The sequence below is a fragment of the Pelodiscus sinensis genome, chromosome 19, assembly GCF_052426305.1.
Source record: "Pelodiscus sinensis isolate ZL-2025 chromosome 19, ASM5242630v1, whole genome shotgun sequence".
In the NCBI taxonomy this organism is placed as follows: Eukaryota; Metazoa; Chordata; order Testudines; family Trionychidae; genus Pelodiscus; species Pelodiscus sinensis.
Genome location: NC_143070.1, coordinates 32,618,362 through 33,172,986, shown reverse-complemented (window position 1 = coordinate 33,172,986; position 554,625 = coordinate 32,618,362). Strand labels below are relative to the sequence as shown.

Here is a 554,625-nt window from a genome sequence, read left to right as displayed (position 1 = left end):
CTAAGTGATTTTTAACTTGTTCTTTGTGTATCCTATCTTCTAAACCTACCCTCTCTCTGCTTGTATTCACTACGTTAGGCACACCTCCAGACTTCTCGGTGAAGACCGAAACAAAGAAGTCATTGAGCATCTCTGCCATTTCCAAGTTTCCTGTTACTGCTTCTCCCTCCTCACTGACCAGTGGGCCTACCCTGTCCTTGGTCTTCCTCTTGCTTTTCATGTATTTATAAAAGGTCTTCTTGTTTCCCTTTATGCCTGTAGCTAGTTTGATCTCATTTTGTGCCTTTGCCTTTCTAATCTTGCCCCTGCATTCCCGTGTTGCTTGCCTATATTCATCCTTTGTTAGTTGTCCTAGTTTCCATTTTTATAGGACTCCTTTTTTATTTTGAGATCATGCAAGATCTCCTTGTTAAGCCAAGCTGGTCTTTTGCCATATTTTCTATCTTTCCTACACAGCGGAATTGTTTGCTTTTGGGCCCTTAACAATGTCCCTTTGAAATACTTCCAACTCTCCTCAGTTGTTTTTCCCTTCAGTCTTGCTTCCCACGGGACCTTACCTACAAGTATGTGTGTGTGTGTCTGACTAGCTTGTGTATGTGTGTGTGTGTAGCTAGCTTGTGTGTGTAGCTAGCTTGTGTGTGTGTGTGTCTGTCTGGCGAGCTTGTGTGTGTGTGTAGTTAGCTTGTGTATGTGTGTATGTGTGTCTAGCTAGCTTGTGTGTCTGTAGCTAGCTTGTGTAAGTGTGTGTGTCTAGCTAGCTTGTGTGTGTAGCTAGCTTGTATGTGTGTGTGTGTGTGTGTGTGTGTAGCTAGCTTGTGTGTGTGTGTGTGTGTGTGTGTCTGGCTAGCTTGTGTGTGTGTGTGTAGTTAGCTTGTGTATGTGTGTATGTGTGTCTAGCTAGCTTGTGTGTCTGTGTAGCTAGCTTCTGCATGTATGTGTGTCTAGCTAGCTTGTGTGTGTATGTGTAGCTAGCTTGTGTGTGTAGCTAGCTTGTGTATGTGTGTGTGTGTCTGGCTAGCTTCTGTGTGTGTAGCTAGCTTGTGTATGTGTGTGTGTGTCTGGCTAGCTTGTGTGTGTGTAGCTAACTTTTGTGTGTAGCTAGCTTGTGTATGTGTGTGTGTGTGTCTAGCTAGCTTGTGTGTGTATGTGTAGCTAGCTTGTGTGTGTAGCTAGCTTGTGTATGTGTGTGTGTGTCTGGCTAGCTTGTGTGTGTGTAGCTAGCTTGTGTATGTGTGTGTGTCTGGCTAGCTTGTGTGTGTGTGTAGCTAACTTGTGTGTGTAGTTAGCTTGTGTATGTGTGTGTGTCTCTAGTTAGCTTGTGTGTCTGTGTAGCTAGCTTGTGTATGTGTGTGTGTGTGTAGGTAGCTTGTGTGTGTATGTGTAGCTAGCTTGTATATGTGTGTGAGTCTAGCTAGCTTGTGTGTGTGTGTAGCTAACTTGTGTGTGTAGCTAGCTTGTGTATGCGTGTGTGTGGCTGGCTAGCGTGTGTGTGTGTGTAGTTAGCTTGTGTATGTTTGTGTGTGTCTGGCTAGCTTGTGTGTGTGTGTGTGTGTGTGTAGCTAGCTAGCTAGAAAAGGAAGAAGAGCTGTGATCTGCAGACTTGTGAGTAACACTAACAACATTTCCCACGGCAGATAAACCCCTCTTTCATTTCCAGAGCAGTGAATTGCTGGGGGAGCGGGGGGGGGGGGAGGGGGGCTGCGACCCAGGAACCCCAAAAGCCTCACAGCTCTTTGTTGATAGCAACTCTCCTCCCCTACTTGATTTGGGGGGGGGGGGGTGTCTCAGGTCTTTCAAAGTCCAATGGCCACAACTTCAGGTGGGGGTCAGGGAGAGGACTCCATCTAGGGGGACCGTAGGGGAAGTGGGACAGCATGGGGGGCTGTCCCAACCCCCCCCTCACCCGACCCCCTCTCCGCCTTCCTCCCTCCAGCCTAGCCTCCCCTCCCGCAGCATGGGGCCGGCATCTCCCCTCCCCCTGCCCCACGTTTCTCCGCAGGCCGGCCTGTACCCCGCTTTGTGGCGAAAGTGGGCGTCGGATCAGCTGGCAAGTCGGGGTGTTCACGGCTCGCTGGTTAAAAGCCCGGCCGGCCCCTCTCATCGATAAAACGGTTAAACTCCGACCGGCCGGCCCCTCTCATCGATAAAACGGTTAAACTCCGACCGGCCGGCCCGTCTCATCGATAAAACGGTTAAACTCCGGCCGGCCGGCTCCTCTCATCGATAAAACGGTTAAACTCCGACCGGCCAGCCCCTCTCATCGATAAAACGGTTAAACTCCGACCGGCCGGCCCGTCTCATCGATAAAACGGTTAAACTCGGCGCCGGGCACGTCGGGGTGTTCACGGCTAGCTGGTTAAAAGCCGCCCCCCCCAACCGGCCGGCTCCTCTCATCGATAAAACGGTTAAACTCCGACCGGCCGGCCCGTCTCATCGATAAAACGGTTAAACTCCGACCGGCCAGCCCCTCTCATCGATAAAACGGTTAAACTCCGACCGGCCGGCCCGTCTCATCGATAAAACGGTTAAACTCCGGCCGGCCGGCCCGTCTCATCGATAAAACGGTTAAACTCCGACCGGCCAGCCCCTCTCATCGATAAAACGGTTAAACTCCGACCGGCCGGCCCTCTCGTCGATAAAACGGTTAAACTCCGACCGGCCGGCCCCTCTCATCGATAAAACGGTTAAACTCGGCGCCGAACAGAATTTCCCGTCCCACCCGGCCAGAGCGAACCGGACGCGCGTTGGCCGAAGACAAGCCCCGAGAGCCGAGGCCCAAAGGCCACAGAGAGGGGGCTGCCCCCCAGACAGAGGGGAGGCACGGGGTCCCCCCGACTGCATTCCTTTGTCTGGGGGGGGGCCCCCGGGAAACACCCCCCCCCACACTTCTCCAGCCTTGGGGCTGACTTTCTGGCACTGGAGTGGGGACCCTAAGGCCCTTGTCCGGGTCCAGCCCCCCCCCCCCCGCCGCCCGCTCCTGCGCTCCCCCTCCCGCCCAGACCCCTCACTCAACAGCCCCCCCCCACACTGAACCCCTTAGCCCCCTCCCCCCCCACCGACTGATTTTTCAGTGGGCCGGGTCCTCCCCCCCCCGCCAAAAAAAAAAAGTGCCCCGCCCCTGCTCTTGGACCAGCCCCTCCCCTTGATGATGGGGGGGCGGGTCTGTGGAAGAGTCTCCGTGGAAAGCTGCCCCAGCCCGGGCCCGTGGGGAGGAGGGGGGGGGGCAGCGCGGAGCGAGCGGGCGCTAGGACCCCGCGGAGAGCGGGCGGCGGCGCTTTGCAGCCGGGCTGGGCTGGGTCCGGCCGCAGGAAGCGACTCGCTGGCTGCAGGGACGGGACGGGACGGGGCGGCGTGGGGGGGGGGGCCGTGTCCCGATCCCCCGGGGGGGCCGCTGCTCCCTAGGACCCGCCCCAGCCCGGGCAGCCTCTCCCCCAGGGCGGGCAGCGCTTGGGGGGCAGGTAAGAGACACCCCCCGCCCCCCCCCACGGGGCAAATACCCCCCCCCCCGCCCGGGCTGCCCCCAGCGGAGCGGGCTGCGATCCCTGCCCCGGCCCGGGGGAGATGCCGCCAGGCCCCGGGGGTGGGGGGCAGCCGGGGGGGGAGGGTTGACGAGGAGAAGGGGAGTGGGGTCCAGAGGGGAATGGGGCGCACAGGGGTGTGGGAGGGGGCAGGAGGGGGAACAGGAGGAGGGGGAGGGGTTGGGAGGGGGGAGGGGTGGGAGGGGGCAGGAGGTTGGGGAGAGGGGGCAGGAGGGGGAGCAGGGGTGTGGGAGGGGGCAGGAGGTTGGGGAGGGGGAGAGGGAGGGGGCAGGAGGTTGGGGGAGGGGGAGAGGGTGTGGGAGGGGGCAGGAGGTTGGGGAGGGGGAGGGGGCAGGAGGTTGGGGGGGGGGAGGAGGGGAGGGGGCAGGAGGTTGGGAGGTGGGCGGGAGGGGGAGCAGGGGTGTGGGAGGGGGCAGGAGGTTGGGAAGAGGGTGTGGAAGGGGGCAGGAGGTTGGGGAGGGGGAGGGGGCAGGAGGTTGAGGAGGGGGGGCAGGAGTTTGGGAGGGGGCAGGAGGTTGGGGAGAGGGGCAGGAGGGGGAGCAGGGGTGTGGGAGGGGGCAGGAGGTTGGGAAGAGGTGTGGGGGGGCAGGGAGGGGAAGGAGGTTGGGAAGAGGGTGTGGGGGGGGCAGGGGTGTGGGAGGGGAAAGGAGGTTGAGAAGAGGGTGTGGGAGGGGGTGTGGGAAGGAGCAGGAGGCTGCGAAGAGGTGTGGGGGGGAGCAGGGGAGGGGTGGGGCAGGAGGAAGGAACGGGAATGTGGGAGCCGGGGGCAGTGAGGGAGAGGCAAAGAGAAGGTGGGGGAGGGGCTACAGGTGAAACATGGGAGCAAGCGCAGCCTGGATGTGTGGGGGGAGGCGGGGGGGCTCAGGGGCCCGTGGGAAATCGTCCCCCACAGAAACAGGGCTGTGGGGGTGGGGTAGGCCGAGCTCTTTCTCTCAAGGCCTCAGATTTGACTGGGCTAATCTCTCTCCCCCCCCCCCCCCCGTGTACTCTTTGACCTTTTTAAAGACAATCTTATCATTTTGGGGGGCTGCCCCCCGACATTCAGTCTCAGGGGCTGTCCAGCCCTGCTCTGATTTCTGGCGTCCCTTCTCCTCTGGCCGTAGCCACCCGAAGGAGTAAGCAAGAAAAGTTGGGGTTCCAGCTCTCCCCCCGGCGGCGCGACATTCGGAAAAGCCCGCTGCCACGTAACGTGGAAACGGTTCCGACGTTGACAATTTGCTGTTTTCACGTGACCGTTCCGGGGGAGTTCCCGAGGGTTTTTTCGGTTGCAAATTGACCAGGCTTTTTTTTTTTTTTCACGCACAGATTGCTCGGGCACCCTCCAATCAGACCTTTGCTGGCTCGTCTCGGACCGCGGCGGCGCAGGAGCACGCTCCAGGCCGGGAAGTTTTCTTTCCACGCTCGCTTGTATCGCTGGAGCTGCCGGTACCGTTTTTCTTACTTGATTCAGCTTGGCCGGGACATTCCCAGTACAGGCCGTCCTCGCTATACGTCCCGAGATACGTTCCAAAAACGTGGGCGTACGGTGGAACTGAACGCGGGGGATTTTTTTCCCCTGGGCTGACTTCCATTGGCACAAATTGGGGTTTTTTTTTCTTTTTTTGCACGACTTACAGCTTAGGATGGCCAGATGGTTTCGACAAAAATACCGGACACGCTTGATCTCAGATGGGGGCGTGGGAACCGGCCGTGGGGGAAGTGAGGCTGGTTGCGAGGAGGTTGGGGGGGACTGGCCAGCGGGGAGCAGGGCTGACCTGGAGGAGGTCGGGGGAGTGGGGCTGGCAGGGGAGATCGGGGGAGAACCGGGAGGGGAGAAGAGCTGGTTGGGGGAGATTGGGGGCGGGGAACAGCCAGGGAGAGATCGGGGGGGGGGGGGGAGGAACCAGCTGGCTGGGAGCAGGTCTGCTCAGGAGGAGGTTGGGGGGGCCCAGGGCTGGCTGGGGGAGATCGGGGTGGGGGGAACAAGCTGGTGGGGAGTGAGGCTGGCCGGGAGGAGGTCGGGGGGAGCGGGGCTGGAAGGGGTGATCGAGGGGAACCGGCCGCTGGCTGGGGGAGATTGGGGTGGGGGGAACTGGCCGGTGGGAAGTGGAGCTGGCTGGGAGGAGGTCGGTGGGGGGAGCAGGGCTGGCAGGGGAGATCGGGGAGAGCGGGGCTGGTGGAGGAGATCGGGGGAAAAGCCGCTGGGGAGTAGGGCTGGCTGGGAGGAAGTTGGGGGGAGTGGGGCTGGCAGGGGAGATCGGGGGGAACCGGCCGACGGGGAGCGGGGCTGGCCGGGAGGAGGTCGGGGGGAGTGGGGCTGGCAGGGGAGATCGGGGGGAACCGGCCGACGGGGAGCGGGGCTGGCCGGGAGGAGATCGCGGGGAGTGGGGCTGGCAGGGGAGATCGGGGGGAACCGGCCGACGGGGAGCGGGGCTGGCCGGGAGGAGGTCGGGGGGAGTGGGGCTGGCAGGTGAGATCGGGGGGAACCGACCGACGGGGAGCGGGGCTGGCCGGGAGGAGGTCGGGGGGAGTGGGGCTGGCAGGGGAGATCGGGGGGAACCGGCCGACGGGGAGCGGGGCTGGCCGGGAGGAGGTCGGGGGGAGTGGGGCTGGCAGGGGAGATCGGGGGGAACCGGCCGACGGGGAGCGGGGCTGGCCGGGAGGAAGTCGCGGGGAGCGGGGCTGGCCGGGAGGAAGTCGGGGGGAGTGGGGCTGGCAGGGGAGATCGGGGGGAACCGGCTGACGGGGAGCGGGGCTGGCCGGGAGGAAGTCGGGGGGATCAGGGCTGGCAGGGGAGATCGGGGGGAACCGGCCGACGGGGAGCGGGGCTGGCTGGGAGGAAGTCGGGGGCAGTGGGGCTGGCAGGGGAGATCGGGGGGAACCGGCCGACGGGGAGCGGGGCTGGCCGGGAGGAAGTCGGGGGCAGTGGGGCTGGCAGGGGAGATCGGGGGGAACCGGCCGACGGGGAGCGGGGCTGGCCGGGAGGAAGTCGGGGGCAGTGGGGCTGGCAGGGGAGATCGGGGGGAACCGGCCGACGGGGAGCGGGGCTGGCCGGGAGGAGGTCGCGGGGAGCGGGGCTGGCAGGGGAGATCGGGGGGAACCGGCCGACGGGGAGCGGGGCTGGCCGGGAGGAGGTCGCGGGGAGCGGGGCTGGCAGGGGAGATCGGGGGGAACCGGCCGACGGGGAGCGGGGCTGGCCGGGAGGAGGTCGCGGGGAGCGGGGCTGGCAGGGGAGATCGGGGGGAACCGGCCGACGGGGAGCGGGGCTGGCCGGGAGGAAGTCGGGGGGATCAGGGCTGGCAGGGGAGATCGGGGGGAACCGGCCGACGGGGAGCGGGGCTGGCCGGGAGGAAGTCGCGGGGAGCGGGGCTGGCCGGGAGGAAGTCGGGGGGAGTGGGGCTGGCAGGGGAGATCGGGGGGAACCGGCTGACGGGGAGCGGGGCTGGCCGGGAGGAAGTCGGGGGGATCAGGGCTGGCAGGGGAGATCGGGGGGAACCGGCCGACGGGGAGCGGGGCTGGCTGGGAGGAAGTCGGGGGCAGTGGGGCTGGCAGGGGAGATCGGGGGGAACCGGCCGACGGGGAGCGGGGCTGGCCGGGAGGAAGTCGGGGGGAGTGGGGCTGGCAGGTGAGATCGGGGGGAACCGACCGACGGGGAGCGGGGCTGGCCGGGAGGAGGTCGGGGGGAGTGGGGCTGGCAGGGGAGATCGGGGGGAACCGGCCGACGGGGAGCGGGGCTGGCCGGGAGGAGGTCGGGGGGAGCGGGGCTGGCAGGGAAGATCGGGGGGAACCGGCCGACGGGGAGCGGGGCTGGCCGGGAGGAGGTTGCGGGGAGTGGGGCTGGCAGGGGAGATCGGGGGGAACCGGCTGACGGGGAGCGGGGCTGGCCGGGAGGAAGTCGGGGGGAGCAGGGCTGGCAGGGGAGATCGGGGGGAACCGGCCGACGGGGAGCGGGGCTGGCCGGGAGGAGGTCGGGAGGAGTGGGGCTGGCAGGGGAGACCGGGGGGAACCGGCCGACGGGGAGCGGGGCTGGCCGGGAGGAAGTCGGGGGAAGCGGGGCTGGCAGGGGAGATCGGGGGGAACCGGCTGACGGGGAGCGGGGCTGGCCGGGAGGAAGTCGGGGGGAGCAGGGCTGGCAGGGGAGATCGAGGAGAGCGGGGCTGGTGGAGGAGATAGAGGGGAACCGGTTGGTGGGGAGCAGTGCCGGCCGGGAGGAAGTCGGGGGAAGCGGGGCTGGCAGGGGAGATCGGGGGGAACCGGCTGACGGGGAGCGGGGCTGGCCGGGAGGAAGTCGGGGGGAGCAGGGCTGGCAGGGGAGATCGAGGAGAGCGGGGCTGGTGGAGGAGATAGAGGGGAACCGGTTGGTGGGGAGCAGTGCCGGCCGGGAGGAAGTCGGGGGGAGCGGGGCTGGCAGGGGAGATCGAGGAGAGCGGGGCTGGTGGAGGAGATCGGGGGGAACCGGCCGGTGGGGAGCAGGGCCGGCCGGGAGGAAGGCGGGAAGAGCGGGGCCGGTCCGGGCGCACGCAGATCCCGGGGCGCTGCCTGTCCCGTTCACAATCCCGGTGGAGCGCACGGGCGAATCCAGCCCTGGGGATTCCATTCCTGGCCCCCCGCCCGCCCACCCCAGCCAGTTTCACGCAGCACGCAACTACGTACTGATACTCAGAATAATAATAAGACACTTCATTAGAAAATCCCGGACATTTCTATTTTCTCAATTTGTTTCCCGGGCAGGAAGCTCAAATACTGGAGTGTCCGGTTCAGAACCGGACACCTGGCCACCCTACTTCTAGCGGGCAATGGGCGGGCTTACCACACATGGGGCGACTTACAGCGGGGACGCCCTGGACTTTGGGACGTTTTCTTTCTTATTGCGACGTGGCTGATGTGCCAATGAATCGAGGCGGGCGTCACGGGAGGTGGGCCACCGTGAACAGGGGCTGCTGGGCTCAGTGCGAGCCGGGGCCGGGCAGCCCCGGCTCACGCTGGCCCAGGACACTGCGTTGGTGCCCTTTAAATGTAGCAAGAGCCCGGCGAATCTTCCTACGTTTACAACGCAGAGATGTGGCAGGGGTGGTTCCCGGAGTTGGCACAAGCCGGGACTGCTCCATCCCGACTCGAGCCGGCTCCGGGATCTACCCCTGTTGAGGCTCTGCCAAGCGCCTCCCCTTATCAAGTCGGTGTGTGGTCGCTACAAGTTGTGCCGACTTGATGCTTAGCCGAATTTAACATCCTCAGCTGGACCTACAAGGAGAGACGGAGGGATTGGGTCTTGTCTAGTCTGCAGAAGAGAAGAATGAGGGGAGGGGAGTTGATAGCAGCCTCCAACTCCCTGCAGGGGGGGTCCAAAGAGGATGGAGAGAGGCTGTTCTCAGCGGGGGCAGAACGAGGAGCAACGGTCCCAAGTTGCAGTGAGGGAGGACTAGCAGAGGAAATTAGAAAAGTCGCGACGGTGGGAAAGGTGGGGGGAGCTTTCTCCTGTGGCTAGAGTCGGTGCGCTAGGGGTCAGCCAATGAAATGAATTGTCAGAAGGCTGAGAACAAACAAAAGGATGTTTTTCTTCACTCAGCGCACTGTCAACCTGTGGAACTCCTCGCCGGGGGATGTGGTCCAGGCAAGGCTGGATTTGATTTTAACAAATAGGATTTGATTTTAACAAATAGGGAGGAACTAGTTGAGAACTTGAAAGTGGAAGACAGTATGGGGGACAGTGATCATGAAATAATAGAGTTCATGATCTTAAGGAAAGGTAGAAGGGAGACCAGCACAATTGAGGTAATGGATTTCAGGAAGGCAGATTTTGATAAGCTCAGAGAACTTGTAGGTAAGGTCCCATGGGAAGCAAGACTGAAGGGAAAAACAACTGAGGAGAGTTGGAAGTATTTCAAAGGGACATTGTTAAGGGCCCAAAAGCAAACAATTCCGCTGTGTAGGAAAGATAGAAAATATGGCAAAAGACCAGCTTGGCTTAACAAGGAGATCTTGCACGATCTCAAACTAAAAAAGGAGTCCTATAAAAATGGAAACTAGGACAACTAACAAAGGATGAATATAGGCAAGCAACACGGGAATGCAGGGGCAAGATTAGAAAGGCAAAGGCAGAAAATGAGATCAAACTAGCTACAGGCATAAAGGGAAACAAGAAGACCTTTTATAAATACATGAAAAGCAAGAGGAAGACCAAGGACAGGGTAGGCCCACTGCTTAGTGAGGAGGGAGAAGCAGTAACAGGAAACTTGGAAATGGCAGAGATGCTCAATGACTTCTTTGTTTCGGTCTTCACCGAGAAGTCTGGAGGTGTGCCTAACGTAGTGAATACAAGCAGAGAGAGGGTAAGTTTAGAAGATAGGATACACAAAGAACAAGTTAAAAATCACTTAGGAAAGTTAGATCTCAGCAAGTCACCAGGTCCTGATGAAATGCATCCCAGGATACTCAAGGAGCTGATAGAGGAGGTATCTGAGCCTTTAGCTATGATCTTTGAAAAATCATGGCAGACAGGGGAGATTCCAGAAGACTGGAAAAGGGCAAATATTGTGCCCATCTAAAAAAAGGGGAATAAGAACAACCCAGGAAACTACAGACCGGTCAGTTTAACATCTGTCCCAGGGAAGATAATGGAGCAGGTAATTAAGGAAATCATATGCAAACACTTGGAAGGTAATAAAGTGATAGGGAATAGCCAGCATGGGTTTGTGAAGAACAAGTCATGCCAAACTAATCTGATAGCTTTCTTTGATAAGATAACGAGCCTTGTGGATAAGGGAGAAGCGGTGGATGTCATATACCTAGACTTTAGTAAGGCATTTGATACGGTCTCGCATGATATTCTTATTGATAAACTAGGCAAATATAACTTAGATAGGGCCACGATAAGGTGGGTGCATAATTGGCTGGATAACCGTCGTCAGAGAGTTGTTGTTAACGGTGCTAAATCCTGCTGGAAAGGGATAGCAAGTGGAGTTCCTCAAGGGTCTGTTTTGGGACCCGTACTGTTCAATATCTTCATCAATGATGTAGATATTGGGATAGAGAGTACGCTTATTAAGTTTGCAGATGATACCAAACTGGGTGGGGTTGCGACTTCTTTGGAGGATAGGGACATAATTCAAAATGACCTTAGCAAGTTAGAGAAATGGTCAGAGGTAAACAGGATGAGGTTTAATAAAGAGAAATGCAAAGTGCTCCACTTAGGAAGGAACAATCAGTTCCATACATACAAGATGGGAAGCGACTGTCTAGGAAGGAGCATGGCAGAAAGGGATCTAGGGGTCATAGTGGACCACAAGTTGAATATGAGCCAACAGTGTGATGCTGTTGCAAAAAAAGCAAATATGATTCTAGGTTGTATCAACAGGTGTGTTGTAAGCAAAACTCGTGAAGTCATTCTGCCGCTCTACTCTGCACTAGTTAGGCCTCAGCTGGAGTACTGTGTCCAGTTCTGGGTGCCACATTTCAAGAAAGATGTGGAGAAATTGGAAAGGGTCCAGAGAAGAGTGACAAGAATGATTAAAGGTCTAGAGAACATGACCTATGAAGGAAGGCTGAAGGAATTGGGTTTGTTTAGTGTAGAAAAGAGAAGATTAAGGGGGGACATGATAGCGGTTTTCAAATATCTAAAAGGGTGTCACAAGGAGGAAGGCGAAAATTTGTTCCTCTTGGTTTCTGAGGACAGGACAAGGAGTAATGGGCTTAAAGTGCAGCAGGGGAGGTTTAGATTGGACATTAGGAAAAAGTTCCTAACTGTCAGGGTGGTCAAATATTGGAATAAATTGCCAAGGGAGGTGGTGGAATCTCCCTCTCTGGAGATATTTAAGAACAGGTTAGATAGACATCTGTCAGGGATGGTGTAGACGGAGCTTGGTCCTGCCTTGAGGGCGGGGGGCTGGACTCGATGACCTCTCGAGGTCCCTTCCAGTCCTATTATTCTATGATTCTATGATAAGGCTCTCCCCAGGACTCCAGGGGAGAACAAGCAGGAAAATGACTCTACACAGGTGGACTCTCTTCATTTCTGCTCCCAGGCATCCGCCACTCCCAGAGGGGCTGCCCTGGACACCCCAAACCTCACCCTCTTGTTGGCTGTCCCAGGAGCTAGAGGAGGGGAAATACCCCCAGGAGTAACAGGGCAGTTATAGGGATGTAAGTAACGAGTCAACTAGTCGCTTCCCCCCGCCCCCAAGCCCAGAGAGGCAGCAAGTCGGGCGGGAGGGGGAGCGGGAACCGGTGCGGAGGGAAGCCGGCTTAAAAACTGGTTCCCCCCAGCACCATCTCTACAGGAGAGGCAGAGGGCTGATTCCTGGCTCGCCCAGTCCCTAAAGGGAAGTAATTAAGGGCCCAAAAGCAAGCTACTCTGCTGCATAGGAAAAATAGAACGTGCTGCACAAGACCGCCTGGGCTGAACCAGGAGATCTCGCATGATCTAAAAATAAAAAAGGAGTCCTAGAAAAAGTGGAAACTAGGACAAATGACAAAGGAGGAAAAAAAGTACAGGTGGGCAGGGGCAAGATTTCCTGCTTGTTCTTAGCACTTTTCTTGCACGCTTGCGCCTCCCCTGGAGACCTGGGGCGAGCCCTGTCTTTGCCACATCCCCTGGCGAGGAGTTCCACAGGTTGACTATGCGCTGAGTGAAGAAAAACTTCCTTTCGTCTGTTTTCAGCCTGCTGCCTATTCAAGTTGGGGAGCGGAGGAGCGAGTTGGGGAGCGGAGGAGCAGGAGCCGATGCGGAGGAAAGCCGACTTAAAATCCGGTTCCCCCCAGCACTGTCTCCGCAGGAGAGGCAGAGGGGTAGTGGGGACTGGGCCTGAGCCAGCAATCAGCTGCTTCTCGGCTCGCCCAGTCCCAAAAGGGACATTATTAAGGGCCCAAAAACAAGCTATTCTGCTGCATAGGAAATGTAGAACGTACGGCACAAGACCGCCTGGGCTGAACCGGGAGATCTTGCATGATCTAAAAATAAATAAAAAAGGAGTCCTATAAAAAGTGGAAACTAGGACAAATGACAAAGGATGAATCTAAGCGCACAATACAGGTGTGCAGGGGCAAGATTAGAAAGGCAAAGGCACAAAACGAACTCAAACTAGCTACAGGCATAAAGGGAAAGAAGAGTTTCTATAAATACATGAGAAGCAAGAGGAAGACCAAGGAGAGGGTGGTAGGCCCACTGGTCAGTGAGGAGGAAGACACAGTAACCGGAAACTTGGAAATGGCAAAGATGCTTAACAACGTCTTTGTTTCGGTCTTCACCCGGAAGTCTGACGATGAAGGAACGCCCAACACAGTGAATGCTAGTGCGAAGGGGGTAGGTTTAGAAGATAAAATAAAAAAAAAAAAAACAAGTTAAAAATCACCTAGAAAAGTTAGATGCCTGCACATCACCGGGGCCTGATGAAATGCATCCTGGAATACTCAAGGAGCAGATAGACGAGGTATCTGAGCCTTTGGCGATCATCTTTGAAAAATCATGGAAGTCGGAAGAAATTCCAGAAGACCGGAAAGGGGCCAATCTAGTGCCCAGCGATAAAAAAGGGGAATAAGAACAGCCCGAGAAACTACAGACCAGTCAGTTTCACTTCTGTGCCAGGGAAGATAATGGAGCAAGAAATTAAGGAATCCATCTGCAAACAATTGGAAGACAATAAGGTGATGCCAGCGTGGATTTGTAAAGAACAAATCATGTCAAAGCAATCGGATCGCTTTCTTTGGTAGGATAACGAGTCTTGTGGATTAGGGAGAAGCAGTGGACGTAGTATACCTAGACGTTAGTAAGGCATTTGATATGGTCTTGCACGATCAATAAACTAGGTAAATACGACCTAGATGGGGGGTTCTATAAGGTGGGTGCATAACTGGTTGGATAACTGTTCTCAGAGAGGTGTTATTAACGGTTCACAATCCTGCTGGAAAGACATAACGTGGGGTTCCGCAGGGGTCTGTTTTGGGACTGGTTCTGTTCAATATTTTCATCAACAATTTCGATATCGGCATAGAGAGGACGCTTGTTAAGTTTGCAGATGATCCCAAGCTGGGAGGGGTTGCTATTGCTTTGGAGGAGAGGGTCATAATTCAAAATGATCTGGACAAATTGGAGAAATGGTCGGAGGTCAATAGGATGACGTTGAATACGGACAAATCAAAGTGCTCCACTTAGGAAGGAACAATCCGCGTCTCACACACAGATCGGGAAGCGACTGTCTAGGAAGGAGTCCAGCAGAAAGGGATCTAGGGGTGACAGTGGACCACACGCTGAATAGGAGTCAGCAGCGTGACGCTGTTGCAAAAAAAGCAAACGTGATTCTGGGCGGCATTCACAGGCGTGCGGCGAGCAAGACACGAGAAGTCATTCTTCCGCTCTACTCCGCGCCGGTTAGGCCTCCGTTGGAGGATTGTGTCCAGTTCTGGGCACCGCATTTCTAGAAAGAGGTGGAGAAATTGGAGAAGGTCCGGAGAAGAGCAACAAGAATGATGGAAAGTCGAGAGAACAGGAGCTAGGAGGGACGACTGAAGGAATTGGGCTTGTTTCGTTTGGAAAGGAGAAGACGGAGAGGGGACATGAGAGCAGTTTTCAAGTATCTAAAGGGTGTCACAAGGAGGGGGGAGAAAACTTGTTCATCTCGGCCTCTGAGGGCAGGACAAGAAGCAATGGGCTTAAACTGCAGCAAGGGAGGTTTTGGTTGGACATTAGGAAAAAGTTCCTAACTGTCCGGGTGGTGAAACACTGGAATAAATTGCCCAGGGAGGTTGTGGAATCTCCATCTGTGGAGATATTTAAGAGCAGGTTAGATAAATGTCTATCAGGGATGGTCTAGACAGTATTGGGTCCTGCCGTGAGGGCAGGGGACTGAACTCGATGACTTCTCGAGGTCCCTTCCAGTCCTAGTGTTCTGTGATTCTATGAAAATGCTGCACCTCTGCCGGCTCTTAACACTTTTAAAAAGCAGCGAGAAGAGACCCGGCGTGAGCCGGCTGTCCTGGCTCGTGCTCGGTTCTCTGCGCGGCGCACCCGCCTTTCCAACATGGTCCGACCCTGCGGGGTCTTAGTATGTCGGAAAAGACGCGCCGCTGATCGATGGATCCGTGGAAGTTCCATCGACCAATCGGCTCGTTGATGAAACTTAGTTGAACGCCCCAGGGCTGTTGCCAGAAATTCCCCGCAGGGGAGAGGAGGGAGCGAATAGAGCGGAAGGGTCAGTCTGTGGGGAAAGGGGTCCCCGGTTCCCAGACCTGCCCCGTGCCCCCCAGAATATCCTGGGGCGAAGGGGAGGGGACTGTCTCTGTCTAGTCCCTCTGCAGCTGCCCTAGGGACAGTGTCCACCCCCCCAAGTTGGTCCTTTCGTTCAGATGTTTTCCAGAATTTGCCCCCAAGATGGTTTTCCTCGGTGGGTTTAGATCTGGGGCAGGGGCGGGGCTGTGGGGTTAGCACCTCCCTGAGGATCCCCCCGCACAGAGGAGGGGGGGGAACCAAGTATGACAGGGACAACAGTTAATTCACAACCTCCCTCCCTTTCTTCTCCCAACAGGCGGCAGCGTGACGGCCTCGTTTCTCCGCCGGGGCCGGGCAGAGACATGGCTGGGCTGGAGCTGGCTCAGGTAGGGGAGTTTTGGGAGGCGTTTTAGGGGGATTATTGCGGAGGGGGAGGGGCAGGACATACACAGGGAGGGGGCAGGGTAGGATAAACCTGCTAAGACCTACTCAGCCTGGGCCCTGATTTATTCCTTGGCCAGTAGTGCTTGGGGGGGGGGGAGGTGTCAATATTCCCCCATTTCTGACTCAGGAAACTCCCCCTGGGGCAGGGCTGGGCAAACAGAGCACAGGGCAGAGCCGGAGGAGGGGGGGTACAAAGGGGCGGAGCTGGGATTCCGTTCTCTGTCGCCTCTGCTCCCCCCTCAGCCTGTGGGGCAGGGGGTGACTGAGAAGACCCGGCCCTGCCCCATCTGCTGGGAGGCACAAGGCGCTCTCCCCTCTGTCTCCTCTGGGTGGGGTGGTGGGGGGGGGATTCTGCCCCCCTCCCTTGTGACGAGTGGGGCTGTGTCATTCCAGGTGCCGGTGACCTTCGAGGAGGTGGCCGTGTACTTCACCGCGGGGCAGGGGGCGCTGCTGGGCCCGGCGCAGAGAGCCCTCTACCGGGACGTCATGCGGGAGAACTACGAGACGGTGACCGGGCTGGGTGAGGATTCCCGCGGCCGGTGGCGCCCTGGGGCCGGCGTGTCCGCGTCGGGTCGGGTGCTCCGCCGGGCCGTTGGGGGAGCCGGGCTCACAGAGTGTCTCTTACACTTAAAAAAACATCCCCTACCCCGAACAACAAAGTTTTCCCAGGACGAACATCCGAGGGAGGCAGGGAACGGAGAGGGAGGCAGTATGAGAACAGGATACATGGTAAATTTTCAGAATGGAGAGGGGTAACTAGTGGTGTTCTGTAAGGGTCAGTCCTAGGACCAATCCTGTTCAACGTAGTCATAAACGAGGGGTAAACAGTGAGGTGGCAAAGTTTGCAGACGATTCTAAACTGTTCAGGGTAGTTAAGGCCAAAGCAGGCTGTGAAGAACTTCAAAAAGATCTCAACAAACTGAGTGATTGGGCAACAAAATGGCAAATGAAATTTAATGTGGATAAGTGTAAAGTAATGCACATTGGGAAAAATAACCCCAACTAGACATAGAATATGATGGGGGCTAATTTAGCTACAGCTAATCAGGAAAGAGATCTTGGAGTCACTGTGGCTAGTTCTCTGAAGACGCCCAAGCAGTGCGCAGCGGCCGTCAAAAAAGCAAACAGGTAAGTGCTGAATGTGCGGGACTGGGAGACGGGTTGGAAATGGGGGGGGACTACGGCCTATAATGGCAAGGAGAAAGGAGGGTCGGGGCACAACAGGGAGGCAAGCTCAAATCAGTATCTAAGGGTGTGTCTAGACTACAGGGTTTTGTCGACAAAAGTCCACTTTTGTCGACAAAACTATACCTGCGTCTACACTACCGCTGAGTTCTGTCGACATAACGTTGACTGAACTCAGCAGTTTTGTCGACACTGGTAAACTTCATTTTACGAGGCATAACGCCTTCTGTCGACAGAGTTCTGTCGACAGAAGGTGTTGTTGCATGTAAACTGTCCTTTGCGTCTACACTACCATGTTGACAAAGCAGCTTGCTTTGTCGACAGAACTGAATGTAGTGTAGACGCTCTTTGTCGACAGAAGCTTTGTCAACAGTATCTGTCGACAAAACTTCTGTCGACAAAAGCCTGTAGTCTAGACGTACCCTTAGATGCCTATACACAAATGCGAGAAGTATGGGTAATAAGCAGGAAGAACTGGAATTGCTAACCAATAAATACAACTATGATATCATTGGTATTACAGAAACCTGGTGGGATGGGACGCACGATTGGAATGTTGGGATGGAAGGGTACAGCTTGCTCAGGAAGGACAGACAGGGAAAAAAGGGAGGAGGGGTTGCCTTGTATATTAAAAATGTACACACTTGGACTGAAGTGGAGATGAACGTAGGAGATAGCTGTGTCGAGAGTCTCTGGGTTAAGCTAAAAGGGGTAAAAAACTAGGGTGATGTCATGCTAGGAGTCTACTACAGGCCACCCAGTCAGGTGGAAGAGGTGGATGAGGCCTTTTTTAAACAATTAACAAAACTATCCAAAGCCCAAGATTTGGTGGTGATGGGGGACTTCAACTATCCAGACATATGTTGGGAAACTAACAGAGCGAGGCACAGGCTATCCAATACGTTTCTGGACTGCATTGGAGACAACTTTCTGTTTCAGAAGGTTGAAAAAGCTACCAGAGGAGAAGCTGTTCTGGATTTGGTTTTAACAAATAGGGAGGAACTAGTTGAGAACTTGAAAGTGGAAGACAGTATAGGGGACAGTGATCACGAAATAATAGAGTTCATGATCTTAAGGAAAGGTAGAAGGGAGACCAGCACAATTGAGGGAATGGATTTCAGGAAGGCAGATTTTGATAAGCTCAGAGAACTTGTAGGTAAGGTCCCATGGGAAGCAAGACTGAAGGGAAAAACAACTGAGGAGAGTTGGAAGTATTTCAAAGGGATGTTGTTAAGGGCCCAAAAGCAAACAATTCCGCTGTGTAGGAAAGATAGAAAATATGGCAAAAGACCAGCTTGGCTTAACAAGGAGATCTTGCATGATCTCAAAATAAAAAAGGAGTCCTATAAAAAATGGAAACTAGGACAACTAACAAAGGATGAATATAGGCAAGCAACACGGGAATACAGGGGCAAGATTAGAAAGGCAAAGGCACAAAATGAGATCAAACTAGCTACAGGCATAAAGGGAAACAAGAAGACCTTTTATAAATACATTAAAAGCAAGAGGAAGACCAAGGACAGGGTAGGCCCACTGCTTAGTGAGGAGGGAGAAGCAGTAACAGGAAACTTGGAAATGGCGGAGATGCTCAATGACTTCTTTGTTTCGGTCTTCACCGAGAAGTCTGGAGGTGTGCCTAACGTAGTGAATACAAGCAGAGAGAGGGTAAGTTTAGAAGATAGGATACACAAAGAGCAAGTTAAAAATCACTTAGGAAAGTTAGATGTCAGCAAGTTACCAGGTCCTGATGAAATGCATCCCAGGATACTCAAGGAGCTGATAGAGGAGGTATCTGAACCTTTAGCTATGATCTTTGAAAAATCATGGCAGACAGGGGAGATTCCAGAAGACTGGAAAAGGGCAAATATTGTGCCCATCTATAAAAAGGGGAATAAGAACAACCCAGGAAACTACAGACCGGTCAGTTTAACGTCTGTCCCAGGGAAGATAATGGAGCAGGTAATTAAGGAAATCATATGCAAACACGTGGAAGGTAATAAAGTGATAGGGAATAGCCAGCATGGGTTTGTGCAGAACAAGTCATGCCAAACTAATCTGATAGCTTTCTTTGATAAGATAATGAGCCTTGTGGATAAGGGAGAAGCGGTGGATGTCATATACCTAGACTTTAGTAAGGCATTTGATACGGTCTCGCATGATATTCTTATTGATAAAGTAGGCAAATATAACTTAGATAGGGCCACGATAAGGTGGGTGCATAATTGGCTGGATAACCGTAGTCAGAGAGTTGTTAACGGTGCTAAATCCTGCTGGAAAGGGATAGCAAGTGGAGTTCCTCAAGGGTCTGTTTTGGGACCCGTACTGTTCAATATCTTCATCAATGATGTAGATATTGGGATAGAGAGTACGCTTATTAAGTTTGCAGATGATACCAAACTGGGTGGGGTTGCGACTTCTTTGGAGGATAGGGACATAATTCAAAATGACCTTAGCAAGTTAGAGAAATGGTCAGAGGTAAACAGGATGAGGTTTAATAAAGAGAAATGCAAAGTGCTCCACTTAGGAAGGAACAATCAGTTCCATACATACAAGATGGGAAGCGACTGTCTAGGAAGGAGCATGGCAGAAAGGGATCTAGGGGTCATAGTGGACCACAAGTTGAATATGAGTCAACAGTGTGACTCTGTTGCAAAAAAAGCAAATATGATTCTAGGTTGTATCAACAGGTGTGTTGTAAGCAAAACTCGTGAAGTCATTCTGCCGCTCTACTGTGCACTAGTTAGGCCTCAGCTGGAGTACTGTGTCCAGTTCTGGGCGCCACATTTCAAGAAAGATGTGGAGAAATTGGAAAGGGTCCAGAGAAGAGCGACAAGAATGATGAAAGGTCTAGAGAACATGACCTATGAAGCCAGGCTTCATGAACTGGGCTTGTTTAGTTTGGAAAAAAGAAGATTAAGGAGGGACATGAGAGCGGTTTTCAAATATCTAAAAGGGTGTCACAAGGAGGAAGGAGAAAATTTGTTCCTCTTGGTTTCTGAGGACAGGACAAGGAGTAATGGGCTTAAAGTGCAGGAAGGGAGGTTTAGATTGGACATTAGGAAAAAATTCCTAACTGTCAGGTTGGTCAAATATTGGAATAAATTGTCCAGGGAGGTGGTGGAATCTCCCTCTCAGGAGATATTTAAGAACAGGTTAGATAGACATCTGTCAGGGATGGTGTAGACGGAGCTTGGTCCTGGCTTGAGGGCGGGGGGCTGGACTCGATGACCTCTCGAGGTCCCTTCCAGTCCTATGATTCTATGATATATAAATCCATGGTAAGCCCACATCTTGAATACTGTGTAGAGATGTGGTCTCCTCATCTCAAAAAAGATAGACTGGCATTAGAAAAGGTTTAGAGACGGGCAGCTAAAATGCGGAGGTGTTTGGAACGGGTCCCATATGAGGAGAGATTAAAGAGACGGGGACTTTTCAGCTTGGAAAAGGGGAGACTGAGGGGGGATAGGAGAGAGGTCTAGAGAAAGGGAATAGGGAAAAGTTATTGACTTGTTCTCATAATATAAGAACTAGGGGCCACCCAATGAAACGAATGGGCAGCAGGTTTAAAACAAAGAAAAGGACGTTCTTCTTCGCACAGGTCGTAGTCAATCTGTGGAACTCCTCGCCGGAGGAGGTTGTACAGGCTAGGACTATAACAGGGTTTAAAAGAGAACTAGATACATTCTTGGAGGTTAAGTCCATCAATGGCTACTTGCCAGGCTGGGTAAGGAACGGTGTCCCCAGCCTCTGTTTGTCAGAGGGTGGAGATGGATGGCAGGAGAGAGATCGCTTGATCGTTATCTGTTTGGTTCATTCCCTCTGGGGCACCTGGCATTGGCAACTGTTGGCAGAGAGAGTACTGGGATGGATGGGCCTTTGGTCTGACCCAGTATGGCCCCTCTTATGTTCAGGACGACGGAGGGGGAGGAGACAGGGGAACAGGACAACATTGGGGGAGGGGGGAGGGGAACAGGATGCCAGTGGGGGAGGGGGAAGGGAGCAGGACACTAGTTGGGGAGGGGAACAGGATGCCAGTGGGGGAGGGGGAGGACAGGAAGCTGAGGGGGAGGGGAACAGGATGCCAGTGGGGGAGGGGGAGGACAGGATGCTGAGGGGGGAGGGGAACAGGATGCCAGTGGGGGAGGGGGAAGGGAGCAGGACACTAGTTGGGGAGGGGAACAGGATGCCAGTGGGGGAGGCGGGGGGGGGGAACAGGAAGCCGAGGGGGGAGGGAGCAGGGAAACAGGACGCCAGTGGGGCAAGGGACATCGGAACCAGGTGACATGGTGAGTCAGTAAGTTCCCCCCAAGCCCAGACAGCCTGGAAACTCCTAAGGTGGGGGGGGGGGGAGAACTTCCCCTCCCCCTCCTTCCCCCCCAGGCAGCTGCTGCTTCCGAGAGGGGTCAGAGCCCATGGTCCCGTTATGTCAGGTCCGGCAAACCCCCCAGCAAATCTTTGGGCAAGTTTATAGTCAAGGTGCGTCCTTTGAGACAACCATAAAAACAGCCAGACGGGGTCCGACCAAACGCCCGTCCACCCCTGTGTCCTGTCTGTCCCCGGTGGCCAATGCAGGAACCCCAGAGGGAGGGAACAGAACAGGGACACTATCCTGGCCAACAGCCATCCATGGACCTGCCCTCCATGAATGTATGGAGTTCTTTTTTGAACCCTGGTAAAATCCTGGCCTTCACCACATCCCCCGGCAAGGAGTTCCACAGGTTGTCGGTGCACTGCGTGAAGAAAAACGTCCTTTAGTTTGTTTGAAACCTGCTGCTTATTCATTTCATTGGGTGACCCCTCGTTCGTATGTTATGGGACGGGCTCACAACCTCCGTACCAATTACGATTTTAGAGACCTCGCTCATATCCCCCCTTTGTTATCTCTTTTCCGAGCTGAAAAGTCCCCGTTGTTACCAGACATACCCAATACTCTGGGGGTAGACTTATTTATTAGGTTTACTCTTATGGGGTTGGGGGGAGGTTAACAGTTCCTAGCTATGTGCTGTTTGTGCTACTTGTGCTCTCATATGGAGCTGAGTTCTCCCTGCTGCGAATTTCCCCTCCCAATGGAGCGCTCCTGCAGGAACTAAGTTCCTCCGGACGGGGTTCTCTGTCTTCGTTTCTGTCCCTTTTTTAGTGTTTCCCAACTTTCGGTTTCCTTTTTCGACGGCCGTTGCACGTTGGATGGATGTTTTCAGAGAATTCTCTCCAGTGACTCCAAGATCTCTCTGTTATAGCTCATTTATTCCTCATTATTTTATACGTATAGTTGGGATTATTTTTTTCCAATGATCCACTTTTTTTTGATCCACTTTGCATGGATCAGGGTTGAATTGCGTTTGCCATTTTGTTGCCCACTTCAGGTACGTCTAGACTGCCCCCCTCTGTCGGCAGAGGGCGGCAGATTAGACGGGTCGACATTGCAAATGAAGCGGGGATTGAAATATCCCATGCCTAATTTGCATAAATATGGCCGCCGTGTTTGCCGACTCAGCACTTTGTCGGCAAACAGCGGCAGTCTGGAGGAGCAATCTGTCGAGAAAGAAAATCTTTTTCGACAGATCCCTTATGCCTCCTGCAAGGAAGTTGACAGGATCTGTCGAAAAAGGCTTTCTTTCTTTTTTGCCGACAAAATGCTGAGTTGGCAAAAATGGCGGCCATTTTTATGCAAATTAGGCACGGGATATTTTAATCCCCGCTTCATTTGCAATGTCGACCTGCCTAATTTGCATCCCTTTGCCGACAGAGGGATGCGGTCTAGACGTACGCTTAGGACAGATATTGTCAACAAAGCTTCTGTTGACAAAGAGCGTCTAGATTAGTGGTCCCCAACGTTTTGGGGCTGCTGGGTGTCTGGGGGGCAGGGCCGCTCAGGTGCCATGTGTCCAAGGGCGGGGCCACTCACGGGCCTGGGGGCGGGGCCAAGCATGTGCCACGCACCCAGGGCCAGCACCAGCATGTGCCATGATGCCGGGGCAGAGGCCACCCATGCGCCCGGGGCTGGCACCTGCCGCATGCCCGGGGGCGGGGCCAGCCCAGATTGCTCCGCGGGTGCACATAAATGGCCCGCGGGCACCGCATTGGGGACCACTGGTCTAAACGACATCCAGTTCTGTGGACAAAACAAGCCGCTTTGTCGACACGACAGTGTAGACGCAAAGGACAGTGTCGATGCAGTAACGCCTTCTGTCGACAGGACTCTGTCGACAAGAGGCGTTATTCCTTGCAGAATGAGGTTTACCGCCGTCGACAAAACTGCCGTCGACAGAACGTCGACAGAACTCAGCGGCAGTGTAGACACAGGTATAGCTTTGTCGACAGAAGTCCACTTTTGTTGACAAAAACCTGTCGTCTAGACACACCCTTAGGGTACGTCTAGACTACAGGCTTCTGTTGACAGAAGTTTTGTCGACAAAGAGCGTCTAGACTACATTGAGTTCTGTCGACAAAGCAAGCTGCTTTGTCGACATGGTAGTGTAGACGCAAAGGACAGTTTACATGCAATAACACCTTCTGTCGACAGAAACTCTGTCGACAGAAGGCGTTATGCCTCGTAAAATGAGGTTTACCAGCGTCGACAAAACTGCTGAGTTCTGTCGACGTTATGTCGACAGAACTCAGCGGTAGTGTGGACGCAGGTATAGTTTTGTCGACAGAAGTCCACTTTTGTCGACAAAACCCTGGCGGTCTAGACACACCCGTAGTGTGGTGAGCTCTGTTTGAAGTTCTTCACAGTCTGCTTTGGGCTTAGCTACCTTGAGCAGTTTGGTCTCATCTGCAAATTTTGCCACCTCGCAATTTACTCCTTTCTCCAGATCATTTATAAATAAATTGAATTGGATTGGTCCCAGTATGGACCCTTGGGGAACTGACCATTTCAGAAGCAGGAGAAGAACCGTGGGTTCCAGATCCCCAGGCCACCGAAGAAAGAAATCTGACCATTTATTCCTACCCTTTGTTTCCTGTCTTTTAACCAGTTAGCAATCCGTGAAAGGACCTTCCCTTTTATCCCATGACAACTTATTTTACTTTAGAGCCTTTGGTGAGGGACCTTGTTAAAGGCTTTCTGGAAATCTAAGTACACTAGATCCACTGGATCCCCCTTGTCCACATGTTTGTTGACTCCCTCAAAGACCTCTAGCAGATTAATAAGGCATGATTTCCCCTTACAGAAACTGTCTCTTCCCCAACAAATTATTTTCATCTATGGGTCTGGTCGGACAATTCGGTTCTTTGCTGTAGTTTCAGCCAGTTTCCCCTGGTTTTGACATTAGATTTACTGGCTTGATTTCACACCTGATTTCCCTCCCTGAGTAGGACTTCCCATCCCCAAACCGGACCTGATCGCCCGCCTGGAAGCAGGAGAAGAGCCGTGGGTTCCAGATCCCCAGACCACCGAAGAAAGAAATATCCCAAGAGGCAGCGAGACAGGTGAGGAGTCAGGGACGCTGACACAGAAACCATCCAGGAAATGTGGGGAGAGCTGAAAATTCCCAGAATGGGGGGTGATGCCCTCAAATTCTGCCTCCTCTTAGCCAACTCAGGCTGTGGCCCTCAGGGGCACCTCTAGACTAGGTTTTAATTTCAAAAGACGATATGCAAATTCTGCAGGAATTTGCATATCTTCTTCCGATCGTTTTTTCAAACGATTTTTTGGAAGTGAACGTAGTATGTGATACAGATACAGATGTGGTCTCCTCACCTCAAAAAAGATATTTTGGCCTTGGAAAGGGTTCAGAAAAGGGCAACTGAAATGATTAGGGGTTTGGAACGGGTCCCATATGAGGAGAGGTTAAAGTGACTGGGACTTTTCAGTTTAGAAAAGAGGAGACTGAGGGGGGATAGGATAGAGGTCTATAAAATCATGAGTGGGGTGGAGAGGGCCGATAAAGAAAAGTTATTTATTAGTTCCCTAAATAGAAGAACTAGAGGACACCAAATGAAATGAATGGGGAGCAGGTTTAAATCTAATAAAAAAAGTTCTTCTTCACACAGCGTGTAGTCAACCTGTGGAACTCCTTGCCAGAGGAGGCTGTGAAGGCTGGAACTATAATAGAGTTTAAAGAGAAGCTGGATAATTTCATGGAGGTTAGGTCCATAAAAGGCTATTAGCCAGGGGATAGAAATGGTCTCCCTGGCCTCTGTTTGTCAGAGGCTGGAGAGGGATGGCACGAGACAAATCCCTTGATCATTGTCTTCGGTCCACCCTCTCTGGGGTACCTGGTGCTGGCCACTGTTGGCAGACAGGCTACTGGGCTAGATGGCCCTTTGGTCTGACCCAATACGGCCGTTCTTATGTTCTTATGGCTGCAGGAGGGGTTGCAGAAAAAAACCCTTTTTCGAAAAACTGCGTCAACCTCCTTTTTTTAGAGAGAAAATTTTTTTCTGAAAAAGGAGGAGTTGTTTTTCCAGAAACACCCCTACCCCGCGTCCAGACTGCTTTCCCTTTCGAAAAAGCGATCGGAAGAAGATATGCAAATTAGCGCCACATTTGCATATCTCCATTTGAAAAAACCCCGTAGTCTAGACGTACCCCTAGGTGTCATATCGGTATGGCAGATATCACCCTTGAGTTCTCAGCAGCATTCTCCGTATGCTCTGTACTTGTGTGACTGCTCAGGAGCGATTCAAATGACACCCAGGTGACTAGCAGAGTTCCCACAGTTGGTTTTTTTTCCACGGGTGGTGCACATACTTGGTGCACATAAAAAAAATCCGCACATGAATGAGAAAAATTGGAGGGAAGATTGGTTCCCATCCATCCAGTGAGCTGTCAGGAGTTTTCTCTCTCGGTTTCCCTCTGAGTGTTTGGATGGGATGTGGAGGCAGAATCCAATTTCTCAGGGTGTGTCTAGAGCAGTGTTTCCCAAAGGGTGTTCCACGGAACCCCAGAGTTCCGTGACGTGAAAATAATTCCCGCGAAAAAATTTCATTCCAATAACATTTTATGATGTAAAAAAAAGAATGAATATTATGTGATTTTTGTTTTTAAATATGTGCAATTAAACTAAATGTTGATCTCATGACCTTGTTTAGTATTTGTTTATTATTATCCTTAATTATTTGTGGCCTACTTTTTCAGCTCCGTACATTAGACGGTTATTAGGGGTTCTGCAAAATTATTTCGAGTCTGAAAGGGTTCTGTGGCCAAATAAAATTGGAAAACATTGGTCTAGTCTACAGGTTATTTTTTTTTTTTTTAGCTTCACCTGTGTCTATACTGCTGCCACGTTCTTTCGCAATTACAGTAATTCTTCATTTAACACTTTAGGTGCGTTTCTGAAAATGTTTGTGCTAAGCAAAAACGTGCTATGCGGGGGTCAATTTTCCCATTCCAAATAATGGAAAAAGTGGGGGTTGCGTTTCAGATGGTGGTGGCAAAGTCAATTTTTTGTTGGGTCATCAATGTCAGCATTACATACCGAGCAACACAAGATAACTAGGAACACAAGTTGCCACGGTTTGTTAAAAAACAAAGATAAATGCGTGAATGAGTGTAGCACTGTGACCACATGTATTCATCCGCTCATGCATATTACCACTGTTTTCACCAATTTATACCTCCGCGCCAAGTAGTCCTCTTGATTATTTTTGTATTATTTTGGGGGCAGTCGTGTTATTCGAAAAACGTTCCCTAAAAAAAATCATGCTATTGTGAAAAAGTGTTAAGTAGGCATGTGTTAAACAAGTAATTACTGTAAATCGAAAGAACGCGGCCATTTTTTCAACCGTGGAAAACCTCATTTTACGAGGAATAACGCCTTTTTTTGAAAGCGCTCTTTCGAAAAAGGCGTTATTGAACGCAAACAGTGCTTTTTTGAAAGAGAGCATCCAAACAGCCTGGGTGCTCTCTTTTTCAAAAATACGGCTCTTTTTCGAAAATACTGGTTGCTGTCTAGACGATATCTTTCAAAAGAAGCTTTTTCACAAGATTAAAGCCTCTTTTGAAAGAGGCTTGTAGTAAAGACGTAGCCTCAGTCTTCCCAACAGCTATTATGTTGTATTTTCCCTCTTGACTGGTTCTCTTCCAGTTGTTTCTACCAACTCGGGCTTCTCTCTCTCTCTCTCTGTCCCAGCAGGCAATGAGACCAAAAATGAGAATGTGGAGGGGGTTCTGCAGCAGCAAGGCCTTCAGCCTATGGAACTGCAGGAGAACTTTTTGAGACGAGCTGGTGGAAATTCTCCCCGGCGTTTGGAACAGCAAAAAGCCTGGTATAATCCGCAGAAGGCAAAGGGGATGATGGGAAACCACTCAAGGAAGAAAGCGCATGAATCCACTGAATATAGGGGAGAAGGCAAAAATCCCAAGGGAACTGCAGCCCGGCCAACAAACCATACGACTCAGAAAATCTATAAATGCTTGGAATGTGGGAAAAACTTCAGTCGGAACTCAAATCTTGCCACCCATCAGAGGCTGCACACGGGCGAAAAACCGTATAAATGCCGTGAGTGTGGAATGAGCTTCAGACATCTCTCCGGCCTTATTAATCATAGGAGAACTCACCCTGGAGGGGGACCGTATCAGTGCCCGGAGTGTGGGAAAAGTTTCAGGGTACCCTCAGCCCTTCTCATCCACGAGAGAAGTCACACGGGAGAGAAACCCTACCAGTGCTTGGACTGCGGGAAACGCTTCACGTGGAGCTCCAATCTTACCACCCATCAAACACTGCACACGGGAGAGAGAGCGTATCAATGTCCGGAGTGTGGGAAAAGCTTCCGCCAGCTCTCGGGTCTCACGAGTCACAGCCGACTCCACACCGGCGAGGGCCGGTATAAGTGCCTCGAGTGCGGGAAAAGTTTCAACGCGCCGTCCGCCCTTACGACCCATCGAAGGACCCACACGGGAGAGAAACCCTATCCGTGCAAGGACTGCGGAAAGAGCTTCACTCAGCGCTCACACCTCATTAGCCATGAACGAATCCACCGGCAAGAGGGGCCGTATAAATGCCTGGAGTGTGGGAAAATTTTCAGTGCCCCCTCCACCCTGGTTATCCATCAGAGGACTCACACGGGCGAGAAACCCTATAAATGCTTGCACTGCGGGAAAAGCTTCAGCCAGCGCTCCGTCCTTATTACCCACGAGAGGATGCACACGGGAGAGGGACCCTATAAGTGCCCAGAGTGCGGGAAAAGTTTTGGGGCACCGTCAGCTCTTCTTATCCACCGGAGGACCCACACGGGAGAGAAACCCTACCAATGCTCGGAGTGCGGGAAGAGCTTCAGTCAGCGCTCAGCTCTTCTTAGCCACGGACGAATCCACACGGGGGAGAGACCCTATACATGCGCGGAGTGTGGGAAAAGCTTCAGTCAACACTCAGTCCTTATTAGCCACAGGAAAATGCACACTGGAGATGGGCTACATACATGCTTTGAGTGCGGGAAAAGTTTCAGCGTCCCATCGGCCCTGATTGTTCATCAGAGAACCCACACGGGAGAGAAACCCTATAAATGCTTGGATTGTGGGAAAAGCTTCAGCCAGCGCTCGGTCCTTATTAATCATGGAAGAATCCATACGGGAGAGAGGCCCTATAAATGTGCGGACTGTGGGAAAAGCTTCAGTCGGCGCTCAAATCTTATTACCCATCAGAGACTGCACACGGGAGAGAGACCCTATACGTGCGCAGACTGTGGGAAAAGTTTCAGTCGGAGCTCAAACCTTATTGCCCATCGGGCGCTGCACACGGGAGACAAACCCTATAAATGCCCCGAGTGTGAGAAAAGCTTCAGTCAACGCTCGGGCCTTATTAACCATCGGAGAATCCACACGGGCGAGAGACCTTATAAATGTTTGGACTGTGGGAAAAACTTCAGTAGGCGCTCAACTCTTTATTCCCACTGCCGGTCACACAGGAGGCAGACACTGTAAAAACATCCTGAGAGTGAGAAACCCACGTAGGAGAAAAACCCTGCACGTTCCTCCACCATGGGAAGATTTCAGAAAGAGCTTGAACTAGGACTGTCAATGAATCTTGCTTTACTCAAGTGATTAACTCAGAATGACTCAATTTAAAAAATGTCAAGTATCAGAGGGGTAGCCGTGTTAGTCTGAATCTGCAGACATGCATCTGACGAAGTGGGTCTTTGCCCACGAAAGCTTATGCTCCTACACTTCAGTTAGTCTATAAGGTGCCACAGGACTCCTCGCCGAATTTAAAAAATGAATCACGATTATTAGAGTTTTGATCCCACTGTTAAGCAATAATAGAATACCAATTTACATTTATTCTAAACATGTTAGGTGTTTTTCTGTGTTTTCAAATATATCGATTACAACACAGCACACAAAGTATATTCTCTTTATAGTATTTTATGAGACATATTTGCATTGTAAAAAAAAGGTATTTTTAATTCACTTAATACAAGTAGTGTAATGCAAACTCTTATGGTGTAACATAGAATTGTTTGTGGGAGGTTACTGTTACGTAGCTAAACAATAAAACAATGTAGAAATGTCAAGCTTACAAAATCATTACATCCTACTTCTTGTTCAGCCAATCCCTAAGGGAATTGCAGACTTTTCTTCCCCCAGAATTACAACATTTAGCCTTGATCTAACGCCCTTGGCTACGTCTACACTGGCAGCTTCTTGTGCAAGAACTTTTTTGTGGAAGAGTTCTTGTGCAAAAACTCTTCCAGAAGAGAGCGTCTACACTGGCATATGCCTTTGCGCAAGAGCATCCGTGCCAGTGTAGACGCTGTCTTGCGCAAGAAAGCTCCGATGGCCATTTTAACCATCGGGCTTTCTTGCGCAAAAAAATTCATGTTGCCTGTCTATATTGGCCTCTTGCTCAAGAACAGTTGCATAAAAGGGCGTCTTCCTGAGCGGGAGCATCAGAGTTCTGGTGCAAAAAGCCCTGATTTCACACATTAAGAACGTCAGTTTGCTTGCGCAAGAACACGCAACCAGTGTAGACAGGGAGCGAGTTTTTGCACAAGAGCAGCTGCTTTTGCACAAGATCGTGCCCGTGTCGACACAGCCCTCGTGTATTTTTTAAATCACCTCCCTTCGGTGGAATTAATAAGCGGAGTCTCCACGCGGCCACTTCTTTTGAAATCGATACTCCTGCTTTCCTCAAGGACTAATGCTAATTTCAAAATGGTTATTTCAAAATACCGACGATGTGGATGCGCTGGTGCTGCTATTTCGAAATAACGACTCCCCAGGGTAATTCAGACTAATTACTCCCCAGCGCTGCTTAGGGCTCTACGTCCAGGCTGTACGTTCACATGACCGGAGCCTGCCTGGGGCGAACGTGGAGAGTTTCCCGTAGGAAGGATCCGCTAATTTGAATGTGTGGAAGCAGGAGTTCTGAAATGGAACGTTGGCGTTTCACAATCGTTTCCTCGTGTCGCCGTGGCCTTCGGCGTTTGAAAAGCGCCACCACGACAGCACGTGAGCGTGGCCGCGGCAGAGAGCTCTCCCAGCCCTGCAGGTGAACCATCGCCGTACCGGGGGGGGCGCTCACCGTACTAGGAGCCCGTTTACACGGGGACCAGTGTCCCCCTAAGATTGTCCAGCCAGGAGCGGAGTTCTGTCTTGTGCGCCAGCAATGAAGGCGCGGGCGCTTGTGTGGGTGAATGCCGCCGTGGCACCCACCAGTGCGGTGGCTCCCGAAAAACTCTTCCGGGAAGTACCCCCCCACACACACAGCTTGTGGGGAGAAGGTGGGACGCGTCCCTCCTCCCTGCTATGGAGTGTTGCTCCCTACGCAGCCTGTGTGCACGGCAAGCCCCAGGCTGCCCCTTGGGAGGGCTGGCTGTGAGCCCCCACCTGGGGCAGAGAAGGTCGAGGGCCAGGGGGCTCTGAGGGGAGAAAGAGAGGTACAGGGGGGAGGGGGCAGCCTCAGGAGCAGCCGCACCACAGCCCGGCTCCAGCCCTGGGGATTGCCTGGAAGCAGCCCTGCTGTCGGAGCAGAGCCGGCCTCACACCATGGGGCAGGCCTCTTCCTGCCCCCCAGCAACACGTGGTCTCGGCGCAGGCCTCCAGCCACCGGACCCGGGCCCTGGCTCCCCCTCACGACGTGGCTGCAGCAGGCCCTGGCCCCCCGCACTGAAGAGCAGCCCCCACTATGCAGCACGCCCTGGCTCCCTGCTGGAGAAACACCCCCCACCACGTGGCATGCCCTACCCCCCATCAGAGCAAGCCCTGGCCCCCCGCCATGCGGCAGCCCTTGGCTCCCCACTGGAGCAGCCCCCCCACCACACAGCAGGCGCTAGCCCCCCGCCAGGCAAGCCCCAGCTGCCAGAGCAGGCCCTGGCCCCCTCACCACATGGCCGGAGCAGACTGCCACCATCTGGCCTCAATACAGGCCCCAGTCTCTGGACCAGGCCCTCAGTTTCCCGCCACCCCCCACCCCGAGGCCACAGCAGGGCCCGCCTGCCGGAGCACGCGCCACTCACCGCTGTGGAGGAGGTGGGCGGGTGGAGAATTTTCTGTGCGTGGCTGCACAGGCGCCCACCTTAGAGGGAATGCTGCCCAGCACTTTGTAGCACTGTCGCTCACCAGCGTAGAGAACCCCTTCGAGAGCAGGACACGTGTTCCGAGGACACGTAAATCTCTTCGTGGCCTTCGCAATAACCAGCTCGGCCGCGCCTACCCTGGCCCATGACTGCACAGTAAATCGGATCCCACCCCTCTAACGCCCGGGGTGTCCACGCAGGCCTAGCAAACCACCGCCACAAGAGACACGGCCCTCCAACACGGCATTACTTCCACATAACGGCTCGCTGTTGCAATGCGCATGTTGTTATTTCATAAGAACATGAGAACGGCCGGACTGGGTCAGACCAAAGGTCCATCTAGCCCAGTATCCTGTCTGCCCACAGTGGCCAGCACCAGGTGCCCCAGAGGGGGTGGACCGAAGACAACGATCAAGCAATTTTGTCTCCTGCCATCCCTCTCCAGCCTCTGACAAACAGAGGCCACGGACACCATTTTATCCCCTGGCTAATAGCCTTTTATGGACCTAACCTCCATGAAATTATCTAGCTTCTCTTTAAACTCTGTTCTAGTCCTAGCCTTCACAGCCTCCTCCGGCGAGGAGTTCCACAGGTTGACTACCCGCTGTGTGAAGAACTTTCTTTTATTAGTTTGAAACCTGCTCCCCATTCATTTCATTTGGTGTCCTCTAGTTCTTCTATTCGAAATGAAGTCAGGTATTCTGAAATAACGCTGCTGTGCAGACATCCCTTCAATGTATGAGACACACAAATGTGACCTTTTCCATTGATTCATGGCTGGGAAGAAAGCTAGCTTCACCCAACTCCATGTTGTGTGTTGTTATAGGCCAGCGTCTTTAATACAATGAAGTTAATTTGTGATGACTCAGTAAGAAGATCCCTTCTCTGTTTCTTTACCAAACTGCATTTGTTGGGTTTTTAAAACCAAGGACATGAAGAGCCCGACACTGCTCTGAAATCAGTGGGCGCTGGCTGCAAATAATATTTCTATAGAAAAATAAACTAAAAGACGATATTGCAGCCGAAATTTCTATGGAGAGGAAGGCAGGATGTCAGGTTGAGGACAGAGTGGTGTTAATTGACGCAGGAGCAGGCAGGGAGAGGCCCTATCTTGATTATCAATGATCTGTAGCTAGACAGTTGAAAATCGCAGGAATGAATGCAGCCAGAAGTTCAAAGGATGTTACAAAATCGCATGGATCTAATAAGATTGGTGAATTCATTCTGTGGTTTTTTTCACCTCCGAGGCTACGTCTACACTGGCACCCTTTTCCGGAAATGCTTAAAATGGAACAGTTTTCCGTTATAAGTATTTCCGGAAAAAGCGCGTCTACATTGGCAGGACGCTTTTCTGGAAAAAAGCCCTGATCGTCATTTTCGCTGTCTACACTAGCCCTTTTCCGGAACAGTTTTTCCGGAAAAGGACTTTTGCCCGAACGGGAGCAGCATAGTTTTTCCGGAAAAACACTGACAATTTTACAGTAGATCGTCAGTGCTTTTCCGGAAATTCAAGGGGCCAGTGTAGACAGCTGGCAACTTATTCCGGAAAAGCGGCTGATTTTCCGGAATAAGTGACCCAGTGTAGACACAGCCTGAATGTTTGAAGGCGCAGCGCAGTATGGGGCGTATGAGCCCTACGTTCTAGAGAGAGCTGGTCAAGGCAAGAGAGCGAGGGAGCAGCCGCGTGTGTGTGTGTCTGCGCGGGTTATGACACGTGGACATTGTCACGGAACAGTCGTCATGAATTGGGTTCGGAGAAATGTTTTGGCTTGCTTGAAGTGCCGCAGTTCAAGGGTGTACACACATGTCAGCACCTCACGTGTCCATATGGACATGAGGGAAGAATGAAGGCCGCTCCCTCCATTTCTAAAACTAGATTTTTAATAAACAGCTGGTGAAACATAAAGGAAAAGTTGTTGGGCCGACGCCTGCTTACAACGACGACAGGTTCTAAATTAGAAGACACTTTTTCTGTCGTGTTTGACTCTGACAGGAGTGAAAGTCCCCTTCTCCCTCCGCCATCCAGCACCCTCTGCTAGCCTTGGGGCAGGGGATGGGGCAAGGTGAGGGCAGCAAACCCCACCCGCTGTCTGGCCACGTTTCGTAGCAGTTTCACTCTATGCTGGGGTGGAGCAAACCCAGGCCAGGGGGGAAGGGCAGCCTGGGCTCCTTCCAGCCAGGGGGTCCCATTCACCAGCCTGGGCTGGGCTGCCAGGTGTCTGGTTTTCCACTGGAGGCTCCAGTTGCAAAGGGAAAGGGGCAGCGACCGGTTGGCACAAAACATCCAGGTACCTGCAGTAACCGGCTCCCATCTCTGGGGGGAGGAACAGCAGCGCTGGGAGGGGCCAGTTGGTGCCGGGGGGTCACTGTCAGGGGCAGGGATCCCCTCCCGCCTGGGCCGGCACTGGGCTGATGGTCAGGGGAGCCGCGTTGGTGCCCCCGGCGTTGACACAGGGACTGAAGAAAGGGCGCAGCGTCCCGGAGAAGGTGCCGGTGAAGGTGAAGAGATGGGACCTGTCAGTCACATTGTAAAACGAGACCTCGCCCGCCTCGTAGTTCAGGAAAACCCCCACCCGGCTGGGCCTGGCGCTCACGGGGTGGGGGGTGGAGGGGGAGGTGCAGGCCTCGTATCCCCCGTCCCACAGCCACACGACCCAGTATCCATCCTCAGGTGAGAGTGTGACCCACCCCTTCCTGCTCACAGATTCCCTGCAGACCCCCAGGTCCCAGCCTGTCTTGTCCCCCACCTCCACCTCCCAGTAACGCCTCCCGCCCGCGAACCCCTCGGCGCCCAGCACACAGGGACAAGGGTCAAATCTCTCGGGGGTGTCGGGCAGATCCTGGCGCGTGTCTCCGTGTCTCACACGTTTCCGATCCTCAGACAGGACGAGGCTGGGATGAGCCGTGTCTGGATCCAGCGTCACGTCCACTGGGGAGAGAGTCACAGAGTCAGGGCCGGGAGCAGGGGCGGGTCCCTGGAGTCAGGGGGAAATTAACCTGCCCCCCGTTAATCGCTGTGCGGGGGGGGGGGGTTACTGTTTGAGGGGGGTCAGGGCCCCCCTGCCAGTGAGGAGACACAGAGCAGGAAAAGGGCAGGAGGAGCGGGGCAGGGGTGGGAAGCTGTCAGTGGGGGCAGGGGAGGGGCGGGGTAATGCTGGGAGAGAGAAGGGGAGGGGCAGATGATGGGGCAGAGGGGGAGGGGTGGAGAGGAGGGAGCTACCATAGGGCCAATGTGGGGCAAGAGGAGCAGGCACAAGGCCACAGAGGGGCGAGGGAGGGGGCAGTCCCCTGGGGGGCTGGGTGCAGGGGCAGATGCAAGGAGGGCAGAGGGAGGGGTGGACACCAGGGGGCAGAGGGGGAAGAAGGGAGCAGAGGGGCAGACAGAGGGGTGTGGGGAAGGACAGGCCCTAGGGAGGCAGAGGGGGGAGGAGATGTGGGCACCAGTGCGGCAGAGATGGGGTGGGGCCCAGAGGACCCAAAGGGGGGGCCAGGGAGGAGACCCCAGGCAGGCCGAGGGGCAAAGGGAAGAGCAGGCCCCAGGGGGGCAGATTCCCAGGAGCGCTGTGAGCGAGACACGAGGAGTCGTCCTTCCGCTCTGCCCTGCGCTGATCAGGCCTCAGCTGGAGTCTTGTGTCCAGTTCTGGGCCCCACGTTTCAGGAGAGAGGTGGAGAAATTGGAGGGTCCAGAGAAGAGCAACGAGAACGATGAAAGGTCGAGAGAACAGGAGCTAGGAGGGGAGGCTGGAGGAATTGGGCTTGTCTGGTTTGGAAAGGAGCAGACAGAGGGGACATGAGAGCGGTTTGCAAGTATCTAACAGGGCGTCACAGGAGGAGGGAGACAAATTGTTCCCCTTGGCCTCTGAGGGCAGGACAAGCAGCAATGGGCTCAAACTGCAGCCAGGGAGGTTGAGGTTGGACATTAGGAAAAACTTCCCCCCTGTCGGGGGGTGAGACACTGGGATAAGTTGCCGGGGGGGGGGGTTGTGGAGTCTCCATCCCTGGGGCTATTGAAGAGCGGGTTGGACACACACCGGTCAGGGCTGCTCCGGATACTGCTGGGCCCTGCCGTGAGGGCCGGGGACGGGACCCGATGACTCTCGAGGTCCCTGCCAGTTCTGTGGCTGTGACGGAGGCGAAGGCAGAGAGGGGCCTCAGGGAGCAGAGGGGCTGTTCCCAGGGGCTAGAGGGGTGCCGGGGCAGAGGCCGGGGAGAACTAAGGGGAAGGTGGAGGGAGTGTGAGGGGAGGGGGCAGGAAGCAGGGGTGAGGGTGGGGGAGAGACAAATGCCGGGGGACAGGGATGGGGAAGGAGCCAGGGCAGATGGGGGGGAGGGAAGGTTTGATCCTCAGTGGGTGGGAAGGCGGGGGCAGGGTGGGTGCCAGGGGGCTAGAGAGGTACCAGGGGGGCGGTTAAAGGCAGGGGGCACAGGAGGAGCAGACGGGCTGGCAGCAATGGGGCAGGGGGAGGGGCAGGCACCAGGGCTAATGGGGGTCAATGGGGAGACAGTGAAGAGAAAGGGCAGGAGGAGCGGGGGAAGGGTAGGAAGGTGGCAGTGGGGCGGAGGGGACAGGCTGATGCTGGGAGAGGGAAGGGGAGGGGCAGATGAGAGGGGCAGAAGGGGGCATGGGGGCAAGAAGAGGGCTCCTACTCACCTGCAAATCTGTTCAGAGCTTCCCTCAGATCAAGACAAATTTTATACCCGCGCTGCAGGTCGGTGCAAACATCTTCTGGTTCCTGGAGTTTCATGTTTTCACTCCTAGGAAGCAAATGTCCCAGCATCAGCAGCTGCCCTGTGCCGGCAGCGCCGCAGGGCCCCCCCAGGAATACGAGGGTGGGGAAAACGGGACACGCACCTGCTCAACGTGCTTTTCACGTCCTGAAAGGAGAAAGAGAATCGATGCTCTGGGTGAACACCGGGGGCAGAAACTGGAGCCATTGCCCATCCGGGCAGCAGCCTTTCATCTAGAGAATGGATTCACCCTTCCGGGCGGCACCAAACGTCTAATCTCGCAGGGCACCCCTGGGCCTCCGTGATGCTCCTCCCACCCAAACGGCACCGTCTGGAACTGAGGGAGCCCTGGGCCCGATATTGTCGGTCAGGAGCCCACAGAACAAGTTGACTAACTCAGGCGTGGGCAATGATCTGGGGGCTGCTCCCGAAGGGGCGGGGCCTAAACCGGAAGGGGTGGGGCCAGGATGCTTCTGGGCTTCCCACCCACAGACCATATTTTCCCCTGCTTCCCACTAGGCACCATCAGCTTGGCAGGGCAGGAAGAGGCTTCACATGTTACCCCACATCCACGCCCTGATTGGCCTGGAGGTGAAGGGAGCATACGAAGACTCCTTCCGCCCTACCCCCTGCCCTGCAAGGAGCATGCGGCACTTCAAAGTGCCACGTGCTCCTTGCGGCACTTCAGAGCGCCACGTGCTCCTTGCGGCACTTCAGAGCGCCACGTGCTCCTTGCGGCACTTCAGAGCGCCACGTGCTCCTTGCGGCACTTCAGAGCGCCACGTGCTCCTTGCGGCACTTCAGAGTGCCACGTGCTCCTTGCGGCACTTCAGAGTGCCACGTGCTCCTTGTGGCACTTCAGAGTGCCACGTGCTCCTTGCGGCACTTCAGAGCGCCACGTGCTCCTTGCGGCACTTCAGAGCGCCACGTGCTCCTAGCGGCACTTCAGAGTGCCACGTGCACCTTGCAGCATTTCAAAGTGCCACATGCTCCTTGCGGCACTTCAGAGCGCCACGTGCACCTTGCAGCATTTCAAAGTGCCACATGCTCCTCGCGGCACTTCAGAGTGCCACGTGCTCCCTGCGGCACTTCAGAGCGCCACATGCTCCTTGCGGCACTTCAACGTGCCACATGCTCCTTGCGGCACAGGAGGAGGCTTCGCACGCTCCCCCACTCCCAGGCCAATCAGTGCTAGGGGAGCTGCGCAAAGCTTCTTTCACCCTGCCCTGCAGGGCGGGAGTGGGGGAGGCAGGGAAAACTTTGCATGCTCCTCCCACTCTAAGGCTCTCAATGGCCTGGGGTCGAGGTAGCGGCAGGGCCTCCGTGGGCCGGATCACCCCGTTTGGCGGGCTGAATCAGGCTCTCAGAGACCCTTTCACCCACCCCTCTCTAACTCCTGGGATCCAGGCTCATGGATCCGAGCTGAAATTCTGGCTGGGGGCAGAGTTTTGACGCCGTCTCACCTTCAGCAGCTCAGCAACCGGCTGCTGACACTTCCCCTCGATCTCTGCGATCAGCTGCTGCAGGGAGGCGCTTTGCTGGGAGAGTTTGGAGACATTTTCCTGGAGCCGCTGCAGCGTCTCCCGCTCTTCCTCCGCCAGCCTCTGCAGAAGCAGCTGCTCCTCCTCCCTCAGCAGCGCGTGCAGCTTGTTAAATTCACCCGCAATCGTCTCCCGCTTCGCCTGCACTGTCCTCTGGAGACAGGAAAGGAGAGAGGAACCCACAGGCCAGCGCCGAGTTAAAACAGGGGCTGTGAGGTCAGTGTGAAGTTTGGGAAACGTACCAGAAAGGGCCGGTTTTAGCTCAGTGAACAGGGCCAGTCCCGTAGCGGGGTTGTCCAGGGTGCTAGGTAAAGCTGCAGACTCTTACAGCAGGTGGCACGGGACGGGCACAGGGGGGAGGGGAGAAATCGAGGGAAAAGGAGAGATGTACGGCGGAGGAGGGGACGGCACAGGGCTGGACACTCTCCCCTCTGCCCCCCAGCGACCCGTCCCAGCACGATGTGGGTGATGCTCTTTCTTGACAGCCTGCTCCCAGGGCTGCACGTTCAGCATCGACGGCTTGGGACACCATTCCTACCCATCTTGGCTAATAGCCATTGATGGGCCTAACCTCCATGAATCGCTCTAGTTCTTTTTTAAACCCTATTAAAGTCCTGCTCTTCACAGCATCCTCCAGCAAGGAGTTCCACAGGTTAACCGTGTGCTGCACGAAGAAAAACTTCCTTTTCTTTGTTTTAAACCTGCTACCTATTCATTTTGTTTGGTCACCCCAAGTTCCTATGTTATGGGAACAAGTAGATTCCTTACTCACTTTCTCCACACCACTCATGATTTATAGACCTCTATCACATTCCCCCCTTAGTCTCCTCTTTTCTATGCTGAAAAGTCACAGTCTTCTTCAGCTCTCTTCATACGGGACCCGTTCCCAACCCCTCATCATTTTTGTTGCCCTTTTCTGAACCTCTTCCAGTGCCAAGAGATCTTTTTGGGGATGAGCCAACCACATCTGCATGCAGGATTCCAGCTGTGGGCGTCCAATGGTTTTATACAAAGGCCATAAGGTATTCCCTGTCTTATATCCTCTGTGGGTGTGTCTAGACTACAGGGTTTTGTTGACAAAACTAGGCCTGCGTCCACACTGCCTTTGAGTTATGTCGACAAAACTCAGTAGTTTTGTCGACGTATGTAAACCTCATTCGACGAGGAATAACGCCTTTTGTCGACAGAGTTCTGTCGATAGAAGGCGTTATTGCATCTACACTGTCCTTTGCGTCCACACTGTTATGTCGACCAAGCGGCTTACTTTGTCGACAGAACTGGATGTCGTCTAGACACTCTGGGTACATCTAGACTACAGGGTTTTGTCGACAGAAGTTTTGTCGACAGTATCTTTCAAAAAAACTTCTGTCGACAAAGAGCGTCTAGACATATTCAGTTCTGTCGACAAAGCAAGCTGCTTTATCGACATAACAGTGTGGACGCAAAGGACAGTGTAGATGTAATCACGCCTTCTATCGACAAAACTCTGTCAACAAAAGGCGTTATTCCTCGTCGAATGAGGTTTACATACGTCGACAAAACTGCTGAGTTTTGTCGACATAACTCAAAGGCAGTGTGGACGCAGGTATAGCTTTGTCGACAAAAGTCCACTTTTGTCGACAAAACCCTGTAGTCTAGACACACCCTCTATGTCGACGTAAGTTTTGTCGACAGGTTCTGTCGACAATACATATGTGGACGTAAGCCTGTAGTCTAGACATACCCTGTACGTCTCATTGGGACAGTCACAGGAGCAGCAGAAGGTGACCGGGATGAGATGGCCATGTGGCAGCAGAGGCTGTGAAGTGGCCGAGCTCTGCCTGGCTTTACTCTGACCTGCCCCTAGCTCTGCTCGCTCATAGGGTGTCCCCGCTGCTGTGGGGTGCCGAGTGCTCCATGTGCAGACATACCCCAGCTAGTTTTGATTTACCAGAGCAAGTTCATAGCCTCATCCTGGAGCTTTCCGCTACTTCATGCCTGGGAGCGCTGCCGGGGAAAGGGCTCAGAGACTATGTCTACGCTGCAGAGAGATTTTTTTGAAAAACGGCCATTTTTCCGAAAAAAAAACCCCTCCAGTTACATCCACGCCGCAATCGCAGACTTTCTAAATTAAATCGACCAAACAGAGGGGTTTCCCCAGCACTGGTAATCCTCATTCTACGAGCAAGAAGCCTTTTTCAAAAGAGCTCTTTCACAAAAAGGCGCGTGCGGACGGGGAAGAGGGCGTTCTTTCCGAAGAGAGGAAAGAGGAAAAAGCCCTGGTGGCCACTCCGCCCATAGCGATCACAGCTGACACACGAGAGAGCGTCCATTCAGTCTGGACCTTCTCTTTCGAAAAAGCAGATCGCGTTTTCGATGTGCTTTTGTGTGCAGACGCTCTCTTTCAGAAGACGTTTTTTTGGACGACCTCTTCCGAAAAAAGGCTCTTCTGAAAGAAGCCTGCAGTGTAGATGCAGCCAGGGAGATTAACCCAGATACCCACCTGCCACGTTGTGGTTTTCTCCTCCTCTTCAGTTCTCAGCGCCAGGGCGTCCTCCAGCTGCTCCCTGAGTGGGCCCAAGGCCTCCTGGAGTTTCTCCTGCAGGGAATCGTGGGCGACAAACAGCCGTTATCTGCCTGTCCGGCAGGCGGCAAACACAGAACACACCGGACTTCCATACACACGCAGGGACCCGGCCTGGAAGGAGGCAGCCGCTCGGCTCTGCCAGCCCCAAAGGCACCCTGGGAGCACAGATGCCCGGATCCGAGCAGAGGCTCAGCCACTCAGGGGCTGTGTTTAGACTGGCCAGTTTTTCCGGAAAATCAGCAATTTTCCGGAAAAACTTGCCAGCTGTCTACACTGGCGGCTTGAATTTCCGGAAAAGCACTGACGATCTCCTGTAAAATCATCAGCGCTTTTCCGGAAATACTATGCTGCTTCCGTTTGGGCAAAAGTCTTTTTCCGAAAGACTTTTGCGCAAAAGGGCCAGTGTAGACAGCACAGAAGAGTTTTCCGCAAAAAAGCCCCGATGGCGAAAATGGCAATCGGGGTTTTTTTTGCCGAAAAGCGCGTCTAGATTGGCCACGGACGCTGAGGCAGGAAGATCGCTGGGCCGCGCCCCAGGCTCTATGGGCCTCCCTCACAACAAAGGCCTCACACCACTGCAGCCTCGTTACCCGTGCAGGGCGGCGCTGTGACGTGGCTGGAGACCGGCGACGACCAAGGGAGCCCAGGTCTGGGGGAACAGAGACCTGTAATTGTACCAGGGCTGTGACCCAGAATATCTTCCTGCCCCTGTATAAAACTATGGGACGCCCACATCTGGAATACTGTGTCCAGATGTGGTCTCCTCACCTCCAAAAAGATATTTTGGCCTTGGAAAGGGTTCCGAAAAGGGCAACTGAAATGATTCGGGGTTTGGAACGGGTCCCATATGAGGAGAGGTTAAAGCGACTGGGACTTTTCAGTTTAGAAAAGAGGAGACTGAGGGGAGATAGGATAGAGGTCTATAAAATCAGGAGTGGTGTGGAGAGGGCCGATAAAGAGAAGTTATTGATTAGTTCCCTAAATAGAAGAACTAGAGGACACCAAATGAAATTAATCGGGAGCAGGTTTAGAACTAATAAAAGAAAGTTCTTCTTCACACAGCGTGTAGTCAACCTGTGGAACTCCTCGCCAGAGGAGGCTGTGAAGGCTAGGACTAGACCAGAGTTTAAAGAGAAGCTAGATCATTTCATGGAGGTTAGGTCCATAAAAGGCTATTAGCCAGGGGATAAAATGGTGTCCCTGGCCTCTGTTTGTCAGAGGCTGGAGAGGGGTGGCAGGAGACAAATCGCTTGATCGTTGTCTTCGGTCCGCCCCCTCTGGGGCACCTGGTGCTGGCCACTGTGGGCAGACAGGCTACTGGGCTAGATGGACCTTTGGTCTGACCCAGAACGGCCGTTCTTATGTTCTTACGTAACCCGGCGTTCTCGTCCCCATAGGGAGCCTGTGATGCATTCGCCCAGCGCGGCACCGTGCCGAGCGAGGGCTGTAAAACCCCCATTAACCAGTCAAATGTTCAGTTAACCGAACGCTTGGCCAGTTAACCGGACGACGCGGGCGCTCCCTGCTGGCTCCTGCCCCTGCACTCTCAGGCCCGCCGGGGACAGAGGCTGCTGCACCCGGGACGCTGAGGGCGTCCCTGCTCCGACTCTGCCGCGCCGTGGTCTTTCAGAGGGCGGAGCCCAGCGTCACGGCGGTAGCAGAGCGACCCGGGCCCCGCTTTCTTCACTTCCCGGCTGCGAGAGGGCGGCAGGGCCGAGCAGGCTGCTGGGCCGCTTTAGATCCCACCACCATAGGGAGAGCGGGAATGGGGGCCGACCCCCTGCTATTGCCCCACATCAGACCAGCGAGTGACACCTGGCTCATGTAAGGGGACAATGGGGCAGAGCAGGAGTTGGGATTGGGGCGGGGGGAGCAGAGGGAGGGTGCAGCTGGGGGGCGGGGGGTGCCCTAGATCTCATGCCCCCTTGGGAACAGCCCTGGCTGTAGAGTCAGCACGGATAATATTAGGTTGACGTGAGCTGGCCATGTCGCCCTAACACCGCAGTGTGCGCCAAGCCCCAGGACCCGCCCTGCAGAGCCTGGTCCCTACCTTGCACTCCTGGCCAGCCTCCTCGATGGGCAACACCTTGTGCGCTTGGTGCGCCCGGGACTCTCTGCAGATCACGCAGATGGGGGCTTGATCCTCCTCACAAAAGAGCTTCAGGGCCTCCTGGTGCTTCTCACACCCTGGCTGCCCCTCGGGCGCTGGCCCCGCCGGGAGCCGCAGGCGTTTCACCAGCTCCACCAGGTTCCCCAGCTGGTAGCTGGGCCGCAGGTGTCTCTGCGGGACGGTCTCTCTGCACTGGGGGCAGGAGAAGTTGGGCTCCGACTCCCCCCAGCACTGGCTGAGGCAGGCCCGGCAGAAGTTGTGCCCACACTCAATCGTCACCGGGTCAGTGAAATACTCCAGGCAGATGGGACACGTCACCTCCTCCTGGAAGCTCCCGGCCAGGTCCCCGGCAGCCATGGCCCCTCCGCAACCCTGCCCTGCCGGTTGGTTTCGTTTCCCGATCGGAGGAAGCAGCGTAGCCTGTTCAAGCTGCTTTCTTTTTTTTTTTTTTTCTAAGCAGATTGCACAAGCGGGAGCCAATCACACTCGCCGGACGGAAATGAAGAAAGAAAAAAAGCCCCAGAGCCCCAGACATGCCCCAAGCTACCTAAGAAAACTCCCAGGCAGGTACAGACGCACAGAACCTCGCCCGGTTAAAAGTCTCAGGGGGAGCCGGGTTAGTCTGTAACTAAAAGAAACTTCAACAACAACGAGCTTTCGTGGGCTCCGCTCACTGCTCCGGGTTTGCCGGCTGAGGCAGTGGGCTGTGCCACGGAAGCGCATGACACTCTCCAGATTTTTTGCTAGTCTCTCAGATGCTACAGGGCCAGGGGTTTAAGGCGCCCAGAAGCCGGCGCTGCTCCTGTTTATAGGCGTAGGCGGGAGCTGAAGGACCGTGTCCCGTACAGCGAGGGGGGACTGGGGAGGAAAACCTCTTAAACTCAGGAATAAGGGATCTTCCGGAAAAGGCTTGATTTTCCGAACCATCCCCGTCTAGACTGGCGCTTTTCTCCGGCAAAGCCCCGAGCCGGGAAAAAGCAGCCGCCATGTTTATGCAAATGAAGCGGGGAAGATTGAAATCCCTGCTTCATTGACAATAACGATGTGTCTCATCTGCCTCCCTTTTCCGGAAAAGAGGTGCAGTGTGGACACAGCCCTCGTGTTTCACCATCAAATTCGGGTCCCCGTTGCACCAATACAAGCGGGGTGCTGCTGAGGCACGTGACTCACCACGACCCATTTGGGGACCAGTGTCTCCCAGCCGCTAAGGCCGGGCTGGCCCCCCCAACGGGCTGTTTACTGCCCCAGGGGGGGTGGAGGATGGGGGTGATAAGGGCCACCCTGCTTTCTGCTTCGTTGCCCCATTTCCCTGGGCAAGACCCAGTGGCCACACAGACCCTCCCGTTCCCCACAAGCTCAGGCCCAATGGCCCCTGGGGGTGGCTGCCCCCACCAAGACTCAGCTGCAATTTGCCCTTCCCAGCTGCCCCCTCTGGGGCAACCCGGCCGCTGTTCCCCCAACTGCCCTGGAACCTCCTGGGTCCACCCCTGTGACTATGGGGCACCCCAGAACTCCCTGCTCCCTAGGTGGGGGGGGCAGCACACCCCAGTGATTCACTCCATTCTGATCCGCCCCCCCCTCAGATTCTGCCCTTTTCCCGCCCCTCCAGCCTTGCCCCCCAGTTATCAGAGTCGCTCTGGCTCCTCCTGACGGGGGCTATGACCCTGCTTTGGGTGCCCCCCCATATCAGACCAAGGGGGGGGAGTTGTTCCCTCAGCCTCCCCATTCCTATGGACAGACCCCCCCCCGGATGGAGCCACGGTGGAGGGCCCGGGGGGAGCATCCCTGCCCCCCCCTCTACAGCCCGCGGGCTCCAGCTGTGGGGGGGTCTATCTTCCCCCGCACCCTGGGGGGTTCCAACGGCTGCAGGGGCGGGGCCCAGGGGAGGCGGCTCTGCCGCTTGCTCGCTGTGGGGGCAGGAGGGGGCTGGCGGAGGGGCGGGACTTGCGCTGCAGGGGGCGGGTCATGGACCCCCAGCGCAGCAGCTGGCTTAAGGCCGGAGCGTGTGTGTCTGGGGCTCGTGGCTTTTCCATGGGTCCGTCTCCGCCGGCCCCGCGGTTCCCGACAGCGCCTCAGCGGGACGCCGGAAAACAAGCTCCCACCCCACAGTGCAGCCTGCAGGTGGGGGGCACGCGCCCCCCCCAGGCAAGGACCGGGCCGGGCTGGAGAGGGGCTCCCACTGCTGCGGGATGCGGCCACCCCAGCCCCCTGCAAACCAGCCTGGCTCTGCCCCTGTGCCAGGGACCTTGCTCCCCCTGCCCCAGCCTGCTCAGAATGAAAGGAATGGGGAGCAGGTTTAAAACGAATAAAAGAACGTTCTTCTTCACACAGCGGGTGGTCAACCTGTGGAACTCCTTGCTGCAGGAGGCTGTGAAGGCAGGATGCTTTTCCACAAAAGCACTTTTTCCGGAAAAGCGTCCGTGACCAATCTAGACGCGCTTTTCCGCAAAAAAGCCCTGATCGTCATTTTAGCAATCGGGGCTTTTTTGCGGAAAAGACTACTGTGCTGTCTACATTGGTCCTTATCCGGAACAGGTTTTCCGGAAAAGGACTTTTGCCCGAACAGGAGCAGCATAGTTTTTCCGGAAAAACACTGACAATTTTACAGTAGATCGTCAGTGCTTTTCCGGAAATTCAAGGGGCCAGTGTAGACAGCTGGCAACTTATTCCGGAAAAGCGGCTTATTTTCCGGAATAAGTGGCCCAGTGTAGACACAGCCTGAATGTTCGAAGGTGCAGCACGGTATGGGGCATATGAGCCCTACGTTCTAGAGAGAGCTGGTCAAGGCAAGAGAGCGAGGGAGCAGCCGCGTGTGTGTGTGTCTGCGCGGGTTATGACATGTGGACATTGTCATGGAACAGTCGTCATTGATTGGGTTCGGAGAAATGTTTTGGCTTGCTTGAAGTGCCGCAGTTCAAGGATGTACACACATGTCAGCACCTCACGTGTCCATATGGACGTGAGGGAAGAATGAAGGCCGCTCCCTCCATTTCTAAAACGAGATTTTTAATAAACAGCTGGTGAAACATAAAGGAAAAGTTGTTGGGCCGACGCCTGGTTACAACGAGGACAGGTTCTAAATTAGAAGACACTTTTTCTGTCGTGTTTGACTCTGACAGGAGTGAAAGTCCCCTTCTCCCTCCGCCATCCAGCACCCTCTGCTAGCCTCGGGGCAGGGGATGGGCAAGGTGAGGGCAGCAAACCCCACCCGCTGTCTGGCCGCGTTTCGTAGCAGTTTCACTCTATGCTGGGGTGGAGCAAACCCAGGCCAGGGGGGAAAGGCAGCCTGGGCTCCTTCCAGCCAGGGGGTCCCATTCACCCGGCCTGGGCTGGGCTGCCAGGTGTCCGGTTTTCCACTGGAGGCTCCAGTTGCAAAGGGAAAGGGGCAGCGACCGGTTGGCACAAAACATCCAGGTACCTGCAGTAAATGGCCCTGCCCTGGGGGAAGAGCCGCAGCGCTGGGAGGGGCCTGTCGGTGCCGCGGGGTCACTGTTGGGGGCAGGGATCCCCTCCCGCCTGGGCCGGCACCGGGCAGATGGTCAGGGGAGCCGCGTTGGTGCCCCCGGCGTTGAGACCAGGACGGAAATACGGGCGCAGCGTCCCGGAGAAGGTGCCGGTGAAGGTGAAGAGATGGGACCTGTCAGTCACATTGTAAAACGAGACCTCGCCCGCCTCGTAGTCCAGGAAAACCCCCACCCGGCTGGGCCTGGCGCTCACGGGGAGGGGGGTCGGGGGGGAGGTGAGGGCCTCGTATCCATCGTCCCTCAGCCACACAACCCAGTATCCATTCCCAGGTGAGAGTGTGACCGTCCCCTTCCTGCGCACAGATTCCCTGCAAACCCCCAGGTACCAGTGTGTCTTGTCTCCCACCTCCACCTCCCAGTAACGCCTCCCGCCCGCGAACCCCTCGGCACCCAGAACAACGGGATATTTCTCAAATCTCTCGGGGGTGTTGGGCAGAGCCTGGCGCGTGTCTCCGTGTCTCACGCTTTTCCCATCCTCAGACAGGACGAGGTTGGGATGAGCCGTGTCTGGATCCAGCGTCACGTCCACTGGGGAGAGAGTCACAGAGTCAGGGCCGGGGGCAGGGGCGGGTCCCTGGGGCCAGCGGGAAATTAACCTGCCCCCGTTAATCGCTGTGTGGGGGGGGTGTTAGTGTCTGAGGGGGGTCAGGGCCCCTCTGCCGGTGATATGAGACAGAGCAGGAAAAGGGCAGGAGGAGCGGGGAGGGGTGGGAAGCTGTCAGTGGGGGTGGGGGAGGGGAGGGGTAATGCTGGGAGAGGGAAGAGGAGGGGCAGATGATGGGGCAGAGGGGGAGGGGTGGAGAGGAGGGAGCTACCATAGGGCCAATGTGGGGTAAGAGGAGCAGGCACAAGGCCACAGAGGGGTGAGGGAAGGGGCAGGCCCCTGGGGGGCTGGGTGGAGGCAGATTCCCAGGAGCGCTGTGAGCGAGACACGAGGAGTCGTCCTTCCGCTCTGCCCTGCGCTGATCAGGCCTCAGCTGGAGTCTTGTGTCCAGTTCTGGGCCCCACATTTCAGGGGAGAGGTGGAGAAATTGGAGGGTCCAGAGAAGAGCAACAAGAACGATGCAAGGTCGAGAGAACAGGAGCTAGGAGGGGAGGCTGGAGGAATTGGGCTTGTTTGGTTTGGAAAGGAGAAGACCGAGAGGGGACATGAGAGCGGTTTTCAAGTATCTAAAAGGGTGTCACAAGGAGGAGGGAGAAAACTTGTTCCCCTTGGCCTCTGAGGGCAGGACAAGCAGCAAGGGGCTCAAACTGCAGCCAGGGAGGTTGAGGTTGGACATGAGGAAAAACTTCCTGCCTGTCGGGGTGGTCAAACACTGGAATAAATTGCTTGGGGGGGGTTGTGGAGTCTCCATCCCTGGGGCTATTGAAGAGTGGGTTGGACACACACCGGTCAGGGCTGGTCTGGATACTGCTGGGTCCTGCCGTGAGGGCCGGGGACGGGACCCGATGACTCTCGAGGTCCCTGCCAATTTTGTGATTCTGACGGAGGTGAGAGCAGAGAGGGGGCCTCAGGGAGGCAGAGAAGTGACCAGAAGGGCTGGTACCAGGGGCTAGAGGGGTGCAGGGGGCAGAGGGTGAGGGGCAGGAGAGAACAAATGGGAAGGCAGAAAGGGTGTCAGGGGAGGGGGCAGGCACCCCAGGGATGGGGGAGAAGAAAGGGGCTTGTGCTGAGGGGAGGGGGCAGGGCAGGAGGAGAAAGGGGAAGCACCAAGGGGCAGAGTGGGGGAGAGACAAATGCCGGGGGACAGGGATGGGGAAGGCACCAGGGCAGATGGGTGGGGAGGGAAGGGGCCTAGAGAGGTACCAGGGGAGGGGTGAGACAGGGGGCAGAGGAGGGTGAGCGGATGGGCTGGCAGCAATGGGGCAGGGGGAGGGGCAGGCACCGGGGCTAACAAGGGCCAAGGGGAGACAAGGAGGGGGAAGGGCGGGAGAGGGGTGGGAAGGTGTCAGTGGGGCTGGGGGGAGGGGACAGGCTGATGCTGGGAGAGGGAAGGGGAGGGGTAGATGAGAGGGGCAGAAGGGGGGCCATGGGGGCAAGAGGACAGAGGGGGGTGAAGGGAGGGGCAGGTTCCCTAGGACCCCGGGGGGGGGTGCCCAGAGATCTGTTCTGCCTGGGGCACACAGCCACCCCCCCCCCCCCCGCTTTGTGTGGTTAGCGCCCCGGTGCCCTCCGGCTCGGAGACTCACTGCCCCAGGCCGAGCAACCAGATCCCTGGTGTTGAAACAGGAGACGGGGCCCCGAACTGGACCCTGGATTTGCCCCTGGGACCAGCCCCACTGGCCTGACACGCCGGGGAAGCCACGTCCTGCCCCAGGCCAAGGGGGGATGAGCAGGGTTCAGGTGGGAAGCGTCTCCCGGCCTCAGCTCTGGAGTCACAACCCGGCTCCATAACATCCCCCGGCCCCTCCCCTGGGCTCCAGCGCCCGGCTTCTGCATCTGGAGTCCCTGCCCAGAGATGGGCCCGGGTGTCTGGGGGTATTGCTCCCCCAAGGGCCGGGTCATCTCCCAGGCCTGGGGCACTGGTACAGCACGGGGGGAGGAGGGGGCTGCAGGGAGCCAGTCTCTCCCCGGGGCGGGAGCTGGATTCACCGACACCAGGGCAAGGCCGGTTACCTGCGAATCCTCGGGCTCGCCGGAGTCCTGGAACAAACAGAAAGAGAGGTGAGAATTCCCACCGCAGAGCCCCCCCACAGTCTCCTAGAGTCACAGCCCCTCCCACTGCCCCCTAGAGTTGCCAGATAGACCCCCCCTAAAAAAACAGACACGCTTGATTGTGGGTGGGGAGGGGCGGGAAGCAGAGCTTGCAGGGCCGCGGGTCTAGACGGGAGGAAGGGGGGACGGGAAGCAGAGCTGGGGGGGATCGGGGGCCGCAGGGCTGGATGGGAGGAGGGGGAGTCCGGAGGAAGGGGGGCGGGAAGCAGAGCTGGGGGGGATCGGGGGCCGCAGGGCTGGATGGGAGGAGGGGGAGTCCGGAGGAAGGGGGGCGGGAAGCAGAGCTGGCGGGGATTGGGGGCCGCAGGGCTGGATGGGAGGAGGGGGAGTCCGGAGGAAGGGGGGCGGGAAGCAGAGCTGGGGGGGATCGGGGGCCGCAGGGCTGGACGGGAGGAGTCCAGAGGAAGGGGGGCGGGAAGCAGAGCTGGGGGGGATCGGGGGCCGCAGGGCTGGACGGGAGGAGTCCAGAGGAAGGGGGGCGGGAAGCAGAGCTGGGGGGGATCGGGGGCCGCAGGGCTGGACGGGAGGAGTCCAGAGGAAGGGGGGCGGGAAGCAGAGCTGGGGGGGATCGGGGGCCGCAGGGCTGGATGGGAGGAGTCCGGAGGAAGGGGGTGTGACGTAGTGGGGGTACTTGCTGGGCTGTGGTGACCCCTGCTGTCTGGAGCAAGACCCAGCAGGGAAAACCTCGCTAGGCAGAGGTAATGCCAAACTTGTTGAACCAGTGGCCAGACACCCCCCATGGAGAGGAACAAAGGAAGGTGGATGCTGCCCTGACTGGGGGGCAGGGCTGCAAGGGAATTTAGTTAGTTACTGTGGGAGAGCATGGAGGAGAGCCTAGGAGAAGGGGCTGGAGTTTAGGGGCCCAGTCTCCCCCATCTCAAGGGGGCCTGAGGCATCCTAGCCCAGCTCTGTGACCAGATTACATCTGTGCTGTGCTGTATCCTGGAGAGGCAATAAACTTCCTCTATTCCCCCGGCTGGTGAAGTCTGTTTGTGCCATTTCGGGGTGCAGGAGACGGGGGACCCCCAACGCGCCGTCACACTGGTGTCAGGAGTGGGATGCACTGCACCCCGTGGATGAAGCTCCCAGCGGCAAGCAACAAGGCGCAGTAGAAGCAAGAGCCCTGGAGCCAGGCGTGCTGGAGACAGAGCGAAGCGGTTCCTGGGAATCGTGGGGCGCTGCAGCACTAGACTGGTGAGTCTGCACCAAGGGGACCAGCGGGCAGATGGCCTACGCCCGACTCTTGAAGGCAGAGCTGGTGGGGCTGTGCAGAGAGAGGGGCTTGCCTGTGCGGAAAGCAACCAAGGCCCAGCTGATTACCCAGCTGGAAGATAATGACCAGCCACAGGGCCAGGATCTTGTCCCCAGGGGAAGCAGCCAGACCCCCCCGGAGAGTGTGTCAGGCTCAGAGAGGGGGAGGAGCGCTGGAACCCACCGGAGAGATGAGACAGCGTCTCCCGGGAGGCCTGCAAGCCGTAGCCCATCTAGGGCAGGGGCCAGCCCAGCGGAGCTGCGGCGGCTGGAGATCCAGCTGCGGATCAGGGAATTGGAAGTAGAGGACCGAGAGAAGGAGCGCCAAGATCGAGAGAAGGAACGCCAAGATCGAGAGAGGCAGCGACAGCATGAGCTGGCCATGGCAGAGCGGAGAACCGGCGGGGCACCGGCTGCGCCAAGTGCGGATGGGCCCCAGGGTCCCAGGACTGCCAGATGCTTGGAGAGGCTCGTGGTGGCCCAAATGAAGGACATGGGCGACATAGACGGGTTCCTCAGTGCCTTTGAGAGGGCCTGTGGACTGCAACGGGTCCCCCCAGCTGACTGGCTGCAGGAGCTCATCCCCGCACTGAACCAGGAGGCGGCCGGAGTGCTCAGTCAGCTGGAGGACCTACAGCCAGGGGATTACAACCGAGACAAGGAGGCCCTGCTGCACAAGTTCGGGCTGACCCCCGAGATGTACAGGAAGAAGTTCCGGGGGGTACAGAAAGAGCCACGGGAGACCTATGTGGACCTGGCCTCCCGCCTGGCGCAATACTGCCGCAAGTGGGTGTCTGGAGTCGGAGCCCAGACCGCAGAAGAGCTGCTCAAGCTGGTCCTGATGGAGCAGTTCTATGAAGCGTGCCCACCCAAACTGAGGCTGTGGCTCAAGGACCGGAGACCAGAGAACCCCCAGGAGGCCGGGAGACTGGCGGATGAGTTCACGGAGAGCCGGTCCGGGTGTGAACGGGAGTCCCGGAGAGAGAGGGAACCGCGCAGAGACCGGATCTCGGCTGAGCGACGGAGGGAGTCAACTACGGGGCGAGACCAAGGAACAGGTCGTCTGCGCCCCAGAGAACCAGCCAGGGCCTGGACAGAGACAGCCCAAAGCCTAACTTGCCAGCGCTGTGGGCAAAAAGGCCATAAGAGGGCTCAGTGCACCAGGTCCCAGGACCGGGGACTTTCCAGGGTTAACTGGCTGGGGCGGGAGGAAGGGCAGGCTGCCCCAGAGGCAGGGGCTGGCAGGCAAACCTCAGCTCAGAGAGAGGGGAAGGATGCTCAGTGCACCTCCCCTGGGAGGTCTGACCCTCGGGAGGCGGATTTCTCCGTGTACCGGGTGGGGGCAGGACGGCCCCTGCGGAGCGAGTGCCTCATACCCCTGGAGGTGGATGGTAGGAAGGTGACGGGCTTCTGGGACACGGGGGCAGAGGTGACGCTGGCCCGATCCGACATAGTGGCCCCGGAGCGGATACTACCCCACGCGCAGCTGACCCTGAAGGGCATAGACGGGTCCCCGTTTAAGGTGCCTGTAGCCAGGGTGCATCTGAAATGGGGGGCCGAGGGCCTCAAGGAAGTGGGGGTGCACCCGCACTTGCCCACCGAGGTGCTGATGGGGAATGACCTAGAGGAGTGGCCCCATGAATCCCAGCGGGCTCTAGTCACTACCTGGAGCCAGAGCCAGCGGGGGGCTGACAACGTGGGTCCAGGGCAGGACTCCTGGCAGCAGCCTCAGGGTCCCATCCCAGTGGACACGGCGTCCAGCCAGGCTGGGACTCCGGACCTAGGCAAAGGTGGGGAACAGGTCCCGATCCCTGCCTCAGCAGCTGAATTCCAGGCTGAGGTGCAGGCAGACCCCTCCTTGCAGAGGCTGAGGGACCAGGCTGGCCTCCATGCAGCTCAGCCCCGGGGGAGAGGTGGCCAGGAGAGATTCCTGCGGGAGCGTGGACTCCTGTTCCGTGAGTGGCTCCCCCCCAGGAAGGCGAGGGCATGGGGGGTCCAGCGGCAGCTGGTCGTCCCCCGAAAGTATCGCCTCAAGCTGCTGTATTTAGCCCACGATGTCCCCGTTGGGGGCCACCGGGGGATCCGGAGCACCCGGCTGAAGCTGCTCCAGCACTTCTATTGGCCGGGAATCTTTACAGCCGTGCAGCGGTACTGCCGGTCCTGTGACTCCTGCCAGAGGGGCGGGAAGGCCCAAGACAGGAGGAAAGCGGCTTGGGGGTCTCTACCCCAGATAGACCCTCTGGGCTGGCTGAGAGAGTTATGGGAGGGGAAGACCTCCCTGGATGGAGCTTCGGGGGTGGAAGCCGCCCTGGCTGTCCAGAGAAGGCTCACTGGGCTCATGGCCCCGGCCCGAGAGACCCTGGCCAGAGATCAAGGCCAGCGGAAGGGTGGGTGTGACCCCCGAGGACAGGCCTGCGCCAGTCGCCCTGGAGCGGGGCGGCGAGTGGACAGAGGGAAGCCAGCTCATGTGGGGCCTCGCCGCGGCCGGCCCGAGAGAAGGGGAGCGCACCCATGTCCCCAGGGTGGGTTCCCATGCAGAGGACCCGAACTTCCCTAGGTCACGAGCGGAGTGACCCTGCTCAGTTCGCTCTCGGAGGGGGGAGAACTGTGACGTAGTGGGGATACTTGCTGGGCTGTGGTGACCCCTGCTGTCTGGAGCAAGACCCAGCAGGGAAAACCTCGCTAGGCAGAGGTAAGGCCAAACTTCTTGAACCAGTGGCCAGACACCCCCCATGGAGAGGAACAAAGGAAGGTGGATGCTGCCCTGGCTGGGGGGGCAGGGCTGCAAGGGAATTTAGTTAGTTACTGTGGGAGAGCATGGAGGAGAGCCTAGGAGAAGGGGCTGGAGTTTAGGGGCCCAGTCTCCCCCATCTCAAGGGGGCCTGAGGCATCCTAGCCCAGCTCTGCGACCAGACTACATCTGTGCTGTGCTGTATCCTGGAGAGGCAATAAACTTCCTCTATTCCACCGGCTGGTGCAGTCTGTTTGTGCCATTTCGGGGTGCAGGAGACGGGGAACCCCCAACGCGCCGTCACAGGGGGGCGGGAAGCAGAGCTGGCGGGGATTGGGGGCCGCAGGGCTGGATGGGAGGAGGGGGAGTCCGGAGGAAGGGGGGCGGGAAGCAGAGCTGGGGAGGATCAGGAGGGCCAGAGCAGGGTCCCACCGCCTCCAACTCCCCTCGGCTGCTCTGTCCCACGCTCCCCGGCTGGGTACCCCCTGCACTGATCCCCTCGCGCCCGCCCGGCCCAGGGGCTGCTCCAGGCGAGGGAACATCCTCCCAGCAGCTGCCGTGCCCGGCGCTAGGGCAGCACCCGGGATCCTCACCTCTCTCCGCAGCCAGCGCCCCTGGAAGGGAAGAGAAAAACCCGTCAGTGGGGGGGCAGGGCCCAGGGCTCACGGCCCAGCTCTGCCCCGCGCTGCCAGAGGGGTCCTGGGGAGCAAGGCCCCAGAGCCAGCTTCTCTCAGATGTTTCCACCCCCAGCCACGCAGCCCCTGGGACTTCACACGCACAAGAACAGGGGAGGTGCCCAACTCCCATGGGCACCAGTGGGAGTTAGGGGCCCAAACTGCTCTGGGGCTTCTGAAACTCCCGCCAGGCCCCTGTGTGACTCGCCAGGCCCCTGCCCAGCTCTGAGGGGTCTGGCCCAAGGGGTTCAGGCGCGTGGCTGGCGTCAGCCAGGGAGGCTCCACAAACGTCCAGGGAGCTGGGACTCGGGCCCTGAGTCTGTGACAACGTCTCCCACGGCAACCAGCTCCCAGCGTCCCCAGAAACCCGCCCTGCCCCTCGGCCCGCACAGGCTGGGCTGGGGGACCCTCTGCTTGGCAGCAGGAGGGGGCGGCCATAGGGACAGCAGGGGAGGCACCTTCACTCCCCGCGCCTGTTCTCCACCATCCACGACTCACTGGGATCCTGCCGTTCTGCTCAGAGCAGCCTCCGGGCTCAGGAACCCGCCAGCCCCCCAGGAGCAGACCCTGGGGTCTCAGGGACCCAGCTGGGCCTTTCCACACCCCCAGACAGTGAGAGAGGAGCCCCCAGCAGCGCCGCCCCGTACCCAGGAATCCCGTCACGACCCCCTGGAGACTGTTCTCTCCTGGGAAGTCCCGGATTCTCCGCTCCAGCTCCGGGCACTTGGGCGCCGGATGCGGCGACGTCACCTCCTCGTCCCTGCAGAGACACGAGGGTGTAATTGGCCTCCTGCCTCGGCCCCCCCCAAGCCAGGCAGGGTTGCCAGGTGTCCGCTTTTGAACCAGACAATCCAATATTTGAGCTTTCTCTTCGGGAAACAAATTGAGAAAATACCGGACCCATAAACGTCCGGTATTTTCTAATTAAAGTTTTCTTATTTTCATGAGCAGGGCTCGACGATTAACGTAATCCACTCACCCGTGGCGAGTCGATTTTAGCCCGGCGCGGCCGCACCCCACTGGCCGGTTCCCCCAATCTTCTCTCCTGGTCAGCCCCACTCCCCTCGACCCCCTCCCAGCCAGCCTTGTACCCCACTGGCCGGTTCCCCCAATCTTCTCTCCTGGTCAGCCCCACTCCCCTCGACCCCCTCCCAGCCAGCCTTGTACCCCACTGGCCGGTTCCCCCAATCTTCTCTCCTGGTCAGCCCCACTCCCCTCGACCCCCTCCCAGCCAGCCTTGTACCCCACTGGCCGGTTCCCCCAATCTTCTCTCCTGGTCAGCCCCACTCCCCTCGACCCCCTCCCAGCCAGCCTTGTACCCCACTGGCCGGTTCCCCCAATCTTCTCTCCTGGTCAGCCCCACTCCCCTCGACCCCCTCCCGGCCAGCCTTGCACCCCACTGGCCGGTTCCCCCAATCTTCTCTCCTGGTCAGCCCCACTCCCCTCGACCCCCTCCCAGCCAGCCTTGCACCCCACTGGCCGGTTCCCCCAATCTTCTCTCCTGGTCAGCCCCACTCCCCTCGACCCCCTCCCAGCCAGCCTTGCACCCCACTGGCCGGTTCCCCCAATCTTCTCTCCTGGTCAGCCCCACTCCCCTCAACCCCCTCCCGGCCAGCCTTGCACCCCACTGGCCGGTTCCCCCAATCTTCTCTCCTGGTCAGCCCCACTCCCCTCAACCCCCTCCCAGCCAGCCTTGTACCCCACTGGCCGGTTCCCCCAATCTTCTCTCCTGGTCAGCCCCACTCCCCTCGACCCCCTCCCAGCCAGCCTTGCACCCCACTGGCCGGTTCCCCCAATCTTCTCTCCTGGTCAGCCCCACTCCCCTCGACCCCCTCCTGGCCAACCCTGTTTCCCCCCCCCCCCTCCATCTCTCCCACCAGCCCTGCTCCCCCTGTGGCTGGTTCCCCTCCCGCATCTGAGATCAAGCGTGTCTGGTATTTTTGTCAAAACCATCCGGCAACCCTAAAGTCATTCAGGGGAGCAGGTGGGGGCTGGGCCCCGGGTCCCAGTGAGCTCGGCTGCCCAGGGAGTTTTTCCTGCCGGACCCAGCCTGGGGCCTCTCTCCAGCCAGAGGGAAAACAGCACCCGGCCCGGCTCCCACACACCCGGCCTGGCCCATGTGCCCCACCGGGGCCTGGCTGGGCCGCTCCCAGGGCTGAGAGAGGGGCCCGTTCTTCTCGGCTTCTCCGCTCAGCCCCCAGGGGCCTGGTCACTCGCCATGGGGCAGATGGAGCCCGGACCTACCTGCTCACGGCGCTTCTCACACCCTAGAGGGGAAGGAGACAGAGCAGAGAGTCACTGCCCATGGCCCAGCCCGGCCCCCTGCCCCAGAGGGGTCACGCTGCTCCCCTGCCCCACAGGCTGCTCCCCCAGGGGGAAGACCCACTGAAAGGCTGTGCTAGGGGGAGCCAAGCCCTTTTCACCAGCTGTTGTGCAGGTGGGGGGGCAGCTTTTCACCAGCCTTCCCAATGGCTCAAACTCCTGCCTCTCTGCAGCCCTGGGGCCCCGGCCTTGCAGCCACCCCAGGCCCTGCTCCCTGCGCTCAGTTACCCTGTGAGCCCCCCAGCAACTCAGGGGCGTCCCTGTGCTGGATTCTGGGTGCATCTCACCTGCAGCAATTCCAGCGCCGGCTGCCGACACGTCTCCTCCAGCTCCGAGATCAGGGCGCTGAGCCGGGAAATCTCCTCGCCCAGGCGGGCGGCGTGTTCCTCCCTCCTCCTTCCAATCTCCTCGTCCAGCTCCCCCAGCCGGGCCAGCAGGAGGCGCTCTCGCTCCGCCAGGAACTGCCGCAGCCGCTCGCACTCCCAGCCCACCAGCTGCCGCTCCACGTCCGTCTGCCTCTGGGGGCGCAGAGCGGGCGGGGCCGGGACGCGGGTGAGCGGGGCCGTGGGAAGTGGCAGGGCCTTGTCCGGGCTGCGCAGAGCGTTTCACTCGGTGTCTTTGCCAGGCCGGCTGGGTCCGGCCCAGGGCTTATCCCGGGGCAAAAGTGTCACCGAAAATCACCCCAACCCCCGTCACGGCACCAACAGACTGAGGTGCAGCCCAGGCCGTGGGAAATGGGGCCCAAGCCAGCTGCTGGCATCCCTGGGGTGTCTGACACTCACACTCGGGGGTCAGCACAGATCTCCCCTCAGCCTGACCCTGCCATCTCTGGGCACGCAACAATTTTACAGACCTCACCCCTGCCCCCCGCGGGAGAGAGGCAGAGCCAGAGGCTGCTCCCAGCCAGCCTGGGGTGAACCCACCGACCCCAGAGGCAGACGGACCAGGAATCTGACCCCCAACCCCACCGACTCCAGTGGGAACTAGCACCAGGGTAACAGAGGAGCCTGACCCCAACCCCAGTGGAGTCACCGGGTGGCTGCGAGCGGAGGCCGCCCCACAGCCCCGGCCCGGCTCCTGTCACTGCTCCCCCGTGCAAAGCGGCTGGTCACAGCCTGGGCACCTACCAGGAGCCTCTCGCTCTCCTCGGCCCAGTCGGATTCCAGGCCCCGGAGCGCGTCTCTCTCCTCCCGCAGACGCTGCAGGCGGCTCAGGATTTGCTCCTGCAAACACAGACAGCGGCTCTGGGGGCTGCTTGTGCCCAGCGAGAACAGCGCCACGGAGCAGTGAGGCTGGGGGAGCAGGTCCCCCCTCTCCAGCCCACGGTAACTCCCCAGCAGCGCTGCTGGGCCTGGCCCAGCGCCCATGTGGCTGGGTCCTGTTCCCAGGCAGGCCCCTGGCTCTACCCAGGCCAGGTGGGCAGAGGCGTAGCGCAGGGAGGACGGGGGGGAGGGCAATTTCCCCCAGGCGCCACGCTAGGGGGGCACTGGATTGGTGTGGGACCAAGCGGCACGCTGCTTGCCCGCTGCCGGCTACGTGCTGCTGCGGCTGCCGGCGCCGGCTCTCTCCAAAGTGCAAGCCAAAGCAGCCAGCTGGGTGGGAGGAGCAGTGCTCTGAAGAAAGGTAAGTTCCTCCAAGCCTGGCTGGGGGGGGGAGGATTTGATTGAGGGAGTGCTCCCCCCCGGCACTGGGGGTGCCTTGCTCTGGGGAGAGGAGGGATGAGTGAATGGGGGGGCTGGCATTGGGGTGGGGAGCACTGTGGGGGCCTGGCTCAGGGGAAGAGGTGAGTGTATTGGGATGGGGATACTGGGGGGCAGGGATGGTTGTGTTGTACTTAAAAGTACGGCAGGGGATCGTTTTTGGGGAAAAGGCAGAATGCCACATTTATTGGTAAGACACACATATAGCGGTCAATACTTATAACACTGTCCGGCGATCTGCCCATGCGCAGATCACCCGAACCCAGCTCTTCCCGATTGTAATCTACTCGCCACGGGCAAGTAGATTACATAGTTTGTTGAGCCCTGCTTATATGCATTTAACACACACACGGGTCTTGTTTTTACCAATAGCTGTTCCACCTAACGGCTGGCCAGATTAGTTAAGTGGAGGAGGTTGGAGCCAGACTCCCATGTTGACTGCAAGATGCCTTAGAGATGTCTAGCACTGTGTTTCCCAATTTTATTTGGCCACGGAACGCCCATGATTTTCCGCAAATGCTTTTAACGGAAAAGTTTTTCCATTAAAAGCATTTTCGGAAAAGAGCGTCTAGATTGGCACGGATGCTTTTCTGAAAACGCCCTTTTTGCGGAAAAGCATCCGTGGCCAATCTAGACGCGCTTTTGCGCAAAAAGCCCCAATCGCCATTTTCACGATCGGGGCTTTTTTGCGCAAAACAAATCTGAGCTGTCTACACTGGCCCTCTTGCGCAAAAGCTTTGTGCAAAAGGACTTTTGCCTGAACGGGAGCAGCATTGTATTTCCACAAGAAGCACTGATTTCTTACATGAGATCGTCAATGTTCTTGCGGAAATTCAAGCGGCCAGTGTAGACAGCTGGCAAGTTTTTCCCGCAAAAGCAGCTGATTTTCCAGAAACACTGGCCAGTCTAGACACAGCCGGAGTGTTTGTGATTTTTTTTCTTATGTTATTTTTTTGCTGACTTACAAATAACAACAGATCCACGGTAACAAATGATTGCAAGGGGCACAAATTTGGCCTTTGTCCCCGGGTGCAAAACATCCTTGCTACCCCCCTGCAGGTAGGACACACGCAGGGAGCTCTGTCGCTGCAGAGAAACTGCTCCTGTAAGTGTGGTCCTTACCTTGCACTCCTGGCCAGCCTCCTCGATGGGCAACACCTTGTGCGCTTGGTGCGCCCGGGACTCTCTGCAGATCACGCAGATGGGGGCTTGATCCTCCTGGCAGAAGAGCTTCAGGGCCTCCTGGTGTCTCTCGCACCCTGGCTGCCCCTCGGGCGCTGGCCCTGCCGGGAGCCGTAGGCGTTTCACCAGCTCCACCAGGTTCCCCAGCTGGTAGCTGGGCCGCAGGTGTCTCTGCAGGATGGTCTCTCTGCACTGGGGGCAGGAGAAGTTGGGCTCCGACTCCTCCCAGCACCGGCTGAGGCAGGCCCGGCAGAAGTTGTGCCCGCACTCAATAGACACCGGGTCTGTGAAATAGTCCAGACAGAGGGGACATGTCACCTCGTCCTGGAAGCTCCCAGACAGATCCCCAGCAGCCATGGCTCCTCCGAATACAAGCACCGCCCTGCAAGTTAGTTTCGTTTCCCGAGCAGAGGGAGCAGTGCAGCCTGTTGAAGCTGCTCTTTTTTTTTTGGTAAGCAGGTTGCACAACTGGGAGCCAATCACACTTGCTGGATGGAAATGAAGAAAGAAAAAAACCCCACAGACATCAGAGCCCCAGACATGCCCCCAAACAAGCCCCAAGCTACCTAAGAAAACTCCCAGACAGGTACAGACACTCAAAACCTCGCCTGGTTAAAAGTCTCAAGGGGAGCTGGGTTAGTCTGTAACTAAAGGAAACTTAAAAATGAGTTTTCATGGGCACCGCCCACTGCTCCATGTTTGTCATCTGAGGCAGTGGGTTGTGCCAGAAAGCTCATGACACTCTCCAGGGCTACGTCTAGACTGGCATGATTTTCCGGAAACACTTTTAACGGAAAAGTTTTCCGTTAAAAGCATTTGCAGAAAACAGCGTCTAGATTGGCACGGACGCTTTTCCGCAAAAGCACTTTCTGCCGAAACGTGTCCGTGCCAATCTAGACATGTTTTTGTGCAAAAAAGCCCCGATGGCTAAAATAGCGATCGGGGCTTTTTTGCACAAAAACATGTCTAGATTGGCACGGACACGTTTCTGCAGAAAGTGCTTTTGCGGAAAAGCGTCCGTGCCAATCTAGACGCTCTTTTCCGAAAATGCTTTTAATGGAAAACTTTTCCGTTAAAAGCATTTCCGGAAAATCATGCCAGTCTAGACGTAGCCAAGCAGCATAGTATTTCCGCAAAAACACTGGCAATCTTACATGAGATTGTCCGTGTTCTCACGGAAATTCAAGCGGCCAGTGTAGACAGCCGGCAAGTTTTTCCACAAAAGCAGCTGATTTTGCGGAAAAACTGGCCAGTCTAGACACAGCCCAGATGTTTTGCTAGTCTCTCAGATGCGTAGGTGCAGGCAGGCGCTGAAGGATTGTGTGCCCTACAGCAAGGTGGGACCCTGGGGTGTCTATGCAGATAGTTTGCTTCTGCTTGGTGTGTTCACTGTCCCACGGATGCAGTGGGGTTTTGCTCAGTGTCATCAATAGGGCTGGTCCCACGACCACTGTCAGTTACCGAGCAAAAATCCTCTCAGGTTTGGGGTTTTTTCTCGCAGCATCGTCCCCTTTCTGGAGGGAAGCTACTGCCCTGAGTCATTCTCCTTATTGAGGGGGCTGAAGGGGCAGAGGGATGAATCCCCCCTATTTACCTCTCATGTTTCACGATCAAATTCGGTTCCCCTTTGCACCTATACAAGCGGGGGTGCTGCTGAGGCACGTGACTCCCCCCGTCATTAACGATCATCAGAGCCAGGACCCATTTGGGGCCCCGTGACTCCCAGCCGCTAAGGCCGGGCTGGCCACCCCCAACGGGCTGTTTTACTGCCCCAGGTGGGGTGGAGAATGGGGGTGATAAGGGGGCTGCTCTCTGCTTTGTTGCCCTGTTCCCCAGGGCAGGACCCAGAGTGGCCACAGACGCCTGCTCCAGCCCCTCCCCTCGGGCCCCATAAGCCACAGGGAGTCGCGGCCCCCAGCGCTCAGACACGGCTCATGGCTGCTCCGTGCAGGGCATGGATGGGCCACGGGAGGGGAAGGGCAGAGCCAATTGCCCCACCCAGACTCAGCTGCAGTTTGCCCTTCCCAGCTGCCCCCCCTAGGCCAACCCAGCCCCTCCCCCGCCGCTGTCCCCCCTCCCCAACCGCCCTGAAACGTTCTGGCTCCACCCTGCCCCTGTGACTATGGGGCACCCCAGAGCCCCCTGCTGTTCAGATCTGGGGGGGGCAGCACTTCCCAGTGATTCACCCCATTGTGATCCAACCCCCCCCCCCAGAGTTTACCCTCCCCCCCCGCCTCCTTCTGTGACCCTGCTTTGGGTGCCCCCCCACGTCAGACCAAGGGGGGGGCAGCTCCCTGGCCCCAGAGCTCGCCCTTTACCCCCCCCCCCCATTGCTAACTATGGACCGACCTCCCCGGGGATGGTGCCACGAGGGGGGGCATCTCTGCGCCCCCCCCCCACGGGCCGTGCTAAGCGCAGGGGCAGAGCCGGGAGCTAGAGGGCACGTGGGGGGGGTCGATCTCCCCCCCGGGCAGCGCGTGAGCAGCCGCACACCGGGGCCGCTGACGTCACTGTGGGACTGTGTTCTGATTGGTTCGTGGAGCACCGGCCCCGCCTCCCCGCCCGCAGCCCTTTGCGGGGCAGGGGAATCCCTGCGTCACCCTCGCGTGGGAGCAAGGGGCGGGGCAAGCGACGTCACTGGAGACTTCCCAGCAGGGGCGGGGCCCGGGGGAGGGGCGGGACTTGCGCTGCAGGGGGCGGGGCTAGAGCTGGGGGGGGCGGATCCAAGTTTCCTTTGCTCCCGCTTCTCCCCCCCAGCGCCGCGCGATCCTCGCTGCCCGCCTCGCTCCGTGGGGGGGACCCGCAGCCCGATCGCAGGGAGCAGGCGGGGGGGGGGGGGCCGCGCGTGGCTCAACATCTGCAGCGCCCCCTGGCTTCCTCCCCCCCCCCCCCGCCGCCCCAGAGCGCAGCCTGCAGGTGGGGGGCACGCGTCCCCCCCAGGCAAAGGGCGGGGCGGGGGCACCTGCTGCTGCAGGATGGGGCCAGCCCAGCCCCCTGCAAACCAGCCTGGCTCTGCCCCTGTGCCAGGGTCCTTGCTCCCCCCAGCCTGCTTGGTGCCAGGGCAAATCGCGGGCGGGGGGGGGGGGAGAGAGTCTGGGCAGGAGCCAGGCCGGCCTGGCCTCATGGGCGAGGGGGTGTCACCCAGCCGGTGGCAGAGTCAGGAGAGGGGACAAAGGGCAAAATCAGGCAGGCGGGGTGTGTGTGTGATCTGAATCCCAAGCAATCCTTCCAAACACTCTGCAGTGGGGGCTTCTGGGGGGCCGTGTGTCTCATCCAGCCCTGCCTGTCTAGCTGCAGCTTCGGAGCTTCGGTCTGTGGGTCCCTGTGATGTCCAGGCCGACAGCTTCCCTGGGCCGCTCTCAAAACATCTGCCGCTTCCTTTTGTCCTCCCAGGGCCGGCTCTAGATAGCGCAGGGCCTGATTCCGGGGGTGGGGCCGCATGGCGCATGCGCCGTGTGCCCGGGATGTCACAACGCATGCACCACTCGCTTGGGTGCAGGGCTCCTCGCTGGGGAATCGGTGGAATCAGCCTAAGACCGGCCTTGCTTGCCAGCTGTGATGGGTTCAAGTTCTGCCCCATCTCTCCCCAGGCTGGAACCCTCTGTATATAGGGCAACGTTCCTTCTCTACCCAACGCTTTAGTGCTTTGTCACAAATTACCGTCTTTTTGCAAATATACCCCGCAGTTTTTGCTTTTAAAAAAAAATCTTGTCTACCCCGCACATGAATATAACCCGCAGGGTATACAGCGCTGTACCAGGGGTATATTTATGGTGTGTGAAGGCTGGGACTATAACAGAGTTTAAAGAGAAGCTAGATAATTTCATGGAGGTTAGGTCCATAAAAGGCGATTAGCCACGGGATAAAATGGGGTCCTTGGCCTCTGTTTGTCAGAGGCTGGAGAGGGATGGCAGGAGACAAATCGCTTGATCATTGTCTTCGGTCCACCCCCTCCGGGGCACCTGGTGCTGGCCACTGTCGGCAGACAGGATACTGGGCTAGAAGGACCTTTGGTCTGACCCAGTACGGCCGTTCTTATGTGTGTGAGAAATTAGCCAGCCACTCACCTCCCAGTTCCTGCGCAGCCAGATGAGCGCTCCCCCTGCTCCTTCCTACGGCTGTGGAGGAATCGGGAGGTGAGCTGGGCTGTGTCTAGACTGGCCAGTTTTTCCGGAAAATCAGCCGCTTTTCCGGAAAAACTTGCCAGCTGTCTACACTGGCCGCTTGAATTTCCGCAAAAGCACTGACTTCCTACTGTAAGAAATCAGTGCTTTTTGCAGAAATACCATGCTGCTCCCGTTTGGGCAAAAATCCCTTTTGCACAAAAAGGCCAGTGTAGACAGCTGAGATTTGTTTTGCGCAAAAAAGACCCGATCGCGAAAATGGCGATCGGGGCTTTTTAGCAGAACAGCGCGTCTAGATTGGCTACGGATGCTTTTCCGTAAAAAGTGCTTTTGCGGAAAAGTATCTGTGCCAATCTAGACGCTCTTTTCCGAAAATGCTTTTAATGGAAAACTTTTCCGTTAAAAGCATTTCCGGAAAATCATGCCAGTCTAGACGTAGCCCTGGTGTGTAAAAAAAAAAAAAAAAAAAAAACTTTGTATACCCCGCACCCGAGTATACACCACGGGAGGAAGGGGGAGGTTACAAAAACGAAAATAACCCATGAGTTATAGTCTCTAAAATACGGTAATTTGTGACAAAGCACTAAAGCATTGGGTAGAGAAGGAAAACCGGGTAGATCTTGGATCCCAAATACTCACTAGTGCCCAGTTTTGTAAATGTGAAAACATCTAGATATGTTGGAAAATCCTTTTGTAATTGAAAACGTATTAAATCCTTCTTTCTGTCAGTAATTCCCCATCCTGTCAATGCTAAATGACACATTTTACTCCTCGATTATTTTACGTATTGCAGAGATAAATGTGGCATTTTCTACTCGCTTGTTTCTCCTTCTACTTGTACATGTTAATGTCATAGATTTGTAAGGCTACATACATGATACAGTTCACTGGTGCTCTTCCTTCTGACAATGCTACAAAACCCAGGATTTTTTCAATGAGTAATAACGAAAAGTCCTGTGGCACCATAGCCTGGGCACCAGAGACTGCTCCCAACCCAAGGGAAATTCTCTCCGTGCCCTGCCTAATTCCTATGTGCAGATGAGTGGCATTTGGCTCCCAGGAATCCAGAGGTGCTTCTACACTGCAGCCTTACCTGAGAATATGCTATGCAATTTGCACTACACAAATTCCATAGCTTATTTTGGAATAAAATGCTATTGTGAAATGTCCCTTAACCCTTGTGGAATGCGGGTTACAGTGATGCCGGAATAGTGGGTCGCTTTACACATGGGCGACGTCTAGACTGGCATGATTTTCCGGAAATGCTTTTAACGGAAAAGTTTTCGGAACAGAGCGTCTAGATTGGCACGGACGCTTTTGTGCAAAAGCACTTTTTGCGGAAAAGCGTCCGTGCCAATCTAAACGCGCTTTTCCGCAAAAATGCCCCGATTGCCATTTTTGCGATCGGGGCTTTTTTGCAGAAAACAAATCTGAGCTGTCTACACTGGCCCTCTTGCGCAAAAGTTTTGCGCAAAATGACTTTTGCCCGAACGGGAGCAGCACAGTATTTCCGCAAGAACACTGACAATCTTACATGAGATCGTCAGTGCTTTTGTGGAAATTCAAGCGGCCAGTGTACACAGCTGGCAAGTTTTTCCGGAAAAGCAGCTGATTTTCCGGAAAAACTGGCCAGTCTAGACACAGCCATGCAGAATAGCTATTTCGGGATATTTCGGATATCCCAAAATAGCTCCGCACTGTAGTCTTAGCCCAACTGGTCAGATCTGGGGGCAGGAAACAGCAGCACCCAGCCATCAACTGATCAGTGACCCTCTGCCTGGTCTGAGCAAACCCCAGGTGGAGGGGGAACCCCAATCACCCCTATTGTTGGCTACAGCCCGTGCTGCTGAGCTGATGGACCACCAGGGGGAGAAGGAAGAGACACAAACTCCTCCAGATGCTCCTTGTGCCTGCCTCAAGTTCCCCCCCCCCACACACACACACACTCATCCCAGCTGGGATCCCACTGCCATGGGCATTATGAGAAGGACACTTGGGCCAGGCTCAACTTTCCCTCTGGACACCCATCCCCACCCCTCATCTTCCATTTCCCCGTGGCTGGGCTCCCCCACTGCCCTAGACCTGTTCCCTGGAAGGGCTGTGTGCAGAAACGCTGCTAAGTCCCCCCTCTCATCCCACAGGGATGCTGGAATCTGAGAGACCAAACACCGAGGGGCCAGGAGGATGTTTGGTGAAGGAAATGAGCTAGAGCTCTGCGCAGGTATAAAAACTTGTGTCTGCTGTCAAAAAATAGCTCTGCAGATCGGTGCAGAATTGCAGGGCTCTGCCCCAGACCTGGGCAAGTCAGGGCGGGGAGGCAGCTGTCGGTGTGGCTCTCTCAGACCCTGCTCTCTCCACAGGGAGGCTCAGAGCCACAGTGGTCATTGCAAGAGCCAAGCGGGCAGCTATGAGGTGGCAGTTGGCCCTTCATCTGCCCTGGGAAAGGGCCCCAAGCAGCCCCCCCAGGCAGGTGGAGGGTCCTCAGAGCTGCCAGTTGGGTTCTTACCCTCAGAGCCCCGTGCAGATACAACATTTGTATCCACACCTGCCCTGGTAAGTGCACGATGGGCAGCGGGTACAGAACAGCTCCCTGCAGAGTGACAGGCCCTGCCTAGGGAGGCAGCAGCTGCAGCTGGTGGAGCTGGGTGCTGGGGCTGAGTGTTTGAGGAACAGGGGATACGAAGGCAGGGACAGCTGTGGAGGGGAGATGCTGCCTCTGACCATTCACTGCCTCTCTGCCTTCGCCCTGCCCTCCTGCAGTCTGACAGCCCCAAGGAGAGGGGCGATTCCCACAGGGCCTTTTGTGGGAGGCCCAGAGACCCCACCTCTGCTTCTGCAGCCTCTGCCTCATAGGGTCTCTCTGTGGCAGGAAATCTGGTGGGGATTGGCCAGCACATCCTTGGGACCCTCCACCAGATTTGCTAGTGTAACCTGCCCCTGAGCAGCTGGAGTGTCCTGCTCCCCCCATTAGAGAGTGATGGCTAGTCTCTGAGGCTGTGTCTACACTGGGCCGCTTATTCCGGAAAATCAGCCGCTTTTCCGGAATAAGCTGCGAGCTGTCTACACTGGCCCCTTGAATTTCTGGAAAAGCAGTGACGATTTACTGTAAGAAATCAGCTGCTTTTCCGGAAAAACTATGCTGCTCCCGCTCAGGCAAAAGTCCTTTTTCTGGAAAACTGTTCCGGAAAAGGGCCAGTGTAGACAGCACAGTAGTCTTTTCCGCAAAAAAGCCCCGATCGCGAAAATGACGATCGGGGCTTTTTTTCCGGAAAAGCATGTCTACATTGGCCACGGACACTTTTTCGGAAAAAGGGCTTTTCCAGAAAAGCATCCTGCCAATGTAGACGCACTTTTTCCGGAAATACTTATAACGGAAAACTGTTCCGTTTTAAGCATTTCCGGAAAAAGGTGCCAGTGTAGACACAGCCTGTGTGCCCTCTGGGGTTGGACTGGCTGCTTCCTAGACACTCACCTGACTCCAGGCCATACTGAAAAGCCTTTATTGTTCATCCACTACATGCTCGGACAGTGAAACGTGTTTTCCCTCCAGTGCCACTGGAGCGGGATGGGAGAATTCCCTCCTTCCCCATCACCCTCCACCCTAGACACAGGAATCTGTCCCTGCCATGGAGAGTTTTATCCTCTCCCGTTGTACTGCGGCACCTCCCCCAGGGTCACTCCCCACAGCGGCCTGGGCTCTTCGTGCACAGGAATCCAGTGATTTCTGTGGTCCTGAGGGCTGCAGGAGAAAGTGTCCCAGGTCTGAGCGTGAGCAGGGAAATCCCAATGAATTTGGGATACGATGTGACCAGTCCTATCTCACAGCCCAAGTTCCATCTCTGGGTGCAGTTGCTGCTGGGCTACGCCAGATAGTTTGTTCATGGGAACTTGGGGGTTTTTTTCTGTTTTTGTTTTAGTGAGATGACACAGAGAACTTTTGTAATCAACACAGCCAAGGAAGGAGACGACCAGTAAAGCAGGTTCCGCCACTTCAGAAAGAAAGGGGTAAAGTTATTTATTTTCTGCTTTCGAGCCTGAAAAGGTTCCCTGCTGTTTCACTCCCCCTGCTTTATGAAATAGACTGATAGACATAAATTTCATTGCTAAATGGGACTTACCTCTTCCCAAAGGGGTATCCCAAGAATCTGGGTCCTGCACTCTCCTTGGACCTGAAGAGGTTTAGTATCTGACTGCTGCTCAGAGGGGGGCAGGGCAGGGATCTCAGCTCAGGGTCTTGGCTGGGGAAAACTAAAAAGCTGCCCCAGCATTTTTTCCAGGAAGAACGGCTCTTGCGCAAGAGGAGGGTTTTGTGCAAAAAGAAGCCGTGTAGACAGCTCCTTTGTGCAAAAGCTTCTCTTGCAAAAACAGAGCCTCATTAATGATGCAAATGAAGCACAGCAATATCATAGAATCATAGGACTGGAAGGGACCTCGAGAGGTCATCGAGTCCAGCCCCCCGCCCTCAAGGCAGGACCAAGCTCCGTCTACACCATCCCTGACAGATGTCTATCTAACCTGTTCTTAAATATCTCCAGAGAGGGAGATTCCACCACCTCCCTTGGCAATTTATTCCAATATTTGACCACCCTGACAGTTAGGAATTTTTTCCTAATGTCCAATCTAAACCTCCCCTGCTGCACTTTAAGTCCATTACTCCTTGTCCTGTCCTCAGAAACCAAGAGGAACAAATTTTCTCCTTCCTCCTTGTGACACTCTTTTAGATATTTGAAAACCGCTATCATGTCCCCCCTTAATCTTCTTTTTTCCAAACTAAACAAGCCCAGTTCATGAAGCCTGGCTTCATAGGTCATGTTCTCTAGACCTTTAATCATTCTCGTTGCTCTTCTCTGGACCCTTTCCAATTTCTCCACATCTTTCTTGAAATGTGGCGCCCAGAACTGGACACAGTACTCCAGCTGAGGCCTAACTAGTGCAGAGTAGAGCGGCAGAATGACTTCACGAGTTTTGCTTACAACACACCTGTTGATACAACCTAGAATCATATTTGCTTTTTTTGCAACAGCATCACACTGTTGACTCATATTCAACTTGTGGTCCACTAGGACCCCTAGATCCCTTTCCGCCATGCTCCTTCCTAGACAGTCGCTTCCCATCTTGTATGTATGGAACTGATTGTTCCTTCCTAAGTGGAGCACTTTGCATTTCTCTTTATTAAACCTCATCCTGTTTACCTCTGACCATTTCTCTAACTTGCTAAGGTCATTTTGAATTATGTCCCTATCCTCCAAAGAAGTTGCAACCCCACCCAGTTTGGTGTCATCTGCAAATTTATAAAGCTGGAGTCCCAGCCTAGAGAACAGTGAGGAAGGGAGCAGTTAAAATGCTCCTTCAATTTTATCTCCTCAAAAATCCATCCTCCTTTCTTACCCATCTGCCCTTGCCAGGGTCCCTCAAGCAGAGGGAGAAATGGGGAGATAACCCGACGTAGATTATAATGTGCTGGTGACACTGGCAGCACAGAGGCTTGAAGCCCAGATGCACCAAATCAACCCTGTGGCTCAGTGTGTTAAAATGGTAAGAATAACCCGAATACTAGGCCCTTTTTCTCCTGAGGACTAGGTAGTGGTAGGGGCAGGACCTTCTACCCTCAGGCTAATTTAGGGGGCTTGGGGAGGAGCCCTGGAGCATCCCACAGGCCCTGCCCTGGACAAGTGGGTGAAGGGGAGTCGCAGACTGTAGATGCTACAGTGTGTGTGTGGGGGGGGGGGGTGAGGATGGTAAAATCTCCTTCTTCCCACTCCTAGAGGCACTGCTGGGATTGTCCTTCCTTGTCAGAGGGCAGAGCAGAGGGACCCGGGTGTTGCTGCCATGAGGGTGGGCAGCCCTAAGGCTGAGGCAACTTGGCCCTTATAAAGCCGCCAGAGCGGGGCCAGTCTGAAAATGGAAACCTCGCGCCGCTTGGTGGGAAAGTCTGCCTCCTAACACAGCCCGCCCCCTGCCGGTCTATAGCCACAGACACCTACCAGCCACTCCTGGCTTTTCCTTCCTGCTGCCGCTTTCCTTCCCGGCAGCTTTTCTCTCTCTTATCTCCGAGTCTTCAAACGTTTTCCCTAAAGAAACAGAAAAACACCCGAGCAAACCCCATGAGATGTCGGGAGCCCGTTTGTCCGCCTTGAAGCTGCACAGTCCGTTTTGTGAAGCTCTGTTCCTGTCTGGCAGGGACTCAGCCCTGGATGCGGCTTTGTCCATTGCAAAAGAGACAGGAGGAGGCTGCAGATGGGTGAGGGACAGATTGGTGGTGGCCCCTTCGTAAAGAATGATTCAAGTGGGGATGTGGGAGGTAAAAAGGGTTAAAAATAGTAATTATGTAACAGTTATAATTTTCTCAGTGACAGTATTTTTTAACCTGCTGACAGGCAAGACCGGTAATGGACATGGGCTCTCCTGGGGACAGGGATCTCTCAGGAGTGGCCACAAGAACTGCCGGCAGGTGAGGACTCTCAGCAGCTGCAAACTGATGGTTAGCTGCCGGGAGCAAGCGGACACTGCCGAGGGCAGTGAGGAGTTTAAGCGGTAACTGGCACCAATAAGCATTAGCTCGTGAGTTAACCAGTTTGAACTCTGGCTACAACCCAGTCGAATCCCAGTGGTGCCTGGCATGGCCCTGCGCTACCTGGAGCGGTGCTGTGGGGACTCAAGGTACTCAAAAGCCACACACAGCATCCAGGCCAGCAACCTCCTCTAGTGCTGGCTGCAGCATCTGAGTTTAACCCCTCATGGAGCAGCCCAGGAGTTCAGCATCTCTGGGGGAAATCCCCTCTCCCTATTGGGTCTGGGGCCCGTAGCAAAGCATCTTTCCCTCCTATAGGGCCACACAGCATCACTGTTCAGTAATGCTGAGGGGAGGGAGGAATGCAGCCTAGTGGTTAGTGTAGCCTTGGACCGAGTCTGGAGAGAGCAGGGTTCAGGGTTATACTCTGACGTGCTTGGTGACCACGAGGGAACTTGCTGCCTCACTTTCCCTTCCCACCATTTGTCTAACTAGACTGTGACCTGCTCAGGCCAGGGACTGTCCCTTGCTGGGTGTTGTGCAGGGCCCCGATTCTATTGTGAGTCTATAAGGCAAATGACAGATTACTACCACTTCTCAGCCAATCAGTAACAGCTTGTAACCCCCTCTTCTCCAGTGTGAAAGCAGAAAGAATTATATTGGAAGAGAAAGATGAATTATACTGTAATAATAGAATAAGTCGAAGAAATACTGTTTGTCTCTGAAGAGGAAAGAGAAGATTATGTGAATGTTGTTTGTTGGTATGCAGGATGGATCAGAGTGGAGCCAGGTGCGGCCGGGAGAACAGGAAAAGGAACATTAGGTGTTAGAAAATAATCGAGATAACCAGACAGGAGACTGCTGAGGGTTGATATGGAAATGAAGATACGTGACTAGTCTCATAGGAATCATGTGAACTTTTGCCACCTTTTATAATCTTGTTAATTTCGCTTTCTTTTGTCTGTATAAATCACGGGGTTTTGAGCCTTGTATGGGACTCACATTTACTGGGTGCATTAGCAGAGCCGCTTTACTAATAAACACAGCGGTCTAACAAATCGGTGAGTCCTGTGTCTGACTTTGACACCAGTCCCATAGACTGGTCTGCAGCTCCTGTGATCCAATCCCTTCTCAACCCTTTTTTTTAAATAAAGTACACCTTTTTCCAACATACATATAAGTACCCCCAGCACCTACAGGTTACAGACACAATTTTTTTAGTACCATTGCAACACATAACTTAATTGTAGCAGGGCAGGTGATGAAGTTTTTGGGTGTAAGAAGTACAAAAACAATAAAGCGCTTTAAAACTTAAAATAAAAGCTCAATTTTCTCCAAATTTTTGTTGTGTTGCTGTATCCCCCAAGACTTCTCTCAAATATTCCTAAGTGTACTCATATCACTGGGGGTATGTCTACACTACCCCGCTAGTTCGAACTAGCGGGGGTAATGTAGACATACCCTGGTTGAGAAACATTGATCTAAACATCTCTGATTAACACCTTCCCTTAGGTTAAAACCTCTCCTGCCACCAGGGAAGGCTGGATTTCAAGATTCAGAGAAACGTTTCCCACATCAGGTATCTGTAAAGATTGATGCGAGTTGCCCCAGAGCCAGAGCATTTACTTTTTACAGCATCTATTGTACCATGAAGGCTTTACAGAGCCGTGTCACAGCTCACAGTCAGTGAAATTATCCCGTAATTAAAACCCAATGTTATTTCCCATTACACTGGACAGCAACTCTGTACCTTGGGCTATGTCTACACTCCCGGCTTCTTGAGCAAGAACATCTTGTGCAAGTGTTCTTGTGCAAGAAGTCTTGTGCAAGAAAACGTCCAAAATGCCATGTGCGAGCTGTGCTTTTGCGCAAGATCTCCCATGGCAGCGTGCACGCTCTCGTGCGCAAGAAAGCTCTGATGGCCATAGTAGCCATAGGGCTTCCTTGCGCAAGAAATCCCTGCCGCGCGTCCACACTGCCCTCTTGCGCAAGAGCTCCTGCACAAGAGGGCTTACACCTGTCAAAAACGAGTGTAGCTCTTCCGCAAAGAGCCCCCTCTTACCACGCCGTACTGTAAATTTCCTTGCACAAGAGCAGGCGGGCAGCGTGGACGCTCTGCAGATTCTTGCGCAAGAACGGCTGTACTTGCGCAAGAAGCCGCGAGTGTAGATACAACCTTGTAGTCCTGAGCAGCTTCCTGTATTGGCACCAACATGTCAGCCTGGGATCTGTCACGCACCACACAGATGGGAGTTTGATCCTCTTCACAGAACAGCTTCAGAGCCTCCTGGTGCTCCCCGCACACCCCGTCCCATCTTGCTCTCTTTGCTGCCTGGAGACTCAGGGGTTTGGCTAGTTCCACCATGTTTACCAGCTGCCGGTTGGGCCGGAGGGGTCCCTGCTGCTCAGTGTCTCTGCCCTGAGGGCTGAGGGGGGCCTGGCAGGAATTGTGCCCACACTCCAGAGTGACAGGGGCTGTGAAATCCTCCAGGCAGACGGGACGCGGCGCTTCCTCCCGGACACTTTCCACGGGGCTCTCTGCAGCCATGGCTGCCTCTGGGCTGGGGACCGGGGCCGTGTCACTGTCCTGAGCTCAGCAATGGGGGGGGGGCAGGTCGGGGGTGGGGGCCTGAGGCACCAGCACTGAGGACACAAAAAAAATCAAAATTAAAAACCAAATCAACCCCCAAAGGCTTTACCCACCAGGGCCTCCCCATGGCCCCTCAGCCCCCCTGCCCCAGCCAGACCCTCCCCCCCATCTCTGGGCCCCTCAGCCCCCCTGCCCCAGCCAGACCCTCCCCCCCATCTCTGGGCCCCTCAGCCCCCCTGCCCCAGCCAGACCCTCCCCCCCATCTCTGGGCCCCTCAGCCCCCCTGCCCCAGCCAGACCCTCCCCCCCATCTCTAGGCCCCTCAGCCCCCCTGCCCCAGCCAGACCCTCCCCCCCATCTCTAGGCCCCTCAGCCCCCCTGCCCCAGCCAGACCCTCCCCCCCCATCTCTGGGCCCCTCAACCCCCTGCCCCAGCCAGACGCCCCCCAATCTCTGGCCCCCTCAGCCCCTGCCCGACCCCCCCCATCCTCTGGGCCCCTCAGCCCCTGGCCCCAGCCAGAGTCCCCCCCAATCTCTGGGCCCCTCAGCCTCTGCCCCAGCCAGAGCCCCCCCAATCTCTGGGCCCCTCAGCCCCCTGCCCCAGCCAGGCCCCCCACCCCCCCAATCTCTGGGCCCCTCAGCCCCCTGCCCCAGCCAGGCCCCCCACCCCCCAATCTCTGGGCCCCTCAGCCCCCTGCCCCAGCCAGGCCCCCCCCCCCAATCTCTGGGCCCCTCAGCCCCCTGCCCCAGCCAGCCCCCCCCCCCAATCTCTGGGCCCCTCAGCCCCCTGCCCCAGCCAGCCCCCCCACCCCCCAATCTCTGGGCCCCTCAGCCCCCTGCCCCAGCCAGGCCCCCCACCCCCCAATCTCTGGGCCCCTCAGCCCCCTGCCCCAGCCAGGCCCCCCACCCCCCAATCTCTGGGCCCCTCAGCCCCCTGCCCCAGCCAGGCCCCCCACCCCCCAATCTCTGGGCCCCTCAGCCCCCTGCCCCAGCCAGGCCCCCCACCCCCCAATCTCTGGGCCCCTCAGCCCCCTGCCCCAGCCAGGCCCCCCCCCCCCAATCTCTGGGCCCCTCAGCCCCCTGCCCCAGCCAGAGCCCCCCCCCCAATCTCTGGGCCCCTCAGCCCCCTGCCCCAGCCAGAGCCGCCCCCCCCCAATCTCTGGGCCCCTCAGCCCCCTGCCCCAGTCAGAGCCCCCCCCCCAATCTCTGGGCCCCTCAGCCCCCTGCCCCAGCCAGGCCCCCCCCAATCTCTGGGCCCCTCAGCCCCTACCCCAGCCAGGCCCCCCACCCCCCAATCTCTGGGCCCCTCAGCCCCAGCCAGGCCCCTCAGCCCCAGCCAGGCCCCCCACTCCCCAATCTCGGGGCCCCTCAGCCCCCTGCCCCAGCCAGGCCCCCCACTCCCCAATCTCTGGGCCCCTCAGCCCCCTGCCCCAGCCAGGCCCCCACTCCCCAATCTCTGGGCCCCTCAGCCCCCTGCCCCAGCCAGGCCCCCCCCCCCAATCTCTGGGCCCCTCAGCCCCCTGCCCCAGCCAGGCCCCCCACCCCCCAATCTCTGGGCCCCTCAGCCCCCTGCCCCAGCCAGGCCCCCCACCCCCCAATCTCTGGGCCCCTCAGCCCCCTGCCCCAGCCAGGCCCCCCCCCCAATCTCTGGGCCCCTCAGCCCCCTGCCCCAGCCAGAGCCCCCCCAATCTCTGGGCCCCTCAGCCCCCTGCCCCAGCCAGAGCCGCCCCCCCCCAATCTCTGGGCCCCTCAGCCCCCTGCCCCAGCCAGAGCCCCCCCCCCAATCTCTGGGCCCCTCAGCCCCCTGCCCCAGCCAGGCCCCCCCCCAATCTCTGGGCCCCTCAGCCCCCTGCCCCAGCCAGACCCCCCCCAATCTCTGGGCCCCTCAGCCCCCTACCCCAGCCATGCCCCCCACCCCCCAATCTCTGGGCCCCTCAGCCCCAGCCAGGCCCCTCAGCCCCAGCCAGGCCCCCCCCCAATCTCTGGGCCCCTCAGCCCCCTGCCCCAGCCAGAGCCGCCCCCCCCCAATCTCTGGGCCCCTCAGCCCCCTGCCCCAGCCAGAGCCCCCCCCCCAATCTCGGGGCCCCTCAGCCCCCTGCCCCAGCCAGGCCCCCCCAATCTCGGGGCCCCTCAGCCCCCTGCCCCAGCCAGGCCCCCCCCCAATCTCTGGGCCCCTCAGCCCCCTGCCCCAGCCAGGCCCCCCCCCAATCTCTGGGCCCCTCAGCCCCCTACCCCAGCCAGGCCCCCCCCCCCAATCTCTGGGCCCCTCAGCCCCAGCCAGGCCCCTCAGCCCCAGCCAGGCCCCCCCCCAATCTCTGGGCCCCTCAGCCCCCTGCCCCAGCCAGAGCCGCCCCCCCCCAATCTCTGGGCCCCTCAGCCCCCTGCCCCAGCCAGGCCCCCCCCCCCAATCTCTGGGCCCCTCAGCCCCCTGCCCCAGCCAGGCCCCCCCCAATCTCGGGGCCCCTCAGCCCCCTGCCCCAGCCAGGCCCCCCCCCCAATCTCTGGGCCCCTCAGGCCCCTGCCCCAACCAGAGCCCCCCCCATCTCTGGGCCCCTCAGCCCCCCAGCCAGGCCCCCCCAATCTCTGGGCCCCTCAGCCCCTGCCCCAGCCAGGCCCCCCCAATCTCTGGGCCCCTCAGCCCCCCAGCCAGGCCCCCCCCAATCTCTGGGCCCCTCAGCCCCCCAGCCGCGCCAATCTCCCCCTCCCCCCAGCCAGGCGCGAGCATCAGGGAGCGACCGCCCCGCCCCCACGCGCCTCCCGACCGTTACTCCCCCGCGCGCGGCAGTTGGAGCCGTTATCCCCAAAGCGCCAACAGGCGCCGCGCGCAGCCAGGCTGGGGCCAGGAGCCCCGCCCGCCCCCGCGTTCTGCTCCCCCCTCCCTTCCCGGAAGCGGAAGTAGCGGCGCAGTGAGCCTCGGCCCCCTCAGAATTCGCCCCTTGAGGAGGCAGCCGGGGCTCCCCCGCCTGTGGAACGCATGCGCAGTAGCCGCGCTCTCCCCGCCCCTTTGGAACGGCGCGCGGGCACGTGATCCGCAGAGTGCGGGCAGCGGCCTCAGTCGCGGCCACTGCGCCTGCGCCGCGCGCTGCCCGGAGCGAACCTTGAGACCAGCTGCTGGGGCCGCTGCAGCCCAGGTGCGTGCGGGGCGGGGGGCCCTGCCAACCCGCCTGGCTCTAGGGCCGGAGAATCCCCGTTCGGCGCATGCGCCCAGCGCCCTGGCCCCCGCTGGCAGGCGGGGGCCGGGAACCTACGGCCCGCGGGCCGGACACGGCCCTTTGCCTGCCTGGATCCGGGCCCTGACGCTCTGGGACCCCTCCAATACTGGGGAGCCTGCCCTGGCTTTCTAGGCACCCCTGCCGCTCCCTGGGGAATGAGGGGAGGTGGGGGCCACCTCACTGAGGGGGGGGGTCACAATAGTTTCCCCTTCTCACTTGGATTCGTGTGTGCAGCCCTTGTCCCAATTCTCCTCTCCCCCCCCCCCCCTTCCAGCTTCATTTGCGGAGGGAAGATGATGCATGAAATTGCCGGGGCGGCAAAAGTTGTGCAGGGGCCAAACTGACCCGTAGGGGTGGGGAGAGCCCACAACTGGCTGCAGGGCCAAAGGGCAAAATTGGGACAGGCAGCAGGGTTAAGAACAGGCCTTGCCAGGAAACAAAAAAAAAAATACCCCGGTCGGGGAGGCTGGGGAGATATTTGCAAAAATACAGAAGAGGGGACAGAGGATTTCCCCCCCCTGCCAGGGTGGGGAGTGTCAGGACCCACTTCCCAGGGTTGCGTGGGTGGCCAGTGCCTGGAGAGAAGGCGCCTCTTCCCTACCGGAGAGGTAGGTGCTGCCCAAGGGGTGAGATTCAGTGTTTGGGAGCTGCCTGGGAGAGCTGTTTTGCCTCCTGCCTAGCACTCTAGTGAGGGAGCTGACATCCCAGCTAAAGGGCCAGGGCTGGATTTAAGCCCAGCTGCAGGGTCCTGGCTTGTTCTTAAAAATGGGTAAATTGTCCTGTAGTTTCTGTCTCCCTCCCCGTCGGCGCTCGTGGGACCTGCTGCTACCAGATCCCTGCTCCCGTTGCCTGCCCACCAGCAGAGAGTGGGGGGGCCAGTGGTTGTTCCCCCAGCTGGTCCATCCCTGCAGCTTCTGCTGGGTGTACTGACTTAGAATGTTTCCTCCTCTCACGCCCCCTCGCCCCTTTCCTCTGCTTACGCTACGTTGGTGACTGTGATGATGTGTCGGGGTTCCCTCCGATCTTGTGCCCCCATAGCAGCAAGAACGGACTCCACCAGCCCATAGAACAGAGACACTGGCATGATTTTCCGGAAATGCTTTTAATGGAAAAGTTTTCCGTTAAAAGCATTTTCGGAAAAGCGCGTCTAGATTGGCAGGACGCTTTTCCGCAAAAGCACTTTTTGCAGAAAAGCGTCTGTGCCAATCTAGACGCGCTTTTCCACAAAAAAGCCCCGATTGCCATTTTCGCGATCGGGGCTTTTTTGAGGGAAACAAATCTCTGCTGTCTACACTGGCCCTTTTGCGCAAAAGTTTTTCGGAAAAAGACTTTTGCCCGCACGGGAGCAGAATAGTTTTTCCGGAGAAACACTGACGATTTTACAGTAGATCGTCAGTGCTTTTCCGGAAATTCAAGGGGCCAGTGTAGACAGCTGGCAAGTTATTCCGGAAAAGCGGCTGATTTTCTGGAATAAGTGGCCAGTGTAGACACAGCCAGAGGGTTTATTTCTTCTCCAGGATACAGCACAGCATAGACATGAGGTGGCTACAGGAGGCAGACCCCATTGGTTAGGGTGTCCATCGCCCCCTCAGCTTAGTCTGTTCCCTTCATGTCTCCCAGCCAGAAACTGCCTTGCTCCAAGACCCTGCTCCCCAGCCAGGTGTTCGCCTCCGCCTCCGCCTCCCTTCCTTTGTCTCTCCCCCTGGGAAGAGTCTTGTTATCTGCCCAGGCTGGGCCGAGGTGTCTGGATTAATACACATTTGGGAGAGTCAGTGGGAATCTCACATCACAGCGCAGGGGGACACCGGGTTACAGAGCAGACAGCCCCCCCCACTATGTCATAGCAACAGCTTCTCATATGGACCCACAAGGAGGAGACCTTGAACAATTCCACTGACTGAACAATTCGACACACACCATCAACTTCAGCCTGGGCCTGTCTACACAAGAAATCCACCTTCTGGACATGCCAGTACCAATCAGTGAGGGCCACATGAACACCAGCCTACACCGGACACCTACTGACCCCTCTTCTTACCGACATGCCTCCCGCTTCCATTCACGATGCATCACATGATCCATTGTTTGCAGCCTGGTCCTAAGATCTGATGGGGCTCTGGTCCCATCCCACAGACAGACCGACCCACCAGATCTTTATCAATCACTCTTAACCCTGAAACACCTCCCTGGGGACGGGAGGAAACAACCTGGCAGAGCCAGACGAGCACCCAGAATTCACCTGTCCCAAGACAGGTCCAGCAAGGAAAATAACAGAAACCCATCCCCCAGCTCAAATCTCTTCTTGCAGCACCAGCCAGTCTGCCTAGGCCCAGGTCAGGGAGCCATGTTGTCCGAGGAGTGAGAGCAGGGACAGGGAATGGCACCTTCCTACTCTATAAATGTGCCAGCCCAAAGTAGCTCCCCCTTCACTTCCATGGATCTACCCCTCCTCGGTCTCTGCTTTGTCTCCAGACGTGCCCAGTTCTGTCACAGCTGCCTCATGCTGTCAGTCTGAGTCACTCCAGGGCCTTCAGCAGCAAAAGTTCCCAACTGGGCCTAACAGAGCATTTGGTGCTGATGGGACTAGACAGCTGCCATCCCTTGGAGTCCTTTGCCAAGTGTTCAAACATCTCTCCCAGTTCCTTCTCAGGTCACAGTCCTATATCCCAGGGCTGCGTCTAGACTGGCAAGTTTTTCTGCAAAAGCAGCTGCTTTTGTGGAAAAACTTGCCAGCTGTCTACACTGGCCGCTCGAATTTCCGCAAGAACACTGGCGATCTCATATAAGATTGTCAGTGTTCTTGCAGAAATGCTACTGCTCCCGTTCGGGCAAAAGCCCTCTTGCACAAATGTGTAGACAACGCGGTATTGTTTTGTGCAAAAAAGCCCCGATGGCAAAAATGGCAATCGGGGCTTTTTTGCGCAAAACCGCATCTAGATTGGCACGGACGCTTTTCCGCAAAAAGTGCTTTTGCGGAAAAGCGTCCGTGCCAATCTAGACGCTCTTTTCCGCAAATGCTTTTAACGGAAAAACTTTTCTGTTAAAAGCATTTGCGGAAAATTGTGCCAGTGTAGATGTAGCCCAGGTGAGGCTTGAACTCACAATCCCTGGTTTAGGAGGCCAGGGCCACGTTCATTGGGGCACTGGAGCCAGACACGAAGGGAGCAGGAGGTACAGAAATTCTCTCTCCCAAAGGCCCCCCCTTTCTCCTCCATTGGCTGGGCAGACAAGTCTGCAACCCATGGCAGGGAGACGGCTGGGCAAGTCGCTGGCAGAGCTGAACCTGGGCTGGCAGCAGCGCTGTCTGGTCGGCCACAGCCCTGGGAGAGCAGCTGGGGGAGCTCAGCTATGGGGCAGTGGGCCCGTGTGTTCTGCTGCTCACTGAAAAGCTGGCTGTCCAAGCGCCCTGGGGGTTGGTCCTCAGTCTAGGCTTCCTCAGAGCCGCCCAGTCGGCAGCTGGTGACTTTTTCCTTCTGCTGCCCGGCCGTTGGCCGTTTGCATCCTCCCCCTCTTGCTAACCCTGCCCTGTGCTACCCCTTCATTCCCCATAGTGCCCTACTCCTCCATATCCCCCTGAGGGGCGCTGCGTCAGGGAGATGTGAGTCCATGTCCTAGGAGAAAGGTCTGTGCCCACCTTCCTTGCCAGATGGGACTCAGAGGAGAGCATCAGGGTCAGCTCTAGAGATGTAATAGTCTCGTCAGTTTGCTAAAATTAACCAATAAGCAAAGGCTGATAGCTTAATGCTATAGACTACGCACATTCCCTGCCCCACACACACACGCTTGCCAGTAAAATTTTTTTATCAGGCTGGCCTACAGTCCGGCTCAGTCCTGGCTTGAAACAGGTCTGGGACCTACCCCCGTTACAGCTCTGCGTTTAAAGTGTATTAGGAGGTAGGTGGGCAGGTAGCACAGCTCGGTTTCAGCTCATAGCAGGTCTGGGATTTCAGACCTCCCTACCACCCCATGCCGAATCATGTGAGAGAGGTGTAGGGGGGTGTCCTCCTCACCCTTTTGAACCCTAAAGCCTTAAAGGTAAGAAGGCGCCAGCTACACAGTCATGATGCTTAACAGGGACTTGATGTTTATTTGAAGCTTTGTGCTGCTCAGTTCTGATGGATTGCTGCTGAGCTCACTCGAATATGAGTCATTTTACCAGGGGGCCCGTCTCCAACGTAAGGAAATATGGTCACCTAATCCTCGTGCTTTTTCACATCACCGGCCACTTGGGTCAATTTTGCTTCCTGAATGTTCCCTACAGGCCAGGTTATTAAATATGATAGTGCCGAGATACTTTGAAAAATAATTTTATACTTGCACGCTTATAACCAAAATCTGTACTTCTGTAAGTAATTCCCCATCCTGCAACCACTGATGTACCCACCTTGCTTTTCTATTACTTTATTATATATACAAATATTTGGCATTTTACTTGTATATTTGTATTTCTCATCACATATTTCGGTGTCACAGTTTCTCTGTGTGCTACACCTAGGCTGTGTCTAGACTGGCAAGTTTTTCCGGAAAATCAGCCGCTTTTCCGGAAAAACTTGCCAGCTGTCTACACTGGCCGCTTGAATTTCTGGAAAAGCAATGATGATCTACTGTAAAATCATCAGTGCTTTTCCGGAAATACTATGCTGCTCCCGTTCGGGCAAAAGTCTTTTTCTGAAAGACTTTTGCGCAAAAGGGCCAGTGTAGACCGCATAGTAGTGTTTTCTGCAAAAAAGCCCCAATCGCGAAAATGGCGATCGGGGCTTTTTTGCGGAAAAGCGTGTCTAGATTGGCCACGGACGCTTTTCCGCATAAAGTGCTTTTCCGGAAAAGCGTCCGTGCCAATCTAGACGCGCTTTTCCGAAAATGCTTTTAACGGAAAACTTTTCCGTTAAAAGCATTTCTGGAAAATCATGCCAGTGTAGATGTAGCCCTATTGTTACAATATGTTCCAATTGGGCTTTTCACACTGACAGTCTTACTATTCTATGATGCCAAAATCCAGATTTTTAAAATCAATTCTCTCTTTTTTTGCAAATATCAGAGTAGAGATGTAAGCGACTAGTCAGGTAGTCGCCTACCTGAGCAGCATATGCTTATCGGGTAGTCGAGTCACTACTAAACTAGTCACTTCCCTCCCACCTTGCTGCCAGAATGGGGGCATGGCAAGGATTATAGGCCTCTCTGAAATGTCTCCAATTGCCCCTCTACCCCTGCCAGGCTGCAGAACATCTCATATCCTGGAAAAACTCTGCCGCACCCAGGGAATGGGTCCACTTTTTCAGATCAGTTTCCAAAAGAGTGGGCGTGTTTGGCTATTTGGTAGGCCTCAACTAAAACCTTCTTCTGCAGCCAGACTAGGATTTACAGCTAATTGCTGCTGCTCTTCAGAGTCACGTGCTCACATTCTAGCTAAATGACATTGAAACCGTGTCACACTAGCTGTGAGAAGGTTTTCGTATCCTAGTGACACCCACTCTCACCAGAAAAGAAACACATCTCAAGATGGTAGAGAAAACTTAGTTACAGCATTATCTCTTGCAAGAAACTCCTTATTAGTAGTTGTGGTTGTGCAATCCTCATTCTATGATTATTGTCCTCACTTTCCTATTGTTTGTCTGTGTGGTCGCTGTCTGGTTTGTATCTGTTTCTGCTCTATAATTAATTTTGTTAGGTGTAAATCAATTAAGGTGGTGGGATATGATTGGTTAAGTCAATCATAAAAGTATATTATGGCTGGTTAGTAACCAATTATTTTAGTATAATTTTAAGGTATAACTAAGCAGGACTCAATTTCACTATATAAACTGGGGTCCAAGAAGGAGAACAGCAAGAAGGAAAAGGGGAAAGAGAAGAGAAAAGAAGGAAGGAAGACCAAGAAGGAGGAGGGAAGACCTTGAAGAAGAGCTCACCTCCAAGACACAGCCTAAGGATATGTCTACAGTTCATTCTGCCTTCGAGGGAGAAGTGCAAATGTAGACACCCGAAATTGCAAATGAAGCAGGGATTTAAATATCCCACGCTTCATTTGCATAGTCACGTTATGGCGGTATTTTGCGACAGTGCTATTCTGTGGAGAAAAAGTTATTTCGAGAGAAAATCCTTCCCTCGAAATAACCCTTAAACTTCATTTTTTGAGGAGTAAGAGTTATTTCAAGGGAAGGGTTTTCTCTCAAAATAACTTTTTTTTTTGCGACATAGTGCTATAACGTGATTATGCAAATTAAGCATGGCATATTTAAATCCCCACTTCATTTGCAGTTTCGGGTGTATACATTTGCATTCCTCCCTCAAGAGAGGAATGAAGTGTAGACCTACTCTAAGACCAGAGTGGCCAGGACTCCTCTGCACGACCGTTCAAATAATTTGCTGTTTGAATTCTGTGTGGCAGGTGATGTCAAATCTGGGCACTGGGATTATTTACTAGTTTCCCTGGGCTGATAGACTCACAGCTGTGATGGCCGAGTGGTTAAGGCGTTGGACTAGAAATCCAATACGGTTTCCCTGCGCAGGTTCCAATCCTGCTCACAGCGAGGCCTGTGTTTTGGCCACACCCTAACCAGGGCAACAAGCTACCCAAGCCCTGACATGCTCCCCCCACACTCGCCATCCCCAGTGAATCCCCTTCTGCTCCTGTCAGAGAGATGCCTGGAATGGTGCCTCATGCCGGGTCCCTGAGGTCTCAGGTGAACTCTCAGATCCTGCCCCTCACCCAGCGCCCCATGGCTCAGCCCTTTCCTGGGGGTTGCGCCACCCCACAGTGTGACAGAAGCTGGGTGAAAAGTCAGGGAGTCTGGGCCTGCCCCAAAGGTCCATCCATGCAGGAGGGGGAAATGCCGGGAATGTGGCACGGGTCACCTCTCCCCAGGCACACCGCTGCCACCTTCCTAGTGTTGGGAGTGAAGGTCTACCGAAGTGGTGGTGGTGGGGGGGAATCTTTGTTCCCTGCTCTTGCTCTGCCTCTTGCCCCCAAGGCCTTGGCCAAAGAGTTGGTAACGGAATATTTGTCCAATTTTAAGTTCAGCAGTTTCGGTAACCGGGTTTGGTTCTTTAAAGGATTTGAAACCACAGACAGAGGAATACTTCTTTTTAGGGTCGAACAAAGATTTTTCTTTTTCTTTTACTTTATAATTAATTTTTCATTTAAATCAATTCACTATCTTTGATTCGTTTAAGACAGTGTAACATACAAATAAAAAGTAGAAAAAACAGTCCAGTTAAAAAACAAGAAATAACAACTCCTCCTACATCTATACCCTCCAGATTTACCTGTAAACAATTTGTGGAGTTATCAAATATAGAATACTCGCGTAAAGACAGATAGAATCATTGCTTAGATTCAGGAGATATTCTTTTCTTTATGTCTCTCCTTTTTTGGATTTTTCGTTGCAACTTACGACTGGTGGTGTTCCCCTTTCAGAGCTTATGTGCGGCAGCGAGGTTCAGTGCTGGGGAGGGAGCCCTGGTTGATCAGACCTAGCTTTTTGGATTTGCAACCTGTCTGCTCTTGGTCTGTTCTGTCCAACCTTATATACCCTGTTTCAGTATATTGGTATTCCTCTACTCGCCTGACAATTGCTGACGTTAGATTTTTGTTGTCTCATTCTGCCCTTTCAAAACTTTCATCTGCTCCTTTTGAGGTTATCAGCACTTTGTTGCATATTGCAGTCTGTGTTACTTTACTTCCCTAAAAACGGGGTTACTGTTGGTCATCCAATCACATTTTGGTTTTTTATCTTACGTCTCCTGTATCTCACAATGCTGCCTTTCCTTTACACTTAGGCTACGTCTAGACTGGCATGATTTTCCGGAAATGCTTTTAACAGAAAAGTTTTCAGTTAAAAGCATTTTCGGAAAAGAGCGTCTAGATTGACACGGATGCTTTTCCGCAAAAGCACTTTTTGTGGAAAAGCGTCCGTGCCAATCTAGATGCGCTTTTCCGCAAAAAAGCCCCGATCGCCATTTTCGCGATCGGGGTTTTTTTGCAGAAAACAAATCTGAGCTGTCTACACTGGCCCTTTTGTGCAAAAGTTTTGCGTAAAAGGGACTTTTGCCTGAACGGGAGCAGCATAGTATTTCCGCAAGAAGCACTGATTTCTTACAGTAGAAAGTCAGTGCTTTTGCGGAAATTCAAGCGGCCAGTGTAGACAGCTGGCAAGTTTTTCTGGAAAAGCAGCTGATTTTCCGGAAAAACTGGCCAGTCTAGACACAGCCTTACAATTTAAACTGGTGCTTATTTGACATATTCTGGGTAGGCCTCAACACCATCCCTTCACAAGCAGAAAAAGCCCTGCAGATCCCAGAGCTGCTGCCTCAGTGACACAGCCAGGCTCCTACTGGAGAGCAAATGCCCATGGGCACAGGGCAGGCACCAGTGCTCTCAGCAGAGGGGAGAGGGCAGGAGGGGGACTGGGGAGAGCAGAAGGGGCAGCAGCTGCAGAAGGTCGGGAGAGAGGTTCCCAGCCCCTCAACCTCCCCAGACCCGTTCACTGCCTCACCCTGGGCAGATTTCCTTCCCTGTCCCTTGCTCCCAGGGCAGTCAAAGCCCATTTCTCCCCTTACCAGTCCCAGTGTGATGGGGCAGGGGGCTGCCCTCCGGGACACTGTCAGGGAACCCCCCAGAGTGGCAGGTTTGGAACTTTTGCTCTTTTCTAGTGTCTGTCTCGGATTCGGCCCCAGGGAGGATGTGCAAGTGCCTGGTGGGTGACCCCTGGTGGGACGGGCCAGGCCTGTGTCGTAACCACACAACTAACGGTTTCCGAACCTGGCCAGAGCCTGGAGGAACTGGGGTGTGAAATGGACCAAAGACCCTTGAGAAACCACCTCAATCACAGAACCACGCGATGCTAGAACTGAAAGGACCACGAGAGATCCTCAAGTCCGGTACCCTGCCCTCATGACAGGGCAAAGCACCAGCTAGACCATCCCTGACAGGTGTCTGTCCAACCTGCTCTTGAACATCTCCAGAGATGGTGATTCCACCACCTCCCTAGGCAATTGAGTACAGTGTTTCACCATCCAGATAGGACATTTTTCCTAATGTCCAACCTAAACCTCCCTTGGTGCAGTTTAAGGCCATGGCTGCATATGCTGTCATCAGAGGCCAAGAACAATTCCCCCCTCTCCTCCCTGTGACACCCCTCTCGACCTGACAGGACCAAGACCCACGTGTGACGTAGTGGGGGGCTGTCTGCTCTGTGACCCGGGGTCCCCCTGCGCTGTGATGGGAGATTCTCACTGACCCTCCCAAATGTGGATTAACCCAGACACCCGGGCTCAGTCTCCCAGGGAGGGAGACAAAGGGGGGGAAGGTGGAGACCAGTACTTGGCTGGGGGGCAGGGCTGGAAGAGAGTTTTTTAGTTTCTGTCTGGGATCATGGAGGAAGCAGCCTAAGCAAGGGGCTGGGATTTAGGGGCCCAGTCTCCCCCATCTCCAAGGAGCCTGAGGCATCCTAGGCCCGGTTCCTGTAACCAGATTACATCTGTGCTGTGCTGTATCCTGGAGAAGCAATAAACTCCCTCTATTCTACTGGCTGGCGGAGTCTGTTGGTGCCATTACGGTGGTGCAGGAGTTGGGGGAACCCTGATGTGCCACCACACCATGTCTACCTTTTGTTCCAGATGATGCCATCTTGCAGTACACAAGGCAGGGAAATGGCTGTGATGGAGCTGGCTCAGGTAGGGGATTGTGTGTGTGGGGAGGGGGGCAGGAAATAAACAGGGTGAGGCAGTGAGGGGGCAGGGTGGGGTAAACTTGCTGGGACTTGCTCAGCTTAGGGCCTATGATCTGACCAGGCCCATTGGGAGGGAGGGGTGAACGCTCTCCCATTTCTGAAAGAGGAAACTCCCCATGGACTGGAAAAACAGACCAGAGTCTCCATTGGTCCATTAGTGGCTATGGGCCAGGCTGGGCAGGGAGAGTGTCCTGAACCTCTGTTTGCCAGACGCTGGGAATGGGCGACGGGGTGGATCACTTGGTGGTTCCCTGTTCAGTTCAGTCCCTCTGGGGCACCTGCATTGGCCGCTGTGGGCAGACAGGACACTGGGCCGGAGGGGCCTTTGGTCGGACCCAGCCTGGCTGTTCCTCTTCCTGTTTCTCACGCTGGAGACGGAGCTCACTAGCCAGAGGCTGCCATGAACTAGGAAGGGGCTGGGATTCCTGTCCCTGTGCTGAGCTCTGCTTCCATCTCAGCCTGTGGCTGGCAGGGGGGTGACTGAGAAGACCCTGCCCTGTTCCATCTGCTGGAAGGCACAAGGAGCTCTCCCCTCTCTCTCTCTCTGGAGCCTCCTGGCCTCAGGGCAGGGTGGGGTGGGATTCTGCTCTTCGGGCCCCCTCCATGGTGACGAGTGGGGCTGTGGCTGGGGTGTCAGGCACTGAGTGGGGGGTCCCCTGTTTCAGATGCCGGTGACCTTCGAGGAGGTGGCTGTGTATTTCACCGCGGGGCAGGGGGTCCTGCTGAGCCCCGTGCAGAGAGACCTCTACGAGGACGTCATGCAGGAGAACTATGAGACGGTGGCCTCGCTGGGTAAGGATTCCTGTGCCCTCAATGAGCAGCGCCCTGGGGCCGGCATTTCTGCGTCGGGTCAGGTTCTTCCATGGTCAATTTGAGAGAGGAGTGGAGCCCAAAACCCTCGAGTGAGGGGCACTTTGATCACCATGCCTCTTTCTGGGGAACAGGGGAATCAGACACCTAAGGGACATTCAGATTCAGTCCCATCTTCCCAGCTTTCAGGGGCCAAAAGCAAGGAACTGTGCTGCCTATGTTATTTCTCCTTCGCGCACCGTTCACCTGTCACCTTGGGACTGTCTCCATTTGTGGAGGAGTCTGGTTCCACAGGCTTGGAAACAGACAGGAGTTTAGCCCCCAAGCTGTGTGTGCGTGTCAGCGAGTCCTCTAGAAATCCACAGATCATTAAAACTCCTAGGCTGCATCTAGACTGGCAGGTTTTTCCGCAAAAGCATACACTTTTGCGGAAAAACTTGCCAGCTGTCTACACTGGCCGCTTGAATTTCCTCAAGAACATTGACGATCTAATGTAAGATTGTCAGTGTTCTTGCACAAATACTATGATGCTCCCATTCGGGAAAAAGCCCTCTTGCGCAAATGTATTTGCGCAAGAGGGCCAGTGTAGACAGCTAAAAACTGTTTTGCGCAAAAAAGCCCCGATGACAAAAATGGCGATTGGGGCTTTCTTGCGCAAAACCGCATCTAGATTAGCACAGACGCTTTTCCGCAAAAAGTGATTTTGCGCAAAAGCGTCCGTGCCAATCTAGACACTCTTTTCCGCAAATGCTTTTAACGGAAAAACTTTTCCGTTAAAAGCATTTGCAGAAACTCATGCCAGTCTAGACGCAGCCTTCGTGAGGGTCTGTCCCTCTGTCCCTAAGCCTGCGAGACTCACTTCCACCCTGTACAGCTTGTCACTGGACGCAGTCAGCCCCGTCTCAAACCTTTATCCAGCTTCCCAGGGAAAAGGCGTCCACTGGTCACATACCCCTCTCAGACTCAGATTATTTTGAGCCTGGGCTATTGTGGATGTGAATTCCTCAGCGAGTCACCCCCAATTCCTGTCCCCATCTAGATAGTGGTGTAATGCCACGGGAACAGAGGAACACACATAGGCTACATCTAGACTGGCATGATTTTCCGCAAATGCTTTTAACGGAAAAGTTTTCCGTTAAAAGCATTTTTGGAAAAGCGCATCTAGATTGGCAGGTCGCTTTTCCGCAAAAGCACTTTTTGCAGAAAAGTGTCCATGGCCAATCTAGACGCGCTTTTCCGCAAAAAAGCCCCGATCGCCATTTTCGCCATCGGGGCTTTTTTGCGGAAAACAAATCTCTGCTGTCTACACTGGCCCTTTTGCGCAAAAGTTTTTCGGAAAAAGACTTTTGCCCGAACGGGAGCAGCATAGTATTTCCGCAAGAACACTGACAATCTTACATGAGATCATCAGTGCTTTTGCAGAAATTCAAGCGGCCAATGTGGGCAGCTGGCAATTTTTTTGGAAAAGCAGCTGCTTTTCTGGAAAAAGTGGCCAGTCTAGATACAGCCAATAGGGTTACTACAGGACAGTCAAAATCACATGCAACATAACAAAGCAAACAGAGTGAATACAGTCCTGACTTCATCACATCCCCATGTCCTTTCCTTCCCAGAAGTCTGCTGCTCTCAAGTCCCAGTCCCATGCAGGATCAGATTGGCCTCAATGAATGTTTCTTGTGACACACACTCTGCCCAGACTCCATGTGCCTTCACCTTACCTGATTTTACCCTTGTGCAGGATTCTCCATTTCCAAACCTGACCTGATCATCCAGCTGGAACGAGGGGAAGAACCGTGGGTCCCAGATCTCCAGCCCTCCAAAGAAATGGGGTTCATGAGAGAGAGTCGCACAGGTGAGAAACCAGAGAAATTGACACACAAACATTCCAGAAATTCAGGAAAAACCTGAGGCTTCCAAAAATGAGCCAAAAATGGGTGACAACCCCCACAGCTCCCCAGACATCCCATTACCTGTCAGGAGTTTCCTCCCTATGTTTCCTTCTTTGGGAGTGTTTGGATAGGATGTGCACCCACATACAATATCTCAGTCTCCCAAAGTTTTATTGTGCTGTGCTTTCTGGCTTAGGGATGTGAAGGGCTAGTCGAGTAGCTGCTAAGCAAATGCTTATTGGATTGTCGACAGGCTAGTCGACTAATCGCTTCCCTCACCCCCTTCCACCTCTATCACGAAGAGGCAACAAGGTGGGGAGAGTGCAGGTACTTAACGGAGGCAGTGCCTCTTGGAGTCTGGGACCAGGCACCAGGCTCCATGCGGCGCTGCCGCTTTGAAATGTCGCCTTCAGCCCGGAGCCAGCTGGGGTGTCTCCCAGCTGCACGTGATCTTTCAAAGCACCAGAACTCTACCCATGGACCATTTGTTCATGGCCCACAGTGCAGTTTGGGTTTACACGGGGCTCAACTCATGGCCTGCGGGTGGGATCTTTTGCCTCCACTGGGAACACTTCACAACAGCAAGTCAATATAATGGTCTTCTGTTGATATGCGTTTTAGTAGTTAAATTTCCTGGACTGTCATCCGCATTAAAAGTGCTGTCATATGGTGGAAATCGGGTCACTATTGCATGTTATTAATATCAACAGAACTGACCTAAATAGGACCCGCGTGTTGTGTAGTCTTGCCTTAATCTTTGTATTCATGCCTATCCATGGGGAAGAAGCTATTTGCATATATTTGTATATATATATGCAACCACACTTAAGTTGCAGCCCTCGGCATGGGACGTGAGTATCATTGCGGCCCCGGAGCGTCTACAGTTGAGTAGCCCTGGTGTGGAAACTGGGATCAGCTGGGCTTCCCCCTCGGAACCTGGGCTCCGAGCAGCGCTGCTGCTTTCAAACGCTGCAGGGAGCCCAGCCTCAGGATATCCGCGGTTTTTCAAAGGGCAGTGCAGCATGGAACACCAGGTCAGTGGGGGAGTCCCCAGCTGACCCCAGGCTCCACACGGCACTTTCACCTTTGAAGTGTAGCAATAGCCCTAGGGCTGCGGCTACATTACAATGGCGGAGGCGCCCTATCGACTAATCAAATAGTGATGCAAAATGCACTGACTATTCGATTCATCAGTTAGTCGATACTTAACATCCTTATTATGTCTTTGCCATTTTCCGGTTGGTCCCTTCTCAGCACGGTCAGTGACTCTTGCTTGGATTCTTTCTCTCCCAGCAAGTGCTAGGACACTGAGGGAGAACAAGGAGGAGAATCCACAGCAGGAAGGTCCTGGCATGGTAGAATCACAGGGAACATTTTTCGAAAGAGCTGAAGGGGATTGTTCCCAGTATGTAGAACAGGGGAAAGCCTGGGGAAAATCAACACAGCGAAGAGAGGCAGCTGAAGAACAATTCAGGCAGGAAAATGGAGGAGCCCATTAAATGCAGTGTTAGGGGCGGGCCAGTGTGGGTTTTGGGTTTTTTTTGTTCTTTCCATGACAGTCTCTCCTCCCTCTCCACCTGCTTGACCAGTTTCCTCCTGCAATTTTATTTAAAAAATGGGTTTCATGGCCAAATAAAACTGAGGAACATTGGACTAGACTATTGCATCTCTAGTCAATGGAAGTTCACAGGCAGGAATGGCAGGTACCAGAGTTGTGGGGCTGGGTGCAGCTGTTGTTAGGGCCTGCAGGGTCTCCTTCTGCCAATGTGCTAAGACCCTGAAAGGAGGGTGAAGTCTGAGTCCTTTCCTGTCTCTGGTAGATTTTGTGCAGCTCAAAGGGGCACCGAATGGCAGGCCTGACTGATCACAAGAGGGAGGCTGGGAAACCACACAAAGGCTGCAGAGGGGAAGCTGAGCTGCAGCAACACCCACAAGCACGAGAGAAGCAGCACAGCCCATCCCCACCCAGGCCGGCCATAGAAACTGCCCTGGCCAGCCACGGGAGCGACAGCTGTTGTGGGCGGCTAGCACGGCCCAGCAGGCACAGGCAGTCGGGTTCACGAGTGTGGAGCAAAGACAGGGCATGAAGCAGCCTGCCAAGGCACTTTCCTGCTCAGACAACTTCCTCTGCCTCCTTCTGGCCCAAGTAGAGCATCTGAGCCAAAGATCAGGGAGAGCCTAGGCAGGAGCTTTGTGGACAGAGCACTTGAGGAGCTAGACATCTGCTGGGTCCTTTCTCTCCAAGTCCTAGTGACCCGCCAGGTGGCAGCTGCAATCAGAGCCTTGCCTGGGGACCTTAGTATCACACCCACCAGCCCTCCTTAGAGTTCCCTTTCTGAGCAGTGTGTTCCTGTCCTGCCCTGTGGTGGAGGGTATGGAATGGGCCAAGAGGGAGACTGAGTTGTACCTTAGGGTGTGTCTAGACTACATGCCTCCGTCGATGGAGGCATGTAGATTAGACAGATCGGCAGAGGGAAATGAAGCCGCGATTTAAATAATCGCAGCTTCATTTAAATTTAAATGGCTGCCACGCTCTGCCGATCAGCTGTTTGTCGGCAGAGCAGGACAGTCTAGACGTTCCCCTGTCGACAGAAAACCTTTTTGTCAACCGCACCATTATGCCTCGTGGAATGAGGTTTACCGGGCCGGTCGACAAAAGGGTTTTCTGTCGACAGAAGAACGTCTAGACTGATCCGCTCTGCCGACAAACAGCTGATCGGCAGAGCGGGGCAGCCATTTAAATTTAAACGAAGCCGCGAATATTTAAATCGCGGCTTCATTTCCCTCTGCCGATCTGTCTAATCTACACGCCTCCGTCGACGGAGGCATGTAGTCTAGACACACCCTTAGAGAGTGAAGCTAAGTGCTCAGCTCTCCTGGGGAATCAGCCAGGCCATTCCTGAGGTAGAGGGGATGCACCTTTACTGCATGTGACTGTTTCCTGGGATCTTGTACCAACCAGCGCCCTCTCTGGGTGGGCAACTCAGATCCTGGCTCTGGAAGCAGCAATGGCACAGACCCTAATAACCAAATCAATTCTTTTAACTGCTCTCCAAATAGGATTTCTGGTCTCCAATGCTCATGTGATCTCCAGGACGGAGGAGGGGGAGGAGCTGCAGATCCTAGATCTCCAGGACTGTGAGAGAGGAGAAATCATCAATGACAACTATACAGGTGAGCAATCAGCTAAACTGACTCAGAAACTAATTTCAGTGTCCTCATAGCAGATGTCACTTGTGCATTTTCATCAAGTCTGACTGACCCTTCTGCTTGTCTTGAACACCAGTATGAGGGTGCTGAGCGGGGGAAGGGTTATGGTGAAGGACGGTAAGCCTGTATGTGACGGCGCATTGGGGTTCCCCAGTCTCCTGCAGCCCCGGAATGGCACGAACAGACTCCACCAGCCAGTAGAATACAGGTGGTTTATTGCTTCTCCACGATACAGCACAGCACAGATGTAATCTAGTTACAGGAACTGGGGGCTAAGAGGCCTCAGTGCCCCCCTTGAGATAGGGGAATCCCAGCCCCCTCCCCAGTTCCTTCTCCCCTGCTTTCCAGCCAGGAACTAACTCCCCCTCTCCAAGCCCTGCCCCCAGCCAGGGCAGCATTCCACCTCCCTTTGTTTCTCCCCATGGGGAGTTGGCTGATTCAACTGGTATGGAGTCACCTTTGCATAATAAGGTTTTCCCTGCTGGGTCTTGCTCCAGACAGCAGAGGTCACCACAGCCCAGCAAGTACCCCCACTACGTCACACCGTATCATGATTACTCAGTCTTTCCAGACATTCCTTGGGCGTGCTCCCCCTTTTCTATTTCTATTTTAGAGTTTTGTTTCAGCTTAGCACAGGGAATAACTCCTTTCTGGATTCTCTGTCCCAGCAGGTGATGAGTTGCTGAGTGAGAACAATGAAAAGAGTCTTCAGCAGGAAAGACCAGAGCAAATGGCTCCATTTGGAATATTACTGGGAAAATCTGAAGGGCATTTTTCTCAGAGTCTTGAGCAGAGAGAGACATGTGAGAGCCAGCGTAGCCCACAAAAGCAACAAGAAAACCATCCAGGAGAGGGACAAGATAAATCGAATCACAAAAGAAGAGGGGTGAAAACAAACAAAGAAACGGTTCATCAGAAAACCCCCCATCAACAGTCATCCTGCACGTCCAGTGACTGTGTAACTCTTAGTAAACGTAGAACAGCCCACATAGGAGAAAAACCCTTCAGCTGCTCTGACTGTGGAAAATGCTTCAGTCACAGGTCAGACCTTGTTAAACATAGGAAAACCCACACAGGAGAGAAACCCTTCAGCTGCTCTGACTGTGGGAAAAGCTTCAGCAAGAGCTCAAATCTTTTTACCCACAGGAGTACCCACACAGGAGAGAAACCTTTCAGTTGCTCTGACTGTGGAAAATGCTTCAGTCACAGGTCTAATCTTGTAATACATAGGAGAACCCACACAGGAGAGAGACCCTTCAGCTGCTCTGACTGTGGGAAAAGCTTCAGGCAGAGGTCACACCTTGTTATCCATAGGAGAACCCACACACAAGAGAAACTCTTCATCTGCTCTGACTGTGGGAAAAACTTCAGTCAGAGGTCATACCTTGATAGGCATATGACAACCCACACAGGAGAGAAACCCTTCAGCTGCTCTGACTGTAGAAAATGCTTCAGTCACAAGTCACACCTTGTTGTACATAGGAGAACTCACACAGGAGAGAAGCCCTTCAGCTGCTCTGACTGTGGGAAAAGCTTCAATCAGAGCTCAAGCCTTGTTGCGCATAAGAAAACGCACACAGAAGAGAAACCCTTCAGCTGCTCTGACTGTGGAAAATGTTTCAGTCACAGGGCATACCTTGTTGCACATAGGAAAACCCACACAGGAGAGAAACCCTTCAGCTGCTCTGACTGTGGGAAAAGCTTCAGTAAGAGTTCAAGCCTGGTTAGACATAGGAGAACCCACACAGGAGAGAAACCTTTCAGCTGCTCTGAGTGTGGGAAATGCTTCAGTCATAGGTCACACCTTGTTAAACATAGGGGAACCCATACAGGAGAGAAACCTTTCAGCTGCTCTCACTGTGGAAAATGCTTCAGTCATGGGTCATACCTAGTTAAACATAGGAGAACCCACACAGGAGAGAAGCCCTTCAGCTGCTCTGACTGTGGGAAAAGCTTCAGTGAGAGTTCCAGGCTAGTTGCACATCGGAGAACCCACATGGGAGGAACCTTATAACAGAGATGGGAAAAAGTCCCTCAATGGGCAGAATCCAGCCCGCCTAGGGCTTTTACCTTGACTGGAAGGCAGTGCCATGCTCTGCCTCCTAACTGGCATATGCTGTGAGGGAAGGAGCTCAGCCCCACCTCTCTTTCCACCATGTAGCCACTGGAGAGGAGGCAGCACTGGGGCTAAGGCTGCACCACACAGACTAGCTAGAGGCACCGCTGCCACTGTACCTCTGGCTTCCCAGACCAGCTTATGGCCACAGTCATAGAATCTCGTGCTGCTGGGGCCATGTGGCCATGGCAGGGGTGCCTCTGGGGCCAGTTGTGGGCCGTGTGGTTGTGTCAGCATTGCCTCCAGCCCCGGACCATGTAGCTGCAGCAGATATACACCTAGGCAGTGGTACCTCTGGGACCAGTCCTGGACTGCATAGCTGTCACAGCAGCGAAAGCTCCCTCCAGGACATCTGGGACAGTGTGGCTGCAGATGTTGCTGCAAGGGGACAGGAAGCCAGGTCATGTTCCCCCTCATCCCCAGACCCTCCATCCCCTCACTTCCCTCCCCACAGTATACCCAACTTGCTCTGACACTCTCCCTTGTTTTTGCACCCTCTTTCCTTGCCACATACTGCCCCTTCCCTTGTTCCTGTTCTCTCCACCTGGCCAGACACCCTACTCCCAGCCTGCTTCTGTACTCCAGCTCCCTTCCAGATCCTGCACCCCATCCCTATCCTGCTTGCTGGTGGCCCTGCCTCACACACTGTAACCCTCATTTCTGTCCCTACCCCAGAGCCTAAGGAGGTCCATAAGATCCACTAACTCCAGAAAGACCAGATTTCATTTTCTGGCATCAGAAGTTCTTAACCTCAGTCCTCCCCCCTTTGTTTCCCCTCACCCAAGAAGGCTGGGGCAGCAGAGGATTAAAGTCTCTCAGTTTGGGCCACATCAGTGGGGGGTGGGGGTTGGAGGAGGTTGTTTTTCATTTTGGTTTGGTTTTTTTGCTTCTCACTTGTGTGGTCCCCAACCAATTTTTTCTTTGATGGGTCAGTGACCCCAATCTAAAAATGGTTCTCCACTCCTGCCTGAAATAAATCATTGAAACCTTTTGTGTTGGGCATAATGTTTTACCTTTTTTGAAATGAAGTTTGACAAAGTAACACCAGAGAATCAAAATGCTTAATCTGTTTTATAGTGTAAATTAAACTGATCTCCACAGCTGCAGCACTAGCAAAGTAGCTCAGGTGTAATTATATAATTCATGATGAGTGTCCATTAGCAACTGGTAGTCCATAGAAAGGTATGCATCCACCTGTCGTACCTCTGTGTTCTGTAGCTCGGTACCTTGGGCGGTCTGAACTGTCAGTGTCAGCGTCATCTGGTCAGGGTCATCCTGGCACGCTCCTGACAGGACCTCTACTCCGTCGGTAGTGATAAACTTTTGGCCGTGTGCGTAACAATTGGTACTCCCTTTATCTAGAGTTAGACCCCGTGCACTTGAGTCAACACAGGAGATCTCTGAGAGGCCCTGGAAACGACAGATGCAGGCAAGGTTTGAAATCAATTGAGCCGATTTATTGTCAAATGCGAAGCTCTACCAGTTGGTAACAGAGATCAGTACAATGTTACACTACTGGGCACTATGGCCCGCGTTGACAAGGTACTAACACTTGGCAGGCTTATTGCCATATAACAGATATTAACAGCAGTCAGTCAAGAGTTAAGCTACTGTGCACTCTGTAAGTTTAGGCAATAACACCTGCCGTTCAGGCACCTAGTGCATTCCCCCCTCCCCCCCCAAAGTCGGCCGGAGAGCACCTTTTGCGGTGTCCTTTTATAGACAGGTACAAGCAACTTGCATCATTTCTACGTACCGGGTTGCCACCTCTGTTGCCTAGTTACCACCCCTCAACTTACAAAAGGGGGTATTACTTACTATCCTTCATGCTGTTAATCTCGAAATGGTCTTGAACCTAGGTTGGTATGTGCATGAGTTTTTAGGGAGTCTTTGTACCAAGACATTTCTTATTAAGATGTTCCGTTACTCCCCTTTGGCTTGCAGTTTGTTCTTGGTGCTTCCCTGTGCCTCCCTGTGTCCTTCATGCTCTGCCTAACTATGGGTATGTCTACACTACCACCCTAGTTTGAATTAGGGTGGTAGTGTAGACATACCCTAACTGTCATGCATCTGACGAAGTGGGTCTTTGCCCACGAAAGTTTATGCTCCTACACTTCAGTTAGTCTATAAGGTGCCACAGGACTCCTCGCCACTCTAACTTACACAATCGCACAGTTATCAGTAGGGCCTCTTTCTTGGCTCCTGTGTTAGTGAACCAAAGTCTTGTTCACAAGATTGCAGGCCTGTTGCTGTTTTCATGTTACAGGCCTCTATTTAGGCCTGCTGACTCCATGTTACAGACCCTCAGCTTACTACACCACCCAGGTGGTCCACAGGGTATACAGTGGAGAGAAATCCTCCCTATCTCCCAGAAGAGTGGCACAGCCCAGGGCAGGAGAGTTAAATCTTTGCACGTCCCTTCGGAATGGTTGCTGACCCCTGTTCTGGTTCTTCTAAACGACTGGCTGAGCAATCCCTAGGCAGGGCTGTGCTCTGTGGCTCACTGGAGGTAACTTTATTCTGATCAGTCCGGGTATGAAACTCCAAACAGGGTGAGTTTCAAAATCAGGGTTTCTGGGTCCTGTTCCCAGCATTGTCCCAGACTGGCTGTGTGATGCCAGTCAAGGCCCTTTGCCTTTCTCAGCTTTTTTCCCTCCCTCTGTCAGTTGGGTATAACAATCCTCTCCTGTCTACCCCATGGCAGGGACAGCTGGCGAGCTGAAAGGAGCCATCTGAGGGTGTCATTAGCAGCAGTAATAGGTGTCATATCAGTATTTGGTCCTGCCATGAGGGCAGGGGACTGGACTCGATGACCTCGCAAGGGCCCTTCCAGTCCTAGTATTCTGGGATTCATGTGTTTTGGGTTCCTTGTCCTCAGGCTGTTGGAGAGAGAATTTGTGCCTCTTGCTGGGTGTTTCATTCTCACTGGAGGTCTGTCTCTTGTCTAGCTGGCTCAGTGGGAGGCTGGGATCATGGAATCTACCAAGTTGGTTAGAGTTCCGGGGGGGAGGGAGAAGGAAGCTGAGGTGGTGTTTCTCGCTGATTCCCCTGATGTCTTCACATCTGGTGGGCAAAGACCCACAATGGAGCATCACTAGGAGTTGAATCCAGGATCTCCTGTTTATCACTTCAAACGTCTTTTAAAAACTGTTCTACTTTATGGTTCCAGACAATGCCTTTGACTCCCAAAGTGCGGCCATTCCCCATTTCCCTCCATCCTTTCAGCCCTGACGGTGTCTGGCCCCCTGTGCATAGAAAGCTACAGCCCCATGGGTAGAAGCTCTAACATGCACATCTGCCCCAGCTATTGGGACTGTGGAGTGCCTAGTGCTCTGTGTGTCGCCTGCAGCTACCTTTGTTCAACTATGAGCCATATGAACCTTCCCATCTCTCCTTACTCATCATTAGTCACTTGCCCAGATATAGCCACAAGGGGGGCTCCTTGGCTGCATCTAGACTGGCAAGTTTTTCCACAAAAGCAGCTGCTTTTGCAGAAAAACTTGCCAGCTGTCTACACTGGCTGCTTGAATTTCCGCAAGAACACTGACGATCTCATGTAAGATTGTCAGCGTTCTTGCGGAAATACTATACTGCTCCCTTTCGGGCAAAAGCCCTCTTGTGCAAATGCTTTTGCGCAAAAGGGCCAGTGTAGACAACGCGGTATTGTTTTGCACATAAAAGCCCCGATGGTGAAAATGGCGATCAGGCCTTTCTTGTGCAAAACCACATCTAGATTGGCACGGATGCTTTTCCGCAAAAAGTACTTTTTGCTCAAAAAGACGCTCTTTTCTGCAAATGCTTTTAATGGAAAAACTTTTCCATTAAAAGCATTTGCGGAGAATCATGCCAGTCTAGACGTAGCCCTTGTGTTTCTCACAAGCACTGGCAGGGTTTGTATGGCCAGGTCATTTTCTTTTCAGAAGAAGAGATTGTCATGATCATGAGGATTAGCCAGCAGCCTGGGGACGAAAGGGTTAACCACACCTAGCCAGGTGGAGTGGCCAATAGGAATGTAGGTAGGAATTTCAAACTGGGAGAAAGGAATTTTTGGCTTTTCCGTCCTTTGTCCTGAGAGTTACTCTCCAACTATGGACAGATACAGAGATGTCTCTCTCTTTCTCCAAGAAACAATTCTTCACTTTCTGCAAGTAGGGTAAAGTTTAGATAAATCTGTTAGGTTTTATTGTTTTATAGTTTGGGGAATGGGATCTGGAGTCTGTGAACTTTTAAAAAGTGTTTGGTTTTCCTTGTAACTAAGTTCTGGCCCATGGTGGATTTTTCCTCCACAAGTATATTCGTTATTTGTCCATCTAGTCATTATGCTTGCAACAGGAATATTCTGGTGATAATAAAAGCTCTTTCTTTTTTATTTTTATTAACCTGGTATTGGTTAATGGTCGTGTCCTGGTTTGTACTTTGGGTGTGAGATTTCCCAAATGATCTTTCCCCTGATTTTTGTATCAATATTTGGGTGGCGACAGCAAAGATTGTATTTCCAAATGGGAATTCAGATCACACCCTTGTTAAATTGATGGAAATAGAAACCAGACTCACAGCGGGTTTGATCTGGTTTCAACTGAGGGACAGGTTTGCTGGTTTATGTGCATTGGTGCTAGAAAAGTTTAAGGCTACGTCTACATTGGCAAGATTTTGCGCAAATACTTTTAATGCAAGAGTTCTTGCGTTGAAGTATTTGCACAAGAGAGCATCTACACTGGCATGTGCCTTTGCGCAAGAGATGTGCTTTTGCACAAAAGCATCCATGCCGGTGTAGATGCTCTCTTGAGCAAGCAAGCTCTGATGGCCATTTTAGCCATCGGGCTTTCTTGCGCAAGAAATTCATGTTGCCTGTCTACACTGGCCTCTTGCGCAAGAACAGTTGCGCAAGAAGGCTTATTCCTAAGCGGGAGCATCATAGTTCTTGCACAAGAAGCACTGATTTCACACATTAGAAAGTCAGTGTTCTTCGCAAGAACTCCCTGCCAGTGGAGACAGGCAATGTGGTTTTGCGCAAAAGCAGCTGCTTTTGTGTAAAATCTTGCCAATGTAGACACAGCCTATGTGTTCATAGTCATTTAAATACAAACTCTTTACAACTTGCAGTGGGGAGTTCTAGGTGGGAGATTAGGGTTCTTATTCATTGAAAGGATTCCAGAAAATTGATGTTTAGACTATAATAAATTAAGAGTCAACTGTTTCCAAAATATGGACACTTTCCCTGTGGGTCGCTTGGATTTGACACAAGGACTACTTGGTCTACAGTCAAACATGCTACCATTGAGCTGCATCCCCATAGAAACCTGGGTCTATACAAAGTCTGCATCTAGACTGCAGGCTTCTTGCGCAAGAAGCTTTTTGTGAAGGAGCTCCTTTGCAAGGACTCCTTGTGCGAGAGTGCGTTCACACCGCAAAAGTGCATTGGAAAAGCAATGCGCTTTTGTGCAAGAGAGCATCCACACTGCGTAGATGCTCTCTTGCAACAAAACTCTGATTGCCATTAACAAAATGGCCACCAGGATACCTGTGCTTCTTTCGATAGGATGTTTTTGTGCAAAAAAAACCGTGTTTCCCATCTATTCCTTGTAGAAAGAGGACTATTGCAGAAAAAACCCTCTCTTCTTCTGATTTACTGTAAATTTACTTGCGCAAAATCACGCTTGCCATGTGAACACTCTGCGGCTGTGTCTAGACTGGCAAGTTTTTCCACAAAAGCAGCTACTTTTGCGGAAAAACTTCCCAGCTGTCTACACTGGCTGCTTGAATTTCCGTAAGAACACTGACTTCCTACTGTCTGAAATCAGTGCTTCTTGTGGAAATACTATGCTGCTCCCATTCGGGCAAAAGTCCTTTTGCACAAAGCTTTTGCACCAAAGGGCCAGTGTAGACAGCTCAGATTTGTTTTGCGCAAAAAAGCCCGGATCGCGAAAATGGCGATCGGGCCTTTTTTGCGGAAAAGTGCATCTAGAATGGCACAGACACTTTTCCACAAAAAGTGCTTTTGCAGAAAAGCATCCGTACCAATCTAGATGCACTTTTCCACAAATGCTTTTAACAGAAAAACTTTTCCATTAAAAGCATTTTCAGAAAATCATGCCAGTCTAGACTGGCAATTTTTTCCGCAAAAGCGAATGCTTTTGCGGAAAAACTTGCCAGCTGTCTACACTGGCCGCTTGAATTTCCGCAAGAACACTGATGATCTCATGTAAGAAATCAGTGCTTCTTGCGGAAATACTATGCTGCTCCCGTGCGGGCAAAAGTCCTTTTGCGCAAAAGCGCCAGTGTACACAGCTCAGATTTGTTTTGCACAAAAAAGCCCGGATCACGAAAATGGCGATCGGGGCTTTTTTGCGGAAAAGTATGTCTAGATTGGCATGTATGCTTTTCCGTGCTTTTGCGGAAAGGCGTCCGTGCCAGTCTAGATGCTCTTTTCCGCAAATGCTTTTAACGGAAAAACTTTCTTGTTAAAAGCATTTGTGGAAAATCATGCCAGTCTAGACGCAGCCCTCGTGTGGCATGGCTGCCGACCCTCCCAGAGTTACAGGCCAGAAAGGCCTGTCTGCAGCAGCCAAAGCAGCTTAAGGGGAGAGCATTAGACTGAAGAGATAAAAGCCCCTGGTTCACTCCCAGGCTCTGGCCTGCCTCTAGGTGCAGCCGGCCTCTCTCTGCTCCCCTGGAGATGCTAGTGCAGTGTTTCCCAACTGGTGCTCCAAGGAACCCTGGGGTTCCGTGAAACGGAATTAGAGGTTCCGTGAAGAGCCGGCACTCTCCTGCCCATTCTGAAAGAGAGAGCACCGGCTAGCCAGCTTCTTAAAGAAGCAGCACACTTATTTCCCCTTCCTCCCTGGCAACGCAGAGACATAGGGAGGCAGGGGCAAAGGGAACAGTTGCTCCCGGCCAGCACACTAGGGGAATGCTGGACAGGAGTGGCCCCACGTGACCCACGGCAGGGCAGGAAGCACTTCCCCTCCCCAAAGGAGCGGGTGTGCACACTGCCTGAATAGCTGGGACTGTGGCACCCAGCAACTTAGTTCCGCCGCCTTTCTGCGCCGTGCGGGGCGGGGAGTGGGAGGTCAGGAGACCCGAGTCTGCACAGCTCCGACTGTGCAGGCAGCATGCTCTGCCCTGGGACTCACCGTGCCCTCCCCATCCCCCTCCCCCCCGGCAGGACAGCATCGCTAGGGTTACTAGGTAGTCCAAAAATATACGGGATACACTTGATCGGGTGCAGTGGGGGAGGGGCCATCTGGGGGGAGCAGGGCTGACCAGGAGGAAGGGGGGGATGGGAAGCAGAGCTGGTGGGGGGGGCAGTGGGGCTGGCTGGGGGAGATTGCTTCCTGCCAGCCGCCCCTCCCCCAGAGGTGGCCTGGTGGGGGGGGAGGGGTCGGAGGCAGCAGGGCTGGCAGGGGAAGAGGCGGCAGGCAGGAAGCAGAGCTGGCTGGGGGGTCAGGGGTTGGGTGGAGCAGGGCTGGCTGGGGGGGGGGAAGTTTGGGGGGAGCGGGGCTGGCCAAGGGAGAGGCGACTGGCAGAAGCAGAGCAACCCTAGACATTGTGGAAGTAAGTTGCTGGAGTGCAAGAGCCCCTGCTGCTCAGGCAGCGCGCACGCCAGCTGTTTGGGGAGGGGAAGTGCAGTCGCACACTTCCCATAAGTCAGAGGTGCTGCACGATTGCCAGTTACTGGACCCAGCTTCCCTGTCCCTTGCCCAGACCCCCCCACGAGTGCCCTGTCCCCACCAGCACTGTCCCCAACACCCAGCATCACCCTGTCCCTGGCCCCAGCACCCTGCCACCCACTCCAGCACCACTCTGTCCCCAGTCCCAGCACCCTGCTGCTCACCCCAGGCTCCGTACCCTGCCACCCACTGCAGAACCCAGCACCACCCTGTAACTTGTCCCAGCACCCTGCCATCCACCCCAGTGCCCAGCAGGACCATGTCCCTGACCCCAGCATCCTGCCCCAGCACCCCGCCACCTGTGCCAGCATCCTGCCTCCCAGCAGCACCCTCTCCCCAGCCCCCACTAGTACCCTGTCCCCTGCCCGCACTCGCACAGTCGGGCCCAGATTAGTAAGGCTTGGGGGGTTTTTTGCATCTCAATTGTGTGGCCCCAAATGACTTTTCTGTGGATCAGCAACCCTTGACTCATAACAGGTTCCTTGCCTCTCTCATAAATAAAGACAATGCTAAAACCTTTTCAGTTTGACATTTTATTCAAAAATAAAGCCTGGCCAACATGCCCCCAATTGGGGCCAAACCCCCATCTCACTGCAGCATCATAACACTCCTGCACCACCTGACCCCAAATCTGAGCCTATGATACACTGGAACCCCCTGTCCTGAGCCTCTTACATCCCCAAATTCCTGCATCCCCACATCCTCCGTCTTCTGCCACAACACTCCTGTACCATCCACACATGGCAAATCTGTGTCCTGAGCCCATCATACTCACAACCTCCTTGCCCTGAGCCCCTCACATATCCACCCCAAACTCCTGCACCCTCACATCCACAAGCCTGTGACTAACTCGGCACCCCAACCTTCCACCGGAGCCCAACACTCCCCAGCCTGGAGCCCCCTCCCCGAGCCAGCATCCCCTTCTCCTGCATCCAAATTCCCTCCCAAAGCTTGCACATCTCACCCCTTCCCACACCCAAATCCCTCATTCCCACCCGAGCCTGCACCTCCTGGCTCAACCCATTGAGTGTGTAAGGGCAGGGGTACAGAGAGGATGGGGCCTCAAAGGGGTGGGGTCTTGGGGAAGGAATGTGATTTTCATGCATTGGTGGGTTCCCCTCCCTCTCCTTTTTTTTTTTTGTTTGACAAACCTAGGGGATCCTTGAAATTCTGAAAAGCGTTCCATGGCCAAATAAAATTGGGAAACACTGTGCTAGAGCATCTTGTCAGCACATCATCCATTTTGCCCACAGCTTAGCAGTGGAAACTCATGTTCATCTGACTAGCCACCAACTCTTCCTCAGTTACTAGGGTATGTCTACACTACAAAGTTAGTTCGAACTAACGGATGTTAGTTCGAACTAACTTTAATAGGTGCTACACTAGCGCTCCGCTAGTTCGAATTTGAATCGAACTAGCGGAGCGCTTAGTTCGAACTAGGTAAACCTCATTTTACGAGGACTAACGCCTAGTTCGAACTAGCTAGTTCGAACTAAGGGCTGTGTAGCCCTTTAGTTCGAACTAGTGGGAGGCTAGCCCTCCCCAGGTTTCCCTGGTGGCCACTCTGGCCAACACCAGGGAAACTCTATGCCCCCCTCCCGGCCCCGGACCCCTTAAAGGGGCACGGGCTGGCTACGGTGCCCGTGCCAGGTGCAAGCCTGCCAGCACCCAGCTAGCAGACCCTGCACCTGGCACGGCACAGAGCCACCCACCCGATGCCCCCCAGCCCACCCCCTCTTGCCGGGACCAGGCTGGCGGCTCCCGGGAGCTTGCCCTGGACCGCAAGAGGCGGGCACCTTCCTGGGCTAGTGCAGACATCGTGGACCTCGTCCACGATCTCCGCACTAGGCACAGGAAAGTGGCCGTCTAGGGCAGGAGAGCTGCCAGCCTGGCCACCCAGGACCAGGTGTGCATGAAAATCAAGGGGGTCCACTGAGACCCCCGACACTGAGCCCTGAGCTTACAATGGCCATCCTGGGTCAGACCAAAGGTCCATCTAGCCCAGTAGCCTGTCTGCCGACAGCGGCCAACCCTAGGGACCCTGGAGGGGATGGACCGAAGACAGTGACCAAGCCATTTGTCTCGTGCCATCCCTCTCCAGCCTTCCACAAACTTTGGGCAGGGACACCACTCCTACCCTCTGGCTAATAGGACTCCATGGACCCAACCTCCATGACTTTATCTCACTTCCCTTTAAACTCTGTTCTAGTTGTAGCCTTCACAGCCTCCTGCAGCAAGGAGTTCCACAGGTTAACTATTTGCTTTGTCAACAACAACAACTTTCTCTTACTAGTTTCAAGCCTGCTACCCATTCCTTTCCTTTGGTGTCCTCTAGTCCTTCTTTATGGGAACTCAGGAAGAACTTTTCTGAATGCACCCTCTCCACCCAACCCCTGCTTTTAGAGACCTCTATCCTGTCCCCTCTCCGTCTCCTCTTTTCTAAGCTGAACAGTCCCAGTCTCTGTAGCCTTTCTTCATCTGGGACCTGTTCCCAACCCCTGATCATGTTAGTTGCCCTCCCCTCTCCCAGCCTCTCTCTTCCCCTCTCCCACCTCCTTTTCCCAGTCTCCCCCAGTTTTTTTCAATAAAGACAGAGTCAATGTTGGAAGAAACGTTATCTTTATTTTGTACATCAATAAGAAGGGGGGCTAGGGAAGGGTAAGTGGAAGGAGGTGAGGGAGGAATGGGGTACGAGCCCCCGATGGGGAGGACTGGGCTGGCTCTGTGGGCTTCTGGGGGTGGAAGCTCTCCTGCAGCCCCCCAATTACTCCCTCTCCCCAGATGGCAGCCTGCGGCAAGTGCAGCCGGGCTGATGGCCGAGTGGTGTGATGTGCCCAGTGTGGGTACTCCGGGCACTCCAAGCCAGAACTTCTTTGCAAGCGGGGCACCCCTTAGAACTGTGTGTCCGGGGTGGGGGTCGGGACCCTTTAAGCGCAGCCCTCGGCTAGCCTGAGACAGCATCTCCATGCTCTAAGTCCTCCTTTTATGCCCTGCCGGCACTGCTTCCGGCCAGCCTTAAGCCCTGTTCAGAGTCCACTCAATGTGGACTTCCTAGTTCGAACTAGCAAAACGCTAGTTCGAACTAGTTTTTAGTTCTAGATGCGTTAGTTCGAACTAGCTTAGTTCGAATTAACTAATTCGAACTAAGTTAGTTCGAACTAGCGCTGTAGTGTAGACGTACCCCAAGTTCCTTGACTACAGTCTCCCCTGCCCTGTGCGTGTGGCTGGCAGTTGGTGGTAGATGGATTTAGTCACATGTAGCTTTATTGAAACACCTCTTGTGCACCTGCACCCAGATCAGTCCGTGTCACTGGCTCAGGGATTCCTCTCCTTAGCACATTGCAGAGAAAGCCCTTAGGTGCATCTAGACTGGCAAGTTTTTGCTTTTGCGCAAAAACTTCCCAGCTGTCTTAACTGGCTGCTTGAATTTGCACAAGAGCACTGATGTTCTAATGTAAGAATTCAGTGCTTCTTGCGCAAATACTTTGACACTCCCGCTCGGAAAAAAGCCCTTTATGCAAGTGTTCTTGCACAAGAGGGCCAGTGTAGACAGGGACAGGAATTTTTTCTGTAAGAAGGCCCCGATGACGAAAATGGCCACCGGAGCTTTCTTGCGCAAAACCGCATTTATACTGGGCCCGGATGCTTTTGCTCAAAAACAAATCTTTGCGTAAAGGCACTTGCCAATCTAGATGCTCTTTCGCGGAAATACTTTCAATGTTATGTCTCGACGCAGCCCTTGTGTGTTAAAGGGCCTCAGGGAGCCCAGAGCAGAAGGAGCTGGGATTCTAGACCCATTGACACCCCCCCAACACATACACACAATCCAAGCCCCTTTAGTCTTCCAATCCCCTGCCCTGATTTGTGTACCCACTCACATCCTCATCCCCTGTCCTGTGTTCTCCCAACAACCACACATTCCCCAACCTCCTGTCCTGAGCTTCCTGCATTCCACTCCACGCTAACTTCTTACAGGTCCTGTCATATCACAAGCCCCTCCTACCTTGTTTCTCCCATCCAAGGAGGGTGTCTTATAGGTACAAAAGCAGCGAGGAGTCCTGTGGCACCTTATAGACTAACTGAAGTGTAGGAGCATAAGCTTTCGTGGGCAAAGACCCACTCCATCAGATGCATGTAGTGGAAATTTCCAGAGGCAGGTATAAATATGCAGGCCAGAATCAGGCTGGAGATGACGAGGTGGATCAAATCATGGAGGATGAGGCCCACTTCTAGTAGCTGATCTGGAGGTGTGACAACAGTCTTACTTTCACCCAAGGAGCAGCTCCACCATGCAAGGGGATTGGTAGGGGCAGGACATTAGCCCTTCAGGGCAAGAGTGGGTGTGGCAATGACATCATAAGGGCCTTTTGCAGCTGCTCAGTTTACTGGCTAAAGGAGACTGGGAGGTGATGACATCACAGAGTCCACAACAATGGCCAGGTGGGACAAGCTGCAGTGCAGGGACAATCCCCCATGGCTTTTCTGTAGAGATGTCTACCAGGCAGTGGCAGCCTTTTGACAGTACAATGTGCCAGGCATTCCTTGGGTGAAGAACAGGTAATGCACATGCTAAGCTGATGTAAAAATCCCTATTTGTTATGTCTACACAGGTAAACTAGGAACAAAGACAATAAAGTCATACGACTTTCTGCAGTATCTTACATCTTTGATTTTAAGCTTGACTGAATCCTCCACAATCAAATATAATATAATGAAGACATAAAAGGGAATTAACATCCTCAAGTTACATTGTTAACATTAACAAGCAACATCCAAATAGAATTAGTATGTACACTGAATTCTCTCACACTACAGGCTTGTATGTCAATGCTCCAGCCTTATCTAGCATGGCTGTTAGATATCTAAAAGCAATAGCCTTAATTACCATTTGCATACATTTTAATTTGGGTCATTTAGCCTGCTGGCTGTGTTACCTGCACAAAATGCTCACTGGCTAAGTCTATATTGGCAAGATTTTGTGCAAATACTCTTTAACGCAAGAGTTTTTGCGTTAGAGTATTTGAGTAAGAGAGCGTCTACACTGGCATGTGCCTTTGTGCAAAAGATGTGCTTTTGCGCAAGAGCATCCGTGTCAGTGTAGACGCTCTCTTGCGCAAGAAAGCTCCGATGGGCATTTTAAACATCGGGCTTTCTTGCGCAAGAAATTGATGCCTGTCTACACTGGCCTCTTGAGCAAGAACAGTTGCGCAAGAAGACTTACTCCTGAGCGGGAGCATCAGAGTATTTGTGCAAGAAGCACTGATTTTATACATTAGAACGGCAGTGTTTTTAACAAGTACTCGCGGCCAGTGTAGACAGGTGGCAAGATTTTGCGCAAAATCTTGCCAATGTAGACGTAGACACTCTCTCTAGGAGCATCCATCATTACTCATTTCTAGGGCAAAGGTGTAACTCTCTCAATATGGGCACCCATCTTCACCGGTTTCTAGGGCTCAGGTGTAACTTTACACTTTGCAGGTCTCCTGGGTCTTTTACCACTGAAAGAGCCTTACACAGTAATAACCTACTTCATCTCTATTTTTTAACACGACACAAATGGATGCACACACCAAGGATACCAAGTTCGCCACTCCCAATAAAAGATGAACTCGCCTTGATGGGCAGTCAGGATCAGGTCCATCTGGGGGACTCCAGTTGCAGCACGGCTATTGGCACAGGGTTGAGGTCTGGCAGCTCTGCTCTTGGACCTATGTCCGGGACTTGGTTCCCCCATTAATTTTCTTTTGGATCCAGTTTTATATAGTGAAACCTGAGAGCTGCTTAGCTCTATCTTAACAGTTCTAGTTTAATTTTACTAATCAATAGAAACATACTGTAACAATTACCTAACCGATCCTATCCTTTCACTTTAATTGATTTACTCCTAGCACAGTTATACAGAAGACAGAAACAATTAAAAACCAGAGATCAAACAAACCTTAGGAAACTGAGAACCATAATAATAGAATGAGAACACCACAGCCTCAGCTATTGATAAATAGCTTCTGGCCAGATGAAATGCTATTCAACTATGTTTTCTTTACCCATCCGGAGATGTGTTTCTTTATCTGGTGACAGTGGGTGCCATTAGGACAGAATCTCCTTCCTAACAGCCTGATATTACACTTGTTTAACACAATTTAGATGGAACGTGAGTATGTGACTCCAAGCTTTACAGCCAATGGCTGCTGCTCTTCATTCTGGCTACAGAGGAAGGCTTTAGATGCAATATATTACAATAAGGTCTCTCATATATTTGGGTTCTTTGATGTGATACAATGTGTGACACTGACTAAAGCTTTCTCTGCTTGAACTACAGCTTTGACCTTTCTCCCCTGACAAATGTTCAAGGAGGTATCAGCCCTGACTGAACCTTTGCACCCAGTCTTAGCAGTTATAGGGGTTTTGTCTTGTGTGAACTGATGTGCAATATGGTGTGAGTGTTCACTGAAGGTTCTCTCACAATCAGAGCAGATGAAGGATTTCTCCCTGTGTGGATTCTCCTGTGTCTAATAAGGTCTGACCCCCTCACTGAAACTCTTCTCATAGCCAGGGTAGTTATACAGTGTTTCATCTATTTTTCCCGCAGTTACAGAATCAATTTTGTTAGCGGCACCAATATTCCGGGGGACATATCTCCATATGGATGCAGAGATGTTCATGAGGTAGGAGTGGGGCTGGGCTTCAGGGTCTTGGATTGTGGGACGTAGGCTCAGGGCTGGGACAAAGAGTTGGGGAGCAGCGGTGTGAGGGCTGGCCCTGGGGATGATGGGCTCAGGGCTGAGACAGAAGCTTGATCTGTGGAGAGATAAGGGCATGAGCTGGGGGGGGGGGGGTGATCTCTGGGGTGGGCCAAGGATGGAGGTGTTTGAGCGACAGGCCACCAAAGGGCTACATTGGGGAGAGAAGACTTCCATCAGCTTTCTCGCCCCCAGTTCAAATGCTGCTGTGAAGGGGGAGCCTGGGGGAAAGGCACCTCTCTTTGCCATGACAGCTCTGGTGCTATGGCATAGCTAGCTGTGTGCCAGTCACTTCAGGTCTGGGCTGGGGTTCAGACCAGTGAGTAAAGGCATCACTCCCCATCACAGCCCTAAGTTCCTGCTTAAAGGGAACTTAGGTTATAGGATGTCTCTCCTGTGTGGATTCTCCTAGGTCTAAATCATTCTGAGCTCTGAATGAACCTTTTCCTGCAGTCAGAAAAGGTACAAGACATGAGAAGTAATTTTTCCACCCAGCTCCGCACTGATTAGGCTCAGTTGGGAGTATTGTCTCAAATTCTGGATACCACATTTCAAGAAAGATGTAGAGAACTAAAAGAGGGTCCAGAGAAGTGCATCAACATTGATTACAGTTCTAGAAAACATCACCAAAAAGGGAACACCTTGGGGTTTGTTTAGGTCAGAAAAGAGAAGTCTGAGGGTACGGCTACACTGCAGAGTTTTTTTTCCCCAAAAGGAGGTATGCAAATCATGCTCACATTTGCATATCTTTTTCCAATTCTTTTCCCGGAAGAGGGTTTTTCCAATATTTGGCCTGTCTACACGGGGGCCAAATGTCAGGGGAAAAACCCTCTTTTGAAAGCCCCCACAAACCTTGTTTTACAAGGAATAAGGGGTCTTTCGAAAGAGGGTTTTTTCCAGACGTTTGGCCCCATGTAGATGGGCCAAATATCGGAAAAATCTCTTCTGGGAAAAGAATCAGAAGATATACCCCTCCCCCGCAGTGTAGCCATATCCTAAGAAGGGACACGATAGCATTTTTCAAGAACCTAAAAGGATGCAACAAGGAGAAGGAAAAAAGTGTTCTCCTTGACCTCTGATGATAGGAGAAGCAGTAATGGGCTTAAATTGCAGCAAAGGAGGTTTAGGATGGACATTCGGAAAAACTTCCTAACTGTAAGGATGGTTAAATACTGAAATAAATTGCCTAGAGAGGTTGTGCAATCTCCATCATTGGAGATACCCAAGAGCAAGTTAGATAGACTTCTATCAGGGATGATAGATAGTGCTTGGACCTCCCGTAAAGGCAGGGGACTAGAGCTGATGACTTCTCAAGGTCCCTTCCAGTTCTAGTGTTCTATTATTAGATTTACTGATTCTATGATTCTCCTGTGTGTATTGTCTCGTGACTGTTAAAATGTGAATACCAAATCAAAGTTTTCCCACAATCAAAGGATATTCACAGTGTGAATTCTTGAATGTTTAACAAGGCCTGATCTCTCCCTGAAGCTTTTCCCACACTCGGAACAAACAAAGGGTTTCTCCCCTGTGTGGATTCTCTTATGTGTAACAAGATACGAGCTCCTACTGAAGCTCTTCCCACAGTCAGAGCAGCTGAAAGGTTTCTCTCCTGTGTGCACTCTCACATGATTAATAAGACTTGAATGCCCAGTAAAGCTTTTCCCGCACTCAGAGCAGCTAAACGGTTTTTCTCCTGTGTGCATTCTCCTATGTATATTAAGATGTGATTTCCAACTGAAACTTTTCCCACAGTCAGAGCAGATGAAGAATTTCTCCCCTGTGTGCATTCTCCTATGTAGATTAAGATGTGATTTCCAACTGAAGCTTTTCCCGCAGTCAGAGCAAATGTGTTTCTCCCCTGAATGGTTTCTCCTGTGTCTAACAAGATTGGATCTCTCACTGAAGCGTTTCCCACAGTCAGAGGACTTGAAATGTGGCTCTGCTTTGTGGGTTCTCTGATGTCTAAAAAGTTGTGAGCTCCTACAAAAGCTTTTTCCACAGTCAGAGCAGATGAAGGGTTTCTCCCCTGTGTGGACTCTCTTATGCGTAACAAGATTTGAGCGCCTATTGAAGCTTTTCCCACAGTCAGAGCAACTGAAAGGTTTCTCTCCTGTGTGGATTCTCACATGAGTAATAAGATGTGAACGCCCATAGAAGCTTTTCCCACAGTCAGAGCAGCTGAAGCGTTTCTCTCCCCTATGGATTCTCTTATGTGAAACAACGTCTGATCGCCCACTGAAGCGTTTCCCACAGTCAGAGCAGCTGAAGGGTCTCTCCCCTGTGTGGCTCCTCTGATGTGTTACAAGATTTGAGCGCCTACTGAAGCTTCTCCCACAGTCAGAGCAGCTGAAGCGTTTCTCCCCCGTGTGGATTCTTTTATGTCTTTCAAGGTTTGATCTCTTACTAAAGCTTCTCCCACAGTCAGAGCAGCTGAAGCATTTCTCTCCCCTATGTCGAACAAGGTCTGATCTCCCATTGAAGGGTTTCCCACCATCAGAGGAGTTGAAACGTGGCTCTTCTGTGTGGCTCCTCTGATGTGTTATGAGATTTGAGCGCCTACTGAAGCTTTTCCCACAGTCAGAGCAATAAAAGAGTTTCTCCCCCGTGTGGATTCTCTTATGTCTTTCAAGGTTTGATCTCTTACTGAAGCTTCTCCCGCAGTCAGAGCAGCTGAAGCGTTTCTCTCCTGTGTGGGCTCTTTGAGGTTCAATAAGAGTTTTATAGTCACTGGAAGTGCAGGGTGATTGTTGATGGGGGGTTTTCTGTTGAATTGTTTCCTTGTTTCTTTTCTCCCCTCTGCTCCTGTGACTGGATTTACCCTGTCCCTCTCCTGGATGGTTTCCGTGCTGCCTTTCTGGGCTATGTTGACTCTCACAGGTCTCTTCCTGTTCACGTATCTGGTAAACATGCCCTTCAGATCTTCCCAGTAACATCCCATGTGGAGCCATTTGCACCAATGCTTCCTGCTGAAGACTCTCCTCATTGTTCTCATCACCTACTGGGACAGAGAGAGAATCCAGACAGGAGTCATTCCCTGTGCTGAGCTGAAAAGAAAACTATGAACAGGGAACAAAAAGAGGAAACACACCCAAATAATCCCAGAAAGGTCAATAATCATGAGCTGAGCCCATCCTCCTTCCCCATAATTGTTTCCCAAAAGAGGGTATGTCTAGACTACAGGCTTTTATCGACAGAAGTTCTGTCAACAGATACTGTCGACAAAGCTTCTGTAGACAAAGAGCATCTAGACTACATCCAGTTCTGTCAAGAAAGCAAGCCGCTTTGTCGACATGACAGTGTAGACGAAAAGGACAGTGTAGATTCAATAATGCCTTCTGTCAACAAAAGTCATTATTCCTCGCAGAATGAGGTTTACAGCCGTTGACAAAGCTGCTGAGTTCTGTCCACGTTATGTTGACAGAACTCAGCGGCAGTGTAGACGCTGGTAGAGTTTTGTCAACAAAAGTCCACTTTTGTCAACAAAACCCTGTAGTTTAGACACACTCAGAGAGCACCTAATTTTTGGAGTTGAAGACAGGCTGAAGGGTCAGTCAGACTTGATGAAAATGCACAAGTGACATCTGCTATGAGGACACAGAAATTGGTTTCCGACTCAGTTTGGCTGATGGCTCACCTGTGTGGGTGTCACTGATGATCACCCCTTCCTCACAGACCTGGAGATCTTCCCTTTGCTCCACCCAGGAGATCACAGAAGTTTTCGAGACTGGAAATCCTGCTTGGGGAGCAATTAACCAAGTGCTGATCTTGTTCATTAAGGTCTGTGCCATTATTGATTCCAAAGCCAGGATCTGATTCACCCACCCAGAGAGGCTCCTTCCCCACCTTGCAGAGACTGGATGGTACAAGATCCTGGTGCACACTCCCCTGCAGGAAAGGTGCATCACCCCCTGCCTGAGGAATGGCCAAGCTGATTTCCCGGGGGAACCGAGTGCTCTGTGCACCCTGGAGGGCAGTGGCTTTCAAAGTGTGGTCCATAGACCACTAGTGGTCTGTGACCATTTTGCAGGTGAGTCAGAATTATGGTCAATGGGAGCAGTGGGGGTGAGGGAGGGGTGCAGTGTCAAGGAGTGGTGGGAAGTATGGACACAAGTGACTCCCTTTCAGATCCCACATCCCTATCCCTCTCAGGTACTCCCCTCCTACAGTCCCTCCACAACCAACCCCCACTCCTAGCACACTCCCATGCCCAACCTCCTCCCCCAAATTGCACTCTTCTACACCCATTTTGTCATCACAGGTGGTTGGCTTACGGGCTGCAGAAAGGTCTGCATTGAGCAACATGGGCCACGGTCTGAAAAGGTTGAGAACCACAGCTCCAGGGTACAACTAAGTCTCCCTCATGGCCCGTTCCATCCCCTCACCTACCCTAGGCCAGGCCCATGCTGCTCAAGAGCCATAGGCAGGGCTTAGACTGTAGCAGCCACATGGCATGTCACTAGAACATGTAAAGGACCCAGCAGCTCCCCAGGGGCTCTCTCCACAAAGCTCCTGGCTGGGGGACTTGGCTCAGATCACCCTGCTCATTGGCTCGGATGCTCTACTTGAATTAGGAGGAAGCAGAATAGGTTTCCTAAGAAATGTGGTGAATGATTGGCTGGCTGCTTCAGACCCTCCCTATGCTCCACACTCCTGACCCCTGCCTGTGGTTGGGTGGGCCCTGACACTGCTCACAAGAGCTGCTGCTCCTGTAGCTGGTCATAACAGTGTCTGGCTATGCTGTTTCTTCAGGGCGGGGGGCGGTGTGTCAAGGCCATAGCTGCATGGTTCCTGCAGCTCAGCTCCCCTTCTGCTGCCTTGGTTCTACTCTGCCACCAGCAGCCTCTTCATGTGGATTCCAGCCTTCCTCATGCCAGCATGGCCTCCCATTCGTTGTCTCCTTGGCTGCACAGAATCAACCATTCACATTTTTCCTACTTCGTGGGCACATTCCTCTCACCATCAGCCAGACCCCTTTTCGGATCTTCATCTAGTGCTAGGAAGATCCCCCCGTGATGTTACACGATTAAAATATGCCCATGTAGGTCACAGCGCTACTACTGTTAGCACAAGTTTTGTTGTAATTGTGCAAGTGTGCCATGTGCGGTGCCAATGGGAACATTCTGATGGGATGATTGTGATTATCCTGTCTGCACGTGGACATCACTGTTGAACCTCAAGTTATGAATATTGACCATGCACCCATATTTCAAATATCGTCACTGTGGTGGAAACACCCAAAATGTCATTTCCATCCAGTCCAGCCACCGCACTGAGTGAAAAATTCAGAGGGATGGTCCATCCACAAAACACACAGGCCCTGGAAAGCTTATCCCCACGGACAGACTCTCTCATGGATTTTCAGGCCAGACGGAGGGAAACGCCGCCATGACTCAGAGCAGGCATGGGCATGCGACCAGCTCGTGTGTCATTCAACTCCAGCTGGCCCCTGTGCATTTCTATTCAGTGCTAGGGGCTTTGCTTGGAACCAGGAGTCCCCTCTACCTGCGCTCCCTGTGAGCTGTGAATATGTGCGGCCGCTGAGGAAAGTCCCAGCGGCCCACGCACAGCTGGCAGCATGTGCTCAGGTGCCCCTCCCCCACTGTCCTGCAGCTACACCCAAGAGGGACCCTGCTGCTAACTGCAAAGAGTGAGGGGAGGTCAGTGCTGATCTCAGGGAATCCCCTGAGCCTGTACCCCAATTCCAGGGGACCAGGGTCAGCAATAAGACCCTGCCATCTATGGAGTGGGCCAGGCTGCCGGCTGACCTGTCCTGCCTGCCTGAGGAAGTTAGGCCTGTTTTTAAGCCCGGAAGCAATAGTGGCTGAGCACACATGGCCAAAACCTGGCTGCGTCATTGCCTTATGAAGTCATGGAGGTTGAAAGCTACATGATTCCCACTCCTGATTGTCTCTGCCTCTGCAGTGAGTGTTGGGGAAATGGGAAGAACGCTGGGTCCTGGATGAACACGGAGCTTAGGAGCTTTTGCCTAGTGAAGGGATGTGTTGCTGCTCCTGCTTCTTGTGTGCTTTGGAGAAGAGGAAGAGAAAAAAGGTATGTCTTCTAGAAAGGAGCAGTGCTGCTGCTATGGTTTAGCTATGCTAAGGCTATTAGCCAGGAGATAGAATTGGTGTCCCTGCCCTCTGTTTGTCAGAGGCTGGAGAGGGATGGAAGGAGACAAATCGCTTGATCATTGTCTTCGGTCCACCCTCTCTGGGGCACCTGGTGCTGGCCACTGTCGGCAGACAGGATACTGGGCTAGATGGACCTTTGGTCTGACCCAGTACGGCCATTCTTATGTTCTTATGGCTCCAGGGCAGGGAGCTAAAGGATGAAGGTTTCCTATACCAGCCATTTCTCTCCAAATTGACTAATTTCTGAGCGGCCCTGCAGGATGCAGGCCTGGTGGCTAGCTTCCTCTCCCTTTTGCGTATTACACAGAGCCCATCTGCCCCACTCAGAAATTTTTTCTGTGATTTCTTTCAGTGTCGATATCTGCAAATTCTGATCTGTGGGGGACTGGTAACTATTTGCAAATTCATTACTTGCATAATGAACATGCAAATACAACATTACCGGTTTGTGACTGGGTTGAGCGGTCCCCAGTGCGCGAGCTGTTGGGAACTTCTGCCTTAGTGGGAATGCCAGCCGGAAGACGGCGCTGACGGAACAGCAACAGCCGAGCAACCCAAAAGGAGGGGCTGCCCGGAAAAGCAGTGACTGCAGAAGCGTCACTAAAGTCAGTGCTTTTCTGGACAATGGTTGGCAGGACTGGGTGGACCTCAGGGTGCTTGCCCAGGACATAACGCTGCCGACACAACATGTCCCCCAGTAGATAAAGGCTGTCCTGTTGCCTGCCTCTGGGCCTGTATCACCTGGCTTACTGGAGCTTGATGTCAGACCCGTCACCTCATCTCCCACCCATCACTCTCAGCCTCCCATTTCAGCTGCCTCATACTGAGGGGCAGCGTTTTGGTTGCTAACTGAGCTGGTACCCTTGTCGGGGTGGGTCACGTCTCACTGTAACTGCGCCCGGGGAGCTGGGACACTAGCACCCTGCTCCTCCGAAAATAAACCTGTCCTAGAGCCTTAGCCCCTGAACGGAACCTGTGCCTTTCTACAGTAACGTCTTAGCCGTGGGGTATGGACAAGCCCCATGCTCTGCCAGTGCAGCACAGGGGGACCCCACAGGCACCAACAGCAGCCAGACTCAGACCCACCTGCCGTTCCTGCCTGGCCCCTTCCACTGACACCTCTGGCCAAGGCACAACATGGGCAAAGCAGTGGGGAAGTACATGGAGACCTGGGGTGAGGGAAGTGCAGCACCATTGTTATGTCCCTCAACCTGCTTCCCCTGGGAGGGGACATGCAGGCGAGTCTCTCACAGCAGCCAAGATTACTGGGGCTGATACCCCTGACACTGGGGGGCAAAGGACATTGAGGGGCCTCAACCAAACCGAACCCAGCAGCTCCAGAGCCCACCCAGCTTCTGATACCCGAGGGGACAGGAATCCTTACCCAGAAAGCTCACAGCCTCATAATTCTCTTGCATCACATCCCTGTGGAGGGCTCTCTGGCCCGGGTCCAGCAGAGTCCATTCCTCCTCAGAGAAGTACACAGCTACCTCCTCGAAGGTCACCAGATCTGCCACAGCCATTTCCTGTCCCTGGCTCTGCAGGCCAGGGACTGAGCTGGAGACAGACATGGGTGTTCTGAAGCCTGGCAGGGGGAGAAGGGCAATTGCAGACATTTCAGAAGGGGCTTTAATCCTTTCCACACCCCCGTTCTTCCCAGACACTGTCCCTGGTGATCCCCGTTCTTCCCAGACACCGTCCCTGGTGATCCCCGTTCTTCCCAGACACCGTCCCTGGTGATCCCCGTTCTAGACTCTGCCACTATGAGCAAAAGTTTGAGTCTTGATATTCCATAAACAGCACCTTCAAGTTAGATCCCAAATCTATATTCATTTCTTTCCGTACCTGGCTTGAATTTCAACAAAACTGTGCCGGTAACAATGAGATTCAGTTCTCAGCACCCAGTGTTTCCGATAAACCATATATTCACCCACCTGAACATGGACCTAGATTAAATTTAGGCTGCTGTATTTAAAACCCGTAGTCTTTATTCATTGATTTGCAGCACAAATTATGGTTGTCTCATCTGACCCAGAACAGAGATGAAATGAAGTTAACATGACCATTCAGACCATATTATTAAACACGTGTGCTGAGTGTTTGCAGGATGAGATTTTTAAATTTGTGGATTCATGCAGTCTGACCTCCTCTGTGGCACAAGCCACTGCACTTAGTCCACTTACCCAGGCACAAAGCTGTTTCCCCCCAGTGTATTTTCTAGAAAGTCCCCCAGTGATTTGAAGACATCAAGAGATGGGAGAATCCACAAGCTCTTCGTTCATTTGTTTCAGCAGCTAATCCGCTTCCCTATCAAACATTTGTGCCTCTTTTCTAGTCTGAAATACTCAAAGCTGAAGCCAGACTTATTGGCTCTCACTGAGCCATAGCCACTAGACTAGGGGTGGGCAACTCATTTTGATTGGGGGGGGCACTCCAAGATTTTGGAAAGTGGTTGAGTTGCACTCTTCCATGACACTAATAGAGGAAGTGCATTAATTCTGGGATGGGCATTGGGAGCAGAAGGAAGCTTGGGGTAAGGGTTGGGATGCAGGAGGGAGAGAGGGGTCTGGGAGGGAGTTTGGGGAAGAGAAGCAGGTGTGACCTGGGGCACTGGATTAGCCAACTACTCATTAAATATTTCAAGGAACTTTACAGAAGTAGCTGAGTGGACAAATAAGGGGCTGTGGGTTTCTCACCACAGAGCTCTTGCATACATAGCTGCAAGAGGAGGACACAGTTTGGGTATGTGGAGTGGGGGGCAGAGATTAGGAGGGGAAGGGAGAAGTTGCGGTGCCAAAGGCAAGTTCTAGCTAGGAGACTTACCCGAGTGACTCCTGGCCAGCAGCCAAGCATCTCTCTCAGGCAGCACCCTTGCATAGGCTGCAGGGCCATGCATGAGTATGAACAACAACGAGCTGGAGGGGCGGGGGTGTGATGTTTCATTTCTGGCCAGAATCCGGCCAATGAGATTGTCCTGCAGGTGGACGCAGTGCCTGAATCCTTTCCCCCTCCTCTCGGCTTTATGAGTAGCTAGCAGATGGGGCGTGGCAAGCACAGAACCAGCCCATGACTCCCCCCCCCCAGCATCTATGGGCTGGATTCGATGGCTTGGTGGTATTGATCCGGCCCGTGGGCTGTATTTTGCCCAGGCCTGCACTACAGTGAACAGCCCTTGGGGATCCAGCAGTGTCTAGCCACGAACAGACTGATACCGTGGAAGCCAGTCAGCTCTCTTAGCCTTTCAGCCTACTTATGGTTTGAAACCAACCCCATATTGAAACTGAGCAGTGAAATCTGAGCCTGCAGGTGACGTCTGTTGCGTGCTTTAATTTCACCCCTTTAGCATCACACCCCGGAGACCAGTGTTTCTCCAAGTGTCCGCAGGTCCCCAATCCAGTGCCCCGGGTGTCCTCACTGATCAGTGGGTGAGATTTAGGGCTGTGTGCCGTGGTCGCTGGGTGTGGTTGGTAATTTTAATGACAATCCCATGATGATGTTTTCACAGGAATTTTTAAAGACTCTCCACCTGCAAACAACTCACCTTGTCTAAAAGCTCCCAGGGATTTTCCTCTTGCGCTCTCCAGTGCCGAGGGCAGTGTGTCTGGAGGGGGAAGAGATAAGGGAGGTGAGATTACAGCTCTCCTATTTATAACCATGTCCCCTCTCTGAACTCTGCATTTCAATTGTATCAGAGACCAGACAGACACACTCAGGTGTTTAGCATGAAAGAGTCTGAAACTCATTTCCTCTCTCACTTGGGCACCTCCCAGCTATGAATCCAACATCCCTGCAGCCTCACACCCGTCCCAGGAGGGACAAGCTGTAAGTGAGATTTACTTTTCCCTCCTCACCCCCTCCCACTTGGTTTCTCATTCACTTACTGCCTCTTATCATAACCTGGAGCTGTGGTGGTGGGACACGTGGCCATCACAGTAACTTTAGCCATTTTGATATCTGAATGGGAGGTTCAGAGTTTGCAAACCCCTGGCTCTCTCTACAAGCAGTTGGGTCTGTTCGCTCAGTGTCTCTAAGGAGAGCAGTGTGATGGGGCTGTCATTCTCCACGTGGGAATTGAGGCAGGGGAAGTTTGGCTTCGGAGGCCAGATTCAATAGTCTCAGATACATGAACCACTTTCTCCATCCCCTCTAGGTACCTTTGAACTCCCTCAGAGTCTCTGACAGAGCAATCGTTTTCTGGGAGAAACCTCTGACTTGTTCTTCCAGTTCAGGGGAAATCTCCTCTGGCAGCTGGAACTGCCCCATCTCATACCTGGACAGAAACAATTCCATGTGACTGTATTTCATTTACTGATGAGAAGTTCTGGCAAGTATGTCTCAGCTCTAACAGGTCTGGAGTTAGAATTCCTCCAATTTTCCCAGCCTGAGAGCTGGGGCAACACAGTCCAAGGGCGTGCAACCTTCCCCTGAAAGATCGCATTACTGTTCTTCACCTCTGGCCTGGGGAGACTGGCTGGGGGACTAAAGGGGAATTGAGTCTTCATGGCCAACTCACTCCTTGGCCTCCAGGTGCTGAAGGACAGGAGGTTCCCACGGGAAAGGCTGAAGGAATCTGCCCACTAGGGACTAGACTGAGACTCTAGCTCCCCCCCTCCCCAGCTCCTTCCACACAGGTCTCCAAACAGCTCTTGGGTGGGACAGACTATTGGTCCCCTGCTTCCCTGGGCTGAATGTGCCTAGTGCCCAGCAGTGACAGGCCCATGTTCCAGTCCCACAGTCCTGAGGCAGACAGTCCCCAGTGAGGTGACAGCTCCAGGAAATAGTTAACGTCAGACAGCACCCTGAATGGAGAATTCCAGAGTCTATTGTGCAAGGGTGAGACCTTCAGAATTAAATGAGTCGGAGATATTTGTATCCAACATCAGGCTGTACAGCCCTGGGGAGATGTGGTGCTAACATCAGCTCCAAGCCCTTTCCCTGCGCTGTGCACTGAGAGATGAACGAGAGCCACCTACCTGGTCAAGGTGTTTCTGACGTCCTAGAGAAAAGAGACAGAAAAGAATCTCAGCCCCATTGGACACACACAGGGGCCTCAGAGAAGGGATTTTGTAAACATGGAAAGAGGGACTCTGACCTGGCCCCAGGTCCATGGACCCCCTGAACGAATGGGGCGTTGCCATCTCTAATAGCTCTGCGCCTGTAACTCTGCAAAGCACAACTCACACGTCAGCACTGCACATGGAGTTACACCTCAGTCTCACCTGCAGGAATTCACTTGCTGGCTTCCGACACGTCCCCTCCAGCTCACTGATCCGCTCGCTGAGATGGGAAATCTGTGCAGAGAGTTTCCTGACAGTGTCAGTCTGGAGCCTCCCAACCTCCTCATCCAGCGTCTGCAGCTGGGCCAGCAGGAGTCGCTCGTGTTCCTCCAGGAACTGCCGCAGCTGCTGAAACTCGGCCACAATCATCTGCCTCTCTGCGTGGGTCCATTTCTGTATGAAAACAGGGAAAGGGCTGGTCAGGGACATGGATGGAGCCCCGGGGCCCTTTCAAGGGGAGCTGAGTGCACAGTAGGGAGAACTTCTTGGAAAACCCTAATATTTGTGATATTTGAGTTTACTCTTTGGGTACTAGACAGTGGTATCTCTCCCAGGATCTTCTCTGGCCCTGTATCCCTTTGAAAGGGATGTCCCCATGGCTGTCATAGGCAGCAGGTTGTGTTATTCATGGGTGCTGGGAATTTCAGACCCAAAGCAGATACCCAGGAAGGAAAAAGAAGTAAACGTAATAATGCACTAAGTGAGCAGACAGCCCTTCACGGGGACATTCTGTGCCCTTGGCGAAGATTTCTGGGAAAGCCACTGTGACGGCGCGTTGGGGGTCCCCCACCTCCTGCACCCCCGAAATGGCACAAACAGACTCGACCAGCCAGTAGAATAGAGGTGGTTTATTGCTTCTCCAAGATACAGCACAGCACAGATGTCATCAGGTTACAGGGCAGGTTTAGGATGCCTCAGCCCCCCTTGATATGGGGGAGGGGGTCTCGGCTTCTAAACCCCCCAGCCTGTTGCTGAGGCTGCTTCCTCCATGCTCCCAGACAGCAATTAACTAACTCTCCTCCAGCCCTGCCCCCCAGCCAGGGCAGCATTCCACCTTCCTTTGTCCCTCGCCATGGGGGGGTGGCTGGTCAGACAAGTTGAGACCCTCTTTACATAATGACTCATGGCCTGTCCTCCTGGGCCGCGGTATCCACGGCAGCCAGTGAGGGTTACCCCAGAGCCAGCAGCATAGAAACCAGCCAGGTACCCCCACTACGTCACAGCCACGACAGCTGGATATTAACTCATCCACTGACATGGAAGCTCAGGGCTTGTCTACACAAGGATCTAACCCAGCAATCCATGATGCAAGAGAGACACAGACAAGCCCAACCTCACCAGGCCACACAGGAGTCTGCCTCCGAACACAGCCCGCCCACTGCCAGTCCTTCATGGTTCATTACCACAGACACCTACCAGATACTCCTGGCTTTTCCCATCTGCTGTCATTTTCCTTCCCAGCAGCTTTTCTCTCTCTTCCCTCAGAGTCTTCAAATGGGCCTCCAATTTTTCCTGAAGAAACAGAAATAAGCACCAGGGTAAATCCATGAAATTTTGGGAGCCTATATATTTGTCTCTAAGATAGTCCCAGTTTCGTGGAGCTCTGTCCCTGTCTGGCAGGGACTCAGCCGTGGACATGGCTTTGTCCATTGAAAAACGGACAGGAGGAGACTGCGGATGCAGCACGACACCTGTGAGGGTGGGGGACGGATTGGTGGTGGCACCTTCATAAAGAATGATGCAGGTGGGGATTAGGGAGGTAAAAAGGGTTAAAAATACTAAGGTACTGATTACAATTTAATCCATTACAGTTTTTTTTAAATCCGCTGACAGACAGGATCAGTAGTAGACATGGTCTCTCTTGGGGACAGAGCTCTCTTGTGGAGTCTGCCAGGGGTGGGCATCAAGTCTGCCGGCAGGTGGGAACTCCTAGCAGCTCCAGACAGACATTCCTTGCTGGGGTAAGCAGGCACTGCCAGGGACAGCAGGGAGTTTAACCAGTAACTGGCACCAATAAGCATTAGCTCCTCAGTTAACCAGTTTGAACTCTGGCTACAACCCAGTCAAACTTTAACCCCTCATACAGCAGCCCAGGAGTTCAGCATCTCAGTGGGAAATTTGCTCTCCCTGCTGGGCCTGAGGCCTGTAGCAAGGCGTCTTTCCCTCCTAAGGGCTACACTTCATCATTGTTCAGTGATGCAGAGAGGCAGGGGGGGAGTGCAGCTTAGTGTTTAGTGTAGTCTCGGACTGAGCCTAGAGAGAGCAGGGTTCTGGGCAAAACTCACTGACGTGCTTGGTGACCATAAGGAAATTGCTGCCCCATTTTCCCTTCCCAACATTTGTGTAACTAGATTGTGACCTGCTCAGGCCAGAGACTGTCCCTTACTAGGCATTGTGCAGAGCCCTGATTCCATTGTGGGTCTATAAGACAAATGATAGATTACTACTGCTTTTCAGCCAATCAGTAACAGCTTGTAACCTCCTTTTCTCCAGTCCTTAGGCAGCTCACTCCCAAAGACTGGCCTTCAAACACTGGTTTACATCACAGGAGCTCTCAACTTGTTTTTTTTTTTTTTAATGAAGTACCCCTTTAAAAAAAAAAGTACCCCCAGTACCTGCAGTTTTCAGACACAATTTTTTTTCTACCATTGCAACATATTTTTGTTTAAATAACTTAATTGTAGCAGGGCAGGCAATGAAATTTTGGGGTGTAAGAATTACAAAAATAATAAAGCATTGTAAAACTTAAAACAAAAATTCAATTCTCTCCAAATTTCAGTTGTGTTGAGGTACCCCCCCCCAGATTTCGGTCAAGTACTCCTAAGGGTACTCAGAGCACTGGTTGAGAAACACTTCTCTAAACCTCTCTGATTGTTAGTGATAGAAATGTAGCCGTGTTACTCTGGTGTAGCTGAAGCAAAATACAGGACTATGTAGCACTTTAAAGACTAACAAGATGGTTTGTTAGGTGATGAGCTTTCGTGGGCCAGACCCACTTCCTCAGATCAAATGACTAATAAACCACCTTGTTAGGTTTTAAATTGCTACATAGTCCTGTATTTTGCTTCTCTGATTGTTAACACTTTCCCTTATGTTAAAACCCCTCCTGTCATCCGTGAGGGCTGGGTTTCAGGATTCGCAGCCTCAGAGACACATTTCCCACAACAGACATCTGTAAAAAACTTGACGCAAGTTGCCACAAAGCCAAAATATTTACTTTTTACAGCATCTCTTCTACCATAAAGGCTTTAAAGAGCCGTGGCAGGTAACAATCAGTGAAATTAGCCTTCAGTTAAATCCCAATGTTATTTCCCATTATACTGGACAAAGTAACTCGGTACCTTGTACTCCTGGGCAGCTTCCTGTAAGGACACCATCATGTGAGCCTGGGATCTGTCACACACCACACAGATGGGAGTTTGAGCCTCTTCACAGAACAGCTTCAGAGCCTCCTGGTGCTCCCCGCACACCCCGTCCCATCTTGCTCTCTGTGCTGCCTGGAAACTCAGCGGCTTGGCTAGTTCCACCACGTTTACCAGCCGTCGGTTGGGCCGGAGGGGTCCCTGCTGCTCAGTGTCTCTGCCCTGAGGGCTGGGGGGGGCCTGGCAGGAATTGTGCCCACACTCCAGAGCGACAGGGGCTGTGAAATCCTCCAGGCAGACGGGACGCGGCGCTTCCTCCCGGACACTTTCCACGGGGCTCTCTGCAGCCATGGCTGCCTCTGGGCTGGGGGACCGGGGCCGGGTCACTTCCAATGGGGGGGCAGGTCCGGGGGGGGGGCCTGAGGCACCAGCACTGAGGATACAAAAAAGTCAGAATTAAAACCCCCAAATCCCCCAAAGCTTCGCTCCCCCGCCAGGGTCTCCCCAGGGCCCTGAGCCACCTGCCCCCCATCTCTGCACCCCTCACGCTCATGCCCCTCCCCCGCACACTCTGCAGCCCCCTCACAGCCCCTCTGCGCGCCCTCCAGCCTGGCGGGAGCATCGGGGAGCGACCGACCATTGTCCCCGCGCGCCGCCCGACCGTTACCCCCGCGTGGCAGTTGGAGCCGTTGCCCCCAACCGCCAACGCGCGCCGCCAAGAGCGCCCCTCCCCCCCCGCAGCGATTTACCCGCCCGGCGCCGCCTCGCCGCGTTCTGCTCCTCCGCTCCCCCTCCCCTTCCCCTTCCCGGAAAGGGAAGTAGCGGCGCGGTGAGTAACGGCTCTGAGAAGGCAGCCGGGGCCGTTGTCCCCAAAGCGCCGAGAGGCAGGTGTCAGGACCCCCCCCGCCCCAACACCGGAGCTGCCCGGAAGCGGAAGTAGCGGCGCGGTGAGTCTCGGACCCCTCAGAATTCGCCACTTGAGGAGGCAGCCGGGGCTCCCCCTTGGGAACGCATGCGCAGTAGCCGCGACTGCCCGCACTCTCCGGATCACGGGCCCGCGCGCGGTTCCAAAAGGGGCGGGAGGGGGAGCGAACCCTGAGAGCCGCTGCTGGGGCAGATGGGGGGGGGGGGTTCAAACCGCGCGTGCGCAGCGGTTGGGTGTCTCCGGTCCCGCGCCAGCCCTGAAGCAGTTCCCCGCCCCTTTCTGCGCCTGCGCGAAGAGTGAGGGCAGCGGCCTCAGCCGCGGCTATTGCGCATGCTCCAAGCAGGGTCGAACTTTGAGACCAGCTGCTGGGGCCCGGTGCGTGCGGGGCGGGGGCTGCTCGGGGCCGCACTGACCGCGCGTGGGGGAGGGGGGCTTGCAAACCGGCCCGTGGGGCAGTTTGGGCCAGGGCGGGGCGCGGGGAAACCCAGCCTGGCTCTAGGGCCGGAGAATCCCTGCTCGGCGCATGCGCCCAGCGGCCTGGCTCGCGCTGGCAGGCAGGGGCCGGACACCCACGGCCCGCGGGCCGGACATGGCCCTTGGCCTGCCTGGAACTCAGCTCAGGGAACTCTCCAGTCTTGGGGAGCCTGCCCTGGCTTTCTAGACCCCGCCCCCCCCCCTCCACTCTTTGCACCACAAAATCTACTAGGTTGGGCCGCCCTGGGGTGTGGTGAACGGGAGGCGTCCGGGCCAACGTGGGAGGTTTTTGGGAGTTTGTTTCGTTTTGCCTCTCGCTTCAATGCCCCTGCCCGCAAAAGGTTCCCCCCACCCTGCCCCGCTCATGTTTGTTTGTTTTTTTAAAGGGGAGGCAAAGTCTGCTGGGGCCAAACTGAGTGTGTGGGTGCATGACCAAGAGAGGCGCCAAAGGGTAAAATTGGGACAGGCGTGTGCAGCACATTTCACTAGGGTGTGCACCCAAAGAATTTTTTAAAAAATGTACTTTGACCCCCAACTCCCGTTAGGCATGCCTCTGGAGGTAATACTTTCAGGGCAATATGGACATGAGACTGGAAATAAAAGGTGTCATGTGACCACCCCCCCCCAAGGACTTTTCCCACCATCCTCTTACCAATAGGGATTGATTTGGCCCTCACCAAACCCCCCTCATGCAACTATCCTGCGATTGCATTAACCCAAGGTGTGTGATATTACCTCGGGGGCGGAGAGGCTGGGGGAAGTGTTCCCTTTAAGACTCTCTTCCCATGAGCACAATACATTTTGGCTATGTCTACACTCACGGTTTCTTGCTCAAGTATGGCCGTTCTTGCGCAAGAATCTGCAGAGCGTCCACACTGCCCGCCTGCTCTTGTGCAAGGAAATTTACAGTACCGTGTGGTAAGAGAGGGCTTCTTGCACAAGAGCTACACTCTTTTTTAACAGGTGTAAGCCCTCTTGCGCAAGAGGGCAGTGTGGACGCTCAGCAGGGATTTCTTGCGCAAGAAAGCCCTATGGCTAAAATGGCTGTCGGAGCTTTCTTGTGCAAGAGAGCGTCCGCACTGCCATGGGAGCTCTTGCACAAAAGCACAGCGTGCACATGGCAGTGTGGATGTTTTCTTGTGCAAGATTTCTTGCACGAGAACCCTTGCGCAAGAAGCTGCGAGTGTAGACATAGCCTTTGTGTTGTGCACCAGTACTGAGTTTGTGGCTTATTTGAATGTGTCACTGTGGCACCCAAGTTATGAATACCTATCTTATAAACCTCTACCTTTCCCCTCTGCTGCCATGTCTCCACCCCTTGCTCCATCAGCTCCCCTGGTGCCTGCTGCCTCTTCCCGCCCCCAACCCCTCATCCATCTCTGCTGTCCTGACTCCTGCCCTTCTCACTGCCCTCAGCCTTCCTGAGACCTGCCCCCCTCCACCAGCCCTTCTCTCTGCCTCTACACACCTGCCCTGCCTCTCTCCTCTGGTGCTGGTCCCTCCCCTGCACGCATCTGCCCTTCTGCTTCACCCCCAGAATCCGTTGGCACCTGCACCTTTCCTTAGCCCTGCACCCTCCTGGTGCCTCTCCCTTCCCTCACTGCCCCTGTCGCTCTCTTTTCTCCTCATGCCCACCCCCTCACCACCCTCTGCCACCGTTCCCCTCATGCCCCTGTCCCTCACACATGCCTTGCTCCATCCCTGCCTTCCTCATGCCCACCCCGTTTTTCAAGCTTTCATAGAATCATAGGACTGGAAGGGACCTCGAGAGGTCATCGAGTCCAGCCCCCCGCCCTCAGGGCAAGACCAAGCTCTGTCTAGACCATCCCTGACAGATGTCTATCTAACCTGTTCTTAAATATCTCCAGAGAGGGAGATTCCACCACCTCCCTTGGCAATTTATTCCAATATTTGACCACCCTGACAGTTAGGAATTTTTTCCTAATGTCCAATCTAAACCTCCCCTGCTGCACTTTAAGCCCATTACTCCTTGTCCTGTCCTCAGAAACCAAGAGGAACAAATTTTCTCCTTCCTCCTTGTGACACCCTTTTAGATATTTGAAAACCGCTATCATGTCCCCCCTTAATCTTCTTTTTTCCAAACTAAACAAGCCCAGTTCATGAAGCCTGGCTTCATAGGTCATGTTCTCTAAACCTTTAATCATTCTTGTCGCTCTTCTCTGTACTCTTTCCAATTTCTCCACATCTTTCTTGAAATGTGGCACCCAGAACTGGACACAGTACTCCAGCTGAGGCCTAACTAGTGCAGAGTAGAGCGGCAGAATGACTTCACGAGTTTTGCTTACAACACAGCTGTTGATACAACCTAGAATCATATTTGCTTTTTTTGCAACAGCATCACACTGTTGACTCCTATTCAACTTGTGGTCCACTATGACCCCTAGATCCCTTTCCGCCATGCTCCTTCCTAGACAGTCGCTTCCCATCTTGTATGTATGGAACTGATTGTTCCTTCCTAAGTGGAGCACTTTGCATTTCTCTTTATTAAACCTCATCCTGTTTACCTCTGACCATTTCTCTAACTTGCTAAGGTCATTTTGAATTATGTCCCTATCCTCCAAAGAAGTTGCAACCCCACCCAGTTTGGTATCATCTGCAAACTTAATAAGCGTACTCTCTATCCCAATATCTACATCATTGATGAAGATATTGAACAGTACGGGTCCCAAAACAGACCCTTGAGGAACTCCACTTGTTATCCCTTTCCAGCAGGATTTAGAACCGTTAACAACAACTCTCTGACTACGGTTATCCAGCCAATTATGCACCCACCTTATCGTGGCCCTATCTAAGTTATATTTGCCTAGTTTATCAATAATAATATCATGCGAGACCGTATCAAATGCCTTACTAAAGTCTAGGTATATGACATCCACCGCTTCTCCCTTATCCACAAGGCTCGTTATCTTATCAAAGAAAGCTATCAGATTAGTTTGGCATGACTTGTTCTTCACAAACCCATGCTGGCTATTCCCTATCACTTTATTACCTTCCAAGTGTTTGCATATGATTTCCTTAATTACCTGCTCCATTATCTTCCCTGGGACAGATGTTAAACTGACCGGTCTGTAGTTTCCTGGGTTGTTCTTATTCCCCTTTTTATAGATGGGCACAATATTTGCCCTTTTCCAGTCTTCTGGAATCTCCCCTGTCTGCCATGATTTTTCAAAGATCATAGCTAAAGGCTCAGATAGCTCCTCTATCAGCTCCTTGAGTATCCTGGGATGCATTTCATCAGGACCTGGTGACTTGCTGACATCTAACTTTCCTAAGTGATTTTTAACTTGTTCTTTGTGTATCCTATCTTCTAAACTTACCCTCTCCCTGCTTGTATTCACTATGTTAGGCACACCTCCAGACTTCTCGGTGAAGACCGAAACAAAGAAGTCATTGAGCATCTCCGCCATTTCCAAGTTCCCTGTTACTGCTTCTCCCTCCTCACTAAGCAGTGGGCCTACCCTGTCCTTGGTCTTCCTCTTGCTTTTAATGTATTTATAAAAGGTCTTCTTGTTTCCCTTTATGCCTGTAGCTAGTTTGATCTCATTTTGTGCCTTTGCCTTTCTAATCTTGCCCCTGCATTCCCGTGTTGCTTGCCTATATTCATCCTTTGTTAGTTGTCCTAGTTTCCATTTTTTATAGGACTCCTTTTTTATTTTGAGATCATGCAAGATCTCCTTGTTAAGCCAAGCTGGTCTTTTGCCATATTTTCTATCTTTCCTACACAGCGGAATTGTTTGCTTTTGGGCCCTTAACAACATCCCTTTGAAATACTTCCAACTCTCCTCAGTTGTTTTTCCCTTCAGTCTTGCTTCCCATGGGACCTTACCTACAAGTTCTCTGAGCTTATCAAAATCTGCCTTTCTAAAATCCATTACCTCAATTGTGCTGGTCTCCCTTCTACCTTTCCTTAAGATCATGAACTCTCTTATTTCGTGGTCACTGTCCCCTATACTGTCTTCCACTTTCAAGTTCTCAACTAGTTCCTCCCTATTTGTTAAAACCAAATCCAGAACAGCTTCTCCTCTGGTAGCTTTTTCAACCTTCTGAAACAGAAAGTTGTCTCCAATGCAGTCCAGAAACTTATTGGATAGCCTGTGCCTCGCTGTGTTAGTTTCCCAACATATGTCTGGATAGTTGAAGTCCCCCATCACCACGAAATCTTGGGCTTTGGATAGTTTTGTTAATTGTTTAAAAAAGGCCTCATGCACCTCTTCCACCAGGCTAGGTGGCCTGTAGTAGACTCCTAGCATGCTATCACCCTTGTTTTTTACCCCTTTTAGCTTAACCCAGAGACTCTCTACACAGCTATCTCCTACGTTCATCTCCACTTCAGTCCAAGTGTGTACATTTTTAATATACAAGGCAACCCCTCCTCCCTTTTTTCCCTGTCTGTCCTTCCTGAGCAAGTCGTACCCTTCCATACCAATATTCCAATCATGCATCCCATCCCACCAGGTTTCTGTAATACCAGCACCTCCCCTTCTCCCCTCTAGCCCCCCAAGCCCTTCCCCTCTCCTAGCATCATCCTGTCCCCCTCCCACTGACACCTCCCCTCCTGCCCTTTTCCTCATTGTCTCCACTTGTCCCCCTGACATTTGTCTCTCTCCTCCACCCTGTCCCGTGGTGCCTTCTCCTTTCTTCTTCTGCCCTGCCCCCCTCCCCTCAGCACAAGCCCCTTCCTCTCTGTCCCTTTCCCCCTATTTTTCCCTTTTCCTCCAGCAGCCGCCACCTGGTCTGTAACAGAGTTCTAGGGTCACCCTTCTGGTGCTCTCCCTACTGTCTGTATTAGGTTTCTCATCCTCCTTTTAAGGGGTTCCCAAAGTTCTGGCAGTCCCCATCACCTGGTGCCTGCACCAGGTCTGACTCATAGGGTTGCCAGGTGTCCGGTTATCTACCAGACAGTCCAGTTTTTGGGCCCTCTGTCTGGTTTAAAAAAAAAAATCCAGAAAATACCCGACACATGCAATGTCTGGTATTTCCTGGTTTTCCGACTGGGTGCCAGACTGAAGCCTGGCGGTGACGGGGAATGACTGGAAGGTGGGGTGCAATCTGGAAGGTGGGAGGAAGAGGGATGGGAAGCAGCTCTGGGGGGGTAAGGGCCAGATGCGCTGCCCCCGACCCCGGGCCCTCCCTCCCTCCCTCCCCGGGCCAGCCGCACTGCCCCTGACCTCCCACTCCCCTGCCCGGGCCAGGCCAGCTGCGCTGCTCCCAACCCCAGGCACTCCCTTCCCGGCCAGCTGCATTGCCCCCAGGCTCCCCTGACTCCGGGCCAGCCGCGCTGCCCCCTCTCCTCCCCTCCCCAGGCCAGGCTAGCCCCTCTCAATCCCCCGTGCCAGCCACGCTGCTCCTGACCCGACCCCCCCCACACCAGCTGCGCTGCTCCCGAGCCGAGCCAACCCCTGGGCTAGCCTTGCTGCTCCCAATCCCCTGCCCGGGACACTCTTCCCACCTTCCTGCCTGGGGTTTACACTTACCTCGCTTGCCTGGGAGGCAGGGTTATGTTGCTGGTCCCTGCTGTCTCTTTCCATGGGATCCTAAGACCCGCCGGTTTTGACCACGCATGCGTGGCAAACCCGGCGCAGTGTCCGTTCCTTAGTGGACCTTTGAAACATTAGGGTGTGCCTGGGCACACCCTGTGGGCATGCCTATGGACAGGTGGCAGGATTAAGAATAAGATCCGGGCCCTGCCAGGAAAAAATACCCAAGGGCAGGGGGTATTTGCAGTGTTTGGAAAAACAGAGGAGAGGGGACAGCACCCACTTCCCAGCACTGTGTGGGTGGCCAGTGCCTGGAGAAGATGCCCCTTTCCTTCTTGAGAGGTGGATGCTGCCCAAGGGGTGAGATTCAGCAGCTGGGGCTTGCCTATGAAAGCTGTTGTTTTGTCTCCTGCCTAGCACTCTAGTTAGGGAGCAGACATCCCAGGCTAAAGGGACAGGGCTAGATTCAAGCCCGGCTGTTCTTTAAAATTGTCCCATAGTTTCTGTCTCCCTCCCTATCAGCTGGTGAGTCCTGCCGCTGCCAGATCCCTGCTACCCAGCTGCCCGCCCACAAATAGGAAGTGGGGGGTCCAGTGGCTGCCCCAGACAGTGTCCTCCCTCTTTACCAGACTGGCTCAGAGGACAGCACCAGATTCAGTTCTAGAGCTGTAATAGTCTAGTCAGTTAACCAATTCAGCAAAAACGTATAGGTTAATGCTATAGACAACATACTTTCCCTACCCCACCCACACATACAGAGGCTACGTCTAGACTGGCATGGTTTTCCGGAAATGGTTTTAACGGAAAAGTTTAATTAAAAGCATTTTCGGAACAGAGTGTCTAGTTTGGCACGGACGCTTTTCTGGAAAAGCACCTTTTGCGAAAAGCGTCCGTGCCAATCTAGATGCGCTTTTCCGCAAAAAAAAGTCCCAATCGCCATTTTTGCGATCGGGCCTTTTTGATGAAAACAAATCTGAGCTGTCTACACAGGCCCTTTTGCGCAAAAGTTTTGCACAAAAGGACTTTTGCCCAAACAGGAGCAGCATAGTATTTCCGCAAGAACACTGACAATCTTACATGAGATCGTCAGTGCTTTTGTGGAAATTCAAGCAGCCAGTGTAGACAGCTGGCAAGTTTTTACGCAAAAGTGGCTGATTTTCTGGAAAAACTGGCCAGTCTAGACACAGCCACATACTTTCCAGTAACTTTTTTAGCAGGCTGGTGAGTCCTGGCTTGAAATGGATCTGAGACCTACCCCTGCTGTGTCTCTGCATTTAAAGTGTGTTAGGAGACAGGGCTGAGAGCTCAGGGGCTGCTATCACCCCGTGCTACTTTATCAGCGGTACCAGCCGAGGGCAACAGGCAGCTGGGCCACGAGGAGGGCTGCTTTTTAAACTGGCTCTTCTCTCAGATCAGTATGACTCTGTACTACTGCCTCTGATATGCAGGAGTGGCAGCAGCGTGGTGTCGTACGGGGCTCTTTGGGAGAAGGTTGGAACACGCTGGCTGCCGGCCCACCTCCAGGGACTATAGCATAGTCGAGCGACTCATACGAATTCTTGAGGTTACTCGACTATTCAATTAACTGATACTTAACATTCCATGTCAGTGCTGTCAGACCCCCGAGCATATGTGTGTGTGTGTCGGGGGGGGATGTGTACCCCTTCCCTTTTGAATCCTAAAGCCTTAAAGATAAGAATGCGCCAGCTACAGTCATTATGCTTAACAGGGATTTGATGTTAATTTGAACCTTTGTGCTGCTCAGTTCTGATGGACTGCCGCTGAGCTCACTTGAATAAGAGTCGTTTTACCAGGTGTCCAGTCTCCAACATAGGGAAATACGGTCACCCACAGCCTGGTGCTTTCTCACATCGCCGGCCACTTGGGTAGATTTTGCTTCCTGAACGTTCACTACCGGCCAGTGATAGAAGTGTAGCCGTGTTAGTCTGGTGTAGCTGAGACAAAATACAGGACTATGTAGCACTTTAAAGACTAACAAGATGGTTTATTAGATGATGAGCTTTCGTGGGCCAGACCCACTTCCTCAGATCAAATAGTGGGAGAAAATTGTCACAACCATATATACCAAAGGATACAGTTAAAAAATGAACACATATGAAAAGATATCCACAAAACAGATATTAGACAGGATCACAATGAAAAAACAGTTTCTTGCCATTTCAACCAGAAAGGACCCTGTGTGACGGCGCGTTGGGGGTTCCCCGTCTCCTGCACCCCGAAATGGCACAAACAGACTGCACCAGCCAGTGGAATTGAGGGTGGTTTATTGCTCCTCCAGCACAGCGCAGCACAGATGTAATCTGGTTACAGGAACTGGGCTAGGATGCCTCAGGCCCCCTTGAGATGGGGGAGACTGGGCCCCTAAACTCCAGCCCCTTCCCCTAGGCTCTCCTCCATGCTCCCAGACAGCCAGCAACCAACTCACTAACTTCCAGCCCTGCCCCCCAGCCAGGGCTGCATTCCACCTTCCTTTGTTCCTCTCCATGGGGGGTGTCTGGCCACTGGTTTGCATAGTGACTCATCCTGTTTGGCTGGGTCCTGGTACCCACGGCAGCCAGTGGGGCCACCCCAGAGCCAGCAGCATAGAAACCAGCCAGGTACCCCCACTACGTCACAGTTCTCCCCCCTTCCGAGAGCGAACTGAGCAGGGTCACTCCGCTCATGACCTAGGGAAGTTCGGGTCCTCTGCGTGGGAACCCGCCCTGGGGACATGGGTGCTCCCCTTGACTCGGGCCGACCGTGGCGAGGCCCCACATGAGCTGACTTTCCTCCGTCCACTCGCCACCCCACTCCAGGGCGACTGGCACAGGCCTGTCCTCGGGGGTCACACCCACCCTTCCGCTGGCCTTGATCTCTGGCCAGGGTCTCTCAGGCCGGGGCCATGAGCCCAGCGAGCCTTCTCTGGATAGCCAGGGCGGCTTCCATCCCCGATGCTCCATCCAGGAAGGACTTCCCCTCCCATACCTCTCTCAGCAAACCCAGAGGGTCCTCTATCTGGGGTAGAGACCCCCAAGCTGCTTTCCTCCTGTCTTGGGCCTTCCCGCCCCTCTGGCAGGAGTCACAGGACTGGCAGTACCGCTGTACGGCTGTAAAGATTCCCGGCCAATAGAAGTGCTGGAGCAGCCTCAGCCGGGTGCTCCGGATCCCCCGGTGGCCCCCAACGGGAACGTCATGGGCCAAATACAGCAGCTTGAGGCGATACTTTTGGGGGACGACCAGCTGCCGCTGGACCCTCCATGCCCCCACCTTCCTGGGGGGAAGCCATTCACGGAACAGGAGTCCACGCTCCTGCAGGAATCTCTCCTGGCCACCTCTCCCCCGGGGCTGAGCTGCACGGAGGCCAGCCTGGTCCCTCAGCCTCTGCAAGGAGGGGTCTGCCTGCACCTCAGCCTGGAATTCAGCTGCTGAGGCAGGGATCGGGACCTGTCCCCCACCTCTGCCTAGGTCCGGAGTCCCAGCCTGGCTGGACCCCGTGTCCACTGGGATGGGACCCTGAGGCTGCTGCCAGGAGTCCTTCCCTGGACCCAGGTTGTCAGCCCCCCGCTGGCTCTGGCTCCGGGTAGTGGCTAGAGCCCGCTGGGATTCATGGGGCCACTCCTCTAGGTCATTCCCCATCAGCACCTCGGTGGGCAAGTGCGGGTGCACCCCCACTTCCTTGAAGCCTTCCTTTGCCCCCCATTTCAGATGCACCCTGGCTACAGGCACCTTAAACGGGGACCCGTCCATGCCCTTCAGGGTCAGCTGGGTGTGGGGTAGTATCCGCTCTAGGGCCACTATGTCGGATCGGGCCAGAGTCACCTCCGCCCCCGTGTCCCAGAAGCCCGTCACCTTCCTACCATCCACCTCCAGGGGTATGAGGCACTCGCTCCGCAGGGGCCGTCCTGCCCCCACCTGGTACACGGAGAAATCCGCCTCCTGAGAATCAGACCTCCCAGGGGAGGTGCACTGAGCATCCTTCCCCTCTCTCTGAGCTGAGGTTTGCCTGCCAGCCCCTGCCTCTGGGGCAGCCTGCCCTTCCTCCTGCCCCAGCCAGTTAACCCTGGAAAGTCCCCGGTCCTGGGACCTGGTGCACTGAGCCCTCTTGTGGCCTTTTTGCCCACAGCGATGGCAAGTTAGGCTTTGGGCTGTCTCTGTCCAGGCCCTGGCTGGTTCTCTGGGGCACAGACGACCTGTTCCTTGGTCTCGCCCCGTAGTTGACTCCCTCCGTCGCTCAGCCGAGATCCGGTCTCTGCGCGGTTCCCTTTCTCTCCGGGACTCCCGTTCACACCCGGACCGGCTCTCCGTGAACTCATCCGCCAGTCTCCCGGCCTCCTGGGGGTTCTCTGGTCTCCGGTCCTTGAGACACAGCCTCAGTTTGGGTGGGCACGCTTCATAGAGCTGCTCCATCATGACCAGCTTGAGCAGCTCCTCTGCAGTCGGGGCTCCGACTCCAGACACCCACTTGCGGCAGTATTGCGCCAGGCGGGAGGCCAGGTCCACATAGGTCTCCCGTGGCCCTTTCTATACCCCCGGGAACTTCTTCCCGTACATCTCGGGGGTCAGCCCGAACTTGTGCAGCAGGGCCTCCTTGACTCGGTTGTAATCCCCTGGCTGTAGGTCCTCCAGCTGACTGAGCACTCCGGCCGCCTCCTGGTTCAGTGCGGGGATGAGCTCCTGCAGCCAGTCAGCTGGGGGAACCCGTTGCAGTCCACAGGCCCTCTCAAAGGCACTGAGGAATCCGTCTATGTCGCCCACGTCTTTCAATTGGGCCACCACGAGCCTCTCCAAGCGTCTGGCAGTCCTGGGACCTTGGGGCCCATCCGCACTTGGCGCAGCCGGTGCCCCGCCGGTTCTCCGCTCTGCCATGGTCAGCTCATGCTGTCGCTGCCTCTCTCGATCTTGGCGCTCCTTCTCTCGGTCCTGGCGGTCCCTCTCTCGGTCCTCTACTTCCAATTCCTTGATCCGCAGCTGGATCTCCAGCCGCCGCAGCTCTGCTTGGCTGGCCCCTGCCCTAGATGGGCTACGGCTTGCAGGCCTCCCAGGAGATGCTGTCTCATCTCTCCGTTGGGTTCCAGCGCTCCTCCCCCTCTCTGAGCCTGACACACTCTCAGGGGGGGTCTGGCTGCTTCCCCTGGGGACAAGATCCTGGCCCTGTGGCTGGTCATTCTCTTCCAGCTGGGTAATCAGCTGGGCCTTGGTTGCTTTCCGCACAGGCAAGCCCCTCTCTCTGCACAGCCCCACCAGCTCTGCCTTCAAGAGTTGGGCGTAGGCCATCTGCCCGCTGGTCCTCTTGGTGCAGACTCAGCAGTCTAGTGCTGCAGCACCCCACGATTCCAGGGAACCGCTTCGCTCTGCCTCAAGCATGCCTGGCTCCAGGGCTCTTGCTTCTACGGCGCCTTGTCGCTAGCCGCTGGGAGCTTCATCCACGGGGTGCAGTGGATCCCACTCCTGACACCAGTGTGACGGCGCGTTGGGGGTTCCCCGTCTCCTGCACCCCGAAATGGCACAAACAGACTGCACCAGCCAGTGGAATTGAGGGTGGTTTATTGCTCCTCCAGCACAGCGCAGCACAGATGTAATTTGGTTACAGGAACTGGGCTAGGATGCCTCAGGCCCCCTTGAGATGGGGGAGACTGAGCCCCTAAACTCCAGCCCCTTCCCCTAGGCTCTCCTCCATGCTCCCAGACAGCCAGCAACCAACTCACTAACTTCCAGCCCTGCCCCCCAGCCAGGGCTGCATTCCACCTTCCTTTGTTCCTCTCCATGGGGGGTGTCTGGCCACTGGTTTGCATAGTGACTCATCCTGTTTGGCTGGGTCCTGGTACCCACGGCAGCCAGTGGGACCACCCCAGAGCCAGCAGCATAGAAACCAGCCAGGTACCCCCACTACGTCACACCCTGTCTCAACGACTTAATCACCTGCATCCTGCTGCAAAAGCCTTTCAAATCTGCACTTGCAAGGGAATCCTCTGAACTGTCATTCATGCTAAAATTCGACACTCTATGAGGAGGTCTCAACAAAGACCCTGCGTATCTTACCCATTACAAAGATAGCTTCCCCAATTATCACCTCTAATGCCATTAGCTCACAGATATCTACCTTCCTCCCCCCCACATCACCCTTCTATTCTGAAATTTGATTTGTCCTTTTCATATGTGTTCATTTTTTTAACTGTATCCTTTGATATATATGGTTGTGACAATTTTCTTCCACTATTTGATCTGAGGAAGTGGGTATGGCCCATGAAAGCTCATCATCTAATAAACCATCTTGTTAGTATTTAAAGTGCTACATAGTCCTGTATTTTGTCTCCACTACCGGCCAGGTTATTAAATGTGAAAGCTCCGAAATACTTTGGAAAATAATTTTATACTTGCACACTTATAACCAAAATCTGTATTTCTGTAATTCCCTGTCCTGCAGCCACTGAAGTACCCACCTTGCTTTTCTCTTTATTGTATATACAAATATTTTGCATTTTACTCGTATATTTGTACTTCTCATCACATTTTTTGCTGCCAGTTTCCTTGTGTGCTACATCTGTTGTTACAATACGTTCCAATGAGGCTCTTCTCCTGCCAGGTTGCAGAACACCCAGGTCTGTCTCCAGCTCAGCCCCCAGCCTGCGGCGCCAGGGACAGGAAATGGCCGTGGCGGAGCCGGTGAGCTTCGAGGAGGTGGCTGTGTATTTCTCTGAGGAGGAATGGGCCCTGCTGGACCCAGGCCAGAGAGCCCTCTACTGGGACGTGATGCAGGAGAATTACGAGGCTGTGAGCTGGCTGGGTAAGGATTCCTGTCCCCTCAGGTATCAGAAACAGGTTGGGCTTTGGAGCAGCTGGGTTGGGTTCAGTTTGGTTTAGGGTCCCTCATTGCTCCTGCCCCCCACTGTCAGGAGTATGTGCCCCAATAATCCTGGCTTCTGTGTGAGACACTGTCCCCTCCATGCCCGCTCCCAGGAGAAGCAGGTTCAGGGACATAACAATGGTGCTGCTCTTCCGACAGCCAAGGTTTCAATGGGCTTCCCACCATCTTGCCCATGTTGTGCTTTGGCCGGAGGTGTGAGCGGAAGGGCTCAGGCAGGAACGGCAGGTACCAGAGTTGTGCGTCTGGGTCTGGCTGCAGTTAGTGGCTGCAGGGTCCCCTTCTGACAGTGGGCTGAGCCACTGGAAGGAGGGTGCGGTTTCCAGAGTCTTTCCCTGCCTGTGGGTAATCTCTGACATGCTGGTTTTTGCCAGTGAGAGGGGCTGGGTGCTGAAGCTGAGCGACTATGGATGAGGCAGTTCACGCTCTGCGAGTGTTTTCTCGGGGTAGTAGAGAAACGTGAGCAGAGCTCTCCTTGTGTTTCAGGCACAGGTTGGGTTTCCTTTCAAAACTTCAGCTTCATTCTCTGGGGCTCACTTGCCTCTCTGTGCAGTGGAGATAAATCACATCATCTGTGTTGTCTTTTTAGAGTGAAATATCTTCGGGTAGGGACTTTTTCTTCCCATGTGAATGTCTGGCTTCATGCTCAGGAGACCTGTGTTCAGTTCTCTGCCCGTCACAGTCTTCCTATGTGACCTTGATCAAGTCCCTTAGACTGTCTGTAATAGTGGTCGCTTTTCTCTGCAATAGCTATTATAGGGTGTCCCTGTTTCTCAGGGCTGGGAAGGATACCAGCACTAAAGAGGGGTGATGCTTAGCTCCATATGAGCACCCCGATAGCACAGTGGTGTCCTGATTTACACCAGAGTTCCCAGGTGCTGCTGTGATTGTTAATTTTCCTTTCTGTAGCGACTGCAGTGCCATATGAATTGCTGCTAGTGCCACAGAGCGTTGTTACAACTGTTCAGGGCAGCTCTTTCTGGAGGACTGATGCCAACGGCACTGGGAGAGCCTACGGCTTATCCATGCAGCACAGCTCAGGGTTGCTACTAAGAAAGACTCAGGCTCCATTTGGAGGCTAAGGCACTCGGCCAAGTTTATGGTGAAAATTAGTGTCCCAGCTCCAGACACAGGTATAGTGAGACTTGTCCCAACCCAATAACGGTACCAGCTCAGTCAGCAGTCAGAATACTGTCCCCAGCCAGCATCAGCATGCCGTTCCTGTGACTTCTCCTCTCGTGCATTGACACAAACAAGATGCATGTTGCGTTCCATGTGTTCTACCCTTTAGCCTCCTTCCTGTTTCTTTGAACAAAACATCCGTATCCATTATCCCCTCATCCTGCTCTTGTGTTCAAAGGTTAGTGTCTTTCTGAGCCATCTCTTAGGACTGTGTTTGCCGTTACTGCGGAGATCTGTGTGTTGATTGGCCGCCTCCGGCTCAGGAACGTGTTTTCCTGGTTAGTTGGTACCCACTGCCCCACCATTCTGTTCTAGTTCAAAAATAATGGACATAAACAAGGTAATCATAGTCATCACATCAGAACGTTCCCGTTGACATGGCACTCAGCACACTTCGCACATGGTTTCTTGCAGTTGTGGAACAGCGGTAGTGCAGTGATCTCCATGGTCATGTCACAGGTTGATCTTCTGAAGACTAAATGAAGCTGCAAGAAAGGGTGTGGCTGAAGCTGAGGGGAACATGCTCACAAGGTGTAAAGGTGATAGATTTTGTGCCACCCTGGAGGAACAGCAAATCAAAGGCCAGGCTCGCCACAAGAGGCAGACTCGGATACCACACAAAAGCTGAAGCTGGCAGAGTAGAACGGAGGCTACAGAGGGGGAGCCGAGCAACACCCAGAAGCAGCAGAGAAGCAGCACGGCCCAGCTCCGCACTGGATGGTCCCTGGAGTAGCCCAGCACCACTCTGGGCAGCCGAGGGAATGGCAGCTGTTATGGGTAGCTAGCAGGGCCCACCCAGACGCAGGCAGTTGGGATCAGGAGTGTGGCACATAGGTAGGGCCTGAAACAGCCTGCCAAGGATTCACTTAGCTGCTCAGGCAACTGCCTCTGCCTCCTTTTGACCCAAGTAGAACATCTGAGCCAAAGAGCCCCCAGACAGAAGTCCCCCAGCCTTTGTGGGCAGAGCCCTTAGCAGGCTTTGAGGTCTGCTGGGTTCTTCCTCTCTAAGTCCTAGAGACCTGCCATGTGACCACTACAGTCTGAGCCCTACCTGGGGGCCTTGGTGTCACACCTACCAGCCCTCCCTAGAGCTCCCCTTCTGAGCAGTGTGTTCCTGTCCTGCCCTGATATGCCAGGGGGTTGGAACGGGCTGGGAGGGGGACTGAGTTGTACCCTAGAGTACAGGAGAGCGCTTGGCTGTCCTGGAGAAAGGCTGGGCCATTCCGAAGTGTGTGTGGGGGGGGGAGGGGGGCCAAGGGGTGATGCACCTTTACTGCAGATGATGTGACAGCATGTTGGGGTTTTCCCACTCCTGCACCCCCGTAATGGCCTGAACAGACTCCACCAGCCAGTAGAACAGAGGGAGTTTATTGCTTCACCAGGACACAGCGCAGTACAGATGTAATCTGGTTACAGGAACCGGGCCTAGGATGCCTCAGCCCCCCTTGAGATGGGGGACACTGGGCCCCTCAATTCCAGCCCCTTTTCCTAGGCTGTCTCCTCCAGGTTCCCCTACAGAAACTAACTCACCCCAGCCCTGCCCCCAGCCAGGGCTCCACCCTCCTTCTTCCCATTGTTTCGCTCCCTGGGAGATCACTGGTCAGACAGGTTCGAAGCCCCCTTGCATAATGACTCATCCCCTGCCCTGCTGGGCCGTACTGCAGACAGCAGCCAGTGGAGGCCACTCACAACCCACTGCCCAGCATAGCAACCAGCAAGGTTCCCCCCACTACGTCACATGAGCGTGTACCAATGGCTCTTGTACCGTTCAGACCCCAGTCTCTGCAAGGTGGGGAAGGAGCCTCTCTGGGTGGGTGAGTCAGATCCTGTTTCTGGAAGCAGCAGTGGCACAGACCTTAATGAACAAGCATTTGGTTCATTGTTCTCCAAACTGGATTTCCAGTCTCTGAAGCTCTTGTGGTCTCCTGTGTGGACCAAGAGGAGGAGTTACAGGTCCCAGATCCCCAGAGCTGTGAGGAAGGGGAGATCATCAGCAACACCCACACAGGTGAGCAATCAGTGAAACTGACTCAGAAACCAGTTTATAGGAGGTGTAACTTATGTTTTTCATTAAGTCTGTCTGACTCTTCAGCCTGTCTTCAACTCGAACCAGAGCGTGTGGTGGGTGGAGGGGGGAAGGCTCGGTTCTCTCCTCTGTGGAAAGGTTGTGAAGAGGGAGGATGAACTCAGCTCATGATAATTCAATCGTTATTTGAGTGTGTGTCCCCTTTTCTATTTGTCTTCCCGGGTTTCCTTTCAGCTCATCCTGGACAATAACTCCTGTATGAATTATTTCTCTATCCCAGCAGATGATGGGACACTGACTGAGAACCATGAGAAAAGTCTTCAGCAGGGAGAACCAAAGCAAGTGGCTCCATGTTGGATGTTACTGGGAAGACCTGAAGGGCATATTTTCCAGATACGTGATCAGGGAGAGAGCTGCGACAGTCAGCATAGCTCAGAAAGGCAGCACGGAAACCAGCCAGGAGTGGGACAGGGTAAATCCAGTCAGAGCAGCAGAGGGGAAAAAAGAAACACAGAAACCGTTCAACAGGAAATCCCCCATCAACAGTCACCCTGCACTTGTAATAACTGTAAAATTCTTATTGAACATCAAAACGCCCACACAGGAAAGAAGCCCTTTAAGTGCTCTCGCTCTGGGAAAAGCCTCAGTCAGCACTCGCACTTTACAAACCATCAGATAATACATACAAAAGACATGCCCCATAACTGCTCTGACTGTGGGAAAAGCTTCAGTAAGAAGTCAAACCTTGTTACCCATAGGCGGACCCACACAGGAGAGAAACCTTTCAGCTGCTCTGACTGCAAGAAAAGCTTCAGGCAGAAGTCAATCCTTGATATCCATAGGAGGACCCACACAGGAGAGAAACCTTTCAGTTGCTCTGACTGTGGGAAGAGCTTCAGTCAGAAGTCAAACCTTGTTATCCATAAGAGGACCCACACAAGAAAACCTTTCAGTTGCTCTGACTGTGGGAAAAACTTCAATGGAAGTTCAGACTTTGTTGCCCATAGGAGGATTCAAATAAGAGAGAGACTTTTCAATTGCTCTCACTGTGGGAAAAGCTTCAGGCAGAAGTCAAACCTTGTTAGACATAGGAGGACCCACACAGTAGAGAAACCTTTCAATTGCTCTGACTGTGGGGAAAACTTCCGTAGCAGCTCACACCTTGTTAGACATAGGATGAACCACACAGGAGAGAAGCCCTTCAGCTGCTCTGACTGCAGGAAAAGCTTCAGTAGCAGCTCAAAGTTTGTTGCCCATAGGAGGAGCCACACAGGGGAGAAACCTTTCAATTGCACTGACTGTGGGAAAAGCTTCAGTCAGAAGTCAAACCTTGTTATCCATAGGAGGACCCACACAGGAGAGAAACCTTTCAATTGCTCTGACTGTGGGAAAAGCTTCAGTTGGAAGTCAAACCTTGTTACCCATAAGAGGATCCACACAAAGAAACCTTTCAATTGCTCTGACTGTGGGGAAAACTTCAGTAGCAGCTCACACCTTGTTAGACATAGGATGAACCACACAGAAGAGAAACCCTTCAGCTGCTCTGACTGCAAGAAAAGCTTCAGGCAGAAGTCAAACCTTGTTAGCCATAGGAGGACCCACACAGGAGAGAAACCTTTCAATTGCTCTGACTGTGGGAAAAGCTTTAGTTTGAAGTCAAACCTTGTTACCCATAAGAAGATCCACACAAGAAAGAAACCTTTCAATTGCTCTGACTGTGGGGAAAACTTCAGTAGCAGCTCACACCTTGTTAGACATAGGATGAACCACACAGAAGAGAAACCCTTCAGCTGCTCTGACTGCAAGAAAAGCTTCAGGCAGAAGTCAAACCTTGTTAACCATAGGAGGAGCCACACAGAGAAACCTTTCAATTGCACTGATTGTGGGAAAATCTTCAGTCAGAAGTCAGACTTTGTTATCCATAGGAGGACCCACACAGGAGAGAAACCTTTCAATTGCTCTGACTGTGGGAAAAGCTTCAGTCGGAAGTCAAACCTTGTTACCCATAAGAGGATCCACACAAAGAAACGTTTCAATTGCTCTGACTGTGGGGAAAACTTCAGTAGCAGCTCACACCTTGTTAGACATAGGATGAACCACACAGGAGAGAAACCCTTCAGCTGCTCTGTCTGCAAGAAAAGCTTCAAGCAGAAGTCAAACCTTGTTAACCATAAGAGGACCCACACAGGAGAGAAACCTTTCAATTGCTCTGACTGTGGGAAAAACTTCAGCCAGAAGTCAAACCTTGTTACCCATATGAAGATCCACACAAGAAAGAAACCTTTCAATTGCTCTGACTGTGGGGAAAACTTCAGTAGCAGCTCACACCTTGTTAGACATAGGATGAACAACACAGGAGAGAAACCCTTCAGTTGCTCTGACTGCAAGGAAAGCTTCAGGCAGAAGTCAAACCTTGTTAACCATAGGACCCCCCACACAGGAGAGAAACCTTTCAATTGCTCTGTCTGTGGGAAAAGCTTCAGTCAGTGCTCCTGCGTTACTAGCCATCAGATAATCCATACAAGTGAGTCACCTTGTAACAGCTCTGATTGAAGCCTTTTCTGCAAACAGGTCAGACTTTGTTAAATATAAGACAACCCACAGAGGGAAGAAAACCCTTCAGTTGCTCTGACTGTGGGGAAAGCTTCAGTTAGAGCTCAAATCTTGTTAGCCTTTGGAGGACCCACAGAGGGGAGAAACCTATAACCTGAGTTCTCTTCAAACTGCCTGGCCAGTTGGCTATGATACAGTCTATTAAATGCCATGCAGTCTTATAGGGCTTTGGTGAGGAGAGATACCTCTATCCACTGGCCTCAACTCTGGCCCACACCTGCCGTGGCCAGAGGACAGTTGGCTATCCCACGGTTCCAGCCCCAGAGCTGCCCTGGCAGGGAGAGGTGTGTCTTCCTTCTCCCCCTTCACAGTAGCACCTAAACTGGGGGAGGGAGAGCTCATGGGATTCTTTTCTCCTTAATGTAGCCTTTCAGTGACCTACATGTCAGTCCCCTCCATCTTTGAGATAACACCCCCAAGGCAGGCAGGCAGGCGGAAGCAGGGTTGGAGGCAGTGGGGCTGTCCAGCAGAAGTCTGGGAGGGCAGGCGGCTGAACCAGGGCTGGGCGGGGGGACTGGCCAGGGGAGAACAGGAGGAAGAGGATGGAGAACCAGCTGCAAGAAGCAGGGCTGGACGGGGGGGAAGCTGGGCTTGACCGAGAGATTGGGAGGAGGGGGGAGGCAGGACTGACCTGGGCATATGCAGACCCTACTGATTCTGGCAGAGAAGTGAGTCTGCTTGGGGATTCCATTTTGCCACCACCCCTCCACATACCTTCCCTCAAGTAGTTGCGAACTGCCTGCTAGGTAGACACACTCAGGCAGCGTGAGCACATCTACTATCCAGGCTGTTTGCAGCTAAGGACTATAATAAATTCGCACCGAATTATAATAAAACGTACCTAATTAGAAAATACTTGACATTTTCTATGTCTGGTAATTTCTCAATTTGTTTCTCAGACAAAACCCTCAAATATCAGATTGTCTGGTACAAAACCAGACCCCTGGCAACCCTACCCTTCCTTAGCTCCTAGACAGCTACCCTACCCCCAGTCTGCTCCTGCTCCCATCTCCTGGAGTGCCCACGCAGCGCCTGGTCCCCCAAGCCCTGGCCCAGGTTGGGTGGAGGATGCAGACGTGTGAAAACTGAAAATTAATTTGTTTTCAGTTTTTTTTATATGTGTTTATATTTTTGAGCTGCAAAAAACTATTTAAAAAACCGGGTTCCAACTAAAGTAAAAAGTTTGGGAACCCTAATCTAGCCAGCTTTCTCTCCATCTTACAGTCCATTTATCCAATCCATATTCCCTTAACTTGCTGTCAAGAATATTGTGGGTGACTGTATCAAAAGCTTTGCTAACGCTGGCATGGGGGCTTTGGGAGGACCAGAAACAACTCATTTGAATATTCATCATTTGCTTAATGAATATGCAAATGAATGTTACTGGTCCTCCAAAAGGTCATGAATGGATTTACTGGTCCCTGTGTCAAAAAGTTTGGGAACCCCTGATTTAAGGGATATCACCAGAACATTTCATCCAGCTCTTTTTCTTCAGTCCACATGACTACACTGTATATAGAATGTATAACCAATAATTAGATTTCTTGTAGTATCTGCATATTTTAGACCCCTGTGAATCATAGAAAAGTCCCTTTAATATGTCATCATCAGTTGCATATTGATTTAGCATGAATAGAAAATAATCAACATCCATTAAGAAAGTTATAGTTGCTTCTACACAGTGCGTGTGTGAGAGAGTGAGATTGAGAGAAATAACTTCCACAGGGAGACAATTGTCATTGGCAGGACTTGCCAAAGGGCGCGTGGTTCTGCGCTCTGCACATGTGCAGATTGTTCTCCGGCTCTTCCAGGGATGTAATCAACTCGCCACGGGCAAGTCGATTACACTATTTGTGGAGCCCTGGTCATTGGCACAATTAACACTATTGACATGATTGATGCCTTTATAAGTGACAAGACTATAGAGGATCAGAGAGAATTGTTCTCCTTCCCATGGTTTGGCCTCTTAAGAAATGTTCTGTGTCCTGTTCATCTTTTAGTCATTTGCCATCTATTTAATCCCTCCAATAACCTGCAGATTTACCTTTTGAGATCCCAAAGTGGAGCGCTTTAGTGAGGTAGAGCTGGAACCAGACGTCCTCACCACAAGGCCCTGGTCACTAGTGTAGAGAAATCCCTGTAATATTATCACACTCATATAATTTTGTATTAAGATCTTATCCTTTTAGATCTATCTTTAAGTGTTTTTATAGAATCTCTAACATTTCTCCTAGAACTTTGTATTAAGAGAAACTTTCCTTGTAAGACGAAAAAATGTCCTGAGCTCTCCCCTTTCCTTGATTGTCCTCTTGAAATGAATGAGATGTGAAAGAAGAATGAAAAGGGAGCACCTCCAGCAGCAGTTGCCAGGGTGGAGAAGGTCTGGGAGCCAGATCCAAGACAATACGGCTGTGTCTAGACTGGCCAGTTTTTCCAGAAAATCAGCCGCATTTCCGGAAAAACTTGCCAGCTGTCTACACTGTCCGCTTGAATTTCCGCAAAAGCACTGACTTCCTACTGTAAGAAATCAGTGCTTTTTGCGGAAATACTATGCTGCTCCCGTTCGGGCAAAAGTTTTGCGCAAAAGGGCCAGTGTAGACAGCTGAGATTTGTTTTGCGCAAAAAAGCCCCGCTCGTGAAAATGGCGATCGGGGTTTATTTGCGCAAAAGCACATTTAGATTTGCCACGGACACTTTTCCGCAAAAAGTGCTTTTGCGGAAAAGCGTCCGTGCCAATCTTGACGCTATTTTCCAAAAATGCTTTTAACTGAAAACTTTTCTGTTAAAAGCATTTCTGGAAAATCATGCCAGTCTAGACGTAGCCTACCTGTAAAGTGAGCTCATTAAGAAGACTGAACATACATATGCCTTGGAAGTCAAGCAGCAAGTGCCTGCCCTCGGAAGAACTCTCTTTAAAGCAGCATTAAGAAAGGCAAGATGCTGACTAATTGGCTCCATGAAAGGGATAAATAGGAGGCATCTTGCAGAGGGACCCCAGGTTTTCGTCTTGTCAACATGGAAGCATTGATCCGGATCAGCAGAAGCCCAGCTCCACCCCTCCCCCATCTAACTCACCTAGCCAGTGCAGTTAGGGGAAGCAACTTTTGGTAACAAGATGGTGTGTGTGTGTGTGTGTGTGTGTGTGTGTGCGCGCGCGCGCATATGAGTGTAACGTATCCTATGCATATGATAAATCGTGATTGATCTATGTATGTTCAATAAATGTGGCGTGTTGCCTTATCCCCCTGAAAAAGATCCTGGGTGCTTCTTTTAAGCACAACTCTAGAACAGCCCAGTCCCTCACCATCCCGTCTCCCTGGCTTTGGCCTTGGCTGCTGGAGCAGCTGCTGGAGTGACCCCAGCACTACGTTGCTCTGGACTGGGGCCACGAAAGCAGCCACTGCCTTTAGTGTTGCTGTGGCTCAGGCCCTGGTCAAGGCTGTCAAAGCATGCCCCTCCCACAACACAGCTGTGGCTCTGGCTCCAGCCAGGTTGCTGTAGCAGGCGCCCACTATGGCTCTTGCCCTTTCCGTGTCCGGGGCCACTAGAACAAGTGCTGTCAGCCACGTGGCCCACCCTGGAGCAGCTGAGTACTCACAGCATGGCTCTGCTTTGGAAGTGAGTGGGCCTCAACCTTAGAGGGAACACTGCCCTCAACTCTCCACACTGCAAACCTCTATCTCATCCCTGAAGTTCTCATCCCCAGCCCTACCCCAGAGCCAGCCCTTACACATCTGTTCCCCAACTCTGCCCCAACCCTAAGTCCTTTCCCACAATCCAAATTCCCCGAGCCTCAATCCTGACACACAAACTTACTTTTTGTACAAAAAGAGAGATGGTGTGTCCCACATTCCCTGCTTATGGGTATCCTGTCATGCGGTTAGGCTGAGTCCAAGTCGCATCCCGGAATCCCTCAAAAACAAAAAGCTAATACCCTGTTTCCAATTGTCTAGCAGAGGCTCTTTTATTAACGAAACCCAGCCCCTTAATTTACAGAAGCACCACCTTCTTGGCTAAAGTCTATGGCTACATCTAGACTGGCATGATTTTCCGTAAACGCTTTCAACGGAAAAGTGTTTCCGTTAAAAGCATTTGTGGAAAAGAACATCTAGATCGGCACGGACGCTTTTGCGGAAAAGCACTCAGACCCACCTGCCGTTCCTGCCTGGCCCCTTCCATTGACACCTATGGCCAAGGCACAACATGGGCAAAGCAGTGGGGAAGTACATGGAGACCTAGGGTGAGGAAAGTGCAGCACCATTGTTATATCCCTCAACCTGCTTCCCCTGGGAGGGGACATGCAGGGAACAGTCTCTCACAGCAGCCAAGATTACTGGGGCTGATACCCCTGACACTGGGGGGCAAAGGACATTGAGGGGCCTCAACCAAACCCAACCCAGCGGCTCCAGAGCCCACCCAGGTTCTGATACCCGAGGGGACAGGAATCCTTACCCAGAAAGCTCACAGCCTCATAATTCTCTTGCATCACATCCCTGTGGAGGGCTCTCTGGCCTGGGTCCAGCAGAGTCCATTCCTTCTCAGAGAAGTACACAGCCACCTCCTCGAAGGTCACCAGCTCTGCCACAGCCATTTCCTGTCCCTGGCTCTGCAGGCCAGGGGCTGAGCTGGAGACAGACATGGGTGTTCTGCAGCCTGGCAGGGGAAGAAGGGCAATTGCAGACATTTCAGAAGGGGCTTTAATCCTTTCCACACCCCCGTTCTTCCCAGACACTGACCCTGGTGATCCCCATTCTTCCCAGACACTGTCCCTGGTGATCCCCATTCTAGACTCTGCCACTATGAGCAAAAGTTTGAGTCCTGATATTCCATAAACAGCATCTTCAAGTTACATCCCAAATCTATATTCATTTCTTTCCGTACCGGGCTTGAATTTCAACAAAACTGTGCCTGTAACAATGGGATTCAATTCTCAGCATCCAGTGTTTCCAATAAACCATATATTCACCCACCTGAACATGGACCTAGATTAAATTTAGGCTGCTGTATTTAAAACCCGTAGTCTTTATTCATTGATTTGCAGCACAAATTATGGTTGTCTCATCTGACCCAGAACAGAGATGAAATGAAGTTAATATGACCATTCAGACCATATTATTAAACACGTGCGCTAATTGTTTGCAGGATGAGATTTTAAAATTTGTGGATTCATGGGGTCAGAAGATATCCTCAGTCATGCAGTCTGACCTCCTCTGTGGCACAAGCCACTGCACTTAGTCCACTTACCCACGCACAAAGCTCTGTTTCCTCACAGCGTGTTTCCTAGAAAGCTGCCCAGTCTTCAAATCAATACATCAAGAAATGGAGTCCATCAGTTCTTTGCTCATTTGTTTCAGCAGCTAATCCTCTTCCCTATCAAACAGCTGTGCCTCTTTTCTAGCCTGAAATAGTCTGGCTTCAGCTTTGAGTTATTGGCTCTTACTGAGCCGTAGCCACTAGACTAGGGGTGGGCAACTCATTTTGATGGGGGGGGCACTCCAAGATTTTGGAAAGTGGTTGAGTTGCACTGTTCCATGACACTAATGGAGGAAATGCATTAATTCTGGGATGGGCATTGGGAGCAGAAGGAAGCTTGGGGTAAGGGTTGGGATGCAGGAGGGAGAGAGGGGTCTGGGAGGGAGTTTGGGGAAAAGAGGCAGGTGTGACCTGGGGCACTGGATTAGCCAACTACTCATTAAATATTTCAAGGAACTTTACAGAAGTAGCTGAGTGGACAAATAAGGGGCTGTGGATTTCTCACCACAGAGCTCTTGCATACATAGCTGCAAGAGGAGGACAGAGTTTGGGTATGTGGAGTGGGGGGCAGAGATTAGGAGGGGAAGGGAGAAGTTGTGGTGTCAAAGGCAAGTTCTAGCTTGGAGACTTACCCTAGCTTGCTAACTACAAAATGGCTTGCTAACTACAAAAGCAGCTTGGAATTCATACCTCCAGATCAGCTGCTAGAAGTGGGCCTCATCGTCCTTGATTGGATCCACCTCATCATCTCCAGCCTGATCCTGGTCTGCATATTTATTCCTGCCTCTGGAAATTTCCACTACATGCATCTGACGAAGTGGGTCTTTGCCCACGAAAGCTTATGCTCCTACACTTCAGTTAGTCTATAAGGTGCCACAGGACTCCTCGTCGCTTTTGCACATTATTCAAAAGATTGACATTTAAGCAATTGAATAAAGTCCATTTGTAAATTCAGAAATGGTCCCAAAGGCGGAGGTCTGGTTGCCGGAACTGTCTTTACAGGTTTACCCACGTTGTGGGCTTGGCAGACAGGGCAAGCCAGACAGTAATCTTTGCCTGCTTGGGAGAATTTGGGAACAAACCAATTTTGTTTTAAGGATTGCTACCATCCCCCCTTTGCCAACGTGCGACAATCCATGGAGCACGGAGGCAAGGTGAGGTAGCAAGACCACTGGGGCAACAATGTGGCCATCAGAGCTGCACCACAAGTGGTCTGGGTGCAAGGTGCACCCTGCCAGTCTCCACTCCTGCTTTTCTGATTCTGGGGCTTGGTTTCGCAGGAGGGCCAGTTCTTAAAGAGACGGCGTAGGAGCTGGCGATGGTAGGACAGAAGGGAAAAACAGCAGGTAGAGGAGCAGATTCCGCTACATTCCAGACAGTACAAACTTCATAGCCTGCTACTAAAACTCTACTAGAATTATAAAGGCAAGAACCATTTATATAAAGCACAAAGTTAAGATTATTCAAGGGACTTAAATTATTCTTTCATTAGAACAACAATATTGTACACACAACGTTTGAAATACATATATCACAATCAAGACACACAGAAGACAAATCTGGACAGAACACAGAACACAAACTTATTATGTCATGACACAGAACCATGGTTTTTTTTTTCTTCAGTTAATTTTCAGCTGATATTAGCACTTCTTGATGATCTAAAAGACAAAGAAAACATTCCTACCCCCGTCGGGGTGGCCCATTATAACTTAAAATACTGCCTAAGATCTGCTAGGGGAACTAGTTATAGCTAGTTCCTTACCACTTCTATGGGCGAGTGAGCTGTAACTTTCTGAGAACAAGAGAGCTTCATCGGTACTCGTGACCTTCCACTCTCTTGAATTACCTCTGAGTTGCTAGCCTTCCTTATCAGTGGCATGCCTCAGTTTCCCTCTTGTACTGCAGACCAGGCTTTTTTTTTTTTTTTTTAAATGTGAAGCTTCAAATGATTTACTGCCACAGAAACTCTTTTTTAGAACAAGGTGCTTGCTAGTTACTATTCCAGCAAGCAAAAAGGTTGTCTTTTCCTGAAAAGAATCACAATAATAAGCAATGTTACAGACTTACTTATGGGGGACAGTGCTCCCCCCCTTCCAGAACAGACAGGCAGTTTGCAGACACACACAACCTTGGATCTGAAAGCAAGCCAAAAGTGCTATCAGCTCAGCCTTGAACAGAAACACTGTAAAGTTTCTGGGCTTGGATTCTTTTAAACAATAATTAGGTTCCTTGGAAGACACATTTAACCCTTAGGGTGCAGGTTTTACAAATTTACAATGTATAGATTCTATTCTTTTATGCGGTTAACCAATTAAGTTTCAGTAGAATTCCTTACTTTCTCTTTAATAGATTTAACAAAGTGTCTGTAGCCAAATGTTTAACTTGACTGTTTCATTGCTAAGATGATTAAAAGAGGCTGCAAGAAACAAGGAGTCATTTCTTAAAGCAGGGGGTTTTTTTTCCCCTCCCTCTTAGGATTTGGAGGAACACTTTCCTTAAACTGTTAAACTTATTTTAAACTTTGTGTTTTGCTTTGGATCGGGCAAGTTTGTTACAGGAGCCCGTGTTTTCAAAGGGAAGAGCTAATCCCTTTCAGTTATTTTTCATGTTTCCTCTCTATCTGTGTATGCGTTATAAAGAGGGATAGAGGGGTGATGTTGTGCTAAATTTTCCCCCAAGCTTGGTTGATATGAGTGTGCCAACTGAGAATTTTATTTTCTTTTTTTTTCCCACTTCTTATGCATTATTTTGGCACAGAGGTGCTGCAGCAACTTTTAAGTTACCTATCTTACTGCAGGGAGGATTTTTGCTTTTCTGAGCTTTACTTTCATCCCTCAGGGCTTTAATTTTTCTTCTTTTCAAATTTGTTAAATCCTTACAGGTCCTTGGACCATTATGCATGTACAAGTAGTATATAGGGGTGCCTTTTGGCAGTGTGTGTGGGGGGGTGCTTAGACTAACCCCCACCTAAACTAACTTTACACACTCCAAAGAAAGGGTCTGCCGGGTCTAGAGTGTCAGACCTTAGCAGCTCATGAAATAAGGGGAGTCGTCACTCCCTCACATATCCGCTGAGTCTCGAGGTTCAGCTGACCCCCTTCCCCCCCCTTGCGTTCAGAGCTCCCTTGTGGGAGAGCCCTGGTGCAGCTGGGATCAGCTCAAGTCTCAGACCTATGCAGCGGCAGGCATTCTTCACTCACTACATTCATACTCATTTTCCACACACAATTTTTTTCTCCTTTTTCACATTTTTCCTACAGTTTCCACATTTAGATGCATCTTTCTTTATTGTCCAATTCTTATGGGTGTTTCTATTAAGTGGCGCTGCCCTAAGACATCCGGCACTTAATATCAGACTTTATTAGGATCCTATACCAGAAGGCTCTTATCATAAAGGCATTGGAATTCCTGTAGACAGACCTACCCCCATTTTCTGCGCGCGCTTAATTCTGTAAGGCACCAAACTAAAAGTCTGCCTGCTTACACCTTCTTCTGCAAGTCACCGAATCAGAATCCGCCTGCTTGCTCTGCGAGTCACTGAATCAGAATCCGCCTGCTCGCTCTGCGAGTCACCGAATTAAGAATTCACCTGCTCGCACTGGTCCCCCCCCCCTTTTGGTTGCGAGGCACTGGACTCAAAGTCCACCTGGCTCGCAGGGGTTTCCGGCATCTGCCCCAGCCCGGCAGAACACCACGTCCTGGCGCCTGGAGACAGCCTGGCGGAATGGGGTACTATGGCCTGGGGTTAGCCTCAGAGGTCAGTACTATGCCCACAAACAACAGAGTGAGACAACAAAGCTTCCCCACAGTTCCGTGTGCCGAGAGAGAGTAATGGCACCACACCAGCTTTTAGCGTCCGAACACAGAGGGTCCAGCGAATGGTTGCCTCACTAGAGACACCGGTGTGCCCTTTTGGAACTGTGACACATAAGACAGGCCTAATAGACAACGACGGACACAGACAAACAAAAATGTTAGCCGCTCCACAAAATTGAATTCCGTAGCTCCCCTTACCCCGATGGCCGGCCGTCACTCCAAATCCCAAGCCCTCAACCAGCAGATTTCGTAACAGGTATCCCCTTACCTTCTATTGAGCGCTCTGAGAGGTTTGGAAGTGGAGTGCTGGTCCATCCATACGGGCAAGTGGCGTGTTAGGAATCTCGGTGGAACCTCCAAATTGTCGAAGCAAAAGCACGCTCCTCTGTGTTTAGGCAGCTAACAAACAGCTTTATTAATTAATAAAGCACAGCATGAGCCAAACGTGGTCACAGCAGAGCCGGGCCCAGTAAGGCTGCTAATACAATCAATCCTAGTATCTTTATACCCTTAGCCAAACAGTCTGACGTCAGGGCATCCAATTACAGAAATCCTCAATTAAATTTGGAAAAAACAAAGCCTTATCAACAAGATGGCGGACAGGTACGAGGGAGTACATCTCCTGTCCCAACCAGCCCAATTAACACATACCAATAGCCCATCCTGTAGGCCTCTTCTCACGGAGTGACAGAAAGTTCACTCTGGTCTACGTGCTTGAGAGAAAAGCTGAAATGGTTTCTGATATACAAGATGGCTTCTAGCTAAACATAAAATAGCTTCTAAAATACTAAGTAACTGATTACAATGTAATCCATTACAGTTTTTTTTAAATCCGCTGACGGACAAGATCAGTAGCAGACATGGGCTTTCCTGGGGGCAGGGCTCTCTTGTGGAGTCTGCCAGGGGTGGGCATCAAGTCTGCCGGCAGGTGGGAACTCCTAGCAGCTCCAGATAGACATTCCTTGCTGGTGTAAGCGGGCACTGCCAAGGAACAGCGGGGAGTTTAACCAGTAACTGGCACCAATAAGCATTAGCTCCTCAGTTAACCAGTTTGAACTCTGGCTACAACCCAGTCAAATCTCAGAGGTGCCTGGAATGGAGCTGCACCGCCTGGAGCCCTGCTATGGGTGGACTCAAGATGCTCGGGGCCCCACAGCATACAGCCCAGCGACCTCCTCTAACCCCTCATACAGCAGCCCAGGAGTTCAGCATCTCAGTGGGAAATTTGCTCTCCCTGCTGGGCCTGAGGCCTGTAGCAAGGCGTCTTTCTCTCCTAAGGGCTACACTTCATCATTGTTCAGTGATGCGGAGAGGCGGGGGGGGGGGGGGGGGAGAATATAGCTTAGTGGTTAGCATAGCCTCGGACTGAGCCTAGAGAGAGCAGGGTACTGGGCTAAACTGTATCACTGACGTGCTTGGTGAGCATAAGGAAACTTGCTGCCCCATTTTCCCTTCCCATCATTTGTGTAACTAGACTGTGACCTGCTCAGGCCAGAGACTGTCCCTTGCTAGGCATTGTGCAGGGCCCTGATTCCATTGTGGGTCTATAAGACAAATGATTACTACTGCTTTTCAGCCAATCAGTAACAGCTTGTAAGCTCCTCTTCTCCAATCCTAAGGCAGCTCACTCCCAAAGACGGGCCTTCAGCTCCTGTGATGTAAACCAGTGTTTCTCAACTTTTTTTTTTTTTTACATAAGGTACCCCTTAAAAACAAAAGTACCCCCAGTACCTGCAGTTTTCAGAGAGACAATTTTTTTCTACCATTGCAGCACATTTGTTTAAATAACTTAATTGTAGCAAGGGAGGTGATGAAATTTTGGGGTGTAAGAATTACAAAAATAATAAAGCATTGTAAAACTTAAAACAAAAATTCAATTCTCTCCAAATTTCAGTTGTGTTGATATACCCCCATCCCCTCCCCAGATTTCGGTCAAGTACTCCTAAAGGGTACTCATAGCACTAGTTGAGAAAAACTGATCTAAACCTCTCTGATTGTTAACACCTTCCCTTCATGTTAAAACCCCTCCTGTCACCAGTGAGGGCTGGGTTTCAGGATTCGCAGCCTCAGAGACACATTTCCCACATCAGACATCTGTAAAAACTTGACGCAAGTTGCCACAAAGCCAAAGTATTTACTTTTTACAGCATCTCTTCTACCATGAAGGCTTTAAAGAGCCATGCCAGGTAACAATCAGTGAAATTAGCCTTCAGTTAAATCCCAATGTTATTTCCCATTATACTGGACAAAGTAACTCGGTACCTTGTACTCCTGGGCAGCTTCCTGTAAGGACACCATCCTGTGAGCCTGGGATCTGTCACACACCACACAGATGGGAGTTTGATTCTCTTCACAGAACAGCTTCGGAGCCTCCTGTTGCTCCCCACACACCCCGTCCCATCTTGCTCTCTCTGCTGCCTGGAAACTCAGCGGCTTGGCTAGTTCCACCACGTTTGCCAGCCGCCGAATGGGCTGGAGGGGTCCCTGCTGCTCAGTGTCTCTGCCCTGAGGGCTGAGGGGGGCCTGGCAGGAATTGTGCCCACACTCCAGAGCGACAGGGGCTGTGAAATCCTCCAGGCAGACGGGACGCGGCGCTTCCTCCCGGACACTTTCCACGGGGCTCTCTGCAGCCATGGCTGCGGCTGGGCTGGGGGACCGGGGCCGGGTCACTTCCAATGGGGGGGCAGGTCCGGGGGGGGGGGGCTGAGGCACCAGCACTGAGGATCCAAAAAAGTCAGAATTAAAACCCCCAAATCCCCCAAAGCTTCGCTCCCCCGCCAGGGTCTCCCCAGGGCCCTGAGCCACCTGCCCCCCATCTCTGCACCCCTCACGCTCATGCCCCTCCCCACCCTGTGTTCAAATCCTCCCCCGTACATCTGCAGCCCCCTCACAGCCCCTCTGCGCGCCCCCGCCCCGCCCCCAGCGCCCCCCAGCCTGGCGGGAGCATCGGGGAGCGACCGACCCCTCCCCCCAGCCATTGTCCCCGCGCGCCGCCCGACCGTTACCCCCGCGTGGCAGTTGGAGCCGTTGCCCCCAACCGCCAACGCGCGCCGCCAAGAGCGCCCCCCGCAGCGATTTAGCCGCCCGGCGCCGCCTCACCGCGTTCTACTCCTCCGCTCCCCCTCCCCTCCCGGAAGCGGAAGTAGCGGCGCGGTAACGGCCCCAACGGCTCCCTCAGAACTCGTCCCTGAGGAGGCAGCCGGGGCCGTTGGAGCCGTTGTCCCCAAAGCGCCGAGAGGCAGGTGTCAGGACCCCCCCGCCCCAACTCCGGAGCTGCCCGGAAGCGGAAGTAGCGGCGCGGTGAGTCTCGGACCCCTCAGAATTCGGCCCTTGAGGAGGCAGCCGGGGCGCCCCCTTGGGAACGCATGCGCAGTAGCCGCGCCTGAGGCGGCTGCCCGCACTCTCCGGATCACGGGCCCGCGCGCGGTTCCAAAGGGGCGGAGGGGGGAGTGGAACGCGCGCGCGCACGTGATCCGGAGAGTGCGGGCAGCCGCCTCAGTGGCGGCTACTGCGCCTGCGCCGCGCGCTGTCCGGAGCGAACCCTAAGACCAGCTGCTGGGGCCGCTGCAGCCCAGGTGCGTGCGGGGCGGGGCGGGGCCTGAAGAGGGGGGGGGGGAACAGATGGGTTCAGACCGCGCGCGCGCGCAGCGGGTCGGTGTCTTCAGTCCCGCGCCAGCGTTCCACTCCCCGCCCCGGTCTGCGCCTGCGCGAAGAGTGAGGGCAGCGGCCTCAGCCGCGGCTATTGCGCATGCTCCACGCAGGGCCGAACTTTGAGACCAGCTGCTGGGGCCCGGTGCGTGCGGGGCGGGGGCTGCTCGGGGCCGCACTGACCGCGCGTGGGGGAGGGGGGCTTGCAAACCGGCCCGGGGGCGGGCGGGGAAACCCAGCCTGGCTTTAGGGCCGGAGAATCCCTGCTCTAGGCAGGCAGGGGCCGGACACCCACGGCCCGCGGGCCGGACATGGCCCTTGGCCTGCCTGGAACTCAGCTCAGGGAACTCTCCAGTCTTGGGGAGCCTGCCCTGGCTTTCGAGACCCCCGCCCCCCCTCCACTCTTTGCACCACAAAATCTACTAGGTTGGGCTGCCCTGGGGTGTGGTGAACGGGAGGCGTCCGGGCCAACGTGCGAGGTTTTTGGGAGTTTGTTTCGTTTTGCTTCTCGCTTCAATGCCCCTGCCTGCAAAAGGTTCCCCTCACCCTGCCCCGCTCATGTTTGTTTGTTTTTTTAAAGGGGAGGCAAAGTCTGCTGGGGCCAAACTGAGTGTGTGGGTGCATGACCAAGAGAGGAGCCAAAGGGTAAAATTGGGACAGGCGTGTGCAGCACATTTCACTAGGGTGTGCACCCAAAGAATTTTTTAAAAATGTACTTTGACCCCCTATTAGCCACACCCCAACTCCCATTAGGCATGCCTCTGGAAGTAATACTTTCCGGGCAATATGGACACGAGACTGGAAATAAAAGGTGTCATGTGACCCCCCCCCCCCTCCTCCCAAGGACTTTTCCCACCATTCTCTTACCAGTAGGGATTAATTTGGCCCTCACCAAACCCCCCTCATGCAACTATCCTGCGATTGCATTAACCCAAGGTGTGTGACATTACCTCGGGGGCGGAGAGGCTGGGGGAAGTGTTCCCTCTAAGAGTTTCCTCCCATGAGCACGATACATTTTGGCTATGTCTACACTCACGGCTTCTTGCCCAAGTATAGCCGTTCTTGCGCAAGAATCTGCAGAGCGTCCACACTGCCCACCTGCTCTTGTGCAAGGAATTTTACAGTACGGTGTGGTAAGAGAGGGCTTCTTGCACAAGAGCTACGCTCCTTTTTTAACAGGTGTAACCCCTTTTGCGCAGGAGCTCTTGCGCAAGAGGGCAGTGTGGACGCTCAGCAGGGATTTCTTGCGCAAGAAAGCCCTATGGCTAAAATGGCCGTCGGAGCTTTCTTGGGCAAGAGAGCGTCCGCACTGCCATGGGAGCTCTTGCACAAAAGCACAGCGTGCACATGGCAGTGTGGATGTTTTCTTGTGCAAGATTTCTTGCACGAGAACCCTTGGCAAAAAGCTGCGAGTGTAGACATAGCCTTTGTGTTGTGCACCAGTACTGAGTTTGTGGCTTATTTGAATGTGTCATTGTGGCACCCAAGTTATGAATACCTATCTTATAAACCTCTACCTTTCCCCTCTGCTGCCATGTTTCCACCCCTTGCTCCATCAGCTCCCCTGGTGCCTGCTGCTTCTCCCCGCCCCCAACCCCTCACCCATCTCTGCTGTCCTGACTCCTGCCCTTCTCACTGCCCTCAGCCTTCCTGAGACCTGCCCCCCTCCACCAGCCCTTCTCTCCCCCCTGTGCCCACTCCTCCAGTAGCCCCGCTCTGATCATGTGAGCTACCCCTCCTCATCCCCTCTTCTAACACCTCCCTCTACACACCTGCCCTGCCTCTCTCCTCTGGTGCTGGTCCCTCCCCTGCACGCGTCTGCCCTTCTGCTTCACCCCCAGAATCCGCTCGCACCTGCACCTTTCCTTAGCCCTGCACCCTCCTGGTGCCTCTCCCTTCCCTCACTGCTCCTGCCCCTTTTGCTCTCTTTTCCCCTGATGCCCACCCCCTCACCAGCCTCTGCCCCTGTCCCTCACACATGCCTTGCTCCATCCCTGCCTTCCTCATGCCCACCCTTTTTCAAGCTTTCTCCCAGCACCTCCCCTTCTCCCCTCTAGCCCCCCAAGCCCTTCCCCTCTCCTAGCATCATCCTGTCCCCCTCCCACTGACACCTCCCCTCTTGCCCTTTTCCTCATTGTCTCCACTTGGCCCCCTGACATTTGTGTCTCTCCTCCACCCTGTCCCATGGTGCCTTCTCCTTTCTTCTTCTGCCCTGCCGCCCTCCCCTCAGCACAAGCCCCTTCCTCTCTGCCCCTTTCCCCCTATTTTTCCCTTCTCCTCCTGCAGCCGCCACCTGGTCTGTAACAGAGTTCTAGGGTCACCCTTCTGGTGCTCTCCCTACTGTCTGTATTAGGTTTCTCATCCCCCTTTTGAGGGGTTCCCAAAGTTCTGGCAGTCCCCATCACCTGGTGCCTGCACCAGGTCTGACTCATAGGGTTGCCAGGTGTCCGGTTTTCTACCAGACAGTCCAGTTTTTGGGCCCTCTGTCTGGTTTAAAAAAAAAAAAAATCCAGAAAATACCCGACACATGCAATGTCTGGTATTTCCTGGTTTTCCGACTGGGTGCCAGACTGAAGCCTGGCGGTGACGTGGAATGACTGGAAGGTGGGGCGCAATCGTCACTGGGAGCCTCTAGTTGAGTCTGACGTCTTGGGGAGGAGGAGAAGCCCCGTCCCTGAGCATGTTGTGGAGTTGTAGCTGGTAGGGTTACCAGGTAGACCACCCCCAAAAAAACCGGACACACTTGATCATGGGCGGGAGGAGGAGGGACTGGCCAGGAGAAAGGGGGTGGGAAGAAGAGCTGGCGGGGGGTTGGGGCCGCAGGGCTGGCTGGGAGGAAGGGGGCCCGGGAGGAAGGAGGAACAGGAAGCAGAGCTGGGAGGGGGGTCAAGGAACATGGGGTTGGCTGGGAGGAAGGAGAGGGCCGGAAGGACGGAGGTACAGGAAGCAGAGTTTGCGGGGGGGGGGGGGGGGTCGAGGAACGTGGGGTTGGCCGGGAGGAAGAGGGGGTCTGGGAAGAAGAGGGATGGGAAGCAGCTCTGGGGGGGCAGGGGCCAGCTGCGCTGCCCCTGGGCCCTCCCTCCCTCCCCGGGCCAGCCGCACTGCCCCTGACCTCCCACTCCCCTCCCCGGGCCAGACCAGCTGCGCTGCTCCCAACCCCAGGCCCTCCCTTCCCGGCCAGCTGCGTTGCCCCCAGGCTCCCGCGACTCCGGGCCAGCCGCGCTGCCCCCGCCCCAAGCCCAGCCGCGCTGTCCCCACCCCTCCCCAGGCCAGGCTAGCCCCTCTCAATCCCCCGTGCCAGCCACACTGCTCCTGACCCGACCCGACCCCCCCCCCCCCCACACCAGCTGAGCTGCTCCTGAGCCGAGCCAACCCCCGGGCTAGCCTTGCTGCTCCCAATCCCCTGCCCGGGACACTCTTCCCACCTTCCTGCCTGGAGTTTACACTTACGTCGCTTGCCTGGGAGGCAGGGTTACGTTGCTGGTCCCTGCTGTCTCTTTCCATGGGATCCTAAGACCCGCCGGTTTTGACCACGCATGCGCAAACCCGGCGCAGTGTCCGTTCCTTAGCGGACCTTTGAAACATTAGAGTGTGCCTGGGCACACCCTCTGGGCATGCCTATGGACTGGTGGCAGGATTAAGAATAAGATCCGGGCCCTGCCAGGAAAAAATACCCAAGGGCGGGGGGTATTTGCAGTGTTTGTAAAAACACAGGAGAGGGGACAGCACCCACTTCCCAGCACTGTGTGGGTGGCCAGTGCCTGGAGAAGATGCCCCTTTCCCTCTTGAGAGGTGGATGCTGCCCAAGGGGTGAGATTCAGCAGCTGGGGCTTGCCTATGAGAGCTGTTGTTTTGTCTCCTGCCTAGCACTCTAGTTAGGGAGCAGACATCCCAGGCTAAATGGACAGGGCTAGATTCAAGCCTGGCTGGTCTTAAAAATTGTCCCATAGTTTCTGTCTCCCTCCCTATCAGCTGGTGAGTCCTGCCGCTGCCAGATCCCTGCTACCCAGCTGCCAGCCCACAAATAGGAAGTGGGGGGGTCCAGTGGCTGCCCCAGACAGTGTCCTCCCTCTTTACCAGACTGGCTCAGAGGACAGCACCAGATTCAGTTCTAGAGCTGTAATAGTCTAGTCAGTTAACCATTTCAGCAAAAACGTATAGGTTCATGCTATAGACAACATACTTTCCCTACCCCACCCACACACACAGAGGCTACGTCTAGACTGGCATGGTTTTCCGGAAATGGTTTTAACGGAAAAGTTTAATTAAAAGCATTTTCGGAACAGAATGTCTAGATTGGCACGGACGCTTTTCTGGAAAAGCACTTTTTGCGAAAAGCGTCCGTGCCAACCTAGATGCGCTTTTCCGGCAAAAAAAGTTCCAATCACCATTTTTGTGATCGGGCCTTTTTTGAGGAAAACAAATCTGAGCTGTCTACACAGGCCCTTTTGCGCAAAAGTTTTGCACAAAAGGACTTTTGCCCGAACAGGAGCAGCATAGTATTTCCGCAAGAACACTAACAATCTTACATGAGATCGTCAGTGCTTTTGTGGAAATTCAAGCAGCCAGTGTAGACAGCTGGCAAGTTTTTCCGCAAAAGTGGCTGATTTTCTGGAAAAACTGGCCAGTCTAGACACAGCCACATACTTTCCAGTAACTTTTTTAGCAGGCTGGTGAGTCTTGGCTTGAAATGGATCTGAGACCTACCCCTGCTGTGTGTCTGCATTTAAAGTGTGTTAGGAGACAGGGCTGAGAGCTCAGGGGCTGCTATCACCCCGTGCTACTTTATCAGAGGTACCAGCCGAGGGCAACAGGCAGCTGGGCCACGAGGAGGGCTGCTTTTTAAACTGGCTCTTCTGTCAGATCAGTATGACTCTGTACTACTGCCTCTGATATACAGGAGTGGCAGCAGCGTGGAGTTGTACGGGGCTCTTTGGGAGAAGGTTGGAACACGCTGGCTGCCGGCCCACCTCCAGGGACTATAGCATAGTCGAGCGACTCATACGAATTCTTGAGGTTACTCGACTATTCAATTAACTGATATTTAACATTCCATGTCAGCTCTGTCAGACCCCCAAGCATGTGTGTGTGTGTCGGGGGGGGGAAGGTGTCCCCCTTCCCTTTTGAATCCTAAAGCCTTAAAGATAAGAAGGTGCTAGCTACACAGTCATTATGCTTAACAGGGATTTGATGTTAATTTGAACCTTTGTGCTGCTCAGTTCTGATGGATTGCCGCTGAGCTCACTTGAATAAGAGTTGTTTTACCAGGTGTCCAGCCTCCAACATAGGGAAATACAGTAACCCTCAGCCTGGTGCTTTCTCACATCGCTGGCCACTTGGGTAGATTTTGCTTCCTGAATGTTCACTACCGGCCAGTGATAGAAGTGTAGCCGTGTTAGTCTGGTGTAGCTGAGACAAAATACAGGACTATGTAGCACTTTAAAGACTAACAAGATGGTTTATTAGATGATGAGCTTTCGTGGGCCAGACCCACTTCCTCAGATCAATTAGTGGAAGAAAATTGTCACAACCATATATACCAAAGGATACAGTTAAAAAAAGAACACATATGAAAAGATATCCACAAAACAGATATTAGACAGGATCACAATGAAAAAACAGTTTCTTGCCATTTCAACCAGAAAGGACACTGTCTCAATGACTTAATCACCTGCATCCTGCTGCAAAAGCCTTTCAAATCTGCACTTGCAAGGGAATCCTCTGAACTGTCATTCATGCTAAAATTCGACACTCTATGAGGGGGTCTCAACAAAGACCCTGGGTATCTTACCCATTACAAAGATAGCTTCCCCAATTATCACCTCTAATACCATTAGCTCAGAGACATCTGCCTTCTCCCCCCCCCCCCCCGTATCCCTCTTCTGTTCTGAAATTTGATTTGTCCTTTTAATATGTGTTCATTTTTTTAACTGTATCCTTTGGTATATATGGTTGTGACAATTTTCTTCCACTATTTGATCTGAAGAAGTGGGTCTGGCCCACGAAAGCTCATCATCTAATAAACCATCTTGTTAGTATTTAAAGTGCTACATAGTCCTGTATTTTGTCTCCACTACCGGCCAGGTTATTAAATGTGAAAGCTCCGAGATACTTTGGAAAATAATTTTATACTTGCACGCTTATAACCAAAATCTGTATTTCTGTAATTCCCTGTCCTGCAGCCACTGAAGTACCCACCTTGCTTTTCTCTTTATTGTATATACAAATATTTTGCATTTTACTCGTATATTTGTACTTCTCGTCACATTTTTTGCTGCCAGTTTCCTTGTGTGCTACATCTGTTGTTACAATACGTTCCAATGAGGCTCTTCTCCTGCCAGGCTGCAGAACACCCAGGTCTGTCTCCAGCTCAGCCCCCGGCCTGCGGCACCAGGGACAGGAAATGGCCGTGGCGGAGCCGGTGAGCTTCGAGGAGGTGGCTGTGTATTTCTCTGAGGAGGAATGGGCCCTGCTGGACCCGGGCCAGAGAGCCCTCTACTGGGACGTGATGCAGGAGAATTACGAGGCTGTGAGCTGGCTGGGTAAGGATTCCTGTCCCCTCAGGTATCAGAAACAGGTTGGGCTTTGGAGCAGCTGGGTTGGGTTCGGTTTGGTTTAGGGTCCCTCATTGCCCCTCCCCCCCCACTGTCAGGAGTATGTGCCCCAATAATCCTGGCTTCTGTGTGAGACACTATCGCCTCCATGCCCGCTCCCAGGAGAAGCAGGTTCAGGGACATAACAATGGTGCTGCTCTTCCGACAGCCAAGTTTTCAATGGGCTTCCCACCATCTTGCCCATGTTGTGCTTTGGCCGGAGGTGTGAGCGGAAGGGCTCAGGCAGGAACGGCAGGTACCAGAGTTGTGCGTCTGGGTCTGGCTGCAGGGTCCCCTTGTGGCAGTGGGCTGAGCCACTGGAAGGAGGGTGCGGTTTCCAGAGTCTTTCCCTGCCTGTGGGTAATCTCTGACCCTTTAGCCTCCTTCCTGTTTCTTTGAACAAAACATCCGTATCCATTATCCCCTCATCCTGCTCTTGTGTTCAAAGGTTAGTGTCTTTCTGAGCCATCTCTTAGGACTGTGTTTGCCGTTACTGCGGAGATCTGTGTGTTGATTGGCCGCCTCCGGCTCAGGAACGTGTTTTCCTGGTTAGTTGGTACCCACTGCCCCACCATTCTGTTCTAGTTCAAAAATAATGGACATAAACAAGGTAATCATAGTCATCATATCAGAACGTTCCCGTTGACATGGCACTCAGCACACTTCGCACAAGGTTTCTTGCAGTTGTGGAACAGCGGTAGCGCAGTGATCTCCATGGTCATGTCACAGGTTGATCTTCTGAACACTAAATGAAGGTGCGAGAAAGGGTGTGGCTGAAGCTGAGGGGAACACACTCACAAGGTGTAAAGGTGATAGATTCTGTGCCACCCTGGAGGGGCACCAAATCAAAGGCCAGGCTCGCCACAAGAGGCAGACTCGGATACCACACAAAGGCTGCTGCTGGCAGAGTAGAACGGAGGCTACAGAGGGGGAGCTGAGCAACACCCAGAAGCAGCAGAGAAGCAGCACGGCCCAGCTCCGCACTGGATGGTCCCTGGAGTAGCTCAGCGCCACCCTGGGCAGCCGAGGGAATGGCAGCTGTTGTGGGTAGCTAGCAGGGCCCACCCAGACGCAGGCAGTTGGGATCAGGAGTGTGGCACATAGGTAGGGCCTGAAACAGCCTGCCAAGGATTCACTTAGCTGCTCAGGCAACTGCCTCTGCCTCCTTTTTGCCAAAGTAGAACATCTGAGCCAAAGAGCCCCCAGACAGGAGTCCCCCAGCCTTTGTGGACAGAGCCCTTAGCAGGCTTTGAGGTCTGCTGGGTTCTTCCTCTCCAAGTCCTAGAAACCTGCCATGTGACCACTACAGTCTGAGCCCTGCCTGGGGGCCTTGGTGTCAGACCTGCCAGCCCTCCCTAGAGCTCCCCTTCTGAGCAGTGTGTTCCTGTCCTGCCCTGATATGCCAGGGGGTTGGAACGGGGCTGGGAGGGGGACTGAGTTGTACCCTAGAGTGTAGCAGAGCACTTGGCTGTCCTGGGAAAAGAGCTGGGCCATTCCGGGGTGGGTGGGTGGGTGGGTGGGTGATGCACCTTTACTGCAGATGATGTGATGGCACGTTGGGGTTTTCCGACTCCTGCACCCCCGTAATGGCCTGAATAGACTCCACCAGCCAGTAGAACAGAGGGAGTTTATTGCTTCTCCAGGATACAGTACAGATGTAATCTGGTTTCAGGAACCGGGCCTAGGATGCCTCAGCCCTCCTTGAGATGGGGGAGACTGGGCCAACTCAATTCCAGCCCCTTTCCCTAGGCTGTCTCCTCCAGGTTCCCCTACAGAAACTAACTCACCCCTAGCCCTGCCCCCAGCCAGGGCTCCACCTCCTTCTTCCCATTGTTTCGCTCCCTGGGAGATCACTGGTCAGACAGGTTCGAAGCCCCCTTGCATAATGACTCATGCCCTGCCCTGCTGGGCCGTGCTGCAGACAGCAGCCAGTGGAGGCCACTCACAACCCACTGCCCAGCATAGCAACCAGAAAGGTTCCCCCCACTACGTCACATGAGCGTGTACCAATGGCTCTTGTACCGTTCAGACCCCAGTCTCTGCAAGGTGGGGAAGGAGCCTCTCTGGGTGGGTGAGTCAGATCCTGTTTCTGGAAGCAACAGTGGCACAGACCTTAATGAACAAGCATTTGGTTCATTGCTCTCCAAACTGGATTTCCAGTCTCTGAAGCTCTTGTGGTCTCCTGTGTGGACCAAGAGGAGGAGTTACAGGTGCCAGATCCCCAGAGCTGTGAGGAAGGGGAGATCATCAGCAACACCCACACAGGTGAGCAATCAGCGAAACTGACTCAGAAACCAGTTTATAGGAGGTGTAACTTATGTTTTTCATTAAGTCTGTCTGACTCTTCCATCTGTCTTCAACTCGAGCCAGAGCGTGTGGTGGGTGGGGAAAGGCTGGGTTCTCTCCTCTGTGGAAAGGTTGTGAAGAGGGAGGATGAACTCAGCTCATGATAATTCAATCGTTATTTGAGTGTGTGTCCCCTTTTCTATTTGTCTTCCCGGGTTTCCTTTCAGCTCATCCTGGACAATAACTCCTGTCTGAATTATTTCTCTATCCCAGCAGACGATGGGACACTGACTGAGAACCATGAGAAAAGTCTTCAGCAGGAAGGACCGAAGCAAGTGGCTCCATGTGGGATGTTACTGGGAAGACCTGAAGGGCATATTTTCCAGATACATGAGCAGGGAGAGAGCTGCGACAGTCAGCATAGCTCAGAAGGGCAGCACAGAAACCAGCCAGGAGCGGGACAGGGTAAATCCAGTCAGAGCAGCAGAGGGGAAAAAAGAAACACAGAAACCGTTCAACAGGAAACCCCCCATCAACAGTCACCCTGCAGTTGTAATGACTGTAAAATTCGTATTGAACATCAAAACGCCCACACAGGAAAGAAGCCCTTTAAGTGCTCTCGCTCTAGGAAAAGCCTCAGTCAGCACTCACACTTTACAAACCATCAGATAGTACATACAAAAGATATACCCCATAACTGCTCTGACTGTGGGAAAAGCTTCAGTAGTAGCTCACACCTTGTTAGACATAGGATGACCCACACAGGAGAGAAACCCTTCAGTTGCTCTGACTGTGGGAAAAGCTTCAGTAGAAGCTCAGACTTCGTTACCCATAGGAGGATCCACACAGGAGAGAAACCTTTCAATTGCACTGACTGTGGGAAAAGCTTCAGTCAGAAGTCGCACCTTGTTACCCATCAGAGAACCCACACAGGAGAGAAACCTTTCAATTGCTCTGTCTGTGGGAAAAACTTCAGTAGCAGCTCACACCTTGTTAGACATAGGATGAACCATACAGAAGGGAAACCCTTCAGCTGCTCTGACTGCAAGAAAAGCTTCAGGCAGAAGTCAAACCTTGTTAACCATAGGAGGACCCACACAGGAGAGAAACCTTTCAATTGCTCTGACTGTGGGAAAAGTTTCAGTCGGAAGTCAAACCTTGTTACCCATAAGAGGACCCACACAAGAAAGAAACCTTTCAGTTGCTCTGACTGTGGGAAAGACTTCAATAGAAGTTCAGACTTTGCTGCCCATAGGAGGGTCCACATAAGAGAGAGACTTTTCAGTTGCTCTGACTGTGGGAAAAGCTTCAGGAAGAGCTCAAACCTTGTTAGACATAGGAGGAGACACACAGGAGAGAAACCTTTCCATTGCTCTGACTGTGAGAAAAACTTCAGTAGGAGCTCAGACCTTGTTAGACATAGGATGAACCACACAGGAGAGAAACCCTTCAGTTGCTCTGACTGCAGGAAAAGCTTCAGTAGCAGCTCAGACTATGTTGCCCATAGGAGGAGCCACACAGGAGAGAAACCTTTCAATTGCACTGACTGTGGGAAAAGCTTCAGTCAGAAGTCGCACCTTGTTACCCATCGGAGGACCCACACAGGAGAGAAACCTTTCAATTGCTCTGACTGTGGGAAAAACTTCAGTAGCAGCTCACTCCTTGTTAGACATAGGATGAACCACACAGGAGAGAAACCCTTCAGTTGCTCTGACTGCAAGAAAAGCTTCAGTCAGAAGTCAAACCTTGTTATGCATAGACGGACCCACACAGGAGAGAAACCTTTCAATTGCTCTGACTGTGGGAAGAGCTTCAGTCAGAAGTCAAACCTTGTTACCCATAGGAGGACCCACACAAGAAAGAAACCTTTCAATTGCTCTGACTGTGGGAAAAACTTCAGTAGCAGCTCACTCCTTGTTAGACATAGGACGAACCACACAGGAGAGAAACCCTTCAGTTGCTCTGACTGCAAGGAAAGCTTCAGTCAGAAGTCAAACCTTGTTATGCATAGACGGACCCACACAGGAGAGAAACCTTTCAATTGCTCTGACTGTGGGAAGAGCTTCAGTCAGAAGTCAAACCTTGTTACCCATAAGAGGACCCACACAAGAAAGAAACCTTTCAATTGCTCTGACTGTGGGAAAAACTTTAGTCAGTGCTCCTGCGTTACTAGCCATCAGATAATCCATACAAGTGCGTCACCTTGTAACAGCTCTGATTGAAGCCTTTTCTGTAAACAGGTCAGACTTTGTTAAACATAAGACAATCCACAGAGGGGAGTAAACCCTTCAGTTGCTCTGTGGGGAAAGCTTCAGTCAGAGCTCAAATGTTGTTAGCCTTTGGAGGACCCACAGAGGGGAGAAACCTATAACCTGAGTTCTCTTCAAACTGCCTGGCCAGTTGGCTGTGATACAGCCTATTAAATGCCATGCAGTCTTATAGGGCTTTGGTGAGGAGAGATACCTCTACCCACTGGCCTCAACTTCGGCCCACACCTGCCGTGGCCACAGGACAGTTGGCTATCCCACGGTCCCAGCCCCAGAGCTGCCGTGGCAGGGAGAGGTATGTCTTCCTTCTCCCCCTTCACAGTAGCACCTAAACTGGGGGAGTGAGAGCTCATGGGATTCTTCTCTCCTCAATGTAGCCTTCCAGTGACCTACATGTCAGTCCCGTCCATCTTTGGGATAACACCCCCAAGGCAGGCTGGCAGGTGGCGGAAGCGGGGTTGGAAGCAGTGGGGCTGTTCAGCAGAAGTCGGGGAGGGCAGGCGGTGGAACCAGGGCTGGATGGGGAGCGGGGAGACTGGCCAGGGGAGAACAGGAGGAAGAGGATGGAGAACCAGCTGCAAGAAGCAGGGCTGGATGGAGAACCAGCTGCAAGAAGCAGGGCTGGACCGGGGGCAGCTGGACTTGACTGAGAGATCGGGAGGAGCGGGGGCAGGACTGACCTGGGCACATGCAGACCCTACAGATTCTGGCAGAGGAGTGAGTCTGCTTGGGGATTCCATTTTGCCCCCGCTCCTCCCCTCCACATACCTTCCCTCGAGTAGTTGCGAACAGCCTGCCAGATAGACACACTCAGGCAGCATGAGCACATCTGCTATCCAGGCAGTTCACAGCGAAGGACTATAATAAATTTGCACGGAATTATAATAAAACTTACCTAATTAGAAAATATTTGACATTTTCTATGTCTGGTAATTTCTCAATTTGTTTCTCAGACAAAACCCTCAAATATCAGATTGTCTGGTACAAAACCAGACCCCTGGCAACCTTACCCTTCCTTAGCTTCTAGACAGCTATCCTACCCCCAGTCTGCTCCTGCTCCCATCTCCTGGAGTGCCCACGCAGCGCCGGGTCCCGCAAGCCCTGGCCCAGGTTGGGTGGAGGATGCAGCCGTGTGAAAACTGAAAATTAATTTGTTTTTCATTCTTTTTTTTAAATGTGTTTATATTTTTGGGCTGCAAAAAAACTACTAAAAAAACCGGGTTCCAACTAAAGTAAAAAGTTTGGAAACCCTAATCTAGCCAGCTTTCTCTCCATCTTACAGTCCATTTATCCAATCCATATTCCCTTAACTTGCTGGCAAGAATATTGTGGGTGACTGTATCAAAAACTTTGCTAACGCTGGCATGGGGGCTTTGGGAGGACCAGAAACAACTTATTTGAATATTCATCATTTGCTTAATGAATATGCAGATGAATGTTACTGGTCCTCCAAAAGGTCATGACTGGATTTACTGGTCCCTGTGTCAAAAAGTTTGGGAACCCCTGATTTAAGGGATATCACCAGAAAATTTCATCCAGCTCTTTTTCTTCAGTCCACATGACTACACTGTATATAGGACGTATACCCAATAATTAGATTATTTCTTGTTGTATCTGCATACTTTAGACCCCTGTGAATCATAGAAAAGTCCCTTTAATATGTCATCATCAGTTGCATATTGATTTAGCATGAACAGAAAATAATCAACATCCATTAAGAAAGTTGTAGTTGCTTCTACACAGTGCGTGTGTGAGAGAGTGAGATTGAGAGAAATAACTTCCACAGGGAGAAAATTGTCATTGGCAGGGCTCGTCAAGTGGCGGCGAGCCCTGCTCGCCAGCCGCGTGGTTCTGCGCTCTGCGCATGTGCAGATTGTTTTGCGCATGCGCAGATCGCTCTGCGCCAGCTCGTCCGGGGGTGTAATCTACTCACCACAGGTGAGTAGATCACACTATTTGTCGAGCTCTGGTCATTGGCACAATTAACACTATTGACATGATTGATGCCTTTATAAGTGACAACACTATAGAGGATCAGAGAGAATTGTTCTCCTTGCCATGGTTTGGGCTCTTAAAGATGAACAGGACACAGAACATTTCTTTAGTCATTTGCCATCTACTTAATCCCTCCGATAACCTGCAGATTTACCTTTTGAGATCCCAAAGTGGAGCGCTTTAGTGAGGTGGAGCTGGAACCAGATGTCCTCACCACAAGACCTTGGTCACTAGTGTGGAGAAATCCCTGTAATATTATCACTCTCATATAACTTTGTATTAAGATCTTGTCCTTTTAGATCTATCTTTAAGTGTTTTTATAGAATCTCTAACATTTCTCCTAGAACTTTGTATTAAGAGAAACTTTCCTTGTAAGAAAAAAAATGTCTTGAGCTCTCCCCTTTCCTTGACTGTCCTGTTGAAATGAATAAGGTGTGAAAGGAGAATGAAAAGGGAGCACCTCCAGCAGCAGTTTCCAGGTTGGAGAAGGTCTGGGAGCCAGATCCAGGACAATACGGCTGTGTCTAGACTGGCCTGTTTTTCCAGAAAATCAGCCGCTTTTCCAGAAAAACTTGCCAGCTGTCTACACTGACCACTTGAATTTCCGCAAAAGCACTGACTTCCTACTGTAAGAAATCAGTGCTTTTTGCGGAAATACTATGCTGCTCCCGTTCAGGCAAAAGTCCCTTTTGTGCAAAAGGGCCAGTGTTGCGCAAAAAAGCCCCGATTGTGAAAATGGCGATCAGGGGTTTATTTGCGCAAAAGCACGTCTATATTGGCCACGGACACTTTTCCACAAAAAGTGCTTTTACGGAAAAGCGTCCGTGCCAATCTAGACGCTATTTTCCGAAAATGCTTTTAACTGAAAACTTTTCCGTTAAAAGCATTTCTGGAAAATCATGCCAGTCTAGACGTAGTCTACCTGTAAAGTGAGTTCATTAAGAAGACTGAACATACATATGCCTTGGAAGTCAAGCAGCAAGTGCCTGCTCTCGGAAGAACTCTCTTTGAAGCAGCATTAAGAAAGGCAAGATGCTGACTAATTGGCTCCGTGAGAGGGATAAATAGGAGGCATCTTGCAGAGGGACCCTAGGTTTTCGTCTTGTCAACATGGAAGCATTGATCCGGATCAGCAGAAGCCCCGCTCCACCCCTCCCCCATCTAACTCACCTAGCCAGTGCAGTTAGGGGAAGCAACTTTTGGTAACAAGATGGAGTGTGCTTGTGTGTGTGTGTGTGTGTGCATGAGTGTAATGTATCCTATGCATATGATAAATAGCGATTGTTCAATAAATGTGGCGTATTGCGTTATCACCCTGAAAAAGATCCTGGGTGCTTCTTTTAAGCACAACTCTAGAACAGCCTAGTCCCTCACCATCCCGTCTCCCTGGGTTTGGCCTTGGCTGCTGGAGTGACCCCACCACCACGTTGCTCTGGACTGGGGCCACGAAAGCAGCCACTGCCTTTAGTGTTGCTGTGGCTCAGGCCCTGGTCAAGGCTGTCAAAGCATGCCCCTCCCACAACAGAGCTGTGGCTCTGGCTCCAGCCAGGTTGCTGTAGCAGGCGCCCGCTATGACTCTTGCCCTTTCCGTGTCTGGGGCCGCTAGAACAAGTGCTATCAGCCACGTGGCCCACCCTGGAGCAGCTGAGTACTCACAGCATGGCTCTGCTTTGGAAGTGAGTGGGCCTCAACCTTAGAGGGAACACTGCCCTCAACTCTCCACACTGCAAACCTCTATCTCATCCCTGAAGTTCTCATCCCCAGCCCTCCCCCAGAGCCAGCCCTTACACATCTGTTCCCCAACTCTGCCCCAACCCTAAGTCCTTTCCCACAATCCAAATCCCCCGAGCCTCAATCCTGACACACAAACTTACTTTTTTGTACCAACAGAGAGATAGTGAGTCCCACATTCCCTGCTTATGGGTATCCTGTCATGCGGTTAGTCTGAGCCCAAGTCACACCCCGGAATCCCTCAAAAACAAAAGCTAACACCCTGTTTCCAATTGTCCAGCAGAGGCTTTTTTTATTAACGAAACCCAGCCCCTTAATTTACAAAAGCACCACCTTCTCGGCTAAAGTCTATGGCTACATCTAGACTAGCATGATTTTCCGCAAATGCTTTTAACGGAAAAGGTTTTCCATTAAAAGCATTTGGGGAAAAGTGCGTCTAGATTGGCACAGATGCTTTTCCGCAAAAGTACTTTTCCAGGCTGGGGCTCCCCAGTGAGGGTATGTCTACACTACCCCCCTAGTTCGAACTAGGGGGGTAATGTAGTCATTCAGAGTTGCAAATGAAGCCCGGGATTTGAATTTCCCGGGCTTCATCTGCATGAAGCCAGCCGGTGCCATTTTTAAATGCCGGCTAGTTTGGACTGCGTGCTGCGTGGCTACACGCAGCATGGACTAGCTAGTTCGGAATAGGAAGCCTAATCCGAACTATCTAGTCCGTGCTGCGTGTAGCCGCGCGGCACGCAGTCCGAACTAGCTGGCATTTAAAAATGGCGCTGGCCGGCTTCATGCAAAGGAAGCCCGTGAAATTCAAATCCCGGGCTTCATTTGCAACTCCGAATGACTACATTACCCACCTAGTTCGAACTAGGGGGGTAGGGTAGACATACCCTGAGCGACTCAGATCAAGAGAAATACAGCCTTCCCATAGGGCAATTCAAGTATTCCCGCCCTGGGCCGCTTCCTACCATGCAGTGGCTGCCTACCCATAGTCGTTCTCCATTGCTGGGGTCTGGGTCACAGCCAGGTTTGTTGATCAGGATGAACACTTCAGCAATGGCCAGGGTGAGGAAAACAGCTTGGGCCAGTGATTCTCACTGCCTTGCTCTCGCCGGAACCCTTACCCGACTACGGATCTGTGGCCCATGGGGGACTTTTATTCATGGGTGAAACTTGGCACCTTGATGTCTCTTCTCCCTCCCAAAGTCAGGGTCTTGTCTCCCACAGCTTCAGCACGGAGCCAGGCTGGTGCTAACGCTGCTCCTGAGGAAGGGAGCGGGTCCCGCTGGGGCTGTGTGGGGAATGGCTGGTTGTTACTGAATGGGAAGGATAAAACAGTCACATTGCTGAGGGCACGGGAGAGCGGCTGGGGCTGGCTTGGCAGTGCTGTGAATAGCCTTGTGGGAGCTCTGCAATGTGACTGTGGCTCCTAAGGCAACAAGTGCAGAATCCCCCTTAGTGAACTCGAGAGGCTCCTACCAGCCTGGTCTGAATCTGGCTGAAGGGGTGGATGGCCCCGCTGCTGGAGTGCCAGAGCCCCTGTGAACCAGCCTGTGTTTGTCCCCTCCCCCACCAGGCAGGGCAGCGCCCACGCTCCCAGCAGGGAGTTACAGGCACCTTGCTCGCACCCAGAGCCCTGGGATGACCATGGAGCAAGAATGGGTGGCCCATGTGTGGTACCCAGGGGCTCTCCCCCTGGGCTGTGACCCCCAGGGGTGTCTCACACAGACGTCCTGGTCTCTCAACTTCCCTGTCACTCCAAACCAGGCAGAAGTGCTCCTCTCTCGCTCTCTGTGGCTCCCCTTTCTGCCCTGGCAGGTGCTGCCCCTTCTCCCACTGGCCTGGGCCTGGTATCCCTCTCCTCCCAGCACCACAGAAAGCCCCTTGGGCTGAGCCTGGGCAAGCTAGAGGCCTCAGACCTGTAGTTTCTGAGAGGCTTGTGCCTTGGCCTCCTCTGCCCTTGGCGACCGGCTCTCCCGGCTGCTCCCTGTGCGCTGCTGGCCAAAGGAGGCAGCAAGGCAGGAGTAGGGGGAAGGAGCAAGTCCTGCAGCAGCCGACAACTCGGGCTTAAGCCTCCAGCCCCAGCACAAAACCTTCAACCGGACCCGTATGGCTTCCTCCTGCCCCCATCCAAGCTCTGAGGGGAGAAGAAAGCCCTGTAGCCTCAGGCAGGAGACAGGAGGCTTCATCTCTTACAGCCTTGCCCTTTGCTTCCATCCCGGCAATTACAGGGGCTGGGGAGCTCCCTGGCCAGCCACAGGCTCAGCCACTTCCTGCTTCATGGCACAGATCCAGGCAGCCCAACAGGGTCTCTGTGTGCCCCCCCGCCACACACACCTTTTGTTTGCTGTTGCCCAGGTGCAAGAGGCCCAGATTCTGCAACACTCACAGGCCCCACAGGAGGGGGCTGGTTTGATGCTTCACCCCATGGCCCAGCAATGACTCCCAAAACTTCCTCTGTGCTCTGGAAGTCAGTTTTGCTGTGTGAATTCTGTGGGGCAGGCGACGTCAGGCCTGGGCACTGGAATTATTTACCAGTTTCCCTGGCCCTGGGGTGCTGCTGAGCCCACAGCTGTGATGGTCAAGAGGTTAAAGCATTGGACTAGAAATCTAGTAAGTTGTGTCTACATTGGCGTGATCTTGCGCGAAAGTGGCCGCTTTGCGCAAAAACATGCTGCCTGTCTACACTGGCAGGGAGTTCTTGCACAAGAACACTGACATTCTAATGTATGAAATCAGTGCTTCTTGCACAAGAACTCTGACACTCCCGCTCAGGAATAAGCCCTCTTGCACAACTGTTCTTCCACAAGAGGCCAGAGTAGACTGGCACCATGAATTTCTTGCACAAGAAAACCCAATGGCTAAAATGGCCATCGACGCTTTCTTGCGCAAGAGAGTGTCTACACTGGCACGGATGCTCTTGTGCAAAAGCATGAGATGCTCTCTTCTGGAAGAGTTTTTGCAGAAGAACTCTTCCGCAAAAGAGTTTTTGCGTGAAAACACACCAATGTAGATGTAGCCAGAGTGTTCACAAGTGTAAGCAGAGTCAGGATACGCTCTACCCTGACATCTGGTGGTGAATTGTGGCGAGTTGTGCAAAAAGACTTCAGGGGCTGATATTGTTTGCATAGGCACACCCACCCCACCTAGTATGTTCACTCTGGCTGCTGTGGGACCCCCAGTTTCACTGTTATTTAAGCAGGGAGAATAAAGTGTTGTCACCCTGATTATGTGATAGTGGAACTGTTTTATGACAAAGGGATTCACCATCAACTAAGTAGCAATTGCTAGACAAGGGACATGGGTTCCAAAGCTGGTGAAGTGAGATGTTTGTGGGGTGCTGGTGGTTCCTTTTCTGAGGGTCTGAAACAGTAACTGCACTTCTGTCCCTTTCCAGTGTGGAGTATCAAAGCTAATCTCAGAAGATAGAAATTGCAGTTTGTTCTCTGGCTCTACTAAAGCTCAATCCAAGGACAAGATGTATCCTTCTTAAGATCCTGGTGAAAGTGAATTGCTGCTAGGCTGAGAATAAGTGGAAGAAAGGTATCGCCCAGCATGGGACTTGAACCCATGACCCTGAGATTAAGAGTCTCATGCGCTACCAACTGAACTAGCCAGGCTGAGTGCAAGACCTTTACTAATGCCTAGTTACAAAGTAGCAGGAGCTGAGTGGTCTCAGATGCCTGACTCAAGGCTCTGTCTTGCCCCCAGTGGAGGGTTCTGGTCTGCATAGGGAGTCCAAGGTTCAAATCCCACTCCTGACACACCCACTTCTTTCCTCACAAGAAATGGTCCTATTTCAGTCTCTCAAGCGACAGGAGAAGGGTCCATGTTCAGGATTCCTCTTAGCGTAGCAGCAAGGAGAGAGGGAAAGAATTCAAACCCCTTCAGGAGGAAGGGGGTGCTGTTTGCAGAGAGGCATTGGCTGAGCTCAGGGGCCAGTTGTATGATCTACCCTGCAGCTGTGATGGCATCAACTCCCCTCCCACTGGTCTGGAGATAGAGCTCCAAGGAGCATCAGACACCCAGGCTGCATCTAGAGTGCTTTTGCAGAAAAACTTGCCAGCTGTCTACACTGGCCGCTTGAATTTCCACAAGAACACTGACGATCTCATGTAAGATTGTCAGTGTTCTTGTGGAAATGCTATGCTACTCTCATTCGGGCAAAAGCCCTCTTGAGCAAAGAAAAGAAGGAAGGAGTGAGGGCTAAGCGAAACAAATGCCATGACATCGTGGGGAGGGGGGGCTAGCCCACAGGAACATCTAGACTACAAACAAGCACCAGAGAAGGATTTGATCGAGTGGGGAACTGAAAAGGAAAGTGAAAACACCAACAAGGTAGTAATAACATTGGTAAAAACCCTCATATTAAAAAAGAAGAAATTAAAGCCCTGAGGGATGAGATTGAAGCTCATGAGAGCAAAAATCCACCCTGCAGTGAGGAACGTAATTTACAAGCAGCTGCAACGCCTCTGTGCCAAAGGAACGCACTAGGAGAGAGAGGAAAGGATTTCTCGGCTGGTGCAACTGTACCAACTGCACTGCCTTTCCTAAGCTTACAGGGGAATTCGGCAAAACATCACCCCCTTTACCCCTCTCCATGCTCAGCGCCATACAAGCCATTGCCATACATCACTGAAGATAGGAGACACGGAAAATAACTGAAAGGGATCAGCTCTTCCCTTTGGAAAAACAGGCTCTAGTAACAAATCTGCCAGATCCAAAGCAAAACACAGAGTCTTGGAACAAGCTTAGCAGCTTAGGGGAAGTGTTCCTCCAAATTCTGAAGAAAGGGGTGTCTGCCGACCATCAAGCTGTATTGCCCATAGGCATTTTGGTTAGAAATGCATACACAGACATAATGAAGTGGGCTACCGATTTACAGAACAGGAAGGGAAAGAAAGTAGCTTCAATCAACACTATAGAGGCAGACGCCACAATCCATCCAATCCAGGCTACTCTCTGCTATACCTGTGGAAAGCCAGGGCAAATAACACGGGACTGTGGGCACAAAAGGAAGCCCAAACTTTGTACCAACTGTAAAAAGGCTGGCCACACTAGAGAAGAATGCTTCCACCCCGGCGGGGGTAAGGCAGGACAATGGCTGAGCAAGAATACCCCTAGCACACAGGATACACAGAACCACGTGCAGGAGCAGGAGAAAGCTGCCAAGCAATTCAAGCAACTCTAGGAGATTCTTGAGCTCCGTGCTAACAAATAATGTTCCATAACACATGAACCGGGAGAGCGGGGGGAGGGGGGAATAATCAGGCAAATTATCAATAAGCAGCCAAATCTTCCCCTCACACGCAGTTATATTTGGCTCAAGGGCGTGAGGGGAGGTAACCTAAAAGCCACCCTAACCTAAGCCAGTGAGTGGCAACTGAATTTGAAGATGTAGTCATTATTGGCTCCTGACAAGGAGACACAATTGGCGACCTAAATCTCCTTACCGAGTTTGAGGAAGTAGTTAGCCCCAGAGCCAGCATAGAATGAATTATTTCAGAAAACCCTGCAAACTTTGAAGTAAATTGACGTTTACAATCCCTTAATTTCACTGCAAAAACAAAAACACCCCAGATTCTGCTGCAGCATGGATGTTATGAAAACCCTGTACTAAGACGTTTAAATTATTCATAGCTGACTGCAATAACAAATATTTGAATTTACTTAATGAAGGGAACCACAAGGTGTGGGGGCAAATTGAAAAGCCCACCCTTCTTATTAAATTAATAATGGACAAAACCTGTGTCATTGGGAAAAGTCATTTAGCAGGAATCAAGATGGACCATAAGAAGAAAAAAGCATGTGAAAAGAAAATAAGAGGTTTGGAGCCCCGTGTTGGTGCAGTAGAAGGAATAAAGAAATAAGTAGTACAGACATTGAAAAATTAAATTAATAGGAATGAGGAAAGTTTTCATTTAAGGGACAAAGCAAGTGATTAAGAGTATGCAAAGATGAGACGCTTACTCCGTGCGAGTGTGGAAGGAATTAAGCAATTGTTGGAATGTGTGAGAAGGAAACCTGCTTTAATAATGACTCCCCGTTTCTTTGTAGCCTCTTTCTTGAGCAGAGTATACAAATCATTTAGGCAAGGAAACAATCAAATTTAAACACTTGGCTATGGACACTTTTGTTAAATCCGCAAAGGGGAAATTAGGGATTCTACTGAAACTTAATTGATTAACTGCATAAAAGAATGAGCTCTATACATTTTAACTCTGTTTTGTAGTAATTGTTTAAGCTAGGAGAATGTTAACAATATCTCTACAGGTGAACACAAGGAACTAGAAGGAAGCAAAGAGTGCACCATGTGAAAAGGAGGACTGGGAGTAGAGTACCAACCCTCTTCCCACTGGATTGGCTTTGCTTTAACAGCCACATGAATGAAATATTTAGCTTTTGTAAAACTTGCACACCAACCATAAAAGCGGTTTGGCCAGAGATGATAAGAAATCTATAAGTAAAACAACACGGGCAAGTGGGACATCAGCATATTTAAGTAAAGATGCCCACAACATTGATGCCCACAACAATGAGGAAACTAGTAACCTCACCATTGCAATAATAGCCATTTGCCCTGCTACCTACTGGTGCCAGGTGCCTGACTCCTTAAAAGGCCTCACGAATACCTGGTAAGAATTACGGAATTGCATGGGTTCCCATTAACAATCAAACATCTGTGAACCATGCTGTGGTCCCATAAGAGAAACATTGACTCCAGTCAATGTAAACTGCCTTCAAGTCACACACAGAGAAATAAATAAACATCGATCTGGTCCAAATGAGTGGTACCTCCTAGTGTTTGACCACCCAGACAGACCACTCCATTGAACTAAATAGAAGGCCTTCCCCCTCTACATATCCATCCGTGTGCATAATGGTCCCTTGCTGGGCGATCCTGACCATCGATGGGACTTGGCTCTACCGCACTTCAGCAATGACGGTAACCTAACACGGGATCCTGCGTGGCATGGAGGAAGTACCTAGAGGAGGGTTTACTGGCCCTGCAGGCAGAGATTGTGGAGTTGGTGGCCGGTGCCCAAAGGCATTTTGGGATTGGCTGTCTGAGGTACACGCAGATAGGGAAAATGGTGGACCATGTCATAACATCTTACTCTGAGGCACTCAACCAGGAAGTAGAGGTCAAATCTATAATCACTAGACAATTAGCCTGTCCGAAGATAGGATTTTCAAGTCTCTCCTCCACCTAGGTCTTCTCTCCTGAGCCTCCAGTCTCTCTCTCTCTCTCCTCCTACTGCCTCCCCCTCTGTCTCCGCTCTCCTCCGCCTCCTGCCTCTCTTGCATTCTGCCTCTCTCCGTCTCTTTCTTTCTCTTCTCCCCTTCCTGCCTCTCACTCTCCCTTTCTCTTCTCCTCCAGCCTTTCCCTCCCATCCATCTTTCCCTGTCCCCCTTCCCCTCCCGCCATGGCACTCGACTGAGTGCTGCCTGCTCAGCTGGGCTGCCGCGAGGGAGATGGGGGGCGTGGACGTACATGGCCAGGGGGCAGGTCTGTGTATGTCACCGCTCCACCCCCTCTTTCCCAAATGGCCCCTTGCACTGCTAGCTCCCCCACCCTGCCCCCTTCCCCTCCCTCCATGGCAGCTCGGCAAGAACAGTTGCACAAGACGACTTATTCCTGAGCGGGAGCATCATAGTTCTTGCGCAAGAAGCACTGATTTCATACATTACAATAGTGATGTCAGTGTTCTTGCACAAGAACACGCGGCCAGTGTAGACAGGCAGCCAGTTTTAGTGCAATAGCGGCCGCTTTTGCACAAGATTGCACCAATGTAGACACAGCCTAAAAGTTTATTAATAAAAGAAAGAAAAGGTTGAGAGTAAAGTTGTTAAGGACAATACATTATATACATCAACCAGCAAGTTCTTGATGAAGTATCTTAGTGGAGATGTTACAAACTGCTAGCATAAAAGTCTTTGGCGTCTGTCAGGACGGGTGAGCAATCCTTCCGGTGTCTCTGTCCTTAGCAAAACTGAATCTGGGATATGTAGCAAGACTGAAGACAAGATGGAGCCCACGATGGCATTTGATATTTATTTCTCGTGTCTCCCAAGCTGGAGCTAATCACATGGCCAAGTGACCTGTCTGTTTCATATGCCAGCAGCCATTGTGACCTGGCTGCTTCGCAGCTTTCCACAAGCATTCCTCAGCGGTGTATTGGCCACCCTAGGAGCCATTGTCCTTGAAGCCCTACTGATTAGCATAGTCACTCATTGGATATTCCTTCCTCATGACAGGCAGTCCATACACAGCATCAACAGAGCCCATAGTCATAACTCCCCATACAAACTCCAAAAGTACATGAATACCATACATAGAATCAGCACAATATCAGCTTTCATTTGACACCTCGCATGGCTCACTTTATACAAAATTTGGGGCAAACAGTTCCCCGTGATCACAGCAGTGATCTGTATGCTCCCCTTAAAATCCAATAATGTGACAGGGGGCTCAAGAAAGGGTTGGGGTCTTGAGGAAGGATTTGAGATGCAGAAATAGGCAGGTGTCTGGCCAGGGAGGCGGTGCAGTGTGTGGCCAGGAGAGACGGTGCAAGAAAAAAGAAGGGTGTCAGAGGAAGCTGGGGGGGGGGTGGGGAGAAGGGAATTGAAGAGATTGGGAGGGGTGTCTGGGGATGAAAGCAAATATTGCCTGGCTTTGGGCCCCCTTGCAGCAACATCTGCAACCACACTGTCCTGGTCACCCCAGAAAAAGGCTCTGTTGCTGCAGCAGCCAGACAGACTAGGACCAGCACCGGACACCAGAGGCACCACTACTGCACCCATTCAGTCCAGGGCTGGAGGTGCTGCTGCTGCAGCTATGAAGCCCAGGACCAGCCCCAGAAGCACCCCTGACATGACCATGTAGCCCTGGAGGCCAGCAGTGCAGTGGCAGCAGTGCCTCTACTGCCAGCCTCAGGTTGTGTGGCAGACTCAGCCTAGTGCTGTCTCCTCTCTAGTAGCTACAAAGCATGAAGAGGGGGTGGGGCTAAGCTCCTTCCCCCTCAGCACATGCTCATTTGGAGGTGGGGCCTGGCACTGCCTTGTGGACAGGATCAAAGCCTTAGGTAGGTTGGATTCTGCCAACATAGAAAATTTTGCTCACCACTGATATAGGGTTTCTCACCTGTGTTGCTTCAACTATATGCAACAAGCCTTAAACTCTCGCTATAGCATTTCCCAAAGTCAGAGCAGTTGAAGGATTTCCTCCTGTGAGAGTTCTCATGGATAACAAGGTACGACCTCTAACTGAAGCTTTTCCCACAGTCAGAACAGCTGAATGGTTTCTTGCATGTGGGTTTTCCTATGTCTAACAAGGTTTGAGCTCTGACTGAAGCTTTTCCCACAGTCAGAGCAGATAAAGGGTTTCTCCCCTGTGTGGGCTCTCCTATGGATAACAAGGATTGAGCTCTGACTGAAACATTTCCCACAGTCAGAGCAGCTAAAGGGTTTATCTCCCGTGTGACTCCTCCTATGAATGACAAGGTGTGACCTCTGACTGAATCTTTTCCCACAGTCAGAGCAGCCGAAGGGTTTCTCTCCTGTGTGAGCTCTCCTATGACTAACAAGGTGTGATCTCCGACTGAAGCTTTTCCCACAGTCAGAGCAGCTGAAGGGTTTCTCTCCTGTATGGGCTCTCCTATGGTTAACAAGTTGTGACCTCCAACTGAAGCTTTTCCCACAGTCAGAGCAGCTGAAGGGTCTCTCTCCTGTGTGGGCTCTCCTATGGCTAACAAGCTGTGACCTCTGACTGAAGCTTTTACCACAGTCAGAGCAGCTGAAGGGTCTCTCTCCTGTGTGGGCTCTCCTATGGCTAACAAGGTTTGACCTGTCACTAAAGCTTTTCCCACACTCAGAGCAGCTGAAGGGTCTCTCTCCTGTGTGGGCTCTCCTATGGCTAACAAGGTGTGACCTCCGACTGAAGCTTTTCCCACACTCAGAGCAGCTGAAGGGTTTCTCTCCTGTGTGGGCTCTCCTATGGATAACAAGCTGTGACCTCCGACTGAAGCATTTCCCACAGTCAGAGCAGCTGAAGGGTTTCTCCCCTGTGTGGGCTCTCCTATGGCTAAGAAGGTGTGACCTCCGACTGAAGCTTTTCGCACACTCAGAGCAGCTGAAGGGTTTCTCTCCTGTGTGGGCTCTCCTATGGCTAACAAGCTGTGAACTCTGACTGAAGCTTTTCCCACAGTCAGAGCAGCTGAAGGGTCTCTCTCCTGTGTGGGCTCTCCTATGGCTAACAAGGTTTGACCTGTCACTGAAGCTTTTCCCACAGTCAGAGCAGCTGAAGGGTTTTTCTCCTGTGTGGGCACTCTTATGGCTAATAAGGTATGACCTCCGACTGAAGCTTTTCCCACAGTCAGAGCAGCTGAAGGGTTTATCTCCTGTGTGGGCTCTCCTATGGCTAACAAGGTTTGACCTGTCACTGAAGCTTTTCCCACAGTCAGAGCAGCTGAAGGGTTTCTCCCCTGTGTGGGCTCTCTTATGGCTAACAAGGTGTGACCTCCGACTGAAGCTTTTCCCACAGTCAGAGCAGCTGAAGGGTCTCTCTCCTGTGTGGGCTCTCCCATGGTTAATAAGGTGTGACCTCCGACTGAAGCTTTTCCCACAGTCAGAGCAGGTGAAGGGTCTCTCTCCTGTGTGGGTTCTCTTATGGCTAACAAGGTGTGACCTCTGACTGAAGCTTTTCCCACAGTCAGAGCAGCTGAAGGGTTTATCTCCTGTTTGGGCTCTTTCATGTTTAATAGGAGTTGCACAGTCACTGCCAGCACAAAGTGAATGTTGATGGAGGATTTTCTTTTGAACAGTTTCTGTGTTTGTTTTCAACCTTCTGGTCCTGTGACTGGATTTACCCTGTCCTGCTCCTGGATGGTTTCCCTGCTGCCTTTGTAGGCTACGCTGATTCTCACAAGTCTCTCCTTGCTCAGGACTCTGAGAAACATGGCCTTCACATCTTTCCACTAACACCCCACAAGGAGCCATTTGCTCAGGTCCTTCCTCCTGAAGACTCCTCTCACTGTTCTCATTCAGCATCCCATCACCTGCTGGGATAGAGAGAGAAACCACACAGGAGTCATTCCCTGTGCTGAGCTGAAAGAAAAATTCTGAATGGTGAAGAGAAAAATGGAGGACACACCCAAAGAATGGCTGGAAAGATTCAATAATCATGAGCTGAGTTCACCCTGCTCCCCCATCACTCTTTCCCCACTCAAAACTCTTTGCCTGGAGTTGAAGACAGTCTGAAGGGCCAGTCAGACTTGATGAAAACACACAACCAACATCTGCTATGCAAACACAGACATTGGTTTGAGTCAGTTAAGCTGATTTCTCACCTGTGTCGGTGTCACTCTTGATCTCCCCTTCCTCACAGCCTTGGAGATCCAGGATCTGCAGCTCTTCCCTTCGCTCCACCCAGGAGAGCACATGAGCTTTGGAGACTGGAAAGCCTATTCCGGGAGCAATTAACCAAGTGCTGATCTTGTTCATTGAGGTCTGTGCCATTGCTGCTTCCAAAGCCAGGATCTGAGTCTCCTACCCAGAGAGGCTCCTTCCCCACCTTCCAGAGACTGGTCTCTGGCTGGTACAAGATCCCAGGATACACTAATTCCATCCTCCCCCCGCCACACTACAATGTCAGGAATAGCCCAGCTGACTCCCATGGGGAACTGAGTGCTCTGCTGCACTCTGCAGGATACAACCCAGTCTCCCTTAGGGCCTGTTCCATACTTGGGCAGGACAGGAACACACTGCTCATAAGGGGAGAGCTCTAGGACTTTCAGGACTGACAGATGGCACTAGCCAGGACTCATATTTGAGCTGCCACATGTCAGGTCTCTAGGGCTGAGAGGGAAAGGATCCAGCAGAGTTCTAGACCCCTATGGGCTCTGCCCACAGAGCTCTTGGCTTGGGGCTGAACTTGCCCTGCTCTTGGGCTCAGATGCTCTACTTGAGCCAGAAGGAGGCAGGGGAATTGTCTGATCAGGAAAATGAATCCTTGGCTGGCCACTTCAGGCCCTGCCTATGGTCCACACTCCTGATCCTGACTGACTGTGCCATGGTGGGCCCACAACAGCTGTCAGTCCTGCAGACAGCCAAGGCAGTGCCAGGCTGTTCCTGTGGCCAACAAACGTGTAGACAGGATGGGCTGCTTCTCTGCTGCTTGTAGATGCTCCTGCAGCTCAGCTCCCCTTCTGCAGCCTTGGTTCTACTCTGCCAGCAGCAGCAGCCCTCCTCTTGTGGCCAGTTGGGCCTGCCATTTGGTGCCTCCCTGGCTTACACAGAATCTACTAGAGGCAGGGAAGGACTCTGAGTTGGTACCTTCCTTCCAGGGGCTCAGCACAATAGCACAAGGGGATCCTGCGGATGCTAAGAGCAGCTGCACCCAGCCCCACAACTCTGGTACCTGCCGTTCCTGCCTGGGCCCTTCCACTGACACCTCTGGCCAAGGCACAACATGGGTAAGATGGTGAGAACTACAATGAGAGCTTGGCTATGGGAAGAGCAGCACCACTATTATGTCACTGAACCTTCTCTTACATAGGAGACAGGATTACTGGGACAGATACTGCTGATATTGGGGGTTTGGGTAATGAGGGACCCTGAACCAAACCCAACCCAGCTGCTACAGAGCCCACCCAGCTCCTGTTACACAAGGGAATCCTCACCCAGCCAGCTCACAGCCTCGTAATTCTCCTGCATCACATCCCTGTAGAGGGCTCTCTGGCCCGGGTCCAGCAGAGCCCATTCCTCCTCAGAGAAATACACAGCCACCTCCTCGAAGCTCACTGGCTCCACCACGGCCATTTCCTGTCCCTGGCTCTGCAGGCCAGGGGCTGAACTGGAGTCAGACATGGGTGTTCGGCAGCCTAGCAGGAAGAGAAGCGGAATTGGAGACATTTCAGAAGGGGCTTTAATCCTTTCCACGCCTCTATTCTGCCCAGACTCTGTCCCTGGTGACACACATGCTGGACTCTGCAGTTTGGGCAAACGCTGAGTCTAGCTATTCCATAAACTCCACACACGAGTTAGACCCAAAAGCCGTATTTATTTCTCTCAATACCTGGCTTGAGTTACATTACTTTGCTCGCAACAATGGGATTCAGTTCTCAGCACCCAGTGTTTCTGCTAACAAGCCCCATATTCATCTGCCTGAACATAGACATAGGTTTAATTTAATTTGGGCTGCTGTATTTATAATCCTTAGTCTTCATACATTGATTTGCAGCTCAAACTTGGGATCTCTCATCTGACACAGACTTTATAAGCCCTCTCCATAACAGAGAGGAAGTGAAGTTAATATGAGCATTCAAATGCATATTATTAAACATGTGTGCCGAGAGTGTTTGCAGGATGAGGCCTTAAAATTAATGGATTCATGGCATCAGAAGATATCCTCAGCCATGCATTCTGTCCCCTCTGCGTCACAAGCCATTACACTTAGACCAGCTACCCAGGCACAAAGCTGTTTCCCCACAGCATGTTTTCTAGAAAGTCACCTAGTGTTGATTTGAAGACATAAAGAGATGGAGAACTTTGCTCATTTGTTTCAGCAGCGAATCCTCTTACCCATCAAATATTTGTGCCTCCTCTCTAGCCTGAAATTCTCCGGCTGCAGCTTTCAGTTATTGACTCTCACTGAGCTGTATCCACTAGAACAGGAGTGGGCAATTCATTTTGATGGGGGGGGGAGGCAGTCCAAGATTTTGGAAAGTGGTTGAGAGCTGCACTCTTCCAAGACATTAAGCAGGAAATACAACGAATGGGATGGGCACTGGGAGAAGAAGGGAGCTTTGGGTAAGGGTTTGGGATGCAGGAGGGAAAGAGGGGTCTGGGAAGGAGTTTGGGTGAAGAAGGCAGGTGTGATATGGGGCACTGGATTAGCCAACTACTCATGAGATATTTAAAGTAAAGTTAATTTAGAGAAGCAGCTAAGTGGACAAATAAGGGGATGAGGGTTACTTGGATGCAGGAAAAGAACAAAGAGTTTGGGTATGTGGAGTGGGAGCCAGGAGTGGGGGGCAGAGAATTAGGAGGGGAAGAGAGAGGTTGGGGTGCCAGAGGCAGGCTTTGGCCAGGAGACTTACCTGAGTGACTCCCAGCCAGCAGCCAAGCACCTCTCTGAGGCAGGCAAAGAGCCTGCCCAACCCTCACACAGGCTGCAGGGCCATGTGGGTTGAGACTAACTATGAGCCAGAGGGGAGGGGACACGGTGCTTCCTTTCTGGCCAGAAACCAGCCAATGAGATTGTCCCAGGGGTGGAAGCAGTGCCTGTAGACTTCCCCCTTCACCTCTGGGCTCACGCTCGCTTTGAGTGGCTTGCAGGTGCCAAGGGGCAAGTATGGAAGTAGCCCATTGCTCGCCAAGCATCAGTGGGCCGGATCAGATGGCCTGGCAACCTGGATCCGGCCCATGGGCTGTATTTTGCTCAGGCCTGCACTAGACCCAAGAGCCTTTGCGTATCCGGCTGTTTCTCGCCATGAACAAACTGATACCATGGAAGCCAGTCAGGTCTCAGCCTTTCAGCCTATTTATTGTTTGAAACCAACCCCACATTGAAACTGACTGAGCAGTGAAATCTGAGCCTGAAGGTGCCGTCGGTTGTGTGCTTTAACTTCATCCCTATAGCATCACAAACCCATAGACCAGTGTTTCTCAAAATGTTCACAGGTCCCCATGCAGCACCCCTAGGGCTCCTCACTGATCAGTGGGTGGGATTTAGGGCTGTTTGCACCATGGTCGCTGGTTTGGTTGGTAACTTTAATGTCAATCCCTTGAAGATGTGTTCACAGGAATTTTCTCATTTAAAGAATCTCCACCTGAAAAACTCACCTTGTCTGAAAGCTCCCAGGGATTTTCCTCTTGCTCTCTCCAGAGCAGACGGCAGAGTGTCCGGTGGGGGAAGGGATAAGAGCGGTGAATCATAGAATACTAGGACTGGAAGGGACCTAGGGAGGTCATTGAGCCCAGTCCCGTGCCCTCATGGCAGGACCAAATACCGTCTAGACCATCCCTAATAGACATTTATCTAACCTACTCCTAAATATCTTCAGAGATGGGGATTCCACAACCTCCCTGGGCAATTTATTCCAGTGTTTGACCACCCTGACAGTTAGGAACTTTTTCCTAATGTCCAACCTAAACCTCCCTTGCTGCAGTTTAAGCCCATTGCTTCTTGTTCTATCCTCAGAGGCCAAGATGAACAAGTTTTCTCCCTCTTCCTTATGACACCCTTTTAGATACCTGAAAACGGCTCTCCTGTCCCCCCTCAATCTTCTCTTTTCTAAACTAAACAAACCCAATTCCTTCAGCCTTCCTTCATAGGTCATGTTCTCTAGACCTTTAATCATTCTCGTTACTCTTCTCTGGACCCTCTCCAATTTTTCCACATCTTTCTTGAAATGTGGTGCCCAGAACTGGACACAATACTCCAATTGAGGCCTAACCAGTGCAGAGTAGAGCGGAAGAATGACTTCTCGTGTCTTGCTCACAACACACCTGTTAATACATCCCAGAATCACGTTTGCTTTCTTTGCAACAGCATCACACTGCTGACTCATATTTAACTTGTGGTCCACTATAACCCCTAGATCCCTTTCTGCTGTACTCCTTCCCAGACCGTCGCTTCCCATTCTGTATGTGTGAAACTGATTGTTCCTTCCTAAGTGGAGCACTTTGCATTTGTCTTTATTAAACTTCAGCCTATTTATCTCAGACCATTTCTCCAATTTGTCCAGGTCATTTTGAATTATGACCCTATCCTCCAGATTAGTTGCAATCCCTCCCAGCTTGGTATCATCTGCAAACTTAATAAGCGTACTTTCTGTACCAATATCTAAATTGTTGATGAAGATATTGAACAGAGCCGGTCCCAAAACAGACCCCTGTGAAACCCCACTTGTTATGCCCGTCCAGCAGGATTGTGAACCATTAATAACTACTCTCTGAGTACGGTTATCCAGCCAGTTATGCACCCCACCCACCTCACTCTGCTGCCCGCTCCCCCGAAGCAGCGCGGCGAGTAACGGCACCAAGAACTGCCTGAGGGCGCGCGGCACATGCGCAGTGACCGCAGCGAAGTTCGCTGCCTTCCTCCACTCGCTCATGAAGTCAGACGCTGCTGCGGGGTGGGCGGGGCCTGAGCAGGGGCGGGGAGTGATGGGCGGGGCAGCAGCTCAGACCGGGAGCTACCTGGCCACGCCCCCATCTGCTGCTCCCCCCGGCTCCTGTGCTCTTTGCCTGTGTGTCCCTGGCTCCCCCCCCCCCCCGCACCCCTGGGTTCTTGTGGAGTCGGATTGACCCGCCCCGGGGCTGTAGGAACCGCCCCCCCGCAACAATCCCCCCTGCCATGATTCTCTGTGGGCCTGTTGCTGCTGGGGGCTGGGATCGCACCTGTCCCCCCCTTTTCTGCTTCTCCTTGTCCCGGCCCCGCAGCCCCTGGGCAGTGCGCTGGGAGCAGGGACATTCCCACCCCAATGCGGCTCCTCTCTCCTCCCACTGGCCCAGGGACACAGGCTGGGATGGGGGGGAGGGTCTGTCAGTTCCCCCTCCTGCCTCTCTCCAGCTTTTCCTCCAGGGCTGGGTGGTCCTGGTGGCTGGGACATTCCCATTCCCAGCCCCATGTGCTGCTGCCCCACACCTGTCACCAGCCCCTAGGGCAGGGGGTGCAATGTTCCCACGGACACGCCTGTCATAATGAGTGACCTCTGCCTTTGCCCATCCCCCTTGGGGGCCCCAGAACAGGAGGCCAAAGGCTCCCCCCCCCACTGAATGTGGGCAGGTCTGGCCTGGCCTCTTTCTCCCCAGACACCCCTGCCCCTCCCCATTCCCCCTGGGCTCTGCCCCCCACCCTGGCCAGAACCTGGAGCCCTGCCCAGAGAGGAGAAGCCCTGGGGTGCCAATGAAGCTGGGGCCATCACAGGACCATCCCCCTGGAAGGGGGGGCCTCAAAACCTGCCCCTGGCTAATGGGCCAGACATAGTAGCCCCTGCCCAGGGCAGATGAAGGGTCCATGGATCCCCCACTGCCCAGACAGCTCTTACTGTGACGTGAATGGGGTGAGAACCACAGGGGCAGATGGGGGGAGCCTCAGATTCTCCACCTGCCCTGGATGGGGGTGTGGACATGGGCTGGGGCTGCTCATGGGCCCCCCACCAGTGTTCCCTGTAAGCTGAGCGCTTGGGCAGCCACCCAGGACAGATTCAGGTGCTGCCCAGCTGATTAGCAGAGTCCCCCCAGCCGGCAGCCTGTGTTTCTATGGGTGGTGCACATCTGTGCCTGCCTTGGTGCACACAACAGCATTTATTCCACACATATATGGAAACAAATTTGAGGGAAACCTGCCCCGTCAGTACAGCTTGAGTGGCAGACAGCCTGCTCTCTCCCTAAGCCCCACAACACTCTGGTTTCTGCCCGTCCCAAAGCAGCATTTGCCCCAAGTCACTGGCACCACCCAGCTGAAAGCAAACCCAGCGCCTGCAGCCAGTCCTATGGCACCGTCACGAATGATTTACTGGCTCAGAGAAGGGAAGGAGAGTTACTCACAGTGAATGCAGCAGCTGGACACACAGCGAGCTCCTGCCTGGCCCAAGGAAATAAAGGCGCCTCTGGTGAGCCAGCTCGGTGTGTTCTGTAGCACCAGCCCACCAGCTGCAAATTCTTCAGTTTGTGCCAACCCTCCCGCCGCCGCCATCCCCCTCCCTCCCTGCCCCATCCCCGGTGTCTAAGCCTGGGAGAGAGAAAGTTCTTCCTACCCTGGCTCGTCCTTCCCTCCCCCAGAGCTCACACTGATAAGCGGGTTTGGGGCCTGGCTCCTCTTCAAGGGCACAAGGATGAGGGGAGCAGCCAATAGAGTCTTTTTCCCACAATGCTCCATGGTGGCTTGTCTGGTGTCTGGAGCTCCCTGTGCCAGGCAGGAGATGCCCCTTCCCCCCCCCCCCCCCCGGACACACCAGGGTTTCACACTTGTCTCTGCTCCTTTCCTGGCCTTGGGCTGCTCCTGGTATCACAATAAACCCTCGACCAGCCCCTGAGCAACACTCAACCATCCCCCAGCGCCACAGGCACAGCCAGTCCCAGGGGGTCAGCACCTGCATTTCCCAGAGTCCAGCCCCTGCCCCCGTCTCTGCCAGTCCAATGCCTGTTTTAATCACACACAGACCCCAGGGAGCCAGCTGGCTGCTGGCCCGGCATGTGCCAGTGCCCAGGAGGTCTGGGGACTGGGCATGAGCTGGCACCAGGATGGGCAGGATCACCCAGGCCTACATGTCTATGGTGAGCAGTTGTGCAATGCACACTGACGGTCATGGGGAGTCATGTCGCATTGCTGGAGGGGCTCATGAATCCCTGGGGCGTGAGAGCCTCGTCCACTCCTGTGCCTGCCTGGTGGGGGACTGAGCCAGGGTCTCCCTAGCTGAGGGGCAGAAGTTATGAGGGGTGGGAGAGGGGAGCTGTGAGGGGATGGGGGCAGGGCAAAGGGGGAGGGAAGAGGGAGACAGGTGTCCAGTTTGGGACTGGAAGCCCCTGGCCCAACAGGCTCCTGGAGATGCCAGGCAGCGCCACTGGCCCAGGCTGTCGAACATCCAGTTTGTGGCTCCACAGGCTCCCTGCAAGCCCCTGTGCAGCTCGCGGGGAAGCCTCTGAGACGGCATGTCCAACTCTTAGCATTGGAGCAACTGGGGGGGGGGGTGACATCAGCTGGGCCAGGGCAGGGCAAGAACCGCTCTTGGGCAGCACGATGAGTAGGGCTGGCCACTGACCAGGCTCCCTAACCCGAGCCCCTCCCCGTCTTCCTCCCCTCGCACCCAGTTCCTCCAGAGCCTGGCTGGAATGGCTGCCCCACTGCCAGCCCTGCTGCTTGGCATGGTGCAGTCATGGGGCCAAGGGCAGGGGAGTCCACAGGTGTGGAGAGCAGATGGGAGCTGGATGGGGGGCCTGGAATGCAGGGGGCAGGAGCAAGGGCTGGGCCAGAGGTTCCCATGTGGCCTAGAGGATAGGGTGCTGGCCTGGGGAGGACAGGGTCATGGGTTCAAGTCCCCCCTCCCGTGTCTACATTAGCATGATCTTGCACAAATACTCTTTAATGCAAGAGGTCTAGCATTAAAATATTTGCACAAGAGAGCATCTACACTGGCATGTGCCTTTGCATAAGAGATGTGCTTTTGCGCAAGAGCGTCCGTGCCAGTGTAGACGCTCTCTTACACAAGAAAGCTCCAATGGCCATTTTAGCCATCGGGCTTTCTTGCGCAAGAAATTCATGTTGCCTGTCTATACTGGCCTCTTGCGCAAGAACAGTTGCTCAAGAGGACTTATTCCTGAGTGGGAGCATCATAGTTCTTGCGCAAGAACACTGACGTTCTAATGAACTCCCTGCCAGTGTAGACAGGCAGCATATTTTTGTGCAAAAGCAGTCGCTTTGGCGCAAGATCATGCCAATGTAGACACAGCCAGGATGTCTGGCTCAGAGGCGGGGGGGAGGGGGAGGGGGGGGGAGAATAGTCATAGCTTCCCCCAGGCTCTCCTCAATTTATTGTTCCCAGCATGGTATATCAGTTGGGGGACACATTAATGTGGCTTGGGGGGTTTTTTGGGGGCGGGAGGAAGTGTCTTTCAACTGTGTTTACAACAACAGGGTTTCATGTTAATAAGCTGAATTTCACAAAACTGAAGGCGTCCCGGACAGAGATAACAGCCGTGAATAAATTGTACCAAAATACCAAGGCTACATCTAGACTGGCATGATTTTTCGCAAATGCTTTTAACGGAAAAGTTTTTCTGTCAAAAGCATTTGCGGAAAAGAGCATCTAGATTGGCACGGACGCTTTTGCACAAAAGCACTTTTTGCGGAAAAACGTCCGTGCCAATCTAGACGCGGTTTTGCGCAAGAAAGCCCCGATCGCCATTTTCGCCATCGGGGCTTTTTTGCGGAAAACAATACCACGTTGTCTACACTGGCCCTCTTGCACAAAAGCATTTGCGCAAGAGGGCTTTTGCCCGAACGGGAGCAGCACAGTATTTCTGCAAGAAAACTGACAATCTTACATGAGATCGTCAGTGTTCTTGCGCAAATTCAAAGTGTAGACAGCTGGCAAGTTTTTTGCGGAAAAACTGGCCAGTCTAGACGCAGCCCAACATTGAACCTGCCACTTGCAGAACCTAGTTTCATGTATAGACGTGGTACAGGAAGAATCAAATGACCACTAACAAAAGATGGCCAGGCCCACTTTTGCCAGATGCTAAGCACTATGAAATGAAACTGAACACTCAGAAACTGGAGCAAAAATGGTGGAAGCAGAATGCAAGCCACAGTGCATTCGGCCAAGCCAGAAAAGATGGAACTCTGTGTTCATGGCTGTGGAGAGAATTCGGTACATTCTGAATGAACAAGGAGCATGGTCCATGAGAAATGTGTCCCCAGAACTCCAAATTAGTATGCAAGAAGCAGTTCTTCGCTTTATACTTTTCTTTTTGTTAAAAAAACAAACCCTGATCATTCTGTATTTTTATTAACATTATGTATTGACTGTACGACCGGCTGAATCCAGCAGAGCAGGTTTTATTGACAGAATATGCCATGGTTGTGGGCCCAGTGTTGAAGGTACTAAATATACTCCAAACACAGATAAGCACACTAATGGAATGGATGCTGTGTACATTATACCATCTTCAGGGGGTAGCAGAGTTAGTCTGTACAGCAACAACAAACAGTCTGGTAGCACTTTATAGATTAACAAAACATATATGTGGTATCACGAGCTTTCGTGGGCACAGCCCACTTCTTCAGATGATTGGAGTTTTGAATTTAGGCTGTGCAGAGCCAAAATAAATAGATCTGTACATCCTAAACTCAAAACTCTGGTCATCTGAAGAAGTGGGCTGTGCCCATGAAAGCTCATGATACCATCTATATGTTTTGTTGTCTATAAAGTGCTACCAGACTGTTTGTTGTTTTTTAAGTTTAAATTATACATGATGGTTCCAAAAGCTAGAGGAACAAGATGCCCTCTTGAGGCCACTGGTAGATAGACTCCAGTTCACCATTCAGAAATGATTTGGTGAAATAATTGAGGACCCGGAGCTAACAGCAGCTGACATCTTGATGCCAAATGTTAGGACCACTTGGAACAAGCAGGAAACCGGGATTAGAAAACATAAGATACTATGTTATTTTAGACAAATGAAACTGCAAAGAAGCTTGATGGGTATCTGGCCTCTTCAGGAGAGACCATGGATCTGCTGCACTCTTTTTCTAGAATTAGGGAGCTGTGTGCCAGGGCCAACAGACATCTGTCTCCATCAGCTGCCTGTGAGAGATTCTTCCATGTGATGGACTCATATTTTTTAATAGAAGAGCAAGGATTGGTACAGATGAAAAAAAGTGCTCCTATGGTTGAACAAACATTTTGGAAATCAATCATGACAATGGAAAAATGCACACTGTGAATGTGGGCAAAATAAATACATTTCTGTAATCTGACTTGTATTTAATTTGGTCCCTCTTCATCTTCATAAATGAAGGCAGTGACTATCGTTAAATTCCACCATTGAAAAATGTATAGTATAGGTGTATAGAATATAGAATTATAAGTGTTTATATAGCATGCGTGCTTGTTAATGGTGACCTGCAAGAACCAGGGTGGCTAAGCATAGGATTCCATAGGACAACGAATTTTTACTTTTGAATACTTAAGTACGATTAAGATAGGATACTTTTGTACTTTCACTGAAGTAGTTTTGCAGAAGATTACTTAGATTTTTACTTACGTTTGTTTCAAAGTAGCAGGACTTTCAGTTGCATCGCACAGAGTAGTGACAGTACAAGGCTAAGCACAGAGCAAAACAATGAATATGGGTGGCAGAGACGGGAGAGCAATTCTGTGAGTCCCAGGAATAAGACAAGAGAAAAGTTATGAGACTCTGTCCTGTCTATAGCACTCTTTTTACATTGTAAACACCTTTAAAATGCAGTAAGCAAAACCATACAGCTAGGCTACGTCTAGACTGGCATGATTGTGCGCAAATGCTTTTAATGGAAACGTTTTTCCGTTAAAAGCATTTGCGGAAGAGAGCGTCTAGATTGGCACGGACGCTTTTGCACAAAAGCATTTTTTGCGGAAAAGCATCCGTGGCCAATCTAGACGCGGTTTTACGCAAGAAAGCCCCGATCGCCATGTTCGCCACCGGGGCTTTTTTGCGCAAAACAATACTGCGTTGTCTACACTGGCCCTCTTGCGCAAACGCATTCGCGCAAGTGAGCTTTTGCCCGAACGGGAGCAGCATCGTATTTCCGCAAGCACACCGACAATCTTACATGAGGTCGTCAGTGCTCCTGCGGAAGTTCAAGCGGCCAGTGTAGACAGCGATTGTTTTTGCGGAAAAACCTGCCAGTCTAGACGCAGCCCTAGAGTGGGCCGGGCGAAGTGCGGGGGGGGCTGCAGCCCTTCTGAGCATGCTCAGCGCCTCCCCGGTGCAGAAGGGGTGAAAATAAATGTTGAAGCAAATAAAAAGGCCCCTTGCAAGGGCCACTCTCTGACTTGGGGCTTTGCTCTCGGTGTTGCAGAGTTTACCTGGCGCCCCTCCCCCCACCAGACCTGAGTCTGCCCCGCCCCCATCCTAGCCCCGCCCCCTGCATATGCCCCGCCCCCTGCCACGGAGCCGCGCCCCCCTTGGGACACTCACAGCGCGCGGGCAGAGAGACGGGCAAGGGCTGCGCGAGACCCCGCTGCGCATGCGCAGTGCCCGGACACGCGCCCACAGTGGCACCGCCTCTCAGGTGCGCATCCCCCCGCCCCCCCCCTCCTCCGCGCGCCGCCCCGGGACCCACCCGACGCGCTGGGCAGAAGCCACGTGGGCGTCTCGCGGCCCCGCCCGCGCAACAAAGGGCCGGGCCCAGCGCCCCGCGCGCGCACCCCGCCCCCAGCCCCAGCAGCGCGCGCCGGCCCCGCCCACCTCGGGACACGCCCCCCCCCCCCCGCTCCCAGCCCGGCAGAGAGGGCCCCCCCCGTGTCGCTCCACGCGCTGCAAACGCCCCGCCCCACCTGCGAGCCGGCCCGGGCTCCGAGACGCGGGAGCAGCCTCCGGCCGGGGGGGCGGGGCCAAGCAGCGCCCGGTCTGGGCTAAGCCCTGGCGCGGGAGTCGGAGCGGAGTCACGGCCCTGCTGCGCATGCGCGAGGCGCCGCGGTCGGGTGTTCGTCACTCCCCGCGCGCGCGCGCGGGCTGGGAAAGGGAGCGGACGGCGCGGCGGTGACTGCGCATGCGCCGCGCTCGCTGAGCCGGGAGCCGTTGTGAGGGGCCGTTGGGGCCGTTACTCGCTGCGGGGCGCCAGCGCGGGGGAGGCCGCAGCCCGGCGTGAGGGAGCTGGGGGGGGGAGGGGCGCTGCTGGTGGGTCCGGCGCTGGGTATCGGGATTCTGGGGGTGGGTTCCTCTCCCCTCCCCCCTCTCCTGGGGGCGGGTCCCTCTCCCCTCCCCCTCCCCCGTGTGGCGCTTCCTGACCCTCACGCTGGCCTGGCCGGGGGGGGGGGCGGGGCTGTGGCGCGCAGAGGGGCTGTGGGGGGGGGGGGATTTGAACACTGGGCGTGAGCATGAGGGACACAGAGAGGGGGGGGTCTGGCTGGGGCAGGTGGCTGAGGGGCCATGGGGAGGCCCTGGCGGGGGCGGGGGGGAGGGAATGAGCAAACGAAGCTTTTGGGACTTTCTCGGTTTTTAATTTTGATATTTTTTTTTGTATCCTCAGTGCTGGTGCCTCACGCCTCCGCCCCCCCCCACCTGCCCCTCCAGGAAGTGACCCGGCCCCGGTCCCCCAGCCCAGAGGCAGCCATGGCTGCAGAGAATCCCCTGGAAAGTGTCCGGGAGGAAGCGCCGCGTCCCGTCTGCCTGGAGGATTTCACAGCCCCTGTCGCTCTGGAGTGTGGGCACAATTCCTGCCAGGCCCCCCTCAGCCCTCAGGGCAGAGACACTGAGCAGCAGGGACCCCTCCGGCCCAACCGGCAGCTGGCAAACGTGGTGGAACTAGCCAAGCCGCTGAGTTTCCAGTCATCAAAGGGAGCAAGATGGGACGGGGTGTGTGGGGAGCACCAAGAGGCTCTGACACTGTTCTGTGAAGAGGATCAAACTCCCATTTCTGTGGTATATGACAGACCCCAGGCTTACATGGCGGTGCCCTTACAGGAAGCTGCTCAGGAATACAAGGTACAGAGTGGCTGTCCTGTGTGATGGGAAATAACATTGGGTTTTAATTACAGTCATGCATCTGACGAAGTGGGTCTTTGCCCATGAAAGCTTATGCTCCTACACTTCAGTTAGTCTATAAGGTGCCACAGGTCTCCTCACCACTTTTGCAGATTCAGACTAACACGGCTCCCCCTCTGATAATTACAGGCTAATTTCACTGACTGTTACCAGCCACAGATGTGAACCAACCAGTGTAAAGCAGTGATCTCCAGCCTTTTAAAGTATCACTTTTTGAATTTAAACGCAATCCAGGATCTACCTCAAACCCAAATACCCTTGCCCCACCTCCTTTGTGATCCTTTTCCGAGGCCCCGCCTCTGCTCACTGCATCCCTTCTCCCTCCCCCATCCTATCTCCCTTTCATCAGGCAGGGGCAGAGGGTTGGGGTGCAGGAGGGGGTTCACGCTGTGTAAGGGAGTTTGAGCTCAGGGTTAGAGAAGGGGCTTGGGGTGCGGGAGAGTTACATGACTAGGACAGGGATTCAGGATACAGGCTCCAGCTGCTCACTGCTTACCACAGGTGGCTTCTTTGTGGTGGTGCAGTGAGGCTAAGGAAGGCTCACCCCTGCACCACTCTCAAAAGCAGCCTACAGACTCCCTCTGTTTGTGGAGATAGAATACAGGGTGGGAGAAGGAAACAGCTCCAAGGCAAAGGGCAGGAGATGTGCAGCAGCAGGGAGAGGGGGCAGCTGAAGTGCTGCACTTGATAGCCTCTTAGCCAAACCAGTCAAGATCACCTGTAAGAGGTGCCAAGATCTACCTATAGATCCCGATCTACTGGTTGGTGACCACTTCTGTAAAGCCTTAGTGATTCAAGAGATGCAGTAAAAAGTAAATGTTCTGGGGTTGTGGCAACTTACGTCAAGTCTTTACAGATACCTGATGTGGGAAATGTTTCTCTGAGGCTCTAAATCCTGAAACCCAGCCCTCACTGGTGGCAGGAGGGGTGTTTGCACAAGAGAAGGTGTTAATAATCAGAGAGGTTTAGATTACAGGAGCTACAGGCCACTCTGTCAGTGAGCTGCCTTGGGACTAGAGAAGAGGAGGTTACAAGCTGTTACTGATTGGATGAACAGGAATAATAATCTGTCATTTGCCATATAGATCCGCAATGACATCTGGGCCCTGCACAGTACCCAGCACGGGAAAGTCCCTGCTCTGAGCAGGTCACAGTCCAGTTAGACAAACTGTGGGAAGGGAAGGTGGGGCAGCAAGTTGCTCATAGTCACCAAACAGATCAGGGATAGAGTTCGGTCCTGAACCCTGGTCCAATTGTTAGACTACACTGCTCCCTGTCCCTCAGCATCGCTGAACAGTGATGAAGTGTGGCTGTTAGGAGAGAAAGATGCCTTGATAAAGCCCTAGGCTCAGAAGAGGTTTCCCACTGGAATGCTGAACTTCTGGGCTGCTCCGTGAGGGGTTAAACTCCGATGGAGCCGGTGGCACTAGATGAGGTTACTGGGCTGGATGCTGCGTGGGGGCCCAGCCACTTCAGCAGGGCTTCAGGAAGTGCAGGTCCATGCCAGGCACAACTGGATTGTAGCAAGAGTTCCAACTGGTTAACTGATGAGCTAATGTTTATCGGTGCCAATTACCGGTTAAGCTCCCCACTGCCCCTGCAGTGCCCACTTGCCTCTGGCAACTAAAATCAGTCTGCAGCTGCTGGGCATTCCCATTGGCCAGCAGTTCTTGTGGCCACCCCGGCAGACCTCACAAGAGATCCCTGGCCCCAGGAGAGTCCATTTCCGCTACCAACCCTGCCTGTCAGCAGGTTAAAATACTGTCACTGATCAAATTATAATCGGTTACATGATTAGTATTATTAACCACCTGCATCATTCTTTATGAAGGTGCCACCACCGATCTGTCCCCCATGCTCATAGGTGACCTGCTCATCCGCAGTCTCCTGTATATTTTTCTATGGACAAAGCCATGTCCAGGCCTGAGTCCCTACTGGACAGGGGTAGAGCTCCACAAAACTGGGACTCTCTTAAAGGCAGATAAATAGGCTCCCAACGTCTAATGTGGTTTGCTCTCGTGCTTATTTCTGTTTTTTCAGGCAAAATTGGAGACTCATTTGAAGACTCTGAGGAAGGAGAGAGAAAAGCTGCTGAGAAGGAAAACAGCAGCAGAAGGGAAAAGCCAGGAGTATCTGGTAAGTGCTTGTGGCTGTGGACCAGCAGGGACTGGCAGTGGGGGGGGGGGGGGGGGGGGCTGTGTTAGGAGGGAGACTCCTGTGTGGCCTTGGTGAAGTTGGGCTTATTTGTGTCTCTCCTGGATCATGAATTGCTGGGTGAGATCCATGTGTAGAAAGGGCTTGAGATCCATGTGTAGAAAGGACTCATACATGTCAGTGTATGAGTTAATGTCTGTCCTTTGTTGTTTTCCCAGACATCCTCCCCAGGTGAGCTGAATGTGCCCCTGAAGGACTGTCTGCTCACTTGCTGCATTTATCTGTTTGCTTCTTTTTCCTCCCTGGGTATCTCTGTCAGGCTGGTGCTGAGTCCTGCCTCCTGCAGCTCTGGATCTGAATTCCCAGAGCCCATGAATAACAAAAGATGCTGCCCATGACAGACATGGGAACATCCCTTTCAGAGGGACACGGGGCAAAGGAGATGCTGGGAGAGACGCATCTGCCTAGTAATCACAAAGTCAAATGTCGCAAATTTTAGGGTTTTCCAAGAAATTCTCCCTACTGCACACTCAGCTCCCCGTGAAAGGGCCGTGGGCTCCATCCATGCCCCTGACCAGCCCTTTCCCTGTTTTCACACAGAAATGGACCCAAGCCAAGAGGCAGATGATTGTGGCTGAGTTTCAGCAGCTACTGCAGTTTCTGGAGGAACAAAAGCAGCGACTCCTAGCTCAGCTGGGGAAATTAGATGAGGCGATTGGGAGGTTCCAGATTGACACTGTCAGGAACCTCTCTGTGCAGATTTCCCGTATCAGCGAGGGGATCGCTGAGCTGGAGGGGACATGTCAGAAGCCAGCAAGTGAATTCCTGCAGGTGAGACTGAGGGACAAACATCCCAGCTCCTCACACAGTGAAAGGAGGCTCCTGAATCACAAGTGCTCGGTCCCAGTTGTCAGATCTCAGTGTAACACTTTGTGCATTGCTGCCATGTGAATGACTCTTGTGCTTTGTAGAGTTACAGGCACAGATCTATTAGAGATGGCAAAGCCCCATTCTCTCCGGGGATCCATATTCCTGGGGCCAGGGCAGGGCGCCTCTTCCTAGGTTTGCAAAATCCCTTCTCAGAGGTCTCCTGTGTGTGTCCAGTGGGGCTGAGATTCTTTTCTGTGTCTTTTTTCTAGGACGTCAGAAGCGCCCTGAGTAGGTACGTGGCTCTCGCTCCCCTCACACTGCACAGAGCAGGGAAAAGGCTTGGAGCGGATGTTAGCACCACATCTCCCCAGAGCTCTACAGCCAGATGTTAGACATGAACATCTCTGATGCATTTAATTCTGAGGGTCTGATCCTTGCACTTTAGACTCTGGAATTCCCCATTCAGGGCACAGTCTGACCAAGTGTTTCTTAGAGCTGTCACCTCCTTGGGGATTGGTTGCCGGAGCACTGTGGGGTGGAACATGGGCCTGTCACTGCTGGGCACTGAGCACATTCAGCCCAGGACAGCAGGGATCAAGAGTCTGTCCCACTCGAGGGCTGTTTGGAGACCTGTGCGGAAGGAGCTGGGGAGAGGGGAGCTGGTGTCTCAGTCTAATCCCTATTGGACAGATTCCTTCAGCCCTTCACATGGGAACCTCCTGTCCCTCAACATCTAGAGGCCAAGGAGTGAGTTGGCCATGGAGACTCTATTCCCCTTTACTCCCCCAGCCAGCCTACCCAGGACAGAAGTGAAGAACAGAAATGGGATCTTTGAGGGGAAGGTTGCATGGCCGTGGGATGTGTTGCCTCTGCTCTCAGGCTGGGAGAATTGGAGGAATTCTAACTCCAGGCCTGTTAGAGCTGAGACTTTCTAGCCAGAACTTATCAGCAGTAAACGACATAAAATCACATGGAATTGTTTCTGTCCAGGTGTGATATGGGGCAGTTTCAGCTGCCGGAAGAGATTTCTCCTGACCTAGAAGAACAAGTCAGAGGTTTCTCCCAGAAAACGATTGCCCTGTCGGAGACTCTGAGGGAGTTCAAAGGTACCTGGAAGAGATGGATGAGGGGAAAGTGGTTCAAGTATCTGAGACTATTGAATCTGGGCTCTGAAGCCAACCTTTCCCTGCCTCAGTTCACACATAGATAATGACAGCCTCATCACAGTTCTCTCCTTAGAGACACTGAGCGAACAGACACAACTGCTTGCAGATGGAGCCAGGGGTTTGCAAACTCTGAACCTCCCATTCAGAGATCAAAATGGCCAAAGTTACTGTGATGGCCACGTGTTCTGCCACCACAGCTCCAGGTTATGATAAGAGGCAGTAAGTGAGTGAGAAATCAAGTGGAAGGGGGTGAGGAGGGAAGAGTAAATCTCATTTACCGCTCGTCTCTCCTGGGACAGGTGTGAGGCTGCAGGGATATTGGCTCCATTGCTGGAAGGTGCCCGAGGGAGAGGAAATGAAAGTTTCAGACTCTTTCATACTAAATACTTGAGTGTGTCTCTGATAGAATTGAAACGCAGAGTTCAGAGTGGGACATTGTTATAAATAGGAGAGCCTGGAATCTCACCTCTCTTATCCCTTCCCCCACTAGACACACTGCCTTCTGCACTGGAGAGAGCAAGAGGAAAATCCCTGGGAGCTTCCAGACAAGGTGGGTTTGCTGGTGGAAATTCTTTAAGTGATGTGAGAATTTCTGTGAAAACATCTTCATGGGATTGTCATGGGAGTTACCAACCAAACCCAGGGACCACGGTGCACACAGCCCTAAATCACCCAGTGATCAGTGACAAGCCTCAGGGGTGCTGCATGGGGACCTGAGGACATTTGGAGAAACACTGGTCTATAGGTTTGTGATGCTAAAGGGGTGAAGTTAAAGCACACAATGGACAGCACCTTCAGGCTCAGATTTCACTGCTCAGTCAGTTTCAATATCGGGTTGGTTTCAAACAACAAATAGGCTGAAAGGCTCCTTCACCCAAACTCCCTCCTAGACCCCCTCTGTCTGTCCTGTATCCCAAACCGTTACCCCAAGCATCCTCCTCCTCCCAATGCCCATCCTGGATCCTCCATTTCCTGCATTTGTCATGCAAGAGTGCAGCTCTCAGCCACTTTCCATTTGGCCCCCCCCATGAAAATTTGGCCCACCTCTTCGAGTGGATACGGCTCAGTGAGAGCCAATATTTGAAAGCTGAAGCCAGACTATTTCAGAATAGAAAAGAGGCACAAGTGTTAGGGAAGAGGATTAGCTGCTGAAACAATTGAACAAAGAACTGGTGGATTCTCCCATCTCTTGATGTCTTGAAATCACTGGGGGACTTTCTAGAAAATACACTGTGGGGAAGCAGAGCTTTGTGCCTGGGTAACTGGACTAAGTGTAATGGCTTGTGCCACTGAGGGGGTCAGACTGCATGATTGAGGATATCTTCTGATCCCATGAATCTTAAGATCTCATCCTGCAAACACTCAGCGCAAGTGTTTAATAATAAACACCCGTATTTAATAATACCACCTCCATTCAGATGCTTAACTTCACTGATCCTCTGTTGTGGAAAGGGTTTATAACGTCTCTGTGAGATGAGAGCAAAGTTTGTGCTGCAAATCTGTGAATGAAGACTAAGGGTTTTAAATACAGCAGCCTGCATTTAACCTATGTCTATGTTCAGGCAGATGAATATGTGGCTTGTTATCAGAAACACTGGGTGCTGAGAACTGGATCCCATTGTTGCAGAGACAGTAATCTTATAGCTCAAGCCAGGTACGGAGAGAAATGAATATGGATTTGGGATCTAACTCCCGTATGCTATTAATGGAATATCTAGACTAAAACTTTTGTCCACTGTGGCAGAGTCTAACACGTGTGTCACGTCACTAGGGACAGAGTCTGAGGAGAATGGAGGTGTGGGAAGGATTAAAGCCCCTTCTGAAATGTCTCCAATTCGCCTTCTCCCCCTGCCAGGCTGCAGAACACTCATGTCTGTCTCTAGCTCAGCCCCCAAGCCTTCAGAGCCAGGGACAGGAGATGGCCATGGCAGAGCCGGTTAGCATCCAGGAGGTGGCTGTGTATTTCTCTGAGGAGGAATAGGCTTTGCTGGACCCAGGCCAGAGAGCCCTCTACAGGGATGTGATGCAGGAGAATTATGAGGCTGTGAACTGGCTGAGTAAGGATTCCTGTCCCCTTGGGTAACAAAAGCTGGGTGGGTTCTGGAGCAGCTGGGTTGGGTTTGGTTCAGGGTCATGCATTGTCTTTGCCCACAATGTCATGAGTATCTGCCCCAATAATCCTGGCTCTTCTGTGAAAGACTGTCCCCTCCGTGGCCCCTCCCAGGGAAAACAGTGGAGCTGCTCTTCCCACAGTTAAGGTCTCACTGCGCTTCCCCCCCCTATTTTGCCCATCTTGTGCCTTGACTGGAGGTGTGAGTAGAAGGGCTCAGGCAGGAACAGCAGGTACCAGAGGTCTGGGTCTGGCTCTGGCTGCTGTTAGTGGCTGCAGGTTCCCCTTGTGGCAATGGGCTGAGCCACTGGAAGGTGGGTGCAGTTCCCAAAGTCCTTCCTGCCTATAGCTAATCTCTGTGACGTGCTGTTCTTGCCAGTGGGAGGGGCTGGATGCTGGGGCTGAGGGAGGGTGGATGAGGCAGTTCACGCACTGTGAGTATTTTGTCTGAGGTAGCTTTGTAGTAGAGAAACGTGAGCAGAGCTCTCCTTGCATTTCAGGCACAGGCTGGGTTTCCTTTCAAAAGTTCAGCTTCACTCTCTCTGGGGCTCACTTGCCTCTGTGTGCAGTGGAGATAAATCACATCATCTGTGTTGTCTTTTTAGAGTGAAATATCTTCGGGTAGGGACTTTTTCTTCCTGTGTGAATGTCTAGCTTCGTGCTCAGGAGACCTGTGTTCAGTTCTCTGCCCGTCACAGTCTTCCTGTGTGACCTTGATCAAGTCCCTTAGACTCTCTGGCTGTGTCTAGATTGGCAAGATTTTGCACAAAAGTGGCCGCTTTTGCGCAAAAACTTGCCAGCTGTCTACACTGGATGCTTGAATTTGCGCAAGAACACTGATGATCTAATGTATGATTGTCAGCGTTCTTGCTCAAATACACTGATGCTCCTGCTCGGGAAAAAGCCGTCTTGCACAAATGCCTTTGCGCAAGAGGGCCAGTGTAGATAGGTAAAAACTGTTTTGCGCAAAAAAGCCCTGATGGCAAAAATGGCCACCGGAGCTTTCTTGCACCAAACCGCGTCTAGATTGGCACGGATGCTTTTGCGCAAAAGCATCCGTGCCAATCTAGACGCTTTTTCCGCAAATGCTTTTAACGGAAAAACTTTTCCGTTAAAAGCATTTGTGGAAAATTATGCCAATCTAGACGCAGCCTCTGTGTGCAGTCACCTCTCTCTTTAATAGCTGTTATAGAGTGTTCCTGTTTCTCAGGGCTGGGAAAGATACCTACATTAAAGAGGGATAATGCTTAGCTTCATATGTGCACCCCAATAGCACAGTGGGGTCCTGATTTACACCAGAGTTCCCAGGTGCTGCTGTGATTGATACTTTTGCTTCCCGCAGCGACTGCAGTGCCATTAGAATTGCTGCTAGCGCCACAGAGCGTTGTTATGGCTGTTCACGGTGGCTCTTTCTGGAGCTCTGATGCCAGCAGAACTGGCAAAGCCTGCGGCTTATCCATGCAGCTGTCAGCCGACGGTCAGGGCAGGGGTGTGTGTCTGTATGTTACCGAGGAAAAAGGTTTAATGTCCGTGACTTCACTGCTAGGACTGGGGTCCCGTTGCAGAGGGCAGCCAACAGGCAGACATGCCCCAAGTTTATAGGAAAGAGCTTATTACACCTCAGATTTTAGCTGCTAGGTTACAGGATCCCTTCGCAGCGGACATTCTAGGGAAGACTGAGAGATGCCCCAACGGATCTGTCACCTAGGAGTGGCATGATCCAAATGCCCAAGCTCTTCATATACCTGTCTCTGACTGGCTGAAGTTCTTTTAAATTGTGCTTGGTTCTGTTACAGCAACTGAAGGAGTCAGGTTAAAGCTTAAACAGTTACAGGTTTATTAAAAAGACTTATAAAAGCATATGGTTAGAATGGCTATTGCTCTCTTAACTGCTAGCAAATACGGATCTTATGGTTACAATGGCTATTGCTCTATTTCTTAACTGCTAGCAAATATAGATCTTAAAACTGATTACAAAGAAAATAAAGATAGAAAATAGAAATAATGGTACCAAGTGACAGCTTAATCTTTAAAGAGCTCTGAGTCTATGTGTACACTTAAGACAAAGGACCACATCCAGGTACAATTTTTACCCCCTTCTGTGCCTCTCGACTCCAGCGGGTCAAGCCAGGCCCGGTCCCTCAATTCCTAGGAAAGACAAATACGAGGTCGGCGTCCCTGTGGAACCTCGGGAGGTCAAACACCTAACCCGACCAGCAGATAGATGGTAGATTGACACTCAGAGAAAATGCGCTGCTGGATCCATCTTTATACCCCTGGGGGCCCGTATCCTCTTTCTCATCTAAGATGCCAAATTGTACTGGTCCGTTTTGTGACACCAGTTCTTACAAGCAAGTTTCAAGTTAATTTACACTTGCAAGAGAGAGAACTAAATTGTGAGTACTAGACATTATTTTACTGGGCGAGAGATTCCTCCTCCCGCGGACGGCTGTGTGTTCGTATCAATATGGGTTTTAGTCAAGGGCACTCCTCGGCAGCCTCTTGGTCAGCTATTGGCATATCTCTGTTTACAGCCATTCACGGTCACTGAGCCTGCATATCTAGGCAAGCAAAAATGGATATTACAAGGGGGGTTCCTGTCTGGCTACAGTAGCACAGCTCAGGGTTGCCACTAAGAAAGATTCAGGCTCCGTTTGGAGGCTAAGGCACTCGGCCAAGTTTATTGTGAAAAGGAGCAGAGTGCTAGTGTCCTACCTCCTAAGGCACAGGTATAGCGAGACTTGTCCCAACCCAATAATGGTACCAGTCAGTCAGCAGTGAGAATGCTGCCCCTCAGCCAGCATCAACATGCCCCTCTTGTGACTTCTCATTCATTGACACAAACAAGATGCATGTTGCATGTGTTCTACCCCCTTAGCCTCCTGCCTGTTTGTTTGAACAAAACATCCGTATCCATTATCCCCTCATCCCGCTCTTGTGCACAAGGGTCAGTGTCTTTCTGAGCCATCTCTTAGGACCGTGTTTGCAGCTACTGCGGGGATCTGTGTGTTGATTGGCCTCTTCCTGCTCAGGAATGTGCTTTCCTGGTTAGTTGGTCCCCACTGCCCCACCATTCTGCCAAAGCCCAGCCTGTTCTAGTTCAAAAAGAATGGACACACGCAGCTGCAATAAACCTTTTGCGAAGTGTGCTGGGTGCCACGTCAATGGGAATGTTCTGATGTGATGACTATGATTATCTTATTTAACAGCAGTAGCACAATGATCTCCATGTTCATGTCACAGGTGGATCTTCTGAACAGAAAATGAAGTTCCAAGAAGGGGTGGGGCCAAAGCTGAGGGAAACATGCTCACAAGGTGTAAAGGTGATAGATTCTGTGCAGCCCTGGAGGGGCACCAAATCAAAGGCCAGGCTGGCCACAAGAGCCAGACTGGGAAACCACACAAAGGCTGCTGCTGGCAGAATAGAATGGAGGCTTCAGAAGGGGAGCTGAGCAACAGCCACAAGCACCGGAGAAGCAGCATGGCCCAGCTCCGCCCTGGCTTGCCCCAACAGAAGCCCAGCGCCACCCTGGGCAGCCATGCGAATGGCAACTGTTGTGGGCAGCTGGCAGGGCCCACCCAGACACAGGCAGTTGGGATCAGGAGTGTGGCACATAGGCAGGGCGTGAAGCAACCAGCCAAGGATTCACTTAGATGCTCAGGCAACTTCCTCTGCCTCCTCTGGCCCAAGTACAATATCTGAGCCAAAGATCAGGGCAAGCCCAGCCCATCAGCCAGGGGTTTTGTGGACAGAGACTTGGGGAGCTAGACATCTGCTGGGTCTTTCATCTCCAAGTCCTAGTGACCTGCCATGTGGCAGCTGCTGTCTGAGCCCTGCCTGGGGACCTTGGTGTCACACCTTCATGCCCTCACTAGAGCTCCCCTTCTGAGCAGTGTGTTCCTGTCCAGCTGTGGGATTCCAGGCGGATGGACCGGGCTGTGAGGGGGGCTGAGTTGTACCCTAGAGAGTGCAGCAGAGCGCTTAGCTGTCCTGGGGAATGAGCTGGGCCATTCCCAAGGTGGGGGAGTGATGCATCTTTACTGCAGGTGAGTGTGTCCTGGGATCTTCTACCAGCCAGAGCCCAGTCTCTGCAAGGTGGGGAAAGGAGCGTCTCTGGGTCGGTGACTCGGATCCTGGCTCTGGAAGCAGTAATGGCAAAGACCTTAATGAACAAGATCAGCACTAGGTTCATTGCTCTCCAAACAGGGTTTCCAGTCTCTGAAACTGATGAGATCTCCTGGGTGGAGCGAGAGGAGGAGTTGCAGGTCCCAGATCCTCCGAGCTGCAAGGAAGGGAAGATCATCAGCAACGCCCACACAGGTGAGCAATCAGTTAAACTGTCTCAGAAACCAATTTCTGTGTCTATAGCAGATGTAACATGTGTTTTCATGAAGTTTGACTCACTGTTGTGAAGGAGGACAATGGACTCAGCTCCTGATAATTTGACCATTATTTGAGCATGTGTCCCCTTTTCTATTCCTCTTTTAGAGTTTCCTTGCAGTTCATCGTGGAGAATAACTCCTGTCTGGATCATTCCTTTATTCTAACAGGTGACGGGACACTGACTGAGAACCATGAAAAGACTCTTCAGCAGGAAGGACTGGAGCAGGTGTCTCCATGTGGACTATTACTGAGACGGTCTGAAGGACATGTTTTCCAGATACGTGAGCAAGGAGAGAGCTGTGAGAGTCAGCATAGCCCAAAAAAGCAGCAGGGAGACCATGTAGAAGAGGGACAGGGTAACTCCAGTAATAGGAGCACAGGGGAGCAAAGAAACACAGAAATCGTCCAACAGGAAATCCCCCATCAACAGTCACCCTGCACGTGTAGTGACTGTGAAACTCTTCTTGAACATCAAAGGGTCCATATGGGAGAGAAGCCCTTCAAGTGCTCTGACTCTGGGAAAAGTTTCCGTGAGCACTCACACTTTACAAACCATCAGAAAATACATACAAGAGACACACCCCATAACTGCTCTGACTGTGGGAAAAACTTCGGTACAAACTCGCACTTGGTTATCCATAGGATGGCTCACACAGGAGAGAAACCTTTCAATTGCTCTGCATGTGGGAAAAGCTTCAGTCAGAAGTCAAACCTTGTTACCCATCGGAGGACCCACACAGGAGAGAAACCTTTCAATTGCTCTGACTGCGGGAAAAACTTCAGTAGTAGCTCAAGCCTTGTTACCCATAGGAGGAGCCACACAGGGGAGAAACCTTTCAATTGCTCTGACTGCGAGAAAAGCTTCAGTCAGATTTCACACCTTGTTAGACATAGGAGGACCCACACAGGGGAAAAACCCTTCTATTGCTCTGACTGTGGGAAAAGCTTCAGTAGCAATGCAGACCTTATTACCCATTGGAGGAGCCACACAGGAGAGAAACCTTTCAATTGCTCTGACTGTGGGAAAAGCTTTAGTCAGAAGTCAAACCTTGTTACCCATCGGAGGAGCCACACAGGAGAGAAACCTTTCAATTGCTCTGACTGTGGACAAAGCTTCAGTTTCAGCACAGATCTTGTTCGACATAGGATGACCCACACAGGAGAGAAACCCTTCAGCTGCTCTGACTGTGGGAAAAGCTTCAGTAGAAGCTCACACCTTTTTAACCATAGGAGGACCCACACAGGAGAGAAACCTTTCAATTGCTCTGACTGTGGACAAAGCTTCAGTTTCAGCACGGACCTTGTTCGACATAGGATGACCCACACAGGAGAGAAACCCTTCAGCTGCTCTGACTGTGGGAAAAGCTTCAGAAGAAGCTCAGACCTTTTTAGCCATAGCAGGATCCACACAGGAGAGAAACCTTACAATTGCTCTGATTGCGGGAAAAACTTCAGTCACCGCGCAAGCCTTTTAAACCATAAGAGGACCCACACGGGAAAAACTTTTCAATTGCTCTGACTGCGGGAAGAGCTTCAGTCAGTGCTCCTGCGTTACTAGCCATCAGAATACATACAAGAGAGTCGCCTTATAAAAGCTCTGATTGCAGAAAAGGCTTCAAACACAGGTCAGACTTTGTTAAAAATTAGACAGTCCACAGAGGGGAGAAAACCATTCAGTTATTCTGACTGTGGGGAAAGCTTCGGTCAGAGCTCAAATCTTCTTAGCGGTTGGAGGAGCCGCAGAGGGGAGAAACGTATACCCTGAGTTCCCTTTAAGCTGCCTGGCCAGGTGGCTGTGGTCCCAGAAGACCCCTTGGGGAGGGCCTCCTGGGGTACTGACCTGGCCACTGCCACTCACCTTTCTGCTCTCTGGGGCTTCTCACCACCCGGTCCTGCTGGGGCAGCTCCTTAGTCTCCCCTGGCCAAGGCCACAAGCTGAGATTCCCGCCCGCACCCCCGCCTCTGAGCAGCGGCACAGACGCTGAACCTCTTCAGGTCTGGGGAGAGAGCAGTTTAGGGCCCAGCTTCCTGGGATAGCACTCCGCAAATGGGATCAAACCCCAAAGAATGGGGTAAGCCCCATTTAGCAATGAAAGGGGAATGTGCACACCGATTGCTCCCATAGGTAGTAATTGTTTACACTAAGCTTGATAGTAAGTAAAAGTGGTTTTATTAAGTGCAAGCTGTAAGATTTAAGTGGTGATAAGTGAGAACAGGCAGAGCAAAGCAGATTACAAACTCAAAGATAACAAAATAAATGCTTTGTTAATGCTCCACTGAAACTTCAGTACAAACTTTTACAAAGTCCCCCTAAAACCTCTTTCCCAGATGCCCCTCCCAACCAGGGCTCTCCCCCACCCTGGGGTCTTTGGCTCCTTCCTTCAGATGCAGCCCAGCCAAAAGACAAAGTCCTCTAGGTGGATGTTGTTTCCAAATAACGACTTGCTGTGTAGACATGCACTGTAATTCCGAAATAAGGCTGCTGTGTAGATGCACCCCAAGGGTCACTGACCAGTGGCCTGGGCTCCCCATACTCAGGAATCCCAGTGTGGTTTCTGTGGTCCTAAGTCCGGCTTCTGAGGGCTGCAGGAGAAAGACCTGGTGGGGACAGGGAAATCCCAATGAACCTCCCAGCAGAGCGCGACTGGTTCCATCTCAGAGCCCTGGTTGCGTCTCTGGGTATAGTTCCTGCTGGGCTTTTCTGGACTACTCCAGATCATTTGTTCAGGTGAACTTGTGTTTTTGTTTTAGTACAATGACATATAGAACTTTTTAACTAACACAGACATGTAAAGAGGCAAGAAATAAAGCAGGTTTAGCCACTGCAGAAGAAAACAAGTAAGTTTATTTATTTCCTAGATTCTGAGGCTTAAAAGATTTCCTTATGTTTCACTCTTATAAATGTCAACGTGTTGAATAACCTACCCTGTGTTGTGGGTTTTATCTCTCTGTGAAGGCCATCGGGTCATGCACTTTGATCTCTGGTTAGTTAGATGTGCAGATAGCACAACACAAATGAGAACTTACCAGAATGTTCATTGTATTTTAACCATATGCTAGCCTTTGCCACAAGCTGTGTGTGCAGTTTAAGCAGTGACAATGGTCAGTAATTCTCAGCAGTGGGGCTGGAGCAAAGGAAGATGGGGGCTTGATAGTTGCCCTGACACTGTGACACCACCCCCTGCAGAGATACCCCTGTCTGCAGGTTTCTAATCTCCCAACCCAAGTCCTCCAGGCCAAGTACAGCTGAGCTGGGCCAGCTACAGCCTGGCCATCAGGCTGTTATCTCAGTGTAGACATACGCAGAGCATTTCCTTTTGAGTTGGTGCCTCAGGGAGTCTCTCCACTTTCCAGCCCCCCATGTGTGAGTACTGCTCTCTGGGGGTGCCTGGGAGAGTTGGGCTGAGGGCAGGGTCGGCCCGAGCCATACTTGCACCCTGGGCAGCGGGCATGTGGTGCATGCATGCCTCTGCCCCAGGGTGGCAACCTATGGGGGGCGCCTGATGTGGCATCCCTTACCACTTCGATCAGGTGCCCCCATAGTTTGGCGCTCTGGGCAGCTGCTCGGCTGGCGCCCCGGGCAGCTGCCTGGCTAGCTCCCCCCCAATCCTGCCCTGGCTGGGGGTGTGAAGTGCCAGGCTGAGTGAGGTGGGGATGAGGACTAGAGTTTGTCTTTGTTTCTTCTTTGCAAATAAAGCAGATGGTTAGTTTCTCCCACTGCTGGGCTATGTCTACACTTGCGGCTTCTTGCGCGAGTAATATGCAAATGAGGTTAAGTGTGGAATATCGCCAAGCCTCATTTGCGTACCTAACGAGCCACCATTTTTTTTCAGAAGAGGCTCTTGTGCAAGAAGGAGCATCTACACTGCCCCTTCTTGTGCAAGAAAACCCCTCTTGCGCAATGCCCTTACTCCTATTACTTTTCAGGAAGAACAGCATTGCGAAAGAGGCTGCAGGGCCCTGCACGGCCAGGCTTGGCCTGCCCCCAGTGGCACCAAGCTGAGCACCAGCGGCGGTGGCTGGGCAAGGCACATGCCTCCTGCTGCTGCCAGCTCCGCACGCCCTCCCCCACGCACCGGGTGGGGGCTGGGCTGTGCATGCGCCCTTCCCCAACCCAGGGTACAATTAACCTGTCTGCCCAGGGCGCCGGAATGGCTTGGTCTGGCCCTGAGGAAACCCCCTCCGAGGGGAAAGCAGGGATGTTGCTGTGGTGTCCCTGAGAACAGTCAACCCACTCATCTGTTGACCCAGCGGGCAGCAGCCTGTGGCTCATTTCCCCTTCCTCACCCGGGCGGGGACATGGCTGGGAGTGAGGGTGTCCTGTTTCTGAGGGGGTTCTGACCAGTGGGCTGGGACGGGGCTTGGCAGAAATCTTTCCCAGAGACACAAGCTGGAGAGAGGTTTGTGGGGAAGCATTTTGTAAATGTCGATGGATGTAAACGGTTCCTGCAAGTGGGGGGTTTGAAGCTTTCATTGAAAAATTTCCTCTGTCCTATTGTTTCTGCTCTGTGGTGTTATCCTATTTGTCTGCCATGCAAAAGGTCTGTGTCAAACCCAGATGGAGAAAGGTGGAAAGAGCCCCCCTCTTTCTCCATTCAGTTCCTTCTCTGCTCCCTCAGGCCCACTCCTGTCTCTCACAGCCCCAGCTGCTTTGCTTTCTGCCCCGGTGTGTACCCTTACCTGGCGCTATAATACCACGGGAAGGGATCCTTTGCCAGCTTCTTAACTAGTAGCACATTTAGGGCATGTTTACAGGGCAGGGCAAAAGTCAAACTAAGATACACAACTTCAGCTGCTTACTTGTGTAGCTGAAGTTGAAATAGCTTCTCAGCTTTTGGCGCGGTCAACAGCAGGTAGTGGAAGGAAGAGAACTCTCCCTTTGACTTCCCTTACTCTTTGGCTGTGTCTAGACCCGTGGTCACCAACCGGTCGCTCGTGAGCTACTGGTCGATCTCGAGGCCTCGACCAGTCGCTCGCGAGGTGTCCTGTCAGCCCCGCCCCCATTTCCCTCCCACCCCCCAGAAGCCCCACTACTTACCTCGAGAGAAGACGGAGGTAGTGTCAGCTTCTGGCATGCGGGAGTTTGGCCCCAGGGCTTCCCAGTGCGGGGAGGGGGTTGGCGCCAGGACAAGCGCCCGCGTGGCTTCCCTGTGCGGGTGGGGGGGTCGGTCCCTTGGCCAGGCGCACGCAAGGCTTTTCTGCACGGGAGGATTGGCCCTGGGGCAGGTGCGCGTGGGGCTTCCCTGCATGGGTGGGGGGCTCGGCCCCCTGGGCAGGTGCACACACGCGAGGCTTTCCTGCATGGAGGGGGGAGTTGGCCCCGGGGCAGGCGTGCACGCGCGGGGGGCTTCCCTGCGTGGGGGGGGTTTGGCCCCGGGGCAGGCGTGCACGCGTGGGGCGCTTCCCTGCATGGGGGGGGTTTGGCCCCAGGGCAGGCACGCGGGGCTTCCCTGCAGGCGTGTGCGCAGGCCCCCTGGGCAGGCGTGTGCGCAGGCCCCCTGGGCAGGCGTGAGTGCAGGGCTTCCCTGGGGGGTGGTCGACCCCGGGGCAGGCACGCGCTGGTTTCCGGGGGTGGAGGAATGCTGGGAAGAGGGAGATGCAGGGGTCTCTCTGCCTCCACTGGCATCCCACTCCCCTGTCCTCAACTACAGAATGCTGTCCACACTCCTGTCCCCACTCCCCGAACTCTGTCCCCAGCTACAGAACTGTCCCCACTCCCTGAATTCTGTCCCCATTCGCGTCCCCACTCCCCAAATTCTGTCCCCACTGGCACTCTGTCCCCTGCTGCAGAATCCTGTCCTCTGCCCTCCCAGCACCCTGTTCCCGCTCCCCTGCCCCCAGCCACAGTACTCTATCCCCACAAAATGTATAATTATAAATGCTTCATTTTAGATTTAAATAGCATGAATAAAAAACAGACCATTTATTTCATAACTATAAACATGTGATTTTAATTGTATGTCTCACATAATTTAAAAATAAACTGTTTATCAGAGTGTGTAAGCAAGGGCTGGGGATAGCAAGTGATGGACAGGAGGAGAATAGAGAGGGCAGGGCTTCAAGGAAAGGGCAGGGTGGTAGATCTTCGCCTGTTCTGAGATTTAAAAAGTGATCTTGGGTGTAAAAAGGTTGGAGACCACTGGTCTAGACTGACCAGTTTTTCTGGAAAATCGGCCACTTTTCCGGAAAAAACTTGCGAGGTATCTACACTGGCTGCTTGAATTTCCACAAAAGCACTGACGATCTCATGTAAGATTGTCAGTGTTCTTGTGGAAATACTATGTTGCTCCCGTTCGGGCAAAAGTCCTTTTGCGCAAAAGTTTTGCACAAAAGGGCCAGTGTAGACAGCCCAGTTTTGTTTTCCGCAAAAAAGGCCCGATGGCGAAAATGGCGATCATGAAGATAAGGGATCTTTCAAAAAAGGCTTTATTTTTCGAAAGATCAGCGTTAGACTGCTGCTTTTCTCCGACAAAGCTCTGTGCCGAAAAAACAGCAGCCATTTTTATGCTAATGAAGCACAGGAGATGTAAATCCCTGCTTCATTAGCAATTGCAACACGTCTAATTTACATCCCTTTTCCGAAAAAGGGATGTAGTCTAGATGTAGCCAAGGGGTTTTTCCCCCCCTCCTCTCTCGGTTGGGGGAATAGACTCCTTTGCTTCTGCTCTCCTATGAGGATGGAAATGTCTGTCCTGGGTTCTACTAGAGGTCAGAGACTTCCCACCTAAGAGCTAGAGAAAGCTAAAAATGAATTGCCTTGTATGCTGAGACTGTAACTGAAGGGAATGTCTAGCATGGGGCTTGAACCTATGACCCTGAGATTGAGTCTTATACTCTACCAACTGAGCTAGCCATACAGTGCCCCACGCTGATACCCTGTCACAGGACAGAGGATCAGCGTGTTCTCAAATGCTTGATTCAAGGCTCTGTCCTGTCCCCAATGGGGCGTTCTGGTCTGTGTGTGGAGGCCTAGGCACACTGGCCTCTTTTACCACAAGAATGGCCCCTTTTCAGTCTCTCAGGTAACAGGAGAAGAGTCCGTAGCAGCAAGGGAAGGTCCCCTGAGTGAAACCAGGCAGAAACGCCATGTCTCACGTTCTGCAGCAACCCTTTCTGCCCTGGCAGGCACTGCCCCTTCTCGCACTGGCCTGGGCCTGGCATCCGTCCCCTCCCAGCACCACAGAAAGCCCCTTGGCATGAGCTTGGGAAAGCTAGAGGCCTCAGGCCTGTTCCCCCTGAGAGGCTTGTGCCTTGGCCTCCTCTTCCCATGGCGGCTGGCTCTCCTGGCTGCCCCCTGAGCGCTGCTGGCCAAAGGAGGCAGCAAGGCAGGAGTGGGGAGAAGAAGCAAGTCCCACTGAGGCCGACAGCTCAGGCTTAAGCCTCCAGCCCCAGCACAAAACCTTCAGCCCGGCCTCTGTTGCTCCCTCCTCAGAGGGGAGGAGGAAGCCCTGTTGCCTCAGGCCGGGGGAGGTGACAGGAGGCCTCCTCTCACAGCCTTACGCTTTGCTTCCATGCCGGCTAGGGTTGCCAGGGGTCCAGTTCTGAACCGGACTGTCCAGTATTTGAGCTTTCTGTTCAGGAAACAAACTGAGAAAGTGTAAATGAGGAAATAGAAATGTCGGGTATTTTCTAAATAAGCTGGAATGTAGATTGTGAGGTGGTGTCAAGTGAGTCCAGTATTTCTGTGGAACCATCTGGCAACTCTAATGCCGGCAATCGCAGGGGCCAGGGAGCTCCCTGGCTGGCCGCATCCTCAGCCACTTCCTGCTTCATGGCCCAGGCCCAGGCAGTCCAGGTGGGTCTCTGTGGGGCATTTTGTTTGCTGTTGTCCAGGTGCAGGGGGCCCAGATTCTGCAACACACACAGGCCCCATAGGAGGGGGCTGGTTTGATGCTTCACCCCACGGCCTGGCAACAAGCCTCCAAACTCCTGCTGTGTTCGGAGAGCCCCGTTGGCTGTGTGAATTCTGTGGGGAAGGTGACGTCAGGCCTGCGCACTGGGATTAGTTACCAGTTTCCCTGGCCCTGGGGCACTGCTGAGCTCACAGCTGTGATGGCTGAGTAGTTACAGCGTCGGACTAGAAATCCAATAGGGTTTCTCTGTGAAGGTTCAAATTCTCGTCACAGAGAGGCCCGTGTCTGGCTGCAACACAGCTACACAATGTTTGCAATGCTTTCCTCACACTCCCCCTCCCCTACTGTTCTTTTCAGAGCTACAGCTGGGATAAAGGCTCATGCTGGGTCCCTAGGGGTGCACGTATGCTGCACTGTCCCCCGAAATAAGGTACGGAATTTGAGCAATAGCAATTGCATACCTTATTTTGATGCTGTTTCAAAGACTTTATTTTAGTTGGCACAGAGCGCCATATTTCAAAACAAAGCGCTTTTCTCAAACATCCCTTACTCTTTGTAGAATGAAGCTTACACAGACGCAGAGGAGCTATCCAGAAATAGCGTTGCAGTGTAGACTTACCCTGAGGATGCATTTAGGTGCACACCCTGGGCTGCAAGAATTCAGTTTATCGCATCCAGTCCGTGAGGGCAGGACCAAGCACTGTCTAGAACAGACCATCCCCAACAGGTGTCTGTCCAACCTGCTCTTAAATATCTCCAGTGATGGCATCTCTACCATCCCCCTGGGCAATTTATTCCAGTGTTTCACCCCCCTGACAGGCAGGAAGTTTTTCTAACGTCCAACCTAAACCTCCGTTGCTGTAGTTTAAACCCACTGCTTCTTGTCCTATCATCAGAGCCCAAGAACAACAATTTTTCTGCTTCCTCTTTGTGAGACTGTGAGGCTACGTCTAGACTGGCATGATTTTCTGGAAATGCTTTTAACGGAAAAGTTTTCCGTTAAAAGCATTTGCGGAACAGAGCGTCTAGATTGGCATGGATGCTTTTCCGCAAAAGCAATTTTTGCGGAAAAGCGTCCGTGGCCAATCTAGACGCACTTTTCCTCAAAAAAGCCCCAATCGCCATTTTCGCGATCGGGGCTTTTTTGCGGAAAACAAATCTGGGCTGTCTACACTGGCCCTTTTGCGCAAAAGGACTTTTGCCCGAACGGGAGCAGCATAGTATTTCCGCAAAAACACTGACAATCTTACATGAGATCACCAATGCTTTTGTGGAAATTCAAGCGGCCAGTGTAGACAGCTGGCAAGTTTTTCCGGAAAAGCGGCTGATTTTCTGGAAAAACTGGCCAGTCTACACACAGCCTGAGATACCTGAAAACTATCTCTGGTCAACCCAATGTGGGCAAGCTGAGAGTCCAGGCATAAGTTCCTTCCCCTACTGCTGGAGGGTTGGCCCAAGTCCCTTTTAGCCCCCCGCTGGGCTCAGTAGTCCCCTGTGAACAGAGGGGACTGTATTACTGCCGCTGTAAGATCAGAGAAAGAACACAGGGATTCCCCTGAGCCTCAGTAGCAGAGCACCCAGGAAGCAAGAACAAGCCCTTTGCGCCCCGCCCCAGAGTCGAGCCCGATCTTTACAGAACATGTGGTGCTCAGTGCGGTATTCAGAGGGCTCCTGTTCTTAGCCGCCTGGTCAAAATGCCCCCAGCCCTGCCTTGGGATATGCTGCTCCTGCTCTGGTCAAAAGGTGCAGAGGGATGAGAAAATTAGCAGCCACAAGGCATATTATCTAGGGACTCTCAGAAAGGCCTGGCGTGACGACGAGCCAAGCTTGCACACAGCTGAGTGAGAGCAGCCAGTGCGGTTTGCTGGATTGGGGCCTATGTTAGAGAGAAAGAAGTGGGCCTCTTACCACAGTCACCTGCCCCTCGTAGCTCACGTCTGCACCTCCGTGCTGCTAGTTGGTGCTGTTGCTCCCACCTCCCTCAGCAGAGAAACGCAAAGACGCCCGCTCCAGTGCAAACAGACAATTGTCAGTGCTACCTGCCTCGTCCCCTTCAACACAGGGACAGTCATCACAGGCACTCGCAGCTTCCTGCTGCTTCAGGCCTGGATTTAGCTCCTCGTTTGCTCTTCTGGAGCATGGAGATGGGTTACTTGAGGTTTCAAAACATGTAAGGGACTTGAGAGTACAAATCTCACCAGGAGCCCAGGGAGCTGCTTCCGCTCCCAAGTCCCTGGGGTGTAGATACGCGAAGCTGCAAGGAAGCCAGATGGCACTAGTGCTGCTGGAGCCAGGGAGCGGTGTGGTCATTGCAGCCTGGGCTCTCAAGCTCTCCGAAGCCCTAGGGCTGGGACTGTCTAGCTGGGGTCTCTGCCATGATGATCAGTGCTGAATTTTAACAAGGAGCCTTTCTCCCAAGTGTTCATTGGGCACCAGAGTTTAATGTGCACCTTACTCTGCGCTGCTGCACACGGGACACTGCTACAACCCAGTGCCTGTAGCACCAGAAGAATTTGCTGGAGGCAAAGGGCTGCCTAGACCAGTGGGTTTCAAACAGCAGGTCACAACTCAGTACTGGGTCGCAGAAGGTCAGGCATTGGGTCTTTGTTGCTGCAGCGTGATCAGTGAGGGAATAAGGCAGCTTCCTGCCTCTCCTGGCACTACAGCAGCGCTGCACCCTGGAAGTGCCCAGCAGCAGGTCCAGGTCCTAGGTGAGTGCAGAAGGCAACTGCAGGGCCTCTGACTGGCACCAACCTGGCTGTTAGTTCTGCCCCTGCCCAGACCCCACCTCTGACCCTCCTGTAGCCCCAAGGGGTCTTCTACTTACCCCTCCCATCCCTGGGGCTGGAGGGAGGGGCAGGAGCTTTCAGGTATCATAGAGATAAGGAGCCAGAGGCTGGGTACAGAGGAGTCCTCCAGGGTCATAGACACTGGGGGGTGTGAGGCCAGAGAGGTTCATTTCAGGGACACAGGCTGAGTGCGGATTCTGACCCCACACAGAACCAGGGTCGGATTCTCTCCCCAGGGAGGGAGCCCGGCGGGAAAGTGAAGATCGGGGCCTCGGCACCAGCATCGATAAATGTCACCTGCCCCCGGTCACAGTCCAGACAAACCCGGATCCTGCGGGGGCAGCTCAGGGGCAGTGGGGTGCGAGGGGAGGTGAGAACCCGGAACCGACCCCCGCATCGCTGCACGGCCCAGATTCCCCCCTTCGGGCTAAATGTGATCCATCCCTTCCTCCTCACAGACTCTCTGGCCACCCCCACAGCCCAGTATGGCCCATCCCCCACCTCCACCTCCCAGCAATGTCTCCCCGAGGTGAACCCCTCACGGCCCAGCACACAGGGCACAAGGCTAAATCTCTCCGGGTTGCTGAGCACCCAGTCCCACGGAGATTCCCAGCTCACACGTTTCTCATCCCAAGACAGGAGGAGCTGGGGACTCGCCGTGTCTGGATCCAGAGTCACCGTCGCTGGGGAGAGAGAATCAGGGTGTGAGGGGCAGAGCTCAGCCCTGGGGGCGGCTGGGGCCATTTCTCACCCTCCCCAGCAGCCCTGTTGTGGCTGGGACAGGCCTGGGCCTCAGGGAGCTGCCTCTGCCCTGGGCCCTGAGACTGAGCCAAGCTGTCACTGCAGCGCCTCAGCCTGGGCAATGGGACCCGCTTCATCAGCTTCTCATTTGTGTGCAGAGGCTGCAGCCTCCTGCCCCCCAGCTCGGGCTGCTCCACCCCCAGGGCCAGGCCCAGAGCAGGAGGGTTTGGGGGGGGCAGAGGAGGCAGCTTGAAACCCCAGAGGGAAACTCCCTCCCCTGCTGCAGCCTCCACCCTCCGCCCAGGGCACAGAGGGGAGGGGGCAGCGCGGGGGAAGAGCCGCCTCACCTCAGAGAGCAGGGCCTGGGCATTAGTCACCCCCATGGCAGTGGAGGGTTCAGGGCTCCTCAGGGTAGCTGGGCTCAATGTGGGGAGCCCAGCTCTGGCTTCTGGCCTAGCCGGGGGCAGGGCCTCTAGGGAAGAGGGTCTGGAATGGGGTCACTGGGAGAGGCCAGGACAGGGAAGAAGAAGGTGCCCCCCTGCCTGCAAACTGTGCCCATAGTAAGAAGTGGGGAGTCCGACCATCCCATTTCTTACAGGGGACAGGACACGGCCCCTCGTCCTTCTGCTCCAGTGCCCCTGGGTCTCCTCATCGCTCAGTGGGCAGGTTTTGGGCTCTGCCTGCCGTGGTCACTGGGGGTTTGGTTGGTGAATTGACCTACAAGCTCAGGACGATGTTTTCACTCTCCACTTGAAACCTCACCCTGTCTAAAATGTCCTCTTGCTCTCTCCAGCGCAGCGGGCAGCGTGTCTGGTGGGGGAAGGGAGAAGAGAGGGGAGATTTCAGGAGTCCATATTGCCCACGACATCCCGAGGCCTAACACACAGCCCTGGGTTTTTGTTATAGCAGAGACACACCTGGGATGTGTCTACACTGCAGAGATGATGGAGGCTGCCGCTGTCGATCTCCAAGGGTTCGAATTAGCGGTCGAGTTAAGACAGCTAATCGAACTGAGGGGCACTTCTGTCGGTGCCAGTAGCTCTTATTGCAGGAGGAGTAAGGGAAGTAGGAGGCGGAGCGCTCTTCCCTCCATTGCCAGCTGTGTACACAGCGCCAACTGCTGAGTTAAGCTACTTCGACTGCAGCTACCCAATTAACACAGCGGAAGTTGTGTAACTTAATTCAATTTTGTCTCACAGTGTAGACGTACATTCAGGTATTTCCTATAAAAATGTTTTAAGCCTCCTACTTCCTCTCTCACTCAGGCCTCTCCCAGGAATTGAACCAATGTCCCTGCCACCTCATAGCCACCCCAGGACAATCCGCGAAGAGATTCGCTTTCTCCTCAAAATCCCCCCTACGCTCTTCAGACTCCACAGGGTTTGGCTCATTCGCTCCCTGACATTTGTCACAGCCTAGGCCCAGATCCTGAAAAGACTTGGGCCTCCAAATAACTTCACCCACTTTGGTTCCTTGGACACGAGCGGGAAATTCAGAATTTGCAAACTCCTGGTTCTACCTGTGAGCCGTGGGGTCTGTGTACTCAGTGTCCCTACAGAGAGCAGCACGGAGCTGGGCATGTTTCGGTCTGTTGGCCATTTTGTGCTCTAATCGTCGCTGCAATTACAAAGCAGTTTTTGGAACAAATAAGGTTCAATGAATCCACCTGAATTCTGGGATGGCAAGTGGGCGCCATTCTCACCTCACAATTCAACAGAAACTTCATCTAACCATGGCCTCAGACGCTTCACTCTCTCCCCCCTCCCTTCTCGGTACCTGTGAACTGCCTCAGTGTCTCCAACAGCGCAGTCGTTTGCCGGGAGAAACCCCTGACTCGCTCGTCCAGTTCAGGAGAAATCTCCTCTGGCGGCTGGAACGGCCCCGTCTCACACCTGGGGAGAGACAACGTCACATGGGGACTCTGCACCGAGTGACTCAGTTCTCCAGCTCTGGCCAGTGAGTCGCTGCTCTGCTGGGCCTGGAGTTCGAATCCTCCAGTTCTCCCAGCCCGAGAGCAGGGGCAGCGCAGCCCTTGGCCCTGCAACGTCCCCTCAAAGGTCCCATGAACAGTCTGCAGCTCTGGCCTGGGGAGACCAGCTGGGGGACAAAGGGGGAATTGAGTCTCCACGGCCAACTCACCCCTTGGCCTCCAGGCGCTGAGGGACAGGAGGTTCCCAGGGGAAGGGCTGTAGGAATCTGCCCACTAGGGACTAGACTGAGACACCAGCTCCCCCCCTCCCCAGCCCATTCCCACAGGTCTCCAAACAGCCCTCGGGTGGGACAGACTCTTGGTCCCTGCTGCCCTGGGCTGAATGTGCCCAGTGCCCAGCAGTGACAGGCCCATGTCCCACCCCACAGCCCTGAGGCAGCCAGTCCCCAGGGAGGTGACAGCTCCAGGAAACACTTGAGCTCAGACTGTGCCCTGAATGGGGAATTCCAGAGTCTGCTGGGCCAGGGGAGAGCCGCAGGCTGACGCTGATCAGAGATTTGTGCCCAGCCTGTGACCTTCCCCTCACATCTGGCTGCAGGGCCCTGGGGAGATGTGGTGCCAACATCAGCTACAAGCCCTTTCCCTGCGCTGTGCAGTGTGAGGGAAGCGAGAAACACCTACCTGCTCAGGGTGCTTCTCACGTCCTAGAGGGGAGAGAGAGAAAAGAATCTCAGTCGCACTGGTCATACACGCAGGACCCAGGGAAGGGATTTTGCAAAAATGGGGAAGAGAGGCCCTGCCCTGGTCCCAGGGCCATGGATCCCCTGAGCAAATGGGGCTTTGCCATCTCCAATAGCTCTGCACCTGTAACTCTACATGGTAGCAATACACATGCCAAGTTACACCCAGATCTGATGGCTGGACCCCAGCACTTGTGGGAGCCTCTCTTCCCTGTGTTGGGAGCTGGGACGTTTCTCCCTCAGTCTCACCTGCAGGAGTTCATTTGCTGGCTTCTGACACGTCCCCTCCAGCTCACTGATCCGTTCGCTGAGACGGGAAATCTGTGCAGAGAGTTTCCTGACAGTGTCAGTCTGGAGCCTCCCAATCTCCTCGTCCAGCTTCTGCAGCTGAGCCAGCAGGAGTCGCTCTTGTTCTTCCAGGAACTGCCGTAGCTGCTGAAACTCGGCCACAATCTTCTGCCTTTCCGCTTGTGTCTGTTTCTGTGTGAAAACAGGGAAAGGGCTGGTTAGGGACATGGATGGATCTCGGGGCCTTTTCGTGGGGAGCTGAGGCTAGGTCTACACTATTGGCTGCGTCTAGACTGGTAAGTTTTTCCACAAAAGCAGTCGCTTTTGCGGAAAAACTTGCCAGCTGTCTACACTGGCCGCATGATTTTGCGCAAAAGCACTGACGTTCTACTGTCCGAAATCAGGGCTCCTTGCGCAAATGCTTTGACGTTCCCGTTCGGGCAAAAGCCCTTTTCTGGAAATGTTTTTGCACAAAAGGGCCAGTGTAGACGCTAAAAACTGTTTTGCGCAAAAAAGCCCCCATGGTGAAAACGGCGATCGGGGCTTTCTTGCGCAAAACTGCGTCTAGCTTGGCACGGACGCTTTCCCGCAAAAAGTGCTTTTGCGGAAAAGCGTCGGTGCCAATCTAGACACTCTGTTCCGCAAATGCTTTTAACGGAAAAACTTTTCCGTTAAAAGCATTTGCGGAAAATCATGCCAATTTAGACGTAGCCCCGCTGTATAGACATAGCATGAGTGTGCAGGAAGCAGAACTTCCTTTAAAACCCTAAAATTTCTGCTATTTAACTCTGTCCAATGAGCACCAGGCACAGGAGTCTCTCCCAGCTTCCCCTTTGGCCCCTGCCTCCTTCTGAAAGGGACGGTTCCCTGCCTGCCATGGGCAGCGTGCTCTGTTATTCATGGGCTCTGGGAAATCACACCCAGAGCTGCAGGGGACAGATCTCAGCATCAGTGTTCTCTTCAATCGTCTCCATCCATGTGTGGAATGCATTTTTCAACATGCACTGAGGGATGTACAGGTGCACCACCAGTTGAAACAAAATCTAGCTGTGGACTTTCTGCTAATCACCTGGGCAGTATTTGAATCTCTCCTGAGCTGCTGCCCAAGCACTCAGACCTCCCACTGCCAGTCCCTGCTGGTCCATAGCCACAGGCACCTACCAGACACTCCTGACTTCTCCCCTCTCCCGTCGCTTTCCATCCCAGCAGCTTTTCTCTCTCTTCCCGCAGAGTCTTCAAATGAGCCTGGATTTTCCCCTGAGGAAACAGAAATGAGCCGGGAGGTTTCATTGTGAGGCTGAGAGGGGTGGGGAACGGGGCGTTTTCCCACCCACAGCCCCAGTGACTGTTGGTCCCAGTCGCTGTGTGACATCAGGACCCACCAACGAGATGAAACTTTATTAATGCAGCCTGGGAGTGTGTCAGAATCTGACTGTTACCGAGGCAGGTTGAGTCTGTTTAGTAGTTCGAGAGTGAGCTCAGTTATCACCACGTGTTGTTGGTGTGTGTGAAACGATTGGCAGCGCAGCCCGGGACCGGCCCTGACTCGCACTGGGGGTGAATCAACACATCTCTGTGTGAGGGGATTGAAATAGCGAAGTGATGCCAAACCCAGGAGTCACCAGGGTTTAAACAGGGGCTGGGAGCTCAGCTCTGGGGGCTGCGCTGGTTGGACACAGCTGGGCTTGGCACCAGGGCCAGCCCATTAGTTATAGGGAGGCTCAGCAGAGCAACATCACCACTGGGCCCCTGGGCAAATCACCAGGCTCTTCTGTCTCCCTCCCTTCCCCCTGTCTGAGGGGAGGCCATTTGCCTAGCTTTTCACTCGGTGGGGCTCTGTCCCTGCCCGGAGGGGACTCAGCCTTGGTCGTGACTCTATCTGGTGAAAAAGGGACAGGAGGCGACTGAGGCTGCAGCAGGACACCTGTGAGGGTGGGGGCAGGAGGGGGCGGCACCTCCACACAGAATGACGTAGGTGGGGATGGTCTGACCGAGGCAGGGACAGGCCCACAGAGGCCGATCAAGCATTGAGGGTGGGTCTGGGCAGGTAGACGGGAGCATGTCCTGTGCTCTGGGGATGGGTCAGTGGCCCCTGTAATTAAACAGGCTGATTTGTAGTAAGCAGGGTTCAGGTTTGCCCCAGCGCTGCCCTAAACCCTTTTTAGAGCAACGCCCTCTGGGCAGGTACCTGCTGCCCCAGTCCCTGGTACAGCTCCCGGCAGCAGTGCATTCTGGGAGATTCCCACAGGCTGCCTGGTGGGACTAATGGAATCTCTCTGGCTGGTCTGTGCCCAGGTACCCACTGGCACAGGTCAGACCGGCACCGGGCAGCTCCAGCCTGGGGTAGTTTTGCTTCAACGCGATCAGATCTCAGTGATACCTGCCATGGCCCTGCACTGCCTGGAGCCCTGTTGTGGGTGGACTCAAGGCACTCGGGGTCCCACAGCATCCAGCCCAGCGACCTCCTCCAGCGCCGGCTGCAGCATCTGAGTTTAACCCCTCCTGGAGCAGCCCAGGAGTTCAGCATCCCAGTGGGAAACCTCCCCTCCCTGTTGGGCCTGGGCCCGGGCCCGTAGCAAGGCGTCTTTCCCTCCTAACTCTCACATTTCAGCACTGCAGTTGAGGTAGCAGCATTCCCTAGTGGTTAAGCTCCTGGACTGGGTCTGGAGAAACTGGGGTTCCATGCTGAACTCAGCCACTGGGTGACTCACAAGCCTTTGTGCCTCAGTTTCCCACTCCACATTTTGTCTGCCTAGACTGTAAACTGCTCAGGGCAGGGATTGTGCCTGGCTGGGTTTTGGGCGGAGCCTGGATCTCCTGCAACTGTGATGCAAATACAAGTACTAACCCTAAATTCTGGTCATCCAATCTGTAAACACGACAGCCACTTGTAACCCCCCCTTCTCCAGTCTGATGGCAGCACATTCCCATCGGTCAGCCTGCCACTGATCCATACCCCTCCCATCGGATAACGGGCCTTTATTTCCCCCCGGGGAGGGGGAGAGGAGCTGGGTTCAGGATCCCACTGAGCATCTCAGAGAAGTTTCTCACATCCAGTGACTTTAAAGACTTGGTATTTTGCCTCAGTTGCCCCTGGATGGAGCATTTCTTTTGTCACAGCCTCTCCCGGGCCAGGCAGGTTTCAGCTGGCTGGTGAGTGGCACTGGGCCAGGGAAAAGTCAGGGAAATTAACCAGTGATTAAAACCCAGTGTAATTCCCAACAGACAGGGCTGCAGCTCCCTACCTTGTACTCCTGGGCAGCCTCCGCTATGGGCAGCACCGTGTGCGCTTGGTGCACCCGGGACTCTCTGCAGACCACACAGATGGGGGCTTGATCCTCCTCGCAGAACAGCCTCAGCGCCTCCTGGTGCGCCCCACACACCCCGCCCCTGCCTGCTCCCCGCGCCGCCCGCAGAATCAGCTGTTTGACTAGGTCAGCCATGTTCGCCAGCTGCCTGTTGGGCCGGAGGGGGCCCTGCTGCACCGGGGCCCTGCACTGTGGGCAGCGGTTAGCCGGGCCGAGTCCCTCCCAGCACCGGCTGAGGCAGGCGCAGCAGAAATAACGCCTGCACGCCAGTGAGAGGGGCTGTAAACACTGCACAGACGGGAGGTTGTGAGGGGCTCGCAGGGGGGAATTATGGGGGGTGGCAGGGGGGGCTGTGAGGGGTCACAGGGGAGGTTGTGGGGGGAGATTGGGGGGAATGATGGGGGGTGGCAGGGGGGCTGTGAGGGGTCACAGGGGAGGTTGTGGGGGGAGATTGGGGGGAATGATGGGGGGTGGCAGGGGGGCTGTGAGGGGTCACAGGGGAGGTTGTGGGGGGAGATTGGTGGGAATTATGGGGGTGGCAGGGGGGCTGTGAGGGGTCGCAGGGGAGGTTGTGGGGGGAGATTGGGGGGAATGATGGGGGTGGCAGGGGGGGCTGTGAGGGGTCGCAGGGGAGGTTGTGGGGGGAGATTGGGGGGGAATGATGGGGGGTGGCAGGGGGGCTGTGAGGGGTCACAGGGGAGGTTGTGGGGGGAGATTGGTGGGAATTATGGGGGTGGCAGGGGGGCTGTGAGGGGTCGCAGGGGAGGTTGTGGGGGGAGATTGGGGGGAATGATGGGGGTGGCAGGGGGGGCTGTGAGGGGTCGCAGGGGAGGTTGTGGGGGGAGATTGGGGGGGAATGATGGGGGGTGGCAGGGGGGCTGTGAGGGGTCACAGGGGAGGTTGTGGGGGGAGATTGGGGGGAATGATGGGGGGTGGCAGGGGGGCTGTGAGGGGTCACAGGGGAGGTTGTGGGGGGAGATTGGGGGGAATGATGGGGGGTGGCAGGGGGGCTGTGAGGGGTCACAGGGGAGGTTGTGGGGGGAGATTGGTGGGAATTATGGGGGTGGCAGGGGGGCTGTGAGGGGTCGCAGGGGAGGTTGTGGGGGGAGATTGGGGGGAATGATGGGGGTGGCAGGGGGGGCTGTGAGGGGTCGCAGGGGAGGTTGTGGGGGGAGATTGGGGGGGAATGATGGGGGGTGGCAGGGGGGCTGTGAGGGGTCACAGGGGAGGTTGTGGGGGGAGATTGGGGGGAATGATGGGGGTGGCAGGGGGGGCTGTGAGGGGTCGCAGGGGAGGTTGTGGGGGGAGATTGGGGGGGAATGATGGGGGGTGGCAGGGGGCTGTGAAGGGTCGCAGGGGAGGTTGTGGGGGGAGATTGGGGGGAATGATGGGGGTGGCAGGGGGCTGTGAGGGGTCGCAGGGGAGGTTGTGGGGGGAGATTGGGGGGAATGATGGGGGGTGGCAGGGGGCTGTGAGGGGTCGCTGGGGAGGTTGTGGGGGGAGATTGGGGGGGAATGATGGGGGGTGGCAGGGGGGGCTGTGAGGGGTCACAGGGGAGGTTGTGGGGGGAGATTGGGGGGAATGATGGGGGGTGGCAGGGGGGGCTGTGAGGGGTCACAGGGGAGGTTGTGGGGGGAGATTGGGGGGAATGATGGGGGGTGGCAGGGGGGCTGTGAGGGGTCACAGGGGAGGTTGTGGGGGGAGATTGGGGGGAATGATGGGGGGTGGCAGGGGGGCTGTGAGGGGTCACAGGGGAGGTTGTGGGGGGAGATTGGTGGGAATTATGGGGGTGGCAGGGGGGCTGTGAGGGGTCGCAGGGGAGGTTGTGGGGGGAGATTGGGGGGAATGATGGGGGGTGGCAGGGGGGCTGTGAGGGGTCGCAGGGGAGGTTGTGGGGGGAGATTGGGGGGGAATGATGGGGGTGGCAGGGGGCTGTGAGGGGTCACAGGGGAGGTTGTGGGGGGAGATTGGGGGGAATGATGGGGGGTGGCAGGGGGGCTGTGAGGGGTCACAGGGGAGGTTGTGGGGGGAGATTGGTGGGAATTATGGGGGTGGCAGGGGGGCTGTGAGGGGTCGCAGGGGAGGTTGTGGGGGGAGATTGGGGGGAATGATGGGGGGTGGCAGGGGGGCTGTGAGGGGTCGCAGGGGAGGTTGTGGGGGGAGATTGGGGGGGAATGATGGGGGGTGGCAGGGGGCTGTGAGGGGTCACAGGGGAGGTTGTGGGGGGAGATTGGGGGGGAATGATGGGGGGTGGCAGGGGGCTGTGAGGGGTCACAGGGGAGGTTGTGGGGGGAGATTGGGGGGGAATGATGGGGGGTGGCAGGGGGGGCTGTGAGGGGTCGCAGGGGAGGTTGTGGGGGGAGATTGGGGGGGAATGATGGGGGGTAGCAGGGGGGCTGTGAGGGGTCACAGGGGAGGTTGTGGGGGGAGATTGGGGGGAATGATGGGGGGTGGCAGGGGGGCTGTGAGGGGTCACAGGGGAGGTTGTGGGGGGAGATTGGGGGGAATGATGGGGGGTGGCAGGGGGGCTGTGAGGGGTCACAGGGGAGGTTGTGGGGGGAGATTGGTGGGAATTATGGGGGTGGCAGGGGGGCTGTGAGGGGTCGCAGGGGAGGTTGTGGGGGGAGATTGGGGGGAATGATGGGGGTGGCAGGGGGGGCTGTGAGGGGTCGCAGGGGAGGTTGTGGGGGGAGATTGGGGGGGAATGATGGGGGGTGGCAGGGGGCTGTGAAGGGTCGCAGGGGAGGTTGTGGGGGGAGATTGGGGGGGAATGATGGGGGGTGGCAGGGGGCTGTGAGGGGTCGCAGGGGAGGTTGTGGGGGGAGATTGGGGGGAATGATGGGGGGTGGCAGGGGGCTGTGAGGGGTCGCTGGGGAGGTTGTGGGGGGAGATTGGGGGGGAATGATGGGGGGTGGCAGGGGGGGCTGTGAGGGGTCACAGGGGAGGTTGTGGGGGGAGATTGGGGGGAATGATGGGGGGTGGCAGGGGGGGCTGTGAGGGGTCACAGGGGAGGTTGTGGGGGGAGATTGGGGGGAATGATGGGGGGTGGCAGGGGGGCTGTGAGGGGTCACAGGGGAGGTTGTGGGGGGAGATTGGGGGGAATGATGGGGGGTGGCAGGGGGGCTGTGAGGGGTCACAGGGGAGGTTGTGGGGGGAGATTGGTAGGAATTATGGGGGTGGCAGGGGGGCTGTGAGGGGTCGCAGGGGAGGTTGTGGGGGGAGATTGGGGGGAATGATGGGGGGTGGCAGGGGGGCTGTGAGGGGTCGCAGGGGAGGTTGTGGGGGGAGATTGGGGGGGAATGATGGGGGGTGGCAGGGGGCTGTGAGGGGTCACAGGGGAGGTTGTGGGGGGAGATTGGGGGGAATGATGGGGGGTGGCAGGGGGGCTGTGAGGGGTCACAGGGGAGGTTGTGGGGGGAGATTGGGGGGAATGATGGGGGGTGGCAGGGGGGCTGTGAGGGGTCACAGGGGAGGTTGTGGGGGGAGATTGGTGGGAATTATGGGGGTGGCAGGGGGGCTGTGAGGGGTCGCAGGGGAGGTTGTGGGGGGAGATTGGGGGGAATGATGGGGGGTGGCAGGGGGGCTGTGAGGGGTCGCAGGGGAGGTTGTGGGGGGAGATTGGGGGGGAATGATGGGGGGTGGCAGGGGGCTGTGAGGGGTCACAGGGGAGGTTGTGGGGGGAGATTGGGGGGGAATGATGGGGGGTGGCAGGGGGCTGTGAGGGGTCACAGGGGAGGTTGTGGGGGGAGATTGGGGGGGAATGATGGGGGGTGGCAGGGGGGGCTGTGAGGGGTCGCAGGGGAGGTTGTGGGGGGAGATTGGGGGGGAATGATGGGGGTGGCAGGGGGGCTGTGAGGGGTCACAGGGGAGGTTGTGGGGGGAGATTGGGGGGAATGATGGGGGGTGGCAGGGGGGCTGTGAGGGGTCACAGGGGAGGTTGTGGGGGGAGATTGGGGGGGAATGATGGGGGGTGGCAGGGGGGGCTGTGAGGGGTCGCAGGGGAGGTTGTGGGGGGAGATTGGGGGGGAATGATGGGGGGTGGCAGGGGGGCTGTGAGGGGTCACAGGGGAGGTTGTGGGGGGAGATTGGGGGGAATGATGGGGGGTGGCAGGGGGGCTGTGAGGGGTCGCTGGGGAGGTTGTGGGGGAGATTGGGGGGAATGATGGGGGGTGGCAGGGGGGCTGTGAGGGGTCGCAGGGGAGGTTGTGGGGGGAGATTGGGGGGAATGATGGGGGGTGGCAGGGGGGCTGTGAGGGGTCACAGGGGAGGTTGTGGGGGGAGATTGGGGGGGAATGATGGGGGGTGGCAGGGGGGCTGTGAGGGGTCGCTGGGGAGGTTGTGGGGGAGATTGGGGGGAATGATGGGGGGTGGCAGGGGGGGCTGTGAGGGGTCGCAGGGGAGGTTGTGGGGGGAGATTGGGGGGAATGATGGGGGGTGGCAGGGGGGCTGTGAGGGGTCACAGGGGAGGTTGTGGGGGGAGATTGGGGGGGAATGATGGGGGGTGGCAGGGGGGCTGTGAGGGGTCACAGGGGAGGTTGTAGGGGGAGATTGGGGGGAATGATGGGGGGTGGCAGGGGGGCTGTGAGGGGTCACAGGGGAGGTAGTGGGGGGAGATTGGGGGGAATGATGGGGGGTGGCAGGGGGGCTGTGAGGGGTCGCTGGGGAGGTTGTGGGGGGAGATTGGGGGGAATGATGGGGGGTGGCAGGGGGGCTGTGAGGGGTCGCAGGGGAGGTAGTGGGGGGAGATTGGGGGGAATGATGGGGGGTGGCAGGGGGGCTGTGAGGGGTCGCAGGGGAGATTGTGGGGGGAGATTGGGGGGAATGATGGGGGGTGGCAGGGGGGCTGTGAGGGGGTCACAGGGGAGGTTGTGGGGGGAGATTGGGGGGAATGATGGGGGGTGGCAGGGGGGCTGTGAGGGGTCACAGGGGAGGTAGTGGGGGGAGATGGGGGGAATGATGGGGGGTGGCAGGGGGGCTGTGAGGGGTCACAGGGGAGGTAGTGGGGGGAGATTGGGGGGAATGATGGGGGGTGGCAGGGGGGCTGTGAGGGGTCGCTGGGGAGGTTGTGGGGGGAGATTGGGGGGAATGATGGGGGGTGGCAGGGGGGCTGTGAGGGGTCGCAGGGGAGGTAGTGGGGGGAGATTGGGGGGAATGATGGGGGGTGGCAGGGGGGCTGTGAGGGGTCGCAGGGGAGATTGTGGGGGGAGATTGGGGGGAATGATGGGGGGTGGCAGGGGGGCTGTGAGGGGGTCACAGGGGAGGTTGTGGGGGGAGATTGGGGGGAATGATGGGGGGTGGCAGGGGGGCTGTGAGGGGTCACAGGGGAGGTTGTGGGGGGAGATTGGGGGGAATGATGGGGGGTGGCAGGGGGGCTGTGAGGGGTCGCAGGGGAGATTGTGGGGGAGATTGGGGGGAATGATGGGGGGTGGCAGGGGGGCTGTGAGGGGTCGCAGGGGAGGTTGTGGGGGGAGATTGGGGGGAATGATGGGGGGTGGCAGGGGGGGCTGTGAGGGGTCACAGGGGAGGTAGTGGGGGGAGATTGGGGGGAATGATGGGGGGTGGCAGGGGGCTGTGAGGGGTCGCAGGGGAGGTAGTGGGGGGAGATTGGGGGGAATGATGGGGGGTGGCAGGGGGGCTGTGAGGGGTCGCAGGGGAGATTGTGGGGGGAGATTGGGGGGAATGATGGGGGGTGGCAGGGGGGCTGTGAGGGGTCACAGGGGAGGTTGTGGGGGGAGATTGGGGGGAATGATGGGGGTGGCAGGGGGCTGTGAGGGGTCACAGGGGAGGTTGTGGGGGGAGATTGGGGGGAATGATGGGGGGTGGCAGGGGGGCTGTGAGGGGTCACAGGGGAGGTTGTGGGGGGAGATTGGGGGGAATGATGGGGGGTGGCAGGGGGGCTGTGAGGGGTCGCAGGGGAGGTTGTGGGGGGAGATTGGGGGGAATGATGGGGGGTGGCAGGGGGCTGTGAGGGGTCACAGGGGAGGTTGTGGGGGGAGATTGGGGGGAATGATGGGGGGTGGCAGGGGGCTGTGAGGGGTCACAGGGGAGGTTGTGGGGGGAGATTGGGGGGAATGATGGGGGTGGCAGGGGGGCTGTGAGGGGTCACAGGGGAGGTTGTGGGGGGAGATTGGGGGGAATGATGGGGGTGGCAGGGGGGCTGTGAGGGGTCACAGGGGAGGTTGTGGGGGGAGATTGGGGGGAATGATGGGGGGTGGCAGGGGGGGCTGTGAGGGGTCGCAGGGGAGGTTGTGGGGGGAGATTGGGGGGAATGATGGGGGGTGGCAGGGGGGGCTGTGAGGGGTCACAGGGGAGGTTGTGGAGGGAGATTGGGGGGGAATGATGGGGGGTGGCAGGGGGGCTGTGAGGGGTCGCAGGGGAGGTTGTGGGGGGAGATTGGGGGGAATGATGGGGGGTGGCAGGGGGGCTGTGAGGGGTCACAGGGGAGGTTGTGGGGGGAGATTGGGGGGAATGATGGGGGGTGGCAGGGGGGGCTGTGAGGGGTCGCAGGGGAGGTTGTGGGGGGAGATTGGGGGGAATGATGGGGGGTGGCAGGGGGGGCTGTGAGGGGTCACAGGGGAGGTTGTGGGGGGAGATTGGGGGGAATGATGGGGGGTGGCAGGGGGGGCTGTGAGGGGTCACAGGGGAGGTTGTGGGGGGAGATTGGGGGGAATGATGGGGGGTGGCAGGGGGGGCTGTGAGGGGTCACAGGGGAGGTTGTGGGGGGAGATTGGGGGGGAATGATGGGGGGTGGCAGGGGGGCTGTGAGGGGTCACAGGGGAGGTTGTGGGGGGAGATTGGGGGGAATGATGGGGGGTGGCAGGGGGGCTGTGAGGGGTCGCAGGGGAGGTTGTGGGGGGAGATTGGGGGGAATGATGGGGGGTGGCAGGGGGGCTGTGAGGGGTCGCAGGGGAGGTTGTGGGGGGAGATTGGGGGGAATGATGGGGGGTGGCAGGGGGGCTGTGAGGGGTCACAGGGGAGGTTGTGGGGGGAGATTGGGGGGAATGATGGGGGGTGGCAGGGGGGCTGTGAGGGGTCACAGGGGAGGTTGTGGGGGGAGATTGGGGGGAATGATGGGGGGTGGCAGGGGGGGCTGTGAGGGGTCGCAGGGGAGGTTGTGGGGGGAGATTGGGGGGGAATGATGGGGGGTGGCAGGGGGGCTGTGAGGGGTCACAGGGGAGGTTGTGGGGGGAGATTGGGGGGAATGATGGGGGGTGGCAGGGGGGGCTGTGAGGGGTCACAGGGGAGGTTGTGGGGGGAGATTGGGGGGGAATGATGGGGGTGGCAGGGGGGCTGTGAGGGGTCACAGGGGAGGTTGTGGGGGGAGATTGGGGGGAATGATGGGGGGTGGCAGGGGGGGCTGTGAGGGGTCGCAGGGGAGGTTGTGGGGGGAGATTGGGGGAATGATGGGGGGTGGCAGGGGGGCTGTGAGGGGTCACAGGGGAGGTTGTGGGGGGAGATTGGGGGGAATGATGGGGGGTGGCAGGGGGGGCTGTGAGGGGTCACAGGGGAGGTTGTGGGGGGAGATTGGGGGGAATGATGGGGGGTGGCAGGGGGGCTGTGAGGGGTCGCAGGGGAGGTTGTGGGGGGAGATTGGGGGGAATGATGGGGGGTGGCAGGGGGGCTGTGAGGGGTCACAGGGGAGGTTGTGGGGGGAGATTGGGGGGAATGATGGGGGGTGGCAGGGGGGGCTGTGAGGGGTCACAGGGGAGGTTGTGGGGGGAGATTGGGGGGAATGATGGGGGGTGGCAGGGGGGCTGTGAGGGGTCGCAGGGGAGGTTGTGGGGGGAGATTGGGGGGAATGATGGGGGGTGGCAGGGGGGCTGTGAGGGGTCACAGGGGAGGTTGTGGGGGGAGATTGGGGGGAATGATGGGGGGTGGCAGGGGGGGCTGTGAGGGGTCACAGGGGAGGTTGTGGGGGGAGATTGGGGGGAATGATGGGGGGTGGCAGGGGAGGCTGTGGGGGGGGTCGCAGGGGAGGTTGTGGGGGAGATTGGGGGGAATGATGGGGGGTGGCGGGGGGGCTGTGGGGGGGTCGCAGGGGAGGTTGTGGGGGGAGATTGGGGGGAATGATGGAGGGTGGCAGGGGGGGCTGTGGGGGGGTCACAGGGGAGGTTGTGGGGGGAGATTGGGGGAATGATGGGGGGTGGCAGGGGGGGCTGTGGGGGGGTCGCAGGGGAGGTTGTGGGGGGAGATTGGGGGGAATGATGGGGGGTGGCAGGGGGGCTGTGAGGGGTCACAGGGGAGGTTGTGGGGGGAGATTGGGGGAATGATGGGGGGTGGCAGGGGGGGCTGTGAGGGGTCACAGGGGAGGTTGTGGGGGGAGATTGGGGGGGAATGATGGGGGGTGGCAGGGGGCTGTGAGGGGTCACAGGGGAGGTTGTGGGGGGAGATTGGGGGGAATGATGGGGGGTGGCAGGGGGGCTGTGAGGGGTCGCAGGGGAGGTTGTGGGGGGAGATTGGGGGGAATGATGGGGGGTGGCAGGGGGGCTGTGAGGGGTCACAGGGGAGGTTGTGGGGGGAGATTGGGGGGAATGATGGGGGGTGGCAGGGGGGGCTGTGGGGGGGTCGCAGGGCCGGTCCGGCGGGGGGGGGAGGGGCCGAACAGGCTCCTGGGCGGGAGATTCCGGGCGCGGGGGGAGGGGCGGGGTCTCAGTCGGTGTCTCGCGCCGGAGCCGGGTGACGTCACTGTGGGAGCCGCGCGCGGGGCCCGGGGCAGCCACTGGTCGCAGCCGGAGCCCTACGGGCCGCGCCCCGGGCAGGCAGCCACGCGCAGGCGCGTCACTCCGCTCCGGACAAGGCGTGGAGCTTCGCCCCCGCCCCTTTCTGAGTCCCGTCACTCCCGGCGGCGGGGAATCCCTCCGTCACAGGGCGTGAGAGCAAGGGGCGGGGCAAAACGTCACTGATGACGCATCAGTGGGGCGGGGCCCGGGTGAGGCATGCGCACGTGTAGGCGGTGTCCCCTGCTGTCGTGTGCCTGTGGGGGCAGGCGGGCTTGGGGGGTGATGCAGGAGGCGGGAGTCGCGCTGCGGGGGGGGGGGCCATGGGGCTGAGGGGAGCGGGGGGGGGGGTCAAGCTGACTCCAGCCCCAGAGCGCAACTTGCAGGGGCGTGGGGGGCGCGCCCCGGGCAAAGGGCCGGGCTGTGCGGCGGCATCAGCTGCTGCGGGGCGGGGCCAGAGCAGCCCCCTGCGAACCAGCCTTGTTCTGCCCCTGTGCTGCGGTCCTTGCTCCCCCTGCGCCCCCAGCCTGCTCGGGGGCAAATCCCGGGGGGGGTCTGTGCAGGAGCCAGGCCAGCCTCGTGGGGTGTCACCCAGCGGGTGGCAGGACCACGAAAGGGGCCAAAGGGCAGAATCGGGGCAGGCGGGTGTGATTTGAACACCAAGGACTCATTCCAAACTCTCCGTAGTGGCGGTTCCGTGTTTCTACTCGAGCCCTCCCTGTCTGTGCTGCAGCTTCAGAGCTTTGTTCTGTGGGTCCCTGTGATGTCCAGGCTGACAGCTTCCTTAGGCCGCTCTCAAAACATCTGCAGCTTCCTTTTGTCCTCCGATGGGGGTGGCCTTGCCAGCTGTGGTGGGTTCAAGTCCTGCCCCATCTCTCCCCACCTTGGAACCCTCTGCATATAGGGCATTTTTCTTCTCTACCCAATGCTTTAGCGCTTTGTCACAAATTACCACTTGGGTAGATCTTGGATCCCAAATACTCACTATGGGCCAGATTTGTAAATCTGAAAACACCAAGAATAGTGATAGAAATGTAGCCGTGTTAGTCTGGGGTAGCTGAAGCAAAATGCAGGACAATGTAGCACTTTAAAGACTAACAAGATGGTTTATTAGATGATGAGTTTTCGTGGGCCAGACCCACTTCTGTCTGATCTGAGGAAGTGGGTCTGGCCCACGAAAGCTCATCATCTAATAAACCATCTTGTTAGTCTTTAAAGTGCTACATTGTCCTGCATTTTGCTGAAAACACCAAGATACTTTGGAAAATCCTTTTGTAATTGAAAACGTATTAAATCCTCCTTTCTGTCAGTAATTCCCCATCCTGTCAACAATAAATGACACACTGTCTATTATTTGATGTATTTGTAGAGATAAATGTGGAGTTTTCTACTTGCTTGTTTATACTTCTACTTGTACATGTTAATGTCCTAGATTTGTATAGAGGCTACATGCATGATACATTTCACTGGTGCTCTTCCTTCTGACAGTGCTCCCAGGACTCCAGAGGTGCGCTCTTACCTGAGAATAAGCTATGCAATTTGAACGACACAAATTGCATAGCTTATTGAGAGATCATTTTGAAATAAAGTGCTAGTCTGAAATGTCCCTTAACCCTTGTGGAATGCGGGTTACAGTGATGCCAGAATAGTGCACCCATTATTTGAAATCTATTTCAAAATAACAGGCCACTTTACACATGCGGAATAGCTATTTCGGGATACTTTGGATATCCCAAAATAGTTCCACAGTGTAGACTTAGCCCAACTGGTCAGGTCTGCGGGGAGCAGACAGCAGCACCCAGCCATCAGCTGGTCAGTGACCGTCTGCCTGGTCTGAGCAAACCCCAGGTGGAGGGGGAACCCCAATCACCCCTATTGTTGGCTACAGCCTGTGCTGCTGAGCCACAAGGGGGAGAAGGAAGAGACACAAACTCCTCCAGATGCTCCCTGTGCCTGCCTCAATTTCCCCCCCTTCTTCCTCCCTTCTCATCCCAGCTGGGATCCCCCTGCCATTATGAGGACACTTGGGCCAGGCTCAACTTTCCCTCTGGACGCCCATCCCCACCCCTCATCTTCCATTTCCCCTTGGCTGGGCTCCACCACTGCCCTAGACCTGTTCCCTGGAAGGGCTGTGTGCAGAAACGCTGCTAAGTCCCCTCTCACGTCCCACAGGGATGCTGGAATCTGAGAGACCAAACACCGAGGGACCAGGAGGATGTTTGGTGGAGGAAATGAGCTAGAGCTCTGCGCAGGTATAAAAACTTGTGTCTGCTGTCAAAATATCGCTCTGCAGATCTCTGCAGAATTGCAGGGCTCTGCCCCAGACCTGGGCAAGTCAGGGCGGGGAGGCAGCTGTCGGTGTGGCTCTCTCAGACCCTGCTCTCTCCACAGGGAGGCTCAGAGCCACAGTGGTCATTACAAGAGCCAAGCAGGCAGCTGTGGGGTGGCAGTTGGCCCTTCATCTGCCCTGGGAAAGGGCCCCAAGCAGCCCCCCCAGGCAGGTGGAGGGTCCTCAGAGCTGCCAGTTGGGTTCTCACCCTCAGAGCCCTGTGCAGATACAACATTTGTATCCACACCTGCCCTGGTAAGTGCAGGATGGGCAGCGGGTACAGAGCAGCTCCCTGCAGAGTGACAGGCCCTGCCTAGGGAGGGAGCAGCTGCAGCTGGTGGAGCTGGGTGCTGGGGTATTGAGTGTTTGAGGAACAAGGGATATGAAGGCAGGGAGAGCTGCGGAGGGGAGATGCTGCCTCTGACCATTCACTGCCTCTCTGCCTTCGCCCTGCCCTGCCGCAGTCTGACAGCCCCAAGGAGAGGGGCGATTCCCACAGGGCCTTTTGTGGGAGGCCCAGAGACCCCACCTCTGCTTCTGCAGCCTCTGCCTCATAGGGTCTCTCTGTGGCAGGAAATCTGGTGGGAATTGGCCAGCGCATCCTTGGGACCCTCCACCAGATTTCCTAGTGTGTCCTGCTCCCCCCGTTAGAGAGTGATTGCTAGTCTCAGAGTGCCCTGTGGGGCTGGACTGACTGATTCCTAGACACTCACCTGACTCCAGGCCATACTAAAAATCCTTTATTGTTCATCCATTTCCCTAATGGGCCAGAGCTCACTAGATGCTCAAACAGTGGGACAGTGAAACGTGTTCTCCCTCCACTGCCACTGGAGGAGGATGGGTGAATCTGAGAGTTCTCTCCTTCCTCACCACCCTCTACCCTCCAGGGAATCTCTGTCCCTGCCATGGAGAATTTTATCCTCTCCCCTTGTACTGCTGCACCTCCCCCAGGGTCACTCCCCACAGCGGCCTGGGCAGTCTGTGCACAGGGATCCAGTGATTTCTGTGGTCCTAGGTCAAGCTCCTGCTTATTTTCTGCTTTCGAGCCCAAAAAGGTTCCCTGACGTTTCACTCGAGAAACATGAACGTGTTTAACAGCCCACCCTGCATAGTGGGTTTTCTCTTTGGCTGTGTCTAGACTGGCAAGTCTTTCTGCAAAATCATCTGATTTTGCAGAAAAAACTTGCCAGCTGTCTACACTGGCCGTTTGAATTTCCGCAGGAACACTGATGATCTAATGTAAGATCGTCAGTGTTCTTGCGGAAATGCTGTGCTGCTCCCGTTCGGGCAAAAGCCCTCTTGCGCACATTGCGCAAGAGGGCCAGTGTAGACAGCACAGTACTGTTTTCCGCAAAAAAGCCCCAATCGCAAAAATGGCGATCGGGGCTTTTTTGTGGAAAACCATGTCTAGATTGGCCACGGACGCTTTCCCGCAAAAAGTGCTTTTGCGGAAAAGCATCCTGCCAATCTAAACGTGCTTTTCCGAAAATGCTTTTAACGGAAAACTTTTCCATTAAAAGCATTTTCGGAAAATCATGCCAGTGTAGACGTAGCCACAGTGTAAAGGCCGTTGGGTCTCTCACTTGGATCTCCAGTTAGTTAGATGTGCAGCCAGCACAACACAAATGATCATTTCCCAGAATTTTCATTGTATTTTAACTGTGTTCTAGCTTTTGCCACAAGCTCTGTGTCTGGTTGAGCAATGACAATGGTCAGTATCTCTCAGGAGTGGAGAGGGAGGGGGCACAGCAGAGGAAGATGTGGGGCATGGGGGATTCCCTGACACTGGGCCCCCCCCGGAACGGCCTTGACTGCAGGTTTCTAATCTTCCAACCCAAGCCCTGCAGGCAAGGTACAGCTAAGCTGGGCCAGCTGCAGCCTGGCCCCAGGGCTATCATCTCAGTGCAGACACTGGGATGGAGCACTCCTCCCCATGCTTTATGAAATGGACTGATGGACATAAATTTCATTGCTAAATGGGACTTACCCCATTTGGGGAGAGATATCCCAGGAAGCTGAGCCCTGCACTCTCCTTGGACCTGAAGAGGTTTAGTATCTGACTGCTGCTCAGAGGGGGGCAGGGCAAGGATCTCAGCTCAGGGTCTTGGCTGGGGAAAACTAAGAAGCTGCCCCAGCATTTTTTCCAGGAAGAACGGCTCTTGCGCAAGAGGGGGGTTTTGTGCAAAAAGAAGCCGTGTAGACAGCTCCTTTGTGCAAAAGCTTCTTGTGCAAAAATGGAGCCTCAATTATGCAAATGAAGTGCAGCGATATTCCATGCTTAGCTTCACTTGCATGTTTCACCACAAGAGAAGTGCACATAGCCTCTGAGTGCAGAGATGGGGATTCAGCTCTATTAAAGCCGTCTGAACATGTTTGTCTCTGGGAGTCTCAATCTCAGTCCCCCTGAGATCCAAAAACGACAAAAACTGATTTCTTGCTGCCACCACCCAAGTAAATAAAAGAAAACAGACAATAAACCCTTTCCAGGGGAAATATCACTTAGGTAGGGCCCCCCCCTCCCGCCCCCGCCCCCGCCCTCTGAAAGGCAAAGCTTTCCCCTTGGCTCCAACCTCCTTTTTGTTTGGAGTTTGGAAAACAAACGGGGGAAATCCACAGAGAACAATGGACTCTGCCTGTATAACTAGGCACGTAAACTTACGGACACATCAGTCAATCAATCAATCCATCCCGGTTAATCAAAAGAAATTGGAAAACACTTTTAACAAAACAAAACAAAACTATTGTTGCAAGCACAGTAAATTACTAGATGTTAGATAGCCATGAATTGACAGACTCAGGAAAAATTCTTCGTTACAAAAAATAAAAATAATTCACCAGCTCAGACATGATTTCAAACTCCCCAAACAAGGAAAATAGTAAAACTTGAGGGACGGTCTAAACTTTTCCCTACTTACACATTTCAAAATGTCCATGCTGGAGCCAGGCAAGACTGTGTGGCCTAATGGATAAAGCATCTAACTTTAGAGCAGACGACTGAGGGCTTGAGTCCCTTTGCAATTGTTCTGACTTTGCTTTGTGTGGGCCCTGCTGTTTTCAGACTAGAAACCTTCTCTTGGCTCTGCTGAGCATTGGTCTGGCTCCAGTTAGGCTCTGGGAAGGAGTTGCTGGTCAGGCTGGAGGCCTGGCTGCTCCCACTGCAGCCCTTGCCAGAGGGAGAAGGCTAATGCCAGGCAATTGTGTGGGGCAGTTTTTCTCTCCCTGATGGGCCCCTGGGCTTGAGGGGCTTATTTATTAGCATGTCTGGGCCCTAGATTTTCTTTGCTTGTCACTTGAAGGGGAAAGGCCTCTTGAGGGAACATCTCCTGCCTCAGTAAGCCCCTAGAGTGGCAGCAGTGAGGGGGCCTGGCCCTGCTTTCTTGCCACCTTCTCACACTGTCACAGTGCGTCAACAGCCACCCGTGTGCTGGTTGGCGAGGCCTACGCTCAGCATTTGAGGAGCCAGAGGGTGGCCACACACAGGCCTGGTCCTGTCCTGCTCTCATATTCGATTTAACTCCTGCTTTTACAAAATTGAAATTGCGTGTCCAAACGATGACAGCGCCTCGAAATGAGTGAGGCAGACCCCGTGAATGTGGACACGCTATCTCGACTTAGAGGCCCACGAAGCACTGGGGAGTCATTAGTATGAATTACTGTGGAGAGTGGTTATTGCAAAATAGCGGCACCAGAGCAGCCACACTAACGCTATGTCTACATTCGTGGCTTCTTGCGCAAGTACAGCCGTTCTTGTGCAAGAATCTGCAGAGCGTCCACACTGCCCGCCCGCTCTTGCACAAGGAAATTTACAGTACGGCATGGTAAGAGGGGGCTCCTTGTGCAAGAGCTACACTCTTTTTTGACAGGTGCAAGCCCTCTTGTGTAGGAGCTCTTGCGCAAGAGGGCAGTGTGGACGCTCAGCAGGGATTTCTTGCGCTAGGAAGCCCTATGGCTAAAAAGGCCATCAGAGCTTTCTTGCGCAAGAGAGCATCCACACTGCCATGGGCCCTCTTGAGCAAAAGCACAGCTCGCACATGGCAGTGTGGACGTTTTCTTGTGCAAAAGCACAGCTCGCACATGGCAGTGTGGACGTTTTCTTGTGCAAAAGCACAGCTCGCACATGGCAGCGTGGACGTTTTCTTGCACAAGAACACTTGCGCAAAATGTTCTTGCGCAAGAAGCCACGAGTGCAGACGTAGCCTTGGGGGAGGTCGCAATAACTAGTTTGGAAGTAGCAGTATTCCCCAAGGCAAGCAAGAGAACAGATGTTAACATAAGGTGCTAGGCAGGGTGGACACTCTGTAGGCCAGCCTTCTGATGATAGTAATCAATTAAGTATATATGTTAATTACACACATTTGTATGTTCATAAGATAATGTTAAATGGTATTTCTAGGCTGTTTGTGAAAAACAATATGGCCTCTGTATACCAGGTGACCTCAGGACAGGGAGGAGCCCTTCACCTCAGAGTGGTAAACAAGAACCTGCACAGACTGGAATTTCCCGCCTTTTTCTTATTTACCTCAGAACTGGTCCCCATTGATGGGTCAAATGGTAAAAGTCACCTCAGGGGTTTCCCGCCCTGAAGGTTTTATAAGTCCAGACATAGCCCATGGGGGGTGCTGTCCATCTCAGAGGCAGCATTTGCGCGGGTTGTCAGCTCTCTCTCCTCAGACCACCAAGGGATCTGATCCAGCTGCAAGCCAGTCAGAGGAGTAGAAGGCAGCACCCCAACCACTGTCTTCCATCTACACAAGTGCCCCCTGCCTGCCGTCCTCTTCAGGGTTCCTGTACCACCAGCAAGGGACTCCCCAGCATTCCTGCCTGAGGGCTCTCAACCAGCCCAGAGGTTGCAGGTCCTGGGCTCACACCTCTGGCTCCGCCACTCCAGTCCAGAAGAATAAAGGAACCATTTGTATTTGGGGTGGAACTTACCAATTATTTTCACACAGTCCAGTTGGGACATTAAGGGTTTTACTGTTCATGTCCACTGTTTTGTTAAAGGTTATTAGTTTGCATTTCCCTTAATATTGTATAAAATCCCTAATACAGTGTCTTCTTGTTTTCACCTTTAATGGGTGTCTTAAATGTTTTCCTTTATTTCAATGCTGCCGGTGAAACCCAGAGTTCAGAGACTCACGGAAGTCAAGAGCTGGAAGAGGTTGCAGGAGGTCTCTAATCCAATTCAGCCTCCCCAAAATCACCCCAGTCAGAACTCTGACAAGCCTGGTCTTAAAAACCTCCAGGCATGGAGATCCCACCAGCTCATTAGGTAACTTTTTCCAGTACTTCACCACCCTCCTACCGTTTTTCTAACTAGTCAACCTAACCATTGTGCCTTGTTCTGTCATCTGAAACCACAGAAAATAGCCTGGCTCACTCCTCTGTGAACACCCCCCCCCCCACACACACACACACGCTTTGAGGTAGCCCAGCTGTTTAGCAGACAGTACTTGTAGGGCCATACTCTGAAAAGAAGTGTTGAGATTTTGAGTTCAATCCTCACCTAAAGCAGTGATTCACTCCAACCTCACCCTTACAATTAGCTTATAAAGCTGGACTCCCAGCCTAGATGACACTGAGGAAGGGAGCAGTTAAAAGGCTCCTTCACTTCTTATCTCCTCAAAAACCCACCCTCTTTTCTTACCTTTCTGCCCCTGTGCCAGGCTCCCTCAAGCAGAGGGAGAAATGGGGAGATAACCCGACGTAGATATAACGTGCTGCTGACAGTGGCAGCACAAACAGAGGCTTGAAGCCCAGACGCACCAAATCAAACCCCGTGGCTCCGTGTGTTAAAATGGTAATAACAACCTCTGAGTACTGGGCCCTTTCTCTCCTGAGGACTCGGCAGTGGTGCTGGGGGGTGCCCAGGACCTTCCACCCTCAGGCTGATTGGGGGCCCTAGGGGAGGAGCCTTGGAGAGTCCCACAGGCCCTGCCCTGGACAGGTGGGAGTCACAGGCTGTAGGTGCTACAGGCAGAGTGTGTGTGTGGGGGGGTGAGGATAGTAAAATCTCCTTCTTTCCCCCCTGCAGGTGCTGCTGGGGTTATCCTTCCTTTTCAGAGGGCAGAGCAGAGGGACCCAGGTGCTGCTGCCATGAGGGTAGGTAGCCCTAAGGCTGAGGCGATTCAGCCCTTATAAAGCCACCAGGGCAGGGCCGATCTGAGGAAAATGGAACCCTCGTGCCACTTGGCAGGAAAATCCAAGGTCCTGCTGGTCCATAGCCACAGGCACTTACCAGACACTCCTGGCTTTTCCCTTCTGATGTCACCTTCCTTCCCGGCAGCTTTTCTCTCTTTTCCCTCCGAGTCTTCAAATGCACCTCACGTTTTCCCTAAAGGAACAGAAATAAACACCAGGGCAAACCCCATGAGATGTTGGGAGCCCATTTGTCTGCCTTTAAACTGCACAGTCCCAGTTTTGTGAAGCTCTGTCCCTGTCTGGCAGGGACTCAGCCCTGTACAGGGCTTTGTCCATAGAAAAAGAGACAGGAGGAGGCTGCAGATGGGTGGGGGACGGATCGGTGGTGGCACCTTCATAAAGAATGATTCAAGTGGGGATGTGTGAGGTAAAAAGGGTTAAAAATAGGAATTATGTAACCGGTTACAATTTTCTCAGTGACAGTATTTTTTAACCTGCTGACAGGCAAGACCAGTAATGGACATGGGCTCTCCTGGGGTCTGCTGGGGTGGCCACAAGGACTGCCGGCAGGTGGGAACTCCTAGCAGCTCCAGACAGACATTCCTTGCAGGGGTAAGCAGGCACTGCCAGGGACAGCAGGGAGTTTAACCGGTAACTGGCACCAATATGCATTAGCTCCTCAGTTAACCAGTTTGAACTCTGGCTACAACCCAGTCAAATCCCAGTGGTGCCTGACATGGCCCTGCGCTGCCTGGAGCGATGCTGTGTGGACTCAAGGCGCTTGGGACCCCACACAGCATCCAGGCCAGCGACCTCCTCTAGTGCTGACTGCAGCATCTGAGTTTAACCCCTCATGGAGCAGCCCAGGAGTTCAGCATCTCAGTGGGAAACCTCCCCTCCCTGTTGGGCCTGGGGCCTGTAGCAAGGCATCTTTCCCTCCTACGGGCCACACTTCATCACTGCTCAGTGATGCCGAGGGCCTGGGGGAATGCAGCCTAGTGGTTAGTGTAGCCTTGGACTGAGTCTGGAGAGAGCAGGGTTCGGAGCTCTACTCCATCGCTGACATGCTTGGTGACCATGAGGGAACTTGCTGCCTCACTTTCCCTTCCCACCATTTGTCTAACTAGACTGTGACCTGCCCAGGCCAGGGATTGTCCCTTCCTGGGTGTTGTACAGAGCCCTGATTCCATTGTGGGTCTATAAGGCAAATGGCAGATTACTAGATAAATTCATGGAGATTAGGTCCATAAAAGGCTATTAGCCAGGGGGTAGGAATGGTGTCCCTGGAGATGGATGGCACAAGACAAATCGCTTAATCATTGTCTTTGGTCCACCCACTCTGGCGCTGGCCACAGTCGGCAGACAGGCAACCGGGCTAGATAGACCTTTGGCTGAGAAGCAGGAATACATAAGAATGGCTGTACAGGGTCAGACCAATCAGTAACAGCTTGTAACCTCCTCTTCTCCAGTCCTAAGGCAGCTCACTTCCATAGACTGGCCTGCAGCTCCTGTGATCTAAACCAGTGTTTCTCAACCTTTTTTTTAAGTAAAGTACACTTTTTTTTTTAAAGTACCCCCAGTATCTAGAGTTTTCAGACCTACAATTTTTCTTCTACCTTTGCAACACAGTTGTTTAAATAACTTAATCACAGCAGGGCAGGAGATGAAATTTTGGGTATAAGAAGTACAGAAATAATAAAGCGCTGTAAAACTTTAAACAAAAATTCATTTTTCTCCAAATTTCAGTGGTGTTGATGTATCCCTCCCCAACGTCTCTCAAGTACTCCTAAGAGAACTCACACCTCTCTTTGAGAAACACGGATCTAAACCTCTCCCCTCCTGCAACCAGTGCGGGCTGGGTTTCAGGATTCAGAGCCTCAGAGAAACATTCCCCCCATCAGGTATCTGTAAAGGCTTGATGCAAGTTGCCACACAGCCAGAGCATTTACTTTTTACAGCATCTCTTGTACCATGAAGGTTTTAAAGAGCCGTGTCTCACCTGTGCCAGGGAAGAGTCAGTGAAATTAGCCTGTAATTAAAATCCAACATTATTTCCCATTATGCTGGACGGCAACTCTGTACCGTGTACTCCCAGGCAGCTTCCTGTATAGGAATCATCATGTCAGTCTGTCACACACCACAGAGATGGGGGTTTGATCCTCTTCACAGAACAGCTTCAGAGCCTCCTGTTGCTCCCCACACACCCCGTCCCATCTTGCTCTCTGTGCTGCCTGGAAACTCAGCGGCTTGGCTAGTTCCACCACGTTTCCCAGCTGCGGGTTGGGCCGGAGGGGTCCCTGCTGCTCAGTGTCTCTGCCCTGAGGGCTGAGGGGGGCCTGGCAGGAATTGTGCCCACACTGCAGAGTGACAGGGGCTGTGAAATCCTCCAGACAGACGGGACGCGGCGCTTCCTCCCGGACACTTTCCACAGGGCTCTCTGCAGCCATGGCTGCCTCTGGGCTGGGGGACCGGGGCCGGGTCACTGTCCTGAGCTCAGCAGGGGGGGGGCAGGTCCAGGGGGCGGGGGCGTGAGGCACCAGCACTGAGGATACAAAAAAAAAAAATCAAAATGAAAAACCAGAATAGCCCCCAAAGCTTCGCTCACCCCCCCCCGCCAGGGCCCCCACCCTTCAGCCAGACCCCCCCCCCCGCACCCCTCATGGCAGGGCCCCGCCTCACCCTCTGCTCACCCCCCCCCCGCCAGGGCCTCCAACCCTCAGCCAGACCCCCCCCCCGCACCCCTCATGGCAGGGCCCTGCCTCACCCTCTGCTCACCCCCCCCCCCCGCCAGGGCCTCCACCCCTCAGCCAGACCCCCCCCCCCGCACCCCTCATGGCAGGGCCCTGCCTCACCCTCTGCTCACCCCCCCCCCCCCGCCAGGGCCTCCACCCCTCAGCCAGACCCCCCCCCCCACACCCCTCATGGCAGGGCCCCGCCTCACCCTCTGCTCACCCCCCCCCCCCGGCCAGGGCCTCCACCCCTCAGCCAGACCCCCCCCCCCGCACCCCTCATGGCAGGGCCCCGCCTCACCCTCTGCTCACCCCCCCCCGCCAGGGCCTGCACCCCTCAGCCAGACCCCCCCCACGCACCCCTCATGGCAGGGCCCCGCCTCACCCTCTGCTCACCCCCCCCCGCCAGGGCCCCCACCCTTCAGCCAGACCCCCCCCCCCCGCACCCCTCATGGCAGGGCCCCGCCTCACCCTCTGCTCACCCCCCCCCCCCAGGGCCTCCAACCCTCAGCCAGACCCCCCCCCCGCACCCCTCATGGCAGGGCCCCGCCTCACCCTCTGCTCACCCCCCCCCCCCGCCAGGGCCTCCACCCCTCAGCCAGACCCCCCCCCCCGCACCCCTCATGGCAGGGCCCTGCCTCACCCTCTGCTCACCCCCCCCCCCCGCCAGGGCCTCCACCCCTCAGCCAGACCCCCCCCCCACACCCCTCATGGCAGGGCCCCGCCTCACCCTCTGCTCACCCCCCCGGCCAGGGCCTCCACCCCTCAGCCAGACCCCCCCCCCCCCACCCCTCATGGCAGGGCCCCGCCTCACCCTCTGCTCACCCCCCCCCGCCAGGGCCTCCACCCCTCAGCCAGACCCCCCCCCACGCACCCCTCATGGCAGGGCCCCGCCTCACCCTCTGCTCACCCCCCCCCCCCCCCGCCAGGGCCTCCACCCCTCAGCCAGACCCCCCCCCCCCGCACCCCTCATGGCAGGGCCCTGCCTCACCCTCTGCTCACCCCCCCCCCCGCCAGGGCCTGCACCCCTCAGCCAGACCCCCCCCCTGCACCCCTCATGGCAGGGCCCCGCCTCACCCTCTGCTCACCCCCCCCCCGCCAGGGCCTCCACCCCTCAGCCAGACCCCCCCCTGCACCCCTCATGGCAGGGCCCTGCCTCACCCTCTGCTCACCCCCCCCGCCAGGGCCTCCACCCCTCAGCCAGACCCCCCCCTGCACCCCTCATGGCAGGGCCCTGCCTCACACTCTGCTCACCCCCCCCCGCCAGGGCCTCCACCCCTCAGCCAGACCCCCCCCCCGCACCCCCCATGGCAGGGCCCTGCCTCACCCTCTGCTCACCCCCCCCCCCCCAGGGCCTCCACCCCTCAGCCAGACCCCCCCCCCCCCGCACCCCTCATGGCAGGGCCCTGCCTCACCCTCTGCTCACCCCCCCCCCCGCCAGGGCCTGCACCCCTCAGCCAGACCCCCCCCCCCCGCACCCCTCATGGCAGGGCCCCGCCTCACCCTCTGCTCACCCCCCCGCCCGCCAGGGCCTCCACCCCTCAGCCAGACCCCCCCCCCCCGCACCCCTCATGGCAGGGCCCCGCCTCACCCTCTGCTCACCCCCCCCCCCGCCAGGGCCTCCACCCCTCAGCCAGACCCCCCCCCCCCCCGCACTCCTCATGGCAGGGCCCTGCCTCACCCTCTGCTCACCCCCCCCCCCCCCCAGGGCCTGCACCCCTCAGCCAGACCCCCCCCTGCACCCCTCATGGCAGGGCCCTGCCTCACCCTCTGCTCACCCCCCCCCCCCCGCCAGGGCCTCCACCCCTCAGCCAGACCCCCCCCCCCCGCACCCCTCATGGCAGGGACCCGCCTCACCCTCTGCTCACCCCCCCCGCCCGCCAGGGCCTCCACCCCTCAGCCAGACCCCCCCCCCGCACCCCTCATGGCAGGGCCCCGCCTCACCCTCTGCTCACCCCCCCCCCCCGCCAGGGCCTCCACCCCTCAGCCAGACCCCCCCCCCGCACCGCTCATGGCAGGGCCCTGCCTCACCCTCTGCTCACCCCCCCCCCCCGCCAGGGCCTCCACCCCTCAGCCAGACCCCCCCCTGCACCCCTCATGGCAGGGCCCCGCCTCACCCTCTGCTCACCCCCCCCCCCGCCAGGGCCTCCCCCCCCCGCACCCCTCATGGCAGGGCCCCGCCTCACCCTCTGCTCACCCCCCCCCCCGCCAGGGCCTCCACCCCTCAGGCAGACCCCCCCCTGCACCCCTCATGGCAGGGCCCTGCCTCACCCTCTGCTCACCCCCCCCCCGCCAGGGCCTCCACCCCTCAGCCAGACCCCCCCCCCCGCACCCCTCATGGCAGGGCCCTGCCTCACCCTCTGCTCACCCCCCCCCCCCCGCCAGGGCCTCCACCCCTCAGCCAGACCCCCCCCCCGCACCCCTCATGGCAGGGCCCTGCCTCACCCTCTGCTCACCCCCCCCCGCCAGGGCCTCCACCGCTCAGCCAGACCCCCCTCTCTGCACCCCTCATGGCAGGGCCCTGCCTCACCCTCTGCTCACCCCCCCCCCCCCCGGCCAGGGCCTCCACCCCTCAGCCAGACCCCCCCCCCCGCACCCCTCATGGCAGGGCCCTGCCTCACCCTCTGCTCACCCCCCCCCCCGCCAGGGCCTCCACCCCTCAGCCAGACCCCCCCCCCGCACCCCTCATGGCAGGGCCCCGCCTCACCCTCTGCTCACCCCCCCGGCCAGGGCCTCCACCCCTCAGCCAGACCCCCCCCCCCGCACCCCTCATGGCAGGGCCCCGCCTCACCCTCTGCTCACCCCCCCCCCGCCAGGGCCTGCACCCCTCAGCCAGACCCCCCCACGCACCCCTCATGGCAGGGCCCCGCCTCACCCTCTGCTCACCCCCCCCCGCCAGGGCCCCCACCCTTCAGCCAGACCCCCCCCCCCGCACCCCTCATGGCAGGGCCCCGCCTCACCCTCTGCTCACCCCCCCCCCGCCAGGGCCTCCAACCCTCAGCCAGACCCCCCCCCCGCACCCCTCATGGCAGGGCCCCGCCTCACCCTCTGCTCACCCCCCCCCCCCGCCAGGGCCTCCACCCCTCAGCCAGACCCCCCCCCCCCGCACCCCTCATGGCAGGGCCCTGCCTCACCCTCTGCTCACCCCCCCCCCCGCCAGGGCCTCCACCCCTCAGCCAGACCCCCCCCCCCACCCCTCATGGCAGGGCCCCGCCTCACCCTCTGCTCACCCCCCCCCGGCCAGGGCCTCCACCCCTCAGCCAGACCCCCCCCCCGCACCCCTCATGGCAGGGCCCCGCCTCACCCTCTGCTCACCCCCCCCCCCGCCAGGGCCTCCACCCCTCAGCCAGACCCCCCCCCACGCACCCCTCATGGCAGGGCCCCGCCTCACCCTCTGCTCACCCCCCCCCGCCAGGGCCTCCACCCCTCAGCCAGACCCCCCCCCCCCGCACCCCTCATGGCAGGGCCCTGCCTCACCCTCTGCTCACCCCCCCCCCGCCAGGGCCTGCACCCCTCAGCCAGACCCCCCCCCTGCACCCCTCATGGCAGGGCCCCGCCTCACCCTCTGCTCACCCCCCCCCCGCCAGGGCCTCCACCCCTCAGCCAGACCCCCCCCTGCACCCCTCATGGCAGGGCCCTGCCTCACCCTCTGCTCACCCCCCCCGCCAGGGCCTCCACCCCTCAGCCAGACCCCCCCCCTGCACCCTCATGGCAGGGCCCTGCCTCACACTCTGCTCACCCCCCCCGCCCGCCAGGGCCTCCACCCCTCAGCCAGACCCCCCCCCCCGCACCCCTCATGGCAGGGCCCCGCCTCACCCTCTGCTCACCCCCCCCCCCGCCAGGGCCTCCACCCCTCAGCCAGACCCCCCCCCCCCCCGCACCCCTCATGGCAGGGCCCTGCCTCACCCTCTGCTCACCCCCCCCCCCCGCCAGGGCCTGCACCCCTCAGCCAGACCCCCCCCTGCACCCCTCATGGCAGGGCCCTGCCTCACCCTCTGCTCACCCCCCCCCCCCCCGCCAGGGCCTCCACCCCTCAGCCAGACCCCCCCCCCCCGCACCCCTCATGGCAGGGACCCGCCTCACCCTCTGCTCACCCCCCCCGCCCGCCAGGGCCTCCACCCCTCAGCCAGACCCCCCCCCCGCACCCCTCATGGCAGGGCCCCGCCTCACCCTCTGCTCACCCCCCCCCCCCCGCCAGGGCCTCCACCCCTCAGCCAGACCCCCCCCCCGCACCGCTCATGGCAGGGCCCTGCCTCACCCTCTGCTCACCCCCCCCCCCGCCAGGGCCTCCACCCCTCAGCCAGACCCCCCCCTGCACCCCTCATGGCAGGGCCCCGCCTCACCCTCTGCTCACCCCCCCCCCCGCCAGGGCCTCCCCCCCCCGCACCCCTCATGGCAGGGCCCCGCCTCACCCTCTGCTCACCCCCCCCCCCGCCAGGGCCTCCACCCCTCAGGCAGACCCCCCCCTGCACCCCTCATGGCAGGGCCCTGCCTCACCCTCTGCTCACCCCCCCCCCGCCAGGGCCTCCACCCCTCAGCCAGACCCCCCCCCCGCACCCCTCATGGCAGGGCCCTGCCTCACCCTCTGCTCACCCCCCCCCCGCCAGGGCCTCCACCCCTCAGCCAGACCCCCCCCCCCCGCACCCCTCATGGCAGGGCCCTGCCTCACCCTCTGCTCACCCCCCCCCCGCCAGGGCCTCCACCCCTCAGGCAGACCCCCCCCTGCACCCCTCATGGCAGGGCCCTGCCTCACCCTCTGCTCACCCCCCCCCGCCAGGGCCTCCACCGCTCAGCCAGACCCCCTCTCTGCACCCCTCATGGCAGGGCCCTGCCTCACCCTCTGCTCACCCCCCCCCCCCGGCCAGGGCCTCCACCCCTCAGCCAGACCCCCCCCCCCGCACCCCTCATGGCAGGGCCCCGCCTCACCCTCTGCTCACCCCCCCCCCGCCAGGGCCTGCACCCCTCAGCCAGACCCCCCCCCTGCACCCCTCATGGCAGGGCCCCGCCTCACCCTCTGCTCACCCCCCCCCCCCGCCAGGGCCACCACCCCTCAGCCAGACCCCCCCCCCCGCACCCCTCATGGCAGGGCCCCGCCTCACCCTCTGCTCACCCCCCCCCCCGCCAGGGCCTCCACCCCTCAGCCAGACCCCCCCCCCCGCACCCCTCATGGCAGGGCCCCGCCTCACCCTCTGCTCACCCCCCCCCCCGCCAGGGCCTCCACCCCTCAGCCAGACCCCCCCCCCCGCACCCCTCATGGCAGGGCCCCGCCTCACCCTCTGCTCACCCCCCCCCCGCCAGGGCCTCCACCCCTCAGCCAGACCCCCCCCTGCACCCCTCATGGCAGGGCCCCGCCTCACCCTCTGCTCACCCCCCCCGCCAGGGCCTCCACCCCTCAGCCAGACCCCCCCCCCCGCACCCCTCATGGCAGGGCCCTGCCTCACCCTCTGCTCACCCCCCCCCCCGCCAGGGCCTGCACCCCTCAGCCAGACCCCCCCCTGCACCCCTCATGGCAGGGCCCTGCCTCACCCTCTGCTCACCCCCCCCCCCCGCCAGGGCCTCCACCCCTCAGCCAGACCCCCCCCCCGCACCCCTCATGGCAGGGCCCCGCCTCACCCTCTGCTCACCCCCCCCCCCGCCAGGGCCTCCACCCCTCAGCCAGACCCCCCCCCCGCACCCCTCATGGCAGGGCCCCGCCTCACCCTCTGCTCACCCCCCCCCCCCCGCCAGGGCCTCCACCCCTCAGCCAGACCCCCCCCCCGCACCCCTCATGGCAGGGCCCCGCCTCACCCTCTGCTCACCCCCCCCCCGCCAGGGCCTCCACCCCTCAGCCAGACCCCCCCCCCCGCACCCCTCATGGCAGGGCCCCGCCTCACCCTCTGCTCACCCCCCCCCGCCAGGGCCTCCACCCCTCAGCCAGACCCCCCCCCCCGCACCCCTCATGGCAGGGCCCTGCCTCACCCTCTGCTCACCCCCCCCCCCCCCAGGGCCTGCACCCCTCAGCCAGACCCCCCCCCTGCACCCCTCATGGCAGGGCCCCGCCTCACCCTCTGCTCACCCCCCCCCCCGCCAGGGCCTCCACCCCTCAGCCAGACCCCCCCCCTGCACCCCTCATGGCAGGGCCCCGCCTCACCCTCTGCTCACCCCCCCCCCGCCAGGGCCTCCACCCCTCAGCCAGACCCCCCCCCCCGCACCCCTCATGGCAGGGCCCTGCCTCACCCTCTGCTCACCCCCCCCCCCCGCCAGGGCCTCCACCCCTCAGCCAGACCCCCCCCCACCCCCTCATGGTAGGGCCCCGCCTCACCCTCTGCTCACCCCCCCCCCCGCCAGGGCCTCCACCCCTCAGCCAGACCCCCCCCTGCACCCCTCATGGCAGGGCCCCGCCTCACCCTCTGCTCACCCCCCCCCGCCAGGGCCTCCACCCCTCAGCCAGACCCCCGCCCCCGCACCCCTCATGGCAGGGCCCTGCCTCACCCTCTGCTCACCCCCCCCCCCCGCCAGGGCCTGCACCCCTCAGCCAGACCCCCCCCTGCACCCCTCATGGCAGGGCAGTGCCTCACCCTCTGCTCACCCCCCCCCCCGCCAGGGCCTCCACCCCTCAGCCAGACCCCCCCCCCCCGCACCCCTCATGGCAGGGCCCCGCCTCACCCTCTGCTCACCCCCCCCGCCCGCCAGGGCCTCCACCCCTCAGCCAGACCCCCCCCCCCCGCACCCCTCATGGCAGGGCCCCGCCTCACCCTCTGCTCACCCCCCCCCCCCCGCCAGGGCCTCCACCCCTCAGCCAGACCCCCCCCCCCGCACCCCTCATGGCAGGGCCCCGCCTCACCCTCTGCTCACCCCCCCCCCCCGCCAGGGCCTCCACCCCTCAGCCAGACCCCCCCCGCCGCACCCCTCATGGCAGGGCCCTGCCTCACCCTCTGCTCACCCCCCCCCCCGCCAGGGCCTCCACCCCTCAGCCAGACCCCCCCCCCGCACCCCTCATGGCAGGGCCCCGCCTCACCCTCTGCTCACCCCCCCCCCGCCAGGGCCTGCACCCCTCAGCCAGACCCCCCCCTGCACCCCTCATGGCAGGGCCCCGCCTCACCCTCTGCTCACCCCCCCCCCGCCAGGGCCTCCACCCCTCAGCCAGACCCCCCCCCCGCACCCCTCATGGCAGGGCCCCGCCTCACCCTCTGCTCACCCCCCCCCCCCGCCAGGGCCTCCACCCCTCAGCCAGACCCCCCCCGCCGCACCCCTCATGGCAGGGCCCTGCCTCACCCTCTGCTCACCCCCCCCCCCCGCCAGGGCCTCCACCCCTCAGCCAGACCCCCCCCCCGCACCCCTCATGGCAGGGCCCCGCCTCACCCTCTGCTCACCCCCCCCCCCGCCAGGGCCTCCACCCCTCAGCCAGACCCCCCCCCTGCACCCCTCATGGCAGGGCCCCGCCTCACCCTCTGCTCACCCCCCCCCCCGCCAGGGCCTCCACCCCTCAGCCAGACCCCCCCCTGCACCCCTCATGGCAGGGCCCCGCCTCACCCTCTGCTCACCCCCCCCGCCAGGGCCTCCACCCCTCAGCCAGACCCCCCCCCCCGCACCCCTCATGGCAGGGCCCTGCCTCACCCTCTGCTCACCCCCCCCCCCGCCAGGGCCTGCACCCCTCAGCCAGACCCCCCCCTGCACCCCTCATGGCAGGGCCCTGCCTCACCCTCTGCTCACCCCCCCCCCCCGCCAGGGCCTCCACCCCTCAGCCAGACCCCCCCCCCCCGCACCCCTCATGGCAGGGCCCCGCCTCACCCTCTGCTCACCCCCCCCGCCCGCCAGGGCCTCCACCCCTCAGCCAGACCCCACCCCCGCACCCCTCATGGCAGGGCCCCGCCTCACCCTCTGCTCACCCCCCCCCCCCGCCAGGGCCTCCACCCCTCAGCCAGACCCCCCCCCCGCACCCCTCATGGCAGGGCCCTGCCTCACCCTCTGCTCACCCCCCCCCCCCGCCAGGGCCTCCACCCCTCAGCCAGACCCCCCCCTGCACCCCTCATGGCAGGGCCCCGCCTCACCCTCTGCTCACCCCCCCCCCGCCAGGGCCTCCACCCCTCAGCCAGACCCCCCCCCGCACCCCTCATGGCAGGGCCCCGCCTCACCCTCTGCTCACCCCCCCCCCCGCCAGGGCCTCCACCCCTCAGGCAGACCCCCCCCTGCACCCCTCATGGCAGGGCCCTGCCTCACCCTCTGCTCACCCCCCCCCCCGCCAGGGCCTCCACCCCTCAGCCAGACCCCCCCCCGCACCCCTCATGGCAGGGCCCCGCCTCACCCTCTGCTCACCCCCCCCCCCGCCAGGGCCTGCACCCCTCAGCCAGACCCCCCCCCCCCGCACCCCTCATGGCAGGGCCCCGCCTCACCCTCTGCTCACCCCCCCCCCCGCCAGGGCCTCCACCCCTCAGGCAGACCCCCCCCTGCACCCCTCATGGCAGGGCCCTGCCTCACCCTCTGCTCACCCCCCCCCCCCCCGCCAGGGCCTCCACCCCTCAGCCAGACCCCCCCCCCTGCACCCCTCATGGCAGGGCCCTGCCTCACCCTCTGCTCACCCCCCCCCCCCCGGCCAGGGCCTCCACCCCTCAGCCAGACCCCCCCCCCCCGCACCCCTCATGGCAGGGCGCTGCCTCACCCTCTGCTCACCCCCCCCCCCCGCCAGGGCCTCCACCCCTCAGCCAGACCCCCCCCCCCGCACCCCTCATGGCAGGGCCCCGCCTCACCCTCTGCTCACCCCCCCCCCCGCCAGGGCCTCCACCCCTCAGCCAGACCCCCCCCCCCGCACCCCTCATGGCAGGGCCCCGCCTCACCCTCTGCTCACCCCCCCCGCCAGGGCCTCCACCCCTCAGCCAGACCCCCCCCCCCGCACCCCTCATGGCAGGGCCCTGCCTCACCCTCTGCTCACCCCCCCCCCCCCGCCAGGGCCTGCACCCCTCAGCCAGACCCCCCCCCTGCACCCCTCATGGCAGGGCCCCGCCTCACCCTCTGCTCACCCCCCCCCCGCCAGGGCCTCCACCCCTCAGCCAGACCCCCCCCCGCACCCCTCATGGCAGGGCCCCGCCTCACCCTCTGCTCACCCCCCCCCCCGCCAGGGCCTCCACCCCTCAGCCAGACCCCCCCGCCGCACCCCTCATGGCAGGGCCCTGCCTCACCCTCTGCTCACCCCCCCCCCGCACCCCTCATGGCAGGGCCCCGCCTCACCCTCTGCTCACCCCCCCCCCGCCAGGGCCTCCACCCCTCAGCCAGACCCCCCCCTGCACCCCTCATGGCAGGGCCCCGCCTCACCCTCTGCTCACCCCCCCCCGCCAGGGCCTCCACCCCTCAGCCAGACCCCCCCCCCCGCACCCCTCATGGCAGGGCCCTGCCTCACCCTCTGCTCACCCCCCCCCCCGCCAGGGCCTGCACCCCTCAGCCAGACCCCCCCCTGCACCCCTCATGGCAGGGCAGTGCCTCACCCTCTGCTCACCCCCCCCCCCCCGCCAGGGCCTCCACCCCTCAGCCAGACCCCCCCCCCCCGCACCCCGCATGGCAGGGCCCCGCCTCACCCTCTGCTCACCCCCCCCGCCCGCCAGGGCCTCCACCCCTCAGCCAGACCCCCCCCCCGCACCCCTCATGGCAGGGCCCCGCCTCACCCTCTGCTCACCCCCCCCCCCACCAGGGCCTCCACCCCTCAGCCAGACCCCCCCCCGCACCCCTCATGGCAGGGCCCCGCCTCACCCTCTGCTCACCCCCCCCCCCGCCAGGGCCTCCACCCCTCAGCCAGACCCCCCCCCCCGCACCCCTCATGGCAGGGCCCCGCCTCACCCTCTGCTCACCCCCCCCCGCCAGGGCCTCCACCCCTCAGCCAGACCCCCCCCCGCACCCCTCATGGCAGGGCCCCGCCTCACCCTCTGCTCACCCCCCCCCCGCCAGGGCCTCCACCCCTCAGCCAGACCCCCCCCCCCGCATCCCTCATGGCAGGGCCCTGCCTCACCCTCTGCTCACCCCCCCCCCCGCCAGGGCCTCCACCCCTCAGCCAGACCCCCCCCCCCGCACCCCTCATGGCAGGGCCCCGCCTCACCCTCTGCTCACCCCCCCCCCCGCCAGGGCCTCCACCCCTCAGCCAGACCCCCCCCTGCACCCCTCATGGCAGGGCCCCGCCTCACCCTCTGCTCACCCCCCCCCCGCCAGGGCCTCCACCCCTCAGACAGACCCCCCCCCCCCGCACCCCTCATGGCAGGGCCCCGCCTCACCCTCTGCTCACCCCCCCCCCCCCGCCAGGGCCTCCACCCCTCAGCCAGACCCCCCCCCCCCCCCGCACCCCTCATGGCAGGGCCCCGCCTCACCCTCTGCTCACCCCCCCCGCCCGCCAGGGCCTCCACCCCTCAGCCAGACCCCCCCCCCGCACCCCTCATGGCAGGGCCCCGCCTCACCCTCTGCTCACCCCCCCCCCGCCAGGGCCTCCACCCCTCAGCCAGACCCCCCCCCCCGCACCCCTCATGGCAGGGCCCCGCCTCACCCTCTGCTCACCCCCCCCCCCCGCCAGGGCCTCGACCCCTCAGCCAGACCCCCCCCCCGCACCCCTCATGGCAGGGCCCCGCCTCACCCTCTGCTCACCCCCCCCCCCGCCAGGGCCTCCACCCCTCAGCCAGACCCCCCCCCCGCACCCCTCATGGCAGGGCCCCGCCTCACCCTCTGCTCACCCCCCCCCCTCCCGCCAGGGCCTCCACCCCTCAGCCAGACCCCCCCCCCTGCACCCCTCATGGCAGGGCCCTGCCTCACCCTCTGCTCACCCCCCCCCCGCCAGGGCCTCCACCCCTCAGCCAGACCCCCCCCCGCACCCCTCATGGCAGGGCCCCGCCTCACCCTCTGCTCACCCCCCCCCCCCCCCCGCCAGGGCCTCCACCCCTCAGCCAGACCCCCCCCCCCCACCCCTCATGGCAGGGCCCTGCCTCACCCTCTGCTCACCCCCCCCCCCCCCCAGGGCCTGCACCCCTCAGCCAGACCCCCCCCTGCACCCCTCATGGCAGGGCCCTGCCTCACCCTCTGCTCACCCCCCCCCCCGCCAGGGCCTCCACCCCTCAGCCAGACCCCCCCCCCCCGCACCCCTCATGGGAGGGCCCCGCCTCACCCTCTGCTCACCCCCCCCGCCCGCCAGGGCCTCCACCCCTCAGCCAGACCCCCCCCCCGCACCCCTCATGGCAGGGCCCCGCCTCACCCTCTGCTCACCCCCCCCCCGCCAGGGCCTCCACCCCTCAGCCAGACCCCCCCCCCGCACCCCTCATGGCAGGGCCCTGCCTCACCCTCTGCTCACGCCCCCCCCGCCAGGGCCTCCACCCCTCAGCCAGACCCCCCCCTGCACCCCTCATGGCAGGGCCCCGCCTCACCCTCTGCTCACCCCCCCCCCGCCAGGGCCTCCACCCCTCAGCCAGACCCCCCCCCGCACCCCTCATGGCAGGGCCCCGCCTCACCCTCTGCTCACCCCCCCCCCCGCCAGGGCCTCCACCCCTCAGGCAGACCCCCCCCTGCACCCCTCATGGCAGGGCCCTGCCTCACCCTCTGCTCACCCCCCCCCCGCCAGGGCCTCCACCCCTCAGCCAGACCCCCCCCCGCACCCCTCATGGCAGGGCCCCGCCTCACCCTCTGCTCACCCCCCCCCGCCAGGGCCTCCACCCCTCAGGCAGACCCCCCCCTGCACCCCTCATGGCAGGGCCCTGCCTCACCCTCTGCTCACCCCCCCCCGCCAGGGCCTCCACCCCTCAGCCAGACCCCCCCCCTGCACCCCTCATGGCAGGGCCCTGCCTCACCCTCTGCTCACCCCCCCCCCCCGGCCAGGGCCTCCACCCCTCAGCCAGACCCCCCCCCCCGCACCCCTCATGGCAGGGCGCTGCCTCACCCTCTGCTCACCCCCCCCCCGCCAGGGCCTCCACCCCTCAGCCAGACCCCCCCCCCGCACCCCTCATGGCAGGGCCCCGCCTCACCCTCTGCTCACCCCCCCCCCCGCCAGGGCCTCCACCCCTCAGCCAGACCCCCCCCCCCCGCACCCCTCATGGCAGGGCCCCGCCTCACCCTCTGCTCACCCCCCCCCCGCCAGGGCCTCCACCCCTCAGCCAGACCCCCCCCCCGCACCCCTCATGGCAGGGCCCCGCCTCACCCTCTGCTCACCCCCCCCCGCCAGGGCCTCCACCCCTCAGCCAGACCCCCCCCCCGCACCCCTCATGGCAGGGCCCTGCCTCACCCTCTGCTCACCCCCCCCCCCCGCCAGGGCCTGCACCCCTCAGCCAGACCCCCCCCCTGCACCCCTCATGGCAGGGCCCCGCCTCACCCTCTGCTCACCCCCCCCCCCGCCAGGGCCTCCACCCCTCAGCCAGACCCCCCCCACACCCCTCATGGCAGGGCCCCGCCTCACCCTCTGCTCACCGCCCCCCCCCGCCAGGGCCTCCACCCCTCAGCCAGACCCCCCCCGCCGCACCCCTCATGGCAGGGCCCTGCCTCACCCTCTGCTCACCCCCCCCCCGCCAGGGCCTCCACCCCTCAGCCAGACCCCCCCCCGCACCCCTCATGGCAGGGCCCCGCCTCACCCTCTGCTCACCCCCCCCCCGCCAGGGCCTCCACCCCTCAGCCAGACCCCCCCCTGCACCCCTCATGGCAGGGCCCCGCCTCACCCTCTGCTCACCCCCCCCCGCCAGGGCCTCCACCCCTCAGCCAGACCCCCCCCCCCGCACCCCTCATGGCAGGGCCCTGCCTCACCCTCTGCTCACCCCCCCCCCCCGCCAGGGCCTGCACCCCTCAGCCAGACCCCCCCCTGCACCCCTCATGGCAGGGCCCTGCCTCACCCTCTGCTCACCCCCCCCCCCCGCCAGGGCCTCCACCCCTCAGCCAGACCCCCCCCCCGCACCCCTCATGGCAGGGCCCCGCCTCACCCTCTGCTCACCCACCCCCGCCCGCCAGGGCCTCCACCCCTCAGCCAGACCCCCCCCCCGCACCCCTCATGGCAGGGCCCCGCCTCACCCTCTGCTCACCCCCCCCCCCGCCAGGGCCTCCACCCCTCAGCCAGACACCCCCCCGCACCCCTCATGGCAGGGCCCCGCCTCACCCTCTGCTCACCCCCCCCCCCGCCAGGGCCTCCACCCCTCAGCCAGACCCCCCCCCCGCACCCCTCATGGCAGGGCCCCGCCTCACCCTCTGCTCACCCCCCCCCGCCAGGGCCTCCAACCCTCAGCCAGACCCCCCCCCCGCACCCCTCATGGCAGGGCCCTGCCTCACCCTCTGCTCACCCCCCCCGCCAGGGCCTCCACCCCTCAGCCAGACCCCCCCCCGCACCCCTCATGGCAGGGCCCCGCCTCACCCTCTGCTCACCCCCCCCCCCCGCCAGGGCCTCCACCCCTCAGCCAGACCCCCCCTGCACCCCTCATGGCAGGGCCCCGCCTCACCCTCTGCTCACCCCCCCCCCCGCCAGGGCCTCCACCCCTCAGACAGACCCCCCCCCCCGCACCCCTCATGGCAGGGCCCCGCCTCACCCTCTGCTCACCCCCCCCCCCCCGCCAGGGCCTCCACCCCTCAGCCAGACCCCCCCCCCGCACCCCTCATGGCAGGGCCCCGCCTCACCCTCTGCTCACCCCCCCCGCCCGCCAGGGCCTCCACCCCTCAGCCAGACCCCCCCCCCCCCGCACCCCTCATGGCAGGGCCCCGCCTCACGCTCTGCTCACCCCCCCCCCCGCCAGGGCCTCCACCCCTCAGCCAGACCCCCCCCCCCGCACCCCTCATGGCAGGGCCCCGCCTCACCCTCTGCTCACCCCCCCCCGCCAGGGCCTCCACCCCTCAGCCAGACCCCCCCCCGCACCCCTCATGGCAGGGCCCCGCCTCACCCTCTGCTCACCCCCCCCCCCCGCCAGGGCCTCCACCCCTCAGGCAGACCCCCCCCTGCACCCCTCATGGCAGGGCCCTGCCTCACCCTCTGCTCACCCCCCCCCCCCCGCCAGGGCCTCCACCCCTCAGCCAGACCCCCCCCCCCCGCACCCCTCATGGCAGGGCCCCGCCTCACCCTCTGCTCACCCCCCCCCCCGCCAGGGCCTCCACCCCTCAGGCAGACCCCCCCCTGCACCCCTCATGGCAGGGCCCTGCCTCACCCTCTGCTCACCCCCCCCCCCCGCCAGGGCCTCCACCCCTCAGCCAGACCCCCCCCCGCACCCCTCATGGCAGGGCCCCGCCTCACCCTCTGCTCACCCCCCCCCCCCCGCCAGGGCCTCCACCCCTCAGGCAGACCCCCCCCGCACCCCTCATGGCAGGGCCCCGCCTCACCCTCTGCTCACCCCCCCCCGCCAGGGCCTCCACCCCTCAGCCAGACCCCCCCCCCCGCACCCCTCATGGCAGGGCCCCGCCTCACCCTCTGCTCACCCCCCCCCCCGCCAGGGCCTCCACCCCTCAGCCAGACCCCCCCCCCCGCACCCCTCATGGCAGGGCCCCGCCTCACCCTCTGCTCACCCCCCCCGCCAGGGCCTCCACCCCTCAGCCAGACCCCCCCCCCCGCACCCCTCATGGCAGGGCCCCGCCTCACCCTCTGCTCACCCCCCCCCGCCAGGGCCTCCACCCCTCAGCCAGACCCCCCCCCCGCACCCCTTATGGCAGGGCCCTGCCTCACCCTCTGCTCACCCCCCCCGCCAGGGCCTCCACCCCTCAGCCAGACCCCCCCCTGCACCCCTCATGGCAGGGCCCCGCCTCACCCTCTGCTCACCCCCCCCCGCCAGGGCCTCCACCCCTCAGCCAGACCCCCCCCTGCACCCCTCATGGCAGGGCCCCGCCTCACCCTCTGCTCACCCCCCCCCGCCAGGGCCTCCACCCCTCAGCCAGACCCCCCCCCCCGCACCCCTCATGGCAGGGCCCCGCCTCACCCTCTGCTCACACCCCCCCCGCCAGGGCCTGCACCCCTCAGCCAGACCCCCCCCCCGCACCCCTTATGGCAGGGCCCTGCCTCACCCTCTGCTCACCCCCCCCCGCCAGGGCCTCCACCCCTCAGCCAGACCCCCCCCCTGCACCCCTCATGGCAGGGCCCCGCCTCACCCTCTGCTCACCCCCCCCCGCCAGGGCCTCCACCCCTCAGCCAGACCCCCCCCCCCCGCACCCCTCATGGCAGGGCCCCGCCTCACCCTCTGCTCACCCCCCCCCCCCGCCAGGGCCTCCACCCCTCAGCCAGACCCCCCCCCCCCCACCCCTTATGGCAGGGCCCCGCCTCACCCTCTGCTCACCCCCCCCCGCCAGGGCCTCCACCCCTCAGCCAGACCCCCCCCCCCGCACCCCTCATGGCAGGGCCCTGCCTCACCCTCTGCTCACCCCCCCCCCCCGCCAGGGCCTGCACCCCTCAGCCAGACCCCCCCCTGCACCCCTCATGGCAGGGCCCTGCCTCACCCTCTGCTCACCCCCCCCCCCCGCCAGGGCCTCCACCCCTCAGCCAGACCCCCCCCCCGCACCCCTCATGGCAGGGCCCCGCCTCACCCTCTGCTCACCCCCCCCCGCCCGCCAGGGCCTCCACCCCTCAGCCAGACCCCCCCCCCGCACCCCTCATGGCAGGGCCCCGCCTCACCCTCTGCTCACCCCCCCCCCGCCAGGGCCTCCACCCCTCAGCCAGACACCCCCCCGCACCCCTCATGGCAGGGCCCCGCCTCACCCTCTGCTCACCCCCCCCCCCGCCAGGGCCTCCACCCCTCAGCCAGACCCCCCCCCCGCACCCCTCATGGCAGGGCCCCGCCTCACCCTCTGCTCACCCCCCCCCGCCAGGGCCTCCAACCCTCAGCCAGACCCCCCCCCCGCACCCCTCATGGCAGGGCCCTGCCTCACCCTCTGCTCACCCCCCCCCCGCCAGGGCCTCCACCCCTCAGCCAGACCCCCCCCCGCACCCCTCATGGCAGGGCCCCGCCTCACCCTCTGCTCACCCCCCCCCCCCGCCAGGGCCTCCACCCCTCAGCCAGACCCCCCCCTGCACCCCTCATGGCAGGGCCCCGCCTCACCCTCTGCTCACCCCCCCCCCGCCAGGGCCTCCACCCCTCAGACAGACCCCCCCCCCGCACCCCTCATGGCAGGGCCCCGCCTCACCCTCTGCTCACCCCCCCCCCCCCGCCAGGGCCTCCACCCCTCAGCCAGACCCCCCCCCCCCACCCCTCATGGCAGGGCCCCGCCTCACCCTCTGCTCACCCCCCCCGCCCGCCAGGGCCTCCACCCCTCAGCCAGACCCCCCCCCCCCCGCACCCCTCATGGCAGGGCCCCGCCTCACGCTCTGCTCACCCCCCCCCCCGCCAGGGCCTCCACCCCTCAGCCAGACCCCCCCCCCGCACCCCTCATGGCAGGGCCCCGCCTCACCCTCTGCTCACCCCCCCCCGCCAGGGCCTCCACCCCTCAGCCAGACCCCCCCCCGCACCCCTCATGGCAGGGCCCCGCCTCACCCTCTGCTCACCCCCCCCCCCGCCAGGGCCTCCACCCCTCAGGCAGACCCCCCCCTGCACCCCTCATGGCAGGGCCCTGCCTCACCCTCTGCTCACCCCCCCCCCCGCCAGGGCCTCCACCCCTCAGCCAGACCCCCCCCCGCACCCCTCATGGCAGGGCCCCGCCTCACCCTCTGCTCACCCCCCCCCCCCGCCAGGGCCTCCACCCCTCAGGCAGACCCCCCCCTGCACCCCTCATGGCAGGGCCCTGCCTCACCCTCTGCTCACCCCCCCCCCCCGCCAGGGCCTCCACCCCTCAGCCAGACCCCCCCCCGCACCCCTCATGGCAGGGCCCCGCCTCACCCTCTGCTCACCCCCCCCCCCCGCCAGGGCCTCCACCCCTCAGGCAGACCCCCCGCACCCCTCATGGCAGGGCCCCGCCTCACCCTCTGCTCACCCCCCCCGCCAGGGCCTCCACCCCTCAGCCAGACCCCCCCCCCCCCGCACCCCTCATGGCAGGGCCCCGCCTCACCCTCTGCTCACCCCCCCCGCCAGGGCCTCCACCCCTCAGCCAGACCCCCCCCCCGCACCCCTCATGGCAGGGCCCCGCCTCACCCTCTGCTCACCCCCCCCCGCCAGGGCCTCCACCCCTCAGCCAGACCCCCCCCCCCGCACCCCTCATGGCAGGGCCCCGCCTCACCCTCTGCTCACCCCCCCCCCGCCAGGGCCTCCACCCCTCAGCCAGACCCCCCCCCGCACCCCTTATGGCAGGGCCCTGCCTCACCCTCTGCTCACCCCCCCCCCGCCAGGGCCTCCACCCCTCAGCCAGACCCCCCCCTGCACCCCTCATGGCAGGGCCCCGCCTCACCCTCTGCTCACCCCCCCCCGCCAGGGCCTCCACCCCTCAGCCAGACCCCCCCCTGCACCCCTCATGGCAGGGCCCCGCCTCACCCTCTGCTCACCCCCCCCCCCGCCAGGGCCTCCACCCCTCAGCCAGACCCCCCCCCCCGCACCCCTCATGGCAGGGCCCCGCCTCACCCTCTGCTCACACCCCCCGCCAGGGCCTGCACCCCTCAGCCAGACCCCCCCCCCGCACCCCTTATGGCAGGGCCCTGCCTCACCCTCTGCTCACCCCCCCCCGCCAGGGCCTCCACCCCTCAGCCAGACCCCCCCCTGCACCCCTCATGGCAGGGCCCCGCCTCACCCTCTGCTCACCCCCCCCCCGCCAGGGCCTCCACCCCTCAGCCAGACCCCCCCCCCCCGCACCCCTCATGGCAGGGCCCCGCCTCACCCTCTGCTCACCCCCCCCGCCAGGGCCTCCACCCCTCAGCCAGACCCCCCCCCCGCACCCCTTATGGCAGGGCCCTGCCTCACCCTCTGCTCACCCTCCCCCCGCCAGGGCCTCCACCCCTCAGCCAGACCCCCCCCCCCGCACCCCTCATGGCAGGGCCCCGCCTCACCCTCTGCTCACCCCCCCCCGCCAGGGCCTCCACCCCTCAGCCAGACCCCCCCCCCCGCACCCCTCATGGCAGGGCCCCGCCTCACCCTCTGCTCACCCCCCCCCCCCGCCAGGGCCTCCACCCCTCAGCCAGACCCCCCCCGCCGCACCCCTCATGGCAGGGCCCTGCCTCACCCTCTGCTCACCCCCCCCCCGCCAGGGCCTCCACCCCTCAGCCAGACCCCCCCCCCGCACCCCTCATGGCAGGGCCCCGCCTCACCCTCTGCTCACCCCCCCCCCCGCCAGGGCCTCCACCCCTCAGCCAGACCCCCCCCTGCACCCCTCATGGCAGGGCCCCGCCTCACCCTCTGCTCACCCCCCCCGCCAGGGCCTCCACCCCTCAGCCAGACCCCCCCCCCGCACCCCTCATGGCAGGGCCCTGCCTCACCCTCTGCTCACCCCCCCCCCGCCAGGGCCTGCACCCCTCAGCCAGACCCCCCCCGCACCCCTCATGGCAGGGCCCTGCCTCACCCTCTGCTCACCCCCCCCCCCGCCAGGGCCTGCACCCCTCAGCCAGACCCCCCCCTGCACCCCTCATGGCAGGGCCCTGCCTCACCCTCTGCTCACCCCCCCCCCCCGCCAGGGCCTCCACCCCTCAGCCAGACCCCCCCCCCCGCACCCCTCATGGCAGGGCCCCGCCTCACCCTCTGCTCACCCCCCCCGCCCGCCAGGGCCTCCACCCCTCAGCCAGACCCCCCCCCCGCACCCCTCATGGCAGGGCCCCGCCTCACCCTCTGCTCACCCCCCCCCCGCCAGGGCCTCCACCCCTCAGCCAGACACCCCCCCGCACCCCTCATGGCAGGGCCCCGCCTCACCCTCTGCTCACCCCCCCCCCCCCAGGGCCTCCACACCTCAGCCAGACCCCCCCCCCGCACCCCTCATGGCAGGGCCCCGCCTCACCCTCTGCTCACCCCCCCCCCGCCAGGGCCTCCACCCCTCAGCCAGACCCCCCCCCGGCACCCCTCATGGCAGGGCCCTGCCTCACCCTCTGCTCACCCCCCCCCCGCCAGGGCCTCCACCCCTCAGCCAGACCCCCCCCCGCACCCCTCATGGCAGGGCCCCGCCTCACCCTCTGCTCACCCCCCCCCCCGCCAGGGCCTCCACCCCTCAGCCAGACCCCCCCCTGCACCCCTCATGGCAGGGCCCCGCCTCACCCTCTGCTCACCCCCCCCCCCCGCCAGGGCCTCCACCCCTCAGACAGACCCCCCCCGCACCCCTCATGGCAGGGCCCTGCCTCACCCTCTGCTCACCCCCCCCCCCGCCAGGGCCTCCACCCCTCAGCCAGACCCCCCCCCCCGCACCCCTCATGGCAGGGCCCCGCCTCACCCTCTGCTCACCCCCCCCGCCCGCCAGGGCCTCCACCCCTCAGCCAGACCCCCCCCCCGCACCCCTCATGGCAGGGCCCCGCCTCACCCTCTGCTCACCCCCCCCCCCGCCAGGGCCTCCACCCCTCAGCCAGACCCCCCCCCCCGCACCCCTCATGGCAGGGCCCCGCCTCACCCTCTGCTCACCCCCCCCCCCGCCAGGGCCTCCACCCCTCAGCCAGACCCCCCCCCGCACCCCTCATGGCAGGGCCCCGCCTCACCCTCTGCTCACCCCCCCCCCCGCCAGGGCCTCCACCCCTCAGCCAGACCCCCCCCCGCACCCCTCATGGCAGGGCCCCGCCTCACCCTCTGCTCACCCCCCCCCCGCCAGGGCCTCCACCCCTCAGGCAGACCCCCCCCTGCACCCCTCATGGCAGGGCCCTGCCTCACCCTCTGCTCACCCCCCCCCCCCCGCCAGGGCCTCCACCCCTCAGCCAGACCCCCCCCCGCACCCCTCATGGCAGGGCCCCGCCTCACCCTCTGCTCACCCCCCCCCCCCGCCAGGGCCTCCACCCCTCAGGCAGACCCCCCCCGCACCCCTCATGGCAGGGCCCCGCCTCACCCTCTGCTCACCCCCCCCCCCCGCCAGGGCCTCCACCCCTCAGCCAGACCCCCCCCCCTGCACCCCTCATGGCAGGGCCCCGCCTCACCCTCTGCTCACCCCCCCCCCCGCCAGGGCCTCCACCCCTCAGCCAGACCCCCCCCCCTGCACCCCTCATGGCAGGGCCCTGCCTCACCCTCTGCTCACCCCCCCCCCCGCCAGGGCCTCCACCCCTCAGCCAGACCCCCCCCCCTGCACCCCTCATGGCAGGGCCCTGCCTCACCCTCTGCTCACCCCCCCCCCCGCCAGGGCCTCCACCCCTCAGCCAGACCCCCCCCCCTGCACCCCTCATGGCAGGGCCCTGCCTCACCCTCTGCTCACCCCCCCCCCCCCGCCAGGGCCTCCACCCCTCAGCCAGACCCCCTCCCCTGCACCCCTCATGGCAGGGCCCCGCCTCACCCTCTGCTCACCCCCCCCCCCCGCCAGGGCCTCCACCCCTCAGCCAGACCCCCTCCCCTGCACCCCTCATGGCAGGGCCCCGCCTCACCCTCTGCTCACCCCCCCCCCCGCCAGGGCCTCCACCCCTCAGCCAGACCCCCCCCCCCTGCACCCCTCATGGCAGGGCCCTGCCTCACCCTCTGCTCACCCCCCCCCCCCGCCAGGGCCTCCACCCCTCAGCCAGACCCCCTCCCCTGCACCCCTCATGGCAGGGCCCCGCCTCACCCTCTGCTCACCCCCCCCCCCCGCCAGGGCCTCCACCCCTCAGCCAGACCCCCCCCCCGCACCCCTCATGGCAGGGCCCCGCCTCACCCTCTGCTCACCCCCCCCCCGCCAGGGCCTCCACCCCTCAGCCAGACCCCCCCCCCACCCCTCATGGCAGGGCCCTGCCTCAGCCTCTGCTCACCCCCCCCCCCGCCAGGGCCTCCACCCCTCAGCCAGACCCCCCCCCCCGCACCCCTCATGGCAGGGCCCCGCCTCACCCTCTGCTCACCCCCCCCGCCAGGGCCACCACCCCTCAGCCAGACCCCCCCCCTGCACCCCTCATGGCAGGGCCCCGCCTCACCCTCTGCTCACCCCCCCCCCGCCAGGGCCTCCACCCCTCAGCCAGACCCCCCCCCCCCGCACCCCTCATGGCAGGGCCCCGCCTCACCCTCTGCTCACCCCCCCCCCCGCCAGGGCCTCCACCCCTCAGCCAGACCCCCCCCCCCCCGCACCCCTCATGGCAGGGCCCCGCCTCACCCTCTGCTCACCCCCCCCCGCCAGGGCCTCCACCCCTCAGCCACCCCCCCCCCCCGCACCCCTCATGGCAGGGCCCTGCCTCACCCTCTGCTCACCCCCCCCCCCGCCAGGGCCTCCACCCCTCAGCCAGACCCCCCCCCCCCCGCACCCCTCATGGCAGGGCCCTGCCTCACCCTCTGCTCACCCCCCCCCCGCCAGGGCCTCCACCCCTCAGCCAGACACCCCCCCCCGCACCCCTCATGGCAGGGCCCTGCCTCACCCTCTGCTCACCCCCCCCCCGCCAGGGCCTCCACCCCTCAGCCAGACCCCCCCCTGCACCCCTCATGGCAGGGCCCCGCCTCACCCTCTGCTCACCCCCCCCCGCCAGGGCCTCCACCCCTCAGCCAGACCCCCCCCTGCACCCCTCATGGCAGGGCCCCGCCTCACCCTCTGCTCACCCCCCCCCCGCCAGGGCCTCCACCCCTCAGCCCAGACCCCCCCCCCCCCGCACCCCTCATGGCAGGGCCCCGCCTCACCCTCTGCTCACACCCCCCCCGCCAGGGCCTGCACCCCTCAGCCAGACCCCCCCCCCCACCCCTTATGGCAGGGCCCTGCCTCACCCTCTGCTCACCCCCCCCGCCAGGGCCTCCACCCCTCAGCCCAGACCCCCCCCTGCACCCCTCATGGCAGGGCCCCGCCTCACCCTCTGCTCACCCCCCCCCGCCAGGGCCTCCACCCCTCAGCCAGACCCCCCCCCCCGCACCCCTCATGGCAGGGCCCCGCCTCACCCTCTGCTCACCCCCCCCCGCCAGGGCCTCCACCCCTCAGCCAGACCCCCCCCCCCGCACCCCTTATGGCAGGGCCCTGCCTCACCCTCTGCTCACCCCCCCCCCGCCAGGGCCTCCACCCCTCAGCCAGACCCCCCCCCCCCCCGCACCCCTCATGGCAGGGCCCTGCCTCACCCTCTGCTCACCCCCCCCGCCAGGGCCTCCACCCCTCAGCCAGACCCCCCCCCCCGCACCCCTCATGGCAGGGCCCCGCCTCACCCTCTGCTCACCCCCCCCCCGCCAGGGCCTCCAGCCCTCAGCCAGACCCCCCCCCCCCGCACCCCTCATGGCAGGGCCCCGCCTCACCCTCTGCTCACCCCCCCCCCGCCAGGGCCTCCACCCCTCAGCCAGACCCCCCCCCCCCACCCCTCATGGCAGGGCCCCGCCTCACCCTCTGCTCACCCCCCCCCGCCAGGGCCTCCACCCCTCAGCCAGACCCCCCCCCCCCCGCACCCCTCATGGCAGGGCCCCGCCTCACCCTCTGCTCACCCCCCCCCCCCCCGCCAGGGCCTCCACCCCTCAGCCAGACCCCCCCCCCTGCACCCCTCATGGCAGGGCCCCGCCTCACCCTCTGCTCACCCCCCCCGCCAGGGCCTCCACCCCTCAGCCAGACCCCCCCCCCCGCACCCCTCATGGCAGGGCCCCGCCTCACCCTCTGCTCACCCCCCCCCCGCCAGGGCCTCCACCCCTCAGCCAGACCCCCCCCCCCGCACCCCTCATGGCAGGGCCCCGCCTCACCCTCTGCTCACCCCCCCCGCCAGGGCCTCCACCCCTCAGCCAGACCCCCCCCCCCCCGCACCCCTCATGGCAGGGCCCTGCCTCACCCTCTGCTCACCCCCCCCCCCGCCAGGGCCTCCACCCCTCAGCCAGACCCCCCCCCCCCCCCACCCCTCATGGCAGGGCCCTGCCTCACCCTCTGCTCACCCCCCCCCCGCCAGGGCCTCCACCCCTCAGCCAGACACCCCCCCCGCACCCCTCATGGCAGGGCCCCGCCTCACCCTCTGCTCACCCCCCCCCCCCCGCCAGGGCCTCCACCCCTCAGCCAGACACCCCCCCCCGCACCCCTCATGGCAGGGCCCCGCCTCACCCTCTGCTCACCCCCCCCCCCGCCAGGGCCTCCACCCCTCAGCCAGACCCCCCCCTGCACCCCTCATGGCAGGGCCCCGCCTCACCCTCTGCTCACCCCCCCCGCCAGGGCCTCCACCCCTCAGCCAGACCCCCCCCCCCCGCACCCCTCATGGCAGGGCCCCGCCTCACCCTCTGCTCACACCCCCCCCGCCAGGGCCTCCACCCCTCAGCCAGACCCCCCCCCCCGCACCCCTCATGGCAGGGCCCCGCCTCACCCTCTGCTCACCCCCCCCGCCAGGGCCTCCACCCCTCAGCCAGACCCCCCCCTGCACCCCTCATGGCAGGGCCCCGCCTCACCCTCTGCTCACCCCCCCCGCCAGGGCCTCCACCCCTCAGCCAGACCCCCCCCTGCACCCCTCATGGCAGGGCCCCGCCTCACCCTCTGCTCACCCCCCCCGCCAGGGCCTCCACCCCTCAGCCAGACCCCCCCCCCCGCACCCCTCATGGCAGGGCCCCGCCTCACCCTCTGCTCACACCCCCCCCGCCAGGGCCTGCACCCTCAGCCAGACCCCCCCCCCCGCACCCCTTATGGCAGGGCCCTGCCTCACCCTCTGCTCACCCCCCCCCGCCAGGGCCTCCACCCCTCAGCCAGACCCCCCCCTGCACCCCTCATGGCAGGGCCCCGCCTCACCCTCTGCTCACCCCCCCCCGCCAGGGCCTCCACCCCTCAGCCAGACCCCCCCCCCCCGCACCCCTCATGGCAGGGCCCCGCCTCACCCTCTGCTCACCCCCTCCCCGCCAGGGCCTCCACCCCTCAGCCAGACCCCACCCCCGCACCCCTCATGGCAGGGCCCCGCCTCACCCTCTGCTCACCCCCCCCCCGGCCAGGGCCTCCACCCCTCAGCCAGACCCCCCCCCCCGCACCCCTCATGGCAGGGCCCCGCCTCACCCTCTGCTCACCCCCCCCCCCGGCCAGGGCCTGCACCCCTCAGCCAGACCCCCCCCTGCACCCCTCATGGCAGGGCCCCGCCTCACCCTCTGCTCACCCCCCCCCCGCCAGGGCCTCCACCCCTCAGCCAGACCCCCCCCCCCCGCACCCCTCATGGCAGGGCCCCGCCTCACCCTCTGCTCACACCCCCCCCCCAGGGCCTGCACCCCTCAGCCAGACCCCCCCCCCGCACCCCTTATGGCAGGGCCCTGCCTCACCCTCTGCTCACCCCCCCCGCCAGGGCCTCCACCCCTCAGCCAGACCCCCCCCCTGCACCCCTCATGGCAGGGCCCCGCCTCACCCTCTGCTCACCCCCCCCCCGCCAGGGCCTCCACCCCTCAGCCAGACCCCCCCCCCCGCACCCCTCATGGCAGGGCCCCGCCTCACCCTCTGCTCACCCCCCCCGCCAGGGCCTCCACCCCTCAGCCAGACCCCCCCCCCCGCACCCCTTATGGCAGGGCCCTGCCTCACCCTCTGCTCACCCCCCCCCCGCCAGGGCCTCCACCCCTCAGCCAGACCCCCCCCCCCCGCACCCCTCATGGCAGGGCCCTGCCTCACCCTCTGCTCACCCCCCCCGCCAGGGCCTCCACCCCTCAGCCAGACCCCCCCCCCCCGCACCCCTCATGGCAGGGCCCCGCCTCACCCTCTGCTCACCCCCCCCCCGCCAGGGCCTCCACCCCTCAGCCAGACCCCCCCCCCCCCGCACCCCTCATGGCAGGGCCCCGCCTCACCCTCTGCTCACCCCCCCCCGCCAGGGCCTCCAGCCCTCAGCCAGACCCCCCCCCCGCACCCCTCATGGCAGGGCCCCGCCTCACCCTCTGCTCACCCCCCCCCCCGCCAGGGCCTCCACCCCTCAGCCAGACCCCCCCCCCCCGCACCCCTCATGGCAGGGCCCCGCCTCACCCTCTGCTCACCCCCCCCGCCAGGGCCTCCACCCCTCAGCCAGACCCCCCCCCCGCACCCCTCATGGCAGGGCCCCGCCTCACCCTCTGCTCACCCCCCCCCCGCCAGGGCCTCCAGCCCTCAGCCAGACCCCCCCCCCCGCACCCCTCATGGCAGGGCCCCGCCTCACCCTCTGCTCACCCCCCCCCCCCCGCCAGGGCCTGCACCCCTCAGCCAGACCCCCCCCCCCCGCACCCCTCATGGCAGGGCCCCGCCTCACCCTCTGCTCACCCCCCCCCCCCCGCCAGGGCCTCCACCCCTCAGCCAGACCCCCCCCCCCGCACCCCTCATGGCAGGGCCCCGCCTCACCCTCTGCTCACCCCCCCCCCGCCAGGGCCTCCACCCCTCAGCCAGACCCCCCCCCCGCACCCCTCATGGCAGGGCCCCGCCTCACCCTCTGCTCACCCCCCCCCCCCGCCAGGGCCTCCACCCCTCAGCCAGACCCCCCCCCCGCACCCCTCATGGCAGGGCCCTGCCTCACCCTCTGCTCACCCCCCCCCCCCCGCCAGGGCCTCCATCCCTCAGCCAGACCCCCCCCCCCCCCGCACCCCTCATGGCAGGGCCCCGCCTCACCCTCTGCTCACCCCCCCCCCCGCCAGGGCCACCACCCCTCAGGCAGACCCCCCCCCCCCCCCCCCGCACCCCTCATGGCAGGGCGCCGCCTCACCCTCTGCTCACCCCCCCCCCCCGCCAGGGCCTCCACCCCTCAGCCAGACCCCCCCCGCACCCCTCATGGCAGGGCCCTGCCTCACCCTCTGCTCACCCCCCCCCCCGCCAGGGCCTCCACCCCTCAGCCAGACCCCCCCCCGCACCCCTCATGGCAGGGCCCTGCCTCACCCTCTGCTCACCCCCCCCCCCCGCCAGGGCCTCCACCCCTCAGGCAGACCCCCCCCCCCGCACCCCTCATGGCAGGGCCCCGCCTCACCCTCTGCTCACCCCCCCCCCCCCCCCGCCAGGGCCTCCACCCCTCAGCCAGACCCCCCCCCCCCCGCACCCCTCATGGCAGGGCCCTGCCTCACCCTCTGCTCACCCCCCCCCCCGCCAGGGCCTCCACCCCTCAGCCAGACCCCCCCCCGCACCCCTCATGGCAGGGCCCCGCCTCACCCTCTGCTCACCCCCCCCCCCGCCAGGGCCTCCACCCCTCAGGCAGACCCCCCCCGCACCCCTCATGGCAGGGCCCCGCCTCACCCTCTGCTCACCCCCCCCCCCCCGCCAGGGCCTCCACCCCTCAGCCAGACCCCCCCCCCCTGCACCCCTCATGGCAGGGCCCTGCCTCACCCTCTGCTCACCCCCCCCCCCCCGCCAGGGCCTCCACCCCTCAGCCAGACCCCCCCCCCGCACCCCTCATGGCAGGGCCCCGCCTCACCCTCTGCTCACCCCCCCCCCCGCCAGGGCCTCCACCCCTCAGCCAGACCCCCCCCGCACCCCTCATGGCAGGGCCCTGCCTCACCCTCTGCTCACCCCCCCCCCCCGCCAGGGCCTCCACCCCTCAGCCAGACCCCCCCCCGCACCCCTCATGGCAGGGCCCTGCCTCACCCTCTGCTCACCCCCCCCCCCGCCAGGGCCTCCACCCCTCAGCCAGACCCCCCCCCGCACCCCTCATGGCAGGGCCCCGCCTCACCCTCTGCTCACCCCCCCCCCCCAGGGCCTCCACCCCTCAGGCAGACCCCCCCCGCACCCCTCATGGCAGGGCCCCGCCTCACCCTCTGCTCACCCCCCCCCCCCCGCCAGGGCCTCCACCCCTCAGCCAGAGCCCCCCCCGCACCCCTCATGGCAGGGCCCCGCCTCACCCTCTGCTCACCCCCCCCCCCGCCAGGGCCTCCACCCCTCAGGCAGACCCCCCCCGCACCCCTCATGGCAGGGCCCCGCCTCACCCTCTGCTCACCCCCCCCCCCGCCAGGGCCTCCACCCCTCAGCCAGACCCCCCCCCTGCACCCCTCATGGCAGGGCCCTGCCTCACCCTCTGCTCACCCCCCCCCCGCCAGGGCCTCCACCCCTCAGCCAGACCCCCCCCGCACCCCTCATGGCAGGGCCCCGCCTCACCCTCTGCTCACCCCCCCCCCCCGCCAGGGCCCCCACCCCTCAGCCAGACCCCCCCCCGTGCACCCCTCATGGCAGGGCCCTGCCTCACCCTCTGCTCACCCCCCCCCGCCAGGGCCTCCACCCCTCAGCCAGACACCCCCCCCCCGCACCCCTCATGGCAGGGCCCCGCCTCACCCTCTGCTCACCCCCCCCCCCCCCGCCAGGGCCTCCACCCCTCAGCCAGACACCCCCCCCCGCACCCCTCATGGCAGGGCCCCGCCTCACCCTCTGCTCACCCCCCCCCCGCCAGGGCCTCCACCCCTTAGCCAAGACCCCCCTGCACCCCTCATGGCAGGGCCCCGCCTCACCCTCTGCTCACCCCCCCCCCGCCAGGGCCTCCACCCCTCAGCCAGACCCCCCCCCCCCGCACCCCTCATGGCAGGGCCCCGCCTCACCCTCTGCTCACCCCCCCCGCCAGGGCCTCCACCCCTCAGCCAGACCCCCCCCCCCCGCACCCCTCATGGCAGGGCCCCGCCTCACCCTCTGCTCACCCCCCCCCCCAGGGCCTCCACCCCTCAGCCAGACCCCCCCCCCCCGCACCCCTTATGGCAGGGCCCTGCCTCACCCTCTGCTCACCCCCCCCGCCAGGGCCTCCACCCCTCAGCCAGACCCCCCCCCCCGCACCCCTCATGGCAGGGCCCTGCCTCACCCTCTGCTCACCCCCCCCCGCCAGGGCCTCCACCCCTCAGCCAGACCCCCCCCCCCGCACCCCTCATGGCAGGGCCCCGCCTCACCCTCTGCTCACCCCCCCCCGCCAGGGCCTCCACCCCTCAGCCAGACCCCCCCCCCCCGCACCCCTCATGGCAGGGCCCCGCCTCACCCTCTGCTCACCCCCCCCCCCGCCAGGGCCTCCAGCCCTCAGCCAGACCCCCCCCCCGCACCCCTCATGGCAGGGCCCCGCCTCACCCTCTGCTCACCCCCCCCCCCGCCAGGGCCTCCACCCCTCAGCCAGACCCCCCCCCCCCGCACCCCTCATGGCAGGGCCCCGCCTCACCCTCTGCTCACCCCCCCCCGCCAGGGCCTCCACCCCTCAGCCAGACCCCCCCCCCCCCGCACCCCTCATGGCAGGGCCCCGCCTCACCCTCTGCTCACCCCCCCCCCGCCAGGGCCTCCAGCCCTCAGCCAGACCCCCGCCCCGCACCCCTCATGGCAGGGCCCCGCCTCACCCTCTGCTCACCCCCCCCCCGCCAGGGCCTGCACCCCTCAGCCAGACCCCCCCCCCCCGCACCCCTCATGGCAGGGCCCCGCCTCACCCTCTGCTCACCCCCCCCCCCCGCCAGGGCCTCCACCCCTCAGCCAGACCCCCCCCCCCCGCACCCCTCATGGCAGGGCCCCGCCTCACCCTCTGCTCACCCCCCCCCCCGCCAGGGCCTCCACCCCTCAGCCAGACCCCCCCCCCCGCACCCCTCATGGCAGGGCCCCGCCTCACCCTCTGCTCACCCCCCCCGCCCGCCAGGGCCTCCACCCCTCAGCCAGACCCCCCCCCCCGCACCCCTCATGGCAGGGCCCTGCCTCACCCCTCTGCTCACCCCCCCCCCCCCCCGCCAGGGCCTCCATCCCTCAGCCAGACCCCCCCCCCCCGCACCCCTCATGGCAGGGCCCCGCCTCACCCTCTGCTCACCCCCCCCCCCCGCCAGGGCCACCACCCCTCAGGCAGACCCCCCCCCCCCCCGCACCCCTCATGGCAGGGCGCCGCCTCACCCTCTTCTCACCCCCCCCCCGCCAGGGCCTCCATCCCTCAGCCAGACCCCCCCCCCCCCGCACCCCTCATGGCAGGGCCCTGCCTCACCCTCTGCTCACCCCCCCCCCCGCCAGGGCCTCCACCCCTCAGGCAGACCCCCCCCCCCACCCCTCATGGCAGGGCCCTGCCTCACCCTCTGCTCACCCCCCCCCCCCGCCAGGGCCTCCACCCCTCAGCCAGACCCCCCCCCGCACCCCTCATGGCAGGGCCCTGCCTCACCCTCTGCTCACCCCCCCCCCCGCCAGGGCCTCCACCCCTCAGCCAGACCCCCCCCCCGCACCCCTCATGGCAGGGCCCTGCCTCACCCTCTGCTCACCCCCCCCCCCCGCCAGGGCCTCCACCCCTCAGGCAGACCCCCCCCCCGCACCCCTCATGGCAGGGCCCCGCCTCACCCTCTGCTCACCCCCCCCCCCCGCCAGGGCCTCCACCCCTCAGCCAGACCCCCCCCCCCGCACCCCTCATGGCAGGGCCCTGCCTCACCCTCTGCTCACCCCCCCCCCCCCGCCAGGGCCTCCACCCCTCAGCCAGACCCCCCCCCCCGCACCCCTCATGGCAGGGCCCCGCCTCACCCTCTGCTCACCCCCCCCCCCGCCAGGGCCTCCACCCCTCAGGCAGACCCCCCCCGCACCCCTCATGGCAGGGCCCCGCCTCACCCTCTGCTCACCCCCCCCCCCGCCAGGGCCTCCACCCCTCAGCCAGACCCCCCCCCCTGCACCCCTCATGGCAGGGCCCTGCCTCACCCTCTGCTCACCCCCCCCCCCGCCAGGGCCTCCACCCCTCAGCCAGACCCCCCCCCGCACCCCTCATGGCAGGGCCCCGCCTCACCCTCTGCTCACCCCCCCCCCCGCCAGGGCCTCCACCCCTCAGCCAGACCCCCCCCCCGTGCACCCCTCATGGCAGGGCCCTGCCTCACCCTCTGCTCACCCCCCCCCCCGCCAGGGCCTCCACCCCTCAGCCAGACACCCCCCCCGCACCCCTCATGGCAGGGCCCCGCCTCACCCTCTGCTCACCCCCCCCCCGCCAGGGCCTCCACCCCTCAGCCAGACACCCCCCCCCGCACCCCTCATGGCAGGGCCCCGCCTCACCCTCTGCTCACCCCCCCCCCCCGCCAGGGCCTCCACCCCTTAGCCAGACCCCCCCCTGCACCCCTCATGGCAGGGCCCCGCCTCACCCTCTGCTCACCCCCCCCCGCCAGGGCCTCCACCCCTCAGCCAGACCCCCCCCCCCCGCACCCCTCATGGCAGGGCCCCGCCTCACCCTCTGCTCACACCCCCCCCGCCAGGGCCTGCACCCTCAGCCAGACCCCCCCCCCGCACCCCTTATGGCAGGGCCCTGCCTCACCCTCTGCTCACCCCCCCCCCGCCAGGGCCTCCACCCCTCAGCCAGACCCCCCCCCTGCACCCCTCATGGCAGGGCCCCGCCTCACCCTCTGCTCACCCCCCCCCCGCCAGGGCCTCCACCCCTCAGCCAGACCCCCCCCTGCACCCCTCATGGCAGGGCCCCGCCTCACCCTCTGCTCACCCCCCCCCCCCGCCAGGGCCTCCACCCCTCAGCCAGACCCCCCCCTGCACCCCTCATGGCAGGGCCCCGCCTCACCCTCTGCTCACCCCCCCCGCCAGGGCCTCCACCCCTCAGCCAGACCCCCCCCCCGCACCCCTTATGGCAGGGCCCTGCCTCACCCTCTGCTCACCCCCCCCCCGCCAGGGCCTCCACCCCTCAGCCAGACCCCCCCCCCCGCACCCCTCATGGCAGGGCCCTGCCTCACCCTCTGCTCACCCCCCCCGCCAGGGCCTCCACCCCTCAGCCAGACCCCCCCCCGCACCCCTCATGGCAGGGCCCCGCCTCACCCTCTGCTCACCCCCCCCCCCCGCCAGGGCCTCCACCCCTCAGCCAGACCCCCCCCCCCGCACCCCTCATGGCAGGGCCCCGCCTCACCCTCTGCTCACCCCCCCCCCCGCCAGGGCCTCCAGCCCTCAGCCAGACCCCCCCCCCCCGCACCCCTCATGGCAGGGCCCCGCCTCACCCTCTGCTCACCCCCCCCCGCCAGGGCCTCCACCCCTCAGCCAGACCCCCCCCCCGCACCCCTCATGGCAGGGCCCCGCCTCACCCTCTGCTCACCCCCCCCCCCCCGCCAGAGCCTCCACCCCTCAGCCAGACCCCCCCCCCCCGCACCCCTCATGGCAGGGCCCCGCCTCACCCTCTGCTCACCCCCCCCCCGCCAGGGCCTCCAGCCCTCAGCCACACCCCCCCCCCCCACCCCTCATGGCAGGGCCCCGCCTCACCCTCTGCTCACCCCCCCCGCCAGGGCCTCCACCCCTCAGCCAGACCCCCCCCCCCCGCACCCCTCATGGCAGGGCCCCGCCTCACCCTCTGCTCACCCCCCCCCGCCAGGGCCTCCACCCCTCAGCCAGACCCCCCCCCCCGCACCCCTCATGGCAGGGCCCCGCCTCACCCTCTGCTCACCCCCCCCCCCGCCAGGGCCTCCACCCCTCAGGCAGACCCCCCCCTGCACCCCTCATGGCAGGGCCCTGCCTCACCCTCTGCTCACCCCCCCCCCGCCAGGGCCTCCACCCCTCAGCCAGACCCCCCCCCGCACCCCTCATGGCAGGGCCCCGCCTCACCCTCTGCTCACCCCCCCCCCCCAGGGCCTCCACCCCTCAGGCAGACCCCCCCCTGCACCCCTCATGGCAGGGCCCCGCCTCACCCTCTGCTCACCCCCCCCGCCAGGGCCTCCACCCCTCAGCCAGACCCCCCCCCCTGCACCCCTCATGGCAGGGCCCTGCCTCACCCTCTGCTCACCCCCCCCCCCGGCCAGGGCCTCCACCCCTCAGCCAGACCCCCCCCCCCGCACCCCTCATGGCAGGGCGCTGCCTCACCCTCTGCTCACCCCCCCCCCCCGCCAGGGCCTCCACCCCTCAGCCAGACCCCCCCCCCCCGCACCCCTCATGGCAGGGCCCCGCCTCACCCTCTGCTCACCCCCCCCCCGCCAGGGCCTCCACCCCTCAGCCAGACCCCCCCCCCGCACCCCTCATGGCAGGGCCCCGCCTCACCCTCTGCTCACCCCCCCCCGCCAGGGCCTCCACCCCTCAGCAAGACCCCCCCCCCCGCACCCCTCATGGCAGGGCCCTGCCTCACCCCTCTGCTCACCCCCCCCCCCCCGCCAGGGCCTGCACCCTCAGCCAGACCCCCCCCCCTGCACCCCTCATGGCAGGGCCCCGCCTCACCCTCTGCTCACCCCCCCCCCCGCCAGGGCCTCCACCCCTCAGCCAGACCCCCCCCCGCACCCCTCATGGCAGGGCCCCGCCTCACCCTCTGCTCACCCCCCCCCCCGCCAGGGCCTCCACCCCTCAGCCAGACCCCCCCCGCCGCACCCCTCATGGCAGGGCCCTGCCTCACCCTCTGCTCACCCCCCCCCCGCCAGGGCCTCCACCCCTCAGCCAGACCCCCCCCCGCACCCCTCATGGCAGGGCCCCGCCTCACCCTCTGCTCACCCCCCCCCCGCCAGGGCCTCCACCCCTCAGCCAGACCCCCCCCTGCACCCCTCATGGCAGGGCCCCGCCTCACCCTCTGCTCACCCCCCCCCCGCCAGGGCCTTCACCCCTCAGCCAGACCCCCCCCCCGCACCCCTCATGGCAGGGCCCTGCCTCACCCTCTGCTCACCCCCCCCCCCGCCAGGGCCTGCCACCCCTCAGCCAGACCCCCCCCGCACCCCTCATGGCAGGGCCCTGCCTCACCCTCTGCTCACCCCCCCCCCGCCAGGGCCTGCACCCCTCAGCCAGACCCCCCCCTGCACCCCTCATGGCAGGGCCCTGCCTCACCCTCTGCTGACCCCCCCCCCCGCCAGGGCCTCCACCCCTCAGCCAGACCCCCCCCCCCGCACCCCTCATGGCAGGGCCCCGCCTCACCCTCTGCTCACCCCCCCCGCCCGCCAGGGCCTCCACCCCTCAGCCAGACCCCCCCCCCGCACCCCTCATGGCAGGGCCCCGCCTCACCCTCTGCTCACCCCCCCCCCCCCCCCGCCAGGGCCTCCACCCCTCAGCCAGACACCCCCCCCCCCGCACCCCTCATGGCAGGGCCCCGCCTCACCCTCTGCTCACCCCCCCCCCCGCCAGGGCCTCCACACCTCAGCCAGACCCCCCCCCCCACCCCTCATGGCAGGGCCCCGCCTCACCCTCTGCTCACCCCCCCCCCGCCAGGGCCTCCACCCCTCAGCCAGACCCCCCCCCGGCACCCCTCATGGCAGGGCCCTGCCTCACCCTCTGCTCACCCCCCCCCGCCAGGGCCTCCACCCCTCAGCCAGACCCCCCCCGCACCCCTCATGGCAGGGCCCCGCCTCACCCTCTGCTCACCCCCCCCCCCGCCAGGGCCTCCACCCCTCAGCCAGACCCCCCCCCCCTGCACCCCTCATGGCAGGGCCCTGCCTCACCCTCTGCTCACCCCCCCCCCCGCCAGGGCCTCCACCCCTCAGCCAGACCCCCTCCCCTGCACCCCTCATGGCAGGGCCCTGCCTCACCCTCTGCTCACCCCCCCCCCCCGCCAGGGCCTCCACCCCTCAGCCAGACCCCCCCCGCACCCCTCATGGCAGGGCCCCGCCTCACCCTCTGCTCACCCCCCCCCCCCCGCCAGGGCCTCCACCCCTCAGCCAGACCCCCCCCCGCACCCCTCATGGCAGGGCCCTGCCTCAGCCTCTGCTCACCCCCCCCCCGCCAGGGCCTCCACCCCTCAGCCAGACCCCCCCCCCTGCACCCCTCATGGCAGGGCCCCGCCTCACCCTCTGCTCACCCCCCCCGCCAGGGCCACCACCCCTCAGCCAGACCCCCCCCCTGCACCCCTCATGGCAGGGCCCCGCCTCACCCTCTGCTCACCCCCCCCCCGCCAGGGCCTCCACCCCTCAGCCAGACCCCCCCCCCCCCTGCACCCCTCATGGCAGGACCCCGCCTCACCCTCTGCTCACCCCCCCCCCCCAGGGCCTCCACCCCTCAGCCAGACCCCCCCCCCCCCCCGCACCCCTCATGGCAGGGCCCTGCCTCACCCTCTGCTCACCCCCCCCCCGCCAGGGCCTCCACCCCTCAGGCAGACACCCCCCCCCCGCACCCCTCATGGCAGGGCCCCGCCTCACCCTCTGCTCACCCCCCCCCCCCGCCAGGGCCTCCACCCCTCAGCCAGACACCCCCCCCCGCACCCCTCATGGCAGGGCCCCGCCTCACCCTCTGCTCACCCCCCCCGCCAGGGCCTCCACCCCTCAGCCAGACCCCCCCCTGCACCCCTCATGGCAGGGCCCTGCCTCACCCTCTGCTCACCCCCCCCCGCCAGGGCCTCCACCCCCCAGCCAGACCCCCCCCCCCGCACCCCTCATGGCAGGGCCCCGCCTCACCCTCTGCTCACCCCCCCCGCCAGGGCCTCCACCCCTCAGCCAGACCCCCCCCCCCCGCACCCCTCATGGCAGGGCCCCGCCTCACCCTCTGCTCACACCCCCCCCGCCAGGGCCTGCACCCTCAGCCAGACCCCCCCCCCCCGCACCCCTTATGGCAGGGCCCTGCCTCACCCTCTGCTCACCCCCCCCCGCCAGGGCCTCCACCCCTCAGCCAGACCCCCCCCTGCACCCCTCATGGCAGGGCCCCGCCTCACCCTCTGCTCACCCCCCCCCGCCAGGGCCTCCACCCCTCAGCCAGACCCCCCCCTGCACCCCTCATGGCAGGGCCCCGCCTCACCCTCTGCTCACCCCCCCCCCCCGCCAGGGCCTCCACCCCTCAGGCAGACCCCCCCCTGCACCCCTCATGGCAGGGCCCTGCCTGCTCACCCCCCCCCCCGCCAGGGCCTCCACCCCTCAGCCAGACCCCCCCCGCACCCCTCATGGCAGGGCCCCGCCTCACCCTCTGCTCACCCCCCCCCCGCCAGGGCCTCCACCCCTCAGGCAGACCCCCCCTGCACCCCTCATGGCAGGGCCCCGCCTCACCCTCTGGTCACCCCCCCGCCAGGGCCTCCACCCCTCAGCCAGACCCCCCCTGCCCCTCATGGCAGGGCCCTGCCTCACCTGCTGCCCCCCCCCCCCGGCCAGGGCCTCCACCCCTCAGCCAGACCCCCCCCCCGCACCCCTCATGGCAGGGCGCTGCCTCACCCTCTGCTCACCCCCCCCGCCAGGGCCTCCACCCCTCAGCCAGACCCCCCCCCCCCGCACCCCTCATGGCAGGGCCCCGCCTCACCCTCTGCTCACCCCCCCCGCCAGGGCCTCCACCCCTCAGCCAGACCCCCCCCGCACCCCTCATGGCAGGGCCCCGCCTCACCCTCTGCTCACCCCCCCCGCCAGGGCCTCCACCCAACCCAGCAAGACCCCCCCCCGCACCCCTCATGGCAGGGCCCTGCCTCACCCTCTCCTCACCCCCCCCCCGCCAGGGCCCTGCACCCTCAGCCAGACCTCCCCCCTGCCCCTCATGGCAGGGCCCCGCCTCACCCTCTGCTCACCCCCCCCCGCCAGGGCCTCCACCCCTCAGCCAGACCCCCCCCCCGCACCCCTCATGGCAGGGCCCCGCCTCACCCTCTGCTCACCCCCCCCCAGGGCCTCCACCCCTCAGCCGGACCCCCCCGCCGCACCCCTCATGGCAGGGCCCTGCCTCACCCTCTGCTCACCCCCCCCGCCAGGGCCTCCACCCCTCAGCCAGACCCCCCCCCCCCCCGCACCCCTCATGGCAGGGCCCCGCCTCACCCTCTGCTCACCCCCCCCCCGCCAGGGCCTCCACCCCTCAGCCAGACCCCCCCCTGCACCCCTCATGGCAGGGCCCCGCCTCACCCTCTGCTCTCCCCCCCGCCAGAACAACCACCCCTCAGCCAGACCCCCCCCCCCCCACCCCTCATGGCAGGGCCCTGCCTCACCCTCTGCTCACCCCCCCCAGCCAGGGCCTGCACCCCTCAGCCAGACCCCCCCGCACCCCTCATGGCAGGGCCCTGCCTCACCCTCTGCTCACCCCCCCCCCCCCGCCAGGGCCCTGCACCCTCAGCCAGACCCCCCTGCACCCCTCATGGCAGGGCCCTGCCTCACCCTCTGCTCACCCCCCCCCCCGCCAGGGCCTCCACCCCTCAGCCAGACCCCCCCCCCCGCACCCCTCATGGCAGGGCCCCGCCTCACCCTCTGCTCACCCCCGCCCGCCAGGGCTCACCCCTCAGCCAGACCCCCCCCGCACCCCTCATGGCAGGGCCCCGCCTCACCCTCTGCTCACCCCCCCCCCCCAGGGGCTCCCACCCCTCAGCCAGGGCCCCCTGCACCCCTCATGGCAGGGCCCTGCCTCACCCTCTGCTCACCCCCCGCCCCCGCCAGGGCCTCCACCCCTCAGCCAGACCCCTCCCCTGCACCCCTCATGGCAGGGCCCTGCCTCACCCTCTGCTCACCCCCCCCCCCCCCCGCCAGGGCCTCCACCCCTCAGCCGGACCCCCCCGCACCCCTCATGGCAGGGCCCCGCCTCACCCTCTGCTCACCCCCCCCCCCCCGCCAGGGCCTCCACCCCTCAGCCAGACCCCCCCCGCACCCCTCATGGCAGGGCCCTGCCTCAGCCTCTGCTCCCCCCCCCCGCCAGGGCCTCCACCCCTCAGCCAGACCCCCCCCCTGCTGCCCCTCATGGCAGGGCCCCGCCTCACCCTCTGCTCACCCCCCCCACCAGGGCCCCCCACCTCAGCCAGACCCCCCCCCGCACCCCTCATGGCAGGGCCCCGCCTCACCCTCTGCTCACCCCCCCCGCCAGGGCCTCCACCCCTCAGCCAGACCCCCCTGCACCCCTCATGGCAGGACCCCGCCTCACCCTCTGCTCACCCCCCCCCCCGCCAGGGCCTCCACCCCTCAGCCAGACCCCCCCCCCCCGCACCCCTCTGGCAGGCCCTGCCTCACCCTCTGCTCACCCCCCCCCCCCGCCAGGGCCTCCACCCCTCAGCCAGACACCCCCGCACCCCTCATGGCAGGGCCCCGCCTCACCCTCTGCTCACCCCCCCCCGCCAGGGCCTCCACCCCTCAGCCAGACACCCCCCCCCCGCACCCCTCATGGCAGGGCCCCGCCTCACCCTCTGCTCACCCCCCCGCCAGGGCCTCCACCCCTCAGCCAGACCCCCCTGCACCCCTCATGGCAGGGCCCTGCCTCACCCTCTGCTCACCCCCCCCCCGCCAGGGCCTCCACCCCCAGCCAGACCCCCCCCCCGCACCCCTCATGGCAGGGCCCCGCCTCACCCTCTGCTCACCCCCCCCGCCAGGGCCTCCACCCCTCAGCCAGACCCCCCCCCGCACCCCTCATGGCAGGGCCCCGCCTCACCCTCTGCTCACACCCCCCGCCAGGGCCTGCACCCCTCAGCCAGACCCCCCCCCCGCACCCCTTATGGCAGGGCCCTGCACTCACCCTCTGCTCACCCCCCCCGCCAGGGCCTCCACCCCCAGCCAGACCCCCCCTGCACCCCTCATGGCAGGGCCCCGCCTCACCCTCTGCTCACCCCCCCCCGCCAGGGCCTCCACCCCTCAGCCAGACCCCCCCCTGCACCCCTCATGGCAGGGCCCCGCCTCACCCTCTGCTCACCCCCCCCCCCGCCAGGGCCTCCACCCCTCAGCCAGACCCCCCCCCGCACCCCTCATGGCAGGGCCCCGCCTCACCCTCTGCTCACCCCCCCCGCCAGGGCCTCCACCCCTCAGCCAGCCCCCCCCCGCACCCCTCATGGCAGGGCCCCGCCTCACCCTCTGCTCACCCCCCCCCGCCAGGGCCTCACCCCTCAGCCAGACCCCCCCCCACCCCTCATGGCAGGGCCCCGCCTCACCCTCTGCTCACCCCCCCCGCCCGGCCTCCAGCCCCTCAGCCAGACCCCCCCCGCACCCCTCATGGCAGGGCCCCGCCTCACCCTCTGCTCACCCCCCCCCCCCCCGCCAGGGCCTCCCCACCTCAGCCAGACCCCCCCCCCCCCCCGCACCCCTCATGGCAGGGCCCCGCCTCACCCTCTGCCTGCCCCCCCCCGCCAGGGCCTCCACCCCTCAGCCAGACCCCCCCCGCACCCCTCATGGCAGGGCCCCGCCTCACCCTCTGCTCACCCCCCCCCCCCCCCGCCAGGGCCTCCACCCCTCAGCCAGACCCCACCCCCGCACCCCTCATGGCAGGGCCCCGCCTCACCCTCTGCTCACCCCCCCCCCCGGCCAGGGCCTCCACCCCTCAGCCAGACCCCCCCCGCACCCCTCATGGCAGGGCCCCGCCTCACCCTCTGCTCCCCCCCCCCCCGGCCAGGCCCTGCACCCCTCAGCCAGACCCCCCTGCACCCCTCATGGCAGGGCCCCGCCTCACCCTCTGCTCACCCCCCCCCCGCCAGGGCCTCCACCCCTCAGCCAGACCCCCCCCCCGCACCCCTCATGGCAGGGCCCCGCCTCACCCTCTGCTCACACCCCCGCCAGGGCCTGCACCCCTCAGCCCAGACCCCCCCCCGCACCCCTTATGGCAGGGCCCTGCCTCACCCCTCTGCTCACCCCCCCCCGCCAGGGCCTCCACCCCTCAGCCAGACCCCCTGCACCCCTCATGGCAGGGCCCCGCCTCACCCTCTGCTCACCCCCCCCCGCCAGGGCCTCCACCCCTCAGCCAGACCCCCCCCCCCCCCGCACCCCTCATGGCAGGGCCCCGCCTCACCCTCTGCTGCCCCCCCCGCCAGGGCCTCCACCCCTCAGCCAGACCCCCCCCCGCACCCCTTATGGCAGGGCCCTGCCTCACCCTCTGCTCCCTGCCCCCCCCGCCAGGGCCTCCACCCCTCAGCCAGACCCCCCCCCCACCCCTCATGGCAGGGCCCTGCCTCACCCTCTGCTCACCCCCCGCCAGGGCCTCCACCCCTCAGCCAGACCCCCCCCCCGCACCCCTCATGGCAGGGCCCCGCCTCACCCTCTGCTCACCCCCCCCGCCAGGGCCTCCACCCCTCAGCCAGACCCCCCCCCCACCCCTCATGGCAGGGCCCCGCCTCACCCTCTGCTCACCCCCCCCGCCAGGGCCTCCAGCCCCTCCAGCCAGACCCCCCCCCGCACCCCTCATGGCAGGGCCCCTCCCTCACCCTCTGCTCCCCCCCCCGCCAGGGCCTCCACCCCTCAGCCAGACCCCCCCCGCACCCCTCATGGCAGGGCCCCGCCTCACCCTCTGCTGCTGCCCCCGCCAGGGCCTCCACCCCTCAGCCAGACCCCCCCCAGCACCCCTCATGGCAGGGCCCCGCCTCACCCTCTGCTGCCCCGCCAGAGGGCTCCCCACCCACCTCAGCCAGACCCCCCCCCCCACCCCTCATGGCAGGGCCCCGCCTCACCCTCTGCTCACCCCCCCGCCAGGGCCTCACCTCAGCCAGACCCCCCCCCCCCCCCACCCCTCATGGCAGGGCCCCGCCTCACCCTCTGCTCACCCCCCCCCCCGCCAGGGCCTCCACCCCTCAGCCAGACCCCCCCCCCGCACCCTTCATGGCAGGGCCCCGCCTCACCCTCTGCTCACCCCCCCCCCCCCCGCCAGGGCCTCCACCCCTCAGCCAGACCCCCCCCCGCACCCCTCATGGCAGGGCCCCGCCTCACCCTCTGCTCACCCCCCCCCCCCCCAGCCAGTGCCTCACCCCTCAGCAGACCCCCCCCCCCGCACCCCCTCATGGCAGGGCCCTGCCTCACCCTCTGCTCACCCCCCCCCCCGCCAGGGCTCTCCATCCCTCAGCCAGACCCCCCCCCGCACCCCTCGCGCGGGCCCCTTCCTCTGCTCACCCCCCCCCCCCGCCAGGGCCACCACCCCTCAGGCAGCCCCCCCCCGCACCCCTCATGGCAGGGCCCCGCCTCACCCTCTGCTCACCCCCCCCCCCCCCGCCAGGGCCTCCATCCCCTCAGCCAGACCCCCCCCCGCCCCTCATGGCAGGGCCCTGCCTCACCCTCTGCTCACCCCCCCCCCGCCAGGGCCTCCACCCCTCAGGCAGACCCCCCCCCACCCCTCATGGCAGGGCCCCGCCTCACCCTCTGCTCCCCCCCCCCGCCAGGGCCTCCACCCCTCAGGCAGACCCCCCGCCCCTCATGGCAGGGCCCCGCCTCACCCTCTGCTCCCCCCCCCCCCCGCCAGGGCCTCCACCCCTCAGCCAGACCCCCCCCCCCCCTCATGGCAGGGCCCCGCCTCACCCTCTGCTCACCCCCCCGCCAGGAGCCTCCAGCGCTCCAGCCAGCCCCCCCCGCACCCCTCATGGCAGGGCCCCGCCTCACCCTCTGCTCACCCCCGCCAGGGGCCTCCACCCTCAGCCAGACCCCCCCCCGCACCCCTCATGGCAGGGCCCCGCCTCACCCTCTGCTCACCCCCCCCGCCAGGGCCTCCACCCCTCAGCCAGACCCCCCCCCCCCACCCCTCATGGCAGGGCCCCGCCTCACCCTCTGCTCACCCCCCCCGCCAGGGCCCTCCACCCCTCCAGCCAGACCCCACCCCCCGCACCCCTCATGGCAGGGCCCCGCCTCACCCTCTGCTCACCCCCCCCCGGCCAGGGCTCCCACCCCTCCCAGCCAGACCCCCCCCCCCCGCACCCCTCATGGCAGGGCCCCGCCTCACCCTCTGCTCACCCCCCCCACCCCCCCGGCCAGGGCCTGCACCCCCTCAGCAGGGCCCCCCGCACCCCCCCCCTGTGGCAGGGCCCCGCCTCACCCTCTGCTCCACCCCCACCCCCAGCCCCCCCCCTGCACCCCTCACCACCCACCAGCCAGACCCCCCCCCCCCGCACCCCTCATGGCAGGGCCCCGCCTCACCCTCTGCTCCCCCCCCCGCCAGGGGGCATGCACCCCTCAGCCAGACCCCCCCCGCACCCCTCATGGCAGGGCCCTGCCTCACCCTCCGCTCGCCCCCCCCCCGCCCCGGCCTCCACCCCTCCGCCAGACCCCCCCGCACCCCTCATGGCAGGGCCCCGCCTCACCCTCTGCTCACCCCCCCCGCCAGGGCCTCCACCCCTCAGCCAGACCCCCCCCCCCGCACCCCTCATGGCAGGGCCCCGCCTCACCCTCTGCTCACCCCCCCCCCGCCAGGGCCTCCACCCCTCAGCCAGACCCCCCCCCACCCCTTATGGCAGGGCCCTGCCTCACCCTCTGCTCACCCCCCCCGCCAGGGCCTCCACCCCTCAGCCAGACCCCCCCCCCCCGCACCCCTCATGGCAGGGCCCCGCCTCACCCTCTGCTCACCCCCCCCCCCAGGGCCTCCACCCCTCAGCCAGACCCCCCCCCCCCGCACCCCTCATGGCAGGGCCCCGCCTCACCCTCTGCTCACCCCCCCCCCGCCAGGGCCTCCACCCCTCAGCCAGACCCCCCCCGCACCCCTCATGGCAGGGCCCCGCCTCACCCTCTGCTCACCCCCCCCGCCAGGGCCTCCACCCCTCAGCCACCCCCCCCCCCCCCCCGCACCCCTCATGGCAGGGCCCCTCTCCACCCTCTGCTCACCCCCCCGCCAGACCCCGCCAGGGCCTCCACCCCTCAGCCAGACCCCCCCCGCACCCCTCATGGCAGGGCCCCGCCTCACCCTCTGCTCACCCCCCCGCCAGGGCCTCCACCCCTCAGCCAGACCCCCCCCCCCGCACCCCTCATGGCAGGGCCCTGCCTCACCCTCTGCTCACCCCCCCCGCCAGGGCCTCCACCCCTCAGCCAGACCCCCCCCCCCACCCCTCATGGCAGGGCCCCGCCTCACCCTCTGCTCACCCCCCCCCCCCGCCAGGGCCTCCACCCCTCAGCCAGACCCCCCCCCCCCCCGCACCCCTCATGGCAGGGCCCCGCCTCACCCTCTGCTCACCCCCCCCGCCAGGGCCTCCACCCCTCAGCCAGACCCCCCCCCCCCCACCCCTTATGGCAGGGCCCCGCCTCACCCTCTGCTCCCCCCCCCGCCAGGGCCTCCACCCCTCAGCCAGACCCCCCCCCCACCCCTCATGGCAGGGCCCCGCCTCACCCTCTGCTCACCCCCCCCCGCCAGGGCCTCCACCCCTCAGCCAGACCCCCCCCGCACCCCTCATGGCAGGGCCCCGCCTCACCCTCTGCTCACCCCCCCGCCAGGGCCTCCACCCCCAGCCAGACCCCCCCCGCACCCCTCATGGCAGGGCCCCGCCTCACCCTCTGCTCACCCCCCCCCGCCAGGGCCTCCGCCCTCAGCCAGACCCCCCCCCCCGCACCCTCGCGGCAGGGGCCCCGCCTCACCCTCTGCTCACCCCGCCAGGGCCTCCACCCCTCAGCCCAGACCCCCCCCCCCGCACCCCTCATGGCAGGGCCCCGCCTCACCCTCTGCTCACCCCGCCCCGCCAGGGCCTCCACCCCTCAGCCAGACCCCCCCCCGCACCCCTCATGGCAGGGCCCCGCCTCACCCTCTGCTCACCCCCCCCCCCCGCCAGGGCCTCCAGCCCTCAGCCCACACCCCGCACCCCTCATGGCAGGGCCCCGCCTCACCCTCTGCTCACCCCCCCCCCCCCCGCCAGGGCCTCCACCCCTCAGCCAGACCCCCCCCCCCCGCACCCCTCATGGCAGGGCCCCGCCTCACCCTCTGCTCCCCCCCCCCGCCAGGGCCTCCACCCCTCAGGCAGACCCCCCTGCACCCCTCATGGCAGGGCCCTGCCTCACCCTCTGCTCACCCCCCCCCGCCAGGGCCTCCACCCCTCAGCCAGACCCCCCCCGCACCCCTCATGGCAGGGCCCCGCCTCACCCTCTGCTCACCCCCCCCGCCAGGGCCTCCACCCCTCAGCCAGACCCCCCCCGCACCCCTCATGGCAGGGCCCCGCCTCACCCTCTGCTCACCCCCCCCCCGCCAGGGCCTCCACCCCTCAGCCAGACCCCCCCCGCACCCCTCATGGCAGGGCCCCGCCTCACCCTCTGCTCACCCCCCCCCCCCCCAGGGCCTCCACCCCTCAGCCAGACCCCCCCCCCGCACCCCTCATGGCAGGGCCCTGCCTCACCCTCTGCTCACCCCCCCCCCGCCAGGGCCTGCACCCCTCAGCCAGACCCCCCCTGCCCCTCATGGCAGGGCCCCGCCTCACCCTCTGCTCACCCCCCCCGCCAGGGCCTCCACCCCTCAGCCAGACCCCCCCCCGCACCCCTCATGGCAGGGCCCCGCCTCACCCTCTGCTGCCCCCCCCGCCAGGGCCTCCACCCCTCAGCCCAGCCCCCCGCCGCACCCCTCATGGCAGGGCCCTGCCTCACCCTCTGCTCACCCCCCCCCGCCAGGGCCTCCACCCCTCAGCCAGACCCCCCCCCGCACCCCTCATGGCAGGGCCCCGCCTCACCCTCTGCTCACCCCCCCCCGCCAGGGCCTCCACCCCTCAGCCAGGCCCCCCCCCACCCCTCATGGCAGGGCCCCGCCTCACCCTCTGCTCACCCCCCCCGCCAGGGCCTCCACCCCTCAGCCAGACCCCCCCCGCACCCCTCATGGCAGGGCCCTGCCTCACCCTCTGCTCACCCCCCCCCGCCGGGCCTGCACCCTCAGCCAGACCCCCCGCACCCCTCATGGCAGGGCCCTGCCTCTCCCTCTGCTCACCCCCCCCCGCCAGGGCCCTGCACCCTCAGCCAGACCCCCCTGCACCCCTCATGGCAGGGCCCTGCCTCACCCTCTGCTCACCCCCCCCCCCCCGCCCCGGGGCCCTCCCCCTCTGGCCAGACCCCCCCCCCCCCCCCGCACCCCTCATGGCAGGGCCCCGCCTCACCCTCTGCTCACCCCCCCGCCCGCCAGGGCCTCCACCCCTCAGCCAGACCCCCCCCCCCGCACCCCTCATGGCAGGGCCCCGCCTCACCCTCTGCTCACCCCCCCCCCGCCAGGGCCTCCACCCCTCAGCCAGGTACCCCCCGCACCCCTCATGGCAGGGCCCCGCCTCACCCTCTGCTCACCCCCCCCGCCCGGGGCCTCCACACCTCAGCCAGACCCCCCCCGCACCCCTCATGGCAGGGCCCCCCCCCCCACCCCTCTGCTCACCCCCCCCCGCCAGGGCCTCCACCCCTCAGCCAGACCCCCCCCCGCACCCCTCATGGCAGGGCCCCGCCTCACCCTCTGCTCACCCCCCCCGCCAGGGCCTCCACCCCTCAGCCAGACCCCCCCCGCACCCCTCATGGCAGGGCCCCGCCTCACCCTCTGCTCACCCCCCCGCCAGGGCCTCCACCCCTCAGCCGGACCCCCCCGCACCCCTCATGGCAGGGCCCCGCCTCACCCTCTGCTCACCCCCCCGCCAGGGCCTCCACCCCTCAGCCAGACCCCCCCCCCCCCGCACCCCTCATGGCAGGGCCCCGCCTCACCCTCTGCTCACCCCCCCCCCGCCAGGGCCTCCACCCCTCAGCCAGACCCCCTGCACCCCTCATGGCAGGGCCCCGCCTCACCCTCTGCTCTCCCCCCCCCCGCCAGGGCCTCCACCCCTCAGGCAGACCCCCCGCACCCCTCATGGCAGGGCCCCGCCTCACCCTCTGCTCACCCCCCCCCCCACCCCTCAGCCAGACCCCCCCCCCTGCACCCCTCATGGCAGGGCCCTGCCTCACCCTCTGCTCACCCCCCCCCCGCCAGGGCCTCCACCCCTCAGCCAGACCCCCCCCCGCACCCCTCATGGCAGGGCCCCGCCTCACCCTCTGCTCACCCCCCCCCCCCGCCAGGGCCTCCACCCCTCAGCCAGACCCCCCCCCCTGCACCCCTCATGGCAGGGCCCTGCCTCACCCTCTGCTCACCCCCCCCCCCCGCCAGGGCCTCCACCCCTCAGCCAGACCCCCTCCCCTGCACCCCTCATGGCAGGGCCCTGCCTCACCCTCTGCTCACCCCCCCCCCCCGCCAGGGCCTCCACCCCTCAGCCAGACCCCCCCCCGCACCCCTCATGGCAGGGCCCCGCCTCACCCTCTGCTCACCCCCCCCCCCCGCCAGGGCCTCCACCCCTCAGCCAGACCCCCCCCCGCACCCCTCATGGCAGGGCCCTGCCTCAGCCTCTGCTCACCCCCCCCCGCCAGGGCCTCCACCCCTCAGCCAGACCCCCCCCCCTGCACCCCTCATGGCAGGGCCCCGCCTCACCCTCTGCTCACCCCCCCCGCCAGGGCCACCACCCCTCAGCCAGACCCCCCCCTGCACCCCTCATGGCAGGGCCCCGCCTCACCCTCTGCTCACCCCCCCCCCGCCAGGGCCTCCACCCCTCAGCCAGACCCCCCCCCCTGCACCCCTCATGGCAGGACCCCGCCTCACCCTCTGCTCACCCCCCCCCGCCAGGGCCTCCACCCCTCAGCCAGACCCCCCCCCCCCCGCACCCCTCATGGCAGGGCCCTGCCTCACCCTCTGCTCACCCCCCCCCCGCCAGGGCCTCCACCCCTCAGCCAGACACCCCCCCCCGCACCCCTCATGGCAGGGCCCCGCCTCACCCTCTGCTCACCCCCCCCCCGCCAGGGCCTCCACCCCTCAGCCAGACACCCCCCCCCGCACCCTTCATGGCAGGGCCCCGCCTCACCCTCTGCTCACCCCCCCCCCGCCAGGGCCTCCACCCCTCAGCCAGACCCCCCCCCCTGCACCCCTCATGGCAGGGCCCCGCCTCACCCTCTGCTCACCCCCCCCCGCCAGGGCCTCCACCCCTCAGCCAGACCCCCCCCTGCACCCCTCATGGCAGGGCCCCGCCTCACCCTCTGCTCACCCCCCCCCGCCAGGGCCTCCACCCCTCAGCCAGACCCCCCCCCCCGCACCCCTCATGGCAGGGCCCCGCCTCACCCTCTGCTCACACCCCCCGCCAGGGCCTGCACCCTCAGCCAGACCCCCCCCCCGCACCCCTTATGGCAGGGCCCTGCCTCACCCTCTGCTCACCCCCCCCCCGCCAGGGCCTCCACCCCTCAGCCAGACCCCCCCCCTGCACCCCTCATGGCAGGGCCCCGCCTCACCCTCTGCTCACCCCCCCCGCCAGGGCCTCCACCCCTCAGCCAGACCCCCCCCTGCACCCCTCATGGCAGGGCCCCGCCTCACCCTCTGCTCACCCCCCCCGCCAGGGCCTCCACCCCTCAGCCAGACCCCCCCCCCCGCACCCCTCATGGCAGGGCCCCGCCTCACCCTCTGCTCACCCCCCCCCGCCAGGGCCTCCACCCCTCAGCCAGACCCCCCCCCGCACCCCTTATGGCAGGGCCCTGCCTCACCCTCTGCTCACCCCCCCCCCGCCAGGGCCTCCACCCCTCAGCCAGACCCCCCCCCCCCCGCACCCCTCATGGCAGGGCCCTGCCTCACCCTCTGCTCACCCCCCCCGCCAGGGCCTCCACCCCTCAGCCAGACCCCCCCCCCCGCACCCCTCATGGCAGGGCCCCGCCTCACCCTCTGCTCACCCCCCCCCCGCCAGGGCCTCCAGCCCTCAGCCAGACCCCCCCCCGCACCCCTCATGGCAGGGCCCCGCCTCACCCTCTGCTCACCCCCCCCCGCCAGGGCCTCCACCCCTCAGCCAGACCCCCCCCCCCCGCACCCCTCATGGCAGGGCCCCGCCTCACCCTCTGCTCACCCCCCCCCGCCAGGGCCTCCACCCCTCAGCCAGACCCCCCCCCCGCACCCCTCATGGCAGGGCCCCGCCTCACCCTCTGCTCACCCCCCCCCGCCAGGGCCTCCACCCCTCAGCCAGACCCCCCCCCCGCACCCCTCATGGCAGGGCCCCGCCTCACCCTCTGCTCACCCCCCCCCCCCGCCAGGGCCTCCACCCCTCAGCCCCCCCCCCCCCCGCACCCCTCATGGCAGGGCCCCGCCTCACCCTCTGCTCACCCCCCCCCCGCCAGGGCCTCCACCCCTCAGCCAGACCCCACCCCCGCACCCCTCATGGCAGGGCCCCGCCTCACCCTCTGCTCACCCCCCCCCCCGGCCAGGGCCTCCACCCCTCAGCCAGACCCCCCCCCCCCGCACCCCTCATGGCAGGGCCCCGCCTCACCCTCTGCTCACACCCCCCCCGCCAGGGCCTGCACCCCTCAGCCAGACCCCCCCCCCCGCACCCCTTATGGCAGGGCCCTGCCTCACCCTCTGCTCACCCCCCCCGCCAGGGCCTCCACCCCTCAGCCAGACCCCCCCCTGCACCCCTCATGGCAGGGCCCCGCCTCACCCTCTGCTCACCCCCCCCCGCCAGGGCCTCCACCCCTCAGCCAGACCCCCCCCCCCCGCACCCCTCATGGCAGGGCCCCGCCTCACCCTCTGCTCACCCCCCCCCGCCAGGGCCTCCACCCCTCAGCCAGACCCCCCCCCCGCACCCCTTATGGCAGGGCCCTGCCTCACCCTCTGCTCACCCCCCCCGCCAGGGCCTCCACCCCTCAGCCAGACCCCCCCCCCCCGCACCCCTCATGGCAGGGCCCTGCCTCAACCTCTGCTCACCCCCCCCCGCCAGGGCCTCCACCCCTCAGCCAGACCCCCCCCCCCGCACCCCTCATGGCAGGGCCCCTCCTCACCCTCTGCTCACCCCCCCCCCCCGCCAGGGCCTCCACCCCTCAGCCAGACCCCCCCCCCCCCCGCACCCCTCATGGCAGGGCCCCGCCTCACCCTCTGCTCACCCCCCCCCGCCAGGGCCTCCACCCCTCAGCCAGACCCCCCCCCCCCCCGCACCCCTCATGGCAGGGCCCCGCCTCACCCTCTGCTCACCCCCCCCCCCCCCGCCAGGGCCTCCAGCCCTCAGCCAGACCCCCCCCCCGCACCCCTCATGGCAGGGCCCCGCCTCACCCTCTGCTCACCCCCCCCCCGCCAGGGCCTGCACCCTCAGCCAGACCCCCCCCCCCGCACCCCTCATGGCAGGGCCCCGCCTCACCCTCTGCTCACCCCCCCCCCCCGCCAGGGCCTCCACCCCTCAGCCAGACCCCCCCCCCCGCACCCTTCATGGCAGGGCCCCGCCTCACCCTCTGCTCACCCCCCCCCCCGCCAGGGCCTCCACCCCTCAGCCAGACCCCCCCCCCCCGCACCCCTCATGGCAGGGCCCCGCCTCACCCTCTGCTCACCCCCCCCCCGCCAGGGCCTCCACCCCTCAGCCAGACCCCCCCCCCCGCACCCCTCATGGCAGGGCCCTGCCTCACCCTCTGCTCACCCCCCCCCCCGCCAGGGCCTCCATCCCTCAGCCAGACCCCCCCCCCCCCGCACCCCTCATGGCAGGGCCCCGCCTCACCCTCTGCTCACCCCCCCCCCCGCCAGGGCCACCACCCCTCAGGCAGACCCCCCCCCCCGCACCCCTCATGGCAGGGCCCCGCCTCACCCTCTGCTCACCCCCCCCCCCGCCAGGGCCTCCATCCCTCAGCCAGACCCCCCCCCCCCCGCACCCCTCATGGCAGGGCCCTGCCTCACCTCTGCTCACCCCCCCCCCCCGCCAGGGCCTCCACCCCTCAGGCAGACCCCCCCCCCCCCCGCACCCCTCATGGCAGGGCCCCGCCTCACCCTCTGCTCACCCCCCCCCCCCCGCCAGGGCCTCCACCCCTCAGGCAGACCCCCCCCCCGCACCCCTCATGGCAAGGCCCCGCCTCACCCTCTGCTCACCCCCCCCCCCCCGCCAGGGCCTCCACCCCTCAGCCAGACCCCCCCCCCCGCACCCCTCATGGCAGGGCCCTGCCTCACCCTCTGCTCACCCCCCCCCCGCCAGGGCCTCCACCCCTCAGGCAGACCCCCCCCCTGCACCCCTCATGGCAGGGCCCCGCCTCACCCTCTGCTCACCCCCCCCGCCAGGGCCTCCACCCCTCAGCCAGACCCCCCCCCCCGCACCCCTCATGGCAGGGCCCCGCCTCACCCTCTGCTCACCCCCCCCCCCCCGCCAGGGCCTCCATCCCTCAGCCAGACCCCCCCCCCCCGCACCCCTCATGGCAGGGCCCTGCCTCACCCTCTGCTCACCCCCCCCCCGCCAGGGCCTCCACCCGTCAGGCAGACCCCCCCCCCCGCACCCCTCATGGCAGGGCCCCGCCTCACCCTCTGCTCACCCCCCCCCCCCCGCCAGGGCCTCCACCCCTCAGGCAGACCCCCCCCCGCACCCCTCATGGCAGGGCCCCGCCTCACCCTCTGCTCACCCCCCCCCCCCCGCCAGGGCCTCCACCCCTCAGCCAGACCCCCCCCCCCGCACCCCTCATGGCAGGGCCCTGCCTCACCCTCTGCTCACCCCCCCCCCGCCAGGGCCTCCACCCCTCAGGCAGACCCCCCCCCTGCACCCCTCATGGCAGGGCCCCGCCTCACCCTCTGCTCACCCCCCCCGCCAGGGCCTCCACCCCTCAGCCAGACCCCCCCCCCGCACCCCTCATGGCAGGGCCCCGCCTCACCCTCTGCTCACCCCCCCCGCCAGGGCCTCCACCCCTCAGCCAGACCCCCCCCCCCCCGCACCCCTCATGGCAGGGCCCCGCCTCACCCTCTGCTCACCCCCCCCCCCGCCAGGGCCTCCAGCCCTCAGCCAGACCCCCCCCCCCACCCCTCATGGCAGGGCCCCGCCTCACCCTCTGCTCACCCCCCCCCCCGCCAGGGCCTCCACCCCTCAGCCAGACCCCCCCCCCCCGCACCCCTCATGGCAGGGCCCCGCCTCACCCTCTGCTCACCCCCCCCCCGCCAGGGCCTCCACCCCTCAGCCAGACCCCCCCCCCCGCACCCCTCATGGCAGGGCCCCGCCTCACCCTCTGCTCACCCCCCCCCGCCAGGGCCTCCACCCCTCAGCCAGACCCCACCCCCGCACCCCTCATGGCAGGGCCCCGCCTCACCCTCTGCTCACCCCCCCCCCCCGGCCAGGGCCTCCACCCCTCAGCCAGACCCCCCCCCCCCGCACCCCTCATGGCAGGGCCCCGCCTCACCCTCTGCTCACCCCCCCCCCCCCAGGGCCTGCACCCCTCAGCCAGACCCCCCCCTGCACCCCTCATGGCAGGGCCCCGCCTCACCCTCTGCTCACCCCCCCCCGCCAGGGCCTCCACCCCTCAGCCAGACCCCCCCCCCCCGCACCCCTCATGGCAGGGCCCCGCCTCACCCTCTGCTCACACCCCCCCCGCCAGGGCCTGCACCCCTCAGCCAGACCCCCCCCCCGCACCCCTTATGGCAGGGCCCTGCCTCACCCTCTGCTCACCCCCCCCGCCAGGGCCTCCACCCCTCAGCCAGACCCCCCCCTGCACCCCTCATGGCAGGGCCCCGCCTCACCCTCTGCTCACCCCCCCCCGCCAGGGCCTCCACCCCTCAGCCAGACCCCCCCCCCCGCACCCCTCATGGCAGGGCCCCGCCTCACCCTCTGCTCACCCCCCCCGCCAGGGCCTCCACCCCTCAGCCAGACCCCCCCCCCGCACCCCTTATGGCAGGGCCCTGCCTCACCCTCTGCTCACCCCCCCCCGCCAGGGCCTCCACCCCTCAGCCAGACCCCCCCCCCCCGCACCCCTCATGGCAGGGCCCTGCCTCACCCTCTGCTCACCCCCCCCGCCAGGGCCTCCACCCCTCAGCCAGACCCCCCCCCCCGCACCCCTCATGGCAGGGCCCCGCCTCACCCTCTGCTCACCCCCCCCGCCAGGGCCTCCACCCCTCAGCCAGACCCCCCCCCCCGCACCCCTCATGGCAGGGCCCCGCCTCACCCTCTGCTCACCCCCCCCCCGCCAGGGCCTCCAGCCCTCAGCCAGACCCCCCCCCCCGCACCCCTCATGGCAGGGCCCCTCCTCACCCTCTGCTCACCCCCCCCCCGCCAGGGCCTCCACCCCTCAGCCAGACCCCACCCCCCGCACCCCTCATGGCAGGGCCCCGCCTCACCCTCTGCTCACCCCCCCCCCGCCAGGGCCTCCACCCCTCAGCCAGACCCCCCCCCCCACCGCACCCCTCATGGCAGGGCCCCGCCTCACCCTCTGCTCACCCCCCCCCCGCCAGGGCCTCCAGCCCTCAGCCAGACCCCCCCCCCGCACCCCTCATGGCAGGGCCCCGCCTCACCCTCTGCTCACCCCCCCCCCGCCAGGGCCTGCACCCCTCAGCCAGACCCCCCCCCCCGCACCCCTCATGGCAGGGCCCCGCCTCACCCTCTGCTCACCCCCCCCCCCGCCAGGGCCTCCACCCCTCAGCCAGACCCCCCCCCCCCGCACCCTTCATGGCAGGGCCCCGCCTCACCCTCTGCTCACCCCCCCCCCCGCCAGGGCCTCCACCCCTCAGCCAGACCCCCCCCCCCGCACCCCTCATGGCAGGGCCCCGCCTCACCCTCTGCTCACCCCCCCCCCCGCCAGGGCCTCCACCCCTCAGCCAGACCCCCCCCCCCGCACCCCTCATGGCAGGGCCCTGCCTCACCCTCTGCTCACCCCCCCCCCCCCAGGGCCTCCATCCCTCAGCCAGACCCCCCCCCCCCGCACCCCTCATGGCAGGGCCCCGCCTCACCCTCTGCTCACCCCCCCCCCCCGCCAGGGCCACCACCCCTCAGGCAGACCCCCCCCCCCACCCCTCATGGCAGGGCCCCGCCTCACCCTCTGCTCACCCCCCCCCCCGCCAGGGCCTCCATCCCTCAGCCAGACCCCCCCCCCCCGCACCCCTCATGGCAGGGCCCTGCCTCACCCCCTGCTCACCCCCCCCCCCCGCCAGGGCCTCCACCCCTCAGGCAGACCCCCCCCCCGCACCCCTCATGGCAGGGCCCCGCCTCACCCTCTGCTCACCCCCCCCCCCCGCCAGGGCCTCCACCCCTCAGGCAGACCCCCCCCCCCGCACCCCTCATGGCAGGGCCCCGCCTCACCCTCTGCTCACCCCCCCCCCCCGCCAGGGCCTCCACCCCTCAGCCAGACCCCCCCCCCCCCACCCCTCATGGCAGGGCCCTGCCTCACCCTCTGCTCACCCCCCCCCCCGCCAGGGCCTCCACCCCTCAGGCAGACCCCCCCCCCTGCACCCCTCATGGCAGGGCCCCGCCTCACCCTCTGCTCACCCCCCCCCCCGCCAGGGCCTCCACCCCTCAGCCAGACCCCCCCCCCCGCACCCCTCATGGCAGGGCCCCGCCTCACCCTCTGCTCACCCCCCCCCCCCGCCAGGGCCTCCATCCCTCAGCCAGACCCCCCCCCGCACCCCTCATGGCGGGGCCCCGCCTCACCCTCTGCTCACCCCCCCCCCCCCGCCAGGGCCTCCACCCCTCAGCCAGACCCCCCCCCCCGCACCCCTCATGGCAGGGCCCTGCCTCACCCTCTGCTCACCCCCCCTCCGCCAGGGCCTCCACCCCTCAGCCAGACCCCCCCCCCGCACCCCTCATGGCAGGGCCCTGCCTCACCCTCTGCTCACCCCCCCCCCCCGCCAGGGCCTCCACCCCTCAGCCAGACCCCCCCCCCGCACCCCCTCATGGCAGGGCCCCGCCTCACCCTCTGCTCACCCCCCCCGCCAGGGCCTCCACCCCTCAGCCAGACCCCCCCCCCCCCACCCCCTCATGGCAGGGCCCCGCCTCACCCTCTGCTCACCCCCCCCCCCCCCGCCAGGGCCTCCACCCCTCAGCCAGACCCCCCCCCCCCCGCACCCCTCATGGCAGGGCCCTGCCTCACCCTCTGCTCACCCCCCCCCCCGCCAGGGCCTCCACCCCTCAGGCAGACCCCCCCCCTGCACCCCTCATGGCAGGGCCCCGCCTCACCCTCTGCTCACCCCCCCCCCGCCAGGGCCTCCACCCCTCAGCCAGACCCCCCCCCCGCACCCCTCATGGCAGGGCCCTGCCTCACCCTCTGCTCACCCCCCCCCCCGCCAGGGCCTCCACCCCTCAGGCAGACCCCCCCCTGCACCCCTCATGGCAGGGCCCCGCCTCACCCTCTGCTCACCCCCCCCCCGCCAGGGCCTCCACCCCTCAGCCAGACCCCCCCCCCCCGCACCCCTCATGGCAGGGCCCCGCCTCACCCTCTGCTCACCCCCCTCCGCCAGGGCCTCCACCCCTCAGCCAGACCCCCCCCCCGCACCCCTCATGGCAGGGCCCCGCCTCACCCTCTGCTCACCCCCCCCCCCGCCAGGGCCTCCACCCCTCAGCCAGACCCCCCCCCCGCACCCCTCATGGCAGGGCCCCGCCTCACCCTCTGCTCACCCCGCCCCCCGCCAGGGCCTCCACCCCTCAGGCAGACCCCCCCCCCGCACCCCTCATGGCAGGGCCCCGCCTCACCCTCTGCTCACCCCCCCCCCCCGCCAGGGCCTCCACCCCTCAGCCAGACCCCCCCCCCCGCACCCCTCATGGCAGGGCCCCGCCTCACCCTCTGCTCACCCCCCCCCCCCGCCAGGGCCTCCACCCCTCAGCCAGACCCCCCCCCCGCACCCCTCATGGCAGGGCCCTGCCTCACCCTCTGCTCACCCCCCCCCCCGCCAGGGCCTCCACCCCTCAGGCAGACCCCCCCCCTGCACCCCTCATGGCAGGGCCCCGCCTCACCCTCTGCTCACCCCCCCCCCGCCAGGGCCTCCAACCCTCAGCCAGACCCCCCCCCCCGCACCCCTCATGGCAGGGCCCCGCCTCACCCTCTGCTCACCCCCCCCGCCAGGGCCTCCACCCCTCAGCCAGACCCCCCCCCCCGCACCCCTCATGGCAGGGCCCCGCCTCACCCTCTGCTCACACCCCCCCCGCCAGGGCCTCCACCCCTCAGCCAGACCCCCCCCGCACCCCTCATGGCAGGGCCCCGCCTCACCCTCTGCTCACCCCCCCCCCCCGCCAGGGCCTCCACCCCTCAGCCAGACCCCCCCCCCGCACCCCTCATGGCAGGGCCCTGCCTCACCCTCTGCTCACCCCCCCCCCCGCCAGGGCCTCCACCCCTCAGGCAGACCCCCCCCCTGCACCCCTCATGGCAGGGCCCCGCCTCACCCTCTGCTCACCCCCCCCCGCCAGGGCCTCCACCCCTCAGCCAGACCCCCCCCCCCGCACCCCTCATGGCAGGGCCCCGCCTCACCCTCTGCTCACCCCCCCCCCCCGCCAGGGCCTCCATCCCTCAGCCAGACCCCCCCCCCGCACCCCTCATGGCAGGGCCCCGCCTCACCCTCTGCTCACCCCCCCCCCCGCCAGGGCCTCCACCCCTCAGCCAGACCCCCCCCCCCGCACCCCTCATGGCAGGGCCCTGCCTCACCCTCTGCTCACCCCCCCTCCGCCAGGGCCTCCACCCCTCAGCCAGACCCCCCCCCCCGCACCCCTCATGGCAGGGCCCTGCCTCACCCTCTGCTCACCCCCCCCCCCGCCAGGGCCTCCACCCCTCAGCCAGACCCCCCCCCCGCACCCCTCATGGCAGGGCCCCGCCTCACCCTCTGCTCACCCCCCCCCCGCCAGGGCCTCCACCCCTCAGCCAGACCCCCCCCCCCGCACCCCTCATGGCAGGGCCCCGCCTCACCCTCTGCTCACCCCCCCCCCCCCCGCCAGGGCCTCCACCCCTCAGCCAGACCCCCCCCCCGCACCCCTCATGGCAGGGCCCTGCCTCACCCTCTGCTCACCCCCCCCCCCGCCAGGGCCTCCACCCCTCAGGCAGACCCCCCCCCTGCACCCCTCATGGCAGGGCCCCGCCTCACCCTCTGCTCACCCCCCCCGCCAGGGCCTCCACCCCTCAGCCAGACCCCCCCCCCGCACCCCTCATGGCAGGGCCCTGCCTCACCCTCTGCTCACCCCCCCCCCCGCCAGGGCCTCCACCCCTCAGGCAGACCCCCCCCTGCACCCCTCATGGCAGGGCCCCGCCTCACCCTCTGCTCACCCCCCCCCGCCAGGGCCTCCACCCCTCAGCCAGACCCCCCCCCCCCCACCCCTCATGGCAGGGCCCCGCCTCACCCTCTGCTCACCCCCCCCTCCGCCAGGGCCTCCACCCCTCAGCCAGACCCCCCCCGCACCCCTCATGGCAGGGCCCCGCCTCACCCTCTGCTCACCCCCCCCCCGCCAGGGCCTCCACCCCTCAGCCAGACCCCCCCCCGCACCCCTCATGGCAGGGCCCCGCCTCACCCTCTGCTCACCCCGCCCCCCGCCAGGGCCTCCACCCCTCAGGCAGACCCCCCCCCCGCACCCCTCATGGCAGGGCCCCGCCTCACCCTCTGCTCACCCCCCCCCCCGCCAGGGCCTCCACCCCTCAGCCAGACCCCCCCCCCCGCACCCCTCATGGCAGGGCCCCGCCTCACCCTCTGCTCACCCCCCCCCCCCCGCCAGGGCCTCCACCCCTCAGCCAGACCCCCCCCCCGCACCCCTCATGGCAGGGCCCTGCCTCACCCTCTGCTCACCCCCCCCCCCGCCAGGGCCTCCACCCCTCAGGCAGACCCCCCCCCTGCACCCCTCATGGCAGGGCCCCGCCTCACCCTCTGCTCACCCCCCCCCCGCCAGGGCCTCCAACCCTCAGCCAGACCCCCCCCCCCGCACCCCTCATGGCAGGGCCCCGCCTCACCCTCTGCTCACCCCCCCCCGCCAGGGCCTCCACCCCTCAGCCAGACCCCCCCCCCCGCACCCCTCATGGCAGGGCCCCGCCTCACCCTCTGCTCACACCCCCCCCGCCAGGGCCTCCACCCCTCAGCCAGACCCCGTGCACCCCTCATGGCAGGGCCCCGCCTCACCCTCTGCTCACCCCCCCCCCCGCCAGGGCCTCCACCCCTCAGCCAGACCCCCCCCCCCCGCACCCCTCATGGCAGGGCCCCGCCTCACCCTCTGCTCACACCCCCCCCGCCAGGGCCTCCACCCCTCAGCCAGACCCCCCCCCCCGTGCACCCCTCATGGCAGGGCCCCGCCTCACCCTCTGCTCACCCCCCCCCCCCGCCAGGGCCTCCACCCCTCAGCCAGACCCCCCCCCCGTGCACCCCTCATGGCAGGGCCCCGCCTCACCCTCTGCTCACCCCCACCCCCGGCCAGGGCCTCCACCCCTCAGCCAGACCCCCCCCCCGCACCCCTCATGGCAGGGCCCCGCCTCACCCTCTGCTCACCCCCCCCCCCGCCAGGGCCTCCACCCCTCAGCCAGACCCCCCCCCCCGCACCCCTCATGGCAGGGCCCTGCCTCACCCTCTGCTCACCCCCCCCTCCGCCAGGGCCTCCACCCCTCAGCCAGACCCCCCCCCCCGCACCCCTCATGGCAGGGCCCTGCCTCACCCTCTGCTCACCCCCCCCCCCCCGCCAGGGCCTCCACCCCTCAGCCAGACCCCCCCCCCCCGCACCCCTCATGGCAGGGCCCCGCCTCACCCTCTGCTCACCCCCCCCCCGCCAGGGCCTCCACCCCTCAGCCAGACCCCCCCCCCCCGCACCCCTCATGGCAGGGCCCCGCCTCACCCTCTGCTCACCCCCCCCCCCCCCGCCAGGGCCTCCACCCCTCAGCCAGACCCCCCCCCCGCACCCCTCATGGCAGGGCCCTGCCTCACCCTCTGCTCACCCCCCCCCCCGCCAGGGCCTCCACCCCTCAGGCAGACCCCCCCCCCACCCCTCATGGCAGGGCCCCGCCTCACCCTCTGCTCACCCCCCCCCGCCAGGGCCTCCACCCCTCAGCCAGACCCCCCCCCCGCACCCCTCATGGCAGGGCCCTGCCTCACCCTCTGCTCACCCCCCCCCCGCCAGGGCCTCCACCCCTCAGGCAGACCCCCCCCTGCACCCCTCATGGCAGGGCCCCGCCTCACCCTCTGCTCACCCCCCCCCGCCAGGGCCTCCACCCCTCAGCCAGACCCCCCCCCCCCGCACCCCTCATGGCAGGGCCCCGCCTCACCCTCTGCTCACCCCCCCCCCTCCGCCAGGGCCTCCACCCCTCAGCCAGACCCCCCCCCGCACCCCTCATGGCAGGGCCCCGCCTCACCCTCTGCTCACCCCCCCCCCCCCGCCAGGGCCTCCACCCCTCAGCCAGACCCCCCCCCCGCACCCCTCATGGCAGGGCCCCGCCTCACCCTCTGCTCACCCCGCCCCCCCGCCAGGGCCTCCACCCCTCAGGCAGACCCCCCCCCCCACCCCTCATGGCAGGGCCCCGCCTCACCCTCTGCTCACCCCCCCCCCGCCAGGGCCTCCACCCCTCAGCCAGACCCCCCCCCCCGCACCCCTCATGGCAGGGCCCCGCCTCACCCTCTGCTCACCCCCCCCCCCCCCGCCAGGGCCTCCACCCCTCAGCCAGACCCCCCCCCCGCACCCCTCATGGCAGGGCCCTGCCTCACCCTCTGCTCACCCCCCCCCCCGCCAGGGCCTCCACCCCTCAGGCAGACCCCCCCCCCTGCACCCCTCATGGCAGGGCCCCGCCTCACCCTCTGCTCACCCCCCCCCGCCAGGGCCTCCAACCCTCAGCCAGACCCCCCCCCCCGCACCCCTCATGGCAGGGCCCCGCCTCACCCTCTGCTCACCCCCCCCCGCCAGGGCCTCCACCCCTCAGCCAGACCCCCCCCCCCGCACCCCTCATGGCAGGGCCCCGCCTCACCCTCTGCTCACACCCCCCCCGCCAGGGCCTCCACCCCTCAGCCAGACCCCCCCGTGCACCCCTCATGGCAGGGCCCCGCCTCACCCTCTGCTCACCCCCCCCCCCGCCAGGGCCTCCACCCCTCAGCCAGACCCCCCCCCCCGCACCCCTCATGGCAGGGCCCCGCCTCACCCTCTGCTCACACCCCCCCCGCCAGGGCCTCCACCCCTCAGCCAGACCCCCCCCGTGCACCCCTCATGGCAGGGCCCCGCCTCACCCTCTGCTCACCCCCCCCCCCGCCAGGGCCTCCACCCCTCAGCCAGACCCCCCCCGTGCACCCCTCATGGCAGGGCCCCGCCTCACCCTCTGCTCACCCCCACCCCCGGCCAGGGCCTCCACCCCTCAGCCAGACCCCCCCCCCGCACCCCTCATGGCAGGGCCCCGCCTCACCCTCTGCTCACCCCCCCCCCCCCGCCAGGGCCTCCACCCCTCAGCCAGACCCCCCCCCCGCACCCCTCATGGCAGGGCCCTGCCTCACCCTCTGCTCACCCCCCTCCGCCAGGGCCTCCACCCCTCAGCCAGACCCCCCCCCGCACCCCTCATGGCAGGGCCCTGCCTCACCCTCTGCTCACCCCCCCCCCCGCCAGGGCCTCCACCCCTCAGCCAGACCCCCCCCCGCACCCCTCATGGCAGGGCCCCGCCTCACCCTCTGCTCACCCCCCCCCCCGCCAGGGCCTCCACCCCTCAGCCAGACCCCCCCCCCGCACCCCTCATGGCAGGGCCCCGCCTCACCCTCTGCTCACCCCCCCCCCCCCGCCAGGGCCTCCACCCCTCAGCCAGACCCCCCCCCCCGCACCCCTCATGGCAGGGCCCTGCCTCACCCTCTGCTCACCCCCCCCCCGCCAGGGCCTCCACCCCTCAGGCAGACCCCCCCCCTGCACCCCTCATGGCAGGGCCCCGCCTCACCCTCTGCTCACCCCCCCCCCCGCCAGGGCCTCCACCCCTCAGCCAGACCCCCCCCCCGCACCCCTCATGGCAGGGCCCTGCCTCACCCTCTGCTCACCCCCCCCCCCCGCCAGGGCCTCCACCCCTCAGGCAGACCCCCCCCTGCACCCCTCATGGCAGGGCCCCGCCTCACCCTCTGCTCACCCCCCCCCGCCAGGGCCTCCACCCCTCAGCCAGACCCCCCCCCCCGCACCCCTCATGGCAGGGCCCCGCCTCACCCTCTGCTCACCCCCCCCTCCGCCAGGGCCTCCACCCCTCAGCCAGACCCCCCCCCGCACCCCTCATGGCAGGGCCCCGCCTCACCCTCTGCTCACCCCGCCCCCCCGCCAGGGCCTCCACCCCTCAGGCAGACCCCCCCCCCGCACCCCTCATGGCAGGGCCCCGCCTCACCCTCTGCTCACCCCCCCCCCGCCAGGGCCTCCACCCCTCAGCCAGACCCCCCCCCGCACCCCTCATGGCAGGGCCCCGCCTCACCCTCTGCTCACCCCCCCCCCGCCAGGGCCTCCACCCCTCAGCCAGACCCCCCCCCGCACCCCTCATGGCAGGGCCCCGCCTCACCCTCTGCTCACACCCCCCCCGCCAGGGCCTCCACCCCTCAGGCAGACCCCCCCCCCCCGCACCCCTCATGGCAGGGCCCCGCCTCACCCTCTGCTCACCCCCCCCCCGCCAGGGCCTCCACCCCTCAGCCAGACCCCCCCCCCACCCCTCATGGCAGGGCCCCGCCTCACCCTCTGCTCACCCCCCCCCCCCCCGCCAGGGCCTCCACCCCTCAGCCAGACCCCCCCCCCCCGCACCCCTCATGGCAGGGCCCTGCCTCACCCTCTGCTCACCCCCCCCCCCGCCAGGGCCTCCACCCCTCAGGCAGACCCCCCCCCTGCACCCCTCATGGCAGGGCCCCGCCTCACCCTCTGCTCACCCCCCCCCGCCAGGGCCTCCAACCCTCAGCCAGACCCCCCCCCCCGCACCCCTCATGGCAGGGCCCCGCCTCACCCTCTGCTCACCCCCCCCCCGCCAGGGCCTCCACCCCTCAGCCAGACCCCCCCCCCCGCACCCCTCATGGCAGGGCCCCGCCTCACCCTCTGCTCACACCCCCCCCGCCAGGGCCTCCACCCCTCAGCCAGACCCCCCCCGTGCACCCCTCATGGCAGGGCCCCGCCTCACCCTCTGCTCACCCCCCCCCCGCCAGGGCCTCCACCCCTCAGCCAGACCCCCCCCCCCGCACCCCTCATGGCAGGGCCCCGCCTCACCCTCTGCTCACACCCCCCCCGCCAGGGCCTCCACCCCTCAGCCAGACCCCCCCCCGTGCACCCCTCATGGCAGGGCCCCGCCTCACCCTCTGCTCACCCCCCCCCCGCCAGGGCCTCCACCCCTCAGCCAGACCCCCCCCCCCGTGCACCCCTCATGGCAGGGCCCCGCCTCACCCTCTGCTCACCCCCACCCCCGGCCAGGGCCTCCACCCCTCAGCCAGACCCCCCCCCCGCACCCCTCATGGCAGGGCCCCGCCTCACCCTCTGCTCACCCCCCCCCCCGCCAGGGCCTCCACCCCTCAGCCAGACCCCCCCCCCCGCACCCCTCATGGCAGGGCCCTGCCTCACCCTCTGCTCACCCCCCCCTCCGCCAGGGCCTCCACCCCTCAGCCAGACCCCCCCCCCGCACCCCTCATGGCAGGGCCCTGCCTCACCCTCTGCTCACCCCCCCCCCCGCCAGGGCCTCCACCCCTCAGCCAGACCCCCCCCCCGCACCCCTCATGGCAGGGCCCCGCCTCACCCTCTGCTCACCCCCCCCCCGCCAGGGCCTCCACCCCTCAGCCAGACCCCCCCCCCGCACCCCTCATGGCAGGGCCCCGCCTCACCCTCTGCTCACCCCCCCCCCCCCCCGCCAGGGCCTCCACCCCTCAGCCAGACCCCCCCCCCGCACCCCTCATGGCAGGGCCCTGCCTCACCCTCTGCTCACCCCCCCCCGCCAGGGCCTCCACCCCTCAGGCAGACCCCCCCCCTGCACCCCTCATGGCAGGGCCCCGCCTCACCCTCTGCTCACCCCCCCCCGCCAGGGCCTCCACCCCTCAGCCAGACCCCCCCCCCGCACCCCTCATGGCAGGGCCCTGCCTCACCCTCTGCTCACCCCCCCCCCCGCCAGGGCCTCCACCCCTCAGGCAGACCCCCCCCCTGCACCCCTCATGGCAGGGCCCCGCCTCACCCTCTGCTCACCCCCCCCCGCCAGGGCCTCCACCCCTCAGCCAGACCCCCCCCCCCGCACCCCTCATGGCAGGGCCCCGCCTCACCCTCTGCTCACCCCCCCTCCGCCAGGGCCTCCACCCCTCAGCCAGACCCCCCCCCGCACCCCTCATGGCAGGGCCCCGCCTCACCCTCTGCTCACCCCCCCCCCGCCAGGGCCTCCACCCCTCAGCCAGACCCCCCCCCGCACCCCTCATGGCAGGGCCCCGCCTCACCCTCTGCTCACCCCGCCCCCCGCCAGGGCCTCCACCCCTCAGGCAGACCCCCCCCCCCGCACCCCTCATGGCAGGGCCCCGCCTCACCCTCTGCTCACCCCCCCCCCGCCAGGGCCTCCACCCCTCAGCCAGACCCCCCCCCCCGCACCCCTCATGGCAGGGCCCCGCCTCACCCTCTGCTCACCCCCCCCTCCCCCGCCAGGGCCTCCACCCCTCAGCCAGACCCCCCCCCCCCGCACCCCTCATGGCAGGGCCCTGCCTCACCCTCTGCTCACCCCCCCCCCCGCCAGGGCCTCCACCCCTCAGGCAGACCCCCCCCCCCTGCACCCCTCATGGCAGGGCCCCGCCTCACCCTCTGCTCACCCCGCCCCGCCAGGGCCTCCAACCCTCAGCCAGACCCCCCCCCCCGCACCCCTCATGGCAGGGCCCCGCCTCACCCTCTGCTCACCCCCCCCCGCCAGGGCCTCCACCCCTCAGCCAGACCCCCCCCCCCGCACCCCTCATGGCAGGGCCCCGCCTCACCCTCTGCTCACACCCCCCCCGCCAGGGCCTCCACCCCTCAGCCAGACCCCCCCCCGTGCACCCCTCATGGCAGGGCCCCGCCTCACCCTCTGCTCACCCCCCCCCCCGCCAGGGCCTCCACCCCTCAGCCAGACCCCCCCCCCCGCACCCCTCATGGCAGGGCCCCGCCTCACCCTCTGCTCACACCCCCCCCGCCAGGGCCTCCACCCCTCAGCCAGACCCCCCCCCGTGCACCCCTCATGGCAGGGCCCCGCCTCACCCTCTGCTCACCCCCCCCCCCGCCAGGGCCTCCACCCCTCAGCCAGACACCCCCCCCCGCACCCCTCATGGCAGGGCCCCGCCTCACCCTCTGCTCACCCCCACCCCCGGCCAGGGCCTCCACCCCTCAGCCAGACCCCCCCCCCGCACCCCTCATGGCAGGGCCCCGCCTCACCCTCTGCTCACCCCCCCCGCCAGGGCCTCCACCCCTCAGCCAGACCCCCCCCCCCGCACCCCTCATGGCAGGGCCCCGCCTCACCCTCTGCTCACACCCCCCCCGCCAGGGCCTCCACCCCTCAGCCAGACCCCCCCGTGCACCCCTCATGGCAGGGCCCCGCCTCACCCTCTGCTCACCCCCCCCCCGCCAGGGCCTCCACCCCTCAGCCAGACCCCCCCCCCCGCACCCCTCATGGCAGGGCCCCGCCTCACCCTCTGCTCACCCCCCCCCCCGCCAGGGCCTCCACCCCTCAGCCAGACCCCCCCCCCGTGCACCCCTCATGGCAGGGCCCCGCCTCACCCTCTGCTCACCCCCACCCCCGGCCAGGGCCTCCACCCCTCAGCCAGACCCCCCCCCCCGCACCCCTCATGGCAGGGCCCCGCCTCACCCTCTGCTCACCCCCCCCCCCGCCAGGGCCTCCACCCCTCAGCCAGACCCCCCCCCCCCGCACCCCTCATGGCAGGGCCCTGCCTCACCCTCTGCTCACCCCCCCCTCCGCCAGGGCCTCCACCCCTCAGCCAGACCCCCCCCCCGCACCCCTCATGGCAGGGCCCTGCCTCACCCTCTGCTCACCCCCCCCCCCGCCAGGGCCTCCACCCCTCAGCCAGACCCCCCCCCCGCACCCCTCATGGCAGGGCCCCGCCTCACCCTCTGCTCACCCCCCCCCCCCCCCGCCAGGGCCTCCACCCCTCAGCCAGACCCCCCCCCCGCACCCCTCATGGCAGGGCCCCGCCTCACCCTCTGCTCACCCCCCCCCCCCCCGCCAGGGCCTCCACCCCTCAGCCAGACCCCCCCCCCGCACCCCTCATGGCAGGGCCCTGCCTCACCCTCTGCTCACCCCCCCCCCCGCCAGGGCCTCCACCCCTCAGGCAGACCCCCCCCCTGCACCCCTCATGGCAGGGCCCCGCCTCACCCTCTGCTCACCCCCCCCCGCCAGGGCCTCCACCCCTCAGCCAGACCCCCCCCCCGCACCCCTCATGGCAGGGCCCTGCCTCACCCTCTGCTCACCCCCCCCCCCCGCCAGGGCCTCCACCCCTCAGGCAGACCCCCCCCTGCACCCCTCATGGCAGGGCCCCGCCTCACCCTCTGCTCACCCCCCCCCGCCAGGGCCTCCACCCCTCAGCCAGACCCCCCCCCCCGCACCCCTCATGGCAGGGCCCCGCCTCACCCTCTGCTCACCCCCCCCTCCGCCAGGGCCTCCACCCCTCAGCCAGACCCCCCCCCGCACCCCTCATGGCAGGGCCCCGCCTCACCCTCTGCTCACCCCCCCCCCGCCAGGGCCTCCACCCCTCAGCCAGACCCCCCCCCGCACCCCTCATGGCAGGGCCCCGCCTCACCCTCTGCTCACCCCGCCCCCCGCCAGGGCCTCCACCCCTCAGGCAGACCCCCCCCCCGCACCCCTCATGGCAGGGCCCCGCCTCACCCTCTGCTCACCCCCCCCCCCCCCGCCAGGGCCTCCACCCCTCAGCCAGACCCCCCCCCCCGCACCCCTCATGGCAGGGCCCCGCCTCACCCTCTGCTCACCCCCCCCCCCCCGCCAGGGCCTCCACCCCTCAGCCAGACCCCCCCCCCGCACCCCTCATGGCAGGGCCCTGCCTCACCCTCTGCTCACCCCCCCCCCCGCCAGGGCCTCCACCCCTCAGGCAGACCCCCCCCCTGCACCCCTCATGGCAGGGCCCCGCCTCACCCTCTGCTCACCCCCCCCCCCCGCCAGGGCCTCCAACCCTCAGCCAGACCCCCCCCCCCGCACCCCTCATGGCAGGGCCCTGCCTCACCCTCTGCTCACCCCCCCCCGCCAGGGCCTCCACCCCTCAGCCAGACCCCCCCCCCCGCACCCCTCATGGCAGGGCCCCGCCTCACCCTCTGCTCACACCCCCCCCGCCAGGGCCTCCACCCCTCAGCCAGACCCCCCCCGTGCACCCCTCATGGCAGGGCCCCGCCTCACCCTCTGCTCACCCCCCCCCCCGCCAGGGCCTCCACCCCTCAGCCAGACCCCCCCCCCCGCACCCCTCATGGCAGGGCCCCGCCTCACCCTCTGCTCACCCCGCCCCCCATCCCGGCGGGAGCGTCAGGGAGCGACCGCCCCTCCCCCCGCGCGGCAGTTGGAGCCGTTGTCCGCAAACCGCCCACACGCGCCGCGCGCAGCCAGCCCCGCCCCCCCGGAGCGATTTAACCGCCCGGCCTCAGTCCCGCCCTCGGCTCCTCCGCTCCCCCTCCCTTCCCGGCGCTGCCCGGAAGCGGAAGTAGCGGCGCGGTGAGTAACGGCCCCTCAGAATTCGCCCCTGAGCCTGCAGTCGCGGCTCCTGCCCCCCCGCCCAGTCGCGCGGCGGGGTAGGCGGGGCGGATCCGGCCGCGCGTGCGCAGTGGGTGGGTGGCGGCGCCAGCGCCAGGGCTTGGTCCGCTCCCTCCCCCGCCCCTTTGGAACCGCGCGCGGGCACGTGATCCGGAGGGTGGGGGCATCCGCCTCAGTCGCGGCCACTGCGCCTGCGCCGCCAGGAGCGAACCCTGAGACCAGCTGTTGGGGCTGCTGCAGCCCAGGTGCGTGCGGGGCGGGGGCCACGCGGTGCGTGCAAACCGGGACTGGCCCTGCCCACCCGCCTGGCTCTAGGGCCGGAGAATCCGCGTTCGGCGCATGCGCCCCCCTCCTCCTGCCCCCAGCCCCCCCCGCCCTACAGCCCCCCAGCCCCCCCGCCCTACAGCCCCCCCACCTCCTGCCCCCAGCCCTACAGCCCCCCTCTCCTCCTGCCCCCAGCGCCCCCCGCCCTACAGCCCCCCCACCTCCTGCCCCCCAACTTCACCCCCCAGCACCCCCGCCTTACAGCCCCCCTCTCCTCCTGCCCCCCACCTCACCCCCCAGCGCCCCCCGCCCCACAGCCCCCCTCTCCTCCTGCCCCCCACTTCACCCCCCAGCGCCCCCTGCCTTACAGCCCCCCCTCTCCTCCTGCCCCCCCACTTCACCCCCCAGCACCCCCGCCTTACAGCCCCCTCTCCTCCTGCCCCCCAACTTCACCCCCCAGCGCCCCCCGCCCTACAGCCCCCCGCCCCCCCTCTCCTCCTGCCCCCCAACTTCACCCCCCAGCACCCCCACCTTACAGCCCCCCCTCTCCTCCTGGCAGGCGGGGGCTGGGAACCTACGGCCCGCGGGCCGGACACGGCCCTTTGCCTGCCTGGATCTGGGCCCTGACGCTCTGGGATCCCTCCAATACTGGGGAGCCTGCCCTGGCTTTCTAGGCACCCCTGCCACTCCCTGGGGAATGTGGGGAGGTGGGGGCCACCTCACTGAGGGGGGGTCAAAATATTTTCCCCTTCTCACTTGGATTCCTGTGTGCAGCCCTTGTCCCAACTCCTCTCCCTCCCCCCCTCACCTTCACCCACACACATGCTCACTCCCCGGGCTTCATTTGCGGAGGGAAGAGGATGCCTGAAATTGCCGGGGAGGCAAAAATTTGTGCTGCAGGGCCAAGAGAGGGGACAGGCAGCAGGGTTAAGAACGGGCCCTGCCAGGAAATAAAAAATAGCCCAGTGGGAGCGGGGGAGACATTAGCAGTGTTAGCAAAAATACAGAAGAGGGGACAGAAGATTTCCCCCTTCTGCCAGGGTGGGGAGTGTCAGGACCCACTTCCCAGGGCTGTGTGGGTGGCCAGTGCCCAGAGAAGGCGCCTTTTCCCTACCTGAGGGTGAGATCTACCCAAGGAGGTGAGATTCAGTGGCTGGGAGCTGCCTGGGAGAGCTGTTGTTTTCCCTCCTGCCCAGCATTCTAGTGAGGGAGCAGACATCCCAGCTAAAGGGCCAGGGCTGGATTTAAGCCCAGCTGCAGGGTCCTGGCTTGTTCTTAAAAATGGGTAAATTGTCCTGTAATTTCTGTCTCCCTCCCCGTCGGCACTGATGGGTCCAGCTGCTGCCAGATCCCTGCTCCCCAGCCGGCCACTCCACAGCAGGAAGCGGGGAGTCCAGTGGCTGCTCCCCCAGCTGGTCCATCCCTGCAACTTCTGCTGGGTGTACTGACTTAGAGGCTGTGTCTACACTGGGCCACTTATTCCGGAAAAGTAGCCGCTTTTCCGGAATAAGCTGCGAGCTGTCTACACTGGCCCCTTGAATTTCCGGAAAAGCACTGACGATCTACTGTAAGAAATCAGCTGTTTTTCCGGAAAAACTATGCTCCTCCCGCTCGGGCAAAAGTCCTTTTTCCGGAAAACTGTTCCGGAAAAGGGCCAATGTAGACAGCCCAGTAGTCTTTTCCGCAAAAAAGCCCCGATCGTGAAAATGACGATCGGGGCTTTTTTCTGGAAAAGCGCGTCTACATTGGCCACGGACGCTTTTCCGGAAAAGCATCCTGCCAATGTAGATGCTCTTTTTCCGGAAATACTTATAACGGAAAACTGTCCCGTTTTAAGCATTTCCAGAAAACGGTGCCAGTGTAGACATAGCCAGAATGTTTCCTCCTCTCACTTGCCCTCTGCTTACACTACATTGGTGACTGCACTAGCCAGTAGCATAGAGAGGGTTTATTGCTTCTCCAGGATACAGCACAGCATAGATGTGCTGTGGTTACAGGGGTCGGCCAGGATGCCTCTAACCCCTTGGAAGAGCCTTGTTATCTGCCCAGGCTGGGCCGAGGCCTCTGGGCCAGTGCACATGTGAGTGAGTCAGTGGGAATATCACATCACCACGCAGGGGGACACTGGGATACAGAGCAGACAGCCCCTCCTCTATGTCACAGCGACCGCTTCTCATATGGACCCATGGGGAGGAGACCCTTGAACAATTCTGCTGGGTGTGAACAATTGCGCATGTGCGTGCGTGTGTGCATGCACGCATGCACACACACACACACACACCCTCATCAACTTCAGCTTGGGCCCATCCACATGAGCTACATGAACACCAGCCTGTACCAGATACCTACTGACCCCTCTTCTTACCTGCATGCCTCCCGCTTCCATCCAGGACACACCATGGCTGTGTCTACACTGGGCCACTTATTCCAGAAAATCAGCTGCTTTTCCGGAATAAGCTGCGAGCTGTCTACACTGGCCCTTGAATTTCCGGAAAAGCAACGACACTCTACTGTACAAAATCAGCCGCTATTCCGGAAAAGCCACGCTGCTTCCGCTCGGGCATAAGTCCTTATTCCGGAACACTGTTCCGGAAAAGGGCAAGTGTAGACAGCCCATTAGTCTTTTCCGGAAAAAAGCCCCGATCGCGAAAATGACGATTGGGGCTCTTTTCCGGAAAAGCGCGTCTACATTGGCCGCAAATGCTTTTCCGGAAAAAGGGCTTTTCCGGAAAAGCAGCCTGCCAATGTAGACGCTCTTTTTCCGGAAATACTTATAATGAAAACTATTCTGTTTTAAGCATTTCTGGAAATTCATGCCAGTGTAGACACAGCCCAAATGATCTATTATTTGCACCCCGGCCCTAAGATCCAAGCGGCTCTGCTCCCATCCCGCAGACAGGCACACCCACCGGGTCTTTATCGACCACTCTTAACACTGAAATACCCCTCTGGGGACTGGAGGAAACAGCCTGGTAGAGCCAGACGAGCACCCAGAGTTCACCTGTCCCAAGACAGGTCCAGGAAAGAAAATAACAGAACCCCACTGGCCATCCCCTCCAGCCTCAGCTCAAACCCCTTCTTGCAGCACCACCCAGTCTCCCTAGGCCTAGGTCAGGAGCCATGTTGTCTGAGTGAGAGCAGTGACTTCCTATTCTATAAGGGTGTGTCTAGACTACATGGCTCTGTTGACAGAGCCACGTAGATTAGGGTCATAGGCAAAGGGAAATGAAGCAGCGATTTAAATAATTGCCTCTTCATTTAATTTAAATGGCTGCCATGCTGAGCCAACAAACAGCTGATCAGCTGTTTGTCGGCTCAGTGCGCTAGTCTGGACGCTCCCCTGTCGACATCAAAGGTGTTTGTTGACCTCCCCGGTATGCCTCGTGGGATGAGGTTTACTGTGGAGGTCGACAAATGCCTTTGATGTCGACGGGGGAGCATCTAGACTCCAGATGTACCCAGCTCTCTCACATGGTCAGTCTGAGTCACTCCTGGACCTTCTACAGCATAAGTTCCCAGCTGGGCCTAACAGAGCATTTGGTGCTGATGGATTTAGACAGCTGCTGTCCAATGGAGCCTGGCATATCTTGGGGTCCTTTGCCAAACATCTCCCACTTCCTTCTCAAAAGGGCAGCGCACCTAGATCCGCATATGGCTGGGTCAGTACCGCTCCCTGCCAGCCAATTTGCTCCCTTGGCTGTGCCTCTGGCCAGTTTTTCCGGAAAAGGACTTTTGCCCGAACGGGAGCAGCATAGTTTTTCCTGAAAAACAATGACGATTTTACATTAGATCCTCAGTGCTTTTCCGGAAAAGCAAGCGGCCAGTGAAGACAGCTGGCAAGTTATTCCGGAAAAGCGGCTGTTTTTCTGGAATAAGTGGCCAGTGTAGACACAGCCCTCCCGTACAGCCAGTTCTCCCCTGCTTCTCCTCCCAGTCTCCCTTGGCCAGCCCCACTGCCCACGTCCAGCCGTGCTTCCAGCAGCTGCTTCTCCCCTACTCCTCCTCCTAATCTCCCCCTCCTCCCCTAGCTACGCATCTGCCAGGAGCCAGAAGATCCAGCTGCAGACTCTGTCTAGGCCAGCCAAGGGTTTGGGGGACCCGGCGCCACACAGGCACTCTGGGAGCCAGGAACACCCCAGCAACCACGCTGAGGCCCGGTATTTTTTTCCCGCAGCCTGGTACCGCGGCCCATAGTTTGGGAAACACTGCTATAGACTACACACATTCCCTGCCCCCCCCCCCCCCCCAACACACACATTTGCCAGTACGTTTTTTAGCAGGCTGGCCAGCAATCTGGCTCAGTTCTGGCTTGAAACAGGTGTGGGACCTACCCCTGCTGCATCTCTGCGTTTAAAGTCTATTAGGAGGCGGGTGAGCAGGCAGCCCAGTTCAGTTCTACCTCGTACCGGGTCTGGGACTCAGACCTCCCCTAGACAGGGACTGCTGCCACCCTGCAATACTGCCTCTTTATCAGAGGTAGCAGCACAGGGTGACGGGCAGCTGGTCCATGAGGGGAGCTGTTTTTTAAACTGGCTCCCCTTGTGGTCCATGTCCCGTCTGACACCCTGCACTGCTACCTCTGATACGGAGGCAGCAGCAAGAGGCAGGGGGCTCCTCAGGAGTGAGGCTGGAGCACACTGGCTGCCTCTACCCCGCCCCCCCCCCCCCCCCACACACACCCGGAATTATAGAATAGTTGAGTGACCAATAAGAATTCTTGAGGTTACTTGACTATTCAATTAACCGATATTTAACATCCCTAGCCAGCTTTGCCAGATGCCCAAGCATGTGAGAGAGGTGTGTGTGTGTGGGGGGGGGTATCCCCGTGTGACGGCACGTTGGGGGTCTCCCGTCTCCTGCACCCCCGAAATGGCACAAACAGACTCCACCAGCCAGTAGAATAGAGGTGGTTTATTGCTTCTCCAGTATACAGCACAGCACAGATGTCATCAGGTTACAGGGCAGGCCTAGGATGCCTCAGCCCCCCTCGATATGGGGCAGGGGTCTCGGCTTCTAAACCCCCCAGCCTGTTGCTGAGGCTGCGTCCTCCATCCTCCCAGACAGAAACTAACTCACTCTCCTCCAGCCCTGCCCCCCCAGCCAGGGCAGCATCCACCTTCCTTTGTTCCTCTCCATGGGGGGTGGCTGGACAGACCGGTTGAGAGATCCCTTTGCATAATGACCCATCCCTGTCCTTCTGGGCTGTGGTACCGGCGGCAACCAGTGGAGTTACCACAGACCCATAGAAACCAGCAAGTTCCCCCCCCACTACATCACACCCCCCCTCACCCTTTTGAACCCTAAAGCCTTAAAGATAAGAAGGCTCCAGCTACAAAGTTATGATGCTTAACAGGGATTTGATGTTAATTTGAACCTTTGTGCTGCTCAGTTCTGATGGATTTCCGCTGAGCTCACTTGGATATGATTTGTTTTACTAGGTGTCCAGTATCCAACATAGGGAAATACGGTCACCCTCAGCCTGGTGCTTTTTCACGTTGCTGGCTACTTGGGTAGATTTTGCTTCCTGAATGTTCAAGCCAGGCGGGTAAATGGGAAAGCTCTGAGATATGTTTGATACGGATATTACCAGGGCTCGCCGAGCCGTGCTGTCCGGCGTTCTGCGCATGCGAAGATCGCCCAAACCCGGCTCTTCTGGGTTGTAATCTACTCACCACGGGCGAGTAGATTACATAGATCGTCGAGCCCTGGATATTACCATATCCGAGGTAAAAGCCAAACTTGAACAGCTTAATGGGAGTAAATCGGGGGGCCCAGATAATCTTCATCCAAGAATATTAAAGGAACTGGCACATGAAATTGCAAGTCCGTTAGCAAAAAATTTTAATGAATCTCTAAACTCAGGGGTTGTACCATTTGACTGGAGAATTGCTAATATAGTTCCGATTTTTAAGAAAGGGGGGAAAAAAGCGACCCGGGTAATTATAGGCCTGTTAGTTTGACATCTGTAGTATGTAAGATCTTGGAAAAAATGTTGAAGGAGAAAATAGTTAGGGACATTGAGGTTAATGGCAATTGGGACAAATTACAACATGGTTTTACAAAAGGTAAATCGTGACAAGTCAACCTGATCTCCTTTTTTGAGAAAGTAACAGATTTTTTAGATAAAGGAAATGTAGTGGATCTAATCGACCTTGATCTTAGTAACGCATTTGATACAGTACCACGTGGGGAATTATTGGTTAAATTGGAAAAGATGGGGATCATTATGAAAATTGAGAGGTGGATTAGCAACTGGTTAAAGGGGAGACTACAGCGGGTCATACTGAAAGATGAACTGTCAGGTTGGATGAAGGTTACTAGCGGAGTTCCTCAGGGATCAGTTTTGGGGCCAATTTTATTTAATCTTTTTATTACTGACCTTGGCACCAAACGTGGGAGTGTCCTGATAAAATCTGCGGATGACACAAAGTTGGGAGGTATTGCCAATTCAGAAAAGGATCGGGATATCATACAGGAAGATCTGGATGACCTTGTAAATCGGAGTGATAGCAATAGGATGAAATTTAATAGTGAGAAGTGTAAGGTTATGCATTTAGGGATTAATAACAAGAATTCTAGTTATAAGCTGGGGACATATCAATCAGTTGGAAGTAACAGAGGAGGAGAAGGACCTCGGAGTCCTGGTTGATTATAGGATGACTATGAGTCGCCATTGTAACATGGCTGTGAAAAAGGCTAATACGGTCTTGGGATGCATTAGGCGAGGTATTTCCAGTAGGGATAAGGAGGTGTTAGTGCCGTTATATAAGGCATTGGTGAGACCTCATTTGGGATACTGTGTGAAGTTCTGGTCTCCCATGTTTAAGAAGGATGAATTCAAACTGGAACAGGTACAGAGAAGGGCCACTAGGATGATCCGAGGAATGGAAAACCTCTCTTATGAAAGGAGACTCAAGGAACTTGGCTTGTTTACCTTAACCAAAAGAAGGCTGAGGGAAGATATGATTGTTCTCTTTAAATATATTAGAGGGATAAATACCAGGGAGGGAGAGGAATTATTTAAGCTCAATACCAATGTGGACACAAGGACAAATGGATATAAGCTGGCTGGTAGGAAGTTTAGACTTGAAATTAGATGAAGGTTTCTAACCATTAGGAGTGAAGTTCTGGAACAACCTTTCAAGGGAAGTAGTGGGGGCAAAAGACCTATCTGGCTTCAAGATTAAGCTAGATGGGTTTATGAAGGGGATGGTTTGATGAGATAACATGATCTTGGTAACTAATTGACCTTTCACTATCAGTGGTAAATAGGCCAATGGAGGGATCATAGAATCATAGAATAATAGGACTGGAAGGGACCTTGAGAGGTCATCGAGTCCAGCCCCCCGCCCTCAAGGCAGGACCAAGCTCCGTCTACACCATCCCTGACAGATGTCTATCTAACCTGTTCTTAAATATCTCCAGAGAGGGAGATTCCACCACCTCCCTTGGCAATTTATTCCAATATTTGACCACCCTGACAGTTAGGAATTTTTTCCTAATGTCCAATCTAAACCTCCCCTGCTGCACTTTAAGCCCATTACTCCTTGTCCTGTCCTCAGAAACCAAGAGGAACAAATTTTCTCCTTCCTCCTTGTGACACCCTTTTAGATATTTGAAAACCGCTCTCATGTCCCCCCTTAATCTTCTTTTTTCCAAACTAAACAAGCCCAGTTCATGAAGCCTGGCTTCATAGGTCATGTTCTCTAAACCTTTAATCATTCTTGTCGCTCTTCTCTGTACCCTTTCCAATTTCTCCACATCTTTCTTGAAATGTGGCGCCCAGAACTGGACACAGTATTCCAGCTGAGGCCTAACTAGTGCAGAGTAGAGCGGCAGAATGACTTCACGAGTTTTGCTTACAACACACCTGTTGATACAACCTAGAATCATATTTGCTTTTTTTGCAACAGCATCACACTGTTGACTCATATTCAACTTGTGGTCCACTATGACCCCTAGATCCCTTTCCGCCATGCTCCTTCCTAGACAGTCGCTTCCCATCTTGTATGTATGGAACTGATTGTTCCTTCCTAAGTGGAGCACTCTGCATTTCTCCTTATTAAACCTCATCCTGTTTACCTCTGACCATTTCTCTAACTTGCTAAGGTCATTTTGAATTATGTCCCTATCCTCCAAAGAAGTTGCAACCCCACCCAGTTTGGTATCATCTGCAAACTTAATAAGAGTACTCTCTATCCCAATATCTACATCATTGATGAAGATATTGAATAGTACGGGTCCCAAAACAGACCCTTGAGGAACTCCACTTGTTATCCCTTTCCAGCAGGATTTAGAACCGTTAACAACAACTCTCTGACTACGGTTATCCAGCCAATTATGCACCCACCTTATCGTGGCCCTATCTAAGTTATATTTGCCTAGTTTATCAATAAGAATATCATGCGAGACCGTATCAAATGCCTTACTAAAGTCTAGGTATATGACATCCACCGCTTCTCCCTTATCCACAAGGCTCGTTATCTTTTCAAAGAAAGCTATCAGATTAGTTTGGCATGACTTGTTCTTCACAAACCCATGCTGGCTATTCCCTATCACTTTATTACTTTCCAAGTGTTTGCATACGATTTCCTTAATTACCTGCTCCATTATCTTCCCTGGGACAGACGTTAAACTGACCGGTCTATAATTTCCTGGGTTGTTCTTATTCCCCTTTTTATAGATGGGCACAATATTTGCCCTTTTCCAGTCTTCTGGAATCTCCCGTCTGCCATGATTTTTCAAAGATCATAGCTAAAGGCTCAGATACCTCCTCTATCAGCTCCTTGAGTATCCTGGGATGCATTTCATCAGGACCTGGTGACTTGCTGACATCTAACTTTCCTAAGTGATTTTTAACTTGTTCTTTGTGTATCCTATCTTCTAAACTTACTCTCTCTCTGCTTGTATTCACTACGTTAGGCACACCTCCAGACTTCTCGGTGAAGACCGAAACAAAGAAGTCATTGAGCATCTCCGCCATTTCCAAGTTCCCTGTTACTGCTTCTCCCTCCTCGCTAAGCAGTGGGCCTACCCTGTCCTTGGTCTTCCTCTTGCTTTTAATGTATTTATAAAAGGTCTTCTTGTTTCCCTTTATGCCTGTAGCTAGTTTGATCTCATTTTGTGCCTTTGCCTTTCTAATCTTGCCCCTGCATTCCCGTGTTGCTTGCCTATATTCCTCCTTTGTTAGTTGTCCTAGTTTCCATTTTTTATATGACTCCTTTTTTATTTTGAGATCATGCAAGATCTCCTTGTTAAGCCAAGCTGGTCTTTTGCCATATTTTCTATCTTTCCTACACAGCGGAATTGTTTGCTTTTGGGCCCTTAACAACGTCCCTTTGAAATACTTCCAACTCTCCTCAGTTGTTTTTCCCTTCAGTCTTGCTTCCCATGGGACCTTACCTACAAGTTCTCTGAGCTTATCAAAATCTGCCTTCCTGAAATCCATAACCTCAATTGTGGTGGTCTCCCTTCTACCTTTCCTTAAGATCATGAACTCTATTATTTCGTGATCACTGTCCCCTATACTGTCTTCCACTTTCAAGTTCTCAACTAGTTCCTCCCTATTTGTTAAAACCAAATCCAGAACAGCTTCTCCTCTGGTAGCTTTTTCAACCTTCTGAAACAGAAAGTTGTCTCCAATGCAGTCCAGAAACTTATTGGATAGCCTGTGCCTCGCTGTGTTAGTTTCCCAACATATGTCTGGATAGTTGAAGTCCCCCATCACCACCAAATCTTGGGCTTTGGATAGTTTTGTTAATTGTTTAAAAAAGGCCTCATCCACCTCTTCCACCTGGCTAGGTGGCCTGTAGTAGACTCCTAGCATGATATCACCCTCGTTTTTTACCCCTTTTAGCTTAACCCAGAGACTCTCTACACAGCTATCTCCTACGTTCATCTCCACTTCAGTCCAAGTGTGTACATTTTTAATATACAAGGCAACCCCTCCTCCCTTTTTTCCCTGTCTGTCCTTCCTGAGCAAGCCGTACCCTTCCATACCAATATTCCAATCATGCGTCCCATCCCACCAGGTTTCTGTAATACCAATGATATCATAGTTGTATTTATTGGTTAGCAATTCCAGTTCTTCCTGCTTATTACCCATACTTCTCGCATTTGTATATAGGCATCTAAGATACTGATTTGATCTTGCCTCCCTGTTGTGCCCTGACCCTCCTTTCTCCTTGCCATTATAGGCCGTAGTCCCCCCCATTTCCAACCCATCTCCCAGTCCCGCACATTCAGCACTTACCTGTGGGCTTTGCTCACCTGCCCCCGACAAACCTAGTTTAAAGCCCTCCTCACAAGGTTAGCCAGTCTGTGTCCAAACAAGGCCTTCCCACTCCTGGAAAGGTGAACTCCATCTCCGCCAAGCAGTCCTTCCTGGAAGAGCACCCCGTGATCAAGGAAGCCGAATCCCTCCTGGCGACACCATCGTCGCAGCCAGGCATTCACCTCCAGGATGCACCTCTCTCTGCCCGGGCCCCTACCTTTGACAGGAAGGATAGAAGAGAATACCACCTGCGCTCCAAACTCCCTCACCCGTACTCCCAAAGCCCTGTAGTCACACTTGATCCGCTCAGTGTCACACCTGGCAGTATCATTTGTGCCCACGTGGATGAGTAGCATGGGGTAGTAGTCAGAGGGCCGGATAATCCTCGACAATGCCTCCGTAACATCTCGGATACGGGCCCCTGGCAGACAGCATACCTCTCGAGATGAGCTGTCAGGGCGACAGATGGGTGCCTCCGTTCCCCTCAGAAGAGAGTCTCCAACCACCACTACTCTACGTTTCCTCCTCGCAGTGGTGGCAGGAGACTGCTCAACCTTGGTGGTGCAAGGCCTGGTCTCCTCCACTGTGGGGGGTGACTCCTTGTCTCCTGCTGAAAGTAAAGAGTAACGGTTATGTAACAACACAGTGGGAGGGTTAGGAGCAGGGGTGGAACACTGCCTGCTGCCGGAAGTAACCAGCTGCCAGTGCTCACCCTGCACCACTGCCTCCTCCATAAGTGGCTGGTCAACAGTCCCACATCCTAGGACAGTGACCTCCGTGGACTCCACAGGAATACTGTCCAGGAATTCCTCATGGCTTCGAATGCTCCTCAGCCTGGCCACCTCCTCCTGTAGCTCTCCCACCTGCTGCCTGAGAGATTCTACCAGCAGGCACCTTTCACAACGGTTGTCTCCCCCAGCCTGGAGATCACTCAGTGGGAATTGCAAGCCACAAATACAGCAAGACCACACCAGGACCTGGGTAGAGGCATCCATGCTCAGGTTCTCTGTCTGGATACAGGCACAGGTGGAGGAGACAGGAGAAGTACTGGCACAAGCGCTTCGGGTCTTCATCACCATCAGTCACTCCCTCTTCAACTCCCCTGTCTGCAGTCCCCTGTCCGCTTCGCTCCCCTGGTCGCACTGCTCTGGCTTTTTAAAGCCTGCTTGCCTAGGTCAGGCCTGCCCCCTTCTGAGTCACACAGGGGAAGGCTGAGCCTGAGGCTAATCAGAGGCAATCAAGGGAACAATGGCAGGCTCTCAGTCCCAACTGCCACAGAAGCTGAAACTGAAACTGCTAGCACTCCCTGGAATCAGACTCAATTCACACTTCAAACTGTAAAATTCAAACAGTCAGGCACACACACACACACTCACACCACAGCTTGTACTCTCACCGGGTAGCCTCTTCGGCGGATGATAGGAGTTACTATAGAAAACTTTTCCTGGGTGTCTGGCTGGTGAGTCTTGCCCACATGCTCAGGATTTAGCTGATCGCCATATTTGGGGTCGGGAAGGAATTTTCCTCCAGGGTAGATTGGCAGAGGCCTTGGAGGTTTTTCACCTTCCTCTCTAGCATGGGGCACAGATCACAGCTGGAGGATTCTCTGCATCTTGGGGTCTTCAAACTATTTGAAGGCTTCACTATCTGAGATACAGGCAGTCCCCGGGTTACGTACAAGATAGGGACTGTAGGTTTGTTCTTAAGTTGAATCTGTATGTAAGTCGGAACTGGTGTCCAGATTCAGCCGCTGCTGAAACTAATCAGTTTCAACAGTGGCTGAATCTGGACGCCAGTTCTGACTTACATACAGATTCAACTTAAGAACCCCAGGCATCCCCAAGTCAGCTGCTGCTGAAACTGATCAGCGGCTGATTCCAGGAAGCCCGGGGCAGGGGCTTCCTGTAGTCAGCCACTGGTCATTTTCAGCAGCTGCTGACTTGGGGACACCTGGGGCAGAGCAGCTGGGGTGCTGCTGGGTTGGTCCAGTGGCGCCCAGAGCGGCGCTACGGGACCAACTGGCAGCGCCCCAGCTGCTGTACCACAGGCATCCGGAGCAAAGCCGCGGAGCACGGGGGCAGCGGGACAGCCCAGACGCGCCGTGGCTATCCTGCTGCCCTCGGGCTCCGCGGCTTTGCTCTGCTCTGCTCCCCGTCCCCCTGGTCTGCAGACCAGGGGGAGGGGGAGCAGAGCAGAGCAAAGTGGCGGAACACGCGGCCAGCTGACAGCCCAGACGCGTCTGGGCTGTCAGCTGGCCGCGTGTTCCGCCGCTTTGCTCTGCTCTGCTCTGCTCCCCCTCCCCCTGGTCTGCAGACCAGGGGGACGGGGAGCAGAGCAGAGCAAAGCCGCGGAGCACGTGGCTAGCTGACAGCCCAGATGCGTCTGGGCTGTCCGCTGCCCGTGTGTTCCTCCGCTTTGCTTCCTCTCCCTGGTCTGCTGGAGACCAGGGAGAGGAAGGGCCTCATTTGTAACTGTGGATCCGACGTAAGTCGGATCCGCGTGACTCAGGGACTGCCTGTATAGGTGAGAGGATTATTCCAGGAGTGGATGGGTGAGATTCTGTGGCCTGCATTGTGCAGGGGGTCAGACTAGTCCTTTCTGACCTTAATGGTCCCTTCTGACCTTAAAGTCTATGAGTCTATGAAAATAACTTTGTACTTGCAAACTCATTACAAGGACTTGACAAATAGGCTAAACTGCTCGCCCGTGGCGAGTAGATTATAGCGCGGTACAGCCGCGCTGCACGGTCTGCACATGTGCAGCGTGCGCTTCCGTGCGGCTGGCAAGCAGGGCCCGCCGCCGCTTGGCGAGCCCTGCTTATTACCAAAATCTGTATTTCTGTAAGTAATTCCCTGTCCTGCAACCACTGATATACCCACCTTGCTTTTCTATTACTCTATTGTGTATTCAAATATTTGGCATTTTACTTGTATATTTTTACTTCTAATCACATATTTTGGTATCACAGTTTCTCTGTGTGCTACATCTATTATTAGAATACATTCCAGTGGGACTCTTCACTCTTACAGTCCTACTGCTCCAGGTTTTTAAAATCAATTCCCTTTGGTTTTTTTTGTTGCAAGGGTCAGAGTAGAGATGTAAAGGACTAGTCAGGTAGTCACCTACCTGAGCAGCATATGATTATCGGGTAGTTGAGTCACTATGAAACTAGTCGCTTCTCTCCCACCTTGCTGCCAGAATGGGGGTGTGAAAAGGATTAAAGCCCCTTCTGAAATGTCTCCAATTGCCCTTCTCCCCCTGCCAGGCTACAGAACATCCATGCCTGTCTCCAGCTCAGCCCCTGGCCTGCAGAGCCAGGGACAGGAAATGGCCGTGGTGGAGCTGGTGAGCTTCGAGGAGGTGGCTGTGTACTTCTCTGAGGAGGAATGGGCACTGCTGGACCCGGGCCAGAGAGCCCTCTACAGGGATGTGATGCAGGAGAATTACGAGGCTGTGAGCTGGCTGGGTAAGGATTCCTGTCCTTTTGGATAACAACATATGGGTGGGCTCTGGAGCAGTTGAGTTGGGTTTGGTTCAGGGTCCCTCATAGTCTGCACTCTGAATGTGAGGAGTATCTGCCCCATTAATCCTGGCTCCCGTGTGAGAGACTGTCCCTTGTACATGTGTCAAGGCTAAATCCCCACTCTGGCATGATGAATGCAGAAGTGGGGGCACGCAAAAGTGCCCCAAAATCTCATCTTTCCAGGCTTTGGTAGAAAACTTTCCCCAAAATTCTAAAACCCTAGATTTTGGGGATAAAAATCCGCTGCCATTACCAAGGAATGCTAAGAAAACCAGGGAAGAGTTCACTTGGGAAATCTCAGCCCTAAAGTAAAACCAGGACACAAAAATGAACCAATGCCAGGTTAATAAAAAAGGAAACATTTTTATTATCACCACAATACTTCTGTTATAAGCATAATGACTAGATGGAAAAGTCACCAATTAATATACTCAGTGTGGGGGACCCCCATAGACAAAAAGCTTAGGGTATGTCTACACTACAGCGCTAATTCAAACTAACTTAGCTTAGCTCAGTGTGGACATGCTAGTTCGAATTAGCAAAACGAATTAGTTAATTCAAACTAAGCTAATTTGAATTAGTGCATCCAGACTTAAAAACTAGTTCGAATTAGCGTTTTGCTAATTCGAACTAGCATGTCCACACTGAGCGGACCCTGAACCGAGGTTAAGGATGGCCGGAAGCAGTGCCGGCAGGGCATCAGCTTAGGACTTAGAGCATGGAGCTGCTGTCTCAGGCTAGCCGAGGGCTGTGCTTAAAGGGACCTGACTCCCACCCCGGACAGACAGTTCTCAGGGGTTCCCCGCTTGCAAAGCAGTCCTGGCTTGGAGTGCCCTGAGTGCCCACACTCGGCACATCACAGCACTCGGCCATCAGCCTGGCTGCACTTGCCACAGGCTGCTATGCGGGGGGGTCAATCGGGGGGCTGTAGGAGAGCTTCCACCCCGAGGAGCCTGCAGAGCCACCCCAGTCCTCCCCATCGGGGGCTCGTACCCCATTCCTCCCTCACCTCCTTCAACTTACCCCTCCCTAGCCCCCCTTCCTGATGTACAAAATAAAGGACACGTGTGTTCAAAAATAGAAACTCTCTTTATTGAACAGAACTCGAGGAGATTGGAAAAGGAGGTGGGAGAGGGGAAGAGAGAGGGTGGGAGAGGGGAGGGCAACTAAAATGATCAGGGGTTTGGAACAGGTCCCATATGAAGAGAGGCTAAAGAGACTGGGACTTTTCAGCTTAGAAAAGAGGAGACTGAGGGGGGATAAAAGCATGAGTGGTGTGGAGAGGGTGCATAAAGAAAAGTTTTTCATTAGTTCCCATAATAGAAGGACTAGAGAACACCAAATGAAATGACTGGGTAGCAGGCTTCAAACTAATAACAGAAAGTTCTTCTTCACAAAGCAAAGAGTCAACCTGTGGAACTCCTTGCTGCAGGAGGCTGTGAAGGCTAGAACTAGAACAGAGTTTAAAGAGAAGTTAGATAAATTCATGGAGGTTGGGTCCATGGAGTGCTATTCTCCAGGGAGTAGAAATGGTGTCCCTGGCCTCTGTTTGTGGAAGGCTGGAGATGGATGGCACGAGACAAATGGCTTGGTCACTGTCTTCGGTCCATCCCCTCGGGGGTAGCTGGTGTTGGCCGCTGTCGGCAGACAGGCTACTGGGCTAGATGGACCTTTGGTCTGACCCAGTATGGCCGTTCTAAGATCAGGGCTCAGGGTTGGGGGTCTCACTGGACCACCCTGATTTTCATGCAAACCTGCTCCTGGGTGGCCAGGCTGGCAGCTATCCTGCCCTAGATGGCCACTTTCCTGTGCCTAGTGCGGAGGTTGTGGATGAGGTCCATGATCTCCACACTAGACCAGGCGGGTGCCCGCCTCTTGCGGATCTGGGCAGGCTCCCAGGAGCCACCAGCCTGGTCCCGGGAAGAGGCGGAGGGCTGGATGGCAGCGGGTGGCTGGCTCGTGCCGTGCCAGGTGCAGGGTCTGCTGGCTGGGTGCTGGCAGGCTTGCACCTGGCACAGGCACCGTAAGCCAGCCCGTGCCCCTTTAAGGGCTCTGGGGCCGGGAGGGGGGCAGAAGAGTTTCCCTGGTGGTGCCCAGAGTGGCCACCAGGGCAAGCTGGGGAGGACTAGCCTCCCACTAGTTCGGATTAAGTGGCTACACTGCCCTTAATTCGAATTAAGCGCTTCGCTAGTTAGAATTAAGTTCGAACTAGCGGTTTGTATGTGTAGTGCCTATCAAAGTTAATTCGAACTAACGTCTGTTAGTTTGAATTAACTTTGTAGTATAAACATACCCTTAGTTACAAAGGAGAGGAAACCCCATCTTTAAATGCACAGACATCAGAGTCCTATTCCCAAACCATAAAACAATAAAACCTAACGGATTTATCTAAACTTTATCCTACATACAGATAGTGAAGAGTCTTTTCTTGGAGAGAGACATTTTATCCAAGAAAAACTACTCGGGGACAAAAGAGGGAAAACCCCCAAATTCCTTTGTCCCAGTTTGAAATCTCAATCTGCATTTCTGTTGCCTGGCTGCTACCTGGCTAGGTATAGTTAACCCATTAGTCCGCAGGCTGCTGGCCACATGTGCTTTCCCACGTTTTGCCCATGTTGTACCTTGGCCGGAAGTGTCAATGGAAGGGCCCAGGCAGGAACGGCAAGTACCCAGAATGGCACCAAATGGCAGGCCTGACCAGCCACAAGAAGGATGCTGGTAAACCACACAAAGGCTGCTGCTGACAGAGTAGAACAAAGGCTACAGAGAGGGAGCTGAGCTGCAGGAACATCCACAAATGCCAGAGGAGCAGCACAGCGATCTCTACCCTGGCCAGCCACAGGAGCAGCCCGACAGTGCCCTCGCCAGCCGCAGGAGTGGTAGCTATTGTGTGCAGCTGGCAGGCCCCACCCAGGCACAGGCAATCAGGATCAGGACTGTGGAGGTTAGGCTGGGCTTGAAGCAACCCGCCAAGGGTTCATTTTGCTGCTCAGACAACTTCCCCTGCCTCCTTCTGGCCCAAGTGGCGCCTCTGAGCTAAAGAGCAGGGTAAGTCCGACCCCCAGCCAGGAGCTTTGTGGACAGAGTCGTTGGGACTCTAGAGCAGGCGTGGCCAACCCACCGCTCATGAGCCACATGCAGCTCTTCAAAGAAAAAATTGTGCACCCGCACCTCTTAGAGGGCCAGCATGTCTCTCTCTGAAAGAGACACAGCCGGCATCCTGTGCAGCCTTCAAAATGTCTGCCACCTTAAAAGGGCAATGCCAAATGGTGTCCGGGGCGCTTTTTTTTTTTTTTTTTTTGTGCTCACCAACTTTTTTCCTTTGGGTCTTTACACTGTATCCACCACTACTTTGGTTCTTCATCTGTAACGGGTTGGCCACCTGTGCTCTAGAGCTGTGCTGGGTCTTTTCTCTCCAAGTCCTAGTGACCTGCAAGTGGCAGCTGCAATCTGAGCCCTTCCTGGATGCTTCACTGCCATCCCTCTTTGGAGCTCACCTGAGCAGTGTGTTCCTGTCCTGCTCTGGGATGGGACTGGAACGGACCTTGAAGGAGACTTAGGGTACATCTAAGCTGCATCTCTTTATTGAAAAAGGGATGTAAATTAGATGTATTGAAATTGTAAATGAAGCCGGGATTTGAATTTTCCATGCTTCATTTACATAATGGTGGCTGCGGCTTTTTGAAAAAAAGCCGCTTTTCAAAAAACGTGCGGTCAAGACGGGGATCTTTTGACAGAAATGGCCTGTTTTGAAAGATCCTGTAACCCTTAAGGTTACAGGGTTGCAGGATCTTTCAAAATGGGCCATTTCTGTCAGAAGATCCCCATTTTGACGTGTTTTTTGTTTTGTTCTGTTTTTTTTTTTTCCCCCCAAAAGTGGCTTTTTCAGCTGGGCCGTTCCCAAGGCAGGGGGGATGTACCTTTACTGCAGGTGAGTGTGCCCTGGGATCTTGTACCAACCAGAACCTAGTCTCTGCAAGGTGGGGAAAGGAGTCTCTCTGAGGCTGCGTCCACACTGCAGAGTTTTTGTCCCAAAACAGCTGTTTTTGCCGAAAAACTTTCCAAGTGTCCACACTACAAGTGCATCCTTGGGCAAGAAAAAGTACAGTAGATATTCAGGAGACAGGGCTTTTTGCGCAAGAGTTATTCCCCTTTTTATGAGGAATAAGCCTTTTTGTGAAAGAGCTCTTGTGCAAAAAGGCGTGTGTGGATGGGCAGCAGAGGGCTTTTGCACAAGAATTGGCCTCCTGGTAAAAGCACACATGCTCTGGTAGACAGTCCTGAAAACTCATCACAGCTCTATGGTTCCTGTCTCCTGGCCCCTCTTAAAGGTGCAGGCCCCCTGAAGAAGCCTCATGGCAGGAAGCGGATCCTGACCACCAGCACCTGTCCACGTCTCTCTCTTTGCCACAGCCAACACGAGGCATGTCTGCCCCTGAAATCCCCTGTGGTCCCACTGGCCCTCATCAGGGGCAGCCCAGGGGTCACAGGACCCACCCAAGGGCACCAAGAGGCCCGCACCCACCTGGTCTGGCCCAGAGGTCCCCGCTTTTGGAGCTCTGGGGACAGGAGGAGGCCCTGCAAGATCCTCAGGCTAGGAGGAGAAATGCCGAGACCTTTGAATAGGTCCAGAGTAAGGTAAAAGAACTGCAGCTGGTGTAGGTTCATGCCAGCGAGTGCTCAGGGGCAGGACCCCGCTTCTCCCTGAGGATGGCGGGCTGCAGGTGGGTGTCCTATCATCAGAGAACAGGGGTGAGCCAGGCACATAGCTCCAAAAGGTGACCTTCTGCATGCGGAAGTTCTGGAGCCACTGCTGGTTAGCCCAGCGCTCCATCACTAGGTGGTCCCACCAGTCGGAACTGGTGTCCAGCCTCCAGAGCCACCTCTCCACAGAGGGCTGCAGTTGCCACGTTGTAGCCACCAAATCCAGGGAGAGGGACTTCACATTGAGCTTGCAGTCGTGCAGCTGCAGGAGCAGCATGGCACTGTGCAGCAACTGCTGCACAAACAGCAGCATGGCCTTGTGGGGCCAGGACATGCCCAGGGGCAACTTTGGCTCTATGGCACAAAGTGGAAAAGCTGTGGTATCCAAAGAAGCACAGGGCAACCGGAGCAGTCACTGCTAACACCTCAAGAGGTCTGTAAGCGGGCAGCAGCAGTAGAGAAACGGCTGTCCAGGGAGGTCCCTTTAGGCACATGTCTCTGCAGGGCTCAGGCACCAGCCCTCAGAAGCAATTGGTGATCTTTTGCCCTGCATGAACTGGTTCTGGGTGTCCACTTTTGCACAAGAGCCTCCATGTTGTGTGGACACTCTCTTGCACAATAACTTTTTGTGGAAGATCTCTTCCGCAAACAGGTTCTTGCACAAGAAGCCTGCAATGTAGACATAGCATGAGTGGGTGACTCAGATTCTGGCTCTGGAAGCAGTATTGGCACAGACCTCAATAAACAAGATCAGCACTTGTGTAATTGCTTCCCAACCAGGATTTCCAGCTTCCAAACCTCATGTGATTTCCTGGGTGGAGCGAGGGGAAGAGCTGTGGATCCCAGATCTCCAGGGCTGTGAGGAAGGGGAGATCATCAGTGATGCCCACACAGGTGAGCAATCAGCTAAACTGACTCAGAAACCAATTTCTGTGTCCTGATAGAAGATGTCACTTGTGCATTTTCATCAAGGCTCACTGATGTGTAATCCTGTCTTCACCTCCAGTCTGAGGGTACTGGGTGGGGAAAAGGTTATGGGGAAGGAAGGTGAACTCAGCTCACGATTATTCAATATTTCTAGCCGTTCCTTGGGCAAATTCCCCCTTTTCTACTTCTTCTTTAGAGTTTCCTTTCAGCTCCGCACAGGGAATGACTCCTTTTCGATTCTCTCTCTTTTCCAGCAGTTGATGGGATGCTGAGTGAGATCCGTGAGGACAGTCTTCAGCAGGAAGGACCTGAGCAACTGCCTCCATGTGGGATGTTATTGGAAAGATCTGAAGGGAATCTTTCTCAGAGTCCTGAGGAAGGAGAGGCCTGTGAGAGTCCGTGTACTACACAAAGGTGGCCGGGAAACCGTCCAGGACAGGGACAGAGTAAATCCAGTCACAGAAGCAGAAGGTTGAAAACAAACACAGAAACTGTTCAAGAGAAAATCCCCCATCAACAGTCACCCTTGTCTTATGGTGACTGTGCGACTCTTATTAAACGTGAAAGAGTCCACACAGGAGAAAAACCCTTCAAATGCTCTGATTGTAGGAAAAGTTTCAGTTGGAGCTCAAGTCTTGTTAGACATGAGAGAATCCATACAGGGGAGAAACTCTTCAGCTGCTCTGACTGTGAGAAAAGCTTCAAGGAGAGGTCAAACCTTGTTAAACATGAAAGAACCCACACAGGAGAGAAACCCTTCAGCTGCTCTGACTGTGGGAAAAGCTTCAGGGAGAGGTCAGACCTTGTTAAACATGAAAGAACCCACACAGGAGAGAAACCCTTCAGCTGCTCTGACTGTGGGAAAAGCTTCAGTCGACGCTCAAATCTTCTTATCCATAGAAAAACCCACACAGGAGAGAAACCCTTCAGCTGCTCTGACTGTGGGAAAAGCTTCAGTCGACGCTCAAATCTTCTTATCCATAGAAAAACCCACACAGGAGAGAAACCCTTTAGCTGCTCTGACTGTGGGAAAAGCTTCAGTGTGAGAGTATATCTTGTTAATCATAAGAGAATCCACAGAGAGGAGAAACCATTCAGCTGCTCTGACTGCAGGAAAAGCTTCAGGCTGGGGTCACAGCTTGTTATCCATAGGAGAGTCCATACAGGGGAAAAACCCTTCAGCTGCTCTGACTGTGGGAAAAGCTTCAGTCAGAGCTCACACCTTGTTATCCATAGGAGAGTCCACACAGGGGAGAAACCCTTCAGCTGCTCTGACTGTGGGAAAAGCTTCAGTCGGAACTCAAATCTTGTTAGACATGAGAGAGTCCATTCAGGGGCGAAACCCTTCAGCTGCTCTGAGTGTGGGAAATGCTTCAGTGTGAGAGTGCATCTTGTTAAACATAAGAGAGTCCACACCGGGGAGAAACCCTTCAGCTGCTCTGACTGCAGGAAAAGCTTCAGTCAGAGCTCACAGCTTGTTATCCATAGGAGAGTACACACAGGAAAGAAATCCTTCAGCTGCTCTGAATGTGGGAAAAGTTTCCGTTGGAGCTCAAAACTTCTTATCCATAGGAATACCCACACAGGAGAGAAACCTTTCAGCTGCTCTGACTGTGGGAAACACTTCAGTCAGAGCTCAAGTCTTGTTAGACATGAGAGAGTCCATTCAGGGGAGAGACCCTTCAGCTGCTATGACTGTGGGAAAAGCTTCAAGGAGAGGTCAGACCTTGTTAAACATGAAAGAACCCACACAGGGGAGAAACCCTTCATTTGTTCTGACTGTGGGAAAAGCTTCAGTCGGAGCTCAAATCTTCTTATCCATAGAAAAACCCACACAGGGGAAAAACCCTTCAGCTGCTCTAACTGTGGGAAAAGCTTCAGTCGGAGCTCAGGTCTTGTTAGACATGAAAGAACCCACACGGGGGAGAAACCCTTCAGCTGTTCTGAGTGTGGGAAATGCTTCAGGCTGGGGTCACACCTTGTTATCCATAAGAGAGTCCACACAGGGGAGAAATCCTTCATCTGCTCTGACTGTGGGAAAAGCTTCAGTCGGGGTTCAAATCTTGTTAGACATCAGAAAGTCCACACAGGGGAGAAACCCAAGAACAGAGGTGAGCAAAAACCTCTCAGCAAACAGAATCCAAGCTGCCTAGGGTTTTGATCCTGCCCAGAGGCAGGGCCAGACCCTGCCCCTAACAGCCATGTGCTACAGGTGAAGTAGCTCAGCTCTGCCCCTCCTCCTGCTGTGTAGCTCCTGGAGAGGAGGCAGCACTGGGGCTGAGGCTCCACCACTCTACCTGGAGCCAGCCCCAGAGCCTGGAGGCACCACTGCCACTGCCTTGTCATGAATCACAAAGGCTACGTCTACACTGGCATGATTTTCCGGAAATGCTTTTAACGGAAAAGTTTTCTGTTAAAAGCATTTTCGGAAAAGCACGTCTAGATTGACAGGACGCTTTTCCACAAAAGCACTTTTTGCAGAAAAGCGTCCGTGGACAATCTATACGTGCTTTTCCACAAAAAAGCCCCAGTTGTCATTTTCGCGATCACGGCTTTTTTGCGGAAAACAAATCTCTGCTGTCTACACTGGCCCTTTTGCACAAAAGTTTTTCAGAAAAAGACTTTTGCCCGAACAGGAGCAGCATAGTATTTCCACAAAAGCACTGATCATCTTACATGAGATCGTCAGTGCTTTTGCGGAAATTCAAGCAGCCAGTGTAGACAGCTGGCAAGTTTTTCCGGAAAAGTGACTGGCCAGTCTAGACACTGCCAAATAGTGTGAATGATTGATGTGAGTGAATTAACAGTAAATAAGCTGAAGAGAGGCTATGTTTTTGTCCGAGTCAGTTGATGGCAGCCACTGTGGAGTATAGACTTATTTATTACTTTGAGAAAGACGACTGTGTGCGCTGAGAAAGCAGAACTGCACAGAAGGAGGCAACATTTCCAGATAAGAGAAGTCAATGAGGGAGGAACTTAACCAAAGACATTCCATCGCTTATTGTTCATGGTTAGGCAAGCAGAATTGGGTGATGTAAACAGTGTTCCAAGATCAGCTGTGAACACACCCACAGGAGGTGCAATCAACGGATATCACCTCACTTGAACTGTCTGTCTCCGAGGGGATATATACCACTCTGTTTTGCCACGTTATTTGGAGTCCATCGATTCAGCATTGTGGAGTGACATGCATGTCGGCGGTGCTTTTTTTGTGATGGTATTGCCTGGTACGCCATACTGGCACCTCCAGACGCAGTAACAGCACCTCCAGTCAGAGCTCAACAACTTTTCCCTTGGAGTACTGGCACCTTATTTTTTTTTTTAAACAAAAAAACAATTGCTGCATATCAGACTTTTGCCTCAAATTAACCAAGATTACCTGGGGTTTGGCCAAACCCAGAGGGTAAATGCTATGTGAGAATGTGCTTGTGAGAGTGTGTATCAAAATCAGGTTAAGAATTAGACTAACTACTAAATCTGAACATTGAATTTAAATGGTTTGCAATAAAGTTTGGTAAAGGCATATTTTGTCTGCTGTAGCTTCATTGTTCCATGCCAGACTGATCATCTGAGCAACAGTGCCCCCTTGTGATAGCACCTCTGGCCTCCAGGGCTAGGTCATTGCTGCAGCAGCAGAATTTCATGCCTCCATGGCTACCTCATGTCCATGGCAGCAGAATCTCGTGCCTTGGGGCTGCGTGGCCATGACAGCGGTACCTTCAGGGCTGGCCCTGAGCTACATGCCTGTGGCAGTGATGCCTCTAGCCTCCAGGGCTGACCCGCAGGTGCATAGCTGTGGCTGTGGTGCCTTTGGCCTCCGGGGCCAGCCCTGGACTGTGTGGCTGCTGCTGCAGCAGAGCCTCCCTCTGGGATGGCAGGGACAGTGTGGCTGGAGATGTTGCTGCAAGCCAGGTAATGTTCCTCCTCATCCCCAGACCCCCCATCCCCAACACCCAGCATCCCCAGTTTGCTCTGATACTCTCCCTTGTTCTTGCACCATCTCTCCCGGCCACATGCGGCACCCTCCTTTGTTCCTTCTCCCTCCACCTAGCCAGGCACCTGACTCCAAGCCTGCTTCTGCACCCCAGCTCCCTCCCAGATCCTGCACCTCATTCCTGTCCTACTTACTGGCAGCCCTGCCTCACACACTGTATCCCTCCCTCCTTTTTGTCCCTACCCCAGAGCCTATGGAGGTCCATAAAATCTAACTCCAGAAAAGTAAATCTGGTCTATGAGCAGCCCTGAACCTCAGTTCCCTCCCCTTCCCTTTCTCTCACCATGAGTCTGGGGCTCCAGAGGACTGAGGTGCCTTAGTTGGGACCACATCTGTGAGCGTTGGGATATCTTGAAGGAGTTTTTTTTGTTTCTCACTTGTGTGGTCCCTGACTGATTTTTCTGTGGGTCAATGACTCCCAACCCAAAAATGGTTTTTCACCCCTACCTTAAATAAAGAAAACATTGAAACCTTTTGTGTTGGGCATAATGTTTTACTTTGTTTAAAATGAAGTTTGACAAAGTAACATGGGAAAATCAAAATGTTTGATCTGTTTTATAATGTAAGTTAAACTGATCTCCCCAGCTGCAGCACTAGCAAAATGGCTCAGGTGAGTAACAGTGAGGCTACGTCTACACTGGCCCCAAATTCCGGAAAAGTCATGCAAAGCAGGTAAGTCAGAATAGGGAAATCCGCGGGGGATTTAAATAAACATGTCCGCCGCTTTTTTTCCGGCTTTTCCCCAAGCCGGAAAAAAAGCGGCGGACATGTTTATTTAAATCCGCGGGGGATATTTAAATCCCCCGCGGATTTCCCTATTCTGACTTACTTGCTTTGCATGACTTTTCCGGAATTTGGGGCCAGTGTAGACGTAGCCTGAGTGTCCGTTAGCAACTGGTAGTCCAAAGGTTTGCATTGATCCAGGGTATAGAATCATAGAATAATAGGACTGGAAGGGACCTCGAGAGGTCATTGAGTCCAGCCCCCCGCCCTCAAGGCAGGACCAAGCTCCGTCTACACCATCCCTGACAGATGTCTATCTAACCTGTTCTTAAATATCTCCAGAAAGGGAGATTCCACCACCTCCCTTGGCAATTTATTCCAATATTTGACCACCCTGACAGTTAGGAATTTTTTCCTAATGTCCAATCTAAACCTCCCCTGCTGCACTTTAAGCCCATTACTCCTTGTCCTGTCCTCAGAAACCAAGAGGAACAAATTTTCTCCTTCCTCCTTGTGACACCCTTTTAGATATTTGAAAACCGCTCTCATGTCCCCCCTTAATCTTCTTTTTTCCAAACTAAATAAGCCCAGTTCATGAAGCCTGGCTTCATAGGTCATGTTCTCTAAACCTTTAATCATTCTTGTCGCTCTTCTCTGTACCCTTTCCAATTTCTCCACATCTTTCTTGAAATGTGGCGCCCAGAACTGGACACAGTACTCCAGCTGAGGCCTAACTAGTGCAGAGTAGAGCGGCAGAATGACTTCACGAGTTTTGCTTACAACACACCTGTTGATACAACCTAGAATCATATTTGCTTTTTTTGCAACAGCATCACACTGTTGACTCATATTCAACTTGTGGTCCACTAGGACCCCTAGATCCCTTTCTGCCATGCTCTTTCCTAGACAGTCGCTTCCCATCTTGTATGTATGGAACTGATTGTTCCTTCCTAAGTGGAGCACTTTGCATTTCTCTTTATTAAACCTCATCCTGTTTACCTCTGACCATTTCTCTAACTTGCTAAGGTCATTTTGAATTATGTCCCTATCCTCCAAAGAAGTTGCAACCCCACCCAGTTTGGTATCATCTGCAAACTTAATAAGCATACTCTCTATCCCAATATCTACGTCATTGATGAAGATATTGAACAGTACGGGTCCCAAAACAGACCCTTGCGGAACTCCACTTGTTATCCCTTTCCAGCAGGATTTAGCACCGTTAACAACTCTCTGACTACGGTTATCCAGCCAATTATGCACCCACCTTATCGTGGCCCTATCTAAGTTATATTTGCCTAGTTTATCAATAAGAATATCATGCGAGACCGTATCAAAAGCCTTACTAAAGTCTAGGTATATGACATCCACCGCTTCTCCCTTAGCCACAAGGCTTGTTATCCTATCAAAGAAAGCTATCAGATTAGTTTGGCATGACTTGTTCTTCACAAACCCATGCTGGCTATTCCCTATCACTTTATTACCTTCCAAGTGTTTGCATATGATTTCCTTAATTACCTGCTCCATTATCTTCCCTGGGACAGACGTTAAACTGACCGGTCTGTAGTTTCCTGGGTTGTTCTTATTCCCGTTTTTAAAGATGGGCACAATATTTGCCCTTTTCCAGTCTTCTGGAATCTCCCCTGTCTGCCATGATTTTTCAAAGATCATAGCTAAAGGCTCAGATACCTCCTCTATCAGCTCCTTGAGTATCCTGAGATGCATTTCATGAGGACCTGGTGACTTGCTGACATCTAACTTTCCTAAGTGATTTTTAACTTGTTCTTTGTGTATCCTATTTTTTAAACTTACCCTCTCTCTGCTTGTATTCACTACGTTAGGCACACCTCCAGACTTCTCGGTGAAGACCGAAACAAAGAAGTCATTGAGCATCTCCGCCATTTCCAAGTTTCCTGCTACTGCTTCTCCCTCCTCACTAAGCAGTGGGCCTACCCTGTCCTTGGTCTTCCTCTTGCTTTTAATGTATTTATAAAAGGTCTTCTTGTTTCCCTTTATGCCTGTAGCTAGTTTGATCTCATTTTGTGCCTTTGCCTTTCTAATCTTGCCCCTGCATTCCCGTGTTGCTTGCCTATATTCATCCTTTGTTAGTTGTCCTAGTTTCCATTTTTTATAGGACTCCTTTTTTATTTTGAGATCATGCAAGATCTCCTTGTTAAGCCAAGCTGGTCTTTTGCCATATTTTCTGTCTTTCCTACAAAGTGGAATTGTTTGCTTTTTGGCCCTTAACAACGTCCCTTTGAAATACTTCCAACTCTCCTCAGTTGTTTTTCCCTTCAGTCTTGCTTCCCATGGGACCTTATCTGCAAGTTCTCTGAGCTTATCAAAATCTGCCTTCCTGAAATCCACTACCTCAATTGTGCTGGTCTCCCTTCTACCTTTCCTTAAGATCATGAACTCTATTATTTCATGATCACTGTCCCCTATACTGTCTTCCACTTTCAAGTTCTCAACTAGTTCCTCCCTATTTGTTAAAACCAAATCCAGAACAGCTTCTCCTCTGGTAGCTTTTTCAACCTTCTGAAACAGAAAGTTGTCTCCAATGCTGTCCAGAAACTTATTGGATAGCCTGTGCCTCGCTGTGTTAGTTTCCCAACATATGTCTGGATAGTTGAAGTCCCCCATCACCACCAAATCTTGGGCTTTGGATAGTTTTGTTAATTGTTTAAAAAAGACCTCATCCACCTGGCTAGGTGGCCTGTAGTAGACTCCTAGCATGATATCACCCTCGTTTTTTACCCCTTTTAGCTTAACCCAGAGACTCTCTACACAGCTATCTCCTACGTTCATCTCCACTTCAGTCCAAGTGTGTACATTTTTAATATACAAGGCAACCCCTCCTCCCTTTTTTCCCTGTCTGTCCTTCCTGAGCAAGCCATACCCTTCCATCCCCATCATGCCTCCCATCCCACCAGGTTTCTGTAATACCAATGATATCATAGTTGTATTTATTGGTTAGCAATTCCAGTTCTTCCTGCTTATTACCCATACTTCTCACATTTGTATATAGGCATCTAAGATACTGATTTGATCTTGCCTCCCTGTTGTTCCCTGACCCTTATTTCTCCTTGCCATTATAGGCTGTAGTCCCCCCCATTTCCAACCCATCTCCCAGTCCCACACATTCAGCACTTACCTGTGGGCTGTGCTCACCTGTCCCTGTCAAACCTAGTTTAAAGCCCTCCTCACAAGGTTAGCCAGTCTGTGTCCAAACAAGGCCTTCCTGCTTCTGGAAAGGTGAACTCCATCTCCACCAAGCAGTCTTTCCTGGAAGAGCACCCTGTGATCAAGGAAGCTGAGTGAGGGGAGCAGGGGGAGCAGCTCGCACATGCCAAGGGGCAGGACATGAGCCTGCAAGGCAGCAGTGGGTGAGCAGAGCCAGGGGCAGAGAACAAAGCTACAGTTGGAGAACATGGGCATTGATCCCACTGTCTCTCGAATGCTAAGCAAGCGCTCTACCACTTGAGCTAATTCCCCTGCCTGCAAAAAAGCCCTGCTGCCGCACCCACCTTGTTCCAGAGCCCACAATGTCCCTGCAGCTGCCTAAGGCTCCTTTCTGAAAGGGTCACTTGTGGGACTGACACCCGTGGGCTGGCTAGCTAGTAGATTTAGAACACGGTGCTCATATCACACAGACATGTCTTAAGAGCAAGCCCCTTATTTCAAACCATAACGGGCTCGCTATTCCGACGTCCCTGCAAACCTCATGGCAGGAGGAGTGAGGGGCATTTCAGAATAGCGATTTATTTGGAGCTAAGTGCTGTGTAGCCAGCGCCAAATTAGAAAATAAGCTATTTCAAAATTGATTCAAAATTAGCCACACAATTGCATCGCTTATTCTGAGCTATGGGACACACCCTAGTGAGTTAGAGCCCAGCTCTGCCCCCAGCTCCCTCACCCACTGCTGCCTTGCAGGCTCATGTCCTGCCCCTGGCCAGCCCCTTGGCATGTGTGAGCTGCTCTCCCTGCCCCCCTCACTCAGAGCTGGTTCTGGGCCTCAAGCAGGGAGCATCAGAGGCTGCTCAGGGGGCCACATTGCTAGGCCAGGGGCCCTCCTGTGGGGCTGTGAGTGTTGCTGTCCCTGCTGTACAGACAGGGCCATAGAGCCAGGGAGAGATTCATTGAACAGGTCAAGGTCACTCAGTGAGTTAGAGCCAAGATCTGCCCCAGCTCCCTGCCCCACCCACCGATGTGCTGATTCCTTCGCTGCCAGGGGGCTGTTTGCATTGGCCTCTTCCCTCTGGAACAAGGTTTAAGCCGCAGCTGAGACTCTGGGCAGGGGGCTGGGTATGGGGGGGTCTGAGTGTGTGTGGGGGAGCGTGTGTTCCTCTGGCTCAGCTTTTCCATAGCTCCTACCCCAGCAATTGCCCTGCTGCAAAGCAGAGAGAGAGGATGAGGAGCTAGCTGAACTTCAGGGCTCTGTGGCATAAGGAGAAAGCATGTTGGCTGTCTAAGTAGTGGTCAATTGTTCAACAATTGTGGGTTTGAATCCCACCCCAGTCACTTTCAGCTGCTCTCTGATTTCCAGAGCAGCTTTTACAGAACAGGCTAGACCTGCCCCTGTTGCATGATGGGAGTGACAGGGATCTTGTGACAGGACCTCTCTGGGTGTGAGAGACATGCCTGTAACTCTAGTGTCTGGCTTTGACACTCCAGCCGTGGGGCTGTTCAGCCGGATTCAGACCAGGCCGCTCGGAGCCTCCTGCGTTCATCTAAGGGGAATTCTGCACTTTCTGTCTTGGGAGCCAGGGTCACATTGCAGAGCTCCCCCAGGGCCGTCCCAGGGCGTCACCAGGCCGGCCTCCCACGCCCTCGGCAATGTGTCTGCGTTTTATCCTTCCCCTTCAGTAACAACCAGCCATTTCCCCACCCAGCCCCAGCCCCAGCCACTGTGGGACCTGCTCCCTTCTCCAGGAGCAGTGTGAGCGCTAGCGCGGCTCCCTAATGAGACACTTCCCTCGTTTCGGGAGGGAGACGAGATGTCAAGGCCCATGACTCGGAGCCAGCTACAGATACCCATGGAAAGCTGATTTTCAGAGGGATTTTCAGAGGGGCCCTTCCTGTATATCTGGCTTCTTCAAGGGTGCTTAATCAGGAGCGAAAAGTTGAAGAAGGGACATTTAGAAGGGTGAGTTTCTGTCTTGGGGGCTGTTTTTTGTGTTGCCCAGTGGGCTAGTGGACAAGCCACTGGCTTCTTAAGTTAGGGATTATTGGTTCAAAACCCGCTTGGGGTGATTGTTTCCATTCACTGACAAAGAACTAAACTTTTTCTGCTCTCTGAGACAATTGGCAAGGATGCTCCACAGTGGTGGTTCTCTCTCTACAGAAGCTGTTCAGACCCCTCACTAGCAACTGCTGGTGTTAGGCTTTTGTGTCACACATGTCTCAGGTAGGACGGACCCTCACTGAGCCCAGACTGTGACTGGTCCTAGCCAGGAATGTGCCCGGGGCTGGTTTGTGACACTCTAAGGCCATGTCTACACTGAGCGTAAGAGCGACACTGCCGCGGTTGATGTTCCGGGCTCTAGGGAAGACCTGCTGATTGGAACTGAGCTGTGCAGAGTCTTGTAAAGGGAACCGCAACTTCCCTGGATATTTGCTGAGTTTTATATGAGGGTTTATCAGAAGGGACGTTGTGGGCTCTGGAACAAGGTGGGTGGGGGAAGAAAACTGCTCACAGGCAGGGGAATTAGTTCAAGTGGTAGAGCGCTCGCTTTGCATGCGAGAGGCAGTGGGACCGATACCAACATTCTCCAGTGATAGATGTTTGCTGCTTCCTCTTTTCCACAGGCAGAGCCAGCCAGGGGCTAAGTGCTTCCAGGGGATCCTTCCCTCTTCCCAGAAGGCAAAGGGCTGGTTTTTGCAGTGCAGGGGGTGTCCCATTTGCCTCACAAGGAGCAGTTCCCTGGCTAAACGTCAGGCAGGCGAAGTCCAGCCTGTAACACCCAGTAGAGGGGATTTGCTGGCCTGTGGAGGGCAGACACAGACAGGAGCTTGGCTGCCAGCTGCTGAGCACATCTGGACACAGAAGAATCCCAAGACTTGGTTCTGCCAGGCTCCAGTTTCCCCTCTTCTGTTTCTTTTCAGCTCCCTGCAAACTGCCTCCCAGCTGTGGGTGAGGCTGAGTGTGTGTGAAACCAGCCGCACTTTGGATGATTTTGTTAATTGTTTAAAAAGCCTCAGGAACCTCTTCTGCCTGGGGAGGTGTCTGGAATAGACGCCTAGTGTGACATCACCCTGGGGTTTTACCCCTTTAACCTCACCCAGAGACTCCTGACAAGTCCACTCCTGTGTCCATCTCCGCCTCAGGCCAAGTGTTCGCATGTTTCATATCTAAGGAAACTCCTCCTCCCTTTTTCCTGCCAGTCCTTCCTGAGCAAGCTGAAACTTTCTGTGCCAATATTCCAGTTGTGTATTATCCCACTGTCACATTACCGAATTGGAGGGAAGCAGCCAGATCGCTGCTGCACCCCTAGGTGGGGGTGTTGGCCCCAGAAATCTGTATGAAAGGGAGCCATGTGGGGTATTGAATGGGAGCTTGTTGTTTTCTGATCCTGTGTACACTGTTTATGTGAATATATAATGTCTGTGTGTGTAGATCTGTAATCTGTGTGGAAACTGAAGATTTCCCTGCATGTGGTTAAGCATTGGGCAGGGCCGAGCCTGTGGAGCCTGTGGACATGCTAATTACTTGTGGGACAATGGTTCTCAATGGGCCAAAGACACACCCAAAGAATGGGGGCTGTCCTGAGAGCAGCCAGCAGGGAACACAGAGAGGCTGAGGACCAGGTGACCTGCTACATACTAGAAGAGGCCAGGAAGGAGTATAAAGAGGCCATGTGGTCGATGCCATTTTGTTCTCAGCTCAGCACTTCATCCCAGAGGCAGCACTGCAGGGATTGAAGAGCCCGGAAGACCTGGGAACCCATCCTGATCGTAGGATGTGCAATAAGAACTTTTAAACCAGCAGCTGCAACATCTCTGCTAGAGCCTGCATCGAGGACTGGGAGATTCGGTGCATGTACGTACTGTACTTTAATAACCTTACTCTCAGGCTTTTCTTTCCTGTAATAATAAACCTTTAGATATAGATTCTAAAGGATTGGCCCAGCGTGATTTGTGGGTAAGGTCCAGAGGGTAAATTGACCAGGGATCTGTGGCTGGTTTCTTGGAACCGGACAGAACTTGTTCGGGGTAGGTGGGATTGGGTGCTAGGACCCCCCACCTGTGTATGAGGCCCGGGGCCATCTGGGGCACGGATATTGCTGGGGTGTCGGAGGGGTTTTGCTCGGGAGGCTTCAGGCAGGTTGCCGAAGCGCTCTGTGGGACTGGTTTGTGGCCTGTTTGGAGAGGTCACCAGTCAAGGGGGCTGTAAGAAGCCCTGGATTTGAGCAATTCGCCCTGAGTGGACGCCCTCAGCTGTGCCCAGACATGGCCTGGTCCGTCACACCCACCAAGTCCCTGTGATACCAGCTTCTTCCTGCCTATTACCCATAGTCCTGTGTGTCTGTACCAGCATCTGAGACACAGATTGGATTTTGCTTCCCAGTGGTCCCGCGTCCCTCCTTTATCTCTGCAGTTACAGCCCCTGCTCTCTCCCATTTCTGGCCCATCTCCCAGGTGTCCATGTTGTTCACTTACCTGTGGGCTTTGGGCACCTGCCCCCATCAAACCTAGTTTAAAGCCTCCTCACTAGGTTAGCCAGTCTGCACCCAAATACTCTTCCCTTCCTCCACAGGTGAACCCCAGCCGTGCTGAGCAGCCCTTCCTGCAACAGCATCCCATGGGCAAGGAAGCCAAAGCCCCCTGCCCATGGACCTTTCTGTGCCCAGGGGGCCAGACCCCACCAGGGCTGGAAGGTGGGAAGGAAATGGGGAATGGCTGCACTTTGGGTATCAAAGGTCTTGTCTGGGACCATAAAGCAGAAGAGTTTTAAAGCAATTTTGTGGCTGGGCACCTTGGCTTAGCCTAACACATGGAAAGTTCCTGGTTCGTAACCATGCAGAAACACGGGGTCTTCTCTTCTTGCGGCTCCCCTTGGCGCCCACAATGCAGTTGAGCATGTCTACACGTGCACCGTCTTTTGAGAGAGGGATGCAAATGAAGACATTCAAAATAGTAAATGAAGCTGGGATTTAAATATCCTGTGCTTCATTTGCATATTCACGTTATGGCGCTATTACAAAATAGCGCTATTTCGAAATAACAGACACTGTTCAGGTGTGGTTAGTTCAAGAGAAATAACTGATAAATCTCATTGTATTAAAAGGGCCCTTATGGCAGGCACCATGGCTTAGGTAGCTAAAACACCTCCCATGTAAAGAGGAGTGCTTGGGTTCAACACCCAGGGTACGTCTAGACTACAGGCTTTTGTCGACAGATACTGTCGACAAAGCTTCTGTCGACAAAGAGCGTCTAGACTACATTCAGTTCTGTTGACAAAGCAAGCTGCTTTGTCGACAAAACTGTGCAGTCTAGACACAACCCTAGATGCAATAACACCTTCTGTCGACAGAACTCTGTCAACAAAAGGCGTTATGCCTCATAAAATGAGGTTTACCAGCGTCGACAAAACTGCTGAGTTCTGTCGATGTTATGTCAACAGAACTCAGCGGAAGTGTAGACGCAGGTTTAGTTTTGTCGACAAAAGTCCACTTTTGTCGACAAAACCCTGTAGTCTAGACACACCCCCAGTGGTGCCATTTAAGAGCCCTTGCTCACATTTTCCTAGGTCCTTCTGGGACACAGAAGAGGCCTCCCCTGGCCACCCATGGAACTGCTGGTTCAGGAAAAGGCTGATTGGGGAGGAGTGTTGAGAAGAAGGAAACCACAAGCCTGGAGCGGGTAGAGAGGCTGCTGTGACTGGCACTGGCAAAGCAGGTTTCTGACTCCTGCTCTGAGCCCCTGGGTACCACAAACTGGCCACTGAGTCCTACTCCATGGCATTGACAAGGCAGGGCTCTAACTGCAATTGCTGGGACAGGAGAGCCAGCACCACACACCCTTGTGATTCCCTGGGGGTGTCAGCACCTAGAGAGCCTGAGGGTGCAACCTCTGCAGCTCCTGTAGCCATGGAGAGTTAGGGTATGTGGGCAGCAGGTGCTTCTCACCTGTGGTTTTCTTCTTCCCAACACTCCTCCCCAATCAGCCTTTTCCTGAACCAGCAGTTCCATGGGTGGGCTGGGGGGAGAAGGGGCTCTCTCCTGAGAGCTGGGAACCCCCCAGAGGAGTCTCACACTGAGGTCTTGGGATCACAAGCTCCGTTACTCCTGCCATGCAACAGGGGCAGGTCCAGCCTGTTCTGTAAAAGCTGCTCTGGAAATCAGAGAGCAACTAAAGTGACTTTGGGAGGATTTGAACCCACAACTTTTCAATGACTCATCTGGCTTACACTGAGCACTACAGCTTAGAAGCCCAACATGCATTCCATTGGGTGTGTCTAGACTACTGAGTTTTGTCGACAAAAGTCCACTTTTGTCGACAAATCTATACCTGCGTCTACACTACCGCTAAGTTCTGTCGACATAACATCGACAGAACTCAGCAGTTTTGTCGACGCTGGTAAACCTCATTTTACAAGGCATAACACCTTCTGTCGACAGAGTTCTCTCAACCGTCCTCGGTCTTTTTCCGAAAGACTTTTGCACAAAAGGGCCAGTGTAGACAGCACAGTAGTGTTTTTCGCAAAAAAAAAAAAAAAAAAAAAAAAGAGGGGTGAAGCAAACATACGGCCTCTGGAAAAGCTTATTTAGAAAAAGAACATCTACACAGCAAAAGTGTATTGAAAAATTGAGCTGCTTTTTGGAATGATAATGTCCATGCTAATGGGTGCTGTCTTGAATTTCAGTTGTGATTACTGTGGCTGGAGTGGCCACCAGGGCACCTGTGTTATTTCCTGAAGGCCTCTTCTATCTAAAGAACTCCCTCTTCCGTGTCCACACTCGCCTTTCCCCGAAAACGCTTCTTTAGAGAAAAGGCTTCTTCCTTGTAGAAAGAGGTTTGCCACCATCAGAAAAACCCTCAGTTCTCTTGACTGTCAGTGGCCCCTCTGCCAGCGAGCTAATGGGGACGTGCTCTGTGTGGATTTAGAGCCCCAGGAAGCACTGGGGAGGAATGATTTTCAGTGGCTCTGGGGAGGAGTGTGTTTGAAATAGCAGCAGTGGAGCGTCCACACTACGGATATTTCATGTCACTGGCTCAGGGGTTTCTCTCCCCAGAGCGCTGCAGAGAAAGCCCTTCTGTGTTAAAGGGCCTCAGGGAGCTCAGAGCAGGATTCTAGTCCCATTGAGCCCCTCAACACTCAATCCCAGCCCCAAGCACCTCCCCCCACAGCAGTAATCCTGTGTCCTGACTTCTGTACCCTCCCACATCCTCACCTCTGCCCTGATGCCCTCACCACTCTCACATGCTCTCACTGCCACACCCACCCCTGCCCTCCAGGGCTAATGTCCTGCCCCAGGCAGCCCCTTTGCATGGCTGAGCTGCTCCCAGGGGTGAAAGTGACACATTTCTTACAGGGACTGTTCTATTGGGCACCACCCCTTGGGTGGGGGGAGGCAGGGAGTTACAGGCACATCGCTTGCTCCCAGAGCACTGGGACGACCATGGAGCAGGACTCAGTGGCCAGTTTGTGGTACCCAGGGGTTCAGAGTGGAAGTCAGAGCCCTGCCTTGCCAGTGCCAGTCACAGCAACCTCTGCACCAGCTCCAGGCTTGTGGTTTCCTTCTTCCCAACGTTCCTTTCCAATCAGCCTTTTCCTGAACCAGCAGTTCCATGGGTGGTCAGGGGAGGCCTCTTCTGTGTTCCAGAAGGACATAGGAAAATGTGAGCAAAGACTACAACAAGGCATCAATTTCCCTCAGCCTAGAACCAGCGCAGGGAGTAGAACAGGTTTCTTCACCTTTCTCAGAAGCAGGGAACACACATTCTCTGAGGCCCAGTCCTGAGACTCCCTCCCTTTAGTGCCAGGGAGCACTAGGCAGAGCCTGGCAGGTGCTGGAAACAGACGTGAGAACATCAGCAAGAAACACAAACTCAGCCCCCTGCATCTCTAGCCAGGGTGGTAGGTTCCATAGCCCCAACATATCCCAGCCTCCTGCTGAGCCAGCCAGACAAGACACCAAGCGCCACTGGGCATTAGACACCCAGCAGGAGGCACAAAATTCTCTTCTCATCAGCCTGAGGGCAAGGAAGCTAAAGCACATGGAACGGGAGAGTTTTGCAGCAACCAGACAATGAAAGCACCAATGAAATTTGAACTCAGATTGTAGAATTCAGAGTCCTGAATGCTGCCCCTACACCATGGGACCTACAGCAAACCTGTAAAGTGAAGAGGCCCAGGGCCAAACTGGAGTCAAGGGAAGGAGGAGGCAGGAAGAGCCCCAGTCTACACAGCTACTTTTTGTGGAAAAATGGACCCTTATTAATTATGCAACTAAAGCATAGCAATATGCTAATCAGCGCTTCATTTCCGTATGCTTTTGTGGAAGAGAGGTGCAGTATAGAGATACCCTAGGTGGTAGAGAGCCATGAAGAGACATAGACTCAGGAAAAATCCTGTGCTGCAATCCTTAGTTAAACCAATTAAAAATAATTCACCAGTTCAGACATGATTTCTAAGCCCCCACACAAGGAAAATAATAAAACCAGATGGCCTCTCTAGACTACTCCCTACTTACACATGTCAAGATATCCATTGCTAAGACTGCACGGCCTAATGGATAAGGCATCTGACTTTAGATCAGAAGATTGAGGGTTTGTGCCTCTTTGCAATTGTGTTTTGTGTGCTTGGGGTCCTGCTACCTTGTACCTGTAACAATATGGTTTTTCTATAGTCCTCTTGCAAGGCCTGTAGCTATTTGGTGAGCCTAAACTAAAGCCTTCTTCTGTAGCCAGACTGAAGAGCGGCAGCAATGAGCTGTAAAGTATAGTCACATTCAATCTAAATGACATTTAAATTGTGTCACATTAGACCATGAGAAGGGGGTCCGATCCTAATGACACCCACTGTCACCAAGGAAGAAACAGATCTCAGGATGGGTAGAGAAAACTTAGGTAACAGCATTTTGTCTGGCATAAAACTGCTTATCAATAGTTGTGTTTGTGCAATTGGCATTCTAGGATTATTGTCCTCACTTTCCTATTGTTTGTCTGTGTGATCGCTGTCTGCATTGTAGCTGTTTCTGTCTGTTGTATAATTAATTTTGCTGGGGGAAAATCAATAAAGGTGATGGAGTATGATTGGTTAGGTAAATCATAATATTATGTTAGCTTTGGTTAGTAAAATCATTAAAAGAATTGGTTAAGCAGGACTCAATTTTCACTATATAAACTGGGGCCCAAGGAGACCAGGGAGAAGAAGGAAAAGAGGAAAAGAGAAGAGGAAGAAGGAGGGAAAGGGAAAGGAAGGAAGAAGACCAAGGAGGAGGGAAGATCTGGAAGCAGAACTCACCTCCAAGGCAGCCTCAGACCAGAGCGGCCAGGACCCTCTGCATGACAATTGAAATGGTTTGCTGTGTGAATTCTGTGGGTCAGGTGATGTCAGGCCTGGGCACTGAGATTATTTACCAGTTTCCCGGGCTCATTTTTTCCCGCAGCTGTGATGGCCGACTGGTTTGTTAGAGAAAAGAAACTGCCCCCCCAGTAAAAAAGTTTGGCCAGGCTGCTCTTGTTATAGCGGGCTGCAGTACTCCTTGAGATAAATCGGCCGCACCCTTCCTGCATACCATTGCCTTTAGAAAAAGGGAAGGTGTGAAAAGGGGAAAATAGCCTCAGACTCTCCCACCCGTCACCTTGGCGTGAGAACTGCAGGGCTTACCTGTTCGCATGAAACCTGCACAGTTTCAGCCCAACCGTTGGGACACAGACCCCCCTACTTGGTGACCATTGGGCCATATATGGTAATATGCAAGCACGGGAAAGCGATGTGCAGATTTGAGGATAAATACCCATCGCACAGTTCGCTCAAAGAGGTCTTCGCAACACACGTACCACCGTGCGTGTGCCTTCTCGTATACTTCAAAGCGCTGCCGGCCTGATCAACCGACCAGCCACCTCCCCCGATTTTCGGGCATAACCAAGGCCTTCGCAACCGAACCGATATCTGTGAAATGTTCCGTGTGCAGTGTAAGTTGATATGTATGATTTGATTTTTTCTTGTTGTATAAGCTTAGTGTTGTAGTTGTTTTTGGGTAGTACATAGAGTTTGTAGTTATCACTGTTATTTAATTAGTGTAGCTGGATATTTTAAGATTAGAGACTATTTCCCTTGCCATTCCCATCCTTATATCTCTGACACGTTTAACTAGAAATTGTAGAATAAATATAATAAATACTGTAAATTCATTATTAACACGGTCTACTAAAAATCTTAGAATAAATACTAGAAATTCACCACTGTCATAAATAAATATTTTTTATTTGATAAAACTGTCCACCTGGTTCTGTCCTTCCCCCTTGGGTATGCATCATCAGACCTGTGATTCTCGCGACATGGCGTCACGAACAGGATGCCCGTGGGAAGACAGAACTAATTTAAACCCAGAAGATTTACTCTTCCATGCCCAATATCACCAAATTACCAATACAGGTGACAGCATACTGGGACACCTGAGTATCGCTAATGGGGATCAAAAATGGGAGGTACGCCTTGATGGCCCGTCACTGGGTTGCGTCCTCCGCACACACCCCACTAGTCATTTTTTCCTGTTGCTGGAGGAAAAACAGGTAAAACTAGCAGGGCTTAAAAAGCCACTATATCCAGCAGCGACCCCCCTCCCCCGTCATGCCCTTAAGGCTATGGAGGCCTGCATAAAAAAGGCAGGAGCCTCTGTCTCTCCCTCGACATTCTACCCCGACTTAGAGACTGGGGACTGAGCACACACCTTAGCCGCCAACGTAGCCGCCACCCTCGTAAACGCGCAAATGTGCCATAAGTTAAAACCTGATACTTATGAACCTCACCACCTTTTAGGAGCACTATACGGGCAGTTCATAACCGCACTGCGCCTAATAGACCAGTACGAAGTTACTGCACGAACAGTCACACAGCAAATGTGCCCCACAAACAGCGCTAGAGCTGGCAGCACACAAAACCCCGTTGAGGAACCAAGACCACCTTTACCTGAACCACCCCCCCCATACCCGTCCGCCCCACTCCTGCCCGAAAAATCTCCCGCCCCTGCCGAAGAAGATAAACGGCCCCGGGAGGTTTGCCCCGTGGTGGTCACCAAGCACCTGGTGGACCAACAAAGTAACACCACGACTCAATCCGTCATCCGCACCCGGACTGCGGCAGAAAGGAGGGAACTGGTTGAAGCCACCTGTAGATGCCCCAGAGAACCGGTAGTCATTTGGTTGGGGAGCATCTCTTTAGAAAATAGTAGCGAAATTGTAGACTCGGAGGAGTGCACCTATTTGGTGCGCAACGCCAGTTGGCATGGCGGGGCAGGAAACCCCATCATCGTCCAATGCAATAATGTTTGGCCAATCCCTCTCTCCTCTGTGATCACCCAGCTCATGGGCACCACGCTGGCCTCATTTAACATCCCTTGTGGAGCTGTAAAAGCTCCACAAGATCTAATGTATGGCATAGCTGGACTCTCTATAGTTGTTTGGAGTCCTGAAAGGCATCCCCTCAACCTGACACTGGCCCAACAGACTGGGGGGCAGCCACATAGATTTGTCAACGACATCTCACAATTCCCGGTTGCGGGAATAGCGATAGATGCAGTTTGTGAGGCCACAGGGCATCCAGATGCTGGCCAAATAATGTGGTTATGCACTGTTGTTGACCAACCATTAACTAGCTTGTACATCATAATAAATAAGATCCACATTCCGACCCGCCAACCCGAACCATCGGCGGGAGCGGTAGCCGCCGTAACTTCAGGACCCCACCCCCAGTCGCAGGGGAGAAAAACGTACCCCAAACGCACCCCCCAAGAGAGGGCTATGTTTGGTTTCCTGCTTAACAGCGGGCTTACCAAAGAGGAGGTTAGGAGACTCTCGACCCCCGAACAACTCCTCTTAGCAAAAGCAAAGGGCTTCAAGTCATGGGGCAATGAAAGCAAACCCCTGAACACCTGCCAAAAAACGAGTAGCAGCCGCATACCATCAGGCGGTCGCCCCAGATGACGATCTAAGGCCATTCGCCACCCTTAGGGTACATCTAGACTACATGCCTCCATCGACGGAGGCATGTAGATTAGACAGATCGGCAGAGGGAAATGAAGCCGCGATTAAAATAATCGCGGCTTCATTTAAATTTAAATGGCTGCCCCGCTCTGCCGATCAGCTGTTTGTCGGCAGATCGGGGCAGTCTGGACGCGCCGCGTTGCCAAAGAAGCCTTTCTTGATCGGCACAGGTATGCCTCGTGAAACCAGGTTTACCTGTGCCAATCAAGAAAGGCTTCTTTGTCGACGCGGCGCGTCCAGACTGCCCCGATCTTCCGACAAACAGCTGATCGGCAGAGCGGGGCAGCCATTTAAATTTAAATGAAGCCGCGATTATTTTAATCGCGGCTTCATTTCCCTCTGCCGATCTGTCTAATCTACATGCCTCTGTCGACGGAGGCATGTAGTCTACACACCCCTATAGTTGAGCGGAACCCGGCAAAGTTCTTACTAGACACTGGCGCACAAGTATCCATAGTCACCCCCTCGACACCGCATAAAAAACAAGGGAGGAAGCTGTGGGTTCAAGGCCTAAACCAAGCCGCCCAAGCGGAGCTTGTAGAAATTAAAATCACTCACAATGGGAGGGTGCACCGAGTCAAAGCCCTGGTAGGAGGCCAGAACTTGCTTGGCGTGGGGGAGCTAAAAAGACTTGACTTAAAAGACCAAGTATTGTCAGCGCTACCTAACTGCCTGACCGCCCAGCCTTTAGCCCACTCCCCTACGCTAGTCAGTCCCGCACAATGGAAACACCAGCACATTCCCCCCCCCCCCCCCGATGGCATTGGCCAAATCTGAATGCTAATAAACAACCTCATGGCCGAGGGAAAGCTACAAGAAGTTAGCGGTAGCAAATATCTTTCAGCAGGCTGGGGTGTACCTAAACCGAATCGTCCTAGAGATGACCCTATATACCGCCTGATCATAGATTACTGCCAAGCAAATGACCATGTAGAATCTGTGCCATTTACATCTCCTCACTCACTACCGAAACTCCTGGCCATTGTGCGCAACAAGACATTTGTGTGAGGGGGCTACACTGGACCTGAAAGACATGTTCTACTAGGTCCCTATGGTAGATGAAAAGGGGGTGCTTAATTTTTCTTTTGGGGATCGCATGTTTAATTGGCTAGTTTGCCCCCAAGAGTACAGAAACTCACCTGCTGTCTGTAATGCGCACCTACAGCGCACTCTCAACAAGATCACCCCCCACGAGGGTTCGCGCAACCTCAGCTATGTCGATGACACTTTGGTTATCGGCAGTGCAAAAGACATCACACAGGTCACCCTTATCGCTGTATTGGATGCCCTACAGCACGATGGGTGGGCTGTGAACGAGGTAAAAAGCCAAAGGGATGTAGCGACCACATTTACCTTTCTAGGCATCACGATCTCCCCCCAGACAATTTCCCCCAATTTGGATAATGAGTCACCCCTCGGGAAGTGGACCCTTAACCCCCCCCCAAAACAAGCGCGAGTTACAAGCACTGTTGGGGGTGCTTAATTACTACCTCCACTTTGTGAGTCCAAAATACACTTCAGCCCTAGACACGCTACAGCTGCTAGTCTGAAAACGCGCTCCCTTTTCCTGGGGCAAGGAGCACCATCAGACACTGCAGGTGTTAGTGCGGGCCACAGAATCCCCTCCTCCCCTAAGTTGTTATGACCCGGAGGTGCAATTGTCGATAGCAGTCAATTGGACAAATAGTCACTTCATTCTAGAGGTCTGCCAGGAGGATGTGGCAGTTTACCAAGAAATGCACCGTATCCAAGGGCCAGAACACCGGTGTGATCCCCATGGGAAACTGCTGCTTGCCCTCAAGTATGCAGAACCCTGGGCGAGGAGTTGTTGGGGAATCCTGTGTGCCCCTGGGTTGTTAGCCCTCCAATGGTTAGATGATGTACCCCCTTATGATTTCGGGGGCCCGGATAAAACATGGTCTGACCTTTGGTGCTGAGCCAGGTACTGCTGGAGCCACTGAAATCACCACGATGACTTGTGTCAAGCCTATGATGATCAAAACAGACCCGCCTTTATCGGCATCTTGGGTGACCCCTGGCTTGTAACCGATGGCAGTACAAAAGGCTCAGACAAGACTGGCATGTATTGAACCAAATGCGAACACCTGGAAGTAAGGGCCCTAGCCCCTGGCATGGGAGCACAAAAGGCAGAAGCCGAGGCATTCGCAATCAGAATCAACCATGCCATTAAGACTCACCCCCCTACCGAGCCCCTCATTATGGGCGTTGATTCCAAGTATGTTTATATGCTAGCCACTGGACCCAGAAAGACCCAGAATTTTGGGAACCCTTACTTACCATGGCTCGTCAGCATCATCGGTGCTGCTTTATAGTCTACTGCCCCTCACACAAACCAGATACGCATTAGGCCCATGCCTTTTTAGATTCTAGGTTGCAGGAGGCTAGTGTAAGCACTGTCAGTGCTACGATCCCCAATGATGACAACGGTGAGCCTCCTAGCACTGAACCCCTGGCCATCTGGCTCCACAAAGAGTGGGGACACTTTAGCGCAGACAAAAACTACCACCTTTATAATCGCACCTGCTTAGGTGCTCCCGATCTCACAGTCGCTAGCTGGAGGCAGGCGGCGCGCCAGTTTCCAAAATGCCAGGAGCATAAACACATGGGTACAGTATCCCATTGTGCAGGGGCTTTTTCCACTGAAAAGTTTGTACCAGGTCAGGTGAGGCAAGTTGATTTCATTGGACCCCTTCCCGGCGCCAAGCAGTACCCAAAGGGCATTGTGGTTGTAGATCTTGGGTTCCGCCAAACATGGTGCAAGCCTTTACGCCGCGCCACGGCCAGCACGCTTACTAATGCTTTGCTGGAGCTCTTGGCCGCCTGGGGAGTGCCCAGACAAGTTCAAACTGATGGGGGCCCCCCATTCCAGTCAAATGTACTACAGCAGTTTTTCATATAGTTTAACATTGCTCACCATGTCCACTTGCAGTATCATCCCCAAAGTAATGGCATGGTGCAACGTAAAATCGGGATCCAAAAGACTACCCTCCGCACTTCCTTGAAAGGAAGTGACTTTTAAGAGCTGGCATCTCCACCTACAGCCTACGCTAATTAACCTTAATGAGCGGTGCAGCCGGTGGCCAGACCTTAAGGCCCAGCTTCAAGGGCCATGCATGGACACCCCGATTCAAAGCAGATGACCCAATATGGGTCTGCATCCCTGCCCATGATGGGAAACGGCATCCACAGCAGGCCGTCATTCAGGATCCCGCCAAGTACCCCAATACATATTGGGTGCTGGTTAGTGACTCTGAGCGCCACCTGCTGGCCCACCATAACTGATTAAGCAGATGCAACTAACTGACTTGGGCCAGTTCCGTGGTAACTGAGCCACCATGTGTTTTATCATAGATGCTATTTGCAACCCTACCATCCGGAAAGGGCCAGAAAAGTGTCACCAACACCGTGGAGCTTTGGGCCACTGCATATGCAGTCACCAGCAACCTCACCGATTGTATCGTCTGCACCCGCCCCATACTGTCAGCTGCTGACGTGCTGTTTTTAGTCCAGCCCATTTTCCTAAATATGTCGGACCCGCTTAACGGGACCGACTGGGGCTTGGATGCGCGCCGACAGCTGTGCCCTATTTCCCGGGCTCCCACCCTTACCACCCTCTCGATTCACCCCACCCTTTGCCCCACCAGGCACGTTCTGTTGGGAGTTCCCTCCCCCAGTGGTAGCTTCATTTTGTTGCTCCAAAGATCCTAAGCACTAGCCTGTTTTTGTTGGTAATCAGTCAGGCTGCACCTGGGTCCTTAGTCCGTATGGACTATTTAACAGCTCTGGCAGTAACGTCACCTCTCAGTTTGTTAATGTCCCGGACCACAGTTTCCCACCCAACCTTACTTCCATTGCCTTTATTTCTGCTGAGGAGAACGCCTCATGGGCATATCCCTTTATCTCCGCTAATGCCATGTTTAGGGAACTTGTTAATCTGTCTATTTCTTGCATTCATATGGAAACCAACGGCCATGAATACGGCAACCCGGTTCCCATTCCCTGGTATTGGGGCAATGAGGACGAGTACGACCTCACTACCTTTCTAATGGACCACCAAAAGTCAAACACACCGACTTTTTCAAAGCTCAATGCACTCCGCCTTGGACACTTCTGGATTTGCGACAACCAAGCCCATGCCACCCTTCCTGCACATGCCATAGGACACTGCACCCTTGGCTACATCCAAATTGAGGGAGGAGGCATCTACTCCTACGCGAGAGACGAACATCCCCACTTCACCCATCGACAAAAACGTGGATCTTGGGAGATTTGGAAGTCAATTGAGGGCTGGTTTAGTAAAACTGCACAGGCTGTGGTCACATTTAACCCTGTAGGCAATTTGATTTTGCAAGAGGAAGTTCGAGCCGTTGGCATTAGCATTGAAAGACTTGGCAATAAGACTGCTACTGCCTTACTTCTAACCAAAAGGTAGAAGAAATGCACGTGTAGGTAATGCAAAACGGTTTAGCTTTAGATTATTTGTTGTTAAAGGAATCTGGGTTTTGTCGTTGGTTAGGCAACAGCTACCCTCAGTTTGCAGGTAAATGTATGGAAATTAGATCTATTGAGCAAAATGTAACACAGATTATTGATGATATCGAGGAGGTTGCTAAGAAGGCCAGAGAGTCCGTTTCTTGGTGGGAGAACATATTCGGCTGGGTCCCTTCCATATTTGGCCTTGGGGGATTAAGACAGTTTTTCTGGTCCCTTTGTGTCTTATTGCTGGCTGTTAGCTTTGTGCTGTGCCTTGTTTGCAGCATCATAAAAAACCTCACGAACCGCATCTCCGCCCTATCTCCACGCCCGAACAAGAGGGGCTGCTTGCATTTGAGGAAGCGGAGACGGACGAGGAGGTGGAGGTCTAGGTCTTCCCAGACGCGGCCACGGCCACGGGGGCATGTTAGAGAAAAGAAACTGCCCCCCCAGTAAAAAAGTTTGGTCAGACCGCTCTTGTTATAGCGGGCTGCAGTACTCCTTGAGAGAAACCGGCCGCACCCTTCCTGCATACCATTGCCTTTAGAAAAAGGGAAGATGTGAAAAGGGGAAAAGAGCCTCAGACTCTCCCACCCATCACCTTGGCGTGAGAACTGCAGGGCTTACCTGTTCGCATGAAACCTGCACAGTTTCAGCCCAACCCCTGGGACACAGACCCCCCACTTGGTGACCATTGGGCCATATATGGTAATATGCAAGCACGGGAAAGCGATGTGCAGATTTGAGGATAAATACCCATCGCACAGTTCGCTCAAAGAGGTCTTCGCAACACACGTACCACCGTGCGTGTGCCTTCTCGTATACTTCAAAGCGCTGCCGGCCTGATCAACCGACCAGCCACCTCCCCCGACTCTCGGGCGTAACCAAGGCCTTCGCAACCGAACCGATATCTGTGAAATGTTCCGTGTGCTGTGTAAGTTGGTATGTATGATTTGATTTTTTCTTGTTGTATAAGCTTAGCGTTGCAGTTGTTTTTGGGTAGTACATAGAGTTTGTAGTTACCATTGTTATTTAATTAGTGTAGCTGGATATTTTAAGATTAGAGACTATTTCCCTTGCCATTCCCATCCTTATATCTCTGACACGTTTAACTAGAAATTGTAGAATAAATATAATAAATATTGTACATTTATTATTAACATGGTCTATTAAAAATCTTAGAATAAATACTATAAATTCACCACTGTCATGAATAAATATTTTTTAATTGATAAAACTGTCCACCTGGTTCTGCCCGTCCCCCCTTGGGTATGCATCATCAGACCTGTGATTCTCGCGACATGGTTAAGGCGTTGGACTCGAAATCCAATAGGGTTTCCCTGTGCAGGTTCAAATCCTGCTCACAGTGAGGCCTGTCTTTTGGCCACACCCCTTCCTAGGGCAACAGGGTACTCAAACCCTGAGAAGAACATGCCTGTCCCATCAGAAAGGACACGTGGAGAAGGCAACAGAGGCTACAAAAGCGGGAGAGAACATGGATTGCAGGGTCCTGCCTAACAATAGGAAAACAAGTCTGGCTTTCAGCACAGCCACCTCCCCATGGACACAGCCAAGGGACCAAGCGCCTCCAGTGGCCCCTTCCTCTCCCCAAAAGCCAGCCCTGGTTGGGTAAAAAGATGCTGGGCGCAGCGGCCTCCCTTCACCTAGCAGAGGCAGAAGTGATGGAGACAGGCCCAGAGGGCTGAGTTGTTCATGTGAGGAACAGAGACCCGGCAGCACAAAAGAACACCCATGAATGTCAGTGAGAGGCAGAGATGGCAAAGTGGCAGTAGCATGTTTCACTGTAAGGGACCTACAACTGGTGTCTTGGGCAACTGGGACACACTGCTCTCCTGCCTTCCCTCCATCAGCTTCATCTCAGGACTCTCCGTCTTGCCCCAGCTCTGCTGCTTTCAGGGCAAATCCCCTGTTAGGACCAGTCACAATCTGGGGGTCAGTGAGAGTCCATCCTACCTGAGGTGTGTGGAGTACGAAGGCCTCTTGTTCCCTTCTCAGCTCCTAACAATACAAACATCAGGGAGTGTAGCTCACTGGTAGAGTGTTTGACTGCAAGTCAAAGGCTCGTTGGTTCAAATCCAACTGACCATTTATTTCTCCAATTCCATTACCGGTATATTCTAGGTTTCTATTTTTTGGATTCTTTAAACGAATACGAATCCTTACTGCTGTCCTGTGCCAATGCACATAAACAAGGCAAACCCGTCCCTCAGCTGGAGCCAGCTCAAACCTGCTGTGTGTCTGATTTCTGTTTCCATCCTTTCAACAAGGGTGTGATTTGGAAGCCCAATGGCAGGTCCTTGGTCTCTATGAGCTGTGCTGTGCAGAAGAACAAGAACCAGGGCCTGCAGAGATACTAGGTTTGAATGACAAGGTGTTGATCCAGTTTATTAAAAGGCTTCTTCCTTGGCAGAGGCATTGTGTTTGTGGATTGGGTATTTTTTGGATGACTGGGTGCTTGCAGATGCAGCTGCGTTTTAGCAAATAAGAATGATACAAGTCGTGAGTAACAAGTCGTGAGTAACCCAGCACTTCTGGAAATGGGAGTGGAGTAAAAAGTACAATATTTTCTAAAAAATCCCAACTTGATTAAACGTCAAAGTGTGACAAAAGTAAATTATTTGAAAAAAGTACAAATACCCAAAAAAGGTCTTGAGTCATGTAACCCAGTATTTCTACTTACTTTCCACCTCTTCCCAGCATGCAGGGGTTCTTGGACCCTTGCTGGTCTGCAGATTGGCAGTTTGTTACCTATGACTTAGAGGAGCCCCAGGAACTGCAGTTTCAGGAAGAAACAGCAAGAGATTTTGATTGGCTGCCAGGTGCTCCACATGCTAATCAGGAGGCATGTTTCTGTAAACAGGGACACAGAGCATATTCTAATATACAAATTTCTAAATCTGGTGGAGTGTGTTTGAATGGGACAAGCACTTTGCTAATATTATTTCTGTTCTTGAGTTTTCTAAGTGTTCTGTGATAACATTCCCCATGAGGAGAAAGTGAATGCACATGAGTGTGGGTGTGTCGCGAACAGAGGCCTGTTAAGACTGTACTTTCAAGGATCATTTCTATAGTTGGTAACTAAAGAAATACAGCTGAAAGTGATTGGTCTCGCTAACCATGAGAATGAGTGACAGTGTTTTCTTCTGAGCATGAAACAAGCAGACAGCGTTGCTTTAGTGTAATAGTTGTCTGCTATTGATGATTGCTCATTCTTTCCTTTTGGGAAGCTGGAGGAAGAAAGAACAGTCTGAGTGGTTGGTTATTGTCAAAAAGTTAAGTTAGTTTTGAAGTAGAGAAGAGCAGGGATTTCCCTTTATCATTCTGTCCTAGCTTTTCTTTAATTCCTGGTTTTACTTGTACTACTTGGCTATGTCTATATCGGCAAGATTTTGCGCAAAAGCAGGTGCTTTTGCGCAAAAACTTGCAGCCTGTCCACACTGGCAGGGAGTACTTGCGCAAGAACACTGACATTCTAATGTGTGAAATCAATGCTTCTTGGACAAGAGCTATGATGCTCCTGCTCAGGAATAAGTCCTCTTCTACAACTGTTCTTGCATAAGAGGCGAGTGTAGATAGGCAACATGAATTTCTCGTGCAAAAAAGCCCTGTTAAAATGGCACTTTTTTTACACAAAGGCACATGCCAGTGTAGACTTTCTCTTGCTGAAATACTCTAACGCAAAAATTCTTATGTTAACGAGTATTTGCGCAAAATCTTGCCAATATACATTGGCAGTAGCCAATTACTCTAATGCAGGGGTAAGGAATGGTGCTCCTGGCCTCTGTTTGTCAAAGGCTAGAGAAGGATGGTAGGAGACAAATTGCTTGATCATGATCTTTGGTCCACCCCCTCTGGGGCACATGGTACTGGCCACTGTTGAAAAACAGAATACTAGGCTAGGTGGATCTTTGGTCTGACCCAGTATGGCCGTTTTTATGTTAAAGTTTGACCTGTGTTTGAAGCCTTTTCTGCAATCAGAAGATGATTATGAGATGATTCTCTTGTATGTTTTATCTGATGGTTAGTAGGGCAGGAGCACTGACTAAAGCTTTCCCTACAGTCAGAGCAGGTGAAGAGTCTCGCTCATGTGTGGGTTCTCCTATGTATAACAAGGTGTGAGCTTCTACTGAAGCTTTTCCCACAGTCAGAGCAGGTAAAGGGTTTCTCTCCTGTGTGGATTCTTCTATGTCTACCAAGCACTGCCTTCTGACGGAAGCATCTCCCGCAGTCAAAGCAACTGAAAGGTTTCTCTCCCGTGTGAGTTATCCTATGTCTAACAAGGTCTGATCTCTCCATAAAGCTTTTCCCACAGTCAGTGCAATTGAAAGGTTTCTCTCCCGTGTGGGTTCTCCTATGTCTAACAAGGCGTGACCTGTGACTGAAGCTTTTCCCACAGTCAGAGCAAATGAAAGGTTTCTCCCCTGTGTGGGTCCTCCTATGGATAACAAACTCTGAACTTGTACCATAACTTTTCCCACAGTCAGAGCAATTGAAAGGTTTCTCTCCCGTGTGGGTTCTCCTATGTCTAACAAGGCGTGACCTGTGACTGAAGCTTTTCCCACAGTCAGAGCAATTGAAAGGTTTCTCCCCTGTGTGGGTCCTCCTATGGATAACAAACTCTGAACTTGTACCATAACTTTTCCCACAGTCAGAGCAATGGAAAAGTTTCTCTCCTGTGTGGGTTCTCCTATGTCTAACAAGGTGCGAGTTGCAAGTGAAGCTTTTCCCACAGTCAGAGCAATGGAAAGGTGTGTCTCCTGTGTGGGTCCTCCTATGGTTAACAAGGTTTGAGCTGCAACTGAAGCTTTTCCCACAGTCAGAGCAATGGAAAGGTTTGTCTCCTGTGTGGGTCCTCCTATGGTTAACAAGTTTTGAGCTGCAACTGAAGCTTTTCCCACAGTCAGAGCAACGGAAAGGTTTGTCTCCTGTGTGGGTCCTCTTATGGTTAACAAGGTGTGAGTGGCTCAGAAAGCTTTTCCCACAGTCAGAGCAATTGAAAGGTTTGTCTTCTGCGTGGGTCCTCCTATGTCTTACAAGGTGATTGCTTCTACTGAAGCTTTTCCCACAGTCAGAGTAGTTATGGGGTGTCTCTTTTGTATGTATTTTCTGATGGTTTGTAAAGTGAGAGTGCTGACTGAGGCTTTTCCCAGAGTGAGAGCACTTAAAGGGCTTCTCTCTCATATGGGCTCTTTGATGTTCAATAAGAGTTTCACAGTCACTACAAGTGCAGGGTGACTGTTGATGGGGGATTTTCTGTTCAACAGTTTCTGTGTTTCTTTTCTCCCCTCTGCTCCTGTGACTGGAATTACCCTGTCCCTCTCCTGGATGGTTTCCATGCTGCCTTTCTGGGCTATGCTGACTCTCGCAAGTCTCTCCCTGCTCATGTATGTGGGAAACATGCCCTTCAGGTCTTCCCAGTAACATCTCACATGGAGACACTAGCTCCGATCTGTCCTGCTGAACAAGATCATGGTTCTCAGTCAGCATCCCATCACCTGTTGGGATAGAGAAATAATTCAGACAGGAGTTATTGTCTATGATGAGCTGAATGAAAACTCTGAAAGAGGAAAGGAAAGGGGGACAAGCTAAAATAATGACTGAATTATCATGAGCTTAGCCCCCTTCACAACTCTTCCACAGAGGAGAGATCCCAGCCTTTCCCCACCCACCACGCTCTGGCTCAAGTTGAAGACAGGTTGAAAAGTCAGACAGACTTCATGAAAACACACAAGTTACACCTGCTATAAACTGGTTTCTGAGGCAATTTAACTGATTGCTCACATGTGTAGGTGCCACTGATGATCTCCCCTTCCTTACAGCTCTGGTGATCTGGGACCTGCAACTCCTCCTCTCGCTCCACCCAGGAGATCACATGAGCTTCAGAGAGTGGAAATCCTGTTTGGAGAGCAATTAATCGAGTGCTGATCTTGTTCATTAAGGTCTCTGCCATTACTGCTTCCGGAGTCAGGATCTGAGTCACCCATCCAGAGAGGCTCCTTTCCCCACCTTGCAGAGACTGGGATCTGGCTGGTACTAGAGCCCAGGACACACACACCTGCAGTAAAGGTGCACCCCCACCCCCACCTTGAGAATGGCCCACCTCTTTCCCCAGGGGAGCTGAGTGCTCTGCTGCAATCTCTAGGGTACAACTCAGTCCCCCTCAAAGCCCATTCCATCCCCCCCCCCCCATCCCGAATATCTCAGGGCAGGACAGGGACACACTGCTCAGAAGGGGAGCTCTAGGGAGGGCTGGCAGGTCTGACACCAAGGCCCCCAGACAGGGCTCAGACTGTAGCGGCCACATGCCAGGTCACTAGGACTTAGAGAGGAAGGACTAGCTCTAGCTCCCCAAGGCTCTGTCCACAAAGCTCCTGGCAGGTGGGGTGGGCTCCCGCTGCTCTTTGGCTCAAATGTTTTACTTGGGCCAGAAGGAGGCAGAGGAAGTTGTCTGAGCAGCTAAGTGAATCCTTGGCAGGCTGCTTCAGGCCCTGCCTATGCTCCTGACTCCTGACCCCGACTACCTGTGTCTGGGTGAGCCCTGCTAGCTGCCCACAACAGCTGCCGTTCCCGCGGCTGCCCAGGGTGGCGCTAGGCTTCTCCAGCGACCAGCCAGGGTGAAGCTGGGCCATGCTGCTTCTCTGATGCTTGTGGCTGTTACTCAGCTCCTCGTCTGTAGCCTTGGTACTACTCTGCCAACAGCAGCCTTTGTGTGGTTTCCCAGCCTGCCTCTTCCGGCGAGCCTGGCCTTTGATTTCGGTCCGCTCCAGGGAGACACAGAATCTACCACATTTGCACCTTGTGAGCGCCTTCCCCTCAGCTTTGCTTCCACCCCTTCCTGGACCTGCATTTAGTGTTTGGAAGAGCCACCTGTGATGTGACCATGGAGATCATTGTGCTACCAGTGTTACACAATCGCAAGAAAGCTTCTGCGAAGCATGCTGTGTGCCGAGTCAATGGGAAAATTCTGATCTGATGACTAGGATTATCTTGTTTATGTCCATTATTTTTTAACTAAAACAAGCCAGGCTTTGGCAGAATGGTGGAGCACTGCTATCAACTAACCAAGAAATCACATTCCTGAGCAGGAGGAGAGCCATCAACACACCGCTCTCTGCAGGAACTGCAAACACACAGTCCTAACAGATAGCTCACTGACCCTTGTGCACATGAACGGGATGAGGGGAGAATGGATATGGATGTTTTGTCATGATTATGAGGGTTAGCCAGCAGCCTGGGGATTAAGGGGTTAACTACACCTAGCCAGGTAGAGTGACCAATAAGAATGTAGGTGGGATTTTTCAAACTGGGACAAAGGAATTTGGGTTTTTCCTTTGTCTTTTTGTCTCTCTGAGAGCTCTCTGCAACTACAGAGAGGGACAAGCATGTCTCTCTCTCTCCAAGACACCATTCTTCATTTTCTGTAAGTAGGGTAAAGTTTAGGCAGTTTCGTTAGATTTTATTGTTTTAAGGATTGGGTATGGGATCTGAGATCTGGCACTGTGTAAAAGATGTTTTGGCTTTTCTTTGTAACTAAGTTCTAGGCCCATGGAGTTTCTCCATGAGTATATTTTGTTACCTTCCTCTCTAGTCATTATACTTGCAACCAGAATATTGTTGTAATAATAAAAGTTCTTTCTTTTCTTTTATTAACCTGGCAGTGGTTAATGGTGTGCCCTGATTTTTGTTTTAGGGGGAAGATTTCCCAAATGATCTTTCCCCTGGTTTCTTTAGCAACATTTGGGTGGTGGCAGCGGAAGTTTTATTCCCAAGATCTAGGTTTTTAAGATCTTGGGGGAAGTTTTATACCAAAGCCTGGTAGGTAAGGCTTTGGGGTACACTTGCTGGCCCCCACTTCTGCATTTATCATGCCAGAGTGGGGAAGGAGCCATGACATGGTGGCAGCGGTGGGATTATTTGGAGAACCCAGGATTTTTAAAAGGGCACAGTTTCTTTTGAGTTGCAAGCTTTGCAGTTTTCCTTTTGTTTTTCTTTTGTTTTTGGGCTGCCTCAGGGAGGGGCAGACCTTAAGCCAGACACAGACCTACCCAAACAGTTTGTTTTTTTCTAGCTTTCGGGACAACTGGATAGCTAGGCTAGTTAAGACAGGATGTCCAACTCTAGGACAGATTCATTCCCCAAGGGGAGGGCAGGAGCAATGTATAGCAGCGCTTCTCCCCCCTCACCAATGCCTTCTACATGGGAAGTTGCCTGTAAGATCGGCAGGCCTCTAACTGACAAGGAGATGGAGTTTTTCCTACAGCTGGAGGACAGGCGTGCACAACGAGAGGCCGAGGACAGGCGTGCCCAGCAAGAACATCTGGAGAGGCTAGCAGCAATAAAAGCAGAAACAAAGGCAAAGCGTGCACAACGTGAGGCCGAGGAGGAGCGCAACGAACGAGAATACCAGGCGAGGCTAGCAGCAGCACAGGCGGGGCTAGCAGCAGCACAGGCGGGGCTAGCAGCAGCACAGGCGGGGCTAGCGGAAACAAAGACTGAGACCAGGCAAATAGAAGTGAAAACACAGGAGAGGATTGGTAAAGCGAAGGCCCCATCAACTGACCATCTTGCTCCCATGAATGTTCCAGTCCCTGTTCAATATCCCAGGAAACTCCAGATCCAGGGAGTGGAAGAACAACAGAGACTGTATCCTCATGGGGGTTCAGTGGAGAACCATGTGGGGATGGGGTGTGATTATGGCATGAATAGTATGTATAATCAGGCGGGTACCTTAACCCAGCCCCAGAACATGCATGAGGTTTGGGAAGGGGGTGAGTGTGAATCTGGGAAGTTGTCTGTGGCTAGTCAGGCCTATGGGGAACCAGGTAAAAGTTTTCTTCAGTGTTTGCCTGAGGGAGATAGTTGTGTGTCTGTGAGTGAGGCCTCTACACGTCTGCCTGGAGCCTCAGAGGAGAGGCTAGTGTCAGATTTTTGGTCAGATTTTTGGGCTCTCCCTGCCCTATTTCAGGAAAGTGTCCCTCTGGTGCAGTCTGGGGTGGCTGGCCAGAGTGAAAGTTTAGTTGGGGAAAAAGATCAAATTCTGGAGGGTGTTCAGTGTGAGCAGCCTCTGTGTGTGGAGCCTGGCAGTTTGGCTGCTGAGGAGGGCAGTATGCATGTGGGGGAAGGGTTTCTTCCCAGTTCTTTGTCTACAGGAGGTGCCTGTCAGCCTGGATTGGCTGAGGAGAGTGCTGTGGGCCCAGATTTAGCTCTGGGGGCAGCTGAAGCCCAGAAAGGAGAGGGGGAGGTCTCTGATCTTTCCCCAGAGGAGTCTGTGTGTTTTCCTGAAGGGGGGTTATGTGAAGACCTGCCTGTTCAGGGGATAGAGGGATCACAGGAGGAGTTGGTGGTGGTTCAGCAGGGTGATGCTGCTGTAGAGCCAGGGGAAGATGAGCTTTTGCTTGCAGAAAGCCATAAGGAAGAGGATCCTTATGGTGAGCCTGGCCAGCAGGTTGCTGTGCCTGAGGGGGGTAAAAGTGATTTAGGGTTAAAAAGGTCCGGTGGGGACAAGGGTAAGGAATTTGCAGAGGGATTGGAGGTTGTTTCAGATGGAGGGGGGATAGCCAGGGAGATGAACCAGCCCTCTGATGACCAAGTGAATGTGTTTAACCAGCTTGCTGGAGAGTGTGTGTGGCTGAGACATGCATGTTTCCAGTCTGATTCGGTGAAGGGACCAGAGATCCATAAGTCTATCAGGCCAGTTCACCTAGGCCCTGTCTCTGGGAAGCAGTGGCCCACTTGGAAAACTAGATTGAAAGCAGGGGGCCAGGGTATTGTCTGGACAGATTGCCTCATGACTAGCCATGGAGAGAAAGAAAATCCCATGGCCATTGTGAGTGGGGGAGGCACACCCAGCCAAGCCTTTGTCTTTGGAAGAGGGAGAGTTGAACTTAACCCCACAGGGCAAGGGGGAGGGGCAAGACTTGTGTTCACCAAGGAAGGCTGCAATTTTTTAAATCTAAAAGGCCAGAATTGTCAATGTACACTTAGGATGTATTTGTTCCTGCTACTGATGTTAACTTTCATGACCACTGTACTGCTGTTACTAAGAATTGTAACAATGTTCAATGTGCATGATTTTGTACCAAAACCCTGGAAATTGTTAAGAAATGTACCCAAGGACACACTGTATGTTCAAAAGCCTTGTGACCCTGGTATTTCACTGTTAATACTTGTAATTAGTGTTGGAGCTTCTCACCTGAGAAGGGGCATTCCAGAATTGATATACTGTGTGGGAAGGGAAACTGAGGCACGGCAACATTTTGTGCTAAGGGACCCATGTAAGGTGTCTAATGAAAGCTTGTTCACTGTTGATTCTATGTATGAGATGTGTGTACATGTGTGATGTTTATATATGAAGGTTCTCATTAACAATCTTACTCTTGACATTTTCTTCCTTTCATTAATATATCTTTAGAGTTTAGATTCTAAAGGATTGGCCCAGCGTGATCTTGTGGGTAAGATCTGAAGGGAAATTGGCTTGGGACTGTGGCTGGGTCCTTTGGACCAGGAGGATCTGTTTGGAGTTGGTGAGTGGGTTTTGGTAACCTCTCACCTGTGTATGGAGGCCTACGTCTGGTGATGGCACCGGGAAGCTGAAGTGTCTAAGGGGTTTTGCTGGTGAGGCTTCCGGCTGACCGGGGAGGCAGCTGAAGTGCTCGGTATAATTTGAGGGGTGCCTGGGAAAGGACCCCAGTTGAGGGCGGTAAATAGCCCTGGTTTTGTGCTCGGTGTAATTTGAGGGGTGCCTGGGAAAGGACCCCAGTTGAGGGCGGTAAATAGCCCTGGTTTTAAGCAATTCGCCCTGAGCTGACACCCTCAGCGGTGCCAAGACCTGGCCTGGTGTATGATAGTGGTATTTTTGCAAGAGGCACAGGACCTGGTCAATTGAACTTTAGATCAAGACCCCACGCTATTCTAAATTTGATTTTGAGTCTGAGAGTTTGATTGGTTAATGAGGCATTTCTGAACTCAACTACTTAATATTCTCTATAGCTGTAATGGTACTTTATGGATATGGAAACATTTGCTTACTTTTCATGTCTTCAAGTGTTTAGTCAAGTGTGCATAATGTATTTACTATGTTTTATCTTAGACCTACAGGAAGAAATCACAGCCAGTGTGGCCAGAGGCTGTCCAGCACCGTCTGTGATTTGGTGGGCATGTCATGATTATGAGGGTTAGCCAGCAGCCTGGGGATTAAGGGGTTAACTACACCTAGCCAGGTGGAGTGACCAATAAGAATGTAGGTGGGATTTTTCAAACTGGGACAAAGGAATTTGGGTTTTTCCTTTGTCTTTTTGTCTCTCTGAGAGCTCTCTGCAACTACAGAGAGGGACAAGCATGTCTCTCTCTCTCCAAGACACCATTCTTCATTTTCTGTAAGTAGGGTAAAGTTTAGGCAGTTTCGTTAGATTTTATTGTTTTAAGGACTGGGTATGGGATCTGAGATCTGGCACTGTGTAAAAGATGTTTTGGCTTTTCTTTGTAACTAAGTTCTAGGCCCATGGAGTTTCTCCATGAGTATATTTTGTTACCTTCCTCTCTAGTCATTATACTTGCAACCAGAATATTGTTGTAATAATAAAAGTTCTTTCTTTTCTTTTATTAACCTGGCAGTGGTTAATGGTGTGCCCTGATTTTTGTTTTAGGGGGAAGATTTCCCAAATGATCTTTCCCCTGGTTTCTTTAGCAACATTTGGGTGGTGGCAGCGGAAGTTTTATTCCCAAGATCTAGGTTTTTAAGATCTTGGGGGAAGTTTTATACCAAAGCCTGGTAGGTAAGGCTTTGGGGTACACTTGCTGGCCCCCACTTCTGCATTTATCATGCCAGAGTGGGGAAGGAGCCATGACAGTTTTGTTCAAACAAACAGGGAGAAGGCCAAGGGGGGTAGCAACACATTGAACGCAACATGAATTTTGTTTGTGTCAATGTGAGAAAAGAAGTCACAGAAGGGGCATGTTGATACTGGCTGAGGGGCAGTGTTCTAGCTGCTGACTGAGCAGGTATCATTATTAGGTTGGAACAAGTCTCACTATACCTATGCCTGAGGTGCTGGGACACTAGCACCCTGCTCCTTTCACAATAAACCTGGCCGAGTGCCTTAGCCTCCGAATGGAGCCTGGGTCTTTCTTAGCAGTAACCCTGTGCTGTGCTGCATGGATAAGCTGCATGCTCTGAAAGTGCTGCTGGCATCAAGGCTCCAGAAAGAGCCGCCCACCCTGAACAGCTGTAATGACGCTCTGTGGCGCTAGCAGCAATTCATAGGGCACTGCAGTCGCTATGGGAAGCAAAATTATCAATCCCAGCAGCACTTGGGTACTCTAGTGTAAATCAGGACCCCACTGTGCTATCGGGATGCTCATATGGAGCTAAGCATCACCCCTCTTTAGTGTAGGTATCCTTCCCAGCCCTGAGAAACAGGGACACACTATAATAGCTATTGCAGAGAGAGGCGACTGCACACAGAGAGTCTAAGGGACTTGATCAAGGTCACACAGGAAGTCTATGACAGAGGCAGAGAACTGATCACAGGTCTCCTGAGCATGAAGCCAGACATTCACACAGGAAGAAAAAGTTCCTACCCGAAGATATAAAAAGACAAGACAGATGACGTGATTTATCTCCACTGCACAGAGAGGCAAGTGAGCCCCAGAGAGAATGAAGCTGAACTTTTGAAAGGAGACCCAGCCTGTGCCTGAAATGCAAGGAGAGCTCTGCTCACGTTTCTCTACTACAGAGCTACCTTGGACAAAATACTCGCAGAGCGTCAACTGCCTCATCCATCCTCCCTCAGCGCCAGCATCCAGCCCCTCCCACTGACAAATACCAGCATGTCACAGAGATTAGCTACAGGCAGGGAAGGACTCTGGGAACCGAACCCTCCTTCCAGTCGCTGAGCACACTGCCGCACGGGGACCCTGAAGCCACTAACAGCAGCCAGATCCAGACCTCTAGTACCTGCTGCTCCTGCCTGAGCCCTTCCACTCACACCTCTGGTCAAGGCACAAGATGGGCAAGATGGGGGGAAGCGCAGCGAGACCTTAGGTGTGGGAAGAGCCGCACCATTGTTACATCCCTGAACCTGTTTTCCCTGGGAGGGGGTACGGAGGGGACAGTCTTTCACACAAGAGCCAGGATTATTATGGCAGATACTCCTGACATTGGGAACAGAGGCAATGAATAACCCTAAACCAAACACAACCCAGATGCTTCAGAGCCCACCCAGCTGCTGTTACCCAAGAGGACAGGAATCCTTACTCAGCCAGTTCACAGCCTCATAATTCTCCTGCATCACATCCCTGTAGAGGGCTCTCTGGCCCGGGTCCAGCAGAGCACATTCCTCCTCAGAGAAATACACAGCCACCTCCTCGAAGCTCACAGGCTCCGCCACGGCCATTTCCTGTCCCTGGCTCCGCAGGCCAGGGGCTAAACTGGGGTCAGACATGGGTGTTCTGCAGCCTGGCAGGGGAGAAGAGGAATTGGAGACAGTTCAGAAGAGGCTTTAATCCTTTCCACGCCCCCATTCTGCCCAGACTCTGTCCATGGTGACACACATGCTAGACTCTGCCATTGTGGGCAAAAGTTTTAGTCTAGATATTCCATAAACAGCGCACAGGAGTTAGATCCTAAATACACATTCATTTCTGTCTGTACCTGGCTTGTGTTACAACATTACTGCGCCCGTAACAATGGGATTTAATTCTCAGCACCCAGTGTTTCTGATAACAAGCCACATATTCATCTGCCTGACCATGGACGTAGGTTAAATGTAGGCTGCTGTATTTAAAACCCTTAGTCTTTGATTCATTGATTTGCAGCACAAACTTTGCTCTCTCATCTGAAAGACGGTATAAACCCTTTCCACAACAGAGTCAGTGAAATTAACCCCAACATTCAGATGCTTATTATTAAACATGTGCTGTTAGCAGGATGAGATCTTAAAACTAATGAAGATATTCTCAGTCATGCAGTCTTACCCCCTCAATGGCACAAGCTATTGCACTTAGGGTATGTCTATAAGAGCACCCTAGTTCGAACTAGGGTGGTTAATGTAGTCATACGAACTTGCAAATGAAGCCCGGGATTTGAATTTCCCGGGCTTCATTTGCATGTTGCCGGCTGCCGCCATTTTTAAATGTCCGCTAGAGCGGACTCCGTGCCCGCGGCTACACGCGGCACGGACTAGATAGTTCGGACTAGGGTTTTTTTTCCGAACTATTGTTACACTGAGTTTGGTTGGTAACTTCAGTGACAATCCCATGAAGATGTTTTCACAGGAATTTACTCATCATTTAAAGAATCTCCACCTGCAAACTCACCCCGCCTGAAAGCTCCCAGGGATTTTCTTTTTTCTCTCTCCAGTGCAGAGGGCAGAGTGCCTAGTGGGGGAAGGGATAAGAGAGGTGAGATTCCAGGCTGTCCTCTTTATAACAATGTCCCCACTTTGAACTCTGTGTTTCAATTCTATCAGAGACCAGACAGACACACACTCAGGTATTTAGTATGAAAGTCTGAAACTTTCATTTCCTCTCTCACTCGGGCACCTCCCAGCAATGGAGCCAATATCCCTGCAGCCTCACACATGTCCTAGGAGAGACAAGCTGTAAATGAGATTTACTCTTCCCTCCTCACCCCCTCCCACTTGGTTTCTCATTCACTTACTGCCTCTTATCATAACCTGGAGCTGTGGTGGTGGGACACGTGGCCATCACAGTAACTTTAGCCATTTTGATCTCTGAATGAGAGGTTCAGAGTTCGCAAACCCCTGGCTCTATCTGCAAGCAGGTGGGTCTGTTCGCTCAGTGTCTCTAAGGAGAGCAGACTGACGGGGCTGTCATTCTCCATGTGGGAATTGAGGCAGGGGAAGGTTGGCTTCAGAGGCCAGATTCAATGGTCTCAGATATTTGAACCACTTTCCCCTCATCCATCCCTTCCAGGTACCTTTGAACTCCCTCAGAGTCTCCGACAGAGCAATCGTTTTCTGGGAGAAACCTCTGACTTGTTCTTCTAGTTCAGGAGAAATCTCTTCCGGCAGCTGGAACTGCCCTGTCTCAAACCTGGACAGAAACAATTCCCTGTGATTGTATGTCGTTTACTGCTGATAAGTTCTGGCTAGTGAGTCTCAGCTCTAACAGGCCTGGAGTTAGAATTCCTCCAATTCCCCCAGCCTGAGAGCAGGGACAACATATCCCATGGCCGTGAAACCTTCCCCTGAACAGTCCCGTTGCTGTACTTCACTTTTGGTCTGGGGAGACTGGCTGGAGGACTAAAGGGGAATTAAGTCTTCATGGCCAAATCACTCCTTGGCCCAGGTGACAAGGGACAGGAGGTTCCCATGTCAAGGGCTGAAGGAATCTGTCCACTAGGGACTAGACTGAGACACCAGCTCCCCCCTCCCCAGCTCCTCCCACACAGGTCTCCAAACAGCCCTCAGGTGGGACAGACTCTTGGTCCCTGCTGCTCTGGGCTGACAGTGCCCAGCAGTGACAGGCCCATGTTTCACCCCACAGTCCTGAAGCAGCCAGTCCCCAGGGAGGTGACAGCTCTAGGAAACACCTGAGGTCAGACTGTGCCCTGAATGGGGAATTCCAGAGTCTAAAGTGCGAGGATGAGACCCTCAGAATTAAATGAGTCAGAGATATTTGTAGCTAACATCTGGCTGTAGAGCCCTGGGGAGATGTGGTGCTAACATCAGTTCCAAGCCCTTTTCCTGCGCTCTGCAATGTGAGGGGAGTGAGAGCCACGTACCTACTCAGGGTGCTTCTGACGTCCTAGAAAAAAAGACACAGAAAAGAAACTCAGCCCCACTGGACACACACAGGGGACCTCTGAGAAGTGATTTTGCAAACATGGGAAGAGAGGCCCTGCCCTGGCCCCGGCCCCAGGAACATGGATCCCCTGAGCGAATGGGGCTTTGCCATCTCTAATAGCTCTGTGCCTGTAACTCTACAAAGCACAAGAGTCACTCACATGGCAGCAATGCAGAAGGTGTTACACGGAGATCTGAATGCTGGACCCCAGCACTTGTGATTCAGGAGCCTCCCTTCCCTGTGTGGGGAGCTGGGATGTTTGTCCCTCAGTCTCACCTGCAGGAATTCACTCGCTGGCTTCTGACACGTCACCTCCAGCTCACCGATCCCCTCACTGAGGTGGGAAATCTGCGCAGAGAGTTTCCTGACAGTGTCAGTCTGGAACCTCCAAATCTCCTCATCTAACTTCTCCAGCTGGGCCAGCAGGAGTCGCTCTTGTTCCACCAGGAACTGCTGCAGCTGCTGAAACTCGGCCACAATCATCTGCCTCTCGGCTTGGGTCCATTTCTGTGTGAAAACAGGGAAAGGGCTGGTGAGGGGCATGGACAGAGCCCAGGGCTCTTTCATGGTGAGCTGAGTGCACAGCAGCAAGAATTTCTTGGAAAACCCTAAAATGTGTGACATTTGACTCTACTTTGTGGTTACTCAGCAGAGGCATCTCTACCAGCATCTCCTTTGACCCATGTCCCTCAGTCATGGGCAACATCTTCTGTCATTCATGGGCTCTGGGAATTCAGACCCAGAGCAGCAGGAGGCAGGACTCAGCACCAGCCTGACAGAGATACCCAGAGAGGAAAAAGAAGCAAACATGTTAATGCACCAAGTGAGCAGACAGCCCTTCAGGGGACATTCAGCTCCCTTGGGAAAGCCACAAAGGCTGGACACGAACTCATGCTGACATGGATACTCAGGGCCTGTCTACAGCTGGATCTCAGCCAGCAATCCATGATCCAGGAGAAACACAAACAAGCCCAACCTCACCAAGGCCACACAGGAGTCTGCCTCCTAACACAGCGCTCCCACTGCCAGTCCCTGCTGGTCCATAGCCACAAGCACTTACCAGATACTCCTGGCTTTTCCCTTCTGCTGTTGTTTTCCTTCTCAGCAGCTTCTCTCTCTCCTCCCTCAGAGTCTTCAAATGAGTCTCCAATTTTTCCTGAAGAAACAGAAATAATCACAAGTGCAAACCCCATTAGATGTTGGGAGCCCATTTATTTGAGAGAGTCCCAGTTTTGTGGAACTCTGCCCTTGTCCAGCAGGGACTCAGCCCTGGACGTGGGTTTGTCCATAGAAAAAGAGACAGGAGAAGACTGAGGGTATGTCTACACAGCAAAGTTAATTTGGAAACACAGCCTGGAAGGAGCCTACCGTGCACCCCGGCACCCAGAGCCATGCCAGCAAGCTTGTTGCCAGTGTCGTCCAAGGCCAGGGAGGCCTCAACATGCGAGTGCCATCACTGTCCCCTTATGTGGGGGAGGGGGGGGAGGAGAGAAGGGTGTGGGGGGGAGACTAGGGACTGCGTGTGTGGTCCTTGCTGACCACAGATCATGCAGCAACATGTGCATGTGCCACACAGGGGCCCTGGCCTGTTACTCAAACGCATGTATGTATGAAGGCACATGACATGCTCCTGACCCCGGGGACAGACACTGCACAATGCCCTCTCTCCAGAAGCTCCCTCTATGCAGAGGCAGGGCACATCTCCCCCCCTCCCCCCCACACAATATACAGCACAGGGGCATCGATACAGTCCTGGGCCAGCTCACACTGCCAGGGATATCAGGACATGATGGTGCGGAGACCTGCCGTCCTCACCTTGCAGAGCGGGGCAGGGTTTCACCCACCGTGTCCCCAGGGATAACTGAGCAGGTCTCTTGTTTCTCCACAGCTGCACCAGCCACGAGAGCAGGGCGCACCACCCCGCCCAGGACAGCCTCCCGCACCCGGGCCAGCAGGATGACCCGGCACCTAGAGTACCACACCACCAGCAGCACCTGGCACTATATGCCAGGCAGGTCTGCTGCCAGGAGCGCTGGGTGGAGGAAGACCTGCAGCAGGAGGGCTTGCAGGAGCTGCTGGAGCAGGGCCGTGCCATCCACGACAACCTGTAGACCCTGGTGCAGAGATTGGTGCTGGCTGCCGCTCCAGCCCCCATGGCTGCCCCAGCTATCGCTCCTCCTCCCACTCCTGCTCTCCCTCCCGCTTCTTCTTCCTCCCCCCGCACCTGTTCCCCCTCCCCCCCCCGGGGACGCCAAGGCCCCCACACATGCAGTGCTGGGAGACAGAAGGGCCAGCAAGACCCCCAACCCTGAGGTTCTCCTCTCCCTTGCCTTCTCCTTCCAGATCCCTCCTCCCAGGTGTCCCTCTCCCTCCTCCCCTCTCCAGCTTTCTTTCCCAACTCTCACCAGGGATTCATCCCCCCCAGTTTTGTTAAATAAAGAGTTTTTGTTCATGAAAATACAGGTATTTTATTGGGCATCAGGAAGGGGGGTTAGGGGAAGGACATGAGGGAGGAATGAGGCACAAGCCCCCAGTGGGGCAGACCAAGGAGGCTGAGTGCTCCTCAGGGTGGACGCTCTCCCGCAGGGCCTCCTGAATACTGACAGCCCCCCCGATGGATGTCCCGGATGGCAGCCTGCAGCAGGCTGATAGCAACGCATCCATGAGATGCACCCGGGTGCCCAGGGGCTGCTCTGGCTCCATGTTGCAGAGTGCTATGGTGTCTTGAGTGAGAGCAACCAGAGTACTCCGAGATACAAATGCTTTGCTGTCCCACAGCAAGGCAGGAAAGCATGCAGGGAAACCTGAGCATTGGCTGCCCGGGGCGGGGCGGGGGTTGTGTGTGTGTCCCCTTACGCACAAGCTTCAGCCTCAGGCAACAGCCACACAAAGACACCCCTGACCTGGTTCCAGCCGGCCTTAAATCTGATTCTGTGTCCACTCAGTGGACAACTCAATTCAAACTGCATTTTGTGTGTACACGTGTTAATTCAAGTTAACTTAATTCGAATTCACAATTTCAAATTAAGGTAACTCACATTAACACTGTGGTGTAGACATACCCTGAGGATGCAGGAGGACACCTGCAAAGGTGGAGGACGGATCGGTGGTGGCACTTTCCTAAAGAATGATGCAGGTGGGGATTAGGGAGGTAAAATGCTTAACAATACTAATCCTGTAACCCAGTGGTCCCCAAACTTTTGGGGCTGCCGGGAGCCTGGGGGCGGGGCCGCCCACTTTTGCGTGTACGGGGGCACTCACAGGCCACGTTACTGGGGGCGGGGCCAAGCATGCGCCACATGCCCGAGGCCAGCAGTGGCATGTGCAGCGATCCCGGGCAGGGACTGCCCAGGTTCCGCGCGGCTGGGGCCAGCACACGCGGCACCCCAGGGCCAGCGCCAGCGCTGGCAAGGGCACACGCGGCGCACTCGGGGGCTGGGGCCGGCAAGGGCACGCGCGGTGCACCCGGGGGCGGGGCCAAGGCCGGCAAGGGCACGCGCGGCGCACCCGGGGGCGGGGCCGGCCATGTGCCCGGGGCTGGCACCTGCCGCACGCCCGGGGGCGGGGCCAGCCCAGGTTGCTCCGCGGGCATAAAGGGGCCAGCGGGCGCCACGGCGCTGGCGGGCACCGAGTTGGGGACCACGGCTGAAACCAAATACAATTTTATCAGTGACAGTATTTTTTAACCTGCTGACAGGCAGGGCTGGTAGTGGAAATAGGCTCTCCTGGTATCGGGGATCTCTCACAAGGTCTGCTGGGGGCAGCCACAATAACTGCTGGCAGACAGGAACTCCCAGCAGCTGTAGACTGACGTTAGCTGCCAGAGGCAAGCAGGCACTGCTGGGACAGTGGGAAGTTTAACTAGCACCGATAAACATTAGCTCATCAGTTAACCAGTTTGAACTCTTGCTACAATCCAGTTGAATCCCAGTTCTGCCTGGCATAGACCTGTGCTTCCTGAAACCCTGCTATGGGTGGACTGAAGGTGCTTGGGGTCCCACACAGCATCCAGCCAGCAACCTCATCTAGTGCCAGCTGCTGCATCAGAGTTTAACCCCTCATGGAGGAGCCCAGGAGTTCAGCATCTTAGTGGGAAACCTCCTCTCCCTGCTGGGCCTGGGGCTTTATCAAGGCATCTTTTCCTAATAGGGGCCACACTTCATCACTGTTCAGTGATGCTGAGGGGCAGGGAGCTGGGTCCCTACCAGTGTGGGGAAAATCAAATAACTCCAATTGTGTCTAAGGGGAGACTGTGCAGAAATCATAACTTTCTAAAAGAAAACTGCTGTAAGGGTTAAAAAGTTTTCCAGGCCTCTCTCCCTGTAACAGAGAGAAATCAAATTAGCTCTAATCAAAGACCCTTACAAATGACTATCTCAAATTCATGGATACTCCTAGTCTGTCACAATTTGTCATGTAAACCCTTATCTTTGTCACGGTTTGCCTTGTAGACTCCTCCACTCAAGTTCTCATGTGGCTTTGTGTACTGTACAAACTTACTTCTAGCACTCCTGGGGTGAACAGAAGTCTCAGAGTACTTCTGCTGAGACTTTGATATGTTAAAGAAGAACAATCCACAACTGAACTGTCTAAGCATTCTGTATATAGGATACCTGAATCTGTCTGTCAGGGCTGCTGCTTCACTCTTGGAAGTGACAGCCTGCATGCATGCATCATAAAGTTTTCTCTTCTAAGTTTCTTTCCTGCCTCACTGATTTGACCTCCGGCCTCGAACCCTTCTGGGGGCTCTGTACCCCAGGGGAGCGAGATTTCCCCCTCAATTTGGTGTCAGAAGTGGGATGGCTTGGAACTCCAGTTGGAAAGGCTGATGACGGGGAATGGGAACGGACTACAGCGCGCATCTGGAGGGTAAGGGATCCATTTAAAATCCCCCGGTCCGCCTCCCTGTTCTCGTCACCAGCTGGACCGGCTGGCGGTAAGAGTCATCTTTTACTTAAAATTTTTTTGTTAAGAGGCTTGAGGGAAATTTAAAACGAAAACACTGGGTATAGCCAAATAGGGGTTGGATTTTGTTGTTGTTGTTGTTGTTGCTGACTGATTGGTGGCGAGTCCAAGCGCATGGTTTTGACTGAGTGAAGTCCGGAGTGGGACTGCAGCCGCACCAGTGCTGTCAGTGTCACTGCACAGCTGCTGAAAGCAAGGGCGGTTTCCCCCGGCACATAAGGAGTGTAAGTGAAGCTGACAGTTTGTGTGGACTCCCACACTATCCTTGGAGAGGGTAGTGTTGCTGGACGCCTGTGCTATCCTTGGAGAGGGTAGTACTGTTGGGCTCCTGCGCTGTCCTTGGACAAGACAGTGCTAACATGGATAAGATTGCTCCCTCAAGTCTGTCTCCTACTGAGGGGAAAGGTTTCTCACAGCCTGGGACTCCCTTGTCTCAGATGATCAGTCAGCTAGGAATTGCCTGCAGGTTTGAAACTAAGGAGACTTAAGGAATTATTAAGCATTTGGAATGGCTATACTCAGGGGAATTCCCAGAATACATGGCAACTAGAGCTTTGACTTACAAAATCTTGCTTATCTTAGAGTTTTCCTCGAGGAAAAACATCCTAACCAGATGGAATATTGGTGCCTCTGGGAGGATGTGGCAGTAAAAAAAAATAATCAGAGCATTATGGCTAGCAAAAAAAAGATTCTATTGAAAAGCTGCAGCAAGAATTGGCTACTCTAAAGAAACAGCTTGATTCCCCAGATGTGCCATCTGCACCCCCACCCCGCTTTGGACCCTTGTCAGCTGAACATTCTTTCCTGTTATCTCCCTTTTCTCTTGTAAACCTTATGGGACCTGACTTGTTGTGTAAATTGGGTGCAAACCTTCTCTGTAGAGAGGAAGGGATATTTGTTGACCTTCCCCCCTATCAGGCTCCAAATTTGATGGCATTACTACTCTCAGAGGAATCTGATGAGACCTCAGGACATACACCCCTCCTGGACCTCTCAGATGTCCCAGAGACATTGTGGGCAGCCCATTGTGAATGAAGTGGGGTTGCTAGCCTCTGCAACACCAGTGCAAATAACATACAGACACAACAAGCCTTTCCCAAGGGTAGCCCTGTATCTATTGGCTAGGGAGGCACAAGAGGGCATTAAGCCTGTAATCTCTCCCTCCTTAAACAAGGGATACTTGTTTATACAACTTCACCATGTAATACACCTATACTACCTGTGAAAAAGCAAATCTATAGATTTGAAGAAAACCTAAGAGCCATTAATAAGTTTGTAATCCCTAGATTTCCAGTAGTACCTAACCTGGTTTTCTGTAATAGATTTATGTTCTGCCTTCTTTTCTATTCCAGTGCATAAGAATTCCCAATTTCTCTTTGCCTTTTCCTTTCAGGGTCATCAATTAACCTGGACATGTTTTTGTAAAGTTATTGTAAAAGCCCTACTCTGTTTTCTCAGTTTTTAAAAAGCTGACCTTAACTCTCTCTCTCTTCCCTGCAGTTCAGTATGTTGATGATGTGTTAATTGCTAGTGAAACTGAGGAAAGATGTAAAACTGATACCTCCTATGTGTTAAAGTGTCTTGCTAATAAGGGTCACAAGGCTTCCAAAGCCAAATTGCAATTTGTAAAACAAAGAGTTCAGTACTTGGAACATTTACTTTTAGGAGATGGCCGCCAGTTAACACCTGAGCGAATCTCAAGTTTTTTTTTCATTCCTCACCCTTTCACCAAAGTCAGGTATACAAATTTCTGGGTACTGCAGGATATTGCAGACAATGGATTCCTAACTTTTCTGGACTCACCAGACCCCTTACTATTCTACTCTTAATCTTAGCTCCTGACCCAGTGACCTGGTCCCCAGAATGTGAATCTGCTTTCCTTTCCCTTAAAACTCTTCTGCACAGTGGGCTTACCTAAATATAGCAAGCCTTTTACTCTGTTTTGTCATGAACAGGATGGAATTGCAGCTGGAGCTCTCTGTCAACCCCTTGGACCCACACCTCGTCCAGTAGCTTATTTTTCTGCAACACTGGACTCAGTAGTCCGTGGGTTCCCACTTTGTCTGAAGGCAGTTGCAGCTACTGCTGAATTACTTTAAAAAAGCCCAACCTGTCACATTAGGCCACAGCATTATCTTACAGGTCCCTCATGCTGTCTGTGCTCTCTTACAGCGACACCGCACTCAGCACCTGTCTGTTCAGAGACAAACCCTGTATGAGAATGTTATCCTCTCTTCCCCAAATGTGGTAATTCAAAGATGTAATGTACTTAACCCAGCTACTTTTTCTCCTTTACCCTCTAATGGTAAAGCACATACCCATAACTGTGAAGAATTGCTTGAGCACTGTGTAAAACCTCCCCAAAAATTTGTCTGCTCAACTGCTGGAAAATGCAGATCTTGTATTGTATACTGATAGCTCATGTAAAAGAAATGCAGTTGGTAAACTAAAGGCTGGATATGCAGTGGTCTCAGATAATAATGTTTTAAAGGTTTTTTTCTCTTCCAGAAATCAAATCAGCTCAGTCTGCTGAGCTCATCGCTTTAATTCGTGCTTGCCTTTTAGCGTCCGGACAGTCTGCTGCCATTTATACTGACTCAAAGTATGCTTTCTCTGTCTGTCATGCCACAGAACAAATTTGGAAACAACGAGGTTTCCTTACCTCTTCTGGCTCTGCTATCTCTCATGGTCCCCTTATCTCCCAACTCCTTGATGCTATTCAGCTACCCACATCCCTCTCTATTACCCATTGCCCGGCCCACACAGGTGCCATTGATCCTGGTTCTCTGGGTAATGGGAATGCTGATGCAGCCGCCAGACATGCAGCAGCACATGGACCTCTGACTCCCTCTCAGATTCTGGTCTCTCTTTCTCTCCCTGTTTCTTTGCAGGACCTGATAGAACTACAGCAAGCTGCTCATCCTGCAGAGAAAAACCTTTGGGAGAAAGCAGGCTGCTCCTTATCTCCAGCTGGGATAATGGGTGCACCTGATGGCTGCCCAGTCGCCCCAAAAATCTCTCACACGGCAGCTTGCTCAGGTGTCTCATCAAATGACACACATGAGCAAAAGGGGGGTGGCCTCACAAATCCCAAAACAAGGGTACGCCCCAGGCGTGCACCTAGAAGCTGTCAAGAATATCTAATTCATGTGTGATTTGTAAGCAGTTTAATGTTGCAGGAGGCCCACAGGCTAACAGCCACACAGAAAGAAGAAACCTAGACATAAAATGACGGTTAGGAGAGCTTGAACCTGCAGGTAAAGGAAGCCCTCCCAGTACCTACTGATGTACTGTGCCACAACATCCAACCAGGCGACTACGTGTTCGTGAAGAAACATCGCAGAAAGAATTCCCTGACAGCCCGGTGGAAAGGACCGTTCCAATTGCTGTTCATCACCCACACAGCAGTAAAGGTGAAGGAGCGCCGCTTGTGGATCCACGCAAGTCATGTATGCCGAACTGCAGATCCAACAGAGCTGATTGACCCCGTCACCCAGGACCCCTCCCTGGAGGAATCACCTGAGGACGAGGTTCAGCGGACCGAGGCGGCAAACTCTCAAACCAGACTGTTACCAAACCGGCCTCCACCAGGAGCTTCGAGGTACAACCTGAGAGGTAGGACTGTACCAGCAAAGACCTACAGGTGAGCCTGGAGCCCTGTAGCTCTCAAAGGGGAATCCATTCCAGTATTGAGTGAACTAAGAGACTACGAAATCTCGAAGAGTGCCTGCAGAGGCAAGCCAAACAATACTAACTGATTAAGCTTAGTTAAAGAGACTGCTTTGCTAGGTGCTAGATAATTACTATATTATTATTATCCTTCTACTTTAGAGACTTAAGATACTATAAGATGGGGATTGTTTTCCTTCTTTTAGTAGTCAGAGTAGCCTTAGTATATAACTTTCCTCACCCTTATTGGGAAGCCCTGCAGAAGGTTTGTCCCTCACCAATACAAGTGACTGTTGGATATGTGAACAGCTTATAATAGGCTCTGAAGGCCTTTTACCATTACAGTTTATCCCAACTCCTGCCTCCCTGTGGACCAGACCCCTAAAATTCAGATCTACTGGTAGTCAGTACTCTACAGGAGAGCGGGAGTGGGTAGATGCCCAGAATGATAACACTGTGCCAGAAGTACATAGTCATGGGGGGGAACCGGCAGATTTGGCATAAAAAGCTGATTGCCTCAGGGATTCCCCTTACTCAAGCATTACATCCATCAGGGACTATGTTTCCATTGTGTTTTGAAAGCAAAATTGGCACTGGTAAAGATCTGGGGTTGAATGGGCAGTGGGTCATTTACCCAGCAGATAAAGAAAACCTCCCTCTAAGATGAGACTTCATCCTAGCAAAGGAAGAATACCTAAGAATGTCTAGAATAAACTTTGAGTAATACTCCAATAGGAGTATTAAAGGGGGGAATTGTGGGGAAAATCAAATAACTCCAATTGTGTCTAAGGGGAGACTGTGCAGAAATCATAACTTTCTAAAAGAAAACTGCTGTAAGGGTTAAAAAGTTTTCCAGGCCTCTCTCCCTGTAACAGAGAGAAATCAAATTAGTCATTTGTAAGGGTCTTTGATTAGAGCTATCTCAAATTCATGGATACTCCTAGTCTGTCACAATTTGTCATGTAAACCCTTATCTTTGTCACGGTTTGCCTTGTAGACTCCTCCACTCAAGTTCTCATGTGGCTTTGTGTACTGTAAAAACTTACTTCTAGCACTCCTGGGGTGAACAGAAGTCTCAGAGTACTTCTGCTGAGACTTTGATATGTTAAAGAAGAACAATCCACAACTGAACTGTCTAAGCATTCTGTATATAGGATACCTGAATCTGTCTGTCAGGGCTGCTGCTTCACTCTTGGAAGTGACAGCCTGCATGCATGCATCATAAAGTTTTCTCTTCTAAGTTTCTTTCCTGCCTCACTGATTTGACCTCCGGCCTCGAACCCTTCTGGGGGCTCTGTACCCCAGGGGAGCGAGATTTCCCCCTCACCAGTTAGGGCAGGGACTTTCCCATGCTGGGTGTTGTGCAGGGCCCAGATGCCACAGCGGGTCTATAAGGCAAATGCCAGATTATTAGTCCTGTTCCTCCAATCAGTAACAGCTTGTAACCTCCCCTTCTCCAGTCCCAAGACAGCTCACTGGCTGAGTGGCCTGTAGCTCCTGTGATCTAAACCTCTCTGATTGTTAACAACTTCCCTTGTGCAAACACCCCTCGCGCCACCAGTGAGAGCCGGGTTTCAGGATTTAGAGCCTCAGAGAAACATTTCCCACATCAGGTATCTGTAAAGACTTGACATAAGTTGCCACAAAGCCAGAACGTTTACTTTTTACAGCATCTCTGGTACCATGAAGGCTTCACAGAGCTGTGCTACACCTGTGCCCGGTAACACTCAGTGAAATTAGCCTGTAATTAAAACCCAACGTTATTTCCCATCACACTGGACAGCAACTCTGTACCTTGTACTCCTGGGCAGCTTCCTGTATGGGCGCCACCGTTTGATCCCAGGATCTGTCACACACCACACAGACGGGAGTTTGATCCTCTTCACAGAACAGCGTCAGAGCCTCCTGGTGCTCCCCACACACCCCGTCCCATCTTGCTCTCTTTGCTGCCTGGAAACTCAGCGGCTTGGCTAGTTCCACCACGTTTGCCAGCTGCCGGTTGGGCCGGAGGGGTCCCTGCTGCTCAGTGTCTCTGCCCTGAGGGCTGAGGGGGGCCTGGCAGGAATTGTGCCCACACTCCAGAGTGACAGGGGCTGTGAAATCCTCCAGACAGACGGGACGCGGCGCTTCCTCCCGGACACTTTCCACGGGGCTCTCTGCAGCCATGGCTGCCTCTGGGCTGGGCAGCCACTTCCCTGCGCTCGGCAATGGGGGGGCAGGCCCGGGGGGCGGGGTCTGAGGCACCAGCACTGAGGATACAAAAAATCAAAAGTAAAAACCAAAAAAACCCCAAAAGCTTCGCTCCCCCCCTGCCCCCTCACAGGGCCTCCCCTGCGCCCCTCAGCCCGCTGCCCAGCCAGGCCCCCCCCTGCCCCCTCACAGGGCCTCCCCTGCACCCCTCAGCCCGCTGCCCAGCCAGGCCCCCCCCTCCTGCCCCCTCACAGGGCCTCCCCTGCACCCCTCAGCCCGCTGCCCAGCCAGGCCCCCCCCCCGCCCTCTCACAGGGCCTCCCCTGCGCCCCTCAGCCCGCTGCCCAGCCAGGCCCCCCCCCTCCTGCCCCCTCACAGGGCCTCCCCTGCGCCCCTCAGCCCACTGCCCAGCCAGGCCCCCCCCCGCCCCCTCACAGGGCCTCCCCTGCGCCCCTCAGCCCCCTGCCCAGCCAGGCCCCCCCCCGCCCCCTCACAGGGCCTCCCCTGCGCCCCTCAGCCCACTGCCCAGCCAGGCCCCCCCCTTCCCCCTCACAGGGCCTCCCCTGCGCCCCTCAGCCCACTGCCCAGCCAGGCCCCCCCCCTCCTGCCCCCTCACAGGGCCTCCCCTGCGCCCCTCAGCCCGCTGCCCAGCCAGGCCCCCCCCGCCCCCTCACAGGGCCTCCCCTGCGCCCCTCAGCCCGCTGCCCAGCCAGGCCCCCCCCCCTCCTGCCCCCTCACAGGGCCTCCCCTGGGCCCCTCAGCCCGCCGCCCAGCCAGGCCCCCCCCGCCCCCTCACAGGGCCTCCCCTGCGCCCCTCAGCCCGCTGCCCAGCCAGGCCCCCCCCCGCCCCCTCACAGGGCCTCCCCTGCGCCCCTCAGCCCGCCGCCCAGCCAGGGCCCCCCCCGCCCCCTCACAGGGCCTCCCCTGCGCCCCTCAGCCCGCTGCCCAGCCAGGCCCCCCCCTGCGCCCCTCAGCCCGCTGCCCAGCCAGGCCCCCCCCTGCCCCCTCACAGGGCCTCCCCTGCGCCCCTCAGCCCGCCGCCCAGCCAGGCCCCCCCCTGCCCCCTCACAGGGCCTCCCCTGCGCCCCTCAGCCCGCCGCCCAGCCAGGCCCCCCCCCGCCCCCTCACAGGGCCTCCCCTGCGCCCCTCAGCCCGCCGCCCAGCCAGGCCCCCCCCCCGCCCCCTCACAGGGCCTCCCCTGCGCCCCTCAGCCCGCTGCCCAGCCAGGCCCCCCCCCCGCCCCTCACAGGGCCTCCCCTGCGCCCCTCAGCCCGCTGCCCAGCCAGGCCCCCCCCCCGCCCCTCACAGGGCCTCCCCTGCGCCCCTCAGCCCGCTGCCAAGCCAGGCCCCCCCCGCCCCCTCACAGGGCCTCCCCTGCGCCCCTCAGCCCGCTGCCCAGCCAGGCCCCCCCTCCTGCCCCCTCACAGGGCCTCCCCTGCGCCCCTCAGCCCGCTGCCCAGCCAGGCCCCCCCCCCTCCTGCCCCCTCACAGGGCCTCCCCTGCGCCCCTCAGCCCGCTGCCCAGGCAGGCCCCCCCCCGCCCCCTCACAGGGCCTCCCCTGCGCCCCTCAGCCCGCCGCCCAGCCAGGCCCCCCCCCGCCCCCTCACAGGGCCTCCCCTGCGCCCCTCAGCCCGCCGCCCAGCCAGGCCCCCCCCGCCCCCTCACAGGGCCTCCCCTGCGCCCCTCAGCCCGCTGCCCAGCCAGGCCCCCCCCTGCCCCCTCACAGGGCCTCCCCTGCGCCCCTCAGCCCGCTGCCCAGCCAGGCCCCCCCCCGCCCCCTCACAGGGCCTCCCCTGCGCCCCTCAGCCCGCTGCCCAGCCAGGCCCCCCCCTCCTGCCCCCTCACAGGGCCTCCCCTGCGCCCCTCAGCCCGCTGCCCAGCCAGGCCCCCCCCCCTCCTGCCCCCTCACAGGGCCTCCCCTGCGCCCCTCAGCCCGCTGCCCAGCCAGGCCCCCCCCCGCCCCCTCACAGGGCCTCCCCTGCGCCCCTCAGCCCGCCGCCCAGCCAGGCCCCCCCCCGCCCCCTCACAGGGCCTCCCCTGCGCCCCTCAGCCCGCCGCCCAGCCAGGCCCCCCCCCGCCCCCTCACAGGGCCTCCCCTGCGCCCCTCAGCCCGCCGCCCAGCCAGGCCCCCCCCGCCCCCTCACAGGGCCTCCCCTGCGCCCCTCAGCCCGCTGCCCAGCCAGGCCCCCCCCTGCCCCCTCACAGGGCCTCCCCTGCGCCCCTCAGCCCGCTGCCCAGCCAGGCCCCCCCCCGCCCCCTCACAGGGCCTCCCCTGCGCCCCTCAGCCCGCTGCCCAGCCAGGCCCCCCCCCCGCCCCCTCACAGGGCCTCCCCTGCGCCCCTCAGCCCGCTGCCCAGCCAGGCCCCCCCCTCCTGCCCCCTCACAGGGCCTCCCCTGCGCCCCTCAGCCCGCTGCCCAGCCAGGCCCCCCCCTCCTGCCCCCTCACAGGGCCTCCCCTGCGCCCCTCAGCCCGCTGCCCAGCCAGGCCCCCCCCTGCCCCCTCACAGGGCCTCCCCTGCACCCCTCAGCCCACTGCCCAGCCAGGCCCCCCCCTCCTGCCCCCTCACAGGGCCTCCCCTGCGCCCCTCAGCCCGCTGCCCAGCCAGGCCCCCCCCTGCCCCCTCACAGGGCCTCCCCTGCGCCCCTCAGCCCGCTGCCCAGCCAGGCCCCCCCCTTCCCCCTCACAGGGCCTCCCCTGCGCCCCTCAGCCCGCCGCCCAGCCAGGCCCCCCCCCGCCCCCTCACAGGGCCTCCCCTGCGCCCCTCAGCCCGCCGCCCAGCCAGGCCCCCCCCCGCCCCCTCACAGGGCCTCCCCTGCGCCCCTCAGCCCGCCGCCCAGCCAGGCCCCCCCCCGCCCCCTCACAGGGCCTCCCCTGCGCCCCTCAGCCCGCTGCCCAGCCAGGCCCCCCCCCCGCCCCCTCACAGGGCCTCCCCTGCGCCCCTCAGCCCGCTGCCCAGCCAGGCCCCCCCCCCGCCCCCTCACAGGGCCTCCCCTGCGCCCCTCAGCCCGCTGCCCAGCCAGGCCCCCCCCCCCGCCCCCTCACAGGGCCTCCCCTGCACCCCTCAGCCCGCTGCCCAGCCAGGCCCCCCCCTCCTGCCCCCTCACAGGGCCTCCCCTGCGCCCCTCAGCCCGCTGCCCAGCCAGGCCCCCCCCCCTCCTGCCCCCTCACAGGGCCTCCCCTGCGCCCCTCAGCCCGCCGCCCAGCCAGGCCCCCCCCCGCCCCCTCACAGGGCCTCCCCTGCGCCCCTCAGCCCGCTGCCCAGCCAGGCCCCCCCCTGCCCCCTCACAGGGCCTCCCCTGCGCCCCTCAGCCCGCTGCCCAGCCAGGCCCCCCCCCGCCCCCTCACAGGGCCTCCCCTGCGCCCCTCAGCCCGCTGCCCAGCCAGGCCCCCCCCCCGCCCCCTCACAGGGCCTCCCCTGCGCCCCTCAGCCCGCTGCCCAGCCAGGCCCCCCCCTCCTGCCCCCTCACAGGGCCTCCCCTGCGCCCCTCAGCCCGCTGCCCAGCCAGGCCCCCCCCCCTCCTGCCCCCTCACAGGGCCTCCCCTGCGCCCCTCAGCCCGCTGCCCAGCCAGGCCCCCCCCGCCCCCTCACAGGGCCTCCCCTGCGCCCCTCAGCCCGCCGCCCAGCCAGGCCCCCCCCCGCCCCCTCACAGGGCCTCCCCTGCGCCCCTCAGCCCGCCGCCCAGCCAGGCCCCCCCCCGCCCCCTCACAGGGCCTCCCCTGCGCCCCTCAGCCCGCCGCCCAGCCAGGCCCCCCCCCGCCCCCTCACAGGGCCTCCCCTGCGCCCCTCAGCCCGCTGCCCAGCCAGGCCCCCCCCCCGCCCCCTCACAGGGCCTCCCCTGCGCCCCTCAGCCCGCTGCCCAGCCAGGCCCCCCCCTCCTGCCCCCTCACAGGGCCTCCCCTGCGCCCCTCAGCCCGCTGCCCAGCCAGGCCCCCCCCCCTCCTGCCCCCTCACAGGGCCTCCCCTGCGCCCCTCAGCCCGCTGCCCAGCCAGGCCCCCCCCCGCCCCCTCACAGGGCCTCCCCTGCGCCCCTCAGCCCGCCGCCCAGCCAGGCCCCCCCCCGCCCCCTCACAGGGCCTCCCCTGCGCCCCTCAGCCCGCCGCCCAGCCAGGCCCCCCCCCGCCCCCTCACAGGGCCTCCCCTGCGCCCCTCAGCCCGCCGCCCAGCCAGGCCCCCCCCCGCCCCCTCACAGGGCCTCCCCTGCGCCCCTCAGCCCGCTGCCCAGCCAGGCCCCCCCCCCGCCCCCTCACAGGGCCTCCCCTGCGCCCCTCAGCCCGCTGCCCAGCCAGGCCCCCCCCCGTGTTCAAATCCCCCCCACAGTCCCCCGCGCACCCCCCGCCCGGCGGGAGCATCAGGAGGGGCCGAGAGCCCGAGGGGGGCCGATCCCCAGCGCCGGACCCACCCGCAGCGCAGGCCGGGGAGTCGCAGCCCCTCCCCCCAGCTCCCTCGCGCTGCGCTGCGGCCAGCCCCTCAGCGAGTAACGGCGCCAACGGCCCCTTCCAACGGCTCCCGCCTCAGGGCGCGCGGCGCGGGGCCTGAGCACGGCCGGGAACGCAGGGAATGGGGCGGGCGCGGTCAGACCGCGCATGCGCAGCGGTCAATGACTCCGATGAGAATCCCGCGCCAGGGCTTAGCTCAGACCGAGGGGCTCCCCTCAGTGACGTTGCTCGCTCCGCCCCTTGCTCTGAAGCCCTAGTGACAAGCGAACCCCCGGCTGTCAGGCCCGAGTGACGTGCGATTTCCCCGCCTCCGTATGGCGTCATCAATGACGTTGATTGCCCCGCCCCTTGCTCTCCCGCCCGGGTGATGGGGATTCCCCTGCCCAGCTGCCGCGACTGGAGTGACGAGCGGCCCCAGAGACACTGAGGGCGGGGGGCGAGGGATTCGGAAGGGGGCCGGATCCGGGGCTCCATGAACCAATCAGAGCGCGGAGCCACAGCGACGTCACGGGCCCCGCCTCCTGGCGCGTGACACGGACCCGCCGCTCGGGATCCTGCGGCGGGAGCGCGCGAGCTCGGGCCCCGCCCCCCGCCCAGACCCGGTGCCCGGGCCCAGAACGTGTCACCCCGCCTGGGCCGAGACACGCGGCACGTGCGGGGGGGGGCCGGGCCCTGGGCCGGGGCAGGCAGCTCCTGGGACCCCCCCCCCGCGACCCCCCTGCGACCGTGACACCCCCGCGAGCCCCCCGCAACCTCCCCTGCGACCGTGACACCCCCCTGCGAGCCCCCCGCAACCCCCCCTGCGACCGTGACACCCCCTGCGAGCCCCCCGCAACCCCCCCTGCGACCGTGACACCCCCTGCGAGCCCCCCGCAACCCCCCTGCGACCGTGACACCCCCCTGCGAGCCCCCCGCAACCCCCCTGTGACCGTGACACCCCCCTGCGAGCCCCCCGCAACCTCCCCTGCGACCGTGACACCCCCTGCGAGCCCCCCGCAACCCCCCCTGCGACCGTGACACCCCCTGCGAGCCCCCCGCAACCCCCCCTGCGACCGTGACACCCCCCTGCGAGCCCCCCGCAACCCCCCCTGCGACCGTGACACCCCCTGCGAGCCCCCCGCAACCCCCCCTGCGACCGTGACACCCCCTGCGAGCCCCCCACAACCCCCCCTGCGACCGTGACACCCCCTGCGAGCCCCCCACAACCCCCCCTGCGACCGTGACACCCCCTGCGAGCCCCCCACAACCCCCCCTGCGACCGTGACACCCCCTGCGAGCCCCCCACAACCCCCCCTGCGACCGTGACACCCCCTGCGAGCCCCCCACAACCCCCCCTGCGACCGTGACACCCCCTGCGAGCCCCCCACAACCCCCCTGCGACCGTGACACCCCCCTGCGAGCCCCCCGCAACCCCCCTGCGACCGTGACCCCCCCTGCGAGCCCCCCACAACCCCCCTGCGACCGTGACACCCCCCTGCGAGCCCCCCGCAACCTCCCCTGCGACCGTGACACCCCCTGCGAGCCCCCCCACAACCTCCCCTGCGACCGTGACACCCCCCTGCGAGCCCCCCACCATCCCCCTGTGACCGTGACACCCCCCTGCGAGCCCCCCACAACCTCCCCTGCGACCGTGACACCCCCCTGCGAGCCCCCCACAACCCCCCTGCGACCGTGACACCCCCCTGCGAGCCCCCCGCAACCTCCCCTGAGACCGTGACACCCCCCTGCGAGCCCCCCGCAACCCCCCCTGCGACCGTGACACCCCCCTGCGAGCCCCCCACAACCCCCCCTGCGACCGTGACACCCCCTGCGAGCCCCCCACAACCCCCCCTGCGACCGTGACACCCCCCCGCGAGCCCCCCACAACCTCCCCTGCGACCGTGACACCCCCTGCGAGCCCCCCGCAACCTCCCCTGCAACCGTGACACCCCCTGCGAGCCCCCCGCAACCTCCCCTGCGACCGTGACACCCCCTGCGAGCCCCCCGCAACCTCCCCTGCGACCGTGACACCCCCCTGCGAGCCCCCCGCAACCTCCCCTGCGACCGTGACACCCCCCTGCGAGCCCCCCCGCAACCTCCCCTGCGACCGTGACACCCCCTGCGAGCCCCCCCGCAACCTCCCCTGCGACCGTGACACCCCCCTGCGAGCCCCCCACAACCTCCCCTGCGACCGTGACACCCCCCCGCGAGCCCCCCACAACCCTCCCCTGCGACCGTGACACCCCCTGCGAGCCCCCCACAACCCCCCCTGCGACCGTGACACCCCCCCGCGAGCCCCCCACAACCTCCCCTGCGACCGTGACACCCCCCCGCGAGCCCCCCACAACCCTCCCCTGCGACCGTGACACCCCCCCGCGAGCCCCCCCAACCCCCCTGCGACCGTGACACCCCCCTGCGAGCCCCCCACAACCCCCCCTGCGACCGTGACACCCCCTGCGAGCCCCCCCACAACCCCCCTGCGACCGTGACACCCCCCTGCGAGCCCCCCCACAACCCCCCTGCGACCGTGACACCCCCTGCGAGCCCCCCGCAACCTCCCCTGCGACCGTGACACCCCCTGCGAGCCCCCCGCAACCTCCCCTGCGACCGTGACACCCCCTGCGAGCCCCCCACAACCCCCCTGTGACCGTGACACCCCCTGCGAGCCCCCCGCAACCCCCCTGCGACCGTGACACCCCCCTGCGAGCCCCCCCACAACCTCCCCTGCGACCGTGACACCCCCTGCGAGCCCCCCACAACCTCCCCTGCGACCGTGACACCCCCTGCGAGCCCCCCCGCAACCCCCCTGCGAGCCCCCCACAACCCCCCTGCGACCGTGACACCCCCTGCGAGCCCCCCGCAACCTCCCCTGCGACCGTGACACCCCCTGCGAGCCCCCCCACAACCTCCCCTGCGACCGTGACACCCCCTGCGAGCCCCCCACAACCTCCCCTGCGACCGTGACACCCCCCTGCGAGCCCCCCCACAACCCCCCCTGCGACCGTGACACCCCCTGCGAGCCCCCCCGCAACCCCCCCTGCGACCGTGACACCCCCTGCGAGCCCCCCCGCAACCCCCCTGCGAGCCCCCCACAACCCCCCTGCGACCGTGACACCCCCTGCGAGCCCCCCGCAACCTCCCCTGCGACCGTGACACCCCCTGCGAGCCCCCCCACAACCTCCCCTGCGACCGTGACACCCCCTGCGAGCCCCCCGCAACCTCCCCTGCGACCGTGACACCCCCTGCGAGCCCCCCCACAACCTCCCCTGCGACCGTGACACCCCCTGCGAGCCCCCCCGCAACCTCCCCTGCGACCGTGACACCCCCTGCGAGCCCCCCGCAACCCCCCTGCGACCGTGACACCCCCCTGCGAGCCCCCCGCAACCTCCCCTGCGACCGTGACACCCCCCTGCGAGCCCCCCCACAACCTCCCCTGCGACCGTGACACCCCCTGCGAGCCCCCCCACAACCTCCCCTGCGACCGTGACACCCCCTGCGAGCCCCCCACAACCTCCCCTGCGACCGTGACACCCCCCTGCGAGCCCCCCGCAACCTCCCCTGCAACCGTGACACTCCCCTGCGAGCCCCCCACAACCTCCCCTGCGACCGTGTCACCCCCCTGCGAGCCCCCCGCAACCTCCCCTGAGACCGTGTCACCCCCCTGCGAGCCTCCCGCAACCTCCCCTGAGACCGTGACACCCCCCTGCGAGCCCCCCACAACCCCTCTGCGACCGTGACACCCCCTGCGAGCCCCCCACAACCTCCCCTGCGACCGTGTCACCCCCCTGCGAGCCCCCCGCAACCTCCCCTGCGACCGTGACACCCCCTGCGAGCCCCCCGCAACCTCCCCTGCAACCGTGACACCCCCCTGCGAGCCCCCCCAACCTCCCCTGCGACCGTGACACCCCCCTGCGAGCCCCCCACAACCTCCCCTGCGACCGTGACACCCCCCTGCGAGCCCCCCACAACCTCCCCTGCAACCGTGACACCCCCCTGCGAGCCCCCACAACCCCCCCTGCAACCGTGACACCCCCCTGCGAGCCCCCCGCAACCTCCCCTGAGATCGTGACACCCCCTGCGAGCCCCCCACAACCTCCCCTGCGACTGTGTCACCCCCCTGCGAGCCCCCCCCAACCTCCCCTGCGACCGTGTCACCCCCCTGCGAGCCCCCCACAACCTCCCCTGCGACCGTGACACCCCCCTGCGAGCCCCCCCAACCTCCCCTGCGACCGTGACACCCCCCTGCGAGCCCCCCCACAACCTCCCCTGCGACCGTGTCACCCCCCTGCGAGTCCCCACAACCTCCCCTGTGACCGTGACACCCCCCTGCGACCCCCCACAACCGCCCTGCGACCGTGACACCCCCCTGCGAGCCCCCCACAACCGCCCTGCGACCGTGACACCCCCCTGCGAGCCCCCCACAACCTCCCCTGCGACCCTGACACCCTCCTGCGAGCCCCCCAACCTCCCCTGCGACCGTGACACCCCCCTGCGAGCCCCCCCACAACCTCCCCTGCGACCATGTCACCCCCCTGCGAGTCCCCACAACCTCCCCTGTGACCATGACACCCCCCTGCGACCCCTCACAACCACCCTGCGACCGTGACACCCCCCTGCGAGCCCCCCACAACCCCCCTGCGAGACCCCCACAACCTCCCTGCGACCGTGACACCCCCTGCGAGCCCCCCACAACCCCCCTGCGAGACCCCCACAACCTCCCTGCGACCGTGACACCCCCCTGCGAGCCCCCCACAACCTCCCCTGTGACCGTGGCACCGCCCTGCGACCCCCCACAACCTCCCCTGTGACCGTGACACCCCCCTGTGAGCCCTCCGCAACCCCCCTGCAACCGTGACACCCCCTGCGAGCCCTCCACAACCTCCCCTGCAACCGTGACACCCCCTGCGAGCCCTCCACAACCTCCCCTGCAACCGTGACACCCCCTGCGAGCCCTCCACAACCTCCCCTGTGACCGTGACACCCCCCTGCGAGCCCCCCACAACCCCTCCTGCGACCGCGACACCGCCCTGCGACCCCCCACAACCTCCCCTGTGACCGTGACACCCCCCTGCGAGGCCCCCGCAACCTCCCCTGTGACCGTGACACCCCCCTGTGAGCCCCCCGCAACCCTCCTGCAACCGTGACACCCCCCTGCGAGCCCTCCACAACCTCCCCTGTGACCGTGACACCCCCTGCGAGCCCCCCACAACCCCTCCTGCGACCGCGACACCCCCTGCGAGCCCCCCACAACCCCCCTGCGACCGCGACACCCCCCTGTGAGCCCCCCGCAACCTCCCCTGCGACCGTGACACCCCCCTGCGAGCCCCCCACAACCTCCCCTGCGACCGTGACACCCCCCTGCGAGGCCCCCGCAACCTCCCCTGTGACCGTGACACCCCCCTGCGAATCTCCCGCAACCCCCCTGTGACCGCGACACCCCCTGCGAGCCCCCCACAACCCCCCCTGCGACTGTGACACCCCCCGCGAGCCCCCCACAACCGCCCTGCGACCGTGACACCCCCCGCGAGTCCCCCGCAACCTCCCCTGTGACCGTGACACCCCCCGCGAGTCCCCCGCAACCTCCCCTGTGACCGTGACACCCCCCTGCGAATCTCCCGCAACCTCCCCTGTGACCGTGACACCCCCCTGCGAATCTCCCGCAACCCCCCTGTGACCGCGACACCCCCTGCGAGCCCCCCACAACCTCCCCTGCAACCGTGACACCCCCCTGCGAGCCCCCCGCAACCCTCCCTGTGACCGCGACACCCCCTGCGAGCCCCCCGCAACCTCCCCTGCAACCGTGACACCCCCCTGCGAGCCCCCCGCAACCCCCTTGCGACCGCGACACCCCCCTGCGAGCCCCCCGCAACCCACCTGCGACCATGACACCCTCCTGCGAGCCCCCCGCAACCTCCCCTGCGACCGTGACACCCCCTGCAAGCCCCCTGCGACTGTCACACCCCCTGCGAGCCACCCACAACCTCCCCTGCGATTGTGACAGCCCCCTGTGAGCCCCCCACAACCTCCCCTGCGATCGTGAAATTCCCCGTGCAAGCCCCACCCTACACCTCCCATTCAAGCTTTCAGCCTCCCTTGCGAGCCCCTTACAATCCTCCCTATGGGGCCCCCCACAGCCCTCCCTGTGAGCCCGCCACACTCCCTCCGAACCTCCCACTTCATCCCATGGGGCTTTGACAGAAGTGTCCTGGGCTCTCACTGGGGGATCCCTGTTCTGTTCATTTCCTCTGGGGCACCTGCATTGGGCACTGGGCAGACAGGACACTGGGCTGGAGGGGCCTTTGGTCGGACCCAGCCTGGTCACTCCTGTGTGGGAGACCCATAAAGTCATTAATATCGGCAGCGCTATTGACATTGAGGCTCCTTTAGAACGAGCCAGAGCAGCCTTAGCGCACGTCAGAATCAGGCCCTGGAAACATGGATTCCAACTGGAATAAGTGTTTGGCCTGAGACCTGAATGTCACTGGGCTTGGAGGGAGCAGAAGCCAGCGAACCTCGATTTCACTGTCCACTCGCAAACTGAGGAAAAAATCTTTCCATTCATAGGAACTGAAAGTTACACACAGGCCCAGAGAGAACTGAGGCTGCTTGAGAACTTCTTAGAGTTTAAGGACTTGACTTAGTCTGTCTTGAGAGTCACATTGACAGTTTGTGGTTTAATAATAAAGAGTTTACTCCTTGAGTCTCAGTGTCACTGAATAGTTACTGTCTGAGCCAAATATTGCCTGCCCCTCCCCCTAGCGTTTCCCACTGCTGTGAAAATTGAACATGGTAAAACGGTGCAACTGGGAGCATGTAACTAGATACACACAAATACTCAACTATTACTTTGTGTGTCCACATCACACATCAAACACAATGAATTCTGCACAAGCCTCACTCTCACTCCTTACAGGACAGTTCTGGGAGCTGATCAGCCCAGCCTGGTGGATTCCGGGGAACATGTGACACCCCAGGGACCCTCCACATCAGCCCAGGGGTGGGTGCCAGGGCCAGAGCCCTAGTGGGACATGGCTCACAAAGCCTCCAGGGCTGTGTTGTCCTCATTGGCTCCTTCCAATCCAGCAAACAGCCTGAGTCAGCTCCAGGGAGGGGCACAGCCGGTTGTAGCTGGAGGCGGGGCAAAGGCTGAGCTCAGGAAATTTAAACTCTCTCTGTTCCCGCGCCCCGAGGAGCCATGGCTGCGGCGAGCCCTGTAAAAAGCCTGCAGGAGGAAGCGACGTGTCCCCTCTGCCTGGAGTATTTCACAGACCCGGTGGTCACAGCCTGTGGGCACAATTTCTGCCGCGCCTGCCTCAGCCGGTGCTGGGAGGGACCCAACCCAGCTGCCTCCTGCCCGCAGTGCAGGGACCCGGTGCAGCAGGGCCACCTCCGGCCCAACAGGCAGCTGGCAAACGTGGTAGAACTAGTCAAACAGCTGAGCCTGCAGGCAGTGAAGGGGGTAGGCAGGGGCGGGGTGTGTGAGGAGCATCAGGAGGCGCTGAAGCTGTTCTGCGAGGAGGATCAAGCCCCCATCTGCGTGATCTGCAGAGAGTCCCAGGCTCACCGCGCGCACACGGTGCTGCCCATAGCGGAGGCTGCCCAGGAGTACAAGGTAGGGAGCTGCTGCCCTGTCTGCTGGGAATTACTCTGGGTTTTACTCACTGGCTAATTTCCCTGATTTCCCGGGAGAGGCTGTGACAAAAGAAATGCTTTGGCCAAGGGGCAGCTGAGGCAATAGAGCAAGTCCTTAAAGACACCGGCTGAGAGAAACGTCTCTGAGATGCTCAGCAGAATCCTTCTGCACCCAGCCCCATGCTGGGGAAATGCGGGGCCATTACCCAATGGGAGGGGTATGGGTCAGCAGCAGGCTGGCTATGGGAATGTGCTGCCTTCAGACTGGAGAAGGGGGTTTATAAGCGGCTGTTGCTATGGATTTGAGGACTAGAATTTATTGTTACTTGTATTTGCATCACAGTCGCCCTGACAGACCCCACATGAGATCCAGGCTCTGCACAAAACCCAGCCAGGGACAATCCCTGCCCTGAGTAGTTTACACTCTAGGTAGACAAAATGTGGAGAGAGAAACTGAGGCACAAAGGCTCATAAGTCACTCAGTAGGTCAGTGGCTCAATTCAGCATGGAACATCAGTTTTTCCAGACCCCATCCATGCGCTTAACCACTAGGCCATGTTGATACCTCAGCTTTGGTACTGAAATGTGTGAGTTAGGAGGGAAAGACGCCTTGCTACAGGCCCAGGCCCAGCAGGAAGAGGAGGTTTCCCACTGGGCTGCTGAACTCCTGGGCTGCTCCAGGAGGGGTTAAACTCAGATGCTGCAGCCGGCACTAGAGGAGGTCACAGGACTGGATGCTGTGTGGGATCTGGAGTGTCTTGAGTCCACCCACAACAGGGCTCCAGGCAGCTCAGGGCCATGCCAGGTACCACTGGGATCAGACTGGGATGGAGCTGCCCAGTGCCGGTCTGACCTGTGCCAGTGGGTACCTGGGCACGGACCAGCCAGCACGGTTCCATTAGTCCCACCAGGCAACCTGTGGGAATCTCCCAGAATGCACTGCTGCCAGGAGCTGTACCAGAGACTGGGGCAACAGGTACCTGCCTAGAGGGCGTTGCTCTAAAAAGGGTTTAGGGCAGCACTGAGGCAAACCTGAACCCTACTTACTACAAATCAGCCTGTTTAATTACGGGGGCCACTGACCCATCCCCAGAGCACAGGACATGCTCACGTCTACCTGCCCAGACCCACCCTCAAAGCTTGATCGGCCTCTGTGGGCCTGTCCCTGCCTCTGTCAGACCATCCCCACCTACGTCATTCTGCGTAGAGGAGCCACCCCCTCCTGCTGCAGCCTCAGTCTCCTCCTGTCCCTTTCTCACCGGACAAAGCCACGGCCAGGGCTGAGTCCCCACTGGACAGGGACAGAGCCCCACAGAACTGGACTGTGCAGCGTAAAGCCGGACAAAAGGCCTCCTCAGGCCCTCAGACGGGGGAAGGGAGGGAGACAGAAGAGCCTGGTGATCTGCCCAGGGGCCCATTGACGTTGCTCTGCTGAGCCTCCCTACAACTAATGGGCTGGCCCTGGTGCCAAGCCCAGCTGTGTCCAACCAGCGCAGCCCCCAGAGCTGAGCTCCCAGCCCCTGTGTAAGCCCTGGTGGCTCCTGGGTTTGGCATCACTTCTCTATTTCAATCCCCTCACACAGAGATGTGTTGATTCACCCCCAGTGCGAGTCAGGGCCGGTCCCGGGCTGCGCCGCCAATCGTTTCACACACACCAACAACGCGCGCTGATAACTGAGCTCTCTCTCGAACTACTAAACCGACTCAACCTGCCTCGGTAACAGACAGATTCTGACACTCTCCCAGGCTGTATTAATAAGGTTTCCTCTGCTTGGAGGCCCTGATGTCACACAGCGACTGGGGCCAACAGTCCCTGGGGCTGTGGGTGGGAAAACGCCCCGTTCCCCACCCCTCTCAGCCTCACAATGAAACCTCCCAGCTCATTTCTGTTTCCTCAGGGGAAAATCCAGGCCCATTTGAAGACTCTGAGGGGAGAGAGAGAAAAGCTGCTGGGATGGAAAGCGACGGGAGAGAGGAGAAGTCAGGAGTGTCTGGTAGGTGCCTGTGGCTATGGACCGGCAGGGGGAGGTCTGAATGTTGGGCAGCAGCTCAGGAGAGATTCAAATGCTGCCCAGCTGATTAGCAGAATGTTCACAGCTAGATTTTGTTTCAACTGGTGGTGCACATGTACATGCCTCGGTGCACATTGACAAATTTATTCCACACATGGATGGAGAAGATTAAAGAGAACACTGATGCTGAGTTCTGTCCCCTGCAGCTCTGGGTGTGATTTCCCAGAGCCCAAGAATAACAGAACTTGCTGCCCATGGCAGGCAGGGAACCGTCCTGTTACCTGGGGAACTGAGGTAAGCAATTGTTGTGGGAGCTAAAGCTAATGGCAATGACTAAGCCCACGGCCTAAAGCCGGGTGTCCCCCTCCCAGAAGCCAGATTCGGCCTGGTGTTATGTATCTGATCACCGTTGGATTGGGTAACCACAAATCAGGCTAGACCAATGTTTAGGGCCAAACCATATATTTTGAACAGTAGAACATACACCACCAACAACAGTGTAAACCCACCCTATCCCAGAAGAAAAGAAGATAGATAAGTCCCGGATACAACAAAGGGGAATATACTTTACAAATCAGAGGCAGATGGCGATTGATGCCTGCGACCTTCCACCCTGTGGCTAGTGTAAAGCCTTAGGGGAGGACAGCAGGGAGTCCCTCGTTGACAGGGAAAGGTAGTCCAGTCGAACAGCCCTCCTGCAGGTGGATCTCTGCCTCCAGTGAGTTGGGTAGATTCCCTCTGGGATCGGTGCTTGGTAGCCCTTCGACTTCCAGTCCAATCCAGCGGGTAAGGATGATGGTAAATGAGTTCAAGTCCATGTGACAGAAGCCAGTAATCCGTAAGTGGGGCGTTCCCACACTCGCGAGGCTCTTTCTCTCCCACACTCGAACAAATCCTTATACCAGAACCCACAAACTAAAATGGATCACCACGGGAGACGAACAGACACTAACAGCAGACAGTGACCGACAGGCTACGATACGGACAGACGGTGGCGAACCCGAACCCTTCCTTGGTCAGGGCTTATAAGCCCTTCAAGGCGGGAAAAGGGTGGCAAGGGTGGTGTGCAGCAAATGGTGCCGTGTGCAACACTCCAGTAGGGAGAGGTGCACAGTTTCTGAGCGGTGTGCAGCTCATTTTAGTGCCTAGTGCAGAGTTTTGGACTGAGTGCAAACTATAGTGCGGGGTGCACCGAGCAGATGACCAGGTACACTTAGGTTTTGGCGGGAAAAGGGTAACACAGGGAGAAGAAGGAAAACAAAATGGAATCTAAAGAGGCTCCATCTTGAACATAATATCTTTAAATGTCTTTTCCCTGGCAACAGTCCCTGTTAGAGGGATATGGGCCAAACTGGAAACTGAGGGAAACTGAGGGATGCCTCAGCCTAGTACCCACAGATGGTATTACAGGTTCTCAGGCTCTGCCCACGCCCCTGACCAGCCCTTTCCCTGTTTTCACACAGAAACAGACACAAGCCGAGAGGCAGAAGATTGTGGCCGAGTTTCAGCAGCTGCGGCAGTTCCTGGAGGAACAAGAGCGACTCCTGCTGGCCCAGCTGCAGAAGCTGGACGAGGAGATTGGGAGGCTCCAGACTGACACTGTCAGGAAACTCTCTGTGCAGATTTCCCGTCTCAGCGAGCGGATCAGTGAGCTGGAGGGGAAGTGTCAGAAGCCAGCGAGTGAATTCCTGCAGGTGAGACTGAGGGAGAAACGTCCCAGCTTCCCACACAGGGAAGGGAGGCTCCTGAATCAGAAGCGCTGAGTGTGACGGCGCGTTGGGGTCCCCCGCCTCCTGCACCCCCAAAATGGCACAAACAGACTCCAAAAGCCAGTAGAACAGAGGGAGTTTATTGCCTCACCAGACAATCTGAGCACGGCACAGATGTCACCAGGTTACAGGGCAGGCCTAGGATGCCTCAGCCCACCTTGATATGGGGGGCGGTCTCCGCTTCTAAACCCCCCAGCCTGTTGCTGAGGCTGCTTCCTCCATGCTCCCAGACTGAAACTAAACTAACCCTCCTCCAGCCCTGCCCCCCAGCCAGGGCAGCAGTCACCTTCCTTTGTTCCTCTCCATGGGGGGTAGCTGGTCAGACTGGTTGAGAGACCCCTTTGCATAATGACTCATCCCTGTCCTTCTGGGCTGTGGTACTGGCAGCAGCCAGTGGGGGTTACCACAGACCCATAGAAACCAGCAAGTTCCCCCCCCCAACATCACACTGGGGTCCAGCTGTCAGATCTGGGTGTAACTCAGCGAGTGTGTTGCTGCCATGTGCGTGACTGTTGTGCTTTGCAGAGTCACAGGCACAGAGCTATTAGAGATGGCAAAGCCCCATTCGCTCAGGATCCATGGCCCTGGAGCCAGGGCAGGGCCTCTCTTCCCATGTTTGCAAAATCCCTTCCCTGGGTCCTGTGTGTGTCGATAGGGGCTGAGGTTCTTTTCTCTCTCTCCTCTCCAGGATGTGAGAAGCACCCTGAGCAGGTAGGTGTCTCTCACTCCCCTCACACTGCCCAGCGCAGGGAAAGGGCTTGGAGCTGATGTTGGCACCACATCTCCCCAGGGCCCTGCAGCCAGATGTGAGGGGAAGGTCACAGGCTGGGCACAAATCTCTGATCAGCGTCGGCCTGCGGCTCTCCCCTGGCCCAGCAGACTCTGGGATTCCCCATTCAGGGCACAGTCTGAGCTCAAGTGTTTCCTGGAGCTGTCACCTCCCTGGGGACTGGCTGCCTCAGGGCTGTGGGGTGGGACATGGGCCTGTCCCTGCCGGGCACTGGGCACAGTCAGCCCAGGGCAGCAGGGACCCAGAGTCTGTCCCACCCGAGGGCTGTTTGGAGACCTGTGGTAATGGGCTGGGGAGGGGGGAGCTGGTGTCTCAGTCTAGTCCCTAGTGGGCAGATTCCTACAGCCCTTCCCCTGGGAACCTCCTGCCCCTCAGCGCCTGGGGGCCAAGGGGTGAGTTGGCCGTGGAGACTCAGTTCCCCTTTAGTCCCCCAGCTGGTCTCCCCAGGCCAGAGCTGCAGACTGTTCATGGGACCTTTGAGGGGACGTTGCAGGGCCAAGGGCTGTGCTGTCCCTTCTCTGGGGCTGGGAGAACTGGAGGATTCGAACTCCAGGCCCAGCAGAGCAGCGACTCACTGGCCAGAGCTGGAGAACTGAGTCACTCGGTGCAGTGTCCCCATGTGACGTTGTCTCTCCCCAGGTGTGAGACGGGCCGTTCCAGCCGCCAGAGGAGATTTCTCCTGAACTGGGCGAGCGAGTCAGGGGTTTCTCCCAGAAAACCACTGCGCTGTCGGAGACGCTGAGGCAGTTCACAGGTACCAAGAAAGGACGGGGGAGGGGAGAGCGAGTGAAGTGTCTGAGGCCATGGGAAGAGACCGATGCTGGTCATTTGGATCCTAGTTAGATGAAGTTTCTGTTGAATTGTGAGGTGAGAATAGCGCCCACTTGCTGTCCCAGACACACAGACAGACACACGCCCAGCTCCGTGCTGCTCTCTGCAGAGATGCTGAGTACACAGACCCCACGGCTCACAGGTAGAGCCAGGAGTTTGCAAACTCTGAACCTCCCGCTTATATCAAAGGGACCCAAGTGGGTGAAACTGCTTTGAGGCCAAAGTCTTTGCAGGATCTGGGCCTAGGCTGTGACAAATGTCAGGAAATGAATGAGCCAAACCCAGCGGAGTCTGCAGAGTGGGGGGGATGTTGAGGAGAAAGTGAATCTCTTCACAGATTGCCCTGGGCTGGCTGTGAGGCTGCAGGGACGTAGGTTCCATTGCTGGGAGAGGCCTGAGTGAGAGAGGAAGTAGGAGGCTTCAAACCTTTTTATATTCAAACCTGAGGATACATCAACACTGTGGAATAAAGTTGAATCAAACTGTGCAACTTCAGTTGTGTTCATTATGTAGCTGCAGTCACAGTAATGAAACTCAGCTGTTGGCGCTGTCTACCTAGCAGGCAGTGGTAGGAACAGCTCTCTGCCTCCGACTTCCCTTACTCCTCGTGCATTGAGAGCTACCGGCACCGACAGAAGCACCCCTCAGTTTGATTAGCTGTCTTCACTCAACTGCTAATTCAAACCCTGGAAAATTGAAAGCAGCATCCTCGATCTTCTCTACAGTACAGACGTACCACAACTGCATCTCTGCTATAATGAAAACCTGGGACTGTGTGTTCAGATTGGGCATGTCATGGGCAATATGGATTCCTGAAGTCTCACCTTTCTTCTCCCTTCCCCCACCAGACACGCTGCCCACTGTGCTGAAGAGAGCAAGAGGACCTTTCAGACAGGGTGAGGTTTCAAGTGGAGACTAAAAACATTTTCCTGAGCTTGTAGCTCAAGTCACCAACCAAACCCCCAGTGACCACGACAGGCAAAGCCCCAAACCTGCCCACTGAGCGGTGAGGAGCCTCAGGGTCGGAAACCCCCCCCCCCACTTCTCACTATGGGTGCAGTTTGCGGGCAGGGGGCTTTGCAGGCAGGGGCTGCGCTTTGTGTCGGGGCAGCTGATCAGCACAGCCCCTCCTTGGGCACCAGCCTCTGCCCTGTGCTGCCCCTCCCAGTGACCCCAGAAGCCAGAGCTGGACTCCCCCCATTGAGCCCGGCTGTCCTGAAAAGCCCTGGACCCTCCACTGCCCTGGGGGTGACTAATGCCCAGGCCCTGCTCTCTGGGGTGAGGCGGCTCTTCCCCCGCGCTGCCCCCTCCCCTCTGTGCCCTGGGCGGGGGGTGGAGGCTGCAGCAGGGGAAGGAGTTTCCTTCTGGGGGTTAAATCTGGAACCTGCCTCTTCTGCTCCCCCCAACCCCCCCACTGGACCCTCCTGCTCTGGGCCTGGCCCTGGGGGTGGAGCAGCCCGAACTGGGGGGCAGGAGGCTGCAGCCTCTGCACACAAATGAGAAGCTGATGAAGCGGGTCCCATTGCCCAGGCTGAGGCGCTGCAGTGACAGCTCGGCTCAGTCTCAGGGCCCAGGGCAGAGGCAGCTCCCTGGGGCCCAGGCCTGTCCCGGCCACAACAGGGCTGCTGGGGAGGGTGAGAAATGGCCCCAGCTGCCCCCAGGGCTGAGCTCTGCCCCTCACGCCCTGATTCTCTCTCCCCAGCGACTGTGACTCTGGATCCAGACACGGCTCATCCCCAGCTCGTCCTGTCTGGGGATGGGAAATGTGTGAGATGGGAACTTACACGGCAGCGACTGCCCGACAACCGGGAGAGATTTGACTCTGAGCCCTGTGTGCTGGGCCATGAAGGATTCACCTCGGGGAGACGTTGCTGGGAGGTGGAGGTGGGGGATGGGCAACACTGGGCTGTGGGGGTGGCCAGAGAGTCTGTGAGCAGGAAGGGACAGATCAGCCCTAAAGGGGGGATCTGGGCTGTGCTGTGCTGGGGGGTTCAGTTCTGGGCTCTCACCACCCCTGAGACCTGCCTGCCTCTGAGCCCCCCCCACAAGATCCGGGTTTGTCTGGACTGTGGCCGGGGGCAGGTGACATTTATTGATGCTGGAACCGAGGCCCCGATCTTTACTTTCCCGCCGGGCTCCCTCCCTGGGGAGAGAATCCGACCCTGGATCTGGGTGTGGCCAGGATCCCAGCTCAGCCTGTATCCCTGAAATCAGCCTCTCTGTCCTCACACAGCCCAGTCTCTGTGACCTTACAGGACTCCCCTCACCCAGCCCCTGGCCCCTCATCTCTATGATGCCTGAAAACTCCTCCCCATCCCGCGCTGCAGCCCCAGGGATGGGAGGGGGAAGAACCCCTGGGACTGCAGGAGGAGCAAGTGGGCAGAGGCTGGGGCTGGGCAGAGGCAGAACTAACAGCTGGGCTGGGGACAGGTGGATATTGGGGTGGCAGGACACAGAAGTAACCAATCAGGGTTTGGAGGGTGGGAGGAAGCTGGAAGCTGCGCAGCAGCAGGGAGTGGTTTGTACCAGTCTGTGTCCTGAAATCTCACTGGGGTCTCCAGCAGAGCTCCAGCCACAGGAGCCAAAGTCGCCTTCTCCTGTGATTGTGGGGACATTTGTAACCAGTGTCCCCCTATGATTTTCCCTCCCTGAGCAGAGTGAGTTTGATCTCGTGCACCAACACTGAGGTCATGGGCGCTTGTTGGGCGTGTGCCAGGAAGATTCATATTTAAACATGAGACTTCTTGCTTCTGTACAGATAACTTTTGAATAAATGTTATTCGATTCTATTGCCTATGAAAAATGACTTTCAGCCTGTCTGCCTGAGTCCATCTGGGTATTTCCCGTAATATGGGCGTTTTCATTCCTTTGAAGAATACTGCTATTAGCGACCCTATGTTATGGCATGTTCCAAAACAAAACAAATCACTTTTGTCCAAGCCCCACATATACCACAAAACGCAAGTCTCAGTTTCCTCTCTCCTGTTGAGGGCTGACTTTAATTCTTGCCACTATCTAAGGGTACGACTACACTGAGGAGCTATTGCGGGATACTGGAAGTATCCTGAAAAAGCTATTCCACAATAGCTATTCTGCGTATATTGAAGCAGCCTGTTATTTCTAAATAGATTTTCAAGTAAGGGGTGGCTTATTCTGATGTCCTGGTAACCCTCGTTCCACAAGGATTAAGGGGCATTTCAGAATAATGAGTTATTTTAATATTTGGCGCTGTGTAGATAGCACCAAATTATGAAATAAGCTATTCTGAAATAGCATTGAAATAAGTTACACAATTTGCTTAGCACATATTGTGTAGCTTATGTCAAGCTAAGGGTGCTATATAGACACACTCTAAATATTTACTGGAGATTATAATGTGGTCCAGAAATGTGTCTTTAAAACAGTGCTTTTAATTTTTACATAATACAGATCTATAACACAAATATAACCACACACCCCTCCCCACTCCTCCATGGTGATCCAAAAACTCCTCCAATACAAGACGAGAGCAGGGCAACATGCTGTTAATGTTGCACTATACACGCGACACTTGCCAAAGGCTAACGTGTAGCATGTCGCCACTGGATTCCTGTAGCAGGAGGGCACGGCCACACTCCACCACAGGGAAATCCTGATGGGCCCACTGTGCTGGTTACCTGGTGCAGTCTGGTCGTCTTGCTGGAGCTTGGCTTGTTTTGCAAGGTATTTACAGCCCGAGGTCACCTCTTCAGAATGCTCTTTGCAGTAGAGCAGGAGGGAACCTGGTTTTTGTTTGTTTCAACACAATAGAAAATGCTGAGTTAGAAAAATATCCTGTTCCTAGATGCCTGAGAATCAGCTGAGCCACGTCCTCCATCCACGAGGGGTTTTTACTCTCCTCGGCTCGAACACGTCTCGTACTGAGCCCAGACTGAACGGTGAATACACCGTCAATGGGCCCTGGGTGTGAGCCACCCCTTTTCCTCCCACGTCTCTCACGAGAACACTCCAGTGGCTACGGTTGTGTGAGAAGATCTATAATAAGCAATGACATTGAGGAGCAAAACCAAACCGATAATGTGTACTTTGGACAAAACCAAGCCAGTGAAACACACACAGACAAGAGCCCTCGTCCCGCCATCACTTGAAAGTGTGTTAGGCACAATAAGGTGCTGTCCATGCACCACAGCATCAGCCCCAGCCCCAGGAGCAGCTGCCGCATGGGCCTGGCCCCCACGCTCCCACCAAGCCCACCACCTCCAAATTACTTTCCAAGGGAGAGGGGGTGCTGCAGCGCAGCTCTGTTGAGGAGGTGGGTGGGATTCAAATTCTTTTCACGCCCCCCGGCAGGAACTGAGGTTGTGACCTGTCCCTGGGCTCAAGGGGAACATTGTCATTGCCAGGCAAGGACAAAATCTGGCTCTCGTGGTGGAGGGAGGGTTTTGAAAAGTCTGGCCCATGTTTCTGGAAACTCCTGGGACCATCCCAGCTTTTACCCTTCACTAGAAGCTCAGAAGCACCTGATGAAGCCGGGTCCATTCTCCACTGCCGCAGGGGTCAGAACAGGAAGTCAGGGGTCCCCCCTCTGCTCAGAGAGTTCTGGGTCGAAGAGGTGGCCAGTGGAAGGGCCTGAGCCCACCCAAACCCACTGACACAAACTCCAATTAACCTCCAGATTCATCCACCAGGGTCACAAGACCAACCCAAACAACCCCTGAGAGGAGCCATCGTCCTCTGCTTTCATTTACCCCAGAGCAAACCTCTGCGCTGCTTCTCCTGCCCCTCTAGGGGCTTCTCCACCAGGACACATGGAGCCGGCAGGAATTCTCTGCTAACAGCCAAGGGCATGTCTGGGACACCCCCTCCCCTGAGCCCCCAGGAGTTTGATTCCATGGAAGCCCAAGGAGCCTCAGGAGAGTCAGAGAAGGGAGCGGCTCCTTGTCCTGGGAGAGGTTTTCTCTTTCTCCTCCGCATCCAGTTACCGTGCAAAACCACAGCAGGGAGCAGTACGGGAACCAGGAGCTCAGAACTTGCGTGCACAGCGCTGGGAGAAAAACAAGAGGTTCCGTGTGACAAGGTGGGATGGAAAAACTGTGATTTGAAAAGGGAAAAGTGATGTTTGTGTGGTTGGGTCACAGATCCCCAGGGATTATTTTCGGATTTAAAAAAATGAAAGAAAAACCAGTTTGCAATGCAAAGGAAGCTCTTCTTGCTTCTGTACCTTGCTACAAACTAGACCAGGGTCAGCAACCTGTCCAAGGTGGAGTGCAGAGATTTGACTTATTCACCTGTATGGACGGGTCCAAGTGCCTGTGATGCTTTTAAAGTCCTGCTTACAGCAGCGTCGTTAATAAATAAATTCAGATGCAGATCTTACCTTTCAGTATGACCCTCGGCCTTGCTGAGTTCTCCAGTCTCGGGCTCGTGGTTTGATACTTTAAGCAGCACACAAGCCTCTGAGTGTTCAGTCGTTAATTGTCTCTGGGATGGACATATGTGAAAATGTCTGTTCACAGAGGTGTGTAGATCCAAAGGCTGAGAGCTGTGAAAATGCCACTTTCTTCAAAGAGTCACATTTCACAGGCAGGGCATTCCAACAGCCGTGATAGTGACCCCATGATCTGTCTCGGTAGTCTCAAGTGTGCACCACAGATCCATAAACTTCAAGGCCCTTAAGTCTAAGCATTGCAATTCAATGAGCTGCATTTCGAAATCCTCAGCACCCATCCATTGAAGCACTGTTGAATCCATGTTACTGGCCACAAAGTTGTCTGGTTTGATTAGAAAGGAAAACATTGGGCCAAACGTTAGAAAACTTGAAATCTGACAGAAAATTCTGAGGCGAGTTCTTGCGTGTTCATTCTAATCTCAGCAACACTGACAGGGCGATGTTTCAATAGTTCTTTCAGATGTTGGAAATAGCAGCAACTCGAGGTGCCAATGTCCCAAGAAAAAATGGCAAGTTTTGCAAGAAACGCCTTCCCAGTTTCAAAAACGACTCAGAACTGTCTGGCCTGTGCCCTGCAGACCGAGGTTGAGTTTGTTTAGATGTGCGGTGATGTCAGCTAGAAACATCAGTCGCACGAGCCATTTGTCATCATCCAGTTTGGGGTAGTTTTGTCCTTTCTCTGGCAAAAAGTTCTTGATTGCATTGAGAAAGTCCATAAAGCGAGTCCAAACCTTCCCACGGCATAATCCACAAACACCACTGGGACGCGGAATATCCTTTTACGCACTCTCCGTCTCCTCAAGCAGGGCTTGGAACTGCCAATGCATCAAGGCAGATCAAGCAACAAGAAAATTCAGGGTGTTCACTGCTGTAGCTGTACCACTGTTAAGCTCAGATTCAGAAATCTTGGCACAAATACAATTATTCTTGGTGAATACTATAATGAACATTTACTATCGGGTGGCCAGTGGGCTCCTCAATGACACTTAGAAATTCCTTCCCTTTTCCCGCCATAGCAGGGCACCGTCTGGTGTCACAGAAAATATTTTTGTGATGTCAGTTCCTCTTTCCTCAAAATGAATAGCAAACATCTTCCCTGTATTGTCCCGCCGTGGTGCCATGCATGGGTTGTAGGCAGCACAGCTCTTCTTGGACTTTGTCTGAGGCCCAGTATCTTGCAAGAACTGCTAGCTGTGGTACATCGTTTTTGTCCACATGCTCCTCAAGCACGACACTGATACCGCTGCATCTTTTAATGCTACCGCCTGCTGTTTGTTAGTGTTTCCTGCCGTTTCGCCTTTGCGCCTCACCACAGCCTGGCAGACAAAGGCAAGTCTTTTATTCTGGAGGTGATTGTGTCTCTCTGGGCAGAGGGTGAGAAAAACTAAGTGGTACCAAATTGTGATGGGGGGCAGCTGTTTGTGCCACCGCTCACCTGTGTCATCATCTGGTTGGAAGCAGGAAATTGGGCTGGACTGGAAACACACAGAATTGGCTCCCTCTGGACCAGGGGACGGGAAGGGGCCGAGACAGAGAAAGGGCATCCATGAATGTCAGGGAGAGGCAGAGGTGGCAAAGTGGCAGCAGCATTTTCCACCATAACACTTCTGGAAAGGAGCAGCCCCAGGAGGCAGCTCGGTTTCCCTTTCTCCTCTCACTTTTCACTGCCTTGTCTGTTTGGAGGTAGGGTAGGGGGTGCAAGCACAGCTGCCTGTTGTGTGGAGCATTATAGCTTCTGGTGGGCAGCCACGTTTCGTGTTTCTCTTCCCTTCTTCTAGACCTGTTTGGCCACCTTCAAGGAGTGGCCAATACAGTGAAAGCTGCCCTGGGAATCAGGGAGCAGCTAAAGTGACTCTGGTGGGCTGTGAACCCACCACCTTTGATTGACTCATCTGCCTCACCCTGAGCACCACAGCTTAGAAGTGCAACATGCTTCCATTGCACCGCAGAGCCCCATGTGCTGCCCCGTCTGACAGTCCTGCTCCCTGCTTTGCGGCACAGCAGCTGCAGGTAGAGGAGAAAGGGAAGAAGCTGGGAACTGAGCCCAGCCTAACTGCCTGGGTGGCAGGAGGGGATAGAATTGAAGAGAAGAAAATCCTCTTTCGCTCTCCTAGGCTCTGTCTGCACTGCAAAGCGCCTTGGAGATACTGGAGTGCTCCACAGGAGCTACCCTGCGCCCTCACTGACATCCCCCAAAACCTCACTCCATGAGGAATGATTGGAGCAGCGAGGTCTGCCAAGACCCAGCACTGTGTGGAGTGAATTGTTTGTAGGCTGAGTAGGGAATCACCCAGCCTGGGGCTTGAACCCGTGACCCTGAGAGCAAGAGTCTCATGCGCCACCCACTGAGCTAGCCAGGCTGGGTGTGAGATGACGCAGCAGCGCGGCGAGTAACGGCCCCAACGGCTCCCCCAGAACTCGCCCCGGGCAGTGCGCGGCGCATGCGCAGTGGCGGCCGCCTCTCTACCCGCGGGCGGAGTCAGACGCTGCTGCGGGCTCCGCCCAGGGGCCAATCGCAGCGGGGCCTGGGCAGGGGCCGGGAGCGACGGGCGGGGGGAGACGCATTGAAAACCCGGCCGGGGCGCTGAGGAAGGGGGTGGGCGGGGTCAGACCGCGCGTGCGCAGCGCATCAGTGACTCTGCTCCCGGATCAGCGCCGGGGCTTCGCTCAGGCCGGGAGCTGCCTGGCCGCGCCCCCACCCCTGCCGGGCAGCTGCAGCAGCTCTTGGGGGCGGGGCCGGGTCCCCACGTGCCGGGGAGGGGGCGGGGCCACAGGGGCTGCCGGGGGCGGGGCTCGTGCTGCTGCGCGTTCGGCCCGACGGGGCCTTTCCCTGCGCTGAGCCTGGGGGGGGGAGAGCGGAGCGGAGCGGGGGGGTTTCTGCCCTTAGTATTGGGGGGGGCGAAATGCGGGCTCTGGGGCCGAGGGATCAACCCCCCACAAACAAGGAACAGCTGCCCTTGGTCGGGGGGCGGGGGCAGGAACACTGGTCGGACAGAAAAGAGCAAAGGGGGGGGGGGGAGTCGGATCAAAACGCAGTGAATCCCTGGGAAGCCTGTGCACACAAACAACCCCCCCCCCATGCCTGGCCCAGCCTCTGACCCAGGCAGCAGGGCGCCCTGAGGGGAACATAGTCTCCACCCCACCTGGGGCAGTAAAAAGCCTGTTGGGGGGGGGCAGCCCTGACTTAGCTGCTGGGGGACACTGGTCCCCAAATGGGTCCTGGCTCTGATGATCATTAATGACAGGGTGAGTCATGTGCCTCAGCAGCATGTTACTTTTATTGGGTGCAAAAGGGAACAGAGTTTGATTGTGAAACATGAGTCAATGGGAGGGTTAATCCGTCTGCCCCTTCAGCTCCCCAACAAGGACAATGACTCAGGGCAGCAGCTTCCCTCCAGAAAGCAGATGATGCTGCAATTAAAACCTGGGAGGAAAACCCCCAAACCTGAGAGGATTTTCGCTCAGTAACTGTCAATGTCCATGGGACCAGCCTGTTGACACTGAACAAAACCCCACTGCATCCGCAGGACAGTGAACACACCCAAACAAAGCAGAAGCAAACGATTTGCATAGATACCCGAGGGTCCCTCCCCAGTCCCAGCTTGCTGTACGGGACACTGTCCTTCAGTTCCTGCCTATGCCTAAAAACGGGAGGAGTGTGTCATGAGCTTTTATGGCACAATTCACTGCCTCAGACGGCAAACATGGAGCAGTGGGTGGTGCCCACAAAAGCTCGTTTTTTTAAGCCTCTTTTAGTTACAGACTAACATGGCTCCCCTGAGACTTTTAACCAGGCAAGGTTCTGTGTGTCTGTAACTGCCTGGGAATTTTCATAGGTAGCTTGGTGCTTGTTTGGGGGCATGTCTGGGTCTCTGGTCTCTGACATCTGTGGGGTTTTTTCTTTCTTCATTTCCACCCAGCAAGTGTGATTGGCTCCCAGTTGAGCAACCTGCTTAGGAAAAAAAAAAAAAAAAGAACAGCTTGAACAGGCTGCACTGTTCCCTCTGCTCCGGAAACGAAACTAACCTGCAGGGAGGTGCCTGTGTTCGGAGGAGCCATGGCTGCCAGGGATCTGTCTGGGAGCTTCCAGGAAGAGGTGACATGTCCCCTCTGCCTGGACTATTTCACAGATCCGGTATCTATTGAGTGTTGGCACAACTTCTGCCGGGCCTGCCTCAGCCGGTGCTGGGGGGAGTCGGAGCCCAAGTTCTCCTGCCCCCAGTGCAGAGAGACCATCCCGCAGAGACACCTGCGGCCCAACTACCAGCTGGGCAACCTGGTGGAGCTGGTGAAATGCCTGCGGCTCCCGGCAGGGCCAGCGCCCGAGGGGCAGCCAGGGTGCAAGAGGCACCAGGAGGCCCTAAAGCTCTTCTGCCAGGAGGATCAAGCCTCCATTTGTGTGATCTGCAGAGAGTCCCAGGCTCACCGCGCCCACACGGCGGTGCCCATCGAGGAGGCTGCCCAGGAGTGCAAGGTAAGGACCAGACTTACAGGGGCAATTTCTCTGCAGTGACAGAGCCTACTGCGTGAGTCTGACCTGCCCTGGGTAGAGCCAAGGGCCTGTCTGGGAACAGGACCCAGCCACATGGAGCTGGGCCAGGCCCAGCAGCGCTGCGGGGCAGTTACCGGGGGCTGGAGACGGGGGAACTGCACCCCCAGCCTCACTGCTCTGTGGCACTGTTCTCGCTGGGCACGAGCCAGTGGCTCCAAGCAGCTCCCAGAGCCACTGTCTGTGTTTGCAGGAACAAATCCTGAGCCGCCTGCAGCGTCTGTGGGAGGAGAGAGACACGCTCCGGGGCCTGGAATCTGACTGGGCCAAGGAGAGCAAGAGGCTCCTGGTAGGTGCCTGGGTCTGCCCAGCCACTTTGCACGGGGGAGCAGTGACAGCAGCCGGGGGGGTTGTTGTACTTAAAAGAAGTACTCAGGATCTTTTTCAGAGGGATAAGGCAACGCGCCACATTTATTGATCACATAGAATAATCAGTACTTATTATATGCATATGATACATCACACACACACACACACACACACACACACACACACTCACTCACTCTCTCTCTCTCCATCTTGTTGTTACCAAAAGTTGTTCCCTCTAATTGCACTGGGCAGGTGAATTAGATGGGGGAGGTGGTGGAGCCGGGCTTCTGCCGATCTGGATCGATGCTCCCATGTTGACAAGATGAAAACCCGGGGTCCCTCTGCAAGATGCTTCCTATTTATCCCTCTCATGCAGCCAATTAGTCATCAACTGGCCTTTCTTAATGCTGCTTCAAAGAGAGTTCTTCCAAGGGCAGGCACTTGCTGCTGGACTCCCAAGGGGTCTGTATGTCCAGTCGTCTTAATGAGCTCACTGCACAGGTATTGTCTTGGATCTGGCTCCCAGACCTTCTCCACCCTTGCAACTGCTGCTGGAGATGCTCACCTTTCATTCTCCCTTCACAGCTCATTCATGTCAACAGGGCAATCAAGGAAAGGGGAGGGCTCAAAAGACATTTTTTTCTTACAAGATCTATATATCTTAATACAAAGTTATAGGAGAAATGTTCCAGAGATTCTATAAGAACACTTAACAGAGATATATCTAAAAGGACAAGATCTTAATACAAAATATAATATTACAGGGATTTATCCACATTGTCCCCCTTTTAACCCTCAAGAACAATTCTTGAGTGGGTCACACTTTATATAACTAATTAATGGCGATATACTGAGAAGCAATTTGAGTTTGTGGTTGCAATTCAACAAATATTCTCTTTATCCAACAACTCTTTTAATAAACAATATTTTGCAATAAGATGGAAGTCCAAGTGAGTGACCAACCCTTATGTGTAAAATGTAGTTACATCATATACATCGCTGCACAGGGAATTTAAAGAAATGCCTCCAGTATCTATGCCATAAACTCCCTGCTAACAATAGCATAATTGTCAGAGGGGGAAATACTGGCAGTGTACTGCCCCTTACAGTCAGGGATGGGGTTACAATGGCCTTAAACTTCCAATTGTATGCAACATCCAGGTGCATTCAGCTGGCCTTACAGGCTGAAAGTTGATTTAAACATTCCAATTAACACTGATTTTTTTGACACGATGTTTTCACATATCTATCCTTTTTGTTTAGTAAATTAACCTTGTACTTTATGTTTATTCCTTCAAGTTTTTTATCAATAGATAAACCTTGTGCTCCATGCATAGTTTTTCTTTTAAATGAACCTTTACCACTTTTTCCAATTAGCAAGATTCAAATTCCTTAGCCTCTACCCTTTTATGATACTGGTTTTTGTAAATACACTCAAAATGCATAATGCTTATTAAACCTTTCCTGCCTAATGCAGTATAATTTTTTTTAACACAGTATACTAGCTAGGAAGACAGACAGACATTAGACAAACACAAAACAAAACAATCTTTGTTGCAACAATACATCCATGGTGTTGCAGGGGATTCAGCTGGTACCAGCTTGTCCTGATTTTCTGAAAGACAAAAAAAAGAACATACTTCTACCCCTTTGGGGGTGGCACATTATTATTTACATACTTTCTCTTTTCAAATATGCTTTCATTCCTCTTTGCTTACAATTACTCCTAGGCTGTGTCTAGATTGCACCCATTTTCCGTAAAAGGGATGCAAATTAGACACAGCTCAATTGCAAATGAAGTGGGGATTTAAATCTTCCCCACTTCATTGGCATAAACATGGCTGCCGCTTTTTTCCGGCTCGGGGCTTTGCCGGCAAAAAGTGCCAGTCTAGACAGGGATCTTTTGGAAAATAAAGCCTTTTCCAAAAGATCCCTTATTCCTCTTAAAATCAGGAATAAAGGATCTTTCGGAAAAGGCTTTATTTTCTGAAAGATCCCTGTCTAGACTGGCGCTTTTTGCCGGAAAACCCCCGAGCCGGAAAAAAGCGGCAGCCATATTTATGCAAATGAAGTGGGGAAGATTTAAATCCCCGCTTCATTTGCAATTGCTCTGTGTCTAATTTGCATCCCTTTTATGGAAAAGGGATGCAATCTAGACACAGCCCTATAGTTAAATATTTTTGTTTTGTAGGCAAAACAGGTTTCAATGGTTTCTACCCCTTCTTTTGGGTGAATTACTCCACTGTGTAATCATCAAATTCAGGAGGTGTACTTCAGTTTTCTTCTTCTACAGCAGACTAGGTTAGCAAGTTTCTGCTGGGTTAAGTTTATGCATAGAGAATAGCCAAGAAGCATTTTTACTGTAATTCTGGAGGATTTTCAGTGTGAGTTGTGTCTCCAATGACCATTTTTCTAAAAGCATTCCTTTAGACCACTTATCTTTTAGACCAGTTTGTTAATAGCATCTTTAAATCTTTGCTTATACAGACCTCCTTTTGAATCTGTTTTCATGTTTAACATTGTACAAACATAAATCCTTTTTCTTGCTTGTTTTTAGATCTTGAGATTTTTAGATTTTCAGTTTTAGGTTAGACTCCTTTTTCCCACCTTTCTTTCTGGAGGGCTTCAATTTGAACTTTCTAATCTCAGGTAGTTTGCTGATCAAACTTAGCTATTACCTGCAAAGCTTCTTTGTGCTGCCAGCTAGGGCATTTGCACCACAGAACACTTTCTGGCTTGCTTTTAGATTCAAAGCTGTCTGTAGCTTTGTCTTAAAAAGGGACACAATAACTTTTGCCAAAGATTTACAGTTTTGAGTTTTTACTTTTAAGTCCTGCTCTCTCACACAGCAACCTGAAAAGGAAAGTACAATCTGTTGTGGCTCCTGGAGCCTTCACAGGATTTTGATTTGTTTGCAGTTTTTACCCCTTCTACCATATACATGGCATGTCACAGAAAAATGTGCAATCTTATTTTATAACATTACTTAGCCATATTACATTTTGCATAGGGTGTAATTCTTTCTTTTATGCTCACAGAGTTTTCCTGTACTTTCATTAAACAACTTGGACTGAAATGGTCTTACTGAAAATAAACCAAACCAATTTGTTTTAAGCCTATTAAACAGTTCACTAACCTACAAAACAAGATTACTGGACCTTGAAAACCTCACTTATTTACATTATATATCTATTTACACACAGATACACATACATTCTCTCTGAACCTTTTTTTACCCTATTTCTACATAGGTGTACAATGGTTACATTCCCTTTTATTCACTGGGGTAGTTAAATTCCAATAGAAACCCCCATAAAGTTCTTTTAGCAGTATCTGTAATCAAATGTATGGATTTGAGTCAAATTTGCCTGGATTATTTACAGACATTCTTTTGGAAAAGGGCCCATTTTTCCTTCAGAATGGCTGCAAAGAAACCACTTTTTTTTCCTATACCATTTTAGCATTTTCACAACTGCTCGATTCCTTCCATTCTCTGTAGAGTTACATTCTCTGTGGGTTTTCTTTTTCTTAAAACACTTTCTTATCTCTTAATGAAAACTGGCCTTGTTTCAGATATTACTCTTGTAAGTATTGTTTTAAGGATTTAGATTTCCAATACCTGTACTTACTGCTTTTTCTCAGTTCCACCACAAGGCCTTCAATCTATCTTTTACCTGCCTGCTGTCTGGGTCTGATCCTGTATTTCTTACGAAATGGAAAGTGGCTCCTTTCCACAAACTCAGGCTTTGTCCCATTACCAGTTTAGCAAGGAGGGTGGCCTTGTTCACTAAGCCCCATATCTCCTGGTCCTTTTTCTTAAGCATATTCCTGAAAAATCTGTGAGTTGCTTTAACTCTCAGTACCCTTCCTTAAGGGAATCTAGCTGTGTCTGGGTACTGAGGGACATGCATTTCTACCTCTCCACTTCTGCAGCAGAGGGTTTTAAATTTTGCAGTTTCATATTTGCATTCTTATATTCAGTCAATTTGAGGAACACCTCATTACGGGTTTTCCATAGAAGCCAAACTGCAGCTGCTTCCTTTTCCATTGGAGTTGAGGGTTTATATATCCATAAGTAGTTAGCCAATTTGTCTTCTAGGTCTGAAATTGTACGGACATCAGCTAACACTTGACCAGACCAAGGGCTATGTCCAAATTTTTGCAAGATTTGTTCAAAAGATTTGTTCATCTTTTATAAATGTTAATGTTGCCAGCACAGAGTGCCCGAGGGAGGCAACAGCTGGGTTCGGTGCCCGGTGTGTGTGCTCCAATAAACACACCGGTGTGGAGAAGCAAAAAAAGTTTATCTGAACTCTCAAATAGGTGCCAGGAGACTAGACATCTCAGATCAAGCACCCCAACATAAGCCGTTTTTCCTCCTTATATACCCAGGTTGTTTACTTGCAGGAAAATAGTGAACTGTAGCAAGATTCCCACACTCCTCCCCTCTACAGAGACACATCTGAATTCTTCTTCTATACCACTGATAGTAACTAGGCAACCTCAAGGTCTGTCTTGCTGTTCCCAGCTATTAGCGAGCCAGAGAAAAGTTATGCCGGGGGAGGGAAAGGGGGGTGCTTTTAGGGTGCTTGGGCCTAGAGTGGGGGCGCTTCGTTGATTCTTTTGATCTTCCACTCCTCCGATTTACTTAGGATCATGCCCAGTGACCCCAACAGCTCCCTCCTTTGAGAATACTCAACAAACTTTTGACTGAGTTTTCTCATATTCTGAGGACAAAAGCTGATTAAGTGCTAAGGAACTGGGGTCATTTATGAGAGGGGAACCGCTCTCCAAGGTAACCCTGCTGCATGGTGAGGGATTTGAGAACACACCCAGCAGTTGGAGAGATTAAATTCGCGGGCGAAGGCAACCTTTAGGGATTCATATGTGTTAGTAGCCAAGTTTGCAGAGGCCCTTCTCCATCCTGCATGCGTGGAGGGCAACACGGGAGACAACAAGAGACTGGCACCTGTGGCCAAAAGTATTAGTAGGGCAAACTCTGCACTAGAACCCATGGTGAGTCTACTGGACAGGGCAGCTACGTTCCCAACAGAACCCCTAACCCCTCAGCGCTTTTTAAACAACAACTTAAGTCCCAGAGCGTCAGTGGATGATGCTCTGGCGGGCTGGACGGTCCACTGTTCTGCTGGCGGCGATGTGGGCACTACTTTCAGATGCGAGTGATGAATCCAGTTTTTGTGTCCCTCAACCTTTGCTGCCGTGTGGGAAACCAGCAGGACGGTGTGGGGTCCCTTCCACTTCTCCCAGAGAGGCTCGTCCTTCCAGGTACGAACGAGCACGGAGTCTCCCGGCTGCAAGCAGTGGACAGGGGCATTCAGCGGAAAAGGCTGTGAGTCTTTGGTGTACCTGTGAAGAGAAGAGAGAGCAGCAGACAGAGAGCACATATACTGAGATAAAAAGCCGCATCCCAGTTCCCACTCCCCTGCCAGAGCTGGTGTCCCATTCATAGGCCATGCCCTTCCAAACATAATTTCAAAGGGGCTAAGCCCTAATCTACCCTTTGGGAGAGCGCGGATGCGGAGCAAAACCATGGGCAAAGCATCAGGCCACTGTAGGGAGGCTTCTTGACAGATTTTCACGCTTAAGCGTCTGATTTGTGCGTTCCACCGCTCCACTGGCCTGCGGTCGCCATGGCGTGTGGAGCTTCCACGGGATTTGTAGGGCGGCTGCTATGTGGTGGACAACCTTGGATGTAAAGTGGGTTCCGTTGTCAGATTCCATCCACTGGGGCAGCCTGAAGAGGGGGAGGAGTTCCTTGACAAACTTGAGAGCCACAGTCTTGGCTGTACAGTTACGGCACAGGAAGGCTTCAGGCCATCCACTAAATCGATCCACCAGGACGAGGAGGTATTTGAACCCTTGAGTCCATGGGAGCTCAGTGAAATCTATCTGCCAAACCAATCCCGGGCCTGGGGTGGGTTCCAGAGTAGCTGGTGGTACTGAAAATCCTGGTCAAGGGTTGTTCTTTTGACAGACCAGACAGTTGGCCTGTATCTGAGATGCTTGGGGCCGAAGTCCAGAGGTTAAGAAGTATTTATTCATAAGCTGGGTTAGAGCCTCTTTGCCGGCGTGAGTGGTTTGATGTAGTCTCTGCAGCACTGGTCAGATTAGGTCCTTCTATAGGAGGATCTTTCCTTCTGTGGAGTGGAGCCATCCCTCCTTTTCCCGGAGCCCGAGCTTGGCGGCCAGGTTTCTTTCTTCAGGTGAGTACTGAGGGGTCGGGAGCTCCCCCACAGATGGGATGAGGGCCTGCATATAGGCATTCTCTGCTTCCAGTGGTTGCAGGGTGGCAGCTCGCTTGGCAGCACGCTTGGCTTCCCTATCAGCCCAGGCATTTCCCTTTGCCACGTCTTGGTCGTCCCTCTGATGAGCCTTGCAGTGTACCACCGCTATTGCCGAGGGGAGTTGCACTGCTTCCAGGAGCTGAAGAATGTGGGCCCCATGCTTGACCGGGCAGCCTTGGACTGTCAGCATGCCCCTCTGTTTCCACAGACCAGCATGAGCATGTAGTACTCCAAAAGCATATCTGGAGTCGGTAAAGATGTTGACCCGTTTTCCCTCTGACAGTTCGAGCGCACGGGTCAGGGCTACCAGTTCAGCAAGCTGGGCAGATGTCCCAGCAGGCAAACCCTTGGCTTCCACGGTATCGTGGAGGGTCACGACAGTGTAGCCTGCCCTCCTTTGCCCGTCTACCACAACACTACTACCATCAGTGTACCACTCACAATCCGCATTAGGGAGCGGTTGATCCTTTAAGTCCGGATAGCTGGAGTATTGGGCATCTATTATCTCCAAGCAGTCGTGCTCCTGCTGCTCTGTCTCCGGTAAAAGAGTGGCTGGGTTAAGGGAGGGACAAGTTAGCAAGGTCACTTCGGGGTTCTCTAAAAGCTTAGCCTGATACCGAGCTACCCGAGCCTGGGTGAGCCAAAGGCCACTCTTAGCATCCAGCAGGGCTTGGACCATATGGGGAGTATACACTTGCATGACCCCCCCCCAACGTCAGCTTCTCGGCTTCTTCAAGTACTAAGGCTGTTGCTGCAACCGCCCGTAAACATGCCGGCCAGCCCTTGGCTACTTGATCGAGTTGTTTGGAAAAGTAGGCCACGGGACGTCTCCAGGTGCCTAATAACTGAGTAAGCACTCCCAAGGCCACCCCTTTTCGTTCATGTACATACAGTTGAAACAGCTTGGAGAGGTCTGGCAGACCCAGGGCTGGGGCTTCCATCAGTTTTCTTTTTAAAGTTTTAAATGCTTGGTCGGCTTCTGTGGACCAGTGAAAAGGGTCCTGATCTGTTCCCTTAACACATTCATACAATGGCTTAGCCCACAGTCCAAACTCTGGAATCCATAGTCTACAAAAGCCTGCCATACCCAGAAATGCCCTGAGCTGCTTGCGACTGCGTGGGGTGGGAATTTGGCAGATGGCCTCTTTTCTTTCATTTGAAAGCTGGCACTCCCCTTGCCGTATGTGGAACCCCAGGTACCGTACTTCTGGGAGGGCGATTTGAACCTTACTCCGCGCTACCCGATATCCTCGGAGTCCAATAAAGTTCAGGAGGCTCACGGTGGCTTTAAGGCAGGGGGTTAGGCCCACAGCAGCAATTAACAAGTCATCTACATATTGCAGAAGGAGTACCTTGTCCTCATTGTCCCACTCAGCCAGGTCTCTGGCCAAGGCCTGACCAAAAAGGGTGGGGGAATTTTTAAATCCCTGGGCCAACACTGTCCAGCAAAGCTGTTTCTTAACCCTTTTTGTGTCTTCCCACTCGAAAGTGAAAATCTCCTGAGATGGAGCATCAACCGGAATCGTGAAGAAAGCATCTTTCAAATTGAGAACCAAAAAGTGAGTATACTGTCCTCCTATGGAGGCCAACAGTGTGTACGGGTTTGGGACAAGGGGGTGCAGCGTCTTAACCATTATCCGCCCTTCAGTCCTGGACTAGTCGATATTTGCCATCTGGCTTCCTGACAGGCAAGATGGGGGTGTTCCAGGCTGACTGACATTCCTGAAGTGTACTGTAGCTTAAGAACCGGTCTATAGTCTCCTGCAACCCTTCTCTGGCTTCCCTCTTAATCGGATACTGTTTGATCCGCACTGGGCTTTTGCCTGGGAGGAACTGAACACTGACAGGGGTTTGGTGTGTGGCCTTTCCCGGGACCCCTGATGACCATACTGATCCTCCCACTGGCTCCACTCAGGGGCTTGCACGGCAGAGGGCTCAGCTGCCAGAGTCATTATCCAGGCATTCTCGGGGGGTAAGGTAAGGGTTATTTCATTCTGGGTGAAATGCAGGGTGGTCCCGTCCCAGCAGCGGCATTGGGCACTCGGGGAGATAGACCAGCTTGTGAGTTATAGTTCTGTTTCCCAGAGCGCATTCTGCTGGGGCATACACTGGACACTGGGCTCCTTTTCCTGTGGCACCCACCACAGTGAGGGGTCCGCCACGGGCAGCTGAAGGGGTTGGTTTATGGCAGTTCGTGCCACCCCAGAGTCCACTAAAAAGTCTATTTCCGAATTTCCCACCCTCATTTTTACTCGGGGTTCCAGGGGCAGGATGATCCGTTTCCCCTGACACCCCTATTCATGAGTGTCTGCTGCTGTCATGGGGGCACATTCTCTTTCGGGGCATTCATTTTTCCAGCGTCCCTCCTTTCGACACAAGGCACACTGGTTGCAACCCAGACGTCTTCCCTGCAGGCCAGGATGCTCGCGTCCACGGCCCCGTCCTCTTTCCTGTAACCTTCCCTTAGCACCAGCCTGTACTGCAGCTACCATCATTTTCACTTGCTTCTTTTCCTTTTCTCCCTCTCAGGGAATAAGCCCTATTTGCAGTTTCCAGAATCTGTGCCATGGACATGCCCATTAAGTCCTCCTTTTTCTGAAATTTCCTTTTAATATCAGGGGCTGCACGGCTGGTAAAGATCCCCTTTATAATTGCCTCAGTTGCCTGGTCATCGGGATTTGCGTTAGTATTTTGCCGGATGGTGTCCCGAATCCGCTGCAAAAAGGCAACCGGACTTTCCTTTGGTTCCTGTATTAACTCATATGGTTTTGCCCAGTTGTTATGTCGGACAGCCGAGTGCCAGACACCATGTAAAAGCAACTCCTTGTAAGAGGTGAGACGGGTGTACTGCAAGGGGTCATTAGGATTCCACCTAGGATCTGCTAGGGGAACCATGTCTGCAGGCTCAGGGAGGTTTTGTGGATCCCTTCATGTCTCCGCTGTGCCTCCTCCCTTGCTGTGGCTATAACCTGATTCCGCTCCACCTCAGACAATAGGGTCCTCATGAGGATATTACAGTCATCCCAGTCAGGCTTGTGGCTAGCCAGACACCCCTTGAACACTGAGATAAACTGGCTTGGGTTCGTGGAGAATTCCCCAGCCTGTACTTTAAAGGCTGCTAGGTCCACTGGGTTAAAAGGCACATAGGTGTAAACTTGCATAGTAGTGGCCTGGCGCCCCTCGGCTCCTTGACGGGCTACCACAGTCTCGGTAATCAGTGGGTAGAATCCCACAGAGGGGGCAACCTCTGGGACCTGAGGCACCTGTTCCTTATATAGTGGGGGTGCTGAAGCCGAAGGGGACACTGAAACTGCCATTACAGCTGTAGGAGGGAAGGGGAGTGCTTTTAGAGTGCTTGGGCCTAGAGCGGGGGCGCTTCATCAATTCTTTTGATCTTCCACTCCTCCGAGATACCTAGGATCATGCCCAGTGACCCCAACACCAGCATCTTTAATACAATTAAGTTAATTTGTGATGACTCGGTAAAAGGATTCATTCTCTGTTTCTTTACCAAACTACATGTGTTGTGTTTTTAAAACCAAGGACATGATGAGCCTGACACTGCTCTGAAATCAACAGTGGACACTGGCTGAATAATATTTGTATAGAAAAATAAACTAAAAAGAGGCTATTGCAGCAGAGATTTCTATGATGAGGAAGACAGGATGTGAGGCTGGGGGCTGTGTGGTGTTAATTGATGCAGGCGCAGGCAAGGAGGGGCCATGTCTCAATTACCAGTGATCCGTAGCTAGATAGTTGAAAATCACATGAATTAAAGCAGCCAGAAGTTCACAGAACGGTACAAAATCGCGTGGATCTAATAAGATTGGTTAATTCATTCTGTGGTTTTTTTTCCACTTATGAATGTTCAAAGGTGCAGTGTAGGACGGGGTGTACGAGCCCTGCTTTCTAGAGAGAGCCGGTCAAGGCAAGCAAGCGAAGGAGCAGCCACATACATGTGTCACTGCGCTGGTTATGACACATGGGCATTGTCACTGTTACCAAATTCATTATTTAATTGGGTTCAGAAAAATGTTTTGGATTTCTTGAAGTGCCGAAGCTGACATGCCAAGGATGTACACAACTGTAAACCCGTCAAATGTCAATATCGACATGAGGGAAGAATAAAGGTCAATCATTCCATTTCTAAAAATAGACTTTTAATAAAAAGCTGTTGAACTGTAAAGGCAAAGGTAGCTGTGTGGGCACCTTGTTACAATGACAACAGTTTCTAAATTAGAAGATGTTTTTCATTCATATTTGACACTGACATTTCACAGCAGTAGAAAACTCCCCTTTTTTCTCCCCCACCATCTGCTCCCCCTGGGGCAAGGGAAAAGGCACGACGAGGGCAGCAAACCCCACCCGCTGTCTGGCCACGTTTCTTACCAGCCTCACTCTGTGCTGGGGTGGAGCAAACCCAGGGCAGGGGGAAAAGCAGCCTGGACTCCTTCCAGCCAGAGGGTCCCATTCACCCAGCCTGGCTCCGGTTGCAAAGGGAAAGGGGCAGTGACTGGTTGGCACAAAACATCCAGGTACCTGCAGTAACCGGCCCTGCCCCTGAGGGAAGAGCCGCAGAGCTGGGAGGGGCCAGTGGCTGCCACGGGGTCACTGTCAGGGGCAGGGATTCCCTCCGGCCTGGGCCGGCACCAGGCAGATGGTCAGGGGAGTCTCGTCGTAATCAGTGTAGAAATAGGGGCGGAGCGTCCCGGAGAAGGTGTCAGTGAAGGTGAAGAGATGGGACCCGTCAGTCACATTGTAAAACGAGACCTTGCCCGCCTCGTAGTCCAGGAAAATCCCCACCCGGCTGGGCCTGGTGCTCACATGGAGGAGGGTAGAGGGGGAGGTGCCGGCATTGTATCTCCCGTCCCTCCGCCACACGACCCAGTATCCATCCTCAGAAGAGAGTATGATCTTCCTCTTCCTGCTCACAGATTCCCTGCAGACCCCCAGGTCCCACATAGTGTTGTCTCCCACCTCCACCTCCCAGTAATGCCTCCCGCCCGTGAATCCCTCGGCACCCAGCACAGAGGGACAATAGTTAAATCTCCCCAGGTTGTCGGACAGAGCCTGGCTAATGTCTCTGAGTCTCACACGTTTCCGATCCTCAGACAGGATGAGGCTGGGATGAGACATGTCTGGATCCAGCGTCACATCCACTGGGGAGAGAGTCACAGAGTCAGGGCCGGGGGCGGGTCCCTGAGGTCAGGGGGAAATTAACCGCCCTCCCCCCCCCCGTTAATTGCTGTGCAAGGGTGGGGTTGTCTGAGGAGGGTCAGGGCCCCTCTTCCTGTGAGGGAAGAGAGCAGGAAAAGGGCAGGATAGATGAGTGGGGGAGGGGTGGCAAGCTGTCAGTGAGGGGAGGGGAGGGGCAGGATCATGTGGGGAGAGTAAAGGGGAGGGGCAGATGATGGGGCAGAGGGGAGGAAGCCACCATAGTGCCAATGTGGGGCAAGAGGAGCAGGCACAAAGGGACAGAGGGGTGAGGGAAGGGGCAGTCCCCTGGGGGGCTGGGTGAAGGGGCAGATGCAAGGAAGGCAGAGGGAGGGGTGGACACCAAAGGGCAGAGGGGCGCAGACAGAGGGGTGTGGGGAAGGGCAGGCCCTAGGGAGGCAGAGGGGGGAGGAGATGTGGGCACCAGTGCGGCAGAGATGGGGTGGGGCCTACACCACAGGACCCAAAGGGGGGCCCAGGGAGGAGACCCCAGGCAGGCCGAGGGGCAAAGGGAAGAGCAGGCACCAGGGAGGCAGATTCCCAGGAGCGCTGTGAGCGAGACATGAGGAGTCGTCCTTCTGCTCTGCTCTGCGCTGATCAGGCCTCAGCCGGAGTCGTGTGTCCAGATCTGGGCCCCACATTTCAGGGGAGAGATGGAGAAATTGGAGAAGGTCCAGAGAAGAGCAACAAGAACAATGAAAGGTCGAGAGACCATGAGAGAAGAGGGAAGGCTGAAAGAATTGGGCTTGTTTAGTTTGTAAAGGAGAAGACTGAGGGGGGACATGAGAGAGATTTTCAAGTATCTAAAAGGGTGTCACAAGGAGGAGGGAGAAAAATTGTTCCCCTTGGCCTCTGAGGACAGGACAAGCAGCAATGGGCTTAAACTGCAGCAAGGGAGGTTTAGGTTGGACATTAGAAAAAGCTTCCTGCCTGACCGGGTGGTGAAACACTGGAATAAATTGTCTGGGGGTTTGTGGAGTCTCCATCCCTGGAAATATGTAAGAGCGGGTTGGACACACACCTGTCAGGGATGGTCTCAACAGTGCTTGGTCCTGGGGCAGGGGACCAGACTCGATGACTCTCAAGGTCCCTTCCAGTTCTGTGATTCTGACAGAGGTGAGAGCAGAGAGGGGTCTCAAGGAGACAGAGACGTGACCAGGAGGGCTAATACCAGGGGCCAGAGGGGGTGAGGGGTGCAGGGGGCAGAGGGTGAGGGGCAGGGGAGAACTAAGGGGAGGGGGCAGGCACCCTGGGGATGGGGGAGAGGAAAGGGGCTTGTGCTGAGGGGAGGGGGATGGGGCAGGAGGACAAAGGGGAAGCACCAAGGGGCAGAGTGGAAGGAGAGAGAAATGTCGGGTGAACAGGGATGGAGAAGGCACCAGGGCAGATGGGGGAGAGGGGAAGAGGGAAGGTTTGATCCTCGGTGGGGAGGGGAGGGAAGGGTGGGTGCCAGGGGCCTAGAGAGGTACCCAGGGGAGGGGTGAGACAGAGGGCAGAGGAGGGTGAGCAGATGGGCTGGCAGCAATGGGGCAGGGGGAGGGGCAGGCACCAGGGCTAACAAGGGCCAAGGGGAGACAAGGAGGAGGAAGAGCAGGAGGAGCGGGGGAGGGGTGGGAAGGTGTCAGTGGGGCTGGGGGGAGGGGACAGGCTGATGCTGGGAGAGGGAAGGGGAGGGGCAGATGAGAGGAGCAGAAGGGAGGTGATGGGGGCAAGAAGAGCAGACACCATGAGGACAGAGGGGGGGTGAAGGGAGGGGCAGGTTCCAGCCGGGATTTCCTTAGGACCCAGGGGGAGGGTGCACAGAGCTGAGCTGCCCAGAGATCTGTTCTGCCTGGGGCACACAGCCACCCCCCCTGCTTTGTGTGGTTAGAGCCCCAGTGCTCCCCGGCTCGGACACTTGCTACCCCAGGCAGAGCAGACAGACCCCTGGTGTTTAGACAGGAGACGGGGCCCCGACCTGGACCCTGGATTTGCCCCTGGGACCAGCCCCACTGTCCAGACACGCCAGGGAAGCCGCTTCCTGTCCCAGGCCGAGGGGGGATGAGCAGGGTTCTGGTGGGAAGCGTCTCCCGGCCTTAGCTCTGGAGTCACAACCCGGCTCCATAACATCCCCCAGCCCCTCCTCTGGGCTCCAGCGCCCGGCTTCCCCAGCAGGGTGTGAGAGGCCCCCTGGCTCCCAGCCCCTCCCTGTGGGGTCCCTGCACAGGGGTGTGCCCGAGGGTCTGGGGTTATTGTTCCCCCAAGAGCCTGGCCATCTCCCAGGCCTGGGGCACTGGTACATCATGGGGGAAGGGGGGCTGCAGGGAGCCAGAGCTGGAGTCACCGACACCAGGGCAAGGCCGGTTACCTGCGAATTCTTGGGCTCGCCTGAGTCCTGGAACAAGCAGAGAGAGAGGTGAGAATTCCCATCGCAGAGCCCCCCGGAGCGGGAGCAGGGACATCCTGTCTTCTCCCGCCACCCCCGGCTCCTCACAGAGCAGGACTTCACTGTCTCTGACTCCCCTCGGCTGCTCTGTCCCATGCTCCCCGGCTGGACTGCCCCCTGCACCGACCCCTGGCGCCTGCCCAGCCCAGCCCAGGGGCTGCTCTAGGCAGGGGAACAGGCTCCCAGCAGCTGTGGTGCCCGGCCCTAGGGCAGCACCCCAGGATCCTCACCTCTCTCTGCAGCCAGCGCCCCTGGAAGGGAAGAGAAAAACCGTCAGTGGGGGGGGCAGTGCCCAGGGCTCACAGCCCAGCTCTGCCCTGCGCTGCCAGAGGGACCTGGGGAGTAAGGCCCCAGAACCAGCTTCTCAGCCATTTCCACCTGCAGCCACACAGCCCCTGGGATTTCACATGCACCCGAACAGGGGTGGTGCCCAACTCCCATGAGCACTAGTGGGAGTTAGGGGCCCAGCTGCTCTGGGGCTTCTGAAACTCCCGCCAGGCCCCTGTGTGACTTGCCGGGCACCTGCCCAGCTCTGAGTGTCTGGCCCAAGGGGTTCAGACACCAGGCCCAGGCGTGTGGCTGGTGTCAGCCAGGGAGGCTCCGTGAACGTCCAGGGATCTGGGACTCAGGCCCTGAGTCTGCGAAAACGTCTCCCACGGCAACCAGCTCCCAGCATCCCCAGAAACCTCCCCCTGCCCCTCGGCCCACGCAGGCTGGGCTGGGCTGGGGGACACTCTGCTTGGCAGCAGGAGGGGACGACCGCAGGGAGGCACCTGCACTCCCTGCGCCTGTTCTCTGCCATTCGTGTCCCGCTGGGATCCTGCCGCTCAGCCCCCCACTTCCCTGGGCTCAGGAACCCACCACCCCCAGGAGCAGACCCTGGGGTCTCTGGGACCCAGCTGGGCCTTTCCACACCCCTCCCCACACCCCCAGACAGTGAGAGAGGAGCCCCCAGCAGCGCCGCCCCGTACCCAGGAATCCCGTCACAGCCCCCTGGAGACTGTTCTCTCCTGGGAAGTCCCGGATTCTCCGCTCCAGCTCCGGGCACTTGGGCACCGGATGCGGCGACGTCGCCTCCTCGCCCCTGCAGAGACACGAGGGTGTTATTGGTCTCCTGCCTCGGCCCCTCAAAGCCAGACAGGGTTGCCAGGTGTCTGGTTTTGAACCAGACAATCCAATATTGTGCTCCACCGGGGCCTGGCTGGCCCAGGGCTGAGAGAGGGACCTGTTCTCTGGGTGCAGCCGCTCCTCAGCTTCTCCGCTCAGCCCCCAGGGGCCTCGTCACTCCCCAGGGGGTGGGGGTTCTGCCCCCCTAGGGCCTTGTCTGGGACACTCGGCTCTTTCCCCATGGGCCAGACCAAAGCTGGGGCTAGGTCCCAGCTGGGTCCTTGGGGTGACCAGCCTCAGCCCTATTAATATTCCCCTGAGCCAGCCAGGTCCCAGAGAGGCTTCCCCGTCACAGGCTGTGGGGCTCAACAGCCACAGCGGCAGTGGCCCCAAGTGGCCCCAAGGCAGTGGGTACAGAGCGGGCAGGGTTTAGAGGGCGAGACATGCCCATGGTGGGGGGCTGGGGCTGGGTTCACAGTCGGACTCTGAGCCTGCTCCCAGCATGATGGGGGGTGAGGGGCAGATGGAGCCCGGACCTACCTGCTCATGGCGCTTCTCACACCCTAGAGGGGAAGGAGACAGAGTAGAAAGTTAGTGCCCATGGCCTGGCCCAGCCCAGCCCCCTGCCCAGACGGGTCACGTTGCTCCCATGTCCCACAGGTTGCTCCCCCAGGTGGGAGACCCAGTAAAAGGCTGTGCTAGGGGAAGCCAAGCCTCTTTCTCACCAGCTGCTTTGCAGGGGGACCAAGCCCAGTTTTTCACCAGCCTTCCCAATGGGCCAAACTCCTGCATCTCTGCAGCCCTGGGGCCCTGCTCCCTGCACGGAGTTACCCTGTGAGCCCCCAGTGACTCAGGGGCACCCCCTCCCCGCACTGGGCTCTGGGCGCGTCTGACCCCGTCTCACCTGCAGCAATTCCAGCGCCGGCTGCCGATGCTTCTCCTCCAGCTCCGAGATCAGGGCGCTGAGCCGGGAAATCTCCTCGCCCAGACGGGTGGTATGTTCCTCCCTCCTCCTCCCAATCTCTTTGTCCAGCTCTCCCAGCCGGGTCAGCAGGAGGCGCTCATGCTCCACCAGGAACTGCCGCAGCCGCTCGCACTCCCAGCGCACCAGCTGTCGCTCCACGTCCGTCTGCCTCTGGGGGTGCAGAGCAGGCCGGGCCAGAACGCAGGTGAGCGGGGCCGTGGGAAGTGGCAGGGCCTTGTCCGGGCTGCGCGGAGCGTTTCACTCTGTGTCTTTGCCAGGCCGGCTGGGTCTGGCCCAGGGCTTATCCCAGGGTAAAAGTGTCACCAAAAATCACCCCAACCCCCGTCACGGCACCAACAGACTGACGTGCAGCCCAGGCCTTGGGAAATGGGGCCCAAACCAGCCGCTGGCATCCCTGGGGTGTCTGACACTCACACCCGGGGGTCAGCACAGATCTCCCCTCAGCCTGACCCTGCCACAGCTGGGTACACAGCAGTTTGACAGGCCTCGTTCCTGCCCCCCACAGGAGAGAGTCAGAGCCAGAGGCTGCTCCCAGCCAGCCTGGGGTGAACCCACCAACCCCAGTGGGAACTAATGCCAGGGACCCTCAGGAGTCTGACCTGAACGTCATTCACCCTAGTGGGAACTAATGCCAGGGTAACAGAGGAGCCTGACCTGTACCCCAGTGGGGTCCCTCTCCTGATTTACACCAGGTAGCTGTGAGTAGAGGCCACCCCCCAGAGGTGGAAGTGACCCTGAGCTGTGTCCCTGCATCGACCATGGAAACCCTTTAACCTTCTGACTGACCAAGACACCAGCCAGCACAGAGACTCCCCGGCTGCTGTCACTGCTCCCCCGTGCAAAGTGGCTGGGCAGAGCCAGGCACCTACCAGGAGCTTCTCGCTCTCCTTGGCCCAGTCGGATTCCAGGCCCTGGAGCGCGTCTCTCTCCTCCCGCAGATGCTGCAGGCGGCTCAGGATTTGCTCCTGCAAACACAGACAGCGGCTCTGGGGGCTGCTTGGGGCCACTGGCTTGTGCCCAGCGAGAACAGCACCACGGAGCAGTGAGGCAGGGGGAGCAGGACCCCCCCCTCCAGCCCTTGGTAACTGCCCAGCAGCGCTGCTGGACCTGGCCCAGCCCCATGTGGCCGGGTCCTGTTCCCAGACAGGCCCTTGGCTCTACCCAGGGCAGGTCAGACACACGCAGGAGGCTCTGTCGCTGCAGAGAAACTGCCCCTCTAAGTCTGGTCCTTACCTTGCACTCCTGGGCAGCTTCCTCGATGGGCACAGCCATGTGCGTGCGGTGAGCCTGGGACTCTCTGGAGATCACACAGATGGGGGCTTGATCCTCCTGACAGAAGACCTTCAGAGCCTCCTGGTGCTTCTCGCACCCTGGCTGCCCCTCGGGCGCTGACCCTGCCGGGAGCCGCAGGCGTTTCACCAGCTCCACCAGGTTCCCCAGCTGGTAGTTTGGCCGCAGGTGTCTCTGCGGGATGGTCTCTCTGCATTGGGGGCAGGAGAAGTTGGGTTCCGACTCTCCCCAGCACCGGCTGAGGCAGGCCCGGCAGAAGTTATGCCCACACTCAATAGACACTGGATCTGTGAAATACTCCAGACAGAGAGGACATGTCACCTCTTCCTGGAAGCTCCCAGACAGATCCCCGGCAGCCATGGGTCCTCCGAACACAGACACCACCCTGCAGGTTAGTTTCGTTTCCAGAGCAGAGGGAGCAGCGTAGCCTGTTTAAGCTGCTCTTTTTTTTTTTTCCTAAGCAGGTTGCACAACAGGGAGCCAATCACAGCTGCTGGATGGAAATGAAGAAAGTAAAAACCCCACAGATGTCAGAGACCCAGACATGCCCCCAAACAAGCACCAAGCTACCTATGAAAATTCCCAGGCAGTTACAGACACACAGAACCTTGCCTGGTTAAAATGGTGGCGTTCTCAGAAATGCTTCCAGTTCCACGCGCAGGGCTAGGTAGGCTGGCAGTGCTTCAGAGTCTCAATGCGTGGATGAGACGATGGTGTAGGGAAGAGGGGTTTAGATTTATTACGAACTGGGGACACTTTTGGGAGAGGGGGAGCCTATACAGGAAGGATGGGCTCCACCTAAACCGTGGTGGAACCAGACTGCTGGCACTAAACATTAATAAGGCCGTAGAGCAGTTTTTAAACTAAGAGATGGGGGAAAGACGATTGGTGCGGACATGCACATAAATCGGAGAGAGACTTCTCTTAGAGGAGAATCCGTTGATAGAGAGTCTCTAAGCTGTAGTCGGAAAGAGAGGAGGGGAGAGGGCAAACCATTGGCCAGAGCTGACAAACAACCGCATACAAAGGAATCCAATGCATCAGGGAAGGGCAGACAAATAACCAGTGGCAAATATTTAAAGTGCTTGTACACAAATGCTAGAAGTCTGACCAATAAGATGGGTGAACTAGAGTACCTTGTATTAAATGAGGAGATAGACATAATAGGCATCACTGAAACCTGGTGGAATGAGGAAAATCTGAGAGACACAATCATACCGGGATATAAAATATATCGAAAGGATAGAGCAGGCCGGGTGGGTGGCGGAGTGGCACTGTATGTGAAAGATAATGTAGAATCAAATGAAATAAAAATATTCAATGAATCAACAGGTTCCATAGAATCGCTATGGATAGAAATTCCATGCTCCAATAATAAGAAATTAGCAGTAGGGATATATTACCGACCACCTGACCAGGACAGCGATACTGACATAGAAATGCTGAGGGAGATTAGAGAGGCTACCAAAATAGAGAACTCTATAATAATGGGGGATTTTAATTACCCCCATATTGACTGGATACATGTCACCTCAGGAAGAGAAGCAGAGATAAAATTTCTCAATGGCTTAAATGACTGCTTCTTGGAGCAGCTAGTGCAGGAACCCACAGGGGAGAGGCAATTCTCGATTTAGTCCTGAGCGGCGCACAGGATCAGGTCCAGGATATAACCGTTACAGGTCCGCTTGGGAATAGTGACCATAATATAATAACATTCAACATTCCTGTGGTGGGAAGAACACCTCAGCAGTCCAGCACCCTGGCATTTAATTTCAACAAGGGGAATTACGCAAAAATGAGGAGGTTAGTTAAACAGAAATTAAAAGGCACAGTGACTAGAGCCAAATCCCTGAAAGCTGCATGGAAACTTTTTAAAGACACCATAATAGAGGCCCAACTTAAATGTATACCCCAAATTAAAAAACAAAGCAAGAGACCTAAAAAAAAGTCACCTTGGCTTAACCACCATGTAAAAGAAGCAGTGAGGGACAAAAAGCTATCTTTTAAGAAGTGGAAGTCCAATCCTAGTGAGATAAATACAGGCAGTCCCCGGGTTACGTACAAGATAGGGACTGTAGGTTTGTTCTTAAGTTGAATCTGTATGTAAGTCGGAACTGGCGTCCAGATTCAGACACTGCTGAAACTGACCGCCAGTTCTGACTTACATACAGAATCAACTTAAGAACCCCAGGCATCCCCAAGTCAGCTGCTGCTGAAACTGATCAGCAGCTGATTCCAGGAAGCCCGGGGCAGAGCAACTCTGCCTGGGGCTTCCTGTAGTCAGCGCTGGTCAGTTTCAGCAGAAGCTGACTTGGGGACGCCTGGGGCAGAGCAGCTGGGATGCTGCTGGGTTGCTCCAGTAGCGCCGCTCCTGGGTGCTACTGAACCAACCTAGCAGCACCCCATCTGCTCTGCCCCAGGCGTCCTGATTCAGCCGCTGCTGAAACTGACCAGCAGCGGCTGAATCAGGACCTGGGGCAGAGCAGCTGGGGTGCTGCCGGGTTGGTCCAGTAGTGCCCAGAGTGGGTGCTGCAGGACCAATCGGCAGCGCCCCAGCTGCTCTGCCCCAGAATCCAAAACAAAAGCCTGGTCTGCTGGGGGGGGGAGGGGGGGGGAAGCACACTAGCTGCCCCCCCCCCCCAGCAGACCAGGGACACGGGGAGCAGAGCCTCTGAGGCTTTGCTCTGGCAAAGCCTCAGAGGCGAGGGACCCCGCCGCGGCTGCGGCTTCAGTCCGGGAGCCTGTGGTCTACTGGGGACGGTCCCCAGCAGACCACAGGCTCACGGACTGAAGCCGCAGGCGCGGGGAACCGCCGCTGCTGCCGCTTCAATCTGGGTGCCTGTGGTCTGCTGGGGACCGTCCCCAGCAGACCACAGGCTCCCGGACTGAAGCCGCAGCCGCGGGGGGGGGGGGGGGGGGGGGGGGCAAAGCCTCAGAAGCGCGGGAACCCGCCCGGTGCCCCTGGTCTGCTGGAGACGGTCTCCAGCAGACCAGGGGCACCGGAGCAGCTTACCAACGGGGCTTTCTCGCCCTGAACCCCGTCTCCAGGGACAGTTGTGGAGTCTGGGATGGAGACACCTGGGCAGCAGCGGCCGCAGCTTCAGGATGACAACCCAGATGACCAGCAGCTCCAGGATGAGGAGAAGGAGGATTCCAGGAACGTAAGTGCGGATCCGACATAAGTCGGATCCGCGTAAGTCGGGGACTGCCTGTAGAAAGGAACATAAACACTGTCAAATCAAGTGTAAACATTTAATTAAGAAAAGCAAAACAAGATTTTGAGGAACAGCTAGCCAAAAACTGAAAAAGAAATAACAAAATGTTTTTTAAGTACATTAGAAGCAGGAAGCCTGCTAAAAAGCCTGTGGGTCACCTAGATGATCGAGCTATAAAAGAAGCAATCAAGGACGATAAAGCCATTGCAGAGAAACTAAATGATTTCTTTGCTTCAGTCTTCACGGCTGAGAACGTTGGGGAGATTCCTGAATCTGCACCGTCCTTTGTGGGTGATGAATCTGAGGAACTGTCCCGGATTGAAGTGTCATTAGAGGAGGTTTTGGAACAAATAGAAAAACTTAATGTTAACAAATCTCCGGGACCGGATGGCATTCATCCAAGGGTTCTAAAAGAACTTAAATGGGAAATTGCTGAGCAATTATCTGTGATTTGTAACCTATCCTTTAAATCGGCTTCTGTACCTAATGACTGGAAGATAGCCAACGTGACACCAATATTTAAAAAGGGCTCTAGAGGCTATCCTGGCAATTACAGACCGGTAAATCTAACTTCAGTACCGGGCAAATTAGTCGAAACAATAGTAAAGAATAAAATTGTGAAGCATGTAGAAGAACATAATTTGTTGGACAAAAGTCAACATGGTTTCTGTAAAGGGAAATCCTGTCTTACTAATCTATTAGAGTTCTTTGAAGGGGTTAACAAACATGCGGACAAGGGGGATCCAGTAGATATAGTATACTTGGATTATAGTATACTTGTGTAAATTACATGGCCATGGGATAAGAGGGAAGGTCCTTTCTTGGATTGAGAACTGGTTAAAAGACAGGAAACAAAGGGTAGGAATAAATGGTAAATTTTCAGATTGGAGAGGGGTAACTAGTGGTGTCCCCTAAGGGTCAGTCCTGGGACCAGTCCTTTTCAACTTATTCATAAATATCTGGAGAAAGGGGTAAGCAGTGAGGTAGTAAAGTTTGCAGATGATACCAAACTGTTTAAGATAGTCAAGACAGAAGCAGACTGTGAGGGACTCCAAGAAGATCTCACCAAACTGAGTGATTGGGCAACAAAATGGCAAATGAAATTTAATGTGGATAAGTGTAAAGTAATGCACATCGGGGAAAATAACCCCAACTATACGTACAGTATGATGGGGGCTAATTTGGCTACGACAAATCAGGAAAGAGATCGTGGAGTTATCGTGGATAGTTCTCTGAAAACTTCCACACAGAGTGCAGCGGTGGTCAAAAAGGCAAATAGGATGCTAGGAATTATTAGGAAAGGGATAGAAAATAAGACCCAGAATATCTTACTGCCCCTGTATAAAACTATGGTACGCCCACATCTTGAATACTGTGTACAGATGTGGTCTCCTCACCTCAAAAAAGATATTTTGGCCTTGGAAAGGGCTCAGAAAAGGGCAACTAAAATGATTAGGGGTTTGGAACGGGTCCCATATGAGGAGAGGCTAAAGCGACTGGGACTTTTCAGTTTAGAAAAGAGGAGACTGAGGGGAGATATGATAGAGGTCTATAAAATCATGAGTGGTGTGGAGAGGGCTGATAAAGCAAAGTTATTTATTAGTTCCCATAATAGAAGAACTAGAGGACACCAAATGAAATTAATGGGTAGCAGGTTTAAAACTAATAAAAGGAAGTTCTTCTTCACATAGCGTGTTGTCAACCTGTGGAACTCCTTGCCAGAGGAGGCTGTGAAGGCTAGGACTATAATAGAGTTTAAAGAGAAGCTGGATAAATTCATGGAGGTTAGGTCCATAAAAGGCTATTAGCCAGGGGATAAAATGGTGTCCTTGGCCTCTGTTTGTCAGAGGCTGGAGAGGGATGGCAGGAGACAAATCGCTTGATCATTGTCTTCGGTCCACCCTCTCTGGGGCACCTGGTGGTGGCCACTGTCGGTAGACAGGATACTGGGCTAGATGGACCTTTGGCCTGACCCAGTACAGCCGTTCTTATGTTCTTATGTCTCGGGGGAGCCGTGTTAGTCTGTAACTAAAAGAGGCTTAAAAAACGAGCTTTTGTGGGCTCTGCCTACTGCTCCATGTTTGCCGTCTGAGGCAGTGAATTGTGCCATAAAAGCTCATGACACTCTCCAGATTTTTTGCTAGTCTCTCAGATGCTACAGGGCCTGGGGTTTCTTAAGGCAACTAGAAGCCAGCGCTGCTCCCGTTTATAGGCATAGGCAGGAACTGAAGGACTGTGTCCCGTACAGCAAGCTGGGACTGGGGAGGGACCCTGGGGTATCTATGCAAATCGTTTGCTTCTGCTTTGTTTGGGTGTATTCACTGTCCTGCGGATGCAGTGGGGTTTTGCTCAGTGTCATCAACAGGCGGGTCCCACAGGCACTGACAGTTACTGAGCGAAAATCCTCTCAGGTTTGGGGGTTTTCCTCCCAGGTTTTAATTGCAGCATCATCTGCTTTCTGGAGGGAAGCTGCTGCCCTGAGTCATTGTCCTTGTTGGGGAGCTGAAGGGGCAGACGGATTAACCCTCCCATTGACTCATGTTTCACAATCAAACTCTGTTCCCCTTTGCACCCAATAAAAGTAACATGCTGCTGAGGCACATGACTCACCCTGTCATTAATGATCATCAGAGCCAGGACCTATTTGGGGACCAGTGTCTCCCAGCTGCTAAGGCAGGGCTGCCCCCCCCAACAGGCTTTTTACTGCCCCAGGTGGTGTGGAGAATGGGGGTGATAAGGACCCCAGAGGGCTGCTCTCTGCTTTGTTCCCCATTTCCCAGGGCAGGCCACAGACACCTGCTTCAGGCCCTCATGTTCCCCTCCCCTCCCCTCAGGCCCCACAAGCTGAGGACCAATGACCCCAGGAGGATAGTTGCCCCCAGCGCTCAGACACAACCAGGGTCTGGGCAAGGACGTGGCTGTTCTGTGCCAGCGACAGGGCACAACTGGGTCACTGGGGTTGAGGGCAGAGCCACCTCCCCCCACTAAGACTCAGCCCCACTCTGCCCGTCCCAGCTGCTGGTCCCCCAACTGGCTCCATTCCCCACCCCCTGCCCCTGTGACTATGTTCCCCTCAGGGCGCCCTGCTGCCTGGGTCAGAGGCCGGGCAAGGCATGGCGGGGGGGGGCTGTGCTCACAGGCTTCCCAGGGATTCGCTCCGTTTTGATCCGACTGCTCCCCCCCCCCGGCAGTTTGCCCTTTTCTGTCCACCCCCCCCCCCCCGCCTTGCCCGTCCTCAGAGTCGCTCTGCGCCCCCCCCAGCTGCTCCTTCTGACACGGGCTGTGACCCGCTTTGGGGGCCCCCCCACGTCAGACCAAGGGCCGCTGCTCCCTGCTGGGGGGGGGGGTTGATCCCTCGGCCCCAGAGCCCGCACTTCGCCCCCCCCCCATTCCTAAGGGCAGAAACCTCCTGGGGGCGGGGCCGCTCCGTGTCTCTGCCGCCGCAGAGGAGAGGGGGGCGGGGCCCTTGTCCCCAACGCACCAGCTGTGGGGCCGGGCTCGGTACCGGGGGGTTGGGTTTTGTGTCCCCGCGCGCCCCCCGCGGCAAGTCCCCAGCGCACCAGCCCGGTGCCAGCGATTTGGGTCCAAGAGGCCCCCCCGCCCGTCGCCGCGATTGAACCCCTGGCCCCGCCCCCCTCGCGGCTGCCGCCTCACCCCGCTCGGCGCCTCCGCGCTCGGCTCGTCCCGGCCCGGCCCGGCCCGGCCCCGCCCGAAGCGGACGCAGCAGCGCGGCGAGTAACGGCCCTAACGGCTCCCCCAGGACTAGCCCTAGACAGGGCGCGGCGCATGCGCAGTGGCGGCCGCCTCTCTACCTGCGCGTAGAGTCGGACGCTGCTGCGGGCTCCGCCCAGGGGCCAATCGCAGCGGGGCCTGGGCAGGGGCCGGGAGCGATGGGCGGGGGGAGACGCATTGAAAACCCGGCCAGTTCGTGCAGGATAGGGAGGGGGGTCAGACTGCGCGTGCGCAGCGCATCCGTGACTCCGCTCCGGGATCAGCACCGGGGCTTAGCTCAGACCGGGAACTGCCTGGCCGCGCCCCCGCCCAGTGCCTGGCACCGCGTGTCACAACAAGGAGGCGGGTCCCCACGTGCCGGGGAGGGGGCGGGGCCAGAGGGGCTGCCGGGGGCGGGGCTTGTGCTGCTGCGCGTTCGGCCCGACGGGGCCTTTCCCTGCGCTGAGCCCCGGCCGGGAGAGCGGAGCGGGGGGGATGTTGTGTCCGCCCCGCCCCCCCCTCTCCTGCAGCGGCCCCGCCCCCAGGAGGTTTCAGCGACTCTGAGGACGCGGGGGGGGGCAGGAGCACCCGACAGTCGGACAGAAAAGGGCAAACGGGAGAGGGGGGAGTCGGATCACAGATGACCCGCCCCCCCCCGCCCCCATGTCTCTGACCCAGGCAGCAGGGCACCCTGGGGGAACATAGTCACGGGCAGGGTCGGGGGTGATGGAGCCAGAAGAGTCCAGGGCAGTTGGGGGAGGGGGAGCAGCTGGGAGGGGCAGAGTGGGGCTGAGTCTCAGTGGGGGGGGGGTGGCTCTGCCCTCAACCCCAGTGACCCAGTTGTGCCTTGTCGCTGGCACAGAACAGCCACGTGCCCGCTCAGGCCCAGGCTGTGTCTGAGCGCTGGGGGCAGCCACCCCCCTGGGGCCACTGGGCTTGAACTTGTGAGGCCCTATGGGAAGGGGAACACAAGGGGCTGGAGCAGGTGTCTGTGGCCACTCTGGGTCCTGCCCAGGGAAATGGGGCAATGAAGCAGAGAGCAGCCCCCTGGGGTGGTGGTGGCCCATATCACCCCCATTCTCCACCCCATCTGGGGCAGTAAAACAGCCTGTTGGGGGAGGCAGACCTGCCTTAGTAGCTGGGGGTATGTCTACACTACAGCACTAATTCGTTAATTCGAACTAAGCTAATTGGAACTAGTGCATCTAGACCTAAAAACTAGTTTGAATTAGCATTGTGCTAATTCAAACTAGCATGTCCACACTGAGTGGACCCTGAACCAAAGTTAAGGCTGGCCGGAAGCAGTGCCGGCAGGGTATCAGGTTAGGACTCAGAGTGTGGAGCTGCTGTCTCAGGCTAGCCGAGGGCTGTGCTTAAAGTGACCCAACCCCCACCCCGGACAGACAATTCTCAGGGTTCCCCGCTTGCTTGTCTACCTCGATGAGGGACAGCAAAGCAGTCCTGGCTTGGAGTGTCCTGAGTGCCCACACTCGGCACATCACAGCACTCGGCCATCAGCCCGGCTGCACTTGCCACAGGCTGCCATCCGGGGTGGTCAATCAGGGGGCTGCAGGAGAGTTTCCACCTCGAGCCCACAGAGCCACCCTAGTCCTCCTCATCGGGGGCTCGTACCTCATTCCCTCCTCACATCCTTCCACTTACCCCTTCCTAGTCCCCCTCCCTGATGTACAAAATAAAGGACATGTGTGGTCAAAAATAGAAACTCTCTTTATTTAACAAAACTCGGGGAGACTGGGGAAAGGAGGTGGGAGAGGGGAAGAGAGCGGGTGGGAGAGGGGATTGGGTAACCTGGGAGGAGGGAGCTGGAAGGGACAAGCCAGGGGAAGAAGGAGGAGAGGAAGTATAAAAGTATGGTACGCCATATCTTCAGTACTGTGTACGGATGTGGTCTCCTAACCTCAAAAGAGATGTTTTGGCCTTGGAAAGGGTTCAGAAAAGGGCAACTAAAATGATTAGGGGTTTGGAACAGGTCCCAAGAGAGGCTAAAAAGACAGGGACTTTTCAGCTTAGAAAAGAGGAGACTGGGGGGGGGGGGATATGATAGAGGTATATAAAAGCATGAGTGGTGAGGAGAGGGTGCATAAAGAAAAGTTCTTCATCAGTTCCCATAATAGAAGGACTAGAGGACACCAAATGAAATGAATGGGTAGCAGGCTTCAAACTAATAACAGAAAGTTCTTCTTCACAAAGCAAAGAGTCAACCTGTGGAATTCCTTGCTGCAGGAGGCTGTGAAGGCTAGAACTAGAACAGAGTTTAAAGAGAAGTTAGATAAATTCATGGAGGTTGGGTCTATGGAGTGCTATTAGCCAGGGGGGTAGGAATGGTGTCCCTGGCCTTTGTTTGTGGAAGGCTGGAGATGGATGGCACGAGACAAATGGCATGGTCATTGTCTTCAGTCCATCCCCTCCGGGATACTTAGTGTTGACCGCTGTCGGCAGACAGGCTACTGGGCTAGATGGACCTTTGGTCTGACCCAGTACGGCTGTTCTTATGTTCTAAGCTCAGAGCTCAGGGTCGGGGGTCTCACTGGACCACCTTGATTTTCATGCAAACCTGCTCCTGGGTTTGCATGTGGCCTTTGGTGGCCAGGCTGGCAGCTCTCCTGCCCTAGACAGCCACTTTCCTGTGCCTAGTACGGAGGTCATGGATGAGGTCCACGATCTACGCACTAGACCAGGCGGGCGCCGGCCTCTTGCGGCCCCGGGCAGGCTCCTGGGAACCGCCAGCCTGAAGAAGCGGAGGGCTGGGTGGCAGCGGGTGGCTGGTTCGTGCCATGCCAGGTGCAGGGTCTGCTGGCTGGGTGCAGACAGGCTTGCACCTGGCATGGGCACCATTGCCAGACCGTGCCCCTTTAAGGGCTCCGGGGCCGGGAGGGGTGCAGACGAGTTTCCCTGGTGGTGCCCAGAGTGGCCACCAGGGCAAGCTGGGGAGGGCTAGCCTCCCACTGTGATCAGCCTTTCCTGTGTTTCTGGCTCCTTCCAAGGGCTTGAATCTGGCACCTAAAATTGAGGAATGTGCATTTGGAAGAGGGAATTTCTGTCTCTTTGTTATCCTTTGTGTGCCCCAGTAGCCTAATGGACAAAGCAATGGCTTTTTAAGCCAGGGATTGCAGTTTCAAGTCCTGTCTGGGTTGATAGTTGTGATGTTTCCTGGTAGATGTAGAGTCTCCTTGGCTTCCTCTTTGCCATGTTACCTGTGAGATGTTTCAACACTGAGCAAGTGTCCCCTGGAATTGCCATTTTCCCCCAGACAGGACCCCTCAGGAGCAGACAGTGACACTGGTGTTAGGCGCAGACAGGAGGAGAGTGTTTCCTAAAAGCTGAGCTGTGCACAGTGAGGTCACTTGCAGAGAAGCAGACGCTGGCGTCTCTGCATGTGCCTTGGCACCTGTTACCCATAGGTACCTGCCACCTCTCACCCCCCGCCAGCAGCCAGACAGAAGGCCAGTGCTCATGAAGCCAGCGACTGTAGCGAGGGAGGAGGCTGCAGCACAATTCCAGCCCTGGGGCACATTGAACAATTGTTTGAAATATTTTTAAAACAAAAAATATGAAAAACTTTAGGCTCCATCTACACTGCACGCTTCTTGCTCAAGAACTGTTTTGGGCAAGAGCTCTTGTGCAAGAGCACATCCACATTGGCCTGCTAAACCTAGGGTTGTGAGCTTGAGATACCCATTTAGGGATCCAGGGCAAATCTGTCATGGATGGCTTTTGGTCCTTCCATGAGCAAAAGGACAGAGCTAGATAACTTCTCAAGGCTCCTTCCAGCTCTATGAGGTGGTTTATCTCCTTATAAAGAGCATCCATGGACCCTCTCTTGTGCAAGAAAGCTCTAATGGCTATTTTAGCCATAGGGGTTGCTGGCACAAGAAATCCCTCTTGCCTGTGCACACTGCCCTCTTGTGCAAGAGGGCTTATTCGTTATGGGGAGAGGAATAACTCTTGCACAAGAAGCCCTCTTTTCCAATGGTTTACTGTACATTTTCTTGTGCAAGAATGCACATGCAGGGTAAACACTCCCATAGTTTTTGCACAGGAACTGCCATTCTTGTGCAAAAAGCCCACAGCAGAGACCATAAACATGCAGTGTGAAAAACCTCACAACAACAAGCCCAACCTAGCAGGTCCCACTGAGATTTGAACTCAGATTGCAGTATTCAAAGTACTGACTGCTGCCCCTTACACCATGGTGTGGTTTAAAGGAAAAGGTTCAGAAATGTGGCTAGTCCCAGGAAGGCGCAGAAACAGGCAAACTATTACTAAATATCTTTTAAACTTTTATTGAAGGGCTTCTACGTATAAATTATGATTTTATCAATTTCTTACATACGTAGGCACCAAATAATTATTAGAATGACCAATAAGCAAAATGCAATACAGTGAAGAAAATTCTTTGAGGTTTCTCTAAATCCCAATAGTTGTTAACAAGGGACTAGGGATTATTAACAGTTACATTTACATCAGTCTTACTTATAAGACTAATCATTTATCTAAAACTTTTAACACTACTACTTAACAATACCTCTAAACAATTTCAGATAACAATACTTACATTTAACAGACACACAAACTACAACAACAACATATTTGCTATTCATTATGTTTGGTATACGTTACGCTCTACAGGAACTCGTTTGGTTCGGTGAGCGGGAGGTGGTCCTCGGGTGATCAGTCCTCGGACCTGGCTCATATTCCACCATCCAATGTTTATTCGGGATTCCTCAATTTGATACAGGAGGGGAAGCTGTTTTATAGAGAAAGCTTTTGCGTGCTTTTTGTGACAGGCTAGCAGACCCTGTCTGTTAAGTGACAGGAGTAAGGGGGTAAGATGGTTTCCTGTTTTTCCTTTTCTGCCTTATCGGGCATGGCACAGTCAGCACAACCAGCACAAACTTTATATGAACATTTTGGGTCTGGTTTTGGTTCCTGTTCGTCGCTGATCTTTAAGTTACATAGTGTAAGGGTTTTCATCAAGGGGAAGTTGACCTTTTGCTTGGATGGCAATACGCGCGAGAGGCCTGGCCAGCAAAGAGCCTGCTTTCACACATGGGACTGACACAACACACTGTATGCGGGTACCTGGGATACTCAGTTTTCCAGTTGGCCTCTGCACTTCTGGCTTCCCTCCTGCTACTTCATCCCTCTGGCTATGACTACATGGCAAATTTATTTTGGAATAAGCTGTTCTTGAATAGTGATTCCAAAATAGCTTATTTCGAACTAGCACGTCTACACTGCAAGGAAATCTCAGAATAGTCCAAGGCAGGCACTCCAGTGCAGACGAGCTACCTTGATTTAGAGCCCTAGCAAGAATAACTCAGAATGGCCCCGGGGAGGGGCTAGTTCAAACTAGCAGCAGTGGCCCATCTACACAGGCCTTATTTCGAAATAGCTAATTTGGAACAAGTGTTATTCTTCGTAGAATGAGGTTTGCAGAAGTCGGAATAAGCCGTCTGTTACTTCAGAATTATTTCAAAATAACGGAATTGCTGTGTAGACTCTTGCATTGTTGTTGTGGAATAACGGCCATTGTTCCAAAAGAACTTTTGTGTGTGGACAGAACCTGCACCAAGAAATGTGATTGGCAGCTCACACCCACAATCATTTTGTCAATTGAAGTGCAGCACTCTGAAAACATGGACCCTAGGTAACTACCTTGGTTGCTTTCTGCTAAGGCCACCCAAGAGGAAGAAGAACAGCTCCTTTGAGTCAGAGTTGAACCAGTGATCTAAGGATCACTTGCCAAACACACACTACAGTCCTCTGCTCTGCCAGCTGAGCTATCAAAGGGTGCCTGAATAAACTGCCTTTGTCCAGGTTGTCCCTTCTGCAAATCTCAGGGCAACTTCTCCCCCAAATAGATGGCATTGCTGATAAGGGGCAGATGAGCACAGGTGCTATCACAGGTACTTCACATGCAGACAGACCCCCTGAGTGAAACCTGAGCTATGTCGGGGACTCGAACCCGGACGGCCTCTGTTCGTTGTCTGACCGCAAAGAGACAGGCAACACCAGCAAGATCCAATCACAAGCTCTTTATTGAATGGTGCACACAACAATAGAGAGCGGCCCGTCTCCAAAGTGAACCAGCCCCGATTTCATTTACAGGTAGGCTTATATAGACAGTTCCGTCGCGTCATAGACTATTCGCCCAAGCAACCAACCCCCCTTTATCAGTTAGAAACCTTTAATTCCCATGCATATTTGGCCAACTATACATCATGGCCTTAAGCAATTCATAATGCATCAGCAATTTCTTATCAGCCCAAAAGACAGGTACTGGGCAATAAGGAGACAGTTCGTTATGGCCAAAGGAGAACAGAAACAGGGAGTTTGGAACAAATGGGGAGAGCAGAAACAGGGAGGCTCCTTATCAGTTCTCAAAACAAACTGTTCCTCATCACAGCAGGTACAAAAATGCAGCTTCTTGCTTATCTCATTTTGCCAACTTGAGCAAGCGTGTAGGGTGCGTCCCTGCTTGAACTTATTTCCAGTTCTGTCCAGGGACTACCCAGAAACCTTTGTTACATTTGCTTTAGCATAACTGCACTAGGCCTATTTTTTCTAGGTCCTAACAGTCCCCCCTTTGTCCCTAGAGTACCATGAAGGGACTCTTGGGACACATTGTAACAACTTACTACTTGGTGGAACACACTTTAGTGCCTATCCAACATCCACAACGAATTAGGACATAGAGAACTACCAAACCACAAATAACAATGACAGCGCTACGAAGTAAGTTATGGAGCCAACCACCAACATTTGAAAACCAGCTAAATAGGTTGCTCCACCAGGAATCCCCTTTTTTTTTTCCATGGTCTTTTGCTGCTTGCATAAGATGGTGCACTCTGTTCTAAGTGGCATTATAAACATTAGGAATATACACACAACACTCTTGTCTATTAAGGCACATGTTTCTCCTTGAGAGGCTAACAGAATATCTAGTGCTAAGCGATTTTGGAGAACCATTTGCGGGATCTTTCTCTGCTCGATAGCCAGATTAGTTAAAGCATCAGCAGTGATATTAGCCATTATTTCCAAAATTTCTTGAAGCCTCATTACTCCTTCTCCTATTCGATAAAAGGCCCCTCCACAAGCATTGGGAAATGCTGCACAAACACCTGTCCAATCATTCACAGCCCGCCAAGTAAGAGGACGAGATTCTTTAGCATCTGTCTCAGCGTCCCTCATATTTCTAATCTTTCCAGTGGGGAGATGAGGGCGGTAAACAACAGGTGGCTCCAACCAGGCCAAGTAGCAGGATCCACTCCATGAAGGAGGAAGGGTCAAATATGCTTTGTTACCGCACACTTAGTACACTCTAAATAAGGGTTGGTTTCATGGACTTTATCCTACCGGTCCGATGGGTAGGGTTGGACCATTCGGATAAGAGCATAAACAGAGAGACTTGTTGCTAGGTCCAGGAGAGCGCCGAGTACAATTTAGAGAGGAGCAGTTATAATGGGTGTGTGTGAAGGAAGGTACGCAGGATGATATATTTACTTTCATTAACCTAGGGATCAGAAAGTCAGCTGTACCATTGATAATTTGGTATTTATCTTCAGTTAGAGTATAAGCAGACCCGACATGGGAAATGTCAAGTGCACTGACTGATTCTGACAAGCATACCAGAATCAGTAGACTACCTTTTTAATAGGCACTAATGTCTGGGTTTTTCTATACATTCAGGAATCTTCTATTTTTAATCTCAATCTTTTCCCAAGTAATGTTTAGATTTCCTGAGGAATTCTTCCAAGATGGGGTCCATGTTATGTTCATTGCACAAAGGGAAATGAGAACTATAAGCAACCCTCTTTGACTATCTACTGGGACTAGGGAACACACCCAACATGACGTATTATGTAATTCTGGCATTCGAGCCTTCAGCTTATGTGCAAGATGAATAAAGGTGTTAGAGCTGTTAGTTTCTACAGCCTTTACATCCTATACCACCAAAAGAGAAAGATAAATAATAATAGTAAAAACATAAGAACCCAGGTTAGAAAACGAGGCCTTCCTTCCGGAAAAGGACACCACTAGTCTAAGGTTTCTTGAGTCAAAGTCGAAGCTTTAGGTTGCCCAAAGGGGTAGCAGTCCATTTGCCCTGGGCACAGATGTCATCTGCTTCTGGTTCACCCGGTTTGCGGTGGGGTGAACGTGCGTGGCTCCCTTGAAGTCCGACGTCGTCTGCTTCTGGGCCTGGATTGCTAGTACCAGGCCTGCGCTGATCCCCGTCTACTTCTGGACCTGGGTTTCTGGTACCAGGTCTGCGGTGCTCATTGTTGGGGCCAACCTGTGTAGGCACTGGAACTGGTTTGCAGTGGGAGGCGTGAATTCAGGTGGGCAATTTCTTACACTTTACAGCAGTATGGGTGGTTAGAAGGACTTGGTAGGGACCCTTTCACCTGGGTTTCAGGGCAGTTTTCCACTGGTGAACCTTCACGCAAACCTAATTTCCTGGTTGTAGTTTATGGCACGGCTCAGTCGGGGTCTCCTGGAAGGCGTCTTTAACCTGAGAATGATAAGACTGTACACACCTCATAAGTTCCTGACAATACTTGACTATGCTTTCTTTAATAAGTGTTGCATCAGCCAGGTCAATTTTTTGGCTGCTTAACAATTTCATAGGTCGGCCACATGCAATTTCATGTGGAGTGAGTCCAGTTTTCCGATTAGGAGTCACTTTCATGCTCGTTAGGGCAATCGGGAGTGCTTCTACCCATGTTAAGCCAGAGTTCTTACATATTTTTGCAAGTTTGTTTTTTAAAATCCCGTTTCATTTCTCTCCTGCTCCTGCGCTCTCCAGGTGTCATGCGCAGTGCGGTGCTTGTTTGATAGAGTAGTACTTTGCCAGTTTTTAAACAATTTGTCCAGTAAAGTGGGTACCTTTATCACTGGAAATCACAAAATGTATTCCCTATGATGGGATGTAATGATTTAGAAGTTTCTTTGCCACTGTGATGGCATCAGCTTTCCTGCAGGGAATAAGCTTTTACCTATCTTAAAAACAAGCAAACAATAACTAACACATATTCAAAAGATTGACATTTAGGCAATTGAATAAAGTCCATTTGTAAATTCAGCCATGGTCCCAAAGGCAGAGGTCTGGTTGCCGGAACTGTCTTTACAGGTTTACCCACATTGTGGGCTTGGCAGACAGGGCAAGCCAGACAATAATTTTTGGCTGCTTGGGAGAATTTGGGAGCAAACTAATTTTGTTTTACCTTTGCCAACGTGTAACAATCCATGGAGCACAGAGGCAAGGTGAAGTAGCAAGACCACTGGGGCAACAATGTGGCCATTAGAGCTGCGCCAGTAGTGGTCTGGGTGCAAGGTGCACCCTGCCAGTCTCCACTCCTGCTTTCCCGATTCTGGGGCTTGGTCTTGCAGGAGGGCCAGTTCCGAAAGAGATGGCAAAGGAGCTGGTAATTATAGGAGAGAAGGGAAAAAAACAGCAGGTAGAGGAGCAGATTCCTTTACATTCCAGACAGTACAAACTGCATAGTCTGATACTAAAACTCCACTAGAATTAGAAAAGCAAAAACCATCTATGTAAAGCACAAAGTTTAAATTATTCTTTCATTAAAACAACAATATTGTACACACAACAATGTTTTAAATACATATATCACAATTAGGACACACAAGACAAATTTGGATAGAACACAGAACACAAACTTACTATGTCATGACACAGAACCATGTTTTTTTTTCTTTAGTTACTTTTTAGCTAATATTAGTGCTTTTTGATAATCTGAAAGACAAAGAAAACATTTCTACCCACACTGGGGTTGTGCATTATATTTTAGAATACTTTTTTTACCAATGTTCTTTGCTAATTTTTGATTAGCCTGCTGTTACCTAATGGTATGCTTTTGTTTTGCACACTAGCTTCAGAGGGTTTGAGTAAATTACTTTATTGTTCAATTATTAAGTTAAAGATGACATGCCTTAGTTTCCTTCTTGTACTGCAGACCAGGCTTTTTTTTTTCCTTTAATGTGTGAAGCTTCAAATAATTTACTGCCACAGAAACTTTTTCTTAGAACAAGACCCTTGCTAGTTAATATTTTAGCAAGCAAAAAGGTTTTCTTTTCCTGAAAAGACTTATATACAATGTTACAGGCTTACTTATGGGGGACATGCTCCCCCTTTCCAGAACAGACAGGCAGTTTGCAGACACACACAACCTTGGATCTGAAAGCAAACCAAAAGTGCTATCAACTCAGCTTTGAACAGAAAAACAGTGAAGTTTCTGGGCTTGGATTTCTTTAAAACAATAATTAGTTTTCTTGGAAGACACATTTAACCCTTAGGGTGCAGGTTTTACAAATTTACAATGTATAGATTTTATTCTTTTATGCAGTTAACCAATTAAGTTTCAGTAGAATTCCTTATTTCTCTTTAATAAATTTAACAAAGTGTCTATAGCCAAATGTTTAAACTTTATTGTTTCTTTGCCTAGATATTAAAAGAGGCTGCAAGAAACAAGGAGTCATTTTTAAAGCAGGTTTCCCTTTATATATAACAACAATCGCTTAATTCCTTCTTTCTCTCTCTTTCTTCTTTTTTTCATTGTACACCCGTGTCACAATGCTAACCACTTCAGGTAAACATTTCCCTTGCATCCCGTCCGAATTCAGATCTCAGTTAGGCTCAGCGGTGGGCATACCTCTCCAAGCTTGATTCTGGTGATGTGCTACAGCCTTTTCTTTAACCTTTTGATGCTCATTTTCCATGAGGAGGGTATTTAACAATTGAATCACATCAGCCCAGGTTGGCAGATGGATAGAAAAAATGGTACGGAATATTCTTTTTACCACCTCCGGGGCATAGGGTGGGGGAAGTTTAACAGATTTTTCTACACACACAGCCTGCAGAGCCTTTTTAAATTCCTTTGGTTTGTAATTATACTATACAATAAATATTCCATTTGTCCGGGTCTAAGATTGACCAGTATGTTCTTTAGGGCATTCATTCTTTCTACGGAAAACATCCCGCAGTCTGGCCAATCATTATCCGGGGACAAATTAGCAGTGAGTGAAGGCCATTGTGTTTGACACAAATCCTTCATTTTAGATTTTGCTAGACCGGCCGTTCCAGAAATGTCCTTCCAATCCCTTAGGATCAGGGTCAACGGGGCGTCCCCCGGGCACTTACTGCCGCCCTGTCCCATTTTTACCAGCCAAAGGATCCTTAACCCAATTTCTCAATACCGAGCGCTCGCTTACCTCTTCAGGGACTTTAACCCCGAACACTCCAGGGACTTTAACCCCGAACACTCCAGGGACTTTAACCCCGAACACTTCAGGGACTTTAACCCCGAGGTCCTGGATCCTACACAACGGGTAGGTGATGTTGCTGGATTTCTGCGGGCCTCAGCTGGTTCACAGGACACGCCTTATCGCCGGAGCAGGGATCAGGCCACCTGGCAAGGCTCCTCAAAACCGGAGGATGCGCGCTGCGTTGCTTCGGAGTCCGATCCTTTGCACCGGAGAGTCAGACGGGTCCCATCTGGGGTGCCAAATTTGTCGGGGACTCGAACCCGGACGGCCTCTGTTCGTTGTCTGACCGCAAAGAGACAGGCAACACCAGCAAGATCCAATCACAAGCTCTTTATTGAATGGTGCACACAACAATAGAGAGCGGCCCGTCTCCAAAGTGAACCAGCCCCGATTTCATTTACAGGTAGGCTTATATAGACAGTTCCGTCACGTCATAGACTATTCGCCCAAGCAACCAACCCCCCTTTATCAGTTAGAAACCTTTAATTCCCATGCATATTTGGCCAACTATACATCATGGCCTTAAGCAATTCATAATGCATCAGCAATTTCTTATCAGCCCAAAAGACAGGTACTGGGCAATAAGGAGACAGTTCGTTATGGCCAAAGGAGAACAGAAACAGGGAGTTTGGAACAAATGGGGAGAGCAGAAACAGGGAGGCTCCTTATCAGTTCTCAAAACAAACTGTTCCTCATCACAGCAGGTACAAAAATGCAGCTTCTTGCTTATCTCATTTTGCCAACTTGAGCAAGCGTGTAGGGTGCGTCCCTGCTTGAACTTATTTCCAGTTCTGTCCAGGGACTACCCAGAAACCTTTGTTACATTTGCTTTAGCATAACTGCACTAGGCCTATTTTTTCTAGGTCCTAACAGCTAGATCCATCCATGTCACAGCAAAAGGAAGAAAGTTGGGTTCTTCTCATGTGTCTTCTTTGTTCCAGAGTCTCTAGGGGTGTGACACCAAAACCTATTGTGCTGGCCGTAATGTTTTCCTTTATTTAAAATGAAGTTTGATCAACTAACATGAGACAGTTCAAACGCTGAATCATTTAATGATTTAAATTAAACTTTTCTCCCCAGCTGCAGCCCTAGCAAAATGGCTGGGGTGTAATTATGTCATTAGTGGCGAGTGTCCATTAGTAACCAAGAGTCCATGGAAAGGTTTGGGGAGGGCAGGGGCTCAGCAAAGGGGTGGGGTCTTGGGGAAGGGACGGGATAGATCCTGGCTTGCCCTGACATTTAAAAGGTGACCCTTGGGGCATGTGGCCCCCTGAGCAGCCTCTGATGTTCTCTGTGTGAGCCCCAGAACCAGCCCTGAGTGAGTGGAGGGAGGGGGAGCAGCTCACACATGCCAAGGGGCTGGCCAGGGGCAGGACATGAGCCTGCAAGGCAGCAGTGACATCACAAGGACCTTTTGCAGCATCTCAGCTCATTGGCTGGGAGGCAGTGACCTCACAGGGGGTCCATAGCAACAGCCAGGTGGGACAGGCTGCAGGGCTGGGGCATCTCAGAGACCCCCATGGCCTGGCTGCCTGGAATCTCCTTTGTGAGGTTTCCCCTTGAGGGCAGAAGGGATTGAGGGTCCCAGCTGGGAGTGTCTCTGTGGACATTTCCCCTTTCCCCAGGCTGCAGTGGGAAGGGCTGGGGCAGGCAGGGGCTGGCACTAAACTGAAGAGAGATCTGGGAGAAGCAAGAGGAAGGGCTGCATACATCCAATGAGGATAGGATTCAAACCCATGCATGCAGAGCACAATAGATTAGCAGTCCATCACCTTAACCACTCGGCCACCTCATCTGATCTGTTGGGATTTTTTACCAATTGTCCAAAGCCAGCACTGCCAGGAACCTTTGTGCCACTCATAGGCTGGCCAGGGTCGCCCAGGGCGGGAAGGTTTTGGCTTTTCACAATGTTCCCGGGGCTGTTGTACAAAGCTCAGTGCTGGTAACAAACCCAAACACCCCTTGGCTACATCTACGCTGCAGGCTTCTTACACAAGAACTGTTTTGTGCAAGAGTTCCTGCGCAAAATGTCTTGTGCGATAACATGTCCACACTGCCATGTTCTTTTGCGCAAGAATGTCCATGGCAGTGTGCACACTGCAGTGTAGATGCTCCTCAAGTTTTTGCGTAAGAACAGCCATTCTTGAGCAAGAAGCCTGCAGTGTAGATGTAGCCCCTGGGTGCCCAGAGACGGGCTGTCTAGTCACAGTCTGGCTCGGCGTGCGCTCTGCAATGGGAAGATGTCCACGGAGCAGGCAGATGGCAGCGGCACACGGCTCTGGTGGGCCCAGCATCCAGAGGAGCGTTTCCGATATGAGTGTTTACTGACAGTGTCCGTCTCTGGTCTGATTTCACAGTGTGGTGAGACACTGGCACCCACAGCAGCATGGATGGGGTGGCTGGAGGGAGTGGCTGGTGGGCGGCCGGTAGGAGCAGTAGCAAGTGGCCAAGGAAGTGGGTGAGCCTCATTTGCATATCTAATGAGCCACCATTGTTGTGGAAGAGGCTCTTGTGCCAGAAGGAGCATCTACACAGCCCCTTCTTGCGCAAGAAAATCCCTCTTGCGCAATGCCATTACACTTAGCCTCATTTTCATATTTCTGGCGCGAGAACCCACCAGCATAGACATACCCCAATTGTATTCACTGTCAGGGAGCTCAGTGGCCCCTCCCTCTTCCTACCTGCTCTCCCAAAAGAGACACACCTGGCGCCCCTTTACTTTCTCCCAGCAATTGCCATGCTGCAAAGCAGATAGTGGAGACACCAAAGGCTCTGTGGCACAATGGAAAGTGTGTTGGACTTTTAAGTTTGGGTGCTTGCTGTGACCTAGCTCAGTCATTCAAAGGTTGTGGGTTAAAATCCCACCAGAGTCACTTTAGGTGCTTCCTCATTTCCACAGCAGCTTTTACAGAACAGGCAATCCTTAGGCTGACACCAGGATGGGCTTTAGTCCAGACAGTTCCCAGGAGACCCCAGCGAGGGTGGAGACAAGGGCTGCTCTGAAAGGCTGCAAGTACCCACAGACCTTTTTGTCCCTTCATGTCTCCTTCCAGTGCTGTGCATCACTCAAGCTATGTCTACACACACTGAAAAAGCTAGGTAAATTGTGAATCCTAGTTTGCATAGCTTTTTCTGGAAGAAGCTTTTCCAACATTTGGCCTGTTTACACTGGGCCAAATGTGGGAAAAAAACCTTTTTTTGTAACATCTCTTCTTCTTCATAAAATGAGGTTCACAGAGGCACCAAAAACGCTTGTCTGCTCTTCCGAAAAAAATTCGGCAGATGTGTTCTCTGGATTAAAGCATTGTCTCTGTAGGGTAGACAGACTCCTGATGTAACAATTTATTTCAAGTTTAGGTGCAGTATAGATAGAGGGTTGACTCAGAGTCCTTAGTGCTGCCTCTTAGACCATGGGACCCACACAAGACACCAGTGACTCAGCTGGGTCAAGTCACACAAGGGTAGGAGCAGGAGCAGCCAGACCCATACACCTGCTTCCAAGGGCAGGGGAGGCTGAGACACAAGTGTCCATCAGTTGCCTGGCCTGACCGATCTGACATCCCCAGGCTGGCACCAAGGGGCATTCTCAGCTGATGTCACCCCCCTCTGTCCCATGCAAGTTGGGCTTATCCCAGGCAGGAGGAGCTGCACTTACCCGGACACCCAGGGGACCAGCAATAAGAGAAGACCCTGTGTTTTTACCTCGCTTTGAACCAGGGACCTTTTGCATGTGGAGTAAATGGGACAACCACTTCACCAGAGAAACACACTTCAAGGGGTGGAACTGAGGGAACTGGTGCTGAGGGGCCGGCCCCTTTCCTGCTGCCCCAACTCTTATTCCCACAATGCACTTTGTGCAGGGGCCATTGGTCTCTGTGCCAAGGTGCATGGCTGGGAGCCAGGACTCAGGACCCTTCCCCAAATCCCCCCTCTGACCTGCTCACACTGTCTGGCTGCCTCCAGCACAGGCTGAGCTCAGGGGCCAGGTGACCTGCCCAGCAGCTGTGATGGCATCAGGCCCTTCCCACCAGCCTGCTCAGTCTGGAGATGGAGCTCCAGTGGCCTCAGACACCCAGCAAAAGGAACAAAAGTCTCTTTGTTGAACCTTGGGGCATGGAAGCTGAAGCACCAGGACCTTATAACAACCAGCTGAGTCTTAGTAGGTCCCACTGAAATTTGAACTCACATTGCAGGATTCAGAGTCCTGAGTGCTGCCCCTTACACCATGGGACGTGTGGCATGAAAGTAGGGTGGCCACCTCTGACTCTCAGCTCTCAGGCTGGCCTCTGCTCTCCTGGCTTCTCTCCAGCTGCTTCATCTCCCAGGACTCCCTGTAAGAAATGTGTCACTTTCACCCCTGGGAGCAGCTCAGCCATGCAAAGGGGCTGCCTGGGGCAGGACATTAGCCCTGGAGGGCAGGGGTGGGTGTGGCAGTGACATCACAAGGGCCTTTTGCAGCCCCTCAGCTTATTGGCTAAAGGAGGTTGGGAGGTGATGACCTCACAGAGAGTCCATGACAATGGCCAGATGGGACAGGCTTCAGGGCAGGGGCCATGTCAGAGCCCCTCCATGGCTTTGCTGCAGGGAGTCTCCTTGAGAGTTGCCCTTGAGGCCTTTTTGGAGCCTTCTCCTTTCCCACGACTAACTGACCTAGAAGGCCGACGTCTCTGTGGAGAAGGGAAGAGCCTCCAAGAAGAGCATTGTACATGAAGCAGCAGAATTAGCTCAAGTGGTAGAGTGCTTGCTTCGCATGTGAGAGGTAGTGGGATCAATGCCCACATTCTCCAATGAGGGGAGAAACTACCAATTTTTCTTTTTGCCAGCCAGGGGGCTAAGTGGCTCCGGTAGCCCCCCCCCCCCGCCCCGGCCCCCACTTCCTACTTGCTTTCCCCAAAAGCCAGCCACGTTGGGGCAGAGAGCTGCTGGACACCAGCCCTCCTGGGCCAGGCAGTGGCAGAAGCACTGGAGACAGGTTGCAGGTGGGGCAGAATTAGCTCCATTGGAAAAGTGCTGCCTTTGCGCATGAGAGGTAGCAGGATTCACTCCCATCTTCTCCCACCTGCTTGCTGGTGCTGAGGGGCCGGCCCCTTTCCTGCCGCCCCAACTCTTATTCCCACAATGCACTTTGTGCAGGGGCCGCTGGTCTTTCTGCCAAGGTGCGTGGCTGGGAGCCAGGACTCAGGACCCTTCCTAAAATATACAAATCCCCGCCCCCCATGACCCTCTGTTCCACTCACACTGTCTGGCTGCTGCCTACATGGAGCTCAGGGGCCAGGTGGGTGACCTGCCTTGCAGCTGTGACAGCATCAGACCCCTGCCACCCGCCTGCTCAGTGTGGAGACCAAGCCCAAGGGTGGCACCTGGGATGTGAGTTATACAAAAGCCTATTGTCTCTCATTCCTCATCCAGTTCCCAACATTGGCTGTAGATGCCAATTTCTGTGGGGGTGTAGTTCAGTGGTAGAGTGTTGACTACAGATCAAGTGGTCCTTGGTTCAAATCCCAGTGCCCCCTTGGAAAATTTTCTTCTAGTGGAAATATTTTCCTTTCCAGTTCCATCACACTCTGGCGTAACATTGCTTGAGGTTCTTGACATTAATAAGAACCCTTAATGCAGAGCTACTCAACTTTGGAAGCCCTGGTGGCCACAATGAATGGCACTTAACCAGGATGGACAGGGCAGGTGTCCCTAGTTAGTGTATTCCAGGAGCTGGGAATGGGTGATGGGAGGGATCACTTAACAAGTGTCCGTCCTGAGGATTCCCTCGGGACAATGAAATTGGCTGCTGTTGTGAGACAGGATCCTGAGCTAGTTGGGCAACTGGCATGGCCCAGTCTGGCTGCTTTGATGTTCTGTTTGATTTCTGTTCTTGTCCCCTTTGGGCAAGAGAGAATGGACCCTCATCACCCTCATCCTGCGCAAGGCTAGTGTAGGTGAGCAAAGAGGCATGTGTCAGGTGTCTCTGGTGGTCTAGTGCGAGGATACAAAAGTCTTGCTGGTCTGATTCCCACTCAGGGAAACCAGCCTGATGTTTCACATGGCCACTGTCTAGTCATTTTTCTCACCTCATTGTCACATGTTACAGCAGCTGTGACCCAAAAGGTGCCTTCAGGCTCCTTCCCCCCTCTCCCAAGGCAACACTTGCCATTTTCAAATGGGGCAGAGCTGGGTGACTCAAACTGCCCCTTCTCTCTCCTGCATGGGCAGCGCTACAGGAAGAGGAGCTGACACTCTGCTTCATGCTTCCTTTCCACTGTTTCACCTCTCAGAGCTTTTTTCTCCTTCCTTGTTCATAGCAGGTAGCTACACAAAAGCAAGGCACCAAACCGCACAGCCTTGGTGCCAGCATGGGGCTTGAACCCATAACCTTGGCATTACTAGTATCAAGCATTAAACACCCAAGCCAGCAGCCCCACAAGAGAAAAGACACTACAGGGACGTCTCTGCAGCTGCCAAGGGCATTTCTCTGCTGGGGCCACTAGTGACTCACTGTGATGTGGGCTGGCTAGTCCAGCTGGTCTGAGGCTTGGTCAAGCTCATCTTGCCCTACAGGGCCACTGGCAACAGCTGCTCTCTTGTGTGCTGCTGTGGGGAAAAGTTTTCCTGACAGCTGCTGAACTAGCTTGGTGGGGACAGTGTTAAACTGAAGATTTAAAGGTGTCTGGTTCATTTCCTGGCTCTGGCAGGAGACCTTTGTTTCTGGGGCTAAGCTGTTGGTTGGGTCTTCTGTAGAGAACCTGTCTGTCCCCCCTAAAAGGGCCTTGCCTGCTCTGCCTCATCCAGGGGAGGGGAAAAGAACTCTCCTTAGAAGTAGAGTCAAACCAGCCACCTAGGGGCAGCTGCTCCAGTCCTCTGCTCTATAAGCTGAGCTATGGAGGGGCCTTTTGGGGCTGCTTCTCTGTCCCGGTGTCTCTGTCCACAAGGGCAGGAACAGAATCCTGGAATCACCTTCTGCCCAGACTCACCCTATTGGAAACAGCTGGTTGTAGAGGTGAGGACAGAGGGTCTGTGCCCATCTGCCAGTAGCTCCTGGGGTGGGGGGCAGGGCTTTGTGTGTTGGTATCACACGTGACAGCACGAATGCCCCGATGCACATGGCTTGACACCCCCTCCTGGAGCAGCAGCAGCAGCAGGCTGGGAGGTCAGGGCACTGGGATGGAACAGGCTGTCAAGCCTCTTTGGCTCCTGCCATCTGCTGCTACATGGCACCAAATTTTGGAAAACCCTTTTCTCTGGACACGTCCCTTCTGCCTCATAGAAAGAGAAAGAGCATCCTCTTCAGTCTGGACGTGGCACTGAAAGAAGTAGAAGGGGATTGACAGGGGAGGGGGAGTGTGGGGAGAGTGTCTCAGGGGTTTGTTGCTTTGGTTAGAGGTGTGGCCAAAACACAGGCCTCACTGTGAGCAGGATTTGAACCTTTGCAGGGAAAGTCTATTAGATTTCAAGTCCAACACCTTAACCACTCGGCCATCACAGCTGTGAGCTCAGCAGTGCCTGAGCACCAGCAAACAAAAGGTCTGAGGGCCACATAGTCGTTCCCTTCGGTGGGGCCCTGCTAGTCTGTAGCTGTGAAAGCTTAAAAACCAACGAATGGTCCTAGAATGAGAGAATCCTGCCTTGTGTCTGTGTTTGCTGTCCCAGAGAGCAGCCCCATGGCTAAGCTGGCCCAGGCACCTGCCAGGTCCGGGGGAGGTGAGGGAGGCAGCCCCCAGTGGTGCCTGGCCAATGTGTCTGCTCTTCCCACCATCCCCCCTTATGTAGCTGGAGGCAGCTTCCTTCAGTTGAGCTTGGCCATGTCCTCACAGCAGGAAGCCAAAGGCAGCGAGAGCAGATTTCTGGCCCCTAGTCAGGTGCTCTCTGGTCTTAGTTGGACTCACTAAATCGAACTCCAGAAGGTTGACCGCAGCCCGTCCTCCCCAGCTGGGTGTGGTTCTTGTTCTTCTGCACAGTCCAGCCCATAGAGACCAAGGACGTGCCAATGGGCATCTACATCTCACCCTTGTTGAATTGCTGTAAATGCAAACCAGACACACAGCGGGTTTGAGCTGGTTCCAGCTGAGGAACAGGTTTGCCTGGTTTATGTGTATTGGTGCCAGAAAACATTAATGGTTTGTATTCATTTAAAGAGTCCACATACAACAGAAATCCAGGAGGCAATAGAACTGGAGAGGTAAATGTTTCTACTGAAGGAAGATTTCCAAAGGGGGCACTTGAATTTGAACCACAGACCACTTGATCTGCAGTTGAACACTCTGCTACTGAGTTACACCCCCACACGAAACAGATGCCTGCAGCCCGTGTTGGGCACTAGGCAGGGAACACGAGGCTTTTGAGTAACACACATCTCAGGTGGGATGGACCCTCACTGACCCCAGACTGAGATGGACCCTAACGAGGAATTTGTCCTGAACGCAGCAGAGCTGGGGCAGGACACAGGTTCTGTCTACACAGAAAAGTTATTTTGGAATAATGGCCATTTAGAATAACAATGCCAAAGTCTGTGCAGCAATTCCGTTAATGTGAAATAATCTGACGTAACAGACGGGTTATTCCAACTTCTGCAAACCTCACTCTACGAGGAATAACGCCTGTTCCCAATTAGCTATTTCAGAATAATGCGTGTGGAGATGCGCCACTTCTGCTACTTCAAAATGGCCCCTCCCTAGGCCCATTCTAAGTTATTTCTCCCAGGGCCCTAAATCAGTAGCTCGTCTGCATTAGGGGAGCCTGACTCGGACTGTTCCGAGGTTTCCCTGCACTGTAGATGTGCTAGTTCAAAATAAGCTATTTTGGAATCACTATTCAAGAACAGCTTATTCCAAAATCAATGTGCCGTGTAGACGTAGCCAGAGAGTCCTGAGAGATGAAGCTGTTGGTGGGAAGCCAGGAGAGCAGAAGCCAGCCTGAGACCTGAGTGTCCCAGGTCCCCACCAGCACCTGTGTATATAGGTCCCATAGTATAAGGGGCAGCAGTCAGGATGCTAAATCCTGCAATGTGAGTTCAAGTCTCTGTGGGAACTGCTTGGTCTGGTTGCTGTGAGCTCTTCGTGCTCTGTGGGTTTTACATTCCTTGTGCTGAGGTTCCCCAGGGGCAGTTTTACTCCTGTGCTGGGTGTCTGAGGCCCAATGGAGCTTGGTCCTCAGACTGATCAGACTTGTGGTCAGGTGCCTGATGCTCTGCCAGCTGTAGGGCAGGTCACCTGCTCAGCCCATGCTGGAGGCAGCCAGACAGTGTGAGCTGAACAGAGGGTTTGGGTGGGGAGGAGGGTTGAATATTTGGGGAACGGTCCCGAGTCCTGGCTCCCAGCCATGTGCCTTGGCACAAAGACCAATGGCCCTGGCACAAAGTGCATTGTGGGAATAAGAGTTGGGGCAGCAAAAAAGGGGCCGGCCCCTCAGTACCAGGGCACAGGCAGGAGAAGATGGGAGTGAATCCTGCTACCTCTGCCATGGCTTGACCCAGGAGGGCTGGGGTCTAGCAGCTTTTCACCCTAGATTTGTGGGAGGCCAAGTAGGAAGGAGACTCTGGAGGCTCATAGCCCCCTGGCCTGCTGTGTCCGTGGAAAGGGGAGAAGAGGACACATACCTCTCACTGGGGAACAGGGTGCATGGATCTGCAGAAAATGAAACAGGCTGAGCATTTTGCAGAGAACGGGCCAGAGCCCTTCTCCTGTCCCTGGAGAGATGGAAATGGGTCCGTTCCTTGTCGGGAAAGAAGTGGGTGTGTCGGGAGTGGGGTTCGAGTTCAAACCTCTCCACAGACCAGAACCCCACATTGGGGCAAGAAAGAGCCTTGAGTCAGGCAGTGGAGAACACTTGGCTCCTGTTCCCCTGAGATGGGATATTAGGAAACTTTTGCCACACAGCCTGGCTAGCTCAGTTGGTAGAGCATGAGACTCTTCATCTCAGGGTCATGGGTTCAAGCCCCATGCTGGGCAGTGCCCTTCCTTAACTCTTGTTCTCAGCCTGTGAGCAATTGGGTCTCAGTTTTCACCAGTTTTCTTTTTTTTAGAAAGAAAAAGTCTTGTCCTGGGGTCCAGCTTTAGTAGAACCAAAGAGAGAACCAACTGCAATTTCCATCTTCTGAGGAGAAGGGAAGAGGATTTTCTTCTCCTCAGTTCTAGCCACATCAGCCCAGGGGGGAGAAAAAATAAGCCTCTGCCTGCTGATTGTCCCCAGTCAGCTTCTGTAGCTTCACCTCCTTCCACAGCAGTTCCAGCTTTGAGCTACAAATCTCAAGGGGCTGGTGAGGAAATTAGGCGCTTCCCTGAGAACAAGAGGTGGAGTGTTCACAAGGAGCATCCCCCTCCCCTGCAGAGCAGGGTGTTAGAAAGAGCTAGAAACAGAACAGTCAGCCAAGTTCCAGCCCTTGAAATGTGTTTCTGTGGTGTAGTGGTTATCATGTTTGCCTAACATGCAAAAGGTCCCTGGTTCAAAGCCAGGCAGAAACACAGGGTCTTCTCTTATTGCAGTGCCCAGGTAACTGCAGCTGCTGCTGACCAGCCTGTTGATGAGCCCAACGCTCATGTGACAGAGGGGGGGTAAGGTCAGCTGATAATGCCCCTGGGTGCCAACCTGGTGAAGCCAGATAAATTAGTCCTGGCAGCTGCTTGTGCCTTGGCCTCCCCTGCCCTGGGAGGCTGGTGCATTGGGCTGACTCTGCCTGCTGCCTCCCTTGTGTGACTTGTCCAGTGTAACAGGCCAAATGTCAGAAAAGCCTCTTCCCCTCCCCTCCCCCTCCAAAAAGCAGAAGAAAAAGCTGCACAAACTGGGTTTTGAAATTTGCGTAGCTTTTCCCAGAAGAGCAGTGTAGGGCAGACATAGCCTGAGTGTTGCTCAGCACTGGTAGGAGACAGGGAGGGATAAAATGATCTAATGGCACCTGAAGCCTTTCAGAACAACTCCCAGCCCCAACCGCAAGAACCAGCCCTTCCCTCCATCCTCAGTGGGGTCTGCTGGGAACTGTCTGGACTCAAGCCCACCCCAGTCTCACCCTAAGGATTGCCTGTTCTGTAAAAGCTGCACCCTGGAAATGAGAAAGCAGCTAAAGTGACACTCGTGGGACTTGAACCCACAAACTTTGAATGTCTAGCTGGGCTCACATGAATCACTGCAGCTTAAAATAGTGATAGAAAAGTAGCCATGTTAGTCTAGGGTAGCTGAAACAAAATACAGAAAAAAACCAGTTTCTTGCCATTTTAACTCAGAAAGGACATTATCTCAATGACTTAATTACCTGCATCCTGCTTCAAAAGCCTTTTAAAACTGCACTTTCAAGGGAATCCTCTGAACGGTTATTCATGCTAAAATTCGACACTTTACGGCGGGGTCCTAACATAGACTCTACTTATCTTACCCATTACAAAGATAGCTTCCCCAATTATCACCTCTAATATCATTAGCTCACAGACATTTACCTTCCCCCCCGCATCCCCATTCTGCTCTGAAATTTGATTTCTCCTTTTCATATGTGTTGGGTTTTTTTAATTGTATCCGTTGATATATATGGTTGTGACAATTTTCTTCCACTATTTGATCTGAGGAAGTGGGTCTGGCCCACGAAAGCTCATCATCTAATAAACCATCTTGTTAGTCTTTAAAGTGCTACATAGTCCTGTATTTTGTTGCAGCTTAAAAGTCCAACATGCTTTCCATTGCACCACAGAGCCTGATATCTCCACTCTCTGGTTTGCAGCACGGCAATTGCTGGTGGCAAAGAAAGGGGAGCCAGGTCTGTCTCTCTTGGGAGAGCAGGTAGGAAGAGGGAGAGAGCCACTGAGCCCCTGACAGTGAAAATAAGAGCTGAGCCACAGTTGGAGAATGTGGGCATCGATCCCACTGCCTCTTGCATGCTAAGCAAGCACTCTACCACTTGAGCTAATTCCCCCACTGCATTTACAGTGGCCTTCTTGGAGGCTCTTCCCTTCTCCACAGCGATGTCTGTCATCTAGGTCAGTTAGTCGTGGGAAAGGAGAAGGCTCCGAAAAGGCCTCAAGGGCAACTCTCAAGGAGACTCCCTGCAGCAAAGCCATGGGGGGGCTCTGACATGGCCCCTGCCCTGCAGCCTGTCCCACCTGGCCATTGTCATGGACTCTCTGTGAGGTCACCACCTCCCAACCTCCTTTAGCCAATAAGCTGACACATTTCTTACAGGGAGTCCTGGGAGATGAAGCAGCTGGAGGGAGCCAGGAGAGCAGAGGCCAGCCTGAGAGCTGAGAGTCAGAGGTGCCCACTGCACTTTCACACCACAGGTCCTGTTACAGCCCCTGTTCTCTCCCATTTCTGCCCCATCTCCCAGGTGTCCATGTTGTTCACTTACCTGTGGGCTTTGGGCACCTACCCCCATCAAACCTAGTTTAAAGCCTCCTCACTAGGGTAGCCAGTCTGCACCCAAATACTCTTCCCTTCCTCGACAGGTGAACCCCATCCCTGCTGAGCAGCCCTTCCTGCAACAGCATCCCATGGGCAAGGGAGCCAAAGCCCCCTGCCCATGGAGCTTTCTGTGCCCAGGAAGCCAGACCCCACCAGGGCTGGAAGGCGGGAGGGAAATGGGGAATGGCTGCACTTTGGGAGTCAAAGGTCTTGTCTGGGACCATAAAGTAGAAGAGTTTTGAAGCAATTTTGTGGGTGGGCACCGTGGCTTAACCTAATACATGGAAAGTGCCTGGTTCGCAAAAAGGCAGAAACACAGGGTCTTCTCTTATTGCGGCTCCCCTTGGCGCCCACAAGGCAGTTTGGGTATGTCTACCCTTGCACCCTCTTTTAAGAGAGGGATGCAAATGAAGACATTCAAAATAGTAAATGAAACTGGGATTTAAATATTCCGTGCTTCATTTGTACATTTGCATTATGGCGCTATTTCAAAATAACAGACACTGTTAAGGTGTGGTTAGTTCAAGAGAAATAACTGATAAACCTCATTGTATTAAAGGGGCCCTTGTGGCAGGCACTGTGGCTTAGCTGGTTAAAGCGCCTGCATCATAAACAGGAGAGCCTGGGTTAAAGTCTCAGTGGTGCCTTTCAGAGCCTTTGCTCACATTTTCCTATGTCCTTCTGGGACACATGGAACCCATGGAACTGCTGGTTCAGGAAAAGGCTGATTGGGGAGGAGTGTTGGGAAGAAGGAAACCACAAGCCTGGAGCAGGTGCAGAGGCTGCTGTGACTGGCACTGGCAAGGCAGGGCTCTGACTGCAATTGCTGGGACAGGAGAGCCAGCACTACACACTCATGGCTTCTTGCACAAGAAAATCAAAAAGTCTTGTGCAAGAAAATGTCCACACTGCCATGTGTGAGCTGTGTTTTTGCACAAGAGCACCCTAGGCAGTGTGGACGCTTTCTTGTGCAAGAAATCTCTGCTGAGCGTCCACACTGCCCTCTTGTGCAAGAGGGCTTACACCTGTCAAAAAAGAGCGTAGCTCTTGCACAAGGAGCCCTCTCTTACCACGCCATACTGTAAATTTATTTGTGCAAGAGCGGGCAGGCAGTGTAGACGTTCTGCAGATTCTTGCGCAAGAACGGCTGTACTGCCTACCTTTCCTGAACCAAGTGTAGACATAGCCCTAGAGAGCCTGAAGGTGAAACCTCTGCAGCCATGGAGAGTGAGGGTCTGTGGGCATCAGGTGCTTCTCACTTGTGGTTTCCTTCTTCCCAATACTCCTCCCCAATCAGCCTTTTCCTGGACCAGCAGTTCCATGGGTGGCCAGGGGAGGACTAGTCTGTGTCCCAGAAGGACATAGGAAAATGTGAGCAAAGGCTCTGAAATGCACCACTGGGACTTTAACCCAGGATCTCCTGTTTACAAGGCAGGTGCTTTAGCCAGCTAAGCCATGGTACCCTGCTCAAACAGTTTAGTGAAACTGTTCTACTCTATGGTCCCAGACAACACCTTTGACTCCCAAAGTGCAGCCATTCCCCATTTCCCTCCCGCCCTGGCAGTGTCTGGCTCCCTGGGCACACAAAGCTACAGCTCAGTGGGCAGAGGCTCTGACATGCACATCTCCCCCAGCTGCTGGCACTGTGGATCTCACCTTGAGGTTGGGCACAGTTGGGGGGAGGGAGAAGTGCAACAAACATTATCTGGCTTGTAAACTCCTGGCTCTCAGGGTTTGGGTTGGTGTCCCCAGGTGGGGACCTGGCCTCCTTTGGTTTGGTCTCTTCCTGAGGGCACAGAATTAATAAGAGAGAATTCCTTCCCTTCCAGCAATATGAGTTGGCCAAAGGGTTAGTAACAGACTATTTGCCCAAACTGAAGTATTGGTAAGAAAAGCCTTTTTGGAATAGTGGTTATTGGGTTTGTTTAACATGCAGCAGATCGTTGGTTCAAAACTCTCTAGAAACATAGGCTCTTCAGGTGTCCCTGCTGATGGGACAGGCATGTTCTACTCTGAGTCGCGGGTCTCAGTACTTGGGTAGCTTGTTTCCCTGCTGAAGGTTGTGCAGGGTTGTCCTGGAAGCTCTGGTCCTAGGTGGTTTCGGATGCAAGTTCTTCTTCCCAGTCTTACTTTCCCTTTTCCTCCTTCTTCTACTTCTCTTTTCCCCTTTTCCTTCTTCTTCCTGGTCTCCTTCTTGTACCCCACTTTATATAGTGAAAATTGAGTCCTACTTAGCAATATCTTAATCAATTATTTTAATATAATTTTACTAACCAGTCATAAGATACTATTGTGATTTACCTAACCAATCATACTCCACCACCTTAGTTGATTGACATCTAGCAAAATTAATTATACAGCAGACAGAAACAGATCCAAACCAGACAGCGACCACCCAGACAAACAATAGGAAAGGGAAGACAATCATCATAGAATGCCAATTGCACAAACACAACTATTGGTAAGCGGTTTCTTGCCAGACAAAACGGTGTTTAAGTTTTCTCTACCCATCTTGAGATCTGTTTCTTATCTGGTAACAGTGGGTGCCACTAGGATAAGATCCCTTCTCACAGCTTAGGGTACGTCTAAACTACATGCCTCCGTCAACGGAGGCATGTAGATTAGACAGATCGGCAGAGGGAAATGAAGCCGCGATTTAAATAATCGCGGCTTCATTTAAATTTAAATGGCTGCCCCGCTCTGCCGATCAGCTGTTTGTCGGCAGAGCGGGTCAGTCTAGACATTCCCCGGTCGACAGAAAACCCTTTTGTCGACTGCCCCGTTATGCCTTGTGGGATGAGGTTTACCGGGGCGGTCGACAAAAGGGTTTTCTGTTGACAGAGGAACGTCTAGACTGACCCGCTCTGCCGACAAACAGCTGATCGGCAGAGCGGGGCAGCCATTTAAATTTAAATGAAGCCGCGATTATTTAAATCGCGGCTTCATTTCCCTCTGCCGATCTGTCTAATCTACATGCCTCCGTCGACGGAGGCATGTAGTTTAGACGTACCCTCAGTGTGACACTATTTCAATGTCATTTATATGGAATGTGAGCATGTGATTCCGTGCTTTATAGCTAATTGCTGCTGTGCTCCAGTCTGGCTGCAGAAGAAGGCTTTAGTTTAGACCTACTGAATAGCTACAGGCCTTCCAATCGGGCTACAGAAAAACCATATTGTTAAAGAAGACATTTCCAGGCCAAAGACAGCAGGACACACAAAGCAAAGTAAACACAACTACAAAGCAACTCGAAACCTCAGTCTTCTGAACTGAATTCAGACACCTTATCCTTTAGGCCACACACTATTAGCTTTTTTAGCAATGGATTTCTTGAAATGTGTAAGCAGGGAAAAGTCTAGCTAGTCCATCAGGTTTTATTAGTTTCCTTGTTTGGGGGGTTAGAAATCACATCTGAGCTAGTGAATTATTCTTATTGTGTGTAACTAAGGATTGCAGCCCAGGGATTTTTCCTGAGTCTATTTTACTTGGTGGCTATGTACCACCTAGGCTATCTCCATACTGCCATTGCCCATCCCAAGGGAGGTGGGGTAGAGTCATTCTCCATGGGTGCAGAGGTTGCACTCTCAGGCTATGACTACATTGGCGTGATCTTGCGCAAGCACTCTTTTGCGGGAGAGTTCTTGTGCAAAAACTCTTCCAGAAGAGAGCGTCTACACTGGCATGTGCTTTTGCGCAAGAGCATCCATGCCAGTGTAGACGCTCTCTTGCGCAAGAAAGCTCTAATGGCTATTTTAACAACAGGGCTTTCTTGCGCAAGAAATTCATGTTGCCTGTCTACACTGGCCTCTTGCGCAAGAACAGTTGTGCAAAAGGGCTCATTCCTGAGCAGGAGCATCATAGTTCTTGCGTGAGAAGCCCTGATTTCATACATTAGAACGTCAGTTTACTTGCGCAAGAACACGCTGCCCGAGTAGACAGGCAGCGAGTTTTTGTGCAAGAGCAGTTGCTTTTGTGCAAGATCGCGCCAGTGTAGACAGCCTCAGGATCTCTGGGCACTGACACTTCCAGGGAATCACAAGGGCATGTGGCAGCAGCCTCTGCACCTGCTCCAGGCTTGTGGTTTCCTTCTTCCCAACGCTCCTCCCCAATCAGCCTTTTCCTGAACCAGCAGTTCTATGGGTGGCCAGGGGAGGCCTCTTCTGTCCCCCAGAAGGGGATAGGAAAATGGGAAATGAAAGCTACAGCAAGGCACCACTGGGACCAAAACACAGGATTTCTTGCTTAGTAGACAGGTGTTTCAGCCAACTAAACCATGGTGCCCTCCTCAACCAGGCTTGTAAAACAGTTCTACTCTATGGTCCCAGATAAGCCACAGTGCCCACCTCCAAAGCCTCTTTAAAACTGTTCTAATTTATGGCCCCAGACGACACCTTTGACTCCCAAAGAGCGACCAGTCCCCATTTCCCTCCAGCTTTCCCACCCTGGCGGTGTCTGGCTCCCTGGGCACAGAAAGCTACAGCTCAGAGGGCAGAAGCTCTAGCACGCACCTTTCCCCCAGCCGCTGGGACTGTAGAGTTGCCTTGAGGTTGGGCAGGGTTGAAGGAAAACAGAAGTGCAATAAACATTGCTTGTCTGGATTGTAAACCCCTTTATCTCAGCGGTTGGATTGGAGTCCGCAGGTGGGGGGCCCAAACTTCTTCAATTTACTCCCTTCCTGAGTGCACAGAATTAACAAGAGAGTATTTCTTAACCCCAGAGCAATCGGAGTTGGCCAAGGAGTTACTAACAACATTTTTGTCAACATTTAAGTACAGTTAAGGAAACCCTTAGGGGTGTTTCTGTGAGTTTTTAGACTAAGGTTCATTCAATTGGTTTGTTTTTTTGTGGACCTTCCCCTACCGCACCCCTAGAGACTCTGGAACAAAGAAGACATGAGAAGAACCCAACTTTCTTCCTTTTGCTGTGAAATGGATGGATCTAGCTCAGGTTTCACTCATGTGAAGTACCTGTGACAACCCCTGTGCTCCTCTGCCCCTCATCAGCAATGTCATCCACTTGTGGGGGGAAGCATGTGCCCTGAGACTTGTAGAAAGGACAACCTGAACAAACCCAAGCTATGCAGGCACCCTTCGATAGCTCAGCTGGCAGAGTGGAGGACTGTAGTGTGTGTTTGGCAAGTGATCCTTAGGTCGCTGGTTCAACTCCTGCTCGAAGGAGCCATTGTTTTCCCTCCAGCCTGTCCTTAGAAGAAAGCAACCAAAGTGATTGCCTTGGGTCCATGTCTTCAGTTGACTTCAGCACTGCAATTGACAGAAAGATTGTGGGGAGGAGCTGCCAATCACATTTCTTGGGCTGCGCAGGTTCTGTCCACACACAAAAGTTCTTTCGGAACAATGGCCGTTATTCCACAACAACAATGCAAGAGTCTACACAGCAATTCCGTTATTTTGAAATAATTCTGAACTAACAGACGGCTTATTCTGACTTCTGCAAACCTCATTCTACGAAGAATAACATGTAATCCAAATTAGCTATTTCAAAATAAGGTCTGTGTAGATGCGCCACTGCTGCTAGTTTGAACTAGCCCCTGCACAGGGCCAGTCTGAGTTATTTTTCCTGGGGCTCTAAATCAAGGTAGCTCATCTACACTGGGGAGCCTGCTCGGACTATTCTGAGGTTTCCCTGCTGTGTAGACGTGCTAGTTCGAAATAAGCTATTTTGGAATCACTATTCAAGGACAGCTTATTCCAAACTAAATGAGCTGTGTAGTCGTATCCAGAGAGATGAAGCAGCAGGAGGGAAGTCAGGAGTCCAAAGGCCACCCTGAGAGCTGAGTATCCCAGGTGCCCCATGCACAGTCCACTCTATGGGTCCCATGGTGTAAGGGGCAGCACCCATGACTTTGAATTCTGCAATCTGAGTTCAAGTTTCAGTGGGTCCTGCTGGTGGGGGGCTTGTTATGAAGTTTTTCACACTGCACGGCTGTGTCTATGCTGCAGGCTTTTTGCACAAGAACCACTGTTCTCCTTCCTCTGCCGGAGAGGGAGCCAGCTCATTCCCCTGAGCCCACCTACAGATGAGGCAGGGTCTGGAGAGGTGACACAGCTGAATGGAAAAAGCAAGGAGAGAAGAGTTTCAGCTACCAGCTGAGAACCTCAAGCACAGAGCCCTGTGATGGTCCCATAGGGGAAGGGGTCAGGAGCTTGAATCTTATAAGCTGAGTTCAAATCTCAGTGGGACCTGCTGGGGAATTGTTGGTTTGTGTAAATCCTTGAATATTGATCTTCTTGCCCCTCTGGCTCAATTCTACTTTGTGCTTCTTCACTTTCTCAATGTAAGGACTTTGGAGAAAACTCTGAAATGTCTGCTCCAGTGGGGCAATGGGTCAGTGCACAGTATTTATACACAGTGTGTGTAGGGGACATGCTGAGGGTGTGAATTCAAACCTCACCTGGAGCAGTGGTTTTCAGTCCCTGCTGGGCTGCCCCTTTCCAGTGAATGCTGGGGGAGCTGGAATTCCAGCTCAGAGGAGTCTGTCAGTCAAAATTCCCCCTTCACATATTATGGCCTCATCAGACTGAATGTTGGGTGGCCAGGGAAGGTCCTTCTTGCTTCCAGGGTCTTGTTGCAGGTCTTCTCCCCGCACCTCTTACCCATCAGCAGCTGCTGTCCCTTTCAGCCATTCGGTCAGCTCAGGCAGGGAGGCAGGAAATGGGGGAAAGGAGCCAGACAAGCTGAGGGAGGCGGGGAAATTCTTATCTCTGCATCTCCCCATGTGAGGGTTTGTCTACACGTCATTCCTCTTTCCAGAGAGCAATGCAAATTCAGCTGAGTGACATTGCAAATGAAGCAGAGATTTGCATAATCACTTCTGGCCACTATTTTGAACTAACAGGCGCTGTCTAGACACAGTTCTTTGGAAAGAAAACCCTTCATTCTAAATCCCCCTTACTCCCTTATGAAATGAGGTTTAAGGGTTATTTCTGACGAAGGGTTTTCTCTCGCAATAAGCGTATCTCAACAGCGTTTTGTATTTCAAAATAAAGTATTTCTAGCACTGGTCTGTGAATATACAAATGAAGTGCAGGATGTTTAAATCCCAGCTTCATTTACAATGTTGAGTGTCTACATTTACATCCCTCTCAGATTCTCTGGGCACTGACACTCCCAGGGAATCACAAGGGCATGTGGTGCTGGCTCTCCTGTCCCAGCAATTGCAGTCAGAGCCCTGCCTTGCCAGTCACAGAAGCCTCTACACCAGCTCCTGGTTTCCTTCTTTTCAACACTCCTCCCCAATCAGCCTTTTCCAGAACCAGCAGTTCCATGGGCCACCAGGGGAGGCCTCTTCTGTGTCCCAGAAGGGGACAGGAACACTTGAGCAAAGACTTAAGCAAGGCACCACTGGGATTTGAACTAAGGATCTCTGACTTACAAGACAGGTGCTTTAGCCAACTAAGCCACAGCACCCTTCTTGGCTACACCTGCAATATGGAGCTTTTCCAAGATAACTTTTGTATCTGGGAAAAACTCTGCCCCATCCATGGAACAGGTCAACTTTTTGAGATCAGTTTCCAAAAAGTGAGCGTGTTCTTTCGGAAGCCCTGTATTCCTCATTTTAGTAGGAATAAGGACTTTTCTGAAAGAGGAGGTTTTCCCCACATTCGGGCCCGTGTAGATGGGCCAAATGTCAGAAAAGACTCTTCTGAAAAAAGAAAAGTGTCTTAAAACTGTTCGAATTTATGGTCCCAGACAACACCTTTGAAGTCCAAAGTGCAGCCATTCCCCATTTCCCTCCAGCCTTGGAGGGGTCTCAAGGCCTGTGCAGCCCAAGAAATGTGATTAGCAGCTCATACCCACAATCTTTTTGTCAATTTCAGTGCAGCCTAAGGATCACTTACGAAGCACGCAGGACAGTCCCCCACTCTACCAGCTGAGCTATCGAAGGGGGCCTGAGTGCTGCTGGTTTGTCCATGTTGGCCCATCTACAAGTGTCAGGGCCTGTGCTCCCCCAAGCGAGTGACATCACAGAAGAACCCAGGGGCACAGGGGAGCTTCCCATGCAGAAGGACCCCTGAGCTAGATCCATTCATGCCACAGCAAAAGAAAACTAGCTGGGTTCTTCTCCTGGGTCTTTTTTTGTTTCAATGTCTCTAGGGGTGCAGGAGGGGCAGACCCAAAAGAACCAAACCGGTCGAGTGCATCTGGGTCCAGCCTCTCACTTGTGCTGCTCCCTCTCCCAGACTGTTCCTACGCCCAAGGCAATAGCTCCACACCCAATGGATGGGTGAGCAGAGGCCAGGGGGCAATAGGCAGAGTCTGGAAGCTGCTGGGACCAGACCTGAGGGCATCAGAGGAAGCAGCAAGAAACACAACCTCAGCCCCCTGCATCTCTAGCCAGGCTGGTGGGTTTCATGGCTCCAGATCATCTGAGCCAGCCAGATGAGAGGCCGAGTGCCAGTGGGCACCAGACACCCAGAAGAAGGCACAAAAATCTCTTCTCACCAGCCTGAGAACAAGAAACTTAAAGCAGGAGGGTTTTGCAACAACCAGCCAAGGAAAATCCCACTGACAGTTGAACTCAGGTTGCAAAGTTCAGAGCCCTGAGCGCTGCCCCTTGCAGCATGGGACAAACAGCTGATGTTTTTGGTGGGCACCTGGGGCTCTCAGTGCTCAGGCTGCCTCTGCTCTCCCAGCTCCCTCCAGCTGCCCCATTCCCACTGCCTGTTTAAGTTTTGTTTTTACTTAAGTACCAGCTCTAGTAGAAGCCGTGTGACACTCTCCCCTCCCCCATCACGGCATGGACAGGTCACAGCCCCCAACCAGACTCTGAAATGGCTCCGTGCATTTCCCCGGCCCCATGGGGCTGGCAGGAAAGAGGCCCAGGGCCAGGCTAGAGCCAGGGGAAGCAGGAGGCAGGGAGATCCCCAGTCTACACAGCTCCTTTTTGTGCAAAAGCCTCTTGTGCAAAAACGGACCCAATTAATTATGCAAATGAACATGGCAATATGCTAATCTGTGCTACATTTGCATGAGCTTTTGCGGAGGAGAGATGCAGTATGGAGATAGCCTAGGTGGTAGAGAGCCATGAAGTGACATAGATTCAGGAAAAATCCGTGGTCTGCAATCCTTAGTTACACACAATAAGAATAATTCACCAGCTCAGACGTGATTTCTAAACCCCCAAACAAGGAAAATAATAAAACCTGATGGACTAGGGCAGTGATCCCCAATGCAGTGCCCGCAGGCGCCATGGTGCCGGCTGGGCCATTTATGTGTGCCCGCAGAGCAATCTGAGCTGGCCCGGGCATGCGGCAGGTGCCAGTCCCAGGAGCATGGGCGGCCCCTGCCTGGGGTCACAGCACATGCTGGTGCCGGCCCTGGCTCCGGGGTCGCGGCACAATCCGGTGCTGGCCCCGGGCACGTGGCGCATTCTTGGCCCCGCCCCCAGACACGTGGCCCATGAGCGGCCCCACCCTTGGAGGCGCAGTGCGTGAGCGGCCCTGCCCCCAGGCACCCAGCATCCCCAAAATGTTGGGGACCACTGGACTAGGGAGACTTTTCTCTACCCACACATTGCAGGAAATCCAATTGTCTGCAAGTCAAGACTGTGTGGCCTAATGGATAAGGCGTCTGACTTCGGATCAGAAGATTGAGGGTGCGAGTCCCTTCACAGTTGTGTTTACCTTCCTTTGTCTGTGCTCATGGATCCTGATGTTGCTGCCCTGAAAAGGTCCTATGTGACAAAGTGGTTTTTCTATAACCCCGATGGAAGGCCTGTAGCTGTTCAGTAGGTCTAAACTATGGGGGATATTGCAGGGCAGGAGGGTGGTGGTGCCAGGAGAGAAGTGGTGGCCTGTCTTGCAGGGGAGAGCATCAGCCAGCAGGGAGGGGGATGGATAAGGGGGTGCACAGATCCTGAATACAAATGTAAAAGCCTTTTAAATATCCCCACTGCTGACAGTGAGGTTTGAAGGCACTGCCATGTGTCAGTATTGAGTTTCACTATATAAACTGGGGTCCAAAAAGGAGACCATCAAGAAGAAGAAAAGGGGAGAAGGGAAGAGGAAGGAAAAGGGAAAGGAAGACCAAGAAGGAGGAGAGAAGACCTTGAAGCAGAACTCACCTCCAAGGCAACCTGAGACCAAAACAGCCAGGACTCCTCTGCACAGCTGTTGCAATGGTTTGCTGTGTGAATTCTGTGGTAGGTGACGTTAGGCCTGCGCACTGGGATTATTTACCAGTTTCCCTGGGTTGCTCCTGCCTGCAGCTGTGATGGCCGAGTGGTTAAGGTGTTGGACTTGAAATCTAATAGGATTTCCCTGTGCAGGTTCAAATCCTGCTCACAGCGAGGCCTGTATTTTGGCCACACCCCTTCCTAAGGGCAACATGGTCCCTCATTAACATATTTTTTAAGGAGAAAACTTCTAGTGTAGATGTAGCCTCTGTGAGTTACCAGCAGTGGGGCTGTTAGCGTCTGCATATAACTAATTGCACCATTAGGCCCTGTCTTCAGTCAGGGGGAGAGTTGTTGCTCAAGAAGCCGCCAGTGGACGCTCTACCTCGACTTAGAGTCTCCTAAAGCTTCAGTCTGCAAACAGGTGAGGAACTAGCTCAAGTGATAGTGCTCATTTAGCATGTGAGAGGTAGTGGGATTGGTATCCATGTTTTCCAGTAACCTGTAGGTTACTTTTTTTTTTTTTTTGCAAGCAGAGGCCCAGGTGCCTGCAGTGGCCCCTCCCTCTTCCTCCTCATTCAACTCAAAAGCCACCACGGCTTAGTTCCAAATCTGCAAACCCCATTGCCCGAGGGATAGCGCCTCTTCTGAAATAGCTATTTTGCAATAGCCGAAGTGTGGATGCTCCACTGCAGCTATTTCAAAATAGCTCCTCCCCAGGGCCAGTCGAAATAATTACTCCCCAGTGCCTGCGGGGGCTCTAAGTCGAGGCTTCCCTGCAGTGTGGACGTGCTACTTTGAAACAAGCTATTGAAAAACAAGCCCACTGTGTAGACGAACCTTGAGAGCTGAGTGGCGCTGTTAGTGTCCCTGCTCCCGGCACAATCCCATTGGCTGGTTTCTGGCCATGTAAAGCACCACCCCCCCTCCACTCAGGCTCTTATTCACCGACCCACATGGCCCCTGCAGCCTGTGTGGGGGCAGGGCAGGCTGCCTGTGAAATGTGCTGGGCTGCTGGCTGGGAGTGAGCCAGGTAAGTCACCCAGCCAGAGCCTGCCTCTGGCACCGCAGCCCCTCCCTTCCCTCAACCCACTGGTACCCCACATAAACCAAACCCTCTGCCTCCCTGAATGCACACCCCTCGAAGATCCTGCACCCCAATTCTCTGCCCCAGGTCACAATCCAACACGCTGCAACCATTCCTGCACCCCTGTCCTCTGCCCCATGCTCCTGTCTGCACCCAACCTGCATCCCAAACCCCTCCCCCCGTTAATAGCATGGAAAAGTGCAGCCCTGGGAGTGGTTCCCCATGAAAACTCATTGCCCACCTCTGCCCTAAACTGTGCAGCAGCCCAGCCACACAGCTACCATGTCTCCCCAGAGCCCTTAGGCTGGCACCTGGGAGGCCTGAGTCCAGGCAGTGCCCAGTGAGGGCAGAGGAAAGAGCTGGGATATGGTGGTGGGGCCAGGGGCTGTTCTGAAAGGCTGCAGGCACCGTTAGCCCCCTTTATCCTTCCCTGTCTCACCCCAGCGCTGAGCAACACTCAGTGTCGGTCTGAGCATCCGTCCTGCTCTGGGACGTGTCTCTGTGGCAGGAACCTGCCCAGGCCACTCTCGCAATGACTAGGCAGCTGTCATGGGAAAGTTGATACTGATTGCCCTGACTGGGAACCAAACCCAGGCTCACCCACATTAGCCTTTCACAGGCCATTTTCTGTCCACTTCAGGATGGTGGGGGGGTCCATTCTCCCTTGCCCAGAGGGGACAAGAACAGCCAAACAGAGCATCAAAGCAACCAGACTGGGCCACGCCAGTTGCTCAACTAGCCCAGGATCCTGTCGCATGACAGCAGCCAATCTCATTGCCCAGTGGGAATCCTCAGGGCAGACAATTGTTAAGGCACCACCCCTTGGGCGGGGGGAGCCTTGAGGCAGGAAGTTGAAGGGGGGAGTTGTGATAGGACAGTACCTGTAAGAAATTCAAGTGTGGAGTGTGGGCAGCTCAGGGCAGGGATTTGGGGTGTGTGTGAGAGTGGGGGGGGCTCAGGGTAGGGGTGAGGATGGGGGAGGATAGAGAAGTCAGGGCACAGAATTAGGGATGTGGGGGAGGCTTGGGGCTGGGACTGTATGTGTGTGTTGAGGGGATCCTACTGCTCTGGGCTCCCTGAGGCCCTTTAGCACACAAGGGCTTTCTCTGCAGCGCACTTGAGCTACGTCTACATTGGCATGATATTGTGCAAATACTCTTTAATGCAAGAGAGCATCTACATTGGCATGTGCCTTTGCACAAGAGCTTCCATGCCCAGTGTAGATGCTCTCTTGCGCAAAAAAGATCCGATGGCCCAGGCAGCGGCTTTGCTCGGGTGTCCCTGGTCTGCTGGGGGGGGGGGTCCAGTGGCTTTGCTGGACCCCCCCAGCAGACCAGGGAGACAGGAGCAAAGCTTGGGGGCAAAGGAGCAAAGCCACATGGGCGGCGGGGTCCCTCCGCCTGTGCGGCTTTGCTCGGGTCTCCCTGGTCTGCTGGGGGGGAGGGGGCGCAGCTAGTGCGCCCCCCCCCCCTCCAGCAGACCAGGCTGTTGTTGCGGGACGCCTCGGGTAGAGCAGCTGGGGTGCTGCCGGGTTGGTCCTGTGGGAACCTACCAGGCAGCGCCCCAGCTGTTCTGTCCCAGGCTCCAGATTCAGCAGCTGTTGAAACTGATCAGGCTGATTCCAGGAAGCTGGGGGCAGAGCAACTCTGCCTCCAGCTTCCTGTAGTCAGCCCCTGGTCAGTTTCAGTGGCAGCAGCTGAATCTGGAGCCAGTTCTGACTTACATACAAATTCAACTTAAGAACAAACCTATAGTCCCTATCTTGTACGTAACCCGGGGACTGCCTGAACTGTAAATTTACTTGTGCAAGAACACTAATGCAGTGTAGATGATGTGCACATTTTTGTGCAAGAACAGTTTTTCTCAAGAAACCTGCCATGTAGATGTAGTCTAAGGGTTTATATTCATTTAAAGAGTTCACGTACAATGGAAGACCAGGAAAGGTGAATGTCTCCATTAAATAGACACACTTACGGGGGGCACTTGGGTTTGAATCAAGGACTACTTGATCTACAGTCAAACACTGTGCTCATGTGAAACATGTGTCTGCAGCCAGTATTGAGAACTGGGCAGGGAACAAGAGGCTTTTGTAGACAACACATGTCAGGTGAGACGGTCCCTCACTGACCCCAGGGTGTGACTGCTCCTAACAAGGAGTTTGTCCTGAAAGCAGCAGAGTTGGGGCAGGACAGCGGTTATGTCCACACAGAAAAGTTCTTTTGGAACAATGGCCGTTATTCCAAAATAACAATGCCAGAGTCTACACAGCAATTCCCTTCTTTTGAAATAACTCTGAAATAACAGACGGCTAATTCCAACTTCTGTCAACCTCATTGTACGAAGAAAAATAGCTATTTCAAAATGAGGCCTGTGTAGATGCCCCACTTCTGCTATTTCAAAATAGCCCCTTCCCAGGGCCATTCTAAGTTATTCTTCTTGGGGCTCCATAATGGAGAAAACTTGTCTACATTAGGGAAGCCTCCTCGGACTCATTTTGAGGTTTCCCTGCAGTGTAGACGTGCTATTTTGAAATAACTATTCCAGAAGAGCTTATTCCAAAATAACTGTGCCGTGTAGATGTAGCCAGAGAGTCCTGAGAGATGAAGCAGCCGGAGAGAAGCCAGGAGAGCAGAGGCCAGTCTGAGACCTGAGTGTCCCAGGTGTCTACAGCACCCCACTCAGCATCTAGGTCCCATGGTGTAAGGGGCAGCGCTCAGGACTCTGAATCCTGCAATCTGAGTTCAAATCTCAGTGGGACCTACAGGGGCTGGGGTGGCTGCTGGGAGGTCCTCAGGCTTTTCTGCTTCCTTGTCCTGAGGTTCACCAAGGGCAATTTTCCTGGTCTCAGGCCCAATGGAGCTGACTGCGCAGACTTGTGCTCAGGTGCCTGATGCCATCACAGCTGCAGGGCAGGTGGCCCATCTGACCCCTGAGCTCAGCCTATGCTGGAGGCAGCCAGAGTGTGAGCAGAACAGGGGAGGGAGGGAAGATTTGTATATTTTGGGAAGGGTCCTGGCTCCCAGCCACATGCCTTGGGACAAAGACTAACAGCCCCTGCACAAAGTGCATTGTGGGAATAAGAGTTGGGGCAGCAGGAAAGGGGCCGGCCCCTCAGCACCAGCGAGCAGGTGGGAGAAGATGGGAGTGAATCCTGCTACCTCTCACGTGCAAAGGGAGCACTAACCCACGTGCAACTCATCTCTAGTGCTCTGGCCTCCAGCAGCTTTGTGCCCCACTAGGGTGGGTTATTTCAGAGACCAGAGAGGAAGAGGGAGGGGTCTCTGGATGTGCGGAGCCCCCTGGCTCTGTCTGTGAAAAGAAAGAACAAGGGCACAAGCAGAAACTTCAATTCCACTTTGTGCATCTTGACTTTTTCAATCTAAGGACTTTGAAGAAATGTTTTAAATACTTGTTCCAGTGGTGCAATGGGTCAGCGCACAGTACTTATGTGACAGTATTCATAGGAGATATGCAGAGGTTGGGAGTGCAAACCTCCTCTAGAGCAGTGGTTTTTAGTCCCTCCTGGGCTGTCCCCTTGCAGAGGTTCCCAAACTTTTTGGCATCACGCCCCCCCCTTTTTGATTTCTGAAAAACCCTCATGCCCCCCTCCAAAATAGCAAAAAAAAAAACCCAGCTTGATGGGGGGAGGGCTGGGTCACCTCATGCCCCCCCTGGAATTTCTTCACACCCCCTCTGGGGGGGCACGACCCCCAGTTTGGGAACCCATACCCTGCAGTGAACTCTGGGAGAGGTGGAATTCCACCCCAGAGGATGGGATCAGTGAAAATTTGCACTTCACATATTATGGCCTCATCACAGTGAATGCTGGGGGGCCAGTACTTGGTTCAATGTCATGTGCCTCCTTCAAAAGTTGATTATCCTAAGTGAAGCATTTGCACCTCCAGGTGTGTCACGTCTTGGCTTTCGATTGAACAGGGATTGTTAAAATGTCAGCAAACCCCTCGTGTGTTCTTGTGTCAATGCACATAAACCAGGCAGACGGGTCCCTCAACTGAAACCAGCTCAAACCTGCTGGTTGTCTGGTTTCTATTCCTGTCAGTTGAGCAAGGCTGAGATCTGAACACCCATTGGCTGTTCTGTACAGAAGAACAAGACCCACGTCCAGCTGGAGAGGAATTGCTGTGATCAATCTTCTGGAACTTGATTCAACGAGTCAAACTAAGACTCACTAAATCAAACCCAGAGGGCACCCCACCAGCATCCTGCACTTCTGCTCTTTGCTCCCTTTGGCTTCCTGCTGTGGGGACATGGCCAAGCTCAACTGAAGGAAGCCGTCTCCAGTTACATATTGAGGGATGGTAGGAAAAGCAGACACATTGGCCAGACACCACTGGGGGCTGCCTCCCCCATACTTGGCAGGTGCCTTGACCAGCTTAGCCATGGGTCTTTTCTCCCAGCTGCTCCACATGTTGCCATTGCCCATCCCTTGGGAGGGGAGAAGAGTCACCCTCCATGGCTGTAGCAGCTTTGCACTTGCAGGATCTCTGGGTGCTGACCTCCACCCACCCCAGGGCATCACAAGGGCATGTGTTCCTGGCTTTTCTGTCCCAGCAATTGCAGCAAGAGCCCTGCCTTGCCAGTGCCAGTCACAGCCACAGCAGCCTCTGTACCCATTCCAGGCTTGTGGTTTTCTTCTTCCCAATGCTCCTCCCCAGTCAGCCTTTTCCTGAACTGGCAGTTCCCTGGGTGAACAGGGGAGGCCTCTTCTGTGTCCCAGGAAGACATAAGAAAATGTGAACAAAGGCCACAGAAAGGGACCAATGGGAGTTGAACCCAGGATCTCCTGTGTACAAGACAGGTGCTTTAGCCAGCTAAGCCATAGTGCCCTCCTTGGAAAGTTTGGTGAAATTGTTCTACTCTATGGTCCCAGACAACACCTTTGACTCCCAAAGTGCAGCCATTCCCCATTTCCCTCCAGCCCTTGCAGTGTCTGGCTCCCTGGGCACAGAAAGCTACAGCTCAGTGGGCAGAGGCTCTGACATGTACATCTCCCCCAGCCGCTGGGACTGTAGAGTTGGCCTTGAGATTTAGTGTCGCTGGGGGGAGGGAAAAGTGAAGCAAACATTGATCCTCTCGATTATAAACCCCTGGGTCTCAGGATTTGGGTTGAAGTCTCCGGGACTGAAAACCACCCGAGATCTTATCTGCCCAGAGCAAGGGCAGCAACTGTGAGTGGGGTTCAGAGAAAGTTTGGGCACATGAGTAGGACACTTACATGGCTGGACTAACATTGCTGGCAAAGGACACTGCTCAATCCTCTTGAGCGGGGACTTACTTGTGGGTTGGTTCTGAACCCTGCTTGTGCCCAGGCCTGACATAACCTGCCCCACAGAATTCACACAGCAAATGGGGCTCTCAGAACACAGGGGGAGGTTGGGGGCTTTTTTCCGGGCTGTGGGCTGAAGCATCAAACCAGCCCCCTCCTGTGGGGCCTGTGAGTGTTGCAGAATCTGGGCCCCCTGCGCCTGGACAACAGCAAACATGTCTTGGGGCCCCACAGAGACCCACCTGGACTGCCTGGGCCTGGGCCATGAAGCAGGAAGTGGCTGAGGCTTCGGCCAGCCAGGGAGCTCCCTGGCCCCTGCGATTGCCGGCATTAGGGTTGCCAGATGGTTCCACAGAAATACTGGACTCACTTGACACCACCTCACAATCTACATTCCAGCTTATTTAGAAAATACCCGACATTTCTATTTCCTCATTTACACTTTCTCAGTTTGTTTCCTGAACAGAAAGCTCAAATACTGGACAGTCCGGTTCAGAACTGGACCCCTGGCACCCCTAGCCAGCATGGAAGCAAAGCGTAAGGCTGTGAGAGGAGGCCTCCTGTCACCTCCCCCGGCCTGAGGCAACAGGGCTTCCTCCTCCCCTCTGAGGAGGGAGCAATAGAGGCCAGGCTGAAGGTTTTGTGCTGGGGCTGGAGGCTTAAGCCCGAGCTGTCGGCCTCAGTGGGACTTGCTTCTTCTCCCCACTCCTGCCTTGGTGCCTCCTTTGGCCAGCAGCGCACAGGGGGCAGCCGGGAGAGCCGGCCGCCATGGGCAGAGGAGGCCAAGGCACAAGTGTCTCGGGGGCGACAGGCCTGAGGCCTCTAGCTTTCCCAGACTCATGCCAAGGGGCTTTCTGTGGTGCTGGTAGGAGAGGGATGCCAGGCCCAGACCAGTGGGAGAAGGGGCAACGCCTGCCAGGGCAGAAAGGGTTGCTGCAGAACGTGAGACGTGGCGTTTCTGCCCGGTTTCACTCAGGGGACCTTCCCTTGCTGCTACCGACTCTTCTCCTGTTACTTGAGAGACTGAAATGGGGCCAGTCTTGTGGTAAAAGAGGCCAGTGTGCCCAGGCCTCCCCACACAGACCAGAGCGCCCCACTGGGGACAGGACAGAGCCTTGAATCAAGCATTTGAGAACACGCTGATCCTCTATCCTGTGACAGGGTATTGCAGGAGGGGCTCTGCATACAGAGTGGCTAGCTCCGTTGGTATAGTATATGACTCTTAATTTCAGAGTCATAGGTTCAAGCCCCATGCTAGACAATGCCCTCCCTTCAGTTATGTTCTCTGCATACAAGGCAATTCAGTCTTAGCTTTCTCAAGCTCTCAGGTAGGAAAAGTCTCTGATTTCTCTAGTAGAACCCAGGAGGAAGGACACTAACTGACATGTCCAGCCTCATAGGAGAGCAGAAACAAATTTCCCCCAACCAAGAAAAGGGGGGGAAAAAACCCCTCTCAATATCTGATTACTCCCCTTCAGCACTCTGAAGCTTCCTGTCCTTTGGCATCAGCTCTGTGATGGGACAATAAGAGCATGTCTGCACTGGAGTGCTATTTGGAAATAAAGTGCCTGTCTACACAGCAAGCTGTTATTTCTAATTAAGTACAAGTTGGCAGGCTTCCTACTCTGACTCCAGTAACCTCCATTTCATGAAGAGTAAGGGAAGTCAAAGGGAAAGGTCTCTTCCTGTCAATAGCACCCAAAGCCAAGTTAAGCTATTTTGACTTCAGACTTCAGCTACACAAACAAGTACCTGAAGTTGTGTATCTTAGTTTGACTTTTGCCCTGCTGTGTAAACATGCCCTAAATGAGCTACTAGTTAAGAAGCTGGCAAAGGATCCCTTCCCATGGTATTATAGCGCCAGGGAAGGGTACACACCGGGGCAGAAGGCAAAGCAGCTGGGGCTGCGTGAGAGACTGGAGTGGGCCTGAGGGTGCAGAGAAGGAATTGAATGGAGAAAGGGGGGGGCTCTTTCCACCTGGGTTTGACACAGACCTTTTGCATGGCAGACAAATAGGATAACACCACAGAGCAGAAACAAAAGGCAGAGGAAATTTTTCAATGAAAGCTTCAAACCCCTCACTTGCAGGAACCGTTTACATCCATCGACATTTACAAAATGCTTCCCCACAAACATCTTTCCAGCCTGTGTGTGTCTGGGAAAGATTTCTGCCAAGCCCGGTCCCAGCCCACTGGTCAGAACCCCCTCAGAAACAGGACACCCTCACTCCCAGCCATGTCCCCGCCCAGGTGAGGAAGGTGAAATGAGCCAGAGGCTGCTGCCCGCTGGGTCAACAGAAGAGTGGGTTGACTGTTCTCAGGGACACCACAGCAACATCCCTGCTTCCCCCTCGGAGGGGATTTCCTCAGGGCCAGACAGAGCCATTCCAGCACCCTGGGTAGTCAGGTTAATTGTACCCTGCGTTGGGGAAGGGCGCAAGCATGGCCCAGCCCTTGCCCGGAATGTGGGAGAGGGCGCACGGAGCTGGCGGTGGCCGGAGGCATGTGCCTTGCCTGGCCACCGCTGGTGCTCAGCCTGGTGCCACAGAGAGCAGACCGAGCCTGACCGTGCAAGGGCCTCGTAGCCGTGGGGGGAAGGGTGCTGCTGGCCAGTGCTGCGGGGATTAACGCAGCCCCTGTCTTGGGCGGCCGCTGTAGGGTGACTGGTGGGAGCTGCTGCAGCTTGCAATACAGGCGCGTGGCACCTGAAGGCAGTTATCAGCTGTAAGGGTTGCACAGCACCCCTTATATCAGGCGCCCCAGGCAGCTGCCCAGCTAGCCCATGCCTTAATCCGGCCCTGGATTTCCTGCATAGAACGGCACAAGCCCCAGCCTCCAGAAGAGGGGTTCCCAGTTGGGGATCTCCGGTAGCAGCCATGGGATGGTGGGAGCCAGTTACTGCAGAGCAAAGGACACCAGGGCTATGTCTACACTCGTGGCTTCTTGCACAAGTACAGCCGTTTTGGGGCAAGAATCAGCAGAGTGTCCACACTGCCTGCCTGCTCTTGCTCAAGGAAATTTACAGTACCGCATGGTAAGAGAGAGCTTCTTGCGCAAGAGCGACGCTCTTTTTTAAACAGGTGTAAGCCCTCTTGCGCAGGAGCCCCTACTCAAGAGGGCAGTGTGGACGCTCGGCAGGGATTTCTTGTGCAAGAAAGCCCTATGACTAAAATGACCATCAGAGCTTTCTTGCGCAAGAGAGCACCTACACTGCCATGGGCGCTCTTGCACAAAAGCACAGCTCGCAGATGGCAGTGTGAATGTTTTCTTGCACAAGAACCCTTGCACAAGATGTTCTTGTGCAAGAAGCCACGAGTGTAGACATAGCTCAGGAGTGGGAGAAACTAACCATCTGCTTTATTTGCAAAGGAGAAACAAAGACAAACTCTTGTCCCCATCTCCACCCCCCTCAGCCTGGCACTTTGCACCCCAGCCAGGGCCGGATTAACGCATGGGCTAGCAGGGGTGCCAACCTATGAAGGCACCTGATTGAAGTGGTAAGGGATGCCGCATCAGGTGCCCCCATAGGTTGCCACCCTGGGGCAGAGATGTGCATGCAGCACGCGCCCGCTGCCCAGGGTGCAAGAACCCTGCAACCAGCCCAACTCTCCCAGGCACCCCCAGAGAGCAGCACTCACATATGGGGGGCAGGAAAGTGGAGAGACTCCCTGAGACACCAACTCAAAAGGAATCTTTCTGGGTAGGTCTGCACTGAGATAGCAGCCCAGTGGCCAGGCTGTAGCTAGCCCAGCTCAGCTGTACCTGGCCTGGAGAGTTTTGGTTGGGAGATTAGAAACCTACAGACAGGGGCATCTCTGGGAGGTGGGGGGGATGTCACCATGTCAGGGCAACGGTCATGCCCCCCCATCTTCCTTTGCTCCAGCCCCGCCACTGAGATATACTGACCATTGTCATTGCTTAAACTGCACACAGAGCTTGTGGCAAAGGCTAGCATATGGTTAAAATACAATGAACATTCTGGTAAGTTATCAGAGGGGGAGCCGTGTTAGTCTGAATCTGCAAAAGCGGCGAGGAGTCCTGTGGCACCTTATGCTCCAACACTTCAGTTAGCCTATAAGCTGCCACAGGACTCCTCGCCGCTTTTATTCTGGTAAGTTCTCGTTTGTGTTGTGCTGTCTGCACATCTAACTAACCAGAGATCAAAGTGCATGACCCGATGGCCTTCACAGAGAGACAAAACCCACAACACAGGGTAGGTTATTCAACACGTTCACATTTATAAGAGTGAAACATAAGGAAATCTTTTAAGCCTCAGAATCTAGGAAATAAATAAACTTACTTTTCTTCTGCAGTGGCTAAACCTGCTTTATTTCTTGCCTCATTACATGTCTGTGTTAGTTAAAAAGTTCTATATGTCATTGTACTAAAACAAAAACACAAGTTCACCTGAACAAATGATCTGGAGTAGTCCAGAAAAGCCCAGCAGGAACTATACCCAGAGACGGAACCAGGGCTCTGAGATGGGACCAGTCACACTCTGCTGGGAGGTTCATTGGGATTTCCCTGTCCACACCAGGTCTTTCTCCTGCAGCCCTCAGACGCCGGACTTAGGACCACAGAAACCACACTGGGATTCCTGAGTATGAGGAGCCCAGGCCACTGGTCAGTGACCCTTGGGGTGCATCTACACAGCAGCCTTATTTCGGAATTACAGTGCATGTCTACACCGCAAGCCATTATTTGGAAATAACATCCACCTGGAAGACTTGGTCTTTTGACCAGGCTGCATCTGAAGGAAGGAGCCAAAGACCCCAGGGTGGGGGAGAGCCCTGGTTTGGAGGGGTAGCTGGGAAAGAGGTTTTAGGGGGAGTTTGTAAAAGTTTGTACTGAAGTTTCAGTGGAGCACTAACAAAACATTGTTTGTTACCTTTGAGTCTGTAACCTGCTTTGCTCTGCCTGTTCTCACTTATCACTACTTAACTCACAGAGCTTGTACTTAATAAAACCACTTTTACTTACTATCAAGCCCAGTGTAAACAATTACTACCTATGGGAGCAATCGGTGTGCACTTTCCCCTTTCATTACTAAATGGGGCTTACCCCATTCTTTGGGGTTTGATCCCATTTGGGGAGTGCTATCCCAGGAAGCTGGGCCCTAAACTGCTCTCTCCTCAGACCTGAAGAGGTTCAGCATCTGTAGCACTGCTCAGAGGCGGGGGTGGGGGCAGGAATCTCAGCTCAGGGGAGACTAAGGAGCTGAACCAGCAGGACCAGGTGGTGAGAAGCCCCAGAGAGTAGAAAGGTGAGTGGCAGTGGCCAGGTCAGTACCCCAGGAGGCCCTTCCAGAGAGGTCTTCTGAGACCACAGCCACTTGGCCAGGCAGCTTAAAGGGAACTCAGGTTATATGTTTCTCCCCTCTGTGGCTCCTCCAAAGGCTAAGAAGATTTGAGCTCTGACTGAAGCTTTCCCCACAGTCAGAATAACTGAATGGTTTTCTCCCCTCTGTGGACTGTCTAATCTTTAACAAAGTCTGACCTGTGTTTGAAGCCTTTTCTGCAATCAGAGCTTTTATAAGGCGACACTCTTGTATGTATTCTGATAGCTAGTAACGCAGTAGCACTGACTGAAGCTTTTCCCACAGTCAGAGCAATTGAAAAGTTTCTTTCCTGTGTGGGTTCTCTTATGGTATAAAAGGCTTGAGCTGCGACTGAAGCTTTTCCCGCAGTCAGAGCAACTGTAAGGTTTCTCTCCTGTGTGGATCCTGCTATGGATAACAAGGTCTGCGTTTCTTTTGAAGCTTTTCCCGCAGTCAGAGCAATTGAAAGGTCTCTCTCCTGTGTGGGTCCTCCTATGGGCAACAAGAATTGAGCTACTACTGAAGTTTTTCCCGCAGTCAGAGCAAGTGAAGGGTTTCTCTCCTGTGTGGGTCCTCCTATGGTTAAGAAGGTGTGAGCTTCTTCTGAAGCTTTTCCCACACTCAGAGCAGCTGAAGGGTTTCTCTCCTGTGTGGGTAATCCTATGTCTAACAAGGTCTGAGCTGAAACTGAAGCTTTGTCCACAGTCAGAGCAATGGAAAGGTTTCTCTCCTGTGTGGCTCTTCCTATGGGTAACAAGGTTTGACTTCTGACTGAAGCTTTTCCCGCAGTCAGAGCAATTGAAAGGTTTCTCTCCTGTGTGGATCCTGCAATGGTTAATAAGTTCTCCATTACTACTGAAGCTTTTCCCACAGTCAGAGCAGTAGAAGGGTTTTTCCCCTGTGTGGGTCCTGCTATGTCTAACAAGGGTTGAAATCTGACTGAAGCTTTTCTCGCAGTCAGAGCAATTGAAAGGTTTCTCCCCTGTGTGGCTCCTCCTATGGGCAACAAGGTATGAGCTACTACTGAAGTTTTTCCCGCAGTCAGAGCAAGTGAAGGGTTTCTCTCCTGTGTGGCTCTTCCTATGGGTAACAAGGTTTGACTTCCGACTGAAGTTTTTCCCACACACAGAGCAATTGAAAGGCTTCTCTCCTGTGTGAGCCATCCTATGGATAACCAAGTGTGAGTTTGTACTGAAGTTTTTCCCACAGTCAGAGCAGTTATGGGGTGTGTCTCTTGTATGTATTTTCTGATGGTTTGTAAAGTGTGAGTGCTCACTGAAGCTTTTCCCAGAGTCAGAGCACTTGAAGGGCTTCTCTCCCGTATGGACCCTTTGATGTTCAGTAAGAGTTTCACAGTCACTACACGTGCAGGGTGACTGTTGATGGGGGATTTCCTGTTGGACGGTTTCTGTATTTCTTTTCTCCCGTGTGCTCCTGGAGGTACCCTGTCCCTCTCCTAGATGATTTCCCTGCTGCTTTTCTGGGCTATGCTGACTCTCACAGCTCTCTCCTTGCTCACGTATCTGGAAAACATGTCCTTCAGATCGTCTCAATAATAGTCCACATGGAGACACTTGCTCCAGTTCTTCCTGCTGAAGACTCTTTTCATGGTTCTCAGTCAGTGTCCCGTCACCTGTTGGAATAGAGGAATGATCCAGACAGGAGTTATTCTCCACGATGAACTGCAAGGAAACTCTAAAAGAGGAATAGAAAAGGGGACACACGCTCAAATAATGGTCAAATTATCATGAGCTGAGTTCGTTGTCCTCCTTCACAACCTGTCCACAGAGAAGAGAACCCAGCCTTTCCTCGCTCACCACACTCTTACTGGAGTTGAAGACAAGCTGAACAGTCAGTCAGACTTCATGAAAACACACAAGTTACATCTGCTATAAGGAGACAGAAATTGGTTTCTGAGTCAGTTTAACTGATTGCTCACCTGTCTGGGTGTTGTTGATGATCTCCCCTTCCTCACAGCTCGGAGGATCTGGGATCCGCAGCTCCTCTTGCTCCACCCAGGAGATCACATCAGTTTCAGAGACTGGAAATGCTGTTTGAAGAACAAAAAACCAAGTGCTGATCTTGTTCATTAAGGTCTTTGCCATTCCTGCTTTCAGAGCCAGGATCCGAGTCACCGACCCAGAGAGGCTCCGTTCCCCACCTTGCAGAGACTGGGCTCTGGCTGGTACAAGATCCCAGGACACACTCACCTGCAGTAAAGATGCATCACTCACCCATCTTGGGAATGGCCCAGCTCATTCCCCAGGGCAGCTAAGCGCTCTGCTGCACTCTCTAGGGTACAACTCAGACCCCCTCACAGCCCGGTCTATCCGCCCGGAATCCCACAGTTGGACAGGAACACACTGCTCAGAAGGGGAGCTCTAGTGAGGGCATGAAGGTGTGACACCAAGGTCCCCAGGTAGGGCTCAGACAGCAGCTGCCACATGGCAGGTCACTAGAACTTGGAGATGAAGGACCCCGCAGATGTCTAGCTCCCCAAGCTCTGTCCACAAAACCCCTGGCTGGTGGGCTGGGCTTGCCCTGATCTTTGGCTCAGATGTTCTACTTGGGCCAGGAGGAGGCAGAGGAAGTTGCCTGAGCATCTAAGTGAATCCTTGGCTGGTTGCTTCACGCCCTGCCTATGTGTCACACTCCTGATCCCAACGGCCTGTGTATGGGTGGGCCCTGCCAGCTGCCCACAACAGTTGCCATTCCCATGGCTGCCCAGGGTGGCGCTGGGCTTCTGTTGGGGCAAGCCAGGGCGGAGCTGGGCCGTGCTGCTTCCCTGGTGCTTGTGACTGTTGCTCAGCTCCCCCTCTGCAACCTCCATTCTACTCTGCCAGCAGCAGCCTTTGTGTGGTTTCCCAGTCTGGCTCTTGTGGCCAGCCTGGCCTTTGATTTGGTGCCCCTCCAGGGTTGCACTGAATCTATCACCTTTACACCTTGTGAGTGTGTTTCCCTCAGCTTTGGCCCACCCCTTCTTGGAACTTCATTTTCTGTTCAGAAGATCCACCTGGGACATGGCCATGGAGATCACTGTGCTACTGCTGTTAAATAAGATAATCATAGTCATCACATCAGAACATTCCCATTGACGTGGCACCCAGCACACTTCGCAAAAGGTTTATTGCAGCTGTGTATGTCCATTCTTTTTTAACTAGAACAGGCTGGGCTTTGGCAGAATGGTGGAACACTGGGGACCAACTAACCAGGAAAGGGCATTCCTGAGCAGGAAGAGGCCAATCAACACACATCTCCACAGTAACTGGAAAAACAGTCCTAAGAGATGGCTCAGAAAGACACTGACCCTTGTGCACAAGAGCGGGATGAGGGGATAATGGATACGGATGTTTTGTTCAAAATAAACAGGCAGGAGGCTAAGGGGGTAGAACACATGGAACATGCATCTTGTTTGTGTCAATGTATGAGAAGTCACAAGAGGGGCATGTTGATGCTGGCTGAGGGGCAGCATTCTCACTGCTGACTTATTGGTACCGTTATTGGGTTGGGACAAGTCTCACTATACCTGTGCCTAAGGAGCTGGGACACTAGCATCCTGCTCCTTTTCACAATAAACTTGGCCGAGTGCCTTAGCCTCCAAATGGAGCCTGAATCTTTCTTAGCAGCAACCCTGAGCTGTGCTGCATGGATAAGCCGCAGGCTCTGACAGTGCTGCTGGCATCAGAGCTCCAGAAAGAGCCACACTGAACAGCCATAACAATGCTCTGTGGCATTAGCAGAAATTCTAATGGCACTGCAGTCACTGTGGGAAGAAAAATTATCAATCACAGCAGCACTGGGGAACTCTGGTGTACATCAGGACCTAACTGTGCTATTGGGGTGCACATATGAAGCTAAGCATTATCACTCTTTAATGTAGGTATCTTTCCCAGCTCTGAGAAACAGCTCTCTCTTTAATAGCTATTAAAGAGAGAGGTGACTGCACACAGAGGCTGCGTCTAGATTGGAATGATTTTCCGCAAATACTTTCCAACAGAAAAGTTATTCCGTTAAAAGCATTTCTGGAAAAGAGCGTCTAGATTGACACGGATGCTTTTGCGCAAAAGCATGTGTCAATATAGACGCGGTTTGGCACAAGACAGCTCTGGTGGCCATTTTCGCCATCGGGGCTTTTTTGCGCAAAACAGTTTTTACCTATCTACACTGGCCCTCTTGCGCAAAAGCATTTGTGCAAGAGGGCTTTTTCCCGAGCGAGAGCATCAGTGTATCTGCGCAAGAAAGCTGACAATCATACATTAGATAGTCAGTGTTCTTGCACAAATTCAAACGGCCAGTGTAGACAGCTGGCAAGTTTTTGCCAGCCTAGAAACAGAGAGAGAGTTTGAGGGACTTGATTAAGGTCACACAGGAAGACTGTGATGGCCAGAGAACTGAACACAGGTTTCCTGAGCATGAAGCCAGACATACACACAGGAAGAAAAAGTCCCTACTCGAAAATATTTCACTCTAAAAACACAACACAGATGATGTGATTTATCTCCACTGCACACAGCGGCAAGTGAGCCCCAGAGAGAATAAAGCTGAACTCTTGAAAGGAAACCCAACCTGTGCCTGAAATGCAAGAACAGCATGTCACAGAGATTAGCTACAGGCAGAAAGGACTTAGGGAACTGCACCCACCTTATACTGGCTCAGCCCACTGCCACAAGGGGAACCTGCAGGCACAAAGATCAGACAAACCAAGAGCCAGACCCAGACCTCTAGTACCTGCTGTTCCTGCCTGAGCCCTTCTACTCACACCTCCAGTCAAGGCACAAGATGGGCAAGATAGGGGGGGAAGCGCACTGAGACCTTAGCTGTGGGAAGAGCAGCTCCACTCTTACGTCCCTCAACCTGCTTTCCCTGGGAGGCAGTATGGAGGGGACAGTCTTTCACAGAAGAGCCAGGATTATTGGGGCAGATACTCATGATATTGGGGGCAAAGACAATGAATGATATTGAACCAAACCCAACCCAGCTACTCCAGAGCCCACCCAGCTTCCGATACCCGAGGGGACAGGAATCCTTACTCAGCCAGTTCACAGCCTCATAATTCTCCTGCATCACATCCCTGTAGAGGGATCTCTGGCCCGGGTCCAGCAGAGCCCATTCCTCCTCAGAGAAATACACAGCCACCTCATGGAAGCTAACCAGCTCCACCACAGCCATTTCCTGTCCCTGGCTCTGCAGGCCGGGTGCTGAGCTAGAGGCAGACATGGGTGTTCTGCAGCCTGGCAGGGGGAGAAGGTGAATTGGAGACATTTCAGAAGGGGCTTTAATCCTTTCCACACCCTCATTCTCCCCACACTCTGTCCCTAGTGACGTGACACACGTGTTAAGCTTTTGTCCACAGTGGTAGAATCTTAGTCTAGATATTCCATTAACAGCGCACGGGATTTAGATCCCAAAACCATATTCATTTCTCTCTGCACCTGGCTTGAGTTACAAGATTACTGCATCTGCAACAATGGGATTTAGTTCTCAGCACCCAGTGTTTCTGATAACAAGCCACATATTCATCTGCCTGAACATGGACATAAGCCAAATGTAGGCTGTTGTATTTGAAAGCCTTAGTCTTCATTCACAGATTTGCAGCATAAACACTGCTCTCATCTCAGAGACGTTATAATCCCTTTCTACAACAGAGAATCAGTGAAGTTAAGCATCTGAATGGTGGTGTTATTATTAAATACGTGTGCTTATTATTAAACACTTGTGCTGAGTGTTTGCAGGATGAGATCTTAAGATTCAGAAGATATCCTCAGTCATGCAGTCTGACCCCCTCAGTGGCACAAGCCATTACACTTAGTCCAGTTACCCAGGCACAAAGCTGTTTCCTCACAGTGTATTTTCTAGAAAGCCCCCAGTGATTTGAAGACATCAAGAGATGGGAGAATCCACCAGCTCTTTGTTCATTTGTTTCAGCAGCTAAACAGCTTCCCTATCAAACATTTGTGCCTCTTTTCTTGTCTAAAATAGTCTGGCTTCAGCTTTCAATTATTGGCTCTCACTGAGCCGTATCCACTCGACAGGGTGGGTAATTCATTTTCATGGGGTGGCCAAATGGAAAGTGGCTGAGAGCTGCACTCTTCCGTGACATAAATGCAGGAAATGGAGGATCCGGGATGGGCACTGGGAGGAGGAGGATGCTTGGGGTAACGGTTTGGGATACAGGACAGATAGAGGGGTCTAGGAGGGAGTTTGGGTGAAGGAGCCTTTCAGCCTATTTATTGTTTGAAACCAACCTTATATTGAAACTGACTGAGCAGTGAAATCTGAGCCTGAAGGTGCCGTCCGTTTTGTGCTTTAACTTCACCCCTTTAGCATCACAAACCTATAGACCAGTGTTTCTCCAAATGTCCACAGGACCCCATGCAGCACCCCTGGGGCTCCTCACTGATCACTGGGTGATTTAGGGCTGTGTGCACCGTGGTCACTGGGTTTGGTTGGTAACTCCAATGACAATCCCATGAAGATGTTTTCACAGGAATTCTCACATCACTTAAAGAATTTCCACCAGCAAACTCACCTTGTCTGAAAGCTCCAAGGGATTTTCCTCTTGCTCTCTCCAGTGCAGAGGGCAGAGTGTCTAGTGGGGGAAGGGATATGAGAGGTGAGATTCCAGGCTCTCCTATTCATAACAATGTCCCACTCTAAACTCTGCATTTCAATTCTATAAGAGACACACTCAGGTATTTAGTATGAAAGAGTCTGAAACTTTCATTTCCTCTCTCACTCGGGCACCTTCCAGCAATGGAGCCAACATCCCTGCAGCCTCACACCTGTCCCAGGAGAGACAAGCTGAAAATGAGATTTACTCTTCCCTCCTCAGCCCCTTCCACTTGGTTTCCCATTCACTTACTGCCTCTTGTCATAAACTGGAGCTGTGGTGGCGGAACACGTGGCCATCACAGTAACTTAGCCATTTTGATCTCTGAATGGGAGGTTCAGTGTTTGCAAACCTCTGGTTCTATCTGCAAGCAGTTGGGTCTGTTCACTCAGTGTCTCTAAGGAGAGCAGACTGACAGGGCCATCATTCTCCACGTGGGAATTGAGGCAGGGGAAGGTTGGCTTCAGAGGCCAGATTCAATAGTCTCAGATACTTGAACTGCTTTCCCCTCATCCATCTCTTCCAGGTACCTTTGAACTCCATCAGAGTCTCCGACAGAGCAATCGTTCTCTGGGAGAAACCTCTGACTTGTTCTTCCAGTTCAGGGGAAATCTCTTCCGGCAGCTGGAATTGCCCCGTCTCACACCTGGACAGAAATAATTCAATGTGATTGTATGTCATTTGCAGCTGATAAGTTCTGGCTAGTAAGTCTCAGCTCTAACAGGCCTGGAGTTAGAATTCCTCCAATTCTCGCAGCCTGAGAACAGGGACAACACATCCACATGGCCATGCAACCTTCCCCTCAAAGATCCCATTTCTGTTCTTCACTTCTGTCCTGTGGAGACTGGCCTGGGGAGTAAAGGGGAATAGAGTCTCCATGGCCAACTCACTCCTTGGCCTCCAGGTGCTGAGGGACAGGAGGTTCCCATGTGAAGGGCTGAAGGAATCTGACCACTAGGGATTAGATTGAAACACCAGCTCCCCTCAACCCAGCTCCATCCACACAGGTCTCCAAACAGCCCTCAAGTGGGACAGACTCTTGATCCCTGCTGTCCTGGGCTGAATGTGCTCAGTGCCCAGCAGTGACAGGCCCATGTTCCACCCCACAGTCCTGCAGCAACCAATCCCCAGGGAGGTGACAGCTCTAAGAAACACTTGATCCTGAATGGGGAATTCCAGAGTCTAAAGTGCGAGGATGAGACCCTCAGAATTAAATGCGTCAGAGATATTCATGTCTAACATCTGGCTGTAGAGCTCTGGGGAGATGTGGTGCTAACATCCGCTCCAAGCCTTTTCCCTGCTCTGTGCAGTGTGAGGGGAGTGAGAGCCACGTACCTACTCAGGGCGCTTCTGCCATCCTAGAAAAAAAGACACAGAAAAGAATCTCAGCCCCTTTGGACACACACAGGGGACCTCTGAGAAGGGATTTTGAAAACCTGGGAAGAGAGGCCCTGCCCTGGCCCCAGGAACATGGATCCCCTGAGTGAATGGGGCTTTGCCATCTCTAATAGATCTGTGCCTGTAACTCTACAAAGCACAAGAGTCATTCACATGGCAGCAATGCACAAGGTGTTGCACTGAGATCTGACAACTGGGACTGAGCACTTGTGATTCAGAAGCCCCTCTTCGCTGTGTGAGGAGCTGGGATGTCTGTCCCTCAGTCTCACCTGCAAGAATTCACTTGCTGGCTTCTGACATGTCCCCTCCAGCTCACCAATCCCCTCGCTGATACGGGAAATCTGCACAGAGAGGTTCCTGACAGTGTCAATCTGGAACCTCACAACCGCCTCATCTAATTTCTCCAGCTGCACTCATGCACTGACATGGATGCTCAAGGCCTTTTTACAGCCAGCGATTCATAATCCAGGAGAAACGCAAACAAGCCCAACCTCACCAAGGCCACACAGGAGTCTGCCTCCTAACACAGCCCTCCCACTGCCAGTCCCTGCTGGTCCATAGCCACAAGCACTTACCAGATACTCCTGGCTTTTCCCTTCTGCTGTTGTTTTCCTTCTCAGCAGCTTTTCTCTCTCCTCCTTCAGAGTCTTCAAATGAGTCTCCAGTTTTTCCTGAAGAAACAGATATAAGCACAAGGGCAAAACACTTTAGATGTTGGGAGCCTATTTGTCTGCCTTTAGGAGAGTCCCAGTTTTGTGGAGCTCTGCCTCTGTCCAGTAGGGAGTCAGCCCTGGACATGGCTTTGTCCATAGAAAAATACACAGGAGGAGACTGCGGATGCAGCAGGACACCTACGAGCATGGGGGACAGATCGGTGGTGGCACCTTCATAAAGAATGATGCAGGTGGTTAATAATACTAATCACATAACCGATTACAATTTTATCAGTGACAGTATTTTTTAACCTGCTGACAGGCAGGGTTGGTAGCGGAAAGGGGCTCTCCTGGGGCCAGGGATCTCTTGCGAGGTCTGCCGGGGTGGCCACAAGAACTGCTGGCCAATGGGAACTCCCGGCAGCTGCAGGCTGACGTCAGCTGCCAGAGGCAAGTGGGCACTTCAGGGGCAGTGGGGAGTTTAACCAGTAACTGGTACAGATAAACATTAGCTCATCAGTTAACCAGTTTGAACTCTTGCTACAATCCAGTTGAATCCCAGTTCTGCCTGGCATAGACCCGTGCTTCCTGAAACCCTGCTATGGGTGGAGTGAAGGTGCTCGGGGCCCCACACAGCATCCAGCCCAGCAACCTCATCTAGTGCTAGCTGCTGCATCAGAGTTTAACCCCTCATGGAGCAGCCCTGAAGTTCAGCATCCCAGTGGGAAACCTCTTCTCCCTGCTGAGCCTAGGGCTTTATCGAGGCATCTTTTTCTCCTAAGAGCCACACTTCATCACTGTTCAGTGATGCTGAGGGACAGGGAGCAGTGCAGTCTATCAATTGGACCAGGGTTCAGGACCAAACTCTATCCCTGATCTGTTTGGTGACTATGAGCAACTTGCTGCCCCACCTTCCCTTTCCACAGTTTGTCTAACTGGACTGTGACCTGCTCAGAGAAGGGACTTTCCCGTGCTGGGTGTTGTGCAGGGTCATTGCGGATCTATAAGGCAAAGGACAGCTTATTATTCCTGTTCATCCAATCAGTAACAGCTTGTAACCTCCTCTTCTCCAGTCCCAAGGCAGCTCACTGACAGAGTGGCCTGTAGCACCTGTCATCTAAACCTCTCTGATTATTAACACCTTCCCTTGTGCAAACACCCCTCCTGCCACCAGTGAGAGCCGGGTTTCAGGATTTAGAGCCTCAGAGAAACATTTCCCACATCAGGTATCTGTAAAGACTTGACATAAGTTGCCACAAAGCCAGAACATTTTCTTTTTACTGCATCTCTTGAATCATGAAGGCTTTACAGAACTGGTCCCCAACCAGTAGATTGGGATCTACAGGTAGATCTTGGAGCCTCTGACAGGTGATCTTGACTGGTTTGGCTAAGAGGCTATCAAGTGCAGCACTTTAGCTGCTCCCTCTCCCTGCTGCTGCACATCTCCTGCCCTTTGCCTTGGAGCTGTTTCCTTCTCCCACCCTGCATTCTATCTCCACAAACAGAGGGAGTCTGTAGGCTGCTTTTGAGAGTGGTGCAGGTGTGAGCCTTTCTTAGCCCCACTGCACCACCACAGAGGAGCCACCTGTGGTAAGCAGTGTGCAGCTGGAGCCTGTATCCTGAATCCCTGTTCTAGTCATGTACCTCTCCTGCACCCCAAGCCTCTTCTCTAACCCTGAGCCCCCTGAGCTCAAACTGCCTTACAGAGCATGAACCCCCTCCTGCATCCCATCCCTCTGCCCCTGCCTGATGAAAGGGACAAAGGATCGGGGAGGGAGAAGGGATGCAGTGAGCAGAGGCGGGGCCTCGGAAAAGGGTCACAAAGGAGGTGGGGCAAGGGCATTTGGGTTTGAGGTAGATCCTGGGTTGCACTTAAATTCAAAAAGTGCTACTTTAAAAGGCTGGAGACCACTGCTTTACACTGGTTGGTTCACATCTGTGGCTGGTAACAGTCAGTGAAATTAGCCTGTAATTAAAACCCAATGTTATTTCCCATCACACTGGACAGCCACTCTGTACCTTGTACTCCTGGGCAGCTTCCTGTAAGGGCACCACCATGTGAGCCTGGGATCTGTCACACACCACACAGATGGGAGTTTGATCCGCTTCACAGAACAGCTTCAGAGCCTCCTGGTGCTCCCCGCACACCCCGTCCAATCTTGCTCTCTTTGATGACTGGAAACTCAGCGGCTTGGCTAGTTCCACCACGTTTCCCAGCAGCCGGTTGGGCTGGAGTGGTCCCTGCTGCTCAGTGTCTCTGCCCTGAGGGCTGAAGGGGACCTGACAGAAATTGTTCCCACACTCCAGAGTGACAGGGGCTGTGAAATCCTCCAGACAGACGGGAAGCAGCGCTTCCTCCCGGACACTTTCCACAGGGCTCTCTGCAGCCATGGCTGCCTCTGGGCTGAGGGTCGTGTCCCTGTCCTGGGCTCAGCAATGGAGGGGCAGGTCCGGGGGGGGGGGGGGGGGGGGGGCGTGAGGCATCAGCACTGAGGACAAAAAAACCCATCAAATTTAAAAATCAAAAAAGCCCCAAAAGCTTCGCTCCCCCCCAGCAGGGTCTCCATTGGGCCGCCCCCCCATCGCTGTGCCCCTCATGGCAGGGCCCTCCCCACCCTGTGTTCAAATCCCCCCCCCCCGCACACTCTGCAGCCCCCTCACAGCAACAGGAAGCGCCAACAGCCCGGGGGGGGGGGGGCAACCGCAGCGGCGGGAGAGGCCATCGCCCAGCCGGACCCGCCCCCAACGGGCACGCTCCGATACCCAGCCCCTCCCCCGCCCCGCAGCGAGTAACGGTCCCAACGGCCCCTCACAACGGCTCGCGGCTCAGGGAGCGCGGCGCACGCGCAGTAACCGCGGCGCAGTCTGGTCCCTTTCCCTGCCCGCGCGCGGAGCGATGGGCGGGACCCGCCGAAAACCCGACCGCGGCGGAGTAGAACGGGGCGGCCCGTCAGACCGCGCATGCGCAGCAGCTCCGTGACTCCGACCAGACTCCAGCGCCAGGGCTTAGCTCAGACCGGGCGCTGCTTGGCCCCGCCCCCCCGGCCAGAGGCTACTTCCGCTTCTCGGAGCCCGGGCCGGTGTATAGGCATTAAGTGAAACCTCTCAGTTTTTGTGACCGTCACAGTTTCTGTCAAACATACATGACATTCGGTACAACTGCTCAGGAATTGCTACCTTTGCTCCCCCTCCCTAAACGGGGGTTTTGTCCGCGCACAGGGTCTGGCAGTGTCCCCCCGCCCAGGGTTAACCAAGGCTACCACCCCCCACCCCCCTGATTTTTCAAATGTCGCCCCCCTTCTGCAGCTAAAAAGAGAAGATTGATGCCTCCAGCCGGTAAATATCTGCCCCATGCTCAGAACCTGACACACCCCCCCCCCTGCAATTTGCCCCCCTTCATCATTTTAAACACCTCCGAAGAGGAGGGGGCAAAGCTGAGGAGGCAGTGAGGGCAGAGAGAGGGCAGCGGCTACAGCGAGGGACACGGAGTTTGCTCAGTTCGGTGCATGCTCAGTGCACCCAAAGTAGCAAATCCTGAGAAGTTAAATGTTCCGGTCGCTGCACCGGCGCCGGGGAATGTCGGCACAATCCTCCCCGCCCCCCCCCCCCCTCCTCCTCCTCCTCCTCCTCCTCCTCCTCCTCCAGCCGCCGCCCTATCCCGCTGGCGCGGGGCATGTTGAAGCCTCCCCGAGTCCCCGCTCGCCCTAGAACCCACCAGACCTGAGTCCACGTGGAGCCGCGTCCCCCTCGCGACACTCGCAGCGCGCGGGCAGAGACGGGCCAGGGCTGCGCCAGAACCGCTGCGCATGCGCAGTGCCCGGGCAGGAGCCCACAGTGGCCCCGCCTCTCAGGTGAGCATCCCCCGCCCCCCTCCGCGCGCCGCCCCGGGACCCACCAGACGCGCTGGGCAGAAGTCGGGGCTGGCCCACGTGGGCATCTCTCGGCCCCGCAACAAAGGGCCGGTCCCAGCCTCCCCCCCCCCCGCGCAGCCACGTGGGGCCCAGAGCGAACCTGCAACCCCAGCAGCACGCGCCGGCCCCGCCCACCTCGGGACACCCCCCCCCCAGCCCGGCAGGGAGGGAATCCCCCGGGTCGCTCCACGCGCTGCAAAAGCCCCGCCCCACCTGCGAGCCGGCCCGGGCTCCAAGAAGCGGAAGTAGCCTCTGGCCGGGGGGGCGGGGCCAAGCAGCGCCCGGTCTGAGCTAAGCCCTGGCGCTGGAGTCTGGTCGGAGTCACGGAGCTGCTGCGCATGCGCGGTCTGACGGGCCGCCCCGTTCTACTCCGCCGCGGTCGGGTTTTCGGCGGGTCCCGCCCATCGCTCCGCGCGCGGGCAGGGAACGGGACCAGACTGCGCCGCGGTTACTGCGCATGCGCCGCGCTCCCTGAGCCGGGAGCCGTTGTGAGGGGCCGTTTGGGCCGTTACTCGCTGCGGGGAGGAGCCGCTCTAGCGTGAGGGGCTGGGACCCGCCGTCCTGCGCTGCGGGTGGGTCCGGCGCTGGGTATCGGGGCGCGCCCGCTGGGGGCAGGGAGGGGGCGGGTCCGGCTGGGCAATGGCCCCCCCGCCGCTGCGGTCGCCCTCCGCCCCCGTCGGGCTGTTGGCGCTTCCTGATGCTCGCGCTGGCCTGGGGGTTGGGGGAGCTGGGTGGTGCCGGGCGCACAGCGGGGCTGAGGGGGCTGCAGAGTGTGCGGGGGGGGGGATTTGAACACAGGGGGGCTGGCCTGAGGGGCGCAGCGATGGGGGGGGCGGTTCTGGCCGGAGCAGTTAGCGGGAGGGGCCCACTGAAGACATTGCGGGGGGGGGGGGAGCTAAGCTCTTGGGCTTTTTCGGTTTTTAATTTTGATCTTTTTTTTTTTTTGTCCTCAGTGCTGGTACCTCACGCACCCACCCCCGGACCTGCCTCTCCACTGCTGAGCTCAGGACAGTGACACGGCCCCGGTCCCACAGCCCAGAGGCAGCCATGGCTGCAGAGAGCCCCGTGGAAAGTGTCCGGGAGGAAGCGCCGCGTCCCGTCTGTCTGGAGGATTTCACAGCCCCTGTCACTCTGCAGTGTGGGCACAATTCCTGCCAGGCCCCCCTCAGCCCTCAGGGCAGAGACACTGAGCAGCAGGGACCCCTCCGGCCCAACCGGCAGCTGGCAAACATGGTGGAACTAGCCAAGCCACTGAGTTTCCAGGCATCAAAGAGAGCAACATGGGACGGGGAGCACCAGGAGGCTCTGAAGCTGTTCTGTGAAGAGGCTCAAACTCCCATCTGTGTGGTGTGTTACAGATCCCAGGCTCACATGGTGGTGCCCTTACAGGAAGCTGCCCAGGAGTACAAGGTACAGAGTTGCTGTCCAGAGTGATGGGAAATAACATTGGGTTTTAATTACAGGCTAATTTCACTGACTGTTACCAGACACAGATGTGAACCAACCAGTGTAAAGCAGTGGTCTCCAGCCTTTTAAAGTATCACTTTTTGAATTTAAGTGCAATCCAGGATCTACCTCAAACCCAAATACCCTTGCCCCACCTCCTTTGTGACCCTTTTCCGAGGCCCTGCCTCTGCTCACTGCATCCCTTCTCCCTCCCCCATCCTTTCTCCCTTTCATCAGGCCGGGCAGACGGTTGGAGTGCAGGAGGGGGTTCACGCTCTGTAAGAGAGTTTCAGTTCAGGGGGTCAGGGTTAGAGAAGGGGCTTGGGGTGCAGGAGAGGTACATGACTAGAACGGGGATTCAGGATACAGGCTCCAGCTGCACACTGCTTGCTACAGGTGGCTCCTCTGTGGTGGTGCAGTGGGGCTGAGGAAGGCTCACACCTGCACCACTCTCAAAAGCAGCCTACAGACTCCCTCTGTTTGTGGAGATAGAATGCAGGGTGGGAGAAGGAAACAGCTCCAAGGCAAAGGGCAGGAGATGTGCAGCAGCAGGGAGAGGGGCAGCTGAAGTGCTGCACTTGATAGTCTCTTAGCCAAATCAGTCAAGATCACCTGTCAGAGGCTCCAAGATCTACCTGTAGATCCCAATCTTCTGGTTGGTGACCAGTTCTGTAAAGCCTTCATGATTCAAGAGATGCTGTAAAAAGTAAATGTTCTGGCTTTGTGGCAACTTATGTCAAGTCTTTACAGATACCTGATGTGGGAAATGTTTCTCTGAGGCTCTAAATCCTTAAACTCAGCCCTCACTGGTGGCGAGAGGGGTGTTTGCACAAGGGAAGGTGTTAATAATCAGAGAGGTTTAGATTACAGGAGCTACAGGCCACTCTGTCAGTGAGCTGCCTTGGGACTGGAGAAGAGGAGGTTACAAGCTGTTACTGATTGGATGAACAGGAATAATAAGCTGTCATTTGCCTTACAGATCTGCAGTGACCCTGCACAATACCCAGCACGGGGAAGTCCCTGCTCTGAGCAGGTCACAGTCCAGTTAGACAAACTGTGGGAAGGGAAGGTGGGGCAGCAAGTTGCTCATAGTCGCCAAACACATCGGGGATAGAGTTCGGTCCTGAACCCTGGTCCAATTGTTAGACTACACTGCTCCCTGTCCCTCAGCATCACAGAACAGTGATGAAGTGTGGCTGTTAGGAGAGAAAGATGCCTTGTAAAGTCCTGGGCTCAGCAGGGAGAAGAGGTTTCCCACTGGGATGCTGAACTTCAGGGCTGCTCCGTGAGGGGTTAAATTGTAATGCAGCAGCTGGCACTAGATGAGGTTGCTGGGCTGGATGCTGTGTGGGGCCCTGAGTGCCTTCACTCCACCCATAGCAGGGTTTCAGGAAGCACAGGTCTATGCCAGGCAGAACTGGGATTCAACTGGATTGTAGCAAGAGTTCAAACTGGTTAACTGATGAGCTAACGTTTATCGGTGCCAATTACCGGTTAAACTCCCCACTGCCCCTGACGTGCCCACTTGCCTCTGGCAGCTAACGTCAGTCTGCAGCTGCTGGGCGTTCCCATTGGCCAGCAGTTCTTGTGGCCACCCTGGCAGACCTCGCAAGAGATCCCTAGCTCCAAGAGAGCCCATTTCCGCTACCAATCCTGCCTGTCAGCAGGTTAAAAAATACTGTCACTGATAAAATTGTAATTGGTTACATGATTAGTATTATTAACCACCTACATCATTCTTTCTGAAGATGCCACCACCGATCTGTCCCTAGGCTCGTAGGTGTCCTGGTGCATCCGCAGTCTCTTCCTGTGTATTTTTCTATGGACAAAGCCATGTCCAGGGCTGAGTCCCTGCTGGACAAGGGCAGAGTTCCTCAAAACTGGGACTCTCTTAAAGGCAGATAAATGGGCTCCCAACATCTACTGTGGTTTGCCCTCTGTTTCTTCAGGAAAAATTGGAGACTCATTTGAGGACTCTGAGGGAGGAGAGAGAAAAGCTGCTGAGAAGGAAAACAACAGCTGAAGGGAAAAGCCAGGAGTATCTGGTAAGTGCTTGTGGCTATGGACTAGCAGGGACTGGCAGTGGGAGGGCTGTGTTAGGAGGCAGACTCCTGTGTGGCCTTGGTGAGGTTGGGCTTGTTTGCGTTTCTCCTGGATCGTGAATTGCTGGCTGAGATCCATGTGTAAAAAGGCCTTGAGCATTCGTGTCAGTGCATGAGTTAATGTCCATCTTTTGTGGCTTCCCCAGACATCCTCCCCAGGTGAGCTGAATGTGCCCTTGTAGGACTGTCTGCTCACTTGGTGCATTTATATGTTTGCTTCTTTTTCCTCCCTGGGTATCTCTGTCAGGCTGGTGCTGAGTCCTGCCTCCTGGTGCTCTGGATATGAATTCCCAGAGCCCATGAATAACAAAAGATGCTGCCCATGACAGACATGGGAACATCCCTTTCAGAGGAACACGGGGCAAAGGAGATGCTGTGAGAGACGCATCTGCCTAGCAATCACAAAGAGGCAAACTTTAGAGTTTTCCAAGAAATTGTCCCGACTGCGCACTCAGCTCCCTGTGAAAGGGCCGTGGGCGCCATCCATGCCCCTGACCAGCCCTTTCCCTGTTTTCACACAGAAATGGACCCAAGCCAAGAGGCAGATGATTGTGGCTGAGTTTCAGCAGCTGCAGCAGTTTCTGGAGGAACAAACGCAGCAACTCCTAGCCCAGCTGGAGAAATTAGATGAGGAGATTGGGAGGTTCCAGATTGACACTGTCAGGAACCTCTCTGTGCAGATTTCCCGTATCAGCGAGGGGATCGGGGAGCTGGAGGGGAAGTGTCAGAAGCCAGTGAGTGAATTCCTGCAGGTGAGACTGAGGGACAAACATCCCAGCTCCTCACACAGCGAAGAGAGGCTCCTGAATCAGAAGTGCTCGGTCCCAGTTGTCAGATCTCAGTGTAACACTTTGTGCATTGCTGCCATGTGAATGACTCTTGTGCTTTGTAGAGGTACAGGCACAGATCTATTAGGGTATGTCTACACTACAAAGTTAGTTCAAACTAATGGACGTTAGTTCGAACTAACTTTCATAGGTGCTACACTAGCGCTCCGTTAGTTCGAATTTAATTCGAACTAACGGAGCGCTTAGTTCGAACTAGGTAATCCTCATTCCACGAGGATTAAGCCTAGTTCGAATTTACTAGTTCGAATTAAGGGCTGTGTAGACCCTTAATTCGAACTAGTGGGAGGCTAGCCCTCCCCAGGTTTCCCTGGCGGCCACTCTGGCCAACATCAGGGAAACTCTTCTGCCCCCCTCCCGGCCCCGGACCCCTTAAAGGGGCACGGGCTGGCTACGGTGCCCGTGCCAGGTGCAAGCCTGCCAGCACCCAGCCAGCAGATCTTGCACCTGGCACGGATCGAGCCACCCACCCGATGTCCCCCCAGCCCTCCCCCTCTTCCCAGGACCAGGCTGGCGGCTCCCGGGAGCTTGCCCGAGACCGCAAGAGGCGGGCACCCGCCTGGGCTAGTGCAGACATCGTGGACCTCGTCCACGATCTCCGCACTAGGCACTGGAAAGTGGCCGTCTAGGGCAGGAGAGCTGCCAGCCTGGCCACCCAGGAGCAGGTGTGCATGAAAATCAAGGGGGTCCACTGAGACCACCCGACTCTGAGCCCTGAGCTTACAATAGCCATCCTGGGTCAGACCAAAGGTCCATCTAGCCCAGTAGCCTGTCTGCCGACAGCGGCCAACCCTAGGGACCCTGGAGGGGATGGACCGAAGACAGTGACCAAGCCATTTGTCTCGTGCCATCCCTCTCCAGCCTTCCACAAACTTTGGGCAGGGACACCACTCCTATCCCCTGGCTAATACCACTCCATGGACCCAACCTCCATGACTTGATCTCACTTCCCTTTAAACTCTGTTCTAGTTCTAGCCTTCACAGCCTCCTGCAGCAAGGAGTTCCACAGGTTGACTCTTTGCTTTGTGAAGAACAACTTTCTGTTACTAGTTTGAAGCCTGCTACCCATTCCTTTCCTTTGGTGTCCTCTAGTCCTTCTTTATGGGAACTAATGAAGAACTTTTCTGTATGCGCCCTCTCCACCCCACTCCTGCTTTTAGAGACCTCTATCCTGTCCCCCCTCCGTCTCCTCTTTTCTAAGCTGAAAAGTCCCAGTCTCTTTAGCCTCTCTTCATCTGGGACCTGTTCCAAACCCCTGATCATTGTAGTTGCCCTCCCCTCTCCCACCCTCTCTCTTCCCCTCTCCCACCTCCTTTTCCCAGTCTCCCCCAGTTTTGTTCAATAAAGACAGATTCCATTTTTGAACACAATTGTCCTTTATTTTGTACATCAAGAAGAGGGGCTAGGGAGGGGTAAGTGGAAGGAGGTGAGGGACGAATGGGGTACGTGCCCCCGAAGGGGAGGACTGGGCTGGCTCTGCGGGCTTTTGGGGTGGAAGCTCTCCTGCAGCCCCCCAATTGCCCCCTCTCCCCAGATGGCAGCCTGTGGCAAGTGCAGCCGGTCTGATGGCCGAGTGGTGTGATGTGCCCAGTGTGGGTACTCCGAGCACTCCAAGCCAGGACTGCTTTGCAAACGGGGCACCCTGAGAACTGTCTGTCTGGGCTGGGGGTCGGGACCCTTTAAGCACAGCCCTCGGCTAGCCTAAGATAGCATCTCCACGCTCTAAGTCCTCCTCTGATGCCCTGCCGGCACTGCTTCCGGCCATCCTTAAGCCTGGTTCAGGGTCCACTTAATGTGGACGCGCTAGTTTGAATTAGCAAAACGCTAATTCGAACTAGTTTTTAGTTCTAGATGCGTTAGTTCGAATTAACGTCGTAGTGTAGACGTACCCTCAGAGATGGCAAAGCCCCATTCACTCAGGGGATCCATGTTCCTGGGACCAGGGCAGGGCCTCTCTTCCTAGGTTTGCAAAATTCCTTCTCAGAGGTCCCCTGTGTGTGTCCAATGGGGCTGAGATTCTTTTCTGTGTCTTTTTTTCTAGGACGTCAGAAGCGCCCTGAGTAGGTACGTGGCTCTCACTCCTCTCACACTGCACAGAGCAGGGAAAAGGCTTGGAGCAGATGTTAGCACCACATCTCCCTAGAGCTCTACAGCCAGATGTTAGACATGAATATCTCTGATGCATTTAATTCTGAGGGTCTCATTCTTGCACTTTAGACTCTGGAATTCCCCATTCAGGGCACAGTCTGACCAAGTGTTTCTTAGAGCTGTCACCTCCCTGGGGATTGGTTGCCGCAGGACTGTGGGGTGGAACATGGGCCTGTCACTGCTGGGCACTGAGCACATTCAGCCCAGGACAGCAGGGATCAAGAGTCTGTCCCACTCGAGGGCTGTTTGGAGACCTGTGCAGAAGGAGCTGGGGAGAGGGGAGCTGGTGTCTCAGTCTAATCCCTAGTGGACAGATTCCTTCAGCCCTTCACATGGGAACCTCCTGTCCCTCAGCATCTAGAGGCCAAGGAGTGAGTTGGCCATGGAGACTCTATTCCCCTCTACTTCCCCAGCCAGTCTCCCCAGGCCAGAAGTACAGAAATAGGATCTTTGAGGGGAAGGTTGCATGGACATGGGATGTGTTGTCCCTGCTCTCAGGCTGGGAGAATTGGAGGAATTCCAACTCCAGGCCTGTTTAGAGCTGAGACTTACTAACTTATCAGCAGTAAACGACATACAATCACATTGAATTGTTTCTGTCCAGGTGTGAGATGGGGCAATTCCAGTTTCCGGAAGAGATTTCCCCTGAACTGGAAGAACAAATCAGAGGTTTCTCCCAGAAAACGATTGCTCTGTCGGAGACTCTGAGGGAGTTCAAAGGTACCTGGAAGGGATGGATGAGGGAAAAGCAGTTCAATTATCTGAGACTATTGAATCTGGCCTCTGAAGCCAAACTTCCCCTGCCTCAATTCCCACGTGGAGAATGATGGCCCCGTCAGTCTGCTCTCCTTAGAGACACTGAGCAAACAGACCCAACTGCTTGCAGATAGAACCAGGGGTTTGCAAACACTGAACCTCCCATTCAGAGATCAAAATGGCTAAAGTTGCTCTGATGGCCACGTGTTCCGCCACCACAGCTCCAGTTTATGACAAGAGGCAGTTAAGTGAATGGGAAACCAAATGAATGAGGAGGGAAGAGTAAATCTCATTTATAGCTTGTCTCTCCTGGGACAGGTGTGAGGCTGCAGGGATATTGGCTCCATTGCTGGGAGGTGCCCGAGTGAGAGAGGAAATGAAAGTTTCAGACTTTCATACTAAATACCTGAGTGAGTCTCTGATAGAATTGAAACGCAGAGTTCAGAGTGGGACATTGTTATAAATAGGAGAACCTGGAATCTCACCTCACTTATCCCTTCCCCCACTAGACGCTCTGGCCTCTGCATTGGAGAGAGCAAGAGGAAAATCCCTTGGAGCTTTCAGACAAGGTGAGTTTGCTGGTGGAAATTCTTTAAGTGACGTGAGAATTCCTGTGAAAACATCTTCATGGGATTGTCATTGGAGTTAACCACCAAACCCAGCGACCACGGTGCACACAGCCCTAAATCACCCAGTGATCAGTGAGGAGCCCCAGGGGTGCTACGTGGGGATCTGTGGACATTTGGAGAAACACTGGTCTATAGGTTTGTGATGCTAAAGGGGTGAAGTTAAAACACAAAACGGACGGCACCTTCAGGCTCAGATTTCACTGCTCAGTCAGTTTCAATATGGGGATGGTTTCAAACAATAAATAGGCTGAAAGACTCCCTCACCCAACCTCCCTCCTAATCCCTTCTATCTGTCCTGCATCCCAAACCGTTACCCCAAGCATCCTCCTCCTCCCAATGCCCATCCTGGATCCTCCATTTCCTGCATTTATGTCGTCAAAAAGTGTAGCTCTCAGCCACTTTCCATTTGCCCCTCCCCCCATGAAAATGAATTACCCGCCTTGTCGAGTGGATACGGCTCAGTGAGAGCCAATAATTGAAAGCTGAAGCCAGACTATTTCAGACAAGAAAGAGGCACAAATGTTTTATAGGGAAGAGGTTTAGCTGCTGAAACAAATGAACAAAGATCTGATGGATTCTTCCACCTCTTGATGTCTTCAAATCACTGGGGGACTTTGTAGAAAATACACTGTTGGGAAACAGCTTTGTGCCTGGGTAACTGGACTAATTGTAATGGCTTCTGCCACTGAGGGGGTCAGACTGGATGACTGAGGATATCTTCTGATCCCATGAATCTTAAGATCTCATCCTGCAAACACTCAGCACTAGTGTTTAATAATAAGCACACATATTTAATAACACCGCCACCATTCAGATGCTTAACTTCACTGATTCTCTGTTTTGGAAAGGGTTTATAACATCTCTGTGAGATGAGAGCAAAGTTTGTGCTGCAAATCCGTGAATGAAGACTAAGGGTTTTAAATACAACAGCCTGCATTTAACGTATGTCCATGTTCAGGCAGGTGAATATGTGCCTTATCAGAAACACTGGATGCTGAGAACTAAATCCCATGGTTGCAGATGCAGTAATCTTGTAACTCAAGCCAGGTGCAGAGAGAAATGAATATGGATTTGGGATCTAAGTCCCGTGTGCTGTTAATGGAATATGTAGACTAAAACTTTTGTCCACAGTGGCAGAGTCTAACGTGTGTCACGTCACTAGAGACAGAGTGTGGGTAGAATGGGGGTGTGCAAAGGATTAAAGCCCCTTCTGAAATGTCTCTAATTCGCCTTCTCCCCCTGCCAGGCTGCAGAACACCCATGTTTGTCTCTAGCTCAGCCCCCAGCCTTCAGAGCCAGGGACAGGAGATGGCCATGGTGGAGCCGGTTAGCGTCCAGGAGGTGTCTGTGTATTTCTCTGAGGAGGAATGGGCTTTGCTGGACCCGGGCCAGAGAGCCCTCTACAGGGATGTGATGCAGGAGAATTATGAGGCTGTGAACTGGCTGAGTAAGGATTCTTGTCCCCTTGGGTAACACAAACTGGGTGGGCTCGAGCACCTGGGTTGGGTTTGGTTCAGGGTCATTCATTGTCTTTGCCCTCAATGTCATGAGTATCTGCCCCAATAATCCTGGCTCTTCTGTGAAAGACTGTCCCCTCCGTGGCCCCTCCCAGGGAAAACAGGTTCAGGGACTTAACAGTGGAGCTGCTCTTCCCACAGCTAAAGTCTCGCTGTGCTTCCTCCTTATCTTGCCTGTCTTGTGCCTTGACTGGAGGTGTGAGTAGAAGGGCTCAGGCAGGAACAGCAGGTACCAGAGGTCTGGCTTTGGATCTGGCTGCTGTTAGTGGCTGCAGGTTCCCCTTGTGGCAGTGGGCTGAGCCAGTGGAAGGTGGGTGCAGTTCCCAAAGTCCTTTCTTCCTGTAGCTAATCTCTATGACATGCTGTTCTTGCCAATGCGAAGGGCTGGATGCTGGGGCTGAGGGAGGGTGGCTGAGGCAGTTCACGTTCTGTGAGTATTTTGTCCGAGGTAGCTCTGTAGTAGAGAAACGTGAGCAGAGCTCTCCTTGCATTTCAGGCACAGGCTGGGTCTCCTTTCAAAAGTTCAGCTTCACTCTCTCTGGGGCTCACTTGCCTCTGTGTGCAGTGGAGCTAAATCACATCATCTGTGTTGTCTTTTTAGAGTGAAATATCTTTGGGTAGGGACTTTTTCTTCCTGTGTGAATGTCTGGCTTCATGCTCAGGAGACCTGTGTTCACTTCTCTGCCCGTCACAGTCTTCCTGTGTGACCTTGATCAAATCCCTTAGACTCTCTGGCTGTGTCTAGACTGGCAAAATTTTGCACAAAAGTGGCTGCTTTTGCGCAAAAACTTGCCAGCTGTCTACACTGACTCCTTGAATTTGCCCAAGAACACTGACGATCTAATGTATGATTGTCAGCTTTCTTGCGCAAATACAGTGACACTCCCGCTCGGGAAAAAGCCCTCTTTTAGAAATGCTGTTGCGCAAGAGGGCCAGTGTAGATAGGTAAAAACTGTTTTGCGCAAAAAGCCCCAATGATGAAAATGGCCACCGGAGCTTTCTTGCGCCAAACCGCGTCTAGGTTGGCACTGATGCTTTTGCACAAAAGCATCCGTGCCAATCTAGATGCTCTTTTCCGCAAATGCTTTTAACGGAAAAACTTTTCCGTTAAAAGCATTTGTAGAAAATCATGCCAGTCTAGACGCAGCCTCTGTGTGCAGTCACCTCTCTCTCTTCAATAGCTATTATAGAGTGTCCCTGTTTCTCAGGGCTGGGAAAGATACCTACATTATAGAGGGATAATGCTTAGCTCCATATGTGCACCCCAATAGCACAGTGGGGTCCTGATTTATACCAGAGTTCCCAGATGCTGCTGTGATTGATAATTTTGCTTCCCACAGCGACTGCAGTGCCATTAGAATTGCTGCTAGCGCCACAGAGTTGTTATGGCTGTTCAGGGTGGCTCTTTCTGGAGCTCTGATGCCCGCAGCACTGGCAGAGCCTGCAGCTTATCCATGCAGCACAGCTCAGGGTTGCCGCTAAGAAAGATCCGGGCTCCATTTGGAGGCTAAGGCACTCGGCCAAGTTTATTGTGAAAAGGAGCAGGATGCTAGTATCCCAGCTCCTTAGGCATAGGTATAGTGAGACTTGTGCCAACCCAATAACGGTACCAGTCAGTCAGCAGTGAGAATGCTGCCCCTCAGCCAGCATCAACATGCCCCTCCTGTGACTTCTCATACATTGACACAAACAAGATGCATGTTCCATGTGTTCTACCCCCTTAGCCTCCTGACTTTTTCGTTGAACAAAACATCCGTATCCGTTATCCTCTCATCCCGCTCTTGTGCACAAGGGTTGGTGTCTTTCTGAGCCATCTCTTAGGCCCGTGTTTGAAGCTACTATGGAGATGTGTATTGATTAGCCTCTTCCTGCTCAGGAATGTGCTTTTCTGGTTAGTTGGTACCAGTGCTGCACCATTCTTCCAAAGCCCAGCCTGTTCTGGTTCAAAAAGAATGGACATATACAGCTGCAATAAACCTTTTGCGAAGTGTGCTGGGTGCCATGTCAATGGGAATGTTCTGATGTGATGACTATGATTATTTTATTTAACAGCAGTAGCACAGTGATCTCCATGGTCATGTCACAGGTGGATCGTCTGAACAGAAAATGAAGTTCCAAGAAGGGGTGGGGCCAAAGCTGAGGGAAACACACTCAGAAGGTGTAAAGGTGATAGATTCTGTGCAGCCCTGGAGGGGCACCAAATCAAAGGCCAGGCTGGCCACAAGAGTCAGACTGGGAAACCACACAAAGGCTGCTTCTGGCAGAGTAGAACGGAGGCTGCAGAGGGGGAGCTGAGCAACTGCCACAAGCACTGGAGAAGCAGCACGGCCCAGCTCCGCCCTGGCTTGCCATTCGCATGGCTGCCCAGGGTGGCGCTGGGCTTCTGTTGGGGCAACTGTTGTGAGCAGCTGGCAGGGCCCACCCAGACACAGGCAGTTGGGATCAGGAGTGTGGCACATAGGTAGGGCATGAAGCAAGCAGCCAAGGATTCACTTAGATGCTCAGGCAACTTCCTCTGCCTCCTCCTGGCCCAAGTGGAACATCTGAGCCAAAGATCAGGGCAAGCCCAGCCCACCAGCCAGGGGTTTTGTGGACAGAGACTTGGGGAGCTAGACATCTGCTGGGTCCTTCATCTCCAAACCCTAGTGACCTGCCATGTGGCAGCTGCTGTCTGAGACCTGCCCGGGGACCTTGGTGTCACACCTTCATGCCCTCACTAGAGCTCCCCTTCTGAGCAGTGTGTTCCTGTCCAGCTGTGGGATTCCGGGCGGATGGACCGGGCTGTGAGGGGGGCTTAGTTGTACCCTAGAGAGTGCAGCAGAGCACTTAGCTGCCCTGGGGAATGAGCTGAGCCATTCCCAAGGTGGGGGAGTGATGCATCTTTACTGCAGGTGAGTGTGTCCTGGGATCTTGTACCAGCCAGAGCCCAGTCTCTGCAAGGTGGGGAAAGGAGCCTCTCTGGGTGGGGGACTCGGATCCTGGCTCTGGAAGCAGTAATGGCAAAGACCTTAATGAACAAGATCAGCACTTGGTTCATTGCTCTCCAAACAGGATTTCCAGTCTCTGAAACTGATGTGCTCTCCTGGGTGGAGCAAGAGGAGGAGCTGCAGGTCCCAGATCCTCTGAGCTGTGAGGAAGGGGAGATCATCAGCAATACCCAGACAGGTGAGCAATCAATTATAAGGAGACAGAAATTGGTTTCTGAGTCAGTTTAACTGATGTAACTTGTGTGTTTTCATGAACTCTGACTGATTGTTCAGCTTGTCGTCAACTCCAGTCAGAGTGTGGTCGGCGAGGAAAGGCTGGGTTCTCTTCTCTGTGGAAGGGTTGTAAAGGAGGACAACGAACTCAACTCATGATAATTTGACCATTATTTGAGCGTGTGTCCCCTTTTCTATTCCGCTTTTAGAGTTTCCTTGCAGTTCATCATGGAGAATAACTCCTGTCTGGATCATTTCTCTGTTCCAACAGGTGACAGGACACTGACCGAGAACCATGAGAAGAGTCTTCAGCAGGAAGGACTAGAGCAAGTGTCTCCATGTGGACTATTACTGAGACGATCTGAAAGACATGTTTTCCAGATACGTGAGCAAGGAGAGAGCTGTGAGAGTCAGTATAGCCCAAAAAAGCAACAGGAAAACCATCTAGGAGAGGGACAGGGTAACTCCAGTAGCAGAAGCACAGGGGAGAAAAACACAGAAACCGTTCAACAGGAAATCCCCCATCAACAGTCACCCTGCACGTGTAGTGATTGTGAAACTCTTCTTGAACATCAAAGGGTCCATACGGGAGAGAAGCCCTTCAAGTGCTCTGACTCTGCGAAAAGCTTCAGTGAGCACTCACACTTTACAAACCATCAGAAAATACATACAAGAGACGCACCCCATAACTGCTCTGACTGTGGGAAAAACTTCAGTAAAAACTCACACTTGGTTATGCATAGGATGACTCACACAGGAGAGAAGCCTTTCAATTGCTCTGTGTGTGGGAAAAGCTTCAGTCAGAAGTCAAACCTTGTTGCCCATCGGAGGACACACACAGGAGAGAAACCTTTCAATTGCTCTGACTGTGGGAAAAACTTCAGTAGTAGCTCAGAGCTTGTTACCCATAGGAGGAGCCACACAGGGGAGAAACCTTTCAATTGCTCTGACTGCGAGAAAAGCTTCAGTCAGATTTCACACCTTGTTAGACATAGGAGGACCCACACAGGGGAAAAACCCTTCTACTGCTCTGACTGCGGAAAAAGCTTCGGTAGTAACGGAGAACTTATTGCCCATTGGAGGATACACACAGGAGAGAAACCTTTCAATTGCTCTGACTGCGGGAAAAGCTTCAGTCAGAAGTCAAACCTTGTTACTCATAGGAAGAGCCACACAGGAGAGAAACCTTTCCATTGCTCTGACTGTGGACAAAGCTTCAGTATCAGCACTAACCTTGTTAGTCATAGGATGACCCACACAGGAGAGAAACCCTTCCACTGCTCTGACTGTGGGAAAAGCTTCAGTAGAAGCTCACACCTTGTTAGACATAAGAGAGCCCACACAGGAGAGAAACCCTTCTACTGCTCTGACTGTGGGAAAAGCTTCAGTAGAAGCTCACACCTTTTTGACCATAGGAGGACCCACACAGGAGAGAAACCTTACAATTGCTCTGACTGCGGGAAAAGCTTCAGTCACAGCTCAAGCCTTTTATACCATAAGAGAACCCACACAGGAAAGAAACTTTTCAATTGCTCTGACTGCGGGAAAAGCTTCAGTCAGTGCTCCTGCGTTACTAGCCATCAGAATACATATAAGAGAATTGCCTTATAAAAACTCTGATTGCAGAAAAGGCTTCAAACACAGGTCAGACTTTGTTAAACATTAGACAGTCCACAGAGGGGAGAAAACTATTCAGTTATTCTGACTGTGGGGAAAGCTTCAGTCGGAGCTCAAATCTTCTTAGCCTTTGGAGGAGCCACAGAGGGGAGAAATATATACCCTGAGTTCCCTTTAAGCTGCCTGGCCAAGTGGCTGTGGTCCCAGAAGACCTCTTGGGGAGGGCCTCCTGGGGTACTGACCTGGACACTGCCACTCACCTTTCTACTCTCTGGGGCTTCTCACCACCCGGTCCTGCTGGGGCAGCTCCTTAGTCTCCCCTGACCAAGGCCCTGAGCTGAGATTCCTGTCCCCACCCCCACCCCCGCCTCTGAGCATTGGTACAGATGCTGAACCTCTTCAGGTCTGAGGAGAGAGCAGTTTAGGGCCCAGCTTCCTGGGATAGCACTCCCCAAATGGGATCAAACCCCAAAGAATGGGGTAAGCCCCATTTAGCAATGAAAGCGGAATGTGCACACTGCTCCCATAGGTAGTAATTGTTTACACTGGGCTTGATAGTAAGTAAAAGTGGTTTTATTAAGTACAAGCTGTAGGATTTAAGTGGTGATAATTGAGAACAGGCAGAGCAAAGCAGATTACAAACTCAAAGGTAACAAAAAATGTTTTGTTAGTGCTCCACTGAAACTTCAGTACAAACTTTTACAAACTCCCCCTAAAACCTCTTTCCCAGCTGCCCCTCCAAACCAGGGCTCTCCCCGACCCTGGGGTCTTTGGCTTCTTCCTTCAGATGCAGCCCAGCCAAAAGACCAAGTTCTCCAGGTGGATGTTATTTCCAAATAACGGCTTGCGGTGTAGACATGCACTGTAATTCCGAAATAAGGCTGCTGTGTAGATGCACCCCAAGGGTCACTGACCAGTGGCCTGGGCTCCCCATACTCAGGAATCCCAGTGTGGTTTCTGTGGTCCTAAGTCCGGCTTCTGAGGGCTGCAGGAGAAAGACCTGGTGTGGACAGGGAAATCCCAATGAACCTCCCAGCAGAGCGTGACTGGTCCCATCTCAGAGCCCTGGTTCCGTCTCTGGGTATAGTTCCTGCTGGGCTTTTCTGTACTACTCCAGATCATTTGTTCAGGTGAACTTGTGTTTTTGTTTTAATACAATGACATATAGAACTTTTAAACTAACACAGACATGTAATGAGGCAAGAAATAAAGCAGGTTTAGCCACTGCAGAAGAAAATGAGTAAGTTTATTTATTTCCTAGATTCTGAGGCTTAAAAGATTTCCTTATGTTTCACTCTTATAAATGTGAACGTGTTGAATAACCTACCCTGTGTTGTGGGTTTTCTCTCTCTGTGAAGGCCATTGGGTCATGCACTTTGATCTCTGGTTAGTTAGATGTGCAGATGACACAACACAAGTGAGAACTTACCAGAATAAAAGTGGCGAGGAGTCCTGTGGCACCTTATAGACTAACTGAAGTGTTGGAGCATAAGCTTTCGTGGGCAAAGACCCACTTCGTCAGATGCATCTGACCAAGTGGGTCTTTGCCCACGAAAGCTTATGCTCCAACCATTCAGTTAGTCTATAAGGTGCCACAGGACTCCTCACTGCTTTTGCAGATTCAGACTAACAGGGCTACCCCTCTGATAACTTACCAGAATGTTCATTGTATTTTAACCATATGCTAGCCTTTGCCACAAGCTCTGTGTACAGTTTAAGCAATGACAATGGTCAGTATCTCTCAGCGGTGGGGCTGGAGCAAAGGAAGATGGGGGGGCATGACAGTTGCCCTGACATGGTGACATCCCCCCCACCTCCCACAGATGCCCCTGTCTGTAGGTTTCTAATCTCCCAACCAAAGCCCTCCAGGCCAGGTACAGCTGAGCTGGGCCAGCTACAGCCTGGCCACCGGGCTGCTATCTCAGTGCAGACATACCCAGAGCGATTCCTTTTGAGTTGGTGTCTCAGGGAGTCTCTCCACTTTCCAGCCCCCCATGTGTGAGTGCTGCTCTCTGGGGGTGCCTGGGAGAGTTGGGCTGGTTGCAGGGCCAGCCCAAGCCATTCTTGCACCCTGGGCAGCAGGCGCGTGCTGCATGCACGCCTCTGCCCCAGGGTGGCAACCTATGGGGGTACCTGATGCGGCATCCCGAATGGTTGGAGCACTTCAATCAGGCATGGGATAGCCGGGCAGCTGCCTGGGGCGCCTGATATAAGGGGTGCTGTGCCCCCTTACAGCTGATAACTGCCATCAGGCACCACGTGCCCGTATCGCGAGCTGCAGCAGCTCCCATCAGCCACCCTGCAGCGGTTGCCCGAGGCAGGGGCTGTGTTAACCCCTGCAGCGCTGGCTAGCAGCACCTTCCCCCCGCGGCTGCGGGGCCCTGCACGGCCAGCCTCAGCCTGCTCCCAGCGGCACCAGGCTGAGCACCAGCGGCGGTGGCCGGGCAAGGCACATGCCTCCTGCCTCTGCCAGCTCCTTGCTTCCTCCCCCACATTCCGGGCAGGGGCTGGGCCACGCATGTGCCCTTCCCCAGCCCAGCGTGCCGGAATGGCTCGGTCTGGCCTGAGGAAACCCCCTCCAAGGGGAAGTAGGGATGTTGCTGTGGTGTCCCTGAGAACAGTCAACCCACTAATCTGTTGACCCAGGGGGCAGCTGCCTGTGGCTCATTTCCCCTTCCTCACCTGGGCGGGGACATGGCTGGGAGTGAGGGTGTCCTGTTTCTCAGGGGGCTCTGACCAGTGGGCTGGGACTGGGCTTGGCAGAAATCTTTCCCAGAGACACACAGGCTGGAGAGATGTTTGTGGGGAAGCATTTTGTAAATGTTGATGGATGTAAACTGTTCCTGCAAGTGGGGGGGGGGGTTGAAGCTTTCGTTTAAAAATTTCCTCTGTCCTGTTGTTTCTGCTCTGTGGTGTTATCCCATTTGTCTGCCATGCAAAAGGTCTGTGTCAAACCCAGGCGGAAAGAGCCCCCCTCTTTCTCCATTCAATTCCTTCTCTGCCTGCTCCGGTCTCTTAGCCCCAGCTGCTTTGCCTTCTGCCCTGGTGTGTACCCTTCCCTGGCACTGTAATACCATGGGAAGGGATCCTTTGCCAGCTTCTTAACTAGTAGCTCATTTAGGGCATGTTTACACAGCAGGGCAAAAGTCAAACTAAGATACACAACTTCAACATCTTGTTTGTGTAGCTGAAGTCAAAATAGCTTAACTTGGCTTTTGGTGCTATGGACAGCAGGTAGTGGAAGGAAGAGAACTCTCCCTTTGACTTCACTTACTCTTCATGAAATGGGGGTTACTGGAGTCAGAGTAGGAAGTCTGCCAACTTGTACTTAATTGGAAATAACAGCTTGCTGTGTAGACAGGCACTTTATTTCCAAAAAGCACTCCAGTGTAGACATGCTCTTATTGTCCCATCACAGAGCTGATGCTGAAGGACAGGAAGCTACAGAGTGCTGAAGGGGAGCAATCAGATACTGAGGGGTTTTTCTCCCTTCTTTCTTGGTTGGGAGAATTTGCTTCTGCTCTCCTCTGAGGCTGGAAGTGTCAGTTAGAACCCCAGAGATTTTTCCTATCTGAGAGCTGGAGAAAGCTAAGACTGAATTGCCTTGTATGCAGAGAATGTTACTGAAGGGAGGGCATTGTCTAGCATGGGCTTGAACCTATGATTCTGAAATTGAGTCACATACTCTACCGACTGAGCTAGCCACTCTGTGTGCAGTGTCCCTCCCGCACTACCCTGTCACAGGATAGAGGATCAGCGTGTTCTCAAATGCTTGATTCAAGGCTCTGTCCTGTCCCCAGTGGGGCGCTCTGGTCTGTGTGGGGAGGCCTAGGCACACTGGCCTCTTTTACCACAAGAATGGCCCCATTTCAGTCTCTCAGGTAACAGGAGAAGAGTCCGTAGCAGCAAGGGAAGGTCCCCTGAGTGAAACCAGGCAGAAACGCCATGTCTCACGTTCTGCAGCAAGCCTTTCTGCCCTGGCAGGCACTGCTCCTTCTCACACTGGCCTTGGCCTAGCATCCCTCCCCTCCCAGCACCGCATAAAACCCCTTGGCGTGAGCCTGGGAAAGCTAGAGACCCCAGGCCTGTTGCCTCTTAGGGGCTTGTGCCTTGGCCTCCTCGGCCCATGGCAGCCGGCTCTCCCGGCTGCCCCCTGAGCGCTGCTGGCCAAAGGAGGCAGCAAGGCAGGAGTAGGGAGAAGCAGCAAGTCCCACTGAGGCCGAGGGCTGGGGCTTAAGCCTCCAGCCCCAGCACAAAACCTTCAGCCCGGTCTCTGTTGCTCCCTCCTCAGACAGGAGGAAGAAGCCCTGTTGCCTCAGGCCGGGGGAGGCAACAGGAGGCCTCCTCTCACAGCCTTACACTTTGCTTCCATGCCGGCTAGGGTTGCCAGGTGTCCAGTTCTGAACCGAGCTGTCCAGTATTTGAGCTTTCTGTTCGGGAAACAAACTGAGAAAGTGTAAATGAGGAAATAGAAATGTCGGGTATTTTCTAAATAAGCTGGAATGTCGATTGTGAGGTAGTGTCAAGTGAGTCCAGTATTTCTGTTGAATCATCTGGCAACCCTAATGCCTGCAATCGCAGGGGCCAGGGAGCTCCCTGGCTGGCCGCAGCCTCAGCCACTTCCTGTTTCATGACCCAGGCAGTCCAGGTGGGTCTCTGTGGGGCCCTGAGACATTTTGTTTGCTCTTGTCCAGGTGCAGGAGGCCCAGATTCTGCAACACTCACAGGCCCCAGAGGAGGGGGTCTAGTTTGATGCTTCACCCCATGGCCTGGCAAGAAGCCCCCTAACTTCCCCTGTGCTCTGAGAGCCCCGTTTGCTGTGTGAATTCTGTGGGGTGATCCCCATGCCCCCAGAAAGGAACAGTAACAGAGCCTGCCTAGGACTAATTCTGAGGCTTCCCCATACGGAGGACACACTATTTCTGTTTTCTTAGACTGTAAGTTATTAAGTTGATTTAAGCAATTTCAAAATAGTTTCCAAGTATAGACATGCCCTTATAGTCCCGGTCTTCACAACATCCGCTGGCAAGGAGTTCCACAGGTTGACTGCGCTTGTGTGAAGAAATTCTTCCTTTTGTTTGTTTTCAACCTGCTAATATCATGGCGCACCCTTAGTTCTTCTATTATGGGAACAAAAATAAAGCTGGACCCCAGGACTAGACTTTTTCTTTCTAGAACCCTGGTGAAAGCTGAAAGTGAATTGCTTGTAGACTTAGAATGTGAGTTAAAGAAGGGCATCACCTAGCATGGGGCTTGAACCCATGACCCTGAGATTAAAAGTCTCATGCTCTGCCAACTGAGCTAGCCAGGCTCTATACTGCAGTCTTCCCCCATCACAGGACCATCTCTCCAGTGACAGGTAAAGAGGCCCGTTTCAGGATTTCTTTTAGCGCAGCAGCAAGGGGAGATGGAGGAAAATCAACCCCCTTTCCAAGCTTTGTTCTCACGGCACCAAGTGCGCTGCAGAGAAAGCCCTTGAGTGTTAAAGGGCGTCGGAGAGCCCAGAGCAGAGGGATCCCCTCAACACACACACACAGTCCCAGCCCCAAGACTCCCCCCATCCCGAATCCTGTGCCCTGACTTCTCTACCTTCCACATCCTCACCCCTGTCTTGCACAAGAGAGCGTCCACACTGCCGTGAGAGCTCTTGCGCGAAAGCACAGCGTGCACGTGGAAGTGTGGACGTTTTCTTGCGCACGACTTGTTGCAGAAGCACCCTTGCGCAAGATGTTCTTGCGCAAAAAGCCGCGAGAGTAGACATAGACCTAGGCAGGTTGGGCTGAGGTGGGAGGAGGCAGCGCTGGGGTTGACGCTCCTCAGCGGTGCCTTGGCAGGGACCAGGGCATTGCAGCCACATAGGCCAAGGCCAATGGCAGCACCTCCAGCCTCTGGGACGTCCGTAGCCTTTGCTGCAAGGGGACACAAAACCAAGTAAGGTTCCCCCCTGATGCCCAGATCCCCCAAGACCCGGCAGCCCCAGCTTGCTCCAACACCTTCTGTTCTCCCCACCCTCTCTCCTGGCCACACACGGCACTTTTTGGTGCTTCTCAAGCCAGGCCCTGCAAGGAGCCACCGGGGCAGGAACCAGCCCTTGGAGCTCGGCTTGCACCGGAACCGGCAGTTTCCCACCACGTCTCGCTTGAGGAGAGGTGACTTGTTCCCCTTCTTCTGCCTCACGTCTCCCTTGTCTCTGTTCCCTTCCAAGGTTTCCTCCGCCTCAGGACCTGCCTCCTCAGGGTGCTGCCCCTCTGCCACTGGGCTGGGAGTGGGAGACCCCACAGTCTCTGCACTTGGGCTGAGAAGTCTCACGGAGATTCGTCTGCTGATGGCGTTAGTCAGCCCGATGGCCAGCCGGATCCATTCCATAGAGCTGCCCGAGAGGGAGCTTTCCCAATCTCCACTGGTATTTCCTGGGCCTTTGTGTAGGAGGATTGGGCTTGGCCATCTTCTCTGCTGGAAATGCCTCTTCTTTGGAAAGCAGCTCCCAGGAGCTCATGGAACTTCTTCTCAGCTTGGGAAAGGGACAAGCAAGGGGTGACGGGACAGGGGTTTATGTGATGATGACAGGGGTGCAGAATCTGGGAATGGAGGGATCACTTAACAAGTGTCTGTCCTGAGGATTCCCTCGGGACAATGAAATTGGCTGCTGTTGTGAGACAGGATCCTGGGCTAGTTGGACAACTGGCATGGCCCAGTCTGGCTGCTTTGATGTTCTGTTTGGCTGTTCGTGTCCCCTCTGGGCAAGGGAGAATGGACCCACCCCGCCATCCTGAAGTGGACAGAAAATGGCCTGTGAAAGGCTAGAGTAGGTGAGCAAAGAGCTTTCTTTTATTTGTCCCTGATGATTTAGTGGCTAGGATCCAGCACTCTCACAGCTGTGGCCTGGGTTTGATTCCCAGTCAGGGAAAACAGCTGCAACTTTTGCAAAACACGTCCCTAGTCAATTTTCTTGCCACGTTACAGCAGCTGAGACCCAAGAGGTTAACTCAGGGCCCCTTTCCCACCTCTCCCTCACTGCTAAAAAAGGGGTCTAATGGGGCCAGCAGCCTTACAGAACAACCCCCACCCCCACCACCAAGTACCAGCCCTTCCCTCCCCCTTGGCTGGGCACTGTCTGGACTTAGGTCTCCCCGGTGCCAGCGTAAGGGCTCTGGAGAGGACAGGGCAGCTCCAGGGGCAGAGTCCTTTTTTCTGCAGTAGTTCAAACCCAGCCCCTTGGTTCAAACTAACATTACTCCTCATTTTTTGCCCTCTGTGCCTCCCCCCCAACACACCCCCTTTCCCACTCCCCTTCCCCTCCCCCCCCCCCGGTAATACAATCAGGACTTTTCCCTGTTGAAAGAACAAACTCTCTGGTTGGGGAATGTAGAACTGGGGAGGGGTTGGGGAAAGGACCTGGGATGGGAGGGGGAGGAGGCTGGGAGGAAGGGCTAAGGCTGGCACCTTCCTCTGGTGATCCCACTGCCTCATGTCAGGGGCCTCAGCAGCGCTGGGGGGTGGCTCCAGGAGGAGAAGCTGGTTCAGAGGAACTTGAGCTGCTGGGCCACTGAAGCAGGCCCCCAGCAGCAGCCTCTGTGCAGGGCTCACACGCTCCAGGCCTCCTGGTCATATTGAGTCTCCCCGTGTGGCTTGGGCTCCAGAGCCTGCCCCCCAGCTGGTGCCTTGAGGTAGCCACTGCAGCAGCAGGAATTTGGGCATCAGGTCCCCTGCTTTTGGGGACAGGAAGCCAGGCCAAGGCCCTTTTAGCCACTGGGGCTGTGCAGGCTGGAGCCTCCCCCTACCAGATCTCTGCCCTGCTTCCTGCAAAGCTCTCAGCCTTTTGCTTGTTTCTGCTTCCCAGTCCATAGCAGGAAGCTTAAGGAAGGGAAGTCACCAAACCAAACGCCACTGTGGGCAGCATGGGGTTTGATCCCCTGACCTTAGCATTATTAGCACCACGCACTAACTAATTGAGATAGCCAGCCTAGGGGAATACAGCTCACCAGTGGCCCTTTCAAGAAAGGTGCCTCGGACCGCTGCTGGGTGTTCTCTGCAGGTGCCAATGGCTCTTCTCTGACAGGGCCACTAGCGACTCACTGTGACATGGGCTGGCTAGTCCAGCTGGTTTGAGGGTTGGTCAAGGTGGCTGGCGGCCGGCAGACCCAGGGCAAAGAGGCAGCCGGAATCTCTTGCTGCCAGCACCTTGCCTCCCAGCCTCTTCCCTGCCAGCAGCAGCTGCAGCCCCTTTCGGCCACTGGCTCAGCCTGGGAAAGGAGGCAGGAATGGGACCTCAGATTGCAGGGTTCTGAGTGCTGAGCGCTGCTCTTAACACCAACCACCCCTCCCTCAACTGGGCCAAACTGGTGCCCCAGTTCATGCCCACTGGGACCTTCTTTACTCGGTTTCCTTCCATCCAGAGCCCCCTTCTTCTCCTGGGCTGCGAGGAGCATCGCTGGGATCCTTTCTCATATCCCAGCACAGGGCCATCTCTCCGGTGACAGGAGACGGGGCCGGGCTGGTGACCTGCTCCACCGACACCTCCCTGCGCCCTGTTCCTCACTGACAGGAGTGTCTTCCTCCCTTGGTTTCACACAGGGTCTGTCCTCCTTCCAGGGAGGAATGCGAATCCAGATGAGTGAAATTTCAAATGAAACATGGATTTGAACTTCCTGAGCTTCATTTGCATAATTTCAAACACCAAGTCCAACTGAGACCCACTAAATCAAACCCAGAGGCCACTCCCACCAGCACTGCATTGAAGCCTTTGCATTTCCATTTGTGCCACATTCTGGGTCCTGCCCAGCTGCCTTCCCCAGTGGGAGGAGAAAATGCTCATGGAAGGGCTTTTTCCAGAAGAGCAGTGCAGTGTAGACACAGCCTGAGTGTTGCTCAGCACTAGCAGGAGACAGGGAAGGACAAAACGGTCTAATGGCACCTGCAGCCTTTCAGAACAACCCCCAGCCCCAACCCCAAGGACCAGCCCTTTCCTCCACCCTCCCTGGGATCTGCTGGACAGGTCCAGACGCAGGCATGGGCGAGCCCGGTAGCTGCCCAGGATGTCAACCGATGTGGGGTGCCTGATGGCAGATGCATCCCTTACAGCTGCCATCAGGCGTCACGTGCCCAGCTCCCGCAGCACCTTCTCACCCGCATCCCTGTGGTGCAGGCCAGCAATGCTCTCCCCCACAGACGCAGGGCCCACACGGGCCAGGCCTGCTGCTGGAAACTGTCTGGATTCAAGCCCACCCCAGTGTCAGCCTAAGGATTGCTGGTCTATAAAAGGCGCCTTGGAAATGAGGAAGCAGCTAAAGTGACTCTGATGGGACTTGAACCCACAACCTTTGAATATCTAGGTATGCTTACGCCAGCGCCCTGCAGCTTAGAAGTCCAACGTGCTTTCCATTGCACCACAGAGCCTGATTGATACCTCCACTCTGCTTTGTAGCATGTACATTGCTGGGGGAAAAGAAAGGGGAGGCAGGTCTGTCTCTTTTGGGAGAGCAGGTAGAAAGAGGGAGAGGGCCAATGAGCCCCCGCCAGGGAAAATAAGAGATAAGAACTGAGCTGCACCTGAAGAACATGGGCATTGACCCCACTGCATTTTGCATGCTAAGCAAGTGCTCTATCAGCTGAGCTGAGCTAGCTCTCCTACCTGTGAAAGATGCATCTGCCTCACCTCCCCTGTTCCAGAGCTGCCCGAGGCTCCTTTCTGAAAGGGCCACTTGTGGGACTGACACCCGTGGGCCGGCTAGTTCGGAGGTTTAGGACGTGGTGCTCATATCACACTGACGCATCTTAAGAGCAAGCCCTTTATTTCAAACCATAACGGGCTCGCTATTCTGACGTCCCTGCAAACCTCATGGTGCGAGGAGTGAGGGGCGTTTCAGAACAGCGATTTATTTGGAACTAAGTGCTGTGCAGCCAGCGGCAAATTACAAAATAAACTATTTCAAAATTGACTCGAAATAAGCTACCCAATTGCATCGCTTATTCTGAGCTATGGGACACACCCTAGTGAGTTAGAGCCCAGCTCTGCCCCCAGCTCCCTGCCCACCCACCCACGTACTGACTCCCTCACTGCCATGGGGCTGTTTGCACTGGCCTCTTCTCTCTGTAGCCAGGCTTCAGCCAGGACTGAGACTCAGGCAGGAGAATGTGACCCGGCTCCCTGCACCTGGGCCCTGCATTTCTCATCCCTTCAGAGACAGATGACTGTACATTATGAAATGTTGTTGTTGTTGCCTTGGAAACTCCCCACAGACTTCCCCTGAGGGCCGGGGCAGCCGCTCACATTGCACAGCTCATTTCAAGGTGAGGTGCTGTGTAGACACACCCAGCCTGTTGAGGGCCAGCCTGCTGGGGGGAGGCTCTGGTTACTTTCTTTCCTTGTCTCTCTCAGACTGCATCTACACTGCAGGGCTACGTCTACACTGCAGGTTTTTTGAGCTGTTCACTGCAGCTGTTCTTGCCCAAAATCTTGCAGAGTGTCTACACTGCAGGCATGTTTTTGCTCAAGTAAATTTATAGTTCAGCATCAGACAACAGGGCTTCTTGTGCAAGAGTTATTCCTCTCCCCACGCGGAATAAGCCCTCTTGCGCAATCACTCATCCACAAGGAGGCAGTGTGAACAGGCAACAGGGGTCTCTTGCTCAAGAAAGCCCTGTGGCTAAAATGCCCATCAGAACTTTCTTGGAAGGAGAATGCCCACACTACCATGGGCTCGCTTGCATAAAAGTACTTTTCTTGTGCAAAAGCACATGGCAGTGTGGACACACTGTTACACAAGACCTTTGCACAAGAATTCTTGCACAAAACAGTTCTTGAGCAAGAAGCCTGCAGGGCAGATGTAGCCAGGGGGTGTTTGGGTTTGTTCAGTGCCAGCCCCTCCTGTACCCCTGCCTGCCCCAGCCCCTCCCACTGCAGCCTGGGGAAAGGGGAAATCTCCACAGAGACACTCCCAGCTGGGACCCTCAATCCCTTCTGCCCTCAAGGGGAAACCTCACACAGGAGATTCCAGGCAGCCAGGCCTTGGGGGTCTCTGAGATGCCCCAGCCCTGCAGCCTGTCCCACCTGGCTGTTGCCATGGACCCTCTGTGAGGTCACTGCCTCCCAGCCAATGAGCTGAGGTGCTGCAAAAGTTCCTTGTGATGTCACTGCTGCCTTGCAGGCTCATGTCCTGCCCCTGGCCAGCCCCTTGGCATGTGTGAGCTGCTCCCCCTCTGCCCCCGTCACTCAGGGCTGGTTCTGGGGCTCAAGCAGGGAACATCAGAGGCTGCTCAGGGGCCACATTGCTAGGCCAGGGGCCCTCCTGTGGGGCTGTGAGTGTTGCTGTCCCTGCTGTACAGACAGGGCCATAGAGCCTCAGGAGGCTGTAGCCGTGGGAGACACTTCCCTGGTTTCGGGAGGGAGACGAGATGTCAAGGCCCATGACTCGGAGCCAGCTACCGATACCCATGGAAAGCTGATTTTCAGAGGGGTGTGATCAGCCCTTCCTGTGTATCTGGCTCCTTCAAAGGGGCTTAATCAGGAGCTAAAAGTTAAAGAAGGAACATTTAGAAGGGTGAATTTCTTTCCCTGACAACATTTTCTTTTTGCCCCCGTGGTCTAATGGACAAGGCACTGGCCTCCTAAGCCAGGGATTGTGAGTTCAAGTCCCACCTGGGGTGACAGGTTTCCTTTCACTGACAAGGAGTTTACATCCTTTTGCTCTCAGAAAGGATGCTCCACAGTTGTCTCCCTCCGAGCAGAAGTTGTTCAGACCCCTCACTAGCCAATGCTGGTGTTAGGTGCAAATCTGAGTGCTGAAAGCCCAGGTATTCAAAGTCAGTGTCATAATGAAGGGATGCATTTTGCTCTCTAGAAGTGACAGCCAGAGGGAGGTGGCTGTAGCAGAGCAGGGTCTGTCGGGAGACAAAGCGGAGCAGGAGGATGAGAAGGCCCATGAGAGGCAGAGACTTCAGAGCAGGGGGGGGGGGGGGCTAGATATTTGGTCTGGCAAAGTGACAGAAAATCCTCTGGCCCCGAGCATGGTGTGGGCGAGGCCCATGGGGCAGTTTGCCTGGTGGGCTGGAGAAGCTGGGGTGCTCTGTGAGTGGATAAGGTCCCTGGCTGTGCTGTGCCGTGCCGCCTGCCGTGTGTGTGACTCAAACTGTCCCTCATTCCCTTTTGTGTGTCTGTTGCAGTTCCAGTGTCTTTCCTCAGGCACGTTCATCTGGCAAAGACCCCACCAAGGATCTTGTATCTTCCTTTGTGCAGCTGAGCTGCAGACACTGCCAGGGCAGATTCCCTGCTCGCCCTGCCCCCACGCACAGCTGAGAGAAGGGGCTGCTGGGCCCTTTGTGTCTCTCAGCTGTAGAGGAAAAGGCTTCAGGCCTGGTCCCTGCTCCAAGCTTGTTTGTGGCCAATGGGAGCTGCCTGCTTGAAGCCCTGGCCAGTCCCCACAAGCTCTTATTCACCCAGGGGTGTGACCTGTACCCCCTGCGCAGGGAAGGGGCTGCCTGAGAAATGTGCTTGGCTGCTGGGAGTGTCTCCCAGTCAGAGCCTGCCTCTGGCACCCCAGCCCCTCCCTTCCCTCAGCCCACTGGCCCTCCCTGTGATGGAAAAGGGCAAAGACTTGGCAGATTTCATGACTACAGACGAGGCTGGTTTCCCTGACTGGGAATTGAACCGAGGCCTCAGCAGTGAAAGTGCTGAATCCTAACCACTAGACCATCAGGGACACATGAACATGGGTCTCTCCTTAACTACACTAGCCTGTCACAGGCCACTTTTTGCCCCCTTCAGGATGTAGGTCCATTTTTCATTGTACAGAGGGGACAAGAACAGAAACCAAACAGAACATCAGAACAGCCAGACGGGGCCATGCCAGGACAGACATTTATTAAGTGATCCCTCCTGTTGCCCATTCCTGGCTTCTAGAATACACCAGCCCTGTCCATCCTGGTTAAATGCCATTGATTGACCTTTCCTGCATTAAATTATCCAGTTTTGTTTTGGATCAGATGTCTTGGGCTGCGCAGGCCTTGAGTCATGGCAAGAGCTGGAGGGAAATGGGGAACGGCTGCACTTTGGAATGGGAAGGGGGTGTCTGGAACCATAAAGTAGAACAGTTTCAAGCCCCTTTTCAAGGAGGGCACCATGGCTTAGCTGGCTAAAGCACCTGCCTTATAAACAGAAGATCCTGGGTTCAACTCCCACTCGTGCTTTATTGTAGCCTTTGCTCACATTTACTTATGTCCTTCTGGGACACAGAAGAGGCCTCTCCTGCCCACCCATGGAACTGCTGGTTCAGGAAAAGGCTGATTGGGGAGGAGTGTTGGGAAGACCGAAACAACAAGTGAGAAGCACCTGATGCCCACAGACCCTGACTCTCCATGGCTGCAGAAGCTGCAGAGGTAGCTGGCTCCAAGTCATGGGCCTTGATGTCTCGTCTCCCTCCCGAAACCAGGGAAGTGTCTCCCACCGCTGCAGCCTCCTGAGACTCTATGGCCGTGTCTGTACAGCAGGGACAGCAACACTCACAGCCCCACAGGAGGGTCCCTGGCCTAGCAATGTTCCCCCCTGAGCAGCCTCTGATGTTCCCTGCTTGAGCCCCAGAACCAGCCCTGAGTGAGGGAGGCAGGGGGAGCAGCTCACACATGCCAAGGGACTGGCCGGGGACAGGACATGAGCCTGCAAGGCAGCAGTGACATCACAAGGAACTTTTACAGCACCTCAGCTCATTGGCTGGGAAGCAGTGACCTCACAGAGCAACCTCAGAGACCCCCATGGCCTGGCTGCCTGGAATCTCCTTTGTGAGGTTTCCCCTTGAACTCACCTTTTAGCCAGATCCCTGGTCAATTTACCCTCTGGATCTTACCCACAAATCACGCTGAGCCAATCCTTTAGCATCTAACATCTAAAGGTTTATTACTACAATAATACAATATAGGACACAGGACACATGCTTCTTTGCTCACCTGCACTAGCCTTTCGCAGGATGAGGGGTCCCTTCTCCCTTGCCCAGAGGGGACAAGAACAGAAACCAAACAGAACATCAAAGCAGTCCCAGTCAGAGCCTGCCTCTGGCACCCCAGCCCCTCCCTTCCCCCAACCCAACCCACACCACTGGCCCTCCCTGTGATGGAAAAGGGCAAAGACTTGGCAGATTTCATTAATACAGATGAAGCCGGTTTCCATAAGTGGGAATTGAACCCAGGCCTCAGCAGTGAAAGTGCTGAATCCTAACGACTAGACCATCAGGGACACATGAACACAGGTCTCTCCTTAACTACACTAGCCTTTCACAGGCCACTTTCTGTCCCCTTCAGGACATGGGTCCATTTTCCATTGGCCAGAGGGGACAAGAACAGAAACCAAACAGAACATTAGAACAGCCAGACTGGGCCATGCCAGTTGCCAAACTAGCCCAGGATCCTGTCTCACATCAGCAGCCAATTTCATTGTCCCGAGGGAATCCTCAGGACAGACAGTTATTAAATGATCCCTCCCATCGCCCATTCCCAGATTCTGGAATACACCAGCTAGGGACACCTGCCCTGTCCATCCTGGTTAAATGCCTTTGATTATGGCTGCCAGGGTTCCCAAAGTTGAGTAGCTCTGCATTAAGGGTTCTTATTAACGTCAAGAACCTCAAGCAATGTAAAGCCAGAGTGTGATGGAACTGGAAAGGAAAATGTTTACACTAGAAGGATTTTTTTCCAAGGGGGCACTTGGAGTTGAGACGAGGACCAGTTGATCTGCAGTCAAAGACTCTATCACTGAGCTACACCCCCATGGAAGTTAGCATCAGCAGCCAATGTTGGGACCTGGGCAGGGAACAAGAGGCTTTTGTGTAACACACAACTCAGGTGCTACCCTTGGGCTTGGTCTGCACACTGAGCAGACGGGTGCGAGGGGTCTGATGCTGTCAAATATGCAGGGCAAGTCACACACCTGGCCCCCAGGGGAGGCGGGGGATTTCTATATTTTAGGAAGGGTCCTGAGTCCTGGCTCCCAGCCACACACCTTGGCAGAAGGACCAATGGCCCCTGCACAAAGTGCATTGTGGGAAGAAGAGTTGGGGCAGCAGGAAAGGGGCCGGCCCCTCAGCACCAGGGCACGGGCAGGAGAAGATGGGAGTGAATCCTGCTACCTCTGCCATGGCTTGGCCCAGGAGGGCTGGGGTCTAGCAGCTTTTCACCCCAGCTTTGTGGGAGGCCAAGTAGGAAGGGGCCTCTGGAGGCTCATAGCCCCCTGGCCAGCTGTGTCTGTGGAAAGGGGGAAGAGGACACATACCTCTCACTGGGGAACAGGGCGCATGGATCCCACTCGTTCCTGCAGAAAATGAAACAGGCTGAGCATTTTGCAGAGACCAGGCCAGAGCCCTTCTCCTGTCCCTGGAGAGATGGAAACGGGGCCGTTCCTTGTGGGGAAAGAAGTGGGTGTGTCGGGAGTGGGGTTCGAGTTCAAACCTCTCCACAGAGCAGAACCCCACATTAGGGGCAAGAAAGAGCCTTGAATCAGGCAGTGGAGAACACTTGGCTCCTGTTACCCTGAGATGGGATATTAGGAAATTTTTTCCATGCAGCCTGGCTAGCTCAGTTGGTAGAGCATGAGACTCTTAATCTCAGGGTCATGGGTTCAAGCCCCATGCTGGGCGGAGCCCTTCCTTAACTCTCATTCTCAGCCTGTGAGCAATTGGCTCTCAGTTTTCACCAGGGTTTTAAAAAGAAAAAGTCTAGTCCTGGGGTCCAGCTTTAGTAGAACCAAAGAAAGAACCAACTGCACTTTCCATCTTCTGAGGAGAAGGGAAGAGGATTTTCTTCTCCTCAGTTCTAACCACATCACCCCAGGGGGAGAAAAAATAACCCCGTCAGCTTCTGTAGCTTCACCTCCTTCCACAGCAGCTCCAGCTTTGAGCTACAAATCTCTAGGGGCTGGTGAGGAAATTAGGCACTTCCCTGAGAACAAGAGGTGGAGTGTTCACAAGGAGCATCCCCCTCCCCTGCAGAGCAGGGTGTTAGAAAGAGCCAGGAACAGAACAGTCAGACAAGTTCCAGCCCTTGAAATGTGTTTCTGTGGTGTAGTGGTTATCACGTTTGCCTAACATGCAAAAGGTCCCTGGTTCAAAGCCAGGCAGAAACACAGCATCTTCTCTTATTGCGGTGCCCAGGTAGCTGCTGATGACCAGCCTGTTGATGAGCCCAACGCTCATATGACAGAGGGAGGGGGGAGGTAATGTCAGCTGATGGTGCGAACCTGGGGAAGCCAGATAAATTAGGGCAGGCAGCTGCTTGTGCCTTGGCCTCCCCTGCCCTGGGAAGCTGGTGCATTGGGCTGGCTCTGCCTGCTGCCTTCCTTGTGTGACTCTTCCCTCCCCCCCCAAAAAAAGCAGAAGAAAAAGCTGCACAAATTGGGTTTTGAAATGTGCGTAGCTTTTCCCAGAAGAGCAGTGTAGGGCAGACATAGCCTGAGTGTTGCTCAGCACTGGTAGGAGACAGGGAGGGATAAAACGATCTAATGGCACCTGAAGCCTTTCAGAACAACCCCCATCCCCAACCGCGAGAACCAGCCCTTCCCTCCATCCTCACTGGGGTCTGCTGGGAACTGTCTGGACTCAAGCCCACCCAGTTTCACCCTAAGGATTGCCTGTTCTGTAAAAGCTGCGCCCTGGAAATGAGAAAGCAGCTAAACTCCTCTACCTGCAAAACCTGCTCCTGCCCAGCCCTCCTTGTTCCAGAGCCCACAACATCTCTGGTGCTGCCCAAGGCGCCTTTCTGAAAGGGCCACTTGTGGGACTGACACCCATGGGCCGGCTAGCTCGGAGGTTTAGGACGTGGTGCTCATATCACACACATGCGTCTTAAGAGCAAGCCCTTTGTTTCAAACCATAATGGGCTCGCTATTCCGACATCCCTGCAAACCTCATGGCACGAGGAGCAAGGGGCGTTTTGGAATAGCGATTTATTTGGAACCAAGTGCTGTGTAGCCAGCGCCAAATTACAAAATAAGCTATTTCAAAATTGACTCCAAATAAGCTACACAATTGCATCGCTTATTTTGAGGAATGGGGTGCACCCCTAGTGAGTTAGAGCCCAGCTCTGCCCCCAGGCCCATACACCCACTGCTGCCTTGCAGGCTCATGTCCTGCCCCTGGCCAGCCCCTTGGCATGTGTGAGCTGCTCCCCCTCTGCCCCCGTCACTCAGGGCTGGTTCTGGGGCTCACGCAGGGAACATCAGAGGCTGCTCAGGGTGCTACATTGCTAGGCCAGAGGCCCCCCTGTGGGGCTGTGAGTGTTGCTGTCCCTGCTGTACAGACAGGGCCATAGAGCCAGGGAGAGATTCACTGAACAGGCCAAGGTCACTCAGTGAGTGAGAGCCAAGATCTGCCCCCAGCTCCCTGCCCCACCCACCCACGTACTGACTCCCTCGCTGCCAGGGGCTGTTTGCATTGGCCTCTTCTCTCTGGAACCAGGCTTAAGCCACAGCTGAGGCTCTGGGCAGGGGGCTGGGTATGGGGGGGTCTGAGTGTGGGAGGGGGAGCGTATGTTCCTCTGGTTCAGCTTTTCCCTTTCTTCTACCCCAGCAATTGCCCTGTTGCAAAGTAGAGGGAGAGGATGAGGAGCTAGCTGAACTTTGGGGCCCTGTGGTACAAGGGTAAGCATGTTAGCTATCTAAGCAGTGGTGCTTGGAATGAGTCCACCGAATTATTCAAAGGTTTTGGGTTCAAATCCCACCACAGTCACTTTTATCTGATTTCCAGAGTGGCTTTTATAGAAGAGGCTGGACCTGCCCCTGTTGCATGATGGGAGTGACAGGGAGCTTGTGACAGGACCTCTCTGTAACATGCCTGTAACTCTAGTGTCTGGCTCTGACACTCCAGCAGTGGGGCCGTCCAGCCCGATTCAGACCAGGCCGGTCGGAGCCTCTCGCGCTCATCAAGGGGAATTCTGCACTTGCAGCTTTGGGAGCCAGGGTCACATTGCAGAGCTCCCCCAGGGCCATCCCATGGCGTCACCAGGCCGGCCTCCCGCACCCTCGGCAATGTAGTTGTGTTTTATCCTTCCCCTTCAGTAACAACCGGCCATTCCCCACCCAGCCCCAGCCACCGTGGGATCCGCTTCCTTACCCAGGAGCAGTGTGAGTGCCAGTGCGGCTCCCTGATGAGGCTGCAGCGGTGGGAGACACTTCCCTGGTTTCGGGAGGGAGATGAGACGTCAAGGCTCATGGCTCGGAGTCAGCTACCGACACCTATCAAAAGCTGATTTTCAGAGGGGCTGATCGGCCCTTCTTGTGTATCTGGCTTCTTCAAAGGAGCGTAATCAGGAGCTAAAAGTTGAAGAAGGGACATTTAGAAGGGTGAATTTCTGTCTCTGGCAGTGTTTTTTCTGTGCCCCAGTAGTCTAATAGGTAAAGCACTGGTCTCTTGAACCAAGATTTGCTGGTTCAAATCCCATGTGGGGTGACAGTTTGCTGTAACTCACAAGGAACTTTGTGCTTTGCGAGAATTAGCAAGGACCCTCCACAGTGGCTGTCTCTGTCTACAAAAACTGTTCAGACCCCATCCTGGTCATCACTGGTGTTAGGTGAAGATCTGAGTGCTAAAAGCCCAGGTATCCAAAGTCAGAAGCAAGGGTCTAGAAGGCCCAGGAGTGACAGCCAGAGGGAGGTGGTTGTAGCAGAGCAGTGTCTGTGTCTGTCTGGAGACAAAGAGGAGCCTGAGGATGAGAAGGCCCATGAGAGGCAGAGACTCCAGAGCAGTGGGGTGGTTAGTTATTTGGTCTGGCAAACTGACAGACAATCCCCAGGCCCTGAGCAAGGTGCTGGTGAAGCCCATGGGGCAGTTTGCCTGATAGGATTTGGGGGCATGGAGAAGCTGGGAAACTCGGGGAACTCTTTGGGTGGATAACATCCCTAGCTGTGCTGTGACATGGTGCTGTCAGGGAGCGGCTGTCAGGGAGCGGCGTCACTGTTCCAGGAGCGAGTTTTGTCCTGGGCACCGATATTGAGGGCGTGTGCACCTGTTTGTGTGTGAGCCCCCATGGCACCTGCCAACTCCTTCCAACTCCTGCTGGGAGGTGAAGGGTCCCCTGGACCCATAGTTTCTGGTGGGGAGAAGTGGAGGGACCCTTGATCCTATATTTCCTGTTGGAGAGGGGTGGAGGGACCCTAAGCCCTATAGCTCCTGCCAGGAGGGACCCTGATCCCTTATCTCCTGATACAGTTTCAGTTCTTCCCAGGCGGGATGCTCCAGACATGAGGGATGCCAGCGCACTGGCCCAGCCTGGGCCTGCAGTGATGGTTTCAACACATGCGGGAAATTCCCCGGCTTGAACCCCCCCTCCCCTCACACACACAGCACTTCTCCCCCTCACAGAGCTGCTGCCTCTCCTGGAGGCGGAAGAACTGCGGGTGCGGGACAGCTCCCTGCCAGCAGGGACAGCAGCCAAGGCACCAAATATCTCTGGGTCTGCAGCCAGTGTTGGGAACTGGGCAGGGAACAGGAGGCTTTTGTGTCACACACGTCTCAGGCAGGACGGACCCTCACTGAGCCCAGACTGTGACTGGTCCTAGCCAGGAATGTGTCCGGGGCTGGTTTGTGACACTCTCAGGCCGTGTCTACACTGGGCGTAAGAGCGACGCTGCCGCGGTTGATGTTCCGGGCTCTAGGGAAGACCGGCTGATTGGAACTGAGCTGTGCAGAGTCTTGCAAAGGGAACCGCAACTTCTCTGGAGATTTGCTGAGTTTTAGATGAGGGTTTAGCAGAAGGGACGTTGTGGGCTCTGGAACAAGGTGGATGGGGCAGGAAAACTACTCACAGGTAGGGGAATTAGCTCAAGTGGTAGAGCGCTTGCTTTGCATGCAAGAGGCAGTGGGATCAATACCCACATTCTCCAGTCATAGATGTTTGCTGCTTCCTATTTTTCACAGACAGAGCCAGCCAGGGGCTAAGTGCTTCCAGGGGCTCCTTCCCTCTTCCAAAAGGCAAGGGGCTGGTTTCCACGGTGCAGGGATTTTGCATTTACCTTACAGGGAGCAGTTCCCTGGCTAAAAGTCAGGCAGGCAAAGTCCAGCCTGTAACACCCAGCGGAGGGGATTCGCCTGCCAGGGGAGGGCAGAAACAGACCAGCACTTGGGAGCTTGGCTGCCAGCTGCTTAGCACATCTGGACACAGAAGAATCCCAAGACTTGGTTCTGCCAGGCAGCAGTTTCCCCTCTTCTGTTTCTTTTCAGCTCCCTGCAAACTGCCTCCCAGCTGTGGGTGAGGCTGAGTGTGAGTGAAACCAGCTGCACTTTGGATGATTTTGTTAATTGTTTAAAAAGCCTCAGGCACCTCTTCTGCCTGGGGAGGTGCCTGTAACCATCCTTCCCCTGTGTCTGTACCAGAGTCTAAGACACAGATTAGAGTTTACTTCTCAGTGGTGCCGCATCCCTCCTTTAGCTCTGCGGTTACAGCCCCTGCTCCCTCCCATTTCTGGCCCATCCCCCAGGTGTCCATGTGATTCACTTACCTGTGGGCTTTGGGCACCTGCCCCCATCAAACCTACTTCAAAGCCTCCTCACCAGTCTGCATCCAAATACTCCTCCCTTCCTCAACACTTGAGCCCCATCCCTGCTGAGCAGCCCTTCCTGCAACAGCATCAAGGAGGCCAAAGCCCTCTCCCCACGGAGCTGTAGCTTTCTGTGCCCAGGGGGCCAGACCCCACCAGGGTGGAAGACAGGAGAGAAGTGGGGAATGGCTGCACTTTGGGAGTCAAATGTGTTGTCAGGAAACATAAAGAACTGTTGTAAAGAGTCTTTGGAGGAGGGCACCATGGCTTAGTTGGCTAAAGCACCTGCCTCATAAACAGGAGATCCTGGGTTCAAGTCCCAGTGGTGCCTTCTTGCAGCCTGTGCTTGCATTTTCCTATGTCCTTATGGGGCACAGAAGAGGCCTCCCCTGGCCACCCATAGAACTCCTGGTTCAGGAAAAGGCTGATTGGGGAGGAACATTGGGAAGAAGGAAACCACAAGGCTGGAGCGGGTACAGAGGCTGCTGTGCTTGGCCCTGGCAAGGCAGGGCTCTGACTGCAATTGCTGGGACAGGAGAGCCAGCACCACACGCCCTTGTGATTCCGTGGGGGTGTCCGTGCTCAGAGAGCCTGAGGGTGCAACCTCTGCAGCCATGGAGAGTCAGGGTATGTGGGAGTCAGTTGCTTCTCATCTGTGGTTTCCTTATTCCCAATGCACCTCTCCAATCAGCCTTTTCCTGAACCCGCAGTTCCATGAGTGACTGGAGAGGCCTCTTCCGTGTCCCAGAAGGGCATAGGAAAATGTGAGCAAAGGCTGCAAGAAGGCAACTCCAGAAATTGAACCCAGGATACCCTGTAGATTACACAAAGTTTTAGCCTGCCAAGCCATGGTCCCCTACTCAGACCCACTTGTAATCTGTTCTATGTATGGACCCAGATAACACCATTGCCTCACAAAGTTCGGCCATTCCCCATTTCCCTCCTGCCTTCCCACCCTGGCGGTGTCTGGCTCCCTGGGCACAGAAGGCTACAGCTCAGTGGGCAGAGGCTCTAACATGCACATCTCCCCCAGCCGCTGGGACTGTGGAGTTGCCTTTGAGGTTCTGCAGGGTTGTGGGAGGGAGAAATGCAGCAAACTTTGATTTTCTGGCTTGTAAACCCCTTGGCCTCAGGGTTTAGGTTGGAATCCCCAGGTGGGAGCCCGGCCTCCTTCAGTTTGGTCCCTTCCTGAGGGCACAAAATAGACAACAGAGAATTCCTTTGCCCCGCAGCAATCTCTGTTGGCCAAAGGGTTAGCAACCGAATATTTGCCCAAGTTTAAGTGCAGCAGACCATACTGTTGAACGTGTTTCTGTGGTGTAGTGGTTATCACACTTGCCTAACACACCAAAGGTCCCTTGTTCAAAGCCAGGCAGAAACACAGGGTCTTCTCTTATTGCGGTTCCCCTTGGTGCCCACAAAGCAGTGCCAGGGCCTGCCCCCTGTGGTGCAGGGATGGGTGGCCTATGTGCTGGCTTTCAGGAGCATGTGGGAGACAGTGAGATGGGAAGAGGCTGAGATGGGAAGAGGCAGGGTTGGGGCTGAGACTTCTCAGCAGTCCCTTACCTGGGACCAGGTCATTGCAGCCACTTAGTCCAGGGCCCACCCTGGAAGTGCCACTACTGAAGCTGTGCACATGACGTCCCGCCTCATTCCCACACCCCAGCAGCCCAATTCCCCTCACTAGCTTCCCACCCAGCACCCTCAACTTGCTTTGACACGCTCCCTTGTTCCTGCTCCCTCTATCCTGGCCAGACTCCCCACCCTGCTCCTTTATCCACATTCCTTCTGCACCTTCTCTCCTGACCACACATGGCTCCTTGGTGCTTCTCAAGCCAGGCCCTGCAAGGAGCCACCAGGCAGGAACCAGCCCTTGGAGCTCGGCTTGCACCGGATCTGGTAGTTTCCCAGCACATCTCACCTGGGAAGAGGTGACTTGTTCTCCTTCCTTCTGACCTTACGTCTCCGTTCCCTTCAAAGGTCTCCGCTGCCTCGGGACCCGCCTCCTCAGGGCGCTGCTCCTCTGCCACTGGGCTGGGAGTGGGAGACTCCACAGTCTCTGCACTTGGGCTGAGAAGTCTCACTGGGACTCGTCTGTTGATGGGTTAGTCAGCCCGATGGCCAGCCGGATCCATTCCGTAGCGCTGCCCGAGAGGGAGATTTACAAGTGCCCAGTGTCCATTGGTATTTTCTGGGGCTCGGTGTAGGGGATTGGGCTTGGCCATCTTTTCCACGGGAAATGCCTCTTCTTTGGAACAGCAGCTCCCAGGAGTTCATGGAGCTTCTTCTTCTCAGCTTGGGAAAGGGACGACTAAGGGGCGACGGGACAGAGGTTTACGTAACGATGACAGGGGTGCAGAAAGCAAATAAGATTTTTTTTTCTCCTACTCAAGATCCTGGGTGAGAGAATGAAACTGGTAAGTAACCAAATTAAAAATAAACCACAAAGAAGCATTTTTGCGCCCAGTGGAACTCCTTGCCAGAGGATGTTGTGAAGGTGAAATCTACAAGAAGGGCCAAAACAGAACTGGATAATTTAATGCAGGAAAGGTCAATCAATGGCATTTAACCAGGATGGACAGGGCAGGTGTCCCTAGCTGGTGTATTCTAGAAGCTGGAAATGGGCGACAGGAGGGATCACTGAATTATTGTCTGTCCTGAGTATTCCCACTGGGCAATGAGATTGGCTGCTGTTGTGAGACAGGATCCTGGGCTAGTTGGGCAACTGGCATGGCCCAGTCTGGCTGTTCTGATGTTCTGTTTGGTTTCTGTTCTTGTCCCCTCTGGGCAATGGAAAATGGACCCATGTCCTGAAGGGGACAGAAAGTGGCCTGTGAAAGGCTAATGTAGGTAAGGAAAGAACCTTGCTCATGTGTCACTGATGGTCTAGTGGTTAGGATTCAGCATTTTCACTGCTGTGGTCTGGGTTCAATTCCCAGTCAGGAAAACCAGCCTCAGTTTTCACCTGAAATCTGCCAAGTCATTCATCTTACCTCATTGTTCCAGCAGCTGTGACCCAAGAGGTTCACTCAGGGCACTTTCCCAATGTCACCTGCCACAGTATTCACACAGCAAACTGTAGTGCAGAGGAGTTCTGGCTGTTCTGGTCTTAGGCTGCCTTGGAGGTGAGTTCTCCTTCAAGGTCTTCTCTCTTCCTTTTCCTTCCTCTTCTTTTCTCCCCTTTTCCTTCTTCTTGCTGGTCTCCTTCTTGGACCCCAGTTTATATAGAGAAATTCAATACTGCTTAGTTCTTCCTTAACCAATTATTTTAGTATAATTTCACTCACCAATCTGAACATACTGTAACAGAATTACCTAACCAATCAGACCCCACCACCTTAGCTGATTTACACCTAGCAAAATCAATTATCCAGCAGACAGGAACAGATCCAAGCCAGACTATCACACAGACAAACAACACTACTCGAGGGGGTGGCAAAATGGAATCTAGGAGGCCAGACTCGTTCGTGCTCCGCCAGGACCATGCACGGGACGGGCAGCGCCCCAGGATCTGCATGCGCCCGGATCAGTCCCACACCCCGCCGGCCAATTCTCTTCCCCCTGCTTCCCCCTGGACATCCCCAATCACCCCCACCCTCTGTCGGCCTGGCGGTTCTCCCCCACTTCTCCTCCTGATCTACCCCCTCCAGCCCTGCTGCCCACACCAGCCCTGTTTCCTTCCATCAGTTCTCCCCCCATCTTTCCCAGCCAGCCCCACTGCTCCCCCCTTCCCCCAGCCAGCCCTGCTTCCGCCAGCAGAACCAGAGTAATCCAATAAACCCTGCACCACCACATCGTGTGCTGGAAAGGGGCTTGTTTATTTTCAGAAAGCCGACACCATCTTTGGAATTTTTTATCCATATTCTCATTGCGGATGGTGAATGCAGCAGGCTCTCTCCATTCCGACACATGGCAGCGCCTTAAACCTCACTGGCACTGGCAGCAGCGGGGAGATTTAAAAGACTTTTCAATGTTTATTCAGGATCTCTGTGCCCTGATCAGACCCCCTCCCTGCTGGCTGATGCTCCACCCCCCGGGCCAGGCTACCACTTCTCTCCTGGCACCACCAGTCCTGCTTTCACAAGCCAGTAACCCCCGCACCCCACAATATCCCCCATAATTTAGACCTACTGAACAGCTACAGGCCTTCCAATAGGGTTATAGAAAAACCACATTGCCACATAGGAACTTTCCAGGGCAGCAACATCAGGATCCATGAGCACAGACAAACGAAGGTAAATGCAACTGTGAAGGGACTCGAACCCTCAATCTTCTGATCCGAAGTCAGACGCCTTATCCATTAGGCCACACAGTCTTGACTTGCAGATAACTGGACTTCCTGCAATGTGTGGGTAGGGAAAAGTCTCCCTAGTCCAGTGGTCCCCAACATTTTGGGGATGCTGGGTGCCTGGGGGCAGGGCCGCTCACGCACTGCGCCTCCAAGGGTGGGGCCGCTCATGGGCCACGTGCCTGGGGGCAGGGCCAAGCATGCGCCACGCGCCCGGGGCCAGCACCGGATTGTGCCGCGACCCCGGAGCCAGGGCCGGCACCAGCATGTGCTGTGACCCCGGGCAGGGGCCGCCCATGCTCCTGGGGCTGGCACCTGCCGCATGCCCAGGCCAGCCCAGATTGCTCTGCAGGCACACATAAATGGCCCAGCCGGCACCATGGCACCCGCGGGCACTGCACTGGGGATCACTGCCCTAGTCCATCAGGTTTTATTATTTTCCTCGTTTGGGGGTTTAGAAATCACGTCTGAGCTGGTGAATTATTCTTATTGTGTGTAACTGAGAATTGCAGCCCAGGGATTTTTCCTGAGTCTATGTGACTTCATGGCTCTCTACCACCTAGGCTATCTCCATACTGCATCTCTCCTCCGCAAAACCTCATGCAAATGTAGCACAGATTAGCATATTGCCATGTTCATTTGCATAATTAATTGGGGTCCGTTTTTGCACAAGAGGCTTTTGCACAAAAAGGAGCTGTGTAGACTGGGGATCTCCCTGCTTCCTGCTTCCCCTGGCTCTAGCCTGGCCCTGGGCCTCTTTCCTGCCAGCCCCATGGGGCCAGGGGAAATGCAGGGGGCCATTTCAGAGTCTGGTTGGGGGCGGCGACCTGTCCATGCTGTGATGGGGGGGGAGAGAGTGTCACACGGCTTCTACTAGAGCTGGTATTTAAATAAAAACAAAAATAAACAAGCAGCTGGGATGGGGCAGCTGGAGGGAGCTGGGAGAGCAGAGGCAGCCTGAGAGCTGAGAGTCCCATGTGCCCCCCCAAAACTTCAGCTGTTTGTCCCATGCTGCAAGGGGCAGCATTCAGGGCTCTGAACTTTGCAACCTGAGTTCAACTGTCAGTGGGATTTTCCTAGGCTGGTTGTTGCAAAACCCTCCTGGTTTAGATTTCTTGTTCTCAGGCTGGTGAGAAGAGATTTTTGTGCCTTCTTCTGGGTGTCTAATGCCCACTGGTGCTCGGCCTCTCATCCATCTGGTTCAGATGAGCTGGAGCCATGAAACCCACCAGCCTGGCTAGAGATGCAGGGGGCTGAGTTTGTGTTTCTTGCTCCTTCCCCTGATGCCCTCAGGTCTGGTCCCAGCAGCTGCCAGGCTCTGCCTATTGCCCCCTGGCCTCAGCTCACCCATCCATTGGGTGTGGAGCTATTGCCTTGGGCGTAGGAACAGTCTGGGAGAGCGAGCAGCACAAGTGAGAGGCTGGACCAAGATGCACTCGACCAGTTTGGTTCTTTTGGGTCTGCCCTTTCTGCACCCCTAGAGACATTGAAACAAAAAAAGACCCATGAGAAGAACCCAGCTAGTTTTCTTTTGCTGTGACGTGAATGGATCTAGCTCAGGGGTCCTTCTGCATGGGAAGTGCTCCTGGGTTCTTCTGCGATGCCACTCGCTTGGGAGAGCACATGCCCTGACACTTGTAGATGGGCCAACACGGACAAACCAGCAGCACTCTGGCCCCCTTCCATAGCTCAGCTGGTAGAGTGGTGGACTGTCCTGCGTGCTTGGTAAGTGACCCTTAGGCTGCACTGCAATTGACAAAAAGTTTGTGGGTGTGAGCTGCTAATCACATTTCTTGGGCTGCACAGGCCTTGAGACCCCTCCAAGGCTGGAGGGAAATGGGGAATGGCTGCACTTTGGACTTCAAAGGTGTTGTCTGGGACCATAAATTCGAACAGTTTTAAGACACTTTTCTTTTTTCAGAAGAGTCTTTTCTGACATTTGGCCCATCTACACGGGCCCGAATGTGGGGAAAACCTCCTCTTTCAGAAAAGTCCTTATTCCTACTAAAATGAGGAATACAGGGCTTCCGAAAGAACACGCTCACTTTTTGGAAACTGATCTCAAAAAGTTGACCTGTTCCATGGATGGGGCAGAGTTTTTCCCAGATACAAAAGTTATCTTGGAAAAGCTCCATATTGCAGGTGTAGCCAAGAAGGGTGCTGTGGCTTAGTTGGCTAAAGCACCTGTCTTGTAAGTCAGAGATCCTTAGTTCAAATCCCAGTGGTGCCTTGCTTAAGTCTTTGCTCAAGTGTTCCTGTCCCCTTCTGGGACACAGAAGAGGCCTCCCCTGGTGGCCCATGGAACTGCTGGTTCTGGAAAAGGCTGATTGGGGAGGAGTGTTGAAAAGAAGGAAACCAGGAGCTGGTGTAGAGGCTTCTGTGACTGGCACTGGCAGGGCAGGGCTCTGACTGCAATTGCTGGGACAGGAGAGCCAGCACCACATGCCCTTGTGATTCCCTGGGAGTGTCAGTGCCCAGAGAATCTGAGAGGGATGTAAATGTAGACACTCAACATTGTAAATGAAGCTGGGATTTAAACATCCTGCACTTCATTTGTATATTCACAGACCAGTGCTATTTTGAAATACTTTATTTTGAAATACAAAACGCTGTTGAGATACGCTTATTGCGAGAGAAAACCCTTCGTCAGAAATAACCCTTAAACCTCATTTCATAAGGAGTAAGGGGGATTTAGAATGAAGGGTTTTCTTTCCAAAGAACTGTGTCTAGACAGCGCCTGTTAGTTCAAAATAGCGGCCAGATGTGATTATGCAAATCTCCACTTCATTTGCAATGTCACTCAGCTGAATTTGCATTTCTCTCTGGAAAGAGGAATGACGTGTAGACAAACCCTCACATGGGGAGATGCAGAGATCAGAATTTCCCCGCCTCCCTCAGCTTGTCTGGCTCCTTTGCCCCATTTCCTGCCTCCCTGCCTAAGCTGACCGAATGGCTGAAAGGGACAGCAGCTGCTGATGGGTAAGGGGGAGAAGACCTGCAACAAGACCCTGGAAGCAAGAAGGACCTTCCCTGGCCACCCAACATTCAGTCTGACGAGGCCATAATATGTGAAGGGGGAATTTTGACTGACAGACTCCTCTGGGCTAGAATTCCAGCTCCCTCAGCATTCACTGGAAAGGGGCAGCCCAGTAGGGAGAAACCACTGCTCCAGGTGAGGTTTGAATTCACACCCTCAGCATGTCTCCTACACACACTGCTTTATAAATACTGTGCACTGACCCATTGCGCCACTGGAGCAGACATTTGAAAGTTTTCTCCAAAGTCCTTACATTGAGAAAGTGAAGAAGCACAAAGTAGAATTGAGCCAGAGGGGCAAGAAGATCAATTCTCAAGGATTTACACAAACCAACCATTCCCCAGCAGGTCCCACTGAGATTTGAACTCAGCTTATAAGATTCAAGCTCCTGACCTCTTCCCCTATGGGACCATCACACAGCTCTGTGCTTGAGGTTCTCAGCTGGTAGCTGAAACTCTTCTCTCCTTGCTTTTTCCATTCAGCTGCGTCACCTCTCCAGACCCTGCCTCATCTGTAGGTGGGCTCAGGGGAATGAGCTGGCTCCCTCCCCGGCAGAGGAAGGAGAACAGTGGTTCTTGTGCAAAAAGCCTGCAGCATAGACATAGCCATGCAGTGTGAAAAACTTCATAACAAGCCCCCCCACCAGCAGGACCCACTGAAACTTGAATTCAGATTGCAGAATTCAAAGTCATGGGTGCTGCCCCTTACACCATGGGACCCATAGAGTGGACTGTGCATGGGGCACCTGGGATACTCAGCTCTCAGGGTGGCCTTTGGACTCCTGACTTCCCTCTGCTGCTTCATCCCTCTGGATACGACTACACAGCTCATTTAGTTTGGAATAAGCTGTTCTTGAATAGTGATTCCAAAATAGCTTAGACTGGCCCTGTGCAGGGGCTAGTTCAAACTAGCAGCAGTGGCGCAGCTACACTGACCTTATTTTGAAATAGCTAATTTGGAACAGGTGTTATTCTTCGTAGAATGAGGTTTGCAGAAGTCAGAATAAGCCGTCTGTTACTTCAGAATTATTTCAAAATAACGGAATTGCTGTGTAGACTCTTGCATTGTTATTGTGGAATAACGGCCATTGTTCCAAAAGAACTTTTGTGTGTGGACAGAACCTGCGCAGTCCAAGAAATGTGATTGGCAGCTCCTCCCCACAATCTTTCTGTCAATTGCATTGCTGAAGTCAACTGAAGACATGGACCCAAGGCAATCACTTTGGTTGCTTTCTGCTAAGGACAGGCTGGAGGGAAAACAATGGCTCCTTCGAGCAGGAGTTGAACCAGCGACCTAAGGATCACTTGCCAAACACACACTACAGTCCTCCGCTCTGCCAGCTGAGCTATCGAAGGTGCCTGAGTAGCTCTGGCTTGTTCAGGTTGTCCTTTCTACAAGTCTCAGGGCACATGCTTCCCCCCCCCCCCCAAAGTGGATGACATTGCTGATGAGGGGCAGAGGAGCACTGGGGTTCTAACAGGTACTTCACATGAGTGAAACCTGAGCTAGATCCATCCATTTCACAGCAAAAGGAAGAAAGTTGGGTTCTTCTCATGTCTTCTTTGTTCCAGAGTCTCTAGGGGTGCGGTAGGGGAAGGTCCACAAAAAAACAAACCAATTGAATGAACCTTAGTCTAAAAACTCACAGAAACACCCCTAAGGGTTTCCTTAACTGTACTTAAATGTTGACAAAAATGTTGTTAGTAACTCCTTGGCCAACTCCGATTGCTCTGGGGTTAAGAAATACTCTCTTGTTAATTCTGTGCACTCAGGAAGGGAGTAAATTGAAGAAATTTGGGCCCCCCACCTGCGGACTCCAATCCAACCGCTGAGATAAAGGGGTTTACAATCCAGACAAGCAATGTTTATTGCACTTCTGTTTTCCTTCAACCCTGCCCAACCTCAAGGCAACTCTACAGTCCCAGCGGCTGGGGGAAAGGTGCGTGCTAGAGCTTCTGCCCTCTGAGCTGTAGCTTTCTGTGCCCAGGGAGCCAGACACCGCCAGGGTGGGAAAGCTGGAGGGAAATGGGGACTGGTCGCTCTTTGGGAGTCAAAGGTGTCGTCTGGGGCCATAAATTAGAACAGTTTTAAAGAGGCTTTGGAGGTGGGCACTGTGGCTTATCTGGGACCATAGAGTAGAACTGTTTTACAAGCCTGGTTGAGGAGGGCACCATGGTTTAGTTGGCTGAAACACCTGTCTACTAAGCAAGAAATCCTGTGTTTTGGTCCCAGTGGTGCCTTGCTGTAGCTTTCATTTCCCATTTTCCTATCCCCTTCTGGGGGACAGAAGAGGCCTCCCCTGGCCACCCATAGAACTGCTGGTTCAGGAAAAGGCTGATTGGGGAGGAGCGTTGGGAAGAAGGAAACCACAAGCCTGGAGCAGGTGCAGAGGCTGCTGCCACATGCCCTTGTGATTCCCTGGAAGTGTCAGTGCCCAGAGATCCTGAGGCTGTCTACACTGGCGCGATCTTGCACAAAAGCAACTGCTCTTGCACAAAAACTCGCTGCCTGTCTACTCGGGCAGCGTGTTCTTGCGCAAGTAAACTGACGTTCTAATGTATGAAATCAGGGCTTCTCACGCAAGAACTATGATGCTCCTGCTCAGGAATGAGCCCTTTTGCACAACTGTTCTTGCGCAAGAGGCCAGTGTAGACAGGCAACATGAATTTCTTGCGCAAGAAAGCCCTGTTGTTAAAATAGCCATTAGAGCTTTCTTGCGCAAGAGAGCGTCTACACTGGCATGGATGCTCTTGCGCAAAAGCACATGCCAGTGTAGACGCTCTCTTCTGGAAGAGTTTTTGCACAAGAACTCTCCCGCAAAAGAGTGCTTACGCAAGATCACGCCAATGTAGTCATAGCCTGAGAGTGCAACCTCTGCACCCATGGAGAATGACTCTACCCCACCTCCCTTGGGATGGGCAATGGCAGTATGGAGATAGCCTAGGTGGTAGATAGCCACCAAGTAAAATAGACTCAGGAAAAATCCCTGGGCTGCAATCCTTAGTTACACACAATAAGAATAATTCACTAGCTCAGATGTGATTTCTAACCCCCCAAACAAGGAAACTAATAAAACCTGATGGACTAGCTAGACTTTTCCCTGCTTACACATTTCAAGAAATCCATTGCTAAAAAAGCTAATAGTGTGTGGCCTAAAGGATAAGGTGTCTGAATTCAGTTCAGAAGACTGAGGTTTCGAGTTGCTTTGTAGTTGTGTTTACTTTGCTTTGTGTGTCCTGCTGTCTTTGGCCTGGAAATGTCTTCTTTAACAATATGGTTTTTCTGTAGCCCGATTGGAAGGCCTGTAGCTATTCAGTAGGTCTAAACTAAAGCCTTCTTCTGCAGCCAGACTGGAGCACAGCAGCAATTAGCTATAAAGCACGGAATCACATGCTCACATTCCATATAAATGACATTGAAATAGTGTCACACTGAGGGTACGTCTAAACTACATGCCTCCGTCGACGGAGGCATGTAGATTAGACAGATCGGCAGAGGGAAATGAAGCCGCGATTTAAATAATCGCGGCTTCATTTAAATTTAAATGGCTGCCCCGCTCTGCCGATCAGCTGTTTGTCGGCAGAGCGGGTCAGTCTAGACGTTCCTCTGTCAACAGAAAACCCTTTTGTCGACCGCCCCGGTAAACCTCATCCCACAAGGCATAACGGGGCAGTCGACAAAAGGGTTTTCTGTCGACCGGGGAATGTCTAGACTGACCCGCTCTGCCGACAAACAGCTGATCGGCAGAGCGGGGCAGCCATTTAAATTTAAATGAAGCCGCGATTATTTAAATCGCGGCTTCATTTCCCTCTGCCGATCTGTCTAATCTACATGCCTCCGTTGACGGAGGCATGTAGTTTAGACGTACCCTAAGCTGTGAGAAGGGATCTTATCCTAGTGGCACCCACTGTTACCAGATAAGAAACAGATCTCAAGATGGGTAGAGAAAACTTAAACACCGTTTTGTCTGGCAAGAAACCGCTTACCAATAGTTGTGTTTGTGCAATTGGCATTCTATGATGATTGTCCTCCCTTTCCTATTGTTTGTCTGGGTGGTCGCTGTCTGGTTTGGATCTGTTTCTGTCTGCTGTATAATTAATTTTGCTAGATGTCAATCAACTAAGGTGGTGGAGTATGATTGGTTAGGTAAATCACAATAGTATCTTATGACTGGTTAGTAAAATTATATTAAAATAATTGATTAAGATATTGCTAAGTAGGACTCAATTTTCACTATATAAAGTGGGGTACAAGAAGGAGACCAGGAAGAAGAAGGAAAAGGGGAAAAGAGAAGTAGAAGAAGGAGGAAAAGGGAAAGTAAGACTGGGAAGAAGAACTTGCATCCGAAACCACCTAGGACCAGAGCTTCCAGGACAACCCTGCACAACCTTCAGCAGGGAAACAAGCTACCCAAGTACTGAGACCCGCGACTCAGAGTAGAACATGCCTGTCCCATCAGCAGGGACACCTGAAGAGCCTATGTTTCTAGAGAGTTTTGAACCAACGATCTGCTGCATGTTAAACAAACCCAATAACCACTATTCCAAAAAGGCTTTTCTTACCAATACTTCAGTTTGGGCAAATAGTCTGTTACTAACCCTTTGGCCAACTCATATTGCTGGAAGGGAAGAAATTCTCTCTTATTAATTCTGTGCCCTCAGGAAGAGACCAAACCAAAGGAGGCCAGGTCCCCACCTGGGGACACCAACCCAAACCCTGAGAGCCAGGAGTTTACAAGCCAGATAATGTTTGTTGCACTTCTCCCTCCCCCCAACTGTGCCCAACCTCAAGGTGAGATCCACAGTGCCAGCAGCTGGGGGAGATGTGCATGTCAGAGCCTCTGCCCACTGAGCTGTAGCTTTCTGTGCCCAGGGAGCCAGACCCCGCCAGGGCTGGAGGGAAATGGGGAACGGCTGCACTTTGGGAGGCAAAGGTGTTGTCTGGGACCATAGAGTAGAACAGTTTCACCAAACTGCCTGAGCAGGGTACCATGGCTTAGCTGGCTAAAGCACCTGCCTTGTAAACAGGAGATCCTGGGTTAAAGTCCCAGTGGTGCATTTCAAAGCCTTTGCTCACATTTTCCTATGTCCTTCTGGGACACAGACGAGTCCTCCCCTGGCCACCCATGGAACTGCTGGTTCAGGAAAAGGCTGATTGGGGAGGAGTGTTGGGAAGAAGGAAACCACAAGTGAGAAGCACCTGATGCCCACGTACCCTCACTCTCCATGGCTGCAGAGGTTTCACCTTCAGGCTCTCTAGGGCTATGTCTACACTTGGTTCAGGAAAGGTAGGCAGTACAGCCGTTCTTGCGCAAGAATCTGCAGAACGTCTACACTGCCTGCCCGCTCTTGCACAAATAAATGTACAGTATGGCGTGGTAAGAGAGGGCTCCTTGTGCAAGAGCTACGCTCTTTTTTGACAGGTGTAAGCCCTCTTGCACAAGAGGGCAGTGTGGACACTCAGCAGAGATTTCTTGCGCAAGAAAGCGTCCACACTGCCAAGGGCGCTCTTGTGCAAAAACACAGCTCACACATGGCAGTGTGGACATTTTCTTGCACAAGACTTTTTGATTTTCTTGTGCAAGAAGCCATGAGTGTGTGGTGCTGGCTCTCCTGTCCCAGCAATTGCAGTCAGAGCCCTGCCTTTCCAGTGCCAGTCACAGCAGCCTCTGTACCCGCTCCAGGCTTGTGGTTTCCTTCTTCCCAACACTCCTCCCCAATCAGCCTTTTCCTGAACCAGCAGTTCCATGGGTTCCATGTGTCCCAGAAGGGCATAGGAAAATGTGAGCAAAGGCTCTGAAAGGCACCACTGGGACTTCAACCCAGGCTCTCCTGTTTATGATGCAGGTGCTTTAGCCAGCTAAGCCATGGTGCCTGCCACAAGGGTCCCTTTAATACAATGAGGTTTATCAGTTATTTCTCTTGAACTAACCACACCTTAACAGTGTCTGTTATTTTGAAATAGCGCCATAATGCAAATGTACAAATGAAGCACAGGATATTTAAATCCCAGTTTCATTTACTATTTTGAATGTCTTCATTTGCATCCCTCTCTCAAAAGAGGGTGCAAGGGTAGACATACCCAAACTGCCTTGTGGGCGCCAAGGGGAGCCGCAATAAGAGAAGACCCTGTGTTTCTGCCTTTTTGCGAACCAGGCACTTTCCATGTATTAGGTTAAGCCACGGTGCCCACCCACAAAATTGCTTCAAAACTCTTCTACTTTATGGTCCCAGACAAGACCTTTGACTCCCAAAGTGCAGCCATTCCCCATTTCCCTCCCGCCTTCCAGCCCTGGCGGGGTCTGGCTTCCTGGGCACAGAAAGCTCCATGGGCAGGGGGCTTTGGCTCCCTTGCCCATGGGATGCTGTTGCAGGAAGGGCTGCTCAGCAGGGTTGGGGTTTACCTGTCAAGGAAGGGAAGAGTATTTGGGTGCAGACTGGCTAACCTAGTGAGGAGGCTTTAAACTAGGTTTGATGGGGGCAGGTGCCCAAAGCCCACAGGTAAGTGAACAACATGGACACCTGGGAGATGGGGCAGAAATGGGAGAGAACAGGGGCTGTAACAGGACCTGTGGTGTGAAAGTGCAGTGGGCACCTCTGACTCTCAGCTCTCAGGCTGGCCTCTGCTCTCCTGGCTCCCTCCAGCTGCTTCATCTCCCAGGACTCCCTGTAAGAAATGTGTCAGCTTATTGGCTAAAGGAGGTTGGGAGGTGGTGACCTCACAGAGAGTCCATGACAATGGCCAGGTGGGACAGGCTGCAGGGCAGGGGCCATCTCAGAGCCCCCCCATGGCTTTGCTGCAGGGAGTCTCCTTGAGAGTTGCCCTTGAGGCCTTTTCGGAGCCTTCTCCTTTCCCACGACTAACTGACCTAGATGACAGACATCGCTGTGGAGAAGGGAAGAGCCTCCAAGAAGGCCACTGTAAATGCAGTGGGGGAATTAGCTCAAGTGGTAGAGCGCTTGCTTAGCATGCAAGAGGCAGTGGGATCGATGCCCACATTCTCCAACTGTGGCTCAGCTCTTATTTTCACTGTCAGGGGCTCAGTGGCTCTCTCCCTCTTCCTACCTGCTCTCCCAAGAGAGACAGACCTGGCTCCCCTTCCTTTGCCACCAGCAATTGCCGTGCTGCAAACCAGAGAGTGGAGATATCAGGCTCTGTGGTGCAATGGAAAGCATGTTGGACTTTTAAGCTGCAACAAAATACAGGACTATGTAGCACTTTAAAGACTAACAAGATGGTTTATTAGATGATGAGCTTTCGTGGGCCAGACCCACTTCCTCAGATCAAATAGTGGAAGAAAATTGTCACAACCATATATATCAACGGATACAATTAAAAAAACCCAACACATATGAAAAGGAGAAATCAAATTTCAGAGCAGAATGGGGATGCGGGGGGGAAGGTAAATGTCTGTGAGCTAATGATATTAGAGGTGATAATTGGGGAAGCTATCTTTGTAATGGGTAAGATAAGTAGAGTCTATGTTAGGACCCCACCGTAAAGTGTCGAATTTTAGCATGAATAACAGTTCAGAGGATTCCCTTGAAAGTGCAGTTTTAAAAGGCTTTTGAAGCAGGATGCAGGTAATTAAGTCATTGAGATAATGTCCTTTCTGAGTTAAAATGGCAAGAAACTGGTTTTTTTCTGTATTTTGTTTCAGCTACCCTAGACTAACATGGCTACTTTTCTATCACTATTTTAAGCTGCAGTGATTCATGTGAGCCCAGCTAGACATTCAAAGTTTGTGGGTTCAAGTCCCACGAGTGTCACTTTAGCTGCTTTCTCATTTCCAGGGTGCAGCTTTTACAGAACAGGCAATCCTTAGGGTGAGACTGGGGTGGGCTTGAGTCCAGACAGTTCCCAGCAGACCCCACTGAGGATGGAGGGAAGGGCTGGTTCTTGCGGTTGGGGCTGGGAGTTGTTCTGAAAGGCTTCAGGTGCCATTAGATCATTTTATCCCTCCCTGTCTCCTACCAGTGCTGAGCAACACTCAGGCTATGTCTGCCCTACACTGCTCTTCTGGGAAAAGCTACGCAAATTTCAAAACCCAGTTTGTGCAGCTTTTTCTTCTGCTTTTTGGAGGGGGAGGGGAGGGGAAAAGGCTTTTCTGACATTTGGCCTGTTACACTGGACAAGTCACACAAGGGAGGCAGCAGGCAGAGTCAGCCCAATGCACCAGCCTCCCAGGGCAGGGGAGGCCAAGGCACAAGCAGCTGCCAGGACTAATTTATCTGGCTTCCCCAGGTTGGCACCCAGGGGCATTATCAGCTGACCTTACCCCCCCTCTGTCACATGAGCGTTGGGCTCATCAACAGGCTGATCAGCAGCAGCTGCAGTTACCTGGGCACTGCAATAAGAGAAGACCCTGTGTTTCTGCCTGGCTTTGAACCAGGGACCTTTTGCGTGTTAAGCAAACGTGATAACCACTACACCACAGAAACACATTTCAAGGGCTGGAACTTGTCTGACTGTTCTGTTCCTTGCTCTTTCTAACACCCTGCTTTGCAGGGGAGGGGGATGCTCCTTGTGAACACTCCACCTCTTGTTCTCAGGGAAGCACCTAATTTCCTCACCAGCCCCTTGAGATTTGTAGCTCAAAGCTGGAACTGCTGTGGAAGGAGGTGAAGCTACAGAAGCTAACAGGGGACAATCAGCAGGCAGAGGCTTATTTTTTCTCCCCCCTGGGCTGATGTGGCTAGAACTGAGGAGAAGAAAATCCTCTTCCCTTCTCCTCAGAAGATGGAAATTGCAGTTGGTTCTCTCTTTGGTTCTACTAAAGCTGGACCCCAGGACAAGACTTTTTCTTTCTAAAACCCTGGTGAAAACTGAGACCCAATTGCTCACAGGCTGAGAACGAGAGTTAAGGAAGGGCACTGCCCAGCATGGGGCTTGAACCCATGACCCTGAGATGAAGAGTCTCATGCTCTACCAACTGAGCTAGCCAGGCTGTGTGGCAAAAGTTTCCTAATATCCCATCTCAGGGGAACAGGAGCCAAGTGTCCTCCACTGCCTGACTCAAGGCTCTTTCTTGCCCCAATGTGGGGTTCTGGTCTGTGGAGAGGTTTGAACTCGAACCCCACTCCCGACACACCCACTTCTTTCCCGACAAGGAACGGCCCCATTTCCATCTCTCCAGGGACAGGAGAAGGGCTCTGGCCTGTTCTCTGCAAAATGCTCAGCCTGTTTCATTTTCTGCAGATCCATGCGCCCTGTTCCCCAGTGAGAGGTATGTGTCCTCTTCTCCCCTTTCCATGGACACAGCAGGCCAGGGGGCTATGAGCCTCCAGAGTCTCCTTCCTACTTGGCCTCCCACAAATCTAGGGTGAAAAGCTGCTAGACCCCAGCCCTCCTGGGTCAAGCCATGGCAGAGGTAGCAGGATTCACTCCCATCTTCTCCTGCCTGTGCCCTGGTACTGAGGGGCCGGCCCCTTTTTTGCTGCCCCAACTCTTATTCCCACAATGCACTTTGTGCCAGGGCCATTGGTCTTTGTGCCAAGGCACATGGCTGGGAGCCAGGACTCGGGACCGTTCCCCAAATATTCAACCCTCCTCCCCACCCAAACCCTCTGTTCAGCTCACACTGTCTGGCTGCCTCCAGCATGGGCTGAGCAGGTGACCTGCCCTACAGCTGGGAGAGCATCAGGCACCTGACCACAAGTCTGATCAGTCTGAGGACCAAGCTCCATTGGGCCTCAGACACCCAGCACAGGAGTAAAACTGCCCCTGGGGAACCTCAGCACAAGGAATGTAAAACCCACAGAGCACGAAGAGCTCTCAGCAACCAGACCAAGCAGTTCCCACAGAGACTTGAACTCACATTGCAGGATTTAGCATCCTGACTGCTGCCCCTTATACTATGGGACCTATATACACAGGTGCTGGTGGGGACCTGGGACACTCAGGTCTCAGTCTGGCTTCTGCTCTCCTGGCTTCCCACCAACAGCTTCATCTCTCAGGACTCTCTGGCTACGTCTACACGGCACATTGATTTTGGAATAAGCTGTTCTTGAATAGTGATTCCAAAATAGCTTATTTTGAACTAGCACATCTACACTGCAGGGAAACCTCGGAACAGTCCGAGTCAGGCTCCCCTAATGCAGACGAGCTACTGATTTAGGGCCCTGGGAGAAATAACTTGGAATGGGCCTAGGGAGGGGCCATTTTGAAGTAGCAGAAGTGGCGCATCTCCACACGCATTATTCTGAAATAGCTAATTGGGAACAGGCGTTATTCCTCGTAGAGTGAGGTTTGCAGAAGTTGGAATAACCCGTCTGTTACGTCAGATTATTTCACATTAACGGAATTGCTGCACAGACTTTGGCATTGTTATTCTAAACGGCCATTATTCCAAAATAACTTTTCTGTGTAGACAGAACCTCTGTCCTGCCCCAGCTCTGCTGCATTCAGGACAAATTCCTCGTTAGGGTCCATCACAATCTGGGGTCAGTGAGGGTCCATCCCACCTGAGATGTGTGTCACACAAAAGCCTCTTGTTCCCTGCCCAGTGCACAACATGGGCTGCAGGTATCTGTTTTGTGTGGGGGTGTAGCTCAGTGGTAGAGTGTTTGACTGCAGATCAAGTGGTCCTTGTTTTAAATCCAAGTGCCCCCTTGGAAAATCTTCTTTCAATAGAAACATTTACTTCTCCAGTTCTATTGCATCCTGGATTTCTGTTGTATGTGCCTGCTTTAAAAGAATACAAACCCTTAATGTTTTCTGGCACCAATACACATAAACCAGGCAAACTTGTCCCTCAGCTGAAACCAGCTCAAACCCGCTGTGTGTCTGGTTTCTGTTTCCATCAATTCAACAAGGGTGTGATCTAGATGTCCCTTGGCATGTCCTTGGTCTCCATGGGCTGGGCTGTGCAGAAGAACAAGAACCACACCCAGTTGGGGAGGACGGGCTGCCGTCAACCTTCTGGTGTTCAATTTAGTGAGTCCAACTAAGACCAGAGAGCACGTGACTAGGGGCCAGAAGTCTGCTCTTGCTGCCTTTTGCTTCCTGCCGTGGGGATATGGCCAAGCTCAACTGCAGGAAGCCGACTCCAGCTACTCATGGAGAGATGGTGGGAAGAGCAGACACATTGGCTAGGCACCACTGGGGGCTGCCTCCCTCACCTCCCCCGGACCTGGCAGGTATCTGGGCCAGCTTAGCCCTGGGGCTGCTCTCTGGGACAGCAAACACAGATACAAGGCAGGATTCTCTCATTCTAGGACCATTTGTTGATTTTTAACCTTTCACAGCTACAGACTAACAGCCCCTCCCCCCCCCAAGGGAGCGACTATGTGGCCCCCTCCCCCCTGAGATCTTTTGTTTGCTGTTGCCCAAACACTGCTAAGCTCACAGCTGTGGTGGCCGAGTTTGTTAAGGCGTTGGACTTGAAACCCCATAGGGTTTCCCTGCGCAGGTTCAAATCCTGCTCACAGCAAGGCCTGTGTTTTGGCCACACCTCTAACGAAAGCAACAAACCCCTGAAACACTCTCCCCATCCACTGTCAATCTCCTTCTGCTCCTTTCAGTGCCACGTCCAGACTGAAGAGGACACTCTTTCTACGAGGCAGAAGGGACATGTCCAGAGAACAGGGTTTTCCAAAATTTTGTGCCATGTAGCGGCAGATGGCAGGAGCCAAAGAGGCTTGACAGCCTGTTCCATCCCAGCGCGCCGCCCTCCCAGCCCGCTGCTGCTCCAGGAGGGGGTGTCAAATCATGTGCATCAGGGCTTTCGTGATGTCACGTGTGATACCAACACACAAAGCCCTGCCCCCCACCCCAGGAGCTACTGGCAGACAGGTACAGACCCTCTGTCCTCACCTCTGCAACCAGCTGTTCCCAAGAGGGTGAGTCTGGGCAGAAGGTGATTCCAGGATTCTGTTTCTGCCCTTGTGGACAGAGACACCTGGCCCAAGCAGCAGCCCCTCCATAACTCAGCTTATAGAGCAGAGAACTGGAGCAGCTGCCCCTAAGTGGCTGCTTTCACTCCACCTCTAAGGAGAGTTCTTTCCCCCTCACCTGGCTGAGGCAGAGCAGACAAGGCCCTTCTAGGGGGAACAGACAGGTTCTCTACAGAAAGTCCAACTGACAGTTCAGCCACAGGGACAAATGTTTCTGCCTAAGCCTGGAATTGAAACTTTAAATCTTCAGTTTAACACTCTCCCCACCAAGCTAGTTCAGCCGCTGGTAGGGAAGTTTTTTCCCACAGCAGCACACAACAGAGCAGCTGTTGCCAGTGGCCCTGTAGGGCAAGATGAGCTTGACCAAGCCTCAGACCAGCTGGACTAGCCAGCCCACATCACAGCGAGTCACTAGTGGCCCTGTCAGAGAAGAGCCATTGACAGCAGCAGAGATGTCCCTGCAGCTGCCTGTGGTGTCTTTTCCAAAAGGAGCACTTGTGGGCCTGCTGGCTCAGGTGTTTAGTGCTTGATGCTAATAATGCCAAGGCTGTGGGTTCAATCCCTGTGCTTGCCCCAGGGTTGTCTGGTTTGGTGTTTTGATTTGTGTAGCTGCCTGCTATGGACAAGGAAGGAGAAACAAGCCCTGAGAGATGAAACGGCAGAAGGGAACCATGTCAGCTGTCAGCCCCTCTTCCTCTTCCTGTAGCGCTGCCCATGCAGGAGAGAGAAGGGGCAGTTTGAGTCACCAGCTCTGCCCCATGTGAAAATGGCAAGTGTTACCTTAGCAGCGAGTGAGAGGTGGGAAGGAGCCTGAGTAACCTCTTGGGTCACAGCTGCTGTAACATGTGACAATGAGGTGAGAAAAATGACTAGACAGTGGCGATGGGAAACATCAGGCTGGTTTCCCTGAGTGGGAATCAGACCAGACCAGCAAGAGTTTTGTATCCTAGGCACTAGACCACCAGGGACACAGGACACATGCTTCTTTGCTCACCTGCACTAGCCTTTCGCAGGATGAGGGGTCCCTTCTCCCTTGCCCAGAGGGGACAAGAACAGAAACCAAACAGAACATCAAAGCAGCCAGACTGGGCCATGCCAGTTGTCCAACTAGGCCAGGATCCTGTCTCACAACAGCAGCCAATTTCATTGTCCCGAGGGAATCCTCACACAGACGGTTATTATGTGATCCCTCCTGTCACCCATTCCCAGCTTCTGGAATTCACCAGCTAGGGACACCTGCCCTGTCCATCCTGGTTAAATGCCATTGATTATGGCTGCCAGGGCTCCCAAAGTTGAGTAGCTCTGCATTAAGGATTCTTATTAATGTCAAGAACCTCAAGCAATGTGAAGCCAGAGTGTGATGGAAGTGGAAAGGAAAATGTTTACACTAGAAGGAATTTTTTCCAAGGGGGCACTTGGATTTGAACCAAAGACCACTTAACCTGCAGTCAAAGACTCTACCACTGAGCTACACCCCCCTGAGAGTTGATATCAGCAGCCAATGTTGGGAACTGGACAGGGAACAAGAGGCTTTTGTGTAACACGCAAGCCAGGTGCTACCCTTGGGCTTTGTCTCAGCACTGAGCAGGCGGGTGCGAGGGGTCTGATGCTGTCACATATGCAAGGCAAGTCACTCACCTGGCCCCTGAAGGGGGCGGGGGATTTGTATATTTTAGGAAGGGTCCTGAGTCCTGGCTCCCAGCCACGCACCTTGGCAGAAAGACCAACGGCCCCTGCACAAAGTGCATTGTGGGAATAAGAGTTGGGGCAGCAGGAAAGGGGCTGGCCCCTCAGTACCAGCAAGTAGGTGTGAGAAGATGGGAGTGAATCCTGCTTCCTCTCATGCACAAAGGCAGCACTTTTCCAATGGAGCTAATTCTGCCCCACCTGCAACCTGCCTCCAGTGCTCCTGTCTGGCCCAGGAGGGCTGGTGTCCAGCAGCTCTCTGCCCCAACATGGCTGGCTTTTGGGGACAGCAAGTAGGAAGTGGGGGCTGGGGCGAGTTAGGGAGCCACTTAGCCCCATGGCTGGCTCTGCTAGTGAAAAGAAAAATCGGAAGCTGCCCTGCTGAGTGGAGAATGTGGGCATCAATGCCACTGCCTCTCGCATGCTAAGCGAGCGCTCTACCACTTGAGCTAATTCCCCTGCTGCATTTACAGAGGCCTTCTTGGAGGCTCTTCCCTTCTCCACAGCGACGTCTGGCATCTAGGTCTGTTAGTCGTGGGAAAGGAAAAGGCACCGAAAAGGCCTCAAGGGCAACTCTCAAGGAGACTCCCTGCAGCAAAGCCATGGGGGGGGGGGTCTCTGAGATGGCCCCTGCCCTGCAGCCTGTCCCACCTGGCCACTGTCATGGACTCTCTGTGAGGTCATCACCTCCCAACCTCCTTTAGCCAATAAGCTGAGGGGCTGCAAAAGGCCCTTGTGATGTCACTGCCACACCCACCCCTGCCCTCCAGGGCTAATGTCCTGCCCCAAGCAGCCCCTTTGCATGGCTGAGCTGCTCCCAGGGGTGAAAGTGACACATTTCTTACAGGGAGTCCTGGGAGATGAAGCAGCTGGAGAGAAGCCAGGAGAGCAGAGGCCAGCCTGAGAGCTGAGAGTCAGAGGTGCCCATGAAACGGGCTGACCATTTTGCAGAGAACAGGCCAGAGCCCTTCTCCTGTCGCTGGAGAGATGGAAATGGGACCGTTCCTTGTGGGGAAAGAAGTGGGTGTGTGGGGAATGGGGTTTGAGCTCAAACCTCCTCACAGACCAGAACCCCACATTAGGGGCAAGAAAGAGCCTTGAGTCAGGCAGTGGAGAACACTTGGCTCCTGTTATGCTGTGATGGGATAGTAGGAAACTTTTCACACACAGCCTGGCTAGCTCGGTTGGAAGAGTGTGAAATGCTTAATCTCAGGGTTATGGTTTCAAGCCACATTCTGGGCAGTGCCATTCCTTAACTCACATTCTCAGCCTGTGAGCAATTGGCTCTCTTTTTTCACCAGGGTTTTAGAAAGAAAAAGTCTAGTCCTGGGGTCCAGCTTTAGTAGAACCAAAGAGAGAACCAACTGCAATTTCCATCTTCTGAGGAGAAGGGAAGAGGATTTTCTTCTCTTCAGTTCTCGCCACATCAGCCCAGGGGGGAGAAAAAATAACCCTCCGTCCGCTGATTGTCCCCCGTCAGCTTCTGTAGCTTCACCTCCTTCCACAGCAGCTCCAGCTTTGAGCTACAAATCTCAAGGGGCTGGTGAGGAAATTAGGCGCTTCCCTGAGAACAAGAGGTGGAGTGTTCACAAGGAGCATCCCCCTCCTCTGCAGAGCAGGGTGTTAGAAAGAGCCAGGAACAGAACAGTCAGCCAAGTTCCATCCCTTGCTCTGTGGTGTAGTGGTTATCGTGTTTGCCTAACATACAAAAGGTCCCTGGTTCAAAGCCAGGCAGAAACACAGGGTCTTCTCTTATTGCGGTGCCCAGGTAACTGCAGCTGCTGCTGACCAGCCTGTTGATGAGCCCAACGCTCATGTGACGGGGGGGGGGGGTAACGTCAGCTGATAATGCCCCTGGGCACCAACCTGGGAAAGGAAGATGAATCAGGCCAGGCAGCTGCTTGTGCCTTGACCTCCCCTGCCCTGGGAGGCTGGTGCATTGGGCCGGCTCTGCCTGCTGCCTCCCTTGTGTGACTTGCCCAGTGTAACAGGCCAAATGTCAGAAAAGCCTCTTCCAAAAAAAAAAAAAAAAAAGCAGAAGAAAAAGCTGCACAAATTGGGTTTTGAAATTTGCGTAGCTTTTCCCAGAAGAGCAGCGTAGGGCAGACATAGCCTGAGCCTTGCTCAGCACTGGAGGAGACAGAGAGGGATAAAACGATCTAATGGCGCCTGTAGCCTTTCAGAACAACTCCCAGCCCCAACCGCAAGAACCAGCCCTTCCCTCCATCTTCAGTGGGGTCTGCTGGGAACTGTCTGGACTCAAGCCAACCAAGTTTCACCCTAAGGATTGCCTGTTCTGTAAAAGCTGCGCCCTGGAAATGAGAAAGCAGCTAAAGTGACACTCGTGGGACTTTAACCCACAAACTTTGAATGTCTAGCTGGGCTCACATGAATCACTGCAGCTTAAAATAGTGATAGAAATGTAGCCATGTTAGTGTAGGGTAGCTGAAACAAAATACAGAAAAAAACCAGTTTCTTGCCATTTCAACCAGAAAGGACATTGTCTCAATGACTTAATTACCTGCATCCTGCTTCTAAAGCCCTTTAAAACTGCACTTTAAAGGGAATCCTCTGAACTGTTATTCATGCTAAAATTCAACACTTTACAGCAGGGTCCTAACAAAGACTCTAGTTATCTTACCCATTACAAAGATAGCTTCCCCAATTATCACCTCTAATATCATTAGCTCACAGACATTTACCTTCCCCCCCGCATCCCTGTTCTGTTCTGAAATTTGATTTGTCCTTTTCATATGTGTTTGGTTTTTTTAATTGTATCCGTTGATATATATGGTTGTGACAATTTTCTTCCACTATTTGATCAGAGGAAGTGAGTCTGGCCCACGAACGCTCATCATCTAATAAACCATCTTGTTAGTCTTTAAAGTGCTACATAGTCCTGTATTTTGTTGCAGCTTAAAAGTCCAACATGCTTTCCATTGCATCACAGAGCCTGAGATCTCCACTCTCTGCTTTGCAGCATGGCAATTGCTGGTGGCAAAGAAAGGGGAGCTGGGTCTGTCTCTTTTGGGAGAGCAGGTAGGAAAAGGTAGGAGGCCACTGAGCCTCTGACAGTGAAAATAAGGGATAAGAGCTGAGCTGCAGTTGGAAAATGGGGGCATTGATCCCACGGCCTCTCACATGCTAAGCAAGCACTCTACCACTTGAGCTAATTCCCCTGTTTGCAAAAGCTGCTACTGCCCCACCCACCTTGTTCCAGAGCCCACAACATCTCTGGGGCTTCCCAAGGCACCTTTCTAAAAGGGCCACTTGTGGGACTGACACCCGTGGGCCGGCTAGCTCGGAGGTTTAGGAGGTGGTGCTTATATCACACAGACACATCTGAATAGCAAGCCCCTTGTTTCAAACCATAACGGGCTCGCTATTCCGACGTCCCTGCAAACCTCATGGCACGAGGAGTGAGGGGCGTTTTGGAATAGTGATTTATTTGGAACCAAGTGCTGTGTAGCCAGCACCAAATTACAAAATAAGCTATTTCAAAATTGACTCTAAATAAGCTACTGAATTGCATTGCTTATTCTGAGCTATGGGACACACCCCTAGTGAGTTAGAGCCCAGCTCTGCCCCCAGATCCCTGCTCCACCCACCCACTGCTGCCTTGCAGGCTCATGTCCTGCCCCTGGCCAGCCCCTTGGCATGTGTGAGCTGCTCCCCCTGCCCCCGTCGCTCAGGGCTGGTTCTGAGGCTCATGCAGGGAACATCAGAGGCTGCTCAGGGTGCCACGTTGCTAGGCCAGGGGCCCTCCTGTGGGGCTGTGAGTGTTGCTGTCCCTGTTGTACAGACAGGGCCATAGAGCCAGGGAGAGATTCACTTATCAGGCCAATGTCACTCAGTGAGTTAGAGCCAAGATCTGCCCCCAGCTCCCTGCCCCACCCACCGACGTGCTGACTCCCTCTCTGCCATGGGGCTGTTTGCATTGGCCTCTTCTCTCTGGAACCAGGGTTAAGCCACAGCTGAGACTCTGGGCAGGGGACTGGGTATGGGGGGGGTCTGAGTGTGGGAGGGGGAGCGTGTGTTCCTCTGGCTCAGCTTTTCCCTTTCTTCTACCCCAGCAATTGCCCTGCTGCAAAGCAGAGGGAGAGGATGAGGATCTATCTTTACTTTGGGGTTCTGTGGCACAAGCATAAGCATGTTAGCTCTCTAAGCAGTGGTGCTTGAAATGAGCCAGTCCACTTATTCGAAGGTTCTGGGTTCAAATCCCACCACTGTCACTTTTATCTGATTTCCAGAGCAGCTTTCACAGAACAGGCTGGACCTGCCCCTGTTGCATGATGGGAGTGGCAGGGAGCTTGTGACAGGACCTTTCTGGGTACAAGAGACGTGCCTGTAACTCTAATGTCTGGCTATGACACTCCAGCAGTAGGGCTGTCCAGCCCGATTCAGACCAGGCCGGTTGGAACCTCTTGTGCTCATCGAAGGGGATTGTGCACTTGCTGCCTTGGGAGCCTGGGTCACATTGCAGAGCTCCCCCAGGGCAGTCCCATGGCGTCACCAGGCCGGCCTTCCGCACCCTCAGCAATGTAGCTGTGTTCTATCCTTCCCCTTCAGTAACAACCGGACATTCCCCACCCAGCCCCAGCCACTGTGGGACCCCTAAGAGCAGTGTGAGCACCAGTGTAGCTCCCTGATGAGACACTTCCCTGGTTTTGGGAGGGAGACGAGACGTCAAGGCCCATGACTTGGAGCCAGCTACAGATACCCATGGAAAGCTGATTTTCAGAGGGGTGTGATCAGCCCTTCCTGTGTATCTGGCTTCTTCAAAGGGCCTTAATCAGGAGCTATAAGTTGAAGAAGGGCCATTTAGAAGGGTGAATGTCTGGTTCGGGGGAGAGGAGTGGCCTAATGGAGAAGGCACTGCCCTTCTAAGCAAGGAATTGTGAGTTCAAGTTCTCCCTGGGGTGATCGTTTCCTTTCAGTTGTAAAGAACTTACCTTTCTCTGCTCTTTGACAGAGTTGGCAAGGCTGCTCTACAGTGGCTGTCTCCCTTTCTATGGAAGCTGTTCAGATCCCTCACTAGCCAATGCTGGTGTTAGGTGCAGATCTGAGTGCTAAAAGCCCAGGTGTGCAAAGTCAGAATGAAGGGATGTGTTGTGCTCTAGAAGGCCCAGGAGTGACAGCCAGAGGGAGGTGGCTGTGGCAGAGCAGGGTCTGTCTGGAGACAAAGCGGAGCCTGAGGATGAGAAGGCCCATGAGAGGCAGAGACTCCAGAGCAGTGGGGTGGTTAGTTATTTGGTCTGGCAAACTGACAGACAATCCCCAGGCCCTGAGCATGGTGCGGGCAAGGCCCATGGGGCAGTTTGCCTGGTGGGGTTTGGGAGGTGGAGAAGCTGGGAATCTCTGTGAGTGGATAAGGTCCCTGGCTGAGCTGTGCCCCCTGCCGTGTGTGTGACTCAAACTGTCCCTCATCCCCTTTTGTGTGTCTGTTGCGCTTCCAGCGTCTTTCCTCAGGCACGTTCATCTGGCAAAGACCCCCCCCCCACACACACCCAGCAGAAGGGTTTTCCTGCAGCCACCGGCCCCAGCCCCTCTCTCCAGGGAACTGCAGCCCCTCGGACCAGGCAGCTGCTCCCAGCATTCAGGAGGCACCAGGCCGAGAAGAAACCGTCTGACACGGTGCTGCCAGGGAGGGGCCTCACTGCTAGTCGCTGTTCCTGTTCCAGGAACGGAGCGAGTTTTGTTGTGTGCACCAATATTGAGGGCGTGTGCACCTGTTTGTGTGTGAGCCCCCATGGCACCTGCCTACTCCTGTTGAGGGATGAAGGGTCCCCTGGCCCCATAGTTCCTGGTGGGGAGAAATGGAGGGATCCTTGAACCTATATTTCCTGTTGGGGAAGGGTGGAGGGACCCCAAGCCCTATAGCACCTGCCAGGAGGGACCCTGATCCCTTATCTCCCAATACAGTTTCAGTTTTTCCCTGGCGGATGCTCCAGACATGAGGGATGCCAGTGCACTGGCCCAGCCTGAGCTAGCAGTAATTTCATGCATGCAGGGAAATGCTCTGGCTTAAACATCCCTCCTCCCTGCCCACATTCAGCACTTCTCCCCCTCACAGAGCTGCTGCCACCGCTACGGGAGGCGGATGAACTGCAGGTGCGGGACAGCTCCCTGCCAGCAGGGACGGCAGCCAAGGCACCAAATATCGCTGGGTCTGCAGCCAGTGTTGGGAACCGGGCAGGGAACAGGAGGCTTTTGAGTCACACACGTCTCAGGTAGGACGGACCCTCACTGAGCCCAGACTGTGGTCCAGGTCCTAGCCAGGAATGTATCCGGGGCTGGTTTGTGACACTCTCAGGCCGTGTCTACACTGGGCGTAAGAGCGACGCTGCCGCGGTCGATGTTCCGGGCTCTAGGGAAGACCGGCTGATTAGAACTAAGCTGTGCAGAGTCTTGTCAAGGGAACCGCAACTTCTCTGGGTATTTGCTGAGTTTTATATGAGGGTTTATCAGAAGGGACGTTGTGGGCTCTGGAACAAGGTGGATGGGGCAGGAAAGCTCTGCATAGGCAGGGGAATTAGCTCAAGTGGTAGAGCACTCGCTTTGCATGTGAGAGGCAGCAGGATCGATACCCACATTCTCCAGTGATAGATGTTTGCTACTTCCTCTTTTCCACAGGCAGAGCCAGCCAGGGGCTAAGTGTTTCTAAGGGTTCCTTCCCTCTTCCTTAAGGCAACAGGCTGGTTTCCACAGTCCGGGAGCAGTTCCCTGGCTAAAATCAGGCAGGCAAAGTCCAGCCTGTAACACCCAGGGGAGGGGATTCACCTACCTGGGGAGGGCAGGAACAGACCAGCACTTGGGAGCTTGGCTGCCAGCTGCTTAGCACATCTGGACACAGAAGAATCCCAAGACTTGGTTCTGCCAGACTCCAGTTTCCCCTTTTCTGTTTCTTTTCAGCTCCCTGCAAACTGCCTCCCAGCTGTGGGTGAGGCTGAGTGTGTGTGAAACCAGCTGCGCTTTGGATGATTTTGTTAATTGTGTAAAAAGCCTCAGGCACCTCTTCTGCCTGGGGAGGTGTCTGGAATATACACCTAGTGTGACAACACTCTGGGGTTTTACACCTTTAACCTCACCCAGGGATTGACGACAAGTCTGTCTCCTGTGTCCATCTCCGCCTCAGGCCAAGTGTTTGCATGTTTTATATCTAAGGAAACTCCTCCTTCCTTTTCCCTGCCAGTCCTTCCTTAGCGAGCTGTACCCTTCTGTGCCAAAATTCCAGTCGTGTATTATCCCACCAAGTCCCTGTGATACCAGCTTCTTCCTGCTTATTACTCATCATTCATGTCTGTCTTTACCAGCATCTAAGACACAGATTAGAGTTTGCTTCCCAGTGGTCCCGTGTCGCTCCTTTGTATCTGCTGTTACAGCCCCTGCTCTCTCCCATTTCTGCCCCATCTCCCAGGTGTCCATGTTGTTCACTTACCTGTGGGCTTTGGGCACCTACCCCCATCAAACCTAGTTTAAAGCCTCCTCACTAGGGTAGCCAGTCTGCACCCAAATACTCTTCCCTTCCTTGACAGGTGAACCCCGTCCCTGCTGAGCAGCCCTTCCTGCAACAGCATCCCATGGGCAAGGGAGCCAAAGCCCCCTACCCATGGAGCTTTCTGTGCCCAGGAAGCCAGACCCCGCCAGGGCTGGAAGGCGGGAGGGAAATGGGGAATGGCTGCACTTTGGGAGTCAAAGGTCTTTTCTGGGACCATAAAGTAGAAGAGTTTTGAGCAATTTTGTGGGTGGGCACCATGGCTTATCCTAATACATGGAAAGTGCCTGGTTCGCAATCAGGCAGAAACACAGGGTCTTCTCTTATTGCGGCTCCCCTTGGCGCCCACAAGGCAGTTTGGGTATGTCTACCCTTGCACCCTCTTTTAAGAGAGGGATGCAAATGAAGACATTCAAAATAGTAAATGAAACTGGGATTTAAATATTCCGTGCTTCATTTGTACATTTGCATTATGGCGCTATTTCAAAATAACAGACACTGTTAAGGTGTGGTTAGTTCAAGAGAAATAACTGATAAACCTCATTGTATTAAAGGGGCCCTTGTGGCAGGCACTGTGGCTTAGCTGGCTAAAGTGCCTGCATCATAAACAGGAGAGCCTGGGTTAAAGTCTCAGTGGTGCCTTTCAGAGCCTTTGCTCACATTTTCCTATGTCCTTCTGGGACACATGGAACCCATGGAACTGCTGGTTCAGGAAAAGGCTGATTGGGGAGGAGTGTTGGGAAGAAGGAAACCACAAGCCTGGAGCAGGTGCAGAGGCTGCTGTGACTGGCACTGGCAAGGCAGGGCTCTGACTGCAATTGCTGGGACAGGAGAGCCAGCACTACACACTCATGGCTTCTTGCACAAGAAAATCAAAAAGTCTTGTGCAAGAAAATGTCCACACTGCCATGTGTGAGCTGTGTTTTTGCACAAGAGCACCCTAGGCAGTGTGGACGCTTTCTTGTGCAAGAAATCTCTGCTGAGCGTCCACACTGCCCTCTTGTGCAAGAGGGCTTACACCTGTCAAAAAAGAGCGTAGCTCTTGCACAAGGAGCCCTCTCTTACCACGCCATACTGTAAATTTATTTGTGCAAGAGCGGGCAGGCAGTGTAGACGTTCTGCAGATTCTTGCGCAAGAACGGCTGTACTGCCTACCTTTCCTGAACCAAGTGTAGACATAGCCCTAGAGAGCCTGAAGGTGAAACCTCTGCAGCCATGGAGAGTGAGGGTCTGTGGGCATCAGGTGCTTCTCACTTGTGGTTTCCTTCTTCCCAATACTCCTCCCCAATCAGCCTTTTCCTGGACCAGCAGTTCCATGGGTGGCCAGGGGAGGACTAGTCTGTGTCCCAGAAGGACATAGGAAAATGTGAGCAAAGGCTCTGAAATGCACCACTGGGACTTTAACCCAGGATCTCCTGTTTACAAGGCAGGTGCTTTAGCCAGCTAAGCCATGGTACCCTGCTCAAACAGTTTAGTGAAACTGTTCTACTCTATGGTCCCAGACAACACCTTTGACTCCCAAAGTGCAGCCATTCCCCATTTCCCTCCCGCCCTGGCAGTGTCTGGCTCCCTGGGCACACAAAGCTACAGCTCAGTGGGCAGAGGCTCTGACATGCACATCTCCCCCAGCTGCTGGCACTGTGGATCTCACCTTGAGGTTGGGCACAGTTGGGGGGAGGGAGAAGTGCAACAAACATTATCTGGCTTGTAAACTCCTGGCTCTCAGGGTTTGGGTTGGTGTCCCCAGGTGGGGACCTGGCCTCCTTTGGTTTGGTCTCTTCCTGAGGGCACAGAATTAATAAGAGAGAATTCCTTCCCTTCCAGCAATATGAGTTGGCCAAAGGGTTAGTAACAGACTATTTGCCCAAACTGAAGTATTGGTAAGAAAAGCCTTTTTGGAATAGTGGTTATTGGGTTTGTTTAACATGCAGCAGATCGTTGGTTCAAAACTCTCTAGAAACATAGGCTCTTCAGGTGTCCCTGCTGATGGGACAGGCATGTTCTACTCTGAGTCGCGGGTCTCAGTACTTGGGTAGCTTGTTTCCCTGCTGAAGGTTGTGCAGGGTTGTCCTGGAAGCTCTGGTCCTAGGTGGTTTCGGATGCAAGTTCTTCTTCCCAGTCTTACTTTCCCTTTTCCTCCTTCTTCTACTTCTCTTTTCCCCTTTTCCTTCTTCTTCCTGGTCTCCTTCTTGTACCCCACTTTATATAGTGAAAATTGAGTCCTACTTAGCAATATCTTAATCAATTATTTTAATATAATTTTACTAACCAGTCATAAGATACTATTGTGATTTACCTAACCAATCATACTCCACCACCTTAGTTGATTGACATCTAGCAAAATTAATTATACAGCAGACAGAAACAGATCCAAACCAGACAGCGACCACCCAGACAAACAATAGGAAAGGGAAGACAATCATCATAGAATGCCAATTGCACAAACACAACTATTGGTAAGCGGTTTCTTGCCAGACAAAACGGTGTTTAAGTTTTCTCTACCCATCTTGAGATCTGTTTCTTATCTGGTAACAGTGGGTGCCACTAGGATAAGATCCCTTCTCACAGCTTAGGGTACGTCTAAACTACATGCCTCCGTCAACGGAGGCATGTAGATTAGACAGATCGGCAGAGGGAAATGAAGCCGCGATTTAAATAATCGCGGCTTCATTTAAATTTAAATGGCTGCCCCGCTCTGCCGATCAGCTGTTTGTCGGCAGAGCGGGTCAGTCTAGACATTCCCCGGTCGACAGAAAACCCTTTTGTCGACTGCCCCGTTATGCCTTGTGGGATGAGGTTTACCGGGGCGGTCGACAAAAGGGTTTTCTGTTGACAGAGGAACGTCTAGACTGACCCGCTCTGCCGACAAACAGCTGATCGGCAGAGCGGGGCAGCCATTTAAATTTAAATGAAGCCGCGATTATTTAAATCGCGGCTTCATTTCCCTCTGCCGATCTGTCTAATCTACATGCCTCCGTCGACGGAGGCATGTAGTTTAGACGTACCCTCAGTGTGACACTATTTCAATGTCATTTATATGGAATGTGAGCATGTGATTCCGTGCTTTATAGCTAATTGCTGCTGTGCTCCAGTCTGGCTGCAGAAGAAGGCTTTAGTTTAGACCTACTGAATAGCTACAGGCCTTCCAATCGGGCTACAGAAAAACCATATTGTTAAAGAAGACATTTCCAGGCCAAAGACAGCAGGACACACAAAGCAAAGTAAACACAACTACAAAGCAACTCGAAACCTCAGTCTTCTGAACTGAATTCAGACACCTTATCCTTTAGGCCACACACTATTAGCTTTTTTAGCAATGGATTTCTTGAAATGTGTAAGCAGGGAAAAGTCTAGCTAGTCCATCAGGTTTTATTAGTTTCCTTGTTTGGGGGGTTAGAAATCACATCTGAGCTAGTGAATTATTCTTATTGTGTGTAACTAAGGATTGCAGCCCAGGGATTTTTCCTGAGTCTATTTTACTTGGTGGCTATGTACCACCTAGGCTATCTCCATACTGCCATTGCCCATCCCAAGGGAGGTGGGGTAGAGTCATTCTCCATGGGTGCAGAGGTTGCACTCTCAGGCTATGACTACATTGGCGTGATCTTGCGCAAGCACTCTTTTGCGGGAGAGTTCTTGTGCAAAAACTCTTCCAGAAGAGAGCGTCTACACTGGCATGTGCTTTTGCGCAAGAGCATCCATGCCAGTGTAGACGCTCTCTTGCGCAAGAAAGCTCTAATGGCTATTTTAACAACAGGGCTTTCTTGCGCAAGAAATTCATGTTGCCTGTCTACACTGGCCTCTTGCGCAAGAACAGTTGTGCAAAAGGGCTCATTCCTGAGCAGGAGCATCATAGTTCTTGCGTGAGAAGCCCTGATTTCATACATTAGAACGTCAGTTTACTTGCGCAAGAACACGCTGCCCGAGTAGACAGGCAGCGAGTTTTTGTGCAAGAGCAGTTGCTTTTGTGCAAGATCGCGCCAGTGTAGACAGCCTCAGGATCTCTGGGCACTGACACTTCCAGGGAATCACAAGGGCATGTGGCAGCAGCCTCTGCACCTGCTCCAGGCTTGTGGTTTCCTTCTTCCCAACGCTCCTCCCCAATCAGCCTTTTCCTGAACCAGCAGTTCTATGGGTGGCCAGGGGAGGCCTCTTCTGTCCCCCAGAAGGGGATAGGAAAATGGGAAATGAAAGCTACAGCAAGGCACCACTGGGACCAAAACACAGGATTTCTTGCTTAGTAGACAGGTGTTTCAGCCAACTAAACCATGGTGCCCTCCTCAACCAGGCTTGTAAAACAGTTCTACTCTATGGTCCCAGATAAGCCACAGTGCCCACCTCCAAAGCCTCTTTAAAACTGTTCTAATTTATGGCCCCAGACGACACCTTTGACTCCCAAAGAGCGACCAGTCCCCATTTCCCTCCAGCTTTCCCACCCTGGCGGTGTCTGGCTCCCTGGGCACAGAAAGCTACAGCTCAGAGGGCAGAAGCTCTAGCACGCACCTTTCCCCCAGCCGCTGGGACTGTAGAGTTGCCTTGAGGTTGGGCAGGGTTGAAGGAAAACAGAAGTGCAATAAACATTGCTTGTCTGGATTGTAAACCCCTTTATCTCAGCGGTTGGATTGGAGTCCGCAGGTGGGGGGCCCAAACTTCTTCAATTTACTCCCTTCCTGAGTGCACAGAATTAACAAGAGAGTATTTCTTAACCCCAGAGCAATCGGAGTTGGCCAAGGAGTTACTAACAACATTTTTGTCAACATTTAAGTACAGTTAAGGAAACCCTTAGGGGTGTTTCTGTGAGTTTTTAGACTAAGGTTCATTCAATTGGTTTGTTTTTTTGTGGACCTTCCCCTACCGCACCCCTAGAGACTCTGGAACAAAGAAGACATGAGAAGAACCCAACTTTCTTCCTTTTGCTGTGAAATGGATGGATCTAGCTCAGGTTTCACTCATGTGAAGTACCTGTGACAACCCCTGTGCTCCTCTGCCCCTCATCAGCAATGTCATCCACTTGTGGGGGGAAGCATGTGCCCTGAGACTTGTAGAAAGGACAACCTGAACAAACCCAAGCTATGCAGGCACCCTTCGATAGCTCAGCTGGCAGAGTGGAGGACTGTAGTGTGTGTTTGGCAAGTGATCCTTAGGTCGCTGGTTCAACTCCTGCTCGAAGGAGCCATTGTTTTCCCTCCAGCCTGTCCTTAGAAGAAAGCAACCAAAGTGATTGCCTTGGGTCCATGTCTTCAGTTGACTTCAGCACTGCAATTGACAGAAAGATTGTGGGGAGGAGCTGCCAATCACATTTCTTGGGCTGCGCAGGTTCTGTCCACACACAAAAGTTCTTTCGGAACAATGGCCGTTATTCCACAACAACAATGCAAGAGTCTACACAGCAATTCCGTTATTTTGAAATAATTCTGAACTAACAGACGGCTTATTCTGACTTCTGCAAACCTCATTCTACGAAGAATAACATGTAATCCAAATTAGCTATTTCAAAATAAGGTCTGTGTAGATGCGCCACTGCTGCTAGTTTGAACTAGCCCCTGCACAGGGCCAGTCTGAGTTATTTTTCCTGGGGCTCTAAATCAAGGTAGCTCATCTACACTGGGGAGCCTGCTCGGACTATTCTGAGGTTTCCCTGCTGTGTAGACGTGCTAGTTCGAAATAAGCTATTTTGGAATCACTATTCAAGGACAGCTTATTCCAAACTAAATGAGCTGTGTAGTCGTATCCAGAGAGATGAAGCAGCAGGAGGGAAGTCAGGAGTCCAAAGGCCACCCTGAGAGCTGAGTATCCCAGGTGCCCCATGCACAGTCCACTCTATGGGTCCCATGGTGTAAGGGGCAGCACCCATGACTTTGAATTCTGCAATCTGAGTTCAAGTTTCAGTGGGTCCTGCTGGTGGGGGGCTTGTTATGAAGTTTTTCACACTGCACGGCTGTGTCTATGCTGCAGGCTTTTTGCACAAGAACCACTGTTCTCCTTCCTCTGCCGGAGAGGGAGCCAGCTCATTCCCCTGAGCCCACCTACAGATGAGGCAGGGTCTGGAGAGGTGACACAGCTGAATGGAAAAAGCAAGGAGAGAAGAGTTTCAGCTACCAGCTGAGAACCTCAAGCACAGAGCCCTGTGATGGTCCCATAGGGGAAGGGGTCAGGAGCTTGAATCTTATAAGCTGAGTTCAAATCTCAGTGGGACCTGCTGGGGAATTGTTGGTTTGTGTAAATCCTTGAATATTGATCTTCTTGCCCCTCTGGCTCAATTCTACTTTGTGCTTCTTCACTTTCTCAATGTAAGGACTTTGGAGAAAACTCTGAAATGTCTGCTCCAGTGGGGCAATGG

At 56.0% G+C, this 554,625-nt stretch overlaps 18 protein-coding genes, 2 long non-coding RNA genes and 19 other non-coding genes across 67 annotated transcripts; 22 read left to right on the top strand and 17 right to left on the bottom strand.

The window, feature by feature from the left end:
* Nucleotides 1-3,298: 3,298 nt before the first annotated feature.
* On the top strand, nt 3,299-28,724 carry LOC149523095 (uncharacterized). Of its 3 annotated transcripts, none has more exons than XM_089771296.1 (6): nt 3,299-3,454; nt 4,842-4,964; nt 15,035-15,104; nt 15,556-15,682; nt 23,665-23,778; nt 26,424-28,724. In XM_089771296.1, exons 3-6 carry the CDS (start codon nt 15,081-15,083, stop codon nt 28,211-28,213), a joined length of 2,055 nt encoding a protein of 684 aa, XP_089627422.1. In that variant the 5' UTR covers nt 3,299-3,454; nt 4,842-4,964; nt 15,035-15,080; the 3' UTR covers nt 28,214-28,724. The 3 variants fall into 3 exon arrangements, with proteins under 3 accessions (XP_089627422.1, XP_089627421.1, XP_089627420.1); XM_089771295.1 differs by having other exon boundaries at nt 3,315-3,458; nt 4,845-4,964; nt 26,427-28,724; XM_089771294.1 differs by having other exon boundaries at nt 3,315-3,458; nt 4,845-4,964.
* A 146-nt stretch (nt 28,725-28,870) lies between these two features.
* Nucleotides 28,871-44,998, bottom strand: LOC149523094 (E3 ubiquitin-protein ligase TRIM39-like). 2 transcript variants are annotated; one of them, XR_016347390.1, is made up of 7 exons: nt 41,693-44,998; nt 39,559-39,654; nt 36,999-37,229; nt 35,660-35,682; nt 35,459-35,562; nt 33,100-33,736; nt 28,871-32,673 (listed from the first exon to the last, which is right to left on the bottom strand). XR_016347390.1 is itself a non-coding variant. In XM_089771367.1 (6 exons), the coding sequence occupies exons 1-6, from the start codon at nt 42,107-42,109 to the stop codon at nt 33,177-33,179; spliced, it is 1,431 nt and encodes a 476-aa protein (XP_089627493.1). In that variant the 5' UTR covers nt 42,110-44,998; the 3' UTR covers nt 33,031-33,176. The 2 variants fall into 2 exon arrangements, 1 of the variants encoding a protein (XP_089627493.1); XM_089771367.1 differs by lacking the exon at nt 28,871-32,673 and having other exon boundaries at nt 33,031-33,736.
* A 96-nt stretch (nt 44,999-45,094) lies between these two features.
* Nucleotides 45,095-71,191, bottom strand: LOC149523093 (E3 ubiquitin-protein ligase TRIM39-like). 3 transcript variants are annotated; one of them, XM_089771312.1, is made up of 10 exons: nt 67,961-71,185; nt 61,920-61,970; nt 57,793-58,136; nt 56,098-56,193; nt 55,258-55,488; nt 54,893-54,915; nt 53,296-53,408; nt 52,568-52,588; nt 47,894-47,920; nt 45,095-45,804 (listed from the first exon to the last, which is right to left on the bottom strand). In XM_089771312.1, the coding sequence occupies exons 1-10, from the start codon at nt 68,184-68,186 to the stop codon at nt 45,239-45,241; spliced, it is 1,698 nt and encodes a 565-aa protein (XP_089627438.1). In that variant the 5' UTR covers nt 68,187-71,185; the 3' UTR covers nt 45,095-45,238. The 3 variants fall into 3 exon arrangements, with proteins under 3 accessions (XP_089627438.1, XP_089627437.1, XP_089627439.1); XM_089771311.1 differs by lacking the exons at nt 45,095-45,804; nt 47,894-47,920; nt 52,568-52,588 and having other exon boundaries at nt 52,598-53,408; nt 67,961-71,191; XM_089771313.1 differs by lacking the exons at nt 45,095-45,804; nt 47,894-47,920; nt 52,568-52,588; nt 61,920-61,970 and having other exon boundaries at nt 52,598-53,408; nt 67,961-71,190.
* Nucleotides 71,192-74,049: 2,858 nt separating this feature from the next.
* Nucleotides 74,050-93,031, top strand: LOC149523091 (zinc finger protein 707-like). Of its 3 annotated transcripts, none has more exons than XM_089771308.1 (6): nt 74,050-74,206; nt 83,903-83,959; nt 84,681-84,807; nt 86,564-86,677; nt 89,775-89,888; nt 90,593-93,031. In XM_089771308.1, exons 2-6 carry the CDS (start codon nt 83,903-83,905, stop codon nt 91,936-91,938), a joined length of 1,758 nt encoding a protein of 585 aa, XP_089627434.1. In that variant the 5' UTR covers nt 74,050-74,206; the 3' UTR covers nt 91,939-93,031. The 3 variants fall into 3 exon arrangements, with proteins under 3 accessions (XP_089627434.1, XP_089627435.1, XP_089627436.1); XM_089771309.1 differs by having other exon boundaries at nt 74,053-74,206; nt 90,596-93,031; XM_089771310.1 differs by having other exon boundaries at nt 74,055-74,206; nt 90,001-90,655.
* Nucleotides 80,733-80,814, top strand: TRNAS-AGA (transfer RNA serine (anticodon AGA)). Its single transcript has one exon. It is a non-coding gene; the product is annotated as a tRNA-Ser (tRNA).
* Nucleotides 93,032-104,364: 11,333 nt separating the features above from the next.
* Nucleotides 104,365-152,881, bottom strand: LOC149523089 (uncharacterized). 11 transcript variants are annotated; one of them, XM_089771217.1, is made up of 12 exons: nt 151,915-152,037; nt 149,921-150,051; nt 145,033-145,233; nt 120,980-121,433; nt 119,055-119,150; nt 117,801-118,031; nt 117,555-117,577; nt 116,736-116,851; nt 116,123-116,182; nt 113,966-114,166; nt 110,085-110,186; nt 104,365-109,448 (listed from the first exon to the last, which is right to left on the bottom strand). In XM_089771217.1, the coding sequence occupies exons 4-12, from the start codon at nt 121,349-121,351 to the stop codon at nt 107,878-107,880; spliced, it is 2,772 nt and encodes a 923-aa protein (XP_089627343.1). In that variant the 5' UTR covers nt 121,352-121,433; nt 145,033-145,233; nt 149,921-150,051; nt 151,915-152,037; the 3' UTR covers nt 104,365-107,877. The 11 variants fall into 11 exon arrangements, with proteins under 11 accessions (XP_089627343.1, XP_089627347.1, XP_089627348.1 ...); XM_089771221.1 differs by having other exon boundaries at nt 104,365-109,445; nt 149,921-152,057; XM_089771222.1 differs by having other exon boundaries at nt 110,085-110,183; nt 149,921-152,057.
* LOC149523090 (uncharacterized) lies at nt 134,543-142,347 on the top strand. 4 transcript variants are annotated; one of them, XM_089771250.1, is made up of 3 exons: nt 134,543-134,681; nt 137,845-137,949; nt 138,251-142,347. In XM_089771250.1, exons 1-3 carry the CDS (start codon nt 134,543-134,545, stop codon nt 140,518-140,520), a joined length of 2,514 nt encoding a protein of 837 aa, XP_089627376.1. In that variant the 3' UTR covers nt 140,521-142,347. The 4 variants fall into 4 exon arrangements, with proteins under 4 accessions (XP_089627376.1, XP_089627375.1, XP_089627378.1 ...); XM_089771249.1 differs by having other exon boundaries at nt 138,248-142,347; XM_089771252.1 differs by lacking the exon at nt 137,845-137,949.
* On the top strand, nt 152,815-165,355 carry LOC149523088 (uncharacterized). Its single transcript, XM_089771281.1, has 5 exons — nt 152,815-152,952; nt 153,881-153,945; nt 159,642-159,842; nt 162,054-162,158; nt 162,453-165,355. Exons 3-5 carry the CDS (start codon nt 159,704-159,706, stop codon nt 164,399-164,401), a joined length of 2,193 nt encoding a protein of 730 aa, XP_089627407.1. The 5' UTR covers nt 152,815-152,952; nt 153,881-153,945; nt 159,642-159,703; the 3' UTR covers nt 164,402-165,355.
* LOC149523085 (uncharacterized) lies at nt 153,122-328,638 on the top strand. 6 transcript variants are annotated; one of them, XM_089771273.1, is made up of 4 exons: nt 153,122-153,227; nt 318,087-318,287; nt 323,829-323,942; nt 324,230-328,638. In XM_089771273.1, the coding sequence occupies exons 2-4, from the start codon at nt 318,101-318,103 to the stop codon at nt 326,134-326,136; spliced, it is 2,208 nt and encodes a 735-aa protein (XP_089627399.1). In that variant the 5' UTR covers nt 153,122-153,227; nt 318,087-318,100; the 3' UTR covers nt 326,137-328,638. The 6 variants fall into 6 exon arrangements, with proteins under 6 accessions (XP_089627399.1, XP_089627401.1, XP_089627398.1 ...); XM_089771275.1 differs by lacking the exon at nt 153,122-153,227 and adding an exon at nt 304,030-304,245 and having other exon boundaries at nt 324,233-328,638; XM_089771272.1 differs by lacking the exon at nt 153,122-153,227 and adding an exon at nt 304,030-304,245.
* LOC142818218 (uncharacterized) lies at nt 175,770-185,838 on the bottom strand. The gene is given in 4 exon segments (XM_089771283.1): nt 175,770-177,478; nt 177,480-179,229; nt 179,518-179,631; nt 180,850-185,838. Coding segments are annotated over 4 exon segments (2,142 nt in total). The 5' UTR covers nt 181,082-185,838; the 3' UTR covers nt 175,770-177,432.
* LOC142824459 (uncharacterized) lies at nt 191,761-210,955 on the top strand. The gene is given in 9 exon segments (XM_089771243.1): nt 191,761-192,367; nt 194,468-194,563; nt 195,182-195,412; nt 195,721-195,743; nt 196,442-196,557; nt 197,108-197,167; nt 202,935-203,048; nt 203,279-204,608; nt 204,610-210,955. Coding segments are annotated over 9 exon segments (2,619 nt in total). The 5' UTR covers nt 191,761-191,812; the 3' UTR covers nt 204,704-210,955.
* On the bottom strand, nt 209,011-232,534 carry LOC149523087 (zinc finger protein RFP-like). The gene is made up of 8 exons (XM_089770518.1): nt 232,520-232,534; nt 220,698-221,048; nt 218,614-218,709; nt 217,414-217,644; nt 217,106-217,128; nt 216,271-216,386; nt 215,257-215,304; nt 209,011-214,436 (listed from the first exon to the last, which is right to left on the bottom strand). Exons 1-8 carry the CDS (start codon nt 232,532-232,534, stop codon nt 213,925-213,927), a joined length of 1,392 nt encoding a protein of 463 aa, XP_089626644.1. The 3' UTR covers nt 209,011-213,924.
* Nucleotides 234,503-240,524, bottom strand: LOC149523086 (uncharacterized). The gene is made up of 2 exons (XR_016347399.1): nt 239,944-240,524; nt 234,503-238,137 (listed from the first exon to the last, which is right to left on the bottom strand). It is a non-coding gene; the product is annotated as an uncharacterized LOC149523086 (long non-coding RNA).
* A 19,801-nt stretch (nt 328,639-348,439) lies between the features above and the next one.
* On the bottom strand, nt 348,440-379,809 carry LOC149523084 (uncharacterized). Its single transcript, XM_089771242.1, has 10 exons — nt 379,449-379,809; nt 374,653-375,107; nt 365,285-365,380; nt 364,501-364,731; nt 364,163-364,185; nt 363,356-363,471; nt 362,734-362,793; nt 361,673-361,873; nt 354,199-354,312; nt 348,440-353,912 (listed from the first exon to the last, which is right to left on the bottom strand). Exons 2-10 carry the CDS (start codon nt 375,022-375,024, stop codon nt 352,501-352,503), a joined length of 2,625 nt encoding a protein of 874 aa, XP_089627368.1. The 5' UTR covers nt 375,025-375,107; nt 379,449-379,809; the 3' UTR covers nt 348,440-352,500.
* Nucleotides 351,458-351,673, top strand: LOC142820565 (small nucleolar RNA U3). The gene has a single exon (XR_012897792.2). It is a non-coding gene; the product is annotated as a small nucleolar RNA U3 (small nucleolar RNA).
* Nucleotides 379,810-386,581: 6,772 nt separating the features above from the next.
* Nucleotides 386,582-395,877, top strand: LOC142821547 (zinc finger protein RFP-like). The gene is made up of 7 exons (XM_089770517.1): nt 386,582-387,076; nt 388,995-389,090; nt 390,572-390,802; nt 391,566-391,584; nt 392,314-392,421; nt 393,347-393,394; nt 394,201-395,877. Exons 1-7 carry the CDS (start codon nt 386,660-386,662, stop codon nt 394,704-394,706), a joined length of 1,425 nt encoding a protein of 474 aa, XP_089626643.1. The 5' UTR covers nt 386,582-386,659; the 3' UTR covers nt 394,707-395,877.
* A 6,106-nt stretch (nt 395,878-401,983) lies between these two features.
* On the top strand, nt 401,984-409,561 carry LOC149523083 (zinc finger protein RFP-like). Its single transcript, XM_089770516.1, has 3 exons — nt 401,984-402,400; nt 402,669-402,764; nt 409,373-409,561. Exons 1-3 carry the CDS (start codon nt 401,984-401,986, stop codon nt 409,559-409,561), a joined length of 702 nt encoding a protein of 233 aa, XP_089626642.1.
* A 4,000-nt stretch (nt 409,562-413,561) lies between these two features.
* Nucleotides 413,562-427,267, bottom strand: LOC149523082 (zinc finger protein RFP-like). Of its 2 annotated transcripts, XM_089771356.1 has the most exons (9): nt 426,980-427,267; nt 420,054-420,300; nt 419,690-419,785; nt 418,740-418,970; nt 418,376-418,398; nt 417,700-417,812; nt 416,959-416,979; nt 416,651-416,677; nt 413,562-414,248 (listed from the first exon to the last, which is right to left on the bottom strand). In XM_089771356.1, the coding sequence occupies exons 1-9, from the start codon at nt 427,111-427,113 to the stop codon at nt 413,704-413,706; spliced, it is 1,437 nt and encodes a 478-aa protein (XP_089627482.1). In that variant the 5' UTR covers nt 427,114-427,267; the 3' UTR covers nt 413,562-413,703. The 2 variants fall into 2 exon arrangements, with proteins under 2 accessions (XP_089627482.1, XP_089627481.1); XM_089771355.1 differs by lacking the exon at nt 426,980-427,267 and having other exon boundaries at nt 420,054-422,208.
* Nucleotides 427,268-436,004: 8,737 nt separating this feature from the next.
* LOC142819901 (uncharacterized) lies at nt 436,005-439,201 on the bottom strand. Its single transcript, XR_016347402.1, has 2 exons — nt 438,290-439,201; nt 436,005-436,482 (listed from the first exon to the last, which is right to left on the bottom strand). It is a non-coding gene; the product is annotated as an uncharacterized LOC142819901 (long non-coding RNA).
* A 9,007-nt stretch (nt 439,202-448,208) lies between these two features.
* Nucleotides 448,209-448,281, top strand: TRNAK-CUU (transfer RNA lysine (anticodon CUU)). Its single transcript has one exon. It is a non-coding gene; the product is annotated as a tRNA-Lys (tRNA).
* A 440-nt stretch (nt 448,282-448,721) lies between these two features.
* On the top strand, nt 448,722-448,794 carry TRNAV-AAC (transfer RNA valine (anticodon AAC)). Its single transcript has one exon. It is a non-coding gene; the product is annotated as a tRNA-Val (tRNA).
* Nucleotides 448,795-450,157: 1,363 nt separating this feature from the next.
* On the bottom strand, nt 450,158-450,230 carry TRNAA-AGC (transfer RNA alanine (anticodon AGC)). The gene has a single exon. It is a non-coding gene; the product is annotated as a tRNA-Ala (tRNA).
* A 10,712-nt stretch (nt 450,231-460,942) lies between these two features.
* TRNAS-UGA (transfer RNA serine (anticodon UGA)) lies at nt 460,943-461,024 on the top strand. Its single transcript has one exon. It is a non-coding gene; the product is annotated as a tRNA-Ser (tRNA).
* A 10,416-nt stretch (nt 461,025-471,440) lies between these two features.
* On the bottom strand, nt 471,441-483,657 carry LOC142821603 (uncharacterized). Of its 2 annotated transcripts, XM_089771269.1 has the most exons (8): nt 483,222-483,657; nt 481,125-481,220; nt 480,819-480,890; nt 480,487-480,509; nt 479,682-479,797; nt 479,071-479,130; nt 474,481-474,591; nt 471,441-474,174 (listed from the first exon to the last, which is right to left on the bottom strand). In XM_089771269.1, exons 1-8 carry the CDS (start codon nt 483,591-483,593, stop codon nt 472,754-472,756), a joined length of 2,271 nt encoding a protein of 756 aa, XP_089627395.1. In that variant the 5' UTR covers nt 483,594-483,657; the 3' UTR covers nt 471,441-472,753. The 2 variants fall into 2 exon arrangements, with proteins under 2 accessions (XP_089627395.1, XP_089627396.1); XM_089771270.1 differs by lacking the exon at nt 480,819-480,890 and having other exon boundaries at nt 483,222-483,656.
* Nucleotides 483,658-485,358: 1,701 nt separating this feature from the next.
* On the top strand, nt 485,359-490,782 carry LOC149523077 (zinc finger protein RFP-like). 2 transcript variants are annotated; one of them, XM_089771421.1, is made up of 4 exons: nt 485,359-485,685; nt 486,067-486,523; nt 488,509-488,604; nt 489,342-490,782. In XM_089771421.1, the coding sequence occupies exons 2-4, from the start codon at nt 486,161-486,163 to the stop codon at nt 489,531-489,533; spliced, it is 651 nt and encodes a 216-aa protein (XP_089627547.1). In that variant the 5' UTR covers nt 485,359-485,685; nt 486,067-486,160; the 3' UTR covers nt 489,534-490,782. The 2 variants fall into 2 exon arrangements, with proteins under 2 accessions (XP_089627547.1, XP_089627546.1); XM_089771420.1 differs by having other exon boundaries at nt 489,183-490,769.
* Nucleotides 490,783-492,237: 1,455 nt separating this feature from the next.
* LOC149523076 (uncharacterized) lies at nt 492,238-500,747 on the top strand. The gene is made up of 4 exons (XM_089771340.1): nt 492,238-492,374; nt 492,920-492,979; nt 497,608-497,721; nt 498,028-500,747. Exons 1-4 carry the CDS (start codon nt 492,266-492,268, stop codon nt 499,365-499,367), a joined length of 1,623 nt encoding a protein of 540 aa, XP_089627466.1. The 5' UTR covers nt 492,238-492,265; the 3' UTR covers nt 499,368-500,747.
* Nucleotides 500,748-508,663: 7,916 nt separating this feature from the next.
* On the bottom strand, nt 508,664-508,769 carry TRNAR-UCU (transfer RNA arginine (anticodon UCU)). The gene is made up of 2 exons: nt 508,733-508,769; nt 508,664-508,699 (listed from the first exon to the last, which is right to left on the bottom strand). It is a non-coding gene; the product is annotated as a tRNA-Arg (tRNA).
* A 3,230-nt stretch (nt 508,770-511,999) lies between these two features.
* On the bottom strand, nt 512,000-512,071 carry TRNAE-UUC (transfer RNA glutamic acid (anticodon UUC)). The gene has a single exon. It is a non-coding gene; the product is annotated as a tRNA-Glu (tRNA).
* A 2,849-nt stretch (nt 512,072-514,920) lies between these two features.
* Nucleotides 514,921-514,993, top strand: TRNAK-CUU (transfer RNA lysine (anticodon CUU)). The gene has a single exon. It is a non-coding gene; the product is annotated as a tRNA-Lys (tRNA).
* Nucleotides 514,994-515,405: 412 nt separating this feature from the next.
* On the top strand, nt 515,406-515,478 carry TRNAV-GAC (transfer RNA valine (anticodon GAC)). Its single transcript has one exon. It is a non-coding gene; the product is annotated as a tRNA-Val (tRNA).
* Nucleotides 515,479-519,158: 3,680 nt separating this feature from the next.
* On the top strand, nt 519,159-519,231 carry TRNAA-UGC (transfer RNA alanine (anticodon UGC)). The gene has a single exon. It is a non-coding gene; the product is annotated as a tRNA-Ala (tRNA).
* A 911-nt stretch (nt 519,232-520,142) lies between these two features.
* TRNAM-CAU (transfer RNA methionine (anticodon CAU)) lies at nt 520,143-520,216 on the top strand. The gene has a single exon. It is a non-coding gene; the product is annotated as a tRNA-Met (tRNA).
* Nucleotides 520,217-524,127: 3,911 nt separating this feature from the next.
* On the bottom strand, nt 524,128-524,200 carry TRNAR-UCG (transfer RNA arginine (anticodon UCG)). The gene has a single exon. It is a non-coding gene; the product is annotated as a tRNA-Arg (tRNA).
* A 4,275-nt stretch (nt 524,201-528,475) lies between these two features.
* On the bottom strand, nt 528,476-528,565 carry TRNAY-GUA (transfer RNA tyrosine (anticodon GUA)). Its single transcript is given in 2 exon segments — nt 528,476-528,511; nt 528,529-528,565. It is a non-coding gene; the product is annotated as a tRNA-Tyr (tRNA).
* Nucleotides 528,566-534,142: 5,577 nt separating this feature from the next.
* Nucleotides 534,143-534,215, top strand: TRNAA-AGC (transfer RNA alanine (anticodon AGC)). The gene has a single exon. It is a non-coding gene; the product is annotated as a tRNA-Ala (tRNA).
* A 1,363-nt stretch (nt 534,216-535,578) lies between these two features.
* TRNAV-AAC (transfer RNA valine (anticodon AAC)) lies at nt 535,579-535,651 on the bottom strand. The gene has a single exon. It is a non-coding gene; the product is annotated as a tRNA-Val (tRNA).
* A 433-nt stretch (nt 535,652-536,084) lies between these two features.
* TRNAK-CUU (transfer RNA lysine (anticodon CUU)) lies at nt 536,085-536,157 on the bottom strand. The gene has a single exon. It is a non-coding gene; the product is annotated as a tRNA-Lys (tRNA).
* Nucleotides 536,158-537,749: 1,592 nt separating this feature from the next.
* TRNAC-GCA (transfer RNA cysteine (anticodon GCA)) lies at nt 537,750-537,821 on the top strand. The gene has a single exon. It is a non-coding gene; the product is annotated as a tRNA-Cys (tRNA).
* Nucleotides 537,822-538,558: 737 nt separating this feature from the next.
* Nucleotides 538,559-538,641, top strand: TRNAS-UGA (transfer RNA serine (anticodon UGA)). Its single transcript has one exon. It is a non-coding gene; the product is annotated as a tRNA-Ser (tRNA).
* The last annotated feature ends 15,984 nt before the right edge of the window (nt 538,642-554,625 follow it).

Coding starts and splice junctions, on each gene's coding strand:
- LOC149523095 (XM_089771296.1), top strand. CDS start 15,081: ATGGCTGGGCTGGAGCTGGCTCAG. Junction 15,105..15,555: donor CTGGGCTGGAGCTGGCTCAG/GTAGGGGAGTTT, acceptor GTGTCATTCCAG/GTGCCGGTGACCTTCGAGGA. Junction 23,779..26,423: donor CCCAAGAGGCAGCGAGACAG/GTGAGGAGTCAG, acceptor TCTCTGTCCCAG/CAGGCAATGAGACCAAAAAT.
- LOC149523094 (XM_089771367.1), bottom strand. CDS start 42,109: ATGGCTGCCGGGGACCTGGCCGGGAGCTTCCAGGAGGAGGTGACGTGT. Junction 37,230..39,558: donor AGAAAACCACAACGTGGCAG/GTGGGTATCTGG, acceptor TCCTGTCTCCAG/AGGACAGTGCAGGCGAAGCG. Junction 35,563..35,659: donor GTGAAAAGCACGTTGAGCAG/GTGCGTGTCCCG, acceptor TTTGCTTCCTAG/GAGTGAAAACATGAAACTCC.
- LOC149523093 (XM_089771311.1), bottom strand. CDS start 68,186: ATGGACAAAGCCGCATCCAGGGCTGAGTCCCTGCCAGACAGGAACAGA. Junction 61,971..67,960: donor GGAAAAGCCAGGAGTGGCTG/GTAGGTGTCTGT, acceptor ATTCCTCCACAG/CCGTAGGAAGGAGCAGGGGG. Junction 53,409..54,892: donor GTGAGAAGCGCCGTGAGCAG/GTAGGTCCGGGC, acceptor GTGTCTCTGCAG/GGACGAGGAGGTGACGTCGC.
- LOC149523091 (XM_089771308.1), top strand. CDS start 83,903: ATGATGCCATCTTGCAGTACACAAGGCAGGGAAATGGCTGTGATGGAG. Junction 84,808..86,563: donor TGAGACGGTGGCCTCGCTGG/GTAAGGATTCCT, acceptor ACCCTTGTGCAG/GATTCTCCATTTCCAAACCT. Junction 89,889..90,592: donor CATCAATGACAACTATACAG/GTGAGCAATCAG, acceptor TCTCTGTCCCAG/CAGGTGATGAGTTGCTGAGT.
- LOC149523090 (XM_089771249.1), top strand. CDS start 134,543: ATGGCCGTGGCGGAGCCGGTGAGCTTCGAGGAGGTGGCTGTGTATTTC. Junction 134,682..137,844: donor CGAGGCTGTGAGCTGGCTGG/GTAAGGATTCCT, acceptor CTGGATTTCCAG/TCTCTGAAGCTCTTGTGGTC. Junction 137,950..138,247: donor CATCAGCAACACCCACACAG/GTGAGCAATCAG, acceptor TCTCTATCCCAG/CAGATGATGGGACACTGACT.
- LOC149523089 (XM_089771220.1), bottom strand. CDS start 152,286: ATGGCTGCAGAGAGCCCCGTGGAAAGTGTCCGGGAGGAAGCGCCGCGT. Junction 119,151..151,914: donor AAGCTGCCCAGGAGTACAAG/GTACCGAGTTAC, acceptor CTGTTTCTTCAG/GAAAAATTGGAGGCCCATTT. Junction 110,187..113,965: donor TGAGGCTGTGAGCTTTCTGG/GTAAGGATTCCT, acceptor TTGCTCCCCAAG/CAGGATTTCCAGTCTCGAAA.
- LOC149523088 (XM_089771281.1), top strand. CDS start 159,704: ATGGCCGTGGCGGAGCCGGTGAGCTTCGAGGAGGTGGCTGTGTATTTC. Junction 159,843..162,053: donor CGAGGCTGTGAGCTGGCTGG/GTAAGGATTCCT, acceptor CTGGATTTCCAG/TCTCTGAAGCTCTTGTGGTC. Junction 162,159..162,452: donor CATCAGCAACACCCACACAG/GTGAGCAATCAG, acceptor TCTCTATCCCAG/CAGACGATGGGACACTGACT.
- LOC149523087 (XM_089770518.1), bottom strand. Junction 217,645..218,613: donor GGAGAAGTCAGGAGTGTCTG/GTAGGTGCCTGT, acceptor GTTTTCACACAG/AAACAGACACAAGCGGAAAG. Junction 216,387..217,105: donor GTGAGAAGCACCCTGAGCAG/GTAGGTGTTTCT, acceptor GTCTCTCCCCAG/GTGTGAGACGGGGCCGTTCC.
- LOC149523085 (XM_089771273.1), top strand. CDS start 318,101: ATGCCTGTCTCCAGCTCAGCCCCTGGCCTGCAGAGCCAGGGACAGGAA. Junction 318,288..323,828: donor CGAGGCTGTGAGCTGGCTGG/GTAAGGATTCCT, acceptor CTTCCCAACCAG/GATTTCCAGCTTCCAAACCT. Junction 323,943..324,229: donor CATCAGTGATGCCCACACAG/GTGAGCAATCAG, acceptor TCTCTTTTCCAG/CAGTTGATGGGATGCTGAGT.
- LOC149523084 (XM_089771242.1), bottom strand. CDS start 375,024: ATGGCTGCAGAGAGCCCCGTGGAAAGTGTCCGGGAGGAAGCGCCGCGT. Junction 363,472..364,162: donor GTCAGAAGCACCCTGAGTAG/GTACGTGGCTCT, acceptor GTTTCTGTCCAG/GTTTGAGACAGGGCAGTTCC. Junction 354,313..361,672: donor TGAGGCTGTGAACTGGCTGA/GTAAGGATTCCT, acceptor CTCTCCAAACAG/GATTTCCACTCTCTGAAGCT.
- LOC142821547 (XM_089770517.1), top strand. CDS start 386,660: ATGGCTGCGGCGAGCCCTGTAAAAAGCCTGCAGGAGGAAGCGACGTGT. Junction 387,077..388,994: donor AGGCTGCCCAGGAGTACAAG/GTAGGGAGCTGC, acceptor CTGTTTCCTCAG/GGGAAAATCCAGGCCCATTT. Junction 393,395..394,200: donor AAGAGGACCTTTCAGACAGG/GTGAGGTTTCAA, acceptor CTCTCTCCCCAG/CGACTGTGACTCTGGATCCA.
- LOC149523083 (XM_089770516.1), top strand. CDS start 401,984: ATGGCTGCCAGGGATCTGTCTGGGAGCTTCCAGGAAGAGGTGACATGT. Junction 402,401..402,668: donor AGGCTGCCCAGGAGTGCAAG/GTAAGGACCAGA, acceptor CTGTGTTTGCAG/GAACAAATCCTGAGCCGCCT. Junction 402,765..409,372: donor AGGAGAGCAAGAGGCTCCTG/GTAGGTGCCTGG, acceptor TCCCTCTGACAG/TTCGAGCGCACGGGTCAGGG.
- LOC149523082 (XM_089771355.1), bottom strand. CDS start 420,470: ATGGCTGCCGGGGATCTGTCTGGGAGCTTCCAGGAAGAGGTGACATGT. Junction 419,786..420,053: donor AAGCTGCCCAGGAGTGCAAG/GTAAGGACCAGA, acceptor CTGTGTTTGCAG/GAGCAAATCCTGAGCCGCCT. Junction 416,678..416,958: donor GGCGCTGGCTGCAGAGAGAG/GTGAGGATCCTG, acceptor TGCTTGTTCCAG/GACTCAGGCGAGCCCAAGAA.
- LOC142821603 (XM_089771269.1), bottom strand. CDS start 483,593: ATGGCTGCAGAGAGCCCTGTGGAAAGTGTCCGGGAGGAAGCGCTGCTT. Junction 480,510..480,818: donor CAGCAAGTGAATTCTTGCAG/GTGAGACTGAGG, acceptor CTTTTTTTCTAG/GATGGCAGAAGCGCCCTGAG. Junction 474,592..479,070: donor CCTTGGAGCTTTCAGACAAG/GTGAGTTTGCTG, acceptor TTCTTCAAACAG/CATTTCCAGTCTCTGAAACT.
- LOC149523077 (XM_089771420.1), top strand. CDS start 486,161: ATGGCTGCAGAGAGCCCCGTGGAAAGTGTCCGGGAGGAAGCGCCGCGT. Junction 486,524..488,508: donor AAGCTGCCCAGGAGTACAAG/GTACAGAGTTGC, acceptor CTGTTTCTTCAG/GAAAAATTGGAGACTCATTT. Junction 488,605..489,182: donor GGAAAAGCCAGGAGTATCTG/GTAAGTGCTTGT, acceptor GTTTTCACACAG/AAATGGACCCAAGCCAAGAG.
- LOC149523076 (XM_089771340.1), top strand. CDS start 492,266: ATGGGGCAATTCCAGTTTCCGGAAGAGATTTCCCCTGAACTGGAAGAA. Junction 492,980..497,607: donor CCTTGGAGCTTTCAGACAAG/GTGAGTTTGCTG, acceptor CTCTCCAAACAG/GATTTCCAGTCTCTGAAACT. Junction 497,722..498,027: donor CATCAGCAATACCCAGACAG/GTGAGCAATCAA, acceptor CTGTTCCAACAG/GTGACAGGACACTGACCGAG.